This window comes from Falco rusticolus, chromosome 2, assembly GCF_015220075.1.
Source record: "Falco rusticolus isolate bFalRus1 chromosome 2, bFalRus1.pri, whole genome shotgun sequence".
Lineage (NCBI taxonomy): Eukaryota > Metazoa > Chordata > Aves > Falconiformes > Falconidae > Falco > Falco rusticolus.
The window spans coordinates 21575626-22152341 of NC_051188.1; the positions used below are offsets into that span (position 1 = coordinate 21575626).

Here is a 576716-nt window from a genome sequence, read left to right on the forward strand (position 1 = left end):
GTTATTTCAGACTTGATTCATCCTTCATAGTCAGTCAAGAGAAATCCAAAGCGAGCTAGACGTCTAAAGTAGGTTATGTGGATGGCTACCTAGACACATCTTTTTCCCTCCATTGTCTACAAGGGAATCCAGAGGACTTTCAAATGCTGCCACCTAACATCTGGATATAAGCACTTAGATGTATACTCCACAGGCTTGTCCCAGCTACCCTGTGCCACAGGAGATATGACTGAAGCCCTGGGAACAGGAGGGTTGGGCAAGCTGGAGGAAGGCACCTGAGGACTTCCAGCCCACCCGGAGGAGCTGGCAGCTCCCACTAGCAGGATGATCAGAACTCAGAGATTTGGTACCTGCTTCACCAAAGGCCCAGAAATCTGGCTCCTTAAATATTATCTACCCAATTCTGAATAGCTTTGTGTAAAATTTTATTATTCTCATCTTCATTTACTGCTTAATTTTATACTTCTCAGTTCTTCCGAGGTCTCTAAAGGTAACAATTTTGATTCTTCTGCTTACAGAGGAAAGCCACGTTAAAACTATGTATTGACCTCCCATTCACTTTAGAATTTTAGGTGACATTCTTATTCTTCCTCAGTTTTGCCTCACAAGCCGATGGAAGAGAAAGATTTAATACCTTAATTTTCACCAGTACATATCTGCAGTATTTTTCCTTACCTGCTAGATCTGCTAGAACTGTTAATAAGGGGGAATGCTACTGTCTAGCTTCTGCAGAACAAACTTTTTCTCCTTCACAAGCTTCTGAAAACAGAGTGTTGAGACGTAACAAGTACAAGCCATCTCAGAGTAAAAACAGCACTTTAGCATAAAATATTCAGACTGTGCCAACACTGGGGACCTTCATCTGCCAGCTGTATGCTGTTGTTCTAATCATCTAGATATAACTTTGCCATTCTGCAATTTGACAGGAATTTTAAGCAGATCGAGAAGAATTGTTATTCGTTGTGATTTTAGTACCTTTTCATGGATTAATTGTAGATTTTTTCCAGATAATACTAGTAGAAAATAGAATTATCCGTAGATCAAGCTTCAGGGCCCTCAGTGAAATTGGTCCATATAAAATAAGACTAAATCTTTGACCTGAATAGATTGCAATTTAAGCAAACCAAAGGCAGAACTGATGAAAAGAGGATATTATCTCAGTTTTCCACAGGCAAACAGGAGTAACATGGAGATTAAAAGACTTATCTGAGGTCAGAGAGCCTGCAGCAGACCGTGCCATGCAATTGACATCTCCCAAAGTTCCACATTGAATTGTGAAGCCATTTTCCTACTCTCATACAATCATAAGATATAAGTTTAAAAAAGCTAGAGAATTAACCCACAGTTTATTACATTCTGGAAATTATTACAATATCCCTAAGAGAAATCAAGTATCTTTCTCTGAATCACGTATCTGCTAATCTTTTTAACAGTTTTTCCAGAGAGCTAGATAATTTTTTTTTTTGCTTGCTCTGCCTAAAGAACCTGGCATATAGGAATATTTATGAACTACTTAAGATGCTTTAGTGAAAGCAAATCAGGTAATTCACATCATCTGTTTTGTTAGACTTGCCACATAAAGAGGCAGCATTGCTTTCTGTACCAATTGCTGTTATTCCACACTTATCTAGAAGTGAATCTGCTTCACAGAGGCCAAAACTAATAGGTAACAAATTAATTTCTTTGGTGTACAGCACAATTTCTGGCCATGGCACAGATGGCGACTTTATATCAGTATTTCAAACTCTGCATTTTGAGAGAGAAAAGAGGGGAGGATTTCCTATGTGCCCAAGGGAGTAAAAGCCTCACAACGATCTACAGAACATACGGGGCTTTGTCAGCAGCGAGCAGCACCTCGGCATAGCCAGCATGGAAGTCCCCGCTCTTCCCCTCCCCAGTTCAATGGATTCAATTATTGGCATCAATTCTTGCCCTCAGACCTCGGTATACCTGTGGTATCATGGCACATCTGGAACATGCCTTGGAAATAATGAAGATCTAACACTGGTATCACTGAGCCCTTTGGGAAACATAGCTGTACGGAGGAGCAATATTCCTTGGGGGCATCACAGGCTAAGCAGATAAAGTAAACCTCTTGCTAGCATCGCAAAGCTCTGTGGAAACCTGCTTTTCAGTTCTAGCCTGGCTTTCCCAGCAACATAGATACAGCACAGACCACTTCACAAACATCCCCCTTTTCAGAGCCGACTCCTTCATTTAGAATAACCTCCTCTGGACCATTAGGCTCAAATCTCCCTACCAGCTGTAGGGACTGGGGTTCAAAGCTTTCCCTTTATCCAAGCTGGTCTCGCTGCATTCCCTGGGCCCCAAGGAGTCTCAGAGCACTTGACCAGGAATGATGACGACCGGGGTTTTACAGCGATCTTAGCTCAAGTACCCTCAGAGCTGGGGGACAGAAGGTACCACGGTGCTCCGTGGTAAGATTTAGCCATCACAGGGAGGCCCAAGGAGAGACCGAAGGGGGCTGCCCTCATGCTTTCTGCCACACTGCAACCCTGCACAGCCCAGCAAGCAGCCTGAGCACCCGGACAGCCCTGCCAGAACCCACCCAGATCCACTAGGAAAATGAACTAGGGCCTCCCCTTTCACATGCAACTCTTAACCAGTAAGTTAATAGATAAAAGGCATCAGAGAAGAGGCAGGATTTGACACCTAATCTCCTTGCATCTTTCACCCAGCACCAGCATATCTTACTGGGAGTCTCTAACCAGCTCCCTGCTCAACACACCAGTTTTTTGGATCCTGTCCTTCAGTTTCTCTTGCCAGCTGGGCAAACCCATCTCTGGGCTGCAGCCCAGCTCTCCTACCAGTAGGATGAGACTTCAGTCTCTAGTATCTATTAATAGTGTCCTGCGAGTCCCCCAGCTATGAACAGCACAGGGTGTCCAGGTGCCTTGCGATGCTCCCCAGTGCTGCTCTGGAGGTTATTGCCAAGAAGTGCTCCGTCAAATAACCACTGCAATGTGGAACATCTAGGCACCTTGCTCCACCAGCCCTTACTTTCCCATGCATGTTTTTGAGCTGCTCTAAATTCTAGACTTCTAACCCGTAAAAGCAGCAGACATGACTTGTGGTGCCTGACTTCACACATGACTGAGTGGGTCACCCGAGGCTCCCTGCATAGTCAAATGACAGAAACCAGCATTTTCACCATGTGGTTCATATGACCTATTTCAGCTGTGCACCAGAAGCAGCTGCTCATCCGTGCGAAGAGCCAAGGGTGACCAGCTCAGAGGTGAACGTCTGCGCGGAAGTGGACAAGAGCTGCAGATGAATCCCACCAGGTACCACAGGAACATGGGTACCTGCCAGCAGCTTGTGATTCCTCCTTCAGGATTGCTGGAAAGAGAGCTCAAGGGTTTTTGTAATATACATGGATGCTGACTCAAGTGGGCAGAGTCACTTCATCTCTCTTTCCATTGCTTTTCTATGATTTTAAGCTTTGACATGCATTCCTGCATTGCCTCTGTTTTATTAAACTAGTGCTAGGATCTCAAGGCAACCTTAAAATACTTTGCACAACTAACCTAACTTTTCTTGCTCAAGTTTTCATATGAAATTCACTTGTATTCCACACATCTCTTCTCACCAGTACAAATCTATTATTCTGGAAATTACTTAGAATTTCAGGATTGATGCACTGTTCAGTAGCCTCATCATTATGCTGCAGGTTTTCAGTCCTACTTGTAGTCTTACAGGACTTGATTAACAAAAAAAAAAAAAAAAAGTCAGTGAGCATCTTCCCCAGGTTATACTGATGGCTTTCCCTGCCATATTTGTGGCTTTCAGTTTTAAATAAAATCTGTTTTTCAGAAATCAACTTATCCAACTAAATAAAGTCTGGTAAGATATAACCAACCACATATTAAAGTCTACAAAGATGGCATAAAGAAGGTATGAGGGTAGTTGCTATTATCTTTGCGCTACAGGAAAAAAGTAATTTGATTTATTGGTACTTTAAGCATTACAACTGAAAATTAGAGCATCACAGCAGCATAACTGCATTGCATAAGCAGCCTCAGGCTCTTTCCACAGCTCTAACTCAGCCTAGGTGGCACATAAAAGCTCATCGGAGGACAACAGTGGGTGTGTGCCTCCGGTGACACTGTCACTTGAATGGCAGAAGAAACAAGGAACTAAACACTGTGTTGAGAGGTGCCTCTCATGCTCAGGTTAACAGTAGCTAATATTTCAGTTTTCAAGTCACCATAAAGACCAGTTCCAAGTATTTTATGTTCTAGCAACAAGGTGTACTTAGCTCCTACAGGAAAAACTCCCAAAGCTGTCTTCCCTGCCCACCCCCACTCTGCTTCACTTTATGTCTAGTGAGCCAGGGGCCCTGAAGAAGAGTAAGTAGCTCAATGAGCATGTCATTAATGCATTTCTGTGCTGAGCCCTTCATCCTCAATGAAGGTTTAAAAGTGAAATGAGGCTTTGATTAGTTTGTTAATGGGAACCAGAGTATAAAGGCTCAACAACTCCCTCTCCTAAACTTCTGTGTATTTGAAGACTTGCACTCCAGAACAGGCAATCAAAACATTGTGGAGTACATGTCACTATCACAGATTACATTATTTTGTAGATCTTAATAAAAACATCTCACAAACTAAAAAAATAATTGCAAAAAGCAAGAGATTGTGAATACATCACTTCCTTCACCCAAAACGAGTCACTGCCTCTGCAGAGCATCTGGGTGGGAACATCTTCAAGATAATGGATCATTTTGAAACAATCCTTGCATGCAGAAAACCATCCCATTCCTAACAAAGTGGCAAATGTTGAGGTCGCAGTGTTTGTAATATTGTCCTCAGAGAAGCATTACTTACCCACTTCAGGGGGTGTGAATTCACTGTGAAGAAAAGTATTTAAAAATTACACCAAATACCCAGGACTATTTTCAGAATTAAGCCAAAAGATGTCTTGTGTTTTTTTTCTGAAAGCCATATGAATTAAGATGAAAATCGTTTTACACAAGGTGTTATCAGTTTTAAATAGTTATCTTTAATTCAAAAACTATTCGACAGACACAGCAACATCCTGTAAAGCATACTGTAACTTGGAGCTGAGCAAGGAACATTTTTTTATCCAAAGTGGAAAACTCAGTTTAGCCCAGCCTCTACCAGAGAGCTGGGGGGAGAGCTGTCCCTGAATTTGGACACTGAAGTTATGGAAAAGGTAAACATGAGTTCATAACTAGCCTAAAAGTCTCTCTAGAACTGGCACTCACCCGGCAGTGTAGCTGTAGTTTTGTTTAATGGCCCAAATGCTGCTAGAAAACCAAGTTCCCTTGACCTCGTAAGACCTGAGATGCCTTAGCTATTTCTAGGCTGTGATTACCAATTTCTAAAAACCTCCCCAGGGAGAGAGCATGTCCTCAACACACATGCTGCCTAACCAACACTAAAGGCACCCCCATTATCTGTTACACTAATAAACCTGCCTACAAAGTGGCAGACTGGGCATAAGCAGCACAACTTCAGGACACATTTTAATTGCAGTAGGTCAGAGCAACTCTCCCTAATCCTCAAAATAACAGAGCACCACACTCTCAGCCGCCTCAGGTGCCACTCAGAAGTGCTGCTCACGCAGCACTTGCCTAATGGTCCTTTTCAGAATGGGGTCAGGTCATCAGCTCTTCTGCAGACCTGCCATAATACCAGTTCCCAAATTACTGCACTGTTCTGCAACTCAGACCAAGCACAGTGTACTGTTGCTAGAAATCCCAAATGGTAGTTTTCTACCTTGCTGACTTGGATAGCTGTTACCAAGAGGAGCAGCTCAGTAGTAAACCACTGTCCCTTGGCTGACCTCTGCAGCTATGTATCAGCAGCTCTTCTCAGCCTCAGTTGCCTTGGAATCTGACTGAATATAGACAGATAAGAGAGAAGCAGCAAGAAAATAGCAGAAATGACCAGAAACCAAAGAGCCACAAGAACACCAACCACAAAAGAGCATACAGGACTCGACGCAAATCTGCAGATAAGAGAGCAGTCTCTGCCAAGTTGTGCTCTTTAAATAAACTTTTGGCAAGACTTTAGGGTAGCAAAGCAGAATTTTACATATGGATTCTCATCTTGAAATAGAACAAGCCAGATCGAGACCCAGGAATTTGAATTTTTAGGGCTATATATAACTCGGTTATAAGGTTATACAAATAGCTGAGTTCCTCCATACATTACAATACCTCAAACACCAGTAAGTTACAGTAGTTCTTACTGCTAACCCTGATCCTTTCCCCACTGTTGAACTCCAGCTGACCAGCCTGTCCCCTGCAACCGTCTAAGTAGAAATTCATTCTCTTACAGCCTTGTGACCTACTCTCAGTATGCAATCTCCTTCACATGATCTCTGCTTGGGAAGCAGCTCTCCTTTTCTTGGTTCGTATCAGCAAATAGCCAAATACCAGTTATCTCTCTTCTCCCAGGCTGTCCTTTGGCACTGTGGATGGACCTGCGTGCTATGGGATATATGCAGCAGCAAAGGAATTAGAGCGCAGTTCAGCCTCAGTTATCTTTTTGGGTTTTGTTCTGTTTTACGGCTTCCAAAACCTCACTGCTCTCTGCACCATATTTCACAGAATTCGTAGCAATGGTTACATCCAGTTGTGCTCCATGTTCTCCCGTTAGATTTTCCTGCCCCAAAACACAACTCACCATCCAGAGTCAACTCACCATAAATTGTTAAGAACGACCACTAGATTTACAATGCTTTGTGTCTTGATAGAGCACCAGGCACTGAGTGCTTAGGTTTCTCTTATGAGACACTAACCACACACCTCTAGCTGCATTCACACTGGGATTTAAATCACTTATGAAGTAGAGTTACAAAACAAATCCCTCCTTAAAACGTAGATTCAACATATGCATAAGCTTTCATACTTTTTCTTCCACTAATCATTCCTTTTCAGTATGCTCCATAACAGCTCTCAGTAGTCTCTTTAGACATTTCCTGCACCCACAATAAGCAGTTAAAAGCCATTCAAATAAACAATACAACAGCATTTGGCATACCTTTCCTGCTCATGCGTCCTTATCACATTCAAGAAAAAAGTAAATCAAAGTTTTATTCTATCATGGTAGTCACACACTCTCATATTGTGAATTTATGTGACACTTGCATGTCACCAGATAACCTAGAAAGACAGCATACGTGCCAAGTCCAACAGCCAAGCAATCTGTTTATTAAGAATTATTTCTTCCACCAGCATGCTACTGAAAACAAGTTTGCTAACAGCTTAAAGTGGGATTAGAAATTATAGAAGGATCCAATCACTGAGAATGTTTACCCTATTAAAGCATTCTCACATGAATCTCAAAACAGTGCACCAAGCTGCAACAGCCTCATGCTTTCACAAAGGGACTGGGCCAGAGCAGCTCATAGCACGGCTGAGGAACGTGTCTGAACATCCACACTCCTGAATATTCAGAGCACAGCCCTGTCCTCTGCCAAGCCATATTCTTGCGAGAATGCAGGCATCTTCAGTGCTTTATCCAGGGCAGCTTCAGGGGATGGAAAAATAAACGCAAAGTGGACAGCAACATTTTTAGGATCACTCAATCTTGCATCTGGAACTAGCTCAGCGAGCATCAGAGCCCTAAAGCCACTGCAGTATCAGCCCTTCCTCCCACAGCCCAGTGCGGCCAGCACAAGGGTCAATAATAACATATCCATCTCCATTTTTGCCTTTATATAGTTTTTATAACCCACTTGCTTCTCCTCAACCACTCTGCACAGTAGCCGGTTAATTCTCACACATGCCGTTTACCCTCAGTTTAAACATGCACACTCCAAGTAATCCCTGAACTCATGCAGGCAGCAGTTCTAGACAAGCAAGGCAATGAATGCTCCATAGACTAAGTCAGTAAAATAAATTAACCAGCCTCTAGGCTGTACTAAGAACTGAAGTTAAACTTAGCTTTTCCCTCCACATGCACATATGAAACCCTGTGCTTTCACTGCTCCCAGTAGCATCCACCCATTAGAAGCACACACGGATGAACATGTTCATGCGCTTCATGTAGCAGCCACTGCCGCTGGATACAGAACCCAGCTGACCGACATTATGATTGTTGCGGCTCATGGTTAAACACACTGCTATGACTTAGCAGGAGTTTTGACATTTCCTCCTAATGGTACTAACCAGATTCTCCCACAGTGTATTCCAGCATACAGCCTGCTTACCTAAAAAGGAAGCCAACTCAAATGAAGACCTCCAACAGATTGAAGACAGCCCTTTTAACTTGCATCTATCTACAGCAAGAGGCTTCCATCCTGTAATAAAGATTACAACATTGACTATACATTGCATATTCCAATGCTCTAGTGCATTAATTTCCATCCGTACTATTATCAGAAACCTTATTCTCAGTGTAGATCCAGATGGAGCTGGATGTGGGTGAAGGAAACATGAGTAAAATGCTGCTAGAAGCTTGAGATTGTGTAACAAGTACTGGTTGGAGAGCTTTATTACCATGACAAGAACCAATTATCTTTACTAAATAAAGATTACAGCTGTAGAGTCCCAAGAAGACTCAGAAATAAGAAGAAAACTGTTCGTAATTAATAGAAAAGTCACTGAGAAGCTGGTGCTTCTAACAAGTTATTCCAATTCCTTTACCAGATTTGTTGGAGCTGTTTAAAATGTTGATCTGGATTACCACATATGGAGTGATGGTAATGCTAAGTAAACACAGAGCTCTCTTGTCCTCACACTGAACCATTAATTTGGGTACAGAATAGTGTTCGTAATTAATAGACCAGAGTCTAGAGTCAATAACATGAAGCTGAGCCAGTCTCCCATATCCACAAGTTACAGAATCATTCAAGAAACAAAAAAAAATAAAAATAGGTGAAGTAATTTCTGTACTCTATAGCCTCTATCAGATACGATTCATCCATAAAATTCTCATTATTCAACATGTTTAACATTCATACACTATTATAAATGGACTATTTAATGCCCAGATTGGCAATATTAAGTTCATTTTATTTTAAGCTTTATGGATTTTCAAAACACAGACAAATACTTATTACAAAATTCCATTTGCTAAAGTTTCTTCAGGAATATATATCAAGCATGATCCCAGCACAAAGATAAATGGTTTTTACAGGGAATGTTACATAGAGCAATAAATGCTAGTGAAACAGCCACTTTCCAGATACATGACAATGAAGACAGTTTTCTTTCCCTTCACCACATCCAACAATTGAATTTTTTTATTTTTATTTTTTTTTTAAAAATAGCCAGATCTGAAGTTAAATTGTTTAAGTAAACCGCCTGTGGAAATCACCAGGCACTCAAAAGCCCTGAAAGGGAAAATAAGTGGTATTTTTCCAAGTTCACTAGTCCAGGGGTAAAAATGACACAGAAAAACAAATCAACCCATTTTCATTGCTGGAAAGATGTTTGTCAAGGGACATTGCTGACAGCCAGCCACAAGGATGAACTGTAAGACTGAAGAGCAACAGTAAGACAGAGCAAGGAAACCAATCTGTAATGCTAGGTCATAAGAAATGTCCTTGTGGGGCAGCATGGGCCTTCGCCAAGGCTGCCTACTTGCAAGAAAAGCACTCAGCAGAAATATCTGGTGCTTTGTATCTCTGCATGTATGTACACGTTAACCTTGTCATTAAAACGGAAAACGCTTTTATAGTGTGTGTCAAAAACTATAATCCTACTTAATTATAAACAGTATACAACTGACCTCAAGAGTTAAACCTATAAACAAGGATAAAGAAAATACTGCACCGCAAGTTCAAAGTTACCACCAGGACATTTATTACTTGAAGCCAGTAGGTTAAGAAACACAGACTCAGATGTACATTTCCTCTTGCCTGATGCCACTGCAGAGTTGTTCAGCTACAACTGTTTAATAGACCAGGTCACTGAATTCTCTGGGACCTGGAAAGTGACCTCAGGAGCAGCATGCCTCTGACCTTCCACCTCAGGACCCTGAGCTGCTGCTGGACATCAAAACAGCTCTACTGCTTCTCCTTTATTGAGTCGTACTCCAGCAGGGTCCTGTTCCTTGCTACATGCTGTGACAAGGGTCTCCAACCACATCCTTTTCCTTAAGCCTATGGCACATACAGAAGTTGCACCATGCTGGTTTTCAATGCTATTTAACATGCAGGCAGGTCAAGCTAGCTAGATCAAACATGAGCTCACCCACACTGTTCAGTAAGGCAGATCCAAGCTTTCAGAATAGTGGAAGGAAGTTGCAGTACTTCCAGCTTTTTGAAACATCCAGAGCATTAAGCCACCTGTCACATCTCACAGATACCAGGCACCACAGTAAGCAGCAGTTGGAGGGAAGTGTGGCCTAAGTGGCAAAAGCAAGTCAAAGCAAACTTCAGTCTAATCTACAGCTCTAATCCTAAAGGTTAATATAGGTTTCACAACCAGTATACTTAGACTATGATCAGCTACAGGTTTAGAACTATTAGCAACTAAAGAGTTTTAAGAGCAACCTTTAGGCTCTGACCTAGAGATCTATAGTTACCACTGCGGAGGGATGATCTAGTTTGAAATCAGATTATCTTTACACTAACTAGAAAGCAGCCATCACACTTATGCGAGGCCCTCGTGCTAGCTGTATTTGCTCAAGAGCAGGGCAGGACTCTAAAGAACAGCTGCTGATAGCGTGTGCCCTGTGCTATTTTAACACTGAATTTCTTTGTATTGTTTGTGTCACTTCCTTAAGTGGATGGTGGTGAAGCCAAGGTACCCCAGCCCACTTCAGCCCAACCGTGCATCTAGGTATGCACTTAGTTTACCAGAATGGGAGTAGCAAATTCTCAGAGATTTGCTGACGTGTTACTTCACCAAAAGGCCTTAGGAAAACAGCAGCTACAGAGGAAGACCACCACACCTTTCCAAGCAAGGCCTTCTCCAGCACACTTGCTTATCCTGAGGACGGGACACAAATTGTCACAGTTTTATTTGTAATAGCTTTCCCTCTAAAACAACATCACATTAGAGCATTTGCTCTACATAAAACCGCACATCCCTGTGGAAGGGTTGCTGTTCCAATTCTCTAAATGGACTCTCCAGACTTCAGGCTTTTGCCCTAGATTTAGGTCACTAGTAATTGGACATGTGTGGAAAATGCACACACTCAGTTCAGTGTTGCTTAATTAATTTCTTAGTCTGTTGATTTGGCAGTTGTCCTACAAAAGAGAACAGTTGGATATTTAAACTTGTATTGAAGAATATATTACAGTAATAGCAAGCCTCTTAAAAATAAACCCACCTCTTTCTGTACTAGTGAAATAAATATTTTAAATTGTCTGGAGTACAAAGTGAAACCAGTTGTAGTTGCTCAGGTGAGACTATCGGCTTGGTTAATTAAAAGGAAATATTTCTCTTTTATAGCACTCTGACTGGAAAAAAAGATCAACTACAGCACAAAACACAGAAACCCAAGGACTTTACCAAGACCTTCTCAAGATGAAGCACAGAACTGACAGGTGTCAAAGCCTTGCAAGCAACAGAGCAGAATCAACTCTAGCAACTTTTATCTGGGACATTATATTCCCAAGCAACTTGGTGAGTGTACCAACAACACAGTAATGCTGCAGCGTGAGAGTTCTGTGCATTATTTTGATCGTACCAGGCACCTTTCAGTGCTCTAACTGCTCTTGGAGCAGCACGTTCATTATGAAGAAAAGCTCATCCACTGAAATAATTAAAATTCTTTCTGCTCCTAGAAGGCTTCTGCCAGTTTTTTTTTTTCAGTCAGCTTGCTTGATGTTTTTTAAACCCTTCTTGAAGGACACAGAACAGCCCCACCCTGCTGAGTCCTGGCCATCCTGCCAAGCTTTCTGCTGAAGCTCACTTTGCTACTATCTATTTACTTCACCACAGGTCCCATGTGCTTTAGGTAGTTTTTGGCTTAAGCCTAAACAACAAATGAGAAGAGACAGCTGCCTCTCTGCAGGAACTTTTCTCGCTGGTGACCCTGGGGGCCGAGTTGGCAGAGCTATCTGGACTTTTTAAGAAGGCTGCTCTACAAAACAGCCTTATAAAGCTCTATGCGCATATTAACTGGAGTAAAATACTTACTTCAGATCAAGAAGTATGGTATTTTTTGACGAAGAAACAGGTTCTATGCCTGAGCAGATAGTATTATGGCATTTCAAAGCTGACCTAACATGCCTACCTTGATTTAAATAAAAACGCATCCCGATTCCTTTCGCTCAGAAGCAAACTCTGCCCATAAAAAGGGCCTGAGGACCAAAGTAAATTTAACAGTACTGAGAGGGAACACATCTCTTCAAAAGCCTTGTATACAGGGGCACTCAGATGGCTGTTAAAGTAAAAACAACATACAACAGTATTTGCAAAAAGGCTTAATATAATCTTTTGAGTCTATAAACTCTAAACAATAAATATGAAAAGTTTACATGGCACACCAGAGCAGCTAAATATTAAAACAAGTACATACAAATTATTAACACTTACCTATATTGCCAGCGATAAGTTGGTTTCACTACTGTGATACAATACAAGCTTAATATACATAAGATGTTTTTCCCAAGGAAAACCACAGAACTAAGTTGATACAGAAGTGTGGGAGAAGGGGAGACAATAAATAACAAGGCACAAAAACCTCTCTTGCTGCGACCCTGTAAGGCACCACTGTGCAAATGTGAAAATATCAAAACTTGTAGTGGAGAAATTCTAAGCATGTTTAAATGACTGGATAGTGTATTTTAAAGATGACACTATGGTCGTATCTTTGGGAATAAAAATACTTAGGAACATTTATTTACACTTATAGGCTTTTAAAAAAACAAATCAGTGAAATGGGTGAATTACTAATCAGATACAGGAGTCACAGTTAATTTCTCCCAGACAGCTTCACAAGAGCAACTTGATCATGACCCATACTGGCCTTGTAAATACGAGTCCTGGATCCAATATGGTGCAGAGGGAAACACTGCCAATTATGTTAAATTGTGTGGCAAACTAGTAATTTTAACAAAGCAGACTTCAGGGATTAGAATGAGAATAAACTAATTTTCACTTGTAACCAAAAAAAGATTTAAATCTAGAGCTAAAAGGTCAGTAGCATTAATCTATCATCATACCTAGGCACCTTAATACCCAAAGTTGTAATTTATACCTCTGTTTTAGAAATGGCCACCAGCATTTTTCTTCCCTGTTCTGTAATCTGCTCATAAACTTCATCATGAGACAAACTTCAGCAACAACCTTTTCCCTTACTAGAAGGTTACAGATATATAGTTAAGAAAAAAAGGGGGAACTCACAAACTTTAAGTTTGTGTCCCATGATCTCTACTTCATGCTTCTAGAAGTTTTTGTCCTCTCTCCAATTACATAAAAAACCTCCACAATGTACTGAAATTACTTCAAATATGCATAGATGGACAAGTTTTTACAAGACGAGAAGGGTGTTTCAATAACAACTAAAATTTTTTTTCTAGTGAAAGATTTAGGAGGCACTCAGTTTCTCATGAGCTTTGGACACATAAATGACTAACTTGGCAAAAGTGTCAATAGACTACACTTCCAAAACTTCTGTTTCCATTCTTGCAACTTGAACAACTGCACAGTACATAGTAAACAAACTGAATGAACCTGACTAGTCGGCTATTGGCTTATTTATCTTACATGATGTGTTTCACTCTTTTTACTCTACATTTAAAATACCTTGCCACAAATCAAAAAATTTAAGATCAGACAACCTGTAACTTCAACAATACTCAATCTACTGAGCTGCCAGAAAGGGGGAAAAAAAAAAAAAAATAATCAGGCCAATCATTATATTTTAAACAACAGAGGAAACTAAGAAAAAAGTCCTCAGTGATACATTAACATTCATACAGCTATTTGCTGAAAGACTGTGCCAGCTTAGGCGTACTTCATTCCTTATATTCAGTCCTGTTTTCAGGAAGTAACAATTTGAGCAAATGCAATGTAAACAGAGCCAGGTAGACTGCAGTAGTAAAGGGCAATATCATTGATCTGACAGGTTTAAGGCCAACTTTTTATAATCTGAAATATATCATACTTTTCCATGGCACTTAATACACTGAAAGTTAGTACTGGGTGACATTAAACAAGGGTATACATACTCATATCATATGCTAGTATATACATGTAGTTTCAGTTCCTAAAATATAAAGTTCAAGTTTTCTTGCCCAAATAAAATCAATTTGTGAAAGACCACCTGTTTTCCCATACTGAATAAAGTAATATTACTATTTTAATTTAGTGCAAACCGACTTGTCCAGAGACAAAGTCCAAAGACATACCATTCCTTGATTTTTAGTCACTACTCACCAAATGCCCTCATTTCTTTTAAGACAACTGAACTTTTTTTTCCCTTAAGAGAACAGCAACCACTTGACAACTAGCATGCTGTTCTAGTCTACATTGAAAAAACTTGCCAATATACAAATCATGTTTTGGTCATGCAGCACAGACCCATCCTCAACATGATCCATCTCTTAATTCAATCAGTCTAGAAGAGGAACACAGTGCAGGATTTTAATTAGCAGGTCATCCTGGCCACTCCATACTCCAAGCTGACAACAGCAGGCTCAGCTTTTGAGAACTCTGCCACAAATTCACTGTAGCGATTGTCTGCTGTGTTGCTGCCCTCTATAGTTCTCACAGCATCATTCACTGGGATCAGCGGCTGCTCTTTGAAGGATGGAGGGGTCTTCAGTGCCATGGGTGCAGGATGAGCAGACTGCTGATGTTCCTTCCCAAGGACTGCATCTGACTGCCCACTTCTCTGCTTTATTTTCTGAAACATAGATAATAGTTACTACAGTGAGCATGACTGCTTTACTGATAATATTCTGCCTTTAAAAGAACGCAAATCCATTTAGTTTCCAGGCCAACTCAGCGTCTGCAGAACCCCGTATTACATACCCTAGGTTAGATGTGTAACTATTATTAAGCGTTAGACTGTTGGACAAGACATTTTTCTCCAGTTTCCAGCAGATTCTACAAGTCCTGTATGCTTGAAATTTGCAGCCAAGCAGAAGGCAAAAAGGTTGCCTGTCAACGTCCATAGAGAAGGAGAGGTTCTTCCTGGCTTGCCCCTTGTTTAATTGCTATCAAGATGAGAATACTTCCAGGAGTGCAGGCAGAGGAAGGTGGCCTTGGAACTATTAACAAGCAGGAAGCTTACAGTAGACCACAAGTCTCTTAAAGACAAAGAGCATTTCATACTTAAAGCCCTTATGCCCTTCCTAAAAACCTTCTAAAATACTTTTCCTTTAGATCTGAAAAATGCCAATACTGTTTGTTCAAATGCAGAAATACACTAGATGTCGTCCACTAGAAAGCAGGACTGGAGGAAAGGACCTATCCTGCAAGCCTTGAGCAAGAGAAGAGGAAAGATTTGGATTAAGGTTTTGTCAGGTTTTTTTTAATTCAAAAAAATCTCACCCAGTAACTGGGAACTTGAACTAATTAACTGAACTGATTTTTTGTTGATGTGTTTGTGCTCTTAGAGCCGAGACCGAGTCCAAAAACTTCTGTCTCAACATCAACTTTTTGATGATGGAAACAGCAGTAGGAAAGTCAACATCAGTATTTCAAACAACTACATCTCTTCATCACTCAAGTGGTAAGTGGTATGAGCTCAGGTTACCAAGTTACACCTTGGAACAAGTTTTTAGAAAATTCAGAACTGAGACATCAGTTTACAGCTTGCTTATTCTTCTGCTTTCTTCATTTTGAGTTTTCATCTTGCTGCTTCAACTGTATAGACACTTTCAAATATACAATTAAGAATCAAAACAGTTTAATCTTAAGTGATGTGCACTCATTACATTACAGTAGGATCTTTTTAATAAGTGTCTTTCCTCCTAGAGAAGCTGTATTTCCTCTCTTCCACCCCCAACATCACATGCAGGAGTTGTGTTACCATTCCTAGCCACACAGAGTAGTAAAACTGGTAATTAGAGAACTTGTGCATTTCTTAAGAGGTATCATTCTGAAGTTTCAGCACTTCGACTATAACGAAGTATCAATTAAAAGCAACTGATTAAGTCATACTAGAATAAAGCGAGCTACACCATTCAGTCTTTCCTGACTGTTTACTGTAGCACCTAGAAGTCATTTCTATAAATCTGGTCTCTGGATTTAGCCCTGTCTTCAAATAGCATTACAGTTTATATGCCCCATAATTATGGTGACTTACAACAGCATGCACCTGCATATGAAGTTAAAAGAAGGACAGTAATTAATGCTTCCGTTTCAGTAGCTATAATGGAAATAAAATTTTCAGTCTCTTTGGTTTAGCACCACAGCTGTAGCTATGATGGGTACCTTGTTATCCAAGGTAAGTTTCACATAAATTTAGCCTACATTAAGCCATCTTCAGTAATGCTTTGACAGTAGAGGCACTTTCACATAATACAGTTCATCAGTAAAGCAAAATAAATTGTGTTTAAGAGCAAAACACTGGCTGCACAGTCTGGCATTCAGCATAGAAGCAGTGAAAGTCAAAGTCAACATTACACAGAGTAAGCAGCAGGCCATACAGTAGTGACATTCATGTGAAAGCAAGCAGCATTATTACAGACTATAAATATGAATCTGAAGAACAAGTCACAAGTACACACGCTTCTTTTATAATACTTACAGCTTCCAGTTCTTTAATGTCTTCTTCTAGTTGTTTATTTTGTTCATTCATGTTCATTATAAGATTGAGCACAGATTGCCTGGGATGCATACTTCGATCAAACTGATGGTACATATTTCTCCAAAACCTGCAGGAAGCATACAGTTTTAACTATGCAGGGTAAAGACAAAACTGAAGAAGATATACTGTATACAATTTAAGCTTACTTAAAATTGAATGATACTGTATTAGGCTCCAAAAGAGTCAGTTCTGGAGAAAAGTCTGGATTATACAGAGGATTCCGGTATTTCTTTTGTTCATTCAGAAGGAACGGCCACAAGGAATATGTCTTCTCTTTTAACCTTAAAACAAGAAAAGATCAAGGTCAAGACATTGACTGCAAGCAAAAAGAACAGAAGCTGCTCAACCCAATTACTCCTAACTTTCTTCAAAAAGTTACCGGAAATACTTATAAATCTTGAATTAAGAGCTCTTAGCAAAATCAACTTCTTCCTGGCATATGCTAATGTCAGATGTAACTGTCAGATTTAGAAGTAGTACTGCTTATGCTGTGCAAGTTTTGCCTAGTTGCAATAAATACTTTTAATACACAGTTTGAGACAAAAATGAACTGATGAAAACTTTGCAGAAGTTTTCAACTGAAAGCATTTGGAGACATCCTATTAAATCTTCTGACAGTAATCAGACTTGAGCAGGCAAGAATTTTAAGGTTACCCAAAAATAGATTGGGGGAGGGAATGAAGTAAGACTTCCAAACTTAGGCTTACCTATTTTCAGGGGGAAAGAAAAAAAACTACAATCAGAGGAGAAAGAAACCTTAACTTTCCCTATGGAAAATGAGCATGGGATTCTTCTCCCAGAATTAGAAAGACTGTCATCTTGTGCAAAAGTACAAGAAGCACTGCTGTTCCCTGATAGGGTTCAACATCACTTTCAGTACTATGAATCCTGTGTCTATTGCTGTTCAGAGCCTAAACTGCAGAAGATTCACAGGAGTTCTTAGTCTTCCAGAATAAACAAAAGACATCATGATGCCTGCTTACTTAAGTTCTTCTCGCTCTTTTTGACAGTTTCCAAGGAAGTTACCAAACTGGCATGAATGGACGTGTTCATGGATCTGAAGGAGGAAAGCTTCATTGTACTCAAAGGCTTGTGGAAACTGCTCAGTCAGATTCCACACACTTTCTAAAAACTGGGTGAACACTGGTGAGATCTCTTTTGGATCACCATCCAACTGACCACACCTGAAAAAGATTCCATAAACAGGTTGAAACTGGTTTAAGTTAGAAATCAAAAGTCTTAGTTGCACTTGCTTTTAAAAGACAGCATGTTAATTTGACACTAGCTTTGGTTTGGAGAGTAACCACCTAACTTTGAGAACACAAGCAATTTTTGAATAGAAATAGATCTATATTTAACCTGTTTTTCTGACTTGTAAATAATCAACACATCTATATTCAGTACAGAAGAGCAACACAAGACAGTTAGGTTCTTTTGTGTATTACTTCCATAGTCAACATTTGCAGTATAACAGCTAAAAGCAAATTAATAAGCAGTAAATAACAGCAAGGCTATTGTCATAGCTGACAATAGGCAGATCAAGGGGAAAAACAGAACTCTTAACATACAGGACTTCTAAAGGTAGATGTGACTTCATTAGAAGTAAACATAAACGTACACTCATTTTTACAGATATCAAAACTAAGTGTTTTATATGCCTAAATAGCGGGGACGTAGCTTGAGGTTCCTTTTGCACTGCCTATGCATATGTGCGGACCTAAGCCACAGTCATCAACATCTGAGAGCAAGGCACCAGTAGCACTAGAAGTTCATGTCTAAAACATAAATCAATTATCCAATAGGTATTTGAATAAATAGCAGTATACAAAATGCACTGCCTGTTGAAGATAGCTTACTCATTGCAAAATTTCTAGCAACACTGCAGTAGTTCAAAACCCATAAGTTGTCTTTTGCTTTTAAGAATATTTAGTTTAGTTCACTGTATACTTTTTACTGTATTGGAAGAGTGAACTACCTGTCAGAGAACTTGTGCCCAAAAGAGATCCAGTCTTTCTCTATCAAGACCTAGAGGGTAAAAAAACCAAAGTCTCATGTAAAAGCATTACTCAATCTTATACCTATAGTATTAACCTCACAGATTATTGATATATTGTATTTTAAATTTGAGTCAAACTACAGTAGGAGCAACTATTTGTCACTTTATAATTCTTTACTTTCTTGGAAGTCTTTCACAAGAGATTCTCAAAGTATGCTTCTAAAATCAGTAAAAGCGTTCAGCAAGTTGACAATCAGACAACTGCTGTTAAGCCAGGTTCCCTTTAAGCATACTAATGTTGTATGACCTCACAAGTAGATTATCAACCAACCTGTTAAAAACTGCAAGGCATAGGAAAAGTTTTAGTATTGCATTCCTGCTATCATGGTTTACATAAAACCACAGAATGTAATCTTTGTAAGATTTTTATATCATATAATAAGTTTGTTAACATCAACACTAGCTTGTGTTATTACTTCAGTCACAGTATGAAGCACCAAAAAGGGACTGAGTACTGCCTGCCTATTGCAGAAGTTTTCACAGAAATCTAATTGATAGTGAGGACCAAAAAAAAAAAAAAAAAAAAAAAAAAAGAGAGCGCGCTTCCCTAATGATTACACACATTCTCACTATTCACTAAAAAGGAATCCTCTAATTCCTCCTCAACTTTACTTTTGTTGCTTGTAATATTTGTGGTAGTTAGTTCTAACCAATACATGGAACTAGTTTTATGTACAATCTTTCAGGAGTTCCTATAATACCTTGTGCTGCCACTGCAAAACAGCATTGATTTTCCTACTCTAAAACATGGAATAATAAACTGCAATTCTTCCTGTCTATAGAAAGATGAAAAATTTAGACTGCTTAAGTATCTTCAGGTCTGTTATTAGCAGAGTTGTCGTTTTTAGATTTTAATAATGTTGATTTTGGGACAAGCAATAGAAGCAAAGAGCCACTATAATTTGTTATATCTACTATCTCACATAAGCACTTTATGTTATAGAAGAATTACAAAGTGCTTTTTTGGATACAAGAGGCAGTCGTTACAACACTTCTGCAGGGTGCCTAAAGCAATCCACTATTTGATTTCAGTTTAGATTTAAAATAAATAGTTCTTCCCAGCAGCAAAGTATTTTTAAAAGAAATACTTATCAGTATACTATAAATCTTATTTTTTATTTGTACCTACAAAAAAAAAAAAAAAGATACCAGTACATTTACACTGCTCCCTTACTAAAAAAATTTACGTCCTGTATTTACCAAGGAACAACTCAATAATGCAACAACTTGCTTACCATAAATCCTTTGATTGTTCTATAATAGGAATCTAGTAAGAGAGCTCCAAGAGAACAAACTTGGGAAGTCCTATCCCAGCCATCAGAGCAGTGCACTAATACACTGGCGCTCTCAACCGCTATTGCCTGCAAAACAGTTGTTTCTTAGTGAGCGTTCTAGACAGAAGTCAAAATTTAGTAAATAAATCCAGAAGCTACATTTATCCCAAACTCACAGCAACAAATATTTTTTATATTTTTATAATTATATAATATTTCTATATTAAGCCAGAAAAATATTTATTATAAGGAAAAGATCCTACCAAAAAGCTAGGAAATTCTCTCCATGGAAGTATGGAAAACTCCTTATAAAAAAAGAAATCCCACTACCACCTTTACACAAAGTAACAAGAACACCTACAGCGATTCCCAGTTCTCTTTCTACCCCTTATAAAACTAAATTTATAAAACCCCCTTGCAACACATGCTAAGAAAGCAGACTACACATTACAGACCAAACACGTTCAAAACCAAAAATAATGCAAACACACCATTAAAGAGACCCACTTGGTCCTCATTATACTACACCAAAGTTAAGGACTAGGAAATGCTTACTAGCTTCAGCTAAGAATTCAAATCCTGGTAGCCCAGGTATTTGCGAGTCATCTTTAGAATTACCCACTTTTCAGTAAAGTAACTCCTTGTTATTTCACCTACTAAAAACAAAGATCCAGTTTTTTTTTTTTTCACCCAGTCCCCCTCAGGTCAAGCCCGTGGCTTCATAGGTGTCTGGCAGAGGTAATTGTTCCTCTGAATTCTTCACAGAGTCCCATTTCCTTGCCACATTAAGTCAGTGTAGGCGGTTTGGCTTCTCTGGAATTAGTGCCCCGTGAGTTGTTTTTCAGGGTACACCAATTAGTTTGATCCATCCACCTCTAAACCAGTTAGACCTTTCATAAATATGTAAAAGAACCAGGGAATATAAGGATCCCTTCATCCCCCAATAAGGGGACCAAGCAGCATTCAAAAAAACCCCAAAAAACCAAACCCACGCACTCCAAAACATTAGCTAGCATATTCAACATCTCCAGTCATAAAGATATTTAAAACAGTGTATCAGATGGATCAGTATATATTAAGCATCTGCCTGCAAAAAGAAAAATCGCAGGATTTTACACATTACATAATATTAAGTATAATTTTGCCTGGTAGCAAGTCAAATTCTCATCAAACAAAGCAGCAGCACATAAGTTACCTTGACTAAGAAGACAGCAGCATCCAACACAGCTTTGATGTGACGCAACCATCCAGAATTCTCCAGACCAGACAAAAAGTCATTGACAGACAAACCTTTTGTGCCACAGACTGAAAGAAACCAAGAATTAGAAAGCCTTAAGCAGCTGCAGCTGCCTATACCCTGCAACGGAGAAAGAATAATTGTGTATTTTTTCTAATGCTCCATGTTGTGCATTGACTAAAAATCTTCCAGGAAACCACTACTCAAATAGTTGAGAGAGGGGTACTACAAAATATTCTCCATCCAAAATTCAACTCTGTAGAACTACAATAACCATGAACGACACGAGTAAGACCTTGGTGGTTTTTTTGACAAAGTAGCATTTAAAGTAAACACACTTGTTATCCCCAACAGGGAGCTTTACCAAGGAAGGCAACACAAATACCAAAAGCTTACCAGAAGTACTTAAAAATTACCACTACTAGTAGGAATAGCTGCATCCAGACAAAACATACAGTTCAGAGTAGTCAGACTGCCAGAGTTTCATCACCTTCCCCACTCTGCTTCGAAGAATAAAGTGAGTGCAGTAAAAGGACATTATGATAAACTGAAATCTGTTAAGATTTTGCCTACCTCCAGACCTGGTATACTACAATCCTGACTATTCTCTACCATTCTTCCCCAGTATACTTTGATCCCATAACAACAGTGGCAATTGATAAGGCAGCAAGAAAGATGCCTTGCACCACAGCAGCAAGAGGTGTAGAGGTAGAGTGACAGTTTCTCACACAGACACTTACCAATACAGAAATGGGACAGAGAACCTGGTTGTTGTACAACTTTGAGTAGCAACTCAGTTACATGACTGTGCAAACATGACAAACTTCTGACAACAAGAAATATTCAGTGGCTAACACAGCTTCATCTATGTTGTAAGACATACCCAAGTTGCCATTTATGGAAGTATGTGCCCCTATCACAGTGGAAACCTACTGTCTACCACGCTTAACTGTTGGACTTGATGATCTTAAAGGTCTTTTCCAACCTAAACAGTTCTATGATTCTAAGCTAACGGGCCCCAAATGAAAATAAAGAGGTTCTGTATCCAAAAAGCTGTCAGTGGGGATATTCATACCACAGCTGCAAAATAATCATCTCTGACTATGGGAGTGAGTCAATAAGGAAAGTAGAGAAAAACTTCACCAAGTCATTTTCTGATGCAGCTTGATGGTCACTCAAGTCCCCTACTGTAATGAAGGCTACAAACTCCTAAACCACTGCCTTATGGAACTTTCCTGCATCTGCACTACAGGTTTCTCAGCTTTCAGCCGTACAAGTTTTGATATATTCCTCACTGCCCAGAAAGTGTCACAGTGCCAGTTGCTGCTGAATGTTATAATAAAGACAGGCTTCCAAGAAGTGTCACAGCACCTTTTCTAAAGCCCATAGATCTTTGTCATCTACAAATCTATCTAGCAAACCACAGCACAGCGAGGCAACAAAACATCAAGAAACCCCTGGATGCAAGACCTAGTTTTAAAGATTAGTCTGGAAATACCAGTAAAAACAGAAAAAGCCATGCTAGTTTTCCCTGGGCTTGGAAAGAGCTAGCACTGTTAGGCAAGAGTTCTGCTTCTGAAAGGTCCAGCACATTGAGGAAATCAGCTGAGAACTACTTGATCCTTTCACCTAGCTCACGCTCTCTCTGCGCCAGTGGTTCCATACACCTGTTCCACCACAACAGCATGCAAAGAGGTCCACCACTCTATGGTTATGGTAAAGGAAAGAACGGAAAGCATTGAATTATCTAGAAATTCAAAACATGCAGGGAAGGGATTTCTAGAGGCTACTCATGGCTGCGCACCTCTACATTCTATAGCTCATGGCTTAAAGCACAAGCTTCCAGCTAGAAAATAAACAGCCTTCCAGCCCTCTGTTTTCACCCAGATACTGCTGTCAAAATCTGCTTTTGTTCAGAATTTTCAGCTTGGTAAAAATATTTACCATTACTATTTCCCTCTTCTAGCTAGATTTCTACATTTTTATAATCCAAGGCAGAGATACCAACACATATATTGAGCCCAAAGAATTACTCTCTATTTCTGTGAATTGACACATTTTTTATACTACTTAATGATGAAAAAGAAATTGTATTGACACAGTTTTGACACTTACATGCTAAAAAAAATATAAATCATTTTACTCCCTTATAGCCCCTAGAAGGGTCAAAAATGTTTAGCTACTTCACAATAACTATCATTCAAGATAGTTTTGGCTGCATGGATCCCATCATAAAAATGCATGCCCTGCATGCATGTGAACTCCAAAACCTGTATGTTCCACTGCTTGTTTGTCCTTATACACACTACTAGCAATTCAACAGGTGACTAGAACATGCAGACTGAAGCACAGTGGGTTGTGGGAGAGGATGTTTTTTAATAAATAAACCAAAAACCAAACAACTGCATCCCCTATATAGGCACTCCACAAAAAAATCCTTAGTTGACACACGTACATTATCAAAATACACACAGCAGACCACAGCAGCTATTATTGAGACTTTTCCTCAAATACATTGTTTCTTAACATCTACAAAGCCTTTTCGTTTATCAAACTTTTCCAACATGTAGTACTATAGTTTTGAATATTTAAGAACTGGAATTTATATTTAACACCACAGCCACAAGTTTAGTCTATGTGAAGATTCTTCCATTGATGTTGTATAGATGGACATTCTGCTCATCAGGGGAGCAGTATCATGTCCACACTGAGGAAAACTGTTTAGAAGTTTTGTTTCATGCAAGATATTTAAATAACAGCCGAATCTGAGATAAGAATAGACTGTAAATGACCCTAGCATGCGCCATGGTATAGTTTCATTACAAAAGGATGGTGGGAAGGATCTTACATTCTGCTTGCAAATAGAATCATCAGATTTGGAAGGAAACAGGGCAGATAAGCAACCTAGGAGCAGGACACATGCTGAAGAATGAGTAACAGTCATTCATGATAAAGTTGAGGACAGTCCCAGTTAAAATGGCTCTTGAACAAATGGGGTAATTGGTATCACATTCTTGATTTGAGAACATTCAGTTCAGCGTGTCCAGGGGAATCTAGTACACAGAAGTTAAGTGACTTTTCCTCATTTTAAGGTATGAGCCACTTGCATAGCATTTCCTTCCAGACAGCATATTTCTACAGGGGTCTGAAGAGTAAATTATGGTATACCTCCCTAATTTTTAAGGGTCCTTCCTACCCCTAAAGACAGTTGTACTTCTAGAATGGCATTCAGCAACACTCTAGTGAATTATACAGACTGAACAAAGGTAGAACTGCGTTAGTTTACCCCAAAAGCTGATCTGGAAAACAACTATAGACATAGACACAAAATCATGAGTAATCAAGTTCATTTAAACCAATCCTCCACACAAGGAAATACAAATAATCTTTCTGTAGCTTTCATTAAGGATGGAGTATATTTGGTAAGGACTGTCGGTAGGATGGTAAGTCAAATGGAAGGAATATGTAGTCTGAACTTTAACTGCATGATGCACACACTTCCACATCAGATGTTATTACACAGGAGCAGGCCTCTTCAAAAAACAACAAAAGGACATCGAGATGTATTGGCTAGTTTCTTGGAACTGAACATATTCACAAGACAAAGAGGATTATGTCAAGTTTAAAAACTGAAGTTCACGCTCATGCTGCTCATCTTTCCCTTCAATAAAGTTTGTGCAGGAATAGCCAAAAAAATATGTATTATCAGAGCTCAGTAGTATTCCATGCAGAGTGCCTGAAGAATAGGTTAGCAGCAGATACATGCTTAATGCAAGCAAGACTACATCGTCAGCCTGTAGGATTTCTTGACCAATGCAGCCAGAATGCCTTCATCTGAATAGGCTTCCATACAAGGGTAAACCTTTTCCATACCTGGAAATATTTACATACTTCTAAAAGGCATTTATATATGCCTTGTCAGTCAGGTGTGGAAGCCTGACTTCTGCCACTGTAATCTCAGTGTTAATACTCCACAAAGAGTCTCTAATTTGTTTTCAGCTGTTGACCTAAACAAAATATTAACAAAACTATTTAAAAGACTTCTGCCTCCCCATTTTCACCACCAGCTCGTGGTACAGTGAAGTGATTCAGTTTCCTCCTGCCCCCTTCTCTACAAACAATTTGAAAAGTACCTACAAGCACCGAAGTGGCTCGCCAAGCCAAAAAGCTCAACTTTTGTACAAATCATATGCTTATTGTGAATTCTGTGGAATTTAGTGCTCCTTGAAGAATCTGTATTCTATATATGAAAATGTAGGTACAGAACATGTGTATACATGCACGTATACTTGGAAAACACAGAAATCTTTCCCACAAGCCACTGACATACTGATCAAGTACACCCAAGACGTGTGCCACATTTAATTTTCTTCAGAATAACTTCATTCATTGGGTTTACAGTTTAAAGGTGAAGGTTTAAGGTAATTCATTACAATAGAGCACAGCAAACTGGTACTAAACAGAGCTGGGATAAAATACAGAAACATCAATACAGTTTGTATAAGCTGTTATTAAAGACTTCAGAAAAATATTTATCCTGTTTTCATATACACTATTATAGTACCTTTAGAACATACCTTCCAGAAGTTTTTGTAAGCTGGATCTCATTACATGAATATTTTCAATGCCAACAAACTGGAACCTAATGTTAGAGTAGTTGTCCTCATTCTCATAGCCCTTCCCAGCAGCTCTGTTTGCCATTGCATTAAGCTTAAAAGAGCAAAATAAAAATACTGTAAACCGACATTTGAAGTAAAAATCTCAAATTAAGCAACAGAAGTCATGCAATTTCAATGAACTACACTGGGGAAAAAAACTACACAAGAGCACATACTGTAAACAGATTCTAATAATTTAATTCTTTGGCAAATCAACTTGAAAGCATGCAAGTGTAAGAAAGGCATGGTACGTAAAAGACAACAGGCAGCCTGCATTTAGAACTGACTTATCTGAATAATCCATTTAATGATTTCCTATTCTCTCCTTTGTATTCCCACCAATAAACCTTTATTTATTTCCAAATATTTCTAAGCAAATACTCTTTCCTTTTTAGGTTAACTTTGTAGTGTAAGACCCAGACTTAACCATGCACGCACTTTCCAGACATCCTAAAAATGTCAGTTTTGAGGGTAAGAACCTAATAAATTGCTGCAGCTATAACAATTACAACTACACCCCCACCCCCCCAGTTGGCTCAGCTTTGGTCTGTCAAACTAACCTACTGTTGAATCCTCTCAAAATCAGTACAGAGCCTGCAGTGTAGGATTTTCACTTTACATTCTCATTTTCCAGCTCCTGTGTTCAGAGATTTGAGTGAAATTAAAACCAATTTAAATTCAGATGAGTTTAAAGAGTGAAAGTTAACCCACACATTCCACCATGGGTCAAAACTCCAACATAATTCAATTTAATTAGACAGTGACCAAGCATGGTGGTGAGGTCCTGGCACAGGCTGCCCAAAGAAGCTGTGGCTGCCCCATCCCTGGCAGTGCTCAAAGCCAGGCTGGTTGGGCTTTGAGCAGCCTGGTCTGGTGGGAGGTGTCCCTGCCCATGGCAGGGGGCGTGGGACTAGGTAATCTTGAAGGTCCTTTCCAACCTGAACCGTTCTAGGATTCTATGATGACCTCTGAATGCTACAACAGAATTTCTCCTGCTAATTCCTGGCTAAGACAGACAGCGATAGCAGTTTTCACAGAATACAATACTCCTTCCTATTCTGAAAGAAAGCCCAACACAGCTCACCATTTCACAAGTTTAATTTCAAACAGTTACAATGACTTGGATCCCACTCAAATATTCACTTAACTCTGTTTTAAGTATTTTTTTAAACACATCTCCCCAAAAGTTCACTAGCATATTCAGTGAATTCTAGCTCAGTCCTGAGAGGGTTTCAGCTTCTTTAAGAAAGCAAGTAATCAAATATCTGAATACAAAGGCCTAACCTTACCTCTGAAGAACACTTTTGCCCATGACAGAACAATATTTAACATTTTTTTTCCCCTTCAAGATTACACCGTAGGCCTGTATTCTAACATTCAGGCAGAGAGGCTAGTCTGTAGAACCTGAAATACATACCTTTGGCCTGGTGTCCATGACATACATGTAGCGATTTAAAGGATTTGCTTTACTGATGGCTTGCAACATGTGTTCATCTTCCAGGCACCTGGCACTGAAACCTGAGAGAGGTTGACTGCACCTGCAAATTGCAGCCTACCACAGAAAACAAAGAACAAATTAGCATCTGTTTAATCCCGGTATCTGAAATGCTTTGCAGAATTCTAAAAAGACACTGAAACAAATTGTTTCCTTTGGCAGATGACAGCACTTAAAAACGTTTAGGTGTTCCAACTTTTTAAGTACATCACTTGCAGACCTTCAAACACAGTACCTACAACTTAAATCTAAAGGTTTATCAAAATCTGATCAGGTTCATCTATATGGGCAAGGTACCAGTTTATATAATAAACTTTCCCCAAGTATAGAAATTCCAAAAAACCCCACAGGCTGGAAAAAAATATGCCTCAGGAAAGCAAGTTGCTCTCTTGGTATGACATAAATCACAATTGGTTTTGCTACTGCAAGTACAATATGCTATCATCTAATATAATTTTCATCATGTCATTTTCAGTAACATATCACGTTTCAGAAGGTAATCAGGTGCATCTTCCAAACAGTAATTATCTCCAAATGGATCTAGTAGCTTAACACTCATCCTTCATAAATTCTTTAATTCAGCAAAGTGACAATCCTTCTCTCCCTTCAAAGATACCCACTAGCCAAGGCAGGCAGATGCTGCTTCACACCACCCTACCAAACCTTGCAAAGCTTATTTCTCATCTTCTAGTTCTTTTTACCTTGCAAATTCCTCCTTAAGGAGCCAGTTCTATTCTTTTGGTGACTTTTTTTTTTGGTTTTTAACCCCCATTTTGACCTAACATTTTATTCTTGATCTATCAAGGAAGACAGATGACTCGATGGAAAGTTATCTTAAGATAACTGAAGGTCAGCTACTGAAAACTTTAAGAGATTCAACTGATTACTTAAGCTAAGCCAGTTTAAAACAAATCCTTAATTCAGCATCCTGTTAGACACCACTACTGTCAGCTGTATTTAAGGTTATCATGAGTTATACCATTATCGTACAAGTCACTATCTCCTTACCTACCCTGAACTACAGCCAATTGCAGAGAAATTATCTTAACGCAAGTGTGCTGAAAAGACACACTATACCTCTTTATTTTTATGATAATATGACAACACTGGAAATCTTCCTTTGCTTCTGAACTTGGAGCTACCAACAATTATGGGCTTGCTTGCAGTTCTGGGAACATAAAGTTCTCTAGGATAGGTTTCACAAATCTGAAAGACAGATGCATAACATTATTTTTGTGTACAAGGCACAAAGCCTATACGAGTTTTATCGCATCCAATTTGAGATATGTTAGGTGAAAGAAGAGAGAAGACAAACACCAACATGTTTCTCTATATTCACATAAGTATCTCAGGAGACAGGCCATGGATAACGTAGTACAAATTAATAACCAAGTTATAGGAGCAAGCACTGCCATACCAGCATTCACCTCAAGGTTGCAACTCTTGCGCAAAAACGCCAAGAAAAATTTCAATATTTTATTTAAAACACATTTCCCTCATTTTTTGTATTTGCAGGCTACAAAAGGTGAAATCTTATCTGGGAATCAGTTGCACCACCACCGTCTCCCACAGCCGACACTGCAAATGCTAAAGTAGAAACCTTCTCAGTTAAGAGAGCTAAGAAAGCTGCAGAGCACCAGAATTGCTGGTGTTGGGTTTCAAACAAGTAAGAATACTCTAGAAACAATCTCAAAGAACACATGCATCCATGCACACATACTTTTTCAATGAGGCATTGGAAAAAGCCTCAGTTAGAAAGCCATGAGATTGCATACTGGTTAAGGAGTTAACTCTCCACCTGCAAGTTCTTGCTTATGCTGCAAGCCAAGTGATTTCATAGTATTAGGCTGTTTTCTGTAGGACTAGAGTCAGAGGATAAAGCAGAAACAGATGCAGAGCAAAACATGTTTTCATTACAACACTTACCTTATAATCACGATTTGCATCGGACAATTGCCAGTTAGCATTTGGCACTCCCATTCTCTTGTATTCTTCTGCTAGATCAATAAGCTGCCAACCTTTGACTTGCTCAGCTTCATTTTGTTTTGGATTATAGGAGAAAGCGTACAGTTCTTCATATTTTGCTAAAAGTAAAGAATATGACTATGTAATAAGTTGTCCCAAGAAAGGTCTGAATGGAGAAAGGTAGTCGACAAGTCCTGAAATTGCTCAAATTACAGAGAAAGTTTCAGGCTTTAAGATTGCCAGAAGAAAGCCTAAATAGGTACCTGACAATTGAAATATTTATCCTGCAACTATCATACAGTTAAGTGTCTGTAATTGTGTCAGTTATTTGAAGGTAGGTTATGACAGCTTTCTTGAGCGTGCTTGACCTATTTCAGCAGGGACACTTCTAAAGTCATGAGGGAATACAGAGGTCACAAAAAGACTGATAAAACTAAACAGGGCAAGAGCCAGAATTATTAGGCAACTTCACAAGAGCTAAAAACTCACCATTTCTGGAGTCAAGAAGTTTACATCTACCGACTTTTAAAAAGCACTAAATTTTAAAACATCTTTTAAAGCAAAAAAGATGTCAAACTATTTTGTTTTTCCTAATACACTCTTCACTTATCACAGATGACAACATTTTATGTTGTTCTAAACACAAAGCAGAAAATGCAAAAGAAATACTAGGTGACAGAAGTCTTCTGAAGTTGAACTGGTAGTGCTATTTCAGCGTCAAAACTTCTGCTTTATTTTTGAAACTGCACAAAACCAGTAACAAATTAATATTTGCTTAGTAGCATTTTATCTAGGGAACATACCAATTGAAAGACTATACACAATTATACTCACAATTTCAGAGATAACACTAGAAATGCAAAAAAGAAAAAACCCTAAAAGTCTCATATTCTGTTGGTGACCTACAAGAGCCAGACAGCACATCATCTGAATTTGTAGGCAAATTAATACTTAATCATTAAAATTTTTTACACACCAAATCCATTTAAGAGAATTTTCATGTGTGTTATGTAAAAAAGCCATGGATTTTTTGTTTTCCACTCCCATCAACTCGTTATCCAGGCATATACTGCAATGTCTTTTATATTACCTGTTCTTGACAGCTGAAGCAAAGAGTTGTAGATGTCATGACAATCCCTTTCTCTGGGAACGACAAAATGAACTATCCTGAAGTTCTTGCACTGGATGACAAGCGGGCAGCCTGAAGTAGTCAAGGGAAGTTTTTCTACTGCAGCGATGTGATGATGTAGAATCTATGGCACAGAAAAACCTCACAGTGTAAGCACACTGCTGAGAAACAAGAACACCATACTATTTATAAGAACAGGTAAGACATTAATCAACGTTGAACAGGGATTTTGAGTAATTTTGTAAATAATTTAGTTATAAAAAGAAATAAATTTACAAGAGATCCAAGACTGGCATTTTGGTCAGGATACTTTGATTAGTCAATATTTAATTATTCTCTTCCCTCATATTTTGAGGTGTTTGTGAGGAACAGTAAATAGCCTTCTAGATGAAAAAGTGAGAAGTAGAACTCCACTGTGGTTGTTCAGTACTCTTCTATAACTTTGCTAACTGACAAGCTTACATCTAATGAAGGTCCAAACAGGGTATCTTTTTAAGAATCTACAGGAACACACTTCAAAATTTTCAGACAAAATAAAGCATGTCAGGCAAAGCAACTTAAAGAATAAGAAGAGATACAGAAGATGCTGAAGACTTTACAATTCCAGTATTTAACATCTACAGAACAAACAAAATATTAGGAAAACCACTTCCTGTATTACCCATAGGGTTATATAGACATGACAGTCTCTGCTACATGCCTTTCAGCCACTTTAACAGAAGACTGTCAAAACAATGAATATATAAAAGTCCTCCATATATTTATCTGTGCAGCAAATCTGCACAAGATTCAGGAAGATACATGGGAAAGTAACAGCTGTTCAGCCATGGGAAGAAAGCCACAGAAACATTACCTCAACCGAACAAGATGTTCTCGATAGAATTTCAATTACCTTACTGAAGCAATCATCTCCTCTTCAATATTGATCAGAATTGGACATGCATTTGAAAACTACACTGCCAAAAATGCATTTACAAAGAGAATATATCTTGGGGACATCATCATAATTATATTTGGTACTTGCATTATCATCACAGAAATGCAATACTTAGAATATAGGTTCAACTTCGCCCAAATTAAGCCTTTTAAGGTAGTGCACAGGGAGACAAGTAGTGCTTCTGAATCATGTTCTCCCCAATAATCCATTTTGTTCAAAAGGATAACAGCTTGGTTTGTACAAAATTGTATATTGTTTCCACGAACAAACCATGGAAAATTAACTTTTCTTGGAAGTACTGTGAGGCAACTAGTCAGATAACCAGAATTAAGGGTCATCTAGAAAAACACACCTATAGAAAAAAAATTAACCATACCTAGGGAAATGAGATTTCATCCTGGAGACACTAACTTTGTCAGGTAGCCAGGCTGCAGTGGAAGCCAGAACTTGATGTCCACATGTGTGCCACCATGTGGCAAAGAACAGAAAAACTAATGGTAATTACTGTACTAGCCAACTTTGATTGTACAACTGGTCTCCAAGAAACTGCAGTTCCTTTTATTGTGGAGATGAACACTTGGGAAGAAACAGCTGCTTACCACTCAAAAAAAAAAAAAAAAAAAATAGGGCATGGGATCATCAGTATTTCACCAAAGCCTAGATCTTCAGATTTTGCTGTCTCATTTAACCTAAGCAGGATCTAAATACAAGGTAAGTTAATGCTGAAATTTTAAACCTGATGCTTAAAACTATCCAGCAGTCTCCCACTCCTGCCTCTGAATGGTGGTGCAAGTCAGTTATTTAAAGAAAACCACCACGCATTCACTCCCGAGCACAAATGAAAGCTACAGAAAAAATTACAGCAGCTTGAACATTTTCAACATTACCTGATGTCAAAAATGCAGCAGTGTCATGCAAAAATACAATCTGCAAATCATTAAGTTATTATGACGCCATGAACAAGGAGAGTGTGGGGAATAACTTATAACTTAGGTTGAATTCATTTACAAAAGTGTTCATCTTAGATCAGGAAGAAAAAAAATGCATGAGAACCTGTGTTTCTGAGCCATAAGCATTCATTATCCTTACCCACGTCTCTCTCTGGCTTGAATCTATGAATAACAGATGAGTTGCTGTAAGGTATAGAGTTCCCGTCAGTGACTTATTGCTCGTGCTGAACCTATCCAGTAATTTCACTTGCTCTACCTGTAAGAGAAAAGGGGAGTGGGAACAAAATCTAATTTTTGCAGGAAACAAACCCTAATTTTGCAAAAGCACTGTCAGTCTGTGCAGTAATTCCGAAAATGGTAGAAAGCATAACACAGCACACATAAGGCTATTCAGGCCAAACTATTATGAACACAATAACGGTCACATAATCTTTGAGAAAACTAGCTAGTTAAAATACCCTGTTTCAATACAGAAGTGCATAATGAAGGCACAGTGCTAAGCTCAACAGAGTACTTACTCCACATATATAATCACTATGGTTACTTACTAGTAAAAGAGACCAGGACATCAAGTTTTTAAAGAAATAATTAAAAACAATTATTAAGCTTTTAGACTGCTTCCCCAAAATAGAGCAAACACTAACAATTTCCTGGTATTGAGATGCCAGCACCAAATTAACAGCTGATCTCAGTAACATGCTTTTTTGGCTGTCTGCAGACTCAAAGCCACAAAGATTAAGTCCTCCTGACTTCAATTTTAGGTATCTACTGACTTTCATATCATCCTCAGCTTTAAAAATCTAGATCATCATTACCTTGCCTCACAGTCAAAATAAATACTAATGACATGCAAGTATTACACTAATAATTATAACAATTTCCTAGAAATTCAAGGACTGTGCAGGCGTTTGAAGCAGGTATTTCAAGCCCGAGTCTTGCAAGGGTAAACCTCTCCTCCTGGTATTCCATCAACATTGTTATCTCAATCCTATGGAAAACATTTCAAAAGAAAGCAATTTCTAGATAGCCTGCGTCTTATCTGCTGATTATAACTTCACAGGCTCCAGTTTGCTTCACTTGAAGCAAATGTTACATGATTTTTTGCGTGTCATACAGAAAAGGAGCATGGAGAATGGCTTACCTCCATGCATTCCTCTTTCTCAGCAGCACTACCTAATCAATGCCAAGTTAAAGGTCTTATTCTTGAGGCTTGCTGCTACTGCTGTTTAACGTATTGCAGAACTCCAAAAACTTGCACACCAGCAAGACCAGCGCTCAGATGAGGCGACTCGGAGAGCACATATCTACTGTGCTGATGTTAAGCATTTTAATCCATATTTACAAACTTTTTTTTTTTAATCTACTAAAAGCACATATAAAACACTGACAATTTGTCTTTTCAATTCAGCTATTTCTTATAAATTTCTTATAATCTAGCAAGGCCTAATTTTGTTTTTGAAAGTTAGAAAAGCAAATTAATGCATACAAAGAAAAACAGAAGAAATCCAAATACCTACTAAAAGCCCATGCTACTATAATAATCTAGATTTTAGTTTAGAAAGAAAAAAAAAAAAAAAAGAAGCTACACACATCAGTACCTCAAAATACGTTATGCTGTAACCAGCAAAGTATCAGTGCTCAGATACAGAGTCACATAAATCAATATAGCACAGCCAAAACCCAGAATTCATTTTGGGCACTTCTGTAGCGGTAACTCCTCAGGTACCTGGCACTGCATCTCTCCAGCAAATTGTGAAGTGCACAGAAACTGCTCCAGTTGTGTTACAGTAAAACAACCCACAAAATCCTGACATGCAAAGTTCCTTTCTCCTCCACATAACAAAGCAGCTATTCTCAAAGCTGTATTTCTATGTTAGATGAGGACAGGCGTTAGTGCTCCAACTTCCTCTTCGGTGGTGAAGTCTTCCAGAATTCTGAAAGCTAAGTTCTAGATACCTTCCTTAAAGACAACTGAAATGTAATTTAGATTGGCCTTCCACAGATGACAATGTTCATTTAAACTTGACCCAAACCAGCTTTAACAGGTATTCAGGTAGATAGACTTTTTTTTTCTTTTTCTCCTTTTTAATCATGAAGTTTAGCAAATCCTTAGTTATGGAAAAAAGTCAATCATTTTTAAGAGAATGGGTTCACAAGATTAAGAGATTTAAGACTGCTATTAAGTTTTTATCACATCTGTAAACAAAGGCCATTTAGGTAGTCAGAAGTGATAATTCTGACAGTAGCTACCACTAACAAATCAGTGAGTTTTTAAACCCGCAGAAATCTGAACAGCTACCTCAGTAATATAGAGTACAAAGTATCACCAAACAGTTTATTGGGATTAGGAGTTACAGATTATAGGCAATAAACCCCAAAGAAACGTTTCAATATAGGAGACAAGTTAGAACAGAAAGGAAGGCTGAAACTATACTTCTGAAGTCTTGCGTTAAAAAAGATGAGTGATTAAATTAGAACAATTAATCTAAAACAAAAACAGTTACAGTGTATGATTCCAAGATGCCTTTATTACGATTTTGTATGACATTTCCTGAAATTAAATGGCATTTTCCCTTCCCTATGTAAGTCTCAGGCTTGCGAACATAAATTAGGATTTAGCAGTCAAGCTAAGCAAAACTTTCCATCTCCAGTAGAAAACCCATCTGTATTTTCACTGAAAGAAAGATTTGACTAAAGAAATTCCAGTCTTTTTACTATGTTTTCCTTTAAAACATTTTTAAGGACACTATAGTTTTACAGCTTCATTGGGAAATTTTACCACCACATATTGTGAACTTGTTTTTATCGTTTGTTACTATTTCAGTACGAAATTTTCAGACAGCAGTGATTTTTAAGTTGACCTCGCTTCTTTATTCAACATAAGCCTCTTGGACAGTTTAATGCCACGAAAAGCTAAACTTAATTTCAGGTAGCTCTGCTGACAGTTCTAAGACAATTTTAACTTCAACATTTCCAGCAAACTGAAATTTGAGGACTAAAACCTATTTCACCATCTTCTCCTAGGGATGACAACTTCCTTGCACAGCAGCTAATTTGTGCAAGACCACACTTACTTCAAGCTTATTTAACTATTACTTTAATAAAACAAGTTGAAAAAAGCCATGAGGTGCTGTCAGATTGGAAAAAGTAGGTATGTCTCAGCACAGCTGGAATGAGTTCCAACTTGAACCTGCACAGAACTTAAGGCCCACAGTGCAGGCTATGCTTTAGTTTTCTTGCTTCCTGTAAGTGTAATAATTATTACCAACTAGCACGTATGTATTTCAATCCACCTGGATATTCAATAAACCAACAGCTTACAAAAAGCTAAGCAAGCCTCATAATTATAACCAAAAACTTCATCTATTTCTAGCCATGAAATTCTACAATAAGTTGGTTTATATTAATTATAAAAAAATTGCTTCATGTAGTAAGTCTTGTATCTTATAAGTTTTGTTCAGAGCTTGTTTGTCTCTTCATTTATATAGCTACATGAAGTATTTTCCCCAGCAGGGGCCCAACAACATGGAGAAACACAATCACTTGCAGATGCAAAGTCAGTCCCCTGTATCCTTTCTAGCCTCAATTTCAGGTTTGAAACTTAAACAGCTACTCGGGTCATCAAGACACTTTGGTTTTTGTCTACTTTTTGTTCTGAAATTAGCTATGGACTGTAGCAATACAATATTCAGTTCCCAAACAAGGAGTTTCAGGTTTAAAAGTAAATAGGCTGATAAAGAAACCTTATCTCCAGTCTGTCAGCCTGGTGCAAGATTATTCCATCCAGTAAACTGAAGTGCCATTTATAGTAGCTTCATCAGAGCCCTTCCTCTTATTTCATACATACACATGCAAATATATCTGAAAAATAAAATTAGCTATACACATTTTATATAAAACGTATATGAGCTATTACTCCAAAAAATTAAAAGCCTGTCCCTTCACATAATTATTGGTTATAAACCTACTATTTGGAGCTGAAATAAAACCACTCCTTTTATCCACACGTATCTAAGTCTAGTTTAAAGCCAAGACTATCAGATTAAGGAACTAATCACTTGACAAGTTCCAGGACCCAACAGAGAGGGGTTGTCTTTTCAGCAGCTGTTGCAGCCAGGGCTGATGAGCAAGATGAGAAAAATACTACTAGAAATGTAATTCTAGAAGAGCTGCAACTTAAAAACTTACTTCAAGCTTATTTACAAGAAAGAAGACTTTTTTTTACATTTTCATTATAGAGGAAGGACAAACTAAAAATAGAAGCAAATCAGAACATTCTAAAGTGTCAACTGCAGCTTAGCTTATTTTTTTGAATAGGCTAACACATGGCACGCATACTGACAGCCTGCATTCCTAACAACACACACCAGCCTTTGGGGGGGGAGGGGGGTGGGGAAGCAGCATTGTTTTCACAGCTGATTTGCCTGTAAAGCTGGAAAGAACTGCAGGGAACTGCATCCAGAGCACAAAACCCAACTGCAATCCCCTCCCAGCTGGCTGCTTCTATTCCCCACCCCGCATTACGACCATTGTCACACCAGAAGACTTTTTAGCGCCTACCCCTTATTAAGGAGGCGGTTCACCCCAGCAGGGCGCCACGGGCGTAGCCGGCACCCAGCTCCCCACGGCCGTTTTTACCCCGGGCTCGGAGAGGGCCCGACCCAGAGGCCTCCGGGAGCGGCCGGGCCCGGGGGGCCTGAGACTGGCACCCCCGCCGCCGGCGGCCCCCTCGGGCCCAGGGACACCCCGAGAGGCACGGGCAGGCCCGCAGCCCCCGCGGGAAGGCACCAGCCACAAAATGGCAGGAGAACAACAACGCCCCGGCCCACAGCTGACAGCGGCGGGGCGGGGAGCAGCCGGGCCCAACAGGCCCTCCCCGCCCCGCCGTTACCGGCGCGGCACTAGCAACGCCACCGCTCCCCTGTCGCCTGTCTCCCACCGCCCCTCCCGAAGCACCGCCCCAGCCGGTGCGGTGAGGCCGAGGCGGGGGTACCTTGGTGGTGCGGATGTGCTCCATAGCAGCGCCCGCTCAGCCGCAGCCGGGCCGGGGCGGCCGTCACCTAGAAACGCTTCCGGGGCGGGGCGCGGCGGGGCGGGACCGCTGCTGGGGCGGGACGAAGCCGGAGCCAGCTCCTTGCGGCGCCCCCCCGCGGTGGGCACTGCGTCTCCGCCGCGCTACGAGCGGCGCGCATGCGCACGCAGGGACGGGCGCAGTGAGGCGGCGGCGGGGACCGGCGGGCGCGGGCGGTGACGGGCCGGGCTGGGCTGAGCTGGGCTGCGGCGGCGGGGACCGGCGGGCGGGGGCGGGAAGCTGGGCCGCGCTGTGTGCCGCAGTGCCTGGGGATTCTCTGTGAGACCCAGGGGGAGGAAGGGGCAGTGGGTACTGTGCAGGGGGCCACGGAGCTCAGCGCTGGCCGTGAAGCCCCTCCTGGTGGCCAGCCCTGAGGAGAGAGCGGTCCTGGGCCCCGCGGCGGGGTGGCAGTAAGTGTGTGGAAAACAAGGGCCGTTCCCTGGTTGCCCAGGCCTATGTTCATGACACGGAGGAGTTTCAGTCTTTCAGAGTCTTAGGAATGGGGAAATTCCTGGAAGATGGTCCTTTTTGTTGTGGTATCACAGAGGGGCTGAGGTGGGAAGGAACCTCCGGAGGTATCAAGTCCAACTGGCCCGCTTAAGCTGGGCCACTGAGAGCCAGGTGGCTTTTAAATATCATCAGGGATAGAGGCCAACACCTCTCTGAGCAGCCTGTGCCAGTGCTCTGTCACTCTCACAGTAGAAAAGTGTTTCCTGATGTTCAGATGGAGCCTCCTGTGTTTCAGTTTGTGCCCATTGCCTCTGGTCCTGTCACTGGGCACCACTGGGAAGATTGATTGCATCCTCTTTGCACTCTCAATTATTTATATATGTGGATAAGATCCCCCAGAGCTGCCTCTTCTTCAGGCTGAACAGCCCCAGCTCTCAGCCCTTCCTCATAGGAGAGGTGCTCCAGTCAAGTAGTCAATGGTGTAGCCTCACCAGTGCTGCGTAGAGGGGATCACCTCCCTCAGCCTGCTGGCGATCCTTTGCCTAATGCAGCCCAGCATGCCATTCTTTGCAGCAGGGGCCCACTGCTGGCTCATGTTCAACTTGGGATCCACCGGGACACCCAAGTAGTTTTCTGCAAAGATGCTTCCTTGCTGTGTGGCCTCCAACAGATATTAGTGCCTGGGGTTGTTCCTCCCCAGGTGCAGGACATTGTACTTCTCCTTGTTGAACTTCATGAGGTTCCTGTCAGCCCATTACTTCAGCCTGTGAAGGTCCCTCTGGATGGCAGCAGGACCCCCTCGGATATCAGCCACTCCTCCCAGTTTGGTGTCAGTAAACGTGCTGAGGGTATGCTCTGACCTGTCATCCAGATCATTAATGAAGATGTTGAAGAGGACTGGACCCTGTATTAACCCCTGGATTGTAGTGGCCTCCAACTAGACTTTGTGCCACTGATACTTCCCTGTGGACCCAATTGTTCAGACAGGTTTCAATCCACCTCGCTGCTCATCCAGCTCATACATCAACAGCTTCTCTGTGGGGATCTTGTGGAAGACAGTGTGAAAGTCGTTACTGAAGTAAGAACTGGTAAAAGCGTGTTGGGATGGGGTGTTAGAATTTTAGGATGTACAAGAACAAATAACAATCTGCACAGTGCAGTGACTCATCCATGCTGTAGCTGTGTGGGTGTTGGTGCACAAAAATCTTGCGCGTGCTGCACAGTAGTTAAGAGACATGATAAAACTTAGCTTAAAGGTTGCAGAATGGGCTATATAAGTCTTGCTGGTTTGATAGTTATTATCTACATTAGAAATGGTTCAGTAGGATGATTTTTATACAAAATTAAGCTCTTTTACTAACAGACTTTGTGATCTTGAACTTAAAAGTTTTTGAGTGGTGACATTCATAGACTGTCACAAGTTATTAAAATCATATTACAAAGGCATCACTCTCCCTGACAAGTCCCCTTCTCCTGTTATGCCAATATATCTTGTCACTTTATGGCCTGTCTGATCAGAAGAATTTGTTGACAAATGACTCTGTAGAAATCATTCCATACATGCCACTTAATATTTCACAGTTTTGGGGCTTTCATTTTTTTCAGATGTTCAAAGATAGGCACATGCATGCAATATATAAGTAAACATGGACTAAACATCACAAATTACATTCAACTATGTGCCTGAAGCTCTGCTGTGTGTAGAGGGCAGCAATTCAGTCACACATAAATAATCTCAAAGATTTTTCCAGTAAATACTAGCTGTCGGCCACCCACAGTCATCAGCAGTCACAGCACTGAACATAGAGGTTTTTGCATTGCCTGGGATGCTTTGAGAAGCGCCAGAGGTAATAATATAAACCCTTTTATAGCACTATGACTCATCTAGACTATCAAGTAAATTTAAAAGAAAAGCCTAGTAATGGCTTTTCCTGAGCAAACGTGGTGTGTAGGATACTGAGGAACTCCCCTGCATTTCAGCAGTGGCTTCCTACAGTTCCCCGGTTTTGTGCGAGATGCGTCATGATCCAGCAACTGGACAGGGCAGGGATGGAACCATTTATGCAGCTTCACGCAGTGCCCCATTGCATTTGTGAGTGAAGCAGAGCTGGGCAGGGGAAACGTGAGCAGTAACGTGTGCAGTAAACGAGGGCTGCAATTAGTAATTGAGTTCGTGCTGTTCAGGTGCTGTAGTTTGTACAGGTGTTGAAAAACAAGGTGGGTCCTTGGGGAGGCAGATAAGGACTGTGTGCTGTTGTGCTGGCCACGACCCTGGGTTCAACTGGAAATTAAGTGGCTTTCGGGGTTTTCATGAAACTGGAGTTGGATTTTGAGCAGGTTTCCTGCTTCCTGGCCGGTTACCTGGAGGCAGCCGTGGAGGCATCACGGCCCGTCCCAGCCGCCTGGCAGGGCAGCCGCAGCACGGCGGCGACGCGGGTGGCGGGACCAGCTGGGCGGGCACCGCAAAACCCTCAGGAAGGCGGCCGGGTCAGCACCCGGCTCGATGACGGGCTTCGGCAGGAGGCTCTCCGTTATGTCCGCCTCTTGTGCGGGTCGTGCCCAGGCCCAGCCCGGCTGCCGGCAGGTGTGGCGCCCGGCGGGGGCGGTAGCCCAGGAGCCGTCGGCTGTCGCGGAGCCGCGGCCCCCCCCGGTTTTCGGCCGCGGATGCTTCCATCTTCCAAACCGAGTGTCTGCGGTGCCCGGGGTGCTGCAGAGCGGGCAGGCCTCGCCTGAATGGGCCGTTGCCGTCCCGCACGTTACTGCCGCTTTAAGGGCCGGCGGGCGGGGCGGCTGCGGCGCCGTCCCGTGGTGCATTGCGGCGCGCGCGCGGAGGGAGCGTGGCTGGGGGCTGCGCGCTCGCGACCGCCGTGCGGTTCGAAGTTGGCGCCGGGCGCGATGCGGTGCTGAGGAGGCCGTCGCCGCTGACCCTGAGGAGGCCGTCGCCGCCGCCCTCCCCCGCTCCCGCCGCTGGGGCTCGCTGCCATCTCCCAGGCCCGCTCTCCGGCCGTTCCCGCCGCTGCCGCCATGTCTGCGGGCTTCTCCTTCGGCGCGGGGACCCTGGGCTCCGCGGCGGCCGCCGCCGCCGGGGCGGGAGGAGGAGGAGGAGGAGGAGGAGGAGGGGGCGAGGGCTTTTCCTTCGGAGCCGCCACGCCGAGGTAACGCGGCACCTCCGCTCGGCTCGGCCTGGCCCTAGCCCGCGGGCCCCTGGCTCCCGGGGCCGCCGAGCCCCGCGGCACGGCCCACTGTCGAGCCCGGCGTGCCCGGCCGGGGCGGACGCGGCGGGGCAGGCCCGGGCGGCACACGTGGGTGTGGGGGGGCGGGGGGAGCGCACGCCCTGCGCTGTGTGTCCTGGCGCCTTTCCAGCTGCGCTCGGGGGCCCGGAGCTCCGGTGCATGGCCGAAGGGGCCGTCGGTGCGCGGGTGAACCGGTTTCACCATGTCCGCCCCAGGGGGCGGGGGTGCCCTTCCTGCTTCATCTGCTTCATGGCCGGCTTCGTAAATACAGGCATAGGGATCAATCTGTTCAGCAGCTAGGAACAAAGGGAGGTGCTCTTCTAATTTTGCTGTATTTTGGCTTTGTCGGAGCAGCGTGTCTCCACAGTTCTCTCTAACGTTCTGAACGCAGAATGTGAATTGTAGGCGTATCTAGGTTTCAGCAGTCACCCTGAGCTTGCGTGTGCGGCATGGAGCTCGCTGATGTCAAAGCCCAAATGTTTAACGTTCAGATGTGAAATTGCCTTTTTTTTTCCCGAAGCTGGATGCAGCTTTATTTTTTCTGATACAAATAACCTTTCACTTGGTGTGTAGTGTCTTGGAGTAAAAGGAGAACTTGGCTGCACTTTGATGTGTCTGTGACATAAAGCACACTATATATTAAAGGCATTATTAGTATTTAGGTTTCTCAGAATAGGGAAGTCTTTGTTGTTGCTGGGGTTTTTTTCTCCCCTTTTTTCTTTCTTTGCACAGAACTGAGCTAGCACAGGTTGTTTTTTCTGACCTGCTTGTTCTTATGCCTCCATTGAAGATTAGAACTGTTGTAGTGGAGCTTTGCATCAGAGTTTTTCCCAAATCTGATCAGGTGAAATCAATCACTCAAGAGAACTTCACCTAAAGCAGATATATTGGAAAATACTTATTTGTCAGAATTGGCAGGAATTAGTAGCAGGAGTGGAAGGAAATTGAACATCTGCATGTGAAAGAGTATCTCTGGATTAAATGGCAGTATTGGTTTTTGGAAGCCTCTATGAGAAGGAACAAGTTTTCAGAGTCTCTTCTAATACTCTCAATTTTGTGGTCATGACAGATTGATGACATTCTTATGTTACCTGTGCTTGGTTTGGCATTTTCTGTTTGTGTTGGTTGGTTTTTACCCCCGCAGTTAAGGTGTGCTATATGGAATTGGTAAAGAACTTAAGGGGTTTTTGCTGCATGCCTGTTTAATGCAGGTTTCCTGTGATTAAAATGAGCAAAATAAAATAATATTTGTTTATTCAAAAACATTCTTCTAAATATACTGCCTTCAACAAGGGGAATGTTGATCTGCACTTGTTAACAACTGCCTACTAAACTTAAAAATACTTGTTTGTGGGTTTTTTTACTGTTCTGGCTGCTTTTTGATTACTTCAAAATAGTAAGTGAAAGTTTAACAGGTGCTAATTAATAACAGTATGGTACTCTGCATTTTTATTCATGTATTTATTCTTACAAACAGGATGAGTCTGCAGGGCTGTTGGTCAAGGAGTACCACAGAGGAAGAGTCCATTTTACTGCTGGATGATTGGTGAATCTTGAGCATCCCTACGGGATGACTTCTTTGAGACTATAAGAAGAAGCTGTTGTTCTTATGAGCTGGGTCTAAGACAGTATTGCCAGGTGTTGGGAGAAAAGAGCCTTTTTTGTGTTGTCCAGACATAAGTGTTATTCATCAGTGTGACCACTCAGACATAATATTCTGGTGGCTCAAAGCCTGTATGATACACCAGCCTACCCAATTCCTGCGTTGCACCAATAGCTGTTCATAGAGTACTTATGCTTGCTGTTCTTATTTAATTCATGTTCTCTATAGTATGCTTCAGGCAGGTGCAATGCTTTGTTCTAGTTCTAAAATTAGAGGTAAGACCTGACTTCAGTGACCTGAGCTCCTCTTCCTTCCATCTGTGGGGAGTAGATAGACCTTCTGGCACATGCTTTCTCCTACTGGTGAGAATGCTGTCATTGCTCTATTTCTATATTCTGGTTTCTTTCTGTTTGGAAAACAAACAAACAAAATGCCACTTAATTTTATTTGGGCTTTTTAGTTTGTTTTTTGTTTGGTTTTTTTTTTTGTCCCATAATGCTGAATTTTATATTGTGTACCTTAGCTTGCTTCTACTATAATGCTGAAACAAGAAAAATACTCAGTCACCCTTGTCTGTGCTGGAAAAAGATGAGAAACATGAACTCCTGACCAGTGAGAGAAGCACCATGTTGTATGTTTAAGTTTACAAGCCATTAGGTCATGGTGCTGTAGTTTGGTATGTTGAAATTCTGGGACTAAAGATGAAATGCTTTGGCTCCTGTGGAGTTGGATGATTAGTGAGTCTGCATTCTAAACAACTTTTGCTGGGCTTGCTACAATTGGTTTTGTAGGTATTTTGAAAAGTTTCAATCTAAAAGCTAATTATAACTTTTTTTTTAAGGATTTACTTTTGTGTTTAACTTATGTCTAGGAGCTGCGTCCATACAAAAAGAGAGGAGATAAGGGAATGATGAGAGAATACTGACCACCTGAAACAAAATACTTTGACAGCTGTTAGCATGAAGTCTGAATTGCATTCTGTTTCATTGCTGCTTTTGTACTTAAGCAAAAATTGTTTAGGTTAGAAAAAACTTATTAGTTCCTAAAAAGGCTCACAGATGGGGGCAGGAAGTTACTATAAGTAAGTTATTCAACTGATCTTTTGTCAACTTAAAGCAACATTTTGCATTTTGAAAATCATATATTCATCTGGCTGCTAGTACCTGTAATTTCACTGGTTAGAGATAGTCATGATTATTATATTCCCCTGTGTCTTGTACAGTAACTTAGTGTGTTCTTTGCTAAGTATAAAGCTTGTTCTCTATTTGCCATGAAACTTCTAAAATGTGTAGTTGCCCAAAATAAAAAAGGCTTAATTTTCCTAGTAGTGACTGATCTCTTGAGTTTCTCCTTCTTTCTTCCCCTTCATCTGTGAAAATAGCTGTGGAATTTTATTTCTGTAACTTTGACAAATATACATTCAGAAAAGAAAGTATGGTAGGCATGGATCCTCCATGGTTGACACCTGCAGGGGAAGGGATAGCATTTTGGTAAAAAAATGAATTCATGCATCAGTGTGTTTTGGTGGTAAGATATGACAAAGTTGTGTGGTGGATGTGAATGGTTGCATGTCTTTGCTTACCACTTAAGAGTTAAGTAAACATTGGTTGAGGTTTCTAGTCAGAGGTATCTAAACAGACTGGTAGCTTGCTTTTGTCCAGGTTTGTTGTCATCTTTGCGCTGCCTCTAGCATTTGTTCTCCCATCTCAGTAGTTCAGGGAGATAATAACGCAGAATTGATGAGATGATTTAATAGAGAAAAGTTCAAATTTCCCACTGGTCTAGCAAGATGTATCAGCTCAGCAAGGAGTTGAACAAATGCTGGAATTCAGTGTCGGGGAAGCAGTGGGAGCTGTAGAAGGAAAGGGGGAGATCGGCTTCCTCTTTCTGTTTGGTGTTAGGGAGCTTGGACTCTAGTCTTGTCCAGCTGCATTGTGTGTGGTTTGGGAAAATGAATGATGGCATGGGAAAGAAACTGAAATTCAAACTGTTTGATTTTTTTTTTTATTTTGAAAAATAATTATTGCAAATTGTCTTATTTTGTAATAGCTCAACAGGAGGACTTAATTTTGGAACTCTGGGCTCTTCCACTGCTACAGCAACTACATCAGCTTCTTCAGTGGGCTTTGGGAGTGGACTTTTTGGATCAAAAAAACCCACTGGATTTACACCAGGAGGCACCAGTACAGGTAGAAAACCCTCTTGTACAGCAGAAACTTGAATTAACAGTGAAGTAGTACATCATATGTACAGAAAAACTGGGTTGTCATAGCACGCTTGCTGCTTTTACAGTAGTTCTGTAGCTCAGAATACTACTTAACGTAGTTTTTTTAAAGGGGCATCACTGAACAGTTGAAAAGGTTATTAATCGAGAATTATGCAGTACTGATGCTGCAGAAACCCAAATGTAGTTACCAGAAAACTGCTTGCGCCTGTGTGTAAATTGTTCCCTAATTCAAATCCCAGTGTTTTCTAGAAATCTTAATTCTTTATCCAGGGTACTCAAAAAATATAATTTAAGATTGATCTGAGAAGTATTTTAAAACATTGTAAGATTATTAGTATTTGTAATGTGGTACTTGTAATTCTGCAGTAGTAAACATCTCTGGTTTTGTTATTTGGAGGTTTTTTAATGTCTGCAATAGCATGAAGAAATTAATTAATGCTTTCTTAGGTCTCTAATTCAGCCTATGAATGTACAGATTCTTACAGGAGTACCAGAGTGCAAAAAAAACCCCCAACTTTTCAGACTGGAAATATTTTCACCAGGCATCATTCAGACAGAATGAATATTACTTTGGCTCCAATATTGCTAACAAAATGGCCCTATTCTTTTTTTTTTTACTTGTATGGGTAGATAGGGGAAGTTCTAAGAACCAATCTACTAGAAATAAATTCAACAGTGGACTGAAAGCCAGTACTACTATGTTTGGCTACGTTGGGGTAATTTTCTTTTAGCTCTCAATAATTCTTTTGATCTTCTAATCAGATGGTGGTTTTAACATATGAAATGGCATAACACTGTTCAAAATAATCTCTTTAAATTACCAGTGGGACAGAAACCCTAAACCAAGACACAGGATTTTACAAAGACTTAGGACTCTATAATCCTCTTCATTATACTGTAAATCTGCTGTTTTACATGCTAATGTTAGGTACTGCCATATGGCTGAAAAAAATGCTTGATAGAATTACTAGTTTCTGTATTTTCATTCACTTTAATTTGCTTAAAATTTCAAACAATTTTCTATACTGCTGTGTTAACATCAGCTTCGCTGTTAGCAGATTCTTATGAAGAAAAATGACATTTTGAAGTCAGTTATGTTTTGATTTGTGCTGCTGGTGCTTACAAATACTGTCTTCTATGTTGTTTTGCTTTGAACATACTACAGAAAAAACTTGTATAATAGTCTACATATTGTCTCATAATGTTGCATTATTTTAATAGTTCATGTTTTACTATAACTGCTCTGTGGCCTTCAATTACTATTCTTTCTTTGTTTTCATTCTTAAAGCAGGAACAGCAACAACTATTGCTACAGGACTGACACTAGGTAAGGACCGAATTTGGGTATTAACGTTATACAGGCAAAAGAAAGATACAGATAGATCTTTCTTGTGATGTAGAAAGTTGGTAATCATATGTGAGATCTTTCCCCATTACTAACTGCAGTCTGCTTTGCAGCCCAAATGTTAAGGCTGCAAACCAGAGTGGAGCCCTGCAGTTCTGGGCACTGTTCCTTCTTAAAGGGTTCTTCCATTCCATTCCTGTACAGCAGTGACGGTGGTTGCAGTGAAAAGTTAGACTTTGTATTTATGCCTCCCTAATGAGTTTCATCCTTCAGCAGAGGGGAGTTGGAATACATTATCAAAGAATTCTTCTTAAATAATTTCTTGCTCTAATGAACTTCGTGTGAACAGGCCTGTTTGCTAATTACCTCTTCTAGAAGAATAGAAGGTTGAACTGGGAACAGACCTTGGGAATATTTTACTTTTCTGTGATGCATCTTTAGTGACTATTTTTCAGTTGGCATTAGAAATACTGGAATAAGTGGGTAGGTGTGGGGTTTGGTTTCTTTTTAAACACGAGCAGCTGAGGTCTGAGGAGAAGCTGAGCTTGCGTATCACAGATGTTAGGGGTGGTGCTACAAGACAGACTGCAGTCCCAAGATTTAGGAAGCTGTGCTGTGAATGAATTGGAAAAAATTGTGTTGGATAAAGAAGCAAATTAAATGGGTAGAAGAAGAGAGGAGCAGCATCTAACCCAGAACAGACTGTATGTTGCATAATCATATGTGGCAGCTATGCATATGAACATTAATTCTTTTCCGTAGCTGAATGAAATGATGTAATCTAAAACAGACACACAGCAATTACTGAGAACATAGAGTATGTGTTTCTTGCACGTGCTATTGTGGCTTGTTTATGTATGTGCATGTTCCTCCTTTACTTTGGAATATGGATTCTAGAATGTAAAATGTATTACCGTGAAAAATGCAGGAAGCAGAAGCTTTATTTGCTTCAATTTAAGTGTTCAAAAGCAGAGTTTGGGAGAATAACATCTCAACATATTTATCTTGCTTACAAATTGAAATTATGTGTGCGTTCATCTTGGCATGCACATCCAATTGAGAATTGTTAGTTTGTATTTTGGGCAATATTGTTTGCAGCTCTATTTACCAATATTTGGTTTGTCTATTAGATGCTCTTATGTGGTTTTTTTTAGTTTTTTTAGATTATCATTAGATATAATTGCCAGTCCATGATTCTGGAGCAAAAATGCCCATGCAATTAATGTAAACCTTTGAAATATATCTGAAAGTGCTATGGGGTTATTTTACTTGATGCACGTGATCTTGCATGCTGTGATGATTGTGATGGTTAAATGGGAATAGGTCAGAAGAGAAGATGAATTGAGCCTTTGTTCTTAAACAGAGTGTTCTTAGAGTGGTAATTGTTTTTGGGTTTTTTTAGGCACACCTGCCACCACATCAGCAGCTACTACAGGCTTTAGTTTAGGTTTCAACAAACCTGCAGGTTCAGCCACGCCATTTGCTTTACCTGTTACTTCTACCTCAGCGGGTGGCCTGTCGTTATCATCTGCTCTTACATCAACTCCTGCAGCAGGTAGGAAAATATTTAGGGGGGTCTGGGGTATTTTTTGTTGGGTTGGGTTTTTTAACAATAAAACTTTGTGGTAAAACAGTTCTAAACTCTGAAGTGTTCTAGTGTGTACCACTAGGAAAAAACCCCACATATAATCTTGTGGTACTTTTATGAAGTTCGTTGGACTTCACTAGTTCTAAATTTGGGTACCATAATACAGATAGATTTATGGCCATGTGAAATAGGCAGCATATAATCTGTCTTTAGAACTGTAGCGAGAGATGATTCATTGTGTGAAATCATTATTTTTGTAACTGTTAAGCCCACTGGAGGCTGAAAGCTTCCTATTTGCACAGCTGAAAAGTTTGGAAGATGTCTACCATTTGTAGATGGCCTGAAACGGTAAACCAGTAGTGGAAACAAAGTTTTCCTAGTGTAGTTCTCATACTGGCACACACCTGCCATCATATTTAACTCAGTTAAACTGCACCATGCATAATGATAATTAAGACTGGAGTTCATTTTTCTTAACCTTAGGAGTCTGCATTTGAGCTCAGCTATCTGTGCCCTCTGTGCTCTGTCCCTTTATACCTATGGTCTTTTTCTACTCAGTTCTTCCCTATCCTACCAAAAGCTGGGATGCCTAAGCCAGAAGGCTCAGACTACCAAGGAAATGTTCTTGTATCATGTCTTTTGTAAAATATTTCAATGTTTAACATAAAATATTAACATTTTGGCGTTTTAATATAAAAAGTCAATAGCACTTGTTAGATCCATTGTGCCATAAAATAAATTCTGTGTCAGTTTCTAGATTCTCTAGTGTTCTGGGGGACTTTTTTTACATAGTTGGAGGTAAATACGGACTTATCAGGATTACGATATTGTAGAACAAAATAACATCTAATTTGAAAGTCTCTATGACTTTGGAAAATCTGCAGGAAATAAAAAAACCTGAGTTTATTATCCATATTATTTGTGATAAATATGCTTTCAGACATTTCAGTTATTTCAGACTGGCTGTGGATGTATTTGAATGCAGTGTCTGCATGAAGCTGGCTTGCTTTTTCTGCAGGAACTACTGGCTTTACATTAAATTTGGGTGGCTCAACTGCTCCGACTACAACTGCCTCCACAGGCCTTTCCTTAGGAGGAGCCTTAGCAGGTTTAGGAGGCTCACTCTTCCAGAATACAAGCACAGCAGCAACAGGTGAAAGTTATTTTAGTTCTTCCCTCCTGTCTCAAAACATTGATATTTAATCTGTGATTGTGTAAATTCATAATGTAAGTTTCAGTTGATATAAAATCTTAACACTCTGAAAGTATAATTTTTAACAGTGTTTTAGTTAAGAACAGTGTTGCTATCCATGGACAATAAAAATGAAATCTGAAATCACTGGCAGCTTTTTCATTCTTAAATTCATTTTTACTTAATTTTTTTAAATAAAATGCAAGGTTTTGTCATTGCCATAATTGACTCAAGGAAGGTGATCATCAATGGGAGAGGGCAAATGATATACAAGTATCTCCTTTTAACTGCAGAGAAGTTAAAACTCGTTATTTTGGTGGCTTTTGGTCTGAATAAACTGTTTTAACTGCTTTTTTAACGTGTTTAAAGACATGTCACTTCATGTCTTCCTGTCTTTTTCAGCTCTAGAGGAAAACTGTTGTGCTGTGTTGTAGTCTGAAACTGCAAGCAAGATACGTGCTTTTATTTTAAGTAAGTTTTAAGTATCAGCTTTGTAAATGCAGAAATTCTGTGTGGTTTTATTGTAGGACTTGGGCAGAATGCTTTGAGTTTGACTCTGGGGACAACTGCGGCTCCTTCCACTACTGCCAATGAAGGTCTTGGTGGCATTGATTTTAGTAGTTCGTCAGACAAAAAGAGTAAGTTTGTTTTAAAACAGTCATATTTTTTTTTTATTGAGAAAATTATCAGAGCATTACAGCAAATACCCTTTGGCATTGTGTTAGGAGTATGAAATTAAAGCTGACACCCCCTGGCATGTTATTAATTTTGTTCTTGGATATCGTGTTCTTATAGAAGAACAAGATTTTGGTTGCAATTGCAATGTAATGTAAATTTATTTAAAATAAGTATAAGTCAATATTATACTTGAGAATGAGGATCTAAACGCTTTAGCCTTTTGGGAGTGAAGACTTGTAGGACTATTTGCTGAAGTGCTGTGGCAGATGATGATAAGCTGAGAGAGTTGGGGTTGATCAGCCTGAAGGAGAGAAGGCTCCAGGGATGCCTTAGAGCAGCCTTCCAATACCTAAAGGAGCCTACATGAAAGCTGGAGAGGGACTTTTTAAAAGGGCATGTAGTGACAGGACAAGGGAGAATGGCTTTAAACTGAAAGAGGGCAGATTTAGGTTAGACATTAGGAAGAAATTCTTTCCTGTGAGGGTGGTGAGGCCCTGGCACAGGTTGCCCAGAGCAGCTGTGGCTGCCCCATCCCTGGCAGTGCTCAAGGCCAGGCTGGATGGGGCTGTGAGCAGCCTGGTCTGGTGGGAGGTGTCCCTGCCCATGGCAGGGGGGTGGGACTAGGTGATCTTGAAGGTCCCTTCCAACCCAAAACACTACGATGATTTCTGTACAGCTCTATGTCAAATAACCACTAGAGGGGGAAACAGAGCTATGTTTAAGTAATGCGTTACAAATACAGAAAGTACTCGTTTGAAAACCAGCTTACTTCAGCTGTAACAGATCTTATACTTGGTTTCTTTTTTTCAAAAGCCTGGGCAATAAAAATTTCCTGTTTCTAGCTGTTAATCTTCAAAGCTGTGTTTCTGGTAGTGCATAGTTCCATCTGATACGTTCTATCAGGTTGTTAAAATCGTTAGAAAAACTACCTATGTGGTAGCTTTAAAGTATTTAAGTAAGGGAGTATTGAGCATTGACACATAGACACTTATTAACTTGTCTTGCTTTTATGCTTTCAGAGTAAATTTAACTAAAGCTGATTCTAAAATACACATTTTCTCTGGGGAATCAATACTGTTAATTTAATCTCTTCATTCTATTCAGGATCCAGATTTTAAATTAAGTATACCAATAGCCAAAAGAAAAGGAAATACAGAAACTCTGTGAAACCATCTTTACAGAGTAACACAAGTTGTGGAGTCATAGTTCTTCATACTTGTAGAAGAGAAGACATATTGACTGTCCACGCCGGAGTGCTCTGCATGGTGCTTATTGTTTCTGGCATTAATTACTGAAATTAGGAGTGATGAAAAAGGTCCAGTTCCCAGGTTCTGTGGGATTTCCATTAATATTAGGATATCACAACACTTCCATAATATACAGGTATCTTAAAATGAGGACCAGAGAACCACAGACTCAAAATTGACTTCAGTTTGATAACTCTCAGCATTGTGTTGCCTAGCTCTTAAGGTAGAAACTTGAATGAGTACCTGAATTCCCATATGTTGCATAGTGAAACTGGGCTAGTTGAACTGTTGCTGTCAGGATGGTAAGCATATACCTCTCGGCTAAGCAGTGGGAAATGTTGAAGGAGACTGGTTTTTTGAGTTTGGTTTTTTTTTTTTTTAAGTTTAGGAGTGTTTCCCATAATGGGTAAGGCTGCTTAAGGCAAATGTCTCTACTTGTGTGCTGTTACTCTGTCCTGTTGGTACAATTGTTTGTACTGATGTATGAGGAACTGTGTCAAGGTTTGAGGGTGGTGCTTTTACGGTTTTGAGGGTTTTATTTCTTTTCCTTGGAAGAAAAGGAAGAAGACATTGCTACCAAAGAAAACTGCCCTAGAAATCTCAGCACAGATAGGGACTGGGGCCTGTGTTCTCTCTTCTGGAATAGCTTATAAAAGCTTTTCCTTCTGGAGACTGAAGACTGTTTAGTATTTCTTTAAAATACAGCTGCAGGAAAAGAAGCTGTTCTTATACATATTTTCCTCATCTATTATGAAAAAGAATGTAAAGAAAGGTAAAATCTGGAGCACTCACTTGCCTAGAAATCAGCATAATCTGATTTCAAATCTGTATCTTTTACTTTGTAAGTGGTGTTCTGATGTACAGCAAAAGTGGCTGAAGAGAGAAAGCAAAGTATACTTAGTTTTCTGCCTAATTTTTATCAGCAGAGAAAGCAGTCCTAAATTCTGGGGTTGACCCCTCCACCAGTTTTATGTAGATTTTTTTTCCCTTAGCAAAAGGCACAGGGAATGATTGTGGGACTCCAGGCTCTCTAATGTACTGGGTGACAAGAGCCAGCAGACAATTTAAGTAGATGTTGCTTCTAAAAGTAGTAGCTTCTCCTGGCAGGAGCATTGGCTTGTGCAGCTTGAAATATTTGTGGCACTAGCATTAGCTGCATAGCTACTTTCTGCCACAGTGGCACTGAGAGGGAAGTTGAGGATGTGTATTGCATCCAGCTGAAGAAGATGAAGCCCACTTAGGCTGAGTGAGTGTTCTTCCTGACAGATTACTATGGTTATAGGATGGATGTGATTGCAGACCCTGTGTTATGTTGCTTTAAGCTCCATTCTGTTACTCAGTCATTTGGCACCTTGATACACAGATGTAGTTTGGAGTACGTAGGTGGTAGGTGAGCAGTAACATCTTCAGTTCCGTAAAACCTTGTGAATTACTGGACTTGATGCAATAACAGAATTGTTAGGGAGGTCCAGTGGTCAGACCTTCATTGCCTTCATACTTGAGAACAGACTGCTATTGCTGAATTTAAACACTTCACCTGCACCCACAAAACATTCTTGGTGAGTTGTGGTTGCATAAGCAGGAACAGAGTTCTTGCACAACTGCAGTTGTGTATTGTATTTGCAGTGACTTGTACAGTGACACAAGGTGTTTTGCACTACTATTATGTGGCAAGAAATTAGCACCTCAACTGTTGAACCACTGTTCTTGAAAAGATGCTTCTCTGTGAAGGGGGAGTAAATGAAAACCGTCTTTCTTTTATGGTTAGCCTAGTCTCTTCCTTTTATCAAGAGAAATCAAGCAGATTGTAGTCGTCAGTTCTTCCCTAAAATCTCATTAAGATTGTTTTGTTCTTCAAAGCTTTATTTCTGACCTACAGTTCTTATTTCCTAGGTGACAAAACAGGAACAAGACCAGAGTAAGTATCAGATTTTCTTCGCATTTATGTCTTACTTGGTTTATATATAGTTTTCTAATATGTTGGCTTTTCTACAGCTTTGATCTTGAAAAAGGCATAAATGTCAATAACCAAGTTTTGCAATGTGACCAATGGTGGTTCATCATTTTAAACATTGAATTTTCCCATCAAATGCAATACCTCTGCTTATCTGGCATCTGCTACAGACTGATTATGTGGTCTGAAAAATGGTTTCTGTGAATGTGTATGATGCTTACACCACAGGCGTAGTATCTGTGTCATTAATCTAAATCATTCCTAGTTGCGGCATACATGCAATGGGTGCAGAACAGTATAATCCATCACTTGAATGTTTTTGTGATATTTAGTAGTCATGCAAAAATGTCTGGTAGGATTAAAGCACCGACTGAACATGCATTGTCTCTTGTAGAGATAGCAAAGCACTAAAGGATGAAAATCTACCTCCAGTAATCTGTCAAGATGTAGAAAATCTACAGTAAGTAGTATTTTTTATTTATGATAGTAAATTTGCTAAAGTATTGTATGCTGTTGATGCTCTGTGACAAAAGCACCCTACTGCAGGCTGCATGCAGGATAACTTACTAGTCAAGGCCTTTCAGGAGGTTAACCTTTGGAACAGAGTGGATAGATAGTTCTAATAGCTGAAGCCTAGGCTGTTTATTTTTTTTTTGACCTCACTTTTTCATGTGTTTACACAAGTGAGCGTGCCAACAAATATGCTCTTAAAATCTGATCCATCTCTCCCTGGGAGTATTGAGCCTGTTGCACATGCATAGTAAGTATTGAACCTTATGTCCATATTGCATGTGCATTGTGGATCTCATATGGAATTGAGAGAACTGTAAAAGAGCCATCCCTCAGGCAGGAACGAGGCAGGCTGTAGACTAGTAAAGGAGGCTGTATGTCACTGTATTTGTGGGTTCAAAGTAGTAATCACTTTTACTACATGCTATATATTATTATATATATAAAAAATACTCGATACATATCTTTGTCAGTGTTGAGCACAACGTGTTTAAGCACTTGCTATTGGAGTCTGGGAGGGTTGTTGAGTTTTTTTACAGTATTAGCACACTAGGAGTTAATATGGTGCTTTACAGTAGTTTTACTGTTCAGCACTTGATTTTGGAAAAATCAATTTAATAGCTATTTTAATGATGTAACCAGAATATAAACAGTTGGGTACTTCAGGTTCGATATATTATGTTTCTTTTCTCGCTCCCCCCTTCTTTTTCCCTTTCTCAGGAAATTTGTGAAAGAACAAAAACAAGTTCAGGAAGAAATTAGTAGAATGTCCTCTAAAGCAATGCTTAAAGTACAAGAAGACATTAAAGCTTTGAAACAACTTCTGTCTGTAGTTGCCAGTGGATTACAGAGAAACACTCTTAATATTGACAAGCTGAAGGTGGAAACTGCGCAGGTATAATTGAATACAAATTTATTAGGGAGATTTTCTGTGTCGGTTATTTCATATAAGATAACTAGCCTTCTTTATCATCAGTCAAGTTAAAATGTGCCCAAACTAAAAGAGTTGTAAATAAAACGAAAATTTGAATCCCTTCTAATCTATTTGAAGTTACCAGGGGAGACTGAAATATGTGAAGTCAGTATTTTTAGATAAGTACAACAGCAATAAAATTACTTTTATTCAGGAAAGCACTCCTACATAGCAAAGGCATTAGAAGGGAATGTGTGTCTACTTCAGTTTCAGTTATATATTCAGCTGCTAGTGAAGATGTATTTGTTACAACATCTTGGATTCTGGAGCAGCAGAAATGCGAGTACATTTTCCTCTGAAGACTGAAAAAAAAGAAAAAAAAAAACAAAAAAACCCAACCAAAACTCAAACGCTGCCCCATAACATTTCAGGGACCAAAATATCTTAACTAGCACTAGTATTCATTTAGTGAACTTGAGTCAGAATTCTGTCTGCCTGTCTGCATCTTAACTGTGCAACCAGTTTGAGCTCAAGTTTTGATGGAAGTGCTTTTCAAGATCTGTACCACTTAATTCATCTGGCATGTCAAAGCTGCTTGCTATATAAATAAGTATATTTTGTTCTAAAGTAAAAATGTTGATGTGTTTTCTATATCTTGTGATAACAAAAGGAAATACTCTGTAGTTGTGCCTTTCTGAGTTTTCTATGGAAACAAAAACTTGTTACTGATACTTTCATTATTTCTGTAAATGATGCAGTAGAGAATAATCACAACACCAGGCACTGAGAAATTCTTAGTGATAGAGTTGTTAGAAAGTATTGAACAGAAGCTTATGCTGTAATTGTCATGCATAAAAAGATCATTTCCATAGAAAGAGGCAGTTTTTTTAACTAGTTAATATTAAAAAAAAAATAAATGCAAAATAATCCTTTTTTTCTGTTCTTCTCTTTAAGGTGTTACTTCCTTGCACTTGACTGTTGCTTTTTTCCCCCCCTCTAGTCCTCAGTAATAGTGACAGGATTTCTGAAGTACAGTAGAAGTTAGATTTTATCTCTTGACAGTTAAGAAGAATATTTTTTTCAACTTCTGAGAGCTCAGTGTGCTTTCAGTATGTGCTGTTGTTTGTTGTTTTCCCAAACTTCTGTTGGTATTTACAGTTCTCCAGCTTTCTGGCAGTCTATTCTTTGAAGAGTTTCTGGTCTGATTCTGTCACATTGTTAACTTAAATATACAAAGAAAATATTTTATATAAATGAACAGTAGAGTTACAGCTGGTCTTTTTGAATACTTAATACAGAATCTTTTATTATTTTTTCCTATTTATTTAGGAGCTGAAGAATGCAGAAATAGCGTTACGAACACAGAAAACTCCTCCTGGTCTCCAGCATGAAAATACAGCCCCAGCAGAGTGAGTTACTGTTATTTGTAAATAATAATAATTTACCTTGGAGAATAGAAGACTCTGGGGAGACGTTATTGCAGCCTTTCAATATTTAGAAGGGGCTTATAAGAAAAATGGGGAGAGACTTTTTGGTAGGGCTTGTAGTGATAGGACAAGGAGTGAAGGTTTTAAACTGAAAGAAGGTAGATTCAGACTAGAAGAAGGAAGAAATTTTTTACAGTGAGGGTGGTGAAACACTGGAACAGTTTGCCCAGAGGGGTGATAAGTGTCCCATCCCTGGAAGTGCTAAAGATCAGGTTGGGATAGGGCTCTGAGGAACCTGATCTAGTTGAAGATGTCCCTGCTCATGGTAGGGCAGGTGGACTGGATGACCTTGAAATGTTACTTCGAGCCAAAACAGTTCTATGATTCTATGAACTTATAATAGGAATTTTTTTTTGCTTCTTTTTAACGTTTGTACTGAATGGAATCATGGTTTTATTTCTGTACTTGTTTATCCATAGACAGGAGGAAAAACAGTCTTTACTCTCTTCCTATTAGTAGAGGGATGTCAAGAATGTCATAGAACATAACTGCTGCAATTCATTAAATGAAAGTTGGCAGCTATTACAGATCGGATTTAAAAAGAAGTGGCAAACTAGTGAAGTTTAATCATGATTTCATTTTACTCATCTAGCTACTTCAGAATCTTGGTTGAGCAGTTTGAAGTACAGCTGCAGCAATACAGGCAACAAATAGAAGAACTGGAAAATCATCTTGCTACTCAAGCAAATAATTCACACATAACTCCACAAGGTAAATGTTTCAATTGTAGTATTTAGTACATTTAAAAAATTAAGAAATCTTACACCTATAAGGAAAAACTTAGTAATTAATCTCTTTCATTATTGTTGGCTTTTCTTATTCAATGTACAGAAATAAGCACTCAGATTCTGCAGTTTGTTCAATGTAAAGATTAAAGATTAAATTCATAAAGATTCTTGAGCTTTTTAAGATGGATCCAGTTCCTGAGGTGTAGTTTGTAAGCCTAGTTTGTTTTGATATCCACTATATCCATCTCTCTCCCTTCAGCATCTGTTAATAAAGCTGATGTCTGGCACCCCCTGTCTTGCACTGAGCTGTCTGACCAGATGAATATGGGCATCTGCTCTGCCAGTTCCAGATCAAACTGGGAATTTTTACTTAGTTTGGAGCCAGTTGGTGTTGCCTTCAGCTCTGACCAACCGCAAAAATTTAGTCTAGTTTGCTGTGACATCATTCAATCTTGGGAGAATCTCTGTGGTCAGAGAATACTGACCTCTGGACAGTAGTCTTCTAGTTGGTTACCATTCCTATGATTGTAGACATTTTTATCTTTTGGGTCTCACTTTAGGTACAAGTTCTCCAATAAACAGTGGTTTCAAGTGCATGTCTTCTTGTGCCAAATGATACTTGAACATTGTACCATCTCAGGATGGTACATAGACTCTGGACCTTATATGTCTAATCCAAGAGAACTGTCTAGATGTAGCTTCCAGAGTGGGATATTTGCTGAATCATGAGGGTCCTCTGTCTTTCCATGTGATCTTCTTGTTCTTCCAGAGTACGAGAGGGATGCCTTCACAGATTTTCCTCAGGTTTTTCAGCAGTTTCTGCTATAATCTAAACGTAATCTAAATCTTGTGTGGGCAAGGCTTAATCTGTTGTGCCAGCGTGGTCAAGCTGTCAGCAAATGATCTAGTGATCTAGTCAACACTGTGCTGCATATGTAGCCTTTACCATACAGGAAATCATGACCCAGTATGTCTTAAATTTTGAGATGTCTAGTACTTGGTTTCAATAAGTTATCCCCAGACTCTCTGGAAACTTGTGGCCAGCCTTCCTAGATACCACTGCCTCCACAACCCTGCAGGTTGGCATGAGATTTATTCCCCAGCTTTTCTTTTTCAGAAAGAAATGCAAATTATAATGGAGAAATGCCCTTATGGAGAGGCAGACCTTTTCAGTTCAAGAATCGTTGCTAGATCTGCGCATCTTCAAGAACTTGATAGCTACTATTTGCATTTCAGTAGGTTGTATGCATCCTTCAGAGGAAATGCAGAAGCTGATCTTTCCGCAGTGAAAGACCACTTCAACCCTTTTCTGTCCTCCATTTTCTTACGTTGTCTCAGTGCTTCTTCCAGAAAAGCATTTTTTGTCAGCAAATGCCTGATTTTGGCGAAACTTTTGAGATTTCCACTTTAGGATTAAAGTTTTGCGTTAGTTGGGTCAGTGCACTGAAAACACTTTCATATGTGTGTGGGAAATAGGATATCCTAAATCTAAGACTTTATGTAGGCAAGAAGCTCCCCATTGCGTTTCTCTGATATGCCTGTGGGTAGAGCTAGAATAATTGTTCCTGTGATACTTGTTAATTGCGTCTTTAAAATATAAGTTTCCATTCTACTGCTCTGTCTTTGGCAAAATCAACTGAACGTTTAACTGTACTTTAATTCAGAGTGGAAAATATATACAAACACAAGAAAATCTGATTTAACTATGTTTATGTAAAAACCAATGAGGTAAAATGTTCCTGTGTAATTAAATAGTTAGGCTAATATATTTTAGCTTTGTTAAATGATAGAATTATAGGAAACAAATTCCATATATATAAAATTAATCTGATAAAAGAGTACTTTTCAAAATACAGTTTGAAGCCCTTTCAAAAAGTAGTACTTGGGTAACTTGTGGCACCCAGTTGCTCTCAAATTGTGTATCTTTTGCAGACGTCAACTTGTTCACATGCGATTGCCTTTGTGCTTTGTGCTGTATGTATTTTGGGGGGGCTTCTTGCTGTGGTATAAACATTAAATCTTTTCTCCTGGTAGTGAGATTGTCACTTACCAATGCTTTATATGCCTTTTACAGATTTGTCTATGGCTATGCAGAAAATCTATCAAACATTTGTAGCTTTAGCTGCACAACTTCAATCAATACATGAAAACGTAAAGGTATGTTGGTTTGATGTGTTCCTGTGTATTTGGTGGAAGAACTACAAAGTCACTTTTTGAAAACATAATATATTTTCAGTTAATCTGGTGGTTTTTTTTTTCTTTTTTTAACTTCTGTTAAATTAACTGCTTTTAAAAATTTTCAAACTGTTCTGGATAAGTGCTTTGGTTAAAAAAAAAAAAGTAACTTTTGTTTAGCTGAAGTCTAAAATTTGAATTATTCACTTACAGTGATGATAGCAACTGACCACAATCATTTAGGTAACAAAATGTTACCTATATTTTCTTTGTAATCGTTGATCAATTTTTGAAATGTTTGTCTTTGAGCTCATACTTCTATGTTTTGCTTTTGCCCAATGATCTCTTGACCTCAAACAATGATGATCTAAATCCACTCTTACTCAGATAAGTAACAGAAAAAGTAGGTGTTCATATGTAAGATTTTTCAACATATCAAAGAATTTTGGTGAAAATTGTGGTTTGGTTTGTTTAACTTTTTTCAGCCTGGTTTTCATGGAAAGTCATATGTATGGGGGGCGGGGGGAAAGACTACTGTGAAAAAAATACTAATGTATCAAAGGTCCTAGTTAGGCTTGTTTTTTCTATCATGGACTCTGCTTGAATTTCCTGTTTACAGTTTGGGACATATTGACAAATGTCAATGTTCTACAATCCATAATTTTTCTTAAGATCGTGAGAACCCTTCTTGCTCACAAAAAATCCCCTGAACTTGGAGAAGTGTTTGGGCTTGTTTCTGTGAAGTGACTTCCTTAATAGGAATAGTTCTGGTAAATTTTTGGCTTGTTTCCTTCTCGGAGTTTTTCTGCACAATGTTGATAGTTCTCTAAACATCTGAAGCTTTTTATTTTTCCTCAAAGAAGTTCAGGAATACTGAGGATCTTGCAATGCATGGAATCTAGTTCATACATTGCTTCTGTCAGCATGGATATTCACTGGTTTCTATAGCTACCTGCCATCAGATATTTGTTCTGCTCTTACTGAACTCAGTTTTGGTACCAGATACAAAATATATCAGCATTTCCATAATCTTGGCAGAATTACACAAAAAGGATCCCAGGTGTGTGCTGGGCTCTTCACTTCTGAGATCTGAGTGTACCCTGAACTCATGCGGTGGTCTTTGATGGTACATTTTTGTTGCTCTTCAATATGAAGAGCTGGATTAATATGCAAGTATAAGTAATGGTATCTTCAGTACCTTGTCAGCATGACTGAATAGGAGTGACTTCAGCTTAAGAAGTATTCTATTGCTTGAAACTAAGGGGTTTGAGGATTTTTTCTTTCTTTTGGGGAAGGTTTTTTGGGATTTATTCTAGTGGGTGGACATGAAGGCTGATATTTTAGAAGACACATTTATAACTAAAGCTTCAGAAATCAGAAAAATTAATATACTGCATAAGTGGATCTATCATTCTGAGCATCTATTTTAGTTTATCAGCTAGGAGATCCTAGGAGAGCAGAGCAGTTTTGAAACTCCTGTTGCTGCCTTATTTGATGGTTGTGATATGGTTTGTGAAGGCAGAGCTGTAACCACAATTGATTCCTTTGTCTGAAATAGGCTTTCTGATTTGCACGTATACTTTCATTCGAGGGTCTGGAGTTGTAGAAAAATATGGCCTGAAACATCTTTGTATGGGGCTAGTTGTTAAATATATTTATATAATTTATGAACATACAGATACATTCTGTATCCAAGATCAGTGAAGAGTAAAATGTGCATGGGCACAACTTGGGTAGAGAATGTCATTAAATCATTCTGCATAGATTAGCCTTAAAAACTGCTTTACATTGTCTAATGGCATTTCTCAGCTCCTATGGCAATCAGTATGACATTGTACTAAATCATATCAGAGTTCGGCACATGTCTCTTTCTTTCCAAAGACAGCACACCTGATGTGATAATGAAGTCAATCTTTGTGTTTCCTGGTGTTGCTGATAGACAAAAATCACAGTTGTTCAAATTCTGGGTCTGAATTTTTGGACCGTAAGCTCCTCTTCTTGGAAACAAGCATATCCTTAGCCAGGAACACAGGATGTAGTATGGCTTCTGTAAAATTCAACTGAACCTACTGTTCTTCGGCTTCAATAAATCTATTACTTTTAAAGATTCTCTGTTAGAAGATGGAAATCATTCTATTGGTTCTTTAATTGAAGCCATTTATTCTTTTTGTTACCTAAGATACCCATAGTTCCCTCATCTGTGACGGGTAGAAATGGCTCACAATGAACAGGCCAAGCTAAATGTTGCCACGGAAGGGGGGTGGGGTGGGGGTGGAAGGGGCATAGGCAAGGGGGAGGGGGAACATGACAACATATTCAGGCTACTTGTTAGACTAAAGCATAGTGATCTATTGCATTTGCACAGTGTTATGCTGTTGATGAAATGACTCAGAAACGAGTGAATTCTAAAATTCTGGTAGCTGCTTTAGCTTTGTACTAAGAAGGAAACACAAGAGTGAAAGGAAGGAAAAATAGGTGAAGGGGGTAAGGGAGCAAAAGCAGGCTCCATGCAGAAACGGTAGCACTGAAGAAGAGTGTTATTTTATGGTATAAGCTAGCAATGTGACTGTATTTTGCCTCTTAGGTCACCTAGCGCAGTGATACAAATTGAATTGTGCTGATTTGCACCAACTGTGAAAGATTTTTATACCATTCATTATGTCAGTCAGGCTTGACTGCTTTGCAGGATTTAAATGAAGAACCTCTTCTGGCTGTAAGTGATGCAAAACATTTCTCTCCAGCTTGCAGCTTGACTAGATCCTTCCAGATTGTGGGGGCTTTTTTTTTTTTCTAAAAAAAGGAAATGTTATTTATAATTCAGTGTTTTTCCTTATTAAGTTAAGGTTTTATGTCAAATACACTGAACTAAAATGGCTTCCCCCCCACCCCCTTCAGATGCTCAAAGACCAATACCTTGGCTACAGGAAAACCTTTCTGGGAGATGCCATGGATGTGTTTGAGGCAAGACGAGCAGAAGCTAAGAAGTGGCAGAGCGCGCCACGTGTTACCACTGGACCGACCCCTTTCAGCAACATACCAAATGCAGCAGCCGTTGCGATGGCTGCAACACTTACTCAGCAGCAACAGCCTGCTACAGGTCTGAGTGCATTCAAGTTATAGATTATTAGTGTTATGACAATAATAAATTTGTGTAAAGCTTTCTATGAGGTCTTCCTTTGTGTTAGACTAAAAATCTAAACGTTGTGACGAGCAAAGTTACTGATACATAGCCAATAGAAAAATGCAGGGTAGACTTAGCAATAATTATACAACAGATACTTAATCTTGTGAATTTACTTGTATTAGTGATATTTACTGTATTGTTCTAACTTAACCCCTTGGAATGTGAGTCTTCGCTCTTAAGTAACATCTCTGAATACATGTAGTATAGCCTCTTTCCAGAATTGTATGGTTATAGTAAATTATTTCACATCAGTGAGGAGAGATTATCTAAATACATATTACCTTTTTCTTATGTAAAACTAATGCATTTTTATATAGCACTTTGGACCTGTAAAATGGAAAATGCTGTAGAACAGGAAGGATAGTGGAGCAGAATTCTGTAGACTATGAAGACTGATGCCTGGCTTACTATTTTCTAGCCAACTCCTTTGTCAGGGTGATGATGGAGCATTTTTTGCTGGCTATTCTGCTGTTGCAAATAAATATTAGAGCAAGTAGAGCATATCAGTGGTTCTGTGTGCATATGTGTGTAAGAGGAAGACCAAAACAGAGGAAATGCTTGACCCACTGCTAATGAAGAATGGATATGCGTATGGCAAAGGAAATAACTTTAAGGCACCTTAGTTGACATTGTTACACTAACCAACACTTCTCAGAGAAGGATTTGTGAATGTAGAGAATTGAATTGATATTTAATCATTTAACAGAAATAAGAAAAATTCCATTTAATTTTACTTTAATATAGATATGTCTGTCAGCAAATATGAAAAGGAGATAGGTAACTTTATTCTACCATTTATTTTCTAAAATGTTACCACAGGTTTACTGAAAGTCATATTAGCACCTTTTCCTTCTCTTTTAACAGCAGTCATATTTTGAATGGTTTTGATTAGAGATCTATGCACCAACCACCCTGTTTGACAAATGATTAGATTGCCTTTGCCTTCTTCATAAAAGGAAAATACAATGTGCTTCCAGCCCTGGCCCTTCTAAACAACAAGGGGATGGGTTTAAAAGGCAAATATATCAAAATAATTTTGAACACAAGAAAAAATGAAGTCTTCATGAAGCATTTCTCTTCTGAATTTCCATAGTAGACCACAGTCTTCCTGTTGCTGCAGTGTTAATCCATGGAAGTTCTGTAGAAGTGACATCTGCGGAAGAGTCTGGTTTTAAACAGAAAACATGACATAATGTAATGTCACACTTCAAGGTTTTTAGTACAGATAGAAGTGTGGCTTCTGCAGCCTAATGTTGCCAGAGTAGTTCCCTTTCCCTTCATCTTTCTCCTTGTCTGAAGTTTTTTGTTAAAGTAATCTCCACAATCATTACAGGATTAGTTGTGTATGAAAGTCATGTACTTGGGATGTCACATTTAACGTTATACCTGCATTTTCGTGAATTGGGGTGACGGATTTGAACTTCCTAGTCCAAATTCAAGGGAACTGCTAATAACTTAGATGCCATTTGGTGTGATTTTGTGAGTATTCTCTTAGGAGTAAGAGTGAAGAGGAGGGGCAGGGTGGAGGACAGAACTGACCTGTACCAGCACGCCTTACATAGGGTGACTTTATACCTTGAGGTGTTTTGTGACATTCTGTAGTGAAAGGAGCAAATGGGAGTGTGTGTAGGTTGGTTTTGGGTTGGTTGGTTGGTTGTGTTGGTGGAGTATTTCAAAAGCCAAAAACGTGCCAACTACAAACATGGTGCAGATAGAACAAAGCCATTAACTTTACATCAAACATGCTAACAGAAGTAGACAACAATTTATTTACTACTTACTCGGTTTGAATACTACTCCCCTCCATGCAACTCATGGGAGGACCTGGAAAAATAGAGGTAGATTAATGTGGTGAGTGGCACTTCAAGAGTACTTAAAAAATAGGGTTAGATGGAACTTGAAGTCATCTTTTCTGTCCCTGTAGCTCAAAAGCAGGATTTGTCAGACCTGAACTATTTCAGAGATGTTTTAAAGTCTTAAAAGCATACTAAAAAGGAAAATATCACACCTTTCCTAAATTACTGACTTCAGTGTTTGACTTTTTCCCAACATTTTATCCAGAACCTTCTGAGCTTCAGATAAGGTTGCCACTTTCTGTATTACTCTTAGTAGAAAAGGAGAAGAATGTATCCTTTCAGTTTTATAAGAATCTTTTAAACATTTAAAGATTGCCTCTTTGTTTCCTTTTCCTTGTTTGAATTTTCTGATGGCCATTTGCTGCAGTAAAACAGCAAATGTTCTGATGTTTTGCCTTTGTTAATTTATCAAATTCATAATATCTGCTAGATGTTAAAATCATGCTTATTTCTTTGCAAGATCTAAGTCCTGAAGAGTGAGGTAGATGAGGAATGGTAGAAGGTTATGAGAGAAGACTATGAAATGAGGTTTCTGTAAAGGGCAGGGAGTGTCTTTGTACTACCTGACCTGTTGTTGCTGTTCTTGAAGATAAAAATAAAACAAGAAAATTAACCTGGGCTTCAAAGTTTTGACTAAAATCTAATATATGGTACTGTTGTTATTGAGGGGTCAGGATGGTTAGTCTCTCTTTAAAAAAAATATTTGATGTTTACATAGTTAAGTATTTCATAAGATGATTTTAGTGTTAGTTACCGTTCTCTCTCTGAAAAAGAGAATAATTTATTTTAAATTTATGTTCAGAAGTCAAAAGTTTAGTAGCTACGTCTAAGCTGTGGGATCAGGGAAAATGTTTCCCCAGTTCCTGGGTGTAGATATGCACCCTATTTATGTTCTCTCTGTATGCCAAGATACGTCTGGCTTCTCTTGAAAGAAATACAGCCAGTGGATCCTGGCCATATGGAAGAAAGGGAGCAAAGATGTACTCCACTGTTCTCCTGGGGTGGATAATCAGGATACCAGGATTGTGGCGTGCATACTGAAGCACGATTTTTGTGCAGTTTTTTGAGGCTAGAGATATTAAAAGTATGCTTAAGTCATGTCTGCACACAACCTTTCCTCCCTAGTTTAGCACTTTTGCTCTGAGCACAGCTTTATTGGTAGCGGTGAGGCTGGTCGTGCTTTTGTGTGGTAGCAGCTAGGGTTTTAACCACTGCCTCGCCTGCACCTTCCCCAAACAATCTTGAACAGCATGGAAGTTAAAATGATGGTGGCTAGTCTACCTATTTCTATCGTTGGGACTAAAGTAAAAGATTTTAAAGGAACTTAAAGCCTAGTGAACTAAGACCTGTGAATGCATTAGGCTGAAACTGATGATTTTCTGGTAAGACTAAGTTGTCTTAAATGCTTTTCTTCAGACTCACATGTCCTCTTCTATAAGTAAAGTAGTCCCCCAACAACTTAGTTACTCTCTCCTTAACTGGTGATGTGCAGACTTAGTCAAAGCATTATCAAGCTGTTAGCACACTTTCTTATGTTTTGACTTGACTTGGCATGAAATTGAAGTGCTAATGGGAAAGGATACTGAAAATGGCATTTAAAATTTGTATAGTGTGATTTGATACAAACCTTGGTTAAAATTAGTCAGTGTACTGGTCTGTCAAAATCAGATATAAGTTGTGACACTAAATTTGTTCACTGTTAGGACCAGCTGCGATTTTTAAAAATTGCAGAAAGTCATTTTAGGAAATCTGGCTGACCTGTCTGGACTCTGTTGTGGGTCCTACTCATTAGACTGAAATGCTCTACAGGGCAAATGTATATCAAGTTTCAAAACATTAAAATAGTTATTATAAAGAATTTGTTTCGTAACTATAATAGCCAGAAGTGCCAATTCTTTTGCTAGTACTTTTGGCATCAAAGAATCTTTATTACTAGGCTTTTGCTATTGAAAATTATGTTTACTTACAAGAATGATAAGTAGTGATGATGCCTTCAGAACATTATGGTACCAAATCAACAAATACCATATGCTGTTGCTCAATGAAAAGCTTGCTAGCCTAAGGCATAAGAGCCTGTTTTATATGATCTGAGGTGTTTTAGAATAATGTTTTTTACTGGCTCTAAAAAGCATGTTGCATTTAGTAAAAAGCTTGGCCTGGAGGACTGTAGTGTTTTGTTTTAAGGTCTTCCACTAACAGTGCCTCCCACTGAGATAGAAACCTGTGCACTTAAGAAGGAACTGGATATGTGTTTTGGGGTTCTTTTAGTTTATTAGATGACTAATTGACTTGTGTAGGGTTTTTTGTTTTTACTGATAATTTTTTTTTAAAGAGCTGCTAGGTACATGTATCAGTATTTAAACTGGATGTAAACAAGTTTAGTTAATGTGAAAACTTGTAATTACAACATCTGATACACTTTTTTTTTTTTAGTTGAAAACCAGCTTGGGTTTCCTAGCTATTCCCTGCTAAGCAGAGACTAAAAGCTAACAACTTTAGTTGCCCTTAAAATTTAGTTTAACACTACTTTGAGTATACAGATGTCATTCGGCTTGGATCACATAAGAATTGTGTTCCTAGCAAAAATGTTACTTTTCAATATACAGTGCCTTTCACTTGATTCAAATGATTGTCCATTTAAATCTTCAAATACTGAACTGATTTTAAAAGCTTGAAATATCTACATTTTAAAACTGTAGGTAAAAATTAGTAAGAGGAAACTTTGTAGTATGAAGTAAGAAATTTTGAATGAAAATAAGCCTAAATGTGATAATGGTTTAGGAGAAAGACTGAAATCATCAGAGCTTTATAGTAATATTTGAATAAATCATCACTTTCATAGATATAGTACATTAAGTATGTTCAAAAATGGGAGAAAGCTATCTTAAGGAAAGGCGTGAATGTCTGTGGATTAAGAGTCTGGCACTGTATTTTATCTTCAATGGTTAAACTTCTTAACTAGTGCACTGAAAACTGTTTGAAAAAGACAGGAATATAAGATTGTACTGTGAAAACTGTCAAAATATATTAATTATTTATCAGAATTAATTATTTTAAAATGTGTTAGTAATGGGCTAGCAAGTTGATTCTTTATTCCCCAAGGTTAAGAGATTAAAAAAAAAAAAACTGAGGCTGTAAATTTCAACTTGGCAGACTGAAGATGTTTTTTGACAGTCCTGCATCTCAGTGTGAATATGTAGGGAAAAGTACTGTCAGGTTTTTTTAATTATGGGACAAACTCTGACTCTGAAACTTTGAATGTATCTAATTCATTAAGGTACACAGAACTGTGCCTTTTGTAAATGTTTATTTAAAAAGATGGTTTGACTAGTTTACCTTATTGAATGGTGTTATGTAGCAGAGCTTAACAGAACTCAGTTATCACTTGTGTGGAAAAGAATTGAATTGTCATGTTACTGTGTAATTGACTTGCTTAAAAATGACCAATAAATTTAATAAAATAAAGTCATTGTCTTGTTTTTTATCTTAGTGTTCTGTTTAAATTTGGATGGAATACTTGAGTAGCTTTGAAGATTCCTATTTATTAAATTAACTTTTGGTAATATAGTTTTGGTTACATTAGTGTCAGTTTTTATGTTTTTAATTTGAAGGTTTTCCCTTATTCAGATTCCATTAATACAGGTGGCAAAATGTTGTTACCTATGAGCTCTCTTGAGGTTTTGATTAATGTTTTGAAGTTTAAGGTGAGACTGGTTAACTTTTAAAAATACTTAATGATGTTATTAGCTTTTACTAGTTTCACCTCATTACAGTCAGTGTTTTCTTAGATTTTTACCAGGTGGACATAGAAGCAGACAGTTAAGTGAGAAATTATGATGAGGTAAAGTTTGGGATTTTAATGGGATTTGTTGAAAGCAATGATGTTCACATTATCAAATACTTGAATAAATAAATAAAGGACCTCTTTACTATGAAAGAGTAAGGCAAGTTTGTTCTCATTTTTTTTATACCAGGGCCACAGCCATCTCTGGGAGTTAGTTTTGGAACGCCATTCGGCTCAGGTATTGGCACTGGCTTGCAATCAAGTGGCTTAGGTTCTTCAAGCCTTGGAGGTACACTTTAACTTTTCTAATCTTTCATTGAATTATTATACCACACATCTGAATCTCTTGCAAACCTTTAACTCCACTAAGAGAATGATCTGTTTCAGGGAAGACCTTATAACTGGACAGTCTGCACTTTCCAGACTTCTTGTGAAAGGGGTTGCTAAGGCTAATACTAAGGCTAATAAGCCATTATAGTGAAAACCCACGGTGAAGTAATCACATAGAAGTTCTGTTCTGAAAGCTAGGGAAGTACATAAAGTACATCTATTATAACTACAACTTGATGTAATTTTATATATATGAAAGTTAGGCACCTGAGACACTGGGTCACGCTGTAGTTAATCCATAGTAGTTTTTCCCCTGTATGTACAACTGTTAACTACAGGGACCCATTTCTGCTTGGATTAAGATAAGAATAAATGCAAAAAAAAATTACTACAGTTCTGGGATCCTGCCTGCTGAAACATACTTGCTTTAGCTGTCACTCTGTCCCCTAGTGCTGAGGTGGAAAAAAATCCATCCTCAAGCTGAAAAGCAACATTTGAAACTGAGGGAAAAATACTAATCAAAATGTTAGTATACTGGTGGGGAATATATTCCAAGAGGACACATGGGTGTGGAAGAGTAGGTGGTAATAAAAAAATGACAAAATTAATGTAGACATTTTCATTTAAATATAACAAATTCTCAGTACTAGAACTACAACTAGAAACTTAAATGATTAGTAGACTGTAAATTTCCTATCTGTATAGGTCAGGGGTTCTTACAGTGCAAGTCAAAAGACACTAGTGTCCTCTGAAGCTTTTGTATGAGATCTGCAAAGAAAATTGTTACATCTGCTGAGCACAAACATACTTTGTTGTGTTTTTTCTTGTTGCATCCTCTTCTCTCTGCAGTACACATTTCTACATTTTGCCTCTTTGTGAGCCGAACACATGAATCAGTGTTGTAATGTAATTAAAATAATTAAATATCACTCAGTATTACAAAGATGTTGTAACTTGGACTTTACACCTTGAAATTATCTTTAAATCTACCAATACCTTTCTGATCAGAATTTAGGTTTTTTCAGATAAAAGAAAACCTAAACAGTGACAATAACTGAGAACAGTGAGCAAAAAGAAAAGTAATTGTCATCTTTTGACAAATCAAGAAGACTATCTGATAGAAGCAAATGTAGAAGAATAAGGGAATACATGCAAAATATCCTGCAGGTGTGCCCATGGAAACAAATTGGCAGAATGAATACTTAAGATTTTTTTCTTATCTTAAGGGTTGGTTTTTTTAACAGAACAATTTTTAGTGTATACTTTTGAAACATCATTTTAATTGGGGAAGTATGCTCTCTTTCCATGATAAATATTCTGTGAATTTTGTCAGTGATAAAACATAGAGGCTTTCGCATTTAAAGCATATATGATATGTAGCACATAGATCCTGTGCTTCACTAAATATTTGCAGACAGCTTGCCTGACCATTGGCAATTAATTTCAAACTAGATAGGACAAAAGAGTGTATCATTTAAATAAACTTATCTTACTTTCAAATGATATTTGTCATATACCGTTAAAACTTAGTTTGATTTAAAAATTGCAGAAGACTAGGGAACACTGCTTCAGATAGTGTGTTCAATGCTTACTGGTTTTAAAATCTAAAAATTATTTCTCTGAAGGAATGGTAAAGGCTCAATTTGCAGTAAAATACAAGTATTTTCCCTGACATAAGAAACTTAAGATGGGGGCATAATTTCCTCAAATAACAAGTTCTGTTCTCTTTTTGAAATCCTCTTGAGACGGCCACAATGAGAGAATCTATTTCCCTTACTGTTACTTTTGTCTGGCCTCTGTCTCAAACTGCAAATATCAACATACTTTTCCTTTGAAGTGATCTCATTAATAACACAATTTGAAATCTTGAGATATTTATATTATGAAATTATAAATGTTAATTACAAAAATAATGAGTTTTATTACAGCCGTATGTTTATGGCTGCCCGTTACCCCTTTATTGTCATTTCCTAGATAGAGCTAATCTTCCAGAAACCTGGGGACAGGGTGTGGGTGATTCTAAAATAAGCCAAATAAAAACTAAAAATGCTTACTCTGTTGCCAGTATAGAGAATTTTCCTTTTTCGGTTGTGGATGAAGCTTGTGACTTTTTGCAATAGAAGTCATATGACTTGTGTCTGAATTTTCTTAGAGTTGGCCTCTTTGGTTACCATTTTCTTGCCAGTTTAACAGCAATTCAATAGCAATTTTATAAACTGATAGTTTACTTCACCTGTTCTTGGAGCTTTTCCTTTGCTCAGGTTTGAGGGAAGTAGTTTTCTCCAATACTTTCCCGTTTGCAGTGTTTCATTAATGCAGTGCTGTTGAGAATAAAACACTCTTGAGGCAATAATCTTAGGAGTATTTGTTTATCAAATAATACTTAAAATTATGTTTGTTGTTGGAATACTTGCCCAAAACCTACGTGTCTTTAATTGCTGTGTCTGTAATTTTTTTGTTGTATGTCTTACTATTATTCTACTAGGATTTGGAAGTAGCTCTGCCTTTGGAAGTAGTGCCACAGCATCATTGTTTGCGTTTGGAACTACAAGTAAACCATCAGGAAGTCTAAGTGCAGGTTGGTTTGTTTCTCTTGAATTCAAGTTTATTTTAAAGCAAAAATGTTATAATCAAACTACCGCACTCAGTCTAAGAAAGCTACTGAAACTTAAAATTGCATGTGTATATAACCATTAAATTAACTATTTGCTTACTAAATACACATTTTTGGAGAAGTTTTTAGGTTCTGGTAAAGGTCTCCTAGCTAGACAGTATTGAGTGAGCAATGATGTCTTCTGTTTGATGGTGTCTAATTAGGAGTGGAAGCAGATCAGATGCAGTCTGAGGTGCCGAAATGCAGTTACTACTTGAATGCATAGGCTATACAGTTACTGAGCTATTGGAATTAGTGTACAAATTTGTGACAGATATACCAGTAATTTGACTTCCTGTATTTACAAGTAAAGTTAAAATTGTTTTTTAGAAGTCCAGAAGGATTCTTTAAAACTGTTTATCTGTTTATTCTTTCTATTTGAATAGTAAGTTACAGGTATTGTACCTCTGCATATATCAGAAATTCATTGCATTAACTACAAAAACATTTCTGTGGCAATTGAACTACTCTATGCTCATTTCACTTTTTTGGTTTACCTTTGTTGATGGTGAGAAAATGAAAATATGGATGCAATTGCTCCTTAACTCAGGTGTCTGAAATCTTAGTCACTTCTACAGCTTGCATCTCTATTTACTTTTTAAATAGGAGTTTGGTTTTGAGCCAAATAACTTACTATAGTCTGTGTTACAGTCTTTCTCCCATGACAGATTGAAGGAGTATGGTGTCTCCTGGGATTTGCTTTTGGTAGCCTGTTTCTTTTTTTAAAAGCAAAATGGGGTTTTGTAACTGTTATTCATACAAACATAGCAAGTGGCAGGTGTTTATTAGTAAGTTCCCGGTAGGTTGGTTAGCTTGGACTCTTGTTAGTTGCTATGCTTTTCAGTTTGTTTTGTTTTTTGCTTGGTTAGTGATGAGTTACCCTGTCCAATTAGGCCTGTGAAGTATCTTAAGCTTTGTATTATGAGGTGGAAATAACTCACTAAGCTGGCTGTGTAACATTCATGAATGTGTTAACACCCTAGTAACTTCTTGATAGAACATCTCTTATTTTGCAGTGTGCAGTGTCTAAGCATCAACTTCCTTTTGCTTAGCTATTTTTTCCTATCAGAAGCAAGTGGAAAACTTACACTTTTACATTTCTATCTTGTAGCTTATTTTATTCAGCCTATTTTGAATTACCTATTACTAATATTTATATAAATAGATAGTCTTGCAGTATTTCAAGCTGCTAAATTACAAAGTACATAATTTTGTTTTAAGTATTTTAAAAACATAATTAGAAAAGCAGTTGTATGGATCAGTTGTCCACCACTAATGAGGTATCAAACCAAAGTAAATAGTAAGTCAATATAATTCCCATTATTTTGTACTTATAAAGTGGTCATAAAATCCTGACTTAGAGTGGGATTAGGGAATAGAAACCTCCATAAAAATTTGGTAGCCCAGAAGCACGTCAACTTCTACCTTTTATATCCTTATGCTTATGGCTTCTGGATCTTTAATTTTATTGAGGGTGTATAAATGGGTTTGAATGATGTCTGAGGCTAGCCAGGTTATATATATTTTTTTAATTTTTTGTCCTGTTTCTTAGATAACATTTACAGGATCTTGAAACAGTATTCTGGTGTATATTATTGTTATCTTGATTCTGAATATTTTGCTTTTGAAAAAAACAGGAAAATGGGGTGAATATGGGTTATAGGTTATACTGTTGTTACTGCTTGTGTTTCGATGCGAGCACTTAAATATTTTCCCAAAATAATGTCTAGTAAGTGTTCCTTCACCCTGTCCTTCTAGGCCACTTAGATAATGCCCCGAGTCTCCTCCACATGTTTTCCATCAGTTTGTTCTTATTTTAGAATGAAAGTTACTGATCCCCAAATTGCTTCTGTCAAGTGTTTGTAAGTTATGAGTTGGATTTAATTGCTTTAAAGGATTTGAAAGTGTTTCCAGTAGTATTACTGCTCTTCTCAATTTCTATGTTTGAAGAGAAAAATTAGTCCTCTGAAAGTACTTGAGCATCTTCTAATAGTAAATTTGGCTTTGTCCAGAGCAGTTGTTGTATCTACTGTGTCCAGACTTCCCTCTGAAACACACACAGACACTGTGGAAAGCTGACTCCAAATCAAGTCCCAATTAATTCCTGCTCGTATACATCTGGTGGCAGCTGAAAAAGCTGATGTGAGTGGGATGTTGTAAAGAGCATTAAGACTCCCAGAGTGATGGGAAAAGGGGGAAAAAAAATGACCACTGAATTTATAGGTATAATGTTAAGGGGAGGGGAGATGTACACACGCACTATTTTTGTGGAAACTGAGATGGTAAATGTACTTTGAAGAGCTGACTTGAGAATTTGTGTTGGAGACTTACTTTTATTGAAGAATAGCAGCCTCAGTACACGGGGGAAAAGATAATCAAGCGGGATCGTGGCTGGACATACTCATACTGCTGAAAAGTGGACCTGAATATAATGCATGTGTAACTGTGAGCAGCTTGTAGATATGAAGGCTATAGTAAACCGGTCACAAAGCTGTGCTGGAAATCTTTTGTGACCTAGAGCATCTATTGGGGTTTTATTTCTGTGTTTTAAAAGTATTCAGACATTGAGTTGAAGATGCTGATGTGACCAAAGGATTGCTGTAACGGTCTGCTAAAGAACTAACAAAACTATGTTAAGTAATGCATATTGAGAATATATCTTTTTTACTTGTGAACCAGTCCCGTTTTTTCTTATTATTTTAATTGTTTACAGGTTTCCATACGCAACATGTATGAAACTATTTGTTAAATTCTTAACTTGTTTATGTCATATTTATATTATGATATTTTGTATGATTGGTGAACTTACTCGGTTTCTTGAAAGAACAGAAAGTGTAGTTGTGAAGTTTGCCTTCTTGTTAACTAATATTTGAGAAATTTCTAGGTTTCTTTAACAGTTTCAATTGTTACCCAAGTTGGTTGTGTGTAACTGATATAAATTCACAAAAGAAAGTAGAATGAGTTGGTGTTACTCTGGCTGAAAACTGTAGGCAGACTTTAACTGACCTTGTTTTATAGCTAAACCAGATCTTCGATTTGTTTACCTTGATAGAAGAGGGTAGAGGAGTTAAAATAGCACAATTTGCTCAGCTAATCATGCAGTTTTTCCAAAACTTTGTTTTCAATGCTGGTTTTTGGTTTAAGTCATAAAGGGCGTTTTTAAATACCAAGAGTAAGAACTTGACGAGGATTTCGAGCCTTTTCTACCTTCTCATTTAAGGTATGTTCTGTGCCACATACCTTATAAAGGCAGGCAAAGGTAGCCTAGTCAGTAGGGCACAAGGCTGGGAGCTCCAACTCCAGCTTTGCCATTTGCCTGCTGTGAGTGGAGTGGGCTGTGGGCTGTGGGCTGCTTGTACTTTTGCCTTCCCTCCCAACCTACGTATGCATTACGTATTTAGGCTGAGATGCTGAGGGGTTATGGTTCTTCTATTGTACTATTTCAGTGGGACTTTGGGTGCTACTGTTTTGGATAACGGTATAATAGATGTGTGATTTGGGATATAATTGTTTACAGTCACTGAGGTAGGCATCCAAGTTGTCACAGTAAGTCCAAGTGTGTTAGCAATGTGGCATACTATTGTAGTTCCGTGTTAGTATAGAGTATTACAAATATCGGTAATAAAGTGGTTGGCGTTCGTAACTACAAGGAGAACAAACTTGCAATCCTGATATAACTTATGTTTTAAAATATTTTTCCCTCCCTCATAAGGCTTTGGCAGCTCAACTACATCTGGGTTTAACTTCAGCAATCCTGGCATCACTGCATCAGCTGGCCTGACGTTCGGAGTGTCTAATCCTGCGTCTGCAGGCTTTGGGACAGGAGGGCAACTTCTTCAGCTGAAGAAACCTCCAGCTGGAAACAAGCGAGGGAAAAGATAGGTGCCCCTTTTAGGCAAGGGGAAGTGAATCAACTTTGTTCACCTGAAAAGTCTATTTTTCTAGATTGATGCATTAATTGAATTGCATCCCAGGAGATTTATAAAGATTTTGCTACTTTTCCCTAGTCTGAAATACAAAAGGAAATCATATTGAACAGCTATTTTCTTGTGAATAGAAACCCGTTTATGTATTTTTATTTTTGGCCCTAGTTTTAGAAATGTTCTATACTGCATTATTATTAAAGAATCTTGTAAAACCATTTATTTAACCTAATGTTAGTAGCAGAATATTTTTTGTTAATAAGCTTTATACCATATGAATATATGCATATTTGTTTTTTTGTACAGATAAAATATATTCTAGTACAAATGCTAGAGTTCATATCTTCTGTTCCTGGATATGGCCTTTAAATCTACTTCAGGGTCTTTTTGTGTATATGGATGTAAATATATACAGTACAGCGCACACATATGTGTGTATGTATGTGTATATATATGTATAAAATACAGATGTGCAAACCTTGCCCCATAGACAGGTCTCCTTTTCTTTATATGTTCCGTTTCTCCATGTTGCCCTATGGTCCCATTTCTTGATGTTCCTAAGAGTTTCAAATAGTGGGTCCTGGGCTTGGTCGTCATTGCTGCTTGTGTTTTATTGTTTAAGACCAGCTAAAATACAATGTTTACTATCTCATAAAGTTTGGTAAGTAGTGGTTAGTAGCTGGATTTTATTTTTAAACCTTTTTCTTGACCCACTTAGCAGCCAACTCTAAAAAAGGATCTAAGATTGACACACACATTTCATAGGTAATGTTTGCAAACTGGTTTTGGTTTTTTCTCCTGAGCTGAACAGTAGAGTTGCAAGATTTCAGCTGAAAGCTCAGGGTGCCACAAGGTCTGTGTGCAAGCAGAGAGTTGTTGAGCTAGTTGAGCTTTTCACTGCAACTAGGGGAGATAGGATATGCTATTCTAATGGAAACCCAAATTAGCTGTTAAAACCAGAGTTGATTCACTAGTTTCTCATAAGCGCTACTAGCATTGACTTTCAAGAAGTTGCGTATCTGCTTTCAATATGAGGTATAGCATGATAAGTTGCTGCTAAAGAATGGAGGAGGAAAATGATGTAATTGGAGGGTTAAAGCTATTGCAACAGTAGTTTATGTATCTTGCATATTACATCACAGCTTGTTATGCTGCATCTCCAATTTGGTGTGCACGGGAAATACCTGGGAAAACATCTTGAGGAGGAGGTAATAGACCAGTTGAATCTTTGCAAATAAAAGTAGAGCTTGAAGTGTGAACATGGAACTTTGGAGCCAAGTTGCTTTTTATGTAGAAGATGTTTTGTATATAACATGCATCAAATGAATATCCACAATCATTTTCACAAAAGCACCTTTTTTTCTAAAACACAGTTACAGTGCGTAAGATTTTCTAGTACCAGGTCATTTGCTTTCTGTTGTTAAAAGCGTTACTACCATTTTGTATGTTTTAGAAACAATGTCTGCATTCAGCAGTGTTTGCTTTTTGACAAATGTTCAGTTTGTCACTTGATCTGATAAAATTAAGGGAAACTGAGCAGAATTCTTCACTTTTGTACTTGTATGTTATTGCATCTTTGTGAGAAGTCCCTTAGGAAGGGATATAATGTGGGTTTTTTAATGTCTCAGAATAATAAAGCTTACAGTTTATTTTGATTTCAACATTTTTTAAAATTTTATTGGGCTGCAGTCAAAACCGTAATGTTTATTCCTTTGTTATTGCTTTTTTTAATAGTTAATGTGTTAAACCACTGGACTCTCTTGTAATGTATTAATTTGTGAAACTAAAATTGTGTACTGTTTGTCCATATGTGCAACTTACCATTGTGCAAACAATAAAACAATAATGCTGTGATCCTTGTAATACACATTTGCCTATTTGAAAGATCATTTCCTGCTGTTTTCCTGTGTTATGGGTGAAACAAAAATGTCATCAGCTAATATGTAGAATTGTTTTTCCTAGAATTATAGTGCAAAATTGTTCTTGATGAAGTTAGGGCCTTGATCTCTGGATTGTAAGTGGGAGAGGTATTGTATTGTGGGTTTGTCTATTATCTTCTCACAGTGCGCTGTATACATCTGGCTCGTGCTGGAACACAGCACTGGGTATGGCTTTGTAAATTCAAAAGCAGTCTGAGGCTCCTGGGTCCCTGTGTTCTGTTTTGTTTCACATTAAGGCAACAGTTATTAATTACAGTTATTAATTACAGTTATTAATAAGTTATTAACAGTCCTTAAATTAGCCTAAGTAAAGAAGTGATTATCTGACAGAATAATCATGTGCTGTACTAGAAACTAATGTTAAAATGGGATTTGAAATAATTATATTCCCACAATATTGACTTGAATTTAGCCATGGCAGGCTGGGCCGATGGGCCGAGGCCAGTGGTGTGAGGTTCAACCAGGCTCAGTGCCGGGCCCTGCCCGTGGGTCACACCAGCCCCAGGCAGCGCTACAGGCTGGGGCAGGGGGCTGGGAACTGCCCGGTGGGAAAGGGCCTGGGGGTGCTGGCTGACAGCCGGCTGGGCATGAGCCCCCAGTGTGCCCAGGTGGCCAAGGGGCCAGCAGCGTCCTGGCTGGTGTCAGAAACAGTGTGGCCAGCAGGGCCAGGGCAGTGACCGCCCCCTGTACCGGGCACTGGTGAGGCCGCACCTCGAACCCTGGGTTCAGTGTTGGGCCCCTCGCTGCAGGAGGGACGTCGAGGGGCTGGAGCGTGTCCAGGGAAGGGCAGCGGGGCTGGGGAAGGGGCTGGGGCACAAGTCTGACGAGGAGCAGCTGAGGGAGCTGGGGGTGTTCGGCCTGGAGAGGAGGAGGCTGAGGGGAGACCTTATCGCTCTCTGCAGCTGCCTGAAGGGAGGGGGTAGGCAGGTGGGGTCGGTCCCTTCTCCCAGGTAAAAAGGGACAGGATGAGAGGAAACGGGCTCAAGTTGCACCAGGGGAAGTTTAGAGTTTAGATTGGATATTAGGAAAAATTTCTTCACAGAAAGGCTTCTCAAGCACTGGAACAGGCTGCCCAGGGAGGTGGAATCACCATCCCTGGAGGCGTTTAAAGGACAGTGCAGATGTGATGCTTAGTGACATGGCTTAGTGGTGACTTGGCAGTGCTGGGTTAACAGACAGATTCAATGATCTTAAAGGTCTTTTCTAACCTAAACTATTCTATGATTCTATGTCACCTTTTGTTTCCAGGGCATTCACATTTTCTTACACTTTTTTTTTTTAAGGTAATAGGGTTTTGTTAAACTTCAATATTTGAACAATCCTTCTGACCCATTTGACTCCTGTTGTTATGAGGTTTATTACTTAATGCCTTTTTTACTCAGCCTCAGGGATTTAATCTTTATAACCCATCACTGCAGTTGAAGTGCCACAGTGAGGAGGTGAGTAGGGTGCGTGTTACTTTGATAACTTTTTCCAAAAAATGGTTTGCTTTCCATTTTCTCACCTTTTAGAAGTAAGGTAATTCTACCTTATTATGAACAGGTTATGATTAAGTTTGGAAGCTTCTACAAACTAGAAAAGGTTCTGGATTGATTTAACTTTTATTTGAGTATAGATCTGCCCCCACCAGAATATCAGGTCAATTCTGTTGAACACGTGCATGGAAAACTCGGAATACATGCATACTCCTGTCCTAAACAGGTCAACAGCTGAACGGGCAAGAGCTATTTTTCTTGTTTGTTCAACTAGTGTTTCACAGACTGATGGATTTCCCTCTTTCTTTTCTCTTCAATGCAGGTGTCGCTCTACAGCATGTGCTTGGGCAGCAGCAGGACAGCAGCTTTCTAGAACGTTGTGTAATTGCTTCCAAAATTCAGTTCTGATTAGAGGCTGGGCAAGAAATCCCTCACTGGCTCTGTGTATTTAATGTGGCTCGTTGTGGTAAGAGGATATGCTTCAGAGGTGATGATCCCAGTCAGAAAGGCAAGCTAGGATGAAGAGGTTTTGATCAGATGCTATAGCATAGTAAAAAGGGGAAAAACACAGACTTGACAAGTATTCAAAATCGAACTATTTATTATATGAAACTTGAAATTCTGAAAAATACCATGTACTCTTCGTAAGAGAAGAGCCTAAGTTCTCACGCGGGGAAAAAAACCCGCCGGGCAGTTGACTAGATTCCCAGTTGGGTGAAAATTTGGGGAAAAGAATATGCACAAACTATGTACAGCTGAGTAGCTAAAGCCAGTCTGTTAACTCCATGGTTATGTACCTAGGTAGAAGCTACTCTAGACTGAAAAAATACAGAAAACCTCTAATTCTGTTAAGTGTTAGCATTTCCTGGAGGTTTGGACTACCTTTGTTTCTTCATCAACATACACATAAAGGAATCGAACCTTTGAGCATAAACACTTTTGCTGTTGTTCTATCCAGGCATAAGGCAAGGTACATGTGATAAACGAGTCCTTTTCCACCTTTTGAAAGGTGGAAAAAATGTCCACCTTTCAAAAAAAGACTTGGAAGGGCTGGGCCCAAAGGCTAAATGGTTGTTAGGCCAGCACTGTCCTAGTCCTTAGTAGCGTGGGGACATCATCTCTGCTGGAGATGGATGGAGGAGTGGTGGTGAGCGTACCTGTATCTTACCAGTATGTCGCCTTTGTTGATTTGTGCTCTCCAGCGTGTTGCCTCCTTTATCCTTAACAGCAACACCAAAGGTAGCTACGGTCATTCTGATTTAGCATTGGGTTGGACCAAGTGAACCTACAGAAGTGACAGCAACAGGAAATGTGCTAGCCTGAATGCCGTGGAAATGAGTCTTAGCATTATCTCAGTTTCAAATAGGAATGGTCTTTTCTTCCTTTTGCCTTTTATTTTGACCGCTGACTAGAGGAACTGGTGGCTGGCTGAAGGAACACGCTGCAGCTAACGTCACCATTGCTTACCCCCATGGTAGTGGTGTAATGCTTAAACAACTAGAGTAACTTTCAAGGAGCAGGCAGATGTTCACTTACCTCTGGCAGCCAAACCAGAAGTCAGCCTGATCCCCAGGGAGGGTGAGACCTGCTTTGGCCGTTAGCTGAGCTTATGCGGTACAGACCACAAGGGCAAAGCTCCTACTCAATCCCCTGGTAGTAAAGTGAAGTTGATGCTGAGCTCTGCTCTGCAAGTAAAGAGGGAAGGCTTTTAATGTTGTTTATGTTGGCTTCGGGCATGGTAATGCTCTGTCAGTACCAACAGCAACCTCCTGCCTGTATCGGAGATGTGCAGAAGTGGCTGGAACCACAGGGAGGCTGCGGGAGCCTGTCCAGATTGCCCCATGCAGGGCAAGAATTGTTGTACTGGAGATGTAGGTCTAACACAAATGCCTGTTAGCTTGAATTTATACTTTGTTAGTAACCGTATTTAGCTAGAAATACTTTTCTGTGTAATTTGTCACTTTACACTTGAGAAGTATCACCTTCCTCATCACCTCTCCCCACGCTTTATTTCTAGTGCCGCAGCAGCCGGTACAGCTGTTATTTGTTGCTCTGTCATGGTGATACCCGCGCTGTGGTGGTGACGGGGTCTGCCAGGCTTCGGAGCTGCTGAGCAATACTGGGGCAAAAGGCATGCTTGAATAAGATCGTGGGCTCAGGCAGATGGATGGTGATAGCATTCCAGCAGTGACAGAAATAGTAACGTTAAAAAACAAACACCGTTGCAGAGTGGCAGATGTATCATTTAAAATTACCTCTGAGAATTTGGGGGGGGTGGGGGGTGGGGATTCCGAAGCCTCATTGCTAGGTTATATCATCTTTAAGGTAAGTTGTATTTGAGCTGTGCTATTGATGTCAAGTCAAATAGCAATGATGCAAGCAGATAGTCTTTTTACTTCTTTTGTAAGCAGTATAAAAAAAACCTTGATCTAGAAAATGTTCCTGTAAATATTGTTAATGTTTTGCACCAGGTTGCTGATTCTTGCTCATCTGCACTAATAATCAGTATAAAATCTAAAACTGCAAATTAAGCTGTAGTAAGTCCTGTTGAACTGTACCAAGAGTAGCAGCACTTTTTTTTTTTTTTTTTTTGGTCCTCACCTGCAGCTCATTAATCTTACTGTTCAGGCAGCAATGTGGACTACAGCTGTATAGTGATGCTACATTCACTATGTGGTGCCTGAATCCTTGTCTTGTGCTATGGTATTAGGAGGTGAGCAACAGTAAATTTGTTTTGAAATTATCCTTAGTCCTCTCTTCCTGCATTTGATAAAATGTTTATGCTTTATGGTCTGCATGGCATAAATGGGAATGTGAATACGGAAAATCATTGTACTTCGGGCATTTTCTTCTTTTAATGGAAATAACTTTATAATAATGATACCTTGTCAAATTGGCCTGCCTCACTGGGAGGGCAGGCTGTGGGAAGATGGATTTAGTCCACAAGAAGTAATTCTTTCTCTCTTTTTGCCGGGGGGGGGGGGGGGGCGGGGCAGCAAACATTCTTTTCTTCTTGCTAGTGGCTGGAGTGATCGGTTAGAGCAGAAATTATAATTCAGTTAGGAAACCCCTTTCAAATTGAAGATGTGCACATCAGCTTTTTGTCCAGGCTTTTATATATTCTAACAGCAATCCATTGTGTCTGCAGTAAGTGGGAGCTCCAAAAATCAATATACTAAGATGCCCCAGGAGAAAAGCATGACAGTTGTATTGATCAGTGCCGAATAGTTGGAGGACGATGCTAGCAAACTCCCTAAAGCCCTGGTCCAGCAGGGCTCAGTGTTAAAAGTGGGGGAAGTTTTCTTAGAAACAGTCTCCTCCTTAATTTGTTGCAATCTTGCCCTGGTGAATTTGGAAGGTGATGTCCCCCAGCAGTTACAGATACCGTTACCTGGTCACCTCCCTTCAGCCTCCATCCTTTAACCCCATTATTGAGACACGGGTGCATTTTGGAGCCAGACGTGCGATACTGGAGGTGTCTGCAGCGGCTATGATAACGTGGTGCCAGCGCTGATGTCTGCTGTCAGTGCTGCATGCACTGAGGCAGCGAGCACTGATAGCAGAAGCTGAGCTCTGCACATTGATGTGCTTGCTGTGCAGATTCACAGGCCCAGCCCCTGAGGTGTGCTAGCTTCATATAATTTCATTCAGTTATTTTTGCACTCCTTTGACTCTTTCTGTGAGGGTTTTGGTGTTTGTTGTGTGTTTTTTTTTTTTGTTTTTTTTTTTCCTTGGGTCATCTTGTTCTAATTATTTTCCAGGAAATGAGAGCCAATAAAAGAAAGCCTTTCTGCTATGAATACATGTGTATTTAAAAATGTAGATATTAAATATGTTCCCTAAGCAGAAATAAAAACCAGTTTGGCTTATGCAAGTAATACCACAATCAGAGTAGCAGTTTGGGCATTTAAATATACTGATAGTGTTTAAATAATACTTACCACAGGTACAGCTATACTAGTGTAAAAGGTAGCTAATAACCAGGGCAGGAGGAGAAGGAAACCCTAGTAAGTTAAGCTCATATATTCTGGTAAATATCCTCATTTGGGAAATGACATTAATATAACCTGTCAGTAAGGACTGTGCTCTTAATTGCAACAGTTCTCCGTACAAACCCCTTCGTGATGGTGCTTTAATAACGCTACCCTTCCCACCAGCTTCACATGGGGGCAGCAAGGCATTGCTTTATCGGCAGGAAATACGGGTTTACCTGAGAAGCAATTTTGCCAGGATAAATGTACGATATGCAGGGATTTCTGACTTCAAGGTAATTTGTTTGGAAGTTCAAAAAAACCACCCCAAACGACAAGACAAACAGTTTGTGTGTTTTTTTTAAATAACTAAACCCCTACATACTCAGCTTGGCTTTCGGGTGGGAATTGATTCCATTACTTTATATTACCAGGAAGAGGAATCTAGTGATGAAGTACAAACTGCTATAAAATCCAGCTCTGGCAGTAAGCATGGCATGGCTTTTACATGCCAAGTAATCTAAACAATAGTACCATGATGATGAATTCTAGCTTGTCTCTGGGAGAAAGGAGGGAGAAGAATTCAGGTTACAAGTTTTCATCTGTACTTCTGATTTGCAGTGTTGTGGACACAACTGCAGAGCCAAAGTAATTGCCAAGTTTCGGATGAGGTTACAATATTGTTTGACAGTAATGATGTAATGGTAGATAGACTAGCTAAATGTAATGAGAAAGGTACATAGAAGCCTGTCTGGCATCCAGGGTTGGGCAATGAAAAGCAGGTAAACTCACTTGTACCCGAGTGACTGGGCTACCAAGAATGAATATCCCAAAGGAGAAGAGGAGGCGGCATCCACCCAACATCTAAAGTTTGTCTACAGTGAGTCAAAAGAAAAAGGGGATAGGAGTTGCTGCCGGTTCTGTGTGTCTGTTACCGTTGAAGGAGTGTGGTAAATCTCAGAGCATGGGTTGGAAATGCAACAGGGAAAGCAAAACATCCCTAACAGCAAGAGCTGCTTACCCGCCCACAGAAGCTCACGGCAGCTTGGAGAGTCGCGTCGCAGGGTTTTCCTTTTCCCTGCTCTAAAGAGATTCCAACAAAAATAGAGATACAGAACAAGGTGACAGGTCTGTGTTCCTGCTTTGTCTTGGAGAATTTGTTAAGATGGACACCCAAGTGGGAGAGGCACTGTTGTTTCTTGTTGTTACAGTTTCTTCCAATTTGTCCTGTCTCTTCTCCCCTTCCTGCCCACAGCCAGCCCCGACAAATGTTTGTGGTACCTCACTGTGACCAGTTCAGCAGCTCAGACTCAAGGTGGGGTGTCCTTGCTTTCCCCCCTTCTGAAGTGGGAGCTGTTCAAGATGAAAAACGTGCTTTTGTATTATCCCTCTTTTCATGCCTTTCCTATTTCTGATGTCTTTTTTTGATGTAGAAGCAGTTGCATTTGCAAGGAGCTTTTAGCAAACGGGGCCTGCAAACCTAAGGAAAGCAAAGCACCGTGCTCTGAAGGCACATACTTGTGAAAAATTCCCATCTGTAGAGGGATTGTAGTAGTAAAACAGAAAAAAAGCCTTTGTTACAGTAAGGACAATACCTGTCAAGGCAGTGACCAAATGAATCTACAAGGTAAGAAGACACCGGTGTTACACAGTCATTTAAGCATGCGGTGGCGATTAACCCACAGCAGCTTGGCCTGCAAGGATCAGCATCCTGGTCTGGCACTGGAACAGGGAGCTGTGTCACAGCTCCGTGCCCGGGCGTGCGGGTGTGTGGTTATCACTGCCATGGCCAGCGCAGTGGCTGGACACTGTGTTCTGGAAAAGCTGTACGGTGCTGTAAATGTACTTCCTCCCTGTACTGCTGCACAGGCAGTTTGCAGTTCAAAGCATCAAAAATGTTACGGAAAATGCACTTTTATCAGTTTCAGACGACTAACAGAAGTAATTTTAACTATTTTCCTTGCTTTGAGAAGATTTTTCAGGAATCACAGAACAGTGTGAGAGTTCTTCAAATGACTGAAATAAAATGTGGTACTTGCTTTCCTGGGATCATGCATTTGGCTTAAGAAGGGCAAAGAACATTTCTACTGTGCCAAAGGCCTCAGAAAACTACACCTGGTAGAAAGAGTAAAAATTCAAACTTCTAGAGAAAAATAAAGCAAAGAGTAGAGATTTATAAATGATGTGAGCATTACTGAATATCTCTAGGCTTTAAATATTTACCCACTCTAACATATATATGATGTTTCAATTGTTTCTAAAAGCTGAATGTGATCGTTTGGATGGGACCCCGTGAGCTTGGTGTCCTGTGCTCTGGGGCCTTAGTGATGGGTTTAGTTCATGTTGAAATAGATTGAGCTAGTGTTATGAGGTTGCTAGACACAAAGTGTGTGAGAAAGTTGCAGAGTAGAAAAGATAGTTGCTATACTGATGCATTTTTGCATATTTTAGTTTGGTGTTGGGGTTTGGTGGGTTTTTTTTGGTTTGGTTTTTTTTTTTTTTTTGTGCACTTTAAATTATACAGATATTACCTGATCAGCTTGTAAAGACAGCTAGAAAAAAATTCTTTATGCTGATTAGTCTTGCTGAATATGTTCTAAAGCATTTTGCAAAGTGCCAGATGTTTTTAAGTTTTACAAAAGCATCATGAGGTGTGCTATTATCTCTGGTTTTACCCAGACAAGCTGAGACAAATTCTGAGCTTGAATATATAAAGTACCTGTTACAGGTAATCTCGGCAAGGGATCTGGTGCCGGTATTTTGTTGCGATCAAGGGCTCCTGACTGGGAATACAGGTGGGCTAGACAGGTAGAAGAAGCCTTATCTTCCAGAAGCGTGTTACTGCTGTTGAACGAGATATACCTCCCCGGGGGTCAGTGCAACCATGGACGTGAGGGAGGGGGCTGGGAAAGGATTTTACCTGCCACGTACAAAAGAATCAAGAAGCTGCTTTTCCTATTATAAAAACGCCAGCCCGAGCCATGGGTGATGACAGTGGTCTTGTCGGAAGACCTCTGTGGACGCACGCGTTTGGCCGTGGCTTTAGCTCCTTCCCCAGGCGCCCCCCGTCCCTCGCCGCTGACCCACACACGGGGGAGGGGGGGCAGTGGGTGCTGTGGCACTGCGGGCCCAGGGTATGGCATCTGTCGTGGGGCGCCCCCCCACCCCCCCCGCCGCGGCAGCCGCTGCTCGGGTTTGGGACTGGAGCATCGCCGGCTCCGCCGGGAAAATTCCTGCGCGTTTCTGCCCGTTTGTCCAGCTGGGTCGATACGGGCGATGCAGAACCTGTCGCGCCGCAATCCCGCTTTTCATCTCGGTAACGACGCGCTTTCCCAGAGCTCCGGGTTCCTGATCCCTCTGAGGTGCGGCGGGAGACGCGTGGGAACCGCCTCGGCACCCAGCCCGGCCGCGGAGGGGACGGGGCTGGGAAACAACCGCTGCGAGCACGGGGGGGGGCCGGGGGAGCACGAGGGAATTAATTACCTGGGCCGTAATTTGACCAGAATCCGCTGGTCCAGGCTAATACCCCTGCGGAAGCCTGCAGCTGTCTGCGCAGCGGTGGAGGGAACAAAAGAGGGAGATGAAGGTGGAGGGGGAAGGACCGGTGTGTTGTTCGTGAGAAGCAACGATTTAATTGTAGAAGGAAAGCTTGAAAGAATGAGGGAAATAAATAAACATAACGGTGCGGTCACCTTCCTCGCAGCAGGATGGCAGCAGGATTTAAGAACAGCACCAGGGACCGGAGCTGCCCGGTTTCTGCCTTTTTCAATAAAAAGAGGCGGTTTCTCCCTCGGTGGCGAAAGTTTTGGTTGGCAACACGTGAGCCGGCTTCCAGGAGAGAGAAACAACAAACTTCCCGGCCGCTGGAGCGGCTCGGGCGGGCTGGAAAGCGCATCCCCGCGCCTTGGCGCTGCCGCTGCGCTGGGAGGAGCGGGGAGGCAAAGCCACGGCCGGGGGGCGGGCCGGGGGGCCGCCGCCCGGGGGGCTGGGGCTGGGCCCGGCTGTACCCCTCAGCGGGGAGCCCGCCGGGCCGCGCCGCTCTCGGAGGGGGTAGCGGGCCGCCCCCCGGCGGAGCCCCCTCCCGCGGCGGGCCGGGCCGGCCGGGCCAGCGGTGCCGCCCCGTCGGGCGGGCGCATGCGCACGGGGCCGCCACCGCCTATAAGGGCGGGGCGCGGCGACCGCCCCCCCCAGCGGCCGTGGCGGGCGCGGCGCCGGACGGGGCGCGCTGCTGGTCGCCCCCCGGGCGGGCGGGCGGAGGTCGGTCCCGCTGCCGCCTGCTTCGCCCATGGGCGCGGCGCAGGGCCGGGCCGCGGCGGCGCGGCGGCGGGGAGGGAGTCGCGAGTAGCGGCGCCGGCCGCCCCCCCCCGCGCTGCTCGGCCGGTCCCTCCCGGCGGTGGCGGCGGCTCCGCACCCCGCGGGCAGCGCCGGGCATGCGGCGGCGGCAGGACCCGCGGCGAGACTCCCCGCAGCGCGGCGGCTGCACGCCCCGGGAGGCCGGGCGGCGCGGCCCCGGCGCGGGGGGGCTCTGACCGGGCGGCCGCCCGCCCGCCGCCCCCTCGGCGGCGCCATGCGGGGCGGGCGGTGCTGGCTGCTGCTGGCGGCGCTGGGCTGGCTGCTGCCGGCGGGGGCCGCGGCCAGCGGCGAGTACTGCCACGGCTGGCTGGACGGGCAGGGCGGCTGGCGGGACGGCTTCCAGTGCCCCGAGCGCTTCGACGGCGGCGACGCCACCATTTGCTGCGGCAGCTGCGCCCTCCGGTACTGCTGCTCCAGCGCCGAGGCGCGCCTCGACCAGGGCGCCTGCGACAACGACCGGCGGCAGGGCGGCGGCGAGCCCGGCCGCCCCGGCAAGGACGGCCCCGACGGCGCGGCAGGTGAGGCGGCCCCGGCCCGGCCCCCGCGGGGTTGCGGCAGGTGAGGCGGCCCCGGCCCGGCCCCCGCGGGTCTCGGCGGGCTTCCCGCCGCCCCTTCCCCCCGCCGCCGGCCCGTCCGCAGCTGCTGAGCGGGGGCCGGGGCCCCAGGCGTGGCGGCCCCTTTCTCCCTCTCCCTCGCTGAAAGCCCAGCCCTGTCCCCTTTAAAAGGGGGCGACGCCGCGTCCCGGCGGGCACGGGCTCTGCCCCGCTCCGAACGGGCTCTTCTGCCCCCCTCGTGGGAAGGAAGAGACGAATGGCCCATACGAGCCAAACAAAGCAAGCAAGGTGACATGTTGGAATGACTTCTGGCTGGGCCCCCACTCTAATTGCGGGTGTTCTTCCCACTCGGGAGCCCCCACTTCTGACGAGATTAACTTTCAAGGATAAACTCTACCTCTCTGCTGCTGTTTGTTGAGGGATGCCTCACGCTCGCCCAGAGCCCTCGCTGCCGTCCGCACCCGCTGAATGCACTAGAAGTAGCCTGAAGTGATGTTATAATTAGGACAGATTTACTCTCAGAAAACTTGCCTGCTGCAGTCTGTAGCAAGTGTGTGCACCTGCTCAAGAGCTACTCCAGCACCAGGCACGGAAGTAGAGCCGATTTTTTGCAAGCCTTTTGTTAGAAAAGCGCTAAAATTGTGGGAGAAATGGGCCCTTTTGCTTATAACTTCCTCCACCCAATTAGCTGTGCAAGGAGTTGGTCTGACAAGCAGCCAGACAACCCCCCTTTTGCAGTTCTGAGAACAAGGCATTTTTCTTGACAATTCATTTTCTTGGTTAATATTTACTGGTTGGCAGGTTTGGGAGCCACAGCCATGTGCTGGCACTGGGTAACTTGCAGGAGGGGCAGCTGCTGTGCCAGGGCTGCCTTAGCGCTGGTCAAGTAGAGGTCCACAGCCCTACCTGTGCCTCGGCACTGCCGGGTTTCAGCGGGAATGATGAAGCCCAGGCTTGTCGTCCTGAGCATCCGCAAGTGCTAAAGGGAGGCACCTTCCCCTCATTATTCCTGGATATATCCATGCAGATTTCTTACAGAGGCAGAGAAAACAGCTTTTTCCCTGGGAACGCAGAACAACTGGAGCCCAGGTCTTTCCAGGGATGGTGTTCACCATCTGCCTTGTCAGGCCTCTGACCCCACCACTGAAGCATCACCCACGCTTTATGCTCCCACCCTTCACTCTTTGTGCCCTGATGTCCCTTCTTTAAGCCTCGCAAGGAGTGATGCTGCTCATCTGCTGGCAGTGAAGCTTTGGAGCATGGAGCTGTTGCCCTACCACCTCCCCCATGGTTTCTCCCTGCACCCAGAGCTGATGGGACGCGCATCTGGCTGCTCTGCACCAGGGCTGCAGGGTGGCAGAGCCCCTGTGGCTGGTGCCTGGTCACTGCCTGGCTGCCTCCCTGCCCCAAGGGGTGACAGCACCAGAGAGGGCTGGTGCTGAAGTGGGATGTGATGCAGCACTGGTGTTTGACTACCCTGTGCTCCTCGACCAAAACCCAGCGTTCTCTTGCCTGATTTTTCTAGTAGGGTGTATCAGAGACCCCATCTGGTAAGGTGTGGAGTAGTGGTTGATGTGGTCTAGACCACCATCAACAGCAGCTAGCTGTCCTCCCTCCAGGCAGGAGCAGTGGCCTTGCCTCCCTGCTAGTAACTTTAAAGATGCTTTTGGAAACGCTAGCCATTGGCTTTGGCAGCCCTTTTCATCTTGCCTGTGTAAAACGCTCAGCTGCCCACACAGCTTTTAGTGCTCACCCTGCATTGACCTGTGCTGGGGGTGGGGGGGCTTGGCTTGGGTGAGGGGGGGAGTCTTCTGCCAGAGCTGCTGCGGTTGGTCCTTGCCCCCCCAGTGACAATGTTTTCCTTGCTGTTGCAGTGCCCATCTACGTGCCGTTCCTTATCGTTGGATCTGTATTTGTTGCCTTCATCATCTTGGGGTCGCTGGTGGCAGCTTGCTGCTGCAGATGCCTGCGGCCCAAGCAGGAGCCCCAGCAGAGCCGAGCCCCTGGGGGCACCCGCCTGATGGAGACGATCCCCATGATCCCAAGTGCCAGCACCTCCCGCGGCTCCTCCTCCCGCCAGTCGAGCACTGCTGCCAGCTCCAGCTCCAGTGCCAACTCGGGGGCCAGAGCCCCCCCGACCAGGTCCCAGACCAACTGCTGTTTGCCAGAAGGGACCATGAATAACGTCTACGTCAACATGCCGACGAACTTCTCAGTGCTGAACTGCCAGCAGGCTACCCAGATTGTGCCACACCAGGGGCAGTACCTGCACCCCCAGTACGTGGGCTATGCTGTGCAGCATGACTCGATGCCGCTGACCCCTGTGCCCCCCTTCCTGGACGGTTTGCAGAGCGGCTACAGGCAGATCCAGTCTCCCTACCCGCACACCAACAGCGAACAGAAGATGTACCCAGCTGTGACTGTGTAGCGCTGACGCCTTCCTCCCCCTCCACACCCGGCAGATTTTAATATCTAAACTGAACGAAGGAGAAGTGCTTCCTCGGAACGAAGCTCCCAGAACATCACTTGTAAATAATTCTGAGAGGCTCATGCATGTCAGACAGTGTTTATAAATTTATTTTCATCGGGGTCCATTGCCAGAAACTGTAGGATGGTATCTCTGAATTAACGTTGCCAGATACGCTCTCATTCCAGTGCGTGATTTACAGCGGTAAAGGATTACGCTGAAAATGCATATGTATTTCAGATCACTGTACTTGCGAGATAAATGCTGGAGCCATTAAGTGCCCTTCAGGTATGACATGGTCAGAAGTATTTGCCTAATTAATTCGTAGAAAGAGTTTTGTTACACTGTAGAAGATGGCAGTACTTAAGAAACCTCTTTTCTCCTCTCCCAGCTCCTTAATGACGTTTCCCATTGCTTTACAGACAATCACAACCGAGAGCTGAACAGTGCAATCCCTGTGTGCTGGGTGCTGGTACCAGCCCCTGTGGCTCCTTACACACCCCACCCCCACCCCCTCCCTATTTTGGGGTGAAATGCCATGAAAGGCTTAGTCTTGCAAAGACCGATTTTCCTTGTCCCTGGTATTTATGTAGGAATTGGAAGAGCGTGAATTATTCAGCTCTTCCTTCCAGTGCACTTGAAACCCTTCTTGATTTGGTTTTATCTCGAGATCAAGACCCAGTAGTGGTTTGCACAGACTTTATCTTTGTGAACTTTTTAGCAAAAACAGGGTACCAGGTGCTTGCTCTTCCTGATGCTCAGCAAAGCTTTTGGTACAGCTAGCGGCATCTGAGCAGAGGCTGTCTTTGTGGAGAAAGGTCGCGCTGTGACTCCAGGCACGCCTGCTTTAACCTCACTTCCCATGAAACAGTAAACCCGTGTGACTGCACACAAAGCTGTCAGCCCTCAACCCTGCTTGTGGTGGAGTCAGACCGTAGGAGAACGGGCTCTTTCCTCCCCCACCAGCCTGTCCCCAGCCCTGCTCCGACGCTTTGCACTGGAGCTGGTGGCTCTGACTTGCTTTGTTTCAGCTGGGGAGAAATACCTCTCCCGGCTGAAGATGAGCAGTGTGCTGGGAATAACTGGACTGTGCTAATTGTAATATATCACCCTGGATGCAACAAACTATTTAAGGCTGGTTTTGTCTCTTAAAAAGTCGTAGGTCTCTGCATTTCCATCCCTTTGCTCTTCAGCCAAAACACTGCAACAGAGGACTGGGGGCATATACCAAAACTGGGCGATTAGTGTAACCAGACCAGAGCTGATAAAAGGTTTCTTATTGTCTGATACTGTATCAATATGTAGCAATAACTGTGATACTACTATTTTTTGTATGTCTGTTATTAAATTACACATAGGTGCAGAAGCACTGCCAGATCCAACGGTTTACTCATAAACATGCCACACACAGGCAGTCTGCAGCGGGCTGAAACGGTTTGACGACTGACGTAGGAAAATGAATAGGCGGTCTATCCCAGATCTGCTGTTCCTGGCCGTGATCGCCCATCCAGCATGTAGGACCTGGACAGAAAGGTTGGCTTACAAGCCCTGGCTTCCCCTCCAGCCAGGCTGGGCGGCTTCAGCAAGGCAGCGCCCGGCTGCTGGAGGTGCTGGGTGCCTGCTCTGCCCACACCACCTGGGGGAACTTTAAAGGCAGTACGTGCACCAGAGCTGGGTGCTGCCAGGCTTTTGAAGGACCCAGCGTGCACTCGGGTCTCGTGGGGATGTAGGGTTTTACCTGCCCACGTTACAGCTTGGTCCCACGCTGACCTTGGAAAGCTGAGCTGGTGGCAGGCGCAGGGGCTGGCATGCCTGCCTTCAGCTGCTGCTGGCTCCGGCAGGAGCTGGAGGTGCTCAACCCCAGGTGAGACCCAGTCTGTAACTGGTGGCCAGACGGCAAGCTTGTCCACACCTGTGTGATCTTTTCTAACTGTGAACCAAGCCAGCTATTGCCCCCGCACCAGCATGCACTGCCTGCCTTGCACCTGCCCTGGCAAGGACACCTCCTCTGACCTATGAAATTCAGGTGAATCTCTTTGTATATTGTTTACTTGTTTAAAAATAAAAGAATAAGTTAAATTTAAGTCTGTAGAAATTAATTTACAACTGAAGGCAGAGAAATCTGAGTTGTAATAAAAGGAAGTTCGCGAGATGTCGTGGGGTTCTTTTTAAATGTCATGTACAATAATGTAAAACTAATGTTACCATTTGATAGAGCTTTTAAATCTCTGAAAGGGCACTTGCTTTAAAGTGTTTCTTACAAACGAAGAAAAAAGGCCCCTTTGTTTCTTAATAAATGCTTTATGGTGTGACTTTGTTTGCTTTGTTACAGTTTTTTTTCCCCTCAGTTTCCTCTGTCTACAAGAGCCCATCTGACCAACCCAGTTTTCCAGTCCTGGCAGAAAGCGAAGTTTGGCTTTTTGGCTGTGTTTTTAAAGAATGACAGCAAAACCAACAATTTACATGGCTGAGTGAATGGTGGGGCACGTCTGAGGGTTTGGAGGGAAGGGGAGCAGGGAGAGGGCACCTCAGCATCAGGTGCGCTGGGACGCCTCACGTCCCAGTGGCCGCAGGGATGGTTGGGGACCAGTGGTGGGAGCAAGATGGGTAGAGCCCATGGTCCTCTCCCTTTCCAATTAATGCCAAATACTCTGCATACATACAAATCCATGCATACAAAATACACATTTTCAGAGAATTTTTGCTTTCAATTGGATTCACAGTTACCAGCAAAGCATTTCAAGTGCATAGCTCAGTAAGTGGCCGTGCTGTTCCCCACCTCCCTCTGCACAGGGACCCTTCTCACCTGAGCAAACGTCATCCTCGTGAGACAAAAACCAAGCCCCCTTGTGCAAGGGTGCATAACGCAGACTGGGACAAGGCCACTCCGCTTTCACAGTGATTGCTCCCTCCTGCCACTGGTGATTCCAGCACCGGCACTGCCAGTGCTGCACCACGAGGGCAAGCAGGAGGGCGGCTGGGGGAGCAGGAAGGGCATGGGTGGGAAGTTGGGCTTTCTCAGATCTGCACCTTTATGACTCAAATGAACAGGAAAGAACAGTCTGGGAAGAACATAGCCTTGGTCAGTCTGTATTGTAGTGCATCCCAAAATGCTATGTATGGCTTCCTGGCATTTGGGGGAGGTGAAGTAGCCGGGCTGGAAGCAGAAAGCTGGCAGGGAAGGAGAGGGGTCAGCCATGGCTTACAGCAGATTTGCTGAGGTGGCGAGCACTTTGCAGCAGGAAAGGCCAAGGGTTTGTGTCAAAGTTTTCTCTCATCTTTTCACATGGTTTGCTTTTTATTTTTATATTTGCTTGTTAGTTTTTTTTCCTTGGTTGAGAGGGGTAGGATTTTTCCTGCTGCAGATGGTGACTATGGATGGCATGGGGAAAGAGTGTGGAAACCAACTCTGTGCAAGCACAAGTGGTGGTTAGGAGAGGTGCCTTTACTCACCTTGTATAGGCTACAGTGCTAGCTGAGACCAGGATCTGTTTGGTTGCAACTCAGAAGGAATAGTCCCACCACGTACAATACGATCACTGGACCCGCCCGGCGCAGCGCCGCTGCACAGCAGTGCTGTGGCAGCCCAGGGATGGGCTCGGACCTGGGACCAGGATGGGCACGGCAGCTTCCAGGTCCTACCAATGAACATGCATCTGTTCCACAGGAGAGCTGATCTTCTCCCTTACAGTGTAAGAGCCAAAAATACGAGGATTAGAAAAAAATGCAGCCACACTTCTAAGCCTGCTGCGTGGCCCATAAATACTTTTTTAGCCTTATATGGCTACAGAGTGATGGAAACACTCCCGCAGTCACTTCACCCACCCTGCCGCCCTGGCTGAGCGCTTCCCGTGGGGCTCTCCAGGGCAGGTCACACAGCTCCGTGTGGGATGACGGAAACCCGCCCTGAGAGGCCATACGCCTTTTTGCTTGTGCAATTTCATCTCATTACTCAGTTCCATCTTCCCAGACTTCCCTAAACAATTTCTCCTTTTTCCTGCTTGTAGGCAGTTTGAAGTATGTGGTGTACTTTTTCAGTGCCTGTTTCTGAACATTGCTACCTATTTAAGGCACTGAAGCGTCCAGTGTGCCATGCTCAGTGGCCGCGTGCACGGTAAGCAGTAACGATGGTGGGGAGAAGCCAGCAAAATCCATCCTAGCTGGGCTGGCACTGGTTTGCCTGTAGCACATACACCTCTAGTGTCCTCACAAGGGGAACTGTGGGCACGGCAGTGCCCCAGGGCAGCTGTAGGCAATCCCGCTGGGCTCAGCCCACGCTGGTCCGATGGCTTAGACCAAGACAGGGGCCTGGCCGACCCGTGGTGCCCAAACCACTGAGCCATGCAGGGGAACAGCACAAAAACCAGCTTTTCAGGAGACCCAGAAAACTTTACACCAGCAAACCCAGTAGTCACACCCCCTCACATCAAGCCTGAGTGATATTTTCCATTTGCATACGCCATTCTATGCTCAATCCCCAACAAACTAGATGGAGTGTTAGTACTAGCCGCCTCTGTACTAGTACAATTCTTAAGACCTCTCCTCCATAAATCCAAACAATGCACAATAACCTTCCTCCCCCTCTCCCAACTACTACTCTGACTCCTCGTCACCAACCCCTTTGTCCTAACATGAGCAGGCAGCCAACCTGTAGAACACCCATTCATCACCATCAGTCAACAAGACTCCCTCACCTATTTCACAATCCTTCTAATTCTTCTTCCCCTCACCGGGGCCTTAGAAAACAAAATCCTTAAATACTAAAAACATTCTAATAGTTTATAAAAACATGGGTCTTGTAAACCAAAGAATGAAGACTGCACATCCTCTTAAGAGTTCCCGCCAGCCCTGAGCTGGCATTTTTGCACCAAGTTATCCTACAGCTCCCCCAGATCCACCCACAACTCACTGTGCCCCCCTGTCCCCCCATGTATAATAGTGCATTAATATATTTACCCCATTAAGTTACAACTCAACGTAGTAAATACATCTAATGTATGTACTGAACCCATTGCTGCATAACCACGCACACCCCCTACCTGCAGCCACCTATACTGTCAAGGATTATCTAAGTAATGACACACGGAATATACACTCTATCCCCTCGGACTAAATCCATCTCCCTCGACTCTATACATTAATAATTTCTCCAGGATATGACAGTGCTCCAGCCCATACCATGAATGGTAGCAGGTCATAATACTTAAATCCTTTCTTGCCAGACCGGTTTCAGGTATCAGGTTATCTACTAATCATTCTTCTCGAATGAAATCAACATCTGCCGTTGCACATAAGGCCCTGCATGATTAGCTTCGGGATCATTCTTTCCCCCTACACTCCTAGCACAACTTGCTCTTTCGCGCTTCTGGTTCCTCTGTCAGGGCTACAACTTGCCCATTCCCCAAACCTCGCTTTTCCATGAGTCATCTGGTAGGCTATTTATCAGCTGTTTAGTCCCTGATTATGGCATTTTCCCTCTTTAGCACTTGTTGTTCTCTTGTTCTCTTTTTTTTTTTTTTTTGGGTGTCTTCAGGCTGCCCTTCCAGTGCACTGGGTAAATACAATCTAAGACCTGGGCATCATGCAGTTGGCGGTCTGTTACTCAGGAGCTACTGAATGAGATGGTTTGTGTGTTTGGGGAATCACCTTGACACTGATGCACTTTGTTTTCCACTCCGTTACCCCCGCTAACACTGACACGTATTGCTTTTTATGAATGCTTGTCAGACGTAGCTTATTACTCTCTCACTCCCTCTACTTTCCCAAGCAACACCAGTAACCTCTTCACTATTCTATCCCACTCAAAGCCACGTTTATTTATTCACCATGAATTTCATCGTGTTCCACGTGTTTTCAGCGCTGAAATTACATGAATAAGTGACACCCCAAAACTCTCATCCTTTCTCCACTAAAACTTCAGACAAGGCCACCCCCCTCTCCCAAGGCCCAACACATAACACTGAGTGAACAACGAACAAGTCCCTGCAGCTTACAATAAAGCACGGCACTGAAGGTGCCAAGACAGCCTAACCTATACACCAAGGGAGAAAAAAAGACTTAGTCCTAACCTTACCGTTGGTTTTGGCTCGACATATACATGCAAGTATCTGCGGCCCACTGTAAATGCCCTGAACCTCTTACTAAGATGAAAGGAGCAGGCATCACACTCAACACAGTTGTAGCCCCAACCACCTTGCTCAGCCACACACCCACGGGTACTCAGCGGTACTTAACATTGAGCAATAAGAGTAAGCTTGACTAAGTTATAGCAGCACTCCAGGGTTGGTAAATCTTGTGCCAGCCACCACCATGGTTACACAAGGAACCAAAACCAACAGTCACACAGCATAAAGAGTGAGCCAAGGGTTATCACAACAAGTGGGATCAAAATGTAACTGAGCTGCCGTAAGCTGAAGATGCCCCCAAAGCCAACCTCAAAACGATCCTAGCACCCCTGACTAATCAAACCTCACGAAAGTTAGGGCACAAACTGGGATTAGACACCCCACCATGCCTAGCCCTAAATCCTGATGCTTGCCCCACCAAAGCATCCGCCTGGGAGCTATGAGCACAAACGCTTAAAACCAGAAGAACTTGGCGGTGCCCCAAATCCACCTTAGGGAGCCTGTTCTGTAAACGACGACCCACCATAGACCCGAGCCCTCCTTGCCAAGGCAGCCCACACACCCTGCATACCCTGCCACCGGCTCACCCGACGGAGGGCCTCGCTGTGAGCACAACAGCCTACTCCCGCTAGTACAACCAACAGGTCAAGGTATGGCCCATGGGGCGGAGGAAATGGGCTACATCTTCTAGACCAGAATACTCATGGTGTGAGTGAAATCACCCCTGGAAGGTGGATTTAGCAGTAAAGTGAGACAATAAAGCTTGCTTTAAGCTGGCCCTGAGGCACGTACATACCACCTGTCACCCTCCTCACAAGTTACTAACCCTAATAACTAACACCCCTACCAGCTGAAGATGAGGTAAGCCGTAAGAAGGTAAGTGTACCAGAAGGTGTACTTAGCACACCAAGATGTAGCTATAAAAACAAAGCATTCAGCTTACACCTGAAAGATATCTGCCACACGCCAGATCGTCTTGAAAGCCACACTCTAGCCCAACCTACAATGCCAAAAGCTAATCAAAAAAATCACTCCTCTACTCAACTAAAACATTCCCTTACCTTAGTATAGGCGATAGAAGAGACCCGCTGGTGCAACAGAGTCCTGAACTGCAAGAGAAAGACGAAATAACAGTGAAAAACTCCAAGCAACAAATACCAAAGATATAGCCTTGTACCTCTTGCATCATGGTTTAGCAACAACCAGCAAGCACAGCGAACTGAAGCTTGCCTCCAACCCCAAGCGAGCTACTCATAAGCAGCTACCCCCGAGCAAGCTTGTCTCTGTTGCAAAAGAGTGGGGTGACTTGCTAGAGGTGAAAAGCCAACCGAGCTGGGTGATAGCTGGTTGCCTGTGAGATGTATCTAAGTTCACCCTTAGTTCTCCTTCGAGGACACTCGACCCAACCTACACAAAATGAACTAAGAGCAGCTTAAAGGAGGTCCAGCTCCTTTCACAAAGAATGCAACCTCCCCTAGCAGGTAACTCAACCACTGGTGCTGTGGGCCCTCGGCAGCCAGTGCCCTCACCGGCGACACGACCCCCTCATAACACGCACGTGGAGAAGTGCTGTCAAGTGTCTTACCCATCAGCTGGGCATGATCAGAGGACAAAGCCCATCCCCGCCCCCCATGAGCATGGGGTTTGCGTGCCCCTGTACAGCTGTTAGCAGCCATTGCCGCGTTTATTAGGGGAAAGTGGAGGATGTTGCTTACATCTGGCCCACATGCCCACAGGAGAGCGAGCTGGGGTGTGGGTCCCAGCGCAGCACGTTAACCTCAGCACCTCCCTTTCAAATAGCTAATTTGCTGCTCGCTTTTGGTCTTGCCAGAGCTCTTCTTTCCCCTCCAGATTTTCTGCTTTCCCGTTCTTTTCCTCCCACTGAAGTTGTTACTAAATATTATTCCCTACATGTATTCCCTTGTATTTTTCCAAGCTGAATCTCATTTTATTGTTTCCTGCTCATATTTCTTGCTTCTCTGTAGGTCCCTTTGTATTATTTCTCTGTCCTCAGTGGGGTTTGCAACATTTTCCTGCCCAGGATCACTTGCAAATGGACCGAACTTAGGCCTGTACCATCCTTTCTCCCCTTCCCCATCCGCACTGAATGGAGCCAGTTCAACAAGACCCTCCCTGGGGGCTGACAGTGTTCCCTGTCCTGTAGCAGAGCATTTAATCCCTGTGCCAGTATTTCTGTGCAACCTGAATGGTGCTGTAACAGCCTCCCACGCCTTAGCAGCGGGGAGATGCCCACCACACTGGACCACGTGGTGGTTCATGTGGCATCATGTGAGCCAACACCACGGCGTGGTTGCTTTCCACCAGCCAAACACCGTCAGCATTTTCCCACCTGCGGCAAGCCCTAGAGGTGAGGCTGGCATGGGTGATCTCTCGGCTCAGTGCCCTGGGGCGTGCCAGTGCCCACCTCCTGGGCTGGACCTGGCCCTGGGCACAGCTGCCCCTTGGGGAGCTGCTACAGCCCTGGTGCAGGGCTGGTTTCTCCCTCCCCGCTGCAGAAATACCCCTTTTGGTCACAACACTTATCATCTTGTAATTCGCCCACAGAAATGCTGTTGTATTTGCTTGGCTTCATTTGTTCTTTGTATCCGGAGAATCTCAGCACACTGACCCCAGGCTTTTTTCACTTGGCTCATGACCCTGCACTTCTCACCTTCTCCAGCTCCTCCACGCTGGCTTGTCCATGATGTTTTCCCTGGGTTTTGTGTCTCTTCCATCTCCTACCTGCCCCAATGCCAGCCCTATGCCCTGCAGGGAGCCGGGCATCACGGCTGCCAAGCTGGACTTCTCACGGGGGCAGCTGCGCTGGATGGGGGCAGCTGGTTAACAAGGCACAGCTTAATTAGGAGGATATGTGCCCATTCAACGTCAAAGGTGATGCCTTCCTGGTTTTCTAAATACTGAGAGCAAGTAGGCAAACATTTCACTAGGCATGGCCGAAAAGTTGCTAGTTGTTTCAGAGGCTGAGTATCTGCTTACTCCCTGATTTTCATTAGAAGAGGGAAGAAAAGCCTCTCTGGAGTGTAATGGGAATCACAGCTCTCAGATTGCATGTGCCTCCAGCACTGTACTGCTCACTGGCTTTGACAAAAGAAAGTGAATTTACTTTTTCTTAATATTTATTGATTTTGGTGGTTATTTCTGATGAGATGAAACCACACAGGTAACAACCCAGTCACCTTCTGCATGGGCAAGGCCTGGTGGGTATGCACAGCTCTCCACGGACACTGTCTCCATATCTTGTCTGCACTGTCAACAGTATGGCAGGAAATATGAAAGATAACTCACCTTAAACCTTGAAAACAGAATCTTGTCTGCTGTCATAGGCTCTTTTCACCCATTTAGGCTCATAATAGCAAAAAGAAAAACCTCAAATATTCATGAAAGAATAGAAATAACATCCTTTCTTCTCAACGTGATAGCCCCTCACTTTCAGGTAAGCAATCCCTTGTTTGCTGTTATCAGTCCTTCAGAAAACCTCAAACAAAATCAAGGCAAACAATGATACATCAAACTGAAAAACATTAAGTCAAAAGATGAGTTGCCTTGCATGAAGCCTTCACTGTGTTTAATGCTAAAGCAGCTCAGGGCACAGCCCAGGCTGACACGTCTTTGTAGGTTAACTTGAAAACAAAAAAGTAGGAAGGCACCACTTTGGATCCTATCAATGCTATTAAGCTGGGGCGAGTGAACATCACGTCAGATGGCAATGTTAACGCAGTAATAAAATAAAATTACTTACCTATCTCCCTCCCAGGATATTGAGTAACTTCCTTCAGTCAGGCTTGGAATGTACTTTGAAGGCTGGCAAGGACAGTCTGGCAGAGTGCCTGATGCTGCTGGGCACGGAGGCGAGCTTAGCTGGGCCACAAACTTCCCGGAGCTCGATGGGGCTGCGGCCACTCAGACCAGAGCAAGCCTGACCCATTACAGGACACGGCTCCTCCAAGGCGAGGATGAGAGCGTGTTGTGCAGTCTCTGCCATGATTTATTACCTGAATGGTAAATATTACCTTATGCAGCTGCTAATTCTCTCAATATTTGCTTTTTAGAGAAAGAATCCTATTGACTTCACTTACCAGACAGTCTGCACATGACTGTAAATGTCTTGCTACAGGGGAAAAAGTGATTCTCAGGTTTACATCGGTGCAAACCAAAAGCAACTGCTGCAGACCTACTGTCCAGTCAGAATCAGGCTCTCGGTTTAAAAGGTAAAATGCTACCTTTACTATGTACAGGTAAATAAGTAAAGTCATTATACAAGATTTAATTAACATGTACGATACAGGTATGCCGTTCCAGCTCTGATACCAGGTACATCCAAAAGAGCTGACGCTAGGGCCACATTAAATTTTTTTTCCAGACAAAGGCCGGTACTAGCATGCTTGCAGGCAGTTCCTTCCACAACACGGAGAAAGGGAGCGGGGAGATGGACCAGCACGGTTACAAAACCAGTGCACTGTACGAACCCAACCCATCCCACAGCCCCTTTCTTCCAGTCATTTTCTTTCTCCTGAGGGACCAGGAGGTGTATCTGCTGCCTGTACTGGTTACCAGCAAGCACCACCAGCTCCACAGCATCCATCAGGACCAACAAACCAGTCTTGCTTGTTTTACTGTGACAGCTGTGCTGGATGTTTGTGATCAGGCTGTAGGTCAGTGCCAGCCAAGCCATCAGACACAAGGTGATGTGAGAGCCGAGGCTCCCAAGCACTTCAACTGTAGGATTTAAGTGCCAATACAATACGACTTGAAAACTCGTAGCTTCGTCACTCAAGGCCCCACTTCAAGTGACTCAGCAAGCTCAGTGTCCCCTCCTGCTCCAACACGACACCCTCAGGGGCAGCACCTGATACCATGAGAAATGCAGAGGGGAACCAGGACCGCTTCTTCCACCATCACCCCACGGTCCATCAGATCAATCATGGCACAAAATGCAACATGAGCTCCCTCCTACCAAGCTTCCTCATGGCACGTGTCCCATCTGAGTGTGGCCACGGCAGCCAGGTCTGGCCAGCGTGGCTCTCCATTCCCACCTGGGCAGCCCGCTCACCACCTGCCCTTAGAGCTCCCTCCTCAGCATGGACACCCAAGAACCAGCAGTGGCTTTCAGTGATGTTTCAAGCCTCGTTTCTCTGCATCCCCACATTCCTGCCAAGGAGGAAACAAGAGGATACCCACTACTCCTTCCAAGTTTCAGGGGACCTACCTGCTGCACCCCACATGCTGGGGGAGCTGGAAGAGACACAGGGCTGTGCTGGAGGAAGGGCTGTGCTAGGTGGCTGGGTACTGCCGCAGCCCGCGCTCGCAGAAAGGGATTATGTTTCTGAAATCTTCCTGCTTAACATTCCTCAACCAGACCTTTCTCAGTTACACTTTTATTTTTTAATGCTCCCATTTCAGACTTGAGCATTAATCTACGGGTTTAGGGACTTTGATTCTCCTTTGGTCTGGTATGAGGCACCGAAGTCTGCCGGCAACGGACTTAACAGCTGCTCCAGCAAATATTTGGCTCTGGGACATGAGCATGAGACGCTCTCACAGTCTTGCCTGTCAAACTGTTAGAGGGAAAGTCTCTGAGGTGATTAGTCAACTAATGTGTCTAATAAGGGGTTTAAGCAGCAATCCATTATATTTAACAATTCTGAGAATCATTTCCCATTGTGCAAGAAACAACAGTGCAGGCAGCAGTCAGCTACGCATCAAGTTCTCCCACCACCAACTGAACGAAGCTCATTCAAGTTTATCATCAATTTTCCTTTGGCATAATTGATTGCCCAGATGTGCAAGCAGTTTTACATACAGTGAAGTTCCTGCTGCTACACGCTTGCGGGCTAGACTGCTGCTACGGAGGCCCAGGGAAGGAGCAGGCGTTTACCGCAGCACAACAGGGATAAACAAGGTCATCGCTCACTTTTTATTTCTCTGCAAAGGAAAAGCAGGTACTAGGTCTGGCTTCTGGGATAAAAGTGTTTTGAAGTGTGCTTAAGCGATGACTCGTAAAGGGAAAAGGCGAAAGTTGGCCTACACCTCCTTTTTTGTTTCCCAATTTAAAATATCCAGAAGTAATTTGTTGTTTTAGAAAAGTCTCTCTATGCTCTTAAAAGCGGTTCTGTTGGCAATCTATAAAGAAAAAAAAACTTTCATCAAGTTATAGCACCCTAAGGAGGAAAAGTTTTAGCCAGACTATATATAAATATGCATTTAGTTCCTGATAAAATGTTTAATTCCAGCATCTAATAATATTTGCAACAAAAAGATCTCTTTGTTAGAGCTCATACACTTTTACTTTCTGTAGGGCTGTTATAAAGTGTGTTCCCCATGGTTACCAAAAATTGAGTAAGGCCAATCTCTGAAAATTTAACTTCAGCTGTGGCTCAGTATCACTCCTGACTCGGTGCACATGCGATGGTTTTTCTTAGGAAGGATGATGCTGTTGCCTCGAGTTGGCTGTGCCCTGAGCCCAGCTGTAAGACCGAGCTGCTGAGGCTCTCCAGTGTGCCACCCTCCAGCTTCCCGGCAGGTCCAGCATGAAGGACAAGGTGGTTCACAGCTCGCTATGAAAAAATACTCGTTAAATGAAACGAACATATTGTAGCAGAGAGGATCACAGCACATGTCCCCCAGAGCATATGGATGCACAGCTACTGGCGACACGAGAGCCTTTGAGCGGTGCTTCACGCTGTCAGTCTTGCTTGAGGCAAGTGAGCTTGAGAGATGCTTCTCCAGGTGAGGCAACGCAAGTGAGCTCAGCAGCGTCCGCTCAGCACCATCAGCGGAAAGTGGACGTGATATTCCTGATCAGGCAAAAGCAGGAGAGATCCTGGCCCTGCACTCAGGATTGTTTGCAGAAAGACATCTCTCATGGTCTTTGCAACACCTCACATCTCGATGCACCGTCAGACCGCTCACCCCCCGCGAACACAAGCGCCCGCAGGCCCAGGGTTAAAAAAAGCCTCTTTCAAATTTAGCTGCAAGAAGGGAGCAAAGATTTTAGGGCTTAATCTTCCCCTGCTGTGTCTACGTGACTTAACCAGGACAAAAGATTTCCTTCCAAGGTTTATTTTGGTGAAGCCTTGCTGAGATCAGATATACCATTTGTAGAAGAATATCTGTCCATCTAGTTTATATAAAAAAAAATAGTTTCTCCCCATCCCCGAGATGCTATTCAAATATCAGGTCCCTACTGTAAGCTCACCAGCACTGTTCTTATTTTGCCGTACTAGCCTTGCGTTTGGGGCCTTATTTGAGAGCTACTAAAGGAATCTGAGCCTTGTTCTTGGCATTAACAGGCCCTTAAAACACACCCAAAAGGTCATGAAAAAATAAAAACAATCCACCCACCAGCTTTGCAGGCTAAACCTCAAATGCATTTAACATTGAACGCTTGCTACAAAACTAGTGGGGGGGATAAAACAAACAAGCCTTGGTCCACTGGATTGCTTTAATAAAAGGTTTATTGGAAATACTTTTCTGCAGACATACATCAGTCAACAATGCTGTTCAAAGCTACAAATTTTCTAAGTTTTCTGAACCTTCTAAAAATACAAGTAAATGACCTTCATTTGTATTCAGTCTGGGAGGGAAACAAACTCCACTGTAATGCGATGCTGTATTTAAACTACCAGAGGACATTAATAGGACCTGAAAATGGTAACACTTCTACAGGAAAAAACCCACGCACCCCTGCTGCTCTGCTGGGAGCCAATTAAACATCCCCCCACAGCATTACTCCTCTCTGCATACCCAGATTAAAACCTCCCCATCTGAAACAATATTTAAGCGATTTGAGTACAGATATGACAGACAAGCGGGCACATGACTTGGCTCGCTGATGAAAAAGATGCTGTTAAAGATCCTGTCACTGAAGCTGCTGAATACTTGACCTCCCAGCGCAATGGGCTGCACTTCAGGGGCAGGAGGAGGGACAGGGGGAGGTTTTCAAGTCAGACGACTCTTCCAACACACACATGCACACACAGTCCCAGAGGGCTTGGCTGCCTCACTGCTTTATATCTGGAGCCCCCCTTTTTTTTTTTAAAAAAAAAAAAAAAAGGGGGGGGGGTGTTGAGAAGCAACTTTCAGCAACTTTCTAGTCCATGAGCTCTTGACAACAAGAAGAGCAAGTGCTTGCTTCCCTTTCGTGAATGAAAATATCAACCAGCAGGGCAGAGGGGAGCATATGCACTGCCTGCTAAATTCTGTGTTTTCTAAGAAACCGTGCGGATGTTTTGAAATTGATTAATTTATGCCAAGACAACATCTGGAACATCTTCGCAGGGAAGCCACCCAGTAAGGTAGTCAGAATTTAAAACAATCACGTCTTTCTGTTAATGTTGGCTTTTCCCCTTGGCTTCATCACTCCGTAATTACAAGGGTGCTGACCTCCCGGCTACGCAGTGACAGTTTGGCAATGTATTACTTTTCTTCATCATTAAACTCCTGCATGACTGCCCAGAGCTGGACTTGCCCACATAGAATTTGTCATTTACTCACTTCTATTTCTCTGTAGTAGCTACAGAGACACCGAGGGAGAACAATCCCCTCGTGGCAGACTCCAGGAGAACTTGCCTCACCTTTTCCATGCATAAAGGAAGGCTTTAGAGAAACACCAGCACTCAGCTATTTTACCTTCCGACCACACCACAAATAAGCAGGCCAGAAATCCAAATGAAACAACCCCTAGGCTTCACACTCTATCACAAAAAGACCCAGGTCCCCAGATAAACAATGGCCTATGGAACAGGAACCTGCCCAGGAGCAACACCTAAGAAGTCCCATTAACTCTCCCTGAATGATATTCCCCATCAGGACTGAAATAAATTTCGGTGCTCAATTCCTAAGCGTCCGTGAGGCAAACAGCAGCCCATAAACAATTTAGCAATCTGCCATAAGCCAGGAAACAACCTGCCAGTGCCAAAGGACGCTAAGCAGGGGGGCTTCTGGCAGGGACGCGTTCCCTTTCTCCGAGCCCATGACTCAGCTTGACGCCAGAGAAAGCCCAGCTTCAGGAGGTAACGGAGCTCCGCAGGCACACACACAGCTCTCTTCCTCCCTTCCCAGAGCCGCAGGAAGGAAGCAGAGAAGTAAGCTCCATCACAGCTCCTCAGGGAAGCCCGAGGAATCCCTCCCCTCCCTCCCCTCTGACAGCAGCAGCGGTCTTGGCCAAGCTATTTCGTTCCGCAGTTCTTTCACCCCTCCAGACAGCCCATCCAGGAGCACGTTCCTGGCCAGATAAACCCAGCCAAGCTGTCTGAGCTTCCCGCAGGTCACCGGGAAGCCACCACCTTTGGGATTCGCTTGTGTGGCCAAGCGGCACAGGGCACCTTCTGGTTTCTGTTTGCCAGCAAGGCTCAAAGCCTCCATTAATTTTGCTGCTATGCATGGAAAAGGTATGGAAAAAGTTATTCTCCGTACCCATATGGATATATTGTATTGTCATTTAGCGTACCGACCCGTCCTGTGGCCTTACTCCAGACACACAGCTCTGGTCACAAACACTGAAAGGTAGTAGAGGCTTTCTTTGGTGTCTGGAGGATAACGAAGCTTTCAGGTAAGTGGATCTGAACTCTCCCCCCCCTCCTGGAGCTATTCAGGTCTAAGAAGTCAGTGTAAGCAAGATTATAAGACTAGGGAACATGAAATGGGAACAGGGCTGGTTTAACTGTGTAATCAAACTGAGGAGACTTGCCCCAGCCCCATATAGAAAAAAAGCTCTAAAAAACCAAAACAAAACACATTTAATCAAAATGTATGGCTTCACCAATAAAGCACCAAGTCTTTCATGTATGGTACAGAAAGTGGGTAAAAGAGTGTTTCGCTGTTCTAACAGGAGTTGCTTGCAGTCAACCAGAAAGCTCAGCACCAGGAAGAACTAGCTCCGGAAGACAGCACCCGTCTGAATGCGCTAGCTCACGTCCCAAGGCCCGGCCTCAGCAGCACTAGCAGGTCATTTCCAAGGAAGCAGGGCCCGTGCTTCTGAAGGAGCTTGTTTTACCCGTGCTGCTGCTGGCAGAGTCCCACCAGGCATTGTCCATGATAGGAAGACAACCATGCCACCATGCCATGGAACGGGAGCTCCCTGGGGCTGCCTCTCTCAGCATGGCTAGAGATCTGCCCTTCGGAGCAGGATCTGGAACAGAGCTCCTGCACAGAGGGCTTCTGAGGCAGAGTGACATGGCTGCAAACAAGCAACACGCTAAGGAGAAGCGTCGCTGCCTGTTCACTCACTCGCCAAGTGACACAGCTGCTCACACAGGGATCACCAGCGGGATGGGAATGGGCCGTGTACAAGTGCAGTCATCAGGTTCATAACCTGCTGACTCTACATCTCTTCTATACCTCTTTATACCGCCTGCAGTGACTATCAGGAGTTACGGCTAGTAACAATACCTGGATTTGAATTCAAAACTCTCCCCATTTGAAAGGCACTTTGGCTGTGCCTCTAACAGCTGCCTGTGGGGCAGCCTCAGGGCTGTGCCCAGGGGACCTTGCAGGTACAAGGTACGGAAGAGGGTCTTGATCTGCTTAGTGCTCAGCATCCTTGAGGAGCTGTGGAGCTGCAATACAGACAAACTCAGGAAGAGATGAGTACAAGGGTCCTTCCACATAGGACAGAACGAGCCCAGCTGTCTGGAGACTGAGGAACATACATGGTCAGTGCTACATTTCAGAAGGAAACTGCTACCCAGATGCATTGGGGTACAGCACAGACACAGCCAAATTCTCCTCCAACCCATCTCACCGTTTATTGTTAGACTCAAAAAGACACAAAGAGCTCTCCCTGCAAACTGGCCGAAGTTTAAGGCATTCATACTGTGCGATGATCCAAAAATTAAGGTAAAATACCCTCAGTGCCTTAAAACTAGGGAGAAATCTGACAAATCCGAATTGCTTCTCAGCAGCGAACACCCACTCAAGGGCTGCTCTGCTTCAAGCTTCAGCTGTGAGGCAGAACAGCAAAAGTAGAGTCCTCAGAGTATTTAAAAAATGCAATTAAGTCATCATTTATAAAACCAAGGAAGAATGTAAATAGGGTATCACTAGCCTGCACTGATGACTAGAGGCAATGCAAAACAGCAGATTTGGTGAGTTAGCCCCAAAGGACAAAATAAGCCTGCAGGACAGGGACAGCGTGAGGACCATAGGCCTCTCCAGCTCGTGGGGCTGTCCACAGAGGACCAAGTGGCACACCAGGTCCCTGCATTTCACTTATTCTGGTTCACCTGAGCTTTTCCTCTTTATTTATGGACACTGACTGTCTCCCGGCAAACACAATCCAGTATATGCTGTAAAAACAATGTGATCTTGGTAACACGAGACTTCTCCGCAGCATCTATTTGCTGGCTGAGGCAGGGGAAGACACTGCACATTTCTGGTGTGCACTAAGAGCCACGTGGTCTAGTGAAGTGCACATCAGTGAGGCTTGACTGTTATCTTAATTTACAGCCCATATAGTTCACGTTAACTCCACACACGCTCTTAGATACGTTAGCTGCTTAGTCTGACTCAGATACTTGTATTGGTTATTCGCCATTTCTCCTTGACAAGTTATTACTGACTTCCATTGCTAGCTCCCTACAGCAAGACCTGAAGCCCTGTTAAAGAAAAGAAAATGTCGGCAGACTTCTCAGCAGTGCTCACCTCGGGCTCCAGCTCACCAGCTTTAATTTGCTACTAGGCAATTGTTAAAGGAACAGCTTCTATGCAAAGCAGCAATTATGGCATTACAAAAAGAAGCAACCAGATCCAGGTTTAATTCAGGAAAATCACCACTTCCTTCTGAATATCCAACCCCCCACCCACCCTCACTTTGGTCAGTGCAGAGAGCTGCCCAAGAACCACTTTTCTGCCCAGCGCTAGGCAGTTAAGTCTGGATAATCAAGCAGAAATCTCCCATTCTTTCTGCTCCAATACCCTGTCTAGTTGATAACACTTTCACATAGCGCTTTCAAAGGCTGCTGTTACTGCTACATGCATTTGCGTTAATGAACAAAGAATTCTGTTGATGCAGAGCAGCTGCCATTCTCCTTTTGCTAACACACCACTGGAATACACCTCATCATTGCTCACCAAGACAAGCAACTCCAACAGTCAGGCTACAGCATATTACAATACATTAATTCCTGTAATGACTCCAAAGAACAAGAAGAATGCCAGGTCTTGACCTGGGTGGGCTCTACAGGATTAACTCTGCTAGAGATTAAGGCCTTACAGTGATGATAAAGTCTGACCCACTAGCCCCCAGTGTCACATACTGTATAGCCCTGTGACAAACCCCATGTGTAATTCCCATTGAGCTGACAACCAACACACATACCTCGATCTAAGCCACCATTCACTCTAGGGAGGGTTTGTGTTTGTGACACACACTGACCTCAATTTACAGAGAGGTCAAAATGATACAGCCCATAGTCTGCACTAATAAAATAAATTACATTAGATGACAGCTGCTCCTCCCCAGCATCTCTCATTATGTTTTGTAAAATTTTGTTGCGCTAAGTTAAGAACAGGAAAGACTCCGGGATTGTTTCTATTCTCCGCTCAACACATTTACTTGCCCTTCTTCATTATCCAGAGGTTTTAAAAAGTTTTGTTCTGTATCCTCATGAAAAGCCTCCAAATTGTTTACATACCAACGTTTAGTGTGTGGCTTAGAGTACAAAGACTAAGCTGATCTCACTTTGTCTCAGTGGGAAGTTAATTTTCCTTGTGTTGTTACAAAAGGAAGGAACGGTTAGCAGTTTTGAGGACAGGCTTACACCACACATTTCCTAAACAGATTTTGTTTCTAAATAAAAGAAAGTGTTTAACAGGTTCGATCAGCATTAAGATTTAAAAGCTCCTGGGATCAGGTTTACCCTCCCCTCATTTATTCTCTGCACTAGTATTTGTGCCTTTAAACAAAATTTGTCTCCCAGAAAACACATACACCCACACTTGGCCCCTTGACATTCATGCCTATGGCAAAATTATTTGCATGTTTCGCTTATTGCATAATTGTCTCATTAGCGCTGCAGAAAGAAGGTGATGACTTCTCCCTCTGTGCCATCAGCCTAATCCAAGAGCAATCCTGCCTGGTGCTGCAGGAGCAAAATTTGGTTTTTAACACGGAAGGGGACTGAGCCTCTGAGGTGGCGTTGGGAATTGAACTGTAACACTTGAGTGCTGGCATTTACTTGCAACCCTTAAGGAAGATTAAGCCGGTGGGCCAGGCTGGCATTTTTCTTTTCCTTGATGAACATAAATATTCGTATTGAAATTGCTTTCAGATACCTTTAAATCTATAAAAAGTTCTGGATGATGGTCAATAGGGCAAAAAACAATGCCAACTTTCTAAATGCACAGATGTAGTATATACATTAACTACGAAACCTGGCTGAAACACAGCAGTATTTACTGTATATGATTCAGAAACATGGCTTGGTGACTAAAATTAATAGAACTTGTCTGGAGGACAGCGTAAGCTTTCTAAGAGCTCTTTCAGCTTTAACTTATGCCCCAGTTTTTGTTTTTTTTTCAAAATTCCAATCTATGCAAAAGCACGTCTGTCCCACTGGCACAGTGAGACCGTGGAGCCAGCATTCCTTCCAGGGCTCACAGGTACGAGTGTGTTGGGAAGCCTGGTGATGGATCAGATCTAGAAGAGGGACTGGTTTGACTGAACAAACAAACGGCAGGTCTTCTCTTCACAATGACCAGCTCTGTCTGTGTACATGTGGGTGCACGCATGTGTGTAAACCCTTCCTGACTTCCCTTTGCAAACCTGTCCTACTGGCCAGGGGAATGCTTCTTTAGGGTTACAGTATCAGCCTCCTGTGTGGATGCACATCTTCTTTCTCAACATCTGGCAAAAGCTTGCACCCTTTAAGTTCTCACTGTTTTGTTCTGTTCTTAAAGTGGGAATGGGATCATGGGATCAGGCTGTGTTTGAAGTGCACATCCAAATGCATCATGAAGAGTTACCAGGAGGCACCTATTTGAGTTCATCTTTGTGCACAATGCCATGTACTCAAGACAGCTGCCCTGCTGAGCTCTCTGCCTTCCACATCCTGGCTTTGTAAGCTATTTTATTGGGTTTTAGAAAGCTAAGATAGAGCATTAATAAGTCCTATAAGAGGGCAAGAAACATTCCAAGTAATTCATCGCTATCTTCTGTTACTCTGTCATAGAAAGGCAAATAAGCATTTTTAGCTACAGTGTTGCAATCAAAAATGTTATGCCGAATTGTCTGTTAAAAATTTCCGCCAAATTAGTAAACAGTGAATATTAGGGGGAGTAAGGTCTGCATGCAGCCGTGTGCACTTGGTCTGCGTGTAACAAAACAGGAAATCTCAGCATCCCGTTCCAATTAAGCAAAGGCCGATTTCTCATGGAACATAAATTTTTTACTTCTCTCCCAGAACAACCTTATGCTGATGTTTTAAATAGTGGTAAAACATTGTTTCTAATTTCACACCTCACATAGCACAGTCAAAGGCTTCATAACAACATAAACAAAACTTTAGGCAAAGCTTTGCAACTGAATTCAAACAATGATGTTCCCCCCACAATACGTACTCAAGGTTTGCAGGGAGAATACAGAAACTTGTTGGCTAAGGCCACAGAAATGAGTTCTCTGGTGTTTTGGCTGCTGCTGCCAACCCTAGTCAAGAATGTGTTAACAGTGGATGCATTGATCCAAATCCCATTATTCCCACCACCCATCGAGTAAAGAACCATTTATTCTATTTCTGCTCTCCTTTTGGTTGTATCGTAGGATCGAACAACTTGCGACTGGGAAACAACACCGTGTTCTTCTTGAGAAAATGCATACCCATCTGAAAAAGCAAAGGAAGAAGAAAAAAAAAAATAAATCAATCACTGGAGTCCAGCTCAAGGGCATAGCCCATTTTTCAGACATTTAGTTTTAGACATCACTAAAAAGTTACATGACAGACCGCAACGATCTTCATGTCTGTGCTACGCTTCTGACATTTACAGCTGTGCACTACGTTGCCCAGGTGGCACAGAAAGGATGCCCGCTGCCCGCTCTGTCTGCTGCTCCCCTCCCCAGGCCAGTGTCGGGTTCAGAGTCAACATATCCCTCCAGGTTCATCTGATTAATAAACTACAGATTTGGACACCATGCGTACCCCATAGCGGCACAGCTTCTTGAAAGACTTAGCATACAGGTAGAGATTTGCTTTTTGGCTCGACTCCTCTATAGTCTGCTTGATATCAGCAGTTTCCCTGGAGGAACATGGAAATGTCTAGACCACAACTGGATCTGAGTCACACCTTCCTCTTAACTCCATTCAGGAATTTTTTTTCTACAAGTTTCCAGGTGGCATCTGACAAATCACACAGAGAAACTCTAGATTCTCTTGGCCGGTCACCCGTATTTTGAATAAAGCAGAATTTAACATGTTCTGGAGATCTTGATTTTGCTCAAGTTAATTCTGCTAGCTAGCACGATCCTTACGTCTCCCTAAAAATTACTCTCATGAAATTAGCCAGGTGTCTGATTTCTTTTAAAGTCTTGTGGACAAGGAAAGTGACATTTCTGACAATCTGCAAAACACTGCATTACTATAAAAGTCGCAAAAGCTAATAGGTCACCACAGTGAAACACCAAACAATATCTAAAGCAGACATAACCCTACAGAAAATTCTGAACAGAAAACTATAGCAAGGGACAACAGACTTTGTGACACCAAGGAAAGGTGATTTTCAGGTGTAAAAGGGTAACCAGAAAGGAGAAGGGCTAAGATTAGCATAGTTACAAAACCGGAAAAATGGGAAAGGCACAGGCTATACGGAACCACACAGTGCTGTGTAGTAGGAAAGCAGGCAAGAGTTCACGGATGTGAACGCTGCCTGGGAAAACCCCAAAATTATACCATGGCTAACTCTCCATGGGCAACTCTCCATCTCCCTCGAGCAGCTCTGGAAGCAGGAGCTTGTGAATTCTGAACTCCTGCCCCAGATTCGCTCCTGGCCAACAGACACAGCATCAGACAAGGACAGATGTCCCAATTACTACCCAGAGACCTAGCAAGTGTCTTTCAGGGGTCATCCCTTAACAGGCTCAAGGCATACTCTCCCCCCTCCAGCCCCTGATCAGGTACCGAGGCCAGGTAAGGCTGGAGCACAGCACAAGGGACCCTGTGACAGAAAGGCACACGGGGTTGAACACACTCTTAAGGCAGAAGGGATGTGAGGCCCCTCAGCAGCTTGGCGTAGGCTGAACTTGCTCCCCATGGGCCTGAATGCAACTCTGAAGAAGGTCACTGATGCTGGTAGCCAGGAGAAGCCCAGAGATGAATTGTATCCCCCGAGTAAGGACCGTTAAACCTTCACCTTGACAACCAAGCTGGGTCCATGTGAGCCAAGCACAGATGCCCAAGCACTCCTACATCTTTTCCTCAAGCTGATGCCTGCACAGGGAGGGAGATCACCAATTCCTACATAGCTGTAAGCTGCCTGGAAGAGACTTCTGCAACACCAGGGATGACCACTGTTCAGTTAATGTGGAGAGTCTCCTCTCTCACAGAATGCAGGTACACGTCACTTCTGAAACCACAGGGGCTTTGTTGCAGATGTGAGCTTAAGGCAGAACACACGCTGCCTTAGCAGGAGAGCACACTATCAGCAGGTTAGCTGACCTGAATCACAAGCATGGTAGGAAATCTTTTCACCGGCAAACGGAGTAGCTTCAAACAGAAATACGTCATCCGGAACTAACTCCAGTCACATCTTCCTCTTGGAGGGATTGCAGGACAGTATGAGATTTTATTATGTGACCAACCATCCCACCATCCCATTTTATTTTCCTTTAGCAATTCCATGCCAATATACATACAGCTACAGAGGTGCAGGTTATTTTTTCCTGCCTCCAGCTGAAGGTTCACAGAATACATTCACAAAATGCAAACACACAGTCTTTTGGCAAAAAGTATGTGCGTGCTAGATAATTGCAAATGAAATATGCTTTACAAAAGAGGCTTTCATTTAAGAAAAGGGTAGATTCACACTTAAATACCTCCAGTGGGTTTGTTCCTTGCTAAGGGCCAGCACGCCGTTAGCTTTTTTGGCTAAATTCTCAATGGAGAGTCAACTTGGCCAAAGACCGCAAGCTTAAGCCCTAAACGACTGAAGCCGATGCCCCGTGACCTGGTCCGCATCAAGACTGCTTTGCTGTGTTTACCTACCCGGTAAGATCGGTAAGATCATCCAGCGCAGTGGATTCTTCAACTGTCCTAACTACTGCAAACGCAGCACTGACCCCACACGGGCGTGTGGAGCCCGTCAGCCCCAGTGACCTGCTTGTTCCCAGTGCCAGCACAGGCCAATGAACAGCCAGGCAGCCCAAGCACTTTGAGAAGCCGATGCAAAATGCAACCAAAGAAATACGTTCACCACTCTCACACCAGTAGAAAACACGTTAACATGGCAACAACTGTCAGGCTAAGATCATAAATGGTTAAGAATACCATACACATAAGGGTATCTATACATCCTTATGTTCTCGATCCATCCTGAAATATCAGCAATGAGGGTTTGGCCATGTACATCATGGGAAAGGCTGCGACCCCACACTTGCACACTGCCCTACTTAATTGAAGCTCAACATTTGGTAGTTTATGTAAAACTTTCCCTGTTGATCTCTATACAGGAAGATGAGTTCATATTACATTTTTTTTATTCACATTACAATTAAATTCAAGCTGTTCAGGCAGCTGACCGTGCCTTGCGGAATCAGACCGCTGCAAATGCTTCGAGTCCCATCCACACTCCCCAAGCAGCTCTACATTTTCACTATTTTCAGACCCCATCCAAAAACAATGAAAGTTTCCATCTGCCAGTTACTAGGGAACTTTTCGGAAGTTTGAACTTTTTCCCCCAACTCCAGCTTTCAAACCACACCTATGAGCCTGCTGTGGGAACAAGGCCCTCATTGTTCGGCTCTCCTGCGGCAGCCCACAGAAGAAGCACGTTTCTTTGGGGCTTTCTGGGCACAACCCCACTCATGGCTGCCACAGAAGGAAGGACCTTTGTCCTTGGAGACTTCCCATTAATGGAGGAAAGGCACACTTCTCAATATCTGTCAGTGGGCTCCCTGGTTAACAGGAGATTCTTATTCTCATCAAATCTAAGGTTTCACTCGTACCAGATATTATCAGGCAACCTACTGAATTTTAAAAGCATCCTGTTGGTTTTTTTTTTTAAAGCTTTGCTATTCTATTAGTAGATCAGAATCTAGTCTTCTGTTAGGTTTCTAAATTAACACACTTTTTCTGTTCACTGCAATGACTATTCTGGTCTGTCCAATGCTGAATTAGAGAAGATGTCTCCATGCCTGTCTCTTGAACACAGACAGTAACACTGTGCAAGCTCAGCAGCCCACTCACATGCAACAGCTTCCAAAACCAGAAAGGGTCCCGAATGCTCCTTTTATTCCAGAAAATCTGCTCATGGAAGGACCGCATACAGTTTTAGTCACTTGAGGGATTTATTTTAGAGACCTCCTACTCCTTGCATACCTCTGTTACAGCTGAACTGTCTGTCCCAGGTTTTGTTTAACCCAACTAGCAAGGTGGCAGCTCTTACCGGAAGCCTGTCAGAAACCTTGCCTCCTGCAGTACTTCACTATTTCATACATGCAGTGTTATTACGGCTTAGTGTAGTCCAAAGTATAAAATGCATTTTACCATCATGTTGTTCACCTTTGCAGAAAGATGCCCAGATTCAAATCCACTAAAATTAAGCTTTAGGGTTTGGGGGGGATGGGAGAGTTGTGGGGTGGTTTGGGTTTTTTTTTGGGAAAAAAAAATATCTCTTTTTAGAAATGTTGCTTCTTAGATACCAAAAATCTCTCTGACTTAAAAATCAAAGTTAGGGCATCACTTGGCCAACCAGATTCTCTCTCAGGCCAAACATCTGGTTCTGCACAGCTTTGCAGAAGATTTGATATGATGTCGCAGTTCATATTTACCAATTAAACAGTAAATATTAACTCAGCTTTGACTTCTCCAGCAACCCTCTTCCACTTATCCTGGGAAAGTGAGAGCTGCTTTAAATCTTTAACATTTTGATTAATCCTTACAGAAATAATTCATTTCTCTGGTGATAAACTATGCCTGTGTTTTCTAAAGGACCCACGAGGAATTCCTGACAAATGGTCCCATCTCTTTTGTCCCAGATACTAACCTACTCATATTTGCATGTAGAAAACGGAGCCAGATGCCACAGCGTCAATTCTAAACTAATTATTCCTTTTCCTTAAGTTGATTTTAAAAGATTGCAACACAAAAAATACAGAATGTATACTGTATTTCAAACACAGGCAAGATAAGAGGAAAGAGTTTAAAAAGCATCTCCTGTAACTACCCTGTTGTTTTTCAAATCAAAATGCATCAGCAGAAAAGTGAAAGGAAGAAGGTGTCTGCTAGTGGAGAATAAATGGTGGGATTAGAGCCCTCAGCATGAACACGTTATTATTATTTATCATTTCCCAGCCCCCATACTGTGAAACAAACCTCAGATGACAGGTGCTTTTTCTCAATTGATTAATAAGGTGCACACCATACACTCTGTGTTCAGATTTACTCTGTGCAATCACCATGTTCTGTCAATGGAAGAGGGATTTTCTTTGCTAGCATAGGAAATCTGGGCCAAGTGCAGTAATCCTCATTCAGGCATGCCTCTCCACATTTCAGAGGGAGTTTTGCCAGAGCAGTGCTTAATGAGAGTGGGATTCAGCTCTATTTTTAAGAGCATGCTGAGACAAATGACAACTAAACACTGTCAGGAGGTATTCTGAATTACAGGAGGGAAACTGCACTAGAGGGACGTTATGGGACTTTCCTTACAGACAGGCCTGAGGGTGCCTGAGCAAGTGGGGAGCATCATCCTTCTCATCTTACTGCTGAGGCTCTGGGGCACAGGTGACACAGGCCAGTCATGCAGGAGGAAAAGAAAGGTCAACAACCATCTTTTCTATCTACAGAGCTTGTCTAAAGGAGATGCTACTGTGGCAGGAAAAAAAAAAAAGACACACATGAACTTGGATGGAAACCTGGAGAAAGCTCACCTGGAGAAAACCTCATTGCCAGCAAACCCTCTGAGAGGGAGAGCTTTTGGGAGTCATTATTGCTCCTCCCTCGAGTGCGAGCCCCACAGCACACTAAAGGGAAGGGTCCAAAGACACCTCTGAGAGCAGCCTGGTGGCATTTCCTGCTTACTCTTAAGAGGCTTCAAAAAGCAGATGGCAACAGGCAAATTCAGATCTCACTGGGCACCTTCACCAGGAGCTACATCAAACCCAGAGGCCATCATCATCACTGCTGCCTACAAGATTACACTGAAATAGTTTTATGTTAGCACATGGGCTTGACAACCATCTACAACTCTTCCACTTAAGTCTCAAGACATTACCACCCAACCTTTTTTTTCCCACCACCCACCACGAAGTTTTCAGAAAGCTTCCCAGAAGTTGTACTGGTAGGAAGGAACGACATGATCTCTGACAGTACAGCGAGTAGATAGATTCCTTTCATGTTTTTGACAGCTCTGTATGATTCAGGAACACAAAAACAAAGCCAGAGCAAGAAAAACCAGCCATGAAGGTCTTACACACTTTTAACACCGAGCCAGTTTCATTTAAGAAATGAACCCTGGCTGGCCCTCCAGTATGGCACTGGCTGTGTGGCTCTGCCACCAACCCTGGGGACTGGATCCACCAGAGCCTGGTGCTTCACGGGAGCACCCCAGCCATGCATCCTGCCTGACGGACTTGTGCTGTGCCAATGCTTTTGGAGGCAGGCTGGCTCCATCAGAGAACTAAGGAAACACAATTTCTTAAGCTTCTGCCTTTCATATGGGGCTATTCAGACCTACCTTGGTTGTCTTTTTCCTCCCACCACAGACCACTAGTAGTAGCCCGACACCCCACTATGAAATTTTCCTCCTTTCCATGTGATTGGAAACAAAGCTATTTAGGCATTGTTTATCCTCCAAAAAAATGGAAACAGTTGTTGTCAAAAATAAACTGACTCTCAAAAGTGTACTGCATCTTTATAATCTGTGCTAGGAAATTTTTCTTTCTTGTTGGGACTCATTTGGTTAAGCTTTTGTCAGCTCTAACTGAAAAAACTGTTTTCCTGCTTTATATGCAAGTGTCAGATTCTGAATTGAAGTCACACCAGCAGTTTTTGGAAGAAGTGGCCTTCACAGGCTGGGAACTTGGAGCCCTGATGGAAACATACAAACAGTTCAAGATTTCAAACACAGCGCTTGCAGCGTGATTTAAGGTCTTGGCCCAGCACATCAAGGCTACTGCCCTATTCATCAACTCTTTGCTTTGAAGACTTCTAGCATTTAGTAAACAGTTGTAGACTTTAGGGTTGTGAAAACCACGCATATGTTCCCTAGATTTCACATGGCTTTGTGCATATAGCAGCTATGCAATATTGGAAAATAACACTTGACAAGAGATGACAAGTTTTAAGAGTCATGGATATGCCATAAAAAGCGTTTTTCAATCCTAACAGCTTCACAATCAAAATTTATGTTCATGTCTTGACTCATTTAGCACTTAATCATTTGCATTTATAGGGAAGCTGGCTATGCACATTAGGGCTTATTTTGATCTCATTTTTCTTTCTCAATCACTATTCACCTATTAACAACGTGATGATGTGTTTTATCAGACTAAAAGCATATATGAAGTCTGACTAGTTACCACTGGTGTATCTCCTTTCTGCACTGTGGTAAGTCTCCACAGCAGACTACTGTGACAGCAATTTTTTAACGCATTTTATGGATTTCTTCTGCCAATCATTGCCTTTGGAATCTCCTCAAAGAGCATGTTCGCATGCCCAAAGCCGTGCTGCCACCAGCATCCCTGGCTCCTTGATACAAAGGATTATGTCCTGGCAGGAGCACATGGTCCACGGAGCTGCTCTGGGCACTGGCCTCTTTTCCCAGGAGCAATGGGATTGATCGCTAAAGGCCCCACATCTATCACTTGACAGTGATGGCCTTGCAACAGCTCTGTGAAGGATGAAGACTAGCAGATCCGTCACTGTCCCACTCCTAGTTAAATTCCCCATGGAAAATAGGAATGCCTCAGGCATTTGGGTTCTCAAATCCCAGTCCTGCTTCCGTGGCCCAAACCACAACAGCTCTGCTACAGAAGATGACACAGCCAGCAATGAGATTTGACTTCCCTGGGATTCCTAAACACTCAGGTATCACTTCTCTCTGCAACAGCAACACAAACCCCAAATCCTGAGTGCCTGTCCCTTGCCCTGTGTGCAGCAATACTGCATGCTGGGGGGCTATTTTCTTTAGCAAAATGAGCATATTTTGACTACCAGTTTAAACACAAGAGAGACTGCATTTTACCACTAGAAAGGGTTGACTGGAGTCCCTAGTCCCTTGAGACAGCAAGGTCCTTCAGTGTATCTGGCCTACAGAGCTTCCACAACATAAAAAATAATCTAACATTGACAAAAGACATCAGGTCCAGCAGATAAAGGCTTATCACATGTTCCTCTAGGAAGATGAATAAATGGAAAACCTCTGCATCAACAAGAAATGCAATTTATTCCAAATAGCAGCAGTAGTGAGGTGTGATGTTGCTCTTCTTCTCCCAGCAGAGGACAAAGAGGGAGAGGAGAGAAGCAGCTCTGCATGCCATGGCTTTCCTCATCAGAAACACACAAAACCCCTAAGTGGCATCCCTGAAACATCACTGTTATCAGCTAACTGCAGGTAATATAACTTTTCATAAAGAAACTGTTTCTATTTAAGCCAGGCTCTATCACAACATTTATTTTATCCTGCAATGTTTTTGATTTTACAGTATTCTTGAGACTATCAGGATTTTACATTTAGAGAAACTGCATATAGGGATTTTGTCATTTAGACCTGTTGATTGGATCCTAGGGAATTATCCACATTTGAGCTCCACTTGCCTAGGGCCAAATACACTAATTCCACTTCCAAATTTATGTGTCTTGCTTGGCAGCTCAGCCTCTACACTAGATTATCTCTACCTACAATTTAATTAAAAAATAATCACCCTTTGCTTCACTCATCTGGGACTGACTGCTGTGAAACCCACATGCGTACGTGATCCACTACTTACGTGATACACTTTGCTGGACAGAATGAGCACGGAAAAGGCTCGGAGGAGTTTTCCTGCCAAGCCTTTTTAACAAATGATCACGTTCGTTCACGCTGAGGGAGAGAAAAAAAAAACAAAACCCAACAGTGAGTAACCAGATAACTTCAAGGTAAAAGTCAATTGTATTTAAAATACTTGGCAGCTGTGACTTCGTCAGTATTTAAGATGGTTGTAGCATGAATAAGTTTTCTCTTTCTTTATCAAGAGAACTCTCTAATAATGGAAACTCCTCCTTTCTAAGGCCACTTTGTGTAAGTCTACTTTTTGTTAATCCATCTCTAATATTAACCTCATGACTTCTGAATGGCCAATGCCTAGAAATTACTACAAACCATATCAGAAGCCTGATTTCAAGTGATACAGAACATTAAAAAGGAGATTTCTCTGTAGTACTATGTACATGAATCATGGCACCCACAAACTGCCTTAGAGAGAAGGAGCAAAGCGTTGTGGCTTAGCACATGGTAAAAGGCTTTATCACACCTGCAAAACGGCCGGGAGCAACTGAAGGTGGGACCCATAGTTAATTCTGTCTTTTAGAGAACACCCTTATTTTCACCTCCCGTACTGGAAAGAAAACCTTCTATCCAGGTTTTGATTAAAAACTCCTTTGGTTTACACAGTTCCTGTCAAAGGCCTCAAAATTATCACTGAACTTACAGGAAGTGAAAATACAACCTTAAGGGGAAAAATACAGTATGCTTACAATAGATTAAACATACGTACACAAATCATTACAAACATTCTCTGCTGATTTTTATTAAAAACACAACTCATTTCATCAAGAACTTTATGGTCAGAATTAACAAATGATGGCTAAGATCCTGGCCTTTCAAAGCACATAATTACATATACAAGTCCCACTAAGTTCAATGGGGTTTAAAAATAATGTAGGTGTCCAAATCTCACTGCACTGGAGCCTCAAATAACTTATACATCAGATTATTTTGAAAAATACAGTGAAGTCTATTTTAGTTCAAAGTTCCTCTGTGATAGGGTTGATTTTTACCATTTCACCCTCATTCCTAACACTGAGATGAAGCCAGGGCACAGGACAGATCTGTTTGCTAGTGCAGCTCCTTGCAGTGTCTTTACCCGATTTGTACTACATCTACACTGTGTTTCCATTTTCACAGTCTGTTTGTTCCTTCCCATCTTTATTCACCAGCAGTAATTCCACTGGTTACGCTGCAAACATGGATACACATCTGAATGCCAACATTGATATCTTTTTTGGATTAGATTACAAATTCACATACATTTGGTATATGGAATGGAAATCCCAGCAAGCACAGCTGCTGCTGTCAACAAGCTTACAACAGCTTCAAACAAACAACTCCCTTTCACTGAAGCAGTTTGCCAACTTCAAACAAGAAAGTAACCAAAGACTCTCTGAGATACCTATAATGTGTAATCCAGCCATGCAGGCTTGTATTACACTTAATAGTCCATTAGGGTAATATCCAGACTCAGTCCTCTGTGTAGTGCATAATGAGCTGTCCACAAAAGAAAGGGAGGAATCTTCCTCTTTTTCCTATGGTCTCTAAGCTCAGAACTAAAACCCTGTACGGCCTATGGATCCCTCCTCAAAAACTTGACAAACCGTCAGCATTTTCAGACACTTGGTCTCTTTCCCTTCTTCCCTTGGCACCACAGAATCACACCTGCAACAGATACACCAGGTTGCTTTCCTTGCCTGCAGTCATTGAATGAGTATTCCCTCCATATGAAACAGAAGTTGATAACAGATTTGGAAGCAAAACTATAGGTACCAATTGGGAGTGAGAGCGTCAAACAACCTTTAAGAGCTCTCGATTCATGAGATCTGCATGCATTAAAAGAAGAAAGGATCACAGGTTTCCACTAAAACCAGGGTTACAGCATGGAGGCTTCTAAAAACCTTCAAAGATCCAACTAGTTAAAAAACCGAAGACCAGCTGACTGTAAGAAAATCAAGTACATACACAAAGAAATCTCTAACTGCTCAAAACAGGCAGCATAACGGAAAGCATGTACTACGAAGAATCACCAGGTAAGGGTATGGCAGGAACAAAGCAAGAGATGACATTTCTCTAACCTTTAACAGGCTTACAAAGTTGTCAGCCTGCAGAATCAAGCATTGCCAGTGCATGTGCAAACTATCAATGCTGCACTGTGCAACCTCCCCCAGACCACGGAGGACTGCTAGGTAACTTGTAAGTCCACTGACCAGTAAGTGCAGTGAAACACTGAATCTACCGCTGTCCTGTGAATGACAGAAGTGGAAGACTTGTTCATCTTCTGCAGGTGAAGAACATAAATGTAGAGTCTTTCCCATCTCAGCAGGAGAACTGGAGGGTGGTTTTGGATAGACAGCTTAAAAAGGAATCTTAATCTGATCAAAAAATATTTGTTCTAAGCAACATCTGCTGTAAAATTCTTACACTAATAAAGGAATTAACCGCGTGTCATGGTTTAACTCTGGCCGCCAACCAAGCACCACAGCAGCAAAAGGCATGAGGACCAAATTCTTCATCTGCCTATCTACCACACCGCAACAGAAGTGCAGGATGGCATCTGCTACAGGCCAATAATGGTGAGCTCCTCGGGCTTCTACATGTAACGTGTGGAGGAAAGTGCTGTCAAGGGACTTCCAAACAGAAGTGATGCATTGCAGCTCCAAGGAAACCAAAGCTAGACTATCTTTGATATCACTAATTATAATCAGCTATTTCAAAACTGAAGTCACACCTGACTTTCTTATTTGGGTAATTGTATTAGATCGTACCTGTGCAGAAAAAGAAAAACTCACAGAAGAATTAGATCATTTGTGGTTTAAGTGAAAGGGATGACTAAATCGGCTGCAAGTCACCACCGGTCAAGTACTATAAAATGAGCTCTTAATCCACAGAGGTAAATGTAACACAGCTCTTCTGAAATGGATGAGCGATTTATTAACAGATATTAGACCACCCAATACAAGCCCTGAAAGGAAAGTGAAGTTAAGTGGGTTTCTTAACTGAAGTATTTGCACTGATAATGAGTCCCTGCTCTCCAACAAAGTTTTGGTCTGCTACCAACAGATAACAAAGAGAAGACTTCTCAGTCTCCCTCACACTTTGATGCAAAACAAAGGATGACATCAGACCCCGAGGCACCAGGTTAAGCCTTCCTCACAGAAACATTGCTTGTAAATCAACCCTAAGTATTAGCCGTGATTTTAAGTGTTAATTCTGCTTTCCAGTCACTCAGAGCCAGTGCTTAAGTCCTCCCACGGGACATAAGGATGTGCATCTTAAGATGCGCTGAAGCAAAAGAATAAGAGAACATGAGATTGTACTCTTGAGTATTGGATATAGTTATGTTCATACTCGGGACCTCAAAAATGGTGTTAAAATGGAAGAAATCACAAACTCAGACATCTTTATGGGAATCAGTGACGTGGAAAGTGACAGTGAAATATGCTTAAGTTGGTTAGTTCGTGACCTCAGAAGGGGTGAGGGAGAGACACCATCTATCTGTAATTATATGAAGGACAAAGGACAGGCGAAACTCTTTGAACTAAACAAAACAAATCAGAGATTAGAACAAAAACTATTTTAAAACGTCCCAATTCTGAGGGTTACTACAAAAATAATTTACCAAGTCATTATTACTCAAGTCATCTAAAACCAGATTCATTACTATCGATAATGAAAAATACCTTGGGCCAGAAATACCTTTGCAATGGCTTCCTCAGAGGGTCAAGATGATTTCTGTCTGCCTGGAAGTCTGTGCTAACAACATTTCATGAATTAAGTGAATGACAAATCAAAAGGTAAACTAAAGGCAACATGTTATTTAATAAGAATATTTTCCATTCCACAAATAAAATGACTCTTCCATTTTCATATTGGAATTGCTCTAAGGTGTCAACAGAGACCTTAATTTTATTTTTCTGTGTTCTCTTCTCATCCTTTACAAAAACAAACAGCCCTTAAATCTAGGCAACAAGCATCTGGCTTTACACATTCAAATGAGGTGCATCAAAACAAACAGAATAATTCAAAGCTGACCACAAGGTCCCGCTGTCTCATTTGCTCAAGTAATTAAAAAAAGATGAGCTTCGCCACCAATTAATCTACTGAGCACTAATTAGCGTTAATGAGGATTTGCCGTACTTGGTATAGCTTGACCCAGAACGTCCTCCGGAGTCCACTAATTGGCTGGTGGCAAAAGCAGGGCTCACAAAAAAGGAAAGGTTAAAGTGGATGCAGGTGTCTCTTAAAATTGGATCTTCCCTGAGAAAACACACACATATCCCAGTTAAAAAAAAAATTCAGCCCCCTCCCCCTTCTCTCACAAGAGCTGAACTCTTAAGAAATCGTTTGTGTGTTGTTACGAGTTACTAGAGGAGACAGAGCGCACTGGCGCTGCAAATGGGCAAAGACACTTAGTTACCATTGGGTTTAACTCCCTGCCCTTCTGGATTATTCAGGATTCAGTCAGATACACACATATACAAATGATTTGGTTTTCTGTTTTTCTAGTTTCTAGAAGGAAGAACTGAGGTAACCAGTGAAGCCTTACCAGGCTTGCTAAAGATGACACAAATAAAACACAACAGCACATATCCCAGCTGCTATCCCTCTGCCTTAAAAAATCCAAAGAACCTGTGGCAGAAGCATGGCTCTTCACTGCAAGATACCCAGCGTCCATGGGTAAGCCCAGAGGGCAAGCACAGTATGTACGTCCATAGGTAAGCAAGCATGCAGCTGTTTTTCCTGTCATCTGAACAGCTATGAACCCCCACGCCCTACTGCCCACAGGTGCACTGTCACCGTCATCCTATTGTCCAGGGCTGCCACAGCATTTAGCAGCAGGTAAATCATTGCACAGCTTAGTTTAAAAAAAAAACTCTCCAAAGTATAGGCTGAAATTCTGCCCTTAACTCCTAAACTTCCCTCCTTGCCCATATGCATTTTCAAATGGAGCAGCAGACAAACCCTTGTTCAGCCTCTTTCCTTCTACTGTCACACACTCTGTTAAACATGTTGCTGCCTGAGAAGCCCTGGCTGGCCTGCATTCCTCTCCTGTTGGAAGAAACAACTTGCAACGTGTTGTTCTCACGCTGCGACAGCATAGAGGGAGGGAGGGAGGGGAGAAGAAAATGTTGTTTGCAAAATATATAGTGTGGCTAAAACACAAGGTAAAAGACCAGGAAGTTTCTGTCCCTGTCATCTTTAGCTGTGGATTAGGTTTTGAGTGGAGAAGATACTCTTCTCTCCCTTTTTAAAATTTAGAATAAACACCTAATAATGGATTTCTTCCATACATTCAAACAGTAACTTACACTGAATTTTGCTGTTTCTTTGTTGACATGTTTCTGTCACCAAAAGTTACATCAACATAAAATATGAAGAGCAAAAAAAATGGTCTGAAACAGACTTCTCCAGCTTTGAACAATCCTGATCACCAAACTGTTTACAAGCAGATTGTTGTTTTTCCTTTCAGTCTCTTGATTCTCAAACTTCATTACATTTCTTCGAAAGAAGAACCAGAGGTTCAAGCACTGCAACTTCTCCCCAAGCATGACCTGGCAGCGGGGACTCGTGGATCCCTCTGCAGCTGCTAGAACACGCCAAGTATTCCTGAGGTTTATTCACAAATTCCACCTGTCACCTTCCATGCAGCAGAATGCTGCTTAAAGACTTACAGCATCAGTCATGGCCCTGCTGGACAAAGAGCAAGTACTGTAACCCAGGCAGCGTCTGTGACCACAGCTTTGTAAGTGGCCGGAGGAGACCTATTTTTCTTCCTCAGATGCTCCCTGTTGGCAGAGTCCACTCCCCCAGCACAGCCACAGGCTTCAGTTCAACTTGTTTTTTAGTTTGGACTCAAGTGCATTACCTGAATTCACATAAGGGAGTTGTTAAAGAGTTATGCAGCGGGCAGAGAGATGACAACTAACATGGACTCTGTGTAAGGAAAATGTAAACCCATCGTTCTTACAGTCCAGGAATTAAAAATTAGAGCATGCAAATAATCTCAAACGCAATTCACACTAATGTTGGGGGTACAGCAAAACTCTGAATACTCAAATACCCCAACCAACCTAGGGCTGTGGAAGGAACACTTGACTGGCTGAGTGACCAAATGCACCCCCATCCTCCCTTTGAACTTTGGAGACGTAACAGTGAGGAATCACCCTCCTACAGAACAGCAGAAGTAGCAGCTACAGGCTTCTGCTGGTTTTTCTCTTCCGATCCACAAAGGGGAAATGTTATTTTTGGTTATCTAGCATTGGATTGCAGGAATGTTTTACTATGAGGTCAGAGTAGGAGGTCTTTTTAATTTAAAAGGCAAACAGGCACTACTGATAATGAAGCTACAGTATAATCAAAGGAAATCTCTGGGGCATTTCACAAAGAAGTGTCTGAGGCATATAAACAGTAAAACAAAAATCAGCATTTTCTTTGCAGAGTCAGCATCAACACACACTGCTCTTTAATTACTCAGGATCCAACTGAAATAAAGAGGCATCCAAATCCATGCTCCTTTCACATTCTTCTGTAAATACTCGGCAAGCTGTCAACAAAAATCCAGACCATGGCTAGAAGACCAAAGGGTCACCAGGCACAAACCACAGGGAAATGAAGACAGAAGCATGGCCTGTGCCACTCACAGGCTGAGAGGCACAAGAAGCTACCCATCAGAGGTAACACCTGCACCAAGACAGCCAGGCTTTAGGGAGCACCGAGTCCTTGCTGAGGGTTCAGCAATAGCCAGCTTTCCAGGGAAGCTCGAGGCCTTATGCCCTGCCATGGTGTAACATCTCCAGACCTTGTTAATGCAGCAGCTCCCCTTCAGCTGCTTCCCAACCACATGTCACAGCAACAGAAGGGAAACTCCCTTTCCCTAGATAGGAGGCAATTATTTAAGGAACTTCCCTTCTTTGTGAGTTATATTTGACATGATCCAGCCAAATGCTTGCCCATTAAGCATCAAATGTATCCGGATGCGTGGCCCTGCAAGACTGGCCTGGAGCGTGCTTAAAGCAGCTATGTGGTGGCAAGCTCTCCAGGCCAGCAACACACAGCACCCAGCGCAGCGCATTGACAGCTGCAGGCTGTTTATCCTGCCTGGATGTGAAAAGGTTAAGTGCCACACAACTTCAGCAGCGACTCCTCGAATGTCCTTTGTGGTGACTGACGGCTAAAGGAGCTCCCACCTTTGCCAGTCAGTCGGTTGGAGAACCTGACAGTGCTCCCCACACCACCCCACTTCCTTCAGCTCATTTATCACATCGACCCACAAACAGCTGAGCTGATCCAACCGAGGAGACAGGGTATGGAGATGGAGATGGGCTCATGCGACCACGGCTGGTAAGGAACAGTCAGGGAAACTCTGAAGCCAGCCCTGCAACCACACCAACAAAACCCCACAGACACAGGACCCTTGCCAATGCCCTGGAGCAACACTATTGTTACAGCTTGTGATTTGGCCTGGTGGCATGCTACTTCACCAAAGCAGCAGCTTTCCTTCCCCATTACATCTCAGAGGTTTGAACGCAGGACCCCAGCATGTCAGGTGCAGGCACGTCTACCCGTGTTGGCACATCACCTTGTACCAGTGACAGAACCACCCTGCAACAGCGGGCAGGGGTCAAGGCACACCACAGGCTTCAGCCAGCCCCCCACGTGCAGCACCCGCACTGCACGTTGAGTTCTAGGACCAAATTCTCCACTTGAAGCCCACAAAATCCTCTTCTTCATGTTGATCCTTGAAGTTGTACAGCTAAAAGCAGGACCAAGCTTTTCCTTCTGGTGACAAGCAAGGACGATTTACATTTGGACAATTTACATTTCCTTTTGTCATTAACGATGTCCTAAGGTAGAAAGGCCAAACAGATCCCTCCTTTGACTCTTAAAATCACTTGGACAAGCCGTTCTAGCCTTCATTTTTGAGGCTGTTATTCCTAAACTTATTTCCAAGACTACTTCTTTGAACAGAAATATATTGGGTTTGCATGGCAAGATTTGGGGGGGGGGGGGGGGGGGGGGGGGGCTACAGGGGTGGCTTCTGTGAGAAGTTGCTAGAAGCTTCCCCTACGTCCAACAGAGCCAATGCCAGCTGGCTCTGAGACAGAAAGGGAGTGACAGAGCCATTTTGGTGGGCACCTGGCATCCAGCCAGGGTCAGCCCACCACAAGGCAACAGTACTGCCAAGCACCTTTTAAAAGTTACCTAAATAAAGCAGACACTAAACATCGCGTACCTCTCTGAAAAGCAACAACCCCAAGACAATAACAAGATCTCTCTCTGCTTAGAGTGTCCTCAATTTCTAAGCACTGCAAACATTAAGCACGTAGCACATGTTTATGCATTTCATTACGAGGGCAGGGGGTATGTGGGGGTGTCACTGTCAGCTGTCCCCAAGCCAACTAAACACAAATTTTGAAGCTGCCCAGTTTTGCCTTCAGCCTTTCCAAAATGCGGGAATTGACTCAATTTAAATGTCTGAGGAGCAGAAAAGGCTAAGTGTGGCTTGCTGCTTTTCAGCTATCCTCCTTTTGGTATCAGTGCTGTTTACTTCTTGTCCCTAAGTGCCTCACTTTGCACTTACTCTAGTGGGTGCTTGGTCATATCCTCTATAGATAAGGTGACAATACAGTTGCAATTATAAACATTCTTTGCCTACTCACTCATTTTTTTCAGAAGTAGTCACCTTGGAAACTGAAGTTTTCCATGCTTGGTCTCTATGTAAAGGTGGGGGTTTTGTTTATTTGTCTGTGTTTGGTTTTGGTGGCTTTTTTTTTTTTAATCCGAACTTTTTGGTTTTAAAAAAGCCTACTTAGATACTTTAACCAAAGTTAAAACGACTGCTGTGTTCAAAAACTCTAAACTTTTCCTATCAGTTTTTTCCTTTCTTTTCTTTAGAGAATAAAAAGCTGAAGAACAGCTCAAGGCAACGAGGAAAACTGATGAACTTTGAAAGCCTCTGGATACAACTGAAGCGCAAAGCCCAGGACATTTGGTTAATCTGCAGAAAACCAAATTGCTTTTCTTTAAGCTTTTAAGTAGTTTGTAATTGTCCACTAAATACTTCACATGTAGTACAAGGTCTGTTTTCTTGTCCTTGCTACCCGTAACTTAACTCTTTGCCACGAATCAGAGGCGTGAACACAGGCTGTCCTGCCTCCCTGCCAGAGGGGTTAGCCGGTGGAGGAGCTGAGGCCAACTGCTGAAGCCATTAGGCTGGAATAGTTGTTATGGAGCAGTTCTCCTGCTGTGCAGCCTGGAGGGAAGATTTCTTCTTCTCTCCCCCCTGGAGTTCCCCAGTGCCCAACCCAGTAACTCAGGATTAGGCATCAGAGAGATTGGCCCCTTAATCAGTTTTAACTCTTGTCTTGTTATGTTCTCTTTTTTTCTAATCTTTCCTTTCAATTTACAGCTTCATTTTGGCCTTTATGCTGATACTGTACCTCTGTCAACTTTGACTTCACTAGTAGATTTGATCACAGCTCTAAATCCTTCTCCAGGTCACCAGGATTTAACCCTATTTGTGCACTGGATACCCCTCAAGATTATGTGATAGGCACATTCAGGATGCGAAATAAACAATTGCACTAGAGAAAGGGCATGTCAGCTCCCACTGGTTTGCCCTAGCAGCTGGGCACTTGGGTCCAAAACCAACTTGGAGAGTTTTTTGATTTAAAGTAAGCTGTGCAATGGTTTAAATCCCTCTTCATCCCTCTGGCTGGCTTCTGAAACCCTCTCTGCCCTCTGCTCCTTCCCAATTCTGCCCTACAGCCTGCCCACTGCTCAACCTGGAGCAGAATCAAACCTAATAACTTCAACTGCCGCATACACAGGGGTTAGAAATGCCGGAAATTAACAGTACATATTAAAATGAGGAAATAAAGTCATGATTCCTTACTGATATAGGACAGGAGGGAGGGAGAAAGAGACAAGAGTAAAATAAAACAAAATTACGCATTTTCCACCTACTGTACATGAATGTTTACCATATGGAATCAAAGAATTAAAAAAAACCCCATTGATATAATTTTATGTGCTTTTTGCTAGTAAAAGGAGTCTAATATCTTTTTACTAGAAGAGCTGCAAGGAAAAAATCGTAAATATGCCAGTCACTTTGTTGTGTACACTGGTGGAGAAATCTCGCCTTTGCTTCCCAGAAACGGTGTCAAGAACATCTGGAAAAATTGATAAAAAGACTCTGAAACCTCAAAACCCAAAATACACCTCTCCCCTTTTTCAACCGCATTTTACGCTCAGCTGCACTGGATGGGCCACGTTCACATCACAGTCATGCGTATCCTGAGTAAATACACTGAAGTCAACACATTCATGAAACAAGAATTTGGCTCCAAACACCCAATGTCATTTAACCAGTTGAAAACACAAGTCTGAGTTTGTTTCAAGTAAGATTCATTGTACCTGCTGATGTGAAGGGGCCGTACCGGCACGGTCTCCCTATTCAAGCAGATGTAATTTGAAATGCATCAATAAAGAGACAAAGTGCTTTGAAATATAATGAGCCCAAGCCTCATTCCTCTTGATCTTAATGAAAAAGCTTGCCTCTTCCTCAGGAACCATGAGATCAGGTCCTCAGCTCATTCATGGGTTTGTTAAAAGTTAAGTCTTTTTATCATTTCTGCTGCTGCCGGCACGAGGCTAAGGGCTCTGCTGCTCTTGGCGCCGAGCACAGCCACAAGCCTGAGTCAGGATTCCCACATTCTCTTCTTGCTCTTCCCCAGGGACCTGTGGAGTGGGCAAGTCTCCACGGGCACCTGTGTCAGCTCACTGATCGCCCATCGGGTCATGCAGCTATTGAAATGAGATAGGCATCTGCCCTCACCCACCAAATAAAACCGAGGCTAAGATAAATAAGACAGCTTGCTCTCAGGGTGAGAGCTGGTCATGCCCATTTCACTAAAGCAACAGAGTTAGATTTGGTGAGAAGCACTTAAATGAAAGAGAATCTCCACCAGCCCGTCTCCTTGTGGAAGGCAGACAGCGGAGAGACTGTAGAGAACTGCTGTTTTAGATACACTGAAAAACAGTGTTTGTTTTGTGAAGTGGAGATCAAAGAAAGAGGTGGCTAGCTATCGTCAGTGGGTGCCTGAAAGCAGCACAAGTAAAAAGGCATACTGAAAAATGCTGTGCAAAAGCATACCGCAGTGCTTTCTTCTTGCTCGCAACTATACCTTGCTAGTTCTGTACTCACTTCCCTTCACCTTTGTTGAAGACAAGACACTCCAGATTTCTGAATAATTCAAAGAAATTCTTCCTAGTACTCAGTGATTGGCAGGTACTTTTCTGCAACACCCCAGACGGACCCTTCAGCTCCTTGTAAAGTACTTAAATCACGAAAGCTACATTGTTCCTCAATATCAAACAGTTGTCTAATCCCGGCCACCAACTGATTAAAAACAGAACAGAAAAACAACCAAAAAGCTACTTTCAAAAAGGGACCTCTCTAGCAATTCCAAGACAGAGAAACCCTCTGAAACAGGAAATGTACTGTCGCAAGGAGGGTGCTGCACAGCTTTGCTTGCTCTCTGTTAGTTGGCCAGTGGAGCAATGAAGTGACATGGGTTTCCAAAGTAAAGTTTGCTTTGGTCCCTAATCAGGCTTCACTCCACCTGAACTCCTGCTGACTTCAATGAGAGGTTAGATGGAGTGAAAAGCAAACGAGGACTTCAAGATCTGACCCTCTATGAGCCAAGATTTCGTTGTAAACTTAAAGACACAAAAATCTCTACAGCTGAACTCAATGCCGCTTTTGAACACAAACCTGAAGAATACCTGTTTGTTTTCTCTGTGTAAATCTCAAATGTTAACATGGTTAGGTCTGCTGGGCAGGTGTCTCCACATGTCCATGTTTGCTTTGGCACACGAGCTGCCCCTCTCACCTCTCCAAATTCATGTAAATTTAGTGTTAAATCCTGCCTTTTGTTACATGAGAGTGCCAGGGAGCCTCTCTCCCGTCCTGCACCAAAGCTTCCTCACATTACGGCTGGGCTGGAGTCCAGCCCAGCACTGCTGGGTGCCAGGCTGGGGAGGGCAAGTGTCAGCACTCATCTTCCACAAGCAGGCAGGCACGGCATGGGATTCATCACCAGTCCCTTACTGCACACTCTCTCCTCTGCTTCCCAAACTATTTCTGGAGTTGCCAGTTTTCCAGATACTCGTTTCCCCTGATGAAATCTGCTCCTGGAATCATCTGATCCTGTGATCATCCCAGCTTCCAAGGAAAGTAAGTTTTTAGCTGTCCAGATGAGAGATAGAGAAATGAGAACATGGCCCTTTACAGCTCAAAACAATACACTTGATATAACGTCCACACATTACACTGATGTTATCTGCAAGGTTTTGGGGACCCAGGTGTAGTGCTCAGGGTGCTGACACTCTTCCCTGTGCAGGTTAGACACTCCCTGATCTACCATTTGCCTTGCTGTTTGCTCCCTGCGCAAAAATTTGCACCTGCTTTTTGAGATAGATACAAGAAAATACAATTTTAGAGACCATTCAAAGGGGCTAAGATTCTGAAGAGCAGAATAAGCACTAGTGTTTTTATTAACTTGGAAAAATGGGTCTAACAAGAACAGTTGGTAGGGTGAAGACCCTCTGAGACAGGGTGTGCGTATTTAGGTATCACGCGGCACACGCAGATCTCCCAGCGCTCCTTCCCCAAGTGCAGTGAGGACCCAGGTGCTACCCTGGTCACATTTTACAGAAATTCAGCTGAGCCACAGTAAATTGTTGGCATCCTGTTGTGCAAGCACATACGCACTCACTGCTTTCTGGGCTTTGTGAATTGCTTTTTGTTTAGCAAATAAATCCTAAACATTCAGATCTTGCACCTCATTTTTTTGCCTAAGGTCTAGGCAATGATAAAAGAAAATAGCTCCCTAAATCCTTCTCTTATCTGTAATTGGGTGTGATTTTGTGTTGTTTGTTTGTGAAAAACACTGAACAAAAATAGCATCCACTATGTGGGCCAGGAAAATAGACCCTGATGACAGCCAGCTTATCTTCCACAGCTGCCTGCACAAACCAACACCTAATGGGTATGTTTTCAAGAACACTTCCAACCAAGAGCTAACACTGTTACTTGGAGGTGACGGATGGACCTGTGCAGTTTTAATGCATCTCTCCACTTCCCGCTAGAAATGAGGAGACTGGTTACTTTCCCTTCCTGCATAGTGTCACACTGCCAGAAATATCCCGAGAGCAATGGGGTTGCGGGCAGGAGGGGAGAGCGGCGCGTGCATCTCAGCACTTGTTTCCACTGGCTTCAAGGAAATCTTTAAAAAATAAAGAACATGAACCAGAGAGGCTGTGACTGCAGAAAGTTCCCACTCAGCTTCTTTCCCACCCTCACCCTTCCCTTTGGACAAGCACAGGATTTCTAGCAGGTGTGAAAGAGCCAGGAGACAAACAAAGGAGATAAAAGACAGAACAACTCTGAAGAGCACTCAGGAGGCCACATCACAAGCACAGCACATCAGCTCCTAGCAGGCAGAGGCACTCTACCATTATCTAGTTCACAGATGGACCACCCAGAAAATCTGGGAGCAATTAGGAAGGAGAACAAACAAATGCATGGAAAAGAAGGGGGGAGGGAGAATGGGAAGGAGGGCCAGAAGGGATTCCTTACATCATCTCCATGCAAGCGTTTCGAGAATGAAGTGAAGCTGTATGGAGGAGGAATGCAGATGAAAGCGTTTGCAGTGAGTATGTAATAAAATGAAAGGCTACGAAAACATGTAGTATATGAATTAATTACAACACGGCCATTAAATTTACAGAAAGTCAGGACAGTGTATAAACACAGAAGAAATGCATCCAGTTCTTGGAAATACGTACAGGCACATATAAACAGATCAAATACTAACTGTCTCTCACACTATTAACAGTATGTCAAGCCACCTTGCAACCCAGTGACTCATCAGGCAAAAAGCTGACTCGCTCTCCTCTCTGGCTATTGATAACCGGCACTAAATACTGGCAGGAAAACACAAATGTTACACACCAGCACCAATGTAACTTCACATCCTATGCAATGATAGGAACCACAGCAACACCCAAGGGGCTCATACTACCAGTGCCACGTGCCTGGGAACGGCCAGTTTTCTGCCGGCTTGGATTCCACTTGCATGGCATCTGATCAGTCTGTCAGTCACCCCCTCACAACACCAAGTTACACCTTTCTTGCCTGGGAGGCTCATCTGATTTTGGTACCAAGCACTTTGGCTCCAATTGACTTCAAAGTTAGCCCTCTTAAAGGTTCGTTTTGAATTAAACACCTGATTTTAGGCATCTTTGTTGGTTTTAATTGTGGCACAGAAAGTTGCCTTTGTTGACCAATGCTGCAAACGTTGCTTTTTCTTTTTAAATTATTTGATGTGTAGTTTGCAACTTTCGCAAGTGAGCACAATTTATAAATCATGTTTTGTAGGATCCAAAAGTCACAGCAGAAAAATTACTCGAAATGAAAACTGAACATATGAAGTGTTTTGAAGTGATCTTAATCAATAACACTGTTTACTTTGCCTTGGCCTCTGAGAAATGAACTCTGGTCACTAAGGACATCTTATAAACTCATTGAAGTTCACACAAGCATTTTTAAAAGCTTTCCAGTTTACTACAGTCTTGGTAAACTCACTCCCTGATCATTTTCCCTAAAAATAGTGCTTATTAACTCACAAGTTCTGTTGAAAAAAATCTACTATCCGCTCGTCTTAGCAGCAGCTACAATATGGCAATTAGTTTACCTTAGAATAGACATCAAAGGTTCAAAGGATGACCCTGCCCCAGAAGAACAAAATCTTTTAAAAGCCCCATTCCACTCAGTTTGCTAGTTTATAAGGTTTGCTAAAATCCAGTTTAATGATCATGTAGTTTCTTAGCAAGTCATGTGGTACCATATTGTGTAAGGAACAGAAGAGTTGGTTCTAAAACCTTTTTGAACTTGGGGAGCTTTTCCAACCAGCTGATGCAGAACCACATTCTGAGTTGGTAAATGAAACTGTTGGATGCAAAAGCCTCACTATGATTTTCTTTAGCTTCTTTCAGAAGAGACAAAAGTTCCCACACAACACATACTCTCCCCTTACAATGAAAGATTCAATAATAGCAATATGTTCAAGTCCATATGGTGTGGATATAATGGAAAGGCACAACAAGAAACTGAGAACCCTGGAAGCAGGGGCCTGTAAGCTACAGTGGAAAAAAAAGCAAAAAAATAAAATAATCCTTCAAGTGAGACTGTTGTAGGGTTGTAGGGTACATTAGATCAGCCAGTTCTCCTCTTAGCTACAGTCTTCACATCTTGAGTCACAGACAGTTCCTTCCCCTGAGGGTTGTGTGTGTATGTGAGGGAATATCAGATTTTTTTTTTTTTTTTTTTTTTTTCATACAAAGTCCTTTCAAAACCAGTCCGGCTCAGTGGCCAGGTAACAGCACTACATGTTACCAGGCAGAAGACAGAGCAGCAGTTTCCAACAGAGCCTCGCAGCAGTTACGCAGGAGAAATGAAACTGGAAGGGCTGATTTTGGTAGGGGCAACGGACGCATATGAAGAGGAACAACAATAAATTAACAATACAGACAAGAAGTCTTGTTACCCTGTCTAGAATCAGATTTGAACAGTGGATGAGACATAGGATGGGAGAGGACAAGAAGAGCCTGTTTTAAACATTAGCATAGGCTTGCCTCACCTCTTTCCATTACTGTCACGAAGCATGGCTTTTCCCAGCTCTCTCGTCTTCGTCTCCAACTCCTGAACTTGCTCCAGCAAAGTTTTATGGTAGGTATGCTTGGCCCTGTACCACAAGGGAAAGACAAAAAGGAAAACAAAACAAAAAGCGCCCTGTGAACATTTGTTTTGCTACAAAATCCCAATTTCACCTCTCAGATGAGAAATGCAGGGCCTTCCATTGAAAGATTTGGGAAATAAGGCACAGTGTATGTATCCAGTCAGTTCAGGTTCACAATACCTGGGAAATATTACATTAAGACATGAGAAATCAGAAGGACTTCAAATTGCGCAGAGCTTGGCCGCTTCAACACAACACTCCAAATGGAACCGAGCAGCAAAGCCCCAGGACCACGGAGACCTGACCTGCTGCCGTGGGACCGTGTGGGACCCGGGTGTTCACACAAAAGAGCTGGGATTCACTGAATATTCATGGCAGGAAAACATGATTCTACTCTGTCTTTTGAGCTACACGTAGTGCTGCTCTGAGAACCTGAGGAGAGTCTCAGATAATAATTGCCATTCAAGCCCCTTTATTTTCATTTATCAGTCTCACATGACTTGGAAAGGCACCTCTCGCCCCACTGAGCTTTCAAAGTGGCGGTAACAAGAGCGGCTATGTCCTCTTTTCTCGGCTGGGGGATTCAAAGAGCAATCCATGTACCACTTGTGCAATGAAAATTTGGAGAGCAATGTCCCCCATGAAGAGACCTGGGCCTTTTTTTTCCCAGTTTCACCTACTGCTCCCGTGCTCTTCAGCGTAAGTTACATTGATATAAGGACATGATCTAGTCCCCTCTGCTTGACGTGTACAAGCAATAATACAAACCACAGGGAACTTCCTCCAACAGGCAGGTTTTGATTAGCTGCTTCTTTCTGTGTAACTTAAAGAAGTCCTGTGAGGTAATGTTGATTTGCACCTGACTACACAATAAGCCTGAAAACAAGATGGAGCCGAATTGGTTGAGACATCACTTCCTTCATGGCATGATGAGAGGGCTGGAGCACCTCTCCTGGGAAGAGAGGCTGAGAGAGTTGGGGTGGTTCAGGCTGGAGAAGGCTCCAGGGACACCTTAGAGCAGCCTTCCAGCACCTAAAGGAGCCTACAGGAAAGCTGGAGAGGGACTTTTTGCAAGGGCATGTAGTGACAGGACAAGGGGGAATGGCTTTAAACTGAAAGAGGGCAGATTTAGGTTAGACATTAGGAAGAAATTCTTTCCTGTGAGGGCGGTGAGGCCCTGGCACAGGTTGCCCAGAGCAGCTGTGGCTGCCCCATCCCTGGCAGTGCTCAAGGCCAGGCTGGATGGGGCTGTGAGCAGCCTGGTCTGGTGGGAGGTGTCCCTGCCCATGGCAGGGGGGTGGGACTAGGTGATCTTGAAGGTCCCTTCCAACCCAAACCATTCTATGATTAAAGTAATAGTCTTCAACTCTAGAGGTGGCAAAAATTTCTTTACAAATTTTCTAAGAGTCTTATATGCAGATAACAATCTTTAACCAAAGATGTAAAACAATGTAAAATTCCCTCTAGCAGAAAAATAATAGCTGCTGTATAGTTAATTAAAATATAATGAAGATGCATTTATTTTTAAAAAGCATGATTCTTACTACTTCGTCCATGGGGAATAACAAAGACCACAAAATCTTTGCTGGTACTATTTTAGATGACAGTGTCTTCATATTAATACTAGGTTATCCAAGTCCTGTGGTCTTTGTATTGCTGATTAGGCCCCCAATGTCTCAAAATGAGAAACTAAATTAAAACTACTTTTCAAAACACATCTGCATGTAAGAGGAAAAACATAGAACAACAAAAGATGAATCACGGCAACATCTGGAGGTAAAGAATATCAGGATGTACTCAGAAGAGCACCCTATTAAAACAAACCACCAGAGGTGTGTGTTTTGCAAGGGAACACCAATGTACTGTGATGGAAGAGATCAGCAGCAAGGATGTTTTTACAGTGCATGTTTCAAAAACTGAAGTTACAAATAGCTGCACAGAAATTAATTAGATTCAAGTTCCGATAACTACTTAGGCTAATGATTAGACTGGTCTCCTCTTTGAGGAAGGGAAACTATAGTGATTAAAATGAGAAAGCTTTGAGCTATTAATTCTTATAATCTTTACAGTTGGCTTCACTATCACACACCTTCATTTCAGTAAACATTTAAATTTGAGTTACACTGAAATTTTGACCTTGAACTCATCTCTTACCTTTAAAAAGAGGCTATACCTACTATTGCAAACTTGAAGACTGAGCATATTTGGAACTTTTAAAATAATTTCCAACCAGTTTTCCCCACAGACAAGAACACAGAAATCTACAAGTTATTCAGCCTCTCATAAGGTTCCATGTTTATCTTGCCGCATACTGTAAGATATAAGAGATTTTTGTCTTTTCCCTTAGAGCGAATACTGAATTCAAAATTTTACAGAATGGAGCCTAAGCAAAGTCCAGTTGGTGTAGCACAGCACAAAGAGCCATTGCACAGCTATTTCACAATATGGAAAAAATACTGTTGTCCTAAAGTTGAGGGTACTGAAGTATTTTTTAAGTAGTGTGAAATGATGAAATAGATGGGCTCTGCCTCTGGTGTGGTGGGTATCCAAAAAGCAACAATAAACCCACAGGTAATTGTCATGCACTGAGTCATCCCTTCAACTTGAAAGCAAGAGCATCCATGAAAGAGTCAGTAATTAAGTATTTATAAAAAGGACCTGAGCTAACCTATCCACACGTTTCTCCAAAAGCAAATACTAAAATATGGTATTACAATTGCCTCAGAGCTTGGGATTGCTCCTATCAAAGTCAACTGCAAATATTCCATGGACTGCTGGCAGCAGGACTGGATACTTCATGACTTTTTCGCAACAGTGCATTAATAACTTCTGATATGCAAAAATACAGGTAGAAGACTTGGCTTTTACCTGGTACTTCACAAGTTGCCCTAGATGCACAATCAGTCCTCAATAAATGATGAGATCTTGTGTTCAGTGTTATGTTCAGCTGAAAACTGATGCACTCCATGAAGACAAACTCGCCTTTCCCCTCACACACTGGGATATAAAGATCATGGACCATAAGAAGAGGCAAAACATTATCTTTGTATTTTGGGTGGCCCTTCCCCTTCCAAGCCAGGGAAGCACACAGCTTCACTCCACTGCCTCAGGAGAATATTTAGGGGGTTTGGGAGGCCAGAATCTGCCAGGGAGAAGCATGGTCACACTCAAACTTTTCTGAAACACGACGACACCTGTACTCTGGCTCATTATCCTCAACGCCATTTTAGGAGTCTTATGCTCCAGGGACCACAAGCATGTGCAAGGACAGGAAGAGCTCCTCATACCTTCTCTCTTCTTTACACTGTGGAGTTGGCGTGTACAACATGTTTCTTTCATCACAGTAAAAAAAAAAATACATGAAGATTTTGGTAACGATTGGAAGGCTCAGACAATTTTTCACTGTAACACCGAGACATCAATTATTAATAAACCTTTGCCCTCTTGCCTAATTTTGCTGTAATACACTCTTGTGTTTTTACGGCTCCCACACTGATTTGTGGCTCAGCTATTTTGAGACTTCCTAGCACCAGTGACATGTATTCAAGTGACACATGCCAACTGTGAGGAAGCACTCACCTTACAAAGCTCTGTTCATTGCAATGGTAGCACAACTGGGACTTCTATCAGGAAAAAACCAAATCCAAACCAAGCCACTGCATTCAGGGTAGTGGACTGAAGTTAACAATGTGGTATTGCAGCCAAGTATTAATAATAAGCTTCTTTCCCTTAAAAAAACGTTTTCCACATTTCCTTGATTCACTTAAAAGGGGAGGAAAAAAAAGTAAATAAAACCCCCTGGAGCTGCAGAAAACACGGAAGATAAAAGGTGTGTTGGTAACTGTTGCCTGTGTAATGAAGGCAACATGTAAAACTAGCTCTTGCTTCCAGCGTTACAAGTTTTGGTAGGGGATGCAGAACAGCAGTTTAGAAACAAAGATTTGTATGGGTTTCAAATACACTTTCCTAACCCTTTTAACCTTCTTCCAGACAAAAACCTCTGTACTATATTTATTTTGTACTGAAATTAATCATGTACCTTTTGGGTCACATGGATGCTCTTTCTGTGCATAACTTCATGTCCAAAAGAAACTGAAAGGGATAAATTCCATGACTCTGAGAAGTCCGAGCTGCTGGAATTTTACGGCCAAAACCAGATTCTGTTGAATTACAGACAGCAATGTGGTGTAACCACTGCTGTGGAAATGTGCCGGCTGATTTCCAGAGGCCTTAGGCTCAAGTTTTGAATGGCAAGGCTCTTGGAAAGGAAACAGACCTTTACTCCTTCCATATGGCAGTGCTGATAGCTGTGTCATTTCATTTATCCTAGTTAAAATGTTAATGGTGTTAATTTTTCAGTGACGGGTTAAAGGAAAAAAAAGTAGCCCTGCCCAGAAAACAGATTTTTTGCTTAATGTTGATAGGAGCCTCCTGTTTAAAATCTGTTGGGAAAATACCTAGTATGTCTGTATATATACGTGTTTGTCTTGAGAGCTTCACAATCTCTGTACATTCTTGGTCTGAACCACTGAAAGGATTGTGTTGCTGAGGTTTCTCTAAGAAATACTGAAGAACAGGCTGAGTCAGTAACAGAATTTTAAACGAGCGATAGCTGAGGATGAGCCTACTTTGGTCTGGTCTTGTATTACAGTTCTTGAGACATTTTCGCCAAGAACCAATAAGAACAGAGAACAACTTCGGGACGTTCAACTATCATGAAAACATTTCAACAGCTAAAGAGTAATCTTGGACACCTAAATATGTATTTGATCCCTGATGCTACAAACAGTTCAGCTCCTATTTAGCTTTAATCACAAAAGTAGTTCCAATGACTTCTAAGCAGGTAATTTTAACTAATGCCTGACACAGGGGCAGGGCCTGTTATGCTAAGAGAATTCGAAGTTTTTGGTTTTCAGAGCTTTAAAAAGCAGGTCATAGACAAAGCTAAGTATCTAAATTTAAACATTTTGGCCCCAACTTTAGAATTTTAAAATAATTTTCACTTGGAGAAGTTTAGTGAGTGTAACAAAAATCCCTCTAGTGTGCTAGGCTATTAAATCATTTTTTGGCCTGAACAGAAAATTTACATTATGATACCTAGTTTTAGTTTTAGTAGTGTAGCTCATGAAAATTAAGCTGAAGAAGAAAACAGGAAAACATTTAAGAAGTGCTTACTGATTGGTAGATTTGCCTCCTACCAGTTTAATTTAGCTGTGCTATCAATGCTATAGGGAAAAAAAAAAAGACTGTCAGATATATGCATATAACCTGATTTATTCTTTTACGCTAATTTTGAAATGTGCCTGTGTTTGGGAAACTTTCTGTTTTTTTCAGTATTTTCTGCAATTCTCTGTAAAGAAAATAGGTGGAATTGGCAGTGTTCAGATAATGGTTGGACTGGATGATCTTAAAAATCTTTTCCAACCTAAATGATTCTGTGATTCTGAGAGTCTTCATTGGCTGACCAACAGCTCGTTCCTGGGGCATAGTGTTACGTACATGTTACGATGCTTTCACTTGCAGCCTTTGTGACAATTGACAAGCTAACTTATATTCCCTCATCTCCCCAGCTAGGATCTGTCCTGGGTCCTCCTCACACAAGGTTATTACATATCCATGTAATAAAACCTTCTTGGTCATAACACATCTTTCCAAGAGAAAGGGTGAAAGCTTTGGTGCTTAAAACAATTGAAAGCAAGCTGAACAAAACACTAGAAATTCTAAGTGAAAAGGATACTTCTGCATTTCAAATTGCAATGGTAAAGAAGGTAAGTTGCTGCTCCTTAAAATCGAAGTTCTTGAAATTGCTTACCTTCCGCAATGCTTTGAAACCACAGTTTTTAAAGAGGCTTGTATTTCACAAGGATTGTTCGTCCTCTCTGGGCAGGGAAGGAATTATTATGACTTCAACCATAAGAGTGCAGAGCATTGCTCTTCCCTCAGTTATGTCTTGGAAGACCCACTGTTGAAGGAGAGCCTAAAGAGCAGCTGACAAAGAACTTGGAGCTTACTGGGTATGGATTAGTGCACCACATTATTGCTTTCTACCTAACCTTAGCCAAATGGAACAAATTATGTGCTCCTTTTTAAGAGCAGAGAATTTCTGATGTCTGATTTAAATTTGCATTTAACTAAAGGCTAGACAACACAAATAATCATAAGATGACACATATTCATTACACACACATGGCTGCCTCCTTCAGATTCAGGACTAACTAATTCTCTCACACTGCAGGTTGTATCGGCAAGTGAGACAGAAATCAGTCCCACTTCACTTGGCTTAGACATCTTCCAAAGGAGTATCACCATTTTGCATTCACTAAAAGGCTTTGTAGTTCTTTATAGAAAATACTGGACTGGACAACATGTGCTACAGAATAATTCCTGTAACACAGAGAGGAACGGTTCAGGACTTACGCTGTCCATGCCACGTCTTTAACAAGGCATGCAGTGGGCACGAGAAACAAGCCAAACCAGAAGTATCCACATCTTAACACCATTCCAGCCTGCAAAGAAAACAAATACATAAATCATGAATATTTTCAAGCCATTACATGTTAAGGGGTTTGTTTACAAGCAAAAAGGTAGAGCGATGGCATCAAACAGATCCATGATGTGGGTGATGTTGAAATCCGTTGGTGGGGTAAGTCTCATCAACTCTTAACATAAGTCAGGCCTACAATTAACAAACAGCAATGGCATTTTCACATTTCGGTCATTGCTTATGATCTTAAATTCCTTATACATTTTCAAAAAAAAAAAAATCAAGCGTTTTGACCAAATCACTGATATTGATTTGTGGATCCAGGCAAACACATCTTCATTCATGGAGAATAGCACCGCGAGTATATTTAGATTGCACTTTTGACTGTCTTTTGTACCCTTTGCTTAATCTCTTTCTACCCACTGTTCTGTATCTCTGAGCAGCATCCAACTGACATGAAAAAAATTTTCACATTTCTCACTAAAATGCTTCAGTCATATTCCACTTAAATACAGAACTTCCTCTTCCAACTACAGCTGCCTGAAACCCAGGGTGGGAAAGATTCACTCCTATCCTACAAATGGGTTTTTTTTACAAACAAAGAGCTCAAAGTTTATATTTGCATTTTTCTTGTTGTAACACTTGAACAAAAAGCTTGGTAGGATTTAAGAAGGAAGATAACTGGAAACCCTTCCAGTCCCAGCATACACACATGGTTATGGAACAAAGTTGAAATATAGCACTGTTTACAGAAATGCTATTTTAGGTGATCAGAATCTTGTACGGATAAATTAATGGTAAGGCCCAGGTTTGCTACATGGAAGACTTGAGATGACCTCACCACCTCTTTCATGCACACACATGCACAATTCCCGTAAGAATCATTTAAGTTCTCTAGTGCATTAGAAACAGAAAAGATTTTTCTTCTGTAGTGATTCGTGTGCAGTACACAACTAAAACAGGGGCTGAAAGGTGGCAGCAGCATTCCCAGTGGTTAGCCACATTTTACTCACTTGCCAGTTAGGAATGTTACCATATCACTTCCCCAAAACCTTTATTTACTTCTCAACGTTTTGTATGCCACATACAATACACACACACACCTACTGACGTTCACGTGCAATGTCACCGAAGGCGGGGGGACCCATAGCCATGGACACAGCACTAAAGCAGCTGTCCCCCCGCAGTGTAATACAGGCTTGGCTGTGGCTCACAGCTGAGCACCCCGCAGAGCGGCAGCCTGCAATGCTGAAGCGTCAGGGCATTTTACAGACAAAGCTGAGCTACAGAACACTGAACCAAATAGGACATCTACTAGCCTTTGAAACACGTTGTGAGAAGACAAAATTTGTAATTATACCCTTCCTAAGACAATGTGGTTGATGGCAACAGAAGGAACTTGCACCACTCAGCAAAGCTTTAAAGCCGAGAAAAGCTATCACTGCCTTGCCAGGACGCCCACCCGTAGCACCCAGCATCCTCTCCTCGCGTTGATGGCTGTTTAAAGTTATCCAACTCACAACTGAGTCAAATATAACAGCAACTTGCCCTTCAACTGCCAAGTAGTGAGTGCTTCCAAAAGTGTTTTTCACTTCTGAATGTTAAATCCTCCATGCTGTTGCTGGACTGACAGATCAGCGGTAAATCTTGTACTGAAACCAAGAGCGTGCTAGACTGTGCTAAAACATTTATGGAGACTTTGCCACCCACACAGCCAGTAAGCAAACACACTCCAGCCCCAGAATCAGCTCTCAGTTATTTGTGAGCCCTCAAGCCTACTTTCACATGGGAATGCCAGAAGCATACGGGCAGTTTTGTTCTAGGCCTAAGAAAGATGATGTGCAGGAACAAGAAGGAAATCATAACTTTATTGTTAGCCAAAGAGCCAAACTGTAGTTACACAGTGGCAAAACATAATGAGATTTATCCTGATGTTTTACTTTTCTTTGGCTGTGACCCTGCAAGTGCTAGCAGTCTGATCACATCAGCATTTCCACTGACCATCCTTCCACTGCCGGTGCTAAAAAGGGCTAAAAAAGAGCCACAGTATTCTATATGCATTTTCTGCTATTTTTGCTTCAAATATTTTAAATTCCACTTTTTGCTTTTCTAGCTGAAAGCAGCTCTACACACTTTCAAAGTGCAGAACAATCTTAGTACATGTTCAATAGAAGTTTAAGTGCTGTTACTGTTACTACAAATGTTGATATCTCAAGTCAATGGCTATGAATTTGGACAACTCACACTGACACCAAAAAAACCCTCAAGCCAAATACTTTTGCCCGCAATTAAGCTTTTTACTCAAGTATTATTCTGTTCCAAAACTGCAGCATAACAGTAAAACTATTCATCTCACCTGAATCCTGTCAGACACACGCACTTTACTACTGGCAAGCATTTTTCTGCACAACCCTTTCCAAGATTTTACTCCAATGCCCGAGCCCATCTGGAATTTGGCTTCCCTGCTCGTCTCTAGTTTCCTCTTGGAGTTGTATGACCGCTGTGCTGCGGGATGGGGAACTGGTTTATCTTGCAGACACAGCTCTGCCTCTGAACTCTGCCTCCTCTCTGAAAGCACCACCATCTGCTCACAAGACGAGGAGCTCCTCAGCAGAAGAGTCACTGGAAACCACCTAACATATTCTGGGGACATCCACAGACAGCCTTTTTACGATATTCTCCAACTTGTGGGATAGAGGACTGGGTTATGAATAGAAACTATAGTTAAAACACCTATATATCACAACAAAGCCTTCCTCAGGCTTCACAGCTGTTGCTGTTCTCCATCCCAGTTGTTCAGCTATTCCTGACAGCAGCAAAGACAGTACCACAATACATCTTCGATGAACCACAGCATTTCCATACTCAGTCCCAATGAGTAACACACTTCAGCTATCAGTTATCACCCCCCGATAAAAAAAGCAGAGCTACTAAACAGGAATCACCACCATTTTAAATTCTTTTTAAGAAGGTCACAAGAAGGACGAGTAGAAATAATTTGGTTTTTAAACAAATTCAAAAATTGACCAGTTCTGTCATCACACAGGCCCCATGATATGCAACTAAGTAATTTTTATCCTGTCTACTGACGTAAACATTAGTGACTAGCACATCCAAAGCTAGCTACCAGAAGCCATTAATCACAAGGCATCCCAAAACCACTCCAGACTAATGCAAGTCCTCCTGCTGAAGACACTGCAGCCTAAACTGCTGCCATCAGTAGACTGCCTTCCAAGCACTGATAAGACCGCCACAGTAAAATCATTCATTTTACAGGAGTGATACCATTTGTTAAGATGAAAGAATGGGAATAAGAAAAGAAAGGACAAAACACATTAGCTCCAATTATTTCACAATTGAGAAGCAAACAATTTAGGTCCCAATACCTTTAACCTCCTGTAAAGTGTTTTTGTAAGGGTGGGTACTTCCTTTTTTTCTTTGAAACACAGTTAAAAAAAAATCAATACTACTGGCCAGTCAGAATGACTAGGAATATGTGGCTCTGCACTATTATTTCAGAAAGCCTAAGTTAAGAGGGTGGTTGTTTTTTTTTTTGTTGGGGGTGGGGTTGAGTTTGGGTTTTTTGGTTTGTTTTAAGTGAAGGACATGCTCTGCACAAGTGTACCAAATAGGGAATGGATTGTTTAAAAAAAAAAAGTATCTTATGGAATAAATTTCAAACTCTTTTCTCCATTTTACTACTCTTAGTATGCAAATATGCATAATTCATAGTTTTACTGTTCCACCAATAGGTGGTGCCACTATTTTCAACAACAACTTCCCAGGAGAACAGAGCCTGAAGCGCCCAGGAGTGGGAAATCAAATAGCCAGAAAGTTTTGGTTTTCTTATCACAGCATGGTTAGACAACTACTGGGGACCAGTAAATGCTTCAGACCAAACAAGGGTCTCAATCATCTTACAACATTCAAGAAAATTGGGATGAAATTTAAATTCATATTTTGAATAATAAAAGCTTTTCATTACTTCATTTCCTCATATATCCATGCAACCTAACTCTGATAAAAAATGGACAGCAAAAGTGTAAGACCACGATAGAAACCACTGGGTTTATATTTGCAGTGCAACAAAAAATATTATTGGAAGTATGCCTGGATCCTGATTATAATTCTCTCCACGAGGCATGGATAATGACCCAATAAGCTGCTCAATTATGATTTCATATCCATTTAATTCCAGCTTTATACACCAGGGATCCAAATCCAACCTGCAGTCAGGTGACCACAGTCAGATCGCTTTGGTCCCCACTAGTCAAAAGCGGATGATAGCATGGCACTGCCTTTGGCAGCACTTGGGAAAGGAGGAGAGAGGATGAAGATAGCAACATTATTATTGTGAAAGGTTCTCCTATGATAACACCACAAGAAGTGTTCACTGCCATCAGATGCTACTGATCTAGACACCTGGGCCACTGAAGGATCCAGCTGATGAGAGACCTGCCTGGAGCTGCAAGTGCAGCTCTAGGAGCCTTGGCCCTGCTGCTCCAATTGCATTGCCTCAATAAAACAAAAAAAAACAGAAAGCAGTGCATCACCAGCAGGCAGTTAACCCCATCTTAAGGTAGTCAGCTGAGATGGACAAGGTAGTCCACCTGCCAGCACCTCTCCTCCATCAATTCTAGACTAATGGCTTGGTCTGAACACACCACTTGAGAAGGGCTAAAGCTGGGACAGGGAAATCCCAGTTGGTCACTCTGCTCCCAGCCTATGTTAGACAAGTCACTGGGAAGCATGTCTGTTACTCAGTCGATGAGGACAATCATCTTCAAAGCCTGCCTCAGCCCATCGCTCTGAGGTGCTCCTCCTAGGGTCTCAGTCTCAGACATTTTCCCACCAATGACAGGGTGCTACTAGCTTGGGCAAACAGCCACACTCCATTGATCCCAAAGTCCCAGCACCTCACCTGATGGCATGGTGTATGGAGAAATATATTATTCTCCATGAGAAGCTCAGGCCTCAACACTGGGACATTGCAGCAATGCTCCTACTTTACCCTGGAAACTCCCATATTCCTGGGGAAGACTGCATTTTATTCGCTCTGCAGATTCAGTAAGGCTGATTAAGAAACTGCTTTTAAGGTCTAGGAAATATTTTCAGTAGAAAGTAAATAACCTTGAAATTGTTGTACTTTCAGTGATGTTACATCTTACGTATCTTTGCTGCAGGTTTTTGGTTTGGTTTTTTTTTTAATGCTTTTCATGACTAAATTTGAAACCTCACTGCAATATGACCAGGAACAGATTCCATACATGAAAAAACTATCCGACTGTGAAGAATATCACTGAGCAAACTCCCTTGCAAACATCTGATGTATTTATACAGTTTGCAGACCACTACCCAGCTCTGTTTTCCTTTAGAGAGCTACACCGTGCATCCTCTGCATGTTTTGGGTCCTCTTAGGAGTGAGTGTTTCAGTGCCAGCACCGGGTAGTTTTCTTCTTTCACAAGACCTGGAAGTTTAACCTTGAAAGGGCAAAAATGTTCATCCTTATCAACCAAGTGGCTATTTTTAAGGAGACACAGGACTTGCCACACACTAAAACTGTAAGCACATGCCATGCAACAACTGGAAGATACTGTGTCAAAGCAATCCATTTTTTCATAAACTGTTCTGAAACCATCAACTAGCAATGGCTTTCTCCCACTTTAGGTGATAAACCAGCATCTGTTAGATTCAGTCAAAAGCACCTACTATTTCTATCAGCTTATGTGGAATGATCAGTATCTCCACCCCATGCTGCTACACTGTACAAAACACACAAATTCTGTTACAATTACTGGATTATGCAAGATCCTTAAAATGCTACGAATACCAGACCCACCGTAAAGATCATATACATTAAAACCCAAGTGCCAAGAGATGACAGGGCTTGCTCATGGTCACACAAATCAATTACAGTGCTGGGCAGATTGCCCAAGACCCTCAATTAAATCACACTACAGAGAGATTGAGTGTACTGGAGCCTGAGTATGAAATATAATCAATATTGAAGAATGCAGTCTCAAGGATTTTCCCTGTGCACGCTGGAACATAATCTAGCCTCAACATGACTTGGTGCTTAAGAACTTTTCCCCCCCCAATACAGCTGTAGCCAACTCCAGGATGGATAGATTTACTAGATTCAGGGCTGACAGGTGTGATCAACAGATTTATCAGCTCCCTCTTCAACAAGCATCTTGGCTGGAAAGGTGCCTAAAGAATAACCCCTTTGGGTTAGTGGCAAAGTGTTAAAAAATGAGACAGAAGAATTTGATTCCCCCTCCCGCTTAGACCACTGGGAGTCAGGAGTACCTCAAATGAAATCAGCAGAGTTCTGCCACTGAAAGGTTGGCTGCATATTTCCATGTCTGAAATAAAGATGTGCAATGTTTTCCATAATGTAAGAGTTTTCATTCTAAAATGACTCAGATGAAAACAATGACCTCACCGGCTGGCTGGATTTAACACAATGACACATTGGTCCAGTCTCAAACCTATTTCCTCCCTCTCGCAGTCTCCACTCACACAGCCACGTCCCCTTGAGAGCAGTAAAAGGAGGAAAGAAAAAAAAAGTATCAGATACCTCACTCAGATATTTTACTCCTTTTCCTTAATTTTATCAGTCATACTTACAACCATATAAAAGTCTAGAGTAAGACATCTATCCACTAACTAGCTTCTATGACAGTTACCAAGCTTATTGTTAATTTTAATGTAATACCTGGATATAAATGTAGGGAGGGATGACAAGAGCAGTACTTGGAGCAAAAAGAAAAATGCCAACACAGTATCACAAAAGGCACATAATTCAGCATTCCTAGTCAAGCTCAAGGTATTTTGAGATAGGTCTCAGGCAAGAAGCTTTTCATTGAAGAACTTGCTAGTTGCAATGGTTAAAAGAAAGCATGAAAATACAAACTAAACTCCAGTAAACCCAGAAAAATATAATGTCAACTCAAAAAAAGACAAACCAGTTGCTCAAAGTTCTTTCATGATCAGAAAATTCCAGGTACAGGCAATACAAAACTACAAACCCCAAAATTAGTATCTTCAAGAGGAAAGAAAAAAACCCACATCAAACCCAACTTCACATACACCGCCGTGATTTTGGAAAAACTATTTAGATAGGAGCGCAGTGAAACCCTCAGATCTTTTACTTCCTTTTATTTTCTTGTTAGGAACGATTTTTCCATAATGGAAGAACACAGTGAGTTAGCAACCTATTTGTATTCTATTTCTTAATGTAATTTACAAAATTATTATTTGATACATAAATTAATATATCATTGGGCAAACGTGTCCCAAAGGGTGTTAATAAGCTCTGTTATGTGTTAACTAAAATATATTCTACATACACAGCCTCACCTAAGAAAAAAAATACTATCTCATTACTTAATTAGTATACAACACTACCAATTAAACATGGAGCCTGCCCATGTTACTCTCTATTATAACTGTGATAGCACAGAATTAAGAAAATAAATCAGATTGTGTTTTAATTTGATTTTATGATTCACTTGCAGTGTAAACTGATGTAATTTCATCCAGCCTATCACTTGTTTTTCATTATTGGTTACATTAAGCTCAATAAAAAAAATGTAAATTAGTGTTTCTTCAAAGCCACTTACAGAAGACTGTTGGTTAAAAATTAGTAGCAAAACCATGCTCCATGTAAATGGAAATAAGTGGATTCCTGAAATTTTATTAGAAAACACAGATACCATTAACCAAAGAACCTTCTCCTTGAAGTGGATGAAATACATCAGTAAATCTTTACATAAATGGCAGCAGGAGCTAATTATTCTTCCTAGTTAAAAATAAACTATCTAAAAATATAATTCTGTTTTACTCTGAGCTCCCCCAGTACAAACTAAAATCACTGAATAAGAGTAATTCCTTCCTTTACATGCGTTCTTGTGGACCATGGACTCTCTGAAAAAAAACCCAACAAGCTACTGAGGCAGAAGACACTGCTGATGGCATCCAAGGTTTATTTTTCTTCACCCGAGTCAGGCTTGATACTACTCTGAATCATAAGATAGTCTGAGTTTTCCGAGATGTCTCCAATTATACAGTTGTGCAACACTATATAATCTTCCTTTATATTTCAGTTTAAGATGAACTCACCCTCGAGGACGTGGAAGAACAGGCCCACGGGTAGCTACTTGCTGATGGGTGGTGACCTGCCACAGTGCTGTAAACTTCACTCAGCCCAAGTCAAATCTGTAGGAAAATGTGCTTCCCAGTATAAAAGCAAAGTCACCCCTATAGACATTTTTTTAGAATCTTTGCAGTTTATCTTTCCTTCCACCTCAAAATAAACCAACACAGGCATAAATAGGAAGAACAAAGTAAATCTGAAACAGTAACTTTGGTAGACCTGACAATGAAACAGTTTGTTTTGTTCACAGATTCATGCACTTTAGTATAAACTACTCTGCATATAAAAAGAAATATATACATTATGCTTCTCCTTTTGAAGTCATGGTCACTTGTTTGGTGCCTCTAACTTTTTCTGTGCAGGTTTTAATAGTAACCACTCTTGTATAGTGGTTGTCCTTATTTAATAACTGTGCCTTTATCACAAAAGCTGCAGGGGGAAAAAAAGAATTAAATTTTACAGACCCCACCTTTGAATTTAAAACTCTAAGGGAGTAATTATGTTTAGCAGAAGCCATTCCTTGCCAGTGAAGATATAAGATATTTGTACAACCTGCTGAGTTACACCTACAAAGAGAATCAAAACCTTTGAGTTTCCTGGCTTTGTGTGTCTAAATTTTCCAACTGTGCTACTGCAACAACACTAGCTTCCTCGCATAAACCACATTTGTTGCAAGATACTCTTTCCTCCTCAATATTAGCAAAGTAGCACGCCTGAGTAAAAAGGTGCTCTACCAAAAGAAGAAAGACCACTTTCAGGAACCCTGGTCTTACTCCAGCTCTGCCATGGTTTCACAGTATGAATTTGGGCATCTGTCCTAACCTCAGAGAAAATACAGAAAAAACAGTCAACCTCACTGGAGTGTTTCAAAAATAACTTTTTAAACAACTGTTTAAGTAGTATATTGAAAAATAGGTTTGTTATATTAGTATCAAATAACACTTTCCCCATCTCACATGATTGTTTTATTTTTTAAAAATAATCTCTGAAATCTGCACTTACTCCTTTTCTATTTGTTTTGCCACTGAGTAAGAGAGCAGATTAAAAAAGAAAACATACACCACATTAAGCTATACCATTTCAGGTATATTTCAGGTAAGTATACATATTTCAGGTAAGTATAAATTAGGTATCATCCACTTGCCAGAGCCATCTGAATGATTTAATCTTCTGATTGAAGCTGCTGACCAGAACTCAAGTTCTACAGCATGTATAAAGATCTGGAATGGCCAGTGGCAAAATTGTCATCAATATTAAATTAGATTCTGCACTTTGTCCCCACATCTGGCAAATAAGTTGACTTTAGCAATACTGCTGCTCTCCAGAGCCCTGATCCAGCAATTTAAATGGGGCGTGCAGACATCTACGCTTCCAGGCAGCTGGAAAGTACAGTGACTCTACACATGGTTTGCTGCTTGCAGTGGGCTACAGCATCACAATCCACAAATGGGAAGAATGGGAGTTTTGCTATTTTTTGTTTTTAACTTATTTCCTGATATGATTTGAGATTAAGTTTACCAGGATAACATTATTCCCTATGTCTTTTATCTTGTAGATTCCTTAATAGTTCAAGAGATTCAGAAAACGGCTGATAATGACACAGCATGAATTAGACCTAGTAACTGCAAGGCTCAGAGAAGTAGGTATTATCCAGTTTTTCAAACTGGGGTATAGTCTTATACATCAATGAGCAGGTTGAATTCTTAGTGAAGTTAACAGCAGCTGAAAGTACATCACTTCCGTAGAGAGGGCTTTGTATTCTGCAAAACTACATCCTGTAAACTCAATTTTATAGACCTTCATCTGTTCTTAATCTGTTGTAGCGATGGTGACTTGCATCACATAACAGTCATTACTTCCCTACACTGTATTTCTCCAGGAAGACTAGTTTACTAGCTCAGTCACTACACATTCAGCTGGGATTTTATCTTCAGGCAATGGTTATTTCTTAAAGCATACTCTGAACACAGTTAGCTCAAAGTTTTCTTCACTGTAATACTGCCTCTCTTGAAGGCTCTCAAGACTTCGGGTTATTTTAGTTCGACTCAGATCAATGGGGCCTTACCATAGATGGGTACTTTTTCCCATAAAACCATGGTTCTTTCCTTCGTTTTCATTCCTAGAGCTATTTATTTCACTGCCTGAGCACACACGGCCGCTTCATACAGCCACCTTGCCTTTGTTCCTTGCATTATCATATAAGCAGTACACGTGCAGTGATTCCCACCACACCCTCTGGCCAAACCCGGGAGATGCACCGTCTCTCCCTTCTTCCTTTCACCCTTTACCGAAATCTTCATAACAGCAGCACAAATAGTAGTGATTTACATAAATTCTCTTTTCCACACCACATAGCAAATCACAGCTACAAATGCCTGCTCTGAACCTATAGATATATGAACGGCAGACAAAAGTTAGCTTCCCAGCCCGCAGAGATGCCCAACAAGCCCACTGGTATGTGGTGCACTGTTTGATGTCTGTAGGGGATAGCTAGTGCCATGACAGATCTTCCGCGCTGCTCAGTCTTGGTCACCTTGTGCCATCCCTATTTCTCCATACACGGCTGATGTCTGGGCATATGACATGCAAAACACAACAGCCAGAGACACACCTAACCGCTGAAGACAGACAGTCCCACAGGAAACGTTCTCAATCATAAAACATCGACAAAATGCCACAACCACCACAAGCACTGGCCCAAGGTGAGGAGGGCAGGCAGCACAGCCACCTCCTGTCCCTGCATCCCTTCCCAGCAAGGCAGACCAGGCAACCTTTCCACCTGTGATGTGCGACGGAGGTGGCACCACTTTTAAGAGATGCATATTGCCAGCTTCTTTGTTGGGAAGAACACTGCAGAAGTACAATACCATTTTGTGCACTAACTTTATTATATTGATTTATGCTCTCCCTTTAATTAAAAGGTACCAGGAAAACATTTGTTTTTGATTCCGATGCTCAAACCCACTGAGACTCCTTTCAGACAACTCCTCAGCACAGGTTCAGCAGGCCCTGTCTACATCACCACAATGAATTACTTCCATGAACGCACGGGCCAAAACCCTTCCCGAATCCTTCCCCCTAATCCCCGACATCTGTTCTGCGTCCAGGCTGGGCTGCGGTGGGGACCTGCCAGTGCCTGCTGTCAGCATGGCCGCAGATGAGTAAACACACCAGCGCCCGTGTCGGGCTGCCATGTGATTTCAGCTGAGAGCTCCGGACATGGAGCACGGTTCTCATTTAAAGCCTTCGTAACTTCGAGGAAACACCTGTTAAGAAACTATCCAAAATAAATTTACCATGAGCCTTTTAAGAAAGAGAAAACCCATGATTGACAACAGCCGTACAAGATCCAACAGCAGCAGAATTAAAGCCCCATTACAAACCCTGACCAATTAAATACATAAACAACACCATTTTTCATTTCAGGGTAACAGTTACTATTTCATTTCTCATCTTCCACTTAGAATAGATACTCTTCACACTGGAAGACTGAAGTCTGACCTATTTTGACCCGGTTTATTTTCTTCTGTGTGCAAAAATCCTACAACGCCTTGTTGTGTGTAGTTTTAAAAGAAACACTCCCATATGGTTCCTCTTTAAAATGTCAGCAGCATATCATCGTGAGCAGTTTTAAAATAGTTTCTGCCTGGCTAGTGAAAAAAGGTGGATGGTGATATTCTGCTTAAAGCCTGCAAGGTACAGTAAATGAAAATCAGTAATTTTAGAATTACTATTAAAACCGTAGAAGTATTCAAATTTTCCAAAACATTACCAGTGACACCAGAAGCAGACCCCGAAGTCTTTCAAGTTTTTGAGTATCAGAGACAACCGTCATTTTTTAAAAAAAAGCTTGCCAACAATCTTCTAATTTAAACCATTGTTTTCCCCCCCTTTCGGGACTCTGGAGGTTTACCTAGGCTGATGCTGGGGACCTCTGCCTCCTCCCCATGCACACATCTGACCAGCAACCACACTGCAGGCCAGTTACTAATGACTGTGGTATTTTTCAAGAACACTTAAGCAATCTTGGAGCATGGGTCAACACCAACGTTCAGGTAAAACTATACCAGTTATTTGCAATATTTTGCATTGCCCAGTTTCTTTCCATCTAGGGCTCTCCAGCAATAACCATGCTGCTTACTAATTTGAGCACTACACCATGCCTGTGAGGCAGGAAATTTTACTTCTCCTACTGTAGGTATGGAAATCCAACATTCATAGCAATTAAAGCAGCCTTCCCTACATCACACAGCAGTTTTGGGGCCAAGGGCAGTTGAAGCCAACTCCAACAGCAATTTCCTTGGGATGCAGAATGCCAGGGGTGCAAAGTGCCTGCAAGGTGTCATCCACCGCCCTGCTGCTGTGCCTGCACCAGCAGAGAACAAGAAACACTCTGGGCATAGCACAGCAGGCTGCACAAACAACCCCTCTGGCGTAGTCAAACCGACTTCCTCACCAGATAACCTAATTCTGCTTGGCCCAGCTTGATCGAGTCCTTTATCAGAGCTTCAGAAAATAAGTTACCACAGGATAACTGAGAAAGGTCCTTGCACAGGAGAGTAACCAGTTAGATAACACGAAGTCATTGGCATGCCTACAAATGCAGTCAATGGAGAGAGATCATCACGGGCGTTCTGCAGATGACTGTGCTGCGATTTGCACCAACCAAGATATTCACAGATGGTCTAAGAAAAGGGTGAACAGCAAGGCAACAGTTTGAGAGGACACCATCACCCTTGGAAACCATGTAAAATAATAAAAACTAACCAGCAAAAAAAAGGTTAACAGGACTTTTTGTGCAATAAAATAAAATTCAATGTCTTCAAGTAAAAAGTGATAGACATGGGGAAAAGTGATAGTAGTAATAATCAGCTGAAGGCCTAAGGATGCAATCCTATTACCTAGCAGTCCAAAAAACCAAACTGAATATTAGCACTTGTTAGGAATGGGATATGAGAAATGTGAACATTTTGCTGCTGTAAAAATCCTGTGCTTCCTCTACATGCTGCCTCCATTCCACAAAAGGACATCAGAGAATTAGAAAAGGTCGAGAGGAAAGGCAACAAAAGAAATCACAGTATGGTATGGCTTTACTGTGAGTAGTGGCTAATGTAATGACTTTCCTTTTTGGGAACATGGAGAAGAGACTATAAAGAGGCCTGTAAAGACAAGAATGACAGAAAGCAGGTAAACAGAATAATTGCTCCTTTCTTCCTCCAGTACAAGGACTGGGGAAACCAGATCAGACAGCCAGTGGCAGGTTCAAAACCACTTAGAGGTAATATGCTTTCATACATATAGTGTAAGACTCATGCAGGTTGTGGACCAGGGAGTGATCCCATTACTCGAAAACCTTAACCTCCTTCCTGGAAAAAACACACACACTGAAGATGAATAAATACAAAGGCATTGTTTCTGGGTGTTGAAATAACTGGAGCTGCTTAGAGATGGGAGACTATACCACATAAGTACCATTATATCCTTTCATATTCTTTTATTCTTCCTAATTACCTGCCACTGCGCATTGTCACAGCTAAGATGGTATTGGGACCAAATACGCATCATTTAGATCACATTGGCTGGAGGCTGCAGATAAAGGAGATATTGAAAGCACCAAGGATAAAACATCTTTTTCCTCTATCATGAAATGAAATCAACTGGGCACAACTGAGAGGATTCATAACAGTGAGGGGGCCAATCCCCTTGGCACTGCAGACCCCTACCCACCATCGTACTCTTACATATCCCAGAGCCCACCTGCTTCCTCTACCTTCTAGAGCACACTCCTCCATTGCTCTCATATTAAATTTCACAGTCTCATAATTCTGTGTTCATCTTTAAGGTGGTGATGCTCAGTGAGACCCAGCGTGCTGGAAAGCCTGACTTGAAAAGATGAGCAGAGTTGATAGTTCTCTGGGACAGTCATCAGCCATTATCAGGGATGCTTGTTTCCAAAGACAGATGCTGATAAAAAGGCATTTGATCCATTTCTTCTAAGCCACTAAGCATGCAATAAGGTCTTCTGCATGGCTACCTAACATTGTAGTGAGTAACATTGTCTCAAGATGGTGACTATATGGCATAGTTTATACCACTCCTTTCTCCCTCACTCTCAGAGGGGAGAAACTAAGGTCCTATGCACTTAAGAGCTGGGATTTGACTAATTCCTCTCACAGCAAGACAAGACAGCCACCAGTCTCAGCGATACTTAAATCCATTGCAGGACTGCTTCAAAGCTTTTAGTTTTGCTTAACAGGTAAGTAAGCTAAACTGATAAAGCAATGTGTATTCCAATGAAGAAGTAGGAGAACAGTAACTCAAATGTAGATACGCATTATGTAGAGCTCCATAAAGAATAGTTTAGCAGAGGAAAACCAACACTGGAGTGTGAGTCTCCAAGTAAGGTTCAGCTCCTTCAAAACTGACAAGCTTTCAGCTCACAAAACCACACAGTGTGGCCAACTTGCACCTTCCTATTAAACTTGCGCTGCAAAGTGAGGCTTTGCAATCCCTCCCAGTGACTATTCCCTTTTCTAAGACACAGACATGAACACAGCTACAGAGATACGGTCTGGGATAAACACTCAGAAGAGTATCTTTGTATCACTTCCTCCATACAAACACCCTTTCCAGCATGTCTGGGGTCAGTCTGATATGAAAAGGGGTGACTCTGAGCATGTTCTGAGCCCCCAAATCAAAACCTGAAGTCCCTTCCTCTCCTCCTTTGGAGACAGCCCCACACACAGAGGGAGAAGGATGCTGAGAATCTGGGCTGCACAGGAAAATGCTCACAAAACAAATCCCACAACCATACATAATTGAGTAATCCAGATTTTGGCTTACTCGGGTTTATGAGAACCAAAACAGCATTTTAAACGCTTATTTTTGCTTTCCTTTAATTAAGCTTGCCTTAGGCTCACAAGCCTATTGAATTTGAAACTTATTTTTAAAATAACTGACCTGGAGAGTTTTCCTACCTGCTCTGCCCCTTAAAGTACAACTCAAGTTCCTTCACCCACTTTCAGTGTTTTACCACCAGCTTGACAGCAACATGGCAATCATATAATCATATCAGAGGAAAAGACCTTCCTCACCCCCCCCCCCACCCCCACCCCCACCCCCGCTAGCTGATAAACATTAGCCATACCAAATAGTTTCAACCTCACTTGTAGACTCCAGGAGTCCTCCTGCAAGGCTAAAGATTAGGTGAGACAGCAGATTTTACATATAGGTTGTGCTCTCCTGTTTCTCTCTCAGCTCTGAAACTGGGGCTTTCTGAAAGGCCTCCCGGCTCCCACAGTAAGCCCATTTGCTACAGGCAGCAGAAGCATTATCAAAGACTTCGTAACAGTCATCAGAAGCTGGAGCTATTCTGCAACTGACAGGAAAAATGTGGGCTTGCAACACCAACAGATGCATCCAATAGTTTCTTGAATCTCCAAACAGGCCAGGAAAAAATAATCCAGAATATTTATGTTAAACCTCCCCCGCTGCTACCCCTTCCAAAAATCCCTGAAGTCAGCAGGGAAGTATTGCTGAAGCAAAAGAGATTGCTAAACTCAGTACAGCAACAAGGTAGCACCACACTAATGAAGCCATTCTGCTTTTGCACAGGCAGAAAGGATTACAAACCTGTGCAGCAATAAAAAAAAAAGAAAACTACCAGATATAAATACAGCTCTGAAGATAATTATTTCAAGAAGGAAGAAGCTAAAACTTTTTGTATGTGCTGCTACTACACCCTAGATCATTAACGAAACAATCCAAGACAAAAAAAAAAAAAAATAAACGCAGTGCAGTGTGGAAAAGAGGATGTAGCTAGAGGAAGATTTAGAGCGCCAGTTCCCTGTTAATGGTTCAGATAAAATCAGATGGGATATGGTCATAAAGGTCTAGGGATTCACACATCTCTGCCTTAATTCAAGGCACTAATAACCAATCAGTATTTTAGATAAGACTATAAATATTTAATACTTTTAATCTTTTGAGTGCCAAGAATAATGCTTCCCATCGTGTCCTTGCCTTTCCCACAGCAACAATGATGAGATTTCTCATCTGGCATTGCTGGCATCGGCAGGATGTCAGGTGGTTTTAGTAGTAGCAGTCAATTAACTTAAGAAGTTACATCTAATTGATCCATTTCCTGCTCTGATAAACAATTGTAAACAAATACTTCTCTTCAAAGGAGAAGCTTTGTTCACAAATTAAAAAAAGGAAAGGGGCCATCTGAATCACGCTAGTCATGGCTGTGTCAGAGATTTTATTATAAACACTATTTTTAGGGCTCTAAATGAGCGATGTGACATTAAATATGAAGAGCCAAATTCTTCCCCAGTTTAACATGACAGTGGCACTTCCTCACACAACACTCTTTGCTTTTTTGTTTTTTTAACCTCTTCTGTGTTACTGACAGCAGTATGTGTGTGTATTTACACTGTTTTGATTTTCCTAACCTGTATTTAGCCTTTCTACTTCATGCTCAATTTTGGCACAGCAAGCTCGCTACCCCCCTTCTCTTACACTTCGGTCAGCTTCAGTGTCTGGTTCCTGAGTCTCAGCAGAACAACAGTCCCAGCAGAAAAACAAAAGCAAATGACTTCTGTTTCTGTTTGTAATTCCCATTACAGGCAGAAATCCATTCCCATTTTGATCAGTATGCATTTTTGTGGCCCTTTTCCATACCTTTCAAAATGTAGCCAGGGAAAAAATTCAGTGTAAATTTTAGGCTTTTATGCTAATTTGCGAGAGGTCACAATACACAGAGTCACTTGCAGTACATCAGCTTCACTGAAAGCGCAGCCTTCACTGAAAAGTCATGGTACTACCTATACTTCACCCTGCCCATCCCCCCACCTGTAATTTCCTTTCCTTATTCACAGAAATTGAAATTGTGATATAATGATCATGAAGATATTTGCTTGCCTCTAAATGATTACAGATCCAATGATAAAGCACACTACGTAGTTTTGCTACTACTATGTTTTCTCCTCTGGCAGAAGGACAGAAATTCTTAAATTTGGGGGATTTAAACTGCCACTGTCATTTAATTACCAAAAGCATTTGTTAAAGTAATTAGGAAAGGGTGGTCCATTTTATTTTTAATTTTGATATGGTCACATACCTTTAGTTCAGGAGTTCACATCTATTTTTATTAAAATGCACAATTCACGTACCACTCGAGTGAAAAGATCAAGAGATTGATTTCTACACGCTATCAGCTGCCATGTCTGTCTTGACAGATTCAGGGTGTTTCCACACCCAATTGCCCTGACCAGCATGGTTATAATATAAGACAGCTATTAGCATGCCAATGAAGTTTCTGAAAATGATGGTAGCACCATATATTATGTATTTTCAGGAGTGAGGTGCCTGCTGTTAATTTTCCAGTCCAGACGTCCTGTGTTTTACCTGACACCTTTTTAAAGACAGGAAATCAAGGCCAAGTGCAAACTCAAACTACACAAAATAACCTCACCCTGTGTGCCACTTGGCAATCAAGTTCCAGGGATGCTCATAGGAATAAGGTGTTTCCTCTAAGCCGGAAAAGGCCATATCCAAGCTGTTTCACCAAGCAGTAAAATGCTACACCTTATTTACTAACCCAGGAGCTTAAGTACAATATTCCAGGACTAACACTGTCTGAAACTGCAAGTTCTAGACATTCAATACTTGTAAGTCTGGAGAACCAAAACAAAACAGCGGCTTACAAAAGAAGTGATTCTCTGCAAAGTGCATTCAAACCAGCAGAAGATAAAGGTGTACACACGCCTTCCTGAATCAGTTATGAAGCATAACTGATCATCACCAAAGTACTGAAAAAAAGCAAAAAAGAAATGAAACATTACAATAATTAGCAGACATCAATCAACCTCAGGAAAGTAATCTAGTAACATGATTTGGTGCCCTTCACTTGACTGACAGCATTAGTCTAGTGCAAACAAGAGGACTCACTGTCAAGTCAGAAGAAGGTAAGATAGCTTCATCATGTCTTTACTATTACAATAGCAATGTTCCTTGTAGAACAAACAGGGAAACATAACACAGGGGACCTCACATACCGAAAGGAACTGGCCAACGAAAGGGAAGCGAACCTGGAGCTCTCCAAGGCTAAACCAAATATGAAGTGTCCAGAAGACAGCTGCTTTAACCTCCTCAAGAGACATCACTGCTCTCAATCCCTGGCAAAGCTTCTACTGTTGAAAACATTATCAGTCTTGAGTTCATTTCCACTGACAGAATCCAGGTTTATTTACTCCTCCCTTACTTGGGGTAGACTCCTGCACCTGCTTAGATGTCAGCTTGACCCCAATAGGCTTTGTGGTTAGGCTTGCCTACAACACAATTATTGCATAGAAAGGCTCTAACAGGATCCAGATTAGCACGTTCCAGCAGTAGAAGCTGATCAACTAAGTGTTCATGTGACCAGCAAGTTTGATGTACCTGAAAAGCAGGAGAAACCCCAAGAAACTGTTGCCTGGGGAAGCCAGAGTGCCTGGGCTCTTTTCTGCCATAGTCACAGCTCAGCAACCTGGAAGCGAGTTCCCCCTCCAACAGGCTTTTCTCCAGAGCACCTCTCTTCACTGATGATGTATATGGCATTACTCCCCCAGGACCACCTTAGAGCTTTCAGAGAACAACTTCACATATGTATAGGAATGAAAAGATAAGCATATTTCCACTTTTTTTTTTTATTTGTTAGTTATAAACCGAAAACCAAATACCAAACAGAATAGTCCTATTTTCAGCTAAGAGCATTATCCCCTTCTGACTTAAGACACCAAACCCCATAAAGAATTCAGACCAAGAGATAAGACAGTCAGCGATATTACTGTCAACATCAGAACATTTAAAAGAAATAAGATGTGAACCACTGTTGATTTTCACATCTTTCGAAATCTTACTGACCCTGGCAGCCTCAAGCCACCAGAGCTCACAGAACAGTAAGTACTAACCTCTGTTCTTAGAAAGAGGCAATGTAGTTATCAATGCAGGCTTTTAAAGCATTATCCTTCAAACATGTCAGGTCCCAAGGAAGTATACATACTGGAAAATTAGGTCTGGAAATTCAGACTGAATAGAAAGAGGCAGACTTTTACAAATAAAAAGCCAAGTGAGAATCGGCGCACGCATCCAAACGCTGATGCAGGGGTACCTTTCAGTTTGAAGGTGTCTGGGCCACGTTCCAAGTCCATACAGGGACAAGACACAAATGTGCAGGTGACATTTCCTACATTCCAGTTTTCATGGAAACTGAATGCTGGTGCGTGGGCTGGAACGGAGCCCACAGCTTATTTCAACATGTTCCTGACGTGGACCAGTCAGGGCACCCTGCAGAGCACTCCCAAGTGTCTGTTTAGACATAGTCAGTGAAATCAAATAATAGCAGAAAGTCACATGCCTGCATTCTGTTCGGACTGCGGTACCTCTTGCTGTTCTGATTCATGGCTCACCACCTTGGATTTTATGTAACAGTAAAGCTAGTACAGTAAGACTGAAAAATTTTCTAATGTAGTATTAAAGTTAATTCGGATGTTGTTAAGGCAGAAACTACGTTCCATTTTGATTGTAACAATAGATTGAAATTTAAAAACACTGCCCAGGATACATAGAAGAATTACAGTATGGAAAAGTAATTAATCTTAGTAACCCAGAGGGGAAAAAATAAAAGGAAACAATAAAAGAAATTAACACAGGCAATCAAATAACTGGAAGTGCTGCATAAAAGAACTGGTCTAGAAGGATATTTATAAATTACTCCTCTTTCTCAGAGGACAACTAAATACCATGCTTCTGAAAGAAATGAAAAAGCAGTCAGATGCTGAAACAGATGTATTATGAAGAGAGCTAAAACTAATAAACTCCTCATCTACAGCTTAACCGAACAGAAGGAAGTGAATTACAGGTATAAAAAAAAACCGCAAAACCAGAAGTTCAGTATAAAAGCCAGAAAAACTGCTGGTTATAACTGGCCAGCAGGGCTGGGGGAGTTCCGGGCAAGCCTGGATGCTTCCTTGTACAAAGATCCTGTGGAGCGATATCAGTGAGGTTAAGAGCCCACAGAGCTTGAAAGACCAACAGAGGAAGAGGGGTCAGAGAGGCAATTAAACAAATACAAACACAAAAAGCCCCAAGACCACACAGGTTTTCAGTAGAGCTTTATAGCAGAAGACCCAGCAGACAAGGTACACAGTCTCTGCCCACTCTATCTGACATATCTAGAACGCATAGAGGTTCCCAAAACCAAAAGTGAGGCCAGTCTAGCAGCACAAAAATAAACAAGACTGTTACAAGTATTACGAAGGCCAATCTTGTCTCCAGGGGATGGAGGAGAGGAAGTGTTCTCTCCACCTCCCCAGAAGAACAATAACCATCCTTCCTCAATCTATATAGTCTAAGAGGTTTCCTATGGAACAAATCACTGAGGCTCAGAAATGGGCAGCCAAGAGCTATGTAAGCACAGACGTGAAGTGGTAGCAATGCACACGTAGTATGGAACTAAATACACTAACACATCTAGTTAACTTCCAGACTGCTGCTGGCTTCTAACCCTACATTTAGCTGTTGAACCCACTGCTGCTCTACCCAACTGTACATACATACAGTAATAGAGGACACTGCACAAACCACCGCGATGACAACATGTGATTGCTATCTGTCAAAGGCTTCTTGATGCTTACGGAGTGACCTTTTCTGAAAATTCTGATCTTGAAGATGAGGTTTAGAACCAACGAAGACTTGTGTAAGCATACTAGACACCCACCACCTCCATCCCCCAAAATTAGCAGAGTGAACTCCACAATAGCTCAACTACAAAGACGAAGACACAGGTGTTCCTGATTTCCTTTTTTGTTATTCACCCTAAATGAGTTCCTGTTCACCCCCTGCCCCCCAAAAAGAACAACCCACCCCTCAAAAAACCCCACCCAATTCCAACGTAACAGGATGTACAACAAAGTAAAACATAAGCTTATGCTCTATTCACATAATCTGACACTCATGTTAAGCACCTTCTCTGACTTGTGTTATGAAAAATGTGGATGCATTTTCATAACCCATTAAGTTGTAAGGTTTCCAGTGTTACTATAATTTTAAGTACAAGGCTGAAAGAATCTGTAATTAAACAGCTCCAAGACAGACTGTAGTTTGTGTGGTCTGACCTAATCAAGTATGCACCGCTCCTAACCTCAGTCAGCTATATGAAATTAGTTTTCCTCTTGAAAAGAATTGTAGGATTAGAAAAAGCCTACATTTTTCTTGGCTATGCACTCCACTAGTGTTTAAAAAAAAAAAAGGATTGCTAAAAATTGCTATTCTGATTTGGTATATATCAAAAGTTCCTAAAAAGCATTCTAGACATCACTCAAAATGGAATAATCGGATTCAGCTCTAACAGCAAACGAACTCCTAAAAACAATTATGGCTCCTGATAGCCTCCTTTGGCAAAACAAGATAACAATACCTACCAAAACGGGACTGGCTGGCACAACTTTATGACCTCCTAGAAATCTTACTGACCATGAGTTCTGAAGCTGAGGTTGAACAATAGGATGTAACATACCTATGTATTTCGCTGTTCGTTCCATCCCCAACAATCAGAATTGATGCAAAAAGGGAATTACCAGGGAAATACACATCCTTCACGTGTGGGATTTGTTATAAAGAAGAGAAACGTTTTGGGTCTACCAAATTCAGGAGGCCTTACTCTTGTTGTTCCACTAGTCTGGCATCTAATGCACAAAAGAAAGTACAGAACCCTAAGCCAACTCTTCTGAAGTGATAAAACATTAAAAATGAATACCAGGGACATCATATTAAAATGCCAAACAGGCTTATCTAGAACAGAAAATCTATGATAACTAATGGGAATTTCCAACTGTAAGCTAACTTGCCAGTCGCTAAACTCACACTAGCAGCAAACCGTCATTTAAAGTACACATTTATAATGCTTTCTCTAAAAGCTGCTAAGTGCTCTGCTCTGACATTTTCTTTTTCTTTTCTTTTTTTTTTTCCCCCCAGTATGAAGTTGCAGTCACTTTTGCACCACATTAAACTATTCATCTCCTCCTTCCAAAGTGATTTGTGTTTTCTCTCTTGCTCTACTACTGCTACTATTACAAGAAAGCTGTCCCGGAATTTCCTCACCCTGGAAAGCAGCTTTGCACAAGTACTCTTCAGCTGAAGTTTATACAGGGCTTGTTTAGCTCCCTTTGCATCAACATCACCCTTTAGCAATAATAACTACATCTCCTTATTTGGTGCCCTGCCTCCAAATCTATGTATTTTAAGTAGAACTAATAATAGTCAAGGTATATTTTAAGTAGTATTTCCCCCTCATGTTTGCTCTCTTGGAATGTATAAGGCAATTTCTTAGTCTCTTCTGCCTTCCCTGAGCATTTGAGTAGCAACCCTTAGCAGCTTTTGAATTACCTTTTCTTTAGTGAGACTGCTCAGAACCATGAACAGTATTATAAACTGAAAAAGTTGATACTTGATTCTGGAAATATTTTTTTTTTTACATTTTCATTCAAAGGCAAATGGCTTATTGGACAGTTTGTTTCATCATAAAGGAATAAAACTGTAGCAAAAGCAATCATGTCCTTTGGTGGAAAATCTACAGTTCCAAAAGCAGCTTTGCTCCCTGCATTTCCCCTGTCATCTTGATGGAAAACCACCAAGAGCACCACTTCCACAGAAAGGTTAAGGAGAAAGCAAGTGGTGATGTTCAGAAGATGGACACTTCAGGGATATTAGCATGGGGTCAAGGCCTCACCTTAGGAGGAGCAGAAAAGAAACATTTAGGGGCTCAATAAACGTCAACATGGCAGGGTGGCAGAAAACCGAGACCTTCTCCTCTGTGGATGTAATGTGGACAGAGCCACTAGCTGCACTTTTAGCTTAACTGAGAAACAAAATAACTCCAACCAAAGGTGTTAAACAAAAGGCAGTATGAAAAGCCATCACACTCCTCAGTGCATAAATATACCTGCTAGAGCCCTTCTGGCTACTAGCTGTAATATTCTTGATTGATGAAAATCCTGGAATTTTCCATCTTGACAGCCATCTAGCTGTCAACTATCACAAAGTAAATGGACATGAGGCTCAGTTAATGGGCCTGGATGTAAATTCATCATCACTAGAGGGTCTGAAAATGTGAGCAGGATCCTTGTACTTTGCAAACACTTCCCGAGTGTCTGAAATCAGAACAAGCTCATCACCAGCCAGCAAGATCACTAGCTTGCCTTGTGTTTCCCATTGCTAATCACTCTTGGCAGGAGAAAAGAAAGGGCAAGGGGATGTTCCAAGTCAAGGGGAGAGCAGGTTTCAAAGTGGAAATCCCTGCTGCAGAGCCTGAAGAATGCACTGCAACAAGATCTCTTTGAAGCAAACAACCTATGGAACCACAGAGCAACCCTCCTCCCCCCGCCGGCTCTTCCGCTATGAGACCGTGCAGCAAGAGCGAGCCCTCAGAATTCCTATGGGAATGCACCATGCAATTAAGAGGACTGCTCAAAGGGGGCAGTTCCTCCCATTTGCAACTCAGTGATGACTTTCTACAACTACCCAGTTGCTTTCATGGCAGGATAGTATGAGGAAAATATCTGATGTATTTTTAGCTTTCTTTTATTGTGGCTTAGCAGCTGGATTCAAAGAGAGCCAACACTGTGTGACCTGTGTGTGGATCAGTAACATATGCTCTACCAACCAGCCACGAGCCCTCTAAGACATGACGAAGAGGGACAAGTCAGGGATTACAGTTTTTAGGGTATAAATCCTCATGGATCAGGGCATAAGGTGCTTCCTACTGCCAACCACATTACTATGGTTTATCAGCAGCTTTTCACATTTCAGTCAATCCCTGATGGTTCAATTCTTGTTTTTTTGAAAAACACTACTACTACACATAACCTGAGTGAAGACAGAGAACTAACTGGATTAGTGACCTGATACAGCAGCAATTTGTATGGCTTGGCTTGCCATAAATCCTGTTTCAATACTATCCTCTTGCTTAAAGCCGGACAGTCAGTGACCCTCCGCCTGCTTGGCCTGTTATGGAAGTGACCAGAGCAAACTACTTCTGAGTAAACTAAATCCCTGCTTGCTGAAGAGACATGCCTTCACCTCGCAAGGTTGAGAAGGGCAGGGGAGAACATGCCTGTGCTTTAGGTGGAAATTTAATCTGTGCGGGGGATATTACCAACTGTGGAAACATCTGACTTAAAGAGTTATGCGTTTCCATATATTAACATACTTCCCGCACTTGCTCACATCTGCCCAAATAAGCTATGAAATAAATATTTTCCACACTGTAAATATAGCACGTATTTCTAATGCTCAGTGATGCATCACTTAATCCAGAAGCCAGCTTTTGCAACTAAGCTTTTCATGGTACAGCTCAGCAGGCAAGTAAACAAGTTTAAAAAAATTCTGCACAGTTTACTCTGTGTTCAGTTTGCACTTCTCTTGTACATAGAATTTGTTCCATTAAAAAAAAAAAAAGAAAAAGACTAGTATCAACAGCTTAACAGTTTAACAAGCAGCACACTCCCCTTCTAAAGGAATACCTGTGACAAGAAGAGAAACTTGCTTACGCTTATCTGCTTTCTCAATATTGGCCAAACGTTTGATGCACAGAATTAGTGAGATAGAATATTAGCAATAAAAGGTGACTAGCAAAACAATTGGCCTCTTTATTTCATTCTGTTGTATTTTAAAGATCTTGATTTATGCCACTAAATAATGCCTTTCTGTCATCCTAGGAATCCAGTCATGGCAATATGCAGCCTCCTTTACTTTTGATAAATGATTATCTCAAAGATATTTTGTTTAGTAATTTTTTTTTTTAACAAACATATAATTTCTCTAAAGGGCTTAGTTAAACTTTAATCAAACCCATCAATTTTTTTTTTCTGAATTTTACCAGTTTTTAACCAGAGAAATATGAGGTGTACCACATGCATGTTGCCCCAGTTTGAGAAATTAATTTGATATCTCCAGAACATTAAAGATTCAGTGTATGAAAGATACCCCTTTCTCTAAAAGGTTTAGTCAGGCAGCGTAATAGGTGTTAATAAACGTTGATTAAAAAAGTTAGGACCAGTATGATTAAAAAACCCCTATCCATTCCCACCTTCAGAGCTCTCCTGCATTGCCAAGATTTCACAAGCCAACATGCCTACCAAAGTAGCCAAGTAATAAAATTAGCATTTGAATAAAAAAAAAAAAAAAAGAAAACGTTTATGTAAAAAAACTTTTTACATGTCAGAAAATTTGAATGGTACATTGTAAAGACACAGTATGGGGAAAAAAACCAAACACACCACAAAACAAAGAATGTCAACCAAATGATGTCTACATTAAGACAACTGTAATAAAGAACAATTAATTCCCAGTCATTTTCTGGTATTTTCAGCTACATAAAATATTAAATTTAAAGCAAAAAATCTATTTGCTGGAAAATAAAGTACTTCTGAAAGCCAAAGCAATATCTCCCACACTTTGCAAAGCTGTAACTAAATGACAACTACTTGTCCTGTGTTTTAAAAAAATTCTAATCCTACTTTTCTGAAGACAGCTACCGCAAAAAACAATCAAGTTTGAAGTCTGTTCAGGATACCGATGTACTAGAGTATTTGTGCAGCTTGTATGGAAGGAAAAGCAAAGACTGAGGTAACTGCTGCTTGGAGACTGGTCAAAGACTGCGAAAGGACTGTTCGCTGGAGAATTCCTCTGCTTGCTTAGGCTAGTGTAATTGAAGGCCAGCAGTAGTCCAGAATTTCTGGAAACTTGACCGTAATATGTGCTACCATAATTGCGTTACATCTACAGCTTAGCTAGCTCTGTTTACAAAGGAAACAACAGAATAAACTGTGAGCTCCTTTGCTAGATTATGAAATACTTTATTGAAAATATTTTTTTACAAATATTTGCAGACTGACCATGCTTTCTCAGCCACCGTTAGTAAAGATGCCATTTTACTAAGTTAATACCAATTTACTAGAAATTTCATTGCAGGAGGATTAAATTCTAATGATCCAGTCTCCAAAAAACCAAAAATTAGGTTTCCTCAGGTGCTAAGTGGTGACAACTGTAGAGCTATTTTCTAGCATCCATGCTGATTAGAATTCTAAAGAGCAGAAAGAACTGTATGTTTTGATGGTATTGTTTTCAACATTGATGAAGCAATGCTATACTTAGGCCACTCATCCCAGTAGACTGTTCTCGGTGATGGCCACTATTAGGACTTGCTGTGGCAGAAATCCAGTAACCAGTGGAACAGCCGTTGGCACTACACAGGAGTTGCAAGAGGAGAGACACTGATAATTCTTGTAGAAATCCAAAGGGAAACGAAATGTTATTCTAAGCAGGCATGAACTACATATATTTTCACAGTTTATGTGGCAGAACTGCTTAGATGCAGTATTTTCGAAGGCTGCTTTATTGCATTTTTAACACCCCTCAGTGCAGCACATGATTTGGAGTAGTTTAATCACTCCATAGGAAAGGGATCTTTCACTAGCATTTCAATCTCACCAACCATCCCCATATTTTTGTAGGGTAAACCAGGCAGAAGACTGGTCAGTTTTGCTCATGCTACTGAAGTGTGGTCTTTATCTGCCAAACGCTCTTAAAAGCTTTCTTTTAGGTCAAATAAACTGAATCCTCTGAGCAATTTCCAATTCCTTGAATCAGGGATTATTTTATGTTTCAATATACAAGCTAAATCTATCTGGAATTTGCTTCTTCTAACCGCACATCACTGTCTGCTAGTCTGACAGTTCCTACTGAGCAGCCCTTGACAAACAGCTGCTCACCCTTCTCTCCCATCCCTCAGTTTGTCTGTCATAGAGGCTCACAAGGCCTGTGAAGTCTCCCCCACACACCAAAGTCAACCCCTCACTGATATTTTCAGCCTCTGTGCCTGTTTCAAAAGCAGGTGATTTCCCTTGTAATCTCCTTCATCAGTCTCCCCTCTGTACGAACTCGACAGGAGCTTCCTCCCCTCTTTTCCTACATCCTCCACCATCTTTGCCTTAAAGCACTGCTGTGTTTATATCACTTCACTGACCTTGTCTTAGTCCTGCTTCCTACCTACACACCTGCCTGAATAGTTTTTAATCCACACTAGTACTTTGCCCTGGATTACATGACTATTTATTTTCCTCAATAGAATCTTAGGAGGGGTATTTTGGGAAGCTTTTAGGAAACCTGAGTAATTTGTCTCACCCAGGTTGCCTTTATCTTCCATCAACTTCTTCAATAATGCTGATAATTTAAAGAACTACAGTTTCCTCACCAAAGCCACGTCACTTAGACTTAAGTTACATTAACCTAATTTTCCCCTTATGCTCTTCACGTACAAAATCCCTGTGGGCTGAACTCCATATTCACTTACATAAAACCGTATCAGGAAAAATTTAAAAGATAATTGATGGAGTTATCCATGGCTATTGCTGTTCTAATGGGAAAATTCATTCCTCAATTTCATTTCCAAAAGCTGAAGTAAAATTAAGTTATATCTAATTCTTAGGCTCTCCCTTGAGGACAGACTTCATTTGCATACCGTTAAGGTTTTCAGGAGCACTTGTTAAAAAAGAACAGGAAGGGATTTTGAAAGTGTTTACTACGTTCTATTCATACAATAACTATTTTATCAAGGAATTTATGGGGTACAGATTTATTGTTCTGTCTTGTCACTGCTATCGTGAGTGATTTACTACACTTGAATTTCCAATAGGTCTCCTAACTTTCTCCTAAAACATTAAGATTTGCTAAGGTCACACACTGATTTCCATTAAAAAATGCCCTTGGAATACTAATTTCCCCTTCATCTTCTACAATGAAAATAGATGTAAAATAATTCATAACTTCGCTGCCACCTCATCATCTAGTTTAGCTATCACTCAAGTCTTGGTGCTTTGCAGCAACTAGCCCTACAGTCACACATAAAATGAGGACAATGATCAACTGATATTTCTGCTACAGAGCACATAGGCAGGAAGATAAACCTTTATAATACTGATCTTGTTAACTCGTCATGACTGCCACCTCACTCAAACATCAGTGGCCACATCCCAAACTCTCTCACTGCTTCAAGCCCCACTGAAAGAAGAAAAAAAAAAAAAAAGGAGCTTAAGAGAGGCAGAGGGGAGGACACAAATCAAAGATCGAAGCAGCCAAGAAATCATGGTAGAAAAGGGTGAAAAATCAAGGTTTATCTTCAGACAAAATTTTCAACAGTATCTGAAGCTGTTGCCCATTGCAGACTTACCACTTCGAGCCAAACGTCCTCAATTTCTTTGTGGCTGCTCCTTGGAAAACAGTATTAAAAGTTATTTCACTCTCTCCCTTCGCTATCCCACCTCAGAACTCCCCTTTCCTGCCACATCTGTGTACTCACCACAGTAAGGTACAGATGGCACTCATACTGTGCAATATTAAACGTTGTCTTTGAACCTCCCCTTTCTCTGGTGCTGCATATACACAGCACACTGCAGGGATAGAGACTTTTCCTTAGCAAGCCTAACAGCAGGACCATGAAGGCTCTCTGGAGTTTCATCAGTATGAGTAAGTGCACAGTTTGGAGTGAAAAGGGAAGGGTGAAAGGGCCAGGATGCTCTCAAGATGTCTCAGGTGTAGTGTATCAGCTCAAACTCTACCGAGAGAACATGCAGCCTCAGTCGGAGTTTAATACATCCTAAAAGTACATCTTAAAAATTTGGTTCACAGTTCAGAAAATACGTGTAGCTGGTGATCACTGATGAAGTACAACGAGCTCCCAATACCACTGCTGCTGCTGCGCTGCCATCCTGTCTTGGTCTGAATGCTTCCTCCAGAGGAGTCTGAGCTCTTTGCAAGGATACGGTTGGGTTTACTGGACAAAATTTATCCTCAGGCCTGCTGCTCTCTCCTGGCAACCTGAAAACGCTGAGTCTGAGTGACATGTAAGAACAGATTAGAAGGAGCAGTGAAGAGTGCATTTAAATGGAAAGAGCTTTCTAAGACTTATGTGTAATTAATCTACAACATTCATTTTTGATTCATACTCAGCTCACCAGCCTTCAACTGAGATATTTTTCTTGCTATGCTAATACCTCTGCTGTTAGTTAAGGAGCATGCAAAGCAAGAAGTGCCTACTTAAAAGAAGCATCACATTGGAAACATCTCTGAATTGGAATATATTTTCTACAGAATACTGATGTACCCATACTTCACAAAAAATATTCCCAAATGACAACACAGTGGATAAACTGAAATGAAATTCAGCACAAGGAGGCAATTCCATCAGATCTTTCTGGTGACCTTATAAACACAACAAAAAGCACCATTCATCTATCACCTAGCCAAGTCAATATTTATTTTCTTGCTTTATGCATACTTTGCAGGAGTGACCTTAATCATAAAAGCAAGGCACGAAAAAGCATGGTTTGGTCCAAAACTTGTTTTGGCAGGCACTACATAGATTTCCCCAAGTAGCTCTGCCAACATATCTCAAGCCAAACTTGCAATGGTCTGACCTAAAAGGACAAGAGCACTGTCATAAACAAGACTACAAACATTTCCCCCAGGAGCATGCTGTGTGCACAGCCTCCTTCCATGTTTGCAAGGGGGAGGGGAAGGGATTTTCCATGTCTGTATGTGTTTTCCACATATATTTGCCAACAGTTGCTAGATTATCCCCAGAGCCTACTTTGAACACTAGGATAACTGCTCTACTGTAGACTGTATTTTTTTACGAACACTGAGATTTCAGAATAGAAGGCTGGATCTTGATTTCTGAGTTATTCTGGGCACACCAACAAAATAAATGAACCCTGGTTTTACTTCAGTGTCAGTGAGAATAGATCTAACCCCTCCCCTCCATAGAGTCTCCTGAGATTTAGGAGTTGAAAGGAGAGTATAAGAACAGATTTCTTGGATTTTTATCTTCACATAAGCCCCCCGCCCCATTAAATATTTTACACTTATCAACTGCTTGTTTCTAATAATGTCATTTTATTCTTGTGCAAGCATAGGGTATATATAAAATGCTGAGACAGATAAGAATTCGGATGAGACAGTAAAACCCCTCTCTCATTATCCCCCAGTATCCCTGATGAAAATAGGCTCTTAACCCCCCCCAGACCAGAAGTAGCTGCACAACACTTGACTGCCTGCCTCATCAAGGAAAGATTCCCTCCATGTCAGCTGCCAAACTACCAACCCAATCCTTTTTAAGTCTTCCTTTGTCATCACAAGAAGTCTAAAAGCTTTCGGCGCATTTCCTCAGTTAAACTCAAATTAGTCCCCTCTGCTGGACTCCTACTGGGACGCCTTGGTCTGTCCCAGAGCCCTTGCTGAGAAAAGCTCTTTTCAGTCCAGCAAATCACCTCAGTACCTGTTACTCTGACAAGGCTGACGCCATTATTTATCACATAATAAGCTCTCGCTGCTGAGGGTCAGTTATTCCATTGACTGGGCATTACGATAATTCTTGCTAATTAAAAGAGGTACTTATGTGAATCTGGACGCATATTGAAAGAAACATTAGTCCTTTTGTTATTTTGGTAAGCCCTTGTTCCTAGCCCAGCCCAAGCAATTAGCATCTTCTGGCAATCCCTGTCAGCTGGGGTTTGGGAAGCCTGAAAAGAGGGTCACTCAGATGCTAATTTAGATACAATTGTGACAGCCGAGTTTAGAAGGAGCTGCTCCAAAGGCACCATCAGGGTTTAATAAAGCAAACAGCCTGGGTCTCAATGACCCTGCAGGGGTAATTAAAAAGACTGTTCTATGTTGCTGTGCCAAATGGGAAAGTGGCATCACGAAGCCCATCCACAAACCCCATTTTAAAAAGGCATATAATCACCCATTTAATCTGCTCATTAAACAAGTCTCTCATGCGGACTTAACGAGAATTAGCGCTTTCTAAAAAGACAAAATTTGACAGAAAGCACACAGTTCAAATGATTCTAAAGGTCACGATTCCTAAAGGTTTTCCCATTATTATTATTATAAACTCATTTAATGCTAATGCATAATATTTGGGGATATCTGCGTTTAAGACTATCCTTTTACTGCCACCTTCACAGGAGAATCTGCTTCTCAAAAGGTAACAGAGGGTACTGACATCAGCTTTAACAAAAGCAGGAACCCCAGACCTACAGACTTTGTGTAAATAACCCCACACTCAACCCACACCAAATTCTGTAGGAGTACTGCTGGCCCATGGTTTCCCAGGATGCATCCCAGTAAAATGGAAGCTCAACCTCTAACACACAACAAACATTATGTACCTTATTATAACCACCTCCTGTGTTCCCCAAGGCTGTTAAGAGTTAGAACCATCACTACTGACAGAGAAGCAAGTTACTGCTTTAGTAACTGCTTTGAAAAAAAAAAAAAAAAAAAAAAATTCCTCCTCTTTCAGTCTGGAAACCAAAACTAAAGTTACAGAGGTTGTAGGGCACAGAGTAAAGGGTAAGAAAAACATGTACTTTGGTTTGACAATGAACCGATGCATATCAGGGCAAGCTATTCACCTCCATGTAGAACACAAGATTTTAATTTTTGGAAAGCTATCCTGCTTTGGGTTGGGGTAACCCTGTAGCAGCAGTAAAGGAAAAAAACAATAGAGGAAAAGACAGAGGGTAATACCAGCTGATTTTTTGCAGTTTTAAATCAGCATTGAAAAAACCTGATCTCTGTACAAGGTCTGGAAGAGTATGCAGCTGGTAAGTAATCACAGAGGTTAAGCAATTATATTGTTCCCTGGATATTTCACTATACTGCATTCAAACGCAGCCTCCCAAACATCAGTCCTCTTCAACTTCCTACTAATGAGAGAATAAAACATCGGGGAGGCCAACTTGGCCCCAGAAATAAACTAATAACATTAGGCGTTGATATACGCTCAGCCCAGCTACTAAACTTTTTTACAGACTCATGAGGCTCAATATTACATGTGAACTCATCATTGACAAGCTGAGGTTCTACTGAAAGCTGTTAATTAAAGACTCTAGAGATGGTGCCAGCATGCTTTATATCTCTAGATACAACTGAGCACACACATCTTTCACAAGGCAGAGCGCTGAGCTGGAGTGACAACCTCAGTTCCATGCAAGCTAGGAAAAAAAAAGTATGATCTACTTGGCATGTCCACTTTATTTGGAAATGAAAGGCCAAAGTCAGCTTGAGGCCCTATGTGCAGGTCATTTGCTAGATCAGTGTGTTCCTCATTTTGTGGTCTGCAGACTGGTAAACGATGAGACAAGTATCTAATTCCTTTTAGCTCCTGCTTAGCACATCACAAACAAGATCCTTGTTGTAGAGTCAAGACACTAATTTATGAATTCTTCGATGGTGATTACAGAGTGACAAACAAAGCAAGGACTCAGCCACCACTGTTCATTCTGAGAGAGCTGACTCAGTCGGACTGCACAACTGCAAATATGAATTGCTCCCAACTCTCAAGATCACCAGTGTGCTGCAGTCACACATCTAGCCACTATTACTGACCTGACATTTCAGTGCATTATCTTTTTCCTTCCCCATTCCTCAGCCCTAAAACATTACAAAGCAGGAAAGAAAAAGGAGTAGTACATACAGAATTATCCTCCTTAGCATCATTAAGTGTCAGAGAACCTCTTCATCACAGACCAAAAGAGCTATGGCCCCAAAGCTACTCCAGTCCTGCCTAAGACAGCTGACAGAGGAAGCCATGCCCTAGCCTGGGAACATTACTCTGTACAGATATACTAATGCCACAAGGGAACTTATTTTCCTCCCTCCAAGAGGCTGAATACAGTATGAAACAGGACACGTTAGAAATTCTGAAAGACAGACAAGCCACCACCTACAGTTTGCAGGATTTGCTGCAGTACAGTGGGAAAGACCATAACCTTGGAAAGGAAACTCTAGTATCTTAACTGAGTAACACCACAAGACCACTACCTCCCAGGGAATCACTTAAGGAAAAACCTATTCTATATTTTACAAGAGTATGCCCAAGTCATTTAGGTCAAGGAACAACAATGACACAGGTGATGATTTTTATGCACATTCCACCTAGATCTATTGAGACCTGATGGTCAGAGCATGCTACTTACTTGCTTTAGGTTGTTCCTAAAACAAACCACCTACCCCTGGAACAAAGCTCTTTACCACCACAAAACAAAGCTTAAACGGGTAGGGGGAGAAAGGTCTTTCCCACCATGAAACAAATGGGTGTGGGATGGGGTGCTTGGAAATAAACAAACTATTGGTTTTCAGAACAAAATAAACATTACTTTAGACTCAAGTTCTTTTTTTCTTAATATGGGGAAGAAGGGAGTGAGGAAGACTACAATGATGAGAGAAGAGCAAAAGAACATAAGGAACAGCAGGAGAAGAAAGAGAGAAAAGGAAATAAATCATCGAAACATTTATAACCCTAGACTGCCTCACAGGGGAGAAGAGGGGAAAAAAAAATTAGACTATTCGTCTACAGCATGTTTGCTTATTATCTCTTGGGAGAGCTTCAGATATAATAGTTGACACCATTATATGTATGTGCAGTTAACCTCAACATATACTATTTCTTTGTACCTTTGCAGTCTTATGCATGCACGGAAGGATCATCTTGTACTGATAAACAGCGTCCAGCTTCCCTTAGTACTGTATAGAGAGTAATTCCTATATAAAATGATTACAACTCTTTCTATTTGAGTACATTTTGGTACTGACATTTGGAAATAGGTCTGTCTAGCTCTGACGACTACTCACTCCCTCTGTATTCAAGTGTATTTCCTAACACACTTGAGAAAGTAATTCAATAGCTGAGCTAACTACAACTACACTTTCAGGTCTATTTAAAACTGCAAAAACAATGTGTTCTTTCTCTTGGGAGAGCTACACTACCATTTGGTCAGACAGCAACACATTTTGGACTCACTTCTAAAGTAGCTGCATGCATCGTGAAGATTTATAGTTGGAGAGGGATTGAGACGGGTACAACTAACTGGAAAACACTGAAATCCATACATAGATGAACCATCACGGACAAAGTCACAGATGCTGTTTTCTGACCACTTCTGCCGCAAGGAGATGGGGAAATTTGCCCAAATACTACATTTTTTTCCTAAAATTAATCTTCAGGTCACAAATGAATGCGTTGCTTTGCTGCAGTGTGTAATACCATGGGTACAGTTTACTACTTCTCCTCCACCAGCATGTGTGACAGTCATTCCAGACATTCCTTCTACAGCTTTTTGTTTTCTCAGGGAACATTAAGAAGGCTTTTGTGTTAGTTGTATGAAGAAAAAAACCCCACAACCTACTTTATGAAAGCTCCTACAACTGTAAAGGAATCATCTACATAACAGCTTCTAAAAGAATAAATACAGCTGCTTAACAAAGAGTTAGAAGTTATAGGAAAAAGCACTAATGGGTGCCAGTCCAATTTTCTAAGAAGTCTTAAAGGCTGAGTCTGTCCTTTGATTCTTTGGAGTTTTATTATTTTATCTAAACTGTAGCGTTGTTTGTTGTTTCTTTTTTTAATAATAAAAAAAGCCAACACTACACTAGCAGTTATTTGTAGCAATAAACATATAAACTACTAACAAGAACAAAAGCTGACTTATTAAAAGCGTACTTCAGAAAAGCAGCATTAGTTACACTTAGAGCTCTCAAATGGAACTGAGAGATTGAAGACTATTTAGGAAGAAAAGCATACAGGTCAATTTATCCTCAACAATAAATATTCATTTATTTTTGGTCACGGGGTAAATCTGGGTTATAAAGCTATTAAACCAAGATTGTAATATTAAACCAAGATCTTCATATTATTAGGCACGTAGTTAAGACATAAAACAAATGCAACAGGGATATGACCAGTTTAAAAACCTATGTTCTGTATATTTATTTCTCTCTGGTAAAACAGCAGTGTCAACTGGAATTTGAAATGTTTTCTTTATTTAGATCTTGTAGGCTGAACAATAAGCCCTGACAGCTCCATCTCAGCCCTCTCGAGGCCTGTACCAAATGAAGCCTAAACTCACCATTCAGCAACTGCACCAGCCATGGGATGTCTGGAATTTGTTGTGTGCACTCATCCTTAAAATGGAACAGCTGCCATGGAAGGCTGTTACAAGACACCTCAAGAGGCAAAAGGCTCCAGTGATACCCTTATCTACAACCTGATATGAACAGCTTTTGCTGCTACCCTGCTCCCATATCTAGGTGTAAAGTTACACGCTGTAAGGGTCCAGAATACTCCGCTCAGTAAAGTAGAAATCTGTATGGCTCCTGTTCCTTTTCATGCCATTAATTGTACATAGGATTACATCACCTATAAAATTTACTTATTTAGTGTAACACATCCGTAAGACCGCTCTAAAAACATGTTTAGAAATCTACATTTACACATGCCCCCACCCCACTGCCTCATAGTTTAGTAAAAGCAATAAGACAGTCCTTGGGCCGTGCTGGGCTTCCCTTACTCCCTGCCAGACTATATAGCCTATAAGCCTGTAGACTAGTTTCATGAGGGGCTCAAACAGGATTCTGCCATTAAGGATCAGAAAGCAATAGCAATATAGCAAAAATAGCTCTCAGGGGAAATATATCTTATTACTGCCAGACAGAATATTTCTTTAAGAGAAGCATTTGTGTAATTCTTATTAGCTAAATAAAAGAGTGGAAATAACCAGAAGCATAAAGACCCAAGGGTCTGAGCTCCCATCAGAGTCAATGGCAGATTTCCCGCTGATTTCACTGGATACGCAATCAAGACCAAATGTGGAATACAAAAAGGAAACGACCAGAGAAAAGACTCATTCACAAATGCATTCTGCATCTGCAAAGTTTGTACCTGCGACTGAATTGTGTTCGTAAATCAGAGTAGCATCTACCCATCATACAAACTGTGATAAGTTCCAGTTCTGGTGGGAAAATCATAAGAACTACTTCTATTAAAAAAAAAAAAAAAAAAAAAAGAAGAGAGCTTCATTTCTACAGATGCACAGCACTTGGCAAAGCCTAGTGTCATCAGAAGGTGCACTTTTCCATGGGCATCCCCCCCATCACCTCACTCCTATGCTCGCTCAGGTGACCCAACCTGCCAGGCTCTGCAACCAACCTCTTCCTTCCACCAAAAGCAGGTACAATTTCTTGCTAAAGTTTCCTTGGTACATCAAATCCTCTCTCGAAAGTCTATATTGCAGAGATAAACAAATCTAAGTCTGTAACCAGACAGGAAATGTTTGCCCCTAAACTCTTTTATGCCTACATAAACATTGTTATAATTGCAACAGATCATCAGCCCCACTTCAGCCAAAGCTCAATACTGGCTTGTAGATGCTTCTTTTAACCAAAATACAACTTATTTGAGTATGTGGATGAAATCCCACTCCCTACCTCTCACACCTACCTTTGGGATTTTGCTTGGCCAAGTTTCCTTTCACTGCTCTTCCTATGAGCTATGATTCTCAGCAGGATACAATCCCACCCTCTACTGATGTTCTGGCCCAAAGTTTATATCCTGAGACATGCTCTCTAGTGGGACACTGGGGGTTAGCAGCTCTACTTTCCCAAGATTATGAACAACCTACTCCTTCAGGTGGATTAAGAAATTGGAGTCCCAGAACAATAAGAATATCTAAGGAAGCGAGGAAGAAAGAAGCTGAGCAAGATGACACTAATTGACTAATATGGAGAAAAACATGGCCAGGCAGACATAACAGCAGCACTTGCTGCAACAGGGTGGAGCATAAAGTGATCTTAATTTGGATGCATCAAGACACAGATATGTACAAGCCACAAACAGCATTGAATTCTGCTCCAGAGCTTGGCTTTAGTCTCCACCTCAAGATGATTTACCGGTAGCAAAAGAGACAATCCCAACATGAAAATCCCTCTCCCTCTTGGAAAGTCCTCTCAGGAGCTATTACACTTGCCTTTGTCCTAAGGCAGGCAGGTCATCTCAGAGCAAAGGGGAAAATGAGCCAAAACACCTTTTTTATCAACTACTGTAGTACATATTGGTCACAGAACGGTTTGAGTTGGAAGGGGCCTTTAAGATAATCTAGTTCAAGCTCCCCCACCATGGGCGGGGACATCTTTCACTAGACCAGATTGCTCAAAGCCATTCCCCCTTGTCCTGTCACTACATGCACTTGCAAAAAGTCCCTCTCCAGCTTTCCTGTAGGCTCCTTTAGGTGCTGGAAGGCTGCTCTAAGGTGTCCCTGGAGCCTTCTCTTCTCCAGGCTGAACCACCCCAACTCTCTCAGCCTGTCTTCGCAGGAGAGGTACTCCAGCCCTCTGATCATCTCCATAGCCCTCCTCTGGGCTTGCTTCAACAGGTCTATGCCCTTTTTTATGTTGGGGGCCCCAGAGCTGAATGCAGTAGTCCAGGTGGGTCTCATGAGAGTGGAATAGAGAAGGACAATTACCTCCCTTGACCTGCTGGTCACACTTCTTTTGATGCAGTCCAGGATACAGTTGGCTTTCTGGGTTGCAAGCACACATCACTGGGTGATGCTGAGCTTTTCATCCACCAGCACTTTCAAGCCCTCCTCCTCAGGGCTGCTCTCAATCCATTCTCCACCAAGCCTGTACTGATTCTGGGGACTGACCTGACCCATGTGCAGGACCTGACCCTTGGCCCTGTTGAACTGCATGAGGTTTGCACAGGCCCACCTCCCAGGCCTGTCAAGGTCCCTTTGGATGGCATCCCTTCCCTCCAGTGTGCCACCTACCACCCAAACAGGTTCTGCTTGCTTTGGGCACATCTGGAAACAGATGGCTCTTTTTCTAAGGTGGTTGAGCCAACAGTATCTTCCGTCCCCATCACAGACCACTGAGTATATTAAAACCTCATTCAGTATAATAAACAGATTTAAGATGCCCCAAAATGAGTCTTCCATCTTAGATTCACCATATTAAAACTGTCTTGGAGCAGGTTCCTTCTTACAGATTTGTCCAATTGTACATTTACTTTACATTTTCAGCTCTTGTTCGTTGATGCTTGTGGTACTAACTGAACTTCCAGTTCTTCAGAGCAAAGTGTTGTAGCTGGAAATCATGCTAAAAACAGTAACAGTGAAAAGCAGCTCTTTGAACCTTCCTGCTCATTCCACAACATACTTGCGTATGAATCATCTCTTCTACTCCCTGCTGTTGACCTTCGGTTATATGGGTATTTCTGCTGCTTCCATTGCTGTGCTACACATTCTTCTAGGTGCACTGTATTTCAGTTACCTTGAGGCAACACCCATTGATATCCAGACACTTCAGCCTCTCATTTTAGAGGTCTTCTGGAGTTATTTTCATAGCTCAGAATGATTAAGCCAAAGGCTCAAAACAGGGGAAAGAAAAAACAAACCAACACACACGACAAAAAAACCCTCCAAACCCAACTGCCTAGAGCTCTACTCCTTCATTAACAAAAACTGATGACTTGGCCTCCAGCTGTTCCTTCAGCCTTACCACACTGAAATCCCTTGTGAAACAAAGCCCTGGACACAAATCCTGAGAGCTTACTACTCAGTAACTGGAGGGGTTTTAGTTTTGTTAGTGTCATCAGACCAAAATCTGTCCCTTGGAATCCCACAGTCAATCCCATCCTCTTCTGTGATCCAGCAATGCGCTGTACAATCATGATACTCCTCTTTGGATTGGTACTGCATTTTCTTCTTTCTCTCTCCTTCTTAGTATTAATCCCCCACCTCTTACTTTCTCCTGCACAGCTATACTGGGCTTGTGTTTCCAGCTACATAGTTGTAAGATAAACAGCAATCTCATGTCTGGTCACTGAACTTCATGACCATTCTGTTTAATATATGCTCTGTTTTTTGTGGTTGCCACTAGACTCATTGTTTTACATCTGTTTGCATTAAAGTGAGTTTTCCACTGAATGACTCAGACACTTAAAAGATCCCAAATCCCTCTCAATAGGGTTGCATAAACTCTGAAGTGTTTGCTATTCCCTTCCTCTAACTTTGGTAGCATCAGCTAACATTTACTATGATCTTACATCTGATATTCTCATTCAGATTTTTTATATATGTATTATTAAAAAGATCAGTCCCCTGGAGTATGCCACTAGTAACCTATTTCCAGCTAGAGAAATTACCATTTGCAGACAATGTATATAACCTGTTGTGAGACATTTTTCAAGCCAACAGGCTATTCTTGCTCCTAAGACCACGACCCTGGGGTTTAACCAGTAAGTTCCTTTATGAAATCCTACCATTTGTTAAAGTGTCATTAATTCACACAGTTTCAATTTTCACAGTATTCTTTTCTTCATAACATGGAAAAATAGGACATTATCATGATGCATCTGGAAAGCCAGAATTCAGAGCACAGAGCATGTACTTGTATCTCAAGATTCCTTATTTTCTGTTTACAACATTTTTTTCTTCTGACAAACAACAGCAAAAGTACAAATAAGCTATGCAAGGGAATTTCAAACACACCAACATTACAGTGTTAAACTTAGGTCTCCAAATTTTCGCTCCATTTGTCCTGAGTTACAGTATTATTCATTTTTCCTTCAAAAATCACCAGCATTTCGGTATCTGACATTTGGCAAGTAGGAAGGGAAACAGTTTTAAAGATCAAATTAAGTAAACCTGATTGAATAATTCAGATTTGCCGTGGGACTATTTCTATTAGAAACCCTCATTTTTCACAGGAACAAGAAGTTATTTTCTTTGGCATCCAAATAATTCTTTCTTTTACTTCTGGAAATGTTGAAATAGTAGTTTCCTGAGGTTTTCCCTGTTAACTCTTTCCTATTTTTTCTGAGACTTTACCTGTTAACTCTAGCCAAAAACAATGACAGATACTCCAAGAACAAGTATACAGTAAACCAGGGAAGAGAATATTTTTCTCTCTACTATGAAAAGCATGATATAGATTTGCATACTGAAAGCCTACAGTATTTAAATAAACCTGTCAAAAACTGGATGGGTTCCCTCACAATAGAAGTATTTCTCCCACTTAGTGTAAGTGCATTCACAGGTACGGTTAGCCCTGCCTACACAACTGTAAGCAACGTCAATATGTCAGCTAGCTGGATGTCACCACAGTCCCCATGTCTCTCTGGAGCAGAGAATCAATGTTAACAGTGACAATGTCAAGCTGAGGCGAGGCAGCATCACACCTAACCACGCAAATCCTAGGGATGAAGTAGCAGAGAACCACCCCCAGACGATGGGTGCACTCATCCACCACTGCACCACGGAGGAACTGCTCAGCCCTGCACAAAGGGCTGAAACTCCTCAATCCCAGGCAGCCTGCAGGATCAAGTCAACCAGGCACTGGGACAGTGCTGCCTTTTTCAGCTCCAACTCTCAACGCAGTAGCCCAGGAAGAGAAAAGCTATACGGCTCATACCCAGGGCCTTATGCTGATAGGGGACATGCTATTAGAGATGACATCAATTGAAGGGCCTTATGAATAATTGAAGACTTTTTACTACACGACATGCCAACTATTTGGAAGAGGAGCCCCTGTATCAAAGTCCACTGTAAACCAACTGTGTTAGACTTGATAGTTAATTTCCCAGGAAACAACACACACACACCCCAACCCACCCACCTTGAATTCAATCCCTCCCCTGAGAGAGGATTCAGGAAATTTTCTGCCCAGAAGCCTGCTTGTGGTGGCAGAGACACTTGGCTATTGCCTGCTTTCCTCTCCCCACCTCTGATATGGCTCTACTCTCCTCTTCTTCCAGGGTACGATGTGAGCTAGATAAGAGTCTCCAGGGAATTACCTGAAGCACAGAGTACAGAACTGAAAGGGTTACCAACTTCGCTCTCAATAGGTCTGTGTCCTTTCACAGTAAGCCAGTTAAATCCCTTCATTCTCAGTTCTTTGCATTTATACAGGGGAGTCTTTTTTTTAAACAAGAATCTTTAGATGACTTTAGATGACTTGCCTGCAGAAGCATCAGGCAGAAATAAAGCCCTAAAAATTTTATTTTTTGAAGCAGAATCATCATCACTTTTTAAGTACATTTGAAAGTATTCCCAGGTTTCAAAAGAAAGATAAAACTTAACATAAGATGCTTTTTCCCAAAAATGATATTAAAAATTAATGTAGACTATCTTATAGTTAAATATAACTCAAAAGACAGCTGCAGCTACAGTAAAGCCTCTTGAAGAAACAGTGCCATTACCCATTATATCTAACATTTGTCAATGAAAACTTTAAAAGAAAAAAGCAAATAGCAAGACAGGATTCAAGACTGAGATAAATATCAGTCATGAACAAGACAACATACTGCTCTATACAGAGTGGTGGAGAAGGCATTTTCCGCAAGCAAAATGATCCTGTTGCTAGTAGAGTAAGATCGCACTTACTGTGATTGTAGAAGTGCTCCAGAGATCTGGTTGCAAGTATTATATACTCCTCTTTGTACTGTACTGCTGTTACAACTGTTAAGAAAGAAGTGCTTCCCCAACTTGGGGCACTACTAGCAGATTCAGTAACTTAATTCTGCTACACCCTTACTCTGCAACATAGAGGAATGAACACCTCTACCTGAGGCGAAACTGAACTAAGTGAAATATATGGAAGGGAACAGGTAGAATTACTTTGTCAAACTGAATATACAGCATCACTTTTCAAAACACCCAATGACCTTCAAGAGCACCTCCTATTTACAAATAATGGCTGTGTCTAAGCTGTACAGGAAGAACAGGCTCAGCAATTCATGCAGGTTTCTTAAATTCGATGACCTGCTTTGCTCTCCTTCTGCACCACAGTCTACCGATCTGTCTTAAAGCTTCTCCTCTGGATGATGCTGGAACTCACAGATTTTATGCACTTCCCAGTAGTCTGGGCTGCAATACATTCAGCCCGACGCACAGCCCATGCAACAGTGAGCGCAAATGCCCACATAGCCCTCCAAAGAGAGACAGTCACTAACTTCTCACCAAAATACTTATCTATTAACAATATGAAGACTAGCAGGAGAACCAGGATGCAAAAAGCCAAGAACTCCTCAAGGCACATGCGCTCAACGCAACTATGCTTCTGAACCTGTCAAAAGTATCAATAAAAGGATGTGGGACGAGCAAAAGTCAGGTATTTATCTCCTTAGCAAACTCTGGTATAAAAAGATGATGAAAACAGTAACAACAAGGCATGCTGAGGTCAGCAACATATCCCAGCAAGGGATAAAAGATGATTAATTTTCAGGGATGTAGTATCATTCTGGCAGACTCCTCACCATGCATCATGCCGTCTTGGTATAACAAAGTGACCCTTCAGTTACTCTATCATCATAGCTTCAAATTGTAACAGCAGAAGTTTGTGCTAAACAAGTAACGGACATATTTTTAGCCTCTATGTTAAGAATAACAATTAGGTTAACATGCCTTGTTCTGTCTGACTCTTCTTAAACTTTGGAATATATTGATTACATTCAAGTAAATTTGGCAGAAGATCCCATCTCAGTAGTAGTTGAAGTTTGCCCAGATTTCACTGAAATAAGAAGATAGCTAGAGAAAAGATGTTCCAAGTGTTCTTTGAAGTGGTCTGACAAGGGAAAAGCTGCAGGGCAGATTCATGTGTTGACCAAATAGCCCACAGAAGAGTGACCTAGGTACAAACCAAAGGTTTGACCACAGTGGAAATCATGTTGCAGCAGAAGGCTGGCTCTCATTTGGTCTCTGCTAAAGCACCTGTTCAACTGAAGTAATACCTCCCAGCAGCCTTGGTATGGGAACAAGATTACTGCCTTTCTACCTTTGGCCAACAGCTGGCCTGAAAGTTTTCTCTGCCTGCTCTGACTTCGTGTCTTTAGAAGACCAGTGCTACTGGGACCTTCTGCTGGCCATGGCAAAACTATGATTTGAGCTCAGAAAAAAGGCTACTTGCATTCTCTCGGCTCCATTACCTGCTCACTGAAGATGAGGTATAATGTTTCCATGGCAAATTCAAGAAAAATCTCATTTAAAAAACACTAAGAGGAGTCCCATTTCATGAATAAATTGCTTCAGGACACAACTACTTCAAAACATCTGATGCATGTTGTGGACTACAGCACAAACCGTAGCTACCAGAGTTTCCTCTGACTCCCAAAACATCTATTTGAAAATAACATATTTATAGTGCAGATTATTTCTCTTAAAACATTTAAGAGTTAGCAACATAATGAGGACATGCACCAGCCTTTTCTGTCTTCAAATAAAAGGTGAGATTTCACATTGGTTTGACTTCACAGGAGCTGACTCCTGACTATTGACACCCAAAGTTGCTTCTTTCTGAATTAAAATTTTGCCCAATTCAACATAATTTCAGTTAGTTACTTTCAACTGCCTAATGCAAGTTAACTCTGATCATAAAAAAAGACTAAGGAAAAACAACCCCATTCATAAGAGGTCAAAGATCAAAGAACACGAATATTATTTGGGGTCAAGGCAGAACTGTAATGACTCAGCAAAAGAAGAGCTTACCCGATGCCTGCATACAATGCAATTGCAATACACTGTAGGAGAACAGACAAAAGCAGAAATCCACATTCATGGCTCTATTTGATTAAAATGCATTTCAACCTGGAAAAATCTAGGGCAATGTTAAAGAAAGAAATCAGTAGTGTAATCAGACATTTCTGGACTATGCACAAAGTCTCGTTTCCCCTGAACACAGCAGAAACAGAGCATCACAAGTCTGGTGCTTCCCCTTCTGACCAAATTTTAGTGCAGCATTTGGCAAAGGCAAGCTCCCACAGAACAACATGGGAAGTCGTCTTACACGGATGGGCATGCACAACCACCACAATTTCTGCTGTCAGGCAGGGGCCACCAAATGTTCAGCTGTTCATTACAACCACCTTGAAAGGAGTAGTAGATTCTGTCTATAACATACGCCTTGCACGAATACATTCTTTTCCTTCTTACAAAATTATTCTTAATAGAAAACTAAGCCCCAGAAAGGTTAGGGAGGACTGGGATGGATTGACTACTCAGCTTCACAAGCTATAAAACACTTATGACCTTGGTAGCGAGTAGCAATACTGAAAGAACAGTTACAAAATCATGAGTCAGTTCAAAGACAAATAAATTTTAAGTAAATTTCTTATTTCAGATGCTCTCCTAGAGAAGCACAAATGATGACATAATTTATCACATACATTAAGATGCTGTGCCCTGCTGCAGAACTGCCTAGAAGACAACCTAACCAAAGCCAGAAGGGGTCAGAAGGTCAACAGCAAACATTCTACACCTTGAAGAACTGTTAGCCTCCTGTAACACAAAAGGAAGCTTAAGAAACTGGAAACCTAGCAAGGTGGGAGCAGGTGGTAAAGTTTCACCTACATTGCTAAATCAAGATGCAGTGAACTTGAAGTACCTCCCGCCACCGTTTGTTTCACTTGCTTAATCTGACATCTCAGATGTACTGGCACCAGTTAACTCTGGGTGCACCAGCAGGGTATTGTGTACTAACATTACTAAGGAGTGAAACTAAACACAATAGCACTTGACGTGGGTTATTTGAAAGGTGAAAGTGGGCTTCTAGACTAGCAGAGAGATACTAGGACTATCTTTAAGCCATCTTATGTGCTGGGTGAATGCAAAGCATTATGACACCAGTGTGCATTCAATAAACCTACAGCACAGACTGTTTCTTCATTAGATAGTATGGCAAAGAAAAACATTTTTTATCTATCTCTATTTATACAAACAGGTTTTATTCCTAGTGTGTCTTGAAGTCACCCTTAAAAGCTTGTCTTATATGTTAAATGCGTTACCTGCCCAAAGTAACACCAACTACTAGAAAAGGTTGAGAGAGGTACATATATTCAATGTCTATCACTAACAACTGTGAAGATATGGGATCCTTGCCCAATGAACAGAGCAATTTCCTTCATGTTGTAGTACATCAGGTGGAGATTTACTCAGTTTCTAAAGCATGTGAAAGCAGAAGGGGTATACTGCAAAATGTCTCCTGTTCCTACGGCCTCCTGAGCAAAGGCCAGGCTCATGTTGCTTGTACTAAATTAGCAAGAGTTGGCAACAATAGAAACAGTGCATGAGGAGCTTGAGAAGGAATTTGAAATAATGCAGGGTCTGATTAATCGGCTAGAAAGAGAATTTTAGCTGCTGAAGCTCGGAAAGATTGGAAATATGACTTGGGAGTTAGGAATATCAAAACAGAAGAGTCTGGAGTAATCAAGGAAGAAGATAATTAGCATAGAAAGAACACAGCTTTTAGCAACAGGCACAAGGGCATACAAAAAATGCTTGTTAACTCTAAGATGCATTTGCAAGTCTGAGTTAAAACCCTACTTTTCCTCAGGGACTAATGCCCTGAATCCCCTTTTAAAATTAACCCTTTCCGTTCTACTATTTTAAAAAGAATAGGTACGGGAAGTTATTTAGAGCCGGATGGGGGAGCTGGGTGCTAGATGGGGTTCTTGCTTTTGTCTGATTTTGGGAGCTGGAATGAGAGAAATGCTGGCACACGGCATGCTGGCAGGTTTCAGCCCACACATGTGGAGACCCAGGATGGCCCCAGTCAGACCAACAAGTTACTTTTTTACCTGTACTGGAAAGGAAAGAGGACTCTTTGTCAGGGCAAGACAGACTTCAGAAGCAGACTGAAACATTAGACAGAGACAGGGATTATGGTTTTACAGGACAGGAGGATGACATTAGTGCCAGATCACCTTGCAGAGCTCTGTTGAAGGCCCCTCAGCTTGCTAGCAGTTCCTGGCGCAGACCCTTAGAGCCACACTAGAATTAAGGGATTCAGCATCAAGAAAATCTGTTATTGACTCTTCTTGGAAAAGTGGTATCAATCTAGTCATTGCTACAGTCAGATCTATAACATGTACTAAAGGAGGACGACATGTAGCCATATTGGTGTGATTGCCGTTACTCAGCCGACTCTCCACAGGAACCCTCTTCAATGTACTGCAGCAGTTTCAGTTAAACTGTCAGGGCATGCCTAAAAGTACAAACCTGTTCTTGAACACTTCACTCCGCACTGGTGCTTTCCACTTTACACTTGGCTGCACTGAGGTGGACCATGATCCCCATGTAAGTTCAAGTGGGGCCTGCAAGCTTGAATAATGGGCTAGTCCCTGTCTTATGCTTCTTAGACCACCTACTGCAATTCAAATATGATAGAAAATGGCAAACAGTTTCCTGATCTCTTCTGAGCAAAGGAATGCATCACTGAAAAACGTAGCTAGCCACTGGGATGGACAGAGGGAAGATGAGGGGTGGAGAAGGGAAGGTGGAGAAGCGGATGAGAAGGGATTTTCAAAAACAAACTGTAAACTCTTCAGGTGTTCACACTCACCTACTTCTTGTCACTACCTACACTTCTCAGCTTAGCCCAGTGTAACTGTGAAAATACCAACAATCGTATGAACATCATATTCGGCGCCTACCACTATCGTGCTAGAGTTTGCATGCTGTCTGTAAGAGGCCTATGTCCAGATGTCTGTTCAGTAAAAAGACATCCAGTGACACAGTATTAAAGAAATTAGCTTCAAAAAAAAAATTAAAAAAAAGGGGTCCAAGTGCTTAGTCAGAGCAGAAGTCTCTCCTCCAAAGTTCTTTACTGGACTGGAAGCTTATTCATTATAAAACCCACAGTGTTCTCCCTCCCCTATCCTTTCTCTGCTCTTGTTCATCCTGTGGTTTGTAACAGTTTAGAAAACTTTAGGGGCATTCCTAAGTGGTTACAGATGCGTAAAGGATGCACACTACGGGCCATTTCATCAAAAGGATGACATAACCCTGCATGCCAGGTTCAAAAGTAGCTCATTTAATACTGAACTCGGAGACACAATTGTCCCAGCCTCGCTGTGTGCCTGTTGAGAGTGATGGGATTATAACAGCAGCTGGCAGCCTCTGTTCCAAGAAAGCTCACAGCATTATTCAGTCTTGAGTTCCCTCTTCCTCTGTGGAGCCATTTGATCCTTAATCTCTTCAATGGATTCTTAACCCTTTTGATGTACTTCTCCCCTCAAAGTTGTACACACATATCTTTATACCAAAATATGGGTGAACACTATTAGTAAGATGTTACGGCTGCACCTCTATTTTGAATACCACTTTTAAGTGCTTGTCAACCATGAATTCGCATGAAGAACCGTCTTAGCATGAATTTAATGAAATTAAGTACAGAGAAATAATATTTTAAAATCCATTGCACTGCTTCTCCTGAATCAGACTGTAACTGGAAAACATTAGTGCGATGTTGCTTGGTACCTGTGACCACGGACTAATACAACTAGTTCCCTGTATCACGGGAGTACCTGCCATGTGCTTTCCACACAAAAACCCGCCATCGCTACTGCTTAAAAAAAGCTCAGAGCCAATAGTTGAGAGAATTCTGCTCTATCCATTACTCTGTCCCTGTTCTGCTGGGACAGTCTGGTTAGGACCTACTTTGCTTTTTCTCAGCAGTGTCTTGTATAATTAAAAGCTAACTACAACTTGCTGTGTATGATCAGGTTTCTTCCCCATATAAACTGAGATGACAAGACACTAACATGACAGCCTGGGACAAGAGGTGGCTTCTACAAGGAAAATGATACCAGCATTGTCAAAACAACAAGACAAAAAGGTGCCAACGGCTTGAGAATTAGTCAAGAAGGTGCCCCAGTCTGTGATAAGGAGATAACAGAACCAGACTGAAGACAGTCCTGGTTGAAGAACAAAAGTGGAAATTGCACAAAGTTACGGACATTATGGTGACCACAGAAACAACAGGAAAAAAGGATGCGGGGGAGTACTTTGTGAGGCAGGTAGAAAAAACAGTGTGATTTATTAGATGTCAGAAGAAACCAACAGCTCATTGAGTAAAAGAAGGTGAACGGATGCAAAAGAATTTGAGACGCAGCAGTGGTTTTTTTGTGGGGGTAGAACTGTTGGAAGGAGAAAAGAACAGTTCTGCTGATGGCATAAAAGAAGATAGAGCATCTACACCAGATCTTGATATCTTCCCTTAAAGATCCTACATGAAGTGGAAGGGAATACATGGAAATTACCACTGACAAATGAGTAAACAACAGAGGATGGGAAGATAACTGGGAATTGAAGCGGTAGTTCATGTAGGTCAAAGCTGGGAAATGGCATAGCTAGGGAAAAAAAAATGACCTTGAACTAGCACTGGTGAAGTTACTTTACAGAAAATTATACCCCTGAAGTACAATATTTCAATACTGTCATTAAAGTCTTTTATACATATTTCTTAAATAGAAATGTTATTCATCACAAGGGTTTCTTGTTTAACCACCTGATCACTGTATGAAGTCCCTTGTAATTTCCCCTCTTCCCTGTTCTTGTCTATTTACTCAGTTCCCACTATCAGAAAATCCAATAAATCTTTATTGAGTTAGACATATACGAACATATCTCTTCTCCAAGGAATGCATTTTAATAATTTAGATGGCAGCTCTGTACTGCATCACTTCTTTAACTTCAGGGGATGATGCAGTGGGCTAGAAAGCTAATTTAAATGGGCTTAGAATTATCACATTTCCATGATTATCCTATGTTCTAGTTGGTGTGTATGAATAGTTACTGTAATTTTTCCCCCCCTGTGAGATTTCAAGGAATATATCATCTTGCACATAGCACAGTAAGTAGCACTATCAAACATGACACATGTACCCAAGTCATGAAAGAAATTACACAGCATTGCAAGCTATTGTTTGAAGGAAAACGTGCAGTTATAGTAGCAGGCATATTTTAAAGCACACAGATGATGTGTGTCATTAATTATGATACTATGATTTAATACAAAGTTACATTAAAACCCACCCAAGCCTTACAGGGACACTGCTCAAGCCTACAGCAAGATTCTATGGGAAGCTGATGGCCATTTGGGATCTTTTCACCATAAGAACTCAACAATAGGAGTTTTAGATTACCACAGAGGGGAAAATCCGCAGCTTCCCAATGAGAAGCAGAGAAAGGTCACAACCTACTAGTCTATAAAATCACAGCAATAATTACTTCAACACACTAACATTCCCATCCTCTCAGCCTTCCAGCTTGAGGCTTCAACAACAAAAGCATCCACCTTCCCTTGTAGATATAAAAACTATTCCTAATGGAATGAATGCAATTAAAAACATCCCTATCAAGTTTTTTTAACAGCATATCTGATAACAATATGTGGTAGAAAGCATATATTGGCCCATGCATAAGAATCTGGGAATCTCTCCCTTCTCTACTGCTGTAAAATTCAGCTTCTTGCTTTATGACACTAAGATAGATCAAACCCTCCACTGGCTCAAAGCTGAAAAAAAAAAATAAACCACCATAATTTTGAGATGCTGGCCAGTATAGACTGGAAAAAGGAAGTTCCACATTTAGGGTGTGTGTGTGTGTGAAAGGTGCCAAGGAAACCTCTTTGAATGTCTGATTTAATAAATAAAAATTCCCAGAACAGGCAGACCACAGGAAGCTGACCGGGCTTTGGAATGCTAAACCCTAACTGCAGAGTGCAGGTGTGGTAAAGGAGGGCTCTACAAGTCACTGTGATGACCACAGCATGGCAATGCAGCCACGTTTTAGGCTATCAAATTGATTTTTCAGCTTAAGGCTGCACGAGCTGCTTTTAATGTTTCATAGCAGAGTTCTAGCACAGATGTTTACAACTTTCCAAACTGTTCAACAGACTACACAAACAGCCAGCAGCAGCTGAGCAGGGAGAAAGGGTTCTAACTCAATAAGGTATTCTACTGTGATAAATTCTCTTTCAATGAGGCTGTGACTCCTGTCCTAGTTGAGTCGCTTTGGAAGAAAAAGGAAAACGAGAGGAATCAAATATAAAGCAAATAACTCACTGAAATGACTCTTCAGGGCCTTCCCTGCAGTTTTGGCACTCAAAACTGTACCTGAGCTCCAGTAAGTCTTTAGCCACAGCAGCAGTAATTAATTGAGGGCACTTCAGAAAATGCGCTTCAATCCCCTGCTGTGACTGCTGGACTGCTCACAAGATTTCTCCCCCAAGTCCCTTCTGCTCTTTTGAAGCGCTACTGGAATATGCGCTGCACAGTCTGGGGCAAGGGAGCAGCTTTCCTGGATGGGACCTTCCTTGAGCTGGTTAATTGAACAGGTGCAGGGGGCCCAGGCAATGAGTGGGAAGCAGGACCGTGGCTGCCGGCCCTGAACAGCACAGGGGCCCTGCAAGGAGCCAGCTGAAGAGAAACGGAGTCAAACCTGAAGCTGCAAAAGCTGCTCCTCAGCTGTCTCTGGCAGCCAGAGAAGGAACAGTGTAAATCCAAGGCATACAAGAAAAAAACCAGAAAGTCCTATCTACAAAAAGATGCACATACATTAGTAGAAATTAAGTTTTGAAGCACCGTATTCTCCAAGCATACACAAACAGCACTTGGTGCAGGCAGCAACGTGGTGAACTGGAACGAACGTGGCTGCACCCAAGCACACCTCTGGGGTAATATACGCCAGGGTGCTGGCGGCACCTATCTGGGCAGCTATGGGTAGAGAAGCTGGAGGCAAGCAGCCACGTCAGTGAGAGTGTGCGGCACCCACATTTTAAACACTGGATGCCTCTCTGTACATCAACGGGGAAGCCTGCAAGAGACAAAATACAAAATCACAACTGATTTTATTCCAGCCAAAGCTAGCGGCAGAGACTTCCAGGGGGACTTACACACGTGTTCAGATTCACTGTACTGAGACTGAGGAAAAAGCATTCCTTATGCTGCTCTAGACAAGAGCAGATGATTAAAATTCAAGTTTCTCAAGAATGGCAAAGCCAGCCAGAGGCTACTGACCCAGAGGCAGCTATTGAAAGACAGCAGGTGTGAGCAGATCTTGCTGCTCTTCTATTGCTAAACCTCACATAAGATGATGTTTGAAGTTAGTGGTGTCAAGGGTGAGCTGGGCTGAAAGGGGCAAAAATAACACTGGATGTAAACAATAGCTTAAAAAAAGGGGAGCATAAAATAACATACTAGAAGTCTCAGCGGTTTGCCCTGAGTTTTGACCACCACTGCTCAGGCAGATACTTCCCATACTTAAACAAAGAGATTTATGACAAGCTTATAATTAAACTGTCTGAAAGATCAGTAAACCTCTGCATGCCGTTGTTTTTACTTTTTCAACAAAATTATTGCCAGCGTTATGTGTGACTGGCTCTATCCTTGCTTGACCACTGGGCTGCCTTTTCCCAGATTGCTGTTTTTACATTTCCAAACATCCATCAAGACTCCAAATTCAGTGGCACAAAATCTCTAGTCTGTTCATGGTTTCTCTTGCAGAGCAATAAGAAAAACTTACGATGTGTTGGGCAAAGTATTTTATGCGGCTCTGCTTCTGCCACTGAGACACAGCTATTTAACAAAATAGCAGCCAGTTCAGATTTTGAACAATTAATCTGCTTGTTTGTGACACTTCCTGGGTGCCTCCTGCTCTATCATCAGCCACACACAGGTGCCTGTACTACATCCAACAGGAAAAAAACGCCACAGTGGTAAAGTCAGAGTACATACATATTTCAAAATGGTATTTAAGACACCTATTTTGAAATTTTTAAGTGATATTGAAAAAACTTTGTTACATTTAAAAAGTTAGAATTAAATACATAAGCACCTTTGTATGCACTAATTTATCTAATGTGCAAAACCAAGAAGCTTTGCACAGAAGCTCTGCAAACCAAAACCCAACGAACATCCAAATACTGAGCATTATTACTGCTAACATCAAGTTCTTCCATTTGCAGCTTTTGCTCTACAGTTTTGACCTTACTAGACCTTGTTTTCACATAGGTTCCCTTGCCAGCGCACTAAGAAAATTTCAGATATACACACGTTTGAACACAATGGAATTGAGATGAAAACAAGACCTACGCTGAAGTTGGTTTTCATTTGAGGAAAAAAGTCTCACGCTTTCATTTATCAGTAGCTATCAGCTTTCAAGTGTTTGGTAAAATATAATCAATTAATACCTCAAATACTGTTATTAAAGCATTAGTCTGGCTGCCTTTAAAATTCAAACTGCTTTAGCTCTAGGTGACACCATCAGTTAAAATTCTAGATTGAAGTCAGCAAAACCAAGGATTCTTCTTTGGTCAGGACTGTTCACTTGGTTTTGCTTTACTTTTTAAGTAATGTTGATAATACATATGTTAAATATATGTATATAATATATATAATATTATAGATAACATTGATTTTATATAACATTGAAGCTCACATTCAAATTACTTTCAGACAAATAGCAACTGCCACTATGAAAGAAAACAACACAACTGAAACATCCACTAATTTAGAATCCATCCATCATTAGTGAACTGTTGCAGGACCACCCCTCTCCCAGCCCCATCTCTGCAGCACCCACTGCATTCAGACAGACCCATCTGCCTGAATATTTGAGAAGGCAGCGGGGGAAGCATATTCTAGGACCATGTGAAGCGATGGGAATGCTGTGACAGGCACTAGTGGGGATGCAGTATCGGGAAGAGGACCGAACACTAAACTCCTCAAGACACAAGCCAGTTTACTTCATGCGGACAGTATATCTGACTCTGTACATAGCACACACAGTTACACTGCCTATAGACAATTGCTTGTGAAAACCCAGACTCAGGCTGCTCTGAAGACACTGAACGGTACCAGTTACAATTCTCAGGCTCCATTTTGAGGCTGGACATTTGGAACATGAACAATGCCATTAACCCAGAAGAATTAGGTAAGCCCCGTGTTTTTTTCAATGACTTAGGTTTTGTCTGCACTAATTTTACCTCCAAATCTGCATGTCTGAAACTGCACACACTTCCAAGTCTGCTTGAAATGATTACGTCTTTTCAGTAAATCTCAGATTGTTCTTTCTCCTGGCTGCAGAGCTGTCTGCCTGCAATTTCTCAAAAGAGCGCCAGGATTTCATGTCCATTGGCCCCTGCATTCCTGCCAAAGCCCTGCAGAAACGAGAGCTGCTGCAGCTGCCAGGGTTTATTTACACACATTCCTGCCTCAAATTGAATTAATGAGCATAATTTAACTCAGGCAATGTCCTCCACAGCTCTTGTTTCCCTTTGCCCCTCTTGACATTTCTTTCTCTCACACAACCCCTCTTGTAGTCTTTCTTAAAGCAGTACCTTAAAGCAATTCTGGTGTAAAAAGTAATTGCAGATGCATTTGAGCTGATAAACTCGTACATATCTGCTTACAGTCTACTTTATGGAAAGCCCAGAATCCCCTTAATGAGTATCCAGAAGGTCAACTTGAACTTATTTGCTGTGTGCAATCCATCAGTTCAGCAACAACCTTGCACAATTTCATCACCTACAAAAGGCCCAACCTTGGAAAGAGCTCTGATGCAACAGATGAGAGCAGCTGATGCTACAACAAATCTACAGTTGTTAACATTTGTGAACTAGATTTAGTAAATCGTTTCTACACAGGTCTCCAGGCAACTTCTGCCCTTCACAAAAATGTGAAATGCTGTATCCACAGCACAAGGGGTCCCAACATCAACAAGCCCTGTGGGCACTGTACAGACAGGTCATGTACAGGAAGCTCCTGTTATGTCACTAACCAGACCAGTGTAGCATTTCCCACGTTATGTCAGAGAGTGCGCACAAAAATATTCCTTCAAATATTCACACCCATGTGACTAAAAAAGCCCCTTCCCCCCTCTATTATCACCCCGTACTGTGTGTGTGTGTCACACACTGTGTATGCTACATGAAGCCTGAAAGACTTAAAGCAAAAGCCTTATACTGACACTAGAAGAGAGTGGGAGAAAAGGAACTACAACCTTTAATGGTAAATACATTTGCTACATCAGCACTTCAACCACATCATGGAAAAGAGCACTGCTGGCAACAGACAGGGTACACCTGTCTCAAAGGGGAAAAAGGATCTTTGCACAGGAGTTAGCAGGGCTCATTGAAAAAGCTTTAAATTCGATTTGAAGGGGAAAAGGGATAAAAGCAGACTTGCTAGAGATAAGCCTGGGGGCAGCGTGCCACTGTTTGAGGGACATGTGCTAGCAAGGGTCCTTCAGTCTGCCGTCTCAGTAGAGGTAAGAGACATAGATCCATGAGGCAAAGACACAAGGTTTACCAACGTGTTAGAAACCACAGAAGCACCCGAAAATGGTCACACAGTAATTATGGCTTCTCCTCTCAAAAAGGCGGTGGGATCAACAGCCCAACTGAAGTGCACCTACACCAATGTGCACAGCATGGGCAACAAACAGGACGAGCTGGAAGCTGTTGTGCAGCAGGAAAACAATTAAATATTTGCCGTCAAGGAAACACGGTGGGATGACTTGCACAACTGGAATGCAGCGATGGATGGCTATAATCTCTGCAGAAGACACAGGCAATAAAGGAGAAGCAGTGAGGTAGCCCTGTACATGACTGAACACTGTCTCCCACAGCATTCTCCTGGAGAGGTGGGCTGTGCATACCTTGCATGGGTGTCCTCTGTGCTGGGTTAGAAGCTGGCTGGCCGAGCCCAAAGAGTGGTGGTGAACGGAATTACATCCAGCTGGTGGCCAGTCACAAGTGGTGCTCCCCAGGGCTCAGTGCTGGGGCCAGTTCCATTCAATCTCTTTATCAATGATCTAGATGAGAGGATCGAGTGCGCCCTCAGAAAGCTGGCAGACAACACCAAGTTGGGGGACAGGATCTGCTGGAGGGCAGGAGGCTCTGCAGAGGGGTCTGGGCAGGCTGGGCCGATGGGCCGAGGCCAGTGGTGTGAGGTTCAACCAGGCTCAGTGCCGGGCCCTGCCCGTGGGTCACACCAGCCCCAGGCAGCGCTACAGGCTGGGGCAGGGGGCTGGGAACTGCCCGGTGGGAAAGGGCCTGGGGGTGCTGGCTGACAGCCGGCTGGGCATGAGCCCCCAGTGTGCCCAGGTGGCCAAGGGGCCAGCAGCGTCCTGGCTGGTGTCAGAAACAGTGTGGCCAGCAGGGCCAGGGCAGTGACCGCCCCCTGTACCGGGCACTGGTGAGGCCGCACCTCGAACCCTGGGTTCAGTGTCGGGCCCCTCGCTGCAGGAGGGACGTCGAGGGGCTGGAGCGTGTCCAGGGAAGGGCAGCGGGGCTGGGGAAGGGGCTGGGGCACAAGTCTGATGAGGAGCAGCTGAGGGAGCTGGGGGTGTTCAGCCTGGAGAGGAGGCGGCTGAGGGGAGACCTTATCGCTCTCCGCAGCTGCCTGAAGGGAGGGGGTAGGCAGGTGGGGTCGGTCTCTTCTCCCAAGTGCCAAGTGACACGATGAGAGGAAACGGCCTCAAGTCACACCAGGGGAGGTTTAGATAGAATATTAGGAAAAATTTCTTTACTGGAAGAGTGGTCAAGCATTGGAACAGGCTGCCCAGGGAGGTGGTTGAGTCACCATCCCTCGAGGCGTTTAAAATACATGCATATGTGGCACTTTGGGACATGGTTTAGTGGTGGACTTGGCAGTGTTAGGTTTACAGTTGGACTCGATGTTCTAAAAGGTCCTTTCCAACCTAAAGAATTCTGATTTCAGAAACACTTTAAACCCCTAGATCCATAGAAAAATCAGACTGCTTAGCACACAGCAGTTTGGCTTTCTGGAAAGAGTATTCTCATAAGACCATATCTTTCCAGTTCAGCTGATTGATGAAGAATATTTTCCTTCCCCTACACAAGACTAGCAAGATCCTTAAGAATATTTCAATGAGAAATCAATGTTTTCCAGGACTTGTGGCTGAAACCACAACAGATTCCATGGACCTGAGTTTGCAACCCCTACAAATAGAAACTATTTGAGTAGTTCCAGTAAAATAAGTAGCACTGACGGAGACACATACAGCTACTCACCACAATCACAGAGCAGGCAGGCACTCTGGGATGGGAAGAGTTCAAAGGATCATCGTAGGGTGAGCCTCTCCTGAAAAACTCACTCCTGCTGGAGAATGCAAGACTGATTTTGAAGCACGTGCCAGTTCTCTTCTACATACACAACATCAGAAGCTGATAAAAAACTCTTTGACACCACATTGCAGAAAGCAGCTTGAAGTGTGAAGGCAGCCAACAACTGGAGGAAGGTGTGTGTTCATCTTTGAACATCCACAACCGAAATTCTGAACTCCCAAGCAGAAGCTTGCTCTAGCCACAACCAGTAAAAGCTGGTTGTAAATCTCAGCAACATTTGGGCTGAAAAGAAGTGGCATGTCCTGAATCCTCTGACTAATAAAGAGATACAGGACATTACTGCCAATTACAAGGCTGATCATGTGTTGTGATTCTGCAAGCAGATTATTTAGATGAGGAAAACCAGGGGCTTGTGTTCCATGCCAAAAAGAAGGCTCTACAAAAAGAAGTCATTGTCTTGGAAAAAAATGGGGGAAGAGTATCTGGAAAGAAGGTGAAGATGCTGCCTGCGGGGAAGATCCTGGAAGTGTCAGAAGATCCCAGAGAACAGGGACACACATAGACAGCAATGCTGGGGAATGGCCATGGACCTTGACGAGTAATGGTTTTAGGTGATCAACACTGACAGCAGTGGCACAGCGAGAACCAACCCAACAGGAGCTGGGCTGTCCAGCTTTCCCAGGCCAACAGTGACCTCCCTACAGGGAAGCTGAGGTCTAGGGAACATAATGATATGGTAGAAGAAAACAAATGAGAATAATCAAGTTGGGTAAGAGTGCTAATCTCTCTGGTTCTAAAATAAACCCCAATATCCAGATGTACCACAGGCTGTCATTTACTTTGTCTTGCCTGTGACAGCCAGCATCTGGCTAAATTTGAGTCCTTGCAGGCCACTTTCATTAGAAGCTGAAGCAAACTATATATGGCTTCAAAACAGGTCAGCCTGCTTGCACAGGAAGAGCATTTTTCTGACTTCCAACATCAAAAGACTAGAACATACCTACTCTTCAGAGTCTCAGTTCTAAATCCAGCCAGTAATTTCACTGGAAAGCTCCCTCTCAGTCCCTCTCTAGCTATTTCCAACTTTTCAGTTTATTTCCACACCCCTTGGTAGTATTTTCTCACTTACATACAGTTGAAATCAGCTTGGAAAACATCTTGGATTTTGAGGCTACATTTTACCTTTTGGTCTGTGCAAAGACGCCAGCAATTCTGTTTAACTGTCACATATATTTTGAATGAACATTAGTGGTAAGATTCATCAGCTCAGTGATATTTTGCCTAACCCCAAATAACAACAGTACGTACTTTTCAGAAGCAACTAAGGAAAACTGTTTGACAGAGCCTTGTTTTTTCTTGTTCCACTTCCCACCAGATACCTATTTTGTTACTCTATATGCTCACCTCTCACTCCTCCTTTTTAAAAAATTTATTTTTATATTGGCATTCAGTTTTATAAAAGCACAATGAAAGTCAACTGCATAATGCTATCAAAGAAATTCACCATCATTTCCTCTGACTTCTGTTATCATTCCAGTGTACAAACTTCACTTGAATTTGGGAAGTCCTTCCCTGAATGCAGCTTCTGTAGAAGTTAAGCTTTAAGTGGTTACTTTTCATGCTTCTCTGAAATAGAAATGGCCTAAAAATATCCCTTTTTGGTATAACTCTCTTACAAATTGTCTCAGAACCCAAAACCAAGAATATTTCTTCCACACATGAATATGAAATGCCAAACATCAGCTATTCTAGTTTATGTACATATGCTGTTGGATAAAACTCTACAAGCAACAGCTTACATACAGGAACCATACGACTAATAAAAGACATAAAACCCTTTAGATGTTTACTGAAACAGATGCTTACTCCAAAACACTGCACAAAAGTAGTCCTTGCAAAGGTGATAGTCATTTTCTGTTGAGCCTAAAATTATACTCTGCTAGCCACATTATCTTCTCTTCCAGTCACTCACACATTTTGCACACCTCATACAATGGCAAGCAATGAGTTGAGCATGGCATGGAAACTTTGAAAGCCAATGTTTCTTCATTCTGCCCTGTATATTCCTTGCCCTCTCTCCAACTAAGAGTCCAACTCCCTCTCCTTTCTTCAGTCCCTGGTGCAGCTTACAGACTATTAAAGGTGGAACTGGTAGATGTTCATGCTCTTTGCTCCCAGAAACCTTCCAAAAAAGAGAAATGCTCCAAACACACAATTTCAAACTAAATGAGTCCATCACTTTAGAAAACGAGATGAAGCAATTCGATTTGCATATAATATTTTTCTGGTTCATTTCTTTGGAATGAATTGGCATCTTCCAGTTGCTGAATGGAGTAAGAAGTGGCAAGAAGAACCTTCTAAGAAATGAGAAATGCTGTTTGACACCACAAATTTGGGCCAATCTACTAAAAAAAAAAAAAAGAAGCCATTTTGGGTCAATTGTAACATTTATTGTACACTTCAGCCACTGTATGAATCCTTCCTCCTCCTACCCCAGCATTCTGTGCTACAGAGAAAGAATGTTTATACTTGATAGTGTGTGTGACAACACTGCTGTCCCAGCTTTCCCTGCACGAGTCTGCTGACACCACCATAAGCACCAAACTGCCTTCCGTCATACACCGGGAAAGGGAGATGTGCCCAGAGCTGCAACAGAGCCCTGCAAGATGTTTGGCAAGAGGCTGCAGCTGTAACTGGTGAAAGAAACTCACTCCCCAACATCAAGCTACTGAGAGGTGCCGTTGTTGCGTTTTATGCTACAGAGACCAGTGGTGGCACATCTAATCACAAGTGGCTCCTTCACACTCCAGGCATTATGTTACGGTCACCACCCTGTGTTATTCTGTTCTTGCTTCCTCTCAGTCCTACTGATTCAGGTACTAAAGAAAATACAGCTCTCTGGAAGTTTACGTGTCTATCTGCTTAGCACCAATGTTAGTCTTTTCCACAGCCCCCTTCCTAAGCCTTCTGGCAAGGTTACTGGTACAGATATACCAGCTCAAGTGATACACATACCCCAAAATGAGAAGTCACACTCTACAAGACTAATAGGTGCAGTTTGACTTCCCACAGAGACACCCAAAAGCACTCCCCAAAAATACAGCGTTCACACCAGAAGGGCTTTGTGTCAGCCACATCCACCAGCAAACAAGTAGCACAGATATCATCGCTGCTGCCAGCTGTTGTGGTAACGTTAAAGCCGTAGGGGCCAGGCTGCACCGGCTGCCCCACAGCAGCAGGCAGGGTACCTAGGAATGCTGCTCTCCTTCCAGCCTCACTACTCCTGAAGCCTGTGTACCCACGTCTGCCTTAGAACAATATAAGAGAGATCATTTCCACTCCTCAGGGCTTTTTGGATCAAGTTTTGACATAATACAATTGGGAAAAAATGATCTCATGAAACGTATACTGTAGGGAGGAAAGGGAATAAAGGTATGTTTCAAATTGATCTGGAAATATTTTCGCATATGAAATGGTTATGCTTGTTTCTTAGAAAAATGCAAGCCAACCAGCGCAGGGAAGAAACAGTGGCATGGAGCACAAATTCAGCTAAACAAAAAACCCCCCCACAAACAAAACCCCTTTATAGTAGGTAAATTCAAATAAAAACATAACATGACCCTCCTGTCCCCAAGGAACAAAGGGAAACAAAACATCCCAACCAAACTCCAGATATCTGCTCTCTGGGCTTTCCTGCATCCATCAGAAAACAAAGTCACTTAAGTATAACCAAAGCAAGCTATAAAATCTCCAATTCCAACTCAGCCACCTCCTGCCCTCTGGAATAGATCCCATCTGCTGCTCTTACTTTCTAAAGGAGCCACAGCTTCATTGCTATGAGCTTAAATGATCTTTTAACAACCATCCTACATACTCAAGTACCCTACCACCTTCCTTTGTGTCCTAGAGAGTATAGGAACAACAAGGCATGGATCTCTGTACTTTCATGTCCTCTCTTCTCCTGCCAATCCTCATCACACCAGACCATTTAGGCAATAAACTCCATGTAGAAACAGGATAGTGCTTGATGCCTTCACACTGCCTGGTTCTCATGTATGACAACCACAGACAGGAGTGCTGAACAGCAAAAGCGTGCAGAGGCAGACCCAAGCCTCTTGGCTATGAAGCCTTTTGCATTGCCCTCAAGCCCACCCTACCCAACCTCCACGTAGCACACTGCTAGCCTACAAAGTTCACCTGCAAAAGCTACCACAGAGGCAGAGCGCTTTGCAAGAGGCATAAAAGCAGTTTAGCTACTCTCCAGTTACACTACCCAACAAAAAAAAGTTTTTTTTCTTTTACTGAGATGCACACAAACTCTTGTCATACATGACAAACCCATCCTGCAGAGCTGTTCAGTTTTCCCCATTAAGTTTCTAATGCAGAACACAGCCTACACCAGAAATGCTCTGATCCAGTATGGCAAGCCAAACATTCTTATTATGTCCTTGCTCGTCAACAGGGCTCAAAAGACAAAGATTTTTCGTAGACATGAGTATTAGTACACACTGCCTCTGGTACAATACAGTAGCTGCTTTTCTATAAAAGCCAGCTGCTTCTAATTAAAAAAACACTGAAGAGGATATCATCCAAACATCTTTCTGCAAGCATACAACAAGGCTTTGCTACTTTTAAATATATGAAAAAGTGATCTGGGGAAATTTTGAAGGACATTGTGCAGCCCTGGACTCCAAATTGAAAAAGATGTAATTTTTTAAGTAGTCTGTTACTGTGAAATGATAATTCCATCTTGAGTGAAGGAGCTTGTTCCTGGACACCAGTACAGCACTCCAAAACCAATAAATCTGGATAATGTGCCAATTACGCAGAAGTGTAAGTGTTCTGTGTGTGCACTGCATTTCTATATAGGCTACCGAGTAGCATTTAAACTTGTTAACGTTACCTGATCTCCAAACAGGCGCTGGCCAGACAGCATGGCTAGCATCCAGGTTACACTGCAACACTGAAGGAAAACCAGCTGACAAAGCCCTATGCACCATCTGTACAACCTGCAGGTAACCAGGTATCTCCACTCACTTTCCTATTGCTCCCCCACCTAACACACTAGCTTGCCAGCCACAGTTCTTCTGCAGGGCAGGAATAAAGACCAAAGGGAAGGTGGGCACCATGAAGACCTCAGAGAAGTTAGCAGGCCAGCTGACTGCCTCGCTCTGCACTGCCAGTTCCCAAACCAGAATGAGTCTTTATGCTCGTGGCTTTACCCTATTTTCACAGGGCTCTGTATAGGAAATGCCAGCAAGTGCTGAGTACAGCTGCATACACAGTCCTGCTTTAAAGCCTTCACGTAATACTTTCAAAAGAGAAGTAAGTCTGGGACATCTTTTAGAAATAGTTAGGATAGGTTCACTGCAGAGTTGCCAAATAGGTAAAGTGGCACGTTTGGGAGGAATTAACCTCCAGAAAATCAGCATGTTTAATCTATTAGTTTCACATTCAGGAGTTTTGTTTATCTCAATTTTTTCATCTTTCTGGTGTATGACTTAGAACACCACAATGCCAGGGATCTATAAGTGAAAGTAATTTCTGAAAGTCAGATGTGGCTCAAAAAAATACCAAACCCACTCCTTCAACAGATGCTTAAAAATATATGAATGCTTCATTAGCCTAATTTGTCTGCTCAGAGCGTAGTCCAAAACTGCAGAAAAAGTTCCAAAACCACATCAAGTGCCATGGAGACCGCTGTGTATAATAATAAAAACAAACATGATCAGCAGGCATTAAGGACCTCAATCTGCAAAGTCTGAGCTAGGCCTAACAGCTGGATAAAGCATTTTCATCAACAAAAACACTGACACCACAGTGTAATGTGCAATTGATTGCAGACAAACAAACCACAATAAGAACTGCCAATTTTCTAACTAGCACCAAACTGCAGAAATATGAGAAGCCAGAAAGAGTAACAACTGAGACCTCTGGAAAAAGGTTCAGATGTAGCGAGAACGGCAAAAATTTTCTGGAAAACATGAAAATGGACATTAAGCTGTCAGTATTTCAAGCATTGGATTTAAAAGAACAGTAATGTAAACCCTGTTTATTGTGTTGCAATAATGATTATTATCTTGCCTCCAGGACATTTTGTCTTTGTTTTGTGTTGTTTCCAAGTCTTCCAAACCATGAAGTTCTCACATGCTTTGGCAAGAGATAAATCAGCAAGATTTAAGAGAGCTTCAGACTGAAAGCCAGCTAACAAAACTGGCCATGCAACCAGAGTTTATCAGACTCTCTAGATAACCTCCGCCCTCAAAAGCCAACAACATCATGCAATAGCTAAGGTGAACCTGTCTTGCTAATGGCATACATGTAGAGAGGAATGAGAAGCTTTGCTAAAAAGCGAGACAGATATTTTCTTCACAAACCATTAATACGAGTAAGTCTTGCTACGGTCACATTACATGGGATCAACAAGAGATCTCAATTACTGGGATCTCTTAAAAAGCACTCAATCCAGGTAAAGCCAATGCACAGCTTCCTTGAAATCTTTATGTAAGTGAACAAATAACCTAGCAAGAATTTGACAGTTTAGCTGGAAAAAAAAAAAGCATGTTCCGTCAAGGATGTGAGCAGCACTCAAACAAAAAGCACACCTAACATTACAGCTATGAAAGCAACTCTTCCATGTAGCTGTTTCCACTACGCAGAAGCAGAGCTGGTGGTACAAAAACTATTTTGATTGTGATTCTGGATGAATCTTCTATAACTGCAGTTATACTAAAGTAACTAGAAACTGCAGCAGCTCCAACTTCAAAACCTCCAGCTGTGACAAGGCTGGAAGCCTCAGATGAGAAAGGGCATCCTAAAGCTATCCTGAGATCAAAATAACGGGTTCCAAACACTAAATGGTTCTTAAACCTCTGTTTGAGATATGACCACACACAGCACAGAAGAGTAAAAACCTAGAAGTTAGAACCTGCACTTCAGATTAACCACAACACATGACACTCTCAAAAAGAGATTAAAGGCTCCACTCTTTTAGCAGCTCTCCTCCAGGCTGAAAGAAGATGGCTGATACTAAATTTCCTAAAGACATTTCCTTAATGGTAACAACTAACGAGACAGAGACAAAACAAACACTTACATTAAGGGCAATGTGGAGGGATCACAGCTCAACAGTATAGTCCTTTCTTCATCCACAACCAATAACAGATGCTTCAGAGGAACATTCCTCCCCTGACACCCCCACTCTCCCTTAAAACACTGAAAATAAAGTATTTTAGCTTGTGGTGGGGAAGTAAGATATCTGTTCTTCATCTTGAAGTATGTCTGGATCAAGACTCAATGCATGATCACTTTCAGACACTTACATACATACACATGCTTTCAAGTACAGGTATCTAGGTATGTGCATAGGTGGGAATACCTGCACACAGACCTATTTCCCATACAGTGTAATATTATTCCCATAAACCTAAAGTATGATACAAGTCCTATGAAGGAATCCACAGAGGCAAAAAGTACGAGCAGCATTTCACTGACACCACCTGTATGCAAGAAATGAGCTCAAACATTATTGCTCACTGTTCCTTTCAGGGCACCAAATCCCCATCTCCCAGGTAAACAAAATATCCAAGATTTTCTGAGGGAAGGACTATGGCTAATGGGCTGCTCAAGAAAATGGGTTATGAGCCACAAGCCCCCAAAATTCAAGAAAAGGTACTCACCTCCTTACAGCAGCACATTTCTGTACCATCTCTTAATTATTAAATATCAAAGTGGGTACCACTTGCTGAAAACACAGGCATCTCCTCATTTCCAAATATCTGTGGCAGCAAGTTGTAACTACTAAAAGGTGGGAAAGGATTTACATATCATACTAGATACTGTCACCTGGAATGCTCATTCAAAAACAGTCAGCTCCCATTCAAGTATCCTGGCTCCACAAGCAAGACAAAAAAATTGGCACTGACTTTTTCTGCGTCACCCTTCTCTGCAAATAGAAAAAAGAACTTCTCTTTAAAAATTACAAATATTCAGGAAAGCCAAGAGAGCTACCAGAGGGCTTCCTTGGTCTTACATCACTGCTTCTAATACTATTAGAGGAAAATGCTGCGTGTCTGAAAAGGTTTCCCCAAAGCAGCAATTGAGTTTACTTCCAAAGTACCAGATCCTATACTATTGGATGACTTCTATTAAGGACTACTGAGATTTTTATCACAACATTGCCTTATTACTTTACACGCATTCTATTATAAATATTGTAGCGGAAACAGGAGTAGTATGTTGACTCTTTGACAGAACAGAATAACTAAGTTGATTCCCTGCTGCCATCAAGAAGGAAAAAACAACTGGTATTATTTTTCCTGTGAGAATGCTCAAGATATAACGGGCAAGAGAAAGAACATCGAAAAAGGTTTAATAAATCCCAGCAGAAAGAATCTTTTCACATACTTACAAGTCTGCAAGACTCCATGCTGACATTTGATGAATGGACAGAATGAAATGTGTTGCACCTCCTATGCCTTCTACTGATGGCAGAAAGTCCTGACTGGCATAGATGCTAAATAAGTCTTACAGCTAAAAAAAGCTCCCATCAAGTGCTAACTGGATATGTGTAATATGAGGATCTAAAATATTCTAGACTTCAGTTTATTTGAAGATAAACACACTAGCAAGATTTGAAACCCAAAAAAGCTTTTAAAATACCTTGATTACTTGTAAATGCAAAAAAGAAGATAGCAGGACTAAAGGAACAGTTTAAGTCTGGGAAGCAGCAAGGCAACTAACTTTACTGACTAAAGCCCAGCACGATCCCAGCCATTTCATCATGAGCTGGTTTTATGACAGTAATTGATTACTCAAGATACTTTGTTTAAGTTAATGCAAGTGATATGCAAGTTCCCTTTACCTTGGGAGCTGTCCTTGATTTTATAAAAGGATAAACAACAACAACAAAAAATAATCCACTCTCTTCCATTGCTGCTCCTAATACAAGAAAACCGTAACAGAACGGTATTGATCCCCACTCCCATGTCCCCAAAATCATACAACAGATTATTTCTGATTGCTTCTATTCAAAAAGTGTCTTTCTAGAATGATGAACAATCCTTAATATCTTTGACTAACGATTACTGACTCAAGGACACTGCTCCACAAGTGCTGGACCAGGCAGGCAAAGTACATGTTCTCCACTGAAAAAAACCACACCAAAACCTATTTTATTGTTTTCTTCTCAGCAAGATATGAATACCACTTCTCAAGTCATAATGCCAGAAAACCAGAGCATAAAACCAAAGCTTAAATAGAAATACTGTCTAAAAAATTATTCAAGCAAAACCAAAACTTTATTAACATGAAGCTTTTGTTCTGAGACCTGTGGCTTATGTCGGAGCAAATACTGATGACCGACACAACATGAATTTTGCTGCAGCTGCAATTAAAAAAAACAGGAGCTAGTTTTGAAAAAATGCAACACCAAACTAAAGCGGATAGCCTGACCCTTCTTGTATGAAGAAACTGCTAACCTTACTGTTTTTGTTTCAGAAGGCTAACATGTTAACAGCAGCACTACAAGTCTGCTGTGGAGTACATGTTTGTGGCTCTGCATGATACTCAAGTCAAACTTCTGCTTGATATATGAAAATCCAAATTGGAGCTTCTGATGTTGTATGTGCTGTGAAACACAAAGACCACCATGAAGTCCTATCAGACAACTGAGGCTTTGTCTGTCAGTCACTCACTTGCTGATCTGAGCCTGTCAGCTGTCACCCTTGCCTCTAAAAAGCTGTCCATGAAAACGTACCATAGCCTCCATTATCCCCAGTGTTTTAGCACAAGATAATAAAATATGTATTAGGCTAGAACACTAACAATATCATGCCTGACTGATCTTGTTGAGTACAAAAATGAAAGTAACCTCAAAAATCTCTAATTGTCTTGCAAACACTCTGGCTTTTTTATTCTTGTTTTCTAGTACACACAAGGGTGACATGCATTATGCTTAGATTCTTCGTTAAATTCTGTACCATAAACAGCATCTTTGCTGTTTTAGAGTTTTAAGAAAACTCTAAACTTGTTACAAAATAGCTTTTCGTGGTGATTTTGACAGCAGCTCCACTTCTACAGAAAAACTTTTTATCATACATTTATCAAGTACTTCATCGTTCATGGGAAACACCTATTTTAAATAGGCACAAGGCTCCCGAGTGGTTTTGACAGGCTCATGACTCAGTCTTCTCACCACAGGTTGAGATAATGTCACCAAAGGGAAAATTGCACCACCTGGAACTCAGCTGACACTGAAGAAACAAATTCAAAATTCCTCTAGTATGCTAAAAGGGCCAGTAACACATCAGCTTCCCTTCTGCTTCTGACCATCTCATCCTATGCTCAAGTAAATTGTGGTTTATTTTAAATGAATGCAGGTAAAAAGGAACAATGTGAAAGCAAAACATATGGAAGAGAAAGAATGCAGGAAAAAAACCAAACAACAAACCCCCAAACTAATAAAACTAGATTTCTACCTGGCATTTTATCAAACGCAAAGTCTTACCAGGAAAGCACTAGTGAAAGAACCAGTCTCACTACTATCCAACTGAATTGAGAATTGTCATACAGTATCCGCAGTGCATATCATCATGTATGATGTCATTTTTGGGGAGAAAAAGAGCTCTTCTAATGAGAAAATTAAGATAAATGAAGGCAGAGATTAAAAAAAAAGGTTAAAATGAAGTACAAGCACTCTTACTAGAGCACAATTCCTTTCCAACCATTGTGTAAGTGTTGAGGAAGCAGCAGGCAGCGCTGGCGACAGCAGGGTGCTGTGCTGAGCAGCTCACCACACAGCCAAGCATTCATACTGACCTGCCCCAGCATGTCTGGTGCAATGGGAAACGTGGGCCAGATGGCTGAGTAGACTCCGAAGAACACCAGCCAGAGCAGCATGCTTCCCCAGACGGCCAGGTGACTGAACTGTCGAGGAGGAGGGAAAGGAGGAGAGTCAACACAGGGCACAGCGTCCACCTAACCTATAGCTCTTTCTCTGTTCAGGTGTCTGCTGGTCTCACTAAGGCCTGTCTACTGCACTTGGTTTCAGGCCAGTAGCACAGGTTGTTTAAACAGCATAAACCAGTTCTCTTTAATCTTTGCCTTACAACAGGGCAGGCAGACAGTCTTCTTGGCCAACATGTCTTTCTTGGAGCTCCAAGAACACATCAGATTTTCCTTGGAACCCTGATTTCTCTCATCTTGTTCCTGCTTCCCGTCATGCACATGCCAGGTTCAACACACACATCAAGGCAGAAATTTTCAAAGGCTCAGGTTAAAGTTCACACAGACAAATCCCTTATGGTAGAATATATACATACAAGCCCACGTGCACCGCTCCTACCTTTCACAAAGGAAGATTCAATGCCAATTGAATTCAATATACCACAACCAACATCTACTGATCAGCTTTGCTTTTTTTGTTTTAAAGGTATCCTAAGGGATTTATGGATATGCAATCCAGTTTGTATACTTACCGCTTCTTTAGTCTGTAGACTCACTAAGAGTAAATAAGACTATTATTGAAGTGACCAAGAACATGTCCAGCACAAACTTCGTTTCAGTTGCATTAAAGTAATTTTTCCTACATATCCCAACTACTTTGCTGTTCAGGATGATTTAAGATGTTTTACTTTTACACTGCAGTGGATGGAATCAGTAATTTCAGTTGTAACAAGCAACTGAGCTCATTATTGGCTCCAGCTTTTCTGGATGCCAACAGCTCTTGTGGCTGATGACTTTGGCTTCAATTCAGAGAAGTACCTGCATAAATCTTAATTACTAATTGCATATGGGTTTAGGACCATGGGAATAAATTCACATACTGGTTGCTGTGGTGGGCACTGCGTCTGTTTAGTTCTCAGCTTTATATTTTCTATTTGATGATTGTATTTGTTGAATTTTTGAACAGTATGTCTGAGAACCAAAGAAGTGTCTGAGCGTTGTGTTCTGCCCACTAAGAGACAGACAAACTTCTGGAATTAATATTGCTCCTCCTCTGGAAGCACTGAGCATCCTCAGAAAGGAGAGCTTTCTCCAGCTCAGGCACTAAGAAAAACCAAACAAGCAAGGACTCTGCAGCACCAGTGCAGACTGGCAGATAGCTGGGAGCAATTGGAGACTGCCTTACAGTAGAAGTATTCACACAGCAAAATATCAGAGGTGATGGAAAGAACACTCTTCTAGACACTGCTGGAAAGCTGGAATTTTGTTCAACCCTAAAGTTGCTGGGCTAATGAGCAGAACATTGGACAGGCCCCTTCCTGGACAGACACAGTGGGCAAGAAGATTTGTCTTCAGATTTTACTATTTATTCTGTTTCACCCAGGAGATCTAACCAGCAACTGTTTTATTTAAGAAAACCCACATTTTCTGATTCAGTTTTAATGTGAGTAAAACTAACGGACTGGAAGGATTTTTATTTTTTTTTTTAAACTCCTAGACAAAAGGGGGGGATTTTATTCTTTCAGTCTACTTGCTTTTCTGAAAACTAGTGGCAGTTCATGTCAATATTTGGACTAAAATAAAACCCTGCCAGTGAGCAACTGTAGCATTCAGTTTCCCAAAGAACAAGTACTGCGAGGCTGCTGCAAGAATTAATCTTTAATGAAAGTCAGCCCCATGCAATGGCAGAACAGCACCAGCACTGCTTTCCCAAAAGGTCATTACACCTCTTGAGCTACACAGCCTTCTGTCCATCCAAGCGGACAGAAGGCTCAGTATAGCCTGGACTGATGCTTCCAAGCTGCAAAACTCCTACAGACTTTACGGTTATAAACCGGAAAGATAAAAGCAAGCTGGAAACCAATCTAAGATATAGTCTTATTCTGTAGGAGATTTATTTATGCTAGTGAAGTGACTTTTTTTGTGTGTGTGTGTCTCAGTCCTGTTTCTTTTTCCAGTCTGCTGGTAGAACAGTTTTTGAGTTTTGCAGCTCTTCACCTTGCCCTTTCCAGCTCAGCAAAGTTTGCTGATTTTATGTTATCTTTATCTCAGGCTTGTACCCACCTGAATTGCTTCTATACCTTTAAAAGAGCTTCTGCTTTCAGTAAGAGCACTCCTTGAAAGTGTTATACTCTCACCCCACCAACCTTTGCACTGGTGATTCTCCACTGATCTGTCATTCACCCCCAGAGAATTCACGTACAAAGCAAAAGCAAGTCCATCAGATGTATTAAATGAACAACAGTCAAAAAAAAAAAAAGAAGTCAAGGCTCTCCATAAAAAGTAGACAAACTGTATGGCTATCTTCTGCATCCTATTTATTTGAAATAGTTCATTTAGTGTGGTAGAGCAGTGAAGAAAGCTGTAACCGTTTGGGAAAAAAGCCTACTGCAGTGTTCCAGACAGTTAACACATAACATAAGCTGCTCCACACAGCTCCAACATGCAGGTTTTGTTAGGTGTCATGTTAACGCTTCTACCAAAGCCTTTCTTTCCATACTACCTACTGGATGTACCACTTTGAATCTCCATTATTCACCTAAACCTTTTGGCTGAACCCATTATGTTTTGCCAAGTGGCAGTGTCCTTCTCTACTCTCAAGAACAAATTGCTTGTAAACAATCCACTTGAGAATGGGGAAGAGGCTTAACTCAATGTTGTATATTTAATACTTTAAGTAACCTAAAGATTCTCTGCATGTTGGTTAACTCACAGCTGAAACAATTATTGTAATCAACATCAGATTCCAAGATGACTGGCCTAAACAATAAGACAGGAATTAGAAGTGTACATAGAAAAAACCTTAATTATAAACACGTTTCTGCGCATAATAATAATTTCTGTATAAAATGCCAGTGTTAACGAACACTGAGATCTACTGAACATTATGGTATCTTTTAAAACAAAGTTCGGAAAAGAGTTGGATCATGATTATCCCCAAATGCCTGAAAAGACACCAGCTACCCAGGGAAGGGGAGAGATGAGGACCTATCAAATAATTCACAAATAACAGGATCTAAACAGGTTTACATGCCTCCAATGCAGACTTGGATATATCCTCTTTAGTACATGAGGGATTAATTTAAATATTTTTGCATTTTAAAATGTTGATACACAATACAGAACCTATTCATAAACAACAAAAAAAGAACAGATTTTATTTTCAGATGAGAGAACGAGGCAGATAATATTAGCATCTCCCTAATAATTAAATAACCCATACAGATAGCATTTCATCTTTAAAATTCAGAACAGACATCAGCTCATTAATCTTAACAATTCCTCTGTGAGGAATGAAAGAAAACATTTTACAACTAACAGAAGCAATGAGGTTACGAGATTTAAGCCAAGCCCCTCCAAGAAACTAAGAATATGACAGTTCTCGAAACAGCTTGATCTTGAGAGCAGAGTGTATTAGTATGCCATGAAAGCTAGATTCCCACAAGGTATCTCACAGGTGTTAAGAAACAGGGACTCCATCAAAATCAAAAGATTTCAGAGGGGCTAGGGGAAAGAAGGGGAGGAAGGTATTGGGAGGTTCATCAACACAGAAACACTTCTACCACCCTTATTATTTAGAGGTCACTGCCCTGCCAGATTCGGACACCTACCAGTAACAGAGCACTCACTCACTGCAAGTAAATGACTCAAATCTAGGGATCAAAATAACTGTTTGACTTAACATTGTTATTACACTAGGTCTCCAAACAAAAAATCTCATCCAATGTGAAGTCACTAGTGCTCTTTGTTAGCTTCAAAGACATTTTCAAAGCCTGGTTGTTTATCTGTGGGTAGACACCTTTCATTCCCTATTGCATTAATTTTTAAAGGAGCCACAGAGTACGAAGATTATGTTCTTGATCTGTTTCCTTCAGCAATTACAGTAGTAAGTTGAATTTATGCAAAATTTTAAATATTTAGATAAGCTGGCCATATACTTTCAGTGCTCTTTTCCCACTTCTGACAGGCTGCCCTTTTTTATCACATGTATCATGTGATCTACGAGTTCATTCTCTCACATTCTTTACTTAGGGAGCTCAGCAGCTTATCCTTGCGTGAAAGATCAAATTAAAACACTGAAGTCTCAAATTATTTTCAGTACTTCTTTTCTGTATTAATACTCATTAGGGAGGAAGGTGTGCTAATAAAAAAAAAGATACTGAAAAGTACTTACTCTAGTCCACGCAGTTGTTTCCAAGCCAGCTTTCAGACAAACAGTGACTACAACATACTGCAAGGAAAAAAGACAGCTTCAGTACTAACATTCTCAAATTCAGTGCTGTTCACAACCCAATCTCTCCTTTACACCTAAAAAGTTCCTATCATTTAGGTAACAACCCAGGACCTTGGCAGTGTGGGATAGGGGAAGGACAGAGCAGAAGATATTGTTGCTGCATGTCAGGGTCGGGGGGGGAAGAAATGAAGAAAGAAGGAGGAAAATCATGCACACAGCACAAATTTGATTTTATTTTACTCATAGACTGTCTCCCGATTTACACCACTTTCTGAAGGCGTATAAAAAAATTAAATAAATTATACCGTGCAAAAATTGCTAGGGTACACAAACTCACAGTGTAAACTATGTTTCCAACAAATAGATAGTCAATTCCCTGGCCATTTGTGAATACTGCATCTGAAAGGAAAAAGAAAAAAATACCGTATTTTTTACCAGTATATCAACAGAACGGATGAAATAACAGGGAGATTTTCAGGACAAAACAACTGGTCCCAGCCTTGCCTTTCAGGATATCTAAAAGCACTTTAGAAGCTGTGCGGTAATGGCAATGCAGAAGCTGTGCTAAGGCAGGCCTCCGACACCATGCTTGGATAGCGTGTATATCCATAATTCTAGCTGCCAGAAGTCAGCCTAGCAAAAGGGGAAGTGTCTGCCACGGCTTAAGGTGTTACTTGCCTAGAAGAGCTGAGGTATGTCAGTGCCACTTCTTCTGCCACTATCTGCTCTGTGCGACTTATTGACACCTCTAAAAAAACCCCCATTATTTGCACTGTCTGTGGAGAAAAAGCCTGTGAAACACCAGCTGATTTGTGGTGAAACAGAGCTCAATTAAGAAAAGCTGCAAAAATTTCATCTACGAAAGACACGTGTAAAACCTAAAATACCTTACTGGAGATTAATTCAGTAACTGAGCAGCATTCAGTCTCCATGCACCCTTTCTCTAGTCAAGTGTGCGCAAGGGTAAGTGCATGTTAATCTATCAAGTGCCAACCTTGGCAATACGTCAAATGTCTGTTTAGTCTTTCTTAGCCCTTGTTGAATAAAACCGGAACACCATGAAAGCACATTCGACAGCCACACTAATGCCAAATGAACATGTACTCACAGGAGCTTTCAAGCATTACTCAAGCATGGTAAGTATTGCTGTTTTCACAGGTTTTAAGACAACTGCTAGAGAAATACACAAACAGCAGGGATGAAAAAGGCTTAAGATAAAACCTTGGACCTGTTCCTAAACACATACTGCCTAGCATAGTGCTTCTACTATGAGGGTACCATTTTGCTAGATTTGCAAAACTGAATCTGACAGTCTTAAACTAGGGTCATCTATTTAGTTAACTATGTTCCTATAATATAGGTCTCCAGGATCGGGAAGTTTTTAAGTCTTTAGAGGAGTCCCAGACACCCTAAACTCTGTGGTGAAGACTGCCAGGCTTACAGTTAAAAAGACTACATATTTAGTCAGTGCAGTTACCCCAACCTACTTGTCATGGTTTTCTTCTACAATAGCTACATGTGGTTGTCTCTGAAGAAGTGACAGGTTGTGAGTATTTTCCGTTAGTTGCTGGTGCTTATTCCTGCTTTCTTTTGTCTTCTGACGCCCAACTATTAAGGAACAGCAGCAAACTAGTCACTGACACGGCAGCAGGAGCTAAAGCCTGAGACAGTTTGATTGCGAATTGATTTGGTTTCTAGCCACTGGCATCTCTATCAGCCCAACTCCTCCCCTGGTACTCTGTGGCTTCAGGCATTTACCACATCATTCACAAATACACGTCAAGTTTTAACAGTCACTTTGCTCTTTCCTCTAGTGTCAACAAAGAGGGTGAGGAGCACTACAGAACTGAGCCTTCCATGTCCAATGAACACTGCTGATGCCTGAAATCTCAGTTTGCTAAGAAAAAGGCATGTTTAAATACATACCCATTTTGACAGACCTAGAACAAACTGACCTAATGACTCTGCCAGTATATTGCTCTAGTGCAACATCACAGTGCGCATTTAAATAATTGAGTAATTTTTGGTGTAAAACTCAGGGTTTTTCAAAGTTACATTGTAATGCAGTAAGTTAATGCCTTTTTTCCCAGTGATTTCCATGACCTTGCACTTTGGGAGGCTAAGCGGTCCTGAAAGGAATGATACTTCTGTTAATAAGAACAGCAGGACACTCAGCGAACACACATTTTTCTAAAGCTATACAAGTGCCCATTCATGGACTATATGCACTTCACATTCCAAGGAACTCAAGAGGTTAAAAACCATCCCAGTGTGAACAGCATATTTTTGTCTCTGGCACTGAAATCCCTTTTTGACTTGGAAATACAAAGAAACTTGAAAAATCAATATTCATTCCTCCTCAAAGAAAATTAAGCAACCTATTCAGAGGAACTCAGAAAATTATCATCTGAGCAGGTGAGTATGGCAGTCTTACTTTAATTGTTGAAATTAAACAAATGTACATTATCTATTTAGGAATTAGTTAAAAACATATATGGAAGATTAAAACAAAATCTGTATTTTTATTTAACTGTAGCCACTACAGACAAACAGTCTAAAATTTCTTAAGTTGGACTGAAAGAAGAGCTATTTCAGACTAACATTTCTTACAAAAATAGCGACACAGAACAATAAAACCCTTCAAATGAAAGCAAAAAACCAGCAACCATGAAAACCCCCTCCCCAAAACTGAACTGAGCTCCCACCCACGTATGGAAGAAAGGAAAGTCCCTTTCTTGTACGGTCCATCAGACAGTGTGTGAAGCTGCCACTGAGGTTACCATACTGACATTTTACTCAGCCAGATAAACATAAACCTGCCTTCCACAAGTATCTTCACAATCATGCCCCTGATGTGAGCATTCATCCTCCCTCTGTTTTCATTTCCTTTCACCTCCTCCCCAATTAATTTATCCTGGAACTGAGAAGGTTTTCTTGAAATTAGTGTTTTCCAGGAAAGCATTTCAGTTTTGATAAATTCATTAGTTCAAATAAATACTATTCCCCCCTTGCTGCCCCAAAATTCCTTATCTGATCTACTCCTATTTCTTACAACAGTAAAGGAACAGATTTCCCATGTCTTTTCTGTCCACACAACTATATTGTAAAGCTAGGCAGGAAGCATATGGGATTTACTGTTCCCTGAAATACCAAGTAGTTCCAGTACCTTTCATGAAAAGCAAAACCTAATATGTATAGCAAAAAGTCTCATTTCCCCAGTATCTCTGATTCTTGATTTGGTCTACCTCCATTCCAATCAATTTTTTCCATGGACCTCACCAGTAGTGAAATTTCTCTCTTTTATCCTGTTTTACATTACTGTGTTATGGAACAGGAAAAGGTCCAACAACATATAAAGCAAGTGGTTGCAATGCAGCTTCTCTAAGAACATTATAGAGTAAAAAGTTGAGATCTCAACCGTCTACCTAAAAAATACAGCATTTTAGAGAACATCCTTCATTGTTCAAAAGTGAGACTTTTTGGCAAAGGAGCAGTTTCATTTTTCACATATTCAAGTCACTATATGAACAATAATTATGTTAAATTAGCCTTAGCTCTGAAAGTCACTAGATAACTAGCCAAGTTCAGCAGCTACAGCCTATTGAACTGTCTGTCAGCATTATTTTCTCAGGACTTGTCACGACCTCCCATTCTGCAAACACACAGGCTCTGTAAGACTGAACATCAGTTACTGACGTAAGAAATAATGAAGCCTTTACCGTGCTCCAGCACTTTCAGGGGAAACCAGAAGAGAATGATGGAATGGATCAGGGCATTGATGCAGTGACCCCAGAAAACCTGAGGGAAAACAAACCAAGTCATCAGTAAAGTCCAAAACTCTTGACCTCTTTCTAACTCCTAACAAACACTTCATTGTGTAGTTTTAGAGTCAGACAATGTTTGTCCTGAAGTGAAATACCTAAACTTCTGCAGGATCTATTTCCTCCTACAGTTTCTGCTCTTTCACAAGAAAACACTGGTCCTGCTGAATGGTTTTATTCTAACAACTTAAAATATAATAGGTAAACATCCATGTAATTTAAGATAGTTATCAAAACACAGCAAAGAGATGGAGTAATCCTCCTTTAATTACCTCAAAAAATAATTTTAAAAGATCGATTCAGTACTATGAAATGTTCTGTTTTCTTTTAATGGGCAAATATTTTGTGCCTCACTGTGGTGACGCAAGTTGAGATGGACATAAAGCCACTATATCTACGTGGCTAGGTTCGGACAAAATGGCCAAAAATAGCATTTATTATTTTTACATATTACTTATGTATCTTAGATAGTACATGTGTCAGATGCTGATAGGCTTTCTGTCTTCTTCTTCTTGCTTGCTATTTGCTGTTGCTGTATGTGCCCATATGCTGCCGTTCTAAGTTCTGGGTTTTCACATCCTGTTTACAGGCTTGACAATTTGTGACTGTCTTAAAGGTACACAATTAAGTCTTTAAAGTCAACTAACCCGTCTGCAGACCTGCTGCAGACCCCAACACCTCACAACTTTTAACTTACAGGTTTTACACAAATTAAAGCTTTACATACTGTACAATTTCTTCTCTAAACAAATCAAATGTACAGTTTCCTTGATTCAGAAGGACATTTAGATGTACATGTTATAGAATAAAGACAGAACTCCAAATGCTAGCATTGAAGTAAAACATATTCTTCAAAATGCAAAAGTCCAAATAATCCAATTAAAATATTATCTTCCAAAAGAACTATGGGAATAGAACTATACTAACTGTGAAAAAGCCACCTAGTAGAAAGCATTATGACAACTTCTATACTAAATAAAATCCAGGTGATGTTATCCAGTTCCGATCAAAGTCATAAACTCACCGCTTATCATTAGTTGTGAATTGAAAAATCATACTCTGATACAAATCTTAATTTGAATCAAAGTTTATGGATATTTCAGGACCAGATTCAATCGAAGTCAGAGCAGAAAATCCTTATTTAAAAATAAGGATTTTTTTTTTTAATAAAAGAAAATACAATCCCTTGAAAAGAACTGGGAGGCAGAACAATCATTCTCAGTGGCTAGCATAAAGCAGAAGTAACTGTGGGGAATAAGTTTTGTAATGAGAAAGACCTGGAAAATATGAACACTCACGGTTTTTCTTAAAGAAACAGACTTTCCCTTACCCTTGTGTTGAACCCATCAGCATTTTGAGTAATTTTATATAGCTGTGGAAATCTAAGCATGCTATCTTGAGTACACGATCGTTCAAAAATTCCCAGAGTAAAGGGTGGCAGTGCTGTGAAAATCTGCAAGAAAAGCAAATACTAATTAAAAGCAGCTATTAGTTTTAAGTGGATCTCAGATAATACTTCAGTACCTAAACAATAGCAAAATTCCCACAAACATCAGTGAGGACTTACTTCCAACTAGCATGTTATTTGACATAATTTTCAAATGCCCAAACAAGTCCAAACATGAATTTCAGCAATTCATAACTCAAATATTGACTTATGAACAAGAGAAACATGAAAGAAAATTCATACTAATAACCAATTAGTTTAAACCCAAGTAGTCAAGCATCATTAGCTTCTGATGTACCAGCTAACCTAGCAAGGGTAAAACACAGACTGCAAAGGAAAGACAAGTACTTCTTCAAAAAAGCCTTGTGGGACTGGGTTCAAATACAACTGCAGTTGTAGCCATAATTAAATGTAATACGCTTAACCAAAGCTAAGTTCACAGACAAAGCAAATGTGGAAATCACATTAAAAAAAAAAAAACCCTCCTGAAAAACAAAAGCCATTCTGTATTATGGTGCTTTGGGGATTCTCGAGGCAGGCATGAACCGATAGGAACAAATTATCTGCAGTATGTGTCTGTGCTATGGATAGACTTTTAAGATGACCAAGCCTCAGCAGCTTTCCAGGAGAGGCAGCAGGACACTTTGCCAGAAGCAGAGTAAATTAGCCTCTGCCGAGTCCCATGCTGCTGCTCTTCAAGTGCTTCCAGGAGCCGAGGCAGATCATTTAAAGCCAGCTTGGCTATCCATGTTTCTCACAGTCTACAGTGCAGGCACAGAGTGAAAATAATACCAGGGTGCACGTCTGAATACTAAACTTCATTCACTTCCTTTTACATTAGCAGTTTAGATTAGAAATTATTTTTCCGATATGACACACAGATACATTTTTAACAGTTTGAGAAGTGTTCTTGAAGTTAAGAATCAGCTTGAAGTTACGATTTGTTTCTAGTGTTTATGCACGTTTGCAGAAGGTAGGCTGTGGCTCCCACCAGCAGTGAGCTGGTAGTCAGGGAGCAAAGAGCAACACAGGAGATTAGAGACTAGTGAGAATCAATAATTACATTCCTAGATCCAACTGGGAATGTGCTGCTTTTGCTCATAAATTGGTAAACCAGATGGTTAAAATGGCAGTAGGCTAATAGGGGTGGGAACTGAAGCTAAGATGGCTGGTCCAATATATTGCAAAAAAGGCACATTTTCATACATCTTTAAGGTATTTCCCAGGTTCCCGAGTTTATTGGGGTATTTACATTCTCACTGGAAGTAAATCTTCTAGTGTTTTTGTTTATGAAGGTAAGCCTCCAGTGCAAAACAGTGCAAAAGCAGGAATTACACTGCTACTGTAATTTCTTACATGTACGATTTTAATGAGACTAGTAGTGAAATAACAGGTTAATCTGCACAGAAGAGTATGACAGACCTAAGACCACTTCAAAAATCTAACCTCTTCAAATTATGGAAGTCCCTAATATCCTACTAGCGCTTGGTTCTTCATGAGTCCATGCGACTAGTTCTAATTTTAGAATATACTGACCGTACAAAACAAGGCTTATTTTCTACTTCATTGATTCTAGAAGACTAGTTTCATCCGTGAGCTTTATGTAGGATAGGTGGATCCATCAAATCAGGTTTAAAGGTAATAGATGCAAATATCTAAATGTGAATGACAGAGACCGAGTAATGGTCAGGAAATTAGGATGAAGAGAATCAAGGAAGTGGAAAATCCCTGGACAAATACTGTCCATGAAGAATATGAAATCTTATGGGATATGAGGGTTTGTGCCATCACTTTTAAAATTAATGCGACAGAAGTTAAGTGTTTCCATTAATACTACTCAGTGATAGGGATAATTTGCTGGCTTCTTCTGTATTACCATATATTTGGAATGAGTAATCTTTAAAAAAATAATTTAATTTCCCCCCTCCAAAGAGAAATTCAAAGGATTTTCTAACACTGACAAAATGTCCTAATGGTTTATAAACCCAGACACCAAGTCACTCATCAGTAACATTGCAAAGGTAACACTCAAAATCAGTCAATGGCATGGAACTTGGTCCCAGAGATCGTCCAGACTTTAATGAAAGTTATCGATTAAATAGTAGTATTGATTTAAGTGAAAATCACGTGCGATACTGTGGCACTCTATGGAGCACAGCAAAAATCAGGAATCAGTCTTGGACTGACATATCTTGTTCTTGGTTCAAGTGAAAAATGCTGGTGACGCAGCAACACTACTTCCCGTTCTGGACATAGGTAGCACGGGTCAACCCAAAGCATCTGCATGACACTTCTCTGAGCATCTGTTAAGAGTCTGAGGGGAAAAAAACCCATCAAAACTCAAAGATTAAGACACTGTGTCTATTTTGAACATGAACAGTCAGCAAAATATTCAGTACAAAAGGCTGAAGATGTTTTTGAAGACCAAATTAAATTCCCTCTAAAAGCTACAGAGTATTCTGGAGGTTATATTAGGCAAAATGTGTATTTCAACACATTTTCCCAAATTTATTTTTGTGATAAAAACACCACCGAAACCAAAATTTTTTATCTACCTCAGAGTGGATTCAAAATGGCTTTTACAAATGAACTCACCTTTCCTGACATACAACCGAGACAGTTACCTGTGAAAAATGGGGGACACAGTAATATACAAGTCCCAAGCACTATAAAGTCAAAACTTGTAGCACTTACCACATTATACAGACCAATGCACCACCGCTCAAATAAGATCTGTCCAGAAAATCCATTAATGAAAGCAAACCAAAGCTGAAACAAAGACAAGTAACAAGAAGTTTTAGATTACTACTGCAGCACATGTTTCCATTTACAGTAGAGGAGGAGCATGGAGAACACAAACCACCATGTGGAGACAGCTGCTTGTCATGCTCTAAAAATAATTTTCAGTACTGTCAGGCAGTTATCTTCTGAAGTCTTACATTTTAAATACTGCCAGAATAATGTTTATTTAAAATAAAATACTCAGGTGATGGAACAATTTGCTATATTTGCACCATTGCGCTAAAAAATTAAAATTGCCTCAAACTATTTCAAAGTCTTTATTGCTGGCAAATGCTTGAAGCCAGAAGCCACTTTAGTTTCCATCATGGTTTGCAAAGAATTTCCAAGGTAAATGTGTTTGGATGGATGCTCTGCTTGACTAGTGTCCTACTTTTACAGTCCCAGAATTCCAGTGACACCAACTTACCAGTTACATAGTCTTACTAATATTATAATCTTATTGACTAGATTGTGTAAGCATGGTATTTAATAAACTACCAAATTAGTAATAAAAGGCTGTGGAGTCTTCATCTTCTTACAAAACCTAGCTGAGCAAGCCCAGAGCCACCTGGTTTGAATTTTATGTTCACCCTACTTCAAACAAGAAGTTGGACTAGATGGCCTCCGAGGTGCCTTCCAGCTGAGGGGATTCAGTAATGCCACAATCCCAGGAAACCACTGTAAGCTGCAGGACATCGGTAAACTCTTTTTAGCATTCCCTTGGACCTAGCTTCCTTGAGCCTATTTCTTATCTTGTTTAAGCAGCTTTTTGAAGCAAGAAGTGCTTTTCTGGGTTGGAACAAAATTTGTAGTCAGCGGGCATTGAAAGAAGCTTAGAAAACAATATAAGCAAGAAGGAAAAGAATTATCTTACCCCAAGAAATTGGAAGAATAATCAACAGTTTAAGGGCATCCTGAAACAGTTTGCATGTCAACCATTGCACTTACTAGATAACAAAGGATTTCTGTGAATGTGTGGCTGTAGTCCATTTTAAACTCCACACTGCAACATGGCACTTCATTCAAAATTAGCTAAACATTATGTGTGGGAACACTCCTTCTCCCCACCCCCTTTCAACACATTTTGTCCTGCATTTGCTTTACAAGTTCATGTTGCACTGCAGGCATAGGTATTGCAGACCAGTCAAGGGATGCCCACGCCTATTCCCTTCTCACTGCCCGAGTACCCACGGCACCCACTCCAGGCATCTCTTCCGACACCATTCTGTCACTCACATACAGCAGCACTCTCCTGCCAGCATAATTTCTTCTCTGGCTCACTTGTGCGGTATTAGTGCCCTAGCAAAACACCTCCAATGACAATTAGTTAACTGTATGTCATCTGATCTCTTCCCCTGCTCCTACCCAAAACGGATAAAATTAAGAAAAACAACAAGAGAAGATTACCAATACTGCATCAAGACCTACAACTGTTGCCATAGATGCAATGTCTAAACAGACTAGGACTCTTCAGCATGGGACAGAGGCAACTTAAGGGAAGATTAACATATTTATAAGATTGACAAGAATAGCAAATAGTTGTTCAAATAAGAACTGCTGCAAGACAGTAGATTAGCAAGCTACACAAAAAGAAAAAGCAAAGGGTTTCCACACAATACGTGGTTGACCTAAGGGAACTGCCTGCCAGACTATGCTGTGGACGCCAACAGCAATTAGAAAAAAAAAATCATGGAAGGAAAGCTGGAGACCAGATGTGTCTGCCAGAGAACTACCACTGTTCACAGATAAGAGATCGGGTTAGTTGAACTCTTATCCTGACCCTCTACAGCTGTTCTTACATCTAGTATATCACCATTCTTGTTTAAAATTAATCATTCTAATGCACTCACTGTTCAAGTGAGAAGCAATGCCACTGATCTCAACTCATTTGCTAATAGATATGCCTTGCACAGTAGGCAGCTATTTGAATTTATTTCCTACAGTTTTTCAAACCTGCAACTGCTCTTTCCACTAGAGACTTTCTATCAATTTCACCCCACGTTACTCTGAAGTTTTTACTCTGCTATACCTGCTGCCACCTTCTTGCAGCTTGTACTTCAGAAGTGCCCTTGTAAGCTTTCTTAAGAGCCAACAGTTTCTTACCAAGTCCATTTAGCTGAAGGGCATCAGCCTAGTATAAACCACAAAATATTTCTCCAGTTTCTTAAAAAAATTCCTCTTTCTTTCACATTGTCAATCACACAATATATTAAATCAGCATTTAAGTATTCACCTCCCCAGCTCTGCCCAGTAAAAGGACAAAGGGAAGACACATTTCACATCACAGCTTTATCATTTCTACTGTATAAACTTGAATGATCACTGCTCTTTAAATCTTGCTCTAAAGACTCAGTTAGTGGCTCAAAGCAGCACACATAGACCAGTCACACACTCACACTTGGAGTCTTTCAACCAGCATTTTAAATCAGCTACTTAACTCAACACTTCAAATGAAATACATAAAAGATCTTGGGTACAAAGCCTGATGCCCCAAAAAGAAACCACAATTAATTTTGAGCTGTTAGGTAAGGAACTAAACAGTTTCTTCTCTTAGGAAGAAACAGAGATTTAAATAAGGATAGTCTCAGATATTTAGCAATGACAGTCCAGGCATTTAGCATCTCCAGGCTTCTTACAATTAATTGCAGCTATGAATGAAGGCAGCAATCCTACAAAACATAAATAGCTCACAAATCAGAAGCCTGTCTGGCTAGCTGGCAACCACAACCTGTGCACTACTGTTTTCTAGACCCCACTGAGAAAGCAAATTTCAAAGATTTGTAGCAAATGTTGAGGCCTTTTATGACATTGGCTCATGCTACTTAGAAAATCATTGCTTTCTGAAACCATAGCCTCCCATAACTAGTCCTCTAGCAAGATGTTGCTGATTTTCCATCAAAAGGGTAAAACAAAGCAGCCAGACTTTATGTAGCAAGCCCAAGGCTAGGAGAAAAGCCCCAAACCAGGCAAAGCTAACATCTTAGATACACATTTCCCAACAAAAATACTAGCAATAATGAAGTGATAATACAATCATTTAAAACTTGGACAAAGAAAAGCTGGTATGATGCCCCACAATGCAGCAGACTGTCAAAGTACAAGTGAAAAATACCCCCTCAACAACCCAATTCTTTCTACTCTGAGTTCCTACCCTACCAGAACTCATTGAAGGACCCTGCTAAAATCACCTTCAGATTAGTCATTTACTAGAGAATAGTACTGAGATGGATGTGTCTGACTGTGGTAAACAGGTATTTAAGTGTCACTATCTTTAGCCTTCTGCAGTGTTTTTCAACATAGAAAGAACGCCTTAAAGAGAATTTTTTTCCTTATTTCAAGCTGCTGTAATTCAGAAGGCCAGGAAGTAACATTCAGAAAGTTCAATGTTCTGCTATTTCAAAAGCCAAATTTGAACTATTTTTCTTTTGGCAGGATCCACACAGGTGAAAATTCAAAGTGAGAACATTCCCAACGCTTATGCAAGTCTGCATGCACCACATGCTCCAGACAGAGGGCAAAAGCTGTTACAGCTACGACACACTGAAAAATAACAGCTATCCTTGTCTTCTCCAGAGATTCACATTATCAAATGCCAATCAACAGAATGTCATATAATTCCTCAATATCTTAATGTCAAGAGTAAATCAGATACTCTGTGTAAAATATACACCTATTTGAATTGAACATAAACCATAAATTGTCATGCATGGTTTAGGACCAGCTGTTTGTAAGAGAGAATATGGTATTCTTTAAGGTCAGCAAAGAGAAAAAAACCAACAAAAAACCCTCCACCTCAATCTTCCTGTTAACAGAATGAAGTTGCAACAACCCATACTTGACTCAGAGTTGGTAAGCTGGTAGAAAAACTTGCCAAGTCTGCCTGGCTTGCCAAGCTCCAGGGATTTGCAGGGCTCAACTCCAGTACTGCTATGAACAAATGGACCCAGAGTTATTAAACCGCTTTTCTGGCTGGAAAAAAAGAAACCTTTTCACTTTAACTATTACCTGGCTGCCAAAAAGCTGGAAAAGCTTATTTTTAACTCTGCTACAAAATATATATTTTTCTCCCAAGGACAAGAGGTCCAATTTGACTGTAAAGAAATTCATACCTGCGGCTGAAATTTGGGTTGATATATTGCCGTGCTTTATTATAGCAGACATTGCAAAGATCTGAAACCAGTAGGTATTGTGCACACAAAGTGGAACATGTTGCAAACTAAAAACTACCCCATGTTTCCTGCCTTGAAGTGTGGCCACATTCTTTAAGTAAGAAACCCCACTGCTGAAGCACTCAATGCCAGCTGTGATGTGGGCACTGTGCCACTAGAGAAGGGGAAAGAAAAAAAAAGGAGGGGGGTGTGTGGGATGTGGAAATGAGACTGCTGCCTCCTTCCAGAGGTCGACAAAAGCCAACAGATGGTAAAACTTGGTTAATATTGACTTGAGCTGCAGGCAAACTGAGGATCTCAAGGTAAAAGAGTCTGGCGCTGCCATTTTGAGCCACGAGCCCATCCACCTGCTCTAGAGTACATTTTGAGAAAAGATCAAGTATTATTTTCAAAAAATATTCCCACTTGAGCAAGTTGGAAGGCAATTTTAATTGCATTATTGCTTCATGCATAATTACCGCAACATTAATGCCTGAAATAGTAGGAACTAATTTATTTAAGTGCTCTAAGGCACTGGGATAGCAAATCATCTATTCTAAACATGTATATTTACGAAGTCTTGATAATAGACAGCTTAACAAGTACTAGAAATGTTTTCCCAATTCTGCTAAAGGGCACAGAAAGTTAATGTAGTCAGGGTATCAACAATTGCCACAGGCACCAATTATAGCCAGACAGGATGCCTTTCCTATTCAGAAATGAATTTAATTCTAAAAATCTGGGCTCTCAGCACACACACATTTCACATGTTCTTACCAAACAGGCTCATTTACAGTTTGCTCAATAATGCAGGTTTGTGCATCTCCTATGCAGTTCATTAATGATGTGTCGTGATTAAAAACCTCTCATTACAGATGTCTGTCTCCATGCCCGACTCCTATGCCTGCCCAAATGCACACAGCCTTAAAACAATCGCTTTGTTAGAGAAGGTACAGCACCCACTTCATAACATAGGTAAAGAGCCTCGATAATAAGATTGGACAGGGTAAGCATGGCTGCCTAAGACTGACTTGATTTGCCAAGGAATATTTCCCTTGCTCCTTTTATTCCCCCACACTGTTTATTAACTCTTTGCTGAAAACAGATCAATATTTTTCAATCGAAAAGCATTTGCTCCAGGCCTATGCACTCCAAACAAGTGCCCATTTAAGCTTAAAAATCATCTCCAATATTCTCCACCAGTGTTCACACATATTTTAAAAGTTTTGCGCTGCTTCTATCTCATTAAAAAACCCCTATGCATTGATTGCAGAGCTTGGTCAGATAAATATCAAAGCAACCAATACAATAGAGATTTCCTGGCTTTAAACACTAGTTTATTAAATAACCCTGAACAGCTGCTATTTCTTCTGTTGTTGACTACAGAGAGACAGTTTATATTTCAGCATACTAAAGAGCACAGTTTTATCAGCTTCATCTTTCTCTACTTATAGAGGAGACTTGTAGAAAATTTGATTTCTTCCTTATATGTGTTGTTTCCATGCTGCTCTTCTCCAAGCAATCAGCTACTGACACCCATCCTCCAAAGCACAAGTAACATACAACAGGAGGGGCAAGCACAGAGAGAGCAGAGGAAAAGGGGGCATGAGGGCCAAGAGCAACATCACTCACAGTCATACAAACTAGCAATTCGTAGTTTAAATCCTCAGAAAAATTCTGAAGACTTCAAAATTAAGTAAGAATTAGTGAACCTGTGGGTTTTGTTTGTTGGGTTGTTTTTTTTTTTCCCTAGTGGTTACCATTAGAGAACCATCATGTTTCTTGCCCTAGGAGTTGTGAGCACTGTGGAAAGATACCACATCTGCAGATGACTATGCAGTATACATCAGAAGCAACTAGCCATTTAAGACATGAGAAGATTGCCTCTCCCAGCAACATTTGGCCACAACACACTAATTAACGTGTTTTTAAAAAAAAAAACCAAACCACAAAACATAGCAAGCCATGGAAATTCTTTTTCTTCACAGTAGGGTGGTGGGTTTCTTTTTTTGTGTTCCTTCAATTACACAAACATCTAATCAGTATGTCAAATTATGTATTTAATATTTACCTCACTGGTAAAATGAACATGCAGCCCATTAGAGCAAATTTAACAGAAAACTATTATCTGACATTTTTTTAATTCTTATGACACCAAGTAGAAAGGGTAAGATATTTCTCCAGCTCTTCTGGTGTGAAGTGTTCCAGGGTCTTAGTATTTCTCCAGCATACTAATTGCTGCAGAAACAAGCCTACAATAACGTGATTAGAAATAGCCTGAACTACCAAGGGACAGACATACTTGCCTAAAGATGTGGTTAAACTTAGCGGTTCCTCAGAACACTTCCCTTCTACAAACAGAACCAACTCTACTCTGGTAGATATTACTATTTTTCATCCATCCTTAAGTTTTCTTAAGCTGACACGGCTACACTAGGATTGTTTCATCATGCATATGTGTGACACCTGAGAAGTGACAGTACTCACATAGTGACTTTTTAAAAAACATATTAAAAAACCACACGGCTCAGGACAGTTCTGTCCAGGACGCAGAGTTTCAGCACACCTGCATAGTCAAAGGGGTCCAAAGCACAGCCAAAGCAAGACTATCAAGACTGCTGATGCTGGGAAGTCACCCATCATTACCCTACAAAGCCAGCAGAGCATCCTGCTCTGGCTGGAAGTCAGGCTGAGACAGATGGAAGATGCCAGCTGAGAAGAAACAAGACAGAAGCTCGTTGGCTATATCGTTTTTTCACCCCTGCTTGGGGAGTGAGGTGGGCTCAGCTGCTTGGTTGGCAAGCTGGAAGCATCACACCAGGCCACTGTCTCCTGCTACTACAGTGTAAACTCATGCTATGAACTCCCTGTACCATCAGCCCTTTTTACAAAACAAACATTACTCATTAACACTCCTTCAGCAAAAAGAGTGCAGCTGTAAAGAAAGGTTTCCATTGTCATGGAAGACGTGCTTACGCTCAAAGCAGCAGTGACTGCAGTGTTGCAGCCATTCAGTAATGTAAACGTTCTTGGGGCTTGTTTCTCCTTTTTTGCCTCCCAGATTTCCCTGCCAGCTCCTTTAACTGCCCTTGAGTACTAGCACATCACTGTGGAACTAGAAAGTACAATATGACTATTAATAGCTTGGCATGTATTAATGAGAATTTATGGTATCTCATCAGCATGTAATCACTCCAGACTGGTCTTGATACAACTTTCACAACTGTGTAATTGACCCACATCTCGCATAAAAAGATAAGGACGTGCTATTACATGGTTTTAAATGACCTGCTGGCTTTTCTGAAGCTAAATGGTATCTTTAGCCAACAATGAAGTAATAGAAGTGCTTTGGGTTTGTTATTCTTAATTTGTTCTTTAATGCTGAAATAAATGGATAAAAAAAAGACCCAAGTTTAGCTATTTATATTATTAGGTGAGGAAACAGAACAGTTTCAGGTAACTTACCCACCTGAAATTTTGCTAAACACTTAGAATCCAATAATAAAAATCATGTCAGAAAGCAAGAAAAGTAGTATTTGAAATAGAAAGATCAGGGAACTGTGGAAAAAAGGATGCTACTACTATTAGCCAAGTAAGGACAATGAAAGGGAAAGCAAGCACAGAAAGGGCTATAGAAAAGATCAACAGGCCAGCAAGTCTAGCATTTGATGTACAAGCAGAAGGAAAGCCAACAAAACACACGATGCTCCCTGAATGAAGCCTGATAGCACCATGAGTCAAAAATATGGCTGAACGCACCAAGGCTGTTCATACCTGGGATGTGCACTAGGGCTCACTGCAGCCTGAATAAAGCACATCACCACAGACCTGTAACCACAAAATTCATCAACACCTCTCGTACCAAAACAAGAACAGAGACCAGAAGCTTTAACACAAATCCGGCCCTAGAAGATCTGGCACGCACAGAAAACCCCAACATTGCGCGCATTTACAAAGCGGAGAGTGGAAATGTCAAACCTCCGTTATCTAAACACCCACATTGCAACCCTGTATCCTTGTGGAGCTGTAACTCTGTGGGACACTGGTGGAATACACCTGGTCCCACCCAAGCTGGAGCTAGCCTTACTGCAACATGCATTCTGTCACAGACATGTATGCAAGTACCTTGAGGTGACTAGCAAGCAATCCATTTCTCTAAAATCATAGCATTCCGTTTTCACATCCAGTTAGCTGAAAGATAAAATCCCAAACCCGGACCTCATTTATCTAGTACCCCAGAACAGCATCGCAAGAACACGGGAACATGTAAAGATTTCTTTGAAGCACTGCCCCTAAAGGAATAAGAGATCATCAGAATGGAAGAAGATAAGATTGAATTAAAAAAAAAAAAAAAAGAATGTATAGAATGCTGTAATTCATTAAGAAAATATTACTTTTACTCTTAGTTGTCTTCTTCCCATAGCATTGTGTAGCTGGCAATTTCCCTGTAGCCTATGTGTAGCTTAATGAAGCAAAAAGTTCCCAATCCACATACAAATGCATTCACTTATACCTGCATATGGTACAGGGCACCAGGATAAAAAGTAGTAGGGAGATCAATATTCATTTTATGTAGCTAAAATACAGTTGTGTGTTCTTATTTCTTGGATATAAACCTAGGCAACATCTTGCAGTAATCAATACTATTTTAATGTTTCCAAGGACCAAATGCATTCCCTATACTGACAGAAAAGCTGATGGTGAGGACCAAGACTCTGACCGTCACTATTCAGTTCCTATTTTACACTTCAATCCTTTCCCTTCAAACCTTTATTTGCAGTAGTCCCTTATGTTGCACTCAAACACAGTTTCACAGATTTTGCTTTCCTTGTCACCACATAAAGGAATCCTTCTGCAAAGCTGCTGAATTAAGTGCAATAGAAGCAGTTCTGTAGCAAGGTCATTTTAGGTCTGGAACCACAGTCCCCTTAGGATTCCCTATTATGGCTACATGAACTGCCAGGTGCCCCTTGCAAGTCTGTTCCCCCCCCTTCCTCCCTATGAAATAAAATTCAGTCTCTGTAAGCCCTTGCATTAAACTACTTTTATCCAGGAAGTTTATACATAGTTCTCTTACAGTTTGGAACCCAAGGAAAAAAAACCAAACTCAGCAACAGAAAAGCCAGACCACTATGGAAACAGCAGCTCATCTACTGTCATACTGACAAGAGCAAACCTTTACAGTTGTAATCTAGGGAGCAGCCCATGTTTCTCATTACCCACAACTCTATTAGCATTGCAGCACAGAGACAACATGCTAGCCCAAAACTACCAGGACTCACGATGCAATCTAAACAGCTCCCTAGTACTTATTTTACATTTATTCCAGTTTTATGTAGTATTACAACCATTTCCTTGGTCAGTGAGACAGCCTAAAAATAGACAGGACTTTCCATTTTCTTTTTTTTACACACCTGCTTTTAAACATGCTACTGCTTCCCTAAAGGCTCCAAGACTAGTTCAAAAAAGGTCTCTCCCCAGCTCTCACTGCCATTCCTCTCATGTGGAAAATACACACAATACTGGTAATTTAGTCTAAATGTATTTCTTTACATGCAGACAAAAGCTGAAAGACTTGGACCCTAAATACCTCTTGCCAAAATACGCAGCACATGGTAAGAACGTGCAATCATTTCACTGGTAAATTACTTCTTGATTTACGTCTCACTAAAAAATAACGTTTGAACTTCTTTTGGAAAGCAATTAGTTTTCACTGCAATACCTACAAAGAAATTCTTGGTGTGCCTTGAAAGCATTCACCGTATCTTCTGATAGAGCTGTGTACGAAGAAAAAAAAAATCATCAAAGTAGCTAAGAAAAAATACCTTAGATGACAAAAAAAATAGAAGTTCATACATAGGAGCAATGCATTCATGTGATTGCTGAATTCAGTTCAAGACTTCATTTTGTGCCTTTGGGAGGGTATTGGACACTCACTCAATACACCAAGCAAGCCTCAGAGAGTGCTTCTTTTTATGAATGACTCTCCTGAAAAGGCTGAGTAGTAAAGGAGAGACTATGGCAGGCTAATGATGCTTGCTACAAACCTGTTCTTGGTTTCACAACGTTTCGCAAATGATTTAACTCCAGCAAGCTAACTCACACCATCACCTTCCTGCTAGGAAAACCCTTCATGACAAATGACCAAATTGCCTCCGAATGGGGGCCAGCAACATACCTCTGGTTTCTGTAGCTTTTTACCAAGCTCCACAAAAACACAGGAAGACTGAGTGGTTACACACAACAAAAAGCTGAGACTGCACCTGAGGCAGTGCTCACAGGAACAAGGTCTACAAACAAAATTTGAGCTTAGGCAATGCTGTAAGTAGCAACTCTGAGAATTAAGACGTATTTTTCATCTTTTACGCACAACATGGAACAAAAAATTATGAAGAACAACTAACCACAAGCTTACTTCTTACTTGAAAATTAGGCAAATACATATTAACACGAAAACTCTATTTGTACAAGACTCTAAAGTTATAAATCCACTTTATCTCTGAAATAAACTGATTAGAATTTCCTTTAACTAACTACAGTAACGAGCATGAGTATTGCTAACTTTTAATACAGCAGACAGTGGGAGGCAGGGAAATATGCACAGCATCCATACCATGATTCACTTGATCTACACAGAACAGCATGACACTAGCTGCTGTGCAAGCAAGTCCCTTCTAGTCCTCCAACAGTAGTTGTGCTTCAGAACTAGACTCAGGTGCAGAAAAGCACCTACAGAGTGCAAGAGGGAATAAATGTTTTCCATTTGCAAGCCAAATGAACTAAATGCAGTTAAGGTCCATATTTGCTCCCTCTTAATAAATTCTTGGGACAGCAAGCTCTTCAGAACACCGCAGAGCTCCAAAAGACATTATTCTCTATGGAAATCATATATTATGTGAAAATTTGTCCAACTAAATCATAGTTACAGTTTTCCCCCTATTGTATTCTCCCCTCATTCTAGATCGGAACAGCATACATCTTTAGAAAAGTAGTTCCCCTTGCTCCTTGGTGCAGAATGAATGCATCAATTCAACATTGAGTTGAGACACACTAAGACTTTTTTTTTTTTTTAATAAAAAAGCATACCATGTAAAGTGAAGGCAACCAGGAAATAAGAAAAATCATCAGCTGTACGGGGATTCTGTGAAGTCATACGCATTACTGGTTTGGTTTTTTTTCTTTCCTTGAAAGCATGTAGCAGCCCTTGTAGGCTCTTGGTTACTGGAGAATGTGCTCACATCTCTAAAGGAGAGAAATCCAGAAAGAACTGCAGGTGCTAACTTTGCATAAGAGTACCAGGATGGTCATACGCATTCAGGCCAATGGCTCATCCCACCTAGTTGCTTATCTTCAACAGTACATGCATGCCAAGTCCTAGAAAAGAACACGAACCACACAATTTCCAGGTACTCACTCGGCATCTGCAAATATCCAGCTCTGTGCATTTTCCAAGTCTCCTGTATCTTGCCTATGTAACAGCTGTACCTGCAACAACTCTATTTTTTTCTCTATTTTTTGGTGGTTTCCTGTTTCCTCTTAAGCCCCTGTACATACCCTGCAACACAATATCCCTTAACAAGGAGTTTTAGGTAGGGTTCAAAACACCGAGCTCAAGTGCAAGCTTCAGCAAGATAGCGCAGCAGCTGACAGGTTTATTTTTCAGGACCTACCTGACTAGCAAGGGGAAAAAACATTATGAATGGGACACCAGTGAGTCAAGGAAGGCTGAGGGAATGTCTCTCCTCAGATTTCAACAACTCAACCACCTGGTTAACATGAAACAATGAACACTATAGTAACAACAGATTTTTACCAGTTCTACCTAGAGAATAGGGCTGGTGAGCAGTATACGTGAAACAGACTGGTACCCCATATCACCTACAGATGTTTTCAGGCCAAGATGGAAAAAAAATACTTGTTCTAAACAATGCTACTAAGAGGTAAGATAGTATTCTTTTATCTAGGCATCAGAAAGATTTCCCCAGTGGCAAAAGCATTAAAGTTACGAAATGTGGGCCATATGCAGTAAAAGACATCTAGCCTGAAATCTGGCACCCTCAACCCATGCAATCCTTTAAGTTGCCTTGGCAGACTTAGTATCCTCAAATATCCTCTTATCTTGCCCTATATCCACATCACTAGACTTCACTAATGCTATAAACACAGACCTCATTCTTTCCAGCACTTCAAAGGTTTTAAAAACCACCAAAAAACGCCCACAAACAACCAAACAAAAAAACGCAACCCCCAGTCGGTCTACTCAGTCCAAGTACACCAAGTACCAAGGGCCACCAGCCAGTCAGCCTACTCCTCCTCCAGGTGCTAACGCTGAGCAATACGGACACAAGCCAGTCCACATCTATAAGCCCAGTAATCAGCTCTCTAGAAGAGCTGAAAGACACAGCATAGCTATTGCTCCCTCCAAAGACACCCGAGACCCCTGTAGAATTAAACAAAGCAAACAACCCAGCTTCCAGACTCTCAGGAGCACTCTCAGAAAAAAGTCATTCCAGCTCCAAAAAGGATATCACAACAGACAATGACTTCATGTTTCATTTAAGACTGCGTCTTCCATACTACAGCACAATCAACTCAATTTAAAAAGCAGGTTTTAGCTCTGCAGAACAAACTACCCAGGCTATCATTTCAGTTTAAATCGGGCTTAGAGCGCTCACAGACCATTTGGAACCAATTTAAGTGGATTTACAATCACATCGCAGTTAAACCACTGTAACTTCCTTGTGTAGGCAAGTCTGTATGGCAGGCAAGGGAACGTTTGTTTATAGTTTGAATGACTATATGAGGAGAAAGAGGATGTCAGAAATAGCCTTTGCTTCACTGCTTGGGGATTTCAGCACCGAAGGTTGAAAGGTAGGGGAAAAAGCTTATTATTTTGCGTGCACTACTCAAATATTAGAAGAAACCTTAAACCACTTTACACTGGGGTCTGTGTCAAGTCACTCAATTCTAACAGAATGTACCACCACATACTGCCATGTCCAACCACTTCTGGGGAAGTATGTCCAAAATTTACATGGCAGATCGTCTACCCTTAGTAACGTACGCATTTTCCAAGTAAATTATTAAATATAATTAATGCTTTTAACCGTAAATTTTTCCTTTAATCTTGCTTAATCCCCAGAAACACTGCCTAATCCATTTTCACTACCATAATGTTAGCTCTTCAGATAATTTTAAGATGGCAAGTGGTTACTAGCATCAGTCATGTCACCATTAAAAAGCTGCCATTCAAAGGGTTTCCCCCCACTCACTGCTGACAATGACACACATAGGAAGATGACCAGCCTCACAACTGCCCTGTGTATGACTTGGCTCATTCCTGGGCTCCAGTAGGTTGCAAGTCCCTTGTAGGGGGCTGACATGCAAATGTGTGGACCTCTGTTGCCTTCAGTCATTCCTAGGGAGCTATTCTCTACCTTGTTAGTATCAGGTTCTAGCACGAACACATGTTCCTTTTGCATGGATACTACAATGCCCTAATGGAAGACAACCGAATATTTTCTTCTTGAAGGGAAGAGGATTTGACAAGTTAGGAAATATTCCCTAAAGTAAAAGCTATAGCTGCTGGATTTTAATCATCTCTATTACCCCACAATCAACATGCCCTCTTCAGGGTCAAAATATTTTTTATGCTGCTGAAACAGAGCACAAGTTATTTCAACCTTCAGCTGAAATCATCACCCTGCCCCCAGAACTGCAGTGCAACATTTCACATGTCCCCAGATTTCAAGCTCAAGATCCCAAACACAGACCACGCCTGAGAAAACAGATTATATTCTATAAAAGTTTTGACCTTCTGCCCAGTGCTAGAGATGCAACCAGAGCTTTAAGGAAGTGAGAAGTTGCCAGGGCTACTGTTGGGGTAGTTTTACATATAACAGGGTGCTTCTCTAAAGAAATCAGCTTAAATTAATACTTTTGAGCATCAGGAGCTCCAAGTTCCTTATTATTAAAAAACCAGAAGAGCAAGGCACCTGCACAGCAAATAAAGGGCATTCATTTAATAAGCAAGTTCACAGTATGACACATGCTTGCATACTACTCAACTGTAAAATCAACTCACAGTCATTCTCATGGACAAACCTGCAGGGTAAATTGTATTTAAACCAAGATACTGTACTCAAGACTGCTGCACTAATTTTCTCCAAAAATTAACAGAAGAGGAAGAAGAATATTGATAGTTACAGGTTTTAATTGCACTCAGCCTCAAGGTCTCTCAGATAAGGTGTAACATGGAGCCTATGAAAAAGTCGGTTTGCTTTGTACCGAAATTTTAAAAGCTTTTAAGGTTATTTCTAATACAGCACAATACTTTTTCTTTAACACAGCACCAGACTACAGTCCTAACCCAACAGCTCCAATATCTTCAAACAATGAACCACATATCTTGAAGCAAATCCAGTGCTGCAAAATAATTTATACCTTTATACCTAGCTTAAAAAAAGACCAAACACACACCACATAACTATGTCACAAAAGCATATTGCAAGCCATTTCTCATGGGTGAGTGTTCCTACTTGCCCATAGCCATTACAGAGGTATTCCTCTTGGCTTGCTGTGCATGCATTGCCATCAGCTTGCCAAAATTACAGATATTGCAAGCAAGTTGTTACATCCTGGTGTTCCAAAAAGCCACAGAAGACAGCTGTGCAAAAGCAGAGCAAGGAGCCCCCCTCTTCACTGTTAGGCTTTTTAGCAATCCCTCCCACACTTACACCAGATTAAAGCAAAACAAAACCTTTGTCAAACTGGTAAAACTTAGGAAATGGTAACATATTTCAGACTGCAGTATAGTAATGACTAGGTTAGTTACATTTCTGGAATTCTTAAAATAACCTGTTAGCTACACGCAGCTTAGTTGTTGGTATTCGAAGGCAAAACCAAACCTCACTCATCAAGACCTTCATCAACAGAAGTAGTTAAACAGATCCTATTCCTTGCTATTGAGAATGTTTTTAATGTTAAGCCTCTGAAGAGTTACTAACATCACCATGTTCTTGTCAGCATCAAAATACAAGAGACAGGGAATGAGCAAAGCATCTTCACCTCTGAAAAGGTGTGTTTTTCCCATCCTGGCACCTGTATTGTATAGAACTTCATCTGAGATTCAAGAACCAGCAAGGAGAAGGCACTTATTACTTGGAAAAATCAGAAGCAGAACATGGAGTTCAGATGGCTATCTTGTGAGAACTTTCAGGAAAAAGTGAAGACGACAAATGAAAAGTCGAGGGAGGGGGGCAGGGGGAGGTGACCATGCTTCAAAAGGAAAAGGGCCTAGTGGTTAGGAACGATTGCTGAAGAGTGCATGGCAGTTTTCAGGGTTTTTTTCCCCCTCTGTTTTTAAAATAAAACTGACTTTAAAGCCTTCAGCAAAGAGGTCTATAGTTTAATAATTTAGCCCATGGATGATGCTTTATTAACGGCATGCATCAGACATTATCACCAGAAAACTGGATAGAAGCCCAGGTGTCTGGTTAAAGACCATTTTTATTTCCTACGTTTTCAAAACATTGCATGGGGCTTGAGCTGCACGACTCAGATGAACTTAATGAGAGTCACGCAGCTATGCCTGCATATGCTGCTTTGAAAATAGAGAAGCACTGTTTTGGGTTCTGTTTTTCTGAAGCTCTCCCTGGAGTGATTTAAAGCTGTTTTTTTCCTCTCAGTCTTTTCTCTAAAGGTCTTCTACACTTCACCTCACCATGTCTGACAGATAAATAGCTGAAAACTTTGGACACGTCATTTTTCAAAGATCCCAGCACTCAAAGCTTGTGTGGTACTATGAAACCAAACAGTAAACAGCCAGGCAATTATATTCAGCCAATTGTGTATATGTCTTCAATTTAACTGCAATAAGTTACTTCAAATCAGAATACTGCTGTGGGCACTGAGCAGAGTTACAACTTGGTATCAACAGATGTCATTTATTATGATTGATTACTACTTACTGTAAACCATTTTAATACCCACACATGATCAAACAATATAGGTTATTCAGGTTCAAATCAAAACTTCAGTATATACATTGCATTAACACCACACAGATTTCTACTGGAAAGCCATGCCATAAATTGTAAGTTAAAAAAAACATTTAGGGAAAAAAAAAGTTAAAGAAAAATCATTTACAACCTATTTAAAAAAAACCCATTTTGCTGTATTTCTCTTGGTAAGCTACAAGAATGATTTCAATGTACTTGCATCTTTTCAAATAGTTTAAAAGCCAGAGTTCCTTATATTCTTTCATTTTCTTTAAGCAGGAGTGCTAATCTTACTCTTTCTGAGCTTATGAATTGCCTGTTTAAACAAGAGCCTCCAGTCATACGGCAGTTGGCAAGTCTGCCATCAGGTCCATACAGACACCAAGCCTGGGAAAGAACCAGGACTTCACTCTAATCTCTCAAGTCTGCAGTGACATTGCAGCAGAAAACTGAAGGAGAATATAAAGATTGCTACTTTTCAATTTTCAGCACTCGTTTTATAGAAATAAATAATACGAGAGACCATGTAAATCTTTAACAACTTCATAACAAGTTCTGAGAGAAGGAGCAAGCAATGCAAACAGGATCACTTCAGGGAAGCCTATCTAGATCAGAAACCACATGAATAATGTGAAGAAAAAAGGATCGCCTGTGGTACACCAGTAAGAATAACTTTAGAGAAAAATCAACTGCAGTGCAAGGATCTTACCCTCATATAGAGAAGATGGACATGTGTACACCAATATTACTGATGCATAAGCTACATTTCTGAATCGCGTTCATAATCATTATGCAAGCCATGACGCTCTGGAAAAGACTCTCCTGAAGTTCAGAGATCCTCCTGGTCAGGAGTAACGTGGTAGGGACTACCACAAACAAGACCACAAGCTTGCAGTCCCATAGGGTTTAGCCAGAACGACAGTTTCTTCTCAAGTTCCTGCATTTCTTAAGACCCCTGGGCTCTACAGAGACTCATTCTAACTATAAAGACATACATGGTGCATCTTGTGTTGCCCAATCTGTCATCCTCCAGGCATTGCCCAGCTGTCAGTTTTGAGTAGTATTGGTTCATTCCTTTACTGCACTGAAACATTATGGAACAGGATCTTATATTCAGGTACATGAGGTTTTTAGATTGATAGAGACTGGTTTCTGGTAAACATTTAAAAATGGGGCAGAAAGACAAATAGGCAGCTCTGAGAAGCAGTAGGGAACAGCTCCAATCCTCCCACAAACAATAAACATGCTATTTTTCTCCCAGATTCAGCTTGCTTTCCTTCCCAACATGGCCACTGCACTTCTGGACAGAATATGAGTAATGCTGCAAGTAGCATCTTGCAGCTTTTTGTTGTAGACCCCATAATTTTTTATTTTATCTAGAACGCAGATGAGTTTGTCATATGAAGGAGCATTATTCTAAATGTGGAATTTAAGTTTACAGCTTTGGGGGCAGATCAGAGCTGGAAAAGAAGTTTCCACACATTATGTAATGTAAGAGATTTAAGCACAGAATTACACATTGTGGATATAGCTAGTATCTCCTAATGAGCATATATGAATTACGTGACAAACAATGCTTCATCCCTTGCTTGGGAGCCAGGCATTGCTTTTCATGACAAAAACATTTAACAACACAGATATAATAAACTAGGAGTAAATCACAGCTATGTCTTCAGTACAATAACCAGGACAGGCCAAAGCGTGCTTAATGGCACCTAACAGAAATAACGTCAGCTATACAGCCCATGCAGGTAACATTTCAGGACTTTTTTTTAATTTTTAATTTATTACTTCCTAGCCCTTTTGCTTTCAGGGCACTAGGCAGTGGATAAGTAACTTGACTCTTACTCCAACAAAACTTGAATTATTTCAAGGAAACACTAATAGTAGAACTGTAAGCTGTTCCATGCCATTAGTGTATGACAGTCACGCAGGATAAACATACTTAGGAAGAAACACAGAAGTTAGTTTACTGTTTGCTGCTTACAGAACATACAGTGAAAATAGATGGTATTTAGTTAAGTTACCTTAGTCCAACCTATTTTGTTTAGACAAGAGCCAGCGTAGACGCTGGGCTGTTAATGTTTGCCAGTGACACTCCTGAACACTTGACAATTGGTAGAGAGCCTCAGTCCACTTCACTTACCCTGGGCAGCAAGAAGGCACCCACGCTAACACTGAAGAAGGGGCTTAAACTATTTTATTTAAATATGAATCAATGCAAGGCCAATCTTTTTTAAAAGGACAGGGAGATTCCACACTTCATACTTAAGTCGGCCATGGGAACGAGATGATTTGAATCCAGTTCAGATTTACTATTTCATAGCAGCAAATACAATGCTACTCCCACCCTTACTGACCCCATAGGAGAGCTCTGTCTTCTCAGTCATGCTCAAAGATGAATGAGCCAAGGAAAGGAAACCTGAATAACAAAGGTGGAAATCGGGGTAGAAAAGAATTACATAAACAACCTCCCTGTAAATTCTGCCTTCCAAGCATCAGTTCTACAGACTGTAGATTTTCTTAGGGGCAGCTCTCAAGTAAAGTTTAAGAGTGATTACAAAAAACAACCAGTTCTGAGGGCATGTGGTTCTTGCGTATACCAACAAGATGGCCTTTCAATAGATTTTTTTCCTTCCAACATTAATGCAATGTCATCTCACTTGCATGCATATTTCCTAGAAAACATTAAAATGCACTATATCTTCATGTTGTTGTTGCCCTTTTAAAAGTAATAGTAGTTTACCTTAAATTTTATATTACTACATAAAGCGGATATAAATACATTGGAGAAGTGACCACAAATGACTTGTTGCTGCAAGAGAAGCTGTCACTCTAGGGAAAAATTAAACTGTGAGATAGTTTAATTTTTTTACCCTTTCTTTTCAGCAGCACCAGGTGAGAACATTTACACTCATACCACAAAGGCAATTGATTTGCTCCATCAGATTATTTTCATAAGGCTATAGATACTATTTCAGAAGATTTTATTCATAACGAAGTCCAGTAAATAATTAAATCATTGTTTCAGAATTTGGGAAACAGCCACCACAAATTCAGATTCTGAAAATGTTAATTGCAATGCCCCTTGTTCTACTCTACTCCTTTTACCTTTTCATTAGAAACTAATATCTTTTAAAAATGAAGGATATGGGAATTACCAAGTTTGACACACTGCAACTATATAGCCTCCTGCTGTACATACAATGGGGATTTCAAAACAGTTTGGGAAACAAGTTTAGGCAAGAGTAATGCAACCACAGGAATAGCTTCTTTTTGAGAAATACATCAAGGATACAAAAGGACATGCGCATCCAAGTAAGTCAGTTCAAAATGCTTCTCGGGAAATAGCTGAAACTCACTATCATTAGTAGAATATGTTAAGCTATTAATTCTCAGATGGAACTGCGGTGGACTTCCAGTTTTCTTTATAGTATTTCAAACAGCTGGAAGTGTGTTTCCATTTTGGTACTACAATTTTTATCCCTTTTTTTTTTTCCCCTACTCCTCTTCCCCAACATAGTGGAACAGCTGTGACTAACTCCTCTTATGAAGGTACCCTTTTTGCTTTACAGCAGACAGTAAACATTATGAATGGTCAAGTAAGACCCCTTCAGGTGGTGCATAAGCAAACATGCACATTCAATTTAGATGGAAGCCTTTCATGACTGGAAGGAAATAAACCCCTCAAAATACTGTAGAACGTGCATTTCTAGGAAAACCCCTTAAAGCCTCTAATTCTTCTCTGATTTAGTTGCAGTTAGTCTCAGGTGATGCAGCAGAGAGCACTTGAACAATGCTGGTATTAACCCAAATTATCTTTCAGAGATGCAACTTCCTACAGCAGTTTGGCAAAACCAGATAATGAAAGATTTTGGGGAACATATTCAAACAGAAAGTTGCAATGTAAACAGATGATTTCACTTTCTAAACTGAATGGTTTTCTGCTGACAAAAATGATCAGTTAGATTATTTTTTGTCTATTGCTACAAACAAACCCAATTAATTCAACACGAAAACCTGTAAGTAAATGCATTACAACTCCCCTTACTGATATCAAAGCTCAAATGCAACCACAACAGGTTTTCCAACACACCCATGTGATGCCAACATAGTTTCAACAGCATATAAAAAATTACTTTTTCTTCTGCTACTATTTTTCGAAGCTGAAAGATTCAGTGGTGAGGCAGAGCCATGGAATAAAAAGGGATTCTGTATTTTGCTGTCTAAGCAGGGATTTGAAGGAAAAAGACTCAAGGAGGACTATTCTCAGTGGGGTATTGCAGCTCCCAGTACAGGAGCCAAACACGTAACAGTGCTGGCTTGAATGCGCCCATGTCTTCCAAAAGATGACCCTGCCGCAGGACTCAGGCACCCAGTGGAGGAAGTAGCCAACCCTCAAAATTTACACCAGCTCCAGAAGTGCTGACAAGAGTTGATAGTACTTTTTAATTTTTATTTTTACAATGACACCTCAAAAGATTCTTCTCAGTATCTAACTCCACAAGACAAGGCCAGGAGAACTTCATATTTGTAATAGAAGCAGGAACTATTTAAATGCAATACAAAAGCCTTTTGGTTTAGGGTGGGCTTTTTTAGGGTATTATTCTTCACATACCATTAAGCAGGCAGTAACCTACCAAAATTGCTTTTTTGGAACGGGATACATACTCACTGCAAGAATTTACTGTGACTGATGCCGGGGTGGGGGGGGTGGGGGGGGTTATAACTAAAGCCTGGCAGGTAAAGGTCTGTTTCTCCCCATTTGCTAGAATTACATAGCAATTACTTGAGACAGAAAAGAACAAACATTTCCTGCCCACCAGAGTCGCTTCCAGCCATACTCCAAATGGAGAAACATTATAATTAATGTTTCATCTATCTTCATTATTTTTAATGTGAGAGTATTGCTAGATTTTATATTATAAAAGTATATTCAGCAGCAACTTGCCTTGCAAATGAGAAATTCAACTAAGTGCCTGAGCACAACCCCAAGAGGAGTTTATCATACCCAGCATTTCTATCATTTACTGTTGCTTTGGGGCTGCAATAAAAGCCTGTAGATTTGCTTCTTCATAAGAAAGGAATAATGATTTCAGTGATTCATCTCAAGTGAGTACCAGCATGGTTAAATGGAGCATTGGAAGCTTCTCATGAGCATGATTTCCCCACTGATGCACCAGTGAAATAAGTAGGGAGACAGACTATCAGCACAATCAAAAAAAAACCCACCCAAGAAACCCTGGTCAGTCACCAACATGCAGATTACAGTGCAGTCAGCTCCATGAAGAGTGACAGGCAATGACCAGAGGAATTGTGGTGAGTTTCTCAAGAGCAAAGCTCTCAGGAGACCATCATTTACTGATCCAACAACCTCCTCTATAGGGAAGTCAGACTGGGGTGGGGAAAAAAAAAGTATATAAAAAAAAAAGATGAATCAACCTTCTAGACAGGTACACCTTCATGCTCATAAATAGTTAGTTCTCGCTGAGCGCAGCTATCCTGACAGTAAGGAAAAGCACACCACAGAACCATCATTCATTAGAAACCACGTAGGTACCAGCAATATATTTAAGCATCAAAATCAGCATGCTAAAAGTTGCATTATTTTATGTGTTACCCTTTTAAAAATGCAAACAAGGTAATGATTTAATTGTTAAAGAGACAACAGACCTCCTCAGGGAGAGATGCAAGGTAAAAGGGGAGGCTTTCCACCTATCCAAATGCCACCTCCCCCTCCAACTAATGCGGGCTTTACAAGCCCTGGCCTTGACAGAGATCCTTCACAGACCACCAAGGCCAAGAACGGAGAGCACGCCAGGCTTACTTATAATTTTTATGTAGTCAAAAACCAAACACATCGATTTCCAATCCTAATCCATATTTTAAACTGTTCTGGATTTTCTCTCATGCCTTCCCTAGAATGCTTTCTCACTAATATCAGGCAACTGGAAGAGAATGGTAATTCTCAGATCTTGCATCCCCTGAAGCACTATCCTGGTTTTGGGTAACATATTCCTGCTTCTTCCCCTAGATTTACTGCTCCCACCTTCTTGCTTGAACTCAACATAAATTAAAAACTGCTTGAAAAATAGTAGTAACTGCTTCCAGAAAAGCAGTCTGGCCAGGACTTTCTCTGCTATCATTTTATCACTCCTCCATTGCAGAAATACTTTGTATTTTAGCACAAGCCAACTCCTCCTTGCTGCCCAGATGGCCTATCACACATTCTTCACAATCCACCCCCTCCCCCCAATATACCACAAATCACACACCATAAAAATCCAGTAATTGTGCATATATTCTGTTAAAATTTGGTCTCCAATGTATTCTCAGTTTTTGAGAAATCATAGTTTCTTTGTGCATATGAACAACACATGACGGACGCAGGGAAAGGGGGCTTTGTTCAGATGTGCCTTTGGGATCAACTACTACTTCTCAACTTCCTTCCCTCTTCCCCAGCCCTATGTTTGGGATGTCTTTGAGTAACAGATACCCAGACAGCCCAAAAAAAGAAAAAATTGGTTGATAAGTCCCAAAGCAGTTAATGACATGAGATTACTAGGGATATCATGAACACCAATTCAGGCCCTTCACCTGGCTCTACCACCAAAATTTTGTCTTTTCTGCAGATGCACAAGACGACTGTCCACCTGAGCTTACTAAAATAACATGTACACTTAAACCTGATAAATGTCTACACTGCTATCAGAAGAGCTGGTCCTACCTCTCATCCAATCACTCCTGTGTACATCAGGAATGTGATCTGGCTGAACTCTAACCTTAAGGAGCTCCTCCTGCAGCTGTGCAAACACTAATGCCTTGGCAAGGAAGAAGGAAAAAGAACACACTCCTAGGGAGAAATGAAGATCAGGTGGCCCTTTTTAATGGCAGTATGCATTTACATTGGAGTAAAGCACAGCCCAATTGCTGATTCAGGCGATGGTGAAAGCACAGCCCAGGGATGGGTAAAGCAACAAGCATGACACCATTGGAGGGACTTGGACTTTCTAGGGCAAGCAACACCTTGAAAGCAAGCACCGTACAAAGCTCCCAGCGCAAAAAGCTGCTGGACCCACCACCACCACATGGTGTGGTGCCACTAAAAATGACTAACAAGGATTAATACCGCCACTGTGGAAGTCACATCTTGAAGCTTGCTGGATTTCATTTACTTACATTCAATCCCAACAGTAAATAATAATAAAAAAAAAATAGGGGTAAGTAAAGCAACTCAAAAGTCTATCGCTATCCTGAGTAGTACAAAACCACATGTCATTTTTAACACTAATGAATGCCAGCTGACAAAAAGCACAGGCTGACTGTCATACTGCTTAGCTGCTCCAGACACCTGTCACTCCTTGGCAACAAAAGGCACAAAAGGTCAGATACTGTTAGTAAACCCAAAAGGGAGACTCACTTTACTATCAAAATTGAACTTGACAGGAACCATCATCACAAATAATGTGAAAGGTTCAGGTGTTACTAGTTACTGGCAGTTTACACTTCTGCAGCTACCAAGCCATCTACGTATTTTTAGTCAGCTAACATTAATAAACATCTATCTGCACTGTCATTGACTAATAAAGATATCATTATTTGGTTTTGGATGAGAATACACAGTATTAAATTTCTTCTCTTACACACATAGCATTTATACAGTTTACACAAAAATATATATACTTTCACTGAATCCCTGCAGACCTTAGATACAGCTCAGGCTAATATATTCCATCTTCTCGTTTTCCAAATCCTTAATTGCTTTTGCATGAATGCAAAGAAATCCACCGAGAAGAAAGAAAGCAAAATAACTTTGTCACATTTAAAAGCTGGCAGACCAAGTTTTGACCTCCTCCACTCTTTCTGACAGCATGAAGTCATCAGTGGTTATCCATGTCTTTGTCTTGATGGGGCAGAACCATATTGTAACACACACAAACATGCATTAGGACCACTCAGTTCTTGTGTTTCCATAGAATAGGCCCCTGTTGCCTTTTGGGGTATAGCTCCAGGGTTTTAGCTTAAGCCCATGAATACTGACTTTTTATTCAACACGTGTTAAGATTACGGTGGTTTCAGCTTTTAAGCATTGTCCCTGAACCTCCTCTCCCCTGTCTGATGCAGGCCCAGTTACAGAGAACTGTCAAACATGGCTCAGAAATACTCAAAAATACTGGTCTAGGATGCCTTTACTTCGGAGCGGTTTATATTCAAATTGCAACGATTCAAGAAAAGAATATCAGGTTCTAAGTAGCAAAGAAGAGGAGAACTAATGGGAAACATTATGGTATGGCAATAGAATATCTGGGGGGAAAAAGATGCAACTGACTCTTTTACATCTTTTCAGAAAAACAGACTGTATAACTCAGACAGTACTACCACTAGATAGCGTGATTTGCTATTTCTAGTGCATTTCAGTGCATTCTAAATTATTTTGTTGAAAATAGCAAGGAAATATAAAATGTAATGACATACTATAGAGCATATAAATAACCAAAAGCTTATAACAGTCATAGCTATCTGCACCATGCTCAGCATCTCAATATAGAGGAAAAAAAAATAACCTGTTTTGGACAGGTTACTTAAAGCTATTACACTTGCTGTATGCTATCACACAGTCCAACACATCCTAATGCTGGGTCAAATGAAGGGATTGAGAGCTCCCACACAGGAAGGGAGCCTCCCAGGGGCACCGAGTCAGAACTCCTTTTCTCCTGTCCTCAGCCACAGGGCACATATTCCTTGGATCAAATACAGTCAAACCACTGAAGTGGTTTTACAGCAGAGGTGGCTGTAAAAGCACATTTGAAAGCAACACGTATGCTGCCCCAGATTTTAGGAATGGACAGATCATGGAGAATATGGTGCATTTTTTACCTCTGACCTGCTGTACTAAAATATTTGATTCAACAGCTTGAACTCTGGCAAAAGCTCCAAACCTATATTCTAGTTTTTTTTTTTTTTTTCACAAATGTAATATCCATTTTATTTTAAATCCTGTACGTACACTTAAACTAGGTTACAGATGCCTTTTATGAATCCCAAAATAAAACAATCTCTAGTGGTTAATTAGCGAAACTGGATAGACATTTTTATCATTAGTGCTCATCCACGTCAGATAGCAAAATTATTTTCTAGCAGCATTTAAAATGGAGTCTGTATTCAGTTAAATTTGGGCTCTGCCCTAGCTTCTCTGGGTCATGATCCTAAAAACCCAAACATACAAGATATACAAGATGTGTCAAAACAATCAGGACCAGCTCATCTGACAAAGCAGACAGTGGAAAGAAATGAATTTTATATTCAAAAGATCTGGTGACACTGCATTTCTGAGCTACCGTTCAGAAGATTTTTGTAGTTGTCTGTGAAGCAGGAGTAAGATAATTACGGACTCATCAACTGGATGCATCTGTACTAAAGGACACACCACAAAACGTGGCTATTACAAACATACTTCAGCAGTGCCTCCAAACATGCCAAAGAAACACCCTTAAGAACATGAAAGGCAAGTTGATGACGAGACTGCTGTTGGGCAGGAGCTCAAGTAAGGACTGAAATAAGGATACTTTTTGGCTCCGCTTCCTCAGCATGAAGAGACAGAAGTCATAAAATCATAAAATGCTTCAAGATGATGAATCTGAACACTGAAACAAAATGTTTCAGTGTTAAGATAAATTAGTTATGTTCGAAAAAATCAAGCCATACAGCCTGACCTTACCGCTGGGCAAGCAGCTGGCAGCCAGGCAGACTTTATGCAGTTTAGACAAGTGAAACGCAGCCCACCCAAACTAGCACACTTTTTGTCCACAAGCACACACCAAACTATATCCTAGCACATGGCTCGGAACAAATAAACCCATTTTATTCCAAAGAACTAATAGGAAAGTAGAAAATGCAATTACTATTCTGTGACTTCAGTGGGCCAGCTCACAGGCAAGCCACCACATATTTTCAGAAGTGGGCTCAAAGTTAAATTTCACAGTACTTTGGACTTAAATAAGAAAAAGGATTTTGTGAAATTGCACAACAGCATGACTTGTGAATCAATACTACACCTTGTCTGCAACACTTCCAAACTCCCTGGCAATACCTAAAAATGCTTTACTGAGAGCTCTGCAAAAAGAAGCACAAACCTCTCCTCACTCCTGGGCTAAGCAGTGTTTTTAAACATTAGGTTAACACCTGAGTTTAACTGCAGCAGGTAAAGCTAATTGAGTAAAGGTAATTCTGCTTTTCTCTCCCCTGGAAGACTAAGATCTTCCAAGTTGCATTAAGTTACAGAACATGCAAACTTACAGAGCCATTTTAACACAAGTGCCTCAAAGCTTCTAAACCGGAGAGTTAAACTCATTATTCCTATTTGCCAGCAGTCACTGGGGCCAGCAGGGTCTATCTCCAAATCCTCTAAAGTAAAATGTAGCCTCATTTGTAAGTATCTGTATTACCATTCCCCAAAGTTAGTAAATTGCTGTAGAAATGCATTTTGAAAACAGCCATCTACACTAGAGCAATGAGGTACAGGTGAAAAAGCAGCAGCCCTCACATCTTCAACATGCCACCCCATGGCTTCTGTCTAGTAAGAAACAAGACAGATAAAAAAATCCTTCTTCATACATACAATACTTATATGGGAATAACTGAAGTCGTATATATCAGGAATATCTCCACTAAAGAGAGTCTATTTATAGGGGTATAAGCCAGATAGAAAGAAAACCAGCACAGGCCGCCCAAAGGATGTATTTGTCAAGAGCTGTATTGCCATACACGTGTCTACATATATATGGTGTTGAATGTTGAAGAAGTGCTCTAAAGATCACCACCTTCAGTGCAGTGTAGCACATACTGCTACATTCAGCATGTGCTAAGTACAAGCTATTCCCTGATAAGGTTTGTTTGCACTCCAACACTGATAAAAATGTGATTTGGCCTTCTCTGTACCCACAAGCGACATCATGTGCACTGAACATGGCCTAGGTAACAGTAGGATCTGTTCCCCTTCATTTTTATTCAAACAAGAGATTATCCAATATTTTTGAGCCAGAATACTCAATGTTTTTCAAGTTAATAGTCAAAGCCATAGGAAGAATTATATTTGATATGAAAACTTTTATTGTTTGGAAAGAAAATGGGGTTGAAATTAAGAACGATGAACTCCTGAATTTCAAAGCTGGTTTTCTTTGATGAAAACCCCCCTAGGTTTGATTTTTCCTAACTTTCATAAGAGAGGTTTAAGTTCCCTCTTAAAAGCTTCCTCACATTAGGTTATCTCCCTTCTAAACATCAACTTGCATTTTCATTGAAGACAATTAAACTGAAGAAACATTTACTGATGATGGAATTCTGGCTTTGATAAACACACGGCTCAAGAGATGGCTAACGTTCCACATTTAACAGCCTCAAATTTACAGAGCAACATTATTATTCCTTTGTTGCAAGCCCTCCATGTACGAAAAAAAGATTTTTCACGCCAAACTAAGCACATACGTTACGAGAAAAATATCACTGTACCTGTCATACACCCCTTACATATGTAAATATACACAAAAAACAGATCCAGGCACGCTGAACATACCTGCCCAATAAAACATCACAGTAGATCTCTTCTTGAAGTAGTCAACTAGGTGTTTCACCTAGAGATTCTTAGACCATGCCAAAGAATTTATCACCTGTAATATTTGGGATGTTGAAAAATTGCAAGCTGTGTTGGTTGTAGGGTGTAATGAGGGCAGTGTTCTTAAAAAGTCAGAACAATGCTGGTACTCATCCCATCACTTCTTAGAACGGTTGGAAATAAATTCAAAACCGGCTGTTTTATAGTTTAATCAATTCAGTTTTCAGGGAAGATGGACTGCTCTCTAATGATTCCCTGTGCAGTGCATAGCAGTACAAACTGAAAAGAAAATTAGCATGGATTTATCTTCATGACTCATTCCTCAGAAACTCTTGGGATTAACATACGCAATTACAAATCCAAAAAAACAAGAAGTCAATCATGGATTAAAGTGGGTGAGACCAGCCTATATGCAATTCTGAATTTCTTCAGACAACAGGGGGGTTGAAATATGGAATAAATTGTCAGTAGTAGCAATATAAACTAGGCACTGTAAATCAGTCAAGAAAAAATATACCTTAATTCTAAGAACAAAAAAGCACAGCACAATATGGACAATTTTGAATTAGGTTGGCCAACTATATTTAGGATATTCCAAGAAGTTTGGCAGGCTATTTGCAGGATCTGTTTTCTATAATTTTTGCTACTAAAAAACGTTTTCTTGAATTGGAGCCTACGATTACCTTTTTTGGTGGGCGGAACAGGGTAACGTCTGTGCTGCCCTAGGTCTTCTACTTGTGCATGTTAAGCCTGTGTAAGCAGCTGATAAGAAACAGTGCGAGAGAAAAATATGCACACATGTAAGACCTGTTTTTCCAAAAATTACCAAGAGACAGAGCCGAGTCTCACATGCTTTGCTCTTCCCACTGTGTCCATTACTGTGCTTTCCAGGTCTGCAAGTTCTGTAGTATCATTTCCATAAATATTCTGCACTTTTTTGGATTGATTAACATTACCCTATCTAAGGTTTTATTCACACATTTCAAAATCAGACGAACAAGAAAAAAAAAATCCTTCACTTTCTCAATAGGATTTAGTTACCTCAACACAGATCTCTTAGTAACGCCACTCCTGCTCCAGAGAGGTGAAGGTCTTGGGCACATCCTGTAGCACCTCTGCTACTCCCATACCCCCCTCCATGACCCCAAGCATCTATAAAGGCCATCTGCATGGATACCACATAAGTTTCTCTCAGGCACTTAAATTTACATGTGATACCAACCTTAAGAACACCAAACTCTACCTTTGCCTACCTGAAAGCACCTGTCCACAGAGATAAAGTTACTTATTCAGGATATCCATGAATTTGTGAAAGTTCAAAACCAGATTTCCAAATTACATAAAACGGAAGTCACACACAAATTCCTACTTTGTTTCATCCTGATAAAGTATTGTTATAAGCTTACCACACTAAGTATACACACACAGAAGTAACACCTATTAAATGCCTACTATTAAATGCATTTGAAATAATTGAACAAGCAACTGAATAATTTGAATACATAAGCATGACAGCTAGCTGCCTGTATTGCCATTATCCTCACTAAGAGAATTTTACAACCACATGTTCTTATTTTTTTAACACTGGGGGAAAATATTGCTCATATCTATCAACGAAGTTACTTTTTATGACAACAGTTATTGCACTTCAGTCCTCAACTCACTGTAAAAATCCCCATGCTTAAGGTTTTCTATTGCCTGGCTGTGCCCTCAGAGATGAAAAGTCAATTGGAAACAGAAAGCACAAGGATGTAGGTAAAAGTCAGATCACATAAATCAGAGATCAGCACACAGAAGCGTTAGAGCTGTATATTTTTTAGTATCATATCAGATACACTCAATTCTGCATGACATTTGGGGGTAAGGGGGCTAAAATTCCCATGCCTGCTTTCCATATTTTAAAAAATAGCTGTTGTATTTGACAGGAAAGCATGAAAATAAGAAAAACAAATGAAAGGTCTCATGCAGTAACGTTTCACGTGTGCTTTCACAGCTTGTGCTGTCGGCTAGTCTGAAGTGGTGACCACTGAAAGTGTGTGGAGCACTTCACAGCTCTCATTGCCAGACCTTGCTGGACTCACAAAATCACCACTTACTTAAAAGCATGTTTATCTAGGCATTGTGTTTACTCAGAGCTTTTAAGACTCGAAAATTCAGCTCTAAAAGAGAAACTATGATCCTGGTGTTTTGTTGTCTAGTACATTTATGCTGTTTGTTTAACACTACTCTCATATAAGACCTCCCTCTCAGCCTCCACAAAGAAACAGCTTTCCAGTTTGGGCTTACAGCTTATCATGATTCTTAAGGCAGAAAAGAAAATAATGCAGCATCAGGATATGCACACTATACTCTCCCCTTCTCACTTGTCATTTGTTTCTCTGTCATGGCCCTACACTGCCAGACCTTGACCGGACAGGGACTATCTGTTTCTTACCCCCACCCCCGTTCCGCAATACATAACACAAAAGCACTTCATAGCAAGCACATTTCAGAAAAACATGCTCCAGCAAAAGTATTGAGCACATTCTTCCTGCATACTGTGTTGGCCTGAAACCTATCTTCCGTGCTACTGTTTCCACAGGACCACTCCCAAATGCCTTGAACTCTTACCTGATATTTCTGATATCACCTTGGATCTTGCTGTGTTTCTACTTCTCCAAGCATGCCATCAAAGCAACATTCCTATATTCTTTTACATTTGAAATCAGCTATATTTCAAAGTTCTGATGTCATTAGGACAACTTCATACCATCTCCAGTGAAATATATCTGCTCAACAGATGTGAAACAGATCTTTTGTTTCACTACTCAGTTTAAAGCCAGCTACATAAATAATTGAAGGACATGGTGCTCTGTAATGATGCCCAGGAATTTGTCTGTCAAATCTTTAAAAGCCAAATACCTGTCACTGACCTTCTGCTCCAAGATGATGCTGAATGATTGGCTTTCCTCAGTAACTGCTTTAATGCACACTGAGACTGCAGCCAGACACAGGAAATACAGGAATGGACACCAAAGAGGAGCTTGATATTTCTATGTCATCCCTGAAGCCATCTTAGTAGCTTTTTATGTGGAATCCCTTGCCACTGTTAGGACGGACCCAGCACAGTCTGGAATGGGGAAGCAGCAGCAATTTATCTACCAGCCAGCTCTGTGGATGGAACGGTTTGATTCTGCCCCCTCTGCCAGCAAGTGAGGCCATAAGCGAGGGAACCCCAGCTTTATACCCTGAAAAACCTTGGCAGCAGTCATATGCAAGGGCTCAAGAATCATGTCTAAGAACCACAGCGGAAGGACTTGAATTTCCAGAATCTGCTTCTTTTTCTGCTTTTGATTTCTATTTCACCGAATCCTGTATTTTCAAAAATCAAGGGGGGAAATTAAGAGAATGGCAGGAGAACAGCAATGAAGAAATGAAAAAGGAAAAAGAGATCAGGTCAGAGAAAGGACAGCAACATCAAGTTTCCAGCTGTTAAGCCAAATCAAAATCTTCTCAGACTTCAATAACCTTTATCACTTCGATGACTTAAAATTCACCTCTTAAAAACACTAGGAAGTTCTAATCAAGGCAGAAGGGTAACACACTCGTCTCCATTTCCCCTGCAATCACTAGACTACAAGGCCTGCTTTCTGTTATATCAGCTCTCTAGCTGCATTAAATTGTCCCAATATTGGCGCACATTTTAGTCATGGTCAAAGCAGCTGAAAACAGTCTCTCAGGCCCCTGTCCGTCCACAAAGAATCAGCCGTTGCAGGAAAGTAAGCACCAGCCTTAAGCTAGCAGCATCTCTTAGGAGTAAAGCCCATGATGCCAGTCACCTGAGGATATTTCCCATCAAATCCCAAATTCTAGATTTTAACTACTACTTCACCCAGAAACTGAATCAAAGCTGATGAAATCTAAGTTTCAGAGATGCCACAGTTTGGATCCTCCCAGTATAACAGTGTTTGTTATCAGGAAGAACTTCTGTGTATATTTGGGTGTTTAACATACCAATGTTGGGATCCTAGGAAAGGAGACAGAAATATGTTCTCCTCAAGCATTTATCATTGATTAATTAACTGAAGTTTAATCTTAATGTAAGTCTCTGAAAGTTGTGTCCAGACGTTTTGTGTGCTAAGCATGACCGTCTCTTATTTCGTTCTGATGTTTGGAAAGTATCAAGGAATGAAAGTCATGATAAGCCCCAGTGCTTCACTGCTGCAAAATTTATTTACATAAAGCTAACTAGAGTTATTCCTCAGGTGTTAAAGCTTCATTGACATAAAGCAGATATAGCAACAAAAAGGTATAACCAACAGTCACATTCACTGATGTGCTTTTTGATTCAACTCTATAAATATTTACTCAGTACAATCCTTTAGAAGATTAACTTAGAAAGTAGTTCAAGTTCAAATCCCTATTTCATTACGATGCTAAAAGGATGTTCCCCATATACCACACATCCAAGCAAGAAATACAGGTAAATATTAAACTTGTCCAGAGCATTGGGAAACAATCAGGAACATAACATATGCACAAACAACAGTGCTGGAGTGCTGGGCACTCAGCTACCATTCCCTCAAGTTGAAGGGTTTATTCCCTCATGGAGCTTCTCTTTCACAAACATCACTCCATACCACAAACTGACTGGCGCTCTCGAGCCTCACAGCAGGAACACAAAACAACTCAGCTTTCTTTGTGCAAAGTTAAGGGAATTTGAGACATCTCTCTCTCCTTGTGCATCTCTAGGATACCAAAATTGGTGTCTTTTCGGTTTCTCGTCAATTTGGCTAATTTTATGCAGTTTTGGAGGGGAAATTCCTCAAGGTCACTAGTAAGGCTAACTCACCAGGGGAACTAAAAATCAAATTGAGCTCCTACCATTGCTGCAGGTCTACAAGACACATTGTGTCACTTTACCTCCCTTAAGCTTGCTCCCAACTCCTAGGCTGCGTAAGCACAGAGGGGTAACCAAGGCATAGGGCTGAAGCTCGTTACACATTTTTTTCAGCGCTCACGTGTTAGATGGAACTCACTGTGCCCACCCTTAGTCATGGACATCAGAAGACACAAAAGCTCATTTGCCTCAGTATGGTATGCAGGAAGAACTGAACAAAACCCAATACACTGAAGGGAACAACTGACCTCACATTCTCAGAGCAAACTTGCATTTTATGTATCGTATAGTGATATCTCTGGTTAATAAAACTCCTCCTTACAGTAAGATGATTAAAGCTACCTCAGGCTGGAGGTCCCAGAGGCCTTCACCTGTCTTCAACCCCTTCCACAGCAGCTCGCATGGGAAGGCATAATTTAGCTATACAACATTTGATGCAGGACTTAATTTTACCTGTCAGACTACAGTAAATGAAGCAAAGACACACACTGCTACAATGGATGAGAAGCAGGACTTGAAAAACTAATTTTCAGGTGGAGAAAAGAATCCTAGGAGGCAATCATGAAACTGTTACGCATTTTCTAAACAGTTCAGGGAAAACCCCAGCAATTCCCATGCTTATTAAGAAACCCACTAGAAAAATTCTTTCAAATTTTTTTTCTATTTCTTTTGCACAGTAATGAATATTATTGTCATCTCCAAGAACACTTAACAACCCTTACTAAAAACATGAGTTATGATCAGCCCAAGTCAAATTAAGGACTATTTCAGAAAGTAAAATATGAACCAAATCTTAATTATCTAAGCCCCACGGCAAGGGGGTCACAACTAGATGATCTTTAAGGTCCCCTCCAGCTGAAAAGATTCCATGATTCCCAGTGTACTAAATTAATCTCAGAGCTGTGAAGATGGCTTCTACACTAGGACAAAAAACACCTGTGAAATCACAAGAACATGGATTTAGGTTTGGCAGATAATTTAGTTAAAGAATTGGAACACAATTAATATGTGGATACTTAAAATTTAGAAAATAAATCAGCTCCTTGTAATATTTCATATATCTAGCATACTGTATGTCAGTCAACCATACTGCTCTCACACACCACAGATAAACACTGCCATTATTTTGACAGTAATGTGTAACTTACAGTAAACAGACCAATCTATGTTGAAAATTATAACAGCCAACCACTAATTCAAAAATAGCAGAGGAAAAATGGAGCAAATTAGTGGAAAATATTTGTTCTCTCGCAGCCTAACATCATGCATAAAAGATGATCATACCCTGAGGGAGTCAGGTATACCCACACTGACCATGACACGTTTCACTGAATAGTAAAATATTACTTACCCACTACCTCCTTTAATTGATATAACTAGCTGCCTAATTATAAATGTTCTAATTTTCTTACCTATTAACCTCATTCATGTCTGCTTAATTGTAGAAAGAAATAGAAAACCTAATATATACAGATAGGCATGCATAAATAAAACCGACTAACACGGAATTGCTGTACCAAGTGACCATGCACTACTCAAGTGACCAATCCATTGAGTTCAAGTTCCTCGTGTTTCTAACTACGCACATGATAAACATTCTTTCCTGATCCTTCTTAAATTCAAAACCATATCCTGAAGCACAAGAACTACACCCCTATCTATGCAGGCTGAAATGCCACGTATTAATGTTCCTAACAGTATTCAGTCCTCTTAAAAATCCAGTTTTAGTACTTGCCATCTTCAGATAAGTAATTTTTTAGAACAGTAACATGTTAATTATTATTAAATCAAATAACCTGATTAATTTTAGAATTTCACTGGCATTGTAGGGCAAAATTATGCCCTTTTTCCCAAAAAGCAAGGCAAACTGATTTCAGTTCCAGCTATGATCTTTATCATTTGGAAGCAACAGGTATAATTTTTGCCTAGTTTATTATTTGCCTATAGAGTTCCTCCCAATTCTATTAAATGAACTTTTCATTTAAATTTAGCCCCACTCTCAAGTTCTATAAATATAAGCTCTAACTGAAATGTTTCCATGAATACAAAGAAACTTTCAGTAAGAACATTTACACAGATTAAATGAACTTTGTCCCTGACATCTCATATCCAAGGCTTCACTGTACTGAAACTTTCAGTTTTCCTTTTGCAAACGTTAACAGATTCAGGTGAACTAACTTAATCTGAGAAAGGAAAACAAGTTCTTAAACACTGAAAAAAACATCAGTCCTTTTAGTTCAATCCATTTGGATGAGTTTTACTTTTTGTACAAGATGGTTTGAAGAGCGAGTACCAGGAAGACACATCAATTTAGTTACTCTTACCTCAATAATATACAAAACCACATTCTTGTAGAAGCAATATAGTATGCACTTGGTAACTCTATTATAACTCCAAGCTCCATGGACCAGCAACAGCTTCTCCAAGTAGGAAAACTGAAAGAGAGAAAACAAGTTTTTACATATATGAACAACTGTTAAAAAACCCACAACTGGTTAAAATAAACCCCTGACCTCCAAAAAACTCCCTCAAATCAGGTATGAAAACTATTCTTCAAGTGTAGTATTTACATAGCTTAGCAGAGCATACATGCTAAAAACACCACTTAAAATATTTAAAGGAAACACCTTTTTTTGTAGCAAAACTCAATGTTTAAGTGGTCTTCATTGGCTTTAAACAGCAAGAAGTCTTCAATTAGTATTATTAGCCTGATGGCAAAATCAGGCAAGGTTAACATGACACAGCCTTAAGGATTGGACATAGATGTGAACTCATATTAATTTCATGGTCAAAGAAGATTCCTGTGTTAGAGGGCCTACAATGTTTGTAATCTCCTTTCTCTGTGTTAAACAAACAGACTGGTTAATTGAATTGTCTTGAGCTGAAATAAAACGCAGAAGAAGGAAGGAACATAAATGGAAAAATAGATAAGCATTGAGTGTTTCATAGAGTATGAATACTTACATTAAATTTTCAGCCCACATAATGTTTGCAATCTTGTGTTAGAAAAATCACCTAAAATACCATGTAAAGAAAGAAGCAGCATTTGCCAAAAAGGGCAAGCAGACAAATCTTGTAAAAACAGATACCTTTTAATGATAGTTTGAACCACAGATACGGCTCAAACTCAGCTTCTCAATTCAACGGTTTTGAATATGGACTTTTACAGAAGCAGTCTCACAATGCAGCCTAGGAAATGCATAATTTTCCAGTCTTGAATTTGTCAGTGAAATTTTTTATGACCTGTAGCACTCCCCTTTTGTCCAGTTATAGACAGCTCAAACTGGTGACTACATTTACCATGCAGCATATGTACCTGAAGGGTTCTTAGACATTGAAGTGGGACCATCATTTGCTTTGTTTCCTTTTCCAGGAAATGACTCTATGTGAAAAGCTTGACCTCCTAAATTTAGATTCTAGATCATTTATTTCAACCAAAACTTACCTGAAACTGAAAGCTACAATAATGAATTCAGACTGTCACGAGATAGCTCTGTTCCCATGATTTCCAGCACAAAAATCACTGAGCAATAATTCCTTAAGAGCAGCCTCTCCCCCATGCATCAGCAACTCCAATTTGTTAGGATATACCAGCAAGAAAGGAGAGAAAAAAAGTGAACCAAGCGTCATGGTTCAGTCTCTGCCCAACTTGAGTCAGGGCTGAAAGTGGGACACTCACAAGGGAGTAGTTGACCTACCTGGCACCTAATGCCTCTGTTAATATGCAGCACAGCTGCAACTGTCCTCATCAAAATTAATTAACAGAAGACAGCAGCAGCTATGGGAAACTTGCACCCTGACAAGTCACCCCAAACAACTCTTGTAGAGAATAGTTAGATACATCCTAAAAAATTTTCTCTCTGCTGAGCCTAACAAGTGACCATCTCAGAGGTAGTCTTCTCTGGAGCTCAACACATGGAAAAAAATCCTACCATTAATTGCTCTCTTGACTGTACTCTCAAGAAAATGAGTGCATGGTGTAGCAGAGCAAAGAAGATACCAGTAACCTAGATGACAGTTCTGAGTCTGTTCACACTGGTGAAGAGTCCCATTTAAGATGTGGCAAGGAATTAAATTTGGTTTGATGCTGGTCACTGAAATGACGCAAACGCACAGTGACTGGCGTACTTGAGCAACTACAGGTATAGGGCTCTATTAAGACACTGCCTTTGTTTGGACAGTACTGTATTTATGGGGTTTTAAATCAGAAGGGAACAGCATGACCATCTGGCTGGCCTACCTACAAAACAGTTTCCGTAAGTTTTCAGTCATCTAGGTACCAACCCTAGCATAACTTTTTTTATACAGAGATTATCTTATAGAAAGATACCCTCCATCTTGACTAAACAATGAGGTGATGCCATGAGAGGATGAGATGGACAGGACTTAAAGACAGTGAAAATGCATCCAAAACGCAAGCTAAATTTTCCGAAGAAGAAAACTGAAACATAAGCATTTGTTTAAGAAAGAAGTTTCCCTAGTTAAGAAAAGGAAACAGTCCCTAGACACCAGATGCTCTCTGGATTAAGATGATAAAACCTTTTACTGAGGAAAAAAGTTATTAAATTATACTACTGTCTCTCTAAACAGGTCATTGGATTTGGGAATTCTCTAAATATGGATCACTAGTGCAATATCATTTCAAGGTAAAAGGATGATTTAAACAGATGCTTCTTGCACCTGTGGAAGCTATTTGGAGCGGAGTCAGATACAAGTTGCATTTTTATTTTTATTTGGTTTATGCTTTGATTCCCCCTGGAATCCTGAAAAAGCCTATATCGAGACTTTCTCTTCCAGAAGTGACTACTTCTGGCACTGCTGTATTTGAAATACTATTTAAACATGAGATGCTACGTTACAGTGGCCATCTTAAATTACTCAATAACTGTGTATGTGTCTGTATATATATATATATATAATAACTCTGCCTTCAAGGCATGCACATACAGTAACACTTCAATGGGAGTTATATGTCTTTGCTGAAAGAAATACACCCCACAGAGATCAAGTTTTTCTTTTGAACACTTTTTTTGAAACACACATGACCACACACTACTGGTCTCCTTCACAAGAGGAATTTATTGACTATGTTTTCTAATCAGCAAAAAGCTCTTCTACACAATCACAAAAAAACCAGTTCCACAGCATTTTTCAAGTTGAAATTCTGTGCTGTTGTGACCAGCTTTTATTCCATATTGTACTGGGAAGATTCATTGCTATTGTCAGTAACTGACTGGCATTTAAACCAGGAGCAAGTTACTTTCCACATTCTAACACTAAATCCAAAGACAGGGGGTTTTGTTAATGCAGAAGCAACACATGAACATGGAATTACTTCTGCAGTTTTAACATTAGTGCAATTAACACAATAGGAATTAAGTGTGTAAGGCCCTCTACGGACCAAACTGCTTATGCTTACTTATTAAAAAGGAAGTAATAAACAATCCAAGGAAGTTCGGATAAAGAGTGTTCAATTAAGTTACACAGTCTACAGAAGTTAAAAGCCAGAAAGTCATTGTAAGATAGCACAGACTTTAAGATCATGGCAGTTTTTATAATCATATGTATTTGGAATTTGCTACTGTTTATGACAGAATAAGCCCTTGATAAAATAGCCTAAAAGTTTCAAGATAAATTTGGTGAAAGGTCTCAGCTACTCAAGCCTGAAACTGAAGTCCCTTCATTAGGCTGCAGAACAGAGCAGCAATACAAGACTGCCACTTTGCTTCACAGCAGGGTCAACAGAATAAACAGTTATCTGTGCAAATAACATCATGATCCATGCCTTTTCAAAATCTCACCTGCTACTGAAACTATCAAAAGATTACAGTACGTTATATCACTTGTTAGATAAAATTTGGCTATACCCCACCAAAAGAGAACATCAGCTGATGCTCAGAGATCACTCAGACTGGATCATGTCTGCTTCCTGTCAGCTCCACCTGTTCTTGCCCTGTGATCAATCTCAAACACAGAGAGAACCTTAGCTGTAAAAAAGTATTCAGAGGATGTCCAGCAGCTGAATTATCTCCTTCCTTTCTTACATTTAAGTCTTTATTCTACACCTTGGTTTCTTCATTAGAGAAAAAAAAAAAAAAAAAGGCTTTTTACTCTCCTCTTTAGATGAAGTCATCAGTACTGAATTTGATGAGATAGTTCGGGAGCACTCACCCAAAAAACATTCAAAATAATGTACCTAAAATGAAAACACTGGCCAGTTCTCTAGAACTGTGACCAATTCTTGCATATACCATCGTGGTTGTGGAATAAGAAATGTAAAGAAAAGAGGAAGAGAAACCTCAAAATAAGAATTACCAGACTCTTATACACCTGGTTACAATGCCTACTCATAGCAAGAGAAAAAACCTTGCACCAAAACAAGTTACACTTAAAAAAGCATATTAACATTAGCATTGCAGACAGTGCTTCTCCCTGCTTGCTGAAGAACCAGAATGTTGCAGAGCTGTTGGGAGGAAACAAACTTTGAGGGGAGGCACAGCTTTGCCCTAAAGAACAGAAAGCCATAATAACAAATCCCAAAACTCCATCAAAGATACCCATTTTAGACAGCTGTCTTGAAAAGGAAGCAAGTAGAGATGCTCCTAGCTTGAAGACTAGGAGAAACCATCAAGCACTTGATGACCACACAGTACATTTCCTACAACAGGATATGGCAGTTGCTCTTTTTTGCCTCTGACCTGTGCAATAGCATAATCCGAGCAATTGGTTGCCTGCATGCCCTCATTGCCACTGATCCCCACTCCAACGTGAGCTGTCTGGATCATTCCCACGTCATTGGCGCCATCCCCAATGGCAAGTGTTATGGCATTGACGTGTTTCTTGACCATGTCTACTATTTCAGACTTCTGTAGAGGAGATACTCTGAAAAGGAGAGAAAAAGGTGTCAGTTTCTCACATGCTGAGCTATGCGAAACTTTCCCAAAAGGACAGCTGTAATCTACATTTAGAAGTAATCAAAGGGCAGTTGCTGGGACATTTCTTTATTCAACAACTAAGCTTCAGAACCTGTGCCAAACTATTTCAGAAGGAGAAAATAGCTTTAAAAAGATAGTTTCACATTTATCTACTTGCCCATGTTTTAGGCCAAAGACACCAAACAGATATGAAATGTTTTAAAGCTTAGTTTTCCAACCCTGGCCCCATCCGATGCACTTTGGTATACACACATGATGTTATGTTAGGAACACTGGAGAAGAGAATTTCCTTATGCAAATACAACAGTTTACAGATTAACGGTGCAGGTTTCCCTGTCCGCTGTCAACAGTGCATCTCCATCCAGGAGAAAAAAGACCACTAATACGTTCAGAGGGTAAATCACAAGGTATTTTCAGTGGTTTGGCAAGAGGTAGTGCAGGCTTACCTTATTCCGTCCTCCAGCTTACTTGCCAGGCCACCTACCCAATCATCAGACTACACAGCATCAAAAAGAATGAAGCTTCTCCCTGATCTCATGTAAGCCTTGTGTGCTGGTGCAACTCTGACTTCCCGGATGATGTTACTCAATTCCAATTCAAAACACAAAAGGCTGACTACATGACATCTGAATATTCTTATCAATTTTACAGGTAGCTACTTTAACCTGATCCTTCTCTCTTTCTACATTTGTTCCAGTTAAACAAAAATTCATGGAATTCAATGGAGTTAAAACTAGTTTAATCCAGAGAGAAGTGGAAAAATACTCGACTAGCTTACTAAATTGGATAAGACACCCAAAATGCCCTTTTTTCATGGAAAAGGTGGATCAGGTTACAAAATCATATGAGGTATTCTGGAAATACCTACATGTAGATTAAATATTTCCATTCTAACCCCATCTGTACAAACAACCCTAATTCCTTTCCTCATCAGTTTTAGTTAAAGTTTCAAATGATTTTATATTCCCTTAAATAAAGCTTTAGACAAAACTTTTCCACATCTCAAGTCAGCCACATAACACTCAACAAAGAATGTAACTGATATCTAAAAGCTTTACTGTTAAAACAGGGGAAGAATGGGGAGCCTGGGGAATGGGGGAGACAGAGGGGTTTTTACATGGCATTTTTTCCAGAGTCTACATCCTGTGGGAGCAACTTACATAGGCTTTTAATACACCTGGCTGGATTACTGCTGATCAAAAAAAGCAGAGTTATCTTGTTCAGCATTTTGCTTTATGGCCTTGATTTTGTTTAGCGCTGATCACCTCTTAAAATAACCTGATAAGTAATTGGGGGAGAAAGAGTTCTTAAGAAAAATTTGTTGGGCTCAAAATTCACATGTGAACTAAACCACCTGAAAAGTCTAGCAGCTGTCCTGTTCCTGAAAGCTGAAAACAGGAAAAAGTTGACTGGGCCATAAAATTTACTTTATGCCATTGGATAGATTTATTAAGCACTCAACTACCTGGCAATGAAAACACCACTTGGCACTGTAGGGGCCCAGTTAAACTACCAACACAAAACCTCAGCACACTAACCAACCTGTGGTGCACAAAAAGTGTCAGTTCATTATTATAATGCAGCTCAATACAGTCTGCATCAAATCTTAACTTCTCTCATACATACCCCACCCCCTCTCACATAATAAAATACTAAAACATGGAGCAAGGAGTCAACAAGGAGTTCAAGCCATAAAACGGGGACTCCTGAGGGACTCGGAGGCAGTTCTGGAGGGACAGGATTGACAAATGCACAGACCTCCATTACCAGCCCCCGGGGCACCTCCAGCGCACAGGACCATATACTTTTGGCAGTCCCCTCGTGCAATTATTTCACTGCAGCTGAGCACTGTGCATATCTGCTAACATCCACCTCAGACACACACCTCTCTCAGAAGTCCATTTTTTGTTCATTTAGTTTTCAGTTACATGGCAATAGAAATAGCTAAGAAGCTTCCTGATTCCAAATATGCTTAAAGTAACAAAGGAATGAAACAAGACAGACTGTGAACAGCATTCTGATTCTGTGGTTTAAACTAGCAGCTTGTCTACAGACATTTCAAACATCGCCAGATGTGGCAGAGATGTTGCAGCTAAACTGCACTCTAACAAGCTCGACCAAGTCAGGCAAGCTAATATAGCTTGTAGTCACTTCTGTGCCTGCAGTGTAGGTGTGGCTTCAGATTTTAAATCGACTTTGCCATTAATGACCCATTATTTTTCCAATCAATGGAACACCTCAATATAAACACATCTATCAACTACCACATAATGTACACAGACTATGCTTTTACTGACTTAACCAAATAAAGTTAATTATGTCCACAGTTATATAACACCCAATTAAAGACTAACAATTCTGTATGCCTAGTACCACTAAACAAGCTACAGGAAACACTAGGTATATTCTTTTATCACCAAAAATATTTCAGCACCTGGTTTAAGATGATGAAATTTAAGACCAGATTTCAGCACAAAGTGTTACCTGATTACCGTTGTTTATTTAAACAGAAGCTTTATAACAAGCATCCTCTTCAACACCTCCCCATCAAATACAGCCCCAAGCTCCAGAGAACATGTTCTGCTGCACACAGTAATTACAGAAGTTGCAAACTGGATGGCTACTGAGTTGTGAGGTTTTACTCCCCTCCTCTTCCAGCTCACTCTCCCAGCCTCCAAACCTCTTCTGCTCCTTGTAACCTGTTCAGTATCAACACACTGCATTAGATGATGTTAATTCCCTTAGCCAGATGATCAGAGCTGCAGTCCATTTCTACACATTCGACAGGCTGTCTACATGAGTAACTGGAAGATTATAGCACAGGACACTATTAACCTGCAGCTTCCCCCCGGTGGTATCATGCAAGAGGGGGAAGAACAGCAAAGTTCAAAAAGATTCCTTAAAAAACCAATAAATTCAAACTAAGAAGCACAAAGAAAGAACTAACTCCTTCAGAGAAAAATTCTGCAGTGACAGGCAACTATTGAGACTTACCAATTGGTGGAACAACTCCGGCTTTCACAGCAGAGACCACTGCAGTTACATCAAGATGTAAGCCTTGCCTTGATACACACCCAAATAACAACTAAGATGTGAGCAAAACATCAGTTGCATAAAAATCTCCTGCTTACTCACATATTCATTCACTGGTCAGACAGCAATGCTTCTTTAAAAAGTTCCTAGAGTACAACTTCAAAAAGTTCACTGGAAATGTTTATTTACATGTTAATTTTATCACCTCTGCTCAAAAGCATCTTTAACAACAAACACAATCAATTTAGTCTAGACTGATTCTTTTTTTATACATACTCCTGGGGGAACAAAAAAAGTCAAGCTTCAAATACCACAATTATAGCTAGCAGATCAAGTCTTCAGATTTTTGCTCAAACTGCTTCCTTGAGAATCTGAATTTAACCTACTCTGTCTGCAGAGAGCCTGGGGTCAAGACTGTGCCTTTATGAAGCGTTTAGCATTCAGCATTTGGCTGTGCAATAACAAGTGTTCATGGCTGATGGAAGATATGCGTCAAGTTAGGTGTGAGCCATTCAGCAGACCACCTCTGGGACTTCCTCCCAGTGGCCTTGCTCTTGGGAGGGTAAAGGCTGACATATAAAAATGGAAGGTTCTCAGTCTCAAACTTGTCTAGTGTTTATCAGCACCTTTAACAGATTAATAGAGAAAGCCGTTTCCATCCTGCATGAGATGACTGATGCCTTAATATCACATTGCTTCCTCTGTAATGGAATGGGTCAAAGCAAGAGGGCACAAAGCACTATGACCTTGGAAAGAAGCTGGGAGAGAAATGCAGTACAGAGCCAGGGACCCTTAGACAGATGTGGACCTAATTATCTTTCAGATCACTTAAATCCATAAGGTAACTGGTAGAACATAAGGGTAAGTAGTTCTCAAATAACGCAGTACTATATTGTCGCTATCAATAAATACTTTAAGGTCCCTCTTGTACTTAGAGGAAACTCGTGAAAAAAATATCACAGGACACAGGACAGAGCAGTAACACAGCTGGTTTCCACAGAGGACGATGTAAGTGGCTTCCCACTGACTTTTGCAAATAAACTCCCAATAGCTTTAAACCTTCAGTTTGTATTTATTTTTTCAGCCTGGACACACTTCTTACCAGAAACGTTTTGCCTGTTTAGAAAAGTTCTACTCATACGATTTAGTCTTACATAGTCTGTGAGGAGCAGGGAGCTAGACTCTATGATCCTTATGGGTCCCTTCCAACTAGAGATAGTCTTCTTAGCATTTTGCTGGGAAGTTTACTCTGGCTTAGTTTATTACTTTAAGAGAATTCAAGCACAAATGGAGGATGTTCCAGTTATATTTTTTTCATCAGGAATACTTACGGGACAACCACAGCAATTAACAAATTTGTCTCAGCTCTGACATCTTTCAGTGAAAGATTATGCAAAAACACCCAAAACAGTGCACTGGTGATACTTTCAAAAATAAATACCTAACATTTTACTTAGAAACCCATTTTAATAGCAAAATTTTTTAAAACCTCAAAACTAAGTAGAAGCAAAGCATTAAAATATCCATTTTAAGCAAGCAATGCAAGAGTTTTACCATCAAATTTTTAGGTAATTCAACTGATTTAAATCAGTCAAGTCCTTTACCACACACTTTTTGCAATCTTGCAATGCAACTATTCCTCTTATTCCCAGACTCCATCTATATAATCATATATATATAACCAATAATATATCAAGATGGATACAGTCACAAATGAGACTAGAGGGACGCAATCAGCACAACCAGTCCCGTGACATAGGGCAGCTATACTCCACAAGATATCAGCAGGAACTGAGAAACAGTTAATTCTGTCCCTATCCATATCTGTATTTATTGCACAGTTACAAATGTATGAGAGCAACTGATGGCAACTGTAAATAACACTTTTCTCACAGGCCCTTAAACTACAGCTGCATCATTGCAGATGCTTCAAAGCATATAGACATAAACCACAGATACGAAATAAAAATGCAGTATATCAGAAAATTACTAGGTTTATTTATTGCACTGAGATCCAAAGGATCCAATGAAGAGAAAGTTCTTCTGGAGAACCGAGACTACCAATTGTAAATAAAGAGATATAATTAATAAAGAACAAGATAAGTAAACTTCATTGGATCCTTTTTGTAAGACATAAGCAAAAAAGGCCTAGGTAATTTATAAGAGATCAGTTCATAGCCAGACCATCTTACAAGACTATGAAGAGAAGACAGACCCACAAGCTCTTCCACACCTAAGCAAGGCACAGCTTGATACAGAGTCTTAGCATGCTGTTCTGTCGATGTGTGTTGGTTATTGTGGGGATCTTTTTAATTTGTGGGTCCCCTCCCCAAAAACAAGGGGACTACAGCATTTCTGTTGAAGACTCTGTATTTCCCCCACATGCGATGTGATACAAAATACTCTTAAGAGACATTCTTACCCACACTTTTTGATTTTCAATGTTCATTTGTGTAAAGCGGAAGGTAAGGAAGGAAGCTGTTTCAAGCATTACCCCTTCCTGCTTCTATGCTGTAAAGGGGATTAAACACCAAGACATTAATGTCTTTAACATGAAACATTAATTTGATATTCTACTTCCTTAAAATGCCTTGTTAATGCAATACAAGAGGCCCTTAAGAGCCTACCAGTATTACAAGGAACATAATTTTACCCTGTTCTGTTGTAAAATACAGTAGTGCTTCAAAATGCTCAGCGGCCTCATGTTCATAGAAGGCAGAGATGGGAGACACCCCAGAAAGAGCCAAGGGCTACCAATAATACTGACATTCAACTGTATGCACTGGTCCCCAGAAAAAGAAACAAGATAAATTAACACACCACTAAAAGTAACACTCACAGAGCAAGGAATGTTCCTATTACATCACACTTAGCAGTTTTTAATTACAGATTTATTTCTCCTGACACACACCAGGCTGCAGATTTCAACCATGTGTCATCCAAGCAAGGGCTAGTCTTGAATTACAGTTATGATGCTCTGAGATATCTTGGATGGACTTAAAACAATACAGTAACCCACACAGAACAAAACAAAACAAGTGAACAGTGAAAAAAGCGTACACATATATCAACTTAAAATGTGCACTGAATGCTTTTCATTTACCAAGTGCTCTGAATCTCCTTCACCTGCTGACAAGCACAATCTCACAGGGGCTGGCTCTGGTGCAGCACTTACAACTTTGGAGACAACACTGAGTGAACTGATGGATAGTTTAATGTTCATACAAAGGAACTGATCTAACTAAATGTAAGCGACCTCAGTGGAGACATCTCCATCTGCACTAACCATGCCATGCTCCTTTTATAGTCAATGGAGAGAAACAGACACTTCTGGAGTGCAAGTCATCTGGCTTATTTTAGAAGTACTTCAAGAGTATAGTTTGCCTCCTTTTACAAGTGCCCTTTTCTCTCCACCACAGTAAAGTGGGCTGAAGATAACTAGTTCATATTAAAAGGGCTACTAATGACACGTAAAATTACACAGAACAAAACTCACCTTACACTACCACAGTACTGAACACCTTTGAATTTATCAGGTGCACAAGCCTTTCCTCTCTTGCTTTCCGGCAAAGTGGAATGTCTGCTTGCTTCCAACACAAGCACGCGATGCTATTGATGTCATGCCCCCCTCCTCTTTAAAATTCTTGCTTCTTAACTCTTCTTTCCTACAGTAATTTCCCAGTCCCATCTCTTCTGAACATAGAATGCTAAAACTCTTACCAATCCCCCTACTGACTTCTTTAAGAACAAACACAGCTTCATAACCTTCTGTCATTTCAGCTGCAACCTCACTTCTCCATCTCATCCACGTTTATCAGACCTGTTTCAAGTCTATTTTTCATTTTAAAGATTTTTACATCCTACTTCACTTACCAGGCGTCTCATTTCATCTTACAACTAACAAAAATAAATGTATCTTCCTTCAGTTTTTCAGGCTCACTGACATGCCAGTCACACTTCAACTTTCTGAGCAATACATTACCTATAAATCTCACGTTATCCAGAACAGGGTATTTTTGATGCCTACCATGGCTTTAAGTCAAAACACATGCACACAGCCCTACATACATACTCACAGAACGTGTGTCAATTTTTTTATTAAACGGTTACCGAAACAGTTCCTTCTGCATCACTTCAGGTATAACAGAAATCCTTCCTTAATATAAAGCTCTCTTTGTAGTTATAAAGCCACCAAGACATACACAGTCTTCTGAACAGGAAAAAAATTCAAATTCATTTAGTACCTTTTTATCACAAACGTTTCTTATTATACATAATTTTTAAAAAAATTATGCATCACTAAATTTGTCATTTGCATTCCATATTTCAACTCATTTGCCACTGAAATGTTCTCCAAAGGACTCTGAAATAATATCTAAGTTGGATTCTATGTATTAAGCAGCATGAAATAATACACAGCACCCCAGTGAACACAGGGTTAAGTTTCAAGTCAGCATCTTCCTTCTCTTTGATATCCCTCCCTGCATGTTTGTCTTGATTGCCCTTCCCCCAACGTGCTTTATAGGGCAAAGATTAAATAGGGGAAATGTAGTTTGGAAAATGAATGATTTGCAAAGTGATGAGCTGGCATAAACACAGTATTGAATGGGAGATTATTTTGCAGTTTTAACTACAATGGTCACTAGTGGCAACAGCTCTAATATGTTTAAAAAGTGAAACTGAAGTATCAAATTAATTTTGAGCTTCCCTTGCACCAAGCTGATTAAGGTGCATCCATTTCCATGCTAATCAGCCTGAACAGCTCTTGTTCAGCACAGAAATCTGCCTTTTTCTAATGACAGAACAAAAAATTCAGTCTGTGAAACAGACTGTTTGGTGCCTTCATAACCTTGAGGACACGCACGAAGGGTGAGCACCCACGTTTCACACAGCAGAGTTGTTTATAGACTTTTGCAACACATGGTGAAATTAAGTGACAATTGAAATTATGTCCGTGAATAAGCATGTCAGCCCAATTAAAGAGGCTCTGCCCTGGGGGGAAGCCAACAGATCAGTTGGGAGGGCCAGTGTGAGCACCTGCCTCTAGCAGCACTACAGCAGCACTGTGGTAGGACCAACCACTCCACCTGGGCAGCATCACTGCGTGACAGGTGGCTCTGCTCCTCCACACCAACGACAGCTCAGAAACACAACATACAGCAGCTTCAGACAGCATTACTGCTGTAAGCTACTGCTTCTCTCAGGATCATACACTTAAGAACCAAACCACAAACATCGACATGGGAGGAAGATGAAGGGAGAGATAGCTAATAGATTTGAAATAGTTTGCCACCTCAGCAGTGCTACAAGAACCAACAGTTTTATTTCTTCATTCTGAGTTCTAATAACTCAGCAGGCTTTTTCTCCCTCTCTGAAAAAAAGTCTCCTGGAATTTGAAATGAGAAAGCATAAAAAGGATCAAGTTGCAACTACATGTTATTTATTGTTCAAAAGCCTAGGATCTCTGAATTACATGCTTCTGGAGCAAACACAATCCAAAGCGTGTTATCTTACCCAGTAGTTATTGTCAGAGGGCTACAATGCACCTGCATATCATGTTGAGGACTCACTACCCAAAAATCAAAGTACTGCCCATTTGTAAAACCTGAGATTTTCAATTTCAGAATTATCAGTGTACCTCAAAAAGTCAAGGGGAAAGCTGAGCTCCCAAAACCTCTTTTTTGTGACAACAGAAATGCAAGTTATTTCCCACCCTCCCTTAAATTCCAGTCTCTATTTAACAAGAACAAAGTGCTTGCAATGAAATCTTTAAATCTTTAGACATTTAGGAAAAAAAACCCAAAACACCGAACGAAACTTCTAGTTTTCACAATCCCTTTAGAACTGGGGAAGTTGAGCACCAGGGTGTTCCCACCAAGATTAAAACAAACAAACCAACAAAAAAAACTACAAACCACTTTTAAACAGAAAAGACATTGACAACTAGAAGTCTGACCAGGACCACCTAAGCTTTAGTCAACTCTTAAATGTGTGTTCTGTTCAAAGCCAGGTTAAGTATTAACGTACAGAAAAATGCTGACAGCATGCTTACTCCCAAACACAAGCAGCAAGAAAGGATCTTCCCATCCATCCCTAACCTCAGACTCGATACAAGCAACACTAAGAAAAGAATGGGGACGAGAAGAAGGAAAAAGAAATGAGTAATATTCTACAACAAAGTAAGTTACACACGAGGTTAATGATTAAATTGAAGCATTAAGATACAGCATCTAGGGTAAAGGGATATTTTTGTCGTGTCCAGTCACCACCTATACTCTAAGTTAACATGACCAGATTTAGATCAAGAAGGTTTAGTAATAGCACCCCTGCTCAAAGCCAGCCACTAACACCTGTAGGCTAGGACACCTGGAACCCTCAAACACAGGGTTCCAACACATCTGTATCTCGGTGAATGTTTCCATATTCAGGTTTAAGACACAAGTGCCCTGCGGTTTGTGAAAACAACGTTGATTAATAGCAGCTGCTTCAATAAGTGAAATAGAAAAACAGACACAGCAAACACAACATATATTGGTCCCCTACACCCCTGATTTTCAATCACCTTTCCAGCGTGAGGACCCCGATGCAGAGAACCGCCACAGGCTGTCACACAGGGCACGAGCCCACCACCTGCTGAATTAGCATTGGCAACTGTTGGGTGAGAAGAGATCAACCCAGGGCAGTCTCACGCCTGCCAGACTTGGGGAGCAATTGCTTGACTGTCCCCAGAAGCTTGTCCAAGCATTTTGGAGCAGTCCAGGCAGAGTCAGGGAATACCTTAACAGTACAGGATGGACAGTCACAGTCAAGTGTACATACTTGCTTCTCAGTGCTCTTATTAACAGAGCCTGCACCTACTTAAGAAGTACTTAACACACAAGGTAAAGCCTCACAGAACTCACCTTTTTTTTTCTTAACTTGCACTGACTTCAGAAATATGCCTCTTTTGAAAGCTCCAGGCTGGCCACGTAGCTATTATTGAAAGGAATCTTCAAGGGTTTTGAAAACAATGCATAAAAGAAATTGTATTTTTCATTTCCTTCGTGTGGCTCAACTGTCAGATTATTTTCTTTTACACATATGATTTTTAGTTTTAGTCTCATCCACATTTCTGACCATAGGATCAGCCATACCAGTACAAAGAGCTTTACAAAGGACATGGCTCCATGGAGTACAGTCAGTCAAAAAAAAAAAAAGCACAGCTATTTTGCTTAATAGCTCAAACATGGCCAACATTTTTTCTTCCTGATTTAGATTAAAGATACAGAACTAGGAGCCAGGTCTTCACAATGTCAAACCTTTGCACCTTTATAGAAAGGACACAAAATGCTGCAGTTCAAGTTTGGTAACATACTTGCCCATCTTACACAGGATATGCTTAGTGCTATTTAACAGCTGCCATGACAGAATGTTCCTTCCACCACCCCTTTTACTTAGGGAGAATAAAAGGAGACACTTGAACGATTATACATAAAGAGCTTTAGAACAGCAGAGAGAAGATAGGTGCATTTAAAGTTAACCTTTTCCTGAAACTGAGCAGAAGGATATTGCCTGAAGGACCTTATTTCAAAGCAGTTTTGAAACATTCCAATGGGAAATATAATGAGCCCTTTTGTATTAACTTACAGTCTTCTAAGGTTAACTGGCAGGCAACTGAGAGGCAGCATGAAGCACCAGTCCATTACTGGGTGCAGAGGAAGGCAGATTTCTTCCACGCACACTTTTATACCAGATTAGCCTTCGAAGAAGAGAGGCATCCCCTCACTGCCACAGTGATTTTAAGGACCAGGCTGCTTCAGGCCATTAGTGCCACAGTAACATTGAATTTGAGCACGTCCAAGTCATTAACATCAATGGAACCTTAAGTACCAGACAGACCTACCTTCTTATTGCTAAGGTAACTTAAATCACACATAGCCCAGGCTACAACTGGAAGACCTAAGTGAGCCAGGCCACATGAAACATTTTCTGAAAAAGATACCATGGAAATCAAGACAAAGGGATTGCTAGAAGTTGAACTGTATTTGCTGACACTCTTCATGACTCAAGCAAGATCAGAAGTAAAAAACCTGGCAGGAAAAGTGATGATTTGGCCCAGTGCTGAAAAATTCATAAGCTCTACAGAAAGCAGGGAAGCAACTTCTGTGACACTCTCCATTATGTACCGGAGTATACCAGCATGGCTAAACTGACACTTTCTTTTTTAAATTCAGTCATGAAAAGCAAGTCAGCTTACAGTGCTGTCCCTTTAAAGAAAGGCTTAGAGCCTAAGCATGCTCACCTCACTTAATAAAATGGCTTTTGTAGCAACATGTAGTCTACTCTCAATTTATGCAGTAATTTTATTTTGTAGTTACAAGACAAGACTCAGAAGCTTAAGTTTACATAAACCTGTTTACTACATATCGGAAATTTTTAATTTCCTATATTTAATGCTCTGGCAAAATTCAAAACAAGAGCAATTAGTTTTTGAAACACAACGCACTGAAAAATTCCATTGCTGAACAGGCCACCGAGGTAAAAAGTGAGCCCCGCTTTCAAACATGACATGGCAACTGGAAAGCTCCTAAAGCATGTTGTAGTAGCTGAACATAATGTGATAAGCTGTAATGTTTGATCAACTTAGCAGACATAAAACACCTTCTACAAGCTCCCACTAGCTCTACAAGCTAGTCCACACAACAGGATACAAGGCATACTAATTGTACATACTATCTTTAAACTGTGCCCAAAAGAGCCTAGAGAAGGCCAAAGTGGGGAAGATGTGGACAATACCAAGAGGCTGATCAGAAGCCTCCTAAAATCAGATGTGCAGTTGTTTTGATGGTGATAACTGTGTACAGGAATTCACTGTCACAGTTCACATCACCCAGCTTGTACTCTAAAGCAGCTGGCTGGCTGGGCTGCCAGCATGCATCTTTAGGACACTAGGTTCTCCTAATATAAGTTTTGAAAATCCATTTCATTTTGTATACATCTATACAATTTCCTATACTCTGTTTCTCCAAATAGGGTCAGAGTAGCCTTGCTAAAAATTTGCTGGCAGTAATATGCAAGACAGTCAAAGGTTACTACCACAAAATTCCAGGAGGACTAAGTAACTCTAATATAACATGAAAATGGTCAAAACACTCAGTTCATGAAGATGGAGAGATATTATATGAGCAGCTCTCCCATGAGTATACTGGAAAAACATCAAGATTACAGACTACTAATAGCCTTACACTCACACTTTATCATGACTTAAAAAAAAAAAAATCAAAGCTAACACTTCGCATTAAAAAAACTCTGCAGAAACAGACTGAATGCCAAAAAAAGTAAGTTATTAAGTCTTCTGGATGTAAAAAAAACCCCAAACAATTTACATGGAACAGAAAATGCGCTTATTCTCTAAATGCACTTGGCAGTAATAGTACCATAGATGCCCTGCTGTTTAATTTTTAGGAATACAGATTTTATTCTCGTTCACATTGTTCATATCCAATACAAATAACACCCCAAAGGCAAGCCAACATGTTAAAGCAGGACAGACTGATTAGGCCAAGTAAGGACCCAACTGCTTTAACGTATTTGAGACATAACTAATACATCATTCTTTGTATAAAAATACAGTTCACAGAAATAAAGTCAAATATTCAGTGTCTAACTGGCAGTGGTCAGAGTACCATGAAGGTCTATCCTGCTCAACATCATCAGTAACCCAGATGCTGACAAAAAGTATACTCTTGGCAGGTCTACAGATGACACTGAACTAGGGGGACCAGGTTACAAGGAATCACAAGGCTTTTATTCAAAGGAACCTCAAGAAATTCAGGAACTGAGCCAATAAATCTCATGGAATTCAGATAGAAAAAGGCAAAGCTCCACACCTGGGACAGAATAAGCCACATACTAGTGCAGGCTGGGAAATGACAGAGTAGCAGCCCTGCTGAAGTGGACCTTGTTGTTATGGTGGGCATCAGATTCAGTGAGAGGCAAAGCGTGCTGTTAGTGCGATCAAGCCACATTGTGTACTGGGCAGTGATCAGGACAAAGTAGTTATTACTAGTCCTCTCCTCAGTACAAGTGAGGCAACATCTATAACACCACCAGGTTTAGAGGCCAAGTTGAAAAAAAGGAGATAAACGTGAAAGAATCCATCAGGAATGCTTAGATAATCAGGGGCCTAAAATACATAACCTCTAAGGGCAGGTTGTGCCAGCTGGGCTTCTGCAGGTACAGTAAGGGGTGTTTAACAACAACAGTGTACTACCACTTAACACAGAGTTACTTAAAGTCTCCTGTCACATGAAACAGTGCAAGAAGTGCCAATGGCCACAGGTGCAAACTGGGAGGTTCAGGCTGGATAGCACACTGTTTTCATGAAGGTGTTGAGCAATGGAAGAGATCTTCCAGAGAGGTGGTGGAATCTCTGCCCATAATTGTTTTCCATGGGTCAACTAAAGTCAGTCGTGACTGACATGATCTACTGTAGATGCCAATCCTGCCTTGAGTCAGAGGCTGGACTAGCCCTCCAGAAATCCTTTGCGTCTAGGGTGTTCTGAACCTGAAGTCTCAGTTTATTACAATGGAGGCACTTTCCTACTAAAGAACTGATCTGGTCCCTCCACAGGGCTCCCGTGTGGTTCTGGCACACAGAGGCCTGGATTTCAGACAAGTATGCTTAGTACATATGCTGCCTTGTGTGCTAAAGGTCTCCAGTGAGACACAGTATAACTGGGCACTGCAGCACAGAAGTGACCTCATCTCCTTCCCCCACATGTAGTCATCACTCCATGTTATTGGAGCACCTTCTCCAGGTAAACAGTCATCTTCCAGCCTTGACTTTTCCTCATCCATCAGCACTTCAGACTCTTCTCACCATCACATCATCCCCTTTCTTTTGCCTGAATAACCTGCTGGTGCTCAAGTTATTTATATAACTTTGTGCATCATTTCCTTAACTTGAGAATTTTGTATTTTAACAGTGGATACATTAGACTTGGCAACTTTAAGTTAACAACGCTTTTGGTAGACACTATAAAATTTCTTGGTTATTTTTATGCCACAGACTCTTCAGGGAAAAAAAAAATACAGCTGGCATAAAAGCCAATCCATCAAGAGAAATAAACGGATCTCTTGAGAAAGCTAGACAGCCAGCGTAGACTCAACAGAAACCACTCTGATCCAGCAAAAAAGTTCCACATGGGAAAGATTCCTTCCAAAAGGGTCAGCTCTCACAGACTTAAATCTTTTAGAAGCACTCTTCCACATTACTGTTTCCAAATCTAGCAAAAATTAACATCTTTCTCTCACTAGTGCATAATGTGTGATTATAACCCAGTTTTCAGAGCAAGTCAGACATTGTAGGAACAGATAATTCTGGTTTCTTTCCTTCATCTTTGCTACAAAATAGGAAATTGAGAACCAGATCTAATTCTCCTTATTTAAGAAGACTGATGAGCAATAAGTAGTACAACTGAAAACTGACCATAACCCTCTTTCTGTCTAACAGTTGCTATCAAACGTCAGTATACGTATCAAGAGTTGGAATCTTTCTGAATACTATGTCACATATATTTGTGTTTTACTGTGAAACTGTTTGACCAAAGAAACAGAGCTTCTAAAAAGAACCAAAACCCTTTACAGTTGCATTGTGTCATAATAATCGTTGTCAATGTTAACTTATACATTAAGATTTCTCAGCCTTTTTTGTATGAGCTACACTTTTATTCCTCTTTATCCTCTTCTGTGAAGGGAAGCTGACTACATATCTGTGACATCTGTAAAACAGCATAAATAAGACTATTAAAAAGCATCTGTGGCTTTTGTAAGTGGCTTTTTACTCAGTTTAATAGCTGACAGCAATCACTATGAGCCCAGAGTAAAACTAATCCTTCCATGGATTTTAATGGTGCTTGAATAAGGTCCAGATGATGTCAGTCCTCTGTAGACCTGGGTTCTCCCAACGAGTTCACCTTAAAAGGTCTCCAAAGAAAGTTACAGCCACATGTCACGCTGAAATTCTGAATATTTAGTATTAGCAACTGCCTTTGCATTGGGTATGCTAATCAATGAATGAAGCAAAACATCACAAGAGCCACAGAGTACTCTCACCATCTGTAGCACTTGCCTAGCTGCTAGAGAGACTAAAGGAATTAAAATAAACAAAATAATAAAAAAAAAAGGATGGGGAGGAGGGAACCTTTCACAACATGTAACCCAAACTGGAATAATTGCTAGTACAAACAGGCTCATTTTCAAATATACGTGGGTCAGAAATAACAGCACAGCTCAAAGCAGCTGTGGTCATACAGTTTACTCTCTTTTTTGACATAAAAGCCTTTTCCTCTGTGAACCGTTCTTAATGCAGAAACATCTAAATGTATGCTAATGCCCAACAGAGCAATAACTTCCTTTGATTGATTCAACAGTACTGAAAGTACCAGGAAAAAAGATCAAACCGAGTATTATACAAACAAGCAATGTCTTCAATATGGTACATGTCAGCATGAAAGCTGAAAGGAGCTGAACAAGCCAGCTATAATGTCTTACATGGTTCTGAAAGTGGCAGCTTTCTTAAGTGCTTGCAGATAAAAGTGTTTTTCTTAAGTTGTGACATCAATTTATAGAGCTCTATAATATAATGAAAGTGCTTTGATTTAACATGATTTATGAAACAAAAGCACTTCTGGTGTCTTCAGAAAAAGCACAGGAGCTTACAATAAGCAAAAGATAGTTAAGTAATTTTGCAGCCAGTTACTCTCCTGAAACCATAATTAGGAAAAACCAACATGACCCCCCTCTTTTCTTTTTATGCTGCTTAAAATTCTTTCTTCTGTCTTCCATTTCACTGATTCACCTTTCTTTCAACATCCTTTCACTAAAGGGCTTCCAGTGACAAACTTTTTCAGCATTACTTTAGTGAAGACGTTTCCAATTTTCAGCTAGTGCCGATACCTTGTTTTTCCACTAAGATGCTCTAGTGTTTACAGAAAAACACTAAGACACAGACCAAAAAAATAAAATGTGGACAAATGGTCTATAGTGTTCAAGTGTGTCAGAAGTAGTACAAACTCTGGCTGCAGAGTGTTATGTTTTACCCTCCCAGGGTTCAGCACTATGTCTATTATTTCTGATGTGTACTTTACAATTGGAAGTTATTTAACTGCTAGGAAAACAAACCTCCGGCTAGATTTAACAGTCCACGTCCCTGATGCACAAAACACACAGAGTTGTTCCTTTAGGTACAGACTGATGACTAAAGCCCAATTCAAGAAATGAGGATAAAGCTGGAGAAGATGAAGGCATCTGCCCTTGGGATAACTGGTGGAAGCAACAACAGGAATAGGATTTGTAAGTCAGGATCCACTGTCCTTTCCTCTTCAGCCCAGGAGTAGCCCAAAAGAAGATGGGTAGCACACCTTCCCTAAACGTGATCTCCACCCTGCAAAGAAAGGTAGCTGTGGGTTTAAACTCCTACAGTCTAAAGGGGACACTGAGCTTAAGCCTGCTTCATGGAGTATCTTCAATATGCACACCAAAGCCAGCTCTTAAAAGCATTTACACATACGGAGGTCTATTTCACGCATCTCGGGCAAATTCACACACGGTAGCTACTTGTCAGCCTCAGTCCTCCTGGCTTTGTCTGGGATGTGACTAGCTAAAAGCTGTATCTTTACAGACCTTCAGCAGATCAGTTGTTAGGCAAGGCTTCGGAGTAAATGACATCTCTGGACCTAGGAATCTCAGCTCCGTGTAAGGAAACTTCTCTGCTATGTCTAAAAAGAAAAACTTTATAAATCCACAAAATATAAATGACAAAACTCCACACTGTATAAGTGTATAAATCCATACTGTATCAACACTCTTAGTAGGCAGCTCTTCTCTCTCAAACAGATAAAAAGAACCAGAACAGGTCTAAAAAAACGAGGCAGGCAGGTAAAATCAAGTATGTGGAAGTTATCTGAAAGGAAGTGTATCTGAAAAAGTCAATATACTGAAGGCATTTTTGATGAGGTGGTGGGAAAAGCAGCAGTGAGGTTACGATTATTCATCATTTCTCTAAACACAAGAACCTGATGGCATCCAATGAAATTACCAGGTAGATTAAAAAACAAAAGGAAATACTTTCCCTGCACAGTATATAGCACCCTCTGCCCAGGGTGAGATGATAGGCTAATCTCAATTTGAGACAAAGTTTAACTGACTCAGAGAGAAATATTTAAAATTTATGAAAGACAAATTAAATCAATCAAGGAGTATGAAAACAAGATACAGATACTGCTGCTGGCAACAGAGATCTCACATTCACTAATTATATACACCGGCTTCCAAGGCAGCTACTACTGGTCATTGTTTGAAACTGAAAACTGGATTAGATGGGGCCTGGTCCGACACAGACATTCATATATGAAACCGGGCTTAAAATCACTAGCAGACAACTACAGCAAATAAAAGTTACTAAACGGATTTACCACAAGTCAGCGAACAGCTATACTGCAGCATTATTCACTAAGTTTGGAGATATCCTACCAAAAGCCTCTTGGAAGAGAAAAGGTAGAACGCAAGCTCACCTTTAATTCTAGGACTGCAACGAGGCAGACAACAATCTGTACAATGAAACACAATGCAGTGTCATACCAGGTAACTGATCTCATCTTGCTTTGAATGAAAATCCTGACAGTGGTAAACCTGCTTATCTACAAGTTTTTCTTCCAGGCAAAAAGAAATCAGTTACCACTAACAAACTGAATAATTTGTAGAGCAAACTGTACAAGAGATTTTGAAAAGTAATGGTATTTATGAACACTAAGCATCAAGTTTCTTTTTCTACTCTCATTGCCTATTTCTGTCTGGAGTAGGGCTGCATTCACAAAAGAGAAGTGAGCCTTTTCATGAACATTATGGATTAATCCGCTTGGTCTGCTGTCATCTCCTTACCTCAGATCTGGCTTTTTCTGCATCTGGCAAGCATAGGTCAGTTACTACACTCCTGTGTTGCAGCATCCCTTTTGCTTTTGTTCTGTTCTAGGCTTAAGTAACTCTTTAACTTTTGTAAATCACTTACCTGAAGGTTGCAATAACCTTTAAGAATCAAACCTTATGACACAATCTAGATACTCAGAAAAATATCCCAAGATAACAATTTCTAATAGAAAAGTCAACTGCAAAGGAAATTCAAGGATCTAATTTCATTGTATGCGTACCACAGCTCCTTCACCTTTATTTTAGCAGTAAGAGACAAAAATAAAAAGAACTTACAACAGCAATGGAATGTTTTAAGAAGAATATTCAGCCTTTGACACACTTTAACCATTAGTACTAAGGAAATCCTCATGAAATGGGAAGCACAGGAAAAAAAAGCACAGCTACCACCATTCCTAAAATGTCAGACAGCTAACAAGAAGAATTAAATTCTTCACCCACATAGTTCAGCATTTACTGATATTTTTGTTCCTTTGTTTCTTTGGTGGTAGTTGTCTTACATGCCTAATTGAGCTAATGCATTTGCAGAAGGCAAAGCAAACTGGAATGACAAAGGTAGAGTGCAAAATCCCAAGGAGCTCTTACCAGGAAAGGATAACTAAGCGGAAGATCTTACAACACCAAGATTTTTTGTGCCCCAAGGACAGTCTGACATAGTGCACATGCGAAAACACACTGAACACTTCTCCTTAACCACTCTCAAGTCACCCTTTATCATAAAAAGCAATCTCATAATCAGCCAAAACATCAAAATAGTATTTTGCCAGAGTACACCTACCTCTGGTAATGCTCTTATTTTTACTTAAAGGGGACGTGAAAATAAATTGCAGTGTGACTTGAATACAGATGCTCACCTGATCAGATGGGGGAGTAGGCACCACTTACAGGGCAGGAGAACAGGAGGGCAGTGGGTCTGTTACATGGCAGAGGATACTGATACATGGTCTGCAAGTGCCTTAATATAAATTGCAGTATGTGTTCTATGACAACATGCTGGGCACCACTATGTAACTAAGACTTCTGGCCACCAGTCTAGCTACTTCTGTTTGGATAATTGTATCCATTCTAATGAGTGATTGAAGATATCAAAGGGCTCTTCAGTCCACACATGGTACAACAAAATTTGCATCAGGCAAACTAAATTTTCCTGCTATTTGTCTCCTTTGCTAGTGTTTTACTTGACAGAAGCTTCTCAGCTTTACTACCAATGTAGCTTCTGAACAGAGAATGCTTAATGAAACCAGCAATTGCTCCATTAAAGGATATTTTTCCTCCTGCTGCACAGATTTGCTAAAAGGCTAAAGAACCTGCGTGAAGCTTTGCTTTCAACACAGCACTACGGAAAGCAGACAAAAAACTTACTGCTTCCTGAACACAGGAAATAAATACTCCTCTCAGTGCTCCAGAAACCCAGGGAAGCTTCCAGCTGTGAAATAAGACAACTTGATGACTTCTGCAAGAAATGCACCAACTAACACAATATTTTACAAAGTACACAGCAAGATGTTAAGGATCAGTTTTGTCCTGATCATTTTTCTTCTGAATCTGAAATAGAACTATGAAGTTTCTTCTACTTGTTGACACAAATGAAGGCTTTTTTAAAAGGCAGTACAACTAATGCCACACTCAGCCTAGAGACTGCTCCAGCACACCCATGAACCAGTGATGTTTGCTGTATCTGCTGAAATCTCATTCCACTCCCACTAAAACTCCTGGCTTTTGAAAACAAAGAAATTGATAGAAATCAAAGTTTCTCTGGAAGTTTAAATAAAAAAACCACACTAGCCCCAGAGGCATTAAAATTTGGACAGACTTAGTTTGATGCAGAGAATTGAATGATCACAAAAGAAAGTTATTATTCCCACTGTAATATGTTTACACCAGATTTTGGCCAAATTCCCACTCACATTTCTTTAATTATGCCTGTATAAATAGAACTATTACACATCTGATTCAGTATCATCTACACTTAGGGAAGAGACGTCTGTAAAAAAATTCTTCTCATTAATGGAACAGTATTTTACAAGGGGTCAGTGAAAGAATGCAAAGTCATCTCCACCAAGCAGCTGAACCTCTCAGAGCTGCAGGGTTCGGTGAGAATGACCTAAGCTGCAAGCACGTTAATACACAGTCAGCTTCCTTCTCAGCATCCTGTCAATACCACCAGGGGCTGGTCTTATTTCATTTACATATGCCATAAAATTCTTTCCTGAAGAAGAATATTACATTACCGTATGCAGATTTTCAACCAGGAAACTGAACTTGAGGACAGCACTCATGAGACTCAGCTCTTAAAAAAAAAAAACCAAACCAGAAAACAGGCAAGGAAAAAGGAATAAAGCAGCCAGTAAGCTAGCATACATTTCTTCCACACTTTTTTAAAAAAAAATTTTTTTGTTCATAAAGACACTAAAAATCTGCACCAAAAGGAAAGAAAATATGCAGAAGTCTAGCAGTGCCATCTGTTTCTTCTGGTACATAAGTGGGTAAGTTAACACCAGCATTCCTCACTGCACCGGCATCCTGTCAGACAGCTGCCCTGCCAGGAGCCTCTACTCTCAATGTCTGCAAAAGTTAAGCATGATATCCTCGCCAGTTTAGTCCTGGGGCCCCTCCTAGAAGATCCTGTTAATTATGCCAAGGTCTGTTAAAATTATGTGCAGGGTTCTCTCAATACATGTCTACTCAGCTAAGACTAATAGCCCTCCAATACTTTTGGTTTGTCAGGTCTCCAAATGAAACAAATGAAAACCAATGGAGAGATACTAAGTGTCCCCATACCCCTTCAGGAACGGATTTAACACCATTGAATTTCCGAACAGAATGCCACAAAAAAAAAATACAGGCTTTCCATTTCCTAACACACAGTATCACTGGATGCCTATACTGCCTGTTTGGGCAGCAGGATTAGACTCCCACACGCTCCTACCTACTTGACACTACCATCTACAACAGTGATTCATACAGCTGGTGGACAAGAAGTTCAGTATCTCCACAGATGGAGCAGAAGGTTTTCAGCCTGCTAAAAGCCCACGCTCCAGGGCTGAAGTGGGTGCAAGAAGCTGAAGAGTAGGGTAAGATACACATGATGTGAACTGGAAAGAAAAGCAAAGGGAAAGGCCAAAGATGGTCAAAAAGTTCGTGCTGGAAGCCTCTATGACACATACACCCAAAGCAGGGACTGAAATCTCTACAGCTCCAATTGTTCAAGAAAAACCCAAAGACAGGCTGAGGGGCCTTTGTGAGAAGGACAAGAAGGGAAAACAAGAGATGGGGGAGAAAAGGAACAAACTACTCAAAGGTCACGACATGAGACGTCGCAGGGTTTAAACACAGACTGAAGCTATTTCCTGTTATAAAACAGAGAGAAAGTATTGATTAATATCAAGGAGACTGATTTAGGATAACGTAAATCAAACTTTTCAAGAGTTGAAATGCCAAGAATGTTTTAGCTTTTAGAAAAGGGTGGGGTTTGGGGAGTGTCACCCCACCCCCAATAGCTTTGCATAAACACATTTTGCCTAATACAGAAGTAGAATACAGCACGAGGGTTTTTTTCCACCCCTGAGGGGAATGGAAGGATCTTGGTGGCAAAGGCAAAACTGACACAGACTTTTGGATCAGTGAGCTGAAAGAATTTCCAGTGAAGCGAAAAAACTCAAAGCACACACCTTTCCCAGGCAAGCAGCACTAATTCTCATGTTCACTCTTGCTTCCTCTTTTAATTTAGATCCATTTGTACATAATGAAAATCAAACAGAAATAAATGGCTTTGTACTGTAAGTTTTTGAACACTTATTTTCAACTGAGTTCATACAGTTGTTTGCTTTGCATCCCACCCTGTAAGAGTTTTTAAAAGAATGTGCTACCTATTGTCCACCTTTAATCTCTGCCAATCCTCTCCATAAAACAATGCTAGTGCCCGTTTAATACAGGATAAAGTTATTTCCTCTGAGAAATGCATTGCAGTACTTTGAAAGACTTTCCTCAATTGCTACAAGTCATCACCACACATTAGACAACAGCATCCTTTCAGCCCCATGCATTTGCCACATCATCTCCACCTACATATGCTAAGAGATGTTTTTTGTCTACAGACTATGACTACCCCTCTTAAACTTAAGGCGACCGCATTAACTCTCAAATTTTGATATATTCTAACTCCAAAAGGAAGTCAGTGTCTTGCTATGCGACCTGCTAATACAAAGTTAAAACAATATACAATTGAAGTGTCCCAAACTAATGGCAAGTTTGAGCAACTGCTAGCACTACAAGAAAATAAAAAACCCTATGTTTTAATATTCTAGCTTTGTCTCCAGTCTAATATCTAACAGCAGTTAACTCGCCTCAGAGAAGGCCTTCCTCTGTTATTTGTACAGTGTAAAACACTGGCCTGGGGGCAATTTACCTAGAAGTGTTCACAGGCCTACTTGCAGCTGACTGAAATGTCTTCTGTTCCCTGCAGCTCATGGTCAGACACACACCACTTCCATCAATACATCTGTGACTGTCTCGGTCCTTTCATATTTCAGTGCTCTAACACCCCACACCTTATTAAGCTGTTACCTGCTACCAGCCAACACAGGCTAGCAGACTATACTCCAGCTAAGGGGGCTTTAACTCGGCCTGTATGAACTCCCCATCTCAAAACAGAACCAACTACCTAAAGGAGTTCTGCTTTCCTTTGACACTACCTCACCTTGATAAGCAAAATGACATTCATGAACACCTTGACAAGAACCCTCCTCACACACATTCGAATCCGCAGCTCTTTTTTTTAATCCCTGCCATCCTGCCATGCATCCAACCCACTCACATTGCCTTCTGATCTACTGCCCCTATGCACGCATGTTATCTTTGCTTTGCAGCATCAAGTGACATGTGGTGGGAACACCTAGTTGAGTTGTAGAAGCACATTCCTGTGTTGTGCTGCACACTTACCCCTACACCATAAACCCCACATCTAGGAAATGTGGATGCCTGACCTGTACACCACTTTTCCAGTCCTGTGGCCTGCCCTGCCTCTCATAAGGCTCTGAGACTACTTGTCATAAAAGCTTAACCTCGGCAAGTTTTTCAGACCCAATTCAAGCCACAGGCAAACACTCATAACTTATGGACACCACGGTTTCACACGTCTTAAAACTGTGTGGAGAGAAATCTGTTCTTTAGTGATTTTTGCAGATTTGGGGGAAGGGCAGGAATTCTGTCCAACTTAAATCTCTCCTGGCTAATATAAGTTCTAAAAGAACAGAAATATTACAAATACTGGAGACCTAAAAAGGGCAAGTTTCCAATTCCTTAAGTACTTTGGTTTCAGAAGCCTTCACACCTTCACTTTCCATCCCAGAAAACAACAGAAGTTCTAGTAAAGCAGTGTTTGCTCCTCACAAGATTCAATACCTGCTTCTTAATAATAAAAAAAAATTTCAAACAAAAGCCCCACAAGCATTTATGATCCCCGCTTCCCCTGCTGAAATATCCTTCCTACAAAAATTAATTAAAATCCTTAAAACAAATGCTCTTTGTTCTTCAGCTCTCAAGCAAATAATTTTCACACTCATCTAACGTATTCAGATCTCTTAACATTGCAACCAGGTTTTCTGTTCTTTTTGAAAGGAGTCTTGTTAGCAAAAAAAAAATTGAAACCCCTGTTAGAAATCTTTAGTCACACACAGATTTCAAGACATGGAAATGTCTTGAAGCAAGTCATCTTCCAGCTTGATGTCCAACTTTCATTTTTACACAAATATAATAGGTGATCCAAAATAACTCCTCCACCAAAACACTGCCTGGTTCAAAGCCTGATGTTTCATTCAGCTCATCACCCAAGGCCTGATGCCCTTACACTGTGGCATACCAAGTACATTTTTTTCCCCCTATGTTGCAGAGATTTTTCCCTTTTAATTTCTTCTTATTGACTAGGCTGCTTTCACAACTTTTCATCTCAGTCTTTGTGAAAAGCTTTGAAGCACCACTTACAAGAGACACTGCCCCAGTGGTATGAAATTTATCTTCTCATTTACAGTATTTCTGCCCAGTTGCATTAATTGTTATCAGCAGCATTTAACCCTTCAGTACACCTTGGAAGAGCCATCTGATTGCATCTACCTGCAACTCCAGGGCCTTTCAGGAAACAGTCTCTAAAGAAGCATGTTACATGGCCACCCAGTCCACCCTTACATTGTCCCAAATCACCAAAAAAGCACAGCAGAATCATCTGGTGAAGCCACATCTGAAGACTTACCTAAGCTGGACAGGAGCAAGAAATAGTGAATATTTGGTAGGGGCCCACTTTGGTGTTTGCACACCCCCCCTCCCCCAAAACCCCACCTCTACAATGTGATATGAAGAAACTCGTAAGCTAGAAATAGTGGTAGATGTATTTTTAAAGAGCAGTTTCTAGTTCCATGCTGTAAAACTTCCACCAGGGCTTGGTTCATGAGGCCTCTGCAATGCTTGCTCCCTTCCTTCTCCGAAGAGTTTATCATTAACAATCCCTCCTGGATGGCAGAGACCAGGCTTGGCTCTTTGGCCATAAATAACATGACATACAAAGTCACAGGACCGATGCTTCTCAGTGCGCTAGGAAAAGCACCAGATTTCTCCTCCAGACTGCTTCCTGGTTTATTTTCTTCCAGCGTCCTTTGTAATCGCATCAGTACAATTTAAGTCACTTCATTCTTCCTTGCAACAGCTTTTTTACATCCCTAAACTCCTGTCCAGACTGAACAATCTCACAATTAGTTCTTCATTCGTATTTCTAGAATGAAAATTGTGCTTACTACTCTTTCTTCTGTTGGTCCATACCATCTGCATGCACTAGTTCCACAAGCATGTCCCTGTTTGCGTGAAAACAGAATTAGCAACTGTTACTATACAGCAAAATGTATTGCTTTTTTAAATGGGAAAGTACCAAGTGTCTTTTTAATACTCCACACTATTCAAAGCTGTTATTCATGCTCATGAAAGACAACTGGTTATAATATTTTTGTAATTTTATAATGTTTTTATATTTTTTTCAACAGGTAGAGAATTTTTAGACTGTTTCAGCACAAAGCAAGAATAAGTTAAAATGTTACATGACAATAACATATTTAAAGTAATCTCCAATGCCTTCCCAGCTCAGAAGCATATTATCTTTTAACTGGTTAGATCCCTGTCTTGATCTTCATTAACTCCATCTAATTATCATAGCATAAAGCAAAACAGAAATTTTTTTCTTTTTTCAAATCTAGAGAAACAACTACAAAGTTATTCCAAAAGCTGGTGAATACTTGGGCTGGCAGGTAAAGAAACAGTGGGGGGTGAGACACATACCTGCCATGAACGAAGAGCAAAAACTGCTTAAGTAGAGCAGTTTGACACTGTAAATACCCAAAGAATCAATGGAGTAACCAAATAACTTTCTTTTACCCATACAGTTTATTAAAAAATATTAGGAAGAGAATCATTGCTAGCTTAACAAGTGTATATTGAATATGTTCTTTCCCTTCCCTGTTTTGACCTAGGCATGGGCTTTCTTTTTTGTTTTCAGGCCTGCTATCTGTATTTGTAGCCAGCTGTTACTCAGCATAACACAGTCCCCCCGCTAAACCCCACAGAGCACTGCTCTGTGTGTCACAGGGCTTCAGAAGAATTGCCTCAGACAGATGTCAGTTCTCACATTTCTCAATATCTGAAGCTGGCACCGAGCATCCCTCCCCTTGCCTAGCTGCCTCCTGTCCCCTCACTGGTGGAACCTTCTGTGCCTGAGAAAGCAAGTGTCACAGGAAGGGCAAAAGACACATCAAATTGCTTTGTGTAAATTAGTCAAATTAGGAAACAAAACATTGCTGCTGTGGGTTATTTCTTTGAAGGTAACAGAAGAATGTCTACGCTGTAGTAACAATTTAATTCTATCTTGGGCATCTCTCAAGCCCAGGCTCTGCTTTGTTGTTACTCTCTAAGTCAGACTACAATGACTGGGGGGGGTCTCTGGGTTTTTTAGGAGTTAGATTTTTTTTTTTGGGGGGGCGGGGGGGCGGGTGTGGGGGAGCTGACAGCAGTATAATAAAGGAAAGGAGACTGTAGCTTGTGCTTCAAATTCACTGCTTTATACTGCGTCTTAACTGCTACTTTCAGGTGAAAGAAAACAAACCCCTACCATTCCTTCTCACTCCTGCAATAAAATTCAAGCAAGTGCACTGCATTTCATTCTGTAGCATACAGCTGCCCCTATTGCATATAAAAAGGATTCAGTGTCTGTCTTCCCAAAAAATCCAGGCAGGCTTTGTAACAGTCTTAGTCCTCGTGGGTACAAGAGCAACCATAACCTTTTTCATTACACTGTAAGCAAAGATATTTTCACCATCCTGAAGGAAGAGGCAAAAGCACCATTGCTTACACTGAACTATGAATAGCTTCTAGCAAAATCTTCTATTACATTCCTGTAACAAAATACAATATGACAGTCAACTCCAGAAACAAGTAACTAACAGTATGAAGGCAGGAATTTCACATCACATTCTACCTTATTAGTTTACACAGGTTTTCATAACAATGTTATTTATTTGCTATGAATACAGCTGCAGCAACAAAATGATTCCATTATCGGAACCCACAAGGCAAAATTGTCTTTGACAGCTCTCAAACCACTTTTAAGCAAACAATTTCAGGAACTCTGACAATCCTACAACAGAACACGCTTAATTCATCATCATTCATGGGAACAGAAAAAGAGGAAGTCCTGAAGGTTTATTTATTTTAATTCCCAGATATAACAGAAAAATAATACTGTTAAATCTGAAAAACATACAATGCAAGTAATTTTGCAAATAAATATTATCTAAACAGCAAACACTTTCAAACAAGACAACTACTTGGAGTTTATACAATACTGCCTACAACAGGATGATGAAGACACCTCACCATAGAAGCAAAGCAAATATTCAATACTTATCTAACAGCAACGTTCTCACTTTGGAAAACAGATACATTAAAACCCAACTTTATATTACACTTCAGTAATGAAATGTCTCACTGAAGTTTTCCATAATAATTTAAAACATCTGATGACATGATATATAGAAGGAAATTACAATAAGAAACTGTGCCTATCGGAATTTCCTGATAATTGCTTCATTAACAGATGACTGAATTTTTTTTCTATTAATGTTATGTCCAAATCTGAAGTACAAAATACCGATGTACAAAATAAAGGATTTATGTCAAAGTCATTTAAACACAAGGAAAAACTGTTAAGCAGCACCTGAAGGCAGCTGTTGTTGAGCAGCCAGCTTTTTTGCATTAACCTGGTCCTGTACATTATAGGGCCCGTGTTACATTAAAAGATATTACATGAACTATGAGCTTTCAATGGATGAATATTTAAGTCTTTAAGACTACTCAAGGTGGTTAAAGTATAGCGAGTTGCCCATCACAAGGACTGCAGCTATACCCAGTCTCTAAGACAAACAGGTTCAAGCCTGCAAATAACAAGCATCCCAGAACTGAGCTCCCTTGCTTTTCATGGAAAATTCATTTTTACTCCAAAGGCATTAAGTACCATGCTGAATGTGGCCTCAGATAAAATTTTACCACCATCTGAAGGTATTGCTGCTCTGTACGGTTATGTTTCAATTCATGCCTTAAATTTTCTTCAGTAAAACATTTTTTTGTTGCTCTTCAACGTTTAGAGATTCGTTATTTCATTGCTTTGGCACTTCAGTCCAGTGCGCCTCATGACCTTAAACTTCAGTGCACAACATGTTTGCAAACCATCCCAAAATTCAGAACCAAGCCTTCTAATGCATATGCTTCTGCCTTTGGGGAAAAAGTCAAGAACAAACATGCTGGTCATAGTGTTCAATTATTGTACAAAAAACCCCACACAGTATGATAAGTTACACAAATCTCTCAGCCAGTTTAATACTTACCCTTATTCTGACTTTTGTTTTTAAACCACTTAACATTTTAGATTATGAATAATTTTTTTACAATATGGTCACAGATTTAAGTCAGAGTCAAATCTCATTTTCACCATTGTAAACGCCTTTGAAGTGACACCCAAATTTCAGTACTCTGTTCCTCACATACCATCTTCTTGACATTTCAAACATTCTATGGAGCCTTTTACCATTTCTTATTAGTGAAACCATCATAGGACCGTCACTGCACAAATCTGATTTAAAATCCTAATCCCATGTTGTTTCAAGCACTCAGCTTCTAATAGGAGGCATTCAGTACCTCCACAGCATCAAGTTGTAAAGAGAATTTTATTACAGAGTCTTTAAATCACATCTACAGCCAAACTTAGACCCCAGAAGACAGTTTGGCACCTGGCAGGAAAAGGAGATTTAAGTGGAACATACTGAAAACTACTGGGGAGAACAAGGAAGGGCAAAGGCACCACACATTGCCACCAGGCAATTTCTGGTTTTTCCTTCCTTCTTTTGTTAACTTGGTTTAAAAGAGGAAGGTGTTTTACTGCACTGTAATAGTCCAGGTCCCTTGCTAGACTAGCACTCATGTAGCCTTTTCCCCAACACATTACCACCCAAACAGAACAGCACCACCATGTCGAGTGGAAGCAAGCAAGGGGCAGAACCTCAGGTATTTCTAATAGCTTTGTTATTCCAAAGATCAAGAAAATTTGAAACATTCCCAGAGGAGAGCCACCCTTCACTGTACAAACATTTCACTCTGCTTTGTAGCAGAAGGAGCAGAAGAGGAAAAAAACAAAATGCTCACCTACTTCTATTTGTGTATATGTCAGTTATCTTTAGAGAATCACCTTGCTTGATGGGAAATAGCTTCATGAAACTTCCAAAACTGAGCTTCATGAAACTTCCAAAACTGAAGTTCAAATACAGCCAGATTGTTATGGTTAAACAACAAGAACAAGGATAAGCAATTTTAAGTGATTATTCATTAGGGTTGATTTCAAGATAGATTTGCATTTTTTTCTTCTACAAGGAAGATACTCAGTACATAAATACTCTGAAAGATACAGTACTCAGTAAAAACTGATTGGTTTAGCTCAGAGATCCTAAGAAAACAAAGACATAAAACCCAGGACACGGTCAGTGGGAGGGGAGAGTAATTCTCACCTGTAAAACCACTTACAGATAAACACTATGTCTGGCAGTTCAGTACATATGATGAGGCTGCCATCCTCAGGGGATCGGGAAGCTATTGCAGCTAATTTGCAGACACAATTTATGCCTGGACTTCCACAGAATAACTCATGTAAATTAACTTCTCCAGAACTGGCTAAGCTGCCAAGTATTAGGATGCCTTAAATTGCCTTCAATGTTATTTTCTGTAATCAACAGTCGTTTTGAAATGTTAGACTAAAACTAGATTGCAGGATCATTCAAGCCTTCTTCTAGCCATAGTGCTGTACCGTAAGCTCTCCAGCACATTTCAGAACAAAAGGTTTCTTCAATGTGTTGTCTTACAACCACGCACACAACTCAACCAGCAGTAAAACAAAGAAGAACAAATGGAAGCTTCTTCAGTTTTAAAGGTAAACTTAATTATTTCTCTTTCAACTGCCTCAAATACTCCTAGCATAATAAGGGTTTAAATGATAGATTTAAGTTGGGAGACAGCACACAAGAAGTAACACCATTCCAACCACTTCTGATACGTTGCCATGATTTGGGATCAGCCTTCTGGGAAAAACCACCACTTCTCTTGACTTTCAACCATTCATCCAGCTTCTTGCACACAGAGTTCCTTTCCCCAAAGGCACTGTGGGTGCCAGCTGTGAACAGAATTCCTGACCTTCTAGTAGCAGACGATTTCATGTCTGGTTCCTACTTTTACCATAGTACACACAAGCCATTAGTTTCTTTTCTAAACTGACTACTTCCCATCTAGTATATCCTTCATACTAAAGATTACTTGCACTAAGTTTGTTGAAATGAACTTTTATAGTTTTTCCATTACAGGACACCAAGATGGTCTCTATGCCACTTTCAACTATTGCTCCTTTTGGTGCAGGAGAGGGAAACCAGATACCCCATAAACTTGATTTAAATATTCTGTTATGCTACTTTTCTTCATGCTATTTGTGTAGCATAGAAGTTTGTGAAGAACGCAAGAAGCAAGCAAAACGTCTTAAATATGCTGTGTACATGAAGGGAAAAAAGTGCTCACACACATTGCAGTAGACCAACTGTTCAGGAACACTCAAATTACTAAATTCCAGACAATCATACCATTTGTTAGAGAGAAATCTCTAGTGAAATAAAGCTAAAAAACAAAGAAACAATAGAGACATGCACCACTGGATTGCTGCCAAACACCCATCAAAAGCTAATCAGTTTTACTAAAGATAGGCCTGGGTTAAATAAGTTCAGAACTTTGTTCAGATTGCAAGTCTAAGAGATAAGTTGGTATTAAAAAAAATTACCTTTTTTCCCCAGTATCTCCTGTGACAGGTTCTGAATCTATTGATATTCACAATTATCTACTGACACCATTAACCATCACCAAAACAAACACAGACTCCAATTTACAACTTGTGATTTAATATTCAGCAAAGCCCAGCCAACAGATTGGAATAAAATCACCAAGCTGATATCCATTTCTGTGGACAAAGTATTTACATCAAGCTTTCAAAGATATTGATTGTTGAGCTACGAGAAATTAACAGTACAGGAGAAAATGCAAAAGTCACAGCAGAGGCAACACCCTGTGGAGAACTCCCCTTCCAGTGAGACACTTCAAGAGCTCAGCAATTTTAATGCATCAAGGTTTACTCAGTTACAGTCTTTACACAGTGGGACAAGTTCTCCTTATTGTAGAAGGTGACTGCTTTTTTATCCAGGCTTGTTTTTATCTAGGCTTGCAAAAGTCACAGAAAAGTCACTGTCCCGTTGGTGAAGCTGGACAAGATTTCTTCTTTCTAGGAACAGTAAGCAAAAGCCACTAGAAAGATTTGTTTAAGGTTGTGGTAGATCCACTGTTTCCAACTAAGTTTTCTCCAACAGGCTCTCCAACTCCTATCTGAGTCAGTAATTACTTGTCACCTGGATATTGTTGCATACAAAAAACGGACAGTATTTTGACAATAAATCAACGTCTAAACCACCAATGTTCTTCCTTCCAACTCAACAGGAACACTTACTAGGCCAAAAAAAAAAACCATTCTGGAAGTCAAAAAATGCTGTTGCCTGTTCTCCCTGTCTTGTCAGAGAAAAGCTGGGTCTACTGTACAACTCACCCTTCACGGTTCGCCTGTTGCTGCCTGTGACCACTGGTCAAGTACATCTGTAACAGGCCCCAGACTACAGAAACTCTACCTCCCCTATGGATCCCAGACACCATAATACTCCACGCTGCTGTATGAGATCCTTCAAAAAAATATATGGTTTTTTTTATCTTTGCCCACTGTAAGAATGTACAAGCTACATACAGGACTGAGGAAGATGATTCAATAAATGTTTGTCTGTTCATTGCGAAGAGGTTAAGCAGTAGCATGAGATTCTTCAGTTCAAATCTACTCTGGATTCTCAGGTAGCAGCCATACCTAACACCTGAAGGTCTGAAAATAGAACCCTTAATCCAACCCTCCTCATCTTCCACCAGCTACCACAATCCTTTTTACTTCTACAAACTCTGCCTTCCTATACAATATAAAATGCTGCTTCAAAGAGATTACTTACTCATGACCAAACCGATCTCAATTAAGTCTCAAAAAAAGATGCCTACTACATCTTACCCACAAACTAAGTGGCCTACCCTTTACTTCAGCTGTTCATCACTAATCTCTCAAGTGCCCCCAAAATCACTTCCTGAGCTTATTATTACATTTTTGCTCTCTCCACATCTCTAAGCACCTCTGTAAACAACTTCATCCTCCAGATTTTTCTTTCAGCTCAGCAACCGCTCTGTGGCAATATGCACAAAAAATTTTAGTGATTAAGTACCCAGTAACTAGGGTTCACCATGACATTCAGAGTCATCCTCTAACAACTGCCAGCAGCACAAACCCCATCATATACTCTGGCTATCTCTTCTCAAGGACTGGCTTCTTGACAGAAGTTTATGAACTGCCTGATGCAAAGTTTCCTGCTGCAGCCCACCCAGGTTCCATCCTTCGTTAGCTGAAGGATTTTTTCTTTATTCAGTACTGGCAAAACTGAAGAGCATCAAAACACGTTATGAAAATCAGTTATACAAATACAAGACATTAAGAAATATTCTGAAGATGTTCTGAACCAATGGTAACTGGGAATATCAGGACTTAAACCAAGAATTTGAAAGGTTTAATAAGCCCTCAAAAGATTTAAATTATTTGATAGGAAGAGTGGAAGGCTTTAGATAAGTTTATAAAAAGTAATTTTTCAAGAGTAATGACAAATGTTAAGTATTTTGCTTCATGCTTGTCTGTCTGTATTACCTACATTCAATCAAGCAGAACATATCAGTGGACATTTTGGAGAACATTGTCCAGTGTTTTCTATGAGAGAGTTTAAAACTTCTTTCTATAATAAGCATGACCAATTTGAAAACTGCTTACATTGGATTTCCTCAGTATTACACATTTTATTAATGTCATTTATAAAACAATGCATTCCCCAAGTTGTAATAATATCAAGCATCAGTTACAACAGCATCTAGTAAAATGTTTTTGGCAAGACTGACAAATATAGCACTATTAGATCCAGAATTGCTCTGTTCCCTGAAAACTAATGAAGTTCTGAATAGGGGATCTATTGAAAGCCTATCAGTATTCCTGACTCTACAGAGCACAACACAGAAAAGGATGTTTATCTCACCTACATAGCTAATGTAAAAAAAACACCAAGATCATTAACTTGCTTGTCTGAAATATCCCAGAGGCACCATACATCCGGGGGGGGGGGGGGGGGGGGGGGGGCGGACGGACAGGACAGGGACACATGACAACACATGGAACAACTGGCCCCTCCATCCTCCCGCGAGTGCCCTACAGACAGGAGAAAACTTGTTTCACTGAGCCACTTACTATTACATAATTTAGAGTAGCTTGCACAAACACCAAATAACAATAGGCTGAACTATAGCTTAGCTCAGGACATGAACTCCGGTAACTACCTCTTTGTGACAAACTTTTAACAAGTTTGATTTCTAAAGTATTAAACGTCCTCATTTGTTTCAAGTCCTAAGGGATACAGCCCCTCAGTGTTTTTGCAAAATCAGGCTGCTGTTTAGAGAAGCATGGTTTTATGAACAATAGGCTCTCATTTGTAACAGTATGATCCAAGTTTAATTCTTACCCATAGTCTTTAGCATCAATAAGAATTCAACACTCATTACAGCTGCCAAAGCACATCTCCGAACTAGTACAACATAGGCACACATACAGCCGGGCAGAACATGCTGAACAGACTTCTCCCACATAAAAATATGCCAGTTCTCTCTCTTCACCAATACACACACATCTTTCTTGTCTTGTTTCTATACTGTCTCCTAAGATCTAACCACTCCATTCTTTGTACTCCATCTTTCTTTGCACCTGAGCTTGCAAAAAAATCCCCATTTAGTATCAAGTTGTGATTTTAACTGAGGAGTTGTTTAGCCTCTTCCTTTAAATCATTAATAAAGACATTCAGTTTAACTGAGCCTGATACTTATTCTACAAGCACTGTTCACTGCCCTGCAGCTCAAATTACTGCCACATCTACTATTTTTGCTTAAGGTCCTTCTGTAACTTTCCAGTCCATGCAATATTGAGGCCAGTAAAGTTTTCTTCCAAGTTTTAGAAGGAATTTCTTCCAAATGGCTTGCTGAAGTATTCACTGCATAAAGTATTCCTCTATCAGCAAAATTCTGTAACTTGTTTTTTTAGAAAAGAGTATGCTTTTTGATCTACATATACCAGCAGTTTATCGGTCACTGCTCTATTATTCTCAAGTCTATTAGAGATGTACCTACCAGTGTTGGTGTGAGTATTTTAAGTAACAATGGATATGGAATTCATGTTGAGGACTCTTACTGTTAACATACATACACAGAGCAAATTTCTCCGCAGCAGACACTCCAGCAAGCAGATACACAGAGCCCAGCTACAGAAGCCTGGACTTCACACTATGCAGTTTATCCTGTTGAAGAAGCTGGTGGCAGCTGCAGCTAAACTACTTTAAGCACCTAAGCCACTTAGATATTTAATTAATTCCACAGTCAAACAGCAGTTTGTTCTTGTACTTAAGTTATTTGTGCTGCGTTTTTTTCTCCTATCTGTAACTATCACCAGCCTTTCAAGACCCACTTGCTGATTTTGTAAATTCAATGGCTAATCCCTAATCCCTTTACCTTTAAAAACAAAGCTATTCTTCATTTACAGATGTCTTCTTACTGTTATTGCAAAACAAATTCCCACCAACATATCTGCAGAACCACACCATTGTCTGAAGCCATCCTGGAACAAACAAGATATTAATACAGCCTCTCGCAGTGCAAAGCCTGCAGGAACAGGCATCGTCACATACATAACCATGACAGAGTGCTGAACTACACGAACATCAGGTGTTTCAAGTCTAGACAGCAAATTAAGAGCACAAGTCAGGTATTCAGACATCCAAAACAAGCACCACAGATGCAAAGCCACCCAGTTAATTCTGCTGCTCCTTGTTAAGTCCCCAGAATGTGAAATAGATTCTCAGCCTGTCTACTTCCAGAGAAGGCATTTCTGCCTCAGTATCTGTGCTGTTGTAGCCTGCCAACTTCAGCATTACAATTTGGACTTTCACATCATCGTTGAAATGAATTTTTTTGTAACGGTGTGACTACACCATATGCAGATTCAACCTTCACAAGGTCTGCATCAAATTGTAAAAGACATGGCCGGCTTGCACTGACTTAAGAATTTAATACATGATTCACGTGCCTATATAATGCATCACACTCAGAAATACAGCCTTCATGCTGCTAGCACTTAAATGTTCAGCACTCCAACAGGATCTCCTCATAATGCCAGGAGATAAGGTCCCACATCTCCGATTTCATTGCTCAAGAGTCCAAGGCAAAAATATTATTTCAGGTCACTGGCACCACTGCATGAATAGCAAGACAAAAGCTCACAGTATAGGAATTCCTGACAAACCACACCACAGACCATCTTTTGAAAGAGTTACTTTGCCCTCCACCTCTTCCCACCCATCCCCCTCATTTTTGAAGCAGATGACAAAAAGAATTATCAAGTTCGTAGGCAAACCCCGTCACACTTGGACATCAAAATGGATCAAAGCATGTAAGAGCTTAACTAAACAAGGTAAACTACTGAAAAAAACCCTTAATTGCTATACAATGCTATCCAAGCTACAATTCTAAAAGACTGAACATCAGAAAGCTTGTTTCTTTAAAACCACCAGAACGTACAGGAACAGAAGTCCTCTTTTGTTCAGCAGCTTTCCACTCAATAAAATTCCCCATTTGTCTTTCCTTTCCTAGACTTCTTTCCTCTTGCTAATCAGTGCCAGCCGCCAATTAGGACTGACAATAGAAGAAAGTCTTTTTATGATCTTCAGTCACACCACACTGTACTCCTGTGTGTGCACAGTACATTCTGGACTCAGTTCCTTCTTTTTGGCAAAAAGAAAACTTAAAATAAGTTTACTGGTGTTTTAATCCTTTTCTTGTTCTCAGGCCAAAAACAAAATTCTTTCCAATCCTCCCTTTCTGGACTTGGACTGTGAATACTGAGTATGCACAGTGGGCTTGTTTGCTGCACCTTCAGCTAAATTGCTGCTGCCGCCACTGTTCCTGCTCTCTACCATCTCATAAAATATTGATTTCTGCAAGTAATACCTGGTAAAGGAAAAAATCAGTTTTCCCCTAGACACAGCAAATTGGCAACAACAGATCAGCCTGTCAGCCTGGTATGCAAGACTAGCATCCAATAAACGAACGGAGGAAACCACGTGAAGAAGGTGGGAAGGTGTTTAGGGAAAAAGAGAAAGCAAACTGTAGCTGTAGCAGAGAAGAGTCACACAAGAAAAGGAGACTATGACTGTGAAAGGTGTAGTGTATTACATGTCTAAAATTCTTATTACAACAGTGTAATAAGAGAGCGGTATCCTTTATCAGCATTTCTACAGGATTTCCAGTGACAGTCTGTACGATTCCATCACACTCATCTGCCCTGACAAGCTGTGGCATAGGCACTGAAATACTACAATATTTGCAAATAAAACTAACGTAATTAGTAATCCACAACAAAGAGGGTGAGAAAGTAGTCAAGTGTTAGTATAAAATGGCCACACATCTTAAAGCATCAACATAAATTTACAGAACCCATGCTGGAATGCCACAATAAAAATGCTCTTGTTCCTTAAACACAAAACCACAAGCAAAGTCTGATAACTAGCAGAGGGGAATAAGTTGTCATACGTTAACCAAATCAATTTGAAACTGTAAAAACTGAGCAATACAAATCTCCTGGGTAGGCTGAAGAAATCCCTTTCTCCCTTGCGACCTCCACACTCAAAGCTCCCTGCTGTCACCCCAGCAACTTCCACTTTCCAGCAGGCTCTCTGCAATACCCTCTACACTAACACAGCCCAGGAAAACACGCACTGCTGTGGAACACACTGCAATGACAGACCTGTCTCCATCACACCATAGGACACCTGGCTCCAAGAAGAAATGCACCACCTCTTCACTGCCCTCACATACTAGATTGACCTGACCCCACTGTGCCAAGGTACAGAAAACACTGCTGGTGCTTAGCATACTTAAAAATATGCCTCTTCCAAGCTGCCAACCACTGAAAGAGCAACATTCCTGACCCCTGGTACCCTGGGGTGCTTCACATGACCCATCCTTTAAGCACAGACTGCAGAGACCATGCACTGGCTTCACCCCAAGAGACGTCTGCAAACGTGCCAGAGCTCCGTAGGAATGCTTCTTCCCCTTTCAGCACAGCCAGGAGCCACACATCAGGAGCCAACCTTTGATAATAGGCACAATATACATTAAAACAGAATTCCAATCAATGGAGCGTTTTATATACTGTAATAGATCCCAACTGTATCAAACATTAATATTGAGCTCTCAGGACTAAGGATATGGTATTGGGTCCAGGACACATGCTTTTAAAAGGTCCCTAAATGCTTATTCATTAATAAGCCACAAAGCCTGAAGAAGCTGTTGCCATCTGTTTTCTGGACTCTGATGTTTCCATATGATCCCCTCCCTACCCCCTCCAACTGCTTTTTTCTAGGAAACTATAAAAAGAGGAGAGGAAAAGAGGAAACTAGAAACAGAAAAATTAAAAACTAGACTGCATCCTTTAGTCGCAACACTTCTGAATATTTAAAAGGATCTCCAAAACTTTGCAACACGCAAGTACAGTCAAAAGTTGTCTTGTCAGCAGAGTTTGAAGTTTAACTCTACTGCCCTTACTTTTGGACTCAATTTCTTTGCTTGCCAATGTATCGTAAATTCATTTACTACCTGTGATTTGAAGTAGATGTGGTTGTTTAAACTGACAGTTCAGAGGTGGCGGTTGAGGAAGAGACAATAGCCAAGAGGCCAGGTCTCCTGTGATCCTCAGGGTCTTACTTAGGACCGTTGAAATGGGGGAGGGACCCCAATAACCACACTACAGCTTAGGGTACTGAACCCATTCCGTCCACATCATATAAAACCTGAGTCTTTTGGATGAGCAAAAAAAAGTAAGTCCAAGATACCACCAGTAATTATACAGAACAGATTTATAAAAACGGAATAATTAAGTACCTATTTCGCTTTTTCTATTTTTAATTCAAATCAGGTGCAGTGCTTCCTTTGGGGAGGGCTACAACTACTGTGCCTTGCTTAAGGGGCCCCCAACCACTAGCTACTGTAACAAGTATCTCCTCCACCTCCCCATACATCAGCTCTGACAGAGGTAGTTTTACACACTCCAATCCCATCAGGACATCATGTTAAGTGCTTTAAAAGCCCAGGTAAGGCCCCAGTAAGTGACAGTAGGCACTGACACCAATGAATACACACAGCCCTTCAAGGCCAGTTCCTCCCCAGCCAAGGAACTGAATTAAGCAGTCTCTCTCTGCAGGAAATATCCGGATGACTGCTCAGAATCTACAACACTGAACATTACATGCTTCCTCAAAACAACTGGTTAAACATCAGAAACTGTGCAGTGTAAAAAGCGAATCGGATCCATCTTAATGCATACTTTCTCACAGCCCAGGACCTCCAGAAGCACAAACACTGCCACAGCAGTGCACTGGAGAGCAGCTGCTGGGTCCAGCAGCCTCCACTTGGGACATGCCCTGCTTTCCAAGGTGGGCCAGCCCAAACGGGATGCCTGTGCCCTCTCCATATTGATCTCCAGGTTATCCACAGCATTTAAAATATTAAATGTCACAAGAAGAAAAAAAAAATCTGCAGCTTCTTGTCTACTATAATCTGCAATGAACCCTGCACGTACTTGTATATACATGCCAGGTTCTTACAGACCAGAAGCAATCAGATAGTCATCTGCTTTATGAACAGCAAAGCAATATTTACTCTTAAATGAAGGTACTTGGTATTTTACAACTCTAAAAACCAACCTTCAAAGTGTGACAAACAGTCACCTTGTCATGGGGAGAAGGAAAGCTCTCTTGGTTTAAGTATGCCATAAATGAGATACTGAAACATTTCCAGAAAAGCAGCGTCTAGTCTTCAGAACAGCTGTTCGGTAGTTTGAAGTTACTTCACCATGTCTATAACTTAACAAATTGCAAGAAGGTTAGTGGCACTAGCAGACAACTAAAGGACAGCAAGTCACCAGGTATCACCCCAGTCCATCCTTACAGTAGACATGGCCAAAACAGGTGAACAGGGTTCTAGCTGGCCAGGTACAGCAGGCGGACCGTCTCTAGAACAGCTCTAACTGCTGCTGTAAACAAGCTTGAAGTGGACTACATTAACAGTTGTCTCTTAAATCATCACTACTTACTTCACCCCATTCAACTAGCAGACACAACCAACAAATCCCATCAACATGCTAACAACTCCTGAGCTCAGCAATTGAAGTGAAAACATCATTAGACTCTTACACTTGGGACAGGACAAAATTAGTTCTATGTTGCCTTTAAAAGCCTGCCCTAACAAAGTATCCCTGAACAGCTTAGATTGTCCAGCCCGCACATGTTGTTATCAAAGAATTAGACATAAGAAACAATGAGGGAGAAAGCTTGCACACATTACTTCCTTAAGACTCCTAAAACAGTTGTGCTGAAAAAACAGTTAGCAGTCTGTCCCAGTGCAGGGACAGTCACAAGCACCAGGGGTTAACAGTAAGGAGCCTCAGATACCTTTAAGGGAACTGCTTACAAGTGGTGTTTGATTTTTTCCTCCTGCAAGGCAATTGAACTTCTTAACCAACAGTATGCAGTTACAAACAGATCTTGCAGAATATCCAAATATCAAGCAGATACTTGTTTCTCTGGAGGTTATCCCCAACCCAAGTTTACGTCAGTCATGTTCTGGCTCCTGCTATACCCTAACAGTATTAACAGTCTATAAAGACCCAATCTGAATTGTAGAAAATCCATAGTGCAGCTGCTTTCCACTTATAAAAATTAAGGACCCAAACCTTGGTCTCAAAATGCATCTACATCAACTCTGATTTTATGAGGTGGTTGCTACTTCTGTCAGTTTTAAGGATACTCATTGGAGTGTAGGAGAAAAAAGAACACACATAACGTCCCACACATATCCCTCAACGAGCCAAGATGCAACATCTGACCCTTGCGTATGATCTCAATGCCATCACTGTCACCGGGATACATTCATATCACTAGAGCAGTGAACAGAGTCAGTCCATCCCTGGACAAAAAAAAAAAAAATAAAATCATGACCCACAGTTCCGAGACACCCCACAATCAGACTGGATTGGACAATCTGTGGGTACAACAGTCGTACCGAGGTAATATAGAAGTGGATGCTATCCCTGCAGGGTTAGGAATGTAGAGGTAGAAAGTTTGGACAAACTTGGCAGGCAGGGACTTTGGACACTGAACATGCCATACACAAAATGACGCTCCACCTTCAAGTACAGACCGTCTGAACTTAACACTTCACCAGATGAAAGACCTAAAGTTCAGTGAGAGACCACAGAGAAGCCAACGTACAGCAAATGCTCTGCACACATACTGCAACAGCCTGCCTTCAACTACAAAAAAGTTCTGGACCTTGCAGAGGCTGCCAAACCCTGCCCCTCTATCAGGATGATCAGTGCTTCAGCCAGCAACCCCTGAAAGCTCAGCACATGCTCTGAAGAACAAGAACCTACTTTGCAGAAAGATGAACAGGCATTTCTATTTCTCAAACAGTGTATTCATCACACATGCATCCATTTAGTAGCTTACCTTCATTTGAGACCCTGACACACATCACAGGCTTTTTTGTTTGGTTTAAGCCTGACTTTTTCCTTACCAGGCCCACAAGTAACAGCCCTTTCAAGATCACATGTAAGCAAGTAATACAGGTAACATCCTACACAAGTTAGAAGCTCTGATCAAAGAGCTCCCTGTAGGGAACATCACATTCTGTGTGTTGTACACAAAAAGTATGTGTCAGGCATAAATAAAACAACACTAGAATACACAAAGACAGTATATTTAACGAAGACCGACAGTTGGACAGAAGATCTGTGACATGGAGGCAATTTAAAGTGTTAGGCATATGCTGTGGCATGGAAAACAGTAGGAGTTGGATACGAAGAAGCAAGACTAAATTAAGATGATCTTTTTCAATGCCTATCACTGTACCATCTATTCTGGACACTAGGGGAGGAACAAGTAGAAGAAAACTTAAAGCACACAGACACGACAAGGATATCTCCATGCAGCCTTCATAAAACAGGGTGGAGCCATCTAAACCTGATTTTTCATACATCACACAAGAAAAGCCTAAAGGTGGAAAGTAGAAATCAAATTTTTACCATTTTAATGCTGCTGGTGGTATCCAGAATACTGACTCCTTTGAACTGATGGTAGTTCAACTGCAGCAATTTTTTTTTTTTTCTCAAATTCTGGAGTATATCTTGCAAGTCCAGGTATCCCTCACATATTTGTTCACTTGCCTTTCATTCTAAATGCTCAGGAGATTACTGACAAATCCTTCAAAACAGAAGAATCTGAGTTAGCATTACCCTGCATAGCAGATGAGCATCACTTACAGAGGACTGTTAGCAAATTGCAGAGTGCAGTACATAGGAAATCCTGCAGAGAAATACTTCTGCTGCCTGTGGACAACTGTGCAAAGGAAGGTCTAAATCCCCCCAAAATTCTCACACCATCAGCTAGGGAAAACACTTCTGCTAAATCACTTTCAATTGGGCAGCCTTGATTTCCTTGCAGAATATGGTGGGATTTACTTACACAGTTAAAGAAAAAGCAAATCTATAGGTCTTGTCACATCAACATGACAAATACTGCATAACCCACTGGAGCCAGTGCCTCTTCAACTTTCTAATCACATTAACAAACCCAAAGTATTGATTCCTATCTAGCCTGTTGAATCAAGTCAGGGTTACTACATGTTTTTAATTGCCGTGACTTCAGAGATACAAAGAGCAGAGAAATAACTCGAAGCCTAACCATTCTATTCAGAGCAAGATTCTATTATCTAGTATGGATTCAGCTATGCTCCTACTGAACTTGTCCTACTCTAGTCAGCTTCCACCAACACTAAGCACTTTTGGAAACTTCAACCAGAACCATTTTACCACTGTAGTGGTAAAATTGGTATTTTAAAACTTTTAAGTGCCTATTACTATGGTGCACTAAAGCTCGGAGTTCTCATCAAGTTAATTCCCTGCAGTACTAAGAAGCTTGCAGGACAGACTGTTCCTGCCTCTGTAATTTTATATCCGGTACTTTTAACAATGGAAATAAAATATTTAAGCTGGTCCTGTGGGATAGAGCACAGGACTTTGCTGTATCTTATGAAAGCAGCAGTATCACAGTTGTTTTCAGTGTCTTGTTTCTGAAAGCAATGCAGCACCACATATTCTTTAGAGGCGCTTGTCTTCTGTACATGCATGCATCTGGGTATTAGTGAAACTCAAATACTAAACTTGGAAGAAAAATAAGTATTTCAATAAAAGCAAGGAGTATCCTCAAATCCTCCCCTCATAAGTAAAGTTTTGACATCTTTTATAACTTGTCAATATTCAGACAAACATTCAGAACAGTAAGCAATGATCAAGATGAGGAGAGTTGTTTATTGCCTCATAATATCCTCCATCATTAGGAGCACACAGAAAAGGAAAAATATTTCATTGTAGTTGCAACTTTGTGAACAACGAATGAAAGATCTTTTCTATGGAGACAGAAGCCTTTACAAAGCAGCTGCAAGGTTGCACAAAGGCACAAGACCCTTGGCCTCCATCCAGCCTGATGGACCAGCAGGTAATTCCATAAGAGGAAACATTCAGTCACTCCCTGGCAGGCAACATACTGTTCCAGGAGCTCAGGAAAGGGGTATTTGGTGCAACAAGCAAGAAGCAGTAAGAAATAGGAGGACTGTCAAAAGTCTAATCATGCCAGAATGCCTGAACAGGAAAAAAATCTGTATTACTAAGGTCTTACAGAGATTCAGAGTGTCTGACACACACTTTGGGTTTGGGGAGAAGCTTCAGTTGAGACAGGACAGTTAGCCTACATGTCTCATCATATTAAGAAACTGTTCTTACCAGATACAGAAGTATATATGCCAATGAATGTTCTTCTACACCATATCAGAGACCATATGCTACATATATGACATAAGCCATCCTAAAAGAGCTCAAACATTTTGCTGATTACTAAGTTACAAAGTTAATTTATAACCCCACTGGCAAACTACAGATACTTGGGTAAGCCACCTCCCAACTGAAGAAAAAAGACAAAAGCCACCACCAAACTCGCCCCAGACTCCACAAAAAACACTCAACCTAATATCCATACACACTTTTGTTTCAACACAGCACTGATAACATTTATGCTTCTAAAATTATTTTTACAAGCCAGAAGGCTAAAACCAAGGCTCGCCAACAGTTAGACCTGGGTTTCACAAAAACAACCTTGCTGTAGCACCTCTGGGTTAAAACCTGGCTACCCTTAGCGCTCACACTGACAGCTTCACAACAGCTTTGAGTAGGAAGTGAATAATATTATATTCAGTAGAGAAGGCAGGGGAATTTCAGTGAGAAGTAATTGTTCAAGTTGGAACATCCCCAAAATACAGGGGTTAACACACTAATGCTTATGGAAAGAAAAATACACGAGTGCTATGAATTTCTCATGGAACAAGGTATTCTAAATCACAGATTTATCTTTCTTCTAAAATAGCATACGTTGCAGCAGCATAGTGTTTTCTCATGTGTAGTATCTACGGAATGTTTATTTTCCAATTTGGGAAGTGTAGCACTAAACATAGCACTGCTGGCTGCTCCTGCTCAGAAACTGAAAAGACTGGTAGCAATTTGGACAAGGTACTGTAGCGTGGCAAAGAAGCTGATCCCAATACCATTTGGAACTGTTTGCGAGTTATCGCACCACTGCTCAAATTTCACTTGCATTGTATGAAATTCATCAAGTGAAATACTAAGATTTTGGTCACCCAAATACTAGGCTCACAACGTAAAAAGGCAACAGATGGACTTTAGAAATAACACCTAGGGTAAACAGTAGTTGAACAAGAAACTTGTTTTATCAGGACATACAGTGTACTTTTCCTACAAAATTGTTTCTAACGAAAAATGAAAGTCAGTTACATTTAGCTGTATTCGTGCCTTTCCTCCAACTTTTTCCAAATAATGGAAAATTCACTTACCAGCATGTAGAAATGGTTAGAGAAATAGGAAGTTCAAGGTGACTGTAGTAGAATATTTCAGGAACTAGTTCTTCATTCATAATTGCACTTACGGGTATGAGAAGTCACTCGGTCATCCAGTATAAAAACAAATCCAGCACTAAAACAGGTACCCGAACTGGCCTGAAGCATACAAGTTCTAAAAACACACTCCAAGTGTATTCAATTATTTTTCATTAATAACTACAAAAAAGTGAACATTTTGCCAAATTGTGAATAACAGTGGAAACTGGAATAGCGGTTCAACTTTGAGATTACTTGGACTGAATCATTTCCTCATCCCAGACACACAAAGAATATGATTCTAGTTACAGTTATGGTCCTAATAATGGGATGAAATTAAGCAAAGAAATGTTTTTTAAAAATCATTTAAGTTCACGCTGTGAGACAAATGAATAGGTACCAAAGGGAAAGAGTGAAACATACTTCAACTGTGTCATTTAAGAAACAAATAACAGTCAAAACATTATCTTTAACTACTCTTCTAGTGTCAACAAAAATAATTCTAGGACAGTGAGTAAGTGGTTACAGATGTTTCTGACTTGATAAGCATGTATTTCCTTATAAGAGAAATACTCTGAGTCTGGGATGTTAACTTGGTTTATTCATTTAATTGATACAGCAGCATTTTTGAGAAACATTAGTACACTTAGAGTCAAGTCTTTGCTGTTTGGGTTCTCAGTTGACCAGACAAGCAACTACAATTGCCAGTAATTTTTTCTCCCCTTCAAACACCAGCTATGTGCTTGAACGATTTAAGCTATAAGTGAGGCTCAGGAGCTGTCGTAGCTCAGGACACTGACTAACACGAACAAACAGAAGCCAGAACATTCAGCAGAAGCTCAGTTGCTCAAAAAACAAGATAATTACCAAAATTTTTTAGACCAGCCTTCTCCTAAATTTTGCCCATTTCCAACACAGAATCAGTGGCATTTTGCAAGTTTACTTAGCTCTTGCAAAGCAGACTATAGGCTTTTAAGAAAGATAGTTCTAAGTCCCAAGACTGCTTTACACACACCTACATACACACCGGACAGTTCAGGCAATCATTTCCCATCATCTGTGAGTAAACGCTATCCAAGAGTGCAGAGCGCACCACGTCATGCTGCAACCCCAAACCCTCCTCCCGCTTCAATTATCTACATACATTAAAGCTGCTGGAATGGTTCTTCTGTGCTTTTCAAAGTCATGAGATGAATATTGCTGTCATGAGTTGTCAGAAGTAGAACAAAAGAATGAGCATTGATAATTTAGTAGGTGACAGATGAGGGAAAACATAAGATGTACATACAGGAAGACATAAGGCATCCATAATTTTCTTTGGGACCAATTAGTGTTAGAATCTGTTTGCATACTCTTAATCAGAATTGTGTTGCAAATTTTTTGTCACAAGAATTGGGATCTTTTCTAATGAAAGGTCAACAGACACTTTTTTGATTAATAAACACACACATTCTGAACTACAGCACAGAACAATCACTTTGTCAAATATGAGGCAACAGTGTAAGACTTACAGGCATAAATATTTACAAGGTATTCCAGATGTTCATTTTGTGAGCTATATTATTAGCACCTCCTCCACATGAGGATCTAAGACCAGAAGCATCCAAGCTATGGCCTTACAACCCAGAGTGCTGAGACAACTTCCCTCTTATACCCTCATCTCCTCGTTACCTAGTTGATGAAGTGACATTAACAATTAGCAACAGGTACTTTTCACAGGCTTTTTTCCTTTCTTTCTCCCACCTTCTGCTTTCATTTATTAAATCCCTTCCCTTTTAACACCTGAGCAGACACCCTAGGGAAAGGGCACCCTCATTTCTGTTCTCTGAGTGATGTTTGTGGGTGCATGTCCTCACTCCACCCACTCTGCATACTATTTGAAATAACAGCACAAGTGGAAAACCAGGGGATTTTATTGTTGGGGGTGGGTGGGGGAGTGTTTAAAGAACATGCATTTTCTGACCTTTTTTACTTCTTCCCTCAGTTCCTAGCCATTATCACTACAGCTCCACAACTGCTCAGGGTACTGAGAGCAATAGTTTGTGTCACTATCACCTAACAAAGCTATTTGGTGAGGTTAGGCATAAGTCCTGCAGTCAATTCTTAGATACTGAGCAACAGCTGCTCACCTTTCATACCTAAAAGCTATCAATATCATGCCAATGTAGTAGCCATGAAATGGCAAGTATCTCTGTGGAAACAGCAGACAGTCCATAGAAATCACTGTTGCTGAATTTCCTCAATTTCTGTTCATGCCGCATCAGTTTACAGATCTCTGCAGAACAGGACATCTGATAAAAGTAGGGCTTAAAAGCTGACATCGTACAGCAATCTAGACTTCTTTTGGTGTTCCTCTTGCTTAAAGATTATCATGAGCCAGAATCCAGCAACAAGATAAAACCTCAGGAACACTCAATTGCTCCAGACAGACACTGCAATCTCTTTTACTAAGAGCAGGCTTCAGGCTGATGAAGTCACTGTACCTTCACTGAATTTCCCATGGTTGATGTCTACTGATTTCTACCAGCACGTGAACAGTAGAAGCAGATGAACGCTGTATTGAAAAAGCCACACATCATGAAGAGCGAGTGGTGTTCCAATAGAGACAGTCTCATGCAAAAAATGCAGGAAAAGAGGCTGGTTAAAGCAACTTCATTACCTTTAAGCAGAATTCAGATCCAGTGAAGCATCTGTGTCTCTTTAGAGGGACAGGATAGAGCAAAAGCACTTCCTTGTACAAGCCATTTTTTCACAACTGGCTATGAAATAACCAAATAAAACTGACTGGCCTCTACATCAAATTATACACAGTGGATGTTTGAAGTGAGTGATAATCATCCAAACGTTGTATGGCAACTAATCTCCTCCATTTAGGAATATACAAGTTCTAAACTGCAGCTCTAAGAAGTCGGGGGGTGGGGGGTGGTGCTGCTTTTGCTACAAAGGCCCAAACACTCTCCAATAAAGGCATCAACTCATCATTCCCTCAGCTGAGCAAGGCTTTAAGTACAAATGATTTAAGTACAAAAGTTCAGTTTAACGTTCTTGTTCTCCAGATACATGTGCGGAAAAGTAATGCTCCACCCAAACAACATCCTAGCACCATCACCTCACGAAGTATTGCAGAAATGGCCAGTAATACAAGAAAAAAAAAAAACAAAAAAACCAACACCCTAAAACAGCCTAATAAAGGATGTGGTCCCAGCCTTATGCCACACAGTCTGAAGATGCTTGCTTCATTGTGCGTACAACTGAAATATTAGAGGAAGGGCTACTTCCACTGTCCTACAATTTATTATAAGTAGAAGTACTTTTAAACTGCTCACAGTGATTTTTATGTATACAGTATGATTAGTTTCTTCTCCCTGATACAAATCTTGTTACTATGTCACTAAACGCAAAGGCAGAGTCCCTGTCACCTGCAGGAGCGGTATTCAAGAGCAACAACAACAAATCATCCTAAGTCATAAAAAACTATTTCTCAAACACTACATATTTCAAATACAAATATATCAACAGAAGACAGGCTCTTGAGTAGAGAATTAAATATGCTACTGTAACATGCAAGTTAAATACTTCTTGGCTGCTTCTACATTCAAAGCAAAACACAGCCATCTCCGGTACCAGCTAGCTTTGAGAGGTATCAACACTAGATAAATGGTAAAACTCCATTTTGCTATTAAAAAAAATAATCTTCTACCTAAGCCCTAACATTTTGCTGCTCTTTACAAAACATCAATAAAACCAGGTCCTTTTAAGGAACATTTGAAAACCTGAGTCAGGCAATCAACAACTCAGATTTCGTAAATGAAGTCATGAGTTCAATTGCTTTCCAAACTACATTTACTTGCACTGAAAAGTAAGTTTTGCTTGCTCTTGACACTCTGAAATCTCAGTCACTGTGAGGGGAGATAATAAGATCTGTCATTTTCTGGGGGGGGGGGGGGGGAACAAAACCACAAAAACCCACACCACAAAAACAAACCCCAAAACTTTTAACAAGGTTTTTTCTTAGAGAATTGTTTGGTTTGATTTTGCAAGCTTCACCAAGTCTCCAGAGTCGTCTATTTCCTTCCACTGTGCCAGTGGCCGTTAGACACACTGTAACAGTGGAAGACAACCCCATCAGAAGATACCATCTTTCCCTCCTAATGCAAAATGGGGCCAGGTTTCAGTTTCTTTTTCAGATTACCGTGAGGAGAATCAAGTTCAACTACAGTTTATGCCTGAAGCCCAGCAAATGAATATACAGTATACCTTAAGTATATTTTTTAAAAAAATATCTCTGAATGGCAAACGCAGCTGAAACTCAAGACACAAAAAAGTTTTAGTAAATTTATGAAATATTAAGTCCCACGAATTCATGCTATATTTAGACTAGCAACACAACTCCTCCTAAAGTAGATAAACATCATACCGCTAAGTAAAAGACCCAGATCCCCCTCCCAATTAACATTTGTTTGAAGACTAACTCAATTTGACATTTCCTCTTGCTATGCCAATTACACTTAAACTTCACAGGACAAAGTTTTTAAGTGCACTGTCTTTTCAACACACAAAATAGTATTAAAAACAACCCAGATCAGAAAAAAAGTGGTTTTCTTTCTTCAGTATCTACCACCTACCAAGTAAATTGATAGTTCCTGCAAAAACTTAAGGGCTACTAAAGGCATTCCTGTTTTTTCCCTGTGGATTTAAAACTCAGTTATTTTGTTCCTCTTTTTAAGCCTATGAAATTACATCATGTTCTCCCCTTTGATTTATACTTAAAAGTATTTTTTCTGCATTGTTGCTCAATTTGCCAATTCACTAAATTAAAACTGCTGCTGGCTCAGTCACAAAATATCGTGAGGGGAAATGTTCAATATTACATGTCTCTTTGCAAGACAGGACCATTCATTATCTTCATTTAATTACATATATTAACATAGTATAATTTTAATAAGTTGCAATTTTTGATTTGTTTCAGCTACACAGGTCTTTGACCTAGCTTATCAAATCTTTGAGAAATAAACTAACAAACTGCTTGGGAAGGATCTTTACCAAAGCATTATGATAGGAGTATGAAACTAAGAAACTTGTATTTGCTCAACATTTCTTAACTTTCCAACAAATTAAACAGTGTGTCTGCAACACAAGGTCAATTCCCTTCCTGAGCTTAGTGCTCCCTAAGACCATGGTCACTCTGCACAAAGAGAATGCTGACCTTCCTACTGTCCCTGCATCTGCGCCTGTTGCATTCAAGAGAAGATTGCTGTAATTATGTGAGCTCCTTCTTATAAAACACAAAACTGAAAAAGTGAGAACCCTCCTCTAACACCTCATCCGCTTTTACTCTACCCTCCCCCTGCACCCCGCCTCAAAAAAAAAAAAAAACAAACAGCAAATCAGCAGGAGGAAAAAAAAATGCTATTAAAAAAATATTGGGGCAAGTCATTGCAATTGACAGCTATTTCGAACAGGACTTGAGAGAAGACAAGGAGCACTGGCTGGAAAAACCAAGATATCTGTCCCCAGTCCGAATCCTAGAATCACCCAGGTTGGCAGAGACTTCTGGAAATCAGCTGCTCCAATGCCCTTGGACAAAGCACGTCAGCTAGAGCAGGATGACCAGCACTGTGTCATCTAGTTGAGTTTTCCGTGTCTCATAAGAACAGAGATTCCACAACCTCTCTGGGAAGCCCATTCCCAAGCATTGCAGCACCCACACAGTGAAATCGTGGGGATGTGTTTTGCTTTCAGAAAGACATTCATGGGTTTTGTCTGTTGAATCTTGTCCTGTCACTGAGCACTGCAGAGAAGAACCTGACTCCCTCACCTTCACTCACTCCTATTTTGTATTTATACAAACTGCTAAGCACATCTCTGAGCCTTCTCTTCTCTAAGGTGACTGCTCCCAGCTCTCTCAGCCTCTCTAATCAGGGACTCTCCAGTCCCTTAACTGCCTTAGTGGCCCTGCACTTGCACTGAACTCTCACCATTAAACCTCTTCGTATCTTACACTGGGGATCCCAGAACTAGACAGCACTCCAGATGTGACCTCAACCTGCTGGCAACACTCCTCTGTGCTGCAACCCAGGATACTACTGGCCTTGTTTTGGGGGGGTTTTGGGGGGGCTGGGTGGTGTTTTTTTGTTTTCGTGTTTGGTTTTTTTTTTACCACTAGAGTACACTGCTGCCCCATAGTCAGGTTGTCTACCGGGATCCTCCTTAAAAAAACAACTGGACAAAGCTGCTTTCTAACCTGGCAGCCCCCAGCATTTCCTGGTGCAAGGGACTGCAGCTTCCCAGGCACAAGACTTGGCACTTGCCCTTCCCGAGCTTCATGAACTCTCTGCTCAATTCTTTAGCCTGTCAGGATCCCTCAGGACAGCAGCACAGCCACATAGCCTATCAGTTGCTCCTCCCAGTTTTGCATTACCTGTACACTTGCTGAGGGCACACTCCTTCTGAGTGTCAGGGCATTAAAGACTACATTGAACAGCCCCAGTATTGTATCCTACAGTACATGAGTCCAATAGTCCCAACACTTGGAAAGAAACTAGTCAGAGATGGGAAAAGCTAACAGGTTTATCTACCTCAGGTTCATGGTCTACAATTGCTTTGCCATGCAATATTTGCATGCTAATGGGCACATCATAAAAGCAAGAAAGACTGCAAAACAGTACTACAAGGTCTCTATATACTCATTCCCTACAAAGCAGGTCTTGCTTCTATAACACAGATAAAACCTAGTGTCTACCTAAATCAATAATCCCTTCACAGTTCTCCCCATATAACAACAACAAGCACAATCCCTCACATACAGACGCAGAGTCCTTAAGGCTGCATAATCTTTCCAAATTAAAAATGATGCAGCAGAAAGCTGTATCCAGTAAAGCAGGCCAGCTTTTGTCTGTCATTTTCTTGGTGCTCTTATTTCCTTCTTCTGAAGTAGTCATGACATGGGACCACATCTATGTATGGTTAAATCCACACACAGCAACAAATTCTGCTGTGACTTAGTCAAGCAAGTGGTAGTCTTAACATTTAATAGGGCACATTGCACTGTTATCAATTATGTATGCTATGCAAGAGTGTGTATAAGACAACTTGAATTCATCCAGAGACTTTCTCCAGAGCTGAATTAAACAGTCACACAAACTTCTTGCTACCCAATTCCTATTGCTTACAAAGGACCACTTCCATTACTCCTCCTCTTCAGTGTCTACTATCGTCAGGCAATCTGATTTAATATTTTCTCCTGATCTTTCATAATTTTACAAAAGATCAGACTCAGTTAGGACTGACGGCAGCAGAGAAAATTGCATTATTCGACAGCACTTAATTTCAGTGAAGAACTTAGTTCCTCCTCCATAGCAGCAGTGAAGACACTACTAACAAAGTTGGTTTCCAATGTACTTGGCATAGCAGTGTGCACCCCCACCCAAGCCATAACCACCAGAGGGGGTTGTGATGGCTGCATCCAGCTTACTCGGAACTTCGGCAGACAGATGGCAAAGTGATAGCCAAGGGCTATCTGGAACAGTGAACCCAACGCTGATATGTAAACGTGACTAAAGTGAATCATATTATTTAACTAATACTGGATAGATCAGGGCCCAACAAGCTCTCCTGCACAGCACTGGGCTGCGCACCAGGACCTCCCCTTGAGTAGGAATGCCTCTCGAGGTTACTCCTTGAGATTGAGTAATTCCATGCTGCAACAGATATTGGGTAAAGTGATTAACAGCATGCTGAATTTTGAAATCTTAGCTAAGTAGCATAAAGGATTGATTGCACATATATAATTCTTAAAACATAAACCATTGACCACATCTAGGAGCGGATCCAGCTGCACCTAGACTCCTGAGGAGTTTAGAAAGTAAATGGGTCCTTTCTGAACCTCATGAGTCAATAGGAAAGTCTCCTTGACGGTTTTGTCTGATCCTGTCCTGTACACAGTAAATAAGTATACCTTGCCATCAAATCTTGTTAAACAACTGTCACTTTCACCATTTAAGTTAGTTATATCAATAAAGTATACTGTTACTTCTTTCTTACACGTGAGCAGCATGACTCCTTCCAAGACTGCTTCCAAGAGGTAGCGGAGTTCTACAATCAGGATGTAACCTGAAGCTGACTGAATGCTCACCTTGAAGGTGTACAAGCTCTCCCGCTGCACTGTAGAGGATCCAGTAAGAGAGAAAGAACTGAAATCTTAAATTTGTTGGCCTGTCAGCCTCATGAACACTTTCACAGACCTGTCTGCACTGTAAGAGCAATACCTCTCTACAGTCCTCCTTTACTCCTCCCAGCACAGCCTCACTTTGTTACAGTTCCACAGCAGAGAAATCAAGTATATCGACTAGCTCAGCGTGGCATGCCTCCTCTTGAATATCGCACTGTTGCCCCTACATCTATATCCCCTGTGAGCACTATAAGCATAAACAGAAAGTTAACATGACAAGTAAGATTTCACAGGTTTCATGTCCATTTCATTACCAGAATAAGTCCCAGAACTTCTTACCTGCAACAAATCACCGCTTTACAGGAAAGTGCCAAGTCCAGAAAGCTCTGCCTGACTTCAAATGAAAGGGCATACTTCAATGTGTGGCCATCAATAATCAGAGCAATATCGTTTTCCTTGCCCAGCGACTCCCCCAAACTGGTACAGTGTTGAGTCAGAGAGGCTTTTGTAGCCTGAAGAATAAACAAAGAAAATAGTGTTTCCTTCTAGTATAAGTAAAGTGCATCTAAACTACAGCAAGGCATCTCTGGACTATGCAATGGAGCACAGTATACACACACGCAAACTAGCACTGACATGAGTTAGTGTTTCCATAAGACCTCAGTCAGACGTATTAATCTGTCACAAATTAGCAAAAGCTGCACCTGTTCGCCTAGGAATACAGGCCTTGTTTCAGTGGAGACACTGGCATCTCCACTACACACTGCCACATGACACATGACCACAGTAGCTGATACATTCTTTTCAGCTGTAGGGCAGGTATAACCTAATGCCTTTCATTGCTTTTGACACTATTCAAAGTATTACTATTTATTCAAACAGTATTTCCTACTCTAAAAAAGTTTTCACTGACATCTGCTGATGAGGAAAAAAGAAAAAATATAAATCAAGTGTTCATGTTTCACTGTCACCCCAAATTTTGCCATCTTCCTACTGCAGTGAATTTAACACTTACAGAAACCTGTTCTATTCCCATGCAGGTTAGTTTAATCATCAGTTCTAGCTGAGTTAACCACTACTAAATGGTTCAAGAAGTTTCTCATTATCTGAGGTGCACATGCAGTTTTTGATAGAGAAGGTCTTGACACACAGAACACAGAATAACAGAACACAAAAAGCAAACTCTTCAGAACCAGTCAAATGCTACTTTTAGGATTATATACCTTTTCAGTTTTTTTACTTTGTTTTAAAATTTGTCTCAGTGACATATACAACTGGTTTTTGTTTCAGCAAATCCTCATCCATTTCTTACACTAAAAAAATAGAAAATGTACTCCTGCTCATCTTAACTGTGCAGCTTTGAGTAACTGCTAAACCAAGAAGTACACATGCTTCCCCTTATTGTTATTTAAAGGTACTCATTTTGTGACGTGTCTGTGCTGGTCTAAGCAAAATACTTTTTTTTTTATATAACACGAAAAAAAATCCACTAGAACAGAGTTATAACTGTCAGAAATGAAAACATGACATTTATGCCTCATTGCAATCCATTCATCAGTTTACAGATCCAGATTTCTTTAGAGGATTGCAAAACCACAAACCATTGCTAAGTGCTGCATTTCCTACTTGCATCTCCAGTTTAACAGACAGATGTAAAAAAAAAAAAAACCAACAAAACTGAAGTAGCTAAAGTAATTATTCTGGACCACACACCTGCTGGTCTAGAGAAACAGGTTACCTCCATGAAGGCCACCAGTGATGTGGTCTGGATTTCTCTTTCTATATTCAACTAAAGAACATGAGTTGGGGGTTTTGCACATGGTTGAATAAACTGAAGTAGTATAGAAACCTGCATACATGAACCCCCTTAAGACGACAGCAGAAGTAATATTTAAGTTGCATCTCTTCAACATCAAGCACATCTGAGCCAAAAAGCTCTATTTCCACATCGTACTACTGAAACAGCGAGAATCAAGTTTACATCCTTAAAATAACTTAGTTCGGTACTCTCTCCAGCATCTATCCATGAAAGGAAGAGATGAGGGAAATCACAAAAAGAAACTTCTAGTACCATAAGGTTATTAATTTCTTGATGTAAGCTTTCACAAACTGTTTCTATGCACTCTGAAGAAAAAAGAGTCATACTGAGATTATTTCCCGCCCCCCCCTCCCTAAAGTGACAGGAATTTCTTCTGACCTGGGTGCTTGCAGGACTGTTTCTTATTTCTTTCCCCTCACCATGGGTGCAGCGTGTTGTCCTTCCTTACACAGATCTTCCCAGAGGTGCTGCCATCCTGGCCGAGGGGCTCAACTGTGCCCTGCAGAACCGGCCGTGCCTGCCATGGGGCACCCTCCTTGCCAAGGCCCCTGCAGCCCCCAGCACCTTGCCAGACAGCCACACCGCCTGACCAAGAGGAGCGCTATTACAGTGGCTAGAGAAGCTGAGGTAAATTAATTCCGTTTGTTCAACTACTGTTAACAGAGCTAGTCAGCACCCTCCAGGACAAAGAACCACAGGCAGCACGTATAGTAGAAGACCTCCCCTCCCCCCCTTTTTTTTCCCCTTGTTGCTACACTTCAGCGAAGTTGGGTTAGTGTGGTCTCTCTCTCACTTGCTAAAGACCAAGCACCAACAACAATATGGCTGCTCAGATGTTACACAGCCTGTCAGTGCTCCCCAGCCTCCCAACAGGCATGGCCCCGCAGGCCACCACCACAGCTCCGGCACCTCAAACCGCAGCCCTTGGGAGGGCCCCATTCGGTGCACCACAAGCCCTCATCTATTCCTCTCACTTCCCCCCCCCCCCCCTCCCATTTTGGTGACAAAGTTTTAGCAAGGCGGTAATAGTAGTATTCACCCTGGCTACAGGTAACCTGACCATAGCCATCAGCAACCACAACCAGGCCAAATCTCACTGCCATCACAGTAACAGCAGGATCACCCAAAATACTTAGGATTGAACACTGCAATAATGTTTTACTGAAATAATCAAGAAAAGCATTCCCTTTCTGTTCAGTTTTTCTGCAAAGGTTTCTATTGCAGAATTACATCAATGATTTTTAAATGCCCATGTTCATAATATCATGGCAAAGGATTTTGTCCTTTATCTTTTTACTTCTAGCTCAAAAAAGAATCCCCTTGTTTCAGAAAGATACACTAGGTTCCCAAATTAAACAACTAATTCATTTTTAAGAATGTTTTGCGTGTGTAATACTGAGTGAACTTGATCTGACTTCTGTCAAGACAGCCAGAGTACACTGGGCAGCAAGACTGAGTGCACTGGTGGTTAGAGGCTACAGATTTTTGCTTGTCTTAAATCATGTTTCTCATATAAAATTCAATAAATACATTAAAAGTTCAAAATTTATCACAAAATTGCTAAACATGGCAGTACTTCCAGCCATCTGCTGCATAAAGTTCTGAAGTCTGCCTAAATCAGTTTTACACAAATAAAGCCAGCAAAATAAAAGACCAAAATAGCCATACAGTCAAACTACATCACATCCATAGCCCGAAGCAACCATCCGGGAATGACTGCAAGAACAAGCAAGCATATACCACCACTCCCAGAGGAGCTTCTGGGCCCCCCTGGCTGGCAGCTCAGGGACCTCCTGGGCCACGTGCAGAATCTGTTATGGGAGAACACCTGATCCCCAGTTAGCATTAAGAACTGTGGGAAACAGATCAAAAAGCTAGCAAGAGGAGAGAGGTCACCTCCCTTCCAGAGGGAAGCAGGATGCAGAACAGCATGTTGGCGAGGAAACCCCAAGAAACATTAGAGATTAGGTGAATTGGGGGTGGTGAAGAATTTAAGAATATGACAGCAGTCAAGACAGCATTAATGAGTAGAGGAGAAGGATTAGGTAGTCAGAACGACTGAACTTTCTTGGGCCAAACAGGACACAGAAGTGGCACGCCACCTTAACACAACAATGAAGAAAAAGAAGAGGGGAAGTTGCTTTGCAATTTATTTTCTCTCAACACACAGACTGGTGTTGTAGTCAAAATAAATGCACCGATTCACTAAGAAACTGGCCCCAAACTGGAGGCAAATTTATGGATTGTGTAATTGAGTATGACAGCACACAATTCAACTATTTCAAACACACATTCATGACAAGAATGACTGTCATTCCCTGCTTCCCTGTTAAACTGTGAGGATTAGATTTATGACTTCATGGCATGCTTTATTTACACTGTACCTGAAAAATTTAACACAAAGTAGATGACAGAGCTTAAACCATTACAGACTGGTGTCAGGAAAACAAGGGTATGTCTTGGGGGAAGAAAGCTGTTTTATCTAATTCAACACTAGTATGCAGTGACAACATTCACAGAAATCCTAAGGATGGTATAAAGGCATACAGTTTAAGTCATGTCATCATAACAGAACTTCAACTCAAGAACCTTGCCCCTGGGATCTTGAGGTAAGTGTCATCTCTCTTTCTTTACTTCTTCAGTCTTGCTCAAAACTTTTGCTTGCTCTCAGATGCCCAATTACCCCCGTCCGTCTCCCAAATCCACCCGTAAGAGTAAAAACTTCTCTATTTGAAACCAAGGGAGACAGTCCCTGCCCTTATTCCCTGTCTAGCCCTACTAGCAGTTCAGAAGAAACATCCTCATTTTCCTGTTGCTTCTTCACCTGACCCAACAGAAGGTAAAGGGCCAGAGTCCAACCACCCTCTTGTGCAGAGGCAGAGAAGAACCTGAGGGCAAGTTCAGGAGGATTATCCAGTATCCATCATCTGCTGCCCAAAAGGAAGTCACATCACATCAGAAACACTTAACAGAAGGTGTTGTTTCTTATCAGATGAGATTACTAGTCTCTCCATGGCTTATCATCATGGCTATGCCTAAACCTCATCCAATCCATGCCCTGGTCACTGAACTTACTTGTCTTACATAGAAGATGTCATGCAATTAGTAATATGAGTTAATAATACCCCAAAAAGCTATAAATCAAGGATTACAATCAAGCACCTCATTTAAACAGCAATTAGTAAAGCTCTCAATACACTATTGCATACACATGGCTTACAACTCAATAGCTTATACAGTAAAAAAAGCACTAGTTATTTTTGTTTCTTCCAACTACTTACAAATGTCATGTTTTAAAAAAGAACACAAACTACTGCTCCTGTAGGCCAGTGCAATTAAGAAAAAGAACCCAGCCCTAAATCTCACTGGGTACATAATAAAGACTTCCTAAGTAAGCAGAGGAACAAACATTTGGAAACCATGGGGAACTATATCTTTCCAGGGGCAACTCATTACTGATAATAACAGTAGAAAACTCTACTTTGATACCTAGCTTTTACTTTGTGCTTGACATCAAGGGATAAGTTTCTTCTTTGAGTCACATCAAACAGGAATAAATCAATCCTTTACTAAAACAAGCATCATGGAGCAGAAATCAATGCTAGTCCTAAGAAAATATCTGGCTAAACTCAGATCTGTGAAATACCCGTGCCATTTTTACTGAGTACCCATCAAAATAAATTGAAAGTTCGTCAGCAATACTGTAATCCTGTATTTTTGTCAGAGGAAAATATTACAAGCACTTCACTTAACCATAATAAATTTGGTTTTCCCTGCCTCAGGATTTCCTTTGGAAACACAAAGCATCCAGCTACTCTAGGGAAACCTGGAGAGTGCCTGCCAAACTGAGTTGATAGTACTGGCATATCAAATAAATTTCCACCAAATATTTAAAATACAAATACAGTTTTACTTAAAGGTCAGAAGGTACATCAGCTGAGCAGTCCACAGGTTTAGTAGCCTTGATTCAGTGGGCTATTCAAATAAACACAGACACTTCATTAGCCAGCAGAGAACATGTACAAGCTTCAGCTCTCTGTTTAATCAGAGCAACATTACCAATTTAATTAGAGCTTCACAAGGGCTTAAGAATCCATTCATACAGGACCACCAAGGAAATCAAAGCTTCAGAGCACAAAAATTAGAAAAATATCAGTTAGATTGCAAAGAGTCAGCCACAGAGCTCGAAGTGAGGAACCAAAGGATATTAGGTTTTGATTTATTTTTATTCTACTTTTGCACATTTGACCTGGTTGGGGGAGTTGACTAAAAACATGAACAATTTTGACTCACACAAATGCATTTAAGGATTAATGTTATGGTCTTTATACTTTAAATTTAAGACATGGTGGTGTATTCCATAATAAACCTACTCCACATGCTTTTGCTGTTTGTTTTCCCATTTCCATATTGAGTCAGAACCAAACACAAACCTTGAGCAGAGCATTTACCTACATTACTGTCTTAACTTTCACATTTTGCTGTTCTGCATCCATAATTTCCATCCAGAACACAGAGTGACATGATTAGTTCACTATTACAAATCTCCATCGCAAAGTGTAATTTGTTGACAGGCAGACAACAAAAACATCCTGAAGCAGAGTGTGTGGTCTTTTCTCTCTGGACTGCACTCATGATCTTTAACAAACTTTTTAATAGCATGTTTGTATATTCTCACTCTCTAAAGCCTCAGAAAAAACACCCTGCTATGCCCAACTTTGTATTTAAACAACAAAACTGACAAATTTATTCTGGGATTTCCCAAGCTATTATTTTGTAATTTAACAGAGCAAATACTAATAATTCTCACACGATGCTTAGAGTGAATTTGGAAATCAGTGCAATCAGAGTTAATTAATCAGAGCTCTGATGACCTCACTGAAAACCAGAGCTGACCCCTCATACCATAATAAAAAAATTAGAAACATTACTACATCAACAAAACAGTAAGAGAGTGTGATTTTTTTGTTTGGGATTGTTTTTCTTTGGATTTTTTTTGCTTTTTTGTTTTCAGTTTTGTTGGGGTTTTGGAGGGTTTTTTTGTTTTGGTTATTTGGGGGGGAGGGGGGGCATTGTTTGTTGTTTTGGTTTTTTAACAGCAGCACACCATATAGCCCATTACCTCCCACAAAAGCTTGGGAAGTTTGCATGCTACAGCAAGCAATGTAAGTACAGAAGGCAATTTGGCATCCAAAACAAAACATCAGTATCAGATATGTGCCAAGAAAAAGTCAGCAGGAGCTGCAAAAGCTTTGGGTGCAAAAGACTTCAGCAGGATAACAGCCATTCCCTAAGATTATCTTACAAACTAGCTGATACCCAATGAAGAACTGGACAACTACTGTTGGATCATCAGCTCCAAATCTCCTCTTCCCCTTCCTGCCTGCTTTTCCCTGGAAAGGCTCACAAAGTCCCTGAGATTATAGTACAAAGATATAAGGCCTTGTCTGCACAGCCAACATTATTCATGTTTTATTCTAAGCATACAGTGATATGTGGCCCATGAAGCAAAAGGTCTTGGGAAGAAAACTAAATTCCAAACAGCATCACACAGACAAAAAGGCCTCTTTAACTGAAGAGAACTACTGATCCCTAGATTTGTGACCAAAGAGAGACACTCAAACCTAAAATGAGCATTAGGTTATGGCCTTCTTGGGCAGCCACGTTTCATGTACCCTTCTTAGACAGCTTTTCTTCCATCTCAGAAGAGGTAAAGAGACCATCACAGAACAAGCTCCTGCAGTAAGAGATGTTAAACTAACAGTTTAACTGTCAGCTAAGTCAACTGTATATCCTACTTGTTGCTATATTTATCCTAAGTCTAGGAATTACTGCTAGCTATAGCAGTTGAAAGATTCTTTCAAAGTTAACTTCCTCTGTCATCCTGTAATTCCCTTCCAAACCGCTAAATCTGTGAGATTATATAAATTACACAATCTGCTAACTCGTTCTGGAGTACACTGAAACGCCAGCTCAACCTATTTTACCAGTCCAAGAATTTACTTTTTATGATTTCTGCTGTTTCCTTCCTACGAGTGGACAATGTGAATAATCACATGTAACTATTTTTTTCTGTGCCGGAAAAAGTGGTTTCAAGTCAAAATACCAGCCATATCCCCCAGTGTTAAATGAAAACTCTTCCAAGGAGAACTTCAGAAAAGCAAGGATGTCACTGTGTAACCCCGTTAAAGGTAACTCCTGCCAGCCCTACTTCATGGAAAATTTCCTACTCTATCTTAATTGCAACTTAGAAGCTTCACCACACATTTAGTGAAGTCTTTCACTTCAAACTGTCCAGTTGCTGTACCTGAGGGATCTGCAAGGACATCTGGCAGAAACAAATTTACAGGAGATCAGGGATAATGAACATAAAGGCAAGACAAACTAATGTTTAAAACAAAGCTGGTGAAACCTGACAAGTTTTTAGAGCAACACTTGCTGGGCAGAAGAGTCACTGGAAGAGCTTTCCACAATAAATAATACATGTCCAAGAGCTAACCTTGAAAGCTCTCTTGAAACTAAGGAATAAATACCCCTATTTCCAGAACAGATACTCACTTAACCAATTATCCAGGTTTTGCACCAAACTTGACTAGGACAGCAAATAACTTCAATTTCGGAAAGCAGTCAGACAACTTCCAAAGGTCTAGTTATAAGCAAGGATGCTAAGTACATTGCCACAAGGCCTAATAAAGACAATTTATGCACAGAAAGAGGCCAGCTACAGGATTTGCTGGTCAGATTCCTCTGCTCCCTTGCATTTGTGACTTCCTGCATCTGATACATTTTCCAGCAGCTGATTCTTTAACTACCTCTGTGTACTTCTAGACTTAGATTGTGGATACAAATACAAATTCAAACATAGTGTTTGCTAGGTGCACTGTGTCACCTGTTTACATAAAACTGATCCAAAAGCCATGGTTTACGTACAATTAAATGGAAACTCAAAACATCAGTAGAACTGGTAGTACTTAGTTATTAGTATGAGGATATGTACGGCCTCATAAAAATCAACTCTATAACAACATGGCCCTCCATGTTCAACTCAATGATTTTTGAAAGAGCGTCTGCATACCTTCTCAATGACGAGGATGTTCTTAAGAGCTTACACAGAACTACCCAAGCTTTCTTCTACCTTTAAGACTACCACAAAGCCAAAAAAAAACCCCACTAAACAAACCTGATAGCGGTATGGACATTAGTCTGACCACCTAGCCATACAGTGCAACAGACAAGACAGTATACGTTGAACAGAGCAGGCTATATTACTGTGCCATAGTTTCTTGCCTTTTGACTTTTTCAACACAGCATAACACTTAACTCACATTCACAAGTGACCCACCTACTCCTTTTCTGCTCTCCATCTTGTGTTCAGATGGTTAAGCACTCCTGTGCAATAATATGACCTTGCGTCTTACTGGTTTTTTCCTGCAGCTTCTTTTAGAACAGGCCAGGATAAACAACAGAAAAGCACGAATATGTGATCAGGTGCTCACAGAAGTTCTGAGAGTCATGAGGGACTTGGAAGTGTCTAACAATATGAATATACTTGAAGGAACAGTAGTGATGTTGGGACCTACGAGTTACAGGATTATGGCAGAAAAGCCAAGAGTACAAATAAGGCTAAGATTGTTCCTAGAAAAAGAAAAATCAGGTACCAAAATATCTCAATATGCAAAAAGATAAATTATGCATCTCTGTATGAAAATCCGTCAACTGTAAGGTTCTTATAAAGCCAAAAGTAGAAATATTAACAGTGAGGTGGTTTTGTTTACTAACTCACTGAAAACAATATTATGCAGAGATGCCTCCAAAAGTTACATATTTCCAAAACCTAATTTTAAGAGTCTATCCATTCCTTAGCTTTACAGGACAAACAGAATATAAGGACACTCTCCAATTCCAAAGCCAAGAGAACCCTTGAAAGCTAACGACTTTAACATATGAATACTTCACTACTTTGCATTTCCAAAAAAATACTAAAAGCATCTCCCAGTTCAGGAAACCTTGAATACTTAAAGACACACGAGTCACTTCAAGTTCAACCTGTACACACAAAACTACTCAGCAAATGGATCATGGGAAAAGATCAGATCCCAGCTGATGAACTTCAATTTACTCTTTTCAGTAAGATCAACATTTAACAAAAAACAACGAAATAAAAAAAATAATCAGGCTCATCAATAGCTATTGCTCAGTACTATTGCAGTGCTCAGCCTGTGTCACATGCTGATTTGAAGAGATAGGTAAGAGCACATACTGTGGGAGCACTCCAATGACACTTAACACTCATAAACACTAACTTGATCATCTAAGTCCCAATCAGTTATTTGACTTAACCACTTTGAAGTGATTCTCCAAAGACTGAAAGGTACAACTGTGTCCCATATTCACTCTAATATAAAACAAGCATGATTTAAAAAAAAATTCAGCCTCAACTAACTAACACATTTGATCCCAGATTCCTCTGACAGGAATGCCAAAATAGCTTAATATTCTCAGGACCTGGTGAGAAGAGAAGTATGCATGTAAAGTAGCTGGCAGATAGTCTGTTTTAAACCATTTCAGCAGGAAGCAAATAAAAACCCTGTAGTTTCAAAATCTATTCCCAACAAGGTTCCTCACAGAGCCCCTGGAAACTTCAGTTTAACTTAAGTGATATGAGTGGATGGTTTTCCTAGAACGTATTACTGTTACCATCATCCACCTTCCCACAAGAGTCTGCAGAAGTTGATCAAGCAACACCTGCATCTCTCTTACAAAACTACTTAATAAGCTCAGATACCACAATTATGCACAAACAACCCCAGCAATATGCCATCTGTTCATCCAAACCCATTTATGAGAGTAAGTTCACCATGATGTTTAAAGAACCACAACGTTTAAAGCATTAGGTAAATACTGTTGTACAGCATGTGCAAGTATCACTAAAAACGTAAGACACTGTAAGAACCCACTCCTAAAACACGTCAATCAAATAACTGATTCTACACAGCAGTAATTGCTTATTTAATGGCACCATGGTTCTGCTTGATAAATATGACCTCCTACCAAACCAAGAAAAACATCATATGGAGGACCAGAAATATCAGATGGCCTCACTCAGATAATTTTCATAGCTTTCAATGTAACTTCAGCCTGAAATTCCTTCACAGTAAGCCAAGTAATCTAAAACGTCTATATACAAAGAGTCCTTAATTTGCACAGCAAGTCTCAGGTTATCATACACACAGACTAAATCATGCCTTCAAAAATTAGATAAACAGATCATATCAGTACTTCCATGTCTCCAGTGGCAGCTGAAAGTCCAGATGAATTGGACCATCAAGAGCTATGGCAATTGTAACTCTAGCAAGAGCTATAGCAATGTAGACAATTAATCAAGGATGTTTTCCATTCTGTAGCAAACCGATTATGCAGGAGCCAGGGAACTCTGTAAACAGGGAAGAAAATATACCCTGAAGGAAACTCTGTACTGTCAGCAGTACATTTATCTCCAAGTATGTTCCATGTAGTTTAAGAAGAAAAATGAAACTGAACTTTTACAAGCTTTGTCTGATCACAGAAAAATTATCTCTACATATGTCAGGCAGATACACCATCTCTAAATGCACATCCTGTATAAGGCATTACAGATAGTTCAAGAGCACAGTGAACAGCAGCACCAAACAGCTGCCCACTTTAAAAGTACAAGGGTAAGTACTTAATTCAAACAATACAGAATGCCAGATGGCTGCATGCTAAACTTAAGGATGTCTGTTAAAAAAAAAGTGCTGTCTTTATTAAGGAATAAGTATGAAGTAAGTATGAAGTCCCCCTGCAACCCTGAGCTGGGGGTTCAGGGGGAAGAGGGAAAGAAGTAGGAGGGAAAAAAGACTTTTTCCAAATTAATAGGTAAAACCGATTTGTTCAAAACAGGCTGAGAGAGCTGGGGTGGTTCAGCCTGGAGAAGAGAACGCCCTGAGGACACCTTAGAGCAGCCTTCCAGCACCTAAAGGAAACTTTTAAAAAAGATAGGGACAAACATTTCAGTAGGGCATGTAGTGATAGGACAAGAGGAAATGGCTTTAAACTGAAAGAGGGCAGATTTAGGATATTAGGAAGAAATTCTTTACTGTGAAGACGGTGAAGCACTGGTAACAGGTTGCCCAGAGCACCTGTGGCTGCTCCATCCCTGGCAGTGCTCAAGGCCAGGCTGGATGGGGCTGTGAGCAGCCTGGTCTGGTGGGAGGTGTCCCTGCCCATGGCAGGGGGGGTGGGACTAGGTGATCTGGAAGGTCCCTTCCAACCCAGACCATTCTGTGATTCACTAACCAGTCATCTCCTACCTTGCAGATTAATAATCATGGCAGCATGTGCTGCTAGAATTGGTGGTACTAGCATTTTAACTTTTTGAAATAAAACCCATAGTTTCCTACAACAGTACTTTTTCCTCAGATTAAAGAGACGCTGATTACGGGAGTGGCGTCTTCAAAATGCCAATCTTCAGCATAAAATCCTACTAAAAATACTAATTTTCTTACATATCAAGAACAGTGATGTCTCAACATTCTCAGCCCAAATAACTGACATCCTAAGCAGTCAGCCAGTGCAACACAGCCGCCATGAAAAGCCATGAGCCTTTTGCAACTCTTCGAGTTCTCAGAGGACAAAGCTTGCAGCATAACAAACAATTGTAGGAACAATTGTAGTCAAATGGGCAGTTGATCATCAACAGCTCTTCAAGTGCTATGAAAAACAAAAAATAATGTCAAACTGAACCAATGTCATATTAATAATTCCAACTTAAGTGAGAAACACATGTACCCAGGGAAAACTAAGTATAGTATAGTATCAAATAGTATTGCTAAAATCCTATTCTCTTCACACTAAGAGCTGGATTAGGTTTATTTTCACATTTTTCATTTACCCCAGAAATGCTCTACTTAAGACAACCTCTCTATTTCTTCAAATACATATTAGATGTTTGATGACAGAACAGTTTATGGTACACGTAAGATAGTTTATTACATACTACAGAAAAGGCAAGAAAGTAATGCTTGTTCTGGACACTAACACATCTGTGTAATTATTAAAAGTAACCATATTCTGCCAAAAGGAAGCAGTTTGTTAGTTTCGCTAACAAGCTAGAATGCCTCAGTGTCTTTACATTTTGGTATTTTAGCTTTATTAAATTCATTCAACAGAATAGGCTTTTTGTTTTACTTCCTTCTACATTTTGTCAAACAAGTCCCAGTTGCTTTTTCTCTTTCAAGTCAGAGTCCAGCTTTTCCAAGACAGGAGTAAGCTCTTTTGTTTAGACCATCAAGGAAATTATGTTTCTGCTAAGTAATATCCCAAAGATAAAAGCCAGCCTTTCAGCACAACTGGGTAAATCTTCCGATCAATAAGATACCACAGCCTTCTGCTTTGTATCGTGAAGATACAGGATTCTGTGTTACAGTGTCTTAACCACATGCTTCTGTGGTTGAAGTTGTTGGTACACTCAGATGCCCACAAACTGCTATGGAGAATTCAGACAAGTGACACTAGTGTGCAGACATACAAGTCCGCCTATTATTTATTCCCCCCCAAAAAAATGGTGTTTCTCTCATTATAAGCATGTAGGGTGCTTTAAAGACCCAGATCTGAGCTAGAGATCCTGACTTGTTCATATGTGTGTGTATAAAAAAAACCCCATACAAAGTAATGTGTATGTGTATTACCACTGTTAGAAAACCCCAATTGATTTATATATAAAATATAACCATCCTGATTCAATAATATTAAAACAACTTTTAATGAAAGGGAGGCAGAAAGAACAGCCAACCATGTAGAGAAGACTATACTGACGGAGTTTTATTGTTGGCAGCAAGTAAGGAATCCCTGTGCGTTTATGCATAGAAGACTGAACACTAGCCACAATGACATACAGACTAGATTACAGAACCCATCTTTTCTCCAAAAGGATGCTATACACAGGGAACACATAGTATTGAGTAGACAGATTTCTAGAAGACAGGATTGCTTCAACATGATTTTCTCAAGCTGCAGTATCTTGCCAGTAGAGACACAAGCATGTTCCAAAAAACAGTGTTCACTGTGAAAAAATAATCTTGTTTTTTCAAGTCACATTACATTTGTAGTCTGGAAAATAAAAACTTTTTGGTTTACCTTTTTATATAAGGTAAAACCAATCTGTAAGACATCAAAATCAAGTTGAAGGACAGAATTTTCCTCTCTACAAACCAATAACATGAAAAAAAAGGGGGGGGCTAGGGAAAGCCACAGCTTCAATTATTTTTTAAGTCTTCCACTCTCAGTTTCCTCTCCAAAATCCCCCTTGAAAAAAAAATATCACTATTAGCATCTGTGTAGTTAATAGCTCCGTTGCATGCTAGTGTAAGTAACAGAGGCCATACCGCTGTCAGAGTTCATAGCCAAAGTTATTCCAGTACTCAAGTAAAAGGAAACTGCTTTGAGCATTAAGCCAAACAGCAAACCATAAACTCAAAGCTACTCAAGACAGTCCCCACACATGCAACAAGCCAACCTGTCATATTAGTCTTCCTTTCAAGTGCTTGTGTACTATCAAATCTGTTTCTCCAAGTGAAGCTAAGAAAGTTCCAGAATGGCTGATTAGCACAGGCAAGCTCTGTAATAAAACTGGCTTTTAAGAGACAGATTGCTTTTAACTCAAGTTGTTTTCTTAAAGCCCTGTTTTTGATTTAAACACAATACAGGTATTGAACAGAAATATGAGAAAACTTATAGTACTTGAAATACCCTTTGAGATTTTACTTCTACCTTTAATGCATGACAAGCATCAGAAGTTACTCATGTCCTTGGACTATATATTTTTCTTTTTTACCCATGGCTGACTAGGCAATAAAGCAACACTAAAAGGTGTATCAGATCCTTCTGAAAACAAGCTGCAGTCCCATGACCTGACCTCTTTCCCCAACAGCTTCTTGGATATGGGCGAACATGCATTTCTGGACTGTTCACATCCAACTGGGATTGCTTGAAGGACTCCTGAGCTCATTTACAGTCCCAGAACATCACTGTGACTCATTAAAGAATTAGTTCCAGGTTCCTGCCCTTTGACAGGTGCCCAAGAGAAGGCAGGATGCAACAGGCTACCCCAGCCACATGGTTAGTGGCCTCTGTGCCCTCTCAGGACTACCAAGGAAACACAGCCCAGCAAGCAGGCAGCAAGGCAGCGCTCTCTTGCCTGAGCTAGCTAGCCCCTTCAGCAAGCAACTGGAAAGATGACCTTCACGTCTAACAATGCTCACATTTAAGACAAAACAGTGTCCAAATTGCCCCACAAGGGCAGATGAAAAAGCCTGAGGAATATCATCAAAAAGCACACTAAGCACACCCCGAAGGACAAAAGTCTGGACATCCTGCACCTGGGAAACAGACTGTCTGAGGAAGAAATGAAGACAGGAAAGCTGGAACAGCAAAGATGTGTATAACTGGATTTTCCCTTATGCTGCATAACTAAAAATAAGTTCTATACCCCAGCATTTAAGCAGAGGACAGTAGCAGGACTGAAAACGTTTGATTACAGTTTAAGCCCATCAAATACAGTGCTGAAGTAGAGGCATACACTAAGGAATGAGACACACGATTGGGTTAAACAAGCAAGATGCTAGGAAATACTCCTGCTACATCAGCAGAGATCTCTACTATCTGAACACCTGGTAAATCTGTAGGATCAAGTAACTCTCATTCAATAATTTAAGGAAAGTGACAGGAGACCTGACACTGGTAAAGCGTGCAAAAAAAATTTACAAAAACTGAAGACCATTAGCATTACACTCAAATACCAGAAATCCAGATAGGTATATACTTGTTCAGCTTATACAGGACCCATAACTGAATTGACTGCAAAGCATTAGATAATTAAATGGAAAAGAGCATAGCCAAAGTATCCAAATGGTTTTGTGCAAGCCAGCCTGTTGAATCAACTTCATCGTTTTGCTCAAATAAGATTTGCTCACAATGCCAACTCTTCTGCCACGGCCTGATTACAAAATCAGTACTACACAACAATAACATCAGGTAAATATCTTAAAATAATCCAGCTTTAACACCTTTTGGCAGAGGATATCTGAAGAGCAGTTTTACATAACCAAGTTCTACTAAGATCAACTCATCCTTGATGCTGCTGTTTATCTTCCAAGTACCAAAACAAATGCAAACCTTGCTTGCTAATCTGCTGTATGCAAGACAAGACAGAAACAAAAATAGAAAGCTCTGGAAAAGCAAATACAAGAAGGTTTCCTGGAACATTTAACTTCAACTGGCAGCAAAGGATGCAGCACAGATCAGAACCTACTCTCCCACCACCCTTTTCTACTCTTGAAACTGGGCACAAGGCAGCCAGTTACTCCAGCCTATCCCTTGCCACAACACACACGAAGAACCAGCAGAAGGGTACAGCCACTGCCCACCTTCTGAAGGTCACCGTCTCAGGAGAAGTGGGGCAGAGTAGCTCACCACCAACAGTCCAGAAGTTGCAATAAAAATGTCACTGTTCCTGCTGATTTTTTACTTCAGTTGTAAGTCAAATTCAATTATTTTTCATGCATAATTTTTAAAAAAAGGTTTGCTATTACACCACAACTACTCAAAAGAGATTAGGTTTAATGATAAAAAGCGCATTGCTACAGGCTCCTAAAGGAGCCTTTGCCTGGAGTGTTTTAAAACAAAAAAAGCAAAAAGTTTAGCATTTATAGAAGATGAGGATAAGGGCACCAAGATTTTCCAGAATATCAATTAGATTATTTTACGTTACTTGACTGCCTTGAACAGCATTACCTTCCTGGCACAGGCTATATTCCGTGGGCAAGAAGGCATGAACAAGGGGAATAGGCATCAACAAGCACAGGTCTCCTGACAGCAGCTTCAGAGAGTCACTGCCTAGAGAATGTCTGGCCTTGCAACATCCATTTGTAGCTGTGGAAAAGGACACAAGCAGGAGCAAGAGCAGCTTGGCCACTGGCCTCCTTGCAGATCAAAGGAAGCGAGCGCTTCCACTCAACCGCTCCCTCGACAACATTCCTAGTTATTTTCTTAAGTAAGGTTGTTTTAACAAGTTAATAGTAAAGTCTTCAGCATTCCAAGCACCTCCAGGCTGCACGGGAAAAGCAAAATTGCCTTCACTAAACACAACCCTATTTAATACTATGTAAAAGACAGTAGTAAGACGTTAAGATAATGTTTGCCCTTATCACATCCCTCAATTTTAAGGCAGTTCCTTTACCAGCCATAGTATCAAGTCAGCACTAATATTTCAGACAGACTGCATACTTGAAATATTACATCTGTTCAACTGACAATTAAGTGTCTGCCTATTTTCAAAGCTGCAGAAAAGACAACAATTCCAGGCAGTGTGTTCGAAGGGGAAAAAGGTGAGAGACTTTTGCATTTTTCAGTAACCGAACAGTTTATCTAAGGGCTATTTTGCAACAGCTGTCCTGATGCTGGACCCTAATATGTTAAGTTTCAGATCACTTCACACAACTATTTCAATAATCTTGAAGATCCAGTACTGATGAGAATCTACTGAGATATCCCAAGCAGACGATGACTCACTGAAACAGTCTTAAAATTATATAATCTTAACACCATGTAACAACCAGTTCCAGCAATTTAATACTTCAGATAAAAAACAAAATCCATAAAAAGTCTTCTCCCAGCTGAAGTCAGTAAATGCTTTACCTGGGGCAATGAATTCTGACAAGAATCAGAAACACCCAAAATAACTAAGTCTACCACAGCAATTTTTCCAACTGTATGCAAACCCTCTGAAACTCACAGGGATACTGAGAAGTCTTTTATCCCAGCCTCCTAAGGCTCTGGGTACTGCGTTCCTCCCAGAGCTTATTCCATTATCTGACAAGATTATGATGTTCACCTATTGAAATCTTCTATACAAATGAGCAATTTGAAAAGGCAGCACCATATGCATTTTCATAGCAAACTCCAATGTATAGTAACAAAAAATTAAAGTAACAATATTTGTAATTCTAAGAGCAAAATATTCATTCTTATATCATACAGGCTAACTTTCTGACTACATGAACTGAAATCCTATCATGTGGGAATTAGGGATTTAGTCACAATGACTTTGGACATGGAAATCAGTTAGGGCAGAACACAGTCTTTTGAAGACACTGGCAGAGTTGAACAATAGAAAGTCTAGCTTTAAACAATATGTAGCAGTAATAATCCTAAACTTTGCCAGTGGTCCTCATTGTTACAAACACATCCCGTACTTTCCTGCTCCAAGCCTCCTTCAGGCCCTAGAGTTCACCTTTGCTCATAAAGCATCATGTGTTCCAAAAACACCTAATGAAGAATAATGTTGTAACCAGCCCTTAGTACATGTGAACCCAAACTCAGGGCTATTGAAACTTCATTTATGAGGCAGTAGACAGGGTCTTAAAATCACATTGGCAATATTTCCAGCAGAATGTATTACTATTTGATATCTTACTAGAATACAAAAAAAAAATTCCCCCCCTATTTTAGTTCATGTTATTTAGCCTATTTAGTCCTTAAAATATGCAGTCTGCTCTTAGTCCATATTAACACCAGGCTTCTGTTAAGCACACATGCTTCCCTCCATTTAGAAGCAGTAACATTAGAATACTAATGACAGCAACTACAGCACGTATATTACTAGCAAAAAATCTCTATAAGGGGCCAGGCCATTTTTTAATAGACACTGCTATGACTGAAAAGCAGAGGCTCTTCCAGGTCTTCATGTTCACCGAGTAGGGAATATGCAGCAGTTGGATCACTGGACAGGCAGGGCAGCTAAGTTCACAGTGCAGATATTAAGGCAGTACGAGTGCTTCATCTCTTATAAAGTTAAGAGATGTGCTAGAAGCATACTTGGTCCTACATGACACTACCATTCACTTCAAAATGCATTTTGAATAATATTTTGTTTGAGAATTTCTTGCAGGTGACCATCACAAAAAGCTATATGGAAGATCTATCTGCATTGCTCTTGGTAGATTAGTAATTCTACTACACTTCTGCACACAGCTACAGTAACAATCTATTTCCTTCCACACAGCACTCTCCTAGTATATTGACAAATAGGAATGACTCATTCTTGGCAAACATTTTCTGATTTTTTTTGCCAGAATAATCCTTTTGATTTGCAGACTTCCTTGTTGAAGGTTCACGTGGCTCCTAGGTGCTGGACAAACCATGAGTGAAATAGTCTGTCACAAGGTCTGTGTTACTTGCAACCTCAAGTAACTAAATCATTTCCATTTCTTAGTTTCACACACTTCTATCATACAAGAAAAAACACCAAATGAACTAAACAACTATCTGCTGCCTGTTCTTCCTCCAAAACCAGTACACTGGATTTTTCCACTGTCCTTCTGTGACTTCTCCAAAATACGCTATCCACCTACAACACAAATTCCACTAAAACTGATAACTGCAGGTAACGAACCGCAGAAGAGTCTTCTTCCAGATACTCTATACCCCACCAGACTCCCACAATAACCCATTTTATTCCCTTCCTCTACCACAGACTTGTTTACTACTTGGTGTTTCAAAAGCAACAGAACACATTACAATTGACATGTATCTGTTGGCAATTGCTACTGCTAGGAATTACTACATTGCATAATGCATATAGAGGTCACAGGGCAGCCTTTACATAGATGTTGTTTTTTGACTTGAACTGCTCTATAACACATTATAAACTAGTGATTTGCAAAGGCATTTCAGATACAGATCAGAAGCATCTCTGCGGCCTAAACTAGCAAATTTTAAAACATTGCTGATCCTACTCTTAGCAACTTAAATGTTCTATTCCCATATAGAGTTTATGCAAATTTATTATCTCCCCAATATGCACAGGTAGCTCAGGAAACAAAAGTAGCATTGCTACTGCATTGCTCGTGGTCTGACTGCTTTTGTCTAACTCTAGAAAGAGCTGGGAAAAAATAAACCTTAATGATACTGCGTACACTGTTGCCCAGAGACACTGGAACCCACTCAACTGAGAAGCTGCACACACCACCTGACTTGCTTTCACCGTGACTGTTTCCTGTATTTTTACTTTTTTTTTTTTTTTTAAACCAAGAATATAATGATGCTATGTAAGAAAGCCCCAGGCAAATTTTTCTTTTTAGTCAAATAAACATCATTCCCTCAAGTGAACACTGACTTTCAAAGACCTTTTTTTTCAGTGTTTTAAAACACACTACTTAGTTCCCTATCGTTTTACCCCATGTGTACATCTGAAGTTTTTATTAAAGTTTATCTAATAAATATGATACTCACTTCAATTACTAAAAATAATTTTAATAAGAAAACCTCACAAAACCATCAAGATCACATTACTTTTTTAAAATAAAGCCACCAGAGTAATTTCCCTAAAGATTTAGTTGTACAATAGATTTATTTTAGTAATATTTACTAAACCTATTAACTCTCTCTACTGAACCGTAGAGTTTGTCTGTCAAGCTCTGGACAGAACTATAAATCCCTTGAGAACTTTTAAAACTAATATAGATAGAGCCATTAAGTTTTAATAACTTGAAAAGTAAGTAGAGGTTTTCAAAGAAGTCAGCTAGTTAATTTTTGAACCCATGTCCCCTTTCCTTGTGTTATTTACAGATAAGTTGGGAAGTATTAATTCTGTAACGGAGACATAAATGTTACCATACCAACACAGACCTTACAAAGCCCCTTAACCATTAATTGGTTTTATCCACCCCTATTTTCCCAGACTTCTACGGACTACTAAACACCACATCCAAAAGCACACGCTCTGCTGACCTTCTTCCCCACCAAGAACACAAAATCTTCAAGGCAGACAACTTTAGTCACTATTAGCCACACAAATGGTCCCCAGTTGTACTGTAGAATTTACACTTATTTGTAGAAAGACCAAGTACATCATATTATTTCAGTGAATTCCATACTTCAGCTACAGAAACCTGAATTAATAACAGACACCAAATCAGAGTAAAGCTTCCTTGTAATGTGTCAGCCTTGCTGAACACAAAACTGACAAAGATCTTACATCCAGCTTTCCACCAAGTGCCCACCATCATTTCCCAGGCTTCTAGTGCCGTGTGGATATTGTCAATCCATTACCTATATGATCCCAGGTTGAAAAACATTTCAACCTTTAGTTGCCTCAGAGGTCAGTTGCTCTTTTCTGGGGCGTCACAGCAGATTGTGCTCAAATACTAAATACAATCCGTACATACCAGCCGAAAGAGGATGCAAATGCTGCAATCTAGTCAGTCTGTATGTGCATTAATTTTCACCCTACAGTCACTGTTACATGAACCAGCAGATGCCCCAAATTAGAATATTCCACATCTGAACAGTTCTTGCATCAGAGACAAGGTTTGCTCCCAAGGATTTATCTAAGGAACATTAATGCCCTATGGCCATACTTGAAACAAGAGGGACGTGCAGGTAGACTGACCTGGCATCCAGGTCACTTGTCTAAGATGACGTTGCCTGTTAAAGACTTGTAGTCCACAGAACCTAGAAAATAATTCTGATTTAGTTATTTCAGAGTCTCTGTGGAAACCAAGGCAGACACTCAGGTCACTTATACCATGCGCTTGCCCCCTTCACAGCTGTAATATCATTACTTGAATATGAAACTCAGCCTTTAAGTACACACAGTGATCCCAAATACTAGACTACTCACTAGCAGGTATTTATTTAAAACCAGTTTATTAGATATGGAACTGCACACCCCTAATTACAAAACAAAGTTTGTCTCTCAGAGGCATTGCGATAAACTGGAAGAGTATTGGAAACTGAGAAGCGAAGAATAAATCACACTTACAGGGCAGGCAAAACCAGGCTTTACAGCCACTTTAACTGCTTCCCAACACAGGTTTTCAAGCAAGGCGAGAGACCTGCATCTAGCTAATCCCCAGTGCAACGGGAATGCATAGTGTGAAGTAAATGCACGTGCTAGATGCACCTTGGCATTCTTCATCTTAGCCAGCAGAAGCTATGAAAGGTTAACAACTTCAGTGACCAAAACAGTTAGCCCTTTAAGAGGTTGTCACATGTTTGTGGCACATGCATTATCATATGAACAAAATTTGTACCAGTATTATCACTATTCCAGGCAGTGAGGATAAGGTTAGAGCAATTTAAAAAAAATATTTACATAATGCAGGACTGTGTCTGAAGAATTCCCCATAATTTCAACAGCATTATCTTGGAGTAAGTAGCAGGAGAATGCAGTCCAGTTTCTCTCAAGTCCTGAAGTGAAGAGCTGCCGCCCATAACAAGTAAGGACTTTTAGAACTGAGCTTACAGTCAACATTGTTCTCAACCATTAAGCTGCGGTAACAAACTGTCACAAGAGACTGTGCAGCACAGGTTGCCTGTGAGTCACTATACTTCCAGGATATTAGGCACCATGAAGACTAATCATTATACATGACTTTTTTTTTCCTTCAGACTTCTCTGTGGCTCAACATCACAGCACATACCCAACTATTCTGTAAAGTACTAAGGCAGCCACCGGTCAGAGCAGTCCTACTCGCAAAGAACTCGTCTGTCATGTAGTTTATGGGCCCTACTGCAGCTGTACTTAGGTCAACAGCAAAACACCCACAGAGTTCTCTAAGTAACCCTGCAAGCTGCTACATTTCTTTTTTAATTAATCAGCAGCAAACTGAAAGAAAAAAGTTTTTTATGCAATGTTGTATTTATAAACAAACAAAATTGTAGGACTCTTTAGAGTTTAAGTTCAAAACTTAGAATTTATTTCTCCCAATAACACAGCTTGTTCATGACAAACTTGCAATAAATCCCTCGCCAAAGAATAATGCAGGTGGTCTACTCTGCCATAGAAAGAGATCATCACAACATGACTATATCGTAGTCCTTTCGCTTTAAAGTTTGACTGGGTTCAAAACGTTACGATTCAACCCAGCTCCCATAAGATTCAGAGGGTCAAACAGAGTACCTTACAATGCTTATTTAAGCAAATAACAAGAACACATGAGAGTTGCCTCGATATAAGGAAACCCTCTGCTATTGCAGTAACATACTTTTCTTCTACCAAATCAAAAGCAAACTGCAAAGTCTAAACTCTGTGACAGCTCCTGTATATGCACAAATTTAAGATTTATGGAGGGGGTGGGAAGGGAAGTTAATCGGTTGGATTACTACCAATTCAGAACACAAATTCATTATGTTCTCCACAGCTAGTTTTGCCACACAAAATCTGTCACAAAATGTTTATAATGCTGCATTATAATAGCAAAAAAGTTCATGATATGAAAACAAAAAAATTGAAGCACTCCCCGGATAAGCACAGCTTGCAGCAGAGGGGACACATAACTGAACAGGAAGCTTTGCCACAGCTTCAGGGACTAAGCTGAATTTATTTTGTGACACACATTTTACTTAAGTGAGGCACACCATGAAATACAGTCAGCTTATCAAGAAACATGTTCATAGAAGTTGTTACCATTGCCCAGCTCAGAAACTCTTTTTATCGTCGTGGGGTAGGAAGGAGAACACAGTAACATAAGTGAACAGTTAAGTGTTCCATGGGTTTTGATTCTTTTCCTCAATTAGCCTATTTCCGAGTAAAAGGAAAAAGGATGACAGAAGAGGCACGCAAGACTCAAGTCTGCAAGAAATGAAGAGATTACACCAGTTCTAAGCTTATGAAACATTTTTTTTAAAAAATCTTACCACCACCAGTACCACAGCCCTGGTGTCCATTAGGGCTGCCAAGAACTTCACAAGTGCGCTCTTACCCTTGCCTGGCTAGCTTGAAAAAGCAAAGCATATACGACGAGCAGAGACACCATCACAACCCAGCACAACGGAAGCTTCAAGAGGATATCTGAATTACTTCAGCTCTGATAAACACTCATTCCCACAGCTCTCCAAAAAAGCATTAAGTCCTGACATCCCAGAACTGTGATTTTAGGCCTGCTTAGAACACTGGTTATGATAATTTTATGATTTGGGGAATAGTGGAAAATACAAAATATCCAGATTAGTTTTGTTTTGAAATGACAGAGAGATCGTACTCACTACCTAGCTTCAATCAGCTTATCTTACGTAACTAATCACTTTCAAAATATGAAAGAGCAAAACTAACCCTCTAGCATTACCACCTCAATTACATGAATTGTTACAGATGTCAAAGTGTACCTTGACATATTTATCAGTAAAAAATAAGCAAACACCATTGTGGCAAAGGCACATAAACATTCTAGAAGTTTCTACAAGATTTCTCTGATGAGTTCTACTCCACAGAGTAGACAAAAGCAGACAGAACACACATGTAAACAGGCATTAACTTCACAGAGCTGGAGAATGGCTTAACTCCAGTTTCTGACAGACCAATCAACCCAGAAAAATTCAAGAGGACTTTTTCTAGCTTCAACCAAACCTAAAACATCTTTTTCCTTAATTCTCATATGAAGGAAATTTTTTCCTTCATGCAACTGATGAGCAGGCTTGGAGTAATCACACTTCAGCTACAAGGATGATTCTCTAATTCTGAAGAGAAAGGAAATTATCTCCAGAAAAAGGTTTAAAGAGTAGTCAGTATTATAGGACCCACAAAGACAGATACAGCTATCTGTGGTCTTATCATTACTGTCTGAAAATATCATCAAGACATACCCTAATTCTTACTCTAAGGCAGTAACTCTCCACTATCTTCACTAAGTTAACAGTGCAGGTGAATAAATTCTATTGATTTTGGCTGGCTCCACACCAAGAAAGACTGCTTATGCTTTAAAAACCCACAGAAATTTGCATGAACAAGGACTCCCCCTCCCCTTCAATGAAAGGCAAAGATCAGATATGAAAGTAAGCATCTCGCAAAAAGAAAGGAGTATTTAGTTCTCACCCTTCAGTATGAAAGAGAACTCTGAATTGTTTCTATAAAAGTGTAATATTGGTAACATCGATCAAGAATACCAGTATCTGTAACTCATTTACCTACAAATCAGACACCCATTCACCTTATTCCTCTAGAAAATCACACCACCAGGCTCTACCATACGAAAACACAGCACTTCACAGGTAGGTTCTCATTTAACAAAAACCTGCTTTCACTTCATCACACATCTTTATGTTTCCATGGTCTCTCATGCTTATTAGACATTAAGCCTATCCGTATGCTGCAGAGACTCTCATATTCAAAGCAAACATACTTCCTTTGCCATCCAACTGAAGCCATTATTACATTGTTAACTTAGACAACAGAAAACAGATCTGGGTAACTCAGGGATCATCTGTTTAGAAATAAGCCTTAACATATACGAAGATCATAAGCAGTTTTAAAAGAAATACTGTTTGTTCCCAGTCATTCTCCTCTAACACGAGAGCTTTTAGAAACAAAACAGCAAAAACTAGATTCAATTCAGATAAAAATTGAAAGGAAGAGTGTGTGTTATATACTATGATCTATTCTGTCTTAAAGCATGGACAAGGCATTAGCAGGATGAGCCCCCAGTTGCTAAAATACCTGCAGTCTAAAACTGCAAGGTCTTTTCTGGGTCTTGACAAATGGAAAAGTACCTTGGAAAAAACAGAGGCTTTGTTTTTTAATAGCCCTCCGCAGCCCCCCACGAATTTCCAGCTATAGAAAGAATGGTTATTTAGAAACCTGGTCTTCAGACTCCTAAAGGTCCTTGCATTCCTTCAGGTCCAAGTGCCCCCACTTCAAGCAAATCAACTATCACAGTGCCAGAAAACATTAACAGAAAAAACATCACCACAGATAAGGTAAAACAGTCATTAATGAATGCTGAAAAGGGAAAGCAGGATGAAACAAAAATAGCCTAACTCATTCGCCACTCGCAGCTCAAACCTATTAGTATTACTTCCTGAGAAAATGGTAACCTAATACTTAAGTTACACAGTCCAGTGTGTACTTAAACCTATAGGTCCAGGTAACACCTATATTCTTTCATTTGTAATTCTACACAGAACGCTCAAATCAAAGCAGCTTTTCACACGAAGAGTTGTGTTATTTTCCACATCCATACAACTAACTTTCTATGTAGATTATCAAATACCTGGAGCTATGAAAGATTCTATTTGTTCCTCAAAAACACGTAAGAAAAAACACTAAATCTTTTCTACCTAGTATTTTTGAAGATACATCTGATTACTAGACACTGTTCCCTGTGTAAGTACATATTAGCTTGATGTCTGTTTGTAGATTAAGAACAACAGACATTTGAGCAATTAGAAGTATATGGTACAATAAAGTAATGTGTTATTTCCCTAGTTTTCCTCATTAGCTTCCTTTGCAAATTCCTAGTACTACACAGAAGAGCCCATTAGAATTCCAGGCTGACTAATAACTGAAGTAACTTATTAGCTGAAAGATACCAGAGGAGCTTCCCAAAAGCCTTTCTGAAAGAGCTGATGGTTGGCTAAAATGGGATTGTCCACATCAGGCAGTTTTCCAGAATACTGACTTCAAAAGCATTTCAGCAGATAATAGCAGGGAGAAAAAAGTATCCCACTACTCTGCACAACACGCAAGGATGCAATCTTCAAAGTGTTACAAGGCATTAGCAGTACAGGACCTGTTCTTTTCTTCCAGCAGTTATCCATACACCTTACTAGCTTTCAGCAGGACTGAAGCACACAATACCAAGGCTTTGGAGCTCCCAGTAGTAGGTAACTTTAGTTCTAGTCTGAAAAGCTGGCAATAACTTCACCCCCATTCTTTGGGAGTAATTAGCATAACATCACCAAGAAGGAACATCCTTTCTTCCAAAATCAAAAGCATCAGGACACAAAAAGCAACACCTTCAAAGTTTCTCATAGCTTCACAGGCACTGTCTCCTGTAGTTGTGCTGAAGAATCTGAAATGTAGGTTTATATAAAAACTACTTACATACTGCGTATGCTAAAGAAATTCCTGTAGTGAAGCTACTACCCTTCTACAGAACACACGTGCTACACAAATCTTTCTGTCCTGCTAAGTGTAGTACAGAAGACACTATTGGAACCATACTCTTTGCTTGAAGACAAACACACTGATAGACAATTTATTTTTTTAATTGCCTGCTCCCTTCAGGTTTTCCTCCTTTCCACAACCAGTCTGAGTTTTCCCAATGGTTATTAGAATAAGTTTTAGGTAGCAACCCAACAAGATTTATTTTAGCATGTGCGTAAACCCAGTATCAGATCAGAGCTCTAATTCTTTAGAAATCCAGAGCAATTTATATGCAGGATTCCTAGATAATCCCAGATTTATACATCTATCAGTATTTAATTACAATGAATAATGGTGCCTGTTAAAGATCTCCTTAACACATTTTTCTTAAACTGTTCAGAAGCGTGGCAAGAAAAAGTGCCCATAAGAATCAAGGTCATGAAAGTAATGGGATAAATCCAGTAATATATTAATTCTTAAGAGATTTTCCCTATAGGTGATAAAACCTTCATAGTAATGTTACCCTACAGAAGAGCAAAACTAAGAAAACTACATAATAACCATGTTTTCTGTATCCTCACTCTTCACTGCTAAATTACAAAACAACTGCACGTAAAGCTTCCCTGCAAATCCTAAGACCCAGTTTAGGAAGTCAAGACAGTGACTACAGACAATAAGTTACACCATGAATTTTTGTTGTTTTTTTTTTTAACATGGTAGCACAAACAGGTTTATCCATGCTCATATTCAATAGCACATCCAAACACTGAAGCATGCAAAAGATACAGCGGAGTAAGCAGAAGAGTGACAAGAGAGCAGCTTTTGCTTCTATGCTAATACTTTTAACTAACATGATCATCAATAGACACTGACATCAAGGGTTCTTACGCTCGAGTATCAGTTTGTTATTTACATCTATGTATAATACAGGACTGAGTCAGTCTAGGCACATGAGTTCTGCACGGCACATTTGCTGTGTAGCTCATTTGTATCAGAGTTACTTTACAGGAAAATACACAGGCTCAGAACGGGCTTCCTCCGATTTTGCCTTTCTGCTACTGTTCAATACAGCCCAATGTGAAAACCAGTCGATACACTCCCCTATCTCTCCTTTCCACAGGACTGAAGAGGGGGAACACACCCAACGTTGCTTGGTTATAATACCTGCTACTCTCATCTCATGCTTTCCAGGGCCTCTCTGGGTGATCCAATTTCTCTTCTTCAGCTTTCCCTGTCACTGCTCTCAACTCAGCTTCCACGAGATGCCAGTGAAAGAAATTTACCCAGGTTAAGAGCTACACAATAAGACTTTATGGTGTTTCAAATGTAATTAAAGCAGAAACTGAATGCAAGAATTACACCCAAAGTAAATCTCATGCTCAAAATATTTTCATTTGAAAAAGCTTTATTAAGAAAAGGAAAGAAAAATCAAGTGAGCATATGTATGCATATAGTTAAGCCTATAAGGGATAAACATTTGCAGATTATTATGCTAAGTTTCTAAAACTCAGCTGAATCAAGCTAGAGATTAGTCTCTTCCATTCCCAGTAGATACCCGAAGAGAACAAAATTATTGATTTTTCCCTTCAAGTGCATGATTTATTGAAAAATTTAGCTCTCAAAACGAAGCCAAGGCAGTTGTTCGATCACATCTCACCTGCTGCTGCACACCAAAGAGCAGAAGTGGGGGGAAAAAAGTCACACAGGGACTGCACAACGGGGAAAGTGTATTAATATTTAAAGGCTCTAAGCTCAACTCGGATCTTGTAAAAGATTCGTTTTTAGCATTAATGGATTTCAGAGGTGGAATATATTAAATATAATGCTACAGAATTTCAGTGTGAGAATCTTCTACTGATGGATCTTGGGCTAAGCTGAGCAGAAGTCATAATTTCTGTTACAAGTGCAACATACAAATACTGCTATGGAGATTCAACACTGGAAAGATTGGCAAGTAACTAAAGACACTCACCTTAGAATTAAGAGAACCTGCAGCAATTAACAAAACATGTACAAGTTCTATGCTTAGACTTATGCAAAATTCAGTTCTATATTAAAAATGGTGATAAGAGTACTTGGAAAAAAAACCACCAGAAGTACTGTGGTTTGAAAACACGAGCGATGTAATACAAAGCATTTTTGATGTACCAGTTCAGAAGCTCCACAAGTTTGTGCTCCTGTTCTGGAAAAACACGTTATCTGAGCTGAAGCATTACAGTCACCTTCAACATTAGATATGTCATCATGATGTACCATGTAATTACCCATTTTCTTCACTTAAAAGACTAGCAACTATATGTCAATGATGTTTTTTTCTACTCAGCTGACATGCCATGGCTCTCCAATTTTCTGTCTTTTTTCTCATGTTCTGAAAGCTTCCATTAGGTTTCTTATGTTTACTGAAAAACTTCTAATACTACTGTCTTCCTTTACAGCTAGACTCTGTAACCAATGTCTTCCACGCCTGAACTTAATGGAGCATCTGCTAGATGAGGGGGCAGCAGAGAAAAATGAGAACATGGAATACTCATTTTCTACAAAGCTTTTTTTTAACATACAAAGTCTCACTAGAACTTGAATTAGTTAAGAATAGGTGCTCCTTTACCTGTTGCTTTTGCTAAAATGTATCCACATTTTAGTGGCTTGTTAAAGACTCTGCATTTCTCAACACCTATCAACCACGGTTACATTTCACAGAAAATTTCAAGTACAAAATCTGCGCTTCACACTGAAACGCTCCCAGACTACTGATGCATGGCACATCTGAAGTTCTCAACTTTGCATGGGAGATGTTTAACAAGAACCACTTTTCAAATTCAAATCAGTCCAACAGCAGCCACATCTCCTTCCTCAGAACCCTTGCCTAAGACATGCAGCTGAGATTTTGTCATCTCCAGCTCTGAAGAGTTACAGGACCAGAAAAGAGATATTCTCAGATTTTTTTGCAAAATTTAGGTGGTGTTATTTCAAAGTAGTAAAGCTACACAAATGAAAAGCATGAAAAATAAAGACACTGGTCTTTCACATTTTTTACAACTGTTGTAGTATTAGCTCACATATTCACTCATGAAAGGGAAACCAGAAAGTATCAGCAAAAATTAGGCATGGTAGATATAGTACTATGCCCAGGTGGAAACCCTCTTATTAACTTCGCACTTCCCACTCTCCCACCACTCATGTGCTCCAAGCAACATGGCTTTAATGAGGCAAGTGTTTAGCATTGAGTTCTGCAAAGTATCTTCAGCTATCTCAAGAGCGAATCCTCAAGTGATTCTACTGAGCTACTGCTGATCAACACAGTTGAAGCCAGAGTCAAGGTTTAAGGCATTCAATTCAACTTGAGCCATCAGCAACACTACAATTTCAACTTAAAAAAGGAAACTATTATCGTATTTTCCCAAGTGCTACCTCCAGTTCCATAGCTGAATGAGGAGTTCAGTGGAATAGAATGAGCAGAGGAGCTGCTTGTAATTTTTTATCTAGGGTGTTTAAAGTATGCCTGACAGAACATTGATCGCATATTTCCCTCCTATGTTGGCAGAGGTCAGGCAAAACAAAGGGGAGGAAAGAGCAGATCATTCTATATTAACTCATGTTTGATAAGAATTTCTCATTCTAGTGTGTCCTCACATGAAGCAACACAGCAAGATGCATACAAAATGGCACATATTAATGATTGTGTCAGCCTTGATCTCTCACGCTGTATGACTAACTGCTCTTACTGGAGGAACAGATCCATCATAATGGACAGTACTCTGCAGAGTCAGAAAGCCTCCCATCCCCATACACTCTTTCAAGACAAATAGAGTGTCCTCAAGGGTCTTAAAATAGGTTCCACACCCCCTACCAAAGTGCTTTCTGGTATTGAGACAGGAGGCGAGTCCAGTAATATTTTTGTGTTTCTTACATATGATCTGTGACCCCCTCTACCATCATGGGGTCTATCTGTCAATATACCTTTGATTGTTGTTCGTAGTGGAGACTGCTAATTAGATGAATCTGCCAACACTTCAACATCATAAGAGAACAGATTTTCAATAACATTTGTAACAGTAGTTTTACAGTTTGTCCTTATCTTAATTTGGATCATGAAGACTAATACAACCTCAGATCTTCTTAAGACAGTTCAATAGCCATTCAGCTTCCCAGTTTATTACCCTGGGGTGTTTTTTTGTACCCATTTTCTCATTTGTACTACACAGCTGTTAAAGTAGTCTTGTTTCTCTAGAAGTTTAAAGTTAACTCTCTGGAGTTCAGACCAAGAGACTAACTTCTTTTTGGGTATCACTGAAAAAAATTCTTCTGCGTTCAGTTTTCTGAACTCAACAGTTTCCACTTCTCAGGTAGTTAACACAATACCTCACGAGAGAAGCACCACATTTATTTACACAGAAGCTTAAAAATTGTTAAAATAATTGCTTCCTCTACTATTCCTCATTTGATTCTAGCATCCATCTCTTCAACAGCAAAGATGACTGTTTATTCCTGTCTTACCCCCACTGCCTCAGAAGACTTCAATCTGAAACTGGGCAGTGGACTCAAGATTCAGCGGTTGAGTGGGTAGATCCGTCACCTTTTCCCTTTCATACCCTCTCTTTCATGGGGAATGAAGTATTTAGCCTTTTTGTAACTTACTTAATGAAGTTCTTTCCACAGGGATCCTCTCTTTCACTTCAAGTGACATTTTGGCAGACCACAATATTTGCAGTGCTGGCATGGGGGAAGTGAGAAGAGATGCCATTTTCTCCCAGTTCAGTTCCCACATTACATTACCCCTTGGCTAAAGTTGGGGAAAAAAAACAAATGTATAAAAACCTCAAAGGGCATATGCTAAATACAGAAAGGAATCAAAATAAGCCTTCAGGAGCTTGAAAATGGGAGATTCCCTCTATATTTCCTTGGAGTACACTAGCTCCTATCTTCCAGCATTTCCTGCACCCTATTCTTAAGCTCTTTATTTCTTTCTCCAGTTGTGTTTTCTCTCTGGTAGCCATTATCGCTTTTGCAAGTCTATGCTGAGATAAAAGTAAGAATAGGTTTCACTTTGTTACAATTAATTTGGCATTTAGAGTATACACTGAGGCAGGGGTTGTCAACTGAAGCTGTCAGGTAGGCAGGTGACACTCTGAAAGGGACTCAAAAAGATTGGGTAAGGAGACTATTAGCATGCCTTCCCCAAAATCCACTACCCAGCCCACAAAGTGCAAGCAGATAGACCTGAACAGATACAGTCTCACAAGTTCTTGCTGAAGCAGCACATTTCAAATATTACATAGGATCTACTCAATTAAAACCAACTGTCTTAGGCCACCATTTTCTCATGTTTCAAGAGAAGAATCAGAGACTTATCTAAGCAGCAGAAGGATTTACTAGGACTTCAGGAATGTCAACTGCATAGATGACGTTTGTTAAAACCCCTACTTTCCTAAAGCAATGGAAAACATATCAAGTTTTCAACATAAAACACAGAAGCCTTTCTGGGAGTCTAAAAATCCTACAGTAATATATATATTAAGTGTATTCCTTTGTACAGCTATATGTGTTTCAGTGAGTCTGTGTCTGTTTTATAACAGCAAGACTGCAATCACACCAATTAACCAGAGTTGGTTCTATACATAGGCCAAGGCCAAGCTGTTACTGCTGTTGAAGATAGGAAAGGAGAACAACAGAGATCTAGGCACATTCACTCACTTATTATTGCTTAAGTCCAGCCTTTCATCCCAGAAAATGCAAGTTCATTTTTGCCTCATATTGAAAGTCCTTGAACCATCCTACCTACACGGTTTGACATTTAAAGCAAAACCCCACAGTCAAAATGCTCACCACTAAAGGCATACGTAGTAAATCATTCCATTATTCGGCCCACCCTCTCACGGTCCTTTCACTTGACTAACAGAAGTCACAATTTAAAAGCAGGTGCTGAAGCTGTTGAGATAGTACTCAGCACCTTCTGTAATAATATTCACTATAGAAAAAGTGAATATTATTCACTTTTTACTCACTCAAAAAATCTGCATCTCACTATATCGTGGTATTCAAAACCGGAAGTAATGAGTCAGTCAGGCTAACATGGCTTAAGGTCTACTTTGTCCAACTTCTGGATATTTCTAAATACCAAGCAGCATTAGCTCCATTTTCTTCCTCTGATCTAGCAAGAACTTCTCAGCTTGCCTCCCTTGCTTTAGCCACAGGTAATCATTGTCTAAGCTTTATTATTTCTAAACAGGCATACACAAAAGGCACAATGCCTCTGCAAATTTAGAGGAATTACTTTTGATTCAGGTTGAACTAAGAGCTTTACTTACAGGGTCAAACAACTTCAGAGCTTCAGAATGTGTAAAAAAATTGAAAACTACACAAAGCACAACCAGCTTCTTCCCTCTAGGTTTAGTTCACAATACAATCAGAAAAAAAACCCTCACACCCAAAGTTTTCTTATTAGTATAATTCTAATCAAATAAACCTTTCTGCCTCAAGCAACAAAGACCACGAGTTGCTCATTTTCTGCTGAAGTTTTGCATCTTTCGTCACATTAAAAGGTCTAGTCAGCCAAGTGTGTTAAGAAGCTCGTAAGCAGCGCAGTATTTTGATATCACAAAAAGGAAACAGTTCTCTTGAAGAGGGGCCATTCGGAAGTGGAAAAGTGGGAGGAGAAAACAGTCTGAACTGATTGAAGTCTCCAGGAAGGCATTTAGATATTTGCTTGAAATACTTTGTATACTCCAATCTATACACACTTAATGCAGCTAACAGTTTGAAAAACAAAAAAAAGGAATCCACCTTATACCACTAGAGTTATCTGAACAAGACTCAATACAGTAACACAGAAAAGAACTTCTGCAAGAAAACTAACATGGTCTTTGTTGCTTGAACTCAGCGGCAAGACAGCTTGCATCAGGGTACGTTACACTGCATGGAACCTAGCAATCCAGCCTCTGGAGGCAGTTCATCTCCCCTGGATTCACTGGGATCTCCCAAGTTCTGGTGATCTAAAACTCTAAGCCTTGAGATGCCACAACTGCATACAAACAAGTTAAGTCTAAGCTGAAAACACTGTCAAGGCTACCATAAAGTACATTACATAAGTGCTATTTCCCAGCTATGTCTCACACAGTTACTTTGCCACAATAGTATTCCCCTCTTCCACCAGATCTCCAAATATCCAGCAACTCCTTCCATACTCAGATACAGGCTTTGCATCTCCCATCTGGTGAAGCCAGATGAATTGCCAACTTTAAATGCACATACCAGATACTGCTCATTACATATCTTTTCATCTATCCTACAAATACCTTTAATAGCAATCAGATATTCAAGTGATATCAAATGCCAATACAGATGTTGAGACAGGCAAACTGGAAAAGCTACCTTTGGGAAGTTTCACATACAAACTCAAGATTTTTCTAGTGAATTTTTGCACATACTCAAGGAGCATGGCAACCAATCACAGGCAAATTCTGATCCCATTTTTAGGTCCCAAAAGCAGTACATAGGTAACTTCACAATGCAGCTTGCTCTCAGATGTTAAGGTTGGTTACAGCTGTTCTATGCAATGCTGAAGATAGCTTATTAAGTTGAAATGAGTCTTTTAACTTTGTTTTCTTTCTTCATACTCCTACATCTATACCTTAAAACCCAATTATATTCCTGATGGCATACTGCAGGTTTCAACAGTTTGCAGCAGAATTAAACCATTGGAGCTAATTACTTCCTTGTTCTGAGACTATAGTTTGATCTGTACAACTTGTGACTGGATACCTCAAGAGTACATTTTGCACAACCCACTCCTGTTTTAGCATGATTTTTTTATCTTACTACCTTAAAGGAAAGAGATGAACTTTGTCATTTTATTTAACAGCTTTCCTTTTGTTCACACCTCCTTCTGCAAAGAATTGTCCCAGTATTAGCTTACTTACGTCTAGCGAATCCTCATTGACCAGGATGAGAGACATACTCTGTGAAATGAGTCTGCAAGAGTATCCTGCAAGAAAACAACAAAACACACAAGGATTTACTTCTCAAAAGATTATTTAAGGTTTAGTTAAACATTAAGATGAGCACCTATAAGCCAGATTAGTTTTTGAGCAGTTACTCCTACCAGGCAGGCTACTGGAAACATTGGTGTATAAGGACACATTCCAACTTGACAACTTTACTAGCAACACAGGCTGCATTTTATCTGCATTTCCAATACTCCACTTGAGATGTTTTAACCAAAGAAAACACCATATGAACTGGATGCAATAAATACAGTCTATAGCCCTACAGTAAAGTTAAGTATTTTTGTACCTAAACTTTATCTACATGAAGGCAGTGTCACCTTCAACACAACAGGAACAGATCTGAATGCACAGCTGCAGTTATGCCACATGACTGGAAGCACACACTAAATTAGTCCATGCTATTTAATCCCCTTAGCCCACACCTGGGTTACATGAGCATTTTTTACTCCTCAGAGTTTAGTGGGGAAGGTCCTAAGCTTCAGCAGAACTACTAATCAATGACACACAAATCCCCAGCGGACTTTTATAGCCATCAGGTAACTGCACTAGATTATTCTTAGTGTAGGACTAAGGCATGAAAGAACAAGAGCAAGTTGCCATAGTCCAGTGCAGCACTCTGAAGGCAGTTCTGTCCATTCGCCTCGACAGCAAAACTCAAAGCAGAAATTATCAGGACAGAAAAAAACACCTCTTATATTTGCAATAGTAAAAGCCAGTGACTGCAGTACCACTCAATGACACTGAAGTGACAGCTCCTCTGCTACATGATTGTCACCAACACGAGACAAAGTCGTATCCAGGATATATATACTTTGCGTTTACAGAATTAACAGTTTAATTCTAGCTCATATTAATGGCAGGAGAGAAACACAAACTCACATCAGACTGATCCCATTGCACTATCCTAAAAGTTCATACAGGTTCCCTTGGGATTGGCACAATCAGGTAGCTTTGTGAAACAGTAGAGAACTCATCTATTTTGAGGCGTATGCCTTTTAATGCTCATCTAAGTTACACAGGAAAAGGAAATACAATAGAATTATTTTATATTTCTAATGTGCTTTTGTATAGAAACCAATCACATCAAGTTTAAAAACTGCTGTCAAATAAAAAGAGGTCTCAGGAAGTCTTACTTCTCTTAAATGGAGACTGGAGACTACTGCTGTCTAAGAGTAGTATCCCAGTGATGAACCACTGCCAACAGGTTCAAAAGCAGCACAGCATAGTCAATATAAAGAGATTTAGAGTCCCCATACCTCATAAGTGCAAAAGAACAACTCAGGCATGAATTTATTTTCTGTGGAATTCTTTGTTTCTTAGGAAGGCCATACTGGCTCATCAATTGCAATGCAAATCTTTTCCTCAGGCTACAGAATTTTTCTAATTGGGCCAGTTTTGTAGGTGTAATCCAGTGTTAACCTGCCTGGAACATGAACAACTGCTGTCAAGAAAACAAATCCCTCATCTTCCTTTGTGGAAGGCATCACATAGCCAGGTGCTTTCAGGCAGCAGGTTTGATTACCTGCAAAAGCTTTGTTTCTCTTGCATTTTCACAGCTGTGTGCAATATCAGGTGCAACCTTGCAGATGTATTTTCATCTTATTTATGTTAAAAGGTAAGATTTACTTTCTGCTTTAGAGAACAATACAGAACAACATTGAACTTGCACGTATACCTGATGGGAAAAGGATGAAATACATTCTAACAACACACAGCCTACATCAGTAAAGCTTTGCAGATCATCTCCACTGCCTGTGAAGAAGTACTTAGGTGGTAGTACAGAACTGAGTAATGAAGCTTCAGCAGGTATAAACAAAACACTAACTTCGAAAAAAGTCAGTTTGCCTTTTTTGAAATTTAGTCCCAGGTTGAAGAACCACTTTCTTATTTTTACTGAGGAGAAAAAGAGTATATTAATAACTTAAGCACTTCCTTCCATGTCAGGGTTATTCTTTCCCCAGGGAATGGCAATAAGCCTTGCACAGTAGGCTGTTAAAAATTCAGTATAACTAATTCAAAAGAATTTTCTAGTAGTATTTGATTGGAACAGCAGTTGCAATAGCAAGCTGTAATTTCTAAACCACTACACAGTTTCACTTTACCTCTTTCAAGACCAGCACAATGCCACTTGACAAGTAAAGCTGAAAAAAAACCAACTGTGGAAAAGAGAGTTGCTCTGCTGTGCATCTTGGAAGTCATGGAATCAGAAGAACTGATCCTGCAATTTTGCGTCTTGTCAACACATTAAGCACAAAGGAAAGATTGGAGTAGGATGATATAATCAAGCCTAAAACAGATTTATAGGAGATCTATATACTACATAAAATTTCAGGACTATGAAGATGTTAAAATCTAGTGCTACCATAAAACAAACTGGTAACTGTAACAAGTGACATCTGAAGTCTTATCTTAAAGTTTTATACTAGTATTAAGAATAGTTATTATTGGCAGTACTAAAATGGCAAACAAAAAATACAATCTCTAAGATCATGGCCTATTTTTGTCAATGCTTTCCACTAAAGCAAGATCAACTGCTGGTTCAAAGCCAGGTATAAAATGTCAATCCACACCTGTAATTTGCTGTCTAGCTCTTTAAAAGTCTAACTAAAAGTCCATGAGGCAGATATATCAGATATTATTAGGGCTGATTTCCCTTCAAATGTCCTGGAAAAAAAAAGATTGCTTGAATCTGAGTTCAAGGCTATAGTACACAGGCACATTCATTCTGCAGGCATACCAGAATCCAGCATCTGCAGCAAGAATGATTATTTTTTTTGTTTAGAAAGGGCACATATGGCCCTGCTCAAACTTCACACAGGGATACAAGTATGCTTCAGCTCTCTTAATGTTGAGCTATGATTTATTATTATTTTTCCATTTAAATGAAGTATTCTCACCTCTAAATTGGAAAGATATGGGTTTGACAGATGAACTCTCAGATGTGTAAGGTATTAGCTGGATGGCTGCATCCAAGGAGTTACAGTCAACAGCTCCATGTCCAAGTGGAAACCATTAAGTCTCCCTTAGGGGTCAGTCCTGGGACCAATACCATTTAATATCTTCTCCAGTGACAGTAGGATTGAGCGCACTCTCAGCAAGTCTGCAAACCACACCAAGCTGAATGGTGTAGTTGATATGCTAGAGGGAAGGGATGCCATCCAGAGGGACCTTGACAGGCTCAAAGAGCAGGCCCATGACAATCTCATGAAGTTCAGCAAGACCAAGTGCAAGGTTCTACATCTATGCTGCAGCAATCCCAAATATCAGTACCAACTGGGTGATGAACAGATTCAGAGCAGCTCTACTTAAGTGCCTGGGGATGCTGGTAGATGAAAGAGACAAGACAAAGCAGCCGCAAGTTGTGCCATGGGAAGTTTAGATTGGATATTCAGAAAAAACTATTCACCAAAAGGGTGGTCAAGCATTGGAACTTGGCTGCCCAGGGAGGTGGTTTAATCACCATCCCTGGAAGCATTTAAAAAAAACCATGCAGAAGTGGTGCTTAGAGGCATGGTTTAGTGGTGGACTTTGTAGTCCTGGGTTACCAGTTGGATCTGATAATCCTAAAGGTCTTTTCCAACCTAAATGATTCTATGATTGGTTGGACCTTAGACCCCACCGGGGGTGCTGCATCCAGCTCTGGGGCCCCCAGCACAAGACAGACACGGACCTGTTAGAGCAGGTCCAGGAGGGCCACAAAAGCAATCAGAGGGCTGGAACACGTTTCCTATGCAAAAAGGCAAAGAGTTCAAGTTGTCCAGCCTGGAAAAAGGAGACTCTGGGGAGAGCCTTCAGTATATAAAGGGGGCTTATAAGGAAGCCTGAGAAAGACTTCACCAAGACCTGTAGTGGCAAGTCAAGGGGCAATGGGTTTTAACTGAAAGAGGATATGTTTAGACTGGAAATAAGGAAAAAAAATTATGATGTGGTGGTGAGACTGGTGGATGCCCCATCCCTAGAAGCATTCAAGGCCAGGTTGCATGGGGCTTTGAGCAACCTGGTCTAGTAAAGATGTCCCTGCCCATGGCAGGAGGATTGGGCCAGATGCTCAAAGGTCCCTTCCTACGCAAACCCTTCTATGGTTCTATGACTTGAAGGCAGTGCTCACAGCTATGAATACATACAGTGAGAGCACTTCAGCTCAACTGTAGAGATTGGTTCCTTGTTGAAGGGAGAGATGCAGTTCAGTAAACACCAAGTTCCCATTCCCAGAAAACAATCATTAACTGTCTGGAAATACATCAATACTGATTTTCTGGGAGGCTGCTGAGCACCAGGATGGTAGTAAAGAGAGATCCGTCATGGGGGTTTTTTGCCCCATTGAAAGGCAAGACAAGTCCAGAGTCTGGAGATTGTTTTAAGAGAAGGATAAGACTACAAGAACACTGTTAAACCTTCTAGAACTGTTTGCAGACAGTAAGTATAGTTTCAGCTGATAAAAACCGAAGACCATATGTCACACTCAGAGACATTTCTAAACCTGGTACTCTTTATTTTCTATAGGTAGAAAGTTCAAATGGTTGATCAGTATTTAAAGCTCATCATCAGGAACACCCTCCTCACCTGCTGAACTATCAGCTGGCACATGGCTCAGTGGAAGGCATACAATCACCCCACAGCAAAGTCAATCATTATTCTTCAGAGAAGTTGAGAAAGCAAGAGACAGACATACAAATTCTGAAGGCCACTAAATCAATATGAAGTTAGAAGAACAAAGCACTCCAACTCCTTGGGGCAGCTGCTAAGAGCTCAAATATACCTCGACACATATGCATATCCATACGGCAAGCAAGAATACATAAGCATAACCTTCACACACAATGAGAGCATGAAAATAGTTTTTAGTCCCCAGATAGCACATTTGCACTGGAAGCATAAAGTGTACATGTGGACTGTGTTTTAAATTTTATGTTTATTACATTTTTAATAGGTTACATACAACTGGAAGACTGCCACATATTTTACTTTCAAGCCCACTTGAACATGAAGCTAATTAAGTTTGAGTTTTACTACAAAATTGTATGCTAAAAGTGATAATTTAGAAGTTGAAAAGAATAAGTGTCTCCCTTACGAGTTGCTACCATAAATACAAAAAATTTTAGAGACAAGCTGGAAGTTAGTCTCCTTCACAGCCTTCAGAATAAGCAATTGGTGTAAAGCAAATTTACTTGTGTTCAGGCTAGCTGCTGTCAGTATATCACTTATGTCAGGTATTTATGCACATATCTGTAGCGCCTTTTTTTTTTTTAATTTGTCAGAGGATGATACTTCCCTCCTCAAGCTGACTACTACTTTTAAAGAAAGCAAAATGTGCAGATAGTGATTCAAACCAGATCACTAGCATTTAAATCCACTGTCTACATAAAATTTTATTAGGAATAAGGGGATGTCTTATCAATTCAAGTTATTTCATCTCTTGGTACCAGATTCAACATAGAAATACATGGAACTTGATTCAGTTTTGGCAAGTAAGCAGAAATTCTAGCCAGTTAAGACTACATTCTGGAATTCCACTACACCAATCAAAACAGAAAAACTTAAAAACCAGATAAAAATAGCAAATGCCCCAAGTTTTGCTAAAGGTAATGTAAGCTCAGTTACAGACCATCACAGTTCTGCCAAGAGGAGCCTGAAATACACCCAGATGCATCTGCATGCAGTTCTACATATGAAAAGCTTCACGGGTCACATTCTCCCTATAGTTAGAGAATCTTTAGGTCAACATGATCTTGAGATGACTGAAGAAATAGCTCCTTCAACAGAAAGCAACCTATGCTGTTAAGGATCCCCTTAAGCTACACCTAATACATCTGAACAGACTAATCTGCAAACCTGAATGCAATTGTGGATGGCACTTTACATAGACACACTAGAGACAGGGCAGATAAGCAGAGCTTTCTAGACAGAAGAAACAAAATGTGTCACTCTAAGAGATGTCAGGTCACTAGAGTGCCACTCTGCCTCTTTCCATCTCCAGGCATATTTATGAGTTACACTGAGAAAAACCATCAAAAACTATCACAAGAGCATCTTGGCACTGTTTCCAAGGATACTCTATTTGGGAGACAGATGATGTCGTAGCAGGGGTGTGCTTATATCAGGACCTGTTCCTTTATTAAGTCTCTAGTACTCAATTAAGACCTGGATAGCCACTCTCCTAAGGAGGCTACTAATGGTGTGTGAAGGGCTATGGCATAATGGCAGCGTAGGCATAGCTCACAAATCCGCATTTCAAGCGCAGCAGCATTCTGTGACAGCACAAGGCATTACCACCCAGGCTGCCCACCTTACAAGCATCCACAGTGAAAAAAAGCCTTAAGGATTTGAGTTTTGAATAGACCTACTCATGTGGCATATTCAATGCAAGCCTACATGATAGCGTGTTACAGAGCACAACATCTAGCTGCTACAGGACTGAAATTACAGTGTGCACCTTCAGTTCAGCTCTGCCTTACTGTAAAATTGTATTTGACAAGTAACAAATGGAGTTGGGTATACAGACTGCTTTATCAGATACATTTACGCCCTAAAAGTCAATGTGATGTTTAAGGGCTGCTCCCAATAGCAAACCTAAACTTACAGCACTAAAAACTCTCCTGTTTTATACTGCAAAAACAGGTAACCAGATAAAATACCTATGTCTTAAGTAGGTTACCGTTCTATTATATCAGTACCCAAGCACACCTGTTTGTGTGTTTTTCACATCACTGCAAGATATTTTATTTTGCATTACAAAGAGCTTAGTTTACAAGTTAAGATGCATCAACAAGCTTGAGACAAAGATATCCATGTTCTGCCTCGATAAAAGAACCCATATTAAACTCTATCCATACACTCAATAGCAGCAACACACTTCTACTAACAAGCACAACTTACTTGACCAACAAACGTGCCATAAGGTGACAGCAGGAGCAGTTATTCACCTGTACTTTCACAGAGAAGTTCTGCAAGAAGTTGTAAACTATATGCTTTGTATTACCATATTTCACATCATATCCCAAACTGCGTGAAAGTCTAGAACTAAAGGAAGTCAGTAAGAACAGAAAAAAAGCTGTAAAATAGTTTGATATAATGCACAGTATGACTGAAAGATGAGTCTGATTGAACTCTCTGGTTTTCTAAGAACACAGAAGTACTTCTCTCAGCACGAAAAAGAATTGCACTTAACCAAGCGCAGCAGCATTCCCTTTTGCCTTAAAAGAACACCTGAACTTAGCCTGACAGAGTAAAGACTTTACTCCAAGACCCCATGTCCTCCAAAGTGAAGGCTACCACATGCCTGCCTGCTATGAAAGAACCGTTCTGTAAGAAGCAGGCCTGATTTACTTTAAAACCCCACACAGCAGATCTAGCATGTAACCTGCTACATACTGAACACATTAAGAGTAACCAGAGACTGATACCTATATTGAGAGCTGTTTCCTGTTTGTCACCAGTCAGAATCCATATCTTAATTTCTGCCTTCATTAGTGTGGCTATTGTTTCTGGAACACCTGCTTGCAGGCGATCTTCAATGGCTGTAGCTCCAAGAAGCAGTAAGTCCTGGAAAAAAGAATTTGAAGGATTGTTTTCTTAAGATAAACCTCTGTTTGGAACACAGTCAAAAAGGAATTAAAGACAGCATGTTGCATTTCATTGCCAATACAGCATTTTGACAAGCAATATACACTACAGTAAGTTTTTGGTGTGCCTATTCTACTTCTTCTGCATACAATTCACATTTCAAGAGGTACCAAATGGAAGAGAGTGTTTCTGATCAGAAAGATGACAGTGTTTCAAGATCCATTAATTCACGTTATACAACTCCAAAGCTAGCCTATGGATGAATGAATGTACTAGAGCATTCAGTAAACCATAGCAACATGAGCAGTTACAGTTTATATGTTTCTTAAGCTCACAAAATGCAAGTCACCTGGCATCACATCATTTAAACTAATCTCTCTCCCATGAAGTGTACATACAGACTGGATACAATCACTCAAAGCAAAAATTATTTCAACTATTTATGGATATAATCACTACATTTATGTAATACAAGTGGTATGAACATTAATCAGTCCAAGTATCTCTAGTCTACATAGACATGTCTGCCAGAAAAACATGTCTCATACAACAAATTTAATACTACAGAATCAGTCATATTCTTAGGCAATTTTAAAACAACTGCTTGAAAAGATTTGGCCGCATTACAGAAACAAAAAAAGGTCAGGCAGACAAAAATACCTAAGAAATACACCCTGTCAAAAGGCACCATCTACTCAGAAGATGTTAAATTCAAAAACATTTTAATGATTTTTTTAGACTATACATAAATTTATTTTAACTTTAATATCTTTATATAAATTAAGTTTAGTCATACTGTATCATTTCAGAACTTGCACTGAAAAAGTAACAGCTTCTATTCTTTGTTGGAATTATAATGATTCAAAACAAGTGAGAACAGATGAATTGAACAGAAGTAGTTAGGACCGCTGGTATTGTCCAGCCTGGATAAGACAAGGCTCCAGGGAACCTTATTGTGGCCCTTCTACATATAAAAGGGGGCTTACAAGAAAGCTAGAGAAAGACCGTTTACTAAGGCCTGCAGTGGCACGAGAAGGGGAAATGGTTGTTAGCTCAAAGAGAATAGGTTTATATTGGTTATAAAGGAAGAATTTTTATTACAACAAGGGCCTTGAGGCCCTGGCACAGGTTGCCCAGAGCAGCTGTGGCTGCCCCATCCCTGGCAGTGCTCAAGGCCAGGCTGGATGGGGCTGTGAGCAGCCTGGTCTGGTGGGAGGTGTCCCTGCCCATGGCAGGGGGGTGGGACTAGGTGATCTTGAAGGTCCCTTCCAACCCAGACCATTCTGTGAAGAGGGCATTAGAACAGCTCCTGCTTGTATCTGTCTATGCATGCATAATTAACAAAGGGAAGTTGTGATTCATACAGGTGTAAGCTGGCATTAGTTACAGGTCTGGACAAAGTTTAAGTTTTGTTACAAGATATTCAGCTGGTAAAGGCAGTAGATCAATGCAACCAAGTCATTTGCTTTAGCGCCCTATGGCCTCCTGATGAAACATTAGTCCTACTGATGCTAACGTTTGAATGTTACAAATGCAATCCAAGTGTACTATCACAGATGATCTTTCATTCCCAAAATCACTTGTTAAGCAGTTAAACACAACAGCACTGGATTCAGCATGGCCATGCTACTGAGTTACTATTGCGCCTGCTGAAGCCCTCTCAGCTGGTGCACAGGCAGGGAAGGAAGCCACCTCAAGTTTTTTTCCACATGTACACCAGTACTATGATCCAGTGACCTCAACCTTCAGACTGACAAAGCAGCTCTCCCACTCTTCTTATTGTTTTTTTCATGGAAGGCTCAAGTGAAACAAAATTGGCCTGTTAAAATATATTATATTTTCTGTTACAGCCACAAGCAAGTTTATTATCTGCAAAGAAGTGCCTATAGACCAGAGTTTAACCTGGGAAATACCACATCTAAGAAAAAAGTTGAGTGCAGTTCCTGCTCCTTGGTATGACCAGCAAGCAAACATTAAGGAGAACAGAATACAGTGGATATTTCCTACCAACATGCCACTAAATCCGAAACCACAATTCTACAACCCACTCAAGTCCCCTTTTTTCAAGATAGTAAAATGTAAAAAGAGACAGAAGGCAGATGGCCAAAAATTATCTAAGGTTTGAGAAAACATTTTGGGAAGTAAGAGAATCAAGTCATGCTACTTCCTCACCTCAGTAAAAACAGAACAGCAGAGGAAGCAGAACGCTGAAAAGAACTATGCAAACCTACAGAATCAATGATTAAGTAACTGCACTGTTACTGACCAACCAACACAAAAGACAACTTTCAAGCATTAGCTTGAAAAGCAACACCCATCTTTAGTTATCAAAGAGTTCTTGGAGTTTTTCTGTATCCTGTTAAAGTTGCTCCCATCCTAGTTTTTACCTCCTTTTGTCTTCTGCCCCAACTAACTTAAATAACCAACAGTGCTCCAGAACTTCAGTTGCATTGTTAGTATTTATTAATAAAGAAACTGGAATTGAAAGACTGTTTTAAAGAAAGCACTAAATAAAATCAGAGTGAAATAACTGGAGCAAGGGAAAAGAGCATGAGCAAGTGTAGGTGAGAAGAGTGATTACCAGCATCACCCAAAGCAGCAAGACCAACAAGTATCAAAGAAATACCGGCCCCTACTGTTGACATTTTAATATTTCATTTAGTGTGGAACTACAGTTTCACACTGGTTCTTGGACATCTACTTTCCCCTTCCAGAATTATGAGTTCTGCAGTTCACGTGAAGGGCAGTTTTTCACCTTTTTTCAGTCCATGTGACTAGAGGCCTCAGTGAGCAGTTTGTTTTTTCTACCATGTCTAGAACAGCCTTCAGAAAACTTGAACTGTGAGTGCCGTATAAGAAGGAATAAATTTCTCTTAATATGTTAGTACTATGGGAACTTGTTGAGATACACTGTTTTATACATTTTTTTAAGTTACATCAACCTTACACAAGGGAGCACGACACAAAGAATGCAATAAGTGTTTGTAAGTAGCAACGACCTTTTATATGCACGTTTGTCTCAGATTTCTGCATTAAAACTTGAGAGGTCTATGGACTGAGCAGGTTGTCATCTACAACTACTTTTTCAGTTTCTCGTGAATGAAATGAACACTTTGTTTTACTGTACAAAGCCCAAACTCCATGGGAAGAGACACATGTAAGGGATTCTGTATCTGGTCATCAAAAAAGTGTGTCTTACCTTTTCAATGATCTCATAGCATTCCTCCAGCTTCTGAGTTCTATCTTTCAGAACCGTACTGCTTTCATTGTAGACATTCAGCCACTCCCTGTAAGAGTTTTCTGACAGATCCGCATAAGCAATGCACAAAGTCCTCAGACCTACAAAAAACAGCCATTAGACACAGTAAAACTACACTGAGTATCAGCAAATCATTGATGTTATGAATTAGCTAATGAATGCTAAATTCTAAATATGTCACTGGATCAACAGAAGCTTTGAATGCACACTGTTAAAGCTCTGGATTCCAGAAAATCTCCCTGTACAATTTTAAAGCATTTCTGTTTTCACAAATGTAGAACAAAGGTCTGGCTCATTTAGGTTACAATGTTGCTGAAAATCAAGATACCCTAATGGTCACAAACTTCTTCATTTTCAGTATTGCAATCTAGTCATACCGGAGCAATAAAAGTGTAATCTTTTTTTAGTTTAAATATGAAAGCAAGTTTGGGTTTCAAGTATTGTATCAAAAAGATCAAATGAAAGAACTGCCTACCTATTGTGATTAAAGGTATTACTTTGTCAAACATACTGCCAGCCCACGTTGCCTTTTAGACCGTTTCTTTCTTCGGTGTATGCACGTAACTCGCATTAATAACAGGAGTCACATGCACAGAAGAGAACAGGGCCCATGAAGTTGGAAAACTATATTGTTAGACCACTGAAAAAACGTTAACATACACAAGTATGGATTTCCCCACACCCCTCCAGGCACAAGTTAAGCAGAAAGGAGCGTGTGCCACAGAACACAAGAGTTTCATTACCACGAATGTGGGAGCCTGCAAAAAGAGTAGTTTTGTTGGAGTGGGGTTTTTGTTGTTGTTGTTTTGGTTTGTGTTTTTTTTTCCCAGAAGCTGAATATATTTTCAGATTTAGGAAGAAAGCCACTGGTTCACGGCTTTACTATAATACAAATATCTTATGCTACTGCAGAAGAGGGAACAAAGGCAAGTACTTCCCTGTGAACAGAGGTGTTAGATCAGTCAAAAGCCTTACAGACCGTTTCAGATCATCTTTGATGTCTTGGTCTTCCAGGATTCTCAGCGCGTTCAGGTTATCACTCTGCCTCATAAAACCAGGGACTCTTGTCATCTGACTTTTGCACTGATAAACCCACCTCTAACACCAATGTAATTGCAGTACTCTGGGCACCACAACTCACACCCTTTCCCTTCACCATGGGCACCCAGAACCCTATCTTTTCTGTCTAAATTCCACTTCCCTACTAAAATCATACAGAAGCGGGGCACAAACTTCCTTAGGCTTGAAGCTGCCCTAGAGTTGTTAATTGACTGATTATGCACCACATCTTAATTTACCTTCATACAGTCTTATTTGGTAATGCAGACAGTGCAGAACACTGCAAGTAATTTGATAAACTGAATTCTCATGACCTGATGTTTCTCTTACCTTCTGTTGCGAAGTATTCAAGATGGCACAGTGTTTGTTCCATATACTGGGAATCCTTTGAAAGCCTCTCAAAAATGACATTATCCTATTAAAACCAAATTCATTACAACAGAGTAAGTCTACATAAAAAGTTTCCATTTGTGTATTTACAAGCTCAAGTGAAGTAACCTGAGTGGACTTGGTAATATCAGAACCCAAAGACTATATACGCAAGTAATACATTCGGGTTTTAGGGACTCTGGTTTAAGTAATCTGGACAGAGCTCAGTGGGAGAGATACTGCATCCATTTTAAATAATGGGGACATAAGTACACTCTGCCCTCCCCTCTTTCCATGCAGGGGTCACCATTATGGGACAGCACAGAACACTCCTTTCTGAATTAATAAGGAAATACATTGATCATAGATACATATATCAGAGGATATAACCGTCTGGTCTTATTCAGTACACATTGTAGTCCCATGCAGAAAAGCTTGTTGCAACCCCTACTAGAAAGTATTCCCATTGATCTTCAACAGGAAGCAAGAACACTGATCAGGTTCTACCACAAAATTCTCCCAGAAATAGCCTTCCTCCTGCAGCAACTTTCTTCATCACTAGAAGGGCAACTGAAAAGGCCCTGAAAATAGCCACAATCAAAACACAGCACCATCACCTACATCTCTCTAGTCTCTGGATTTTCTTTTGCAACTATCAAAACAAGTTGCTACACACATATAAATTACAGAAACCCTACTTTTGCTCAAATTTGTACTCTTAAACCAAGTAAGCAGGCCTACAACTGTCACTGATCAGCAGGCATATAATACAATTTATTACCGATGTGACAGATGACTACGATCAGAATGTGGAAGAGTTCATGCAGAATAGGCAATAAACTTAGTTTGAGCAGCGGATGCAGCAGAACATACAAGACAGAACACCAGATTACACTAATTACTACAACCCTTTTGCTCTGTTAGACATCTGAGCCTGCTCATATGGAAGACAGCATGAAATCTTACTACAAACTCTCCTGTTCTGCATCCCTTCCCGTACGACACTCCAAAACAACATGAACTCTGGCATAGCATGAGCCACAAAACAATTGCAAATCCATGCAGTCCTATTAGACATACAACTTGGAAATACCACACAATGACAGTGAACTTAAATCACTCCTACCACACCAGCATGAAGCCAGCACATCTTTACTAAATTAGGGTAGTTAAACTGAAGCAATAGAGCAGTGCATCTATACCTATGTGTCAGGACAATTTCCAGTAAACCAGACCCTTAAAGGAGTGAGAAGTTATTTTCCCCATTGGAAAAAGCCACCTCTAGTTTTCCATTGAAATTATAACTACTCTGGTTGTGGCCAATCCTAGTTTTGCAGCCTTTGTACTTTGTTAAGTTATTGCTCTTGTCAGTGAAGACATAAGCACAACACAGTGCAAGTGATGATGACAAATAGCAGGTGTAGAGACACAAGGGAGCCAGATCAAGAGCCAACCACTTGAACAGATTTTAGTATTGCAGATTCAGACAACAGCATTTAGTTTAATTCCTGAACTGCTGGTGCACAGCTGGGTGAAATCCTGACTTTACTCAATTGAAGGGTACTGCTCCCATTTGTTTCAGGATTTCAATTGGGTAGTAAAAAGGCTAGCAATCTTCCTGCCTGCAAGAAGTCAGAGGAGTGACAGATGTCTTAAATCACTTAGTCCTAAACAGAAAGCAAACAGGTCATGAAATGCCAGCATCAGCCACAGCTGTTGAAATAACTGGTAGTGTTAGCTCTCCATTAGGTAGCATAATTACTTACAGCCCCTTTGCAGTAGAGACGTAGCTGTCCTGCTGGAGTTCGAACAATCACTGACATTCTCTTCCTGTTGCTATTACAAAAAAAAAAAAAAAAAAACCAAACCACACACAACTTGCTTTCATAAGTCACAGTGATGACTATTAAGTCCTGTTCTAGCCAATGAATTCTCATATGTGTTTAGTGCATCTGAGATCAAGTGAGATAACAGTATTAATTTAAGACCCCACAATGCCCCAAAAGAAATATTAAGTTTCCCATCTCCAGCTTCAGCCCTATGGCTCCCACGGGCAAGCACTCAACCAGAACCCAGATTCACACCAAAGGTGAACAAGAACTTGAAGAGCAAGATGGCATAAAAATCCTCTTGAAAGAAGGGTAATCACGTTTATCCTTAGCTTTTCCTTATTCTTCAAGCAAAACTGTTTTGGGAACTCAAGCTAGAAATGGAATCATTAAGGCTGAATACATAACTATTATAGGCACAACAGACACTGAAATAACCATTCACTGGCAAGGACAGTTACTGAACTTCCTAACTCAAAAAACACAGAAATATCATTGAAAGGAATTATGGTATAGTTGAGCTCTTGGCCTCCCTATAGGTTTTTTTTATATTAGTCTAATCAGATCTACATAGCTGGGATTATGTAGAACAAAGTCAGACACTCTAAGCAGGGCTGCATATCAAGACAGTCAGGTCTGGGATATATTTTTTAAATAAACAATAGCATACTGTACAGAGATGTTTAACAAAAGAAGGTAGGCAAAGTCTTTTTTTAAACTGTTTTGGCATTTCACTTATCAATCTCTCCTTTGAAAGGACCACTGGAAGAAATATGCAGCTTATAAAAAGCAGAGACAAGCAAATCTACTCGCACCAGGAGAACCCTCAGAACACGTGGTTTCATGTAATTCTTCTCCCTGGCAAAAGGAATGCTCAGAAGCATCATCCTTCCTCATTCCTTCCTTGCCATTATGTACAAACACATCGCTGTGTCAAGCAACCTTCTTCCTCCTCTGAAGCTGCTCTCGGAGATCTAGCCTCTTTTTCAAGAGCCATGTATAAGAAAGTAAGCTCTTGGCAGATGTGGTCAGACAAAACAATCCCATCTGAGGCTTCCTAAAGAAAGTCTAGAAGGACAGCAATTGGCTGCGCCGAGAATTTCTGGAGCAAGCTAATGACACTAGGAAACTTCCATACACTTTTAGAAATCTGATTATAGTAACTCCCTCACGGGTCAAGTGGGAAGTTGCTACACACAGGGAGACGTTAAGTCACCTTTTTTCCACTGCATGCAGGCTACAGCTGCTCCTGTCTATAGACACCAGGGTACTGTTCAACTTTTCAGAAATCCTGGAAGACTCTACTAGTGCCTTTTTAGATATTCCCACAAGTCGCTTAAGTAACTCCATTCTGAATGAAAAGGGGAAGTTGTCAAGGATAATCTTCTAAGCAAGCCAGGACCCAAGAAAAGCTACCTACCCAAATCTTCTCTGACCAGTTTTTACATACTACTTTGAACGAGCCAACTCAAAGACAGCAGAGAACAAGACTTCAAGGCTTAAGCCACAGTAAAAGTAAAAGAAAGAGCATAAATGCCTGCTGACTAGCACCATCGAAACTGACAGAACTCCATCAACTGATAATGAGAAAGCACCTTTCATCATCTCCAGTGATTTAGGGGTGCAAATCATCACAGTAAGCTTCTTGCTAACCAAGCAGTGCCCATCCTAACTAGCCTGACAAGCTAAGAGGGCTTGCAAGGTTTAAGTTTTCATCGCTGGAGTGGTTCTTAAAAAGGGGCACCAAAAAGCCCTCCAGCTGTCAGTTCCATGTACTCAAAACAAAGTAATTTATAGAAGCACTATAAAAGTACAATCCCAAAGCATGTTCTTGAAGTAGAGAAGAGACATCAGGAAATCATTGAGTCACAGAACACCGCTTCCAGGGAAGCAACTCTTCAAAATAAGCAAACAGAACTAGAGTAGCAGAGGAGAGTTTCATGCTCACAGGCTGACTGCCACCAGTTTGTAAGAAGTTCTGTATTAATCCTGTATTGGAAACGAGGAGATGGAGGGGCAGGATAAAATTAGGGTAGTTCAGCTTTTCTAGTGCATCAGATGAATCTTTTTATTCTCAATATATTATTTACAGAAGCAGTTTTCTTGTTACCCTGCATTTAGTATATTGGAGGAGAACTTACCTGGAAAATTCCAGCACATTAAGAATTTCAAAGGTTTTTTCTTTTCCCAGCTACAAAAGAAAGCACGTACTATTAAAATTTGCAGTATACTCTTACCTGTGTAAACAAGCAAGTTGGTGTAACACCTCTACACATCGCCCTGTAAATAAGCTGTGGTAATAGCTCCCTCTGCTGGTACAAGTGATGTAGAGCCCCGTTTAATAAAGGCATTCTTGAACATCTAGGACTGTGGCATCCTCCGTTTACTATTTTTACACCATTTCAAGGATCCAGTATACTACTCCAGAAGGATAAGCGTGCTCTGACAGTTAATCTGCTTATTTACTACTTAAAGCTATCAACTAAGAGACTATCAACTAAGAAACATGTTACAGACTGTAACACTATTCCAAGTTAATAGACATGTCATCCACATTTGGTATTACAACAACTTTACTCTGAACTACCTTAGTATTTCTTTTAATTGAATTGCCAACATTGGACTTTTTTTGTTGAAAAGAAAGGTTCTCTGAGGAGTAGTTCCTGTTACAGGAATTAATTCCAGCAACAACCGTTTGCTGGGGTTGAACTTGAACAACCTAAACAAGGAAAAGGATTTTGAAACACCCTGTCTTTGCCATTTCTGTCATAAAATAGAGGGAATGAGCAGTGGGAGTTACTGGAGTCTCACAATTCCAGTGGTATTTTCCATGGTTAAGGAAAGGGCTGTAGCAAAATCTAACTGCAGTACAGAGTTATGTCCTACAAGGCACATATCAATTCAGCAGTATCCCCAAGACCAAAAGTGATCTCCAACCCATGTTACATGTACAGCCACTGACACAGGCAATGAGCAGAGACAGGAACCTCTTGGACTGACAGCTTTTATTGCTGGGTATAGACTGACCATGCTCTCAGGTTGGTATGTATGGGGAGTACAGAACAAGGTCAGGTGGGCCTAGGTCCTCCTGCAGAGAAGAGCCTACATAGCTCTAGATGACACTGCTCATCCTAACCTCTTCCCCTTAAACTAAGCAGCAGTTTTCCGAGGAGCTGTAAAAAGTTTGTGACAAGTCTTTGAAAAATACAGGTTTTAAATGCTTAGCTCAGCAATACACCAAGAAACTTGAAAGTGAACACACCTGAGGGAAAAGACAACAACACATCCATTGTTCTTAATAAGCACCCTACTAGTTGCACGTGTGTAAATCTGGGACTGCTTTAGCTTAGACTGCAGCTTAAGTCAGAACAAAGCTGCCTGAGTTTGAGTCTGTCTGTATCCTATTTAACCCATTAACTACACACCCCTGTATGCAGAACTTGTTAAACAGCTACATCTTCTATGGAAGATCTTCCTCAGAAGAAAAATCCCAATTTAAAACTAGGAATTAAACATTTACAAGTACAGTAACCATTAAACCTAAGTAGTCAGAAAGTCTCTCAAACAACAAATTTCCTTCTAATACGAAAGTGTTCTCATCTGTGCTTCCCAGACAAGAGAAATACTCTTCAGACTCAAGTGCTGTGGTTTCCCATAGAAGCTTGCAGCTTCCTTTTACCCTGCTGTGTGGCACAGGCAGAGGACCTGGCATCAAAAACCAGAGTAAAACAACTTTGCCCAGTCTGCAAAAGCTTTTTGTACGTAGCATCCTAAAAGCACTGTAAAGAGGAAGTGAAGAACCACACAAGAGACATTTTATGCTCTGCAGGAGCTCGGCAGTCTGTGCCATGCGCACCTACTTACCGCATCAATGATAACAGAATGTGGAGTCCGTCCTGTGAAGACATAACCAAGTTTTTTTGCTCCTTTCACTAACGCCCCTTCATCTGCCAATACAAGAACAGCTTAAGTTTAATCAGATAGGTAGAAAAGGCCTGCAAAGCCAATACTTAAATTCACCACAGTGCAGAAACACAGAAGCCCCCGTTCCTGTGTACTCCCTATCTGTAGGGCTGCTAGAGTAGCTCTGCACACTCTTCCACAAGTGCATTCCCATTTTAGTCCTACAAAGGCCATGCAGTATCAACTACACTAACTTCATACTCCATCTGTATAAAATAACCTTTAATTACTGAAGCATTAAACACTATTGTTGTGGAGAAGCCAGATTTCTCTACATGAAAAAGCAGAAATACCTGTTCTGAAAGCACGATCTGTTACTCTAAATTCCTATAACATTCACTTAATCCATTTCCTGTTGTAAAGGCACCAAGTTCAGGTGCTATAGAAATGCAACATGGTCTTCTGGAGACTGAACTGACCAGTGTCATTAAAGAGCTCAAATAACCAAGCTGACACTAGCGCCAACAGCTCTACTTTGAGTAGGTAGTTATACCTCATTCAGTATCAAGTGTCATGAAGCACAACCACCGTATAGGTGGACTTAGTGTCCGACTCCAGCAACCTAATGCCTCTACAGCTCCCTCGCTCTCCTCATAGTTCACCAACACTGTGACCAGAATTGGTTACATGGGCTTTTCACCCTAATCTTCAGGCACTCTATTAAGACATAAAAAGAAATAATGCTGCTTCATCACTCAATACACCACCATAGAAATTCTAGAAACATCCTCAGTAACAGAGATAAATTTGATGGAGAGCAGGGCACTGCTGTTCTGCATTTTGACCCTGCCTACCTCCTTCAATACCCCTCTGCTATCTGAAAGGAAAAAGAAACGGGCGAGAGGGAAGCCCTAATATGACCAAGGCTCTGCTCTTGGATCTATTATGCCATGTATCAGCACTGTGTATCCGCACACAGATAGATAGGAAGCTACTAGATCAAGAAAAACAGTTTGCAGTCCTGCCAAATAAAGCAAGTAACTTAACACAGAATCAAATCAGTACTTCCATGTATCAGCTCTAGACACTGAAAGTCCTACTTTTGCTTTTCTCTGCTGCAGAAAAGCCAGAGTAGGTAGTTTCAAGAGACGAAAAGGGATCATAAGCCCAGCCTAGCTCTAGAGAAACATCATGGCCTTGGTGGTTTTGTAGGAGGCATTCAAAAGCAGTACGCATTGATGACAGAAGATACCAGATCTACACTAGCATCATGGGGAACACCTTGCTTTCAAAGTCAGTGACCTTCACAGAAATTTCTGGACCTTCCTTCCATCTGTTTATATTCCCCTAATTCTTCACTCCCAGAAAATAAGTCAACAACCAACCTGGAGAGGAGGCCTGGTAAATTATTTTATTTCCTTGTCTCTCAGGAACGACAGTGTGACACACAGCCAGCAGAGTGAGGAACTCCTGTATATGCACAGCTGTGGGCTAGAGAGGACATCAGAAGAGGCAGGTTTAGTGTTACACACAGACTGAGAAGGCTGACCTGAGAAGACCTCTTAAGTATCACAGCCAAAAAAAAATTTCCTGTTCTCTATTTGTAGTACTTGTCTTAGTCCCAGAACATCAAAACAGTGGAGTTGAGGGCCAGCATTAATGAACTAGACTGCTAATGATACAGACTTCACTTAAGTTGCAGACAGCTGGAAAGACAGAATATTCACACACACACACACATAAAAGCATCAGTTTTGTAGCTCCCCAAGCTTCATATAAACAAAAAAGTCTGCCACAAAGTGTTGATGATAATCAAGCAGCAAGAAATACTACTTTCGTAGCTTCCACAACAGTTTTCAATAGATTGACAGTAACCACACCAGAATTAAACTCACCATGACTGCACCTGCATCAGCCTTAGTGATGAACATCCAGAGCTGACAGCAGCCGATTAGGCAGTAGAAGACAACATCACATGCTATTCCACAGGAACATACCATCCAGCCAAGCAAAAATTTGATCAACAGTCCCTACACATTCAGCAGCACGAGCACATAATGTAAAACATCCACACACTGCACAGTCACCAGCCATTCTAAAGTGCTTAGAGACACCAAGTCTCCAACTCCGTGAAGATGCTATGGCACATAAACCACAGGCCTTTGAGCAGCAAGTTCTGGCAACTGTAGATATAGTGACTTGAAATGAAGTCCCCCATCCCATTCTTCCTTCCTTTCCACTGCTGCCTCTGGCACAACATTCCCAGTCTCATAGCAGTCAGGAACGGTACTCAGCTGCCCAGCTCACAACCTGCCATATTAACTTAATCCACAGTTGACACAGGTCTTTAAGACACTTGGCTGAATCAGCTTAAGTGAATACATGTTCCCCTTCAACTCTGCTATACCCATAACATCCACAGTTGGCTGCTGTGACATAAGATGTTGATGCTACCATTTGCTCAGTGACAGCCAGACATAACTTCGCAGTTTTCCCTTTGCAGAAGGCCTTAGGTGACTTCGCAAGCTTACAGAATTTCTGCATATGAAAACATCATCTAGTTTTCAGAGTTTTCTTCAGCATAGTATATTTTATATATAAATATATATATATATATACACACACACACACACGGTCTGTCTGAAGAGAGCCGCTACAAGAACCAAGAGCATGACAAGGCCTGTTAGAACAAGGTCAGGCCAAGACCCTACTATTTTAATATTACAACCAAGATCAGATTGAGATGAATCCTACAAGATTTTAGTACAACAGAATCCAAGGGGTTTTAAATATGTTAAAAGACACTTCTACACAATTTATTCTGCTGCTACTAGTACCGGAATGTTTCACACCAGAAAAAAGGCTAGTGTTTACATGAAGTTTTCAGGTGAAAACTACATGCGGTCAAAAATCCTGATGTGAGAGACTTATATTACATGCATTTTTCTAAGAGTATATGCGGTATTACTACCTGAAATGCAGCACACTTATTTTATAAAACCCTTAAGTTACATAAAACTACCAAGACATTGAAGACTCCCACTTAGAGAGGTACTTAAAATGCAACTCCTCACAATTAGACCAGCAACATTCACAATTGGCTCTGACATGTTAATGCTTTTCTCCCCAAGCCAAGCTGTGTCGAAAATAAAACCAAACAGCTTTGTTGTAACTCAGTGACAAGACCGAGAATAGGGAAAAGCTGTTGCCTTTTTGTTTGTTTTTTCAATACAGTGCACAGGCTACATACTTGTGTAACAGAAACATGCATTGGCAATAGCAAGATTGAATTAGCAGGAAGTATATTACTATGAATGCCACAAAACAACACCAGCTGGCAAATATTGTGTTAACTGTTTACTGCTATAAACAAAAAGCAAGCAAGTAAAAAAGTGTAACAAAAAGGCTAAACATCCAATAGTTATATTCTTGTTTTACTTCACATACTCTGTCATTATTTTCAAATGAACTGTTTCACACAGGACCTTTATCTTTGCATAGTTGAACTTCTGAATTGTATGCTCACTTGCCACTCAAGTTAACAGTTGTAGCTTTTGACATGCTGGAGTGCAGAGGCTGCGTTCAAGAAAATGAACAGATGGAATATAATCAGGGAGTGGTGTGTGAAATGTTAAGACCACAACAAATTACTGGTCAGGAGGTTACCGCTACTCCATTATTTCCAGTGAAAGCAGTGAAAGTTTTATCTCCATCTCAAAACATACAGCCTACAAGGTTCTCATTTCAGCATCCATTCCTGCAGACCTTTGATGTCCGTCTTACACTTATATCACCTAGCCCCCACCCATTTTCATAGCATGTGTTCTATCAGTTGGAAACAACCTGTCTCCAGACTTTAATCCTTCCTACATATATATTTCTGCTTTCAAGCCAACAATGTAATTTGTTGCTGTCTGGCATTTTCACAGCTCACAATGTATTACATGGCAATCTTCCAATTCCATAGCAACAGATCAACAGAGGCCCAGCTTATCACATCAGCTCCTCCACAGCTGTCATTTGTTTCCTTTCTGTATTGTTCCAGCACTGACAACAGTATTTGTTGCACTGGCATGAATCAGGATAGAGCATTCAAACTCCTACTTCGGAGCTCTGAACAGAAAATTCTTTAATGGCTTCTGTGGCAATACATCCCTTGCAATGTGCAGAGTTTGACCCCAGCACAAGAAGTCCCACAGGTTAACAGATTCTGCTTTATTACTTTGTTCCCTTTACTAAAGCAAGTCTCTGCCATTTTAGTACTCACATTCTTACTGATGGTTTCTGTGAGACACTCCTCGACTGCTCATTTGTTAAACTCGGCTCTATTTCTTCCCACCCCATTTTTTGCTTCTATTTATCTGTAGCAGAAACTAAGTTTGCATATTTTAGTCTCTTGTTTATCTGTCCACAGGTAGCTCTCATTTTAAGTGCCTTCTCCCGCCCATTTTTCTTCCTGTGTGCCAAAAGCTCTGGGTGAAAGTTACTGCTTTCTCTTACTCCAGCAATCAATTAAACACCTGGTGTACAACCACCTATGCCAGCAATACACCCCACTGGCTAAGCTTACTTTGCACAATGCCCCTACAAACTGAGAACTACAGACATTTTGAGACACAGTTACACATTTCTGGAACCAGTTTCTATATTATCTACAAAGCATTATCTGCACTGAAAGCAAAGTTTCCCTATCTAGAAGGTACACCACTATCCATTAACAAGCAGGGCACAGACCACGGGTCAGGAAGCTCTATCACAAGTTTTCATCCCCTTCTGCTCTTCCTTATTCACTGCAATTTCTACCTTCAGAGTGAGAAGGGCAAGATAAGGACACGCATGACAAATGTACAGTTATGTAGCTCTGCAGAGTGCACCTTGCTCCTTTAAAAGGCTGAGTTTTGACTCCATGTTTTGTTTTGCTTTATTCTAGCCAACTGTTCAGAGCCCAGTAAAGTTACAAGGAAGTTGCATGTGAAGTTTAAGATACTCATCTCTCCTCCTACTTGTACCTGGATCACATCAGTGCCTACATCCACAGTATTTCCAGATGAGCAGGACTGACAGGTTTTTGAACAAATGGCCTAGAAATAGCCAATGGGATGTTAAAGTACAGTGTAACAACTTGAACTTGATAGATTTAGCACATTCTGCCTAGGACAGCTAGTAAAATACTTACCTACTTCATTACCACGGAGAATTATGACTCACCATCTTAAAAAGATGTGAGCTTCTTACTGTTTTGCTCATTAGAATATCTGGAGAGCAGTGTGAAGATCCAGCCATGCTGGACACCCCCAGAACAGTGAAGCTGGTAAGGCTAAAGGGGACCAAGACATTTCAGGAACAGACTCAAAGAAAACATTAATCAGCATTTGAATATCAACAGAGTTAAATGCAAGGTTCAAAAAACCACTGAAATGTGACCTGTGCTTGTAATTAAAGATACTGCCTTGTGCTTGAGCAAAAAAGTACTCCAGTCCCACGCACAGTAAGGGCAAAAGCAGGAGAGTGAAAAGTATTTCTCACTGAGCTATAACAATTTAATTGTGAGCTGTAAAACAATGTGTTTGGATCGTTTTCAGGCAATAGTTACGTTCTGAACTAAATCCTCCCAGAGGTTCTCACTACCTGAGTGTATTTCCCCCCTACTGTACTATAAATTACATTTTTCATTCCAGTAAGTAGTTATGGATGCTTTTGTGGTTCTGCTTTCCGAAGGAATTAAGAATCAGTTGTCAACAGTTGTCATTTCAACAAAGCCAGATAGGATAAAAGCCTCAGTTCTCACACACTTCACAAAAATTAGCAGATACAGTGGAGAGATCCAAATGAACACTTTCACTCAGGTAAAGACTCAACATGATCACAAGTATCTGTTCTGCCCGGCCAGCTGCTAAACTACTCATCACACATACTCACCAAATCAATTCATGCATCTGCAGCTATACCACGTGCTTGCTGCTGCTTGCACAAGCAGTCGTTTGAGTGCCACAGAAAAACTTCATATGTGAATTGGAAATTAAGTAGAAGAAGCTCAGAGTAAAATATAGAGAGATAGAGTCGTCTAGGATGAGATCCAAGTTTTAGTTCTGTCACTTCTTGATCTCATTCCCTGCACTCATACCATCAGGGTAAATAACCCCACACCAAGTTCATTCACAGCACATGTGCAAATCAGAAGCACCAAGATAAAGATCATGTAGCATATTCACCAAACATTTAAGTGTTTGGAAATAACTGATTAATTCTTATTCTAATAAGAGGTTACATCATTTTCCCCTATAGAAACAAGCCAGCATCACACTCTTGGCACAGCTCCACAGTTCATCCAACAGAAGCTGCTACAAAGAAAAAGCACAGGCAGACAAACCTAGGTACTTTCTTCCAAATGAAGTCCCCAAGGAGCCAAGTGAAACCTCCACATGTTTTCAAGACCAGTTATTTTTCCTTGGAACATTTCCTACAGGGCAATAATTCTTTAACTGTTACTCAAGAGTGGACTTGGCCATCACTTATTCCTCACACACCAGTGGTCCAAAAGACCTATGAAATTTAGAGGCAATACAGGTTGCTACAAATCTTCCTAGCAGATGGAAGAGAGTCTCATGAGGACAAGTACATAATTTCTTATTTCCAACCTGGAAAGAAAATTACTTGGCACTGAGACAGCTCTAAACACTTGCAAGTGGACTGAAAGAATAAAATTTTCAAGACCAGAGCAATGAACACTTACTGAGTGTTTGTGAGAGATTGCATTGACAGCTTCAGCTGCAAAAGGTCGTAAGTTCAAAGGTAGTTCATTGCCCAGCTGAGTATAGCACCATCTAACCCCACAAGGCACCTTGTGCTAGAACACTTCAGTTTTATCACTGCAGTTAACTAAATGAGTTGAGATTGTCAGACATCTACCTTCAAGTGGCATCTGCAGCCATCTACTAGCTATGAAAACTAATGCACTAAGGAGTTTCAGGTAGAAGGAAGCAGGTTATGCACCTTAACAGCTGATATAATGCAAAAAGCTAGAAACATGTGACCCTTCCTCCTCTCCCACCATCCTGGAATCCAGCCCTCATCTCACTGATGCAGTCTGATAAACAGACCTGAACTTCCTAAGCCAACTATCACATGCAGTCCTTGCAATGTTATGTCTTGTGCTAAATCACCACGTGTCAGTGGGTAGCATCTATCCTTTCGGTGCAGTGAGGCTGTGAGATTTCTTTGGTCTACACAAGGTAGACCTTCAGTCTTACCAGCAAGAAGTTCCCCACCCACCCCCGATTGTCTGAGGGCTGAGTTCAAACACGCAGTCAGCTGTGCAACTACAACACTATTCATCTGTTCAAGTTGTCAGCCAAAAGAAAGCTTGATAGATAAGAGTTCAGCCTGTGAAAAACAAAGACTTCTGAGCTATCTGAAGTGACACCTAAGGCAACTACCAAAATCCTCTATTTGCCTGCAACCACAGCAAATATTCCTCCTATCTCCCAAAGTAGAAGCTTTACCCAGACAATTAGAGACAACCCGAAGTTAAGGAGCCATCTCAAAGCTAGATGAAAAAAATCTATCCCACAGCCCATTTGATACACATCCCTTCTGCTGAGTCTGTTTAAAGTGTACCAAAGCACTTTTCTGTATAAGTGCCTAAAGCAACAGCCAGCAAGTAAGAGCTCAAATACACTTTATCTGCAGCCTGCACCTAAACCAGCAGCCTTCCACTCAGGAGTACCTGGAGTCAGTAACTGCCACAAACGTTAACTGTAGCCACACGTGAACAAACAGAACCCAAAGGAACAAGAGGAGGTAACCAAATCTTGGCTGCAAGTGATGCCCAGTGGGATAACCTTCCAGTGCAGACAATCACAAAAGTCACACAGGAAATCATTGTACATTGCCCTGGGGAGGGGCACCTTCCTGATGGTTAGGATACAGGAGCCATCTTCAAGCTCTATCACCCCAAGGAATATGTAGTGCCACACAAAATAATCAAATACTCCTTCAGGCATTTACATCATGCTGCATTTCAAGTTAAGCACTGTAAAGCAAAGCAGAAAGCAAAGCTTTGCTGCACACCAGCAGTATCTTGTAACTGTATTTTAGATGCTCATACTAAACTTAACCAGCCCAATTACAGAAGTTATGCTAAGGAAAGCAATCAGCTAACTGAGTTTGTATTTGCCAATGCCCAGATCCCCCACTGTGAGACAGCTTCTGCAGACGAGAAGGGTCATGGTTTTTTGCTAGTGACTTGAGTTGCCTGGTCTCCAGTCAGACACCTCATAGGTGCATGGTTTCTGAATAAGCAGTGAACTGACACTCTCCCTGACTAGGTTCCTTAAAGACACAGCAGTTCAGCTAAAATTACTAATCACTAAGTCTCAGGCTAAACCAAAGATTGCAATTAAGTCCCATCTCTTACATCCTTTACACAATCTGAACTCCCAGCATTTGCAGTATTCAAAGCAAGTCACAGACTAGAATTATCTTGTAATGCTCTAGATAACTGTTTAAAATATTATTTCAACAGTACGGATGTTTGAACACTAAGTAGTTTTTCTTCTGAAAGAGTTACAATTTCTGCTATCGTTTGCTACAAGACATTATCTTCCATATACACTAGCATATTTTAAGCTCTTTTATAGCTGGCTGTTATCTGCAATGCCACTGTTACCTTAATTTACTAGTAAAACAAGTGGGTAGAAAGGCACTGGGGGAGCTGTTTTGTTTCCTTTTTACCCCCCGTATGTTTTGCATGATATACCAGCAAAGCAGACTTGATCACACAAATAGATTTTTTTAGCATTCAATTCCAGAGAGACTTAGAAGAGGGTGTTAAAAGGACATGATAATCAAAGAACAGACTTACGTGGTCATTTTCGATGTTTTGCAGCAGTCTTGGGTCATCAAATTCACATGATTCACTGGTAGGAGGTAGCTGGCTGCAGAGCAAGGCAAGCATATTCAAACATAAGTAGCAACACTTACAACCTTACTACTTCATCTATTTTATTGGGAAATGAAGAAAAAACCTAGGATTCCACTGCCCTTGAAAATATTATAATAAGATAATGACTAATGCACAAACTGCTGAAAATGAGCAACAACTTCCTCAAAACACGAGCAAGAAATGCAAAATTGTTATACTTGAAAGTGTATTTGAGAAGATTCAGGTGTCAACACACCGCCTAGGACAGACATAGCACAAGCAACTTTTACTTGAAAAACATCCATTTCAAGGTGACTTGCTTTTCCAGTACATCAAAAATCAATATCCTTAAGCCCCCTCTCTACTCAGTGAGTTCTGCTTAAGGTTGATCCCTGGAGTACTTTAAGCCCAAGTATTCCAAATTTATACCTGGAACTAACTAGGAAAGTGCCATACAAGGCGAGAAAAGATTGTAATGAACAGCAAAATACTGGAAGAAAAAAAAAAAAAAACACAGAAAAAAAAAAAGGAGGCATTCACAGAAACTACATCTCAGCAGAAGTAGCAACTAGCCAGCAATACCATCATATCACCTTCCTAGAAGGTGATCATAGAAGTGAGCTGGACCAATTGAGAAGCCTAACTTAATTCATCAGAAAGTGGCTTTCCAACAACATTCAGTGTCTACCTGTTTCTTGGGTGCAAACTCACTTCTTAGCTATACTTGCCATGCAAAGCCACACCAGCCCTCCGTAGGCCTTCCTCCCTTCCTGTTCATCTGAACAGGATAAATGACACCTGCATAACACTTCTAGGTTTTCAGACCTTTCTGTAGAATGGGACAGACCCATCACCTCTATTCATTAAATCTCTGGATAAAGAAAAACAGGGTTCTCTTGACATGAGACACCTCTGTATCAAGCTCTTTCCCAGTTTAAATATTAAAACAACATTTTAATACTGAAGTTCCTTTTCTTGTCCTTGTCAGGTTTGAACTTTATTGCAGAATAACATTCAGTTTCTAGCTAAGTAGTAACGTTACTGTAAAGGTTACTCTTAGCTTCTAACTTTATTGTCTGCAATTATAACCACTGCATTAACACGCATCCAAGCCACCCCAGCCACTGCCTATCACTCAACTCCCTTCACCCATCATCTCTCTATGCAGAAGAGAAAATCCATCACCACCCACCAGCTTAGCATTAAGCTCCTGCTGGAAAAGCATTTTACTCTAACATAATGCTCCCTTGGGCTTCTTCCAGTCCCAAACTGGAAATCAGTCTTTATATAGACTGTCCCCACCCTGTTGTGTACAGAACACAAACACTTAAAATATATTTACCTGAAGTCTTCTGATGAGCGTTCCCTTTCCAGCTCAGGAAAGTGACTGAGGGATAGAAGAGAGAAAAAAGAACATTTATTCCACCTTGCAAACCAAAAAGTAGCTGTAAGGCAAAGATCAATGAGTCATCACACATACAAACATATGTTGGAATCACGGGTTCAGCTGTGCATACATTTGAATCAAGTTTTCTGCCTTTTGAGGTATCTAATTTAGTACCATGAAATTCAAATCTTAACTTGCACATTTAAAACTACTCATTTAAGACTAAGCAAAGACAAAGATTCAGTATTCAAGACTCAAAAGGTCAAGTGCTATGAAATACTGGCATGACTCAAAGGGATGCTTTTGAGTGAATAACAGAACAAAAACAGTAAGAAATTATCCCTCCCATACAAGGAATATTACACTACAGCTACAATTACAATTACACACTTGTAATGAAATCCTGGTTCATCTGAAGTAGTCAGAAACATGACTGACATCTGCTACTCTTGAGCTGCATCTTCTTCCCTCTGGAAAGGCTAGAAGTTATTTAGCACTTCTGGTTTAGTCTAAATCATGATCAGATAAGTTAGGGAGCAAGGGAGGGTTTTTTTACTTCATGTCAGACTCCCCAGGTTTGCATTTCATAATTTGCGTTGCAGGACATGAAAAGGAAAGCTATAAACTGAGACCACAAAATACATTAGAAAAACTGAAGAACAATGTTCTAATCCTGTTGATTTAGAAGTATGTACTATTAATACCCATACATTAAACTACCGAGTTTGGAAAAAAAAAAAAAGTCATGCCTACCCATATGTCACTCCAGCAATACTGCACTTCTTGAAGTTCATGATATTGCATGTTAGAGTACCTGTTTTATCAGAAAATAGGTATTTCACCTGAAAGAAAAACAAACACATTCTAATTTTCTACTTGCAAAGTAACAAACCCCTCGAAAATAGGTGAAGTATGAGGAAAATTGTGTGAGACATAGCTCAGATGTCACAATACTGGCAATGCAGGCTTGTTACAGCTTGGTTTGTCTTACCAAAGCTACAGCAAAATAACCAGTAAAGTTATTTAATGTCATTATTTCTTCTTCATCTCTAAATGCAGAAAAGCTCAAATAGTAGGTATTAATTGCCAAGGCTACAGTGTTGTCAGTACAGATACACATGCTTGTGCTACTTAAACATTCATCAAATCTTTCAACTGTACTAATATCAAAGAGCAAGACTCGAAATTAAAGCAAAGACTCTTAAGACTGTTGAAGAATCATTAGAACTTAACACGCTACAGAAATTCTGTGTTCCAAAGATCATCAGGTATTTTTTTAGGTTTTTTCTCCCCCCTCAAACAGTACTGGCCAAGGAATACCCTAGTTTAAGTCCAAGTGGTATTCTGCAAGCAAGCATAAGCTGCTTTTTCTAGTATCATCATGAGCAGTCCTGAAGTGCAAGATGCAACAGCCAGTCAGCACTGTCCAAGCTAATAATCCATTTACAGAAACCAGTGAATTCCTGCTAGAACTGGAGGTGACCCCAACAGAGCAGCACAACTTCTTGGAGCATTAGCAGACTCAAGATTCCCACCCTCAGTAGAACACAACAGACCAAAGTTGCAAGCTAAATTCCATCCTGTTTCACCTCTGCACCCAGTAAGATTTGAAACTAGCAACAGGTAGAAAAGGATGGTGCTAACATAGGAGTTAGCCGATTTCAAGACCATTTTGCCTAGAGTTGCAAAAAGCTTTTCCTCAATAGTTGCAATTCAGTGCAAGACAATGCACTACACTACTATTGAAGTGATCCTTTAGCTGTGCAGTACCCTGCTTCTGAACACAGCATTGGAGATTGACTTCTAACTTGCATAGGCTCTAAGTGGGTACCCAAACACCTGAGGAACTTCAAGTATATTCTAGCATGTAAAATTTTTAAAATGCAGCTGTGAACACATAATTCAATTAATAACCAAAAATTCAGTCTTGTTAGACTCACTAGAAAGTAATTTCTGAAAACATATAGACCAACATTATAGATTATGCCACATAATATAGCCTACTTCAGACAGAGACATCACCATAATCTAGATATAGATTACTTTGATGTGAAGTTATTAAAACACAAATAAAACTTACAATCCTAAGGAAAAGACAGTCTAATTAAGCAGGAAGAATACTGACTACCACTGTATTGAGCAGCACACAATGTTTAGGTATTTTACACACATAAACATTGTCTCCAACACTAAATTCACACAAATTATGACATTTGATTGGTTCAGTTACATAGCTAAGACTTTGGTGGTCAAGTAGAAAAGCTAGAATTTCTAGCTGTAGTGGTACTACAAAACTCCAATGGCAAAGTTGTGTTTCCCAGTAACCTTTTTCTGGAAATCCCTTCCATTTTGAAAAAAATATCTCTCTTACAGAAATTTTAAGAAGTCTCTTACAACAATTACAAGTTAATATACAGTTATCTTTATCTGAAAGGACAATAGAAGTTCTTGAAGAAGCACTATCTAAATTAGGAATAGAATTGCATTTTTTTTGACTTTCATTTCCTGTGAGGTGGTCAGAAACACAAAGAACTAAGAACATAGACTGAGGCTGTTGGCCTGCTCTTCAGTCAAACTTAGTCCCGTACATTCTGTTGCAGTATAGACAGTCACAGCCACAGAGCATCTCTCCAACATACTTGAAGGAACAAGGCAATTCAGAGTGAACATACGAAAGATTTAGTTTCCTGACTTAAAAGTGCTTATATGACCTTGAATTTAATCCTGGGATCTCATTTCACTTATAAGACTTGGAATAACAAAAGTAAAGGCATCCTATGAACCTGAACCACGGAGCAGCAGAATACAGCAGATTTGTACAGTGTGCTCTCATACCTCCCATCTTCCCCGATCATATCACAAACCTAACACCTAAAATGTTTTCTTACCTGCCCAAGTTCCTCATTAAGGTTTGAGGTTCTGGCCATTGCAGGTGTATCTGTTTCAGGATAATACATATCTATGTCCTGAAATGAGAGCAAAATTAGACCTATGCTATGGAAATTAAACACTGACATCTCCAGTCTTCTTTTAGCCAGCTCCAACCTGGCTAGATAGACTTAATTCCATTAGTGGAGGTTCTGAAGGCTTGAGACACAAACAGCATCCCAGGCTGAAGAGGGGCACCTCTTCTCCAAACTACACTTCCATACTACATCTACATGAGAAAAGCCAGATTCAGTTAAAGGTAATTATGATTTTCTTTACTCTATCTTTATTTAAGAGTTCAGTAGGAAGAAGTTATAGCAGGCTTCAGCCATGCTAATCATAGGTCTTCCATTACAGCAAAGCAACATATTGTAGTCACATCCATGACTGCAGAGACAATTTGAGCAACTGAAATCATCTCCTATTGCTACATTTAATTGTGAGGGTCAACAGAACAGCTGTTACACGAACAAAGCAATTTCTCATAGAAGCTGTAATGCAGTGGAGATACTTAACTACGCAGCTTGGAGAACAGACACAAGTTAAACCTTATTTGCTTGTATTTTAGAGGAAACATTCACTTTACTGAAAGTCCAAGGATACTAAGCATACCAAGACAAAGTATTTCTCTGTTTTGTTGAGCTCAAGACAGACATTACTACAGTATTTTTGTTCACAACCGGAGAAATACACTTAAAAGTTAAAGCTTGCCTGAACAGAGGGATCACCACTTTTTTCACAAGGCACCACCAACTCCTCTCCTTACAAAAGTACTATGATTCATACCAGAGGTGACCTCAAGGCCAGCCTCCAGATATAAAACAAAAACCCCACACACTACAAAAAAAAACCTCCCATACCCCCAAGTCTATTCTTTCCCTCTGCTGTGGCTGAGAGAAGCTATAAGGTACTGAGGAGTTTTCAGAAGATAATGACTGAACATGAGTCAGCTGAGAGACCTTCAACCAGAAGAGCTGTGCCTTCATTCTCATCCTGAGAGCCTAAAGTTTACAAGAGCAATCATTTGCACAGGGGACCTTCCTACAACTAAATTTTTTAATTTCCTGTGGAACACGGAAGTAAAACCTCTGAACTTCTCCCTGCCTTTCCCAGAAGTTGCATCAGAAAATCCAGTGAAAACTTATGGGTGGGTTTTTTTAATGTCACTTTCTAAAACTGACATTAGTACCTTTATTATTGTTACTTACCCAATTTATAAAAAGAGCCTGAGTAAACTTGACAACTTCCAATGTCACCAGAAGACTGATTGGAATAAGGTTGTTGTACAAGATTATAAATGTCAGCAGATTGTATCCGAAGTTGACAGACAACATTTCTGTGGACCAAAAGACAAAAGACATCAGCAGACAGAAGGCAGAAGCCTCTAAGCCTAAGTGGTACAGTACAGGGACAATCATCTCTCTGCAGTTGCCATAATCAGATGTAGTAGTGTTAAACCAATTCGCAAGTGTGTTCATACCTACTACAAGAGTCAATACTTATTTCAGTAGTACATATATAAAACACCCACAGAACACATGCCTGGATACGCAGCATATTATGCCAGGTGAATGGTAAGATTGGTGAGAGGCTATATATTAGAGAACAGAACACTTTCTGAACAGTTTTTGCTTAACAGATGGTGAGAAGTATGGTATTCCATGCTCTAAATCTGGGTTATGGATTTATCTGATTTGTCAACTGCCCCAATGAAAAGCCACCAATATCGTTAGTAACATAACTTCACCTTTCATAAAGTGCCTACTTGTCTCAGTGGAGTTGGGGAGGGAACTAAATTTCATTCTAAAATCCGCCAGAATTGGCACAACCAAGAAGTTACTCACACTAAAGAAATTTAAGAGAACAAGCTGACCATTAAGCAGACATCTAGTAAATGAAATATGGCATCCTGCTCAGGCAGGAGAGCTATGATCAATAGTGACAACGTTGGGCAAGTTGCCCAAATAAATCTGCAAGCACAACTGGTGCTAAAGGGAAGGGAAAGCAGGCAGGAATGGACAAGGCTGAGACACTGAATCAATGTGCCCGTTCACTGTGCAACCCACAGCCTTTCCTCGCATCCAAAGCCTCTGCATTTCTCTGTTCTTCACTTTACTAGAAGCTCAGGGAGGCACTTCAATCGGCATGCAGAGCTGCCAGCACAACAGTCACTGCCCACAATTAGGGGTTTTCAGCATTAAAAATCAGTTAAGGCAGCAGGGGAGCAAACTAGAAGAACACAGAAGCCAGAAAAAGTTGCTGAAGCCCAATGAAGATCAGAGCAAGACTTGAAATTTGGACTCAGGCACCTCCAAGTGCGAGTACACATGAAATCCATTATCTTCGATCAGTTCACAGAAAGATTGGAAGTACACTTGATATTGGGAAGGGTTTCTTCAATACAATCTTTACAGCAATCTAACAGATTTTTAGTATCTACCTGCCTAGCCTGAAAAAGCACCTTTCCCATGTGTGTTAGTAATAGAAGTGACAGAAATGGTGCATTCAGTTTACAAAAAAGCATCTGTAAAGACAACTATGTCGCCCTATTTTATTACAGGTTGCACCTGTTCTGCATTAGCACAAGTTCAAGAGTTTGTCCCATTCATCTTTTCCAGTATTACTTCCATCATTGGAAGGCACCAATTTAAACTTCCTCATTAAAAAGCAGGAGAGAGGATGGAAGAAATTGAGTTGCTGATATCGCTACTAGAAGATATCAGAACTACCAAAACCCAGAGTCAGATAATTACAAGGCAGTTCCATGCTCTTTCTACATGATTTTTTTATTACTATGAGAATTGCAGTTCTTGAACTGCAGGAGACACCCTTTGCCATCTGTTCTGCAATAACCATTAGAAAAACCATTTGCAGTTTTGAGAATTGTTTTCAGATCGGCATCTCAAGCTGTTTGTAATAACATATTTTGTAGCTAATGTAGCCACCTCAAGTCAGAAGTCTACTGGAGAGCAATTTATTTCATCCTTAAGTGTTTGCATAAGGCCCATCTTTCTTATGTGAACAGTCATTTCAAGGAGTATGAATGAAATGAAATAAAACCCTTTAAACATAGTAAGAGATCAGTTTCCTTATTACAAAGTAACAGAACTGAGAAGCCAAACTAACTAAAACGTTATTCAATAAACACAACATCACAACATTCAGCATTTAAGTTTTCTCCACAACAAAAGCAAATCAGCATTTCTGACTGAGAAAATAGCTAATGAAATCCTTTGCTTCTATGTGTAAGCGTGAAGTTCAAGACTGTATTAGACTGATACCCACTATCCTGCAACCAGGTACAGGCAAACATGATACATAAGGCCACAGTACATTACCTGCTCTGAAAGCCAACTCATGTGTGGCATCTCCACAGAGCTTAAAGAACTTGAACACCAAATATCCAAAAATAACTCTTGCCCCTCTTCTGTCCTGCTCCCTGGGTGATAGCCCAGTGATATTTACCTAACCTTTAGAAGGTTTTATTAGCAGAAGCCTCACTAGAAAATTCACTTATACCAGCCCATTCAAAAAAAAAAAAAAAACCCCAAACAAAACCGAAAGACAACAAAACACACAACCACACTGGGCCATCAAAAAGGTAGCAATGGACTTCTCTTGTATTTCTTTCTTAGTTTTTATTTTATGCATTCATTCAGCAAAGCTAAGAGGCCAGCCAGCCCCTACAGTCTGACACATCCCTAGCACACTGCCTGCATACTCACTGTTGGAGCCAAGGTACCAGACGACTTCGCCGTGTGTCCTGTTCCATAATAAGGCACCTACAGAACTCACAAGGGCCATTACCAGAAGAATACAGAACAAAACCAGGATCTGCATGTTGGTCACTTTCTCCACATTTGATCTCTTCAGAGGTGCTTTGGTTGAATTCTGAACAGCAGTTATAAAAAAAAAAAATAAGTCTGGCAATGGTTTATACAAGAAGAAATTGCAGAGGCAAACTCAGACTTTATTTTTAGAGTCCATTACAGAACTTGCTACTTCAACTGTTTAGCTCAATATGGTAAGAAATAGGAGCCAATACTCCTAATGACTCAAACTGACTGAAGATCAGAGGAACAGAATGATTCAGTTGTAAATATTCATCTCCTGGCTGTTCAACCCACTGGTAGTCAGCACAGGTGAGCACCACATACATTTTTCTGGTTCTTTCCAGACACTCCCTGCCATTAAGTCAATACAGAGACTGCAGACCTTATTATATCCAAGTGCTAAAACTAGAGGTGGCCATTACTGTCGTCTCAGCTGTTAAACCTTACTTTTAAATGTTGTCCAGCTGTCAGATAAGTTAAAACAAATTACAGTTAGTTTTGCTTACGTATCGAAGGGTTTTGACAGGAATACTTCAATCAGTCTTTACACACGTGCACACGCAACCTCAAGTACAACAGTATCCTTATATTCTCCAAGGCCTCCACGTTTTGAATAGCTACGATGGGTCAAACCATTTCATAAAATCAAGTCCAAAAGACAAGCAGAATACAGGAAACATGACCAGCTTCCACGAGAACATGCTCTAGATCTCGTTAAACACTTTACCTGCATGAGTTTTGTATCATGTCCTGTATATACAACAATACCCAAGACCCACTGAGTGTTTCTCAGTTGTGCACCTCTTAGCAAGATCTGGTCTGGACCAACAGGAACTGGGCTGCAAAGCAAGAAGTACATGTATCTTTCAATTCTTGGTAACACTTCAGGAAAGTAATTCTCCTTTCAGCCTTACTCCCCCCTCAAAAAACCCTGCAAACCACAAAAGGAATTAAGTAACATAATGAACTTAAACTGCCCACACAACTTGAGAGCATTTAAACCTGCGCAAGCCTAATTCCTGCTGAAGCACAGTAGGGCAAAGGTGATACAAGGAAGCTAGTAACGCAAAACTCAAAACTTGTGGCAGTCACAAGACTCCTCTGCACTTTACCTCTGTAATATGTTCCCTCCCACATCAAGGAGAGCGAATCATCACAGTTGCAAAGAGCCCATCCATTGCAAGCACACTATAACTTCATATATCCCGTTAAAAAAAGTATTTTGGATAACTATTACCCGTGTGATTTTCAAGTGGGATGCAAACGACCTACTACTCTTGCATCTGTCACAGCTCAGATCAGTTGCCCAAGGAACAGTTTTTGCGCAGAAAAACAGGTACGGCCAGACAAAACCTCTGTGTTCCTACTGACCTTTCAGGTTCTATGAATTCAAGTACTAAAACCAAGTTCTTTTCTTCAAAGAGTTGCAACATATCAAAGACACACTGATAAAGACTCCAGATTCTGGGATCATTTTCCTCTATAGATCAGAATTTGGTGCAGACTTTGGCCACGGTTGGAAGGGAAAGGTTTCCCATTTCCTCTGCGTAACTCCTGCAATGAGGCCCTAAAAACCCCAACCACCTCCCCAATTCCTCCTTCTCTTTAGATAGTACTTTTGATTAAGAAAACCACTATGATTCTAAAGAAACAAACTCTCCCATAACAAGCAGGAGACTCAGAGTGACACAACTTTGTTACCTTATACTGGCAGATTCTCTGATTCACAACTTAATTACTGCCCTTGTCTCCTCCAGCAAAAACATGCATGTGCTCAGCATTGCAGACTGAAAGAACACAGGAAACATTTTTCCTAACCAAATGTATTTATGGCTTTTTTTGTTAAATACCTTTGACCATCTAAACGCAAGTTTCCAGTGAAGTCATAAAGATGACGGTTGGGTCCTTCACATTCTATCCTTCCAGATACTTTCATCAATTCTTCTCTTGACTGGAGACTAGCTGTTTGAGACAATCCCTGCAGAGACCAATCCAAAGGAGATTCTTGTCAAAAGTTGTTGTTAGAAGGCAACCTAGGAAAATGGTGCTTTTTTCCAACATCTAAGATACCAAATGTAATAAAATATGTACAGGTTTCCTACCAGGTTTGTTGGTGGGGTTATTTTAGGGTTTGGTGTTTTTTTACTTTTGTTAATGGGTATTCAACAATTCTTTCCTGCAAGGAAGACTCATTGTGAAAACTTAGGATCCTGCTTATATAGAAGTGGCTTAAATTCCACTACAGAAGAGCCTTATACTACCTACACAATCTGCCTGTAATCAAGAGCAGCAAAATCCCATCCACAAAGCACAAAGTTGCACATGTGCCAGAGGAAGTAGGAGACAGTATAAACAGGCCTGGCTTTTCTCTCAAGGTATAGGTTCACTGATGTGTTACCATTGCTAAATATAGTCACACCTAAGCGTAGTCTCTCATGTCACTGCAGCCAGTAGCCTCTGATCCTACTCAAGGTTAACTATCAACCCATCATGGAACTGTAACCTAACATATTACTACTCCATCGCAGATACGCTATTGCTTTTCATCTGTCTAGGAACATCTCCACTTGGTTAAGAGCAAACCACTTACTGTTTCTTTTGCCAGACCTTGACCACAGGATGGCAAGCCAGAACAACATCTGAAAAGGCCCCATGGCCTTAATTTTGTATTTTAAGCGTGGGTCCTGAAACAAAATCTGACAGGACCTCAAGATCTGATCTACTGAGCTGAAACACAACACTAAGTCACATGTCTACTAAGGTAGTAAATCAGCAAGTGTACAGCTTTTTAAAAGCAAGTCATCTGTTTCAAATGCCTAATCCAAGTTCATTGCTTAGTACTGAACCATTTCTAAACATCATAATCACAGTATTTCTTAAACTACAAATACCCAAACAAATTCCACTACTTACCACAAAAAGAGAACAAAGTAACTTAAACATACAAAAGGTCTTTTTGAGCACTTCACAGGGGCAGAAGCAGACTGGCACTTGACAGCAGAAACTGCAGCTCTCATCACAAGCACAGCTGATTTTGTGTTTTGGTTTGGTTGCTTGTGGGGTGGGGTTTTTTGGGGGTTTTCGTTGTTTGGTGGGGTTTTTTTTTTGGGGGGGGGGGGGAGTGTTTTTCTGTGGTTTGTTTGGTTTTTGTTTTTTGTTTGGTGGGGTGGTTTCTTTAATACAGCACAGTTCCCACTTACTGGGCCTCCAGCAAAACACAGCCGAGATCTGCTTGATTTGCCTTTGTGGGCTTATAATACTTCCTCCAGAGTAGTTCCTTACACTTGCATGTGAAACATTATTGCTTGGGTTTGTATCTGTTGAAAAGGCAGCTTACAGCCACCTGAAAAGAAATATGCTTTTCAAAATTAAATAAATAAATAAATAAAAAAAAGAGTACTTCCACTGCTGTTATGCAAGCTAGAGTCTGCTTTGTAGCTAGTATTAGATACCGAACTGGGGAAAAAGTGAAATTGTTTGGTTTACCTGTCGTATTTTAAGATTTGTCTCCCCGTCGAGATTAGCTGTTTCAATATAGCACATGGCTTGTGGTTCACTGTAAGAAGCATAAGATTTTCAATATTAGTACTTCTTGTATACTGCATTTCCACTAAAATGACCCACAAAATACTTCAATAGATTGCAGGAAACAAAAATCCATATTGGTGGTATATGATCATGGAAGAACCATCTGAACATACATACTTCAAACATGTATTTGAATAGGAACAAACTATAGAGAAAGTCTAAATCAGAAGGTTAACAAGAATTTAACGAATCAAACTAAGATGCCTGAAGTGCACTATTTTACATTGCAATCCATAACATTGTTTCAGACTGCAAGAGTTGTAGGTAAAATAGTAAGTATTTAATAGTGTATAAGAAAAAAAAAATAATATGTGCATGATGAAGAAGGTAGCATGCTCTGCTATCAAGTACTGTCCGAGGTCTGTGCACACTAAAGGTCCTGGACACAAGACCACCTTAAAATTAAGGGACCTGTGGAGGTAGGTCTGAGGCCACTGCTAGTCAGCCTTTTTTTTTTTTTTTTTAATAATCAGAAAAAGGCACAGAAAGATTAAAACTGAAGGCTGTGATCTACATCTTCCAGAAATGCTTCTGCCCTTTCCAATAGGGGCAAAAAACCCCAACACACAGCCTTCCTCACAGAACCACATTTTCCTTTAGCTCATATCTACATCTAACACAGAGAACCTCTGCATAGATAGCACCTGTGATAAGGAAGGATACTTCTATCATGGATCCTTTCCTGACATGCCCCGTAAGATTTAAAACCTCTTTATGGCACAACCAAAACTTTTTTCCTCGAGTGTCTTATCAGGCTGCTAAGGATTATCAGTTTCTCCTCTGCACTCAACTGCCTCTTCAACATATGACTTCCCGTATTCTTGAGATGTTGCAATTTCTTTTGCTAAGTAACCCATTGCTTTAACAGCAAATGTACTTAATCAGCAGGATAGTCAGAAATAAAGGGTCCTTAGGACAAAAATTGTTAACAAACAGGTACATTTATAGTAATGTTTGTGGGTTTGTTTTTTTTTTTTTACAGTAATAAGCTGGATTTTTCTCTCCAGAAAATTTTCTTAAAAAGAAGTTCAGAGTCTGTTATTTGTCTCCTCCTGTACAGACAACCTGACTCCAAACCAAAGAAAGATACAGATTAAGTCCAGCTTGATTCCGATTTTAGTTCTGCCACAGTCACTTCAGCTATAGTAGATAAGGTGTTTAACTCTGAAGGGAGACCTCTTAATACAATTCCTCTTATTTCCACAGACATGCAGATGTGTTTCCATACAAAGTTGTATTTGCATTCAAATATTTTTTTCCTTCATGTAAATTTATTATCTAAAACTCATTTGATATCACTTTTAATTGGGGAGGGGGGGAAGATTACAACTGTTAATTTCACATCTAACAGTCAGCTCAGACAGAAAATTAACACATACAAGCAAAAGACCCCACCCCTTCAGAACATGCAAAGTCTTCTGGTGAACTGAGGACACTTAGTATTGTCATTTAAAAGAACCATGGAAATAATACCAATTCTAAAGCAAAACTGCCACAGAAATTGCTATTTTCTTCAAGCAAAGCTTCTCCCAAATCAACATACTTCAAGTTAAGTTCTCCAGTTATTGCGTGATTATCAATGACAGCAAGTTAGTAGTCATGTAGAACAAAAAGTTTATCCATGCAAGTTAAGAAATAAATCAGAATGGGTTTTAGTATGATAAATTTGAGCTGAAATTCTATGTAGAACAAACATTACTCTGTGCTGAAACAGAAAGTTATTTATATCAAACTATAGCCTAACTAACTGCATATTAAATTTGACAACTACTTATTTAAAGTTTGGGGCTTGTTATTAAGAAAAAACACAATATTGTATACCATGGAATCAAGATACCTCTATCCTCGATCATGTGACAGTTCACAAGGACTGAGCTTCCCCATACAGCTTTCAAAAAAATTAAATTCCCCAGGAAAGGCACAGGCAAGAAGGATGGAGCAAAAAAACCTTAGAAAACAAGTTCACTAGAAGTTGGGACATTTAAGAGCTATAACCTGAAGACCAGCACAACCTCCAGTCACTGTTGAGGAGCACGGAAAGGGAAGGAAATCATGGAAAACAGCAAGGTGTCATAACATTTGGCTATTCAAAAAAAGCATGTCCAAGAACAGCAATTTGTGCTATTATCTCTTGTTTAAACCTCATCTAAATGGTCTTGATTTGGCCTTAGGTTGTTGAGCACGTTATAGAACCTACATTGGCAGCCAAGTACCGCTCAAATGTTTTTAGGAACTAACAACCAAGCTTGGCTTGCCAGTATGTTGATAAAGAGAAGTTGTCCTGTATTTCACAAACTAAAATGAGCAGGACTCATGTACTGTTGCTACCCAAGCTAGGTATGGGCCATACGTGCACTGTATCAAATACAAGGAGTAAACAAATCTAGCCTGCAAAAGAGCTTTTGGGCTTTTTATTAGATGCCAGCTGGGCTAGCCTTTTAGTTTGAAAGGGAAATATTTCCTGAGGAACAGGAAAATATAATGGACAGTCAGTGGAATTAGTTGGAAGAAAATTTAAGCTTCCTTAATTAAATGGAGAAATTCTCAGAAGACCATAGAGCAGCTGACCACAGGAAGCTTTTGTAACAGACTTAAGCCTTTCAAACTCAGTGATACACTTAATGAATTACAGGTATATAATACTAAGAAGCCTTTAAGAAGCCTTCTTTAAGAACCTAGCTACATTGATACGTGAATCATTGCCTCGTAAAGCACTGTTTTGACATTGCTGAAGTTTTATTTCAGATGTGGAGAAGAATTAATGCCATCTGATGTCTGCTTTTATTACCATTAAATACAGAGTTTTGAGTCCTCTGCACCTCAGTTCATCAGACACATCATTTCCACACCCATTCAGGATACCTGGAAGATATAATGATCATGTCTGCTGGAAGATGTTGCCCATTGGTGACCTTCACAATATCTCCTACTGCTACCTGTTGAGTCAGGGGCAGGAGTACAGTAGCATGGAAAAGAAAAACAAAGAATTCGCTTGTCTGGAATGTTAGTTCGTTATTTTCTTTCACCCAGTCAAAAGAACAGCATCATGCACAGAACAGCTACAGACAGTGCTTCTGAAAGTCAGAGTACTTTTCACTGCAAGTTTGGAAGTATCAAAGCCTTCCCTTTCCTGAATGCAAAGTAAACATATCTCTGTAGAAAAAACTAGATACACTTTATCAGGAAGCGTGAACTACTGCCACTTAGGTTTAGTTAAAATTACTTCTATAGTCCTGCCATTACCCAAATTTGAGGGTTTTTTTTTTTAACTCTTATTTAATGTACAGAAAGTTTTTTCCTATTAAAAGTTACCTTTAAACTTTACCTTCCTCAAGTTTCAAGAGTTTCTCCTATTCCTTCTCTACACTACTTACCTACCCAGTCATCACTATTCCTCTCCCTTAGCCCTCTCTTCAGATGCACTGCTCGTACTAGTCACTAGCAAGGAGTATCATCTCTACAGATAGACATTAACAGCCAGTTATTCCCTGACCTGTAGTCACTTAAGATGTGCAAAATCCTGACTTCTGAAGTACTGAAGACCGAAGAGATGCCAGCACCTTTAATGGGAGTCACACATGCATGGGAGTTATTCTAAAAAAGACCAAGTACCACTCTCAAAACAGTAAGCCAGGCTTGCCTGATGAGTATGAGGCTGCTCAGCACCAATGCAGTGGTGAGAGTCTGAAATGAGCTTTAAAATATCCCTAACACATTCATTCATAAAAATTTAAAACAGGTGGCATGTTTGAATAGGCAGATGCATTAGACTTACTCTGATCCCACTGAAAACAATTTCCCTACTAAATTCAGCACAAGAAGAGACTGGAAGTCTGCCTTAAACAAGGTAGATATGTAGAACTGTTATTCCGCAACAATAAATGCAAGCCTAGGCAATACGCTGATGCAGGCCAATACAATAAATGATTAAGGGTCTAAGAAAACCAGATTCCAGGTTCAGCTTTGAATATCTCACAATTCAGTGTTCTCACTACAAAAAGGGCATGGAACAGCACAAACATGCATCAGCATTACCCATCAGACTTTCTGGCATTCTCTGGTTTCTACTATAACTTAATACTTCAGCCAGATTAGGTCTCATTTCCTGGAGATTTTAAAACTGTGTACTTTTTCCTCCTTTATTAAATAACAAAGCTAATTTTATCCTTTAAAAGGCATTAAAAGCCACAATTACATCAACACATCCTGAGGGATTTCAGCAAGTTCTAGAAATAAAGCTAAGCAGGTCCTGGCACGGGGCTTCAGAGAACAGGGGTCTCAAGTGCCTGAAGTAGCAGCAGGACTTGTGTTCCTTATTTGAGCAAACAGCTTACTCATTAACCTCAAAATCTAAGAGCTTCTTAGCACAGGTAGCAAAATAAGTCGGTTAGACTTTCAGGGGAGCTACAGCATTGCAGTGAAAGTTACTCTTTTCTATGTGAACTAAATAAAAAAAAAAAATACTGTTAACATCCTAGAGCATATTAACTGCCCAAGCAAAAACACACCAGTTCATTAGGATTTGACTGAAACATGGTACTAGGATTTCAAGATGGGTACTCAGGTGCCTTGCTCAGGGCAGCTTTCACTATTTGCAACAGAAAGGATCCCTCCCACCTCAAGTCACAGGGAATTCTCACATTGCTAGGCCTCTGAACTTATTTTGAAAGAACGATTCTTGAAGACCTTCTACTCCCTCCCACCCCCAATTTTATTTACCTCTTTCCACATAATGTTCTGCCACATCCCATTTCTTAGAACTGGAAAAAAATGTATAAATTCTGATTAGAATAAATAACCAAAATTCAGACAAATCTCAAAACAACTAGAGCAGCAGTAGCAAGCATTGACCAGAATGGCAACTAACACTGATTTGAAGAATCAGTTAGCAATATTCGAGTGAGCAGAGGTTATCTTTATTCGGCAGCGCTGGGTGCATGGGGAATCACTCCACCAAAGTCATGCACCCCGAGGGAACCTTTCAGCCCCCTCTTTATACAAGTCACTCATGTCTATTCATTAACCTTCTGGGAACTCATTAACATATCTCACACCTGGACAATTAGCACATTGCTTTCAAGGACCCAGCACATCTTCAAGTTAACAACATTAACATATCTTGTGCCTGGACAATCTCCTTGAGGAGTTGTCTCTGCGCAGACTCTATTCCTTAGTGGTCATGTTTAAAGCCTGCATCTTCACCATGTTGCATGTACAACAGGAATCCAAGACAAAAGGTCCTTTTAAAGATAACCAACCCAAGGACTTAGCAGTCCGTGCATCCGTCATGTTGTAATAAGGGTCCTTGGACATCTCCTGACTAACTAAACATAGGTGCGTCATCCTTTAGGTAAGTGGACCAGCATTCACTATTCACACACAGCTCAGAAAAGCAGTTTTCAGAAGCTGGGACCACAGCTCTAGGCATGTATATCCGGCAAAGTGAAAGATTCTGCCCCTAATATTTATCATTTTTATCAACTCCTTGGCAACAGCTGGTGACCCGATTTCTTCCTGGCATCATTGCACACTAACCTGCAGATGGGCAGTGCTGTTATTTGCTTGGGAAATCACCTTCCTTAAAATAAGGGCATTACTGGCCACTGCCAATCAGTATCACGAACCATCTTCAGTATGTATGATTTAACCACAGAATTTTTATCTCACCTTTTTTCTTGCATTTTATTATGTTTCAAATCTGACACATCAAACTTCACTGCCATATCAATTGCACTTAGGGCTGAGAATTAGTTGTCAAGCAGACTCAAAGTCCTACTGAAAAGCAAACGTCAGTTCTGGCAGAACGACAATCCTAAAAGCTGAATTTCACATTGAAATTAAAAAGAAAACAAGGTACAACTTACTGGTAGGCAGCAACTTGCCCATTAGCCAGCAGCATGCCCTCGTGGCCAAGAAGGCCAGTGAGACACTAGAGTGTATCAAGAGAAGCATGACCAGCAGGTGGAGGGAGGTTCTCCTGCCCCTCTGCTCTGCCCTGGTGAGGCCACATCTGGAGTGCTGTGTCCGGTTCTGGGCTCCCCAGTTCAAGAGAGGTGGGGAACTACTGGAGAGGGCCCAGCAGAGGGCTACAAAGGTGATGAGGGGACTGGAACATCTCTCTCATGAGGAAAGGCTGAGAGAGCTGGGCCTGTTCAGCCTGGAGAAGACTGAGAGAGGACCTTATTAATGTCTACCAATATCTTAAGGGCAGGTGCCAAGAGGATGGGGCCAGGCTCTTTCCATTAGTGCCCAGTGACAGGACAAGGGGCAACGGGCACAAATTGCACCATGTAAATATGAGGAAGAACCTCTTTACCTTGAGGGTGACAGAGCACTGGAAGAGGCTGCCGAGAGAGGCTGCGGAATCTCCTTCTCTGAAGACATTCAAAACCTGCTTGGACATGACTTTGTGCAACCTGCTCTAGGAGAACCTGCTTTAGCAGGGGGTTGGACCAGATAATCTCCAGAGGTCACTTCAAGCCCTGCCTATTCTGTGTACTGAAGCAGGCCTTGGCTTCTGTGGTGTCCAAGTCCCTATAGTGCTGTCTTAACATACTCATTGGTCACCTACTCTGGAACATGCTTTTCTACCCAAGTAGGTCCTCTAGATGCTTGTACACATACTTAATACTACCCTAGCCTAAAATGTAAGGTTCAAAGTTTATGCCAAATCATTGCGGAGTAGCCAGTCCAGGTCTAGGCACATCAAGTACACCTAAACAAGATCAAACCCTTGAATGAAAGCAGCTGTGGCCAGTTTTCAAATGTCTTCAGAAAGTGTAGTGTGCAACAGCTGAAAGTGGAAGAGGCCAACTCTCTACTTAGAATATGATTTTCTCCTCAGTTCCATGCAACTCAGATATGGTTCATTTATTGAAAGCCATGCCAAATTCCCAAAAGATAGAATTCTACTGAATACAGCCTCAGCCACTCTACTCAGATTAGGCCACTCCACAGACAGGAATGCAAAATTTCTCAGACCAGATCAAAGAAGAAACTCATCTTTTGATTCCTGTCCCCAGGCCCCAAGCTTTGGAGCACTGAATCATGAGATTTAATATTACAGTGGATGAATCACAATCAAGTAAACTATTTAAGAAAAAATAGGTGGGTAGTAACAGAAGTGCTGCTAATGATGTGTCTGAACTGCTGAGCTTCCATCCAAATAAGTATACACATTTTAGGGGAAAAACAGTTTAGCTGCACCCCTTCCTTCCCTGTAAACTGTGCTTGAACTGAGCTTTTCTTAGTTCAGAACTCCAGAGAAGGCCTGAACACAAGATCTCAAGTGAAAGAGCCACATACCTGCAGCCTTGGCTCAACACCCAAACCTCAGAGAGGTATTACAACACTTAGCATCTCCTATGCCTTGCTTTAAACACTTCCTGTTCCACCAGAAAAATCTGGAGACATTTCACCAAACAGTTCACATTGCTTTAAGTGAACTGTCTAGAACACCAAGTTCACGGCACTTGAAGCTACAGAATATCTTCTTTGCATGTGAGCATTGAGCAATTTATATTGTACTTGCTGAAGTTAACTTTACAATTAAAATTAGACAAATTACTGAAGCAACTTGTAACTCATAAGCCCAACATCTGAACGAAGAGCTTCCATTCAGACACAAAACAGTTCATAAATTTTGGGGTTGCAATATTGCACCTTCTGCTCTGCTTAACCCAGTTTTATAGGAGTACTCCAAAGGACAGAGGAAACTCTCTTCTCTAGAATATTATAGGAAGGTAAAATTGGTGAATTATTCATTGTCAAAAGGTATTTGGTTAAAGTAACAAAGAACAAGTACCTAAAAAGACTGCTCCTACCCAAAACACTGTTTCTATATAAACCTTTTATCTAAGAATTCCTAAGACTAAAACCAGTACATTGATACTCTAGATCTAGGACTTAACGCTGTCACTCACATCCAGGCACACAGGGCCATTTAATGTGCTGCTCCTGAAGGGCAAGCATTTCCCATCAGTCTTGTGCAACAATGTGCTAGCCCTGTGCTTGTTTTCTATTCAAGGGCATCCCATACAGTATTAAATGCTCATAGCTTACTCTATATTTTGACATTGAGAGGATCAATGCATCAGAACAGTTATTACTGAGCTCTCTATAACTATGCAATATGCTGCTCAGAGGCTTCACTTGGGATTAAACTTAGTCTGCTTCCCAGCTTCAATGTCACCTCCACATATACCATGTGAAGCCATCGAAGACATGAAACACTATCTCAAAGCCTAACATGCTCCAGCTCCTAATGCAGATGTACAGGGCTCACCTCGAGCAGAACTTATTTATGTTTCCTCCAAAAGTAATTTAATTCCTATGTACCAAAGCCACTCTGCAAAGCAAACCAGTGTTTTCAGTGGTAAACTTAATATAAGAAACATGCTTTGAAGATACACTACTGCTCCAAAAACTATGAAGATAAATGCAAAGCCTACACACATGCTACTGAAGCAAGCATCTGCTCATCGCAGGCAGAGTTCAAAACACCACCAAGCAGCCCGTAGATGTCTACTGAGCAAGCTGGACTGCCATCTGTACTGACTGCATTGACTAGACCTCACTCACCTTTAAGAGCAACTTCAAGGCACACAGAGAATCTAAATCTAATTCATCTCAATCCCACCGTGAACTTAAATTAGCCTTTCATTCTCATAATACAAGTCCAAAGAGTAAGCCTCTTTAGCCTTCCTCATATTCCTCAAGTATCTTTTTGAAAATTATAGAGTATTCAAATGTAAAAAATAAAAGCTGAACTAAATTTTAAGTGCTAAGATCCACCCAGCTCCATAAAAAGACCTTGCTTTCTTGTAAGTTGTCTCTCCACAATTACTGTGATAAACTTCCTTCGAAGTGTTCGTTAGCACACGTTCTGTAACTACAAAGGAATCCGTGACCTTTGAAAGAGCAGTCTTTCATACTACCTACAACTAGGCCTGCTGTGCTACAGGTAACTGCTGATTTCTCTTGACTAATAAATAGTGCTCTTGCACTTGAAATACCTTCCCAGACCTCTTGTAGAGAAATAATTTTTAAGGACTAGTAAAGCAACACTTTTTGTGGTTCATTCATATGCAATCTCAATGATCAACAACTTCTCAGGCACAAAGGAAAAACCTCACTGAAAATAACAGGCATTATATTTGCTGGACTAACTGAAGCATGGAGCTAGCAAGTTGTTTGGTTCCCCGTGTTCCTGTAAGTGTTTCTCTAGCTGTTTTAACACTCAAACATGTTTGTGAGGAAGGCACTCTACTTCAGAGGTCAAGTCCCTGTGTTTTCCATTTCACCTGCAGACCTCCACGCAGGAGCAGCAGAGCAGTGTCCAGCACAGGAACATGGAGACCCTGTGACTGGAGGCCAGACTGATTACAGCACAGCCATCAGCAAACTCCTCAGTGCCTTCTGCAGAAGTTTTCAGTTAAGGGAGATCAAGTGAAAATTATGTCTTCAGGTATTCAGTGCCAAGTGGTGTCAATAAATTAAGGATGCATGTAGGCATTCAGAGGAAGTCAGCATTAAATTCTCTTTCAGTCACACTTCAGGAAAGCAAACCCACAAAACCCACAGTGCTCCTGTATTTTAAGGGCAGCAGCATTTACAGAAATGACTAGAAATTCCTTTGACACCAATTTTTAGTGTTTCAAGGGTTTTGGAGCTTCGTTTTGGTTGTGGTTTTTTTTTTTTTTTTAGAATAGTTAGGATACAGTTTGGTAGGGAAGAAAATTGCTTGCTTTTCTTGGAGGAGCTGAGAATTGTGTAACTTTGGACAACCTTGAAATTGCAGGAAGTCTAATAACACCCCCCATGCCTCACCCTCAAATATTCCACTATGCCCATCAGTCTGAAACATCTCATAAAATAAAATCATAACACTAACTACCTAGTCTGAAAAGACACGCATTCCCCACCATCACGACTGTTACGTAATAGAATTGCTCCAAATTAAGTGTTCCAGTATGGTATTCACTATTTGCACTTTAAATATTTAGGTTAAAGACTGAACAGTCTTACCTATAGTTTTCTTTTTATTCACTGCACTGTCTGCCTTATGCCTTTTCTGCAAGGAAACAAAACATTTCATTACACTTCATTATAGCTTCCAAAACCATTAGAGCTAGGAACAGGACAAACTGCAAGATGATACATAGGCTCATTTTTGCCTTAGTTTTTATTTTCTTTTTAAGAAGCCACACAGATCATCTAAATTCAGATGTTTTTTCAAGAATATAATGTAACCTCGAAGTGAGGCCCAAACCTGGATCAACTAAGTCTCCAAAAGTTTTTTTGGAAAAAAAAAAAACACTAAACAAAACAAAAAGAACAATGAGGAACAGTGTATTTAGACAACAGCTGCACTATACATATGTGCTGTTTGTTTAGACTGACTTTAAATTATTTTATTCAGCAGAACCTTGTTAAGCAGGAAGACCACTACTATAAGCAGTACCCAAGCGAATTAGTGCACATTTTCTCCAGATCCGTTTGCTCTATGCTGAAGTTGCTTCCCCCACCCTGCCACCTGGAAAACCAACTGAAAAGGCCATGTATCTGTCAAGAGTCCACAGTGTCTTTCCAAGCCTGGCCTTTCCAATAAAACCATGAATAAACACACTGTTTCCTTGTTCACCATCTATGATGAAAATCCTTGCTTTACTTTGGTGTGCCTCAGAAATTCTAGTCAAGTTCAGAGCTTTCAAATTCAAGAGGTTATTTTGTTGCTGCTCAGCAATGACTCAATAGACTTCAGAGATGCATAGCTTTGTGGCATTTTGTGGCACTTGGTCTTTAGCACAGCAACTCATAATCATACTCACATAATCTTCTATGATTTCTTTGATGCCAGCAACTGTTAAAATAAATAGCAATGGCACCAAGGTGGTGTATCTTCCTGTTGGAGAGACATCTGGAATTTGCTGTGAACAGAAGAAGAAGATACATATTTTATATTTGTATTTATAACTAGTTTCTAGCTAGTTTAGAACTTTATGCAAAGCTCTCAGAACACAGAGCTTTCTTATTTATGCCTGAACAACATCCTATTTCAGTGGGCAAACTACCCTAAGCTCTCAGTAGGTTTGAATAAAGTACTACAATGAAGTCAGGAGATGAAATTGTTATACATACCTTTTATTCTATTTTTTCTCTCTTCAGAAGAGAAGCATTAAAATTATCAACTCACCTGGAAGCAGTGATAATCTGGACTATCTAAACAGTCGGCAGTTTCACAAGAAACCACACATTTTTCTCAGTATGGTCGATAGCTCATACTGCTTCTGGGTTTTCTTAATAATAACAGCTTGATTTTACAGAGTACATTGAAAAAGGCTATAAGTTGCCTTCTAATTTCAATTACAAAAAGGTACATATCTCATTAATTAAATAAGAGACTATCAAAACATGTCTAAGAATTTCTTTGCAGTTCAGCATAACAACTGCAACAAGTTCTACTGCATTACAATTTAACTTTATAATCAAGGCAAACCAGTAAAACAATACCTGCAGTAAGGCAATGAAGAGGAAGAATGCATTTGCAGCTTTTCTTATCTGCTCATACAGGAATCGAGGTAGAAATGTAACCACACTGTACTTGGCTGTGCTGCAAGTTAGAAAAAAATTTTAGTACTGCATCAAATACCGTACAGGGATTATGACCAACAAGTTTCAAGTAGGCTTCTACAAGCCAGCATTAGAAAACAGTTCAAAAAAACCACACAATAAAGGCATACATAGAATACAGAGAAATTAAGCTACCCATGTTATGAGGAAGAGCTTTACTAAACGAAAGAGGTAGAAGACAGAACCAGAAGGCTGGCAGTCCCACTTGAATCCTGGTACCTTTATTACTAGATGAGCTATCAGATAATTTACTATCCACCCAAACTTCAGCACTGTGAACAGTCAACCTTTCACCTCAGTTCCAAGCACCTGATCAAGTGCTTACCCCTCATCAAACCACGGAATTTAAGCATTGGGAAAGACAGAGTTAAATATGGGAGAAATGAGAAAATCTGTAGTGCCATCTTTAAAATGCCCCATTTCCCATTTCAGAACCACCAAGTTCTCAGTTATAAATATACCTCCAGAAAAAGATGCACTTTTTCCGATTCATCTTTTCTGGCTATTTTTCTTAAGTAGTTACATTACTATTTCTTCTGCCTTAAATCAAAAGTATACTGCACATTAATTTAAGTAATCTCTTGTCCTTTTCATATTTAACCCATGATGGGCATGAATACAACTTCATGTAAAAACTGTCCAAGACGACAACATGATTTAGGTATTCATTTTTAAAATTAAGTCATGTGCTATCAAAATTTACTGAAACTAACCTATAAGAGATTAAAACTCTTCATCTTGCAAAGTTCTTGCTCTCTGAACACATTAGTAACTACTCAGTTATCCTACATGCCTCTTTGAGACAATGCAAGTAAACTCACCATGCTGCAGAACCTGCCTGAGCTGTATCAGTGACCAAGTCTACCCAGCACCACACAGTGCTGCATTATATGGGGGAAAAAATATTTTTAGAGTACCAAGAGCAACTCTGCCCTACTTTGCCCCTTGAATTAGCAAAGCACCTTCCCCCACTGTAAACTACCAGGCATCAGCAAGACTTGCAGTTTTAAGAACTGAGTGTTCAAAGCTGTAGGTCAGGTGTCTTTCCTCCAGACACTGAATGTAGGCTTTGCGAGAGCCAGACAACCTGTGACAGGAGTTCTGCTTGTGTTTCAGGGGCATCATTTTTTTTTTGAGGTTTCTGGGGGACAGTTGGGATTTGGGGTTGTTTTTTTTTGTTGCTGCTGTTTTGTTTGTTTTAAAATAGTCTTGTATTTCCAAGGAACTGCAAACCCTAGATAATCCTTTCAAGGAAGAAGAAAAATTATTTGCTGAAGCACTAACAACTTCACTCCACAAACACAGGCAAAATGCTGTTTTACTCAAGTATCACATGTCCAGAGCACCTTTCCATTAAGCCTGGTTCTCCATGTGAAACATTTTTCCGATTCATTCCACCAATAAGTCTTCCAGATCAACTGAAGCGCACGGCATAACTATTCCCAAATCGTGAAGGACTAGTATAATCAAATGTTTTATCTACATGATCTGCTTCTCACAATTGACTGCTACGCATAGAAGTCCTACTACACCCTTGATCCACAGGTCATTTCAGTGGAGCTCTTTTATATTTATCTTTATATGTACAAGGTTAGATAACTGCATTCTTCCAGATCACTATTTGCTTTAACCATTTTGTTCTCCCTCTCATCTTCCCCATCCCCAGCTCTAAGCCGTCTAATGAGATATTGCTGTGTATTCCGCAATGGAACAGTAACAAGCTACAGCGTGGCACTATTTGTAATACAAAACTCTAGTTTAGACACTAGAACAGAATCACTGGGGCAAATTAAACGAAACAATCAATTAATAAACAATTAAGACCCCATCCTATCACCTAGTTTCCTCTTCAAGCAACTAAAAGGCCTAAAAGATTTGTTGCAAATCACTTCAACTGGATCTCTAAAGAAGGCAACATGACAGCACTACAGCCTATAGACATTCTGTTGCTACTGCTGCTCAGTAGAATCACATAGTCAAATACACAATGTGGTTATTTCACAGAAATCTCAGGTGGTCTGACTTTGACAGATTCATCACACCAACTAAGCCAACTGAGTGAAAACATGCATCCAGGTTTAAACTATGTAACATAGTACATTTTTTGTATAAATGAAGATGCTATTAATTTCTTCCAGCTCTAGGTACTTTACTGTTTTAATCCATATTTGCTTGGTCTCATGTCTAACAACCTTCTTTTAATACAGAACATAATTAAAACACACGTGTCTCCGAAGTACCTTGTGACATAAAAAAATATGGGTTAATCAAATTAACTTGTAGGTCTAAGTTAACTCTCCAAGCAATATTAATTAAAAACCAAGCACTGAGACTTTTACATCAACACAGTGTTTCTGTGGATACAGAATTGCTATGACCATATTCAAGCAAGAATTTGTCTGACTGGATTCAAAAAACATTCTACCATTTACCAACTCTACAGCTAACTAGTCCAAACAATACTCTAATGATTATGTTAATGCCAACACAACAAGGCTCTTTTGTATGAGCTTTATACATACTAAGTCACACTATTTTGTTGGTTAAGTAACATGACAAATGCCTACAGAAAACAGGTACAGTCAAATTACAGGGACACATTCAGCTGTTACCATGAAAAGCAGGGACAGTAATCATGTGTACATATAAAAGCAGGTGCATGTTATAATTAAAAAGAAAGCTTCTTATAAAAGCTAACTCATACTCCAAGCTGGGCAGATGTACTCTATAAATTTGGCTCTGATGAACAGCTCTCTAAAGGACAAATACAACCCCTACAAATAAAAAAAAAAGGCTCTGTGCTCCCTCCCAACTGACAGATGCATGGTAAATGACTTAAGAATAATCAAAGCTCGGAAAGAAGTTAAAAGCCACAGCTGAACAAGTAGAAAACTCAGGCAGCTCACTCATAGCTCAAGTTTTATTCCTAAAAATTAGTATCTGATCAGGTTAGCCTTCTGACTAGCCCCTGTCAGAGCCATCTTATCTTCAAAGTGCCTGGTACCCAACTCCAAGAACAGGGTCTGCAGCTCAGAACCAGCTGTGGCAAGGGGAAAATGGGAGCACATACAAAAAACAAAAACTTTTTTCCTTAAGCAATAGCTGTTACCTATGCAAGCCTTACTTAACTACACAAATTTGATGTTTAAACAAGTGAGCAAACATTAGCAAAGATGCCACCTCTATACCTGCAACTTAATGTAAGTCATATTTCAAGTTACACCATCAAACCCTGTTTAACACATTAATTTGGATACACATCAGTTCAGCTGAAAGAGTCTGGCCCTACTGTTTCTAGGGCAATACAGAGATTTTTCCAAAAGCAACCACTGCATAATTTGAAAAAGTTAGTGTTATTCATGTATCTTAACTCACTACTGTGTTACTAAAGTAGCGTGGATTAGTTATTTTGCTAACAGACAACTTAAAAGTAGCAAACAGTGCACTGAGAAACTCAGTAGTAGTTTTCCAGTATAGTTCCTCCATTTATTAATGTGGAATTTTTGCATGACAACCCCCATAGCTACCATTTTCCCTGCTTCCCTAAAACTTTTCATAAAGTCAAGTTTTACTTTATTGAATCATCCTTGAAGAGGCAAAGGCTGCCAGCAAGAGACAGAAAGGTTACTTAACTGAGAATTCTGTGTGCTGGCAATGTGCAACTGGACACAGCTCTACATTTTCCCTGTCAGCCATCTAAAGTACTTCCACCCCTTCATTGAGAATTTAGACTGGCAACTGAGATGAACTTCATCTTCAGGCTAATCATAATAAACAAAACAGGACCTCCTTGAGACACAAGGGGTGTCATTTCCAGGGGTGATAAATACAAAGTGTCCTTTCTTAGGCAGCGTTCACACACAGCTATGCATTTCACAGTTCATCCATTTGAAAGACTCTCAAATCTAGGAGCTGAAGAATGAGTATTGTTTGATGTTCAGTTCACATTAAGTGTTAATAAGAAAGCCAGGCATGGACATATGAACCACAGCAGAGGGGTTGGGTAATTAAAGTGAATGTTAAGGACTTGAACTCTTCTCTCAAACAGGCCATTAACATGTACATTTACATTCTCTCCATTATCATGTACAAAAAGATCAGATGCCCTGTAACAGAGAAGGGAAAAAAAAAGTAAGAAAACCAAGATGATCTGCTTGAATTAAGGACTCTAATACTGTCTTCCATGTAAGAGTGTGTGCACATTAAGGTCCTGCAGGCACGTGACCCTTCCTTTAATGGCAAGATTGGTATCATCTTGAGAGGTTCTGCTGCAGCTCTCAAAACACAGCAGCTGCATGAACACAAACTATCTCCAGACAGTCACCATCACTGTAGGACAGCAGTAAGCTTTACATATATCAAGTGTTAACTATGTTAACACAAAAACCAACACACAATTAATTATTACACTGGGTACAGAGATAGTTTATTCATAGGAACATCCCACCAACAAAGGTGCCAAGCACAATACTGGTTACATTGTTAAAAAAATCCCAGTGTCACAAGGTTTTCAGCAGTTGCATGCTTATGACAACTAAAGACCATTACCTCCTTGCACATGTGGAAGACTATTTTAATCATGAAGCTCACTAAGACGACATAAAAATCAACTGTGTTCTTCAGGGAATTTGTAAACATTATGAAGGGCTTATAAAGGAACAAGTACTTATATGCCTGTGCAATGACTATTGATAGGCTGGAAACTACGTCCTAAGCAGTGTTGGTTTGTTATAGCAGGCAGCAATTTCTGCCTGAACCAATGCAGCCCCCAATTTAAGAGCCTCAGCCTGTCAGATGACTCCTTGAGACTACAGCTGCTGCAGAGGAAAACTCCAGCCAGTAAGGATTTCACTGCTCTGTATGTGGCCTGTATGTTTCCAGTGGCTAAGAAAAGGATATGTGATGCTTAAATACTCTAGACAGTTTGAGTCAGACTCTGAGCTCAGGTCAGAATAGAAATTTAGGAGGAACACAACTTGTCTTGCACAGAATCAAGTGCAAGACTTGAATGCTACAAGATATTGTTGCTTTAAGCTTTCCAGAGCAAGGCAAAGAACCAAGAGCCATCCCATTACCGTTTCGGTCTCTCAGCTCTGGAGCAACCACTGTCCATAGTCCAAGTGCCTGTTTTGTTTCCCTTTCCCTGCACTTCCCTACAGTTTCTCCATAATCACAATGTTATCTTACACATACGATGTTATCTATTGTCAAGGCAGGTTATAAGTTCATTTAAAGGACATTCTTCTGCCTTGTCACCAAAATATCCAACTCAAAGATTTCCCAGAGCTCCAGCAATAATGTAGCAGAAGGATAAATCTGTTGTCCTAAATTATCCACACAGACAATGAAACTTGCTGTGAGCATTCAAATATATTACAATTAATGCATTTGAACTTTGGCAGAAAACGCTTCTAGCAGGTTCAAACTGCAGTGCCCAGTAACTTGTAAAAACTCTTATCAGTGGGACAGTTTTCATCGAGGACTTCACTACTTCCTCATATTTCTTAGTGCAAGGATTCCTTCATTTATAGGATGGGCTCCCACCAAAAGCAACTCAGGGCACCACACTGCATGTTTGGAAGATTACTCCTTCCCCTTCTTTCTAACAGGAAAAACTGATCATGCTTTAGAATCTCAGAGCCCTCTTTTCTCAAGTCATATGATTTGGGGAGAAAAAGACTGTTTCATATAGATTTAAAAGACTCAGGACACATCAAGACAGCCTACTAACTACCCTGCAGGTCAAGTTCCATTAGAATTTTTCTGTGGGCCAGAATGGTTTGTCTGCTGTAATGACACACTGAAGCTCTTCTGAAGAAAAGTTTACTTCAAGTTATATTCAAGACCTCATATGTCACCAAATGAAAAAAAGAAAGAAGTATGTAGCTGTCAGCTAGACAACCAGTCACTGAGGTTTAGAAGTGTTTTACACAAGGTGAAATCTAAATTAGTACAGACTTCTCAAATCTGTTCTTATATCATTATTTTATAACAATGCACATTATCAGTGTTCTATCCTTATCGTGGTTTAACCCCAGCCGGCAACCAAGCACCACGCAAAAAGGACTGCTGGAGCTACTCACTCACTCCCCCTCACCAAGAGGAATGTGGAAGAGAATCTGAAAGGAATGTAAAACTCAAGGGTTGAAATAAGAACAGTTTAATAGGTAAAGCAAAAGCCGTGCACGCAAGCAAAGCAAAACAAGGAATCCATTCCCCACTGCCCATGGGCAGGCAGGTATTCGACCATCTCCAAGACAGCAGGGCTCCATCACATGGTTACTTGGGAAGACAATTGCACAACATGTCCGCCTCCTTCCACCAGTTTATACACTCAGCATGACATCCCATGGTATGGAATACTTCTTTGGCCAGTTCAGGTCACCTGTCCTGGCTGTGTCCCCTCCAGACCTCTTGGGCAGGGCCCAAGGAACTGAAAAATCCTTGATTTAGTATCAACATCACCCAGCAACAGCTAAGAACATCAGTGACCTATGAACACTGTTCTCACATCAGAGCCAAAACACAGCACTGTACCAGCTACTAAGAAGAGAACTAACTATCCCAGCTGAAACCAGGACAGTCCTACACCAAAACCTAATGAAAAGACAAGGTGTTAAAGTGCAGTATTCTCTGATTACCATTGCTTCTGCTGGCAAGCTGTGTTACCTGCCATCATGTACAAGTTGCATTTCAGGAATAAGATGTTCAGGCTGACAAACCCAGCTTGGCTAAGCGAGTTACCTCAGAAGCTGCATCAGCAACAAGTTTTATCTTCAAGTGCTTCAGTTTGGTTGTTATCTTTCTATAGACCATTGTTACGACAAAAGTACATGAGAAAGCATTATGAAGTATTGTCCACAGAAACGTAACAGTCTGACTACCCTCTAGTCAGTAAGATTGACTCCTGACTGTGTGTAAGGATTTTTCACAATTTCTAACCTACATTTTCTTATGCCAAATTGCCCCACTTCTGCCATACATAGGAAGTGAAAGACCACAAACATAGTGTAATTGATGTTGCCGGAGCAAGTATTACTTCCATTACAAAGACCTCCTACAGTAGTGCTCATGGCAGTCTTAACACAGAGCAGACGTTAACACAACTGCTTACGCTCAGATTAACCTAAAAACAAGACCTCATGGTCACATTTAATAGAAGCGATAGCATTTCTGCTTCCAAATCCTGCACCCTGGAGGCCTTTCCATTTGTTCTCTATTCATGCAATCTCTACAGAAAGGGGAACAGACTCCTGGCTACTTTTCAGTAACAAATACATTTGACAAAGACTGTTTATAAACAGCACAAAGCTCTGTAGGCATGATATTGTTTCAGCATTCTCTGCTATTGTCAGGTCATTGTTATAGAAACATGCCCTTGTTTTTCAGTAGCCCTGCTGGCAAGTACAACTCACAATAGATCTGACTGGAACAGTTAACCTAGAAATACTACTGTCTAATAAAGGAAGTTTAGTACAATATTTAGTTACTGTGCAAACCCAAAATAGGCTTCAAAATAAATACATAGCATTGATATGAAGATGGCTGAAAAAAATACCAAAAAAATGTCACCTAAGTTAGCACTCAGGCTCTTAGACAGCTAGCTAAGTTCAGCTTCAAAGCCATTACTTAATTCCAAGTGTCACTCAACTTCAGCAGCTATTGTTCTAGTGACAAGCAGGGGGATAGTAGAAGAAACTTATATTTACATTTCTCTCTCAACTGACCAAATATGTTTACTGTCCACAGAAAACAAATTGAAAGCAGTTATTACAGATCCTGAGCTTACTGAGGTCAACTTAAGACAATTTCTTACACTAACCTTTCCTACAGGCCACCAGTAGGACAGGTGAGGTCTGTAGCACTGAGCAGAAGGCCACACACACAACTCAACAGCAAGAGACTTCAGAAAGTGTGATTTATTGTACATGCCACTGCTAAGTTCTGTAAAGACACCTGCTTTGATTCCAAACTACACAAAAAATCACCAAAAATATTTAGTCTCTTCCTGTTCACTTATTTCTCTGGACAGGGATCACCAACAGTGGACAAATAAGTAGAAATGCAGAGTCAGAAAGGAATACACACTACTGAATATAGGTCAATATTTATTCAACAAATATGGGGGAAAGTAGCTTTGTTTGCATGAAGTCAAACTGCATTTAAACATTGGCTCCAGTGTCCGATAGTGACTTGATCTAAACACACACAACCCACACACCACAAGAGGAAAAAGATCCAGTTTAATTCCCCTGCTCTGTTGCTACTGGTGGTATATGAAATCCATCACTATTCAAAAAAAACCAAAAAAAACCACACACACACACCTGCAGCATGCCAGAGAGCTCAGCATGCAACAAATAGAAGGGCACTAGAACTCTCACATTGCTGGTTTTTCTTTATCCAAACATTTTCACCTAGGCAAAACAACAATTTAACTGTCCAGGGGCTCTGGCTCTAGGCATAAGACCAAAGATGCAACAACTTCAGATACATTGGCACAATCTGGAAACATATCAACACCAAACATACAATACCACTTACTTTCAGTGATTTTTAACACCTAAAATAATTCTTCTATAGCTGTAGCCAAGCCTTTTTCATTTTAATAGGTTACAGTATCAGCAACAGCGGCACTCTGTGGGAAAAAATCAGGTTTTGCTTATTTACAAGAAGTATGTAACATCTGAGTATTTCTTTTCAGTTAATAAAAGTATCTGCCTAGAACTGAAGAGAGTTAAAAGGATTAGTGTAATATATGATTAGACTTGCACCATCCAGAATATAATACTACATCCCTTCTTTGAAGAATTCCAAGTGCTTTTCTTCAGTCAGGCAAGTAATCTGTTCACATAATAAAAATACTTCCAAATGCAATACAAACACTAGTACAAGTGGCCACAGTGTCTGAACCCTACCAAAAATAAATTGAACACACGTAGGGGCAGTCTTACCTAAAGAGCAAAGGTACATTTAAGTACAAGAGGAATGTTGGTCTAAGTTTGTTTACTGCAGATAAATGCACCTGCATATAGCAGACTACCATTCACACTTGCAACTGCAGATCCTAGTGAACACTGTTTGGGATATTCATGTACAACAGTCAATAACCGGGTAGTGACACCAGCAACTCCTGTTTCAGCAGCAGGGACTCATTAAGCACCAGTGAGAACCTCCCCACACATTCAAAAAGCATTAACACCTCCAAAACACAAGTGGCTTCTACAGTACCTGTTTACAAGCCAAGAAAGCAATGCCCTTTGCTTCATGTAATGCAACATACTTCTGAAATTAAAGTAGAATTCAGACTGTGACTACAATTTTGTCACCAGCAAGCATCCTGCAGACACTGATGGGACAGTCTGGGACTACAGATAAATAACAGCCTGTTTAACAAAGGACTTGAGGTACTACTAGAAGCCTCATTACAGTCTTCAGTGTTAATTCCTAGTGGTGGGGCTTCTGCCTTACAAAACAGTAAATCAGTTCTCACCAGTCTACTTCAGTTTTAAGATCCTGTACAGTTTTCAATTGGAACGCTGAAGGTTTTTTTGCTTATTATCTTTCTGCCTGTACAGAACACAAGTTTCTGAACTAAGGATATCAAAACACAACTTTTGGGACCTCCCAAAAAAGTTGGGATCTTTTGGTAGATCAAGCCACCAAATTCTGTTCCAATTAGCAGCTTTTCAGCAAGACTTCTGAACTCAAAATCAATTAAAAGCATACCAGTAGAATTTTGCCCTTCCTAACGCTGCTCTGGCCCAACCTCCCACTTAATCCACACACCAGAACTGAAGTTGGAGTCTTGATTCAGACTTGCACAAAGATGCAGTAACAGTCATTGAATATAAAGAGTATTATGTAGAGCAACAGTTACAACAGCAACTGCAACATACTTGGAAAATTTGGAGACAGTTACAAATGTCATTCAAATTATTTAGGTGCTTTGGTGTATCCTGGATCAAGAAACCAGAAGTTTCAACTACTTTTGCATCAACACATGAAACAACTAAGGGACTCATACCACTTAACTAGTGATTTTTACTGCATGCACTGGAAGAAAGTTTCAGCATAGTGTTGCTATACATTCAGTATAAGCCACTAGTGTCAGAGTAGGTTCCTGTACTAATAAGAAACATCAAGGAATTTAATTCACACAAAACCAGTATCTGTAGAACATTCTCACTTCAAGCAAAGTAAGCCAGCTTTACCTGAGCATGTATTTGGAAAAGTGTTCACGCCATTAGTTTAGCTATCTCAGAAGTATCAACACAGCATTCAAACCCCTATCATCACACCCCACCTATTTCCCTGTGTTTTTACAAGGGAATAGGCAAGTTTGGTTTGTTAACTTATTGGGGGTTGACCTTGGCTGGATACCAGGTGCCCACCAAGCCACTGTACTACTCAGGGTAAGTAAGATTTTAAAAACCTTCACGGGTCAAGATAAATGCAGGTTAACAAAGCAAAAGCAAAGGCTGTGTGTAGAAGCAAAGGAAAATACTTCCCAACAGCAGGCAACATCCAGTAACTTCCTGGGAAGTAGGGATTCAGTACCTATAGTGATTGCTCTGGAAAACATTAAGAATAACAAATGCCCACTCCACACTCCACCCCCTCCTCCTTTCTCTCAAGCTTTTATTGGTGAGCAGACCTCATATTGTACAGAATATTCCTTTGGTCAGTTTGGGTCAGCTGTCCTGGCTCTGCCCCCCGTCAAGATCTCTCCCACCCCCAGCATACTGGTGAGGGAGGGAATGTCAGAGAGACAGCCTCGATGCTGTGCAGCACTGCTCAGCAGCTGCCAAAACACTGATGTGTTACCAGTGCCTTCCTAGCTACCAACACAAAGCACAGCACTATGAGGGCTGCTGTGGGGGGAAAGTTACCTTCATCTCAGCCAGACCCAATAAAAAAAAAAAAAAAAAAAAAACAGTAAAATAAAAGCTTCCAAGTCACCTTCCTCACCATTCAGGTAATCACATAAATCTAACTTGGAAAAAGAGAGCTATGGCTTAAGCAATCAGGCAAACTCCGATAGCAAAAAAACACTTTTAAGTCAAAGCCACCAGACAAGCTGACATTTCTGCCAAACAGTTACTTTCACACTGTGCTGTCTGCTACATGATGAATGTACAAACTACCATACTCACTCACACTGAATCAAGCCAACAGCAGAAGAGTTAGAGGTTAGAAACATTAATGATCCTCTACCATTTTGTTTCACACCTGAACTAGAAGTAAAAGCCAGTATTTTAAGGAAGTGCAAAGAAAGCCTTTTATCACAGTAAATTGGAAGAAAAAAGGGGGGGAAAATGCTGGCTGGGGTCTCTGTAGAAGGCTGACTACTGCCTCACACCATCTGTAGCTGTAGACATCTTAAATTTACAATGGCTGTTAGTAGACTTCAATCCCCAGATGCAGAATGCATCAGTAGTTCATAACTACTGCCTTTAGGTGGCATAGAGCTGTGTACAGAGTGGCTGGAAGTTTTCAGGACCTAGATGATCCGTTTCTTACTGAACTTACAGTACAGAAACACTCATACTAAACAGACACATATTTAAGTTACATACCTTAAACAAGTCAAAACAGGTACTAATTAGTTTCAAAAAAACATGCTTATACCATAACAGCAGCTGGCTGCGTTGGACAAGATATTTTTTTTTCCCCTTTTGTTCCCCCCCATGTTTTGAAGTTTCTAAAATGCTTCAGCTGAAAATGAAACATGATTTAGCTTTTAATAAAAGGTCCAGAATTACAAGGTTTTCAAACTGAACATAGTAGGGATCAAAATAGCTTCTAATGCAGATAGAAGAGATATGTTCCTACAGAATCACTGCTGCTGCAGCATAATAATGAATAGTGACAGTCATATATACACATATGTAGAGGACCAAACTTAATCCAGCCTACAACACTAAGCTTTATAGCACTACACAAAAAAAATTTTACTCTACAAGTTCGCATAATCGCACTTATTTACACCAGAAAGCATGGGGAAAGAAGAAACAGTTCTTCCTTCTACAGTCTCACACTTTAAGCCTTTTTAAAGCATTAGTGCCATCCACTTAGCTTTTGCAATAGCACTACACAAGCTCTAGAAGCAGTATGAGGGAACGATCATCCATTTGGCTTCACCTGTCTAAAATCAGTAACATCAGTATTTATCAGTTTTTCCTTTTGCTCCCACAAACATGAGAATTCACTTTTAATAGTGCTCTCTCCCCAGAAAGTTAAAGCTCAGGATGCTCAGAACATCTTAAAAACCCATACCACTGACCTACCTTCCCCCATTCTCTGTATTCCCATTTCTTGCTATAATTTGCTTAATTTTGAGCAAGGTATTCCATGCTACCCTTTAATTTATAAAGAATACTATGAACATTCATATTCCCACTGTTGTTTGGAGAATCCTTGAGGACTGTCAAGAAGGTGACAGAGAGATCACATGATTTACCATCTGCTTTGTTATCTCCTTCAGTTTCATTTTCCATATGCCCTTATATACAGGTGTTAACCCACTTACACAGTGCCTTTCACTGTGGTACACTGATGCTTCCTATGTACACAATATATCTTCAAATCCAATGGCACTCAAATCCAGAAGCTGAACACAGTAAGGAAGTCCAAGAGCAATACAGAACTGCATTTCCTCGTGAGAAATTCCAGTATATGTCAGCAAGTGAGTAAATAAAACCACCAGTCATAACTCCACACAAGGTACCCTTGCAATATTACAAGCTCAAGTCATCTTTGCCTTCATTTCCCACTAGGCTGAGGGAAGAAGGCTAATCCAAAAGAGGGACAGATTAGAGCCGAAGTCTGTCACCCTTTCAAGAAGTCAGAGATGAAAGCCTTCTTAGTAAGCAGCAGCAAGTTATTATAAAGTGAACTTAATTTCAAGGTAACACGAAGGAGCTAAGATCCTTATTCACGTAATGCAAACATTCTACTCTCCACTACAGTGCCTGCATTTTTTCCAGTCCCTCATACACCAATATTCCTTACGGGTCAAGTTGCCCTTGTCAGGAGGCAAAGCTACAAAAAGCTACAGAAAAAAACTTTTACAGCTACCAGGGGATGGCTTCCAGACAGCAAGTTGGACACAACAGCTCTCAGATGTTGGTAATAGCACTATTGAGAACAAGTTCTTGGTAGCAGAGTCATGCACTGCTTTTTCATAACGTTAAGCCAGATCAGAACAGAATCCCTTCAGAAGAATCAAAAGGTACAGATTCTGCTAACCCTCCATTCCATGCTTTCTCTTTCTGTGAAGCAGGAAAAGCACAGTAGTCCATCCACAGAAAACAAACAATTCATAATTAGTCAAGGAAAAATGAAGTGAGAAAACATCCAGTGTTGCTGCCCACATAGAAAAAACAAGACACTAAGGATATCTGACACATGAACAGCTCCTAAACCATAGACCTCCCAAGACTAGTATGTAATAAGCCAAAGCTGAAGACAAAATCCTGTATAAATAAGTTGCTGCACTATCCAGAACACCAACATCCTTCCAGAGGATGTTCTTAGAATTGCCCTTGATAATCCATACAATAAACCAGCTAATGGAAATCATTTCAGCAGGATATAAAATTCCCTTTTTCATAAAGGCACTCATTGTGTGAGCTGCTCTTTGAACAATAACCCAAACATCTGCATTACCAAACAGAAGCCTGCTAAATAGCACTCTTCCTTAGTCATGACAGGAGCCATCTGTTCACCTAGCTAACCCCAGGCGAGTGTGGCAAGCACCACCACAACTTGCTTATGTTAAGCATCCTCATACTCCATGTTTCAAACTGCAATAACACGGCATTAATCACGCCGATAAAAGTCTTAAACACACACCCCTACAACGACAGGCTCCAAATGCCAAAGAAAATTCCTTCTGGTCTTCTACTAAAAAAATGCAAGTGGCCCATAGCCTTGTATGCACGGGGATGCGGTTTTGTAAACTCTATAGTTCTTCTTGCCCTGTTGGAATGACTTCTTCTTTTCTCCCTTCCCATTCCATTCTTTCTTCATGTCTGTTCTTCTTACAACTGGATGCTACTTTTTAAGAGAGCGCTCCATGGAGTCTACGCATGTGATGTGGATAGAATCTACCATTACACTTTCACAGGTTAGCCCAAGAGTACTAGATTAGGTCCTGTTACTCCCAGGTTCAGTGGCCCTGCTGAGGCGATGCCCTTTTGGTGCACCTCACCTGTGCGACTCAACAAGCTCCCTGCCCTCCGTGCTGTTGATGGAAGCAGCTTAGCCCCTGCTGTTGCTGCCGCTGGGTGCCCCCTCCCCACCTCTCCTCCCGCCCCGCACCCCTAGCCAGACCCCGGGCCCACCGCAGCCGCCAGCCGGCCCCGGCCGGGGGCGAGCGGCAGGAGCGGGACCGAAGCCCTGCCTGCCCGCGGCTGCGGCCGGCACCGGCGAGGGGACAGCGGGGGCTGCTCCCTACCTGACCCAGTTGTCGCGGAACTTGCTCTGCTGGGGCTGGTTCAAGTAAATGGTGCGGGCTGGTGCCTCGTCCAGATCCGCCGAGGACGTGGCTCCGGACATCTCATCATCCGCCTTCTTGTAGCCCGAGGGGGAACAGACAGGCCCTGCGGGGAGAGCGCAGAGGGCAGCCGGTCAGCGAGGGGCCGCGCGGCCGCGGCCGGGCCGGCAGCTCCCGCCGCGCCGCGGGGAAGGGCCGGGGGCGGGCGGCGAGCGGCGGCTGCGAAGGCAGCCCCAGCGCTTACCTCAGCGGAGGCCCGTAAATAACGGATGGCCGGGGAGGGGGCGGCGGGGCCCGCCCGGAGCCAGCTGGCGGCGGGGACAGCGGCGGGGCCCGCGCCCCCAGCCCCGCCCCCGGGCCGCGAGGAGGGGCGCAGGCCCCGCCCCCGGCGCGCCCGCCCGTGCCCGGCCAGCCCCGCGCCGCCCCGCGGGGTGAAGGCGGGGTGGAGGCGGGCGGGCAGCGGCGCCCCCGCAGCTCCCCGGTGCTGACGGCCCGGCCCGGCCCTGCCCGCAGCCCCACGCGTCCCCGCCCGGGCCCCCGCAGCACGGCCAGCGCCAGCCGCGCCTGCCTGTGGCCGTGACCCGCGGGCATTCCGCACGGCGCGGCCGCGGCGGGGCTGGCCGCAGGGCGGCTGCTCCCCAGGACTCCGCGTCAGACTGGGAAGGCCGTTTCGGACTGAAAAGCACAAGCGACTTTTTGCTCTACACCTACAGCTGCTAAGCTGAAGCCTGCGACTGTGAGTTTCAGCTCCAGCTGGTCTGGAGCGAGTCGAGTCCTATGAAGCACCGTTTAGCTTTGCATTACCAAATACAAGGGAAAGGCGCTGGCCATTTCATCCTGCCAAGCCTCCAAAACACTACCGAAGCTGTCCCAGAGATGTATTGCTTTCCCCTTCCATTCTGAGCCATGGAAACACTGTACGTTTCTTCAGCTGTAAACACATTTGTAAAACGAGCCATAGATTCACAAGCTGGCACAGGTGGCTTAGAACAAGAGAACTCATTCCCTAACAGTCTAGTAAAGGTGTTATTTTAGGGTTATCTGCAAAGTCCATCCAAAGATAACACCGAGAAGCAACTGCTGTACAGCCACATCCAGCAGCCATTTCTGACTGCTGTACAAAGCCAAGAGGACGCTACAACCCACTGCGATCCAACCAGACAGCAGCTAAAATGGACTCGTTCAACACACACAGGGCAGCCCCTGAAATGACATCCTTTCTCACTACAGCTTGAGGGGAAAACTGCAGTCCTAACAAGTATTCACTGCGTTAAGGTTGTAAATTTTCACGCGTTACCACTCCTTGTGTTTTTTGAGTAGAATATTGCTCTAAGCTAGCATCCTACTCCCATCCCAGACTTTCCCGATGACCGATTCTTTATTGCCAGGGCAAACGGGCTCTGCAAGCTCCAGAGGTTAGCCACTGGAGGGCAGCATATCCCACGTGTTACATCCCTTACAGCACACAGACCTCGGCAGTGCTAGCGGCCGGCCAATAAAGCCAGTGTAAAGAACAAACCAATGTGCTTTCGGCAGCACTGTCTCTTGCCCAAGGCTAGTGTTGCACATCGTGAAACCGTACTTTGGAGACGTTAAGCTGAACCTCTAAGTGTGAGGCAATGAATTGATTTTCTTTCATTTCAGTTGACACTAATTCAGACAGTAAGAATACGCCAACTGGCTATATTTGTTAAAAAGGACATAAATTTAGCAAGTCAGATAACGGAGACTATACATTATGCAAGACTATGCCATTATAATACTATATTAGGCTACTCAGCCTGCAGCTTGCCACAACACAGAGGACCATTCAACCTTGCTGAGTGGGTATTTTCCCCTTTAGAAAGAGAGAGCTAGGAGTGCTACGGGACATTCACTGTTCTTTCCCATTGATTTCATGTTGTGTAACTGCGAAGAAGATCAAACAACAGTACGCTTAAGAGCATTAAGTGCAAGGAAGCAGCTTTCATCTGTTTTCCTAGTCAAGCTCCAGAACACAAGTGCAATTATTCTAGAACAAACATACTGTAAAAACTGTTGTGTTATCAAAGACCTTATTTGTTTCACTTTTTCATTGCTCTGATGCTCACAATCCTCCTGCTAACTAGTTCTCTTCACTGCCAAGTATCATGAAGCTGTGCCACAACTTCAGCAGCTGTACTGACTCAGTTAATCCTTAAAGTTCAGAGATACTTAGGTTTACTTAGTGCGCTACGCTCTTGACTGCTCTCTCCAGGATAGGTGCCCCAAGGACAATAACATTTGCCTTATTCTTGGAAAGTATTTCAGTGCATCCAAAGCAGATTGTCAATGTGTAGAAGCAACTGTACTGAAAAGGTTTTCGTTTTTAAAATGGCTCTAGTCTGATGCTTGAACTCTTAGTGGGATAAACCTCATTTTGGAAGATAATCCAGTAATCCTGCCTATCAGGAATGCCTTCCACCTCCCTCCCCTGTTACTAAGCAGATCATACCCAGAAGCCTGCAGACACAGTGACCTATGCTACTGGCTGTAGGTGCTCTCCTTCCCTGCTTTTCAAAAGGTTAAGGAGCCCTGAGCTTCTGAGCTGCTCCTGATGGGCAGCAGTCCCAGAGGTTACACCACCCTCAGAAGGCACCCACCTCAAGGAGACCCAACCACATGCAGACCATCACTTCACTACGTGACAGCAACTTCACCTCTGCTGTTTGTTTCAGAAAGGCTATGGATAAATACAGCACAGATCTGACCACCTCCAGGAGTGGTGGAACTTACAACTGAAGTCTGAGCAGCTCTTACTCAGTAGTGTTTACTTCTCTGTACCCAGAGGAATCCAATTCCTTGACTTCACTTCAGGGCCTGCCAACTTGTCACTCTGGGAGCATTTCTCTCCCACAAGACCTGCATCTTCTCTGTTACTTGCCCAAGGACCTGCAATACAGCTACACAATTTATTTTGGAAAAAACTATGCTTCAAGAAACATATTAATAGTAGACCATTGTACCTCAGACTGTTCATTTAGTATGCTCAGCTACTTTGGATCTTCCAACTACATTGATCTTAAGTCTATATATCACACAACTGTAGAATTGTTTAGGTTAGAAAAGACCTTTAAAATCATCAAGTTCAACCATTAACCTAGCACCGCCAAGTGCTTCACATCTGGCTTCAAGTCTGAGACATGAGACACCTGCAGCAGAAGTCTAATACTGTTTCCCACTGTGCTTTACAAGTTCCATGAATTAAACTTGAATTATAAACTCCCTTTTAAAGCCCATTCATTTCCTAACGGGTTTTACTTCACACTATTTGACAAGTTTATTTTCAAAAAGACAAAACTATGGGATTAAAGCTTGACAAAAATGAAGAGATTTTAGGTTTCTCTCATCGTTTAGAGAAACCACACTTGATGCCATGAGTAATTCACATGGCATTGCTTACCAATGAATTATAATTTCATACTCTTACTTCACTGGGCCTGCAAAGATGGCATCTTCCATGTGTATCTGCCTCCTTAGTATCTGCTCAGTAATGAACATAGCTTCTATATGATTGAGTAAATAAAGTGTTGTGAATTCTGTAGTGGTTTTGAAGATGAGTCACTTGTGACTTCTGACCATTGGCAAGCATCCTAAGGTAACTCTTACTGAGATTGTATCACTTTTCTCTTAAGCACATTAGCCACCTAGTTACTACTGTCTGTCTGTCTTGGCAAGGTGCTTGATTGCTCTAACATATGTTCTGTTTTTAAGAACATGTGATAATAGAGCAATTAACATTGAAACAGTTCAATTTATATCAATTACAACTAATAATAGAGCAACCTCACCAAGACAGGAGAAACACAGGCTACAAGAAACAGCAGGTTTGTAATGGAGAAGTTCACCAGACAGACTTCATTATGTCAAGTGTAGAACCTAAAACAACACTAAGGGTCAGAGCCAACAATCATCCTACTGATTTTGTACAATGTTTGCAAGACTAGGGTCTGGCAGAACAACGGACGCTGAGCTAAAGAAACTGACTCCACTTGAGCAGTGTTGGACTATAGTCTGCAGCAGCTGTTTCTGTTCTCAGCTACTCAGCAGTTCTATGCTTAGACAGTCACAAGTCAAAGTTCAAGTAGCCATACAGAGTTTCTTGTGTCTCTCCAACCGCACGAAGTGGCAGTTTTCAACAAGAGACATTTGAAAGACAGCTTTCCTCAGTGTGAAAGACAGCACTTCACCAAAAGCCTCAGAACTTGGTCACGTGGCATTACTGTTATAGGCTTAGCCTTAGAAGAAAGGGTTAAGAAACTGAACACTAAGAAAAAGGCTCATATTTTGAGAAGCAGTAGACAAGGTTCAACTTCTGTCTGCACTGAAATACAAAGTTTGCTCTTAACAAGTCACTCCAGATTCAATGACTCACCATCGCTTTCTTGGGATAATGTCCTCTTCACAGGATTACTGTCACAAACCAAGTACCAAAGATGACAGCAAATGAGAACTTCTGCAGTTGAGAACTGTCAACAAGTTGATACATAAACAGTGACGTTGAAGCTTGGCAAAGTTGTTTCCACCCAAAATACATTCTTTCTTCCACTATTTCATGAGCTGCCTTCACTGTTCAACAGAAATGGACTTGAAACTGATTCTAGAAGTACATAGAGTTAAAGAGTTCAAACAAGCAGAGCACTGCATGCTCTCATAAGAGATGCAGGGCATGACCTCAGCTACCCTGTCCTTCAGGAAAGCTTTGTTCCCACCAGGACTGGAATACCTTGACCCTGACTTACAACTAGTTCATGTGAAAAAGCCCTGATGAACAGCATTAAGGTTTTATTCTTTAGAATTTACAAAACTCCTATAGTGTTCAACAGTCTAAGATTGTAGTGAATGTTCTAACATACTGAAGTCTGAAGAAAGGAAGTTCTGGAGTAATTCACAGTGAAGCTTCTATTTTCTAGCTCTTCTATTACCAAGAGCAGTTTTAAACATGCTTCTTTCTTTGTAGTATATGTCGGACCAAGTAAGATGTCCTTAGATTATCTGCATACAAGTACCAGGCTTCAGAACAGCAACAACCTTGAAGTTAAGACTGCAGTTGCAAAATACATCTCCCTTCTCTCAAGAATTGTGCAAGAGCTGCTCTGCTTGAGGTTGCTGCAAATACAATGGCTCTTTGATTCACAAAAGGAGAAACAAACATGGCACAGCATTCCTGCCTAGAAGACATTAGCCCTATATCTTAAGATTAGATCAAGTTGCATCAAGAAAAGAAGCTATTATTTTTAAAAAATATATTGCGAAGTAAATCTATTGAGTAGGTGGGCTTCTTAGATCTGTTTGACTTCAAGGCGTTCTCAAGTTTTGTCAACAGCACCATGGACATTACAAACATGCATCTTTCAGGCACTTAAGAGCTTTTAGCAGGTACAGTTAAGAAGTCTGGTATTCAATTAACTTTAATCATGGAAACATGAGCAATATTATCGGTGTTAATAGGCAGTTATAAAGCAGAGAGGAAGATGATTCCTTTCCTCAACTCTCCCAAGAGAGTTCCTTGGGGTTTGAGGCCAACCAGAACTTCTGAAGAGGGCATTTACTAAAAGCAATCTTTTACAGGTGGTAGTAGAAGTATAAGATTTCCACAGAAATACAAATGGTGAGTAAAAAAAAAAAAGGAATAGGGAATGAAGTACTGTGTATTTTAGCCTAGGACTTCACTAGCACTGAGCCTCTTCTAACCTGATTAGATGCTGCTAGAGAAGGCAGTTACCCGAGAAGTGAATGGCATCAGTTCTGCTAACATGATGGCTAGGCATGAACAGATAAAGTCTTTTTAGACTGGCATACTAACATTCAGTGCTTCAGTCTAGGGTAACAAGGAGGCCATGGCAAATTCTCTTAACAGAAGACTGTTGCCAGCTACAACATACACAATACACGAGAGAAAACATGTACACAGTCTTCAGAGTATCATCAGGAAGTGCTTGTGGTGCTGGAAGCAAGAGCTGTTCCTCCAGCACCACCATCCCAGGCATTAGGAACCCCATAACAGGCCTTTTACACTGACAGGATTCAATACTTGCCACCGTGCAACACTACCAAAGTTGACAACAAATTAGTGTAGTTCAATATCTGCATTAGCATTTCAGTAACTGCATGACAAGTCAGTCCCATCAAGACCCTCCGGTTACCAGTTTGTGCAGTAAGACTCAGAAGCAGCATTATATGCAGCCCCAGGGAAGGTACTGGTTTTTGTTACAGGCTAAAGGCAATATACTTAACAGAAATGTTGGAACGGAACACAGTTCTGACACGGTAACTAGAAGGTACATTGTCCAAATGCCTGTAATTTTTTTGGAGTTTCCTCAGTTTTTTGTTGTTTTTTGTTTTGGTTTTTTTTTTTTTTAAAGTAGTCACATGTTCCAACAGAACTACTGGGATGCAAGTGAGCAAAACAACATCAGATTAGAGCTCTTCCACAAGATGTTATTCATAAAAGTTAACCTGGATTTTGATGCTGACAGACAAAGCTACACTGGAAAAACCTTGTGTTCAGGTCAAGCAACTTGAGATAGCTATGGAACAGTCCTGCTACAAGTCAGACTTGGGACAGTGGGGCTTAAAGCTCTCAGATAAATCCTCTGTTCACGCCAGAAAACAAAAAGACATTACACCTTTGGAGCATATGTTTTAGAGAAGCACAACAAGGAAGAACAGCTCTTATGTACAACAGAAAATCAGATTTCAAGGCAGGATTTTTTCTGTGCCAGATACAGAGTAATAAAGAAATTGAGACTCAAATGAAGACAGTAGCCCCTACAAGGCATATTAAAAGTAAATAAAGCTTCAGAAGCATGACAAGAGAGGATTGAGCAAAGGTAGCTTGTTTTCTGAATTCCAAGATGCAAGAAAGAAGTTGTCATCAATCAAGCTAACCCTGACATTGCCAAGGAAATTGAGTAGACACAGGTCTGTAACTTCTTTTCTCTTCATAGCTATGCTAGATGGGTAGACTATCAAAATTAACAAGACTAATAAGGATATCGAGCAGTTAAGTTAACCACTGTAATAACGCTCAGTGATTCCAGAAATTGCTTAAAACTCCGAAGTAGTTGCCTGTAAGGGTAGGTAGTGAGTTGTTCTCTAAGAAAAGCTGCTGGGGAGGAAGAGTTCTATCAAGCTTCTCTCTGTGAGAGCAGCTGTCACGCTGGAAAAAAAAAATGCTCTTATCAACCTACTGACACCAATTTTGGTGATAATTTCATTTAATCAGTAAAAAAAACCCCACAAGACAGGTGAGTGGCCACTAGTTAGGGCTTGCTTACTTCAAAGACTGGAGAGCTACATGCAGCTTACAAGCGTTCATCTTGAAGAGATGCATTAGTCTTCAGAAACATATAGAAGTTAAAAATTCTACAGTGTAGACACCTAACAGTGCAACTCAGGCATCAGTGCACAAAGTGCTGCTACAAATTGGGAGCTCAGCTAAGCCAAAAGAAAAGCTTGGATATACTGGTTGATCCAAGGAAGACATATGGCAGCGAGATGTAGCTACAGAACTATAGCATTGTATTAAATGCAAAGATATTCATAGTATAGGTAAATCAGTAATTAATAAATTATTGAGCAACCCTGTTTATGTGCACACAGCATCAGTAGCTTTCACTTACAGTAGGGGACTAGAACCACACACTTTATATTAAAGACTTCTTGTAGCCTTGACCAATACAAAAGCAACTGTTGAGATTACAGAAATGAGGAAAACAAGCACTCCATGTGATCAGCCTCATTAATGTAAGCCTGAGCAAGAACAGTGTATGCCTTTTGAAGTAGAGTAATTTTTTTCTTGTGCTTTTCCCCAATTTGATACATTTGATAACATTGAAAAAGGTCTTTCTGAATAATGTTAAGTTACAAACTACAGAGTTCTTAACTCCATGAAGTTCAAGGCAAAAAAAACAAACCTTGTTTTGAAGAGCAGCCTTTATCAGGCTGTGAATGGAATTGCATGCTGTGAGCAGAGACAGCTGGAGCCTGGATTTTAATACATATACCCAAATTAATTTGGGCGAAGCTGCTATGCTGTTCTGCTAGGAATCTGTTTTGTCAGTAACACTAGGGACACCAGAGAACTAAAAAGCAGCAACCAGCATTACGCTACTGCAGGAGCGGAGCATACAGTTTAGCAGAAACTATACAGCCAGAACATTCAAGTGCATGATCCCACACAAGTATGTGTATTTCAAGAGACAGAACAGAACTCATATTGAGGCAACAGGTAAGAGGCAGGTCCACCCTGTAAAATCCACTTCCCTCTGTATGAATAACAGACAACCACAATATTCAAAGCAAAAATGAGTTGGCAGAATATTCAAGTATGGCAGAGCAAAGGTGCCTAAGATTGCCCGGGGTCTGAGTTAAGGTCTCCTCGGTACATTTTTTTTTTTTTTTAATTCTTTGAATGGCAAAATAATGGCCTTATGTTTCTATTCCCTTTAAGAACTCTCATATGCAGCCTTGGCGAGACCACAAGAGGAATACCTCTCTGCCTAAAAGGGCTCTTCTCCACCTGCCAAGTCATTTTGTACCTGCTTAGTGTCAAAACATGCAGCTCCTGCAGATAATACCAAGCTAATAAAACTGCATGAGACTAACATATCTGTTCTTACTCTGCCTCATGCTTCATAGCCATTACTGTCAGCTAAATTCCAAGGCTGAACCTGTATCACTTGTAAGTAAAAAGGTGTTAGTCCCTTTTCCTGCCCTGGCTTCCAGACTAAATTTAAAAATACACTAGGGGCGCAAGTGATTGACACCAGTCAAACCAAGTTGTTTTGTTGTTTTTCATATACCATAGTGCATTGAATAAACGGCATTTCTAGAAACTTCGCTCCTATTCCAGCCTTTCCTTAGTTGTTCTCCAAACTCACTTGTGTGTTTGTGTATTTACTAGCAGCTTATCACTGTAACCTGGATTTCAAGCAGGTTTTTTTCCTGGTATACAGTGTTGCGTCTGATTTATGAGAATCAGTAATACATGTAGGGGTCTGAAAAAAAAAATATATCAGACAGCAAATAAATTAGATCTAATAGCCTGATAAAGTTGAATACTCAGCTTCAGCAGCTACAGTTCAACACCAGAATTTTAAATAGTAGGCACAAAGTACTGCAGCTCTAGTAATCCAGAGAAGCCTCCTCAGCTGTCCCTGAAATCCCCGAAGGCCAAATGGAAATGCTTCACACGCAGTAGGTTTTCTAAGAGCTGGTTCAAACAAGTGACACTTTTCACACGCTGATTCAGCTCTGAAAACTACCTATGCATTCCGTATGCTCCAGGCTTCCAACAACTTGACAAATACTATAAGGGTACCAAGGTATATCCTACAAGAAATAGGTCATCAATTTTTTTCTGATTAACAACACACAACTTTAACAAGTCCTGTAGGAAGCAGCAGTAAGGCAGCTTTGAAGGAGGCAGTGGAGGCATTAGTTCTGCGAGAACTTCATACTCCAAGCACTATTGTTCCCTGTTTTGGGTTAGATAGTTTTGAGGCTGTGGGGAACTGTGTTTCTGCTCACCTACTGATGATGTCACACATCAACATTTCAGTGCTCTCTTCATAGTTTTGTTTGGTTGTTTTGTTTCTTTTAACTCCTGGATTAGCATGGCCTACCAACTGTCAGTCAAGTTCAAAAAAAACTTTTGCACATGTTAGAAAGCACTGAACACAGCATTTGAGACAGTATGGAGGACACTGGATTTATAGCTCCTTATTTAACATAACTTAGAAGCATTTTATATACAAGGCAACAGTGCAAGTGCAGATTCCGCTATGCAAACACATGAAAACACATATTGTATCCATTCTGCATGCAGTTCCAGCCTCCAAGATGAGGACAGCTTTACTGAGAAGTTCCTTCTGAGTTTTCAGCTCAAGAAATCTTCCTATACAAAGGAAGAAAAAAGAGCAAACACTGAAGCCATTGCATTTGACAATGCACAATGACAATTCTACTCCCTTCTTCTAGTATCATTATTTTTAGTTCCTGGAATTTATCATAAGTTTGATTGGTAAAGCAGTTTGAAAGAGTGAACATGACATGGCAGAATTGACAGCTAAACTGCATTCTTAAACTTCAGACAAGCATAAGGATCTCTTCCCCCAAGTCATCCCACTGCTCAAGGAAGATCCTGGAATTCTAACACTTTTGTTAGATACACCTTTGATAACCATGACTAGTAATCCTATCTGTGGGCCATGTACATCACTGTCAAGCACAGTGGATCCAAAGTTAGGTGATGAGTGGAATATTTCAAAAACAGTCATCAGAAATCTCCTTAGCACAAGTGACAGTCACAGTTAATCCTTAGAAGACAGCAGTTGCAGCTTTATCTCCACCCACCTTGGAGGCTTGTTTCCCTGTATTAATATTGGTTGAAGCTAAAAATATCTTTGGCACATTATAATTCTATTAGTATTATGGCACACAAGTGCTTTTTTCATTTCTGTAATGCATCTGTTCCTATAACAATTTACTAACAGCTTTGAGCTTATCAGCTGCAAACACAGCTGATCTTAATTTCTAAAAGAACAATTCAAACAAGAAAAAGTAATGTTTTCCCTTTTATATGCTCATGATGTGAGGCTATCTGTATTCTTCTACTAAAAGCCCAGGGGCCTATAACACTGGCTTCTAGCCAACACTAGATTTTCTAATCTTTCTAGATTTACTGAATACATACTGGCCTTCTGCTCCAAAGCATTCCTAAAGCTCTTGTTCTTAATTCTGTCCACCCACAGTTCACTGTAATGCACAACAAAAGCAGCTGCCCATTGTACAGTTACCTAGAGAGAAGCATCTCTTCCAGCGACGACACAGAGACATGATGTTCATTCCTTCTTGCACTGGCTGCATGAAGATGAAAACAGCAGTAGTCCTTCAAAGATCTCTACAGCATTAGCAGGTCTCAAAGCTGATTAAAGTGATCCCCATGGTAATCTGTGAAATATATGTTTGCACTTTCAAACTGCTCCGCATTGGATTCACAGAAGGTAAGCGTACAGTAAGTGCTTGTGTATACCCCTGCACAATGAGACAGCTGTGGCTTTTGCTGGAACTTTCTAGTACAATTCAGCAAAAAAGAGGAATTCAGCATCATCCTGTATTTCAGCACTTAAAACCACCAACCACCCAGTTCTTGGACTTGAACCTTTCATACCAGGTTTCAAAGCACAATTTCTCAAGCGAAATCCTAATCTAACGATACAGTAGAACTCAAGTACTGTTCTTGCTGGAGATGGAAGTTATAGGTCATGAGATCCATTAATTTTTGCACATATTGAAGATTCTTTTTTAAACTTGCTTGTCCTTGCCTCTGAACAGGTTTAATGAAAGTATTTCACCTCTCAAATTAAATGGTTAAAAAATAATTCAGCTATCACTTCAGCTAATAAAAACCCTTCTCCTTCTTAAAGAAAAGGGAAGAGTAGTTTTTCTTCTCACCTGTAGTAACCTCATTAGTAAAAGCATCTCATTAGAGTCATACCTATTTACATGGCCCTTTCAGCAGCTTTCCAGGGTCCTTCCTCCCTGGCAGTCTGTCTCCCCCCCTTCCAGTCATTGCCCCCCTCCAGACTATTCACTTGCTCCTTGGCTGGGAAATAGGAAAGGCAACAGTGTGCTTAAAGCCTCGGGAAACAGCTAAAGGAGAAGACAAGGATTTGGCTTTTTGGACTGTATCTGAAGTTGCCAACCCAATCAAGTATTGGACATGCAGAACATTTCTCTGGGACCATCAGGCCCACTTCAGTGATACATCAGCCATTTTCAGCGAGGGAGTACAGTTAGGCTAGGACAGCTGCATGCTCCAAGGAAGCCAGACCGCATTAGCAGGGAAAGACGACAAGAACCACCACTAGCTGTTAATCACCAACAGCAGCTTGGTCAGTTCAGTCAGTTCAGTCTTTCTGAAGCTACCAGCATTACGTTCTGTGCAAAGCCAGGCTCCAAATGCAAGATGCGTATCAAGCCCATCTCTTACCAGTAACAGGAAGCTGGGTAGAACAAAAAGTCAGAACATCACCTGGCAATTAGCACAACTAAGGCTGGTGAGATAATCACATAAAAGGTATCAAATATTTATGAGCAAGACAATGACAGGAAACCATGGAAGACACTCCTAGCTACAATAAGTGCTTTTTTTTCCCCCCTCAGGAGAGGAAGGTAACTCAAAATTTTAGTTGCTCTTATCCAGCTTTCATTAGAGAAGCATGTTGCATAATGCATGAGGAAAACATCTGAGAACAATCTCTGAGAACATTATCTGTTCCCTACACAGATGAATCCATGGGCAGACACTATTGTATCCGTTTGTCCTCTGCATATAGCTGTACTTTGAGTTTCTTACTAAAAACGGTAGAGGCTCACCAGCTGACTAGACTAGCCAAAGTGAGCAGTTCCATATTATGTGGCATATGAAAAACTTATCTTGAGCCAAAACTGCTTCTCTCCTTCTCCAGGCTAGTGAAATTAGTGAAATATGACAGCAGAGGCACCGTTATCACATCTAGAGACAAGCATGGCAACAGCACCAGACTGGCCGGGCAGGATGTCACCTGCTTCCTGTCCTGGGCTCCCACTTACAGTCTACAACCTCACCACAGCCATAAAAATGTGTGGCCTTGGTAACATCTGCCTAACATCATTCTAGATGAAGGTGCAACACATTACCCACAGTACTAACGGAAAGACTTGTGCTACATGTTCCCTTACAAAGCCATCCTTAGGTCTTTCCAGACGTAGTACCCGATAGTCACACACACCTGACCGAAGTCCATCCTTCGGTCAGCAAGCCTGATACGTGTCTTTGGGACAGAAAGAGTCCTTGATCAAGGGTACAATCACTCAGCTTTGTACTGCTATTTCTTTTGAAAGACAAAAAGCCTCAGGTAAACACTTCTACTGCACTGATACTGTGACTTCAAGTTTTTCCAAACAGCTCATTTTTGCCTTGTTAAGTATACTCAGTGGAGACAGTAGAGAAGCTGACTTAACCATGTTATGTTTTCTATAAGGACTAGTTCTGGGTTTTGTCCCAAATGTAAGTATGAACTTGTTACACATTTAGAAAAACATCAGTAAAAGTGTTCCTCAACATATACTTAGCATTAACCTCCAAGATTTTTGTGACTATTCCAAAATTGTTGGAATAGACACACAGAATAAGAGCACAATATAAAACTATGTTCCTTCACCACTGAATAGCACTCCTCATCAAGCAACGTGATCCAACTCAAACTCTCTCCATGCTTGCCTGTCCCTAGAGCTGCTTACATCCCTCAACACCTTGTGCAGACCCCTCATCTCCTCCCAGAGCAAGCAGAATGTACATAAGCCACGTTGACAGCATACTCAGAACCAGCACCAACCATTTTAGGCCAGTACCATTGGCATATTTACCATCAGCTGTGTGCTGCCTTGTATCAGTACTGCTCTTCATTATTGGAAAATCCTTCCACGCATAATGTTGAGTTCAGTAACTCAGTACTGGCAGCTCCAGACACTGACAAAAATGAGTCAGATATCAAAACATACAAAACCTTTTTTTAAGCATCACAATTTTTAAAGTCTTCAGGTTTGAAGTTTGGTTTTGTTCTTTTTAAAAAAAAAAAAAAATCTTCTCACCCCTGACCCTTCATAGTAAACACGTCACATTCAGGATTACCTGCAAGCACAGCTTGATTGTTCTGCAATGCAGGCTCATCTCCTCACATGCTACCTTGCAAGTGAGCTGGAGGCTCAAAATAAGGCTGATCAGAAGTAGCATGCGACCTGGAAATACTCTGAATTTGCTTTAATGCTGGAAAAGTTCAGCTGCGATTTAATAGATGTTTCCACATCAGGTTTAGTGAGATCAAAGTACACGTCATTTAGAATGTAACATTTATTCTAGTACAATAGCAGACACAAACATAAGTTTCAGTTTTCTTGTGTATGCCCCCCAAACAGTTTTTTTGCCAGTTTAATATTCACCAAGTACCCCACGTAGCGTGCACATGAAAGGGCTAGTAGAACTTCATTAAAAACACAAACTTACAAACAGAACAGAAAGACAGGTAATTCCTTACTCTGTTTCTTCCTTAGGGAAACCACTCACACTTGAACTATATAGAGCAACTAAATATCAGATCAGTTTTAGTATTACATACACTTATGTCTGCTCCTAAAGTCACCTTATGATTTTGATCATCTTGTTTACCCTGATAATCAGAACTACAAACTAGCATAAGCCAGGAATACACAGCTCAATGATTTACGAAGGAAGTACAGCTAACAGCAAGTATTTTAGACAGTGACCAACAAAGCACTTCACAAAGAAATCTCTGATCACCTAATTCACAAGGGTTCATTCCATCTCAGCATACCTGACACCATCAGAGGTTCCCTTTTTTACAGCCAAGGCATTAGGCACTGCTGGCCAAGGTAAGAGTCAGAGCTGTGTAGCACTTCGACAGCACAGAAGTTCATTTAACAGACACACCAGGCCCTTCTCCCTCGATTCCAGCATTCCTGCCTCTGAGATCATTATGTCAGAGATGTGGACCAAGACACATCATTCATGAAATTGAGCTATTCTTTTAGTCACAGGTACCACATTGAGTGTTTTAATACTGAATGGGCCTTTAGTTAACAGATTTCACCAAGAGCACTTAATTCCTGAACTCTCTGGGTTCCTAGGAACCCAGCCCCAAGAACTCATGCAAGTCTTAATCTTCCCCTGGCCTTTGTTCCCTATAAACTCAACCATATCAGTTAGTAATTTGCGTATCCCAAAAGGGCATTGAGGTTTTTGGTTTTTTTCAATGTATCTTTTACCATTAGATTATGGACCAGAACAGATGAACTTTTAAAGGGTGATTCTTAATCAGGCAGAATACAAACCTCTTCCCTTCCCTATTTTCCATCTCCCAGATTTTGCTCATTAAGGTAATTAATGTGGCCTACACTTCTCAGAACTATCAGCTCCTTTTTGGCCCTTGTGGGCCCTTACTTCTTAGCACCTTATCAAGCTAACAAAGTGCAGGACTAGCAGTGGTGAGCATATCCTAGGGATAATGGCTGCAGATACAGATCTGAAGACACAGGCTGCGCATTAAGATAGCACTTTTTTTTCAAGTGTTCTCCATCTTCATGCTTTATTTGTAACATGCAAATACTTCTGGAGGCCAGAAATCTATTTTTGACGCAGTTCAACATCACAGTCACTGTTGGAATTCTTAGTAAAAAAAAAGCTTTTCCTTCTGTAGTCAGCAAGAGATTTGTGCTCCTCAAGGAAGAGAGGTCTGTACCAAAGTTTAACCCGCTTAACACTGTTCAAGTTCAGATTTTAAGCCACATCTGTGCCCTCACATATAAGATCACTTCACTGTGTGCTGAGCACATGTAGCACCTTCATTCCCCACAGAAGGACTGCTAAAATGTCTACCTACCAGCTGGTGACCAGCACAGCACCTTCCCTTCATGCTGTCAGCAGCATAGGGAAACACAGCATAGCACTGGAAGCCAGCACATTGCCCACAGCCACAAGCATAGCTCAGAGCTCTACAAGTGGTTAAAACTTCAGTTCCACCCAGTGAATAATTCGCAATAAAACAAATCTCTTCACTCTTTGTACTTCAAAGTGGAAAGTGAGTAAATACATAGGCCAGGTCTCTGGCAAGCCAACAGCAAGGACTACAAGCCAGAAACCAAATACCACAATTGGCTTAAATGCATTTGTTCCTACTGTCTTGACTTCATGAGTACTGGCCACAAACCACACCAATTAGCAATTACTCAAATCTTGTAACAGCTAATGACTGCTAAAGTCTTGGATGTAGCTACATTTACACATAAATTGTATTTGTTACACAACAATTTAGATTCTTAGTACTTTACAGCAGAAATATCACATATGTGCAAGTAATTTCAAGAAAGATTTGGTATCATTGAAGCTCATGGGAATTTTGCTGGGATGAACTGGCAAGTTCTTCACCCATTATACCTCACCATCCCACCCATTATTAGCTTACCTGCTATTTCATTCTAAAGGGTTAAAAAGCTTTAGCGTGTTGACTCAAAACACATCAGATCGGTAGGGGTGAGCATCTACTTAAAAGTTTAATCCTTCTCCCTGAGGCTGTTCAGAAAACAGAGTGGCTGAACATTGAAAACACAGCTCTTGTACCATCAGCTTAATACACACTGTATTCAAGTGATTTAAACTGATTTTATAGGTGTATCAAACCCCACTAGTCCAAGCTCAGTTTTCCCAGTCATGAAATCAGCTTTCAAATGCAGATAACTAGCAGGGCAGTAACTGGTATAGCTACATGCATTTCAGAGTATCTTCCAGGCAAATGTTCAGGCACAGCAGATTGCTGTTCCTTTGTTCTTAGCTGGATGTTGTTCCGTTTCAGAAACCTGGTCATTGCCTTCCTCCAGGATTTATCCCTTCAAGATTTTAGACAAAGCACCTGTTCAAAAAAGTCCTGAGATAACACTTGCATCAAGCACCACTTTTATATTTTCATGGTAGCAAACACTGACAGATGTGTGTAGAACTGCCTGCAGGGTCAGGAAGGCAATTCTTCCTACAGGCATGTGTTAATAATTAAACAGTAGCTGTCAATTCTGTTTTAAATACATTTCCCTAGCTTGTATAATCAAACATTCATGTTCCTTACCCATAGACTCATAGGGAATTAATTCTCAGAGCAGCTCAGCAGCTAGGGAGACAATAGTGTAACCTCTAATAATTTACTAAGAATTTTCAGTTTCCCATTAATTCTTACCAGATCATCTCCAAGATCTCCAAGATGCTGGTAGCATGCCTCAGTCAGAATATAGTAAGCACAGGCATGCAAACACATGCAGTACAAATACAAAAAAAACCAGGTTTCCAGCCTCTTATTCTGTTTTATGTTATTTCAGTAAGATTAAGGGGTCCAATGATGAGTTATTCAATGCTTATGGAATTTTGATGGGAACAAGCACGTATAACAACTTTAATTTCATAATTGCGCAGCAAAGCCCATATTGCCGTAAGATCTACAGAGGACTCAGTTTTTTACCTTTTTATTTACATATATATTAAAAACAATAAAAATAAGATTCATCACAATCTACTAACCCTCTGAAGCAGGCCTTCCCATATTCCCCTCCTCTGCAAACATTACTTCAAATGTTTTTTCAAAAGGTGAGGGGAAGAAATTACATTGCGTGGGTTTCCAGTGCAACACGGGAGCCTTGAAAGACAGCCAGGTTGAGCTACCCCCTGTTTTGCGAGGCATCCCTCAACCAGCATTAAGGTATTTGGTCCCATGTACTAGCAATCTTTTGTTACGTATCAGCCCTACAGCAGATCTGACTACAAATATTTTTTTCTGCTCCCCTGCAACATTTGCAGCTGTATCCTACAGGGAAGACAGGAATGCAAAACTCGTTTGCAAGCTAGGTTGTCACAGAACTTGGTACTAAAACTTTTGAAAATAAAGAGGTTTAAAACAGACAAGTACAATGGAAGCCAGTTCCTGTATCAGAATTTACTCTTTAATGGGGGAAACCAGCTATAATTTAGAGTCACAATTAAACCTCCCTCTTTGCATACCACTTTTGCCTCACAGAGTGAAAATTCTGACTGTATCCAAAACAGCCAAGTTCCAGCTGGAAGGAGACCTGGATCGTCTCTTTTCTCACAGTTCATACCTCTTGCTATAGTCTAACACCATCCTCTTCCTTTATTTCAAATCCACTTACCGTTCTTCATGAAGTTTTCCCTTCAGCTGCTAACTCAGACTCTTGCTATCTAAACAAAGCAGTCCAATCTGATGATAACCCAAAGCTGTAGATGTGATAAAACTATAGAAACCCTATCTTCTTTCCGTAATAGCTTTGACTTCTCCGACCAAGACTTCTTTTCCTCAACTTCCTTTTGTTCTGGAGTCCAACGCTCAGTTCACTTACCCAGACACCCAGTACACACAGCCCAGGAGAAGAAACCTGATGCTACTGTGACTTGTACCCCTAAGCAAGCAAAAACCCCGTGGGCCTTCTACAAACTTCAGCCACAGTGTAACATGTGACTAAGAGCAACAGTGCAAAACCACTTTTCACACTCCCACTCCCCATACCACTACTGGTCCCATATCAACCCAAAGTGAGAATGTGTTTGGACTGTGGAGTCCTGGCTTTCCCATTACACTCCCCCAGCACAGCAGGTCTGAAGAGCAATACTGAGGCTTCCCACAAGCCAGAGGTGGCCCAAAAGCATAAAAATGCAGCATCATGAAAGAATGGCTTTTGCTCCTCTAAAAATTTGAAGTTTATTGGCCAAAGTGTGCTTTTAAAAGAGATCGACTGTAGCTTCAAGAAATTTTCAAGAACTTAGTTCCCAAAGTTGTTGACATCTCTGGTCAGAAACTCAGCAAGGTACAGAAGCATTAATTCACCTCAAGAATTTGACTTCAGGCCTTTATCTCAAGTTGTGCTCCTTTGCTATGAGCCAAGTCCCACAACAGAGTCAGTACTGTGGCCTGAAGCCCCTACAACTTGCCTAGAAGACTAGTACCTTGTTTAAGTATGATTTTTCACAACTATTCCCAATTAAACAGAAATGCACCATAAAATGAAACTCTGAAGACAACAAGAATGGTCTTGTCCACCTACCCCCAATTTGTACTGCTTGCTTACCACTCACTAAGTACACACCCTTAGAGGCTTCTTATGGGTCACCTCTAAACACTGTGCCATCTACATATACTCAAGTGCAGGTATCTTTAAAAATGCATTTTGTAAGACACCTAGCATGCCAAGGAAGAGAGAGCAAGCTTTCCATAAAGCCTCGTTTCTTCCTAGATTATCTTAGTACTACCTACAGCAAGTGCTCTTGGTGTTTACAAAGTGCTTTCCTTTCCAGGAAGAAATACTCATCCAGCAACTACAGTCAAGACGAAAGCACAAACCATCAATTTTATCTTTATGGAGAATATGCAATAGGGTAACAGCCACTCATATTCCTATAATAGTGTCTGCTTCTGAGCTTTTACAGCCATCAACAGTTATCACAGAATAAACCTCTGTTCTCCAGGTACTCCAGAGCAGTCTTCCAGTATCAAAGTGTAGGTGATGCAGGATCACCTCTGTTCTCCCTGTAAAGATGTCATACATGCTGACAACACTGTGGATAGGGACATGACAAAACACAGAATCTAGTTACACCTCCAAAGCTGCTTTTGTACTTGTACTGATGCCACTGTATAGATACCACTGTATATACATTTATGTCAAAGTATTCTGTTAAGGGAAGGTTGCTGAATCAGCAAAGGGACAATACGTCTCTAACTCCTGAATTACTAAACTGATTTAGTGTTTAGCTATATGTTAATGAAATTGTGCACGATGTTTAGGCCAAGCTGACTCTCTAAAGCTGTTAAAAGTGACGAATGCAGGGACTTCTAATCAAGGGAGTCAGCCTTGGGAAGGACGGGAAACAAAGAATGGATGGTAAAAAGAATACAGTTATCTTAAATTATGCAGAAAGAAGCCTCCAAGTAAGGAAAGTTCTGGCTGCAAGAGGAGACAAGTTGATAGTGTTGCAATCCACAGAAAGCTGGTTGGAAGTAGGACAAAGGTAATCATGGCAGTGGGAGATTACAATCTCTAACTCAAATAGCCTCCCTAAAAGAGGGCAAACACCCCACGCAGGGAGCATGTGCAGTTAATAAAAACTTCAGTAGTGCTATGTGAGGATGTGCACTAATCTGCATTAGAAGCGAGAAACCTGTAAGCAATGCTATACATGAATGAAAATGAATCTGTAGCACACTCTGAATGTGCAGGTACTCTACTTATATATATATGAGGAACTTGGTTAGCACACTCAGGAAACATTCCCCCGTGCTCCCAACACTGCAATAAAGAATGCCTGCCTTCTAAAACTTCAAATCAAGTCTTCGAGGTTTTTTTCCTCTGTGACTGACTTTACAGTATCAGTACAGCAAGAACACCCCTGCTATGTATGTGGAGTTCAAGATTAAGGCTGTAAGGAGGGCACACAGCAAGCTCACTGCCCTGGACTTCAGGACAGCAGGCTTTGGGCTCTTTTGGGATCTGCTTCGTAGAGTAGCATGGGATAAAACCATGGAGGGAGCAGAGGCCCAAGAAAGCCCAAGAAATCACCTCCTCCAAGCTCAGGAGTGAGGCATCCGAGCAAATAAGTCCAGCAAAAATTACAGGAGGCCTGTATGGACAAACAAGGAGCTCCTGGACAAACTCAAACACAAAAAGAAAGCCTACAGACGATGGAAGCAAGGACAGATAGCCTGGGCAGAATACAGAGAAACTGTAAAAGCTGCCAGGGACTGGGTTGGATAAGCTAAAGCCCTGACAGAATGAAATCCGGCCAGTGACATCAAGGACAAGAAACGCTTCTATAGGTAGATCAGCAATAAAAGGAAGACCAGGGAAAATGCAGACCCTCTCCAGGAGGAAACAGGAGACCTGGATACCCAAGACATAGAAAAGGCTGTGGTACTCCATGACATTTTTGCCTCAGTCACACTGCCCAAGTCACAGAAGGCAAAGGCAGGGACTGGGAGAAAGAAGAACTTCATCGTAGGAGAAGATCAGGTTCGAGACCATCTAAGGAAGAACCTTGAAGGTGCACAGCTCCATGGGACCTGATGAGATGCATCCACAAGTCCTGAGAGAAGTGACAGATGAAGTGGCTAACACACTATCCCTCTTATCTGAGAAGCCATGTCAGTCCGCTGAAGCTCCCATGGACTGGAGAAACAAAATCCCCATTTTTAAAAAGGGAAAAAAGATGCAGGGAACTACAAGACAGTCAGTCTCACATTGGTGCCCAGAAAGATCATGAACCAGGTCCTCCTGGAAACTGTGCTAAGGCACATGGAAACCAAGGAGGTGATTGGTGACAGCCAACATGGCTTCACCAAGGACAAATCACGCCTGACAAATCTGGTGACCTTCTACAATGGGGTTACAGCATCAGTGGATTAAGGAGGAGCAACTGGTGTCATCTACTTGGACTTATGCAAAACATTTGACACTGTCCTGCCTGACATCCTTCTCTCTAAATTGAAGAGATGTGGATTTTCTGGATGGACCACCCCATGGATAAGGAATGGGCTGGATGGTTGTGCTCAAAGAGTTGCAGCCGACAGCTCGATGTCCGAGTGGAGACCAGTGATGATGAGTGGCGCTCCTCAGGGGTCGGCATTGGGACCCGCGCTGTTTAACATCTTTGCTGGCAACACGGACAGTGCGACTGAGCGCACCCTCAGCAACTTTGCCGGCGACACCGAGCTGTGTGGTGCAGCCAACACGCTGGAAGGAAGGGATGCCATCCAGAGCGACCTTGACAGGCCTGAGGGGTGGGCCAGTGTGAACCTCATGAAGTTCAACAAGGCCAGGTGCGAGGTCCTGCACATGGGTCAGGGCGATCCCAATCACCAGTACAGGCTGAGTGGGGAATGGACTGACAGCAGCCCTGAGGAGAAAGGCTTGGGAGTGTTGGTGGACAAGAAGGTCAACATGAGCCATCAATGTGCACTCACAGCCCAGAAAGCCAACCGCACCCTGGGCTGCATCAAAAGCAGCATGGCCAGCAGGTCGAGCGAGGGGATTCTCCCCCACTGCTCCGCTCTCATGAGACCCACCTGGAGCGCTGTGTTCAGCTCTGGGGCCCCCAACAGAAGACAGACATGGACCTGTTGGAGTGGCTCCAGAGCAGGGCCACAAAGACGCTCAGAGGGCTGGAGCACCTCTCCTGTGAAGACAGGCTGAGAGAGTTGGGGTGGTTCAGCCTGGAGAAAAGAAGGCTCCAGGGACACCTTAGAGCAGCCTTCCAGCACCTAAAGGAGCCTACAGGAAAGCTGGAGAGGGACTTTTTGCAAGGGCATGTAGTGACAGGACAAGGGGGAATGGCTTTAAACTGAAAGAGGGCAGATTTAGGTTAGACATTAGGAAGAAATTCTTTCCTGTGAGGGCGGTGAGGCCCTGGCACAGGTTGCCCAGAGCAGCTGTGGCTGCCCCATCCCTGGCAGTGCTCAAGGCCAGGCTGGATGGGGCTGTGAGCAGCCTGGTCTGGTGGGAGGTGTCCCTGCCCATGGCAGGGGGGTGGGACTAGGTGATCTGGAAGGTCCCTTCCAACCCAGACCATTCCGTGATCCTATGTATACTAGAAATACAGGTTTGTCAGTTGAAGTCATCTATGCCTATGACTTCCATAAAGACATCCAGGACTACCAGAAAACAGTTATTCAAATACTGATTTAGAAACACTCCTGCAGGGAAGAAAAAAAAAAAAAAAAAAAGGTTTCAGCAGGAACAAATTAGATTTCACTAGCAGGACAACCAACTTCTCACTCACCTTCATCCCCCTCCCCTTCCACCCCACCTCCAGTTAGCATAAAAACCAAAGCACAGAAACCCAGCCTTTATATCAACAGGTGCAATGCCTATATATAGATAGATATATTATCTGAATTTAACAGCAAATACAGTAAACTATTTTCAATTTTGGGGAACTAATACCCCGACACTAGCTTATGCTCTACACCTGACTTGGGGCACAAAACAATGAGCTAAAGCAGCTCTAACTATTAATAGATAATCCTTGCAATCCACCTATCAATGGTTTTGTCTCTATGTTATCAATGCAGTTGCTTCCATATTAAATAGGCCTTCTACTTCAGAAGGCTAAAATATTGATGTCAATAAAGAAGATTAAGTACTTGCAAACAACATAATACTATCAACAAAAAGAACAGACATTTTTCTTCCATCCTTTTAATATCCTCTTGAGTAAACACCAAGATAAGAAGAAGTATTCACCATATTAAGGTATATCTGGTTTATTTTAAGTAGCCTGAGGCCACTACAGCTTCTTGCTTTTATTTGCAGTTACATTAACCTAGAATTAACAATGCTATAGAGCTGATTTAGCTCAGTTTTTATTTCTAGAAGCAAGAACACTAGACTTCTATAAGGGAAAAAAAAAAACCCCACCATTTAAAAAACAACCTTAAAAGTTACAGGATAAAGCAAAGAAATGCATTCTTCATACCCTGTGGCAACAGCACTTGGCCTATGCCTGAGACTGCTGCCTTCTAACAGGCCAGAAGAGAAACACTGTAGAAAAACGCCTTTTAAAACCAGAGGCCTCACATGCACTAATCCAAAAGGGAACTTCATCACTTACCAATTCTTGCCTAAAAAAGCCCTGTGGTGTTACTTCCAGCCTTTGACCAAAGGCTAGCTGAGAAGTTAAGAATTTGAAGACGACGTGCTGTAGCTAAGCACTAAGACCAAGTCTTTTCCCTACAGGTTCTCAAGACTGGTTTAATGCAGCCCTGAGACTCTTCTCATGAAAAAGTTCTAATGATTAGTGGATCCACAGGAACTCCCTTATGAGCAATCCTCACTACATATCAAGAACAATTGTTTCTAAAAAAAAATAAATAAATCTAAGGAATCCACAGCAGGCAAATAGGCTGGAAGGTAGAGAAAGCTCTGTTCTGGCAACCACAGATAACCAGTCTGACAAGTCAGGGAAAGCTGGCTTTAGCTACCACAGGGGAGTTTTGGAATAGCTCTTTAAGTCCAAATTTGCATTAGATTAAAATCCAGTACTGTATATCTTCTGTCATCATTCAGCTTCTGTTTCCCTCACCCACTCTAACTAGACCTGTTTGAAACATGTAAGCCCTATTTATTAGTCACAAAGCACACCTGCTCTAGACATGCAGGGCACCAGCAGGTGCACCCATTACTTAAGAACTGCCCAAGAGGCAGCAGGAGGGGAAGAAGACAGACAATAGACAAGATATACCACTAGCAATACTAACAGCACAACGTTCACTGCTCAGACTTGGTTAATGAACTGGGCTACAGATAAATTCATTTGTCAAACCCAGCTCAGACCAGCCATTTGCTCACCAGGCAGCACTATGCAGCAGCCATGAGATACGTGGACAGCAGGTGAGACTGCCTTTCCAAGGAGGCATCTGACTATGAAGTAGGGAACTAAGGTTTAAAGAATCTCCCTTGAACACCAGCATTTCAAATCCCTTCTTTTGCAAGGAGGGGAAAGAAAGACCACCAAGACTGATCCAGAAGTAATCAGGAAGAACTGTTTGATCATCAAGGACTGACTGGTATGGACTGACTAAGCAGTCGGCCGCAAACTTCCCTCCCAGCATTTCTTCAAACCACTTCTCTCTGCTTCACAACTGCACATGTAATGCAGAGGACAATAGGGAAGGATCATTTGCAGGAAGAAGAGACTAGGACCTTCTGGAGTTCATTTTGGCTCAGCTATTTCAGAAGCAAGGCCCAATTTTACCTCATCCTCTGTTAGACTGAGGACTATTCAGTATGGACTTAGACATCCAAGTTGTATGTGTAAGCCCAATTCAGCTCCTTTAAATGAGCACACAGCAGACCCTGTCTGCAATGCTGAGGGATTTCACTGCTTGTACAAGCCACCAAAATGCCTCTAAGGCATTGATCCCACCCAAAGGGTACCCCAGCATCATACAAATCAAAGTTGAAAGCGTTGAGTGTTAAGCCAAGAACAGCACATTATTAATCCACTATATCCTTACCACTCTGCTACTTCCACCTTTTTTCAAGTGTGCTTTTAACACAGATATGTAGTTAAGTAGATATGAAGGAAATAACAGGGGAGGGAAGAATGAAGTTATAGTCTACTCTTCTCAGTGAAGCAATGTATTTTAAATACAAATCATACACATCATTGATTAAGTACTTAATAAAGCAAATAGAAAACCTGACTGCATAGTACCATTACAGAACATACCATGGACCAAGCCACACAGGCTCACATGGGTTATGTGGCTTATCATATTCATTAAAGGTTCACTACAACTGTTCGTGGGATTGTTAATGGAACCGTTTAGGAGAGGAAATTGGCAAACAATTCATTCTCACTAATTGCAATATGCTTTCAGCTATCTCAGGCAGCAGCCAAATGCCTTGCAGAAAAACAGCATCTTCATAACTGCCGACTATAATAACCAATAAGATTCTATCATGTTCTTATTTAACTCATATCAATTTTTCTAGTGTAGTATCTACTCTATGTTTAAGTTTGACATAATGCAGGAACAAAATTAATACAGTCTTGTTAATCAGACAGGCTATTTTAGCTCTCCACCTTCAGACCAAGGACTGTTCAGCAATCCCAACATGGTAGAGAGGACACTCCACATGCATGTAGAGGACTGCACTGAATCCCAGAACTGCAAACGAAACCCATGCAGACTCATCACTCAGCTCCAGCAAGAGAAACAAGAAATGCCATCCTCAGTCCACAGTGGACAACATGGAGTTAACTATTAACAGCAGAGGGAAAAAAAAAAAAAAAAAAAAAATCAATCTCAGGCTAACTATTTCAGAGCTCTAGAAGTAACAAACACGTTCCAGAGTGGCTCTGCTATCCTGCATCACCATCACAACACAGATAGGGTTTGCAGAGAGGTAACACATTCCTCAGATTCATTTTCCAGCACTAGCATTTTCTGCCTTTTAAATTATCTTAAAACAGGAGTATCTGTGCTGATGTGATAATTAACAGCCCTCCCCACCACCTGGCTGTTTCTCAGAGGACTTGGAGGCTATACTGAAACCACAACCTTCCCAAGAGAAGAGTTACAGCAAGGTGGTGGAGGAGTGGGTATTTCAGGTTTCTTATATTTGGACCTAGAAGAACAATTCCTGTTCTCTCAGCTTTGAGCACTCAATGAAGAATCCAGTGCAGAACCTCTCATGTTGCTTATAAATGATGTGTATCACTGAGGACTACCAAAACCAGAACACAGCCAATTATGTTTAAAGCAGCTTAATGAAGACATACATCCGTACAAAGCTCAAGACAGACTTGCGAACTTAATAAAAACCTTCAGCGTAGGACAAGTTTATTTTTAGTTTAGTGAATGTATAAACAGACTGGTAAAACACAAAATTCAACAGCAGTTCTATGTTTAACCAAGGACAAGAGAAAAGCTGCCATCGCACGCCTCTGCCTGTCCCCTGCAGGAAAAGAACGCTACTGACAGATAAGAGAGACTTACAGGTTTTGCAGTATCAGCCAGTCTCATCTCTGCTCTACAGCCTCAGTCAGAAGATCAGATCAGGGATGATAAGAAAGCTCATAGAGCTAGAACCTCATGTGGATCCTTCCTTTTCTCTCTGAAGCACATTATATGAAAAATTACCAGTTATTTTAATGCTGCAGTAGCATTATTTATCCACCTGCTGCTGTGAAGTCCTATACTATAAATATGACTGGAGAAATTTTCCCCAACAAAGTATTTTTATTAGAAAAATCTCAACCCAAGAAGCCCTTTCATGCTAGTTTTTCTTCCTGGAATAGCTGTCTTGTCTGCAGCACCTGTACTGTTTAAGTTTTAGAACTATTCTTTAGTCTCTTCCCCCACTATTTCTTTTTTCTCCTCTCGCCCCCACTCCTAAAGAGATGAATAATAGTCTCAGTGGCTTGATCTCTAAAAGATACATTACAGTGCTTCTAGAGAATTTTCTGCAAAGTCTGTAGACTAGACCTGAACTGCTGCAGACTGGCAGCAGTGAATTTGACTTAGGCAGAGTTATGCTGACTGGACCAGCTCGGGCTATGACCATACAAATCTCCTGCCAGCTAGGGTTCACAAAAAGCCTGTCATTGGCAAAAACATTAAATGCTTGTTTACCATCAGATCAGGTTTCAGCTCGACCTATTCCATCCTTGCTGATGATTAAGTACATTTGTATTGCATCTGTCTGTCACTTTTGAGACATTCCGGTACCTATCTGCAAAAGGCAGTTTTATTGGAACTGCTACCAGAATGAGTGAAGACAAGAATCACAGACCTTTTCAATATTTTATTATCTAGTATTACATAGGCTTATGTGGCTTTAGAGGAAATTATGCTTATGACTCATATGTTAGTACTGGAGGAGTTTTTCATAAAAAAGTAGCCCTAGGGAAAGGAAGAAAAAAAGCCCAAACCAACCAGCCAACCACTGCTGAAAGCTGAACATCACCACCTAGCTGACTCAATTACCAATGACAGTGCATCCATCCAGGTTCAGTAAGCACTACTGTTTCATTCCTAAGAAAGTCTTATCAGCTAGACTCCAGTCACTCCTCTCTTTCCTCCTGTTCAGCATAAGGAATTGTTTAAGATGCAGAGTCCAAAAGTGGTTCTAAACTTTTCAGGACAGAGCTTCAGACAGTGCTGAGCTGTGTCCATTCCCAGATTAGATACCATGTTGCTCAAGTTTCTCATTCCTTTGTGAAGAAGACACCTTTTGAAAGGTAAACAGCCATTCCCCACCCCGAGCATAAGCGTCACTTTTTTTTTTAATAAAACAGAAAATGAAAGCAAGCAGCTAGTTCTCTCAAATACTAGTGAGGAGAAGTTTCACATAACAGTTTTTTCTGAAAGCCTAAAAACCGCCTTCTTCTTCCCTCTACATACTATTACAAAAGATACTTGCTCATATATAAGCAGAAGACCCCAGCTAGTAAGCATTTGTTTACTGAATTGTGCTTAGAGCTCTTCAGAAATATTACTACCACATTATTTCTACATAGCTGTTCTACTTTGCAGCAAATAGCAGAGCTACTCAATGGAAAGAAATCCCTTCCACGCAGTCACTATCTTAATACTGAATTCATTGCTAAACAACAGTTACTCGCTACTAATTAGCCCTTCACCCTAATAAGTTAGAAGGGTTTACTCACATGTAAGTAAACCATCTTCAACATAGCTCCTACTATGCAGCTGTTGAGAACAACCACTGCAGTACTTGCATCAGAGTTTAAGCACATATGACAAGAACACAGAATTACAGGAAGGAATTAATCTGATATTGATTTATAGTTGCTTGTACTCCACGTTTAAGTTTTAATTATACTTTTATCTAGCAGTATCTAATTATGAATAAAAGAACAAAACCATTACAGTAAAAGCAGGCATATGCTTTGCTTACTACAAGATTCTTTCTATATTTCTGAGTAAATCTTACTACCAGGAAAACAGGCTTTCAGCTTCTCCACATAGGAAAGTGAAAAAAAAATATACAGGTATCTTTTCTAAAATCAGTATCTACCTCAAAGCACTACAAATGAACATGTCAAAAAAATTTATTTTCTTTAATAAGTACAACCTTCCCTCCCCTTAAATAAACTTACCTGACTAAAATCCAAAGCTAAAAGGGCAAACCTCCTAAATACTACAGCTTATCCTCCCAAAACCTCTACAGACACATCCTTCTACTTCCTTTCTCCTCTTATAAAGCGTTATCTCTGTGCATTAGCTTCTCCCACCCACAAATTAGGGGGCTGGGGCTCATTAGTGTAAACAGAGCTGTAATAATAGGTATCAGGCAGAACTTACATGTAATTAAACTTACTTTCTGGTGACTAGTTACAACACAACTTATCCAGCTTGAATGATCACTATGTTGCCCCACCTGAAAGAGTTTTCAGACCACTTTACCGTTCCTTTGATTTTGTAAGTGTTTATATTGTTACAGCTATGTTTTCTAGTTTATTTTTTAATTTGTAACATTATACATGTTAAAGTATGTATAAACAATCAGGAAAGGTTACTGTATTTTTTTTGCATATTTTGAAGTTTAGTTCAGAATCTCTTAATTGACTTGTTACTATTTGAGTCTTCTTTCACAGTTCCTTTTAATATGAACTGATTTTTCATTTTTACAGGTGTATATAATATGAGAACTGCTTGAATATCTTTTTCTGTCTTTTGGCATATGAGACAATTTCAAAGCATCTATTTCTGCTTTGACCTTAGATTTAGCTGCTTGCTTTTTTTCTGTTAATCCAATTCTATTTTGGTTATATCCTCAGTCACGGCATAGTCTTCTAGTTGAAGCACTGCCAATCTTCTTAATGTAGGACTTCCCTTCCCCCTTCTTCACGTTGTTAATCACGCTTCTCAAATTTTAGTTTATAAAAACTGATGTATCAATATTTTTTTATTATTAGAATTGTTTATGTAGGAGTAGAGTCATTGTTAACAAGCTATTTAAATATTAAGAAATAATGCCCAAAAACTACCAAGGTATAGCTTATAAAATGTCCTTGTTAAAACTAAACCTTTACAAGAAATAGAGGATTAAATAAAAGGTCATGCTCTGTTTGTCTTTTCCAGAATATCCACATGGGCTTGGTTTCATGAGGTCTGACACCACCAAAGCCAGATGGCAACTATGAAAAACATTTAAACCTAATGGTTGCAAACTTACCTGACTAAAGAAACCTTTTCATATACCATCTTCTATTTTCCAGCACCATACGAATAATATGTAGCTGCCTGTAATCTTCATATTGACCCTACGAGTAGACAACTAAAGTTATTCCCTTGCTCTGGAGACACTGATGACAAAATACTGAGAACTGAAGTAAAAGAGCTTTAGCTGCCCATGAAGACAGAAGCCACCCCATCACAGCTGTCCTTCTCCATCCACCTCGGTAAATTTTGTGGCTTCTGTTTAGGGTACTAATATTTTATTACTGAATGCTAGTCCATGTACTAATTCTGATGAAAGTAAAAAATATGGTTGTTTACAGTTGCTCAGTCCCAAATTAATGATGGTGTACATTCCAATAGTACCATCTGCCCTGTCTAGACATGAACTAGGCCATAGAAATATAAATCCTATCATCTAATCAGTGGGGAAAACTGATGTTCTGATTTGATTTGTAGCCTGTAACAGAATGAGGGAGAAATTCAACAAGATATTTGTGTGTAAGGTGCTGAGTATCTTACAAGGGACTTTAATTAAAAAAAAAAACAAGTTCTGGTAGGAAGAAGGTTTGAAAGTAACTCTTGCCTCTGGCTGTCAGGGATCTCTCCACATAGGAGATGGCACTGATAGCCTAATAAGAGTTTAATGTCTCTTTGAACAACAGCAACGATAGCAGAAATGGCCGGTGCACAGAGCCTGGGAACCTGGCTATCTAATGAACCAAAAAGTACCAAAAGGAGTACTAAATTATTTAAATCCTATGCTATTTAGCAGTAAAACAAAATTGCACTGCCTCAACAAATTCATATCAGACCTATTACTGCAGCTGTTTTATTCCCATTTTTCTCTCTTTGGGGTTTTGGCAAAAAGCTCTCAAAGAAAATGGTCTAGATAATCAGTTGGCAGGCCACAACTTCAACAAAACCATCCAGTGTCGACGACTGCAGACTCTTCTTCATTGCAGCCCTGGATGCACAGTCTTTCTTGATGGTGAAAGTTTAGGATGGCTGAGGTCTCTCCTGCAGTTCAGGCTTGGAACACTAACTGCTCTCCCCCAGGCCATGCCAGGTGTAGCCCTTTGCACCTAAGGAACTCCTACCAGAAGCAATGCAGGGAAGCACGCTGAGGGAGATGGCATGGAGTCAGTGCTGGAAATGGGTAGGGATTTAAATGGTAGATACACCTACTGCGAGACAAAATATACTCATCAGCTGATTTCAATGGAGATCCTGCAACCAAAGAGACGTACCTGGATCTACTGTAGGATTTGGGATTTTGTAATCTCCTATGAGCTACTCTATCAGAAGAGGAAGAGTGGTAACAAGGAGATGCTGTGTATGGAAGATGCTGCGCACAGAGTCCCAACTAAGACATCCATGACAGAAGGGCTCCCTGGCATGCATTTAGGGAAAGCATCATCTGTGTTACTGGGCAATTTTAGGTTGACAGCACACATTACAACTCACAAGAGGAAGCTCTTGATAAATTGGTGTTAAGAAGGAGACATGTGCCGTTCTACCTCCTGAGTCACTAATGTATAAAACACCCTTGTGGTTTGATCGCCAGCTGTATCCAAAGGCTGTCTATATTCCAGAGTGAAAAAAACCACACTGACTGGAATTCAGAATATCAGAAAACATAGTCCAGGCAGCAGAACACTCCCAGAGTTTATCTCTCTTCCTGCACGCAGTCATACTAAAAAAAAAAAAAAAAAAAAAAAAAAAAATTGGCAGATGTTCTCTACTTACGTACAGTTTGTAGGAACATACGCATTTTCTTTTATCAGTTCAGGCTGCTCCCTCAGTCAGTCATGGTTGTGCTGCTTGTAGTGACTTAATTTTGTCCTCTTTTGGCTTCCAGAGAAACTGATTTACTTTGTTCCTACTGGCAGGACATTTAGGGATACTGACTCCCCCCTCCTCCCTCTGCCACTATGCCCTTCTGTTAATTTACAGTTCTCATATTACTGCCTTTATGCACTTTTTGCTATTTCCCAAGACAATTATTACCCATTTCTGAGTAAGAAATTAATCTGAAACTCAAATGACAGCAGACATCACAGATCATGCCAATCTAGCATGGTCAAAAGAAAGTACTGGAATATACTGCATTTGATGGTTGCTATTGTTCAGTCAAAATCACATATTAAGTGTGGGTGGTATTTTTCAACCTGCTCCTGTAAAGATCTTTGTATACAGTCTATTTTCTCCCATTAATTGCCTGGTTCTCCCTGGTATTTAAAAACACAGATCTACAAGGAAAAGCCTGTTTAAAAGTTCAGATCCTCCTGTTCCAGATTATTATGTTATAGTCCTTTACATATACCAATCAAACTCAGTTATGAGATCAAGCTAGATTTCTTTCCCACTGCTCCTTCTGTAAAGCTATTCTGAACAGTTGTCTGATATTTAGAAATATGCTTATTACTTTCAGACTAAATGTCTGTGAAAGTTTGTTCTTGTACCAGCACTATCTTCTACTTGAAATAATTTTTCTCTCTCTTGACTATATGTAAAGAAATATAACTGCTTAGACGATAGCTAGGCTGACAGAAGATTGCATTTTGTAGCTGGTAAGTAAAACACCAAAATATTGTAAAGCTCACAACAAATATAGAAGTGTTGGCCAAACTGAAATGACACATCCTGTCCTAAAGTGCTTCATCACAATCAAAACACCAACTATAGTGGCCCCTTCAGTAATGTGGATCTATATGGTATGCTACAAGATTATATTCCCTCACACTTCCCAGAAAATGTATTTTTAATTCTTCCTATTATAGGGGCTCGACACTATATATAAAGATGTGAAATGATGTCCAACTCCAGTTTCTCAATATGAAACACATTTAAAATAATGAGTTCCTCTGCGCATTTGCATGTTAATAGTTTTACCAATAACTGCACTTCCCTGAAGTGTCTTTAATTGGGGACCCCAACCCCCCAAAACTTCATGTTTTTCCTGTAGGAAATCAACTTTTTCTCCTCAAATCATTCAGATCTTTCTAGCCACTCCTTTCTCTTTCTGAAGACTGATCATTCCCTTTTGTTACCCTAATAAAGGTTTGTAGGGTTTAAAATCTTTTGAAAGATCAAATAAGCAAATTTCAGATTTGTAAATAGAATTGCTTTCACCAAAAAGAGAGGGTAAGAACCTTTTCACTTACTGAAGATTGTAGGGAAAATTCAGCAAGGGTCAGGACTTCAGTTAAGGTGTGAAGAGTGAATAGTTCCCACTTTTCAGGCTGCACAGGATTAGGATGACTTTGACTGGGGACAGGGAGGAAGAATAACTTTCTCCTCTCCTGTCAGTCTGGTAAACTCTTGTGAAAGCTCTCTTTTCCCCCTATGACCAGGCAGACAGATGGTACAAGGATGGCTTCCAGGTGCAGACATGTATTAGTAAAACTCTGGGACCAAGATTTAACTGTTAATCTGTAAAGCAGGACTGGCCCTCTCCCCAGTCTGGGGAGCACTAGCATACCTTAATTCCTCTGTCTTCCTGTCTCTTTTCAAAACAAAGCACCAGGATTGAGGTCAATCCATTTCAGTTTAGTTGCCACAGGACCACTGAAGCAGGAACTGCACTGAGCCTTCCTAGTGATACAGAAATGTTGAGTAAATGACAACGAGATTTCAGTTCAAAGCTTCCAGTTTAAGTCCTGATTCCCACCTGTGTAACTGATACGACAAATGCAGATGTAGCCTCTGCATCTGTTTCAGTTATGACGGCTGCTGTTGACCTTGCATATACTTTCAGCACCTTTTGTCTCCCATTTACAAATAAACTGTATCGTTTACATTAAGGTGACATTTGCTTCAAGTATTTACAGGCACACAAAAGCCTGGGGTGTTTTTTCATGTATCTTTATATATTTTTATAAGCATTAGGTTGAATGTTCCTAGATCTCACAGGCACGGGATGTTAGATTACCTTCACTGTGCTTCGCATGAATAGGTACAACAGTGCTGGGTCAGCAGGAGATAACACGTGAGCCCTCCCTCTATTCAAAGTAGCAAATGAATCAGGGTGGTGTTATTGTAAGGAGATAAAACACTTTTGCTTTCACTTTTTATGACTACCTACTTATTTAATGAAATCAAATAAATGGGTTTGGTCATCTGCATTTGAGAGCTTAGGAATTAAAACTCAACACCTTCCAGGCACTTCTAAACAAAACGTAAGGCTGCCTTCTCTCCCTTACAGAATCTATACAGTAATTTCAGTTGTGTTAATCCTGATTTACAACCCTCTAAAAGAAGGAAGCTTCATCAGACCAAGCCTTTGGCTAAAACAAACTGACGTACTTTGTTGGATCTGTTATGAATTACAAGTCTGACGCAATCATGGCTCTTCCATTTTAGTCAAGTGGAAGACAGGTTCCCATTTATTCGCACTGATACCCCAGTGCAACAATTTCCACATTGATAATTAGAACTAAAAGTAACAAAAATATCCTATGTGAGGGTGGGAAGCAGTGGAAATATATTAAAAAATCCACAGCATGTCTTGTGATTCTTCATGACAACATAGAAGTATTGGGACTAATTTACTGACACTTCATGTTCTTTCTAATTTAAACTGCTTTAGTGCTCACTGCAAGGATAACTACATTGTTAAGAAACACCTCTAGCTGTCTGGAAAACCTCCTTTGAATGTCATATACATGTTCATATACATGTATGTGACATTCATCCTTAACTATATGGATTCTGTTGCTTCTTTGGAGTGCAAATAGTTTGATTGGCTCACTCATTAAAATCTGTATAATGTCAGTTTTGCCTTATCGTGCCTTGGCTTAAAATACAAAACTTAGCATCTTCTGTTTTCAGGTGTGTTCACTCTGTTCTGGCTTCCAGTATTCACATTTAAAATGTCCAGAATCAAGAATTACTGCCATGGTAAGACATGGGTCTCAACCAGTGGTCTGAGAGCCAGCAGCTTCTAAACAGGCAGGAAGCTTACCATCTCCTTAGGCTGGAAAGAAACTGCCCAGGAACTTTTCTAGTAGACAGAATTCATTATGAAAAGGTGGCAATAATGCTAATCGAAAATCTGGAAGTTTTCCAAACAAATACCGTTCAAATAAGAAGTTTTCAAAACTGGTACTTTTTTTTTTTTCATTAAAAAAACAAACAAACCAAACTTTATACAATTTTACATTTTTCCTCAATCTTCCACATGTCAACAATATTTCACAAGTTATCCTTTTGAGTGTGCCAGCTGAGAATCATTTACCTAAAGCTCTCAGATGTCATGTCTTATAGACCTGCAACTGCTCCAAAAGGCTTAGTTAGAAAAGATAAGAGACTGAAAATGTCATGGTTTAACCTCAGCCAGCAACTAAGTACCATGCAGCTGCTTGCTCACTCACTTTCCCCCACCATTGGGATGGGGAGGAGAAACGGAAAAAGGTAAAACCGGTGGGTTGAAGTAAGAACAGTTTAAAAATTGAAATAAAATAATAATAACAACAATAATAACTGTAATGCAGAGGAGAGGGGGAGAGAGGAATAAAATCCAAGGGGGAGAGAAAAACAAAAAAACCCAAAGTGATGCACAATACAGTTGCTCACCACCCACTGACCAATGCCCAGAGCAACCCGCCGGCCCCAGCCAGCTCCCCCCAGTTTATATACTCAGCACATTCCTATGGTATGGAAAATCCCTCTGGCTAGTTCGGGTCAGCTGCGCTGGCTGTGCTCGTGCCTGGTTTCTTGTGCACCTGCTCACTGGCAGAGCATGGGAAACTTGAAGTGTCCTTGATTTAGAGTAAGCACTACTCAGCCACAACTAAAATATCAGTGTGTTAGCAACATTACTCTCACGACAAATCCAAAACATAGCACTGCACCAGCTACTAAGAAGAAAATTAACTGTATCCCAGCAGAAACCAGGGCAGAAAGGAAAACATTTCTGTCGATAAAGAGGTAAGCCACACTTAATGGCTGTCCCAGAAGCAGAAAGCGGTTGCTGCAGAGATGTTCAGCTGCCTTTTTGAAGTCTAATATATTGCTCTGCCCTATCAACTATACATACAAGAAAGATTTTGTGATTAACTGTCTCTTAAAAGAACCTGTCGGCAACTGGGCTCTACAGATACCGTCTGTAACAGATATTCTGATATTTGTACTACTACAAACTAATTAAAATGTGCCACAACGCAACATGGTACAGGAAAACATATGAAACAGTATTATAGTAATAAATCTAACATAGGCGCTCAGAATATTACTTCACAAGTAGCAAATCAGTCCTCTCAGTTTCAAAGATTATTTAGAGGGTATACTTGACAGCTCAAAGAAGAATGGCCAAAGGGAAATGAAACGGCAAAGAGTACCACCATGTAGCAAGTCTGCAGAGTATCACTTGACAACCTTTCAGAAGAGCGGAAAGGGATGACACGATTGTTAATAGGGCCCTCAGCAAATCTTCACTACAATAAAAATGCTTTGTGAGTTGGTAACTAACTGGAGAGCGACCAGTTTGAGATGCTGCCATTAATTTTCAGATGATCATTCAAAACATCATGTAGCGTCAATGGGAGCTGTCAGCTTGGAACTTCTTGGGGAGGGAAAGAGAGTTAAATATTTTACAAAAAAAGGAATGCTTTAAATCAGCATAATTTCTGATACCGTAGACTCCCACAGAAAAAGTCTCTACAGAGTTGGCGAGATCAAGACTGTACTCAAACCCTGTGGCGATGAAAATGCAATACTAAAAGACTATTCTTTCTGCACCCAGTAAGTACAGTTTCATTGTCTTAGAGATATTCTAGGACCCTGAACAGACAAGCAGGCTTCCTTGCAATCACTTTACTGTCAGGCGTTCTAGTCCTGCATGGAATTACAACAGCATTACCACCAAATCACACTAGCAGGGTAGTACCTTTAGATCTACCCAGAAAACAAGGATGCTGACTCATCCAGCACAGGGAAGTCCACTAAAAGCAGATACTGCTAGGGAACTAAAACCTGAAACAAAAGTCCTGTGGAAAGAGAGTGGAGCAGAGAAGAAATAAAACAGTTCATATAAATAGACAGTACATGCATCTGTTTTCAGTGGAGTTATGAACATAGTCAAATAGCATAATATTAGAGAGTTCATGTATTGGCTATACAGTGCAGTGGAGAATTTTATTTTTATTAAATACATTTCCTTTAATTTATTCTTAAAAACTGAAGGTTAGTTAAATCTCTTACCTCTTCAACTAATTTCTAAATAACTGTGTTCCCCATCATCTGAGTGGTTTGATCTTTAACAGATTTATTCTTGACCTCACCTCCCCATCACAGTAAGCCAAAAAAGTGTTTCTTCTGCCACACTACTTAGGACCTTGTTTATTTATTAAGTTTTTCCACAGTAACTGTGCATACATCTTCTTCTAACTTTGTGTTGTAAACACATGTATTTTAAATTCCCTCCCATCCTAATGCAAATTCTCACAGCCAGACAAGCTTCAGGCAAGCGATCCAAGACAGTAGTTCAGGCTGGCCTCTTCCAGTTGGCCCTATCACTTTACAGTTGAGCAAGATCACACACTGCTTGAAAAGCCTCCGCTTTGTGCCACTATAGAAACGTAGTAACATAAAACATGGGGTTTACTGTGATGAGGTCTTGCTGAAAAGGCGTAATTGTCACTGGTGTTTACAGAAATAGGATTGGGCCTTTGATGTGATTGAACAAGCTGCACATTATACTACATTAAGTGCCAGTTAAACGTGGTTGAAAAGAAACAGGTGCTCTGTAACACACGGAATTGCTACCACACAGTTTGAATGTGTGCATAAACACACACGTACTTTAGTCTTCACCTGGAAAAATTTCTTATTGTTGGATAGTAGAACTGCTGTGCGCCAACACTATGGTTGCAATCGTCTTGCTAGCTGTTTCTGTAATCCTTGGTAACGTTAACAGGCATTAAATGCAATTGCTGTGGAAGTACACCCCTCTGTTTAGTGCCCACTGTCACTACACCTGCCAGGTACATTTCTCACAGCAGAAGAGAGCTTTTGCTCTTAGTTAAACATTTAAATGTTAACATTTTAGCGATCTGTTAGCTCAGCACTGTGCTGACCCCTTTCATAGGGTCTGTTTGCTTAAATATGCACGCAAGACCACTGCTGATCTGCAAAATGTAGATATCCCGTCAGAACAGGTGGCTTCAGTGAGCTTCACAGTGAAAGCTTCAGCCTTCGCTGTGCTTCTTACAGTCTGAACCTGACCTCTGCCAACCAAAATACTTGGTATTCTTTGAAGCAGCACTGGCGATGTGTAAATAGTGCAAAGCTGACTACTTTGCTCTTTCACCTATAGCTACTGTGCATTTTATATATATCTATAGGAATTATGTCTAACCTGTAAATGGCTACAGATTAAAGCTTTGAACAAAACAGAAACGCCTGTGTGCAATTATAATTGCTCCATATGACACTTCCCAACAGCTGCAATCACAGTAATGTAGCATCACAGCACAAAGATAGGATCTAACCCAAAGAGGTTCTTACACAGACATTCCTCTGACAAAAGAAAGAGACAGATCCTTTACAATCAGAAGGGAGTAAGACTCTTAAGAGACAGTCGCTGTTCTTAAAACCAAATACAGAGCATAAACACAAGCAAATATCTCAGGGGAAATGCATATGGGAAAGGTAGAGAAAGACTACAGTTTCATACCATGAAATCGCATTTACATTTCAGCTCCTTATGTCTTGGGAAAAGTATCTGTCACTAACTTTGCACTCAAAATATTTTTTTCTTGATGATATGCACCACTGAGCAGTTTTTTAAAAAGACTGCAGTAAATTACATCAAGATCATTTGTACCTTTAATCCATTCTAAAGTTGGAATTTGTTTTTTTTTCCCTAAAAATAAAAATAATATTGTATAATCATCCAATGTCTTATTGACAGTTGCGTATTTTTAGTGATTTTAAGGAGGCAGGAAGGAGAAGAACAAGTTAGTCTTTGATGTCTGTGGTTCCGACAGTAAAGAGCTGGAGACCTCTTTGAGAATAATTTAAATCTAATCAATTTAGCTCAGCTGGTACAACATTACAGCAATAAAAAGATATAGTTGTACAAAGCAAAAAAAAAAATCGATTAATGAGAAAATGCATAAAAAAGAAGAGGACTGATCATCTGAGTGGCAGGAAGTGACTTGCCATCTCCAGGTTCTCCTTTTCACATCATTTGCTTTTCTGTGAAGTCCTTTGTACTGGTGCTAAGCGGGTTTTAAACCCTACCAAATACACCAATTACATTTTATACTGTATTAGCACATGTGGAAGCCACACTACAAAATGCAGAAAGGTAAAAAATCACGATTGGTTCTGACGTGAAAAGACATCATTAGACCATCATAGATGTAGTGTTGGTCTTGACTAAAGAAGAGTATCTATAAGCTACTGGAATACTTTACACAATATGAAAATAAATATGTGACCCAAACTAAAAGCTAATACTTTAAGATTACCAAAACACCCTCAAGAGTAAACAGGACTAAAAAACAAACTGCAAGAATTTAAAGCAGAAAACACCTCTTCTAAAAACAAAATAAGGTAGAATATTCTGATACATAGCTGCCAAGAAACCCACAGCAGATGAAGATGGGGTTACCTGACCCTAACAAAAGGGTGACCCGTCCCCCCTCCACACCATTCAGCTCAGAAAGGTCTTCAGATTTTGCAGTGCCACCACGCAACCACATCTAAACTGCAGCTCAGTCTCCAAATGTGCACCTTTACAGTCCAGTTCACACAGCCCAGAGTCCCTCATAAGAACCTGTTTGGCTCCCACAGAGAGCATGCTGAGAAAAACAGAGCGCTCCTGTCTTTCTGTGTCTCTTCCCTGCTGCCATTCAAGATCATACAGGCTGGCAGAGAGGCACATCGGCACTGATCCAGGCAACCATGTAACCATCTGATGGCTAATGTTGATGCAAGCAAGGCGACGGGAATATGTAGGAAGGACCTTCTTACTGGGTGGCAGAGAGATTGGCTCTGGTTGTCCCAAGCCAACTACAAACACAGCCTTTAATAAGTCTATGTAACAAGTTACACAAACCTCTGTTATGTATTTTTAGAGGCATGACATATATATATCCATCTAGATATTACTCTTGTTATCCTTCAGGAAAATATTCTAAACAGAAACTATATTGTTCAACAACTGAAAAGCAGTGATCTTAATGCTAATCAGCAACCAGCACCCCACATCTTTCTTCAAAGTATCATCTAATCTGGATTTCACTTAGGTGAAATGAAAGGAACATGTAACAATCTAAAGCTGTTACAGATAAATCCCAGATGGTGGAAGATATGGGTGCCTCAGGCACCCAGGGCACGACTGAGGTGCCACTTAACCACCTAGATCCACAACTATGATTTACAAATGCTGAAGCTTAAATTCTTTATGTAAGCCATGTTCAAGCTAAACATTCTCCAAGTGCCAGTCATTCAGCATCTGAAGGGCTGGTTATGGATAAGGGCACCTAGGCCTGGATTCCAAATGTTAGGTCACAAACAGATCTGCCAAAGTGCAGCTCTGGGAAAGGAGCCTCCCTGTCACAGGACAGGATTTCAGATAGGACTGTAGGTCTGGACACAACCCCAAGCACAGGAGAACGGAATCTGCTTAACTGCGACTGTTTCATCTGAATGGCTTAACGCTGAAGGCAAGTAAAGCTGGTAATGTGCTAAATCCTACTCTGAAACCTTACCATGTCCTATGAGCTGGCATTACGCCTCTCTTCGCTTAGCATCCTGCTTACTTCAGCAGCTGTGCAGAAGTCCCTGAGGTTCTGTCCTTATTAGCAACCAGTGAGGCCAAACAGGGGAATGCTACTAGAGTGACCAGGTTGCGCAGAGGAGCCAAAGGGAAGGTAATTTCTCCTTCAAGCTTGCTTTACCCTTGTTCCATGGGCTGAACAGCGACGAGTGGCTGGAGGACATCTTCCAGTTCAGCATCACCCAAAAGCAATCCAGCAAATGCTTTCCAAGATGCTCTGAGAATTAACCCAAAGTAGAGCCGATAAGGAAATGTGTTTCAAAATCCCATTCCTTACTCAAGGTGTGGAAGGAGCATTATACTGCACCCTTACTCATCGCAGAGACTGTACTAGGCACCTAAGTATTTTGCACAGGAATGGGTGTCTCAGCTTTTTACTGGGCCTGTCTTGTAAGTCACAGACAATGTCACTGATGCTTCATCTATCCCCAAGTAAAACAGATACCACAAGTGAATTCTGAATGCACCTTGGTCCTACAGAAGTCAGCGGAAGACCTTTGGGAGCAGAATTACACCTTCAAAGTATCCCATTTTTTGTCTGTTTCCTTATGAACTAGTTGGTAAACATTTTCCAACACGAACCTCTTGAGAAACCCACCCCCGCCTGCCCACCGCCGGCGGTGCTGTCCTCTAACCAGATGCACACCCAGGGATTCTCCTGCCAGAAACCATCAGAACCAGAGAAAGAAGGGGCACAGCACTTTGCCCCCTGCACGGTGCCATCACGACAAGGCAGCACCCGGGCTCTGTCGGACTGTCCCCGACCTGCCCCGAGCCCGGCGGCGCAGGGCAAAGGCTGGCACTGCCTGTGCAGCGGGGCCCGGGCGGCCCCGGGGCCCTGGGGGCTGGGTGCCCGGTGGGCTGGGGCTGCAGGGGGGGCTGCGGGCCCTGCGCGGGGTGCACCCCGGGGGTGCAAGGGCCCTGGGGGTGCAGTGACCGGGGCGGCGGGGCGCAGCGCTGGGGCCGGGCCGTGCAGGGGGGGCCAGGCTGCCCGCCCCACCGCTCCCGGGGCCGCGGCCGCCTCCCCCCGCGCAGAGAGCCCCGGGCGGGGGCGGCACCGCGAGCCTGCCGCCGCGGCCGCCGAACGCCCCCGGCAAGGCGGAGGAGGAGGAGGAAGAGGAGGAGGAGGAGGGGGCGCGGGCGGCCCGGCCATGGAGGCGCCTGTCCCTGCCCGGCGCGCTCCTTCCTCCGCCGCGGCGCCTCCTCCCCGCCGCCGCTCCCTCCCGCCTGGTCCTTTCCTCACCAGCCGAGGAGTGGATCTTGGAGGATTTGCGCTGCAGGGACATCCTCAGCGCCGTGTCCAGGCCGGCCCTGTTCGGCATGCTGCAGCCGGGGCGCCAGGCGAAGCCCGCGGCCGGCTAGGGCGGCGGCGGGCTGGCCATGGGCCCCCCCTCACGCAGACGCCGCGCTGCGGCGGCGGTCGCTGGCACCGCCGCGGCCTGGCTGCGGGGGCGGGCGAGGCGCTAAGCGCTCGCCGGGCTCGGCTCCCCGAGGGGTGCCCTCCTGAGGAGGCGGCGAGGCGCCGCGGCGGGTGCTGCGTCCTCCGCCGCCGCCACCTCCCTCAGGGCCGGGGCCAAGGGCAACCCCGCCGCGAGCGGGGGCTGCTGCTCCTGCCCCGCCCGGCACGGGAGGGGGGAGGCCCGGCCCCGCCGCAGTCCCCGCCGCCCCCCGGGGACACGGGCCTGAGGGGCCGCTGCGGCCCAGCCGCCCCGGGCGCCTCCCGGGCTCCGCCGCTGAGGCCCGCGGGGCCCAGGCGGGTGCGGAGCCGGGCCCTGAGCGTCTCCTCAGCGCCGCTTGCGGGTGCCACGGCTTCGGGGAGCCCGGCCCCGCGTTGCGGGCCCGTTCTGTGGGGTACAGACCTGCAGACGCGGTGTGGTTCCCTGCTGCCTCACCCCATCTGTGCTCAGCAAAGTGCTGCTGCTCCCATGGCACAGCCCCTCACACCCCCATCCACCCGGCACCCGTCGCTACACAAGGTACCATAGAGTCTGGGCCTGGGGGGTTGGTTGGGTTGGGTTGGGTTGGGTGGGGTTGGGTTGGCTTTTTAGGTGTCTGTCTGGAACCAGTATTTTAGGCACATAAAGCATCCCAATATAGCCCCTGCTGGGATCAGGATCCCTAACCATCCCTCTTTGTTCCAGTTAGAAGGATATCTTTCATCGCTGTGGCGTGCTGCCAGCCTCTTTGCAAAAGATATCGTTCCTTCTTAACTTAAAATATCTGGTAAATCAAGGATAAAAAAAAAATAGAGGGAAGATTGATCAATACACCACTTAAATCTTAGAGCACATCACCTTCCTATGCAAAACATTCGCAGCCGTGAGAAATCGCCTACGAAGGACAGGCAAAGAAAGACTGAGATAAAAGGGTAAAAAATTAACTAAAAAGAAGCCACTCAACCTTTACAGATGCTGGTCTCAATCAGGCATAGCTAGCAGTAGTTGCTGCATCTTAAGGAATTGCCTTCTCTGCTAGGTGAGCTTTGAGGTAGGATGGTTTAAAAGAGGCAGAAGCTCCCATGGGATGAGGATATATTGAGTTTTGGGAAGACTTACCACATAAGAAATCATCTCCAGTACTCTCAAGGTCTGTGTTATTTCAAAGATCATAAATAATGCTAAACTGCTGAATCTTGCTGTACGTTGGTGTCCTCACATATAATACTGAAACTGATACCTTCCAGCTACAACTTCACAAAAAGTTGCAAATAGAAATGTTGTTGACAGATCACTTTGTTGACATCATTTTGTAAATGCAAAGTAGTACAGAACTGTAGCATGTTACACTGGCTTCACCAAGTGCATCATAGTCTACCTAGAGACGTTCACTTTGGGACAGGACTGCTGAAGACGCGTATTTCTTGAGCTGTGAGAAGCTTTTACTCTTGTGGGCTTAATCACTCTGGGAGAAGGCTGACCCAGCTCTGGGAGAAGGTTGACCCACGAGTTTTTGTGAGTGAAACCATCTAGTAAAGGTGATGCTGAATGCTCGTGTTCCTCCATGCCTTTCCCATTTTAAGCCCATGACATGGAGCTGGTTACTTTAATGAACATGATTTTCTCCATCAGCTTACTCTTTTGCCTCTCTACAAATTATTTTCTGTTGTGGTCAGTGTTTTTGCACCAGTAGGAATTGCCTGGAGATCCAAAAATCAATTCACATATGTTGTTAGCTAGTGAAGTTCACTTTGGGTTCAGGCTGTCAAATCAGTCAAGGAAAGTGCTCCAAAAAAGGACCAAAAAAAAAATGGCAGCTCCTGGTTTCATGTTTACTTTTTCTGCAGAAATTAACCCTCAGGTGAACTGTGTTTACAGTATGCTAAAGTATTGTCAACTGTAAGCCGTCAGCCCTGTCAGCCTACAAGCCCAAGTAGCGGCTAAATGCACTTGTTCCTTCTCATGTGTTGCATTTGTTTCCACCTCTGTGTCCTCAGTGTTCTCAAAGAGTGCTCCAGCTAACACGCCATCTGGCTTGCATCTACACATGGCTACTCACTCATGTAAACTTGACTACTCGAGCTCCTCAAAGATATTTAAACGCCCGACTCACACTTACCTCAACAAGCCTGAGATTTATTCCTGTGGAAGGCAGATCCCCGAGCATTAGTGACCAGGCATTTCAGGGATGTTTCATGTCATGGGAGAAAGAAAGAAACATCCTTGCCCTTGCATAAACTGCGAGCATCAGAAGACCTGCCTGCAATATCTGTCTCCAGTCACAAGTTGGTATAATCGTACACTGCAGCCTAAGGGGAAGTCAAGGGGAGAAAGTGGACTGCAGGAGTGTCTAAGGAAACCAAGTGTGCAGGATAGTCTCAGTAACTGAGAAAGAACCTGAGTCTGGCTCAGCAGGCTCAAGAGTAGTTCCACAGGAAAGAGTTTTTCCACAGGAAAGCTAAGTGGGCAGTCCAGAGGTGAACGCAAGTTGGTTATGTTTCTGAAAGCTCACGTTCATTAGTAACCAGCTGACCAGTAAGTAGCAGGTTAGCCCCGAGTTTTGAGAAAAGAAAAAGATTGCTCAGCTGTGCAGGACTCACCTTTGTCATTTTGTTATGCAGCGCCTGTCTTTGTCATAGCACTGATGTCCACTAAATTGTATATTAACGGACCGTGAGTCATGGCAGTATGATTCCCTGGGGTCTGTCATAATGGCTCCATGGTTTGAATGATGTACTGAAAAACAGGAGCTGGTATTTTTCAAATCACAATGCGCTCACTTTTCTAGTATTTATAGCAATGTACTTTCAAAGAGCTCAGTATGCATAATAATTATTTCAATGTAATAAATAAAGCAAAGGCAGGAAGAATGGTCCTGTGGTTAATGTGCCAGGCTGGGAGACAGGATATCTTTATTCTATTTCTGACTGCCAGATGCCGTCTGGGACCTTGGAGAGACTGTTATGCCCAAATTTCCAAAAGATGCATCCTTTGCTCCAATTACTAATGTTATGCACAGAGTTTAGTTCTGGAAAGAAACAAAAAACAAAAAACAAAAAACACACCTTACTCAGAATTAGTATAATGGAAATAACAGTGTAATCAAATAGGTATTAGGTGAGAGCTAATTACTATAGAAAACAAAAGAAAAAAAAAAGAAATTAAAGAATGCTGCTACAAAAAAAGTATCAGAAATAATAACACAGTTCATTTTTTTGTAGACACGCTCTTCCTGTCTGTCCTGTTTTTGGTGTTGTGTTTACCCTTCCATTGCCCCTCTGGGACCTAGGGCTGACACTGCCGGCCTTCCTCAAGCAACGGCTGTCAGGGCTGAAGCTGGTCATCGGTGTCTTCCTAACAAGTTCTTTGCTGAGAAAAGCAAAGAACTATTATGGGACTATTTTTACATGGTTTTTAACACACCTTTACACTTTGCTCTTTCTTCATTTGTCTACAACTCCATGTTACACCCAATTTTACTATCTGTGATGACATTTATGTATGTTATATACTTGTTCTTTGTGTTATCTCTAAACAAGCTTTGCCCAGCTCCCAGGTCTGCACTGCTTTAGCTGACTACTGGAGAGCTCTTCATAGCTGTGAGTTCTCCAGTGCTAAGGCTGTGCCCCTTTTTGTATCATCCTATGCCTCCTCTACAGTGCCCTATGTTGCACTCTCGGGGGACTCTGCTGTTATACCAGGTCTGTATTCCTCTACGTTACATCATTGTTAGTCATAAATATCTCATTTTATGCAGTACAACTTCTCATCACTCTCCATAAAAAATCCAAACCAGCTTTCTAACAGGGAGGGGAGGAAATAACTGGGGGAAGAGAGGAGAGTATCGGTTTTAGAAAGTGGTGTAAGTTCTAGGTGGGATGGGGAGGTGTGTGGGCAAGGCAACAAGTCCATGGTGTTACCAGGACAGAGAGGATGGTGTAAGAGCCTTAAGTCAGGACAATGCAGTTGTACCATACAAGGTTAAGCAAAAGTAAAACAGACATAGCCACCTGCTCATTAGAGATACTGCTGTTACAGCTGAAGAAAGTAAAAAGAAAGCCACCGACACATCAGGAAAAGCTCAGACAAACCAAGCCTCAGTCCTGAAGCCTTGCAAAGTCAATACAAAGCCTGTGGCCTCCTACCAGCAGTGGGTTAATTGGGCCACAGGACTAGAGTAGTCACATGCAAGTTCTGCTTGTCTAATTCTGCTTGTCTTAAAAAACCCACAACAGACTGACTTGGTCTTAAATCAAATCTTTGTGCCATGGTGCTTTGCCCTTTGTTATGTGCCCATGATCGAAACCAGCATGATGCAAATCATATGCTGAGATACATGGCAGGTGTCTGTCGCTCATCATGACATTTTTAAAAAGGCCAAAAAGGCAATGCTTGCTGTTTCTAGATTGACAGAGGAGGCTACTTCCAGATCCAGAAAGTGTGCTTAGCACCACTCAACTTAAGCAAATGTATGAAATCATTTATGGATCTTCTTCGCAGAGATTCTGTACCTTTAGAGACTGACGTGGGACGTGAGCGTCGATACATAAACACGTATTAAGGCATGCATGGCCCACCTGTAACCTCTTAAAGGATCCAACAGACTCCCGTACTTTCTAATGCAGAAGGGGCTTCACTCAACAATATGCTCCTCTTACAGTTAACCATAGCCCACAGGTTTAACCTGGAGATGGAAAAAAAAAAAAAAAGATGAATTGCACATGCGATGGGCACATGGGAGAGGGGTGGCAGGGTGGAGGAAGGGTAAACCATTACCTGTCAGTGCAATGGTGGAAAAAAAGGTCAAAGATTTGGAAAAGTATCTTCATTTCTCAAGTCCCACTTAAAGCTCGTTAAAGGCTATACCGTTCTTTCTTCTTATTTCCAGTGGAAATTTTCCATTCAATGGAAAATAATCAGCACCAGGCACATTAAAGTTTTCCAGATGCCTTTTGAATAATGACACGTGTAATTAAAAATATAGTGAGTAGAATAATCACATTGAAATGTTGTATTTTTTGCTCATTTTGTAGTGGGAGGTGATCTGTGATTTGCCTGAAAAATACTGAAAAACTGAAAAATAGTGAGCCCATTCTATATTAGCACTAACAAACCCAGTGAAACTAAATAACAAAAAACAATGTAATTTTTTCTAATATACTCAAGACTAAGTGCTTATTATAATCATTGTTGGGACTTCTTCATACCTGCAAGTTAATTCGGGAAATAAACATCATACTTTACCAGAATAACTCCAAGTTTGTGTGCTTCAAACACATTCGAAATAGAGTAAGCTAATCCAGAAGGAGTAATTTTTATTCTGTGATAATGGTGTCCACAGAAGGACTTCATCAGGCTGGCAATTGATGGAAAACTGTGTGTAGAACAACCCTTACAAATGCTTTGCACAGAAAGGACATACGGTACAGTGGACCATACACTCCCTCAGCTTATACTGAGCGAAGTTAGTAATTAACTAGGAATGAAGAAAAAAATGTATTCTTAAGGAAAGAAGAATACTACTGACGAAATGAGATGTTATGTTAGTGAAGGGATGTTTAAGATCAGATTCATTTCCAGAATGTAAATAGTTCTCAAAATGCATGAGGTGTATTTTCATTATTTTCACTCACTTGCTTGTCCCATAACTAGGTTGCTAGCTGACGTGAGTCCAGTATTCTCCAGTTTTGTAATCAATGAGATTGGTGCAAAGAGAATCCAAGGCATGCACATAATATTGCCATACTGATTTGATGGCACTCATTTGGTACTGTTGTAAAAAAATGTGGAAAGGCAGAAGCTGGTCCCAATCGGATGTGTTCAGAAAGACTGAAAAGAAGCTTGAGAGAACTGACATAGTTATTAGGATGAAACCATGCTCTGCAGCAAGTGTGTAAATGTTCCAAAATATGTTTTGAACCAGCTTTTATGGCCAGGCCATAATTTCATTGGAAATAGAGTTCAGTATATAGAATATCCGTGACTTACACATTATCTAAAGTATATAGATCCCAGAAAAATTAAAATGTACAACATAGAATAAGCAATTATTCTATACAAATATACATGTCTGAAAATATACAATTTTTCAACCACTGAAATATGGTTTAATATAACAGCGAGGCGTTCTACATGTTCTAGGAAGCAGAACTTGCGGCACCCCTTGCTTGCAGTGTTTTGGCTGCCTGGGATAAAAGGCACGTTGCCTTCTGTCCTGCTAGCGAGGCAGCACGCCCGCCCCTGCGAGGGGCCTGCCACCGCCGGGAGCCATTCCCACCGGCTGGAAGCCCGCTGCTCGGGCACCGCTCTCCCAGCAGCCTACCGAGAGGCGAAACCACCATCCCCATTCCCCAGGGCAGAACAGAGAGAGGCGGCGTGGGGCCGCCGCGAAAACAAACCCCCAGCAGGGACCGCAGCTGCCCCGAGCGAGCGCCCCGTCGCCACCGCTGGCCCGCAGCGACGGGCCCCGCGGGCGGCGCCGCTGCAGCACCTCGGAGAGCTCCCACCGGCCGGCGCCGCTGCCGCCCAGGGGCGGGGGGAAGCCCGGGCGGCGGCCGGGGCGGTACCGGCGCCGGTGGCCTGCAGGGGCGGGGGGGCGGGGCGGGGAGCGCTGCCGTGCGGACGGCGGGGGCTGTGCCCGGGCGCGGCGGCGGGCGCTGGGCGGGGGGCGGCCGCTGTGTCGGGCGGGGCGGGGGTTCGGGGCGCTGCGAGCCGGGGGCCCGGGGAGCCGCGTAACGTGCTGCAAGCCCTGCTAGCGAGATCCCAGGCAATTAATTCTGCGGTTGGGCTTTGCTTAGTTTTCTTTAAAGGGTAGTTCATTAATTTTATTTCGCAGTTAGCATTCATGTAAGGTGCTGCTCATCTCACTAGCGTTCTCACGCCCAGCCAAACAAAGGGCGCTGCGTACTGTCAGAGCAGCCTCTGCCTGCCGCTCCCTCCCACGGGGAGCCAGCGGAGCGGGAAGGGAAACCTTTCCTCTCAAATCCTTATTTTCTGCCCTCCCTGTCAGGAGAAGCCGGGCTGGGAGGGAGGAGCAGCGTGTCTACCTCTTGCTACCCGCGGCTCACGGAGCAACGCACCCCCACAGCCCCCCCAGTGCCGTGCCGCCGGTCATCCTTCCCCCTGCGAGGCGGGCCCGTGCCCGGGAAGCACCGCCCACCCCACCCCACCCCACCCCACCCCACCCCGGCTCCCGGCCGCCTGGCGCCCCCTCCTGCCGCCCACGGCTCGGCTCGGCTCCGCAGCTCCGGGCCGCGCACACCCGGGCGAGCTGTCGCTGCCAGCGCGCTCCTGTCCCCAGCGGTCCCTCCCATTCCGGCTGTCCTGCCTCCGCCACTTCTACCACCGTCCGAGCGGGGAATGGATGGATGACCTGGCGGTATCTCCCGGGGCTTTGGGTGGCTCACAGCGCATCCCCCTCGGAGACATCCCCCAGCTCCCATCCTGGTTAGCGCAGTGAGGCGGGAAAGGAGCTACAATGGTTCCTGCGAAGGACCAGAGCACAGCATGGGTGGAGGGGAATGATGTGAACTGAGCGACTAAGATCAGCTGGGAGGCCAGGATCATCATCTGAGATTCATGTACAAGGGAAAAAATAACAATAAAATGGAGTCTGGACTTGGAGATGCCTTTAAAAAAAAAGCGGCTAAATTTTAGAAACCTTTTGCTGAAATAACCCCAGTCTTGGGTTTTTACTTCAATCCCACATTGAACAGAAAATTTCAAGAAAAACAAACGAAGTCAATTTAAATGGTCTAAATAACAAAAAGGTCTCAGTTGTCATGATGCTGGGGACAGCCCCCAACTGTGGTGCCTAGATGGTGCTTAAGCCCAACAGAAGGACCTGAATCCAGACATGCAATAATTCTGACTTGATCATTATGCTATGATGCTTTTTTTCCTTAGGAATACATGCTTTTTCCTACAGAATTCAATTTACAAATGTGTATATACATATCTATGTGTGTGTGTAGATACAGAGACATAACCTACAGTGCTAGGCAAGAACTAATATGATTCTTTACTCTCCCTGTATGCATAATCAAGTTAGCTGCTACACATACACACATTAACTACACACTAACTCTATGCTCATACGCAGACTGGCATTTTCTATTCTTTCAATGTTTATATGTAGACTGTTAACATTGAGTGACTGGAATAAACTGCATGCGAAGTGTGCTAAAGAATCAGTAGAAGGAATAGCACCAGCAAACCAAAGCGCTCTATTCATGCATCACTCATTCCGATAAGGGCAAGACCTTTGTATTAAAATAGCAACTGGGTATGCTCTCCTGAGCATGCGTGCTTGGAGGTAAAGGGATGAGCCATTACTAACGTAGCTCGAACCTGTGTGAACGGCAGAAATAGCTCACGGGCTGGGTAAGGCATGTCAAACATTCAGCACAGCAGAACCAACTTTGAGTAAGGAAATACATCATAGTGGAACTGGCCTAGATGGAGGCTTAATACTAAAGGTGAAACAGAAAGGTTCAAGATAAGAACTGAAGTGCTTTCTTTGGAAGCAGAAGCAATATCCCGTATCTGTTCTACTTTACTGAGGACAAGAACCCCAACTGTGGGTTATAAATGCCTGAAGTTAGACCTTTATAAAGGACTGCTTAAAATAATGGGACTAAGTGATCCCACATACCCCATTATAGCTGCTCAACGTGTACAAGAAAATCAAAGCTGTGTTTGGTTTGTTGTGTATATGTTTCATTTTTGCACTTCAGGCAATTTACATTACACTAAAGATAAATTTAGTGATGGGATAAACATTTTCCTTCTGGAATCGGTATGAATGCCAAAGAGCAAGTTGTGCTGAGCTGTTATTTGGTGAACCTGTTCCAGGTCTCGTTCAGACTAGTAAAAGTCCACTGTAAGCACAGGGAAAGAAAAGTAATGGAAGAAATTTTGCTTTGGGGTACTTCGTGCCTCCAAAATGAGGGCTGACCCCATTCCCACTGTAAATGAAAGCAGGCTGAGGGAAGGCTGCAGGATGCTGGGCAGTACTCGTTGGTTGTTGATGGTTTCTGCGTACAGGCTGAAGTAAGATTAGTTGCGCGGCATCTCAGGAGGGCAAATGATACATTTCACTTTAAAGACTCACCTCTGAGCGCTGCACTGGTACTGTGCCCATTTCTTTTGTTGAGTGTGCTGCTCTGACCAAAGCTGGGTACTCACAGCTCCATAGTTACAACCACAGTGTATGACTGCATAATGTAATGCAGGGCTTCCTGCCATTTGCCCCCCATCTCCCTTAAAATCCTGCAGACTGTACCGATCCATGGTCAGTGCATTCAAAAGAAGAGTCAGGTCTCAAAGCCTCTTCAGGAACTGGTAAATCCTACAGCTACTCAAATAACAACATCAGTGTCTCTTTTCAGGGGTGTATATTGAAATAGTCCTTAAATTTTGAGGGGATGAGGAAACTGGCAAGAATACTGCCATTTGTGAAATGATAATCCAGAAATCTCCTGGACTTTGTGCCCCGCTGTGTGGCTCTTCCAGCAGGTATCACTGTGGTTACAGTGCCCCGTGAGGAGCAGGGCCTGTGAACATGAATCTTCTTCCAGTTGTCTGAAGAAGGTCCTATTTACTTCTTTTTCCTGATCAGGCGGTGTATAGCAGACACCTACTACAACATCAACCACATTGGTCTGCCCACTAGTCATGACCCACAGGCTCACCCCAAGACAGAGCTCACGCATTCCCGCTGCTCTCACAAACAAAGGGCAGCTTCTCCCAATCACTGTCCTGGGCCGTCCTTCCTAACGAGCCTGTATCCATCCATTGCAGCACTCCAGTTGTGCCGGTTATCCCACCATGTCTCCGAGATCCTGATGAGATCACAGCCTTGTAACTGCACACTGACTTCTAATTCCTCCTGCTTGTTCCCCATGCTGTGTGCACTGGTCCACAGGCACTTGAGATGCTGATCTCCCAGAGAAGGTAAGACATCTGTTCCCACCTGTAGGCCCTTCCATATTTGCGTGCACACACCTGGAATGACCACACTTCAGCTCTCTTCTATTGATTAAGAGGTTTCTCCTGTCCACATCACCCTGCACACTCTGCTTATAAAGTTTGTCCATCACTTCCTCACTTGGTTGTGGGTTGTCATGTCGCTCCCACCAGCTGGCCTGGTGGTCAGGTTGGTTTCCTCACCAGGTTGATCAGGCTCTGATCAGTCACTTGGTAGCCACTACATGACTGCACAGGCTTACTTCAGCAGGAGCTTGGGCATGGTGAAACAATATCTGCTTTTAAAAACAGAGCAGTTATTTCCCATCAAGGCAAAAGCATGAAGTGGCAGGACATAACCTGCTATAATTTACCATGTCCTTTCATACTTCCACATTTGCATACCTCGCTAATTGTCATGCCAATAACTCCATAAAACTGTTCTCACACATGCCTCCGGTTCCTTTCTTTCTGTACTTACATGTTTATTTTTCATACTAATTAACAGTCTGCCTTATATTAACAGAACTAGGCTGTGCAGCTCTGCTTGGCTGTAAAAATTCTGCCACGTTTATGCCAGACCCAAGCCAAACCTTATTGTCATATTTACATTAACATAATCTAATGACGCCTATGGCTTCGCAAGATGCCTGATGCCAAAACCAGCCTGATAAACTATCATATTTCATGTTCCATTTTCCATTTAACTGTTGTTTTTAGATGAAAAGGCTGCATTTATAATTCAGTTGTATATCAGACAACAAACCACTTAAGTAAGTAATTGCCTCCTTGTATTTCTAAAGATCTAAAAACACAAACACAATGATCACTTGACACCAAGTTAAGCCAAGTGAGGTTGTGCAACCTATCATGGCGATGCTGCTGCACAAGTCATAACTTCTTGCATTATTCTGTATAATTAAGAATAGAGGGTCTGACAAATCTCTCAGGTCACAGCACTGCAAATATACATGGTACATGCTGCTTTTCAGAGTTCCCTGCTATTGCTTCTCTGGTTTGTGGAGCAATATAAAGCAAACATCACTGTTATGGTACAAATGCCACAGAACTTCTGAAACACAAAACCAGTATGATGCCCTTGTAGTAGTTATGGAGCTGTTCTGGGACACACTGTGTTCAATAAACCCTGAAAGTGAGACTGAAAATGAAGGGAAGTGATGCCCCTATTATCCAAAAATCTCTCCCCCTTTCTAGACATGTACATGATTCACATGAACTTTCCAATAGTACCACAGAAAAGTACTTGGAGGAAATAGTGTGTTCCTAAGACAAAAGGATGCAAAAATGCTTGGAAATTGTTCTAGGTATATGAAAAGATTTTATGAATATGGAAAGGAAGGAAAAGGTAATTGCAAAGAGTCTGAGAAACCAGGTGAAATTAAAACACTTCTGCCTACTTTGCAGTTATTTGGTAAAACAGGAATCCATTTCCACATCATATATTATTAAAAAGACTATTAGAGAGGCATACAGGGCCATATAATCAGCTAGAAAGTCGCTGATAGCATCACACGTGCAAGAAATGGAAAATCCTATTAACTCAGCCTGGTAGTTATATCTTTTCAAGGCCTCTGTCCAGTCCAGCTCTCTTGAGTTGTTTTCCACATTAAGGCTTTCTACAGAGGCTCTGGGTTAGTGCTGCCAGTTGACCTGAATTTCATATTTCAATTGAAATATACTGTTATTTTTAAAACTTATGCTCACATTTTTCTACTAATTTCCATAGAAATAAATTAATTTTCTGAATGTCACCAATAGAAGTCATTGAACATGGCATGCACTTCTTCTGGAGACCAGGCTAGCTTGATGCCAGTGCCAACAGCTGTGCACCCTGGAGCAGGAGATGACCATTAGAAATGTCTATTGGAGATCAACCAAAGATGGCTTAGAGGCCATTTTCTCTAGTCTGAGGATATAATGCTGCTCGTCTTTAATATTTCTTTACTTTAACTTCCTTTCATGCCATACAATTACGCTTATGTAAGCTACATCCTATTAAATACCTAACAGAAGACAGTCAGATGGAGAAATAGATGCTTATTTAAAAAAAAAGCATCCTGGTTTTGGCTGGGATAGAAGTTAATTTTCTTTTCAATAGCTGGTACAATGCTGTGTTTTGGATTTATTACCAGAATAATGTTGATAACACTCTGATGTTTTTAATTGTTGCTAAGTAATGTTTACAATGACTCAAGGACTTCTCAGTTGCTGAGGTTCTGCCAGCGAGAAAGCTGAAGTGGCACAAGAAATTGGGAGGGAGCACAGCCAGCGCAGCTGACCCAAACTAGCCAGAGGGATATTCCATACCACGGGATATCGTGCTGAGTATATATACTGGGGGGAGTTGGCCAGAGCTGGCCGATTGCTCCTCAGAAACTGGCTGGGCATTGGTTAGCAGGTGGTGAGGAACTATATTGTGCATCACTTGTGGGTTTTTTCTTTTGTATTTTATTCCTCTCTCCCTCCATCTCCTTTTCATTGTACTTTTTGTTATTTTTTAATTAATTTATTTAAATTATTAATTTGTTCTTATCTCAGTCCACAAGTTTTACCTTTTTTCCTCCAAATTCTCCTCTCCATCCCACTGGCAGGAGGGAGGGAGTGAGCAGCTGCATAATGCCTAGTTGCTGTCTGAGGTTTAACTATGACAGTAAGATAGTTGAGAAGTAAAATTTGTAAGTACAAAGCAGATCCTTCTCTCATAAAAGTATAGAGAAAATGACCACGAACAATAAGCATCACAAAGTAACTCATGATTTAAAGACAAGAATTTAGAAGCATACAGTAAAAAGGACTCCAAGGCACGTAATAGAAGACAAGGTAAGATTCTCTAGCAGCTCTGTAATTGAACCTGACCCACCTGGTGCTCTGAGAGAGGCTGTATTTTCAGGGAGAAGCCGTATCAGCACTCAAAAGCCAACCTCAGGTGCCATAGGCAACCCTCATTCTCACACTACCCAGCCTCATCACACTCAACTTCACAACTGCAGTAACATTTTGCTTCCACACAGGTGTGCGAGTGCTCAGCTGCCTTCTCCCATACGCAATGCACCACTGCCATGAGTGCTGGTGTGGCTCTGTTTTAAGAGGTTCATCACCCTGACCTAAGAGCACCCTATTACCTTGACTGTAATTAACGGTAAGACTTCAAGTTTTTATATCCAGTAAATGTCATTAACTCTGTAAAAAGAGTCTTTTGTAAGATCTTCCCTGTATTTTCACAGTAAGATGAATCAACAGACTGCAAAAGAACTCTGGCCACCCAGAGTTTCATAGAATTGGATGCAGCTTCCCTTTGACTGTGATGATAGACACAAAAGCTCCACACTTGCTCCGTGTAAGACTGCAACCTGACGCATAAACATTCTCAGTCCATGCTGAAAGGGGATTGTTGTCACTTTGGCTAGACAGACAGCTCTCCGTGCTGCCAACAAGAATCTTCCACCTTCTACACCGCTGGGGGCTGGCACCCCCACACTGCCACAGCTCCCACTGCTCCTGCTGGCAAGCGCTGCTTCATTTTGAACTGGTAGCACTCAAGCTGTCTGCTTAGCAAATTGAACAGCTACTCTCACACACAGAGCTGTACCTCCCTTCCCCTGCTCTAATCACACTGACACTGGTACAGCGAGGACCTTGCACCATGGGTGAGTGGCACAGACGTCACCGCTTCAGCAGTGGGAACTATAAGGACCTGCTGGGGCCTGGCTACACCTCCACGCTGCTGCCGTGATCTTGCTGCTGCATAACCTGCACTTGCTGGAGGAAAGCCACCATAAAAATATCCACCTATATCATGTTTATGCCCCTGTGCAAACATGGAGCAGCAGAGACTTGAGCTGAACAGACTATGAATCCCAAAAGCTTCTTGTGGCTTCAGGTTCTGGCTCCTCCAGATCAAAGGAGACAGTGAAAAATAATACTCCAATTGCTCCATCTGGCCATTACACAGTTCTACAGTAGTTTAAGCGTTACTCTGAAAAGGGAGGAAAATGTGCTTAATGGGAGCTGCTAGAATAAGCTGAGAATTTCACTGGGAGAAAACTTCTAACTGGGAGCTGAAAGTCAACTAAATTAGATTAAAATGTCCACAAGAAAATGCAGATTATGCTGAAATTTCAAGAGGAGGAAAGAACACAGTGGATTATTGGATCATTTGCATCTTAGTCAGAAAGAAATGTGAAGATTTACAAGGTGGGGAAGAAGAAAGAACAGAACAAACCTGTCACATTCCAGAATTTCAATGCTAGGCTTTGGTATTTCTTTTTGTGGAAAAGGACTAAATAAAACTCAGCTACACATACTGAAAGCTCCAAACTCCAATAACACGTTTAAACCCGAAACTTTTAAAATCACATTTTGGATAGTACAGGAAATGTTGATCTTCATTCTAATAAACAAGTGGGATTCAAACACTTCTGTATTCAATCAATTTTCTGGACATCTGTAACTTTAATACATTTGTTTACAAAAGCTCTTTAAAAACAAACCTATCCTGTGCCACTTTACTTACTCAAAACTTGGCTGATACCGCAAAAATGAAGCTAATAGCTGAGTGATGTCAATGTTACTCATACACACTTTAATGTCTGACCTCAGGTTATTCCAGCAATAGCACACTGCAACAAAAGCTGCATCTTGGAATCAGAGAATCATCTAGGTTGGAAAAGACATTTAAGACCATCAAGTCCAACCATTAAGCCAGCACTGCCAGGTCCACCACTAAACCATGTCCCCAAGCAGCACAACTACACATCTTTTAAACATCTCCAGAGATGGCAATTCCACAGTCTCCCTGGGCAGCCTTTCCAGCACTTCACCACCCTTTCTGTGAAGGAATTTTTCCTAAAATCCAATCTAAACCTCCCCTGGTGCAACTTGAGGCCATTTCCTCTCATTTTATTGTTTGTCACTTGGGAGAAGAGACCAACATCTTTGTCTTGACAACAAGCATGATGCACAAATACACTTTGATGCCCTTCTAATTTTATAAATAAAGTCGAGTAGACAAAGTGTCTTATCATTGTGCTAATTTACGTATCAGAGATTTTCTTTTAATATGTAGTAAACATTATAAAGCTGTCCTGTGAAGGAGGATACAGGCAAAGGCTATTGCACCTTTACACAAAATACATGAAAAATAAATAAGCAAGTATTACTCCTCTCCTCAGTCCTTTTACAAGCAAAAGAAAGGCTAAAATAAGTTATTAGCTCACCTAATCAAATGGAATTCAGGGATAACTAAAGGAATTTAGTAATTAACACAAGCTTCATCCTCTCAGTGCTTTACTTAGATTTCAGGTTTTTACAGATATCAGCTTAAGGACAATTACCATATTTATTTTCTGGAATTCTTCATATATTTACCTTTAGTTCCCTTTGACTAAAAACTAACCAAAACAATAAAACAACCCTCACAAATTTACTGATGAAATAGCTAGAAATAAATGGTTAAACTTTTGATTTTGAAGACATTACGACTGAAATATCTGTGCTATGTAACATACTCATAAACAGAGAAAAATAAGTAACAAGTGATAAAATCTGCAAATGGTACAGAATTATCAGGGATTTAAAAGCTAAGACAAATCACAGGAAACATGGTGCCCAGGAAAGGGCAAAGAAAATTTGACTCGCACAATGTACAAAATAATCCAAAAGAAAAAAAGGGTACAATAGTACACCAAAAAAAAAGCAGGCAATAATCCATTTTGAATTAGCAATTAACATTCAGGACTGTGATTGTGAAATATTTTTTTATAACTTGCTAAGATATCGGCTCAGAGTTGAGCAGCAATCAAAAGTAAATCCAGAATATTAGGAATTATTTGGAAGATCTCAGTGGGAGGAGAAAAGTTCTATTACCATATAATGCCTAGTGCATCCACACCTTGGATACTGCATGAGCACCAGTCCTCCCATTTCAAAAGTGCAACGAGAACAGTTACATAAGAGTAGCTTCTATACAAAAGACATTGAAGAGGACTCCTCAGTTATTTGAAGAAAAAAAAAAAAAAAAGAAAATTAGCTAAGTCAATATCAAAGTGAATGGAAAGATGTTATTTATGGTGTCACTGCTTCTTGTAGTACAAGAATTAGGGATCGCAAGATACTAAAAAGCAAGGACAGAACAAGCACTTTCAAAAAAGACAAACTGTGTAGCTGCAATGGGCAGCTGCAGAGATCAAGAACACAGATGGGTTTGAGAAGTGATAGGAAATGGATCGAGAAATAAAAAGCTCTTAAAATACAGACGTGACTGCTGGAACATGAAACCCCCAAGTCATGGACAAGGTAAAGTAGCATTTGTGTGTGTGTGTGTCTGTAGAACTGAAGGAATGTCACTGGAATGCAGGTAAAAGAAGCCAACACCAAACCGAACCACTGAGACTTCATTGGTCCTATCAACACGATTTGCTGGGAAAGCTGAGGAACAAACAACGTGCCCCCTCCAGTGGAGGGGAAATACTTGACAATTCACATGCAGCAGGACAGGAATATAGTATGGGAGACTTCATGTTTGCTATTCAATAGCTTACGATTTCTACACAAAGAAATCTCACTGTACTTTTGGATATTCCCCACAGCAGTTCAGTTACAAGTACCCTGGTCATGCAGGATCTTGTCTTGAACCACGTATGAAATTGTGCTCTCACGGTTACACAGCAAAACCCCACCTCAATGAAAGAAGGCACAGGGAATCTCCCTTTACCTCTAGTCCATTAGTGTACCAGTTGCACAAGATTCCAACCAGTTCATTAAAAAACGCAGTACAAATAATAATAATAATAATAAATAATTCCCTATAATAAGGATTTAAGTTAAAATTGACCTTGAAAGAACCTACCAGCAAGGCAACGGCGAGCCACAGGCAGGTTTCTACAGATGTGGCACTTGGGTCAGGCAGCTTTCAAATATAAAGGAAAACCATAAGGAGACAAGGAAGTGGCAGAAGGCACCCATGTATTCAGTAGATAATGTCAACATCAGGAGCTAACAGAAGTAATAGAAAAAATAGTGTAAAAAATTAGCTAGCTCAAATAATCACATTTGAAGCTCCTCACTCTTTAATCACATCAGCAGAGTTCTTAATCATATCCTTAAACTCACGTAAATCTCATAAGAGAATCCCTTAGAACTAATTTTCAGAATAAAAAGAAGCACTTTGTGAATCTTTTGACAAGTTTTTCACTTGCAAAACTGAAGTAGACATCCAATAGCTTAACACAGGATTTTAATAGTTTCTCTTCAAGGTTGTCACGAGCAGATACTTTAACTGAAGGACCTGAAAGAGAAGTGCATTTGCAAGGGTCATCTGTAGGCAGATAAAGTCAGTTGGACTCCTTACTTGACTTAAAGTATTCTTCCTACTACTCAGAATACAGAAACATTTCTGCATTGCACAATTCTGCCCTTCTCTAAGGACTGAGAGGCACAGTGCTCAGAAGATAAGCTTGGTAACATTCAGCTTGCTTACAGAAACCCCAAGAGTCCTTTGCCGTGCTTTTTTATCTACCGTAACAGCTAACACCCATTGCAGAAACACAAATACGCAGCTGGGGAAAACAAAGTGAAAACTGAGAGACCAAACATCAAGAATGATAAATCTTACATACCTACAGAACATGGCTCAACAGTAATTCACACAAAGCCTCAATTATTTACTTCACAACTTTATTTCTTTGTAAGTTATTGGTATAAAGTTTAATATCTAATTATACAGTAAACTGGGGACTTTAAGGGAAGCTTGTTTTGTCTTTTTAGTGTCTTTTGCCATTTGGTCCTCAGACTTAAGAGGACTAATATTTTATGTGTACCTTAAATTTCTGTACAAAAAACATTTCAAGCCTTTGTTTTGTTTTTCTGAGTAGGATGCACAAATCATGCATATTGTAGACAATACAATGGTCAAGGAAGTATTTCCCTCTTTAAACTAAGGCAGTTAAAAACCCATGAGCATCAACTGAGTAATTTGGAAGAGTGAAAAGGCTTCCTCAGTACTCTACTCTTTGAGCAAATATCATGTTCAGTAAGACACACCCTCTTGGAATTATCATTGATTTGATTGCTGTCTGCATTGAAAAAGACAGATTGTCAAAGACAGCATTTAATTATGTACATTTTATAATGTCACTAACCCATCCACTTTTGAATACGAACTCATCAGCATTAAGCATTGTGTAAAACCACATGCAAAAATAGCCATAAAATTTTTTAAATAGAACCAAATTGGCAAGTTTTGGAAAGGATATTTCAATGTTAAAAAAAATATAGTCTATTCAAATGAGCACTTCAAGTAACTTAAATATATTTAGCAAACATGTCCAGCAAGAAACTCTCTGTAAAAGAAATTGTTCTTAGAACAAAAAGCTAATGAATGGCTATTTAGACACTAATTTTTCAACACAGTGGTGGGTCTGTGTGAAACAATTCGTAATCTAAATAAAGTGAGTCCATTACACTGTAAAAAAACCCATACACTAAGCAGGCCTGATTAACTATTGCATTTCTGTATTTACAAAAGTGCTTCGCATAACAAAATTACCTAAAAAAATATAAACTTTACCGATATCATTTGGTTCTATGTGTACTCCTAGATCTGCACTTGAAGAAAAATAGTATTTACATTGTTATTTAGACAAGTTTCCTGTTATTTTTAAAGAAATTTAACAAAACTCCCCACACAAATGGACCCCTATGTAAGTCAATTCATTTCATCTGGCTCATCATAAATAGAGCAGAAGCAAATCCTTGAGTACTGAGCAATATAATTAATTCTAGCCATTGTCTGTGGCATTAGAGCCCAATACAGGCTGCCGACAAATTGGGCAAGTGGAGTTTTCAGAAAGCCAGCGATCAATACAATGAATATGAAACTCATGCATACAAGGTAACTGCCTTAGCTTATTCCCTGTTACATACTCATTAATGCAAACACTGCATGTTTTACTTATTTCATTTTCAGTGTGAATATCCCCATAGTTTCGGGTAGAAAGATTGTCAATCTGCTCTTTGGTTAAACCTCTTAAATGATCATCATCATCATCTTCATTCAGCAAGAAGAAGTGGGCAAGTCGAAGTATGGGCAGTGTTCCATTTTCCACTAGGTTGTTCGCATCTTGAGACTGCCTGTTATCTTGGTTTTCATTATTGCGCCCGTAGCGTTGAATATCATTGCTCTGTCCATTTGTTTCCCTGTTGCCTTCCACTGCATGCCTGTTTCTAGATGAAACTGCACTTGGATCACTGCTACGGTTTGCTGAACTTGAGTTATTCTGCTCTGACTGTACATCCGGTAAGTGATGACCACCTCTTGGCACTTCTGAGTTAGATTCAGTTTCCATTAAAGAACTCAGTTCTCCAAAGCCTGTCATAATTTGTCTAAGGATTGATCGAAGAGCTGCTGATGAAGGTTCACCAAGCCCAGTTTCTGAAATCCGACGAAGAGGTATCCGTATAGTGCTAACATAGGTTCGAATACCCGCACGCTCCGACCGCGATATTGTACGCCGAAATCCTCCACTGTCACTTTCAAAGGTAACTATGTTTTCTGCCATTCCTACTCTAGAACGAGTTCTACTGGCAATACTGTCCCGATCTCTGTTTTCTCCAGGACGAATTCTTCTCACCTGAAGATCTAATGTAATTGTTGGATGCCTTCTAACAGCAGCTACTGGCCTACTAGATTCCTCCTCTTCCAAAGTTATACCCAAGGATGGGGCTACACTGGAAAGTAGAGGAGTCTGAGTGTTACCTCTTGCTTGTTCTTCAGCAGACTGTGGAGAAGGTTGAGCTGTTTGTCTTCTATTTCTACTGCTTTGCTGTGTGTTTCTGTCCTGCCTCTGCCCATGTTCCTCAGAACGAACAGTATCACTTTGCCTTTGCAGTGGAGAGCGGCTTCGACTACTTAAAGTAGACCTCAGCCGCAGAATTTCTAGTCTTTGGTTTGCACTCATCCGAACATTAGTTCTAGCTCTACCTCTCGTGACTCCCGTAGAAGTACCTCTTTCTGGCATTCCTCTTTGTTCACTGCTAGCTGCAGAATTATTATGTGTAGCATTTGTTTGCGAAAGGCCTCTCAACTCCCTCGTTCTACTCCTAAGCCTCCATGAGACTGGATGAGAGGCTGCTTCAGGGAATTGTGCCACAGAACTTCTCAGAGACCTGGTCCTTGCAGTGCTTGAGGCCTCACTGTTGGCAGCTCTTGCAGTCCTGCTCCTCGTTCGTGGGGTTGCTGGACTGACAGCTCTTGAACGTCTTCTTTCTAAATACATTCTGCTACTACTATCTATACCCACATACTCGTCACCAGTAGTTTCAAAACTGTTATGCTCATGATTTATATTGATTTCAAGACTAAATCGAAACTCCCCGCTGTTTGGATTTGTCCGACTCACAGCTCTCCAGGTTTGGTTCCCACTCTGTCCACTGCGAGTGGCATTTCCTGTGCGACGGAACGTGTTCAGCCATTCAAGCAAGGAGTCACCATTTGAGTTTTCTCCAAGGACATCAGAATCTGAGAGAAACAAAGAATTGCAAACATTCAAACAACTGCATGCTCAGCATACTACGGTGCACTCCAAATCCTCTAGGCTTGCTGGGCCCTGACTTCAGAAATGACAGAGTAGCAGGATAGCTACATCGCTACGGTAACATAATTTTGCTGAAAATATGCTGTATGTAAAAAAGTCAGCATAACTCATCAGTTGAGCCTAGAATTCTTGTCTCACCAGCAGATACACAAAGAAACTGGTATGTTCAGATGGCCTCTTCTGAGAAAGTGTTCAGATTTGGGCAGTCCAAAGTTAAGTTGTATTTGTCCAACATGTGTCCCTCACTTAAGCTATCAATTTGAAGGTATCCTAGTGAACTAGTTTTGATAAAACAAAGAAAAGTACAATAGATTCATTTTACTTCTGAAAACATTTTAAAAAATTGTTTTCTATTAGCAGTGGGATAAATGAAGCATGGTTTTGACAGATTTGCTCCTTTTGTGCAACTAGTACTCTTCCTACTACAATATCCACAGCTCTGTACCCAAATGTCCTCCCACTACGAGCTCAAGAACAGATACAGTTGTGGTTAGTGCTGTGTATAAAGCAAGCCAAAGGTCATGATCACAGTGAAGGCTTCCCTTAAAGGGATCAGATTAAGCTTTCCCTACTCCATCATCTCCCTCTATCATGAAACATGCAAGAACTTTGGTGTCTTCATTTCTGAGTTGCCTATTCCTCTCCTAAATCTGACTAGAACTGGCCAAACTATTAAGCTAATATTGCTGGAGAACTGAAGACAGTCAGTGCACATAATACAAGCCTCACTCCATTAAAACAAACAGAAATAAAACAACAAAACTAACAGAACAGTGGAGACAATAACTGTTTCCTACTAACTCCTTCTCTGTTCCAGCTTCTCTAATATACAATAAAACCTTTTAAGAATTACAAGAATGAAAATTATTTTTGTGCCATTAAGTTAACTAGCAAAAGGAAACCAGGAAAAGAGAAGAAAGTAATCTGTGGTTGACATTCATCAGTTTTCATGAAGTATTTCAAGTTTGTTTTCATATCATTAGGAAATCTCTTACTTTTAAAACAATCCACAGAAGCACAATGAAAAAACAAGACTTGAAATGGCTGGTACCGAAATCCATCAGCATTTATCTTAAATATCTGTACAGGACAGTATTTATGCATCACATACTATATACACAAATGAAGAACGTTTACCTCCAACAGTTCTACCTTCACGTTCTCTGTTATTCAGATCACTCTGTGATGCCAGGCACTCCTTAGCCCCTTCCAAGCGCTGCTGCAACTCTTCTGCTGTTATTTCCCCTGAAATAATTTACATTTTGATAATGCTGTTAGATAAGACATTATTATTATTGGCTCAATACAGCCATGCAGAAATAACAATATTTTCTATCTTGAATTAAAATCTTCCGAAATAAGGTAAAATTAATGAAACCAAAAAAGAAAATGGCACTACTGTGAGATTTTAACAGGTACACAGATAACAGAGGAAGTAGGTACTAGGGTGGAAGAAAAGATGCAGAATGTGCGTCAAGAGCACACCAACTTCCAATAACAATTCAGAGGCCTCCAAAATTGCCATACCAACAGATATACTTTAATGTCAGATATTGTTTGGATATTTCCCATACATGATGATGTTGCATTTGAAAGAGTAACATTTTTATTTCAGCTTTAGTATCTATTTAAGTTAATTTTTACTGAAGATCATTAATTTTTAATGGAAATGGAGAGGTTTTTGCTTTCTACAAAGCCATAGAAGTCAGGCTACTTGAGCCATACAACCACATGTGGTGTCTGAAAGCAGCAGTGTTACCTCACATTACATCTTTTCTACTGAAGGTATCCACATCTTACCAGGAGTGCCAAGCAGGTTTCGGTCTCTCATTAACCTGTAATCTTCTTCATTGAGCTCGTTAATGAACTGGTAATAGGCCTCCTCCCTACTGAGGCGCTCCAGCTGTCGTTGTCTCTCATCTTCACCATGACTACGCTCTTGTGAAGAAGTCTGCTCATTGCCATTTCCTGCACGGTGCCTGGAGTGATCCATGATAATGCCAGGCTGTCCTGAACAAAATCAGTAGGTTAGACCTCACAGACATTCCAGTAAGAACTTACCTTATCTGCAGTAAAAAGTTCCCAGCATTTCCACGAAAGTTTATCAACAGCTAAAGATTACTAAGGTAAACCAAGCTCCATGTTATTTGCCAAGTCGTGTAATTTATTATGCAAGTGTTTTGCTTCTAGCTTGTTGAAAAATAGCTGTAAGTTCCCTGTGCTTACTGAAAGGACATACCAGTCGGTACAGAAACTTTAAAATAAAAAAGCAATGCTAATTTATTTTTTATTTTTTTTTAGCAAAATAACGCATTCTAGAAAGTTGAAGTATTAAACCTATTTCTGTTCTCTCAAGTAAAACACAACAGCAGCGTGGAGTATTTTAAAAGCTAAAATGCCATTGAAAACATTGTGCTGTAGTTACTGGACTGTAATTAGCCAGTATAGACTTCTGACAACCACAACTACTGCTTTAGAGAAGACTATCTTCCACTTAAAACAATTACTGATAAGCAGGTAAGACTATAAAAGTATCTCTGTCGGTACTACCCCTCACACAGCACAAAGCCTACAGATTCTTTTTTGGTGGAACTAAGTTTTTTCGACATTCTTACATCACTTGTATATTTTCCTTGCACTCTCTAATCCAAGGATTAGCTATCAGGGGGGATACCCATCTAGAGTAAACTGGTATAAAAGAGAAAGGGCTATACTTTACCCACAGTTCTCCATCACTTTCAAAATATTCAACCTGTAGGATTAGACTATCAGAAGGCATGGCTAACCTTCCATCATCAGCATTCTCAGCACACTCCTGATCGGTAATTCATCTTCACAGGAAAGGTGATGAGACAACCAACAGACAAAACTAAGTAACTGTCAGATATACATTAAATAAAGAGCAGATCTTTATCAATGCTGCCAACAGATATAAAGAATCAGAAAATGTATTTTCCAACAGCAGAAGCTGGCATACATTTAATATACCTTTCTTACGTTCTCTGTGGGATCCACTCTGATGCATCCTTGGTGTCCTCATTTTTCACCCCACATGCTACTTCTCCTCCCCATAGGTAACTGAACTTCTATTCCTAATCAATCTTTCTACTCATCTGTCTCCTGTGTCAAATACTGCATTTTGATGTATTTAACAGTTCCTTCCAAACTCTTTAACTCACTTAAAAGAAATCAAAGATGAGTCTCTCCCCTTCAAGACATTTTCTATTCCCATAATATTTGCGGGGGGTTTACATTTACTGTTGCCCTCCTGGCTCAGCCTCACAAGCTGTAGGCAACTGCTGACTTCCATTTCCCAAAAGGGTTATGTTCAAATCAGGCCATTTCTCATGTCACATTTCTAAACACAAGTTTCTCAGCCAGCTCTTTTTGTCTTGCTACCCTGGTTTCCTCAAAGCAAATGCTATTCCAACCCTCCACGCCCCCAACAACACAGTTGGCACTATTATTACCCTGATGACGCCCATCACTTGACTATTATCATGAAAATGCATACTGTACTGAACATTAAAGACCCTCTGTCCTATATGACTTACAACTTGACACAGGTAAAGCAGGGAGGGGAAAGAGGTCAGATAAAGTTAATTTAGTTTCACCTAAGGTTGCTATTTAGATGAAAGTCTTAAAACAGCTAGTGTGTTACTGTTTGCCTGACAATGACCATAGTAAGTTAACAGATTTTCCATTTTCCAATCACTACATTGCTTCACAGGAAGAAAAAAAAATAAATTAAAAATAACCCCCCCACACACAAATTCTTAAGATGAAAAGTCCATTACATGCAGCCCCCCTCAATCTAAATTTAAACTGTTGATCAAGAAAGGTTCTTTACTTTTCATTTCTCATCCATAGAAAATCTGGTAATCTTTTCTTCAGATTTTGTGGGTGGTAGAAAAAAATTACTGTTTTGTTGACAACTGTATGGTAGGACGATTAGTCACACTCCTTAAATGATTCACTCAGAAACAGTGAGAAGTGTGAAGCGTTCGGTTGTCCCATCTGTTTAACATAACTGCACAGATGACAACTACTAACCACATTTATCAAACGCCACCCAAACTATGTACTTTGGCACTTAAAATGCTTCAGAGTAGTGAGAAAGTTGGAGGGTATTAACTGCATCAAAATTAAGTACTCGAGCACATAAAATATTTCAAAGTATTGAAAAGTTTAAGGGCACTAACTGCTACGATGTAACAAGTTGAAATCCAGTTATGAGTCAGGATTACTCCCACTTTTCTTTGAAACAGGGGCCAAATGCCAACCGTTTGTCTACGTTTTCTAGAGCTCCCAACCTAAGACTAACTCCTTCAGTTCTTAATTTGTAGTTACTCTGGCCCGTTCTTGAAGATTTAAATTCATTTTTATCTAAGCAACATACACCTTACGCTTTTAGGTTTTGGCCTCTTTCCATGAATTACTACCCCCAATTCAATTAGGTACACATCTTCTGAAAGACTACCACCTGATCACAAGCAAGACGACTACGGAGTTTAGATGAGGAAGCCTCGCTGAACGACAGGGCTATTTAGCATTTCTGTCACATTGCAGCCTCCAGGCAAGATGATCTCACTTAAGTTAAAAAAAAAAAAAAATTATCAAAAACCCCCAAACCCAGAAATTCCCCCAGAGCCTAAGTAAGGAGAGGAGGGGGCAGGAAAGCCGGACAAAAGGAAAAATCAGAGGTAATTAAAAAACAGGCCGCAGGACACCCAGGAGGTGCAAGGCCAGGGCCTGGGGCCGCCCGCCTCCCCCAGGCCGGCGGCAGGGCCTGCAGATCCCAGCGCCACGCCGGCTCCCGCCCTCCGGCCACCCCAAGGGCGGCCACGGGCCGGGGCCCACAACCCGGGACCGGCAGCGGCGGGGGACCCCGGCGGGAGCGGCAACCCGCCGGCCCGGACACCCCAGACAGCGCCTGTTGCCAGACGCCTGGGGGAAGGGAGGCTGAGGGGAGTGACTGACACGGCTCCCGCCCAATTACCTGGCCAGCTGGCGGCTACCAACCAATCGCGACACAGCAGGGCAGCACACGCCCTCCCATTTCTCTCCTCCCCAGACTCCCCAGTAGGGCCCCGCCACTAACCGCCACAGGTCGGATCGACTCCCTCCAGCGCTGCCCACACCCCCGTCTCCCCCGCCCGCCGGGGAGCGGCATCACCCGCTGCGACAAACCGGCGAGGCGTCCATGCAGCCGTCTGGCCCAGGGCCGGTCTGGCGAGAGCGCGGCCGGCGAGACCCCAGAGCCCGTCCCTGCCTGCCGTCCGCGGCGCCGACCAGGGCGGGCCGGATCGGCCCCGCTCCGCGCTCCCCTTCCCTCCCGGCGGCAGGAGCGACGGCCGCCTACGCCAGAAGGAAACCGAGCCCTGGGTGTGCGAGCGGCGCTCTCCAGCCCCCGCTGCGGTCCGCCCGCACGTTCCCAGCGCGCGAGGGCGGCCCCCGCCGCAAGCCCCGCCCCCTCCCGCGCATGCGTGCCGCTGCGGCGCGGGCGGACGGGGCTGGATGGGGGTGCGGGCTGGGCGCCGCCTCTCCAGGTCCCCGGCCCGGTCCCTGGCCCTGTTCCCGGCCCTGTGGCCGTTGCCGGACCCGGTCCGCGGGCCTCAGCCCTTTCCCAGCATGCGCAGCCCTCCGGCCGCACGCTGCCCCAACAAGGAAGGCCGGTGTCGCTCGCGGCCCTGCGCCGAGACCCGCCGCCTGCGGCCCAGGTGTCCGGGGCGGCTGCGGGCGGCCGAACGCGACCGCCGTGAGGGGAGCGGGAGGCACCCGCGCTCCCCGGCTCCGTCTCCCCTCACCCGGGCGGGTCCTGCGCACCGGAGCCGGCCCCCTGGCTGGTGGGTGCCGCGGGTGCTCTCTCGCCGCGAGTTCTCACTAAATTGTTGGGATTTTGTGTGTGTCTGGTTTGCGTAACTTGCCATTCTCCGCGGCGCTGCTGCATCCCTTGAAAGGCGTTAGCGAACCCTCAAACCTCGCCCTGGTGGGTGTCAGCCTTAAAGGTCGGTAACACAGGATTTCACAGTACATCGCTTTTCAAGTGGGGTATAGTTAAAAAAACCTTAAACTCCGCTGCAGACAGACACTGCATAGATAACAGAAACGTTAACACGGGAGCTTAGTGCTTAGCACTTGGAGAAGGGACAGGTAGCTCAACAGGAATGTAAATAAAGAGCCTTCTGACAAGGACATGCTAACTGCTAAAAGAAAACAAGCTAGGGTAAAATAACTGTGGTAGTAATAGATCAGCGACTTCCTACTCAAATGGCCCCCACCCCAAAGAAGGTGGATCCCCCTGCCCGGGAATCATGCTGATCCAGATTAAAACCAGCACAGTGGGCATGTATTAGCTTGGCATGTTTAGAGTGGACAATAAGGAAGAACTAATCATTAGCTAGCAGATGTTTTAAGAGAACAGAAACTAAATAACAAAGACTGCTAATGTATGCAAAGATAAACAAGAACTGCAGGTAATTGCCCAAGGAGATGAAAAGTACTTCTTGAAGATGCACCAGAGGGAGGAGATTCTGAATGTTCAGAAACCTTACATATATGCATGACGTATAATAAATATGGGACTGCTTGTTGAAACGGTGTGCAAGTTAGGAGGAGCAACCCCCTTTGCACCCAGTGCCGCAATAAACATACCTGCTTTGTAACTCCTCGAGTTTGATTCCGCACGTCAACTGTCAGCACAACCCTAACATCGGTACCGTCATAATATCAATGACCATGGTTATATCTTACTGAATCAGCATAAGACTGCAGCTTCAGTTACTCGAGTATTTGGCACTTTATAATAAATTATGTAAGGACTAAGATTATAATAACTTTCCCCCCCCTTGTTCTTTCTCCTTAGGCCCACATTTTTAAATGGGACATTTTTCCATGAGTTGCTGCTTCTCCTTCCTTCCTTTCTATTTATCTTTTCTTCTGCAGGAATCTCCCTTCACCCTCTCAGTTTCCTACAGTAAGCCATTAATTGCTCAGTGCTGTCACAGAAACTTGTGTTTCAAGCTGTGATTTTAGACATTTGGATTTTCAGAGCCTTAGAATTCACACAAGATGTAAAACCTTTTAGAAATTCCACGTGTTAAATGCTGGTACACTGACAGAATCCACAAACTTTTTTCTTCTGTGTTGCTTCTGCGGATTGTTTCAACACATGTCTGGAGTTGGCAGACTGTGACAGGGAGCACATTTCACATCTCACATAAACTATTTGAATCAGTAAAATTAGAGGATTTCATGAGAAGGATGCTTTAATTATGTAGAAGCACTTCACCCCCAGAATATCCAAATTGCTTATACTTCTGTTCAAGCTTGCTTGCAGATATAAATGAAGTTTGGGTATTTTTTGTGCCACTGGTCTCAATGCGAAGGCGAACCTCACTAATGGATGAGGCGTTCAGAAAGGCTCAGGGCCAGTAGCCAGAAGATACCTCTACTCCCCACTTCAAATACACACCCCAGGATTTCTTCATTCTAGCTGAGAAAAAGGGTTTACACCTGTTTTGTTGAGGTTTTGTGTTAGTTTATGTTCCTTTTGTGCCAGTATGTTGTTTCCATGAGACAAATTAGATGATTGGAGCGTATTCTTAGCACTGAGGCCAGACCAGGGATGACAACTTCCAGCTCGCAGTACTCAAAAAATGGAACCCATGTTGCTATTCATGTTCCTTACCACAGTATGAATAATTAGTATTGTATTAGGATTTTCTTTGCCTGGAGCAACTAAAATAGGTCCTTTCTTAAGATCAATTTTACTTTCATAATAAAAGTCAGAGTATATAAAGTAGTGCCTGGATCCCTCGAATAGTTTCTTCCCATAATTTTTTGTCCTGTTTTTGAATCTCTTCCTCTCATAGTCTGTTTCTAGTAATCATTATTCCACAATCAAACACAGTATCTTCTTTAGTATCAAGCCCACATACAAGCTGCTCACCCGGAAAAGGGTATGTTTTAGATAACAACCCCCCTATTTTTGTACTGAAACCTTATACTGAATTAGTTTCCACTGACCGGTCCTCCAATGCAGAATTTTGTGTTCATGCCCTGTTCATACTGATGTTTCCCAGCAGTACATTATAACTAAGTATAGAATTTGTTGATGTTACACTGTTTTGTTAATACAAAATAACAAAAGCAGATCTTTCCTGGAATACTACTACTACACTGTAGCAAAGCTTTCCATAGTAGACGACTATCTTTGGAGTTAAAATAAAAACAGCCTATGGAGGGCAGCAAACTTCAGGCAATTACTGAGTTTTGCACTAGAAAATCTGGAAATCTGGTTTTGTCTCGTCAACCCTTTAAATTCCTTAGAAAGTAACTTCGTTCTATTATAATTTATTACTTGATAAAAGCAAGGCAGAACTTCATAATCATTTTTTTTTAACTGGGTCTTAGCACATGCAGATGACAGCAAAGTGGTATCATTAAGCTGATGTGTTTCAGAGGAACCTGGATAGGCTGGAGGAATGGGCCATCAGGAACCTCACAAATTCAACAAGGACAAATGCTAAGTGGCAGCACAGACAATGGATTACCGGGAAGTGATTGGGAAGCGATTCTTTCCCGTTGAGTGGCTCTTGTTTGCCTGCATGTGGAATATGATGCCTAATTTGGGGGTCTCCAGTAGAACAATCCTGATATGGAAAACTGATAAACTGGAGTGAGTTCAGGGAGTTCATCATCAAGATGGTCATGGGCTGAAGTACTTGCTGTGCGAGAGGGGCTGTGGGCATCAGGGCTGCTTCAGCAGGGAAAAGGGGCAGCCTGCCCATACTGACATGGAGGTTACTGAAAAGACAGACAAGATTTTTAGCAATTAGAAGGACAAAAAGTTTCACCTTGGGGACAGTCAGGTCAAGGGACGCTGTGAAATCTCCCTCCATAGAGGTTTTCAAGACCTGTGTGGAAAAAGCCACAAGCAACCTGAAGATAACAGTAGCCCTGCTTTGAGCAGGATATTAAGCTAGATGACATCCAGAGGCCCCTTCCAACCTGAGTATTTCTATGATTCTGTTTACTGAAATAATATAAAATAATAAAATAATATTCACTATCAGGGTTTATTTCTCCTCAGGTCTGGCTTTTTTCAATAACAAAAAAATAACCAGGAGTTCATAGGCTGAATTCTCAAGGCCTGTCAAGACTCTTGAGAAATGATTCTCTGGCTTCTTCAGGAGCATAAAACAATAAGGCTGATAGTTACTGTAGGTGGCCCTGAGTCTGGCAAACAGATGTTTCACTGAATGCAAGCACGGCTCTCCTGTACAGCACCTGGATCCAAAGAACTGATTTTGGTTTGTTAATAATTTCCACTCCTGCCAGAATCTAGGATGCCGTGTTACATAAGTGCATCACGAGTCTGATCAACTTTGTAGCAGTTAATCAACTTTATAGTAAAGTACAATTAAGGGCAAAATAATAAAAACAGAAACCAAAACCCCAAAACCCACCACATTGCTTTACATACAAAACTATTTGTAGAACCAGCACTTTATGTACCTGCTTTAAGTAAACTGCATTTTTAAATGCTGCCAGCTGACTCACTCATCTGCACATTAACAATGGCAACGTGTCTGGAAAAGACTCCAACTGTGCAAGTACAATAGTTTGATTTTCTTTACATACAGAAAAGAAAAAAAAAACCCCACTGTATTCTCTTGGCTTCAGCTTTTCCTGGTCTAAGCAAAAGTGGAATATGTATAGCAGGACTGGCCTTTTTTGCACTCAATACCAAGCTGGGAACACCTTAGTTACACTTATAAAGTGTGGCCCTTTAGGGAGATGGAAAACTTTTAGCAGGTAGCCACTCTTGCATGAAAAGTTCTCTGAAAAGCAAAAGTATGTTCCAATTTGGCAAATTAGCAAGTGCAGCAAGTGGACATTCTAAAGGCATTCAGCGTTGCAGGTGATCCAGCTATAAAATACCAAGATGATAATTGAAAAAAACTGAAAAGATACACTTTTCTGTGTTTTTTTTCTCTGTGTATGAAGACTGCAAAACACAGTAGCTTGTTGTACATTCCCCAGCTGTAAGCTTTGCTTCACAAACTCTGATTCTAGCACCGACACCATGACCATTAGCATGCAAACACAAACATGGCAGCTTTGCTTTCGGTACTGCTGCTCCAGCTCAGCTACAGAACTTGCTTTATCTGGTGCCATATCTCAACAGGCACTGTCTGCTTATTAGCACAATCCAGCTGGTTCCCAGACAACCCAGGGCTTTCACCTGAAATACAATTCCGTGCATTCAGAGATGTTTAATGATGTGAACCTTCCCTGATTACTTTCCTCTCGGGACACGGCTTGCTTTGATAACTGTCTCCAACCCTCTGCACATTATCGGTGCTAACATGGTAACAGTTGCTCTTCTATGAAGAACTTGGATTTTCTTCACAGGTGTGGCGATTTCAAACAAGAAATGTCAAACGTGTGTGTGCACAGGAAACATTAGAAAGCACATAAACTTGGAACAGAAGGACATGATAGAGCAAGCCACAGGAAAAAAGAGAAAGAGGAAAGCTCCAAAGAGCCAAATTCAGTAGGACATGTTAAGCATATATTTTTAATTGATTTCTGAGACAGCATGAAAGGAGGGAATACAAAACAAGCAGTAAGAGATAAGAAATCCTACCAATTAAAAAGGCCACTGTGGGAATCTGAGAGTCAACAACAATAGATCATGGCATGGTCATGTCTTTCTTTTTAAGTATGAACCCAGATATTAAACCTTTCCTTGAAATTATATTACACTGTATCAGATTTCTAAAATAAAGCACAAAAATTAGTAAGCTTCCATGAGACAGAATCACAATTTGACCTTGAAATGTCAATATTAATTTCTCATCATTAAAAGATTCAGGTGTGCTTTCTGTTTCAAAGATCTTATGACTTGGGGACCATCCATCTGAATTCATAAAACTGAATGTTGCCCACAGTACAAGTGCCTGAAGTGAAAACATAGTGAAGCAGCAACAAATTTACAGCTACACTTATCTGGAAGGCATATAATCTAAATGTTACGAAAAACTAATGAAAGAAGCATTTGCAGAAAAGCAGACTTGTATAGATTCTTGCAAAAGGACCAAAATCTGAAAGAGAAATTATTTCTATTGTGGTTTGGACTTCTCAGGAGTTTGTCAAAGTATGGAATTCTTTCCAAACAGGTTATGTAAACATGTAAGCATAGTACAGGTCCTCAGAAAGCAAATCTGGGTTCTGTATTCTTGTTTTCCTTTGTGCTCTCTTTTCTTTCTAAGCAGACATTGTTCTTCCTGCACACTGTACAGTGTTTTAGGTCAGGACAGACTAAACTCACCCATTAATTACCATGCAAGAACTGGATCTGTCTGAAGGAGTTTGGATATTTGTTGCCTCCATAGAAGTGATCAGTGATGCAAAGAAGAGTACCAAGTTAGAGAGCAGCGGTTATTTCTACTTCACCCCTCCTTGCTGACAGGACTGAGGGTTGTTGGCTCGCAGGAGATGGTGAATGTGGTGGCTTTGGCCATGCAAGCTTGATTCCTGCCATCCCTGGAAGCCTCCAAAACCAGATCTCCCTGAAGGCAGAGCTGCATTGCTCTGCTCTGGGCTAAGGTGTCTTAATTTTATGAGGTGAATGGCATCTTCCAGATGGCTTGATCTTTATGGGCTGCTGGGCTGCCCAGAGCTGTTTTGGGTTGATCGGTGTAGTGAGGTGCTGGGCAATATTCTTGTGTAATTTAGTTGAGTTGCTGGGCAAACAAAATTTAGTTTTGCTGCTTCTCTCAGTTGCATGTATTTTTTTTAACCCCTACCTAATTGCTTTATCTGAGACACATAATATCCCTAACAACTACATAGCAACACATCGGAGGTCCAACAGTGGCCATCTGACATCAGTCCGATTGAGTGATGTCATCTCATGAGGCTGGCACACCTCTAACCCCAATTTTCAGGAGTCAACCTTAATGTGTAAATGAAAATGGAGATTTGTAAATTAAAATGGAAATTATTTCAGACGGTTTCAGAGAATGTGGTTTCTTCTTTCAGGACCAGGTCCCCCACATCTTCTACATTATTTTGTCTCCAAGTTAGGGATTTGAGTGCCCACTTACTTACCCACACTGCATTCTTGAAATGAAACGTGAAGCATATGTGCATGATTACTAAAAATGCCAAAAGCTGGGCTGTAATTAGAAAGATTGCTATAGATTTAGTTTAGTTACAAGCTCTCTGTTCTATAAAATGACTACCTGGCTTTATGTTGGGTTGCTAACTATGGCTCTGTCAGCCAAAGAGAGGAACTGGAATGTGCTCAGGTAGTTACTGGTCACATGCCAGGGCCTTGCTAAACCTAACAGCTTTTGCATGAAATACTAGGTGCCATGATCCCAATTTGGTCCTGCAGCCACGCAGAGAAAGTTCATTAGCATCTGCCTGTTTCTAGCCCAAAGTTGTGGAATCGTCTTAATTACAACCATGGTAACAGGCCGTCTGGCATGTTGAGCAGGCGGGGACCAATTGCGTCTGCCTGTGCCAACCTGGTGTAAGCTGAAGACCTTAATATTCACAGTAAGCGACCCCCGTAACGACGACAGCCGCAGCTAGTGGTGACTCCCGACACTGGGCCCTGCGCCCCAGCTCTAGCCGCCCGGCCTGGGGTGCTGGCCCGAGGCAGCCCACGGGTGGGGACCACGTGCTGCAGCTGGTGCTGGCAGACTGCTCCAGAGAATAACCACACACACACACACACACACACACACACATGACCTTTGTTAGTCCCACTATCCGAGGCCCTAGTCCCTACCACGGTACCCAGCGCCGCCGCGGCCTCCGCCGCACGCCCCCAGTGGCTGCAGCTCCCGGCATGCAGCGCGCCGCCCAGACTGCAGCTCCCGGCATGCAGCGCAGGCGCGCTCCCGCCCCATCCGCACTACATCTCCCAGCGTACAGCGGGAGCCGCAGGGTATGCCGGGACGGGCAGGGGCGGGGCTCCGGCGCCGGTCGTAGCCCGCCGCCTTCCACGTGGTGCGCTGCCCGCCGCACCCGGGGTCGGGGAGGTGCCCGTGGTTTGCGACGTTTCTTTGCGGCAGCGCGGCCGCCGTATTCCGCCCGGGAGACCGGCTGTTGTGCCGCTAGCTGACGGGGCGGGAAGCGGGCAGCCGGAGGACGGGGCTTGGGAGGGAAGGGAGCAGCCCCGCCGCCTCCCGCCCGCCCCTGGATGGTCCGCGGGGCGGCTCGGGGGTCTCCTGCTGCTGCTGCTGCTGCTGCCGCCCGGTCGCGGCGGGGCGGGGCGCGGCGGGGTGCGCGGCGGTCGGGGGCGGCTCGGCGCGGCGCGGCTCGGGGCGGCGCGGCGGGTGCTGAAGATGGACTATGACTTCAAGGTGAAGCTGACCGGGGAGCGCGAGCGGGTGGAGGACCTTTTCGAGTACGAGGGCTGCAAGGTGGGCAGGGGCACCTACGGGCATGTCTACAAAGCCAAACGGAAGGACGGGTGAGTGAGGCGTGGGGCTGCCCCGGCCCCAGCCGCGGTCTTTCCGCGCTGCCCCACATCCCCCGTTTCCCCGCGCCGCCCCCCCCAGCCCTCCGCCAGCAGCCCCACGGGCCTGCGTGTCCCCCGGCCCCCCGCGCCGGTGCTCCCCCGGCCCGGCCGTGCTTGCTGCCGGTGCCCGCCCCCCCCCCCCCATCCCCTTCGGCCTGGCCGTGCTTGCTGCCGGTGCCCCCCCCCCCATCCCCTTCGGCCCGGCCGTGCTTGCTGCCGGTGGCCCCCCCCCCCCCCGCCCCCCAGGCCAAGCCCCGTCGTGTGTCTCCCGGGCTGTGCCCGGCTCCCCGGCGGTCGCTCCGAGCGCTCCCGTCCCCCTCAGCGTAACGCTGGGGCCCGCTTCGTGTGGGTTTTGGGGGAAAAATGGTAGTTGGGGACGACGCTTTGCGGAGTTTCATTGTGAGTAAACGAGTAGTCACTTCCAGCCTGACTCTGGGCTCCGAGAGCGAGGTTTCATTCTTAGCTTTTTTTTTGTCTTTTCTAATGCTTTTTTGTCTGACTTATTACTTGTAGTCACCATTTTGGGTGGTTTTGGTGGCTGCTTCAGGAGCCCAAGCCTGCTGGTCCTTCTGGGGCTTTAGAACGCTTCGTAAGATCTTTTATGCGCAGCCGGTTCTCGGTGCAGACCCGAGTACGTGGATTTCTTTGCATAAATATTTTAAAGAAAGATCTAGCAAACTGTCATTTAGGTTTCCCTCATCCGTGACATGGCATCACTCGCTGAACAGCAGAACAATGGGAAGTAGGGAGCAGAAGACGCAGGAGAGGCACGGCTTGTTCTTGTAACAGGTCCTAAATTTTACAGTACATCCCTTCCTTCTGTTACGGTCTCATCAGGGTGGTGCTCTGCGTGCTGTCATTTAAAGAAGGTGTATGTTAAAAGTCTGAGCATTATTTTTACATTTGATAAATAAAATAAAAAAAACTTTTAAAGCAGGCTGTGGTCAGTCATGGCTGGAATGCGACCCGGTTCTGTTTACATAAGCTTTAATTCTAGAAATGCTTTAGCCATTACCTGCAGAATGGTTGTAATGGGAGTGGTTGCACCTTGGCTTGTCTTAAAGGTGCTGCTATTAATTGCAGCACAGTTACTTCAGTGTGAATTTTTTTTTTTTGCTGATATGAGTCAGCTAACTACTTTTCTGCTCAAATTTTACATTTTGAGCTTTCAGACTGTTCATAGGAGGAATCTTATCTTACTGTAACAGATGGAGTCTGAAATCATGGGCTAAATGAACTCAGTGGATGTTTTGTGCTCATTTGTGGGCATTCTACATGCGCTTTATGGACATTTTACTGGGGTGGTCTGTGGACTAAGGGACTGATACTTGTGTATCATTTGAAAAGATGGGAAGGGTGGTGGTGGTGAACGAGGTTGTATTGTATAGTGTGGTACTTGAGCGTGATGTAAACGGTATGGAATAAAGGATGGAGCGTGTGCTAGTTTTGGCCAGGACAGAGTTAATTTTCTTCATACCAGTTAGTCTGGGGCTGTGTTTTAGGTTTGTGCTGAAGATGGTGTTGATAATACAGAGATATGTTAGCTACTGCTGAGCAGTGCTTATGCAGTGCCGAGGCCTTTTCTGCCTCTTGCCCCACCCCCCTAATGAGTGGGCTGGGGGTGCACAAGAAGCTGGGAGGGGGACACAGCTGGGATGGTGGAACCCAGCTGACCAAAGGGATATTCCGTACCCTGTGACATCATGCTCAGCATGTAAAGCTGAGGGAAGAAGCAGCAAAGGGGGGAACTTCGTCGTTAGGTTGTTCTGCCTTCCCAAGTAGCCATTAGGCGTGCTGGAGCCCGGCTTTCCTGGGGATGGCTGAACACCTGCCTGCCCATGGGCAGTGGGGAATGGATTCCTTGTTTTGCTTTGCTTGCGTGTGCGGCTTCTGCTTTACCTATTGAACTGTCTTTATCTCAGCCCGTGAGTTTTCTTAACTTTCATTCCACCGATTCTCTCCCCCATCCCATGGAGGGGAAGTGAGCAAGCGGCTGTGCAGTGTTAGTTGCCAGCTGGGCTTAAACCATGATAGAGGGGAAGGGGAATAAACTGTTGTGTGGTAAGCTATTGCTTCAAGCCACCTTACATGCAGATACTGACTTTGCTAGCACAGCTAGCTCTGGTTTCAGCATTGATAAGGAGACCTGTAATACGAAGAATAGATTGAGGTACTGGAAGATATGACTACATTTCTAATGTTCGTGTCAGGCTTTTTGCAGCTGTTCAGCAGGTTGGACCGCAGCAGTGTGTAGGGAATTCAGGATGTGATACTGCTGAAGCACATCGTCAAACACATTTTTGGTGAAATTGTCAGCCTGCTTGTTTGCAAGAGTGTGTTTAGAGTTGCTGGTGGCAGTGCCATTTTGAGAAATTTTAGAAAAACTGGAATCACGTTACTCAAAGGTAGCTTTACAGTGGAATTTGCTCAGTTTTTTAAGTATGCGTGATTTTAAATCTCTTTTCTTGGTGAGGGGGGAATCAAGGTATGGTATTTGATTAAAGTTTGCAGAAAAAAACAAACCAGGTGAGCAATGTATGCTGTCTCCTTATTTTTGCCTTACTGTTCATTTAGTGCCTCCTTTCCCTAGTATTTCCCGTTTCCCTCCCAAATATCTGAAAAATTTCTGTTTTAAATATGCTCTGTAGTTGCCCTTGGGCAATCACTAAAATATGTAAAATGGAAAGATCTATAACTTTTTGTAGCTTATAGTATACTTGTATGTATGTGATACTAAATTATATGGATGGAATTGGGATTGAACTTAAACATTCCATTTACATCCCTTTACCCAAAGAAGTCCATTAAATTGCAAAAGCAAATTGTGATAATATTTTGTTTTCCTGAAGCTATGGTAATGTATGGATGGATGTTATATCTTGCAGCGGGGAGTATGTGAGACAGAGTTTAATGTTTGTATACTGTTATATGCAAATATTGAAAAAAATACTCATACATTATTTCAGTATTCCCTGAATTGTATGTACTAATGGATGAATAACCTGCTTTTTTAGTTGCTTATATAGCTCAAACTTTCTTTTCATTTGAAGTTGTTTGCTGTCTTTCAGTTCATTTTCATAATTTTTCCCTTGAAGTTATAAGTTTAAAGCAGACTTTAGGTGATTCTAATTCTTACTTCAAATGGCATGAATCTTTTAAGTCTAAAAATTGTGATGTATATTAAAAGGGTACTTTGCAGAATGGGTTGCAGAGCTGCAGATATTTCGTTAAGAATATCGTGGCAGCTTTTTCTTGAATGACATCTTCATGTGGATGTCTAATGAATAGAAGAAACACAGAAAAGAACTAAACTTAAAAAATTTAGTTTGTGCCAACGTATATGCAAAAGCCCTCTGTGATAAAAGTCCAGTTTAAGAGTAGTAGGAGCTAGTGTCTTTAGTATGACTGCAGTGTTCACCTTTTTTTTGATTGTTTTTACAGCTGCCTCTGAGGTGCAGTATGGCGATTCAAAACTAGATAGCAGCTGCGTGTCCTAATTGTAGGAAGTTCATTGTATGCCATTGAAACTACATGGAAGTGTTTTGGAGGACAGTCTTCCAGGGAATATGGATGGAGTGAGAATCCTTCTAGTGAGTGAAAGATGTTCTGCGGTGTGTGCTTTAGTGAGCTGATGAGGATGTGACCAGGATTTCATGCCCTGCTCCAACAAAAAAGCCAGTCCAGCCCTGTGGTGCTCTTTGCCATAGGGTGAGGCTTGGGGTCTTGACTGGTCGGTCTTAAAGGGTTATCGGGTGCATTTCCATGGAGGTTTCTTACATATTAGTTGCCAAACTTGACTCAGCTAAACATCAAATCAGCTGAGTAACCATGTCAAGCATTGCAGCTGAGCTCTACCTGGTGTATTGCCTAAAGCAAAACTACATTCTGTTCTCAAGTGTTGATTTTAATCCCTCTTATTTTTAAATCTGTGGGTGAATCTTCCGGGCTTCTTATTGAATGGTGCTGTTTTTTTGGTTTTTTTTTAATCAGTGCGGTACCTGCAGTGGGCTCTAAAACCTGTTTGGAACAAACTGTATGTGAATTGATGGCGTTTATTTTTATAGTGGGAAGGTGTACAAGAAGGCAGTAGACTCTTAACGGCGGACAGTGGGAAGGGAATGTAGGTATGGCACGTGGAACATCAGTCTTCAGATAAACAGTTGCTTGTCTCTAGTGGTGGTAGGATAGTTTAATTTTTTTTTTTTTTATTTGGTCTAGAAAATGTCAGTTGTTTCCTTCACAAAAGCTGCTTTGCATGCCACTTGGGTCCTCCTGGAGAAACATTGCTCAACCCAGTTACTAAACATACCTATCTGACTTGTGCTGGGCTTGGAAAATATGCCAGCAGATTTTAGTTTGTTAGACTATCATACAGATTTTGTTAAATTTTTTTTTTTGACTGGATCAAGCACCTTCAAAGCTCACTAGGAACTGAGTGCCAGGTACAGGCAGACCAAGGTGGCAGGACACTAGGTGCTGCTTGTGCAAGCCCGGCAGCCCGGCTGGTGCAACACACCAGGTACATGCTCTCCTGGAGCTGGCAACATGTGCTGGTCATGTGCTGTTGCCGAAGCAGTACCCAGTTTTAATGGCTTTGGTCTTGCACTGCTTCCTTTTGTTCACTTTCTTCTCCCTTCTGTTTTTATGATACAGCTATAGTCTGAAATCTGAGAGAGAAGCCAATTTTGTGGGACAAAGCTGTTTCAGTGGCAATTTGGACTGTTTCCAAATATTCATTTTTCCTGTTTAATCTGATGTGGTTTGGATGAGAATAAGAAACTATTGAATGTCACTGTTAGGCAATATCTAATTTTTTAATTACAACAAAAAAAAAGATAAAATTGAAGGTCTCGAACTATAGTAACATCTCCTGGTGCTTTGGAAGCTTTTCTTAATCTCTCAGAGAGTCTTAAGTTGTGAGACGCAGTTGATGGGGAGCCAACAGTAAGAAAGCTAGTGCTCTGTCTCCTAGCCACTTGCAGGAGCTGTGAGGGGTGATGTACATCCCAAACACAAGTGTAGTTGGAGATAATTTTTTTTTAAATTTTGTTATTATAGTTCTGTGTTGGAAGTATTGCTGTAGGCAGGGGGGACGGTTTTCTTCATTTGGACATACAGATACATTGTGATTGAAATGCATTTATGTGCTGGACTTCTTGTATGCTTCAAACCATAAAATCCATATTCACCTTGTTTTCTTGAGGGTCTGTATGAATTATATAAGAAACAAAATGGTGGACAGCGAGTGGATGTCCAGTAAATTACTGGTTTCCTTAATCTCTAATACAGTATGTAGTAGTTTCTACTTATTGGTTAAAAAAATATTGCAAGAATGATGAAGATTCTCTCTCAAATTTTTGTATAAAGAGAAACTGAAGAGATTGAGATTCCCTTAGGAAAAAAGATAAGGCAGAACATGTTTAAGTTAAAATAATGATTAGTTTGGGTAATGTGTAAGATCCTGGTGCTGGCTTTATTTCACAATATTTGAAGAGAGGCATGTGGAATATTTTTGTTGAAAAATAAGGAAATATTTTAATGCAGTGTACATAAACTGTATAATCTGTTGTCAAAGGAGAAAGATAAGAGCTTAGTGTTTGTTCTGTAATGTTATCCAAAAGTCCCTTGTGACTAAGGGTTACAACAAGTTGAATGGTCTTCAGCTGTGGAAGTTAGGCTGCTGTGTTAGAGATCAGACTAAGCTGTTAGGTGCATGCAGAAGAGCCTAGCTTTTTTTATTGTAGTAATTTAGGGTATTTTTTTTTTTTTTAGATGTTTAGCCCTTCATAAGATTGATACCAGATTAGTTCCTGTTTGTGTTAGGGTTATATATTGAGTTATGTCAGATCATAGAACACTTATTTTGTCAATGTTGATGTCAAACTGATTTTTAGTGAGAGGTACAATAAGTTTGGGAGTACCACAAATAGAGGTAGTGAGTCCAGTGACAAATCTTACTTGGCAAGCAGTGGAACACCACGTCTGGACTTAATGCATTGTGATGAGTTCTGTGCTGAGCCTTTGTACAATTTATATCATGAAGTACATGCTGTTAGTTTTCACTTCAATTGTCTTCCCTCAGTCTACTAGACATGAGGGTTTTTTCCTTTTCTCTTTTTTTGCTCAGTGTTTGTGTGTGTTAATTTTAACTGTTTAGAACGGAAGGGGTGGTGCAGATTGCTGGCAGGCAGCGAGAGCTGTGGAGCTGGCATGCAAGCCTTTGGCTTCTGAATCATGTCAACAATAGCATGGAATTTCTAAATGCCATGGAGTTTATTTATGTATGTAATATGTGGTACTATCTTTTTAAAATACATGCCCTGAGTCTCTTTTGGAGCCATTACCACAGTAGTTACAAAGTTCCTAATTAAGCTATATCTACATAATGAGGTATGCGTGCTGTATTGCATGAGGTGTTGTGCTCTTTAATTTTTCTGGTAAACCACCCATGTAACTGTCTTCCCATCTGCTTCCTTTCCTTCTTGCCTGGTTAGGTGGCTCCAAGTTATATAAGTTTTTAAGGTCATACAGTTGAATGAGTCCTGCTGTGGTCCTTGGACTTTATTTGGTGTGATGTTTTATTATCTTGTCACAGATGTGTTGATTTATTTTCAATAGCCTGCAGCAAACAGAGTTAGTGTTTCTTTGCTGCCGGAAGCCTTTGGCAAGTGCAGAGAGGAGGGTGTGAGAATAGTGTTGCAAAACACTGAAGTTCTCTATCTGCTATTATCTTGGATTTATAAATTAGAATAACATATGTAAATAATTGGGGCATGTACTGCTGTGCTTGATTTCTTGTGGGGAAATAGGGGATAGTTTTTGAGGGTGCTGATTATAGAGAAGGTGCATTTCACCAGAGGATGCTGCTCTTGGCCAAATGGCTGTGATGCAGTATGTTCAGTCTAGCTCTTGGGTATTCTTTGATTCTGCTGGTTTAAAGTCTTTTTGGAGTTCAAAAAAACCCCAAACCCAATAACCACAAAACAGAGATGTCCTTTATTACTGTTGGAATCTGAAGAGCTGTAACATGCAGACTGCTGTAGCAGAAACCAAAAAATCTCTTGTTTCTTAAGAATACTTGTTACACTGAAATTTGGGAACTACAGGGAAACATAATGTGGTTCAATAGCTTGGATTTGTCTGTGGCAAATACATACGCATGCAACAGCATGCAGTGGCCACCATGGTGATGTGTGCTTCCAGATCACAACCCAGGTGTGTCTATTTTGGCATAAAAAGGTGGTTGTTCTGCCACTCTGAGTATCAAAATAGTTACAAAAATCTGGCTCTGTGTTGAATTTGCTGACTTACAAGCCATTCATTGGTGTGCCTGAAATAGCAAAAGCAGATCATTCTGAATAGCCAGTTAATACCGAGATGCTTCCATATTCCACCAAAAATCATTTTCCATAGACAAGTAGCAGGGCAATGAGGAACATGACATCAATTGAAAATGTCTGGGTAGCAACATCTTCAAAGCAAAATACTTCTTCACCCCCCACAATGGCTTTCTTGAACAAGATTCTTTCTTTCTACTATGGACCCTTATCACTGGAGTTGTGATTATGTGGAATGAAGACTGGGGCTGCTCTAGTCAGATGAACCGAGCATGCGAGGCAGTGCACAGGTTGCTGGTGTGGACTGTGCCTTCCCTCCTCTGCTGTGGTTAATACATTAGGTGCAGCTCTATTCCTTAAGGGTGTGGTCTCCTGTTATCTTCTTTTATTTGATTTTAAACATAAAATTAGTTTAGTGAGAACAGCTAAACAGGGTCATGAGTATTGGCCCTAACAATTGGCAACCAGTATCTTTTTCCTTAGCAGAAATGCTAGGCTCAAGCCCCGAAAGGAGACACCTCATGCAGTTCACAAGATCTTCTTTGTTGTGCTATTTTCAGTCTTTGCCATTTGCCTGGTGTGCTGTTTTTTTTGTGTCTTGGAACAAGATGTTTGCCATGTCTGTATTTTTGCTGTGCAGCTTGTCTTTCAAGCTTGGCTCTGGCTCTTAATTCCATAGGATCATCCTTTCATTTGAAAGTGGGATGTTAATCTGAATTTTCCTACAGGAGTCTGTAATAGGAGTGGTAAGTGGACTTCTCTAGCTTCCTTTTATGGCTGCGTTGGAAGCAGCAGAAATGCGAGTTATTTGTTGCAGTGATGCTCACATAAGAGTATGCTGATTGGGGGTGGGTGGAGGGAAAGTCATAAATAACTGAGCGGTCTGGTAGTGTCTTCTGTTGGGAGATTATAAGAAGTGGTTCAGGTTTTTAAAATGAAGGTGCTGTTGGTTACAGACAGACAATTGAAGCTTCCCAAATAGTTCTTTTCCCTCTAGACTCCTACATGTATTATAAAACTCTGTTTGCAGTGTCAAACCTAATGCCACATTAAGCTAATACAAAAAGAACAAAATGGAAACGGCTGATAAACATCAATGACTGTAGAATGTCACGACTGAAAGCAAATTGTAGGAGAGTTGGTGCTTGTGTGTTTTTTATTTAATTGTCCTCTTGTATGTGCTAAAAATGGGCTCTTATGCAGGTACTTCTCTGTAAGGAAAAACATTTTTGATAGACTGCTGCAGTGTGCTGCGAACTGTTGTGTTACATTTTTCAGTCACTTAGAGTATGATTCCTGTCGGGTTTTGTATCCTGTCTGTGTCTACAAACCTCTGAAAAATTCAGAGGGAACCTCAGGGCAGAACAGACTGCTCCATTTCCTTGCCTACCCACATAAAGGCTGCGTAGTCATCAATGGTGCCCAAAAGAGTGGATGTGGGGGTGACATTCTGCGCTGAAGCAAGCGCTGGAGGTGAGAGACAAACATGAGTTGTCCTTAGATATCAAAAGGTGTCCAGTGGCATGCTAGGAATGATGTACTACGCTGTCTGCTTCTGGGATGGTAGTGCAGAGTATGTGCAGGTTTTGGGTCCACTGAAAAGTGGTGGATGCTGTGGGCTGTGCACTGTTAAGGAAGAGGAGGTGAACTTGGAGCTAAGTTGTCCTTTAGGGGAAGGTGAGAAAAGAAAAAGTGGAGGTGGCTGGGAGGCTCTGCAGGGTTCAGGAGCTCAGAGCTTGGGCATAGTACCTGTATGGGAAAGCACCTGTTTGTACAGCTAGACTAGGTGGCGACTATGGCAGTGTATTCTTCTTTGTGTTAACAAACAGCCTGGAGACAGGGAGAAAAATGGAGCTGGAAACTTTCCCGTGTCTGAAATCAGTGATCAGTGTAGAGCAGCACTGGGTTTCTGTCACAGGGAATGAGTAGGAATGGAGAGGTGAGTCAGGATACAATCCTGAAGGTCTCCTGGAACAGGAGGACAGATCTTGCAGCTCTTGTTTCCAGCACTGAGTTTTGAGAATCCTGACAGAAATTATGGGAAAACCCTGAACCTGGCCTGGAAGGAGCCACTTAAATCTGGGAGCGGGAGGAAAATAGTAGCATTAAAGGATAAATCTAACTTGGTGCATTTGAGGAAGTGTACTTAGAGAACAAAAGTTCAGGTAGGTAAGCAAGGAAGTGGTAAATACAGTGTAGGTAATTTGCAGTGCAGTAGCAGTTTAATCAACAGGTTGAAAGCAGATTTTGAGAAGGCATTTCCTATATTGGGTAAGGTTTGGTCCTTTGTTTTACAAAGGAAAGGTGGTGGTGTTGTCTGCCTTGCTTTTAAGGGTGAGTGTGATGAGACTAACATCTTTCTGCAGGAACTTTGCTGGCTTTTGTGGATTCTTAAAGAATAACCTGTAGTGGATGAGTATCCAGATGCCTTCCTTAACTGTTTTGCTGATTTTAAACAATACTGTTGGTGTTCTTTGCATGTGATAACTGCTTTGTGGAAAATACAGCTTTCGGATATTTCTGCAAAAGCATCAGAGATGTCTTAACCTTAAGGAAAAAAAAGAGAATATTAATCTTACAGCTACACATACTGATAACCTCTTTATTTCTGAAACTGTTAAAGCCTGAAGAATGCTGTGGCTGTACACAGACCTTGTATAAAGAGATCTGAGGTACTAGCTGCTTTTGAGATACTGGAAAATTGAAGATGGACTTGCAGCCTTGCTGTCTTAGTCACACATGCTGCACTAGTTTTGGTTGCAACTTTTTGTAGCTTGAGCCACAGTGGCGTAATGGCATCTATGAAACCTGTTATGTTGTTGTTTTTTGGTGTTTTTTTTTTTCTCCTACCCAAGGCTTTTGGCTTTATTGTGGAATTATCCACTGTCTAAATGCAAATTCAGATTGGAAGTATACTTGCAGCTAGGGCTGTCTTCTACAGTGAGGTAAATGTGTTCTGCAAAAGTAATAATCTGCATGTCTTCTGCTAGTCTGCTGCCATGAAGAACCTTAGATTTGATGAGCTCAAATGACTGGAGGTGAAAATGTGCTTTCTGGGTATATGTTGGGGGAAGAGGAACTGCCACATCTAAAGCATTTGAACTATGACAAAACGGCCTATGCTAAAGGGATGTTAAATCTCATTCAGAATTCTCATTTTGAAACGAAGCAAGCCTGTGAAGATTGTTTAATCAGTATATAATTGGTGGTCTCTCTTATTCTTGTTTAAAATATTAACAAAGTAAGCCAGCACTTTGTTTTGTAATGTTCTAAAATACTCAGAATTGAGGATTCTGAGTTCATGTAGATGATGTTAATCAGTTCACCCTTCTCTGTTAAGTCTTGGAAGTGCTTTTTAAGGTTCAATACAGATGAAATTTATCTAAATTGTTTCAGGCAAGGTAATGAAGCTGGGGCGGGAGCATCAAGATATTTAACTCTTCTGCTAATAAAAGGCTTGCTTTCTTTCTGGTGTCCTTCCACTGTAAGGCAGTCTTCAGTTTAGAGAAGCCCATCTTGTGTGAATCGGTAGGAATAAAGTTTCAGTTCCAGGCTTCATTCTGCCAATGCTCTTAACTCTCATGCTCCTCTCCCCCCCGCTGCCCCCCATCTTTTCTTTGCGAGCTTGGCAAGTAATGCTGTATGTTACTGCTACATGCAGGCTGATAACCATTCAGGAGGGTTTTGTGTTCTGGCTGGCTAGCCTGCTGTTCTCTCTTGTCTCCTCTGAGGCTCAACAAATGGTTTCTGAGACCTTGTCAAGCCCCCATAATAGCACATTTGGGATTACAGCATAGCTTTATTCATAGCTACCATTTTTTGTTAGGTACAAGGCCACTTGTGAACTAGTTGCTGACTTTTGTGTATTATTGGCTTCCCATTTGAGGAACAGCTATTTAAATGAATATATTGAATTTTGTACAGAAGCATATGAAGTCCTTAGCTTATATAGGAAAGGTACTGGATAGACAATTTGAATGTTCTCTGTAAAAAAAAAAAAAAAAAAAAAAGGCAGAATTCTACTGATTTTGCCCTATTACATGTGTTTTGCATATGCTAGTGAAAGACTGACATAAGCATGTGAAGATCAAGATGCCAAACAGTCTTTGTAAAATTAGATGCAATAATTGAGCAAAAAGATACTGCTGTTTAGGCAATAGCTTCAACTGTGTCTTAACTACCTTGAGTGTTAAGTGATAGTACATCAAACCATATTGTGCAGTCAGTTTAGAATTTACAGGGAAAGAACTACAAACCAGGATTAAAGCTGCAGATACTTTCTTTAAAGGACAAAATGTTCAAGAGACCATAGTGATTTTCTCAACTAGAGATGATGGCCTAAACATCCAAAATTAAAATTAGTCTTGAAAAAATGCACTTTTTGCAAATGGGGAAGAACACAACTAAAGGTCATGGAAACAATCTGCCTGTTTTTCTGGGAAAGCTCTGTTCTGTGTGCTTGTAACACTTTGCATACAAGATGTTGACATTTGAATAAAGGACACTTGAGAGTTGCACTAAAAAAGAAGACTCAATTCATTGCTGTCTGTGTGAATAGTACCTGCGGCTGAGAACTTGGAATACGAAATGGTCTGAATTGCAGCAAACCTCTGATTCTACCTTGTGTTTCTGGCCAAGATGCGCTTTCTGGGAGGGGCATAGCCTTACTCTGTGAGGGGGAGCCCTAACTGCAGTGTACTTTCGATTACGGTTTGCATTCAGACGTTGGAAAAATCTCACAATGAAGCCTTGGAAAGTAAGGTTTCATCAACTCTGTTGTTCTCACAGAACTACTGTGCAAGGCCTGGAGCATAACGAAAGCAACTGGAGCAAGCTGTACTTGGGTGGACTTCAAGATAGCAGGGCGGCAACTTTGTCCACAAGTGTAATTTGAATCTTACCTAACTTCTTGTACTTGAACTGCTTGGCATTCAAAATGTCTCTTTTCTTTTTGGGTGAATGTCAATCCTGTTTAAGCAGCATTGAACAAAAAAAACCCTTCACAAGTAAATGTGCTAACAGCACCAGTCACTGTTACATATTATTTCAGTTTTAGAAAAGCTCAGCTGGAAGCTTATATGACTGGCACATGAGTGTCAGATACTGAAAGAGTCAAAAAAAGAGAAGCTATTGCAACACTGAAAGCTCTATGGGTAGAATTGCAGGCACGTGTAAGGAAGAAAAATAGCATTAGGACTGCGTTTCTGTCTGCGTAACTAGTTTGCCTATGTGTGTGAGATCAGGAGGCTACAAAGCAGAAAATACAGCAATGAATGGGTTATTAAGTAGATGTCAGGGAGAGATGCCAAGATGGAACTTTGGGACGGTGCATAGCTATTTACCGAAACAGCTAGTCAGGGCACTAGCAATGGGAGGATTGACTTGAGACTTGGCCTGTGGTAGGATGAAAGAGCAGATTTAAACTGTTACTGCTGAGGGATGTTTGTGACAAACATGGTTTGTACCTTTCTCCTGGAGGGATGCTGAATCTACACAAAGTTAAGAAATCTGCTTGAAGTACCACTTAACTGCAGTTAAAAAAGAAAAAAAGGGAGGTGATAGCTGCTTAAAGCTAAAAGAGAGCCAAGAAGGTGAAACGTTGCAAGCTGCTTGGGAACCATTTTTGAAGCTTCGCGGGGTTCTCGGTGAGTATGTATCACTCATGAAGACATAATGTAAAACTGTCAATTAAAAAAATTGTGTCATGATGAAATAGTAAAGGAAACCCTTGGGAGTGAAGATATATTCTTTGAAAAATTGTCTTCTATGAATGATGAATATAGAAATAGAAGGTAAGTGACAGTAGGCTACCTGTAAAACTAGTGTGAGAGCCTCCCTGGCAACCTCCTCCCCATGTAAGCCCTCAGAAACACACACATGAGCTCCCCCCACCTTGAGAAACTATTTGAAAAGAGCAGGAAATTAATTGTCCTTTTTCTCCCTCTTTTTCTCATGCATCAGTAGCACAATGCTATCTGTAGAACCAGAGCACCGCTGACCTATAAAAGGAGTGTTGAGAAGATGAAATGACAGCAAGAGAAAAACTGTGGTTTTGTCTATGCATTGTGAAAGAAAGAATTGGAGGTGAAGGATCGCATTGGGGTTTTGTCTTAAATTGCAGTGTTTGGGGAAGGGGCTATTTGGACAAACTGAAGAGCAGTTGGCAAGATTGGCACATCTGAAGGAGTTCAAGAATGAAACAAGCAAGTTAGTAACTACACAGTATAACCCAGTGCTTTAAATTGTCCCAGTCATGGAAGACTGGAAATGGGCAGTGTTGATAACAGTTTTTAAAAGGACTTCTTGGAAGAGTGTAAAGTATTAACTAGTAAGCTGAACCAAGATCCGAGATAGCGGACATAGGAAGAGTGCTGAGGTGAAGAGGCAACAGCCTTACAAAACACATTCAACATCCCCCTAAGCCTATTAAAATCCTTTGACTCTCAGAAATCTGTGCTGTTCGAAAGTTTTGTTCGGCAATCACTTGTCATAATTAGTTGGGATACAGCTTTGCTGATGAGTGAGTGTTAGTTGGGGTAGTGATAGCAAGGATTGATCATGAAGACTTAGCCCTCAATATCACAAAATCCTCTCCGATAATACATCGTATTGATGTGAAGGGATGTGTATAGGAAGACATTTCTTTCTTTACACGCAATGGTAGCCTCTGAATTTACTATTATTTAAGGAAAAGATTTTGGTGTTTGTAACGATGGTTTTATGCAAGTACTAGCTCAGTGCAAGTAATTGCTAAAAAGCAGAGAGAATCATAGGACTTGCTAGCAATGGAGCGGAGCACGAAACACTGTGTCATTGTTGCTGTAAATCCTGTTTTCAGTATTGTAGGCGCTTCTAATCCCTTCATCCCAGTCAGGGTATAATAGACCTAAGGAGCGCCAAGAAGGACACTCGGGAATGTGGTGCAGTGCCTGTATGAAAACTTGAGTCATTTCCATAGGCAAGGACTTTCCTGTCTCTGAGAGTGGGGGACGGGGAGATCTCTAAAATCTTGAGTATCCCCAAGAAGATAGGAAACAGTTTTTCAGTGACGGGATAGATTTATGAAAGATAAATCCATTAAGGGCTATTAAATAAGAAAATATCACCTGTGTATCTGTAGCTCCTATAGTAGTATGTTTGTGACTGTTAGGTGAATTTGTGGCTTAAAAAGCTTAACCATAATAGTTTTTGAAAGCAGCAAATAGGTTGTTTCCTCCATGTAAACCAAATAATTTCACAGATTTGACTACTGAAGAAAAATCTACCAAAAGTAGAAGTTACGCAATGAAATGATGTTTAGACCAGTGCTTTAACACTGTTTGTTGTTTAGTTTTCAGAACAGATGCTTTGAAATGCTCTGCTGTCTTTATGCAGCTTCTTGTTTCTGAAATGGTACAAATATTGAGGTGACTTAAGAGCAGTCTTGGGGAAGAAAAGTGCAAATGAAATATGGCAGTCTTTCCCTTTATAAGAGCATTTGCATAGGTACCTCTTGTATTGCTTTATATAAAAGTACTGGTAAGACTGCCATGTCCTTTCAAAAAGCAGCATGGAGCTTTGAGTCTGGAGTACGGTAGTACTGCCCATCAACTACTCTTCTCATAGGAATGATCTTCATAACTGTGTGGGTTTAAAACTTAGATTTTAGGCTGGCTGTGGGAGAAGGGAGGAGAAGATGCTTAATCAAATCCCAGGGATTCTTGCTTCTGTGGAACTTTTGTGCTAGTGCTGATTTCAGGGCTATGTGTGGGGATTAGTTTGTTTTAAATTTAATTCCTCATTTAATTTTGGCCAGCTATACTCCCTGTGGTTTCACCACCACCAGAAAGCAAGGAGTGATATGAGTGGCATCTTGCTTTTTCTCCTCCATCTCTACCTTTCCTCCCTGTTCCTTCATTGTCTTTTGCTCTTACACATACTTCAGTGGTGGTTTTGATATTCTTCATACCCCACTGTAGACTAAAGAGAATTTGTTAACACGGGGAAAAAAAAAAGTTGGTAACTTTTTGCTGAATGCAGGAGGTGAATCATGTCATGAAGGAGTGTGGCACAGATCAGAGCTGGTGTAAGAGAGATTTTCTGTCTAGGAGCAGCAAGGCAAAGATGTCAAGAAAAGGCTTTTCTTTTGACAGCAGCAAATTCCTAGATCAGAAGAACCACATGTATAGTGTAGCATTGAATTTACTTGGTTACTTTGAACTTCTTGCCAAATGACATGTTGTGGTGAGAGGTGTTAATTGAAAAAAAAATCAAAGAACAAAAGGAATAAAGTGAATTGGTGATTGCCATTCACCAGGTAGTATCAGCTGTCTCCGAAGCCCTGGTGTTTGTTGGCTTGCTGTTGATGGTTTTTCTCCAGCTGTGGAAATGACCTTTTCTTTACCCATGAAAAGGTCTCATTATTGAAGGATTTGTTTTGAAGTAGAAAATACTCAGCATAAGCCTTGCTATCTGATAAGAATAATGATGCTGTTCTGGCACAGCAATCTTGCTGTGTCCTGTAAGTGTTTTGGGGATGGCAAAAGTATGAATGTCTAAGTTAGATCCTTAATAATTCAGTTTTGTTACTGTATCTTCCCCTGCAATAATTTTTTTTTGTGTAAGCATTTTGGTGAGTAATACGGCTTTTTATTTTCACATGACATGTTGTAAACTTAGATCAGAGTCCTTGAAATGTGCTTCAGACACAAACTGTGTTCCTTGTACTCATCTGTCCTTTTGTAAAGGTTTTTTTTTGAGCTTTTTCTTAGAGCACACCATATCTAACAATTGCATACTAAGTGTTGATAAGACCTAGTCACACTGAAACTTTACTCTCAGGTTAAAATGTATGATTTTGAAGAGGAGGGTAACAGCAAGAAGAGCAAACTGGCTTTTTTTTTTTCAAGCTTGTGAATATGCTGTGTTCTACCTGTTTGCATTTTTGTGCATCATGTACATACCTTCAAAAGGGGAAAAAGAACCCCTAACCATGCAAATTTGTCGAAATATTATTTTAGAGATAAGCCTTTAACTGTTTTCTTCTGCTAGGTTGTTGTTTTGCTGATTGACTGGATATCGGGCAAAAATGAATTCCAAGTCAAATACAAAAATAAATGCAGTTTTTTGTATTACAATATAATAAAGGAAAATAGCATGCAATATGATAAAAGGAAACCATACTAGTTATTCACAATATGATCAAAGAGCAACAAGAGCAAAGCCTCAAATCATTACTGCAAAGCATTACAGAGGCTGAGAAGAGGATACATCACCCACTACTGCCTTAACATCATCCAAGCCCACACTTTGGCTGTGAAGGCCCGTTGCAACCGTTGCCAAGAGTCTCTCAGTAATGAGGAAAATACTCATGCGGTGGTGCTTCTGGCACGGTCCTGGAGCTTGCCTGCCTTTATATACAGTGAAAACCAAAAATAATGTACACACCTAGTATATGTGAACTTTTAAGTTTAAACGAAGTACAGGCGTGTGCTATCTCATGATTCGCAAGGCTCTCACATGCCAGGGATGCTGGCCAGATGCCCAAGCGTGGCAGTGTTACCGTCCTGACACAGCTGTGCACAGTATTTATTGTCGGGATGGTCCTGCTCGTATCAGGCTTGTTCAGGGGGCTCAGGGCAAACACCACCTCTCATTAAAGTTGTCCTTGAGTTCCCCAAGCTCACTGTCCAAGTTAAATGAATCCTAATTAAAGACAAAGGCTTTTCTGTAAACAGTAATCAGGTTAATTTTTCACCACAGTTGTTTAATATTTACATTTAAATATGATCTTTCCGTTAGTCCTTCCTTAAATTTTAATTCAGCAGAAGCTGACAAACCTGAAGGTAATTGCTGCCTAGCATAAGGATAGTAATATGTTTTTCGTACCTTTCTGGAAGAAAAAGAATGAAAGGAGAGAACAGCAGGGTTATTACAATTAAATATGAAGCTTCTGTCAGCTTCTCTGAGTTTTTAAAATTAGTTTAATTTTAGCATTATGACTATGCAAACACTTACTAAGGCTCACCAAAACTTGATGTGGTTGTACAGTGCATTGATTGTCATCTGTGGCACTTCTTTTATAAAATTAATGGATGTATTGATTAATGGGAGTGCTTGCACTGGATTAGATTATCTGAAAGGTCTATCCAGCTGTCTGTGGCCGTTAACTCTAGCAGATCTTCAGGAAGGGAAGCAAGACTAAGGTAGGCATGTAGCAGTGCTTTCCTTCTGACACGTTTCCGCTACATCTAGTATCCAGAACGACTTACTATCTTAAGGTAAAATCAACATCTGAGGTTCTGGATTTCTACGTTATTGTTCACTTGTAGTTGTTCTTGCACTGTTTAAACACAAAGGAAAGGCAACCTAAGGGGATTAAGTGTGATTCTTTTTTTTTTTTTTTTTTCCTTACACTAGTTGTATTCAATTTTAGTCTCTTACATTCTTTCCTTGAAACCAGGCAAGATGTAGCTGGTCTTCCTGATAATAATTACATCTCAATTTAATTTGAGAGCCCCTGCACACAGCAACACCTACAAAAATCCACCGCCTGTGGTCACAGAAACCTTAGTTTCTGATTTGATTAGTTGGAGTGCAGGCTCTGGTGGTGTGTAGAGAGCTGGTATGGCAGGGGTGCTGTACTGTTTGCAGGCTCCCAATCCAGCTCTTGCTGATTGTGGACACTTGTTCAACTACATTTGTTCTTAATCTTCCATGATAGTTCTTCCATACATATGTTCTTCCATGCATTTTTGATTCACGTTTTTCTTGTGTATTTCAGGTTTGAAGTTAGAGAAGAAGTAGTTAAAGCTTATTACTGTAGAAATGTGGAAGCAGTCTGAAATTTCCCCTTTGGGGGTGAGCACTTAGTGCATGAAGCTGTAAAGCTCGCACTGATGCTGGCAACTGCATTAGAATAGGTGTGAGATGCTGCTTCTGGTGGCGCACACATATGCTGGAAGTAGCACTGCTTTGTGAATTGCATTTATTCTTCTCTGCACATTAGCCGGTGTGAACTGTGCCTTATTCTCTTGGCCTTTTCCTGGAAAGGCTTTACAGGTAGCTTTGTAGAGGAGAGAAGAATGGCTGTGAAATACTCTCTTCAGCTGAAATCTTTGACAAAATAGCTCAGACTCCCAACTTTTCTGACTGGGTTGCATTATTCATGATCCTTTCTCTTTTATTCATACATATGAAGCTTTCATGACAGAATCTGTGTGTTTATCTGATTTTTGGCCATTTCTTCTGTGAAAGGAACAAGCTTGAAGCTGTGATGGGATGAACTTTAAGCTGATTGTAAATGCATTTAAATACTCTGGACTCGAATAAATCTGAACTTTTAAAAACAGTTGTGCTTTAGTCATGTATAGCAGGCAGTTTACAATAGAGAAGATAACATTAACCTATTTTCTGTAGGTTTAATGCATGTTATAGGACTACCTCGTTTTTCAAAATGTTTGTACGTTCAGTCAAATGAAGCAGTATTTCAAGCTAATGTTTTATTTTCTGGTCTTGCTTCATCCAACTTGTTTTAGCTACTGTAACTGAAATGTGGGATTTGTTTTGTGAGCAAAACACAAGTGCCTCTTGGAAAATTTAGTATTTTTAAAATAATCTCATTTTGGAAATTATATATGTAATGTATAGAGTATCAGTAAAAGTGGAGTAACTTTTAAGTGACCCTCAAACAGCTACAAATGAAGGACATAATTCTAGTTTATAGTCTTTCCATATTTTGAAAAACTCTATTTTAGCTATGGTGAATTTTTCCAGTGAACAGAATTATTTCTGCAGTCAGTGTAGCAACTACTTGTAGCTTTCTGGCAAAGGTGAGCGTACTGCATCAAGCTGATGTGGAAAGAAAGTACTAGTTAGAAGACAGACTAACTTCATCCTGAATGTGAACAGAAGCTGCTGTGCTTCTGCTGTGTCTACTGTCTTGCCTTTAGATAACTCCAGTGCTCATCTGACCATTCAGCAGGCCACTTCAACTCATTTTGGCAGAAAGCATACCAAACAAAAAGTTGGAAATACTTCTCCACTCCCTGAATAAGCTCATCTCCATCTGAAAATGAGTGCCTGGGCTCTAGCGCCAAGTAGTGTGTGGCAGGGTGAAGATGTGGTTTTTCAACAGCAAACCATTGACTCAAAGTAAGCTATTGTGCAAAAGTTCACTGCTAGTTTTTAGTCCTTTCTATCAACATAGTTGTAAAATGTTTAAATGTATGAAACCAGGCAGACTTTTTATGAATGGAATTACAAAAAGATGAAGTGGTTATCAGTGCATCACTGTTAGCTGAGATTTTTTTTTTAGGAGAATGATTTATAATATTTTGCTCTTTCTTTTTATGTTTACCTGAAGGTACAGGGTCAGTGATCAGACTTACTGCGTGTACCAATTGGTTGGACAAAAGCTTTGACCTAAAATGTGCCTTCTGGGAAGTCAGGTGTTTATAATGCAATTTCTCAGCCATTGTACCAAGTTGTTAGTGCCATTTTTTTCCCCTATACAACTTATTTTCTGCTAATGCACATCATCTTTACTATTTGGCTGTTACCCTCTCCATCACAGAACTGTTAGATCGTATTCTGCACAGCTATACCTGTCCAGATTTGTACATTTAAATGTATGCAGTGATAACCACTGAGTTGCATATATTTGAATGTTTTAAAATTTGAACCTTTTTTCAGTCTCAGCTAGTTGAATTGTGACTATAAACCTGAGTAAGCTTAATACTTTGGTGCATTCTTCAATTATAAGTGCTGTATATTTCGGATCTGCTTGTTGATGTTTAACCGTGTTAGGCAGCTCAGCCCCGTGCTGCTGCTGGCTCCCTGCAGTGGGATGGGAGAGAGAATCGGAAGGCTAATAGTGCAAAAACACATGGGCTGAGATAAAGAGTTTAATAGGTAAAGCAAAAGCTGCACACACAAGCTAAGCAGAATAAAGAATTCATTCACTACTCATCGGCAAGCAGATGTTCAGCCATCTCCAGGAAAGCAGGGCTCCATCACATGTAATGGTTACTTGAGAAGACAAACGCCGTCACACCAAATGCCCACCCTTCTTCCTTCTCCTTGCAGCTGTTGTTGCTGAGGACATACTATGGTAGGGGATGTCCCTGGGTCAGTTGGGGTCAACTCTCCCAGCTGTGTCTCCTCCCAACTTCTTGTGCCCCCCAGCCTGCTCACTGGTGGGGCAGTCTGAGGAGCAGAGAAGACTTGGGCACTGTGTAAGCACTGCTGAGCTGTAACTAGAACATGGGTGTGTTATTAGCGTGGTTTTGGTCACAAACCTGAAACTTAGCCCCATAGGAGCTACTGTGAAGAAAATGAACTGTCCCAGCCAACACCTATACAGTGCTCTAATGTCCTCCTCTAAAAAATACACTGATGTTGTCAGGGTGCAATGGTCTTTGGGGACATAAGTCAATTTCCTTTAGGGATGGAAGGGTTTTGGAAGGTTTCTGTGGTTTTCTGTGTGTAAGTATAAAGCACATTGGATTTCAATGGCTTTCACGTAGATTCCAGTAGGTAGAATAAATTTACATTTATGTGGCATCCATACAAATTATTTGCAGGCTATACTAAGATCTGTAGCTTCAGCTACCAGTGTTTATACTATTATGGAAAAATACAATTCTAAAGGCTTTTTCTTTTTCACAAAAATGTAACATTTGAGTTTCGAATGTATCAGTGCATTGCTTTAGTTTTACAGCGAGCCATAGAATGGTTTCCTTAGAAAGTTACCATTGCACACGTTGCAAATACTAGAACACACTCTAAATATTGCATAATAAATACTACTATTCCAATAAGAGCTGAAATTCAACGTTGTATCCTTGAACTAATCTAAATTGCATTGAAAATGAAAAGTTTTAAATTTCTATAGTAAATGGTCCTCAAATTTATGTATGCATCCAGACTTGCCCTGTTTCTTTTCTAGTGAAGTTTTGGAAATTTTGTCAGACTTGGAAAACAGTATTACGAATTAGTTGTGTGTGTTGGAAATAAGTAACGAATGTACTAGACATCTGTGAAATTCCTTACAGTCTCAGATAAGTCATAAACGATGTACTTTATTTTACAATCCCATGTAGAGTACTGAAGGTTGGAATGATTTTCTAGAAGGCACCTGGTTCAACCTTCTACTCAAAGCAGGATGGACTTTGAAATTGCCTCACGGTGCTCAGGTTCCTACCCAGCTGAGTTTTAAGTGTCTCTGAGCATGGAGAACTCAAGTCAAATCTTTTCTACTTTTTGAGTATCCCTGTGTGGGTTTGTTTTTTTTTTCTTTTCTGCTGTCTGACTGGAACTTCTCTTCTTGCCACTTGTGACTGCTGCCTCTCATCAGTTTGCTGGGCACCTCTAAGAAGAGTCTGATTCCTTCCCTGTAACCTCCCCTTAGCTAACTGGAGGCAGTGATAGGATCCATCGTTAGCCTTCTCTGAAGGCTGAACAAACCTGTCTCTCAGCCTGTCCTTGTGGGTCACGTACTGCAGATCCCTGCTGCGCTGCTGGACTTGCTCACTATGTCAGTGTCTCTCTTGTACGGGAAAGCCTAAAACTGACTGTGGAACTCCTAGGTGTAGTTTCATAGTGCTGAGTAGGGGAATAATGACTTCTTCCCATCTGTTGGGTACACTCTTGCTAATACAGCCAGGATTTGGCTGGCTGCCTTTGCCACAGGGGCACATTGCTGTCATGTTCAGCTTGTCCACCAGGACCCCCAGGTCTTTCTCTGTGAAGCTGCTTTTGATGCACTTGGCAGTGTGTCCAGTTGCATAGGGTTATTCCAAATTAGAGACCGGTCTTTGCACTTGTCTTTGAACTTTATGAGGTTCTTGTCTGCCCGTTTTTCCTGTCAGTTGAAGCCTGTCCAGTTGGTGGCTCAGTTCCTTGGTGCATCAATCATTGTCCCCAGTTTAGCATCCACTGTGGATTTGCTGAGGATGCCTTCCGTCCTGTTGTCCCTTTGCTAATGGAAATGTTCTGTTAGCCCCAGTATCTGCTCCTGAGGGCTGCACCAGTAACTGGCATCCTGTTGGATTTGTACCACTGATTACAACCAATTAAGCCTGGCAGTCCAATTGATTTTTCATCTGTTGCGTAGTTCAGCTGTCCAGGCTTTCTAATTTGGGTATATTATGAGATCATGTCACAAGCTTTGCTGAAGTAACATCCAGTGACTTTGCATTGTCTTCTCATTGTATAGGACAGTCAGGTTGATAAGGCACAAGTCATCCTTGGAAGATCTTTGGCAGCTGTTCCCAGTCATTTCTTTTTCTTCATGGGCTTGAAAGTATCTTCCCAGGAGGGTTTGGTCCGTAACCTTTCCAAGGACTGAGGTTAGGCTGATCGGACTGTTATATCATTGAGCATTTTTGCCCTTCTCAAAGAGGGTCCTGATTATTTGCCCTTTTCTGACTGTCAGGAATCTGCCATGTTCACCATGACCTTTTGCAGATGATAGAGTGGCTTTGCAATGACATCTGCCAGCTCTGTTAAGCACTTGAATGCAGCCCACCTGGCTCCATGGACTTGTGTGTCCCTCCAGTTTGTTGAAGGTGTGCCTAATTTGGTTTTCCTCTAGTTCCTTTCAGCAGGACTGTGTCGCTAGCCTTGGGAACATGGTAGCTATGTGGGTGGACGGTGATGTGAAAACTAGTGCTATGAAGGCATCGAGAGCCTCAGTTCCTTTTGTGTCTGTTGTCAGTTGGTTCTCCACACCCATTTTCTGGGTTGGTAGTTAATAGGTAAAAAATGCAAAAATAAAATAATTCCTGGTATAAATACCTTATTCTGTCAAGACTGTTTGGTGCCATGAATGTGGTGTTGGAAGAGGAGACAGAGGTAATTCTGTTCTTCTTGAATGGGTAGCGCTCTGCCCTCATTTTGCTGCACTTTCTAGAAAACGATGTATTGTTTTGTTGTGTGTTTAAGTGATCACTGTGCATACAGCGTTGGCATTTACTGTAGATGTATTAATTCTTTCAGCTTCAAAAATGGCGTTTGTGTATTCGTATGCTTCCCAAGAAGTGAATTTCTACTTCTTCCAATAGATTTCTCTGGATGTCATATGTGACTAGGATGATTTTCATTTATTTAAAAAAAACCCCAAAGAATTAACACTGCAGTGACTTGGGGGAGGAGGCAGGGGGTGATGCCGCAAAGTGAAAATGTCAAGTCTCTTAAACGTTATAATTAGCTGTCAAAAGTGTTTTATTTTCATATTCTAACCTATAGTTGTGTGTCTGGCGAAGTTCTTCCTTCCATCTCATCTACATGTGGAGTATGTCCATGTATTTGTTGTGTTAAATTTCAGGAAAACACATATGGGAGGAGGGACAAAGAAAACTGGAATGCCACAGTTTAACTCCATGCTGTCTTTATCTTAATTTGTAGTTTAAATCTTTGCTGTTGAACACTATTCTGTTACTGTAAGTAAACTACAGTGAAACCTCTGATTCATCTATTTCCTTGCTTGATGTTTGGGTAGGTAATAAGGATTTAGTATTTTTTGTCTTAGCTGGTTCCCTAGCATCCTGTACATATTTTGCTGTTAATAGTGAAGATGGGCTACTGTGTGTATGGTTTAAGGTTTGGAGTTAGTGTTGATCTAGGCGAGTTGTTCAAAGCTAAGGTGCTCTACAGCACAAATGAGTTTTCAGCTAGTAAAATCAAAATGCTGTATTTAATGCATTCGGAGAACTTTGAGTTAGTTCTGCTAAGGCTCAATCACTCTAGCAATAGTGGCAGTTGGGCTTACTCAGGATGTATTACTTTGCTACTGATGCTAATGGAATTCTCAGGGGTAGAATTAAAAAAAAAAACAAACCACCACACCTATGTGTTTTATTAGTAGGCTTATCTTTTAATTGTCAGGATTTTTGTGTTCTTTAGGGAATAAGAACCATAAACAATTAACAGATTCCTTAGTTTTCTGTAGAAGAGATACTGCATTTACAGGAACCCTGTGGTATTTGTAAGATTGTAAAGCTTCTTCCCCTCAGATGTTTAACTGCAGTCAAGTTTTATGTTTCCTTGTTTATAAAGACAAAACTGTTCCTAAATTGTGACTAGTTAATTTTGAATTTGAGATTTCTTTTGAGTTGTAATGTAAATTTAGAATTATTATCACTGATTTTAAGGCTTTGGTACTTTATTCTGCTATTTTTTATTACTCAAATTTTAAATTTATCTAGTGATCTGAATAATGAATGTAGTTTTGTAGAAATCTATTGACACAAAACTAAAAGTATTGTATGTGAGACGAAATAACAGTATAAATTATTTTTTAAACTGCCTTTTATATAATTAATTTCTTTTTCCTCCATGTGTATGATATTTTCTCCCGCTTGCTGAACATATTTATGCTTAAAGTATGCTTCTAAATAAAGGGTAGAAATACCAGGCATATTAATCCTAAAGCTTTCCAATGTGCACACATTCAACAGGCATCTGTTCCTACTGCTTTTGATTTACTCTTTTAAAGATGGCATTTTTGCTTTTAGTTTATTACAGCTGGAGGTACAAAACTAGGTAGTTACGGTCTTCTATGGTGATTTTGCAGGTATATTTATTTGTTCTTGTCGTTAAAGTCCACTGGAAGTGATGTTGCAGCTGCTTTTTTTTTTTTGTGTTGTTAGTGTTGTCCCTCTGAAGAAATGACTTTTTTTTACACAAGGTTATGTAGTTTGTGTGTGACTACAGTAAACATTGCAATTTCCAGCAGCTATGTCCAAATAGAGTTTTCTTACTCTTCTTGCTTTCACAGCTGCCTGTTACTAGTGGGGAGCATTCCTGTGTTGCAGATGCCAGCCTACTGAAGGGCAAGGAAGTATGGATGTATTGAAGTGAAAAGAAGTTTGCAGATTGACCAGTTTTTCTATACCTGCTGGTAGATGGAGGAGCTGCTCAAGTTACTTAACATTCCCATGCAGCAGAGAAAGTGGACAGGTTTTCCTGAAAGGACCTCTGTTAGAAGGAAGAAATTTAGTTGAATTATGCTTTGAGTCTTACTGTGTCCTTAAAATGCAAGGTGTTAAGTGGCCCATCTTGTTACTTACAGCTAACTGTGGAAGATACTTATGAACAAGGTTCCCCCCCCCCCCTTTTTTTTTTCTTATTGTTTGCTTTTTCCTGTCTTGTCATTGAACATCTCTTTATTTTCAGAGAAGAAAATTGCCCATATCAAAAACCGTGGGGGAGCTGTTTGGGCTGTTGATTCCAAACAGACTATTGGCGAAATTATTTTTGGAAGTTGTGTAAGATAAGCTTGGTCACTCTGGCCTTTCTTTTGGCTTTGTCACACTTCTGTAAACTCTCATTGATCCCTTAAAAAACTATTGCCCCATTTCCCTTGGCTCTCAAGGAGTTACACTAAGTCTTACAAAGAAAATTTTGCTTGGCTGAAAGGTGGCAGTAGGATTTTCCTGCTTCTGTTAATGGAAAAGCTGGCACTTATGGTTTAACGGGTAACCATGGCGTATTACCAGCCTCAGTGTAGAACAGATTGTTAGAGAGGGTTAGGAGTTGGTTTATTATGTTGTATCTCAACTGTGCATGTACAATTCAGAGAATATAAGTCTTGAAAGTCTCCAGGGTTCTCAAGGTTCTAGAGGAGAGTGTAGTGTGATGCTAAAACTGAGCTTTATCACTAAGTTGTAATTTCTTTTCTGTCTTTTTACCATGCTTATATTTCTTCTAAACTGCTTGGGTAGGTTGAGGACAGGGCACAGAGGCCACTTGCTTGTTCCTGCCTGCAGCACCTGGTCAGAGCAAACAAATGAGGGTTAATTCCCCACAGCTCTGTCAGAGCAGAGCAATATTTGGCACAGGATCTCTGGATCTCAACTCTTTAACTGCCTTTTAATGTGAGAAAATTAATGTTCAGAGACTTCTGATTTCATCCACTGGTTTGAGGATACCAAGCAGTATGTTTTTGAACCACCCTGTTAAATTTCAGCATTAAAACAAGGATTGTAAAAGAGTTAACATAAACAACTGAAAGTGTGTTCTTCCAGTTTTGTTCTAGGAAGCAGCTGAAGTATATATTTATTTTTTTAATTTCCAGAGAAAGTGTGCCATCTGGTATGGAAAATTTTAGTCCAGGCTGAATTTGGCAAAAATTTGACCAATTATAAATAGTTGTACAATCTTAAATATAAGGCAGGCTTCCTTGTACACGGTGCTACATAACAGGAACAATTGTATGGTAGCACTTGTTATACTGAGTTCTCCTTCAAATACTTTGAAGTTTAAGCAGATAAGCAGCAGGGCAACAAGAATAACCTTTAGTGTGACCTGGTTTGCTCCATATTCTGTCAGTGGTAATGTGTGTAACGGTAGCACTTGTCATGAAATAGGGATTTCTCCCACCACCTCAAAAGTGAAGTGGATGAGCACACAGTGCAATGGGAATAACCTCTAGTCCAATCCATTTTGCTTTATATTTGTATTCAGTAACAGCTGCGAGCCATTGCCAGCTAAGGCAGATAGAGGGTAAAATGATTTTTAGCTGAGAAAATTTCTCTGTATCTTTTTCCATCAGCAGCATAGGAGACCTCTGTACCGGAAAGCAAATTGGGGTTACGTTCAGTAGCTGCTCATGGAGTGTTCTGTAACTCTCCCATCCACTATAAATTTGTGTAATTTGGTTTAAAATCTGTTTATACTTTTGATCCCTATAATAGTCTGTCATGAACTGTGCAGTTTAATTATGTTCTTAATACCATAATGGTTTGTTTTCAGGCTTCATGCAACTTGTTTTCCTCAAAGGTGAGAAATAGGGAATTGTTCCCTCCTCGCACCTTGTTTTGGCCATGTAGGAGTTTGTGCTTAGCATTGGCTTTTTCTCTTCCAGGCTGGGAGGTTTTAGGGTTTTATTATATGGAAGCTTTTTAATGCCTTCTATTGTTGTCCTTCCTAATTCTTCTTTTTCTTTCTTTCTTTTTTTTTTTTTTTCTTTTTCTGGTTGTGTCAGATCCCGTATCTTTTCCCCTTTTATCTTGCTGAATCCATGTAATTGCCCTCTTACTGAAATCTGCTCTTGCCCACTCGCCATTTAGTTCTTCCTCATTAACCGTGTTCAGATTTGGTCCATTAATTTCCCCCTTTTCCTCTCATCTCCATTTTGAAAGGTTATTGTTAACAGTGGGTAGTCTTTGAACCCCATGAAAAATCTCTTGGACAGGACCTGATAATTGGAGGGATTAAATAGGTAGTGATGAATATGGGAAAGTGTGTGCTTCAGGTAGGAATACAGCAATTCAAAGCCTTGCAAAAATTTAGTGAGAGCTGGAAGAAACAAGTGCATATGTTTTAAATGATCAACTACAGTTTTGTTTTATTTGCCTTTAGGATGTTTGGGTTGCTTTTTTTTCAGGGTGGCTCTTCACAGCTGTGAAAGATGGATTCATTAAAAGTTAATAAGGATTCTTAAGTAACTTGGAGATTTGGGGCTACACAAGTGCTTCAGATACTGAAGGCAATACTGTTAAGTGCCATGTTCCCCAGGAGTGGATGCCAAGCCTGCAAGGGGGAAGGACAAGCACTCCATCTCTTAAAAGTTTGAACTTTTTGAGGCTGAGGATGGGCAAGAGTTCAATGTCGTCTTTTGCTGCAGTGTGTCTCTTCTCCATTTTGCTTTGGTAGCTGGAGTTACCAATAGGCTTGCATTTTAAATAAATTACTGTAAGGTACATACTGGTTGAGGTGCAAGGGGGTGTTGTTGTTTTTAAGTATTATACATATTTAAAGCTTAACAAACATTCCTCTGGATTCTTCAGATTGTGTGGATCACTTGAGGTTTTTTCATTAATCTTAGTAGATTTTTTTAGTTTAGTAGGAACAAAACTTTAGGGCACTATTTCTGACCTAGAGGAAAGAAAAGATGTTGCTGTGATGTTGCTTCTGGGGCTACTCAAGAATCCATTAAAATATGGGCAAGACTTACTGTGTCCCAGATTAATAGTTTACGGGAGATATAGTCCTAGCTACACGTATGTCTAGTACGTACTAAATGTTTGCTTTGTTTGCTTCTTAATAAGAGAAGGAAGGAATGGAAGAAATGTCAATCATTGCTTTTAATTTTTTTATTTTTTTTAAAATCCCTGTTTATGTAGCAAGGAGACATTTTGGCTCTGTCAAGGTGCTGTGGTTAGCTTATGGTTGAGCTGGGTATCCAGGCCTTAAGCTAATAAGGAATCAAAATAAGTTGCAGAATTTGTATGTATTAGAAACTGTCTTCTGAGTGGTGGTGAAGAGCTCACTTTGAATTCATGGTGCAACATTTGAAAAAAATTTCTGTTCTTCTTTCACAGGAAAGATGATAAAGATTACGCTTTAAAGCAAATAGAAGGTACTGGAATTTCTATGTCTGCATGCAGAGAAATAGCAGTAAGTAACATTAGTTCTTTGTACTAATGAACAGACTTAAAAGTATTGTTTTGAGTGCATGCTGGGTTTTGTTTGCTGAATTGTTATTCTACTGTGGGTGCTATATTTTTATCATGGAGTTGTAATGTAAGTACAAGTATCATGGAAGATTTTGCTCACCTGTTAGGTTTGCTGCTAAAAATGACAGTGTCTTTAAGTTACAATTTGGTGCCTGCTTCTGGGCAGATTAAATGCAGCAGTTTAAAAACATGATTAGAGTCAGTGGCTTAAATTACATATTTGATCTGACTTTTGCATTAGTACTTCAGTTACTTTCTGAAAGAGATTAGTTCTGGCTGGCTCATAATGATTAAAACATGTTCACTTCTATTAAAGTGAAGACTTCAAACTAAACTGGCATTGTTGTTGCCTCAGAGGCTGTAATACACCCATTAATATTATTCAAACATTTTCTTAAGTTATTGAGGTTTATGTTTGTAAATTCCGTGTTGTTAGAAACTGGTGAATAATGTGGTCTAGTTACAGTTTGTGACAAGCCTGCAAAGAAATACTGGTAAAACTGGTTTTCCGAAGTTTAACAGTTATATGTTCTTATACTGTTGCTTGGGTTTATTATTCTTGAAATGTTTCAACTGAAATTACTTACTAAAAGGAAATGCATGTAACTTGGGGGGTGTGGGGTGTGTGGGAAGCAAATAGTTCATATTCCTCAAGAATGTAGAACTACACCTGCCTAACTTAATTTTTATTGATTGAGTACCAGGCTTCCCTAATTTGTCAACTTCCAGTTGGCTTAGTAATTTCAAACATATTATGCCTTGAACTGAGTTGAAAAAAATAAAATGCAAAGAATATTCATCAGGAGAAGCTCTTCCTGTCTGTTGATGAAAGGTGGGCCTCCCTGCTGTCGTACACATCCACTCTGAACTCAAGGAGCTGAAGACAGGGTCTTAAATTTTGCTTATGTCTACCATTTTGGCAGAAGTTTTCCAAATACTGTGTGACTCCTTCAGGCTGAATGGTTTTGGGAAGTGTCAGTTACCATTTCAGAGGCATTCGGGAAATTTTTTTGTTTGTCTTCTTGCAGTGATCTGCCTGAAGAGTTTTGAAGAGTTCATTCTGATTCAGTTTGGCAGGAGAAGCTTGGCTGGTATCTCTGCTCTGGATATGACCCTAGCTCAATTTCTGTCTGTTAAAAGAGGATCGGTAATTTGGCTGGCAGTTGGGAAGGATTTGCCTCATTGCATGGCTTGGGGCATGTTGTGTAGTCATTCCTCTTGGTCAGAAGGGTCCCTGGTAGTAATGGAAGAGGAGCAAGAAGCAGAAAGGCATTCTCCTTGCTCTGAGCGAAGTGTGCCCTTTGAAGAGAACAGCAGTACAATGCAGGACCCATATGGGGCAGGGTTAGTGGGGGAAGGAGGGGAACATACTGAAGATAACCAAAGATGCCAAGAAAACGGGCATCCAGAGCAAAGAAGGGAGCAGAGCCCAAAACCAGGCATAGGTGTAGAAAGAGTAACCTGAAGCAGCATTTCTTGAGCTGTTGTTGGCTTTGCTTCCAGTTATGCTTCCAGGCTTGCAACTGCTGACACTGTTGTTGAATTTTCCTGCAGTTGAGTTAATAAGTCACCATGGACTTCTGGGTTTGAGTCTCTCTGCCTTGCTATTCTTTTATTGTTGCTGTTTGGAGTTAACAGGATATTTTTTCCACTAAATGTGTGGTTCATTTTAATTCTATTAAATAGAATCCACCCTGTTGCCCCCCGACCCCCACCTCCCATCAGTTAATACTGGAAAAGGAAAAAAGGAACCTCATATGGAGATGGATGAGATTAAGGATAATATCCATACTGTTTATATTGCTTATGTGTGCAGTCTATATATGAAAATGCTGCTGAGTTAATCAGCAGTGTTGTACCTTAAAATTTCATCTGTTCATCTAGTTAATAAAATTAGTTGTTGTCATACTTCAGGTGAAGGCTGAATGCTGTATTTTGTTACAGTGTGTTCTTGACTACCTCAATTAATGCATTTTACAAGCCTGGTGGTATTAAGAGGAACTAGGATGACTTGGTTTACATATGAGATCTATCCATTTCAGCTTATCGGGAGAGCTGTAGCTTGTATATTTAACTATATGGGAAGAGTGCAATTTGATCTAAGTCCTAGTGAAACTCCACCTTATTTTTACAACTCTAAATGGCTTTTGTCATGTTTATGATGACTAACTTCAGTTTTGGACTACTGAGTAACTTATATGTTTTAAAATGTCCATAGTCTTACTCTTCTAAGATGTCTATCTGATGCAGACACCTGAGCTGAAGAACATTGTTGTATCTTGATAAAAATAAAATAAATATCAAAATACGTCAGTTATAGGGAAAGGCTTGAACTAGGTGAGAGACCTGAGCTGAAACAGTTGACTCTGTTATGGAATGAGCTCAGCCTGTATGTGTATGCGAAAGACTTCCTATGTTTGTGTTCCCTGCAGCATGAGAGCTCAGACATGATGCTCAAGAACCTAGCTAGTCTCTCACACCATTGAAATAAGAGGGTTTTTTCAATAATTGAATGTAAACCATTTCTTTAACTGGCAGAATTAACAGTTACTGTGGTAATCATGCTAATTGAATCGGTGTCTTTAATATCAGGATAGTTGTAATGTTATATTTTTCTTTGCTCATTCATCCGCCATGGTAAGCATTTATGAATCCTGCCTCTTTGAAACCTGAACTGAATGTTTGGCTGCTCATCTCTTGTTCTCTGCAGACATGTGTACTACCTGGGATTCTGAGTATCTTTTTTGTGATCTGTACTTTTAATTCTGAGGATTTAAGTGGGCACTAAAACTGCATGCTCATCATACTAAGAGATGGGTTTGTATTAGGTGGGAGAACAGAGGGATAGAATGGTGAGGAGATTTGTATAAAAATACACAAAACATACAAGCCCAAATGCCTGATTCCTCATATTCCGATTTAATCACAAGGAAGAAAGTTCGTTAAAGCCTATCCATCTGAAATAGTGCAGCGAAGGATATTTCACATTTCACAAAGCAGGAGAACTCTTCAGGGCTGTAGGAAGCTGGAATAGTAAGCCAGGTTTCAAACTGAGCTTCGGGATTTTGGGTTTGGCAATTTCCTGTACAGGAGTCTTAGGCTTTAAAGTAATCAAGTGACTTTTTGACACTTAATGATTAGCGTTTTTTATTCAGTTGTAGCAGGTTTGCAAGTACATTGCTTGCCTGTGCTTTCTTTGGTTAGTGAGAAGTCACTTGGGTTGTTGGGTGGGGGTTTTTTGTTGTTTTGTGGCTTGCGTTTTCTTTGGGGTTTTTTAAAACTTTTTGCAGGACTTCCATGTAGATTTGTTTTTTTGGTGCCTGGGTCTGTTGACAGAAATACCTCTGAAAAGCTCGCTTGTATGTAAAAACATTCCATAGTGCTTTCATATGATAGCATTAGTTTTTGACTTGGCTCTGATGAGGAAGTGCTACGTATGGTGGCAGACTCCGTGGTGGAAATGCTGAGTGGGACAAAACAGAGCTGGGGTGGATGATGCTGTGCTCTTGCTGTCTCCTGTCTGTGTGGTGTCCTTCAAACACTGTAGCCAGCTTGTACAAGTTAGAGCAGCCTTGAGTCTGCTGGGGCTGGGACAGGAAACTACAGGACAGTAAGTAGCTGGCTGCCCCGATAGTTTCCACTCTTCGTCTGCCTTGGAGGCATTTGGGCATTCCTAGGATTTTGTGGCTTCCTATTATAACTCACATGTCTAAGGATTAACAAAAGGAAGGGGAGTATTGATTTTTTTTGTCTCCCAGGCAAGAGACTGGGGGCCCACCACAGCTCTCCCTCCGTCAGGAACTTTGCCTGGTTTGCAGGGAGCCAGGTACACGGTACCAGGCTGGTGTGAGAATAAGCGGAGAGCGAGCTGGCTGATGGCAGCTGCTCTTAATTGAGAGAGGAAGCTTCTGCAGCAGTGCTGCTCACCCCTGCGGCTGCTTTGTTAGCCTGGCTTTCAGCTTCTGGACTGGGAGGTGGCAGGAGGTAGCGGCAGTGCTAGAGCAGCAGGCTGTGCCCCTTGGGCAGGGGAGGAGGAGCTGCCATCGACTTGTGGTCTTGGCAGCGGAGGCTGCTGTAGAGGTGGATTGGTCCTCCTCACACACTGGAGCTTCAGCGTCCTGGGTGGTAAGAACATGTCATTACGTGATTATCAGGCCTCTTTCCCCTCTGCCAGTGGGGGAGATGGAAAAAGGGTGTAAGGGCCCTTTCAGAGCTGGTCTGAGGGTGACCAAGGACTCTGAGGCATCTTGCAGCAGCTGGAAGGGACCCCATGAGGCAGAAGCCAAAACTGGCTGACTACAGGATTCACCCTTTTCAACATCTTTCTCTGATAAGGAGCAAACTGCTGTCCCAGTGAGCTTGCTGGAAGAGGTCCTGTACCAGCTGTGCAGTGAGGAACAGTATCTGGGTGTAGGTTCCTCAGGTTGTGGGGGTTGTCGTGTGCTTTCCACGCTAACACGTAAAGCGGTTTCCCTCAAGACCAAACACAGGAATCATTTAGATGAGTACAGTCCTCATGTCAGAAGACAAGTAGTGATTTCTTAGTAATCTTTCCATGTGGTGAAAGGTGACAAGGTATTGTGGAAGATAAATCTTTGATTTGACCCTCTTTGGCAAATCTAATGACTCTCAAAAGCTTGAATGTAATAGTAGTATGGCATGTAAAGTGTGAATTGTGACTGAGTACTTGATTGAGCTATGTTACAGGGCTACAAATGGTATTCTTGAGAGACTTTATATAAAGGGAGAGTGATACTATTTTTAGTTCTGTGAAAGTGGGACAGAGATACTGATGAAATGTTAGAAATTGGAATCCTTAGAAATCATAATTCTTTCCGTGAACAGCAGAATTTGACCAAGCTTGACATCCAGTGTCTCTCATCTGTTTTCTTCATCTACCTCCATACTTTCAGAGAACCTTTAATAACATCTCTTCTAATACTTTGAATGTGTTTGGACATGAGACACTAGTAAATATTGACTTAAATATGTCAAGTAATTTGGTTTGGAAACCACAGAAATGCGCATTTTTCTCCTTGGTATTTTGTGTTGTCGGGCTTCTTTTTTGCGACATTTAGGACTTCAAAAATAAACCCAAAAGAATAAAACCATCAGTTTCACACAGTTGTAAGCCTGAAGAACTGGAGCTTCAAAAATGTATTGTCAGCTTCATAGTAAATTATTAGTGTGAGCAGTATTATAAGTTTCTGTTAGATGGCCTTTTTAAGCTTTCATTTGAACACTTTTGAATGGAAAACAGCATGTACTTTGAGCGTATATCTTGTTCTTTTTTAGTACTGTGGAATATCTGACTCATGAGAATGTAAAATTGTGTTTACATTGAAACAAACAGATCTTGAATCTACTGGATAGCAGCTAAGCCACCTTGGGATTTAAGAACTTGTGTAATAAAATTTGGGGTTTAAATAATGAGTTCAAAGTACTTGAGTAGAGCTCCAATGTTGGATAGGAAACTAAGAATAGTAATTTTAAATTTTTTTAGATTTTTTTTTATGAATATAGACTTGAATGACACTTCTGGAGTCATCATATTCTCCTGCTCTTGCAGATAAGCAAAGTGCAATTTCAAAAATTTGGCAAACAAGTTAAACTTGAAAGGAAAAGAAAAATCTCTGAAGGCAGGTCCTGAGTCTCAATTCTAGTAATGACTCTATAAACATCATTCAGTCTTTAAGCCCAAGTTAATCATGACAACTTCATACCCATTTGTACTTACGACGATGCTGTCAGTAGGTTAGAATAGCTCTTCTCTCCCCCTTTCAGTTTAGAGAGAGAGAGATTGACTTTCTCTGGCTTAGTTTTGGCGGGCTGTAAGGCTTCTGGCTTGGCTTGCTGGTTTCCCGTTGTGCGGTAGACTCTTGCTTCCCGTGGGTGTAGGCTTGGGTTTTCTCTGCCCTGTTTCAGTTGGAATTAATCTTCCCTAAATTTACCTAAAATGCTGTGCACAATTGTGGGTATGTCTCACTACTGCCTGTACTCATCTGCTGTAGCAGTAGTTCCACTGGTATCTTACCTGTTACAGGGTGACCGAATCTTTGTCAGTCACCTTCAGGTCTGAAAATCACCTTTCCTTCTATATCAGTTGCAATCTGCTTTCTGTTCCAAGTCCCTATTTGCCTGCTTTCTATCTTAAGGCCATGGCATGACTATTAATATATGACTTGTTTGTTGCTGGATCACTTGATGGAACCGATGTGAGCCTTTTTGAAGCATGAGATGATGGTTAGGTTTTGAATGTATGCCATCAAACTAGGAAGATGACACAACAGTAATTTTTGCTTAAGTGAATATTTTGCTTGATATTGCCAACGGGTTTGTGTCTAGCTGGCTTTCTGACTGTCCTAAGCTTTGGGAGAAATGTGTTGGATAGCACTCATAGGAAGGCAGTGAGAGCAAGGAGCTGCCTTTTCTAAAACAGCTGATGTCCTGAGACAGGACATCAGAGAAATTCCTTCTGGGTTGGGTCACCTGGCCAGTTGCTCCAGCAAATGAGTCTGTGTTGTGTTGTGGGAGTAAGCATGGTAGTACTGCAACACTAAGCAGGTTACATTCCCTGGGGACCATACAGAGCAGCAAGGATTAAGAGTGGGAGAGGAATGACATTTGCAGTAAAGCTGGAAATGCTCACCTACATGGAGAGTGCAGTGTCTTGGCTCGTGAGAAGTGTCTGTAGTGGTGGAGAGCTGTATGGGAAATGTGGGAATATCACCGGAGGAAGGAGATCATGTTCATAAAGACTTGTGCTGAGTTCAGCCCATATTTGATGTGAAGGTAATTATTGTTAGTGTCCCTGTGCAAGGAAAGATTTGCTGTAGTCAGGTGGCAGTTTGCCAGGCTGCCTTAGTGCTGCTGTTGATTATTTAATAATGTCCTGTCTAACCCCACTCTGTCCTTGTTTGTGAAGCAATTAAGCAATTTTATGCATCATTAGGACACTTTCATTTACTGTTTCTCGGCTGGTCCCATGGCTCTGGAATGAGTATTTGTGCATTTGAAGAGGGAGCTGGAGGATCCTTAATGTGAGCCCAGACTTGCATGTAGGGATGTGGTTTCCCTTGCTCCGTCTTGAATGGTATTTATGAAAGCAAGGGCAAGGCTAGCCAGGGACAACATGGGGTTATAACACTCAAGTCAAAGCAGATGTATCAGCATCTTCATCATTTGCTGATTTTTATTTCTTGGAAGGTCAGTTGGGTCTTCCTTCTTTATAATGGAAACCCAGACCAACTAATTTAAGGGAAACCTTTCTGGTTGTAGAAATGGATTTGAATCATCCTGTGATATGCAAATGAAAATGATTTTTTCTCAGTAATTTACAGAGAGCAAAATGCGTAGTTTTTCTTTACTTTCTCTTTGTGCTCTGTACAACTGAGCTAGGATAGAAGCAATTAGATACCAAAGTCATAAGGCCAAAAAACGGCCTTGATCATTAGCCGGCACGTATTGATAGTCAAACTGTGTTTCTTGTACTCTGTCTTCAGCTACTGAACACTAGTCAAGTCATCTATGGGTTGGAGAGGCCGGGTTCATGGAAACTGCGGGTGCTGGAAATGCTCTTTACAGCCCATGTGATGTGCTATCTGTGTGAGCTCTTTCTGTCCTTCAGACTGTTTGCATTTGTCACTCTGCATTATCATTATCCTTGAGCATTTCAGCCTTTCCAGGATGGTGATTCAGGGATCGTCTGTCACCACTACAGCAACTGCTTCCTTATCCAGATGCTTTTGCTGGTGTATATTAGCCATCAGGTTCACTGGGGTCCTTGTAGCTGTCTAGCTTTGGCCAAACCTGTTAGGTTTTTTAAGCAGACTGGAAGAGTATGTAGTTAAAGGCTATTCAGCGTAGGGAAAGGGAAAACTCGGCAAGAATGATAAACTGAGCACACAGAAACAATAACAGCTGCTCTCAGTGACAGCAACAAAGGCCAGAACCCTTAAAACATCGGTGGTGGGCCTCAAAAGGAACCTCTCAGGTGGGTGCTTGAAGAGAGTCAACCAGGGGTGCGTAACTGATGAGAAGGAAAGCAGATTGCTGTGGATCTTACAGGAGGATAGAGGTGTTAGTGGGTATTTGAGAGGAGTGCTGGGACTCTGTAACAAACTTCTGTGGGATGTTTAGAGGAAGGATAGAAGGCATAAAAGGAAGTGATCAAGGTGGGTCGGGAAGGAAGAAGCATGGGAAAATGGAGAGGGCATAAGGGGAGGTTTCATGTAACCAGGCTACTGGGCAGCGTGCTTGTCTGGGCCAGCTCTGGATGTGGTCACTACAGTCAGTGCTGTGTCTGTTCCTAACTATTCTCTGTGTGTGTGTGCTGTCTGTCCTGTGTGTGCATTTGTGACCTGCTAGAAAACTTCAGGCAGGCCTAGGTGGTGAGAACAGGATGAGTGTGTGACCTGCTAGTGAGCTTCAAGCATGCAGAACCAGCAAGCAGGAGGAGACCAAATTCTGGAGAGACCTGACATCGGAGCTGGAACCTGGATGAAAGGGCGTGCTCTCTGCATTTAGATTTTGAACAGATGTAAGATCTGCACTGGAGTCAGAGGGATCTATGAATATGTGTTCGTGTGTATGAACTTTAAGCCTGATTAGTCAAAGTGGAGAAACGGAATCCTGGCCAGCTGTGGTGTTGAGGTTTTCCATAGACACTGTTGGTGCTGGTGTGGGTGTCTGCAAAGAAGATGCTGTTCTCCTGCCTGTGGTGATACTTGTGTGGTTGGTCATGGCTGTATTGTGTGTGTGCCAGTAGGAAGTGCGTGCTCAAGTTACTTGTCCCTTGCTACTGGCTGGATTTGGAAAAGGGAAGAGCTGCAGCCTGTCTTGTCACAGGCCAAGAGGAATAGTGTAAATCTGTCTGCAGGATTGACTACCCCTAGCACAGACAAAGGAGAATTGTATCTATGCTACCTCACTCTACAGACAGGGAACCCTTCTGCTGCATTACTCAAGTTTCTTGTCTTCGTGTCGTGTTCTGGTCCAGCTTTGGTTATGGGTTCTTTGTGTGTCCTCTGAGGTAAATCATATTTAATGTGAAGAGGTTGGGTTTTTTAAGTGGATGATTGCTGCTACCTGGGGAGTAAGGAGTAGGACAGGCTTAAAATGGGAGAGGAAGCGGTAAAGGAGAAATGACATTATTTTCTAGAGCTCTGACTAGTATCTGCCCCTTCCTTGAAGGAATAGTCTCTTCTATGTGGTACAGGTGTGTTGTTAGGCCACAGGAGTTCTGATAAAATTTTGGTAGGGACACATAGTTGCTGAACTGTCATGCAATCTGGGTACAGTTAATTCATCAAAACATTGAGTATGATTTTAAGCTGTGATTTTATACTGATTCTACAACAAGTCCTTCGCTGTACGGTCTGGCTCAATGGTATTTTTAAACCCTGTAACCTCATTTGCTGTGAAGCTGCTGACTCCCATCAATGGTCTTGGATGCTGTACTGGGTCTAGCTCGGATGCGGTTAGTCTTTTCCATAGCAGCCTGTATGGTGCAGTGTTTTGGATTTGTGACTGAAGCAGTGTGATAACCCACCAGTGTTTTGGCTGTTGCTGAGTGGTGATGGGACAGTGTCCAGGCTTTTTCTTTTTCCCACTCTGTCCCTCCTCCTTTTGGGGAGGCAGCTTTTCCTGGGAGACTGGCTGGGCATAGGTCTGTTTGTGGGAATTGGTGAGAGATCACCTCTGCATTGTTTCTGTGGGGTTTGGTGGTGTGTATGTTTGTTTGGTTTGGGGGGTGTGTTGTTGTGTTGTTTTTTTTTTTGTTTTAAATTCCTCTTTCCTTCACTTATTAAATTATCTTACCCTCACTCACAAAGTTTCTTACTTTTTTTGCTCTTTCTCTCCCATCTGACTCAGTGGGGTGAGGAAGTGTCTGTGTGGAGCTTTGCTGCTGGCTGGGGTCAACCTACTACAGATGACCCTCACCTGTAATTGATAAAAAAATGCAAATAAGCATTTTTTTACTTTTCCCCTCACTGATCTTATGCTTTGCAGGGATTGCAGGCATTTACAGAATTCCACGCTTCTTGCAGATCTTGCCTTAAGATTTCTCTATATAATGCTTTTACAAATCTGAAGAGGTTTAACGTGCTGAAACTGCTTTCTGCATTGATTTGTAACGTTGCATTGTTTCCTCAACCCTCTGTCTCCTGTTTGATCTCGTACTTCAGATAAAAGCTCTGTGGGCTTTAGGTCATCTTGCTCAAGAAATGCCACACTGAAAAGACTCTGTCAGTGAGTAGGGATGGCAGTCTGTCTCAAATGAAATTTAAAAGGAGGAAGCCAATGTGCAGATATCCACTCCCATTTTACTATCTCAATAGCAGCTAAAATGTTACCATATGTGACAAAGGTATCAGTAGAAAGGAATTATTTTTTTTGTCTCCTCTATTATGTAGTGGGAAAATTACATTTTATTGCAAATAGATTCAATCTCAGAAATAAAATGTTATTTTCTATATTCACATAATAGTTCAAATTGTCCTTGGCTTTTAATAAAAAAACCCCAGCCATTCCTTTTATTAAAAATGTTGTAATTTCTGGCAGCCTGAGATGGCAAGAATTTGTCTGGTCTTGGGTAACTATGCTTGACTGTAGTTTGCTTAGATTAAGTTTTTAGATTTTTCTTAGCAGTTGTGCAAGTACAGTGTAACTGTAACATGACCAGTGGGGCTCAAACAGACGGATGCTGTCTGTGTTCACCTTTTGTGCTGTATCTCAGCAATGTTTTCTTTTTGGTGGTGGTTAAAGCTGTAGTTTCTGAAGCAGCTGAGCTGGCTTAATGGCTCACTGCTGATGAAAGAAGTTTTTGCTCCTAGCTGTGTCTCTTTGCTAGTGTTAGGTCTGCTGTTAGTGCTGTGAGTCATTTCAGCTCAAGTACTCAGCAGAAAATTATTGCCTTTGTGCGTCTGGGTTGGTTTTCTCTTGAACTGGGAGCTATTTCATGGATGGCTTCTGTGAGTGCTGTAACTAGTGTAATATACGTTGTGGGAGGGAGCTGGACCTTCTTCTGTAGGTTGTGGTGACCTTGTAGATCAGCTGACTCCATCTCACAAACCACATCTTCATTTAGCTGACTGCATTGACAGGCTCTAAATGAGTCATCCCATTCAGCCTTGAATGACTGCAACCGAAATGCAGGGTTTTCAGATAATTGGGAGTCAGGAGAAAATTGGATACCCCAAATGGCTCTATCAAAGTTTACAACCTCTGGGAAAGGGCAGATGCCACAGCTGGCTGTTTGCAGAGTCTTCTTGATCCTGGATAATAGTGAGGTTTACACAGACTTAAACTTTTAGGAAATTAATAAGAAGTGAATGTCCTAAGGGGGTTATGACCTGCTTTCAGCTTTGGTTTCAAACTAATGACTGGTTCTTTCATTAGAAAAAATATGTGCTGTTTTCCATGACTTGCAAATTTCAACTTTCATTGTTAGTATTGTAGAGTATGTAGCAAAGACTAAAATATTCACCTTTCCAGCCCTTTCACAGCTCTGGATGTGTGGATATAACTGTTGTGGACTTTCTTTATTTTGCAGTTGCTGCGGGAGCTCAAGCATCCAAATGTCATTTCTCTGCAAAAGGTGTTTCTTTCTCATGCTGACAGGAAAGTGTGGCTTCTCTTTGACTACGCTGAGCATGACCTCTGGGTAAGGTGAATTGTTTGTAGGTACCAGGCTTAGAGTTTTAGTTGCAGCAAATGGACAAGGTCAGGGAAGACTCATCTGTTTAAAACCGGTATAGCCTCTTACCCTGTGTTTGTTGGAAACATTTTCAGTACTAAAGGAAAAGCAGTGGAAAATGTTGGGTAAGCACACTAACACGGTTAATCTGTGACCCCTTTGTAAGGTCACATTTAGCTTTCAGTATCTGCATTCAGGGAGCTGTGTTCAGCTCTCAGTAGCTAGAAATCTAGTTAAATAAATGCAGATATAACCCTCCATTACAGCTGAAGTAGGGTGCAGGAAAATATAATTGATTATGCAGGTGGATTCTTCTTTGAAAAAAGACAGACTTACTGGCTGAATAGGACCGTTTTTAGTTACATGAGGACAGAGTTACAATAGGGCGTAGTTACAGTAGGACAGAGTTTTAGTTATATTGCATGTCATCTATGAATATATGAAATGAGAGTAAGGCCACTGTATATAATTGAAATGTAATTCATATGTTTCGGTGGGAAGAGCTTTTTACTCAAGTAATCTGCTGAAATTTTGTTTATTTGGGAGGAAGGCTGTTTATTCCTAATTACAAGATACAGCTTTAAAATATAATTGTGTTGGAGGTGAAGTAAATTTGTTTTAAGATATATACCCTTTTCCTCTGTTACTTAAATTTCAAATTTTCTTTAAGTGTTCCAATTGGTAGTTAAGCTTACAAATATTAAGTTATCATTGTAGAGAACCCAAAATACCATGCAACTTTGACTTCCCTAAAAAAAGCTATCTGTGTGCCTTGAATTAAATATGACATACATTTTGAGCATTGCTCTCAATGGAACAAGTATTTCTAACCTTAAAAGATATTTAGAAGATGTGGATCTAAGGGTACAACAGAGACAACTTGGAATGAGACGGAAATCTTTGTGTATGTGTTCATGTAAGAAGTGCACAGTAAAGATTGAGTTTTTTCCTCTGCAGATAGTTTAGACAGCACAAAACCAATCTCTGGAAAATGGTGTTCCTTGTAGTTGGGAGTAAGTCAGTAGTATTTGCCGAAGAACTAGCGTGTCAATTTTCCTTCAGCTAAAGCTGAATTGAAGATACTTTATCCCAGTTAAATGTCTTGGAAGTTCTGATACTTGACATTGAGATTGTGTTACCAAAATTAAGTTAGATGGGGAAAAAAAAGAAGTTACCTGACAGCTGAAATGTTGAGGAATTCTGAAGGCTGATGTACAAAACCAAAACAAACCCAAATAAACCAAAAAAATCCTGAGAAAATGGAGTAAAGGTGCGGGGTTTTTTTTTTTTTATTGTGGAGAAAAAACAAGCACACTTTTTCAGTGCTCCCCCATATTTATGATATGCTAAGCTACAGAAGTTTAGGAATGTTTGAGCTTGGGGTTTTTTGTTTGTGTGCTGCAAGGTTTTCTGTTTGTTTGGATGATTGTGACTAGCAGTGACCTGTCCTGGTTTGTATTTATACGTTTCTGCAGCACTTCATACTTAACCAGACTCACCGCAGAAGCACTTCTGTTAATGCAACACTGGCTTGTATATAAGTAACTTAGGAATGACCCTTAATTTTGACCTTACGTTGACATGCACATACCTGTATGCACTCCAAAACTCCCCAGCCGTACCAGCTCCTAGTTGTTCGCTGTATCTGGATGCAAGAGGCTTAAATGCAGTGACTGGGCTGGCTCCATGCCCCAGAGAGCTGGCTATGGACCAAGTCCTCCAGCGCTGAGCATATCTAGTGCAGCAGGTCTCAAACAAGTCTGGGAAAAGGGCACGGCATATATTAGAGTAGGAACAAAAAAGTTCAGGAGAGCCATCTGCCTGTCTCTGAAGATTTGCTACTCTCTGGCCACTGCATGAACAACATTTTCTTTGGAGTTAGTGGGAGTGGGAGGTGAGAGGAGGCAAAACTTGTGGCTTGTGCATGTGGTACTTGACTGACAGGGCACGGACTGTCACCTTTTCATCAATGTTACTCTTCTCGGTGCAGCTCCATTTTTATCTTTGGCAGGGCAAGGATGTGCCTTTTCCTTCCTCCTTGGAAAGCCAAGCTCAATGCCTGAAGCAAAGGAGGGTGGGCTGTATGGAGCTGGGCTGCAGCAAGAGAGGAAAGGCCATTTCCCAAAGGGGTTTGAGTATTTGGGTACCTAATAGGCATCTGGAATATGAAAGCTCAGGAACATAGGAAGAACACACGATAGAAGTTGGGTGTTAGGTTTTGGATGGACAAGACCAGGGCTCTTTTAATGGTCACAGAAGTGTGAAGCATCACTTAAAAGATGTGTGCATGCTTGAAAAAGTTTTTCTAGAAATTACCCCTCTCTCAAAAGGAGACAAACAAGGAAATGGTTACTGCAACTGTGGCACACCTTATGCTGTTGAAGTTAGTGGCCCCTGGGACTCAAGTGCTAAGGCAACATATCCTTTTGGACTCCTTGTTGTGGCTAGACATCATTGCCTGTGTATACATTTACAGTTGTTAAAGGTTTTTTCTGTGTCTGCCTTGGCGATTGACTTTCAGATGGACCAATTTATAGCTTTGCTCTGTCAACAGCTTCAGTTTTGAGAGTACTGTACTTTAAGGGTTTAGTAAATAAAAAATAAATATTAAATGTTTAAAACTCCCAATACAGTTGGCAAGAATTTCTGTCAAGCATTAGGTGTTGAATATTGTAATGTCATTACTACTGTAAGAGAGAATATAAAAGAATAGCATAGGAGTTAGATAATGCACTTGTAATTCTTCGCTGTGTTAAACAAGTTATCAGTCTACCTTAACAAAAAGAAACCCCAAATAAAAATACTCCTAAAACCTCCAAGATCAGTGATCTGCATGGGAATTTGCTTTGACAGTTGTATTGGTTTTGTGTTCCTCATCCCCCTGTGGAAGAGTGAGCGAGCGGCTGTGTGGGCTTAGGTGCCTGCCAGGATTAAACCACAGCAACAGCTGATTTAATTCTTGGGAGTGTTCCTTTGGGCAGTCATCACTTTACCTTGTATAATATTAATTTTCTAGTACTTAAGGTATGCGTTTCTAGTTTTGAAAATGAATGATGAATGGTTGAAAAAAGCCTAAAGGCTGTGTAAGGAATTGCTGGCAATCTGTTCATGTAGTGCTGTAGATGAAAACATTGCGCTTTTTTTATTTTGATTTCTTTTTCCCCTTTACAGCATATAATCAAGTTTCACAGGGCTTCTAAAGCAAACAAGAAACCAGTTCAGTTACCTCGGGGAATGGTGAAGTCACTGTTATATCAGATCCTAGATGGTATTCACTACCTGCATGCTAACTGGGTGTTACACAGGGATTTGGTAAGTGGATCTGCAATGGGTTTTAGTACTGGGATGATGATTGAGGGCAAGAGTTGGTTTTTTATAAAAAATCAGGGGGAAACAAGCCTTTCTGCAAAGGGCATGTACTAATATATATTTTTGTACTGTAGTCAGACAGCCTTGATTAGAGTGAATTTTACAAATGGCTAGGATCTGATATGCTTACGACAGCGAAGTATATCAGATGGCTGTTTTCCCTTGATTTTCGAAATGAACAATTTTTAAGCGTTCATTTAAATAACAGGCATGTTGAGAGGTACAGGAAATGCCTCTAGTAGTATCACTGCAGGCAAGACAAGTAACTAAATACAGCATTTGTATAGGTGGGAGAGAGGATGGTTGGCTGTAAGAACTGCTGAAAAAATAAAAACTCCCTAAAATTATTAGTTTTACTTATGAAGGTAACTTTTGAAGGCCAGTATCTTCTCATAATATTTATAATCTATCTGAAGTACAGCCATGCCAACTTCTGAAGACTTCTGCAAATAAACTGATGTTTATCCGAACTTTAGTATAAACAAAATATTTTGAACCTGAGTTAGGGTTTCTCAACTAGTTACTTCTATTGAATGTTTTAAATAGGTGAATCTCACCAATTATTACTATTTGCCTTTGAAATATGCCCATAGTTGACTGGGCTGGTTCTATCTGTCATCTTAAAACTAGGTAGTTTTTTCTGACTAGTTGTTTGTAGCTCTTACTCTTAGAAATAAATTTCTTTTAAAATGCTATTAAAGTATGAAACTGTCTGTATATGATACTTGTAGTTATTGAAATTTCATTAGTGCATGAGAGTATTCGTTTGGTCTTTCATTCCCATGAGTCAGTATTACCAGTGCTATGCTAAGCTTGGTGCAGTAAGCCTGGCTTCCTTGTTACTCTTCCAGAGATGCTTTGTCTTTGAAATAGCTTTATTAGTGTTCTTGGAAATGTAGTCAATGACAAGTTATTTATCTTCTGTTTTCATGCTTAACAAATGCTTCTACAGAGTGCCAGTCTCTGTTTAAATTGATGGAAAAAGATTTATCTTTGATAAATAACACTGATTAAAATAATTGTATGGACATTGTTTCTAATTTGCTCCTGGTTTTAGAAGAAATGGAACGAAAGCCTCAGCACTGAGGGGGAAAAGTCGAGACTGGTGGCTTTCTCATGACTCATGAAATAGTGGAGCAAAACATTATGTAGAAATATGAAGTGCACGTTACTATTTAGACTCTGTTTTAAACCAAAATGGAACACTGTACTGCCTGCAATAGCACTCCTTCTATATATTGTAGAGGGTGTACAGAAAACAGATGACCTGTTACCAAGAATCTAAATTTTTCTGGTGTTTTACTTTATACAGTTTCAGAAAATGTATGAACTTAAGCATAATTGAGTTTAAAAAGAAAACCATGCATGTTGTTAACTGGATGGCTCAGGAGATTGGTAATTTATTACAGAGCCTTTCACATCTAGGTCTGTAGTTCAAATACAGTTTAAGCTGGCAACTGCGAAAAAGCTATTACCGTCTCATTTTCTGACCTGTGTGAAATGAGTTGGTGGTCTCAGTCCAGCATGAAGTTTTCTTCCAGCAGAAAAACCACCATCACAATTGGCTATCTTTTGATAATCTGAGGAAGAGACCCAAAGCTCGAGGCAGAGACTGAGAGGTCTTCACACTGGAACCTTGTGAAGCCGTGCTGGTGAGAATCCTGTAAAAGTTGTGCAGGGGCTGCCTGTGCTGTTGGAAGCCTTTGGATTTGTCATTTTTAAACAGCTCAATTTGAGCTTAATTTAGAAGGCATGTTTCATGCAGGAGAAAAGACAGAATTGTATCTGTCGGGTTATTTTCTTCCTTTTATCAGGGGCCTTGAGAATAGCCTGAGTAATAGAATGGATTCTGCCTAATGTTTTGTCTTGGCAAGACAGGGACATATTGTTGCAAAGTTAAGCTTGCAAGTTTAGGACTTCAATAGAATATATTTTCTGATCCAAAGTGAAATAGCTGATGTTAATGCCTCTTCTTAGATGTTGGTTTCTATTCCAGGATACCTGTAATATCAGCATTGTGGAATATCTGTGTTAAATCATGCATTTTGACTCCTGATTGGATGGCTGTACAGATTTATTATGTTTCTCCTGCTGTGCCTTTTAAAATGATAGGTGCTGCTGTAGTTTCTGAATGTTTTATGCTTCCCTAGATTTAGAAGTGTACAGATACACCCGCAGAGATGCTTAAGTAACATGCTTACTTTCATTTCATATACTAGCTATTACGAGTGACGGTGCTTGGGGGTGGTAGGAAGCTAAAGAATATAGTGCTTTGGCAGAAAAACCTGTTCTTTGCTACATCTCTCTCACAGAATAAGGATATTTTTTTTTTAAAGGGTAAGAAAGCTTATCTCTTGGAATAGTCTCCATCTAAGTACAATTTTTTGGTTTTGGGATTTTGTTTTGGGGTTGGTTTTTTTTTTTAAGACGTGTTAATGAAGTTAGCTTTTAGGTAGGTAATGTTAGAAATTTTTGAGATCTTGACTTCTGTAATCAGAAATAAAACATGGCATGAGTTACTCTTGCCTGCATCCACAAACCAAGCAGTTAAACTTAATGGCTATTAAAATCACATAAACTTGGACTGAAATTTGTCTTCATAGTGGTGGAATTGAGGAATTTTAAGTCATATAAGACTTGAAGCATACTCTGTATGAAACAGTAAAAACTGTAGGAAGACAATAATAGCCTATTGTGCTTTCTCTAACCCTTTTTTTTTTTTACGTTTGTCTTTACGCAGGAAATGCATACAAATTTTAGCAATAACATACCTATTTAAATATTTAATTCTTTGCTGGTGGTGTTCCTTCTCCCCCACTGGTTGCATGAAAGCAGATTCAACATTTCAATCAGAGCAAGGGAGATGTTGATTGTATTTGTTATCTTTGGATACTGCTGTGCTTGAGTAGTTAGCTTTTCCATAGTCTTCGAAACATAACTGTAAGATTTTTCAGCAAACAAATGTCAGTCCTCTTAAAATTTCTTATTTGATTTGCATATTCTTCAGCTTTTTCTAATTTCATGACAGAGAGCAATTGAAAGCAGATTGTTTATTCATGCTCTGACTGTAGCAGGAAGGAAATAAGAACACTTCACGTAATTACCAGAAAGTGCATCAATTATAGTTTTAATAATGTTTTGAATTTATTTATCAAGCATGCTTGAAACATACTGCATTTCGCTGACTTCTTTTCCTAGTATTTATTCCTCTTTGTGATATCCAGCTATTGGACTTCTTCCTTTACTCAAAATTATTATTCTGCACTAAAAATAAGCATAAGCATGAGACTGGCCATAGATCTGTTTTTAACAATTTGCAACCTCAACTGCAAGAGAACAGAGAGGATGAACTTTGCAGCAGCCTGCTTGGAAGATTTTTTCAAGTAATGGGCTCAAAATAGAGGTCCCTTGTATGGTATAGCTTCTGTATGTTTGTTAGCATTTAAAAGTGCATCTTTAACCCAAAAATCAACCCCAAACAAAAAACCCCAGAGGAAATGTTACAGCTCTTACTTGTAATACTGCAGCTGAGACACTATGATGAAACAATTTTTTGTTCCCAGATTTTCGGACTCAATTCAAGGGGCTATTTCTTTGCATGGTGTGAGCACATGAATTGCCACTTGGCAAGCCAGGTATGGAAGTGGTTAATGCAGTGCTGGGCTCCTGCTTCCCATTTCCCCCCTTGCTATCTCTTGCCAGTCAGTTACATCCATGTCCTGGTTAGGCTGGGACTCTTGTCGCAGTGGATATGACCATTTGCTAACTAGTGTTAGCACAGGATAGTGCAGCCTATTTAATGATTTCCTAGCGTGCAGCTCAGCTAAACTGCTGCTGTGGGATGAGCATTGTTTTTTAATAAGCTTTCAGCCAGACAAGCTTTAATACAGTTGGAACGTAGCTTCCTGGGGACCTGGACTCTTCCCAAGGATACCTGCTGCCAGGTTTGGGATTAGCGGGAGCATTAAAGATGTTCTTTTAACAATAAATAAGGAGAAGCTACTGCCAGGGTGTTTTTTTTTTGTAGAGAACATCTTAGTCACTTTCCAGGCTCTGGCTGTGAATCACTTAAGTATGTGCTTCAGGCAAAGTTAAATAATGGAACTTTTTCCCTGCCAGTTTACCATTTTCCACATCAGAACTCTTGAATCTAAGGGTATCTTCCTCATCAATATTCAAGGATTATTTCAGAAATGTAGGAATGCCCTTTGGTCCTTCCTTCTCTAGTGCTTACAAAACTGGTCATTTGAAGGAATGAACCTAAATGCTTAAAAACAAATAGTAGGAAAAGCTGTGCATGTTACTAGAAAATTTAACAGCTTTTAAAAGCAGGATGGTCTTCTACCCTGTTTAAGTATGTAGACAGATAATAGGCATTATTTCTCAAAAGGTTTTGTAATGACTTGCTGGTGATTTGCTTTCAAAGGAGAAAAAAAACCCCAACCCAATCACTGGGTTTTTTGTCAGATACTGCATTTCCCAAGGTTTTTGTTTCCAAGGTGGTTTTCATTATGTGTGTGCTTTCATAACAATGTGTCTGGCAGAGCCTTGTTTTCTTGCATAGGCTGTAACACCAGAATTTCCTGGGAGTTATTTACCACAATTCTAAATATTCTATAGTTAAAACAACATGATCTAATGTTTCTTAATGCTCCTATTTACAGGGAACATGACTACTCCCTTGCCTGCTTGCCCGCCTGTCTGAGCATTTTCTTGGTCTTAAGACTTTCAAACCAGTAACTGAACAAACTGTGGAAATGATCAGAAGAGACTGCAAAACTTAAGTATTCGAAGCTTAAAAATACCCCAAAACACAAAAACAACCAAAAAAGTGCCACAAAACCAAAACACCCAAACCCCTAACAAATGTACCTTAAAAAACCCCAAAAAACAAAACAACCAAACAAAACAACTGCTGTGCAAGTAAGAACCCATTTGGTTTGCTTTCTTCTTGGACATTGTTGTTGGCAATAGCCTGTTAGGTCAAGCTTTCAGTTGAGTAATGTCTGTCAACTTTGTACAAATGCAAATTTGAAGCTAGAACTACAGAGTATATTGCTGCAGTAATTGCTGCCAGCATTCTGATCAGAGAAGCAGAAGTCATACTGCTTAGAGATCTTGAAATTCACCATAGAGAAGCTTATAGAGAAATAAAAAATCACGTGCTTCATATAAGCAAACCATTGAGAGGCCACTGTCTTTGAAAGGTCGTGGCAATCAGGAGAGGTTCCTGAGGGGGGAAAAAGCAAATGTCACTCCAGTCTCTAAGAAGGGCAAGAAGGAGGATCTGGAAAATTTATGTGCCAGGCAGTCACGCCTTGATCATGGGAAAGGTGATAGATCAAATCTTCCTGGAAGCAGTTTCCAGGCATTTGAAGGACATGAAGGTGATTTGGAGTAGTCGGCACACATTGATAAAAGGGAAATGAGCTTAGCCAACCTGGAAGCCTTCTATGACTCCTACCTCAGTGGGTGGGAGAAGGTCAGTGGGTGTTGCTTGCTGTAGTGAGGCTTTCAACACTACATCTCAATAACATTCTTGTAGACTAACTAATGTAGTACAGACTAGGTAAGTGCACAGTGAAGTTAGGTGGATTGAAAATGGGCTGAGTTGGAGAGCTCAAAGGATTGTGCCACAAAGTTGAGCCGGACACCAGTCACTGGTGGAGTGTCCCAAGGGCTGGTACTGGTTTCAGTGCTGTTTAACATCATCATTAATAACCTGGACAATGGGACAGAGCATACCCTCAACACGTTGGCAAATGATTTCCAGAGGTGCCTTCCAACCTCGGCCATTCTGTGAATGTGTTGTATCTTCACCATTTGATCTGTCTTGAAAAATTCAGTTCCTGCTTTTTCAAAATCTAAAATCCAGTTAATGACAAATACATAGAAGAGAAGCTGGGGTGGAGGAAGTGGGAGCAGGTGTTGAGTAAGAAGAATATGGAAGATGAAATAGTTTATATGGACTAGTGAAATACAAAACCTTTGGGCCAAAGGGGGGTTGCAATGTCTTCACTGCAGCATGATGAGAGGGAGTACATGGCACCATTTTCTTTTCCAATGGAAAAACATCGTGTATCCCCCAGAGTTGGTTTTTTTTTTTTTTTTAAGAAGCTGTATGGTCATGAAATGAGAGAGATTTCTACTGCATCATCAAACTAACCAGCTTTGGTTATGAAATGCTTCTGTAGCCACAGTATCCCTAGAAAGAGATACCCTGAGTCTTGAGAGATTAATCCTACAGAATTGACAGAGTTTTTAAAGTGTTATGGAACTTAGTATTTTTAGATCTCTTTTGGATTAGCCCTGTATCTTTTATTCTTAGCTAGAATACTCTTCCTATTGTGCTAAAGCTCTGAAATCAAATGGAAAATATAAAATATTTAGGGTACTACTTCAGTTTTAATTGGGTCTTCATTTCAAGACTTCCTGGTGATTTTGTAAGTTGGCCATCCTTAAAGATAGTGAATCTGTTTTCCTCATTCGTAGGCCACCTCCATTCAAGCAGTTCCTGAATATGAATATAACATTTTGTAGCTTTTTAACATGGTGTTCTTTAACCTGAGATCTTATAAAGAAGTGCAAGGTCATTTAACAAGTTTTAAGTAAGGAATATGAAAGGATAGAGTAAACCCCCAAGATTTATGATATGTGAGATCAACAGTTACACATGAAAATAATTTTTATCCAAGCAACCAGTGTTTAGCAAAAATGGGAAACTGATCCCAGAAGTTCTTGATAATCTTTTACTACACAATACTGCTATTCCTATTTATTGTGAAGCCCTGAATAGGGGAATGTTTTAGTAGATATTTTTCTGTTTGCAAGTAAAAAGCTGTTTATAAACTTCATGCTAATGAAAACAGAGGTGCAAGGAAAGGTCAGAAATCTCAGGATTTCAAAAACATTTTCCAAATCTACCTTTCTTACACTACTACTTTTATTCAAAGCCTCATTTACTTGATAATCAAATCCAACTTTTATCTGAGTAATTATAAAGACAAGTAATACTTTTTAGCTTTACATTATCTTCTGCAGGTGTTTTCAAAATGCCTGACTATATTGGTTTGTCTCATTTACTGACTTTTGTTTGTTGGAACCTAAATTTACTTATTAATAACTGTTTTGCTCCTTAGCTCAGCATTTATTTTCCATAAATAATTCTCAAAATAATTAATCCTCTGCAGTGATAAAAGCAAAGTTCCACAATCTTGTCATTAACAACTGGCGAGCACCTAGAGGAAATGCAGGTAAAGTTTCTGAATTTGGACTTCTGTAGTCACTGAAAACTTCAACATCAAAGTAGTACAAGGTGCAAAAAAGAAACAGAAAAAACAAGGGTGCTTTTTTAACCACCTGATGTTTTAGGGACAGATGAATACAATATAGATGAGTATTTGGAGATGTGAAGTTACATTACACTATTACTGATAACTGAAAAATATATAACTACATTATCTGTTGCAGAGCTGTCAGACACAAGTAATGGAAGCAGGGTATTTTTTCCTTATTTTTTCCTGACATTTCTGTTATTGTAAATCAAATCATTTTTACCCTGTGATCTCGTATCAGTTAGCAGTTAGGCAAGAACTGCTGCAAAAGGGGAACTGCAAATTTGAGGCTGAAAGTAATGTGTAGGGTTTTTTCAAATAGCTATAAATGCAGTTGTGAAGAGTGCTGCTTTTGTTTTTTCTCTCCTCCTTCTCCCTAGAACCCTGCAGGGCTAGATAGAATGTTTCATGACTGATTTTTATAACCATTTACATCTTTACAGGGTATCAAATCAAGGCAGGCCTTTTCAGCGTCTTTCATGAAGAATTACTGTTATTGTGGTAGCTTTTGAGAAGTTTGTCCCTGTCTGGTGGAACCCACATTTAGTAACAGCACCAGAAACAGGTGTTGCATACTGACTTCCGAACTGGAAACAAGGTGGTGCTTTAGAGTTCTAGACGGGAGAAACAGTAGCATTGCTACTGCAGTGTCTACCAGAAATAGTTGAAAAAAAAGGAAATGGTGTTGCGTGTTGCACAATAAAAAACTTTTATGCTGGTTTGCTGATACTGTGTGGTTGTAGCCTGGCAGCTTAAGGTGACAAAACTTAGCCGGGCATGTTGCTTTTTTGCTAGTTCTTCCAAGTAACCTTTGTGTCTCTTAGCAAATTTCAGATACATCTGGTAGAAAGATATGGCATCCAAACAGTCAAACTCTTTCATATTTCATGAAAAGCACATGCTGAATAGAGGAGGAGATATGTTCCGGGAGAAATGCATTGGGAGTTGTAGCTGGGCTATTTCAATGTGGCTTGGCTGCACTCTGAAGGTAGTGGTTCACTGGTCATTCACAGTGCCTGCCTCTCTCCGCTGCTCCTTTGTGCTTGGTCATCAAAACAGATGGCAGGTGGCAAAGTAGCTTGAAGATTCTGAATGTGGGGAAAAAAGGCATAGGAGGGAGCTGGAATATGTGCAGTGAGAAATGAAGGAAGAAGATCTAGGACTTAGAAGCTGAGGACATGGGCTTCAAAAGCTGCAGCTGTCAGAGAACACCTTGTTTTGTTAAGATGCTCCAGACTGAAAGATTTCATGAAGAAAAAGAGAACGAGTGAATTAATACATGAAGCATGTGAAATCTTTTTTTTAAAAAGAGAAGGTGTTGGGGTTTTTTTCAGTGAAAGCTTTTTATAAAAGATTTGTGTCGTTTTCTATTGGAATTTTTGAAACCTAGTAAGTGTCCTTTACCCCTTCCCCAAGAGAACAAGGTCTGATGAGGCTGTAATACCTTGATGCCTATAAGATTAGATCTGAAACTTACTAACAACTCCTGTTAACTATGAAGAATGCTCAAAAAGGTATTGCCCATTTAAAATTGCATATGACGTACCTCTTCTACAGGACCTCTGAATGAAGATGGAAGAATCCTATAGCAGACTGACTTAATTGGGGACAGAATATGTAGCAAAGCAGAAAGTCAAATAATTAAACTTTTTAGCAGGAAAATTACATAGGTCATATAAAAACCGTTTGGAAAAATGCATGGGTGTTGCCCAAGTGGCGTCATGTTTAACCAGAAAACGTTAAGGATGTCTGTGATGAATGTTTTAATAAGAATGTGTAGAATGAAGAATAGGGTTTTTTTAAAATACAGGAAAGTAGTTTTGGAGGAGTATTTTTGATCCTCATACTGCTTACAAAAGCAGTATCACTTATGTTTCACGTCAGTGTTTATGGTGCTTTGTTATTTCTGACTGTGAGGAAAATTGGACTATTAGGAGATTTTTAAAAGGTTTATTCAAGTATATTACTTGTGAAGTTGTAGGAGCTCCTTGTAAAAGCTAACTCCATTGTTTAACTGTCTAAAAGGCTTGATGTTTCTCCTAATGGTTCTTTATTAAGCAACTTTCACAAGACAATATTTAGAAATGTGGTGTTCTGAAAACCTTCAAGTCAGCTACCCAACATTGTCTGACAGCTGAGGTATCCCATCACTTCCTATGTGCTGAACTTGACATTTTTAGTCCGTCATAAATTCATTTAGTAGTTGCTGCTGCAGCAGTCTCACAGTCCATTTATTCTGCCCTCACAAAGACTTCAGAAAAGAAAGTTGCTTGCAAAAAGAACGTGCACTAAAACCTGTGTGAACTTCATTCTGTCACGTAGTACAAAAAATGCAAGAGGAGGGCAAGAGGAGCAGCAGCAGAATGTAGCTGTGGTTGTACAAAAGGATGGTCAGATGACCACTTTGTAATAGTGGTTACAAACAAATCTCTTGGTAACAAAAATGAAGATTTTAAAGTTTTATGTGTTTCACAATTATTTTTTCAATATTGAAACAGTAGAAAATATTCTGCTACTCGTTTCAGTAACTAAGGATTTTTGAATACTGCAAAGGAGATGCCTTCCTAGCAAGTGTAGTTACCCTGTCATTCTGTCTTGAATGTCTGCACTTTTCAGAAAGCAGGGTGCCCACATGCAGAACCAGCATTCTTTATGTAAAGAGGGCTCATTCCTTAAGATGCTGTTTTGTCAAATTTGGTTTTGGTAAAATACTTTTGCTATTACTTTTTTCAAGCTTAGAAATATTTTGGCGTTTTTAAACTCCAGGGCATTTAAGTAGTTTAATAACTGAAGTAGAATCATAGAATGAGAATTATATGCGTGTAATGTAAGTACCATATTGAGGAATATCATTCATATATGGATACCTGATACAGATAATTTTTGTATCTCTGTGTGTATATGTAATAAGAGGATTTTTAGGTAGTTTGAATCTGGTTTTGCCTTTTTAGTAACAAAAGTCCTGCCCTAATTAGATGACATTTTTGGCTTGCAAATACATTAACTGATGGGCAGCAGGCTGTACTAGATTTCTTTGTTTTCTGTAGCTTTAAACGTGTTCTTCTGATACTAGTCTGATTTTTAATGTGCTGGCTTTCCAAGATGGCCAGATATGTGATTATGCTGGAAAGAGGATGATGTAAGTAATCCTTCACTGCTTGAAGGCCAGCTCAGTGCATTGTAGTGATAGGTAAACTGGCTGAGAGAACTTTCCTGTCTAGATATGTAAGAGGTAAGACTTCTACAGAGGAAAGGCATTCTAGAAGTTTCTGATCTAATTCCTATCATAAAGCTAATGAGCTGTACTAGCCAGACAGGAAAAAGTATCAATGTAACTTTTGGTTTTGATGTGACAGAGGCAGGGAGGACTAGAAGCATTTCGATCACGAGTGTTCCTTTGAAGTAAGCTTAGTCAATAAAACCCCTGCAGTAGGATTTAGTAAAAACCCTTGAGTATGATTTTAGAAACACTTAGATGCAGTTTGCAGTGTAGTTCTGTTGCGCTTTTAGTACTAAGTACCTTGTTGAGGTGGTGGCAAAGTTGTAACTGTAAAATACTGTGGCAGATAGGAATATAAATTGTTCAAAATACAGGAAATGGCCACAGTGATTGTTTTGTCTGCATCCTGCTGTAGAAGAAAAAATTGCATTGATCTATATGAATGATCTACATACATCTTACCACAGAGGAAAGTTTGAAAAGATGGTAAGAAGACAGTCCCTTGATTGACTCAAAGCAGACTCCAAGTAGCCTGTGAAAAATTTGCCTTATAAATAGGGCACACTTACCCATAGAAAAGCTTGCTCTGTATAAACTCCTTGCTCTGAACATGAGTGACACAAACATAACCTTTGGGGCATTGTTAGAAATGTTGTGTTTGTTTTGTGCACAAAGGTTCTTTAACAAGTAAGGTCAAACAAAGCCCAGGCAGCCACTGGGAAATGATCGTAATAAATTGTGCAGAATTTTCAACTTTTTTATTTTTGCTTCATCTAGAACAGGAGGACTTAGGTTTCAGTCAATACAAGTAGGGTGATATGAGAGTGAGGAGAGTACTGTTTAAATGAAAAACAACAATAAAACAGGTCTGTTAAGGAAAATGGCATGGGCTACCACAACTGCATGCAAACCAGTGAGTAAATGAAGCAGTTCTCTTCCTTCATGTGAAAGTATTAGAAGGTATAAGACTACAGTACTGCTGAATGCTTTTTTAACTGGTGGAAGCTGCTCCAAGAAAATGTGTGAGCAAGAATGGTTCTTGGTGTTCTTATTACCCATGCAAAATTTTCACTTGTGAGGCAGAATCTAAATCGTAAAAGGAGATGGAATTACATCTGCAATAATGTAGTACCTAAAACCCATTATCAGTGCACACCCTTCTCTTGTGTTTGATCCTGCTCTGATGTGTCCACAGCATTAGGTCATCCTGATCTATGGACAGAGTAATCGCCTGCGTCACAAAACTCATAGGAAATGTGTATTTATTAAGTTTGTTATTACACTTTTGAATAACGTGTTAACAATACTTGATATGTTAGATTTTCCTGCAACAATCATATTTTTGCCTGTGGATATCCCTTTTCTTCCTTGGAGACGATACTGAACGTCACACCCTGTAGCTTGTCCTGATGGACATTTTTAGGGAGTGGGAGAGTTGGCTGAAGAGTGCAATTAGGTTTTTATTCTTTCAACTTCACTTCAGTTCCAATGAAAGTGATAGAAAAGCCTGCATATTAGGCTATGTGTGAGCTTTAATACGTTACATTGCCCCAAGTTGGCAGTAATTGAGTGACAGCAAAGGAAGAAAATTCTTGGAGTGTGTTCAGAGCATAAAAATGTAATAGTGAGGCCAGCAGCTTTCATCAGGCTGGAACAGAAATAAAGTACAGTGATGGTAACTAGCAGAAGGCCTCCCTGGCATAGACATGGCATCCCTCTATCTGCTATCCTATCCAAATCCTTTCCATACTTTTGAAATCTTGGAGCATGTGTGCTTTGATAATGTAGGGGTTTGGTTTTGTTTGGCTGTTACTGTTAATTTTAATGGTTCCTGGTTTTAATGAGAATTTTATTTAGGTGCTTGATTTATATTTTTTTTTAACAGCTCTGAGATGTTCTTTATAAGAAGATAATTAACAGGAAGTATTAAAATAAATTTTCTGTATTTTCCAGTGCTTTTCATAATTGATGTGTTTTTTTAATTAAAAAGATGACTTTAATGTTTAGATTTAATAATATTGAGTTCTGCGCAGCCATTGTTTTCACCATTATTTGTAGAGGTCTTTTGATGATGATTTATTTTAAAGCCCCAAATCAGTTAATAAATGCAACTGAAATTATCTTAATTGTGGATGTACATCTTTGAAGTTATTTCCTTGATTTCAGAAAAGTGTTGATAATATCATTTGAATATGGTTGCATTGACACTTTAATTGTGCTAGAGTACTGTTTAGCATTAATGTAGTCAGTTTTGTTCAAAACAGAAAGAAAATTGATTTTTTTTTTCCTTTAACCATAAAATGTTCAAAAAAGTCAATTTCAGTCCCTAAGAATGCATTAGGGGAGCACCCCACCTCGATAATCAGGGAATGTTTTGGTGTATGTTATGAGTACTTGAAGATCAACAAAGTTATTAAGGTAATGTACCTTAAGAAGCATAAGTGGTTTGTGGGGAGACCCTAAGATGGGGTGTGAATTTTGCAAGGCTATCTGAAGGCTAGTAGGATTTTGCTGCAGTTTTTTCTTGTCAGGGGACCTAACTGGGAAGTGATAAACCACATAAATATGTTAAGATTTTTACTGCTGTGTCACAAAAATGCTGTTCCAAGCAGGCTACAACTTGGTAAGCCCTTGTAGTTATCTTTCAATTTTGATTTATTTTTTTTACTTGCCACTGAATTGCAAACTTCACAGCAAGACATTTTTAACTTGTTCGTGTTTCATGCTTCTCAGGCACTTGCTTACATACAACCGAAGTTGAAATATTTTTTTGTCATCATGGGGTTATGCATTTGAATCTGTTCCTGTGTTTAATAATACTTTGAAGTCTAACATACTCAAAAGTAATTTTAAATCTTAATAGAATCATTGTTGAGGCCATGATTGCAAAAGCAAACTACTTTAGGGATAAAAGCGCTTTGCTTGTTACTGTTCTTTTAAAGTTAAACTGCTTTTTTTTTTTAAATGAAAACCAGTGTTCTGCTCTTTAATTATCTTGACTCATCACAGGTAGAAAGGGGTGGGATGGCCAGTTCTGAAAACTGGTGGCACAGCTGTTGATGATACACAAATTAGTGGTTAACAATTTGTGGGACTTCCCCCATTGCTGTGAACCCTCTACTGAGTAATGCTTTAGTAGCCACACTATTAAGTACAGGATTATCCAAATGGAAGTTGGTTAAATGATACTAAAAACTTACTAGAAGGTGCATTAAAATGGAGGTATAAAGAGGATGAGTGTTCATAAATATACATGGGACTACTACAAACAGTTAATAAGTTGGGGGTGGAGCGGGGTAGCATCTACGTTATAATACTATAGCTAACTTAAAGGAATTTTGGTTACTTATTGATAGGTATGTTTAAAATCAACCTTTGAAAACTAAAAAGTTCAGAAACAGCCTAGTAGCAAAAAATCAAGTAGAATAATAGTTCCCACAGACCTGGTTTGATGCTAAAAGTAGTAAGTATCAAAGATCCCAGTGGCTGGGCTCTCCAAAAATGCCAGGTTTTTTTCCTCACTGCTTTGATGAGTAAAATTTAGTGAAAGGAGGACACAACAGCAGACTACTATTCCTGGAGCATGAGAAAATGTCCTGTGATTTCCAGACATCTAGTATGCAGACATAAAATAAGTAATCATCTCCTGCTCCTATGAATAACTTGCTGTGAGCAGCAGGAATGCTGTCTCTTTTTGATATGCTCACATCTTGTCAAGACATAGATTGGTATAATTTTCGTGTTCTTTTCTGTTTTGAAGACAAAACCAAGTAAGTTCTGAAGCTTGAGTTGCTACTCTGAATGAACACAGATGTTTTCAGTGTATGTTAAGAAGCGGTATGACTGCAGTGTTTGTTCAAATGGAACAATGATTTTAAAAAATCAAGTAACAGTCCTGCAGAAAAGACACGAAGAAAATGCATGACTCGTAACCTTAACATGAATCAATAGCAATACACAGTGAGGCAAAACACGATGCCATACTGGCATTGTATAAAGTGGAAGATGCTGTGCAAGGCATGTAAAAACCCCTCTGCCGCATTTAGCATTAGTGAAGCCTCGGCAGGAGCAGTGTGTAATTTGGAGCACTTGAGTTCAAACAAATAGGTGGTCCAAGGCAGAACAGCTAGAGGGGAGCAAGAAGAATGATCATACGTCCAGGAGAAATAACCAGCTAGGAAGCACTGAGCAGAGGAGGCATCACATCTAGGTGGTAGGACTGAAGAGGTGTGTGTGTGTTCAGAAGCATTAAGGAGCAGTTTTCTGCTCTTTCTGCTGATGTCAAGAGAAGAGGTAATGGGAGTAAACTCATCTGATGTGTTAGAGGGAAATGAAAACACTCCAACAGAGGAAAGGCAAAGAGTAGATTGTTTGGGAATTATGCAGAGACTTTAGAATCATCATCGTCAGAGACTTCAGGATCATCAGGGTGAACAGAGCGGTATCATGACAAGTCAGGCAGATGGATGAAGGTGGCTGCCTGAAGTTCCATAGATTTATGAACCTGTTGGTGTAACCTCTGGGTTTTTAGCACTTTATTTGAAATTAGCCTGCATCTTAGGACTTCTGTTTGCAAATAATGATTAAATTAGAAGTATCCTAAAATATTTCAGTGAGGATCTTTGCTCTCTCTTCAGTAGTAACAGTGATTTACATGCATGACAATAGGACTTACCTAGGAATCACACAAGGGCTCCTACAAAGCCAAATCTAGGACAAGATAAGATTTAGTGCTGTGCCATGGTCACAAGGCTCTTCCTCCATGTGAATGAATTATTTCGCTGCTGCTGAGGTGTGGTGGTGGTGAGGGTGATTTTTCTTGAATTTCATTCTCTGGGGTTGTCAGAAAGTCGTTTTATTGGTGTCTGAAGTGCTCAGCTGTACATCACTGCATGGCTCTTCACGTTCAGTTTAGGATCATAACAGCTTTCTCATTTGTATTTTCTTCTGGCATGAGCAAATTTATTTTCCTTGACAACAAAAGTCAATATGCCTCTATTAAAACAAAAATGAGTTTTAAAAATTGATTGTTGTACTTATATTAAAAAAAGATAGTAGCTTTAAAGTAGTGTGTTTTTAGAACACAATATAAAAATTGCTGGAAGATTTTTCTTACTCAGCCCAAGTGGTTCGAATAAGCACTTTAAACTTACGTTTTCTCTGGATAATTAAAATTAAACTGAAATTAAACAAGTTAAACTGAAGCTTGTCCAGATTCCTCCCTTTGTTTCTAATGACTGCTTATTTTTCTTTGCAAATAAATCTCTAATGTGTAATGAGTTGCCCAAAGAGATGCATCTGGGGAGTCATTTATCTTTTTCCTCCAGTTTGGGGTGTCTTGAGTCAAAGATTTCTAACAAGAATCCTTGACCCACATTTTGACTTAAATTAGTGGATTTGAATGTTTTTCAGGGAGTCCTCAAAATGCTTACTTTTTTGTAACACCAATACTGCCCCTATGCTGCTGCCTGGTAGATATTCCCCTATTGAATTTGAATACTGATAATGGTCTTGTTTGTAAAATTCTTTCAACTAATAATGTTGTTCCAGGCTATTAATGCAATGATTTTAGGAATGGGAACCTTCAGCATAAGACCTCTGATTTTAATTTTTGTAATCTTTAATTGTGATGATGTATCTTTACAATGATGTGACTATATAAAAAATTTTGTCTGTAGTCGGAATCTTCTGTTTGAAACAGAGCTGTTTCAGTGAAGGGCTTTTGAATCTAGAAGGAGTTGAACTACTGTGAATCGTTATTCCAGATCGACTGATTTTTATTTTTTTTTGTGGCTTTAGAAGACTCCTACACGGATTTTTAAATTGTCTGTATTTTTAAATGTCTTCTGTAAATCCTGAGAGGAAGAAAAAAAATGAGTGTGAATCAAGCTGTTGCTACTTATTTTGCTAACCAGTACTGTCTTGTCTCTTGTGCTTTCTCTTCTCATCTGTACTGATCTTGAACTTAGGGTATAGAAGATCTTTGAGGCAGGAATTGTTACCCAGAGCTGTGCTGATTAACCGTCTGGCATAATGGAGTCTATGAATATGACTCCTTGTCCCTACCGCAATCCAAATAGTAAAATATTTTAAGGTAAAAACATCATGAGGATGTTACAAGCATTCCTTTATAGTATTAGCAACCTGTGAAAATGCAGGGGGTGGGAAATAATACTTCAGGAGGATGTATGAATTATCAGAGAAATTTTAGTGCCTGTGTAATATGTTGTTAACTCTACTCAAATATCTATTAGGCATGTAGTTTATTAAACATTGCAAATATAATGAAGCAGCTTTTGTAAAATATATGCATATTTGCTCTTTCAGTCACAGCGTAGCAACAGAATGATTTGTGGTAAAATTACGTGTTTTCTTACCTAGCAATTTAAATTGCTTTATTAACTCTGAATTTTAAGATTTACGCTGCTTGTTTATTTCTAGGACTTTTCTAGAAACAATCAAAATAGAATACTTTGTGAGGTGTGTGCCCACGTACTGCATTTTTTATGTTGAAGCAGCACTTACTGGAATGTATGCCTTCAATATTTTTTTTTTAAAAAAAAAGCCAAAACCAAAACAACAACAAAAAAAACCAGGGGTGCCGGTGTAGGACACAAGTTCTTCTACATATCGCGGATCTAATGCAGCACAAGCTGGATCTGTTGTTACTGCTGCTGGGAAGAGAATGGGATATATTTTACCTTTTTGATCACAGTCAAACTATAATATTTTCTTCTGTCTTTAACCTGCTGTCAGAGATGCAACACCTCAGATTCCTTTTACACATTTTGTGCGTGGATTGTACAGTTTGAGAAATCCATGTTGGAGCATTTCATAAGCAGTAGTACTCAAGTTTCTCAAGGAATTTTTTTTTGCTGGGTTGTTAATTTTTGCACCTTATTTTACACAATATGAATTACTTCTAGACTGGTATCGAAGTGTGTGGTCTTTTGTCTCTTTGAATGTGTTTACACCAGACCCTGATCGATTCAGGAAGACATGAGATTTTCCAAGAATATGTTTGGTAAATAATACTAAGATGTTAGTATACTAAGATACTAGGATTTATTATATTAACTTTTAGGTAGCCTAAACTATCTTGCTGGGGTACTTTCCAGGCCAATTTAAACTGGGAAAGCAAAGCAAGAACTGTAACTCAGCCTTACTGTAATTCTTACGGTTCACAGCTGAATAGGAGCCTCTGTTTTGTCCATGCTTTACAGTATGAATGGGTGTCTAAATTACTCCAAAAGAAGTCTAGTATACATTTTCAGCTCTAGCTGTGAGTTTCCTGACTTTTTTTCCCCTCAAAATAAGCAATGCAGGTTTGATTTATATAAACAGTGTTAGTACTGGAGGAACCTTCTGACTGCAGATGCCAAGACTGGATTATGAGAAACAGGATGGCACAAAATATAGGATTGAGAAGTGAGTGGTTATGTTTGTAACCAGCTGAACTCTAGCTCCATTTTTTAACTCTCCTCCCTAGTAAGAGAAAGGAAAGAGGGAGAGAAAAATAATGTGAAGGCAATTGCTTATTAGTTTCGCAGCTGTCTGAATTGGTATATATTTGTAAATAGGAATAATTTAGATGATTTTTCTCTCCGATATTAAGTGATATGGTAATGTTTAATCTCTATCTTATGCAGGTGTTTTTTATGTAAAATGTGTCTGCAAATGTGCCTAACGACACTGGGCAAAACGTATTGTAGAGCTGGCTTCCCATCCCTGTGGTGGGCAGCAATGGGGCTGACTCCTGCCAAAGGGATCTAGGGCAACTTTGGTAGAAATCTCAGCGGCTTGGCAACTGCCAGCTCACATGGGTTGAGGACAGACACCAGGGTGTCAGGGAGCATGGTGCTGGAGCACAGAAATGCCAAAATGTGAGGAAGATGCAGTCAGGGAGAGCCTGTGTCTGGGTCCTTGCACAGCTTTACTGTGTCAGAGAAACTTGTCATTTTTATCAAAACAAAGTTGGTTTAAAACTGGCAAAACAAAGCTTAACTAACTTTTCAGAGACTAATGTTTAGGTTTATCGTGGTATATGTATTGTATATTTATTTTTTTTTCCACAGAAACCTGCTAATATTTTAGTTATGGGTGAAGGTCCTGAGCGAGGAAGAGTAAAAATTGGTATGTTTATATCTTTGATAAGTCCCAGTGTAGCATTTAAGTTAGAATGTTCTGAAGGTGCAGTTGTACCACCTAAAGTAGTCACTGTAATACTAGTATGTGCCTGGGCACATTGCCTAAATGATGTTTTCTGAGTGACTGGCTTCTTCATATTAGCCCCATGCACCAGTTCTGATGATGAAATGCTGTAGCCTCATCAATAAAAAGTGGAAAATGTCATTATTTTGTTTTAAGTGGGTGTTTGGTGGGGTGGGGGATTTTGATAAGGGGACAACCTAGGGGGAAAGGAGGAGAAAGAAAGAGGATTTCAAAATTTCCTCCATTTACCCCCATAATGCCATGACATTATCTTGCTGCTGCTTATAAAAATCTAAATAGGGACTCATCGCTACAAACCTTAAATGTTATAATGGAATCAAAGGTGGCATTTAGCCTACAAAATGTTCTTGAAAGGGTAGGCACGTCCCTTGGAGATAAATGCAAGGGATCTTAAAAGTCCAAAACACAACAGTTCAGCCAAAATGGGAACTACTGCTATATAAATGCTCAAACCGGGGTGTATGTACCAGGGTAGGGAGAACCCGACACTTTCCCCACTATTGTAACATTTTATGGTGGGAGTTACTGTTCACAGTGAGAGAATAACTTGTAGAACTTCAATTGTTTTAAATTAAATAAATAAAAATTAACTGTAGTCTAACAGCAATAAGCTATACCAGGCTGTGCATTAGCGTGGCAGCACTTTGATAGCGGACTGCTAACGCACAGCCTGCTTACATTTGCTATGGTAACGCAGCCCTGTTTGGAAGGGGTTTTTTTAAAGCTAGGTCATCTTTTTCACATCCCTCTGACTTTCTTTTATAAGATTATTCTTCTGCATTGTTGCTCTGTACTCTTACTGTTTTGTTTATCTGAGCTATATTGTTAATCACTAGTATAATGCTTCAGGGTAGGGTTTTCTTGGAGTGTTCAGTGCTGCTCTAGTCCTTCCCTCGCCCTTTGAAATCCAGGGAGCAGATGGCCCAAGGCTGAACGCTTCTGCAGATCCTACCCTGAAAGTTTTTAATGCCCTTTTGAAGTTTAAGGTTGACAGTAGAGACTGAGGTCTTCTCCGTACAAAACAGGTACAGCACGGACAGTGGAAGGGAAAATATCTTCCTATTGCCTTATTCTTCACGGAGTGGTTGCTTCCAAAATTGAGAATGTAGGTTCATCCTCTGGGCATGTTCATGTTCAGCTGTGGTGGTGATATTTGCTGTATACAACTACTTGCTAGTAATTGCACATAGACCACCCATTTATTTCTTAATTTATAGCTTTGAATTCATTTGGGAATAACTTAGAACACAAATTTAGTCACTCTGTTAATGGACAGGTGAAAGATTCTGCATCGGAGCACCAGTCCTCTGAGCCATCCATTCCCAGTGGGGGAAGAGGGAGGGGGACCCTGGATTTCTAAGTGTGTATCAAAATATAGATTTTTTTTTTTCCTTACTTTCTTAAGATATTACCACAGCAGGAAAAGAATGCAGAAGTTATACCCATACCAAGGGCTTCCACTTTTCCAGTGTAACTAATTTTTTAAAAAATACATAACTGGTCTTTAACTTAAAATAACTTTTATAGGCTTTTTGTGTTATTTTGAGTCATAAATTCACTTTCTGCCAACAATTTCCTTATTTTTCGTAGTTACTAGTGACTTGATTATATCTTGAGTAATCAAAATTTTAATGTATAAAACTGTAAAATGTTTCTTTTTAAATGCATTAAAACAATCATAAATAGGAATGCATATGAAAAAAAAAAAAGGTTTGTGTAGTCAACTTAGAGACCCATATTTACACTGCAGTTTTCCCTCAACCAGCGAGCTATAATGTATAGGTCCTTTCCCCTCAGAAAGGCTACTCATCTCATTACATTCGGGTCTTTCTCAGCATGTGTACAGCCCTGTACCACAGAGTCCCTCTGTCTTGGGATTTGGGGAGTGGTGGGTTGGGAAAGTGATTTGGTGGGAGAAGGTGCATATTTTAGTCTCTGCCCATGTTTTCCTGTATCACTTACATTGGTAGTTCAGACAGCCTTCTAGGCAGTTGTATGCTACCAATTCTAAAAAGCAGTTTTTCATTACATAATTCCCCCCAACAGAATTTTAAAAACATAGCCTAAATGGTATTTAGTACTGGTATCTTGTTACTGGAAATAGGTCTTGACAGAAAATTAGCAGGGAGGTAGATGCTGTAGGCTTAGTTGCCGTTTTTGTGTGGAGGAAATCTTGCTACAGCTAACTTCATGAGGAGGGAGCTTTTGTGATGTGCATGTATGTATTATAAATCATTCTAACCTTTGCAGAACCTGCATTTTGCTCACATTTAAAATGCTGCTTCTTGAAAGACCATCCTGTAATAACAGAATATTTTACTGGACAATATCAGGTAAAATGAGTCAGGATTTACCAGTGTCCTGAGAAGTGAGTTGATGCGCTTTTTCAGAACAATGGTTAATTCTTTGTTGTAAATGGCTCGTGTTAGTAATGATTTATAATGATATACTTCATAGGTGATGACATCCAGTAACTTCTACAAAAGCTTTAAGAAAATGTGCTCACAGAAATCGTATCTGCTACAGTCTGTGTTTGCATTTGATTTAGCAGTGATGGTAGTGCTAACAAGTAAACTCTATCAGTTTGTTTTTTAAAAAAAAAAAAAAAAAAAAAAAAGATTGGTAGTTTTCCTCAAATTTTAAAGCGTCTCTCTTTGAATTTTGCAGCTGACATGGGCTTTGCCCGATTATTTAATTCACCTCTGAAGCCTTTAGCAGACTTGGATCCAGTAGTTGTAACGTTCTGGTATCGAGCTCCAGAGTTGCTTCTTGGAGCAAGGCATTATACCAAAGCTATTGGTAAGTAAATTGGACAAAAACTTACTATTTTGTTCTTTATTTAAAATGTACCCAAATATGGAAGCGTTGATAAGTAGTACAAAGGACAGTAGCAGTGTCAAAGGTACCTTACTGATTTCTTGAAACAATATTATACTTCGACTAATTGTCTGGTTTACTGTGGTCTCTGGCAATACATAGGAATGAAATATTTCTGGATTTTGGCTCCAAATGCCCTGCAATCCAATATAAGTGTATATGGCTTTCACACAAGACTTTCATAAATGCTGTTAGAGCATGTTAGTACATGTTAGTACATGTTAGATGTACAGATGCATCTTTGAACCTTTAGTAGAATCCGTATCGTGATGGTGATGAGGCACAGTGCATTAATTCTATTGCACAGGTCTTCACCTAGTGTAATAAATACCTGTAATAAGGAATGTAGAGAATGAAGAATATATTGGCTGCACTGAAACTAAATTGGAAGTACAAGCTGAGTTTTAGCCTCTCTCTGTGTAATCTTCAAAGCACAAGTGTGAACAGGAATCACTTCAAGTAGTGAGATGTGGTCAGTCATGCAACAGGCTAGGCTGTGGCACTGCATCAGGTATATCCAGAAAAAAACCAAACCTCGCAGAATGCAGGTGCTGTGAGGATGGTATTAGTTACTTCAGCTTCACGCTGCATCCTCCTCACCACTTAATTCCTATTTACCAGCCTGAATTTTGACAGCTTTGGCATGGCATGGTTGACCTGGCTCTGCCGGTCTCTGCTCTTGCCATTTCATGGGTAAGGGATTGCTGGGGGCAGAAGCCGTTGTGTGAGGCGGCTGTAGGGTGGGGGGATAGCCCAGCAGCAGGCTGGAGGGATGTTCACCTTCGGTGGATGTGACCCGGTTTGCCATGGAAGGCAGAGAGACTGTAGGGAAGAGAACTGGGAAGTTTTTCTCTTTCTGGCTGATTTAAAAGGTATGTTAAAGCCTGGCAACCATTTTTGGGGAAATAACTTCCCCTGCAGCGCTCCAGTTGCGTGGCACAAACATGGAAGTAGTACGTCGGCATAGATGACGTTGTTTCTGTAACCTGAAATTCTTTCCTCAGACCGTAGCCATTATTTTTTTTTTTAAGATTGTGTCAGTGTTTTTGTCAGAAATTCTGTTGATGACTTAAATGTATTTTCATTTACTTTTCTGTTAATACTGTATTTCTTTTATAGATCAAATACATTTCTTTATATGTGCCTTTAAACTGCTTTTTTTGCTGTATTTGCATGTTCCTTCACTTTACTGGCATTTTCTTCAGCTTGCAGCATGTGAAAGTGCATGGATGGTCATAGCTTTTAGTACATAATTTTTTTCAGTGTAGATAAAAACTGACTATACAAAACACTGAGTAATGGGTTTATGCTCTCTGCATCATTTGCTTTTGTCCTTGTTCATGACCTTTTCTTGTTCATTCAAGGCTCTGTGTAGCCTTACTTTAAAAATTGCATTTGAATATACTAGAAAAATCAAGAAAAATAGAAAATTCAAGCTATCTGATTTTGCAGATTGGGACACAGCAGTGAAAATGGAAAGGTGTTTGAATTGTATTGGGGGTTTTTTGTTTGTGTTTTTATTTTTTTTTAAATGAATGTTATGAAAAAAGGAGTGTGTGAGGTACATGGGCATGGAGTGATTTTCTTGTTACTCTTTCCACAAGGTTTTACAGATAGCATTTGGCCTATTCCAGTATCACTGCTTTTCACCTTGTATTTTTTGAGTCATTTAATACTTACTAAACTCAGTGGCTGATCAGAGGGTACATTTCTTGGCCAGGACAGTATGGCAGTGAATGGAGTAAGATGTTTGTTGGCTTTCCTTCATTTGTATTTTACACATGGACAGTTAGCCAAATAGTTTCCTTTGGTTTTTTTCTTTATGAAATTCATTTTTTTTTTTACAGCAATAAATGGTAACTACACTTTAAAAAGCCCACAAAAACTTGTATGATACTCTCAGCTCCTGTGTAGTTACTGAGTTGTGTATCTCTCTATCTGTAGCTAAAAGGAAACGTTAAGGAATTGTTGCACTTCTGCAACAGAAACTTGAAATTTTCAGTGCAGGGACCTTATCTCTTATAAGCTAAAAAGTAACATTCTGCCTCTCCAAGATGCTTTTGGAAAGATTAATTTGATTTTTATTATTTCTGTTCTCCTTTTTTAAAGATATTTGGGCCATAGGGTGTATATTTGCAGAGCTGCTAACATCAGAGCCAATATTCCATTGTCGACAAGAAGATATCAAAACTAGTAATCCTTATCACCATGACCAGCTGGACAGAATATTCAATGTTATGGGATTTCCTGCAGGTACATACTGTGTTTTTTATCACTGCTGTTCAAAGAAAGATATTTGTATTGCTTTCTTTGCATATGAAGGTCACAGTTGATCGAAGCAACAAAGCTGTTCAAACACAATCTTTATTTCATGAGTTATAAATCTAGAATCTAATGGTCACATTAGATATTTTTTCTATTATTAATGATAGGATTATCTTCGTGTATACATGTACCAATATTTTATACTTCTAAAACATCATGTTTAATGATTAATAAACTGAAGAAATATTTTTGAGTTTCTTCAGTACTGATTATAGGTTTGGAAAGCGACTGTGATGGTGTGAAACCAAGCAAAAATCTATACATTTAGCATACATTATGCAGATGTTTAACTCATGCTAAACTAAACATAACATTTGGAAATAGGGGAGGGTTTTTCATATTTTTTTCCCTTGGTAGAAAGTTTGTGGTATGGAGAAAACTTCTTTATTCCAAACTGGAACAAAGAACTGGTTGCATGAACTGAAACAAATGTGGATATCACTTGTTGCATTTTCCCCTCAGTGTTGGTCATACCTTGTTTTTCTACAGGCTGTCTTGCATCTTTTCAGTTAATGCTCTGTCTTCTAGTGTTCACATGGTCGCAGATAGCAGTAACAGGGGCCTTGTACTTTTTGGTCATCTTTCTCCTCACTGCTTGTGTTCCCTGCCTTTGTCCATTCACCATTAATAATCTTTTTCTTTACTGTTCTGGTGGACTTCATTTTTCCTGTCATATGAATGTTATGGTCTTTATGTGGTTCCAGAATTTTATTACTAAAGTTGCTCTTACTTTTCCTTCGACTGTTTTTTGTCCTGGATGTACTTCATTGCTTCTATACTGCTGTATGAGATTCCTGGAAGTGTTGCCTTTGCATATTGAGTACTGTCATTATCTTAAAAATCCCCCTTAATTTTGGCCTTTTAAGCGGTACTATCCTTTCCTGCTTTTAGCCTAGAGTTTTACCCTTTTCTTATGCTTTTCTTACTTCATTTGGGTTTTACATTGTCTTTGTGTAGCTTACTTGAATAGGTTATACTCTCATTGTTGTTTTCTGATTGGTTTAAATAAACCTTTCTATTGGTCAGCACTTGATTTTTGAAGGTCTTTGATTCCTACCAAGAAATACTATTTTTGAGCAAATTTTTTGCTTTTTAATTCATACTTCCCATATTTTAAAGTTTCACATGTCTTTGGGATAGGGGATGGGGGAAAGAGGAGAATCTTGCCTTAAATTTATTATTTGATTATTTATTTACTTACTTATTCAGTTAATATTTTTAAGCTTCCAGTGTTCTGCAGGTTGTGATTAGACTTTGTAAAGATTTGACTTGAATCAAACTACTTGCCCACAGAGCCTTTTTAGGAGTTACAGAGCATAATGCATTTGAGGCGAGGTGATCCTAGTCATTTTTTTGGTTTATTTTTAAATCCTTTTCAGTCTTGGCCCTACACAGAGGGGCTGAGAATAACTATTCTTTGAGTGTGTAAATGGTAATTTTTCTTAGCCTTTTGTTTGCTAACAGTATTTCTTTTAGGTTGAGATGGCAGGAGCTTACACAGTATTTCTAGGTATTTTCCTGTAACTAAAGGTGGTGATGTCAGAACAGAAAATCCCTTGGAAGGAGACAGTGTTTGCAGGAGTCTTATGTACTCTTGTCCCAAGGTCATGATTGTGCCTAAGTAAATAACAGCCCTGAAGGGTGCAAGCACAATGGCTGACATATTTTTCTGTGTTGTCTTTTGGGCGTATAGTGATCTTCATTGTAGCTGGCAACTGTTCTTTAAAGTTCTTGGGTTAATCAGCACACAGATGGAACCTCTTAGGTGTTAGTAAGATTTATTGTGAAGGGGTGATGGAGTACGAGCCAAGGAATACAAAGAAGTAAGTAACTGCAAGGTTGGAGAAGCAGACGGGGAAAAAAAAAATCAGGGCTATGGAGATACTTGGAAAATCTTTGTTTTACTTGCGGGGGGTGGGGGGGAGGAGAAAAAATTTAATAAATATTGATTTTGCAGATAAAGATTGGGAAGACATAAAAAAGATGCCTGAACATTCAACTCTAATGAAAGATTTCCGGAGAAACACGTAAGTCTGCTTGGAGCTGAGCGTTCTTAGTGTATTTTACTTCTCCCTCTTACACTAAATTTCTTGTAGCTCAGGGTGTCTTCTGTGTAGATGCCAAACGAGAATGGTTATGACTTAGATTGTGAAAAAACAAAAATGAAGCTCTTTCATAATGGTGAACTTGGCCTGTTGAGGTGGTGTGAATCAGAAGAGTAGCCAGAGGCAGAGTGTGAATGGTAAGGTGGCAGGTGTGAAATGAGCGGGGCTAGTAAGATCCCACACAGCTCTGAGGAGTGCAAAGTGGGGTTTGTCACAGCTGTTTCCAAATTTGTGGCGCTGGAAATGATTTTTCTGTTATAGCTGCTTAAAAGGGATCTGGTAACCCTGTACAGTTTCCAGCAAATAGTGGGTATAATTGTCAGGTTTGGTGTCTAGGGTAGCTTATGAAGGTTAAAGGAAGGAATACCTTTCTGGTTTGCTCTCGCATTGCCAGAGTCTAATACCTGCACTTAAGACCCTACCCTGTTGCCTTGCTTCCATGCTGAGGGACTTGGGGCTGTATCTGTACAGTTCTTGCATCTGCCATGTTGTAACCATTTAGAAACCTTGTTTCTGAGCTCCCTTTTTGAAAAGTGAATTCATGAATGTTCCTGTAGCAACCTGTATGTTGCAAGAGAGTGTTAAGATGGGCTTAGTACTTATCTCCATGTTTACTGGCATTAGAAATATACAGAATAAAACTATATAGTAGTAAAATTGCTAAAAGGTAGTTTAAATCCCAGTGATAGTTTGCTGTCTGCATGTGGGTTAAAAGCATGCTTTTTGTGTGGATGTGATGTGTTTTTACAAGCATGTCGGGGGAGATGCATTTCTCTAGTGTCTGAATGATTTTTAAGCAATGTCTTTGTTGCCGTTGTGTTTTTTCACTGCATAGTGGATTAGCAACCGAGACTAAACTGTCCTTGTTACTATGTTTTGTGGCTAATAAGAAAACTTTGCCGTATCAGTGATTTGCATATTAGAAATACCACCTTTTTTCCTTTTATAGGTATACCAACTGCAGCCTTATCAAATATATGGAAAAACATAAAGTTAAACCAGATAGTAAGGCATTCCACTTGGTAAGTTCCTGCATGCATAAAAAATCAAACCTTTCATATAAGCAACAGTTGTTGAAAGTGTGAGTTGAGCTGGTGTCAAGTACACTGTGACTACCTTGGTTTTATAAATATTATACATTATTTTATAAATAACTTTGGAATAACTGATACTTGGCAATCTGAGAATTGCAAAACCACTATCTTTCCACATTGATAAAATTATTCTGTGACTTAGTGGATTAGGTTCTGCATTGTGTATATCGGAAGTTTTCAGTCTGTCATGTGTAGTTTGTAATTATATTTGCAGTATTATTTTAACTCAGCCATTTTGCTGCTTTGCATACTTCTAATAGCCTATTTCTATTTTCAAAAAGAAAGTGAGGGAAGAAAATGGGAAGGTTTTTGATATTGCAGATGATAGGAATAAACTGGAGGAAAAGGAAGATAGTTAAGAGGCCTGGGTATCTTGAGATTTTTGTGTGGCTTTCGTTCCAAATCATTGGAAGCTGTACCTTCTCTGATGATCAGACCCAAGGGTTTTTAAGCAGCCTGTTTTTTTTTCTGTTCAGTACTTTTTCCTCCATGTAAATTTTGGAATGTATCCTGTAGTCAGAGCTCTGAGGCAGTATTATTCATGTGGCATACTGCATGAGCATTTTTGGATGGGGCGTTCCAAGCCGATGAGTTATACTGCAACTGGTTTAAAACAGAAAGTATATTCAAGGTTCAGGTTAAAACCAAAAGTATAACCAGCTGAATCAAGTTCTTATTGCAGGAAGTTACCTGGCAGTTATACCATTATGCATCATTTACTGTGAAGTGCCTCTACTCTCTCAAAGTTGGTGACATACTAGAGATGTTTATATAAGGAAACTTACATAAGAAACTAGTCCTTTTTGGTAGAGATTTTGAATTTTTGATGGATTTTTGCATCCAAACACAACTGAAAGTGGCTGAGCAGCCTGTGTGTTTGTATGGAATGCATAAAAAGCTTATGTTGATATGTGAAGAACAGAAGTGCTCATAATTAATCCAGTTTTTAGTACATAGTTATTATAGGAACTTCAGAAATGCATTTTTAGTATTTTATTAAGATGTTCTTATGTTTTAGTATGACAATACATACTTTGAAAAAAATATTTGGCATGACAAGTAGATAATGTCATATTCCTATCAAAGCAGAAATAATATTTCTGAAAATTATTAAGTAATTAAGCAAAACACAACATGAAGTATCTGTTGAATATGATGATTTATGTAGGGTGGGATTTGGATATAAAAACTCATCGTTATATTCTAAAGTGAGGTAAACTGAGTGAATTCGCAAGTCTTTCTTATCAGCTGCTATAGGCAGGTGTTCCATAAAATTATGCAGCTGCCTGCGTCAGTACTTAACTTTCTAACTTCATCTTCTTTGAGAACAAACATACTGATTGTTACCTTCAGATTAGACTTGTGACATATTTGTAGTCCAAAGCTCTCAAAATTAAGCTCATGTTGCTGTACAAAAATCTGAAAGTGACTAACTGTCACCAGTGGTGAGTAGCTGAGAAAACTCACTCAGTTCTGCCTGTTAAAATCAGTGGCATAGGATTTTCATATCATACGTAGGCAATCTGAGGTAAAAACCTTTTCCATGCAAGATCTTATATAGCATGGCCAGTGACTTCATATTCAAGTAAAGTGCTTTTCCCCCTCCATTGGTTCCTCACCTATTTTTCTCACCATTCTCCAGTCTGCTGGCTTGATACCAGGCACAGGTAAGAGCGAGTAGGTTGGGCTTTGCTGTACATCTTGGATGTTCATAAAAAGTCTCCCTCTGAATGAACTAGCCTTTTTTATGAGCTGAGTGTGCTCATTGGTCATTGTGACCAAACCAGCCTGAAATGTCTCATCCAACTCTTGAGTCTTGCAAGTTTAAAAAGAGTTTTCAGTAGAACAACAAAAGTAGACACAAAATAACCACATGAGAATAGCTTGAAATGCTCACTACAGTGTATTCCCTTCTCTCTGGGGTATCCTAACAGGGTGATAGCTGTTTGAATGTATTTAGCGTTTTTGTTCAGCATGTTTGTTTTTATACCAAAAAACAGTAGTAACATTAAAATGCAAGATCAAGGAATGGTGTCCTTTGCCAGGCCGGCACCACCCTTCCATCCTCGGTCATATCTGTTAGTACTGAACAAGAGGACCAGAAGGGGAGACTGAATGCACGGACCCCTGAACATGGTGCTCAACTGCTACCTCATCCACTCATTCTGCTTTGGATCTCTACCCACCTTCCCGTGACAAAACTGATAGCAAGAGAGCGAGCTTTGTGCAGTTTGGATGGTGTCAGTTGGTGTCACGCAAGCTAGTAGTGTAGATGTAGCTACATTCTTTTGTACCTCCCATAGTATGGATTATGAGGGATGCACTGTGAAGTTCATAGTTAATTAGCTTTAACAGAATCTTCTCAGTTTTCTGCTAAGTGCTGTCTGTCAGAATAATTCACTGAAAATCAGATCCCACTTAAAAATCCTAGTCTTTGGAAAGTAACATCTTAAAACACTGTTTCAGGTGCTGGCAAAAGCAGAGGCTGCCTTAGGTTTCCGCTGGTGATGTTTGAGGCCAGGCTGAGCTGCAGATGAATGCCTCGGGCACCTCCACCAGTGCTGAACGAGTTCAATGAATCTCTTGGTACCAGTTCTTCCAGACATACTGGATCTTACTCTTCCACAAGTTGTCTCTCAGCCCTTTTACTGTCTGCCTCAGAACAGATAAGAGCTGTTTACACCTACTATTGTAAAATATGTCAGAACTAATAATTACAGGACTAGTAAATCCAGAGATTGTTTTCATTGTCAAAAATGAAATTATTTTGTTCCCAACCTGAATCAACTAGATTTTTTTCCTCCTTTACTGGCATTCATGCACATGATTCCTTTTCACACGCAAAACTGATGCGCTAATATGAGACAACTTTGGCTCCTTCCTGCTTTTGCAGGTTATGGTTTTTCCCACTTTCACTTTCCAAATTTTTTTCCCCTACTTGTTTATGCTTTAGAAAATGGATACGCAGCTGCTGCTTTTGGTTGAGTGGTGCTTCATCTTCTGTTTAGTTACTTTGGTCCATGGGAACTGCAGCAATTGTCCCATTCGTTGCTGATAGTTAACTGCATCATTATTATATCATTCAGCCAGGTGATCTTTAATTGAACTGCTTTCAAAATAGAAAATATTTGTAATAATAAGTGGAAGATTCACTTCTGTGCTGGCACCTGAACAAGGGGGCAAAAGAGGAGTTTTGATCCTCTGTGTGATAATGGTTGTACAAACCTTAAACTTTGCTTGTGGTTTTTGTTGCTGATTAAGACCAGGTTTGCACACGTCTTGTCAGTATGTGATGGACAGCTTTATAACCTAACTGCCAGAAATGATGCCAGAGTTTTGCGGTGGTTTTTTGGTTGTGGTGTTTTTCAGCATGCTGGCAATTCTTTCTCATAGTTTGTCTTCCCCTTTTCTGGTTCCTGGGATTGCGTTTTGAGCTGTTTGAGAGAACAAGAATTGTTCTGTTTAAACTGATACTCTACAAAAACTGTATGCAGGCTCAGGGAGCTGAAATAACTTATTGTGAGTCCTTGTTGATGATGTGAAAAACACAACTGGACTGATGGTGGTATACATATTTATTATATTTTTAACAATGTTATTAAAAAGCTGAGGAGGGAAAATGTACTTTCCTAACTGTAGCTGTCTGCAGCATGGAGGTCTGCATTGTGGTTGTGTATGCTCACTTAATAGCGAGTATAGTAATAGCTATATACTAAATAACAAGCACTAATGGATATGGAATCACTTGGGTTTTAATTGCTAAGAATTTTAATTTAGATGGCTGTTACATTGGTTACTGTTAAAGTGTAGTTGAAGAAACTGGGCTAAATATGTGCATGTTATATCTTCCTGTGGGAAGTGAACAGACGGTTAGAGAGAGGAGGACTTGGGGGTCCTGGTGGATGAAGAGCTGGACATGAGCCAGCAACGTGCACTCACAGCCCAAGTGGCTAACCATACCCTGGGGCTGCTTCAAAAGCAGCGGGGCCAGCAGGTCGAGGGAGGTGATTCTGCCCCTCTACTCTGTTCTGGTGAGACCCCACCTGGAGTATTGCATTGAACTCTGGAGCCCCCCACACAAGAAGGACATGGACCTGTTGGAGTGGCTCCAGAGCAGGGCCACAAAGATGCTCAGAGGGCTGGAGCACCTCTCCTGTGAAGACAGGCTGAGAGAGTTGGGGTGGTTCAGCCTGGAGAAGAGAAGGCTCCAGGGACACCTTAGAGCAGCCTTCCAGCACCTAAAGGAGCCTACAGGAAAGATGGGGACAAACCTTTTAGTAGGGCTTGTAGTGACAGGACAAGGGGTAACAGTTTTAAACTGAAAGAGGGTATGTTTGGACTAGATACAAGGAAAATGTTTACAGTGAGGGTGGTGAAACTTTGGAACAGGTTGCCCAGAGAGGTGGTAGATGCCCCATCCCTGGGAACACTCAAGGTCAGGTTGGACGGGGCTCTGAGCAGCCTGGTCTAGTGGAAGATGGCCCTACTCATTGCAGGGTGGTTGCACTGGGTGACCTTTAAATGTCCCTTCCAACCCAAACTATTTTATGATTCTATGATTAAAGCTTCTGGTATGTCATGCAAACTCTTTGAATGTTGTTGTTAGAACATTTGTGACTGGAACTGAGTCTTCTGGGCTTTGCAAGTGAGAATAGGTGTTCTTCAATGGGCAATGGTTTTAACAAGAGAGAAGAATGTGGTTATGCCATTTATTGTTAGGGTTTTGAGTTCAGGCACATTTATACGAGATAGTCTTTGAGAAGTAATGCAGAGCTTTTTATCTTTTATTTTTGCAGCTTCAGAAATTGCTCACGATGGATCCAATTAAGAGAATTACCTCAGAACAGGCTATGCAGGATCCCTATTTCTTAGAAGATCCTCTTCCCACATCCGAGTAAGTGATCAGTTTATTAACCTGTCAGTGCATCCAGAGATGTTTTAGGAGTGTGAGCTTTCTCTCTGCTATAAATATGTTTCTGAATATTGAGCTAAATACTTACTGTCTAACAACCAAGGAAAGCTATAACTGCTAAAATGCCATTTGTGGTTTTTAAAATTAAGTAGCATTCTTATTAATCTCTTGCTCTATGGAACTTTGATCCTATTAGTTGCAGCACTAATCTTGTTATTCACTGACAGGTTGATTATGCATGCTACAGATCTTTGTAGACAACTGCTAAGTGCCTGCAGGTCCACTTCTCTGCTCCAGAATGCCAGATGACACTCTAATTAGTTTACATTTTTCTGTCTTAGCCTTTGTTGTAAATTCAGTGGGTGGGGGAAGTCGACTCTGTCTCTGTGCTGTCATCCTTAACAACTTAAATCCATTTTCTGTAGACACTTCTCTTTTTTGTTTGTGTAGGGAGATTTACAGAAGGAAGAAAATGTAGGGACAATGAATGATTTCATTAAAAATTAAGCCCCCCTCCCAAAAGACTAGCCAGAGAGCATGATTGTACACCTTTTAAGGAAAGCTGTTACTACATCCTGTGTATGATTCTCTACCGTTATCTAGGGAGGCATTTATAAAATATGGTATGTATATTTATAAGCAATTAATTAAAAATGAAATTATTCCACTAAAACCTACTGGATTATTTATAACAGCTCTTGACTTGTCTCTGTGATTTAATGTTGTCACGTGAATGATTTGGTTTTGTAGAAACTGCTTTTAGGACAGTTTTTGGATTTTTTTCTCAACTTCAGGTTGGCATTTTAGTGTGAATACGCAATGAGTAATGCTAACAGGTGTACAGAGACTTTATTATAAATACATTCTACTGATTCAGAGCAGGTAAATATTAACTTGCATTAGCAGTAGCAAATTCACGTGGACCATGAGATATGAACAGACAGATTAAAATCTAGTTATTTTTAGACTTTTGTTCCATACAGTTTTATTAATAGTGGAAGTTTCCAAGAGTATTTTTAGTTAGACCCGAGTTTGTGAATTACACGATAGCTGGATTAAGATAGCTCTTTGTGCCCTTGCAGATAACTAACAGGTGGTGTACCTTTCCAGCCACCAGTTTGGTCACCAGCTACCAGAAACTGTGAAAACTATTAGGATTTTAAATGAGTGTATAAGAGGCAAATGAAGATTAAAAATAAATGTGAATATGTTTACTAAGTTTGGAATATGATGGAACTAAGACAGGAAAAACTTCTCCACTAGTTACAGGTATTAGTCCATGGCTCAGGCAACTTGAAACTAGCATGGGTGAAGTATGAAACTTACAGGTCTAACCATTCTGTTCTAATACAGTGATAAATAGACTTTTTTGGGGGGCAGTGTTTTTGCAGGTTGTCAAATCCCTTACCCAAAACGAGAATTTTTAACAGAAGAAGAACCAGATGATAAAGGAGACAAAGTAAGTACTGGAAGAACAGTATCATCATGCTTCACGGGCTTTCACACTATTTCCTGTTTTCATGTTATTTCACGTACTGCTTTTGAGTTGAAATTTTTCTTTGTGTTTAAACAATTGAGAAGAACCAGCAGCAGCAGCAGGGCAATAACCATACTAATGGAACTGGTCATCCAGGGAACCAAGACAACAGTCACACACAGGGACCCCCACTGAAAAAAGTGAGAGTTGTTCCTCCTACCACTACCTCAGGTGGACTTATTATGACCTCAGACTATCAGGTATTTGCTTTATTTCATATATTGTGTATTTTGGTTCTCATGTTTATAGCAGTGTTTCTTTAAGTTAAAAAATGTGATTTTATAAATGTCGCTGTATTAACTGGTATTTTCTAGCATCTTTCAGATTTTTTTAAGGTGGATTTAGTTGTTGTTTTGTCTGTAAATTGATATGCTGATGCTCTTCAGATTAGCAATAAGGACATCAGGATCAGAGATCATGGCATTTACTAATTTATTACCTTCATATTAGGAAATGTTGATAGTGGACCAGGACCCTGTTATGCTGTGCTCTGTATCTCCGGAAAATACTATTCCTTGTTTGAACAAGCCTGTAATAGTAGAGGAGTCAAAGGATATTGTGGTAAACAAGCTGTGAAATAAGAGTCTGAGCAAGAGCTGTAGTTGGGCAAATGAATGGAAAAGCAGTATTTTTGATGACTAACAGGAAGACTTGACATGAGGCTGTCAATCTCTATTTTGAAGACCAAGGGAGATTCCAGGCTGAGTAAGCCCAGTATTGTGGATCTGAAGAGACAAGTGAGGTGGTGGTGACTGAGTGAAGGAAGACGAGGAGGCATGTAAGAAAAACTCTTAAGGAAAACTTAAAAACTGTGTTCTAGAGTTCCTGCATTTGAGCTTGTGGTCAGATATTAGGAAATCAGAAGAGTCTGGAGCAGAAAGATATCGGAGTCGTCCCAGGGAATGATACCAGAATTTGTGAGTTTGGATGAGGTTACTGCTGGAGACTGGGGAGAGTTAAGGACAGAACCTGTAGTTAATGCAAGCTAAGAAATTACAGAAGAGGAGGAGGGAAGATTTCAAATGATATGCATGAGAGCTGTTAGAGAGGTGGCAGATTTTGGAAGCCTAGGGAATAGAAGATTTAAGGAGGAGGCATGCTGGTGGAAATGTTACCCTGCAGGAACTGTTCATATAGAATGCGTAGTACGGAAGGCCAATTGGAAGACAGTCTTGGGTGAAATCAAAAGATGGAGAAGTCAGATGTTACTGGCAGTGTTTTCAGTTAGTTTGAAGATTAATATCTAAATCTGAGAGCCTAATATTGGAAACCCACTTAGTTATGCTTATATTCTGTAGCAAAACGTAGGGAGAGTTGAAGAACAGTGTCATTGCAACTACTGCTGTCAGCTTACTTTTCACGGTTTGATATTGTTTCTCCATAAACACCAGTAGGCTTTGAAATCTTGCATTTCAGAGTTTGTTTCTGAGAGTACCAGGTATCCTCAAAGACTGCCTGGGGGCATTACCTTCATTTTTACATAAATCTGTGTACTTCCAGCACGGGACTTCCATCCCTTTCAGTTTGGCAAGCTGCAGTAGACTGCTGTTTTGGCCTTTTAGCTGGCGCGCTCTACTCCTTCTGTGTGTGTATTTTTAAGGTGGCAAATGCAGCTGTAACTCTCTTAAATCTTCCCCTCATCTTGAGTCGCATATCTAAGGACACTGATGCAGAGGCTGCATGTACTTGTCAGGGAGCCCCATTTACATGCCCTATTTACATGGCCTTCCCCTCATTTTGCTGCTGCAGCTTGGCATTTTGAGCAACTTCAGCTTCCACTTCTGTGAGCAAGGGCTGAGGTTTGCTAGTTGAGAAGTCAGAAGGCTTGCGTTGCCTCAGCAGGAGTTGATGTTCGTTTGTTTTCTGCTCGTGCTCATCACAACTTTTGTGTTCTCAGATTTCCATCCCAGGCTTATAGCTGGGGGCAGCCCTTGTCAACAAACACTTTCAGAATACTTCTGCATTGAGGCAGTGATAACTGCTGCTTTGCTATCCTAGGAGCTCTTACTGGTAACTTGACTGTTCCAGACTAATCTTTTTGCTGTCCCTCTGGGAAGCAAAACACCTGGTTTTCAACAACAACAAAAAAACCAAACCCAAAAAGCTTCCCCTGAGTCTTGCAAGAAGGCAGTGGGTAGATTTGTTCTGTTGGAGATATCTGGAAAACATGGTAATCAAAAGGAGGAGACCTGAACTGGCTGGCACTAGAACAAAAGCAGTTACGAATTGCCTATTGGTGGTTTCAGGTCTCCCTGAAAAAAAAATCCTCACATTTTTTGCTTCTGATCCTGCAACTTGAGGAGACAGCAAACAAATATTACAGTACAACCCTCTGTTTTAATCAAACACCTGTTCCTTTGTTCTTCATTTAATTTGCTCAAATTCCCCATATAAAGCTTGTGAAGAAGGATTGCCATCTCCTGGGCAAGGCACACTAAGACAGTTTCTCCATCCCCTCAGAAATCAAATTACTCTCTGCAGAGCAGGCTGACCTGGTATCGCTTTCTGCCATGCATAAAAGTAGTAGACACGTGACATGCGGACTTCCTCGCCTTTTCATTTAAATCTGCAACATGACGCTTCCAAATGCAATGTGATTAAACAGGCTGGAGCAATTCCACTACTCTGAGCTTTTCCTTGTAATAACCCTCTGGGTGCTTAATGGTATTTAGAAAGGATTGGATATTTACATTTGTTCTTAAACAAAAGCCATTTGTTGCAGTGCGTGTCATGAAAGAATTAGGATTTTAATTGCTTCCATCTTAAGATCTGTTTTAGAAGTCAGAATGCAGAAAGTGTTTACAGCTGATGTGAATGGTTAGTTTTTTAAATGATTCAAGTTGTGATATTTTCCTACATGCAGGAGCCATGCTTGGGCAAAAAGAATATTCAGAGATTTTCAGTCTCTGAATCACATCCTATATTTGCTACATGGAGAAGGGTGACCCAGAGCTGTGATGCTTCTGTTGTCGAGTGACTTTACTCTGTCTCTCAAGACTGAAGGCAAATATCACAAAAGTTCGCTCACTGTGTTAATGGTGTGGTTCAGCAGCGCTGGTTTGTTCTTGCTGGCGTTAAGTGCCAGTCCAGCTATTTCTTCCCCTTTACACTGTACGCCCCTAGAGAATTAGCTTAGTCCTGCGAGCATATATTAACAAGTAGTTTGCCTTTTCATTTCTGCCATCATCTCAGCATCCTGATCGTAGCTGCTGTTCTGAATGCTGAACAGTAGGAAAAAAAGGGGTTGTTATGTATTATTATTTTATATTTCAACTTATTAAAATGGCTTTACATATTTTATATTTTACTTTTTCAGTACATTGGTTCACCATAGTTTTGTGTATTCAGGTCTCAGTAGCAGTACCCTAGTCCTGGAATATTCACCTTAGAGAAGTTTTCAGACCTTTACTAGAAGCAGCTTTCTCTAAAAATCCTAGTACATCTTGCAATATCGTGAATTCAGAAGTTATGCAGCAGTTTCTAAACACTTCAGAATTTGTGCATTTGTAAACCTTAACATAAATGTAAAACAGCACAGTAATGTGCTGAAATTATGTTAATGTAATGAAATGTTAAATGTATTAAGTGGTCATATGCTTAGACTGACAATCTCATATGAGTCCTTTCTTCCCTTTTTAATGCATGATGTGTAAATAATGAATTTTTAGGTTAAAATTGAAGCAGGCAGTTGCTGGTTTGTTCAGAGCTTCTTGCAATGATGAATGCTCCACTCATAGATAATTGTAGAAATACTGGTTGAAAGGGGCCTCAAGAGACCATCTAGCCCAGTCTCCCACTGGAAGCAGGACTGCTAAATCAGGTCAGCCATGGCTTTGTTTAACTGAGTCTGAAAAACCTCCATAGAAGGAGACTTCACAGCCTCTCTGGGCAAGTTCTTCTAGTGCTATACTGGTCTCCTAGTGATTTCCACTCCCCTCCAATGTCCCAAGCCACAGTCTATGGCCATTTCCCCCTGAAATATCTGGTTCCGCTGAGAAGTGTGTGGCTTCGTCTTTAACTTTCCTTCAGGTATTGGTAAGGCTGCTGCTAGGTGATACCTTAGCCTAAATAATCACAGCGTGCTCAGCTTTTACTCCTAGGTCACACAAAAGGGTGGCAAGCATCCTTTGTGTAGGAAATGTCCAGAATAATGCAGAGTGGCTCAGCAGCAGTAAAATGCACCATTTGGACCTCCACTCCAACACACCTTCTCGGAAGGAGAAGGGAGCAAGTGGAGAGAAGAGCACTGCTGTGAGCAGTGGCAGCCTTGTGTAACGTGCAGGTGTGCCGTAGCCATCTGGAGGGCTGGCTGGAGGTTTGGCTTGGCGTGTAGCTTCACAGAGGGTAATAAAGATGGGTAACTGAAGGGTGGTAACTGTCACTTTCTAACTTGATGTTCATACCTGCACCTGCTGTAATCAGAGTAAGTGAAAAGAAGCCTGGAAGTGCAGCTGCTTTGAGACTCGGTGTGCTGGGTACCGCTTGAAGAAAGAAACGGGTAGGCAAAACTGCCTTGCGATGTACCTGTTACAAAGGGTTATGTTTCCTCTGCTTTTACCCCTCTGCAGCGTTCCAACCCCCATGCTGCCTACCCCAACCCCGGACCAAGCACATCACAGCCACAGAGCAGCATGGGATATTCAACTACCTCCCAGCAGCCACCACAGTACTCACATCAGACACATCGGTACTGAGCTGCATCCCAATAACGTCAATGCACTGTTGCTAATGCTGCAGGACCGGCCGCACAGCTGCCTGCCTGGAACCCAGCTCGGGCCACGAGAATGTACTGTACAACCACACCTCCAACCTGTCCGATCGCCACGATCCACCCCCTTCCACAGAGCGGAGTAGTGGCTCCCAGATTGAACCTGTTTTTGGGGTTAGACTTGAAAAGAAAGTGCTAGCACAGTTTGTGTTGTGGATATGCTACTTCAGTAGTTTACTTGACATGATTCAGACTGACCGATGCATTTTTTTTCAGTGACAGTCTGTAGCAGTTGAAGCTGTGAAATGTGCTAGGGGCAAGCATTGTTGTTGTCGTATGTGGTGAATTCTCTTGATGTAACAACTTTATCTGACCAATAGTACACAACATCTTTGAACTGGTACTTGAAGCATACAGTATATGTTACCATGGCAAAAAAAGCAAACTAACCGTGACTCTGAGACAACTTTGATAGACGTTTATTTTTAGTGACTTTTGTGGGTTGGCTCATTTTCCACCTAGATCAATGTTTTATGACTGAATGATTGCTATGATGAGATTTTTTTAAAACCATGAGAACGTTTGCATTTTTTTCCCAGCAATTACAAATGTCCCAAAGATTAATTTCCACCATAGGTTTTTGTTTTTAAATCTATGACTTGACTGGTATTAAAGCTGCTATTTGATAGTAAAATAAGTATGTTGTCATTGATATAAACATGTTTGGTTCAGCAAACAAACTAAAATGATTGTCATAGACAGTGTTTTATTTTTTTTTTTCCTGTTGGTGTTAATGATTTGTGAGCATGCTTTGGGATTAAAAAAGCATGAATGATATTTCCTAAAAAGGTGCGGCATCCATTCAGATATTTTGTCATGATTTTTGAGAACCAGCTTGGTGTAGTGGATTTTAAATTTTGTTCAGTTAATTTTTTTTTTAAATGTTCGCACATTGTTTAGGGGTGCCATTCCTACAGCAGAGGATCAAGGTGTTAGGAGAGCCTTAGAATTTATGAGGAAAAACTTACATACAATGTACTGTATCAAACTATTTTACATGAATGACACAAGTATTCTGAATAAAAAAAAATCAAACATTGTTAAAACAAGGTGTTATGTAATAAATTTATTTTTCATAAATCTGCATATGACCTTTGCCTGTGTTCCTTTTTATCAGCAACAACAATCTGTATCAGGTTGTGTCCTGAGAAATCTTATCTGACAGGAATCTTTCTTGCAAGGGGCCAGGCTTCCATTAACTGCTGAGAAGGAATTTTTTTTTTTTTTGTTAAATAACAGAAAAAAATACAGTGCCTTCATAAAATGTCATTACCTCTGTTGTGTACATGTAGTTGATCAGCTGGAGGTACCCTGAACGTGGATTTATTACTAACTACATTTCATAGATCAGACAGCTCCTTTTCATCTATAAAAACCTAGAGGCGTTCCTGTCTGAGGAGTTCTGAGGTTTCATAACTCCTCCTTATCTTGGGATCTAATGCCACGCTGTGATTTTATGACATAAATATATGCAGATTTTTTTTCTGCAAGTGCTTCGTGTAGTGTGAATATCAACTAGTATGATCCATTCAAATGCACTGAGCTGCTGCCGGGGCAAAAGAAAAACCAAATCAGTAGCCAGCCCAAAATGCAAAAGTGAAGATAAAATTATTTGAGTGAGGTAGAGGTTTAAGAACTCAGGAGACTTAAAGCTAAAGGAAAAAAAAAAATATCTTGAGTGCAAAGTTTATGCTTCTTTAGTAATACTGTGTGATACCATCTTCATTTTGATGTAAGTGTTGTTAAAATCTGGCTTTCCTCAGTTTCTGGAACACAAATATATAGGTGGGAGTGCCTTAAACTTGTGTTTTTCAAGTGAAAGCCTTTTTTTGTCCTTTCGTTCATTTTATATACAGGTTTTGAACTTGCCTGTTTAGTATCCAGACTTTTCCCAGGTACAGAAATGGTGACAGGAGTAACTTCTCTTGTGTTAAAGTACTTTTGGCCTAGAAATTTTGCTTTCTTATTGAGGCATAGTCATGTTAATGCGTAATAGTTAATATTAACCTTATTAATGCAAACCTTCTTTGGTACCAGTATATTGTGATGTCTGATGCTTTGTTTAAAAGTAGCAGGCAGGCTTTCATTTGTTTTTGCAAAGGGAAATGCGTCCAGCTGACAAAAAGGACTCTTGCTGTTAGTTTACGCTTGAATTTAATTTTCGTATTAAGAAGGTATTTGAGATGGTGTAGCTTATCAACTAATTATAATAAAACTGAATTATACTCTGCATTTAGTTTTAAAAAGCCTGCTACTCTCAGTAATTTCATTCATTCTCACTCCATTTTTAGTAGATATATTGCAGATTACCTCAACAAACCGAGACCCTGCAGGGAAGTCAAATCTTAATATTTGACTTGCTCTGATGTCTGAGTCAGGTGGTCATTTGGGAGGAGGAATTCAAGGTTTTTTCTTTAGAATTGTGGAAAGGTTTTTCAGTGCTTGGTGTAACCGCTGGTACCTTCAAGACGGTATGTATCTATTGCAGGTAGGGTTAATCTTGTCATATGATTATTATAAATCATCTGCATGAAATATTTTTTTAATACTGTTTTTTTAGGATTTTTAGGATTGCTAAAAACCAGCATTTTTCAGGAATGCTAGGGCAAGGCTCTAAATTGCTTTCCTGGACTGTTTAAAAAAAAAATAATTAAAAATTAATCCTGTCCCTGTTCTGCTCTAAGGGCCTTTTTACATGGGGGTTACAGAAAGGAGGGAAGAATAAAGCACCTTTGAGAACGTTTAATAGAAGAATTGCAAATTCTAGTAAGGAGGGGTGGCAGCCTGGCACACAGCAGCCAGCCGGTGAGCCGTGCCTCTCTCCTCACCTCGCTCGGCTTTTCTTACTAAATTCAAGAACTTCAAAGCTTTTCATTTTTCACCAACAATTATCTGGACCAATCTCAGTGTATTTCAAATAGCTGGAGTCTGAGAGCCTGTCTTTGTTGCTCTGATTAAAGAACAAATTGTTTTTCTAGGGTAGGCTTATGCTGAAAAAGGGCTTGAGGCTTAGCTTGATGGTGAGGATAAATACGCTGTTGCACTTTCACCTTGGCGCTCCCAGCAAGCATAGCTCATGGCAGCTCTGAATTTATTATATCTGATAAGGACCCACCTCCTTGAAAAAGAAATAACTTTTGCCATTATCCTTTCTGGAGCGGGTTTCAGTGTTGGTGCTGGGAGGAGCAGTCTGAGGGAGGGAAATAGGAGACGGGTTCTGTCCTGTACTTTCCTGTGTGCGTGTACACACTGGGAAGGTACTCGGTGAAGGCACTGCATTGCCCATGGCAGTGCCCCAGCGATGCCCAGCTGAGGGTGAGGCTGCTTATTAGGTTTTCTTTTGGTTTCCTTTTTCCTTCATTGTGAAGCCGCTGCTAGGCAGAGTCTCTTCTGGGTCTGGAGGGGTTCATCTGTTGGTGGCAAACTGCTAGGGCAGCTGGCGCAAGAGGAGTGAGCAAACACACATCTCCCAATTCCTTTTTATTTTCTTTGTGCAATGCTTAATTTTCATAGGGTTTATGTTTTCATGCTTTGCTTTATTATGGGAGATACTTAATGGAGGTGGCGGGTATGTGCCATTGCCTGTTCAAACGTTACCGCAGTCCTCGGTGTCCCGGTTGTGCTAGATGGGCTCCTCCAAAAGAAAAGAGCAAGTTCCTCAGTGTTTCTTGGCGGAAGGCCATCAGCCAAGTCCCAGGTGTCTCGTTTCCATAGTAGCTTTGCACAAAGCTTTCTCCACAACATGGAGCAACACATTTCTGTGAAGCTGATCACTAGAATGCTATAATTTCTGATCGTTAGAATGTTATTTTACAGGCAGTGGTGTCAACTCGACTCTGTGGCTGATTGAAACAAGAAGATGGTAAAGCATGAGCTTGAGTGAAGCCTGCAGGAGATGGCCGTGTCCTCTGAGATGGCCTTAAGCTGTGTTTAAAAAGGATCTTGGAAGATGTTCCGATCATTTTCACCTTGTTGTGTGTCTCTTGCCAATTCAGACCCCAGCAGAGCTGGCAGTGAGGGTTGGGATCAGTTGCAAGTGAAGGTTTTATGTGAAGAAATTACTTGTGCTGTTCCCTGGAGTCCATCGATTTCTTTCTAAAATTGCTCTCTGAACAACAAGCAGCTCCTTTGGTATCTCCCCCAAGCCCATCCTGGCTTCACTAAAAGGCGAGCAGTGAGGGATCTCTGTCTGCCTTTCATGTATCGTGGCTGTTGATGATTTTATGGACACCATCAGGCAGTGGACCCACCAAGGGGGATAATGGAGGTGGGATGGAGCCTGCAGGATCTCATATTGGTTCTTGTGTATCAGAAAGGAAAGACTTAGATTATTTCTTGGGGCCAGTGGTGAAGTTGCAGACCTGCCATTTGGACTAAACGATGCTGCCATTGTAAGTAGAGTTAATTTTCAGCAGAAGCGGTGCTCCCTGCAAGCTGTTTTAGTTACACCCCTGAACAGAGCAGCCCTTTTCTGTTGGGTAGCGCAGCCATCTCAGCATCTTCCTCTAGGCTGAGTGGTGACAGTACTTCAGGATGCCAGTTCTGAGACAGTTTAATAGCTAGTGCCCCTTGAGACCAAGGTAGATGAGCTTAATTCAGTGTAATTTGCTTGTCACAGCTATGCATAAAGAACACTTTGAGAAATAGTATGTCAGACATCTGAATGACAGGATGTACAAACTGTGCTCTAGAAGTAGGAGAGGTAGAGAAAAAGGTGCTTACCCTTTGAAAGCAAGACAGAAACAAAGCTGCCTCTTCCACTAGGACTCTTGCAGTAAATTCCTCTGCTCAAGGAATTTAAGCAGACTTTGTCTTGGCAGTTGGCTTCAGCGATGGCAGAAGGGAGCTATCCCCAGAGGAATGTTTTTAGTTAAAGGGATCCTGTGCTGTAGAGCTTGACACTAGGACCGATGTTAATGGAACCTGGGGTGATGCACACCAGCTCCAACCCAGGATGGGAATCCGGACAAGCTCCATCACTGCTCTGAAAGCTCCCACATCACAAGATACAGAAAACTGCTTTTCAGCCTGCTAGGATTAGAGTGTCTTTCCTTGGCCGTCACACCAAGTTGAACTATCCCTTTGCATTTCTGGTCCTACTTAGGTGGTCTGGGTGCTCCACCTGAGCCAGGGGAGATGGAGAAAGAGCTAGTGTAGGAATGCTTGTTATTTAAGCAGCACAGCATATCTTAGCCCATAGCCCTATGCCCACAGAAACACCAAGGATAGCCTTTACAGCATTTGCTTTTGGGAAATATTTCCATTTCTTCAGTGTGGAATGTGGGAAGGCTGCCATGTGCTCGGAGCAAGCCTCTGTTTAACATTCGTGGGAGCTTTGGATTTGTACAATGCTTCACTCGCTGTGTTTGAAGGGCAGCAGCCTCTCTGATCCCCCACCAGCCACATAAGAAATGCCACCAGCTGGCTGAGGAAGGCAGGGAGGTGAAGTAGGGATTTGTCTAGGGAGAATGCATTCTGCAGGAGTGCTGAGGTCAGAGTGGAAAAGCCCTGAGCAGATGCTTATGGAAGGCCCTGTTACACCTTTCCCATAAGGCACTGTGTGAGAAGGCAAAGAGGTATTGTCTTACCCCGTGACACGTAAATAGCATTCCCGTCTTCGATGGGAGCTCATTCCTGCTTCGAGTTGCTGTGCCAAAATCTGACCGTATCCTACATTTGTGTTTCCAGTTTATGCAGGGTCGCCTTTAGTATCCACTGGCTGATCTTCCCACAAGGTGTTGGCAGGGCGTGCATAGAGCTATTATTATTGATCAATTTTAAAAATTAAAATTCTTCCGCTGTTTGTAGTGCTTCTCAAATACAGGTGGGGTCCTGTAAAGCTTTCTGCACCAGCCAAGCTCTGCCTCAGTGAGTTCTTCATGTAAACTGGCTAGGGATGACAACAGAATAAATTGACATGCTTCACATCTGTTTCAGCCGTGTGCTGCTGTAGATCAGAACACGGAGTTAGCCAGCAAGCTGTGGAGAAGGTTTCTTTGGGAATAAATTTTGCTTTCAGGTTCCAGGAACGGTTACTGTGGTGGTTGTGTACTTTGAGATGTGCTCACCTTGGTGCAGACAGCTCATGCACAGCTTGGGCGCTCCTGATGTTCTCTGTGCAAAGGCTTCAGGCTTTACCCTCACTCTATCCCATCTTACTTTCAGAAGATGAGGAAAAGGTGAGAGGAGGATGATATCCCAGCCCAGGAGCTTAGAAATCCCTATATAAGCTCCTAATATATGTCCTACTACCACCAGCCATGCAGGTATGTGAGATATCTCTGCAATTTATTTGCATGCTGGACAAAACCAGCTGGTTTGAAAATCTCCCCAGTCACCTTGGAGGCTTTGCTGGGAGGCTGTGCTGGGAGAGCCCTGCAGGGACTTGTGGTGCGGTCAGCACCTGGGGCTGAGGAGCAGCTGCTTGATCAGGTCTCATCCAACCCTTGCTCCGTGGGTGAAGAGGTGAGGCTGTCGTTTGCAATCACCCTTCTCCAGCTCCGTGCTGTGCCCTTGCCTGTCAAATTCTGATGAGCGCAGCACCCCAAATGCATGCCCAGTGAAGTGCAGTCACTGGGGAAACTGGTGCCACAGGCAGCCAGCCCCCTGCTCTGGCAGGCTGCCAGCCGGGGGGTGTTTACACGGGATGGGTGATTTGAGTTAAAATATTTTGGAGTGGGAGATGGCTCTGAGAGTGATGTTAGCTTCCACCAGGAGAGAAGACAGGGAAAATGGATCAACAGGAACACAAGCACGCACGTTTTTCTGTTGTATTTGCCTATTTGGATTTTTTTTAAACAGACGTTTTAAAAGTGTGAAATCCAATCCGATTGGAACAAGGAGAAATGGTGTCGCAGAGGTTTGTGTTTTAAAGAAGTAACCCACGCTGCACCACGTGATGTCTGTAAGCCGGCAACGTGAACATGCTCCGAAGGAAGGGGAAAATCCAGGCTGGAATTTGGGTTTGGAAGGCAAAGTGGGTATAACATGTCACAAACCTGCAGTTTGAACAAAAAAGCCGTGAAAGGGGAGCTCCCACCCTGGTTTGTTTCCGGCACGTTGTACATGTGTGCCTGCTGCACTTGTCCCAGGGGTGCTGCTCGTGGGGTTCAGTGCATCTGAGGGGTGCCCTGCTGGGTGCAGGGGCGGGCAGAAGGGGTGGCACAGCTTTTGTTTCCACCGCAGTCTGTTGTGGAACATTGCAAAATGGGGCAGAAAAGCCCCTTTCATGGACAGAGGACGCTAGATAGGATATATAGATGCCATCACTGTTACGGAATTTAGAGTTTATTCCTTAATTAAAGGCTTTCTCAGAGAAGAAATTTAAACATCCACACTGAAAACCATTTTCACTGGTTGGAAACCTAATGAAATGATTGTAAAAATCACCTACCTTGAGAGAGGCAGCTTACTTAAATAGTAGTATTTAAATAGGGTAGGTTTTGCTCCCTGAGGTTACAAATTGATCCTTAACAATCCTTGTGTAATCCTTAGCATTGCCAGAATTTAAATTATTGATTATGCTAGTTATTTATAAAATGTTAATTAATATCCAACAGCTATTCAGAATAAAATCCTGTGTGGA

General features: G+C 40.9%; 6 protein-coding genes across 24 annotated transcripts; 3 read left to right on the plus strand and 3 right to left on the minus strand.

Annotated features, from left to right (window-relative positions):
- Window positions 1-8983: 8983 nt before the first annotated feature.
- On the minus strand, window positions 8984-37499 carry MTMR6 (myotubularin related protein 6). Its single transcript, XM_037376264.1, has 14 exons — window positions 37404-37499; window positions 32550-32666; window positions 30485-30647; window positions 29356-29513; window positions 28507-28635; window positions 27352-27486; window positions 25854-25986; window positions 21235-21344; window positions 20001-20126; window positions 18685-18734; window positions 17693-17893; window positions 16856-16990; window positions 16650-16776; window positions 8984-14798 (listed from the first exon to the last, which is right to left on the minus strand). The coding sequence occupies exons 1-14, from the start codon at window positions 37425-37427 to the stop codon at window positions 14541-14543; spliced, it is 1866 nt and encodes a 621-aa protein (XP_037232161.1). The 5' UTR covers window positions 37428-37499; the 3' UTR covers window positions 8984-14540.
- A 3276-nt stretch (window positions 37500-40775) lies between these two features.
- NUP58 (nucleoporin 58) lies at window positions 40776-76408 on the plus strand. Of its 2 annotated transcripts, none has more exons than XM_037376095.1 (16): window positions 40776-41086; window positions 44817-44956; window positions 46286-46321; window positions 47742-47894; window positions 48946-49080; window positions 49647-49757; window positions 52938-52962; window positions 53393-53458; window positions 54229-54403; window positions 55751-55830; window positions 56501-56619; window positions 58711-58793; window positions 61707-61908; window positions 67826-67924; window positions 70451-70543; window positions 74331-76408. In XM_037376095.1, exons 1-16 carry the CDS (start codon window positions 40956-40958, stop codon window positions 74498-74500), a joined length of 1818 nt encoding a protein of 605 aa, XP_037231992.1. In that variant the 5' UTR covers window positions 40776-40955; the 3' UTR covers window positions 74501-76408. The 2 variants fall into 2 exon arrangements, with proteins under 2 accessions (XP_037231992.1, XP_037231991.1); XM_037376094.1 differs by having other exon boundaries at window positions 40777-41086; window positions 46283-46321.
- Window positions 76409-86126: 9718 nt separating this feature from the next.
- SHISA2 (shisa family member 2) lies at window positions 86127-91613 on the plus strand. Of its 2 annotated transcripts, XR_005102773.1 has the most exons (3): window positions 86127-86798; window positions 88709-89589; window positions 90660-91613. XR_005102773.1 is itself a non-coding variant. In XM_037378280.1 (2 exons), the coding sequence occupies exons 1-2, from the start codon at window positions 86495-86497 to the stop codon at window positions 89260-89262; spliced, it is 858 nt and encodes a 285-aa protein (XP_037234177.1). In that variant the 5' UTR covers window positions 86127-86494; the 3' UTR covers window positions 89263-91613. The 2 variants fall into 2 exon arrangements, 1 of the variants encoding a protein (XP_037234177.1); XM_037378280.1 differs by having other exon boundaries at window positions 88709-91613.
- An 11270-nt stretch (window positions 91614-102883) lies between these two features.
- Window positions 102884-452890, minus strand: ATP8A2 (ATPase phospholipid transporting 8A2). Of its 5 annotated transcripts, XR_005102732.1 has the most exons (38): window positions 452569-452890; window positions 411162-411306; window positions 396581-396680; window positions 395899-395997; window positions 395096-395141; window positions 389789-389829; window positions 387932-388005; window positions 384968-385037; window positions 383332-383459; window positions 382209-382320; window positions 381374-381539; window positions 378857-378984; window positions 377609-377686; window positions 375474-375562; window positions 374676-374720; window positions 373274-373346; window positions 365796-365901; window positions 364372-364454; window positions 362649-362698; window positions 360445-360514; window positions 358640-358724; window positions 357191-357330; window positions 353832-353970; window positions 346342-346406; window positions 312009-312181; window positions 259433-259616; window positions 255059-255169; window positions 220011-220085; window positions 217200-217322; window positions 215768-215846; window positions 212386-212447; window positions 211989-212045; window positions 207689-207796; window positions 140840-140928; window positions 134324-134428; window positions 132262-132298; window positions 118579-118670; window positions 110154-110263 (listed from the first exon to the last, which is right to left on the minus strand). XR_005102732.1 is itself a non-coding variant. In XM_037377817.1 (37 exons), exons 1-37 carry the CDS (start codon window positions 452645-452647, stop codon window positions 110166-110168), a joined length of 3567 nt encoding a protein of 1188 aa, XP_037233714.1. In that variant the 5' UTR covers window positions 452648-452890; the 3' UTR covers window positions 102884-110165. The 5 variants fall into 5 exon arrangements, 4 of the variants coding, with proteins under 4 accessions (XP_037233714.1, XP_037233715.1, XP_037233716.1 ...); XM_037377817.1 differs by lacking the exon at window positions 132262-132298 and having other exon boundaries at window positions 102884-110263; XM_037377818.1 differs by lacking the exons at window positions 132262-132298; window positions 452569-452890 and adding an exon at window positions 422021-422166 and having other exon boundaries at window positions 102884-110263.
- A 2766-nt stretch (window positions 452891-455656) lies between these two features.
- On the minus strand, window positions 455657-478791 carry RNF6 (ring finger protein 6). Of its 8 annotated transcripts, none has more exons than XR_005102575.1 (7): window positions 476329-478433; window positions 475141-475350; window positions 474478-474585; window positions 473146-473264; window positions 469596-469741; window positions 457339-457445; window positions 455657-455789 (listed from the first exon to the last, which is right to left on the minus strand). XR_005102575.1 is itself a non-coding variant. In XM_037376961.1 (6 exons), the coding sequence occupies exons 1-5, from the start codon at window positions 476378-476380 to the stop codon at window positions 469628-469630; spliced, it is 603 nt and encodes a 200-aa protein (XP_037232858.1). In that variant the 5' UTR covers window positions 476381-478433; the 3' UTR covers window positions 459963-463026; window positions 469596-469627. The 8 variants fall into 8 exon arrangements, 5 of the variants coding, with proteins under 5 accessions (XP_037232858.1, XP_037232857.1, XP_037232859.1 ...); XR_005102574.1 differs by having other exon boundaries at window positions 457273-457445; XM_037376961.1 differs by lacking the exons at window positions 455657-455789; window positions 457339-457445 and adding an exon at window positions 459963-463026.
- Window positions 478792-486408: 7617 nt separating this feature from the next.
- Window positions 486409-570217, plus strand: CDK8 (cyclin dependent kinase 8). 6 transcript variants are annotated; one of them, XM_037376527.1, is made up of 13 exons: window positions 486413-486835; window positions 515526-515601; window positions 527215-527325; window positions 530530-530670; window positions 549357-549414; window positions 552181-552312; window positions 554500-554643; window positions 556673-556742; window positions 557770-557842; window positions 562711-562808; window positions 564207-564285; window positions 564408-564563; window positions 568932-570217. In XM_037376527.1, the coding sequence occupies exons 1-13, from the start codon at window positions 486708-486710 to the stop codon at window positions 569055-569057; spliced, it is 1392 nt and encodes a 463-aa protein (XP_037232424.1). In that variant the 5' UTR covers window positions 486413-486707; the 3' UTR covers window positions 569058-570217. The 6 variants fall into 6 exon arrangements, 5 of the variants coding, with proteins under 5 accessions (XP_037232425.1, XP_037232424.1, XP_037232423.1 ...); XM_037376526.1 differs by having other exon boundaries at window positions 486414-486835; window positions 564405-564563; XR_005102515.1 differs by lacking the exon at window positions 564207-564285 and having other exon boundaries at window positions 486409-486835; window positions 564405-564563; window positions 568932-569042.
- Window positions 570218-576716: the final 6499 nt, after the last annotated feature.

Bases quoted from the DNA above. Each gene is read 5' to 3' on its own strand.
- MTMR6 (XM_037376264.1), bottom strand. From the start codon at position 37,427: ATGGAGCACATCCGCACCACCAAG. The intron at 28,636-29,355 runs GTAAGTGTTGTA...TCTGTCTTTCAG, and splicing joins ATGCAAATCGTGATTATAAG to ATTTGTGAAACCTATCCTAG. The intron at 16,991-17,692 runs GTAAGCAGGCAT...TCTTGTTTTAAG, and splicing joins AAAGAGCGAGAAGAACTTAA to GTTAAAAGAGAAGACATATT.
- RNF6 (XM_037376957.1), bottom strand. From the start codon at position 475,333: ATGGATCACTCCAGGCACCGTGCAGGAAATGGCAATGAGCAGACTTCT. The intron at 474,586-475,140 runs GTAAGATGTGGA...AAATTATTTCAG, and splicing joins AAACCTGCTTGGCACTCCTG to GGGAAATAACAGCAGAAGAG. The intron at 473,265-474,477 runs GTAAACGTTCTT...TGTTTCTCTCAG, and splicing joins TGAAGGTAGAACTGTTGGAG to ATTCTGATGTCCTTGGAGAA.
- NUP58 (XM_037376094.1), top strand. From the start codon at position 40,956: ATGTCTGCGGGCTTCTCCTTCGGCGCGGGGACCCTGGGCTCCGCGGCG. The intron at 44,957-46,282 runs GTAGAAAACCCT...TCATTCTTAAAG, and splicing joins ACCAGGAGGCACCAGTACAG to CAGGAACAGCAACAACTATT. The intron at 61,909-67,825 runs GTCTGAGTGCAT...TTTTTATACCAG, and splicing joins GCAGCAACAGCCTGCTACAG to GGCCACAGCCATCTCTGGGA.
- SHISA2 (XM_037378280.1), top strand. From the start codon at position 86,495: ATGCGGGGCGGGCGGTGCTGGCTGCTGCTGGCGGCGCTGGGCTGGCTG. The intron at 86,799-88,708 runs GTGAGGCGGCCC...TTGCTGTTGCAG, and splicing joins CGGCCCCGACGGCGCGGCAG to TGCCCATCTACGTGCCGTTC.
- ATP8A2 (XM_037377817.1), bottom strand. From the start codon at position 452,647: ATGCCGAACAGGGCCGGCCTGGACACGGCGCTGAGGATGTCCCTGCAG. The intron at 385,038-387,931 runs GTATCCTGAATG...TGCTTCTTACAG, and splicing joins ATGATCATTATATCTTCCAG to TGAACCACAAGCCATGTGCT. The intron at 353,971-357,190 runs GTAAGACACACT...TCTTTTTTCCAG, and splicing joins GCTATGAGATCATTGAAAAG to GACTTACTGCTTCTTGGAGC.
- CDK8 (XM_037376526.1), top strand. From the start codon at position 486,708: ATGGACTATGACTTCAAGGTGAAGCTGACCGGGGAGCGCGAGCGGGTG. The intron at 515,602-527,214 runs GTAAGTAACATT...TTTATTTTGCAG, and splicing joins CTGCATGCAGAGAAATAGCA to TTGCTGCGGGAGCTCAAGCA. The intron at 554,644-556,672 runs GTACATACTGTG...TTGATTTTGCAG, and splicing joins TGTTATGGGATTTCCTGCAG to ATAAAGATTGGGAAGACATA.